The following is a 524733-nucleotide window of genomic DNA, read 5'->3' on the forward strand; positions in this document are numbered from 1 at the left end:
GGGGACACTTTAATGTCAGAAACCAGATTTCAATATTAAGTTCCAAACATATGTAGAAATTTCCCATTTTTATCCATCAGCCGTGGAACATGCTCCCAATCACCATCAGAACTGGTTATAAGGGTTTAGTTTACACTTAATGGTAACAACCATCTTCAAGTCAAGTCAAGTCAGCTTTATTTATATAGCGCTTTTTACAATTTTCATTGTTACAAAGCAGCTGTACAAGAAAAAATGACTATAAGTAAAACATAAAAGGTTATGGAATTCAAAACACAGGTCAAATATCAGACACACAATAAATTCCTATATGCAGTGTTAATTAAATAAGACTACCAAATTCTAGCAGCCCCCCCGGCCAGGCAAAACAGTGCAAAACAGTATGCAAACGGTGGCGAGGAACCCAAAACTCCATTGGAGGAGAAAAAAAACCTCGGAGGGAAACCAGGCCTAACCAGGGGATTCCAGTTCCCCTCTGGCAAAAACTGCAGCCTCTGCACAAGCTCAACAGTGCTTGCACAACAAGGCGAAAATAAAAAAAAATTAGATTTAAAATTATCATTAATAATCTAATAGTGGCTGAAGTTTTGTAGGGACGTCACTTCCTTCGTCCAGCATTTGTCAGGTCTAGGAATGGATTGCGCCCTGCCCGCTCCGCTCTTGTAACCTTGGAACAATGAGACAAGACTGGCTGAGAGTAGAGTACTGTTCTGCACTCTTTGATGCAACAAATGCATCAGTTGTTATTGGAAGTGTCCCTGGTTCCGGTTGATCTAACTAGTGCAGCCTAGATCTTTGAAATACATATATTATGATAATCTAGTGTATGCAAGATTAAAAAGATGCGTCTTTAGTCTAGATTTAAACTGACAGAGTGTGTCCGCCTCCCGGACATTGCAGGGAAGACTGTTCCAAAGTTTAGGCGCTAGATAGGAAAAGGATCTGCCGCCTGCACTTGATTTTGAAATTCTAGGTATTACCAACTGACCTGACGCCTGAGAGCGTAGTGCACGTGATGGACTATAATATGTAAGAAGTTCTCTCAAGTAGTGAGGAGCTAAACCATGCAAGGCTTTATAGGTAATAAGCAAGATTTTAAAATTTATGCGATGCTTTATAGGTAACCAGTGCAAGGTTGACAGAACCGGGCTAATATGCTCATACTTTTTTGTACGTGTAAGAACTCGAGCTGCCGCATTTTGGACCAGTTGGAGTTTTTGTAATAGGCCTGCAGGGCAACCACCTAATAGTGCATTACAGTAATCTAGTCTTGATGTCATAAAGGCATGTATAAGCTTCTCCGCATCTGATGATGACAGCATATGACGTAATTTAGATATATTTTTAAGATGGAAAAACGCAATCTTACAGGTTTTGGCGACCTGGTTCTCAAATGACAGAGTACTATCGAATATAAAGCCAAGATTCTTAGCTGAAGATGAGGGTTTTATGGAACATCCATCAATAGTTAAGCAGTATTCTTGGTTGTTACGTAGGGCGGTTTTCGGTCCGATAAGTAACACTTCAGTTTTGTCCGAGTTCAGTAATAAAAAATTGCTACTCATCCACTTTTTTATATCGACAATGCATTCCACTATTCGATGGAATTGCTGTGTTTCGTGAGGCTTCGAGGAAATATAAAGTTGCGTATCATCAGCATAGGGTGATGTTGATCTTGGGTGATGTAGTCACAAGGGCTCTTCTATACGATGGTGTTTACATTAGCCCGTTGTCATGTGAAAACTGCATTTAAAAACGATCTTATACTGCCATTTCCACATGCGTTTTAGAAAAAAATCTGCATTTACACTACTGAAAATGCATGTCACGTGACCATTGATACTCGCTGGGCATGCTCAAATAAATATAAACAGTTGTACAAAAGTTGGTCGTTGATTACAGTTGGTTACTAGTGATTGACCGACCAGTACATAATGAACATGATGGAGAGATATTCAGCTCAGTATTTGTGTTATTTTTGTGACAAATGTATGTGATGTTTTGCTCTGGACTTCACCAAGGGCTCCATGGTTGTACTACTCTGTCATTCTATCCACCAAGGAGCCATTGGCCTAAAAATGTCCATAGAAGAATTCTGTACTGTAGGTTCTCAATCAAAAAATGTGCTGTCAGGACCTCTGATCAAGGTATGTAGTTGGTGAGTGGTATACCAGGGGGTATACCATGGACCACAACATGATATAGATAGAGCGTATCTGAACAGTAAACAATGAATAATTAACAACATACCAATAAGTTCCTAAACATTAGTATATATGCCAAGGTGGAAATGCTACCATGTCACAAGTATATTATCAGAACATTTAATAACTTTTGTCAGCCAATCAAAATCAAACATTGAAAAGTGCAACTGGAAGCATTAAAGATTTCATTACAATTTTCATGATTTACGGTAAATGCTTAACATGAACAAATGTCATTTACTTACAAAGATGAATAGATCCATTTACTCATTTCTAAAACACAAGGTCACTGACAACCCTGACAAGGGGGGCACAAGACAAATTCAGATCTCAGTCTGACAGCTCGAGGGTGGTCACAGGTGGACAGGGTATACCTCATTCACACAAGGGAAAGGTCACCGCGATCCAGACATCATTAGTTAGGTGTCACATCATTAATTATACTCTTGGATTCATTTATTTTGCCTTTCACACTATAAAAAAATGTGTAGTTCATCTTCATGACTCTATAAGCAATGGATATCTCTTGAGATGTAATTCAAATTTGAGTGTACGAATGCACCTTTTTACTGTGCACAGACAACTGATATAAAGCAAATCATTTCTCTCTTTTTTGAATCAAACATGGCTGGTGTGCTCATTCTCCCCTATACTCTTAATTACTGCCACACAGTTAGATTCATTTCCCTCTCGCTATTCCTGGTCATTTCTTCGCATTACTGCTGACAAATCCTGTTTAGCCGATGCCCCGTGAATTTACGACAGTGGCAGATTCACACCAGAATGTCTTTGAAGATCAAGAAAGCTGTAAACTGGTCCACTTAATACCAGTGTCCAGGAAATGTAAAACGTGATCCCTTTGAAGTCTGGTGTGAAAGAAACACAAGCAGATTTTGTTAAGTTAATCATGCTGAAAAGTTCTCCCCCTCTTTCTTTCTGGGAATATAAAACAGTCTCATTAGGTAAGGACTGGACTACGCTCTGCATACTGCCACCAAATGCTTGACAACACAGCGGGTTGTTGAACATGAAGCCACATCAGAGAGGAGGATGCCCTGCTATACCCCGTCATTTTACGAGTCTGAGCTTCGTGTAAGCGCACTTATCACTCAGAGACTTAAATCAGAGATGCTATTGCATGCTTTATAAATAGCTGATGGATCAAAATGAATAGTACATATATCCCCATAATAAGTGACCAAATGAGACTACTTTGATTTGAGTGGATTTTGTTATTTTTGCCAACTAGCATTTGAATTGTTACTAAATATTTTCTTTGAAATATTGTTTTAATTGCTGACTTTAATGTCCTGTGATTCTCCTCATGCCGCGTATTAAGGGACAACAATCCACTTAAGACAACAGCCAGAGATCTTATTCCTCCAACCACCAGACGTAGGCCACTCCCGAATATTGTGCTCGCCTCCAATACTTCTACACTCACATCATTTTTGTTACGTTAAAACGTCTGTACTGTCTGAAGCTACTCGCTTGTTCATCCGTTCATTATCTGTATATTTGACATTTAAGTCCACAACATGAGGAAAAAGGAAGTGAAATTCAATAAGCGATTTTAGACACTGACGTATAGACAATGTAGCCCTTTTCTTATATTACCTATGTGGCTTTATGGATTTAGTATACAAATTAATTTTCTCCATATGTTTTTATATTCGTTTATAATAAGAAGGTAAAACAAAACTGACCGTGAGGTGGGCCACAGCATCGCAGATGAGAAGCCGGTGATAATGAGACACAAGAAAACAGAGTCAAAGGTCAGTTCTACATCAGAGTCAGTCTCACATAAGTGTCAAGTTTTCCCTCATACTAGAGTTGAATTACTGTTGTCTGACAAAGGACATGTGGTCAAATAATGATATATGTGTTTAGATAGATGTGAGGCGTGGACAGACTCACAAAAGCATAGTATTACAAATTAGCAAGTGTCTGGAACGCTGTCTGTATTACACCCCTACCACCCCCAGTCTGTCATCATTTTTAACCTGTATGACTTTCTTTCTTCCGCAGTATACACAAACAAATATTATGAGGAATGTTATCAACCGGCAAACATTCACTTTCATTGGCTTCGTCCATACAATTAAAGTGAATGGGTTCCTTACCAACTTTCTTTAAAATATCTTCTTTTGTGTTCTGCGGTAGTAAAAGAATCATACAGGTTTGAAATGAGAAAATGATGAGTAAATGATGACAGAATTTACATTTCTTAACTATCACTTTAAGGAAATTACACATAATGTAATGATAATTATACGTATATTTTATAAGTTCATCTCACATTCCCGAATTTTCTTAAAAACATCTGCTAGTAATGGAACTATTTGAGAAAAGTGCTTGGACAAAGCAACAGCATAAGAACCATTTACAGTCAGCTAAAAATTGCCATTCATTACTTGTCCGACGGTTTTGCCTCGTGAAAACGATTGAAAATCTTTTATCTGCACAATTTAGCATTCAATGGTGACTTTCTAAATGGTTAAAGGTTAGAAAAAATTACTCAAATGGCTTTTGAAATGGCTTTTTTCATACCAGAAAAAATTATATTCTCAGATTGTCAGATAATAGATTGAACATTTTAAGGAAAAAAAATGTAAAGGTTCTATTTTTGACACCCTACTCAACCTTTTCTATATTCATTTTTGCCATACGTTCTTTACTATCACATCGTCTCATTCTCCCTTTGACCTCACAGTCAGACAATCATGACAGGTCAGCTCCACAGCAGCTCAAACAGATGGTTGGCTGGTCCACCCCGCAGCCTTCCATGTACAAGGTCAACCCCCCTCACCCTCATCTTAGTCTTTTCCCCCTGAGCTTTTAGTGTGTGACATCCCAACACGTGCCACCCAGGTGAGGAGGGGCAGTGACCCTGTTTAATTCTAGTGCCCCCCCGGGAGAAGAGAGGCTGGTTTGTTGAGACGGATTTGCTGATAGAACGTGCTTTATTGTGTCAGTGATCATGTGATTCAACTTTTTTCACCACATGCAAATTTGCCCATTATGATATTTTTTATCATTCATTGCAGTCAAATCAATACCGCCATTAGAGATACAGTCTTTGCCAAATATAATAATTTACATATGACAAACAGTGACTAGTCGACTGCTTCTCTGGATATTTGAATTGATAATCTTCACAACCTTCCAATTCTTGGTAATTTTTCCAGTATGTACATAACATTCAAATACATTTGACCCTCTCGCTAATAATGACTTGAAAACCATATCATACAGTGAATTTGCTCTACAACACTGTCTCCCAAATACTAGTCTTATTGTAATTTAATTCCTGCTTGGTCTTTTGCCAGCTTTGTGCGACAGAAGAGTGATTTAAATGGTGATAAAGTAGAGCCAGCCAGACGATCACACAGAGAGAAGTTGGAAGCCTAATTACATGGACATCCCAATATGCCATTCTAAATCAATGGACGCCCAGTCAAAGATGAAAGGAGGCCATTCATCCTAATCCAGAGATGGACGAGAACATTGATATGCAAGAGGAACAGTGAATATTGATCACCGTGATCAATGATCTATGATCAGAGGGAGTGTGTACCTCCCAGAGGAAAGATACATCCTTTACCCTGAAGCAGCATTGCACACTCAAAGGAAAAGGAGACACAACCCTTCCCTCTTCAGTTCAGTCAACTGAAACTTCTTTACAGTCATTTTAAGGGATTTGTTTATGCTAGCTGTGATTAGGGAAATAGTCAATTAAACAGTGGGAGGCCTGGATCACAATGGCGAGGTAAAGTGGGTGGAGTCAAAATGGAGCACTTCAAAGCTGGCATTGATTCAGCATTGGGGAAGGAGGGTGATAATTGGAGGAGCTGGTTGACTGCTGTTGATCTGCACAAGCATTCATGAAAAGCCATGTTTACACCAGGTACAAAGATACGTTTTGGTTGATCGGATCACAAGTGGATTAAGCAGACATCCGTTTAGTCCATTTTCGACCATGCCGTATACTGTAAGTGCTTTTTATAAATCTGGAATGGTTAGAGAACATTGCGCCTAGGCAAAAAGTTAACTTTGGTCGGGCCAGCACGCATGCTTTCCATAATGTTTATGTCCATAGGTGGAGAGTAGGCTGTGTTTTGTGGCAGTTTGAACATATTCGTTCACAGGACATTTACATTTATGCATTTGGTAGAAGCTTAACCAAAGCTACTTACATTGCATTATACTATACTATAAATTTGTATCCGAGTATGTGCAATCCCTGGCATCAAACCCATGACCTTGGTGTTATGCGCTATGCTCTAACCACTGACAAACAGCGGCTACACTACAAAAGCAATCGAGTTTAATGAGTTTTGGACAACCTCTGGAAGTTGACGAAAGTAGACAAGCAAAAAACATTTCACACCCTGTAAATTATCGGCTGTATTAAGTGTCGTCCACGTGTGATTTAATGCTGTGCACAAATTGATCTGTTTTGTACATCAACACCTGTGCTTAATTTATTTAAATTAATTTCGACTACTTCCCACAATTCAACTAGCCATGTGCTCTCTATGGCCAACCCATCCCTACAGGCAGAAAAAAGACTAGTGGAGTAAACACCACATCAAGCCTACTCAGCAAAGACCACATTAAAGAACCCATTCAGCCACCAGTGAGGGGTCATTAAAGCTCAGCACGCACTGTAAACTTGCCCTGAATATTTATGGAGGTTTTAACAATCCACCACATCACTCTCCGAGGTGTCACAAAGCAGCTGTAATCAGGAGTCAGAAATGTGTCCCTGTCCGCTGCTCTTCTCACTTTCAGTCAATAGAGTTGGAGTTAAAGTCAGCTGTAAACACTCACTGCTTCAATTTGTGTGCTGTTGACTGGTGTGCAGAACATAACCGAATTCATACTCGCTTTGAAGAAAGTGAGTTCCAATGAAAATAGTCATTGCTGTATTGAGCGATCAGTATGCAGGAGCTGAATTACTGGTTTTATCATTTACAACTCAGGCATTATCAATAGAAATGCAGGGCACTATTTGTTTGTTGGTGGTCTAAATTTGTTATTTGTTTCTTAACTGATTTTTTTTTATATTCCTTTAGTTTTATTTGATGTGTGTTTTTAAGCCTTGCAAGGCAAGTTTATTCATCCATGCATTATTGATTGCACGTTACTCTGGCGCTGCCCTTTAATTAAGAGTGTACACTAAGGCCTGAGCTGATAAGAGTTAGCTGACCGTGCTTCAACACATACTGTATCCCTTACAAGAATTCATGCCAACTCAACCATTTACAACAAAAACAAAACCTGTGAACTGTTTTAGAACAGTCAGCTCACAACTTCAAAAAGCTGAAAGGTAATAATAAAGGCAACCAAACATGAATTCCTGCCATGCACGGATGAAGAAGCAATAAGGGAAAAAGTCAATTGTGTGTGTATTCTATAAATTGCAACAAAAACTTTATTTATGTGTTGATAGTGGAAATGAGACAGGGTTGAAGGCACCTTAAGCGGAAGAAATTAGTTTTACAGTCAGCTGTAATTAAACCTGTAGGTCTCCAATTCTGACTTTTGCTATTCACTCCTCTTCTGAACTTTACATTCCGTGCTCACTTTAGTTTTTGACTGAAGGCCAGGGACCCTTGCATGCGTCTCTTATCTCCCTTTTTCAGCTGTGTCCTTGTGGGAAGAGGCATTTTTGGAGAAGGATCCTGTTTAGGTTTAAACTGGAGAGCTTTTTGCTTGACTGGGATATCTGTACCTGTATGTATGTAACTTATTTACTCATCAAAAGTCATTCAACTGTGTAGTCCAGGGTTATTTAAGTTAATGTCAGAAAAACAATATTTAAGGAGCCAGTATTTTGTGTCATAAACAAAAATTGTGTCATAAAAACAAATTATAAAATCAAAATATACGAATAATCCTAAAAAGTTTACAAAATAAAAGTAATAAACATTGGAACATAGAAACGTAAATAAAAACTAGATATGTTACTAGCATGTTTTCTAGCACGATTAGCGTGGTTGCTAACAAGATTAACATGTTGCTAGCATGATGTTTACACGATTACCATTTTGCTAGCATGATGCTAACATGATAAGTTTATAATTACCATAATATTCTACAGTTGTATTACTTAAATTTACCATAGTAAATAAATACTAAAGTATACAACCATATTTGTATGTAATAGGCCTACACATGTGTTTTTGACTAATGTTTTAAATAAATAGTGAAGTTTAAAACAATGTAATACAATAGGCTACCATTATAATGATACTGTTTATTTGTTGTTCTCAAGATTCATATCTAATACTTAATGATGGGTGTTTCGAACTTTACCTGTCAGTACAATCGCTTTGGAACCTGATGTTCCAAATTTGTATACGTCACACGCTTGTTGTATTCGACCAATCACTACGCACTGGTTAACTGGCCAATCATAGAACACCTCGCTTTTCAGAGCGATGAGCTTTGTAAAAAATCTGCGTGTTTCAGAGAGGAGGGGCAAAGAGGAGATACAAACATGCACGGTATCTGGAAGCATCAGATGCTTCCCCTGTAACATTTTTTATTTTATTTCTCTGTCTTTCCTCCACTCGCACAATTAAACCTTCAATTTCCATTCCATTTGTGACAAAGGCTTTCATATTATGCATGTTCACCTTCCCATCCAGAAAAAAAGAGATGATAATTAAATTCACTGGTGATGCCGCTGGCATTGAAACAAAGGATGCCCCTTCCCCAACAAATTGTTTTTCAAAGACCCAAAAGAACAGAGTGTAAGTCCTCATACCTGCTCTCTGAGGGGATGCTTTGTTCCTGGCACAATGGCAAACATATCTGGCAACATCAGAAGAGCAGTGAATGTTTTCAACCCCCATGCACCTAATAGGAGAAGAACTCTCTGTGATTCTGATTATGAGAAAGGAGTGTGTGCAACAGACAGACCGTGAATGTGAGTGCAGCTAATGTATTGCACATACTGGTCACTGGCCTTTGCCTTTATTAATAGCCAAAGAACAGGAAAAGGCCAGTAGTGCGGGAAGCTATTTGTCATGATGTGAATATTAAAGACTCATTACAAAATTGTGCAGCACAGTATCTAAGATTATACTTTGTTAACAAATGGAAAAATAATAGTTTACAAAAAACAATTCTGTCCATGTTTTCTCACAATTATGTTGTTCCAAATCTGTTATTTTAATAAATATTTAGAATAATAATTTTCTTTTTTTATGCATCACATCAGAATACTTTTCATGGTACACAATGGAAGTAAATAGTTACAGAATTTCAGGTTGCTGTTCCTTTAATTCAATGTTACTCCAATATTAGAGTTAACAAGCCATGCACTTGTGTCTCAAAAAAACATATATAATAAAAGTTCAAGGTCAAGTTTTTTCAAGCTGAAATCAACTTGACCTGAGATGCATTGCTCTATCAAGAGGAGTTTATTTGGTCAGCAGAGACACCAATCGCAATATATCACGGGTCCAGCAAACCACCGTGGTGTTTACTATCTGAGCAGAGCTCACTAATATCATTATAGATTATACAGTAACTTCAACAGATTTACAGCACTTTATGGCTTTGGGATTGCTTGACTCCTCTGGTCCATAAAAGAGGGTGGATGTGATTTTTCTAAGCACTAAATGCGTTTCAAACCTATGTTTGGTGTGTTTTACTTTGTTAAACCTTATACAATTGAATGTGAAATAATATACAATTTTATAAATCTCAAAAATGAAAATGAAAAGGAGTGTTTGAGAGAAATTCCATAGATTCTGTATTTAAATTGAACACCTATTCAACGTTACCATTTCAATAAATGATTTTATAATTAGTGGAAGTTCATTAATAAACTATAAATACCTATTTGTTACACACAGCCTTTAAGTTCAACACTTTCTCGCCCCTTTACGCTCCTTTCTCATTTGCTCACAGAAATAATTAGGGGTCCAATTAAAAAGTGTTTTCAAGCCAATTCCACTGGAAAAACACAGTTGATGGCAAGGATAATGATCTTGATTATTCATGATATCTTTAGGGAACTACTAAGAAGGGCATGCAATTTGTTGCTTGGGGCATTATCCCTATCTACAAGTGTTCAGGTGATTGTAATAAAGCAGATGTTTAATTATTGTTATTTTGTATATATGGCATTTCATAATGAGGTGCAGATAAGATGTGTTTTAGCCGTGATTAAATTCATATGCTTTAACACCCCTTAAAGAAACATTTAGTTTAATTCCCTTATCCACTAAGTAAGTGCAGGTCCTGTATGTGTATTAAAACTGCTACCTCTAAAGATATATTCTGTGCACTAAACCATAGAGAAATAGCTAAAAGTGGAAAATCCTATTTTCAAAGTCATTATATTTTCACGCTCATGCTGACGTATAATTTAATTTCTTCTATGAAACACAAAAGATGTTTAAACATTTTTATAGTAAAAGCCAATTGGGACCAAAAAGATTTAAGTTCTGAAACAGATTAATAATGGTTTAATTGATTCTGATGTTAGTTTGTTAATCCACTAAAGCAATACAATCACAATGAACATACTGCCATTTAGATCTTTATTCATTTTGAAATTAAATCAAACACTTTAGCTCATACACAGTCATACAAATCAAACAGGTGTCACCGATAGCCCTGTGGTTACTACAGAGGTTTATGTGCTTAAGGAGATTCCCATCTTGAGAGTCCTTTGCCAATCCATGCTCCCCTATCTCCCCCCAACGCTTTCTTAAAGGCAGAATTCATGATTCTGTTCAGAAACATTTTTTGTCATGCTGGTTGGAAATCTCTTCACATCCTGATAGCACTCAAGAAACATAGTGGTCAAATATTTTTAGTTTTTATATGTTGTCTGTGAAAGGCGTAGGACCAAAAAACGTTCGACCAATAAATACATTCTGGCCGAACATTTTGACGATAGCCATTGGCTGAGACTGGTCCTGTTAACATATTCATCCAACGTAATTTGCATCCCACTGCGCACCCAGTTCACGCAGACATCATATGTCATCAGCGCGCTCACGTCTGTTTCAATATATAGAAAATGGTGGAGAAACAGCAAACATCTGACTTGCCGGAGGAACCCTCAACTTTTTCTTTGAATGTCTGGACCATGAAAGAGGTTAAACTCAAATTAACATCGGTGCAGCTTTTACTCTATGGAGAGAGCTCCGGGAAGTAAAGGGAATGAACGACGATACCATGGTAGCTCTCTTTCTTTTGGACAGGTATGTACATGCTTCGATAAGAATATATTGGTATTTTGGAGGAGGCGTGGCTTTGGAAGGCGATTCGCATGGAGGCAGGGAGTGCTAGCAGGCTAAAGTTAGCACTTCAAGACATCAAGCATTCTGCCTTTAATGTCCTTTCCAAGAAATGTCATAAAAGCAGGGTTGTACAAACTTCAGAATTGAATTGAGAATGACCCCTAAATTCCAATCCAATTCTTGAATTTGAATTAGAATTTGAATTAAGATTGCAAACAGGAAGCTGAATTGCAATTCAAATTGCAGGAAGTAGAATTGGAAGTCCATAAAATTACAAATAAATTCATGATACATAATTGAGAGGATATTTAGTGTTGCAGGCAAGATATTCAGACCAGAATGAATATGATTGCTTGAAAAAATAGCTAATAACTGTAAGGCAGCTCCTGACTATATAAATGCAGAATCAACTTAAATTTTAATTATTTATATAGGTTTACAATAAGGTCAAAAGATATTATGTATGCTTCATCAGTTTAAAAAGCTTTATATATACTGAGGCTTGTATTTATATGTATATAGTTATATTCATTTAAATGCCATGTTTAACATTAATTCATTAATATTTCTTCAAATCATATAATATGAATATGTTATGATTTACAAGGAATTATAATCAATAAATATACACTTAGCTGCAAAATAATTTCCCTCATATCACTTTAAATTTCTTTGATTTGGAGCGAGATACGAGTGGCTTTATTGCCTCCGATATATCACTTCATTTACAGCTGATTGGTCAAGTTTTGGTTTGCGATTTCTAACTCAAAATAAAACCCAGAGGTAAACACTGAAATTGGCTTTGTGATACAGGCCACAGGTCAGTATATGACCAGATTACTACGGGGCAATGAACTTTGAATATCGCTATATATATAATTTCACTGAACTCACTTTTAAGTAATATTCCTTTGTAAAGTTTAGAAATATTAGACCAAGAAAAAGAGGGAACTTATTTTTGAGTGGTCGTAATGCAAATATGTCTGTTTGGGTAGTGCATGAGTTTGGGAATCATTTACATTTTAGAGATACCGATTGTTATCAATTGCCAGTTTCGATTCCACAGTTGAAGTAAAACATTTAGATATCAACCTTTCTCAAAAGAATGTCCGCTGTTCCCTCTGCAGGACATCTTTGTCATTGGGTAGGAGTGCAAGATCACACTTCAGGAACTGCTGGTTAGCTTAGCATATTTGAACATAACTGTGTTGGACCTTTGCTATTTTGCTTCACCTTGTAGCTCTGTCCTTCCAGAGTTTATCTAATTCTGCCTCAGCAGAAATCACAGCTGCAGTGTGTATACTGAACGCATTTGAAGCATGTCAGTGCATTCAGAGAACAATGAACCTATTTTTACGCAGGACTGGTAGAGAACGATACGTATCAGTCATGCACCCCAGCATATTGGGTAAATATTAAACCCAACCCACAATTCACAGTGTCCTCTTCCATAGCTGCTGAGAGACATTTGCATCCTGTCTGACTTCATCATGTCTGACACCCAGCATGCCCTGGTTAGCCGACACTTGGTTGCAGGAATGGACAACTGTACCTGTACAAGTGGATGCTGGGAAAACGTGGGAGTGCCATCACTGGTACGTCGCACTGATTAAAAGAGCTCCTGCATGGGAGGTGGGAACCCCATATAGATGAGAAAGGGCTTAGGGTGAGAGACATCTGCCTTTTAATACAGGTAAACAGATGGACACCTGTGTGGGGTCCTTAACATTTTTGTTCTTCTTTAAATACATCACATAATTAAAAGCTTTGCAAGGTTACAGCGTGGCAGAAAATTGTAGCAAAACCCTGTGACAAACATTGTGTGAAAGCTGATGGAAATTTGTTGAAACTATCTCACAAGGGATAGTTCACCCCAAAATATTTATTTGTCACCATTTACCCACCTCTTGTCATTTCAAACCTGTATGACTTTCTTTTGCAAAACACATGAGAAGATGTTGAAGAAAGTTACATTTACATTTAGTCATTTAACAGACGCTTTTATCCAAAGCGACTTACAAAGAGTTCGGGGAGCAATAAGCGATATGTCATAAAAGAGCAATAGTACATTAGGTGCTAATACAAAGCTACTATTTTCAACAAAAGCTATACCACTACCTGTTGTGAGAAGAGATAGGGTTGTTGTACTTTTTTTTCATTTGTCTGTCAAGTATTCGCCGAAGAGGTGTGTTTTAAGTAGTTTTTTGAACGTTGTGAGAGATGTGGTTGACCGGACCGCATTAGGAAGAATGTTCCACCAGGAAGGAGTTGTGAAGGAGAATGAGCGGGAAAGCGATTTAATGTCCTTATGAGAAGGCAATACAAGGCGCAGCTGGTTTTCTGAACACAGGGTTCTTGATGGGATGTAGGAGTGTAGTAGGGTGTGAAAGTATGCCGGTGCAGATCCAGGGATAGTCCTGTAGGCAAGCATTAGTGACTTGAATCTGATATGGGCTTCAACCGGTAGCCAGTGGAGCTCACATGAGCCCTTTTGGGCTGTTGGAAGACGAGGTGTGCTGCCGCGTTTTGAAGCAGCTGGAGTGGTTTGATGGCCTTTGCAGAAAGACCAGCAAGGAGAGTATTGCAGTAGTCCAACCTTGATATTACCAGGGCCTGGACAAGGAGCTGTGCAGCATGCTCAGTGAGGTAGGGTCTAACCTTTCGAATGTTGAATAAGGCATATGTTTTACGTTTGCTTGAGGTGGTTTTGATACGTGCAAAGAAGAGTATATGCAAATTATAGGAGATGGAAACACATGTATCCGATAAAGTCAAAACAAACAAAAAATCCATGATAATCAAAACTAAAGGTTATCATTGTTCTGCCTTTCTTTGTCTTGAGTTTCTAGTCTAGTGGCAGAATCATGACAGAACCTCGTGTTTTGTGTGCAGGGAAACATGTTATTGTAGATCATGACATAATATGCGTTCTCTCCAGTCTCGTCTTTTGCCCCGCCCCTCTCGTTCCTAGTTTAACTTTCCATCTGTGTCTCATTACCCACACCTGCCCGTTGTTGTCGTCCCTTGTTAATTCCCCAAATAAGACCCTCATGTCCATTGTCCTTTGCGTGTTTGTTTTGCTCTATCTGTCCATGTATCTGATGTCGTTGCAGCTTGTTATATTTATCCGAGTCTAGTCGGTGTAAGTTTTGTCAAATGTTTTAGTTAGTTTACGTTCCTGTTCGCCTGTTATATCGTTCCCTCTGGTCCTGTTGTATTTTCCCCATCGTGGGTCTTTTGTGTTTTGTTTAAATAAATCTTAGTTTGGTAAAACCCCTTCAGTGCTGCTGTGACATTTCACCAAACTGGTTACCTAAAGATTTAGTCAAACAAAACACTGGGTTCTCTCCGTGTCCAATTCCTGACAAAATGTATTATGACCAACAGTTCCTGTCAAACAACAAAATCAACACCTTGTCAAATAGTTCTACCTGATTATTCTTATTCATTTGTATGTTGTGAATTGTACAAAAATCTACTAGGTTACTAGAAAAAAGCAATACTGAAGCACCAGCCCTAAACATAACATCACTGGCGTGGAAAAAATATTTTTCTGAAAAGTATGAATGAAGTTGTACAAATTAATATGAATTCGCCACATCGTTGTTACGATTTTGCTGTGAATTCCGTTTGGGTTAAACCCACCACTTTTGTTTGTTGGGTCTGAAGACTGGCTTTGTTAAACCAGCTGCGCAACTCAACTTAGCCAAGTTGAGACTCTGGAGTAAGCAAAACAAAAAAACACCTTAGCGTGATGTAAATTGTTTATTTCGGCAGCCATCTGAGAGAATTATTTGAGTAGCCTACGGGTTTGCTGGGGTGTTAAATTGTAAGAGTTATGGCAATCGTGTTGCAGAGAGATGCAGCTGTTTCATAGCCCTGCTCGTCAACCACCTCGCCTTACGATCCACTGTCAGGACGTTTGGCTCATGATGAATGAACACTGTCTACATGATGAAGTCTTCCTGGGAGGTTGTTTGCTCACAAATATCCTCTCAGCTTGCTTGTTATACTTCCAGTCATAACAAAACACAGCGGATCGACCAGCGGCGGGGCTTTATGCATAATTAATCACATGGGAGACAATTAATCGAGAACTAATTTCACTTTAATGATTCCTATCAAATTACTCTTTACATTGCGTACACACAGAAAACATCTTCATCTCTGCATCTTCATTTTCTTTCAGACCTGTGCAGTGGTTATGCAGTGATAGATTCATTTATTTATTACTGCCTAGTACTTATGATCTTCATTAGGGTCCACCGAGCTCAAGCTGAGGGTCATATCTCAAGAGTTAAGTGAAGTTAGTGAGAGGTTAAATTATGCTGTACATTTGCGGATGGATCTGCAATTTATCAAATGCGTTTTAGTATAACAGAGAGTAAGCCAGATGTGAATTTGTATAGCTTTGTAATAAAGATGGATTACATGAACTGAACAGCCTTATATAATGAACTGTTTTAATTACACAGGTTCATTAGTTATGAGCCTAACTGGATCATTCTGGGCTTAATCGCAGTGACATGCGGTTATCACAGATGATTATTTTGACACAAGCAAAAATCACATTTGCAGTCATGCACAAAAATAGAAGTCCGTAGTGCAAGTCATTCTAGTGAGTAAAGGAAAAATGTGTAGGTTGTTGAAAGCTCACTACATTCTACTGCAGTGGTTCTCAACCCGCGGCCCACGGGCCGCATGCGGCCCGTCACAAATGCCAATGCGGCCCATGATGCTGACCACGGAAGAAAAAAAAAAAGAAAAAAAAAATATTAATAACTTATAGTTTTACAATTCATATTTCATTATTGGTTTTTTTAATGTATTAAACCAATAAAAGTTTGAACAATATTATTTTTTTTGTCATATTATAATTTTGGTGATCGTATAGCCTACTGGTTCCAGATATGCGCAGTACTGACGCAACTATGAACTGACAAATACACAGTTAACGCACACAATTACAAGCGCTCGCTCTGGCAGATTTAAAACTCATCAATTAACGATCAAAATGGACAAATTTGTAATTAGAGGAGAAAAAAGATGTGTGGAAAATACTGATAAAGGAACACATGCAAACAAGAAGAGTCGTAGCATCAGCAGTGAAGGTAGGAAAGTGCTTGAAGAATGGAAGAATCAGTTTGCTGTCAACGGGCGAGATGGACAGCCTTTCTGCTTGCTCTGTAATAAAATACTGGGCGTATGCAAAACTTACAATCTCAAAAGGCATTTCGATACCACCCATGCAACTTTTGACACGAAATATCCACCTGGATCTCAGGAAAGAGCTTTCAAGATAACTAGTCTTGAAAAAAATGCCATTGTTGAACAGAATACAATGCGAGCTAGCTTAAAAATGTCTCAGGCCGTGACATTAGCAACGTTCAAAATTTCCTGGCTCCTTGCCAAACACGGCAAACCATTCAGTGATGGAGAGCTAGTTAAGAACTGTTTTCTGGAATCACAATGTCTGTTTGATGATCTGAGCAACAAGAGCGAGATAATTCGCAGGATAAAAAGTTTACAGCTCAGCAATGACACAGTTACTCGTCGAATTTCTGAAATGTCTGAGAATTTAACAGAACAACTAAAAACTAAGCTAGCCACTGCTTCAGCACTCAGTTTGGCTGCGGATGAATCGACAGACATCAGAGATGTTGCTCAGCTTTGCATTTGGGTGAGATGTGTGAATTCAGAGACTTTTGAGGTTACAGAAGATTTATTGGCATTGAAATCGCTACATGAACGAACAAGGGGCGAGGACATTCATAGAGCACTTCGTGAAGCATGCAAAGTCATGAACGTACCGGAATCCTCAGTTGTCTCCATCACTACTGAGGGTGCGCCCTCAATGACGGGAAAACACAAGGGTCTCGTGGCTGAAATGCGAAAAATCTCCACTGACTTGTTGGCATTTCACTGTATCGTGCATCAACAAGCACTATGCAGCAAGTTAGTTGATGGATACTTCGTGGAGGTTATGAACACTGTGGTCAAGGTGGTCAACTTCATTTGAGCGCGGCCTCTAATGCTCCGACGTTTTATTACGTTGTTGGGCGAACTGGACAGTGCTTACGGAGACCTCATTCTGCACAGTGAAGTGAGATGGCTAAGTCATGGAAAAGTCTTGCATCGCTTTCTGGCTGTACTCCCCGAGTAAACTTTCTTAATGACATCGGCGAGGGAGAAAGATTTCCAGTCTTGAGAGACAATGAGTGGAAAACAAACGTTGCTTTTCTTTCAGACGTCACAGCTCACCTAAACAAGCTGAATTTACAACTTCAAGGTGACGAAAAACATGTTGATGAACTATTGGGCTGTGTTGAGAGTTTCAAAATGAAGCTAGTACTGTACACTGCACAACTCAAAGATGATGATTTAACTCACTTTCCACTTCTGAATGACGTGTGTGAGGGTGTCCTGGACATGCAACAGAAAGAACGATTTGTTAAAACCGTCAGTCAAATGCAGGAAAAATTCACCTCTCGTTTTTCTGATTTTGAGAGAATAAAATCTGCAGGACATTTCATCAGAGAGCCATTGACTTTCCCTCTGGAAAAAATCAAGGACTTGGCTGCAACTTTCGGTTTGTCCCGCCGCACACTCGAAGATGAACTGATGGATGTTCAGGCAAGAGGACACAGTCTTACCGCGCAACAGTCATCCTCAGTTACAGAAATGTGGCGAAACATCTCTGGAGAAAACCTCAGATTATTACGTTCAAAAGTGCTTTCCATATTTGGGTCGACATACATTTGCGAACGCACATTTTCTGCAATGACGCGCATCAAGTCACGTTACCGTGCGCGTCTTACAGACTGCAATTTACAGTCGCAACTTCATTGTGCTGTTACTCCTTTTGAGCCAAATTTCACCAAATTGGTCTGCTCCCGACAACATCAGGTGTCCCATTAATGGTAAGTAGAATTATACTCTAATAATAATAATAAATCTAACTGTACTCTAATAATAATAATAATAAAAACTGTAATCATTTAGATACCTTAATATCTGGTTAGTTTACAATAGTTTACGTATTGGTGACGCCAAATGTAAATGATATGCAGCCCGTGAAACTTGAACTTAGACATAGTGCGGCCCCCTGAAAAAAAAGGTTGAGAACCACTGTTCTACTGTATGAAAACATTTAGTCATTTGCAGATGCCTTCATCCAAAGTGTATAACAGAGAGTTCAGCGAGCAATAAAGCGATATGTCTGACAGGAGTAATAATATAATAGGTGCTGATACAAAGTAACACGTTTCAACAAAAGCTAGAACAATACCTGTTGAGAGAAAGAGAGCAGGTTTGTTTATTAATATTATAATTTTTTAAAATCTGTAATGTAAATCGTCCCACTACTGGGTACTACTATGACGACTACTATAACTGAGTATTCTTTTATAAACCTCTGTAGTAACCTGAAAACTATTGAACAAGAAGATCCAATAATAGAATGAGTTGTTATACTGTTAGAACAAATACATCAAACAAACACTTAACATTATTTGCAACTGTATCAGTTTCTTTTAGTAATCTAATCTCTTAATACAATTTTGTTGTTTTGATGTACGGCATTGATATCCTGCGATTAATAATTCTTTAGATAAATAATGGATATCGCCCTTTGAGGCTACTCCCCTGGTGACATCTTCTTATGAAGCGAAAAGCCCAACAAAACGTTTTTTTCTTTGTTTAGCCCTAGTTCTATCCAAGGGTCACAGGAATGCAAGCAGAAATGTTTTTGAAATGGCTTTCAGTCACCTATCTGAAAGAGACATGAGACACTGCGATTGAGTACCAATGAAATTGTTTTACTTACACTATACTTTAGGCTTTATGCAGGGCTGTGCAAAATTCAGAAATTCAGAATTGAATTCAATGAATTTGAAGTGACTCCACTCTACATGATGTTGAATTGAATTTAAATTACAGGAAGTGGAATTTAATTAATTGCAATTCAGAGAAATTCCTTCTTATCACATATCAGTGAGAATGTGATACTTTTTACATACATTTTTCTTCCTAATGGAAGTATAGACACCAACATTAAGCATACATTCCCTTATTTTGAATAACTAGCAATATCTTCATTACAAAGTAATCAAATGAAACAATGTTTTGGTAAATGCAATTATCAGGGTAACGTTGTTCCATCTAATGGTCAGTTCTTGGGCATAATTGAGTCCATCAATGGACAGATGAGTCTCGTTGTTGTCCAAAATGAGTAAACAGGGCTTCTCCTTTGAGCACTTTGTATGTTCACTGAAATGTTTCAGGAAGTCAACAAAGTGCGTGTTTCATCCATCCAGAGGAATTTGCCCCTCCTTTGCTGCCAGGTGGCCCATTGATAAGGAAATGATAACAGAAGTTGACAGGGGGGAAATAAAGTATGGAGGTATACTATTCCCTGTGAATGAGACAGCACAGGCCAGTGTGACAAGGGTTCCAATTTCAGAAGAGGTCAGTGACCCTACTTGTTTGAATCCACGTCTGGCCAACACTTTATCTGGTTTATGTACAGTGGTGACCCCAGTTTCATCAACATTCCAAATGTCTCCTGGTCCAAACTCATATTTGCGTAACACTTTCTCTAAGTTGTCAAAGAAAGCATTAACATTTTCTCTGTTGAAGCTACTTGCCCTGGCAAGGCTAGTTGCCTCTGGCTTTCTCAGTGACATTGTTGTATGCTGCTTTAAGAAGCCTGTAAACCATTCTTTGCTGGCCTTTTCTTTTTCTGCCCACAAAGGTGCGAACTTCAGCTGGTGTGCCACAGTAAACTGGTGGACAAGCTTTCTGACCTCACTTGGGACAGACCAAAATAAATGTCAGCTGACCTAGTAATATACAACAAGATGCTTTTCCAAATCAGGTGAAACAATCTTTCGTGGCATTGTATAACCAACCTCTGTTGTTGGCATGGCTGTCTGACTTTCAGTTTCTTCTCTGGTAATCTTTTGACAATACCAAGTCAGAGTACGGTAATTTATGTAAAAATGCTTCGCTGTACTTCTGATTGATTTGTTCTGCAACTTTACATGCCTGAATGCCTTTAACATTATGTCAGGTGGTGTACTGCCATGCTCTGTCTTTCGTTGATAATTTTGAACCATCTTCCTTCCTTCCTTCCTTAATTCCTGCCTTCCCTTCCTTTCTTCAAAAACTATTGCAATTACAAATAAATGACAATATCACAATGTTTTTAGAGCATGTTCTATGTGTTTATTTGTACTGGGGCAAGTTATCACATGTGACGACTTGCCCCAAAGTCATTGAGACAATTTCCCCAAACTGACATGTGTGCTAATGTTGGCTAAATATCAAGGTTAGCTCAACATAGCACGGCAGCTACAGTATCAAAAGACACGTTATTGTCTCCTCTATTTTGTGCAAAATTATAATTTTTAACATTCATATCTAACAAAGTTCTATTGCATAAAATAATGGCCACTTTTCCACAAAAATCTGCTAATTTCCTGCCGCTTTGAAGTGGTTTCTGGACATAGCCTATTAGTCTTATTTTCAAATTGTCTCAATGCATTTTCCTAGTTTGATCTATTATCTACTATCTTGTCATAATTTTAATTATAGTTATAAGGAAATAAAAAATTATCCTTATCAACGTTAATTTAACGTTCGTACATCATTCTGCTTCAAAATGTTTTGACAATCACAGTACCAAACAGTCTTTTTTATGAATGTCTTCTACATAATGGTAGGTCAGTTGTGAGGTCCAGTTACGAGCGTGACTCTAAAAGAGGTAGTAGCATTGGCAACTTTTTACTTAAGTACATTTTAGAGCCCATACTTCTTTACTTTTACTTGAGTAAACACCTTCAGTCAATACTTGAAATTTGTTTGAGTACTTTAAACATTATCTGTACTTCTACTTAAGTAAAGGATGTGTGTACTTTTTCCATCTCTGCTTATATTATTGTTATATCCGTAGCTTGACAGAACCGTGAGGTGAACTTAAATACGTTACTGTATTTGAATTATATTCTCTGATAACATTCCGAGCTGGTGCTAATATGGCAGAAATGCTAGCACAGGCACAATCCTGATGTAAATGAAGTGTTTACAACATGTTTAGTGGTATCACCTTAAAGTGCGTGCTTAGACACGTCGACTGTCCGATGGAACAAACAACCACAGCTTACAATCTCGGCTCTTGAATAAACAAAGCGTCAAACATTTTTGATAGTCTTATAGGACTTTCTTAACAGGTTTCATGCTGATGTACATGCAGTTGGCTGAAGTGTCATTGTGCTTATGCAGTTATGTAAACCAACTTACAGTACGGTGTGCTTACTAAAAGTAGCAGTAGTTGTGCAAACCTGTTCACCCTGACTTCTGAAAGTTGAATAAAGCCAACCAATCACATTAGAGCGTGCCAGATTAGGAAGGTGTTTAGGTATTTGACCAGTGAATGGACTGTGGGCATTCTGTGATCATGCAATCTGAGACGCAAATGTTTGGTACGCGCCAAAAATAATTTGGCTTCACCAAAACACATTGCTTCATTATCGGTGTATGTTTGTTCTCACCATCAGAAATGCTGTTGCCATAAAAGTGTATGTAGGTTTTGGCATTCTTGCTGTCTCTGACAATGATTTCCCGTCTTTCCAAATAAACTGCATTTGTATCCAGTAAGACAATAAGCCATCTGGACCCATTTATTCTTCCAGCACTAAATTACAACATTGTGCTGCCTTGCTGGAACCGCGAACATATTTTAATATACAATCTGTAGTGGGAGAATCCTCAAAAAGCATGTGCTAAGCAAAACTGCTGTGGTTTCTCGCTCTGTAATCTGATGGGGATTTGATGTTGCTACCAAACACTACTCTGTTTCCAGTTTATTCAAGTATATCCCCATTTTGCCAAAACATCCAGTGATGCCAGTACTGTATGGCTGTGACTCGATCAGCTCCCTTGTTCAGCAGGGCACTGACCAGGCAGTCAGTCATTTTAAGGGCTGTCTCATTAGTAAATCCTTCTGGTGCACTGAAACGTTTGATCTCTAAGAATTCCCACAATGCACCGCAAAAACCAGAGAGTATCGATGCTTCCTATCTTCCCTTACCGGAAATTGTGTGACGAGATTTACTGATTCATGATCTCGGGAGCAAGGGAACTGATCGAGAAACAGCCTATATCTCTCTCATTCTCTGCCAACACATGGCACATTTTAAGGATAATTGCTCATGTTTGATGGTTATGCACTGTTATCATACTTACGCCATATCAAAGGCATAGGATTAGGAACCCTGAGCCATGTTAGATCAAGTGTCCACTCAAGGAACAGTTTTTTAATTTAAGATTTATTTTTATTTAAATGTTAGACGATCATTTAAACAGTTTGCACAATACCACACATATCACATATAACCTCACACATATATACAGTATATACAGACATAATTATTGTTCTTTAAATTAATATTTATATATTTGCATTGACACACATATATACAGTATATATATCAACTGTACATTCAGGTGTAATAACCATATATCCGGTTTACATATATCCAGCTGTAATGCTGTATCGTGCGGAGGGGGCGTGGCCAGCTTGAAATGCATTTTGCAACACTTCTCGTGCTGTGTGTAAATTAAAATGCAATCACAAATGTGTGTGAGTGTGAATGTTTATGCATTTAGGGAAAATAATATTTGAATTATAATTTTGCTACTGGTTTACTTGGCTATATTAAACATATATAATCAATCCGGGGAATGCATTTTCATTTGAATTTTGCAACTTGAAGAGCTTTAAAATGTGTACGTAAATTACATATTAAAGGTGGTGTAGGAACTGTTTAATGTAAATTATGTTATTGAATTTTAATTTTGCTCCTAATGTTGCACATATGTTATTTTAAATGTATATTTAAATGTATAAATGCATTGTCATTTTACAAACTGCATTGCCATTTTAAAATTACTACCAACATGCTTCCATACCACATCTGGATCTGGAATTAAACTATGTAACGTGACATAAAAACACGTATGCGTTTCATCACGCTGAATGATAAAAGCTTTTTACTAGAAAGGAGACAGCATTAAAAAACTTTAAATTAACCTTCACGCTATGGCTTAATGTTAATAATGACTGGTTCCAAATTTTAGTTGCCCCAACACAATCCAAATAATTTTCCATAAAGTACAAACGCTTCATCTCAATTGTGGTCAAACCATCACCACTTCCCTTTCAACTCAAGGTGTTAGCAGAAGACGGGACCCCTCAGGGAGTGTCAGCACATCCCCACAAACAACAGCTACTTATTCGCCCTTTAACCACGACAGAATGATGAATATTCAGAAGCATGCAGGAAGTCTCCAGCAGTGAACAGCCATTTTAAACTGTGTGAATTGTTAATTATGCTCTGCCCAAATTGTGGTATGCAGGGCCCGCTGGTGCCTGATGCCCTCCAGTTTTCAATTAACTAAATGACTGCACTCTTTCTGCCCATTGATGACGGTTTGGGAACTGAATATTTGAGCAGCAGACAGATGAGGAAAAAACATGTCTCCAGGAAAGCGTAGCAAAGCTAATGAGAAAGCAGGCCAAGACAACAATTACTTCTGTCTAACCATCCAGCACCCATGTTTAGTTGTTGTTGTTGGAAGAATTGATACATCTAGTCTGAAAGAAAGCTTAAGATGATAAGCAACTAAAGTGGAAAGGAGGACACTCATCTGTAGAGATTCTCACCACACAGAACAAGGGCAAGAAAAATGGCTTAGATGAAAAAATAAATATAAGGGATAGTTCTCTCATCAATTCCTCACTCCATTATCATTTCCAACCTTCATGGCTTTCTTTTTTTCTGCAGAGACAAAAAAATTTGGGTAACCAAACAACAGTGGTACGCATTGACTCATATCGTGTCTACACCGGATGCGACCAGCATGATGCGACAAAACGAAAGACCTTAAACACGTATTAGAACTTGTCATAATTTAACATTTTGTCCACACTGGATGCGGCACGACGCGACATTTCCATTAGAACAAGCGGTGTGTCGTCACGCGTCATGTCGCGTCCGGTGCAGACAAGGTGTTACATTGGTTAAGTGTCCATACAATAGGAGTCAATTGGTAATTCTAATTTTCAGTTACCAACATTGTTTGAAATATCTTATTTTGTGTTCTGCAGAAGAAAGAATGTCATACAGCTATATCATCACAAATTTAATTTTTGGGTGAACTATCGCATTAAATATTAAACAGATTGAATTGACACACAATACAGTTTAACTTTAGTAATTCTCAATTTTGCATTGGTGCTCCATCTGGAACCTACACTGTTAAAAAACCTGCAGAAAAAACCATTCTGGCAAAAATAAACTATAAAATAAGAAAATTTGCAGTATTTTTTCTCATAGTTTATGGTTTTTGCCCGTGTTTAAAAAAATAAACGTTTTTGAAGTATTCTCTGGTGCGACAGAAATAAACCAGCAGATTAAAATCTGTAGAATCACAAATAAATACTGTAATAAATTACATTGTTTTTTACAGTGCAAGACACATTTTTGGTGATCACAATGATGACTTTGATTAAGTGATAGCAAAATAGGTTATGAGACGACAGCATTCGCAATAGGGATAAATGATAGAGAATAGATGGACTCGTGATTGAGAATGACCTTGAAGTGAAAAGAACACACGGGAAAGACACAAGTGATGATGGCTGCTGATTCCCATGTGGAGTCAATGTCATTTGTGCCCCAGAACTTCACCGCTGGAAACACACACATACTAGAAATGGTCACATGCACAAACCCCAATACAGCACCTCCTTTTAACATTGAAGCCAACGGGAAGCCGTGTCATTTTCCCAACTTAATTGAGGTAACTAGGGTCTATTTCAAGTCCATGGTGAGAAAGTAAAGAGGAAGCTTTGACACCAGTCGACGTTATTCGTCGAATAGACAGTTGCTGGGTTAAATGGGCATGCTTGGAGTGAAAATGGAAGACGTGTTAGTTCTCTTAAGGGGCATTGAAAGGACCCTCTGGGCTTTACTAGCGTAATGTTGCCATTTAGGCTGGCTAGGAGATAAAAAAGGACAAAATGGATCATATCTCAGTATGATAGTCAATAAAACTGTTCTAAAGGTTTCTTCAATTTCTTGCATCTCTCAATGAGTGCACATTGGAGGTTTATTTCCCCTACAGTGTTGGCAAGGAACATTTCAACAGTTCAGAATGTTCAAAAGAAAAGTTAACATGAATAATACAATGCTTAATATTTATTGTGAATAATTCTTCAAGGTACATAATACATATACTTGTTATTTTTTATATAAATATTAATCTGCTTCTTTAAACAATGGATCCACATTACAGTGCAGAAAAATGTTTACTATCTTACTAGCTTCAAAATTCAATCTGTGCTGTTCATTTTCCAAAGATAGAACAATATGTTGAATCAATGGAAGAATCGCCGTCTACTAATTTCTATTTTTCATTGTTTACATAATGGGAAATTAGTACCGTAATGGTTTAGGCTCTGCTAATATTAATTTCCCAAGTTCAGTTCCACATAGGCGTGGCCTGATATTAAAACCCCTACTTAATCTTTAGTGATTTCTCAAGCACTGAATGCTTCACAAAAAACAAGGATTAAGCGTTTAAAGCAGATGCAATTTATATCTGTGCAAAGGTCGCGTTGCACGATATCGAGAATTCCAAGACAGTTATCCTGTTTCTAAAGCACTGCAGACATAACACGCATGTTCTCAGAACAATAGTGTCACTGCATGGTAAATCCAATACCACATGCTCATCTTCCACCAACACATATACACACATACAGCTTCAACCACAAGTGCCTTTGGCCAAAATGATTCAAATACGCAGAAGAACTGCTGGCCCTCATTTCAACAGATGGGCGTTTTACGGGAACTGTTTGTGTAAAGTACCTGCTTGAGGGGTAGCAGCTGTTCCTCCTAAACACTGGTATCACCTTTTGCCCTTTTCATGACACTATATCTACTTGACCATATTCTACATTTATTTATTTTCTTAAGTTTATGTATATTGTCATGGCTTTTACCAAAGTCAGTCATACTGTAGTGTTACCATTTTACCCTTTCTTTGACCCTTGGAATTATCAGGCTAACTTTATTGTTTCAATGTTTTGCCAACTTTAATACTTCTGTTAATTACTTATGATTGGCTAACAGACCATCAAAAAAGGAAAATTCTGTCTTAATTTTCAGGTTGTTCCAAATCTGTATAAATGTATTTGCTGCGATGATCACAGCGAATATATTTTGAAGAATGTCTGTAACCAAACAGTCATCAGCCACCATTGACTAGTAGGACAAAAAGCTTCATAAATGTCTTTGTTCCATTGAACACAAAAGAGGGTACTTTAGACTACCATTGTCATTTTTCCTATAGAGCTGAGGTCCAGTGAAAAAGTAAGAATCACCATACATGTTTCTCTCTACCCCATTCATGAAAACAGGGCTGGAAATGGCACGGTGCAAAGTAAAATATAAATTTCCATGGCAACCTGATTTGCAGGGGCCAAAAGTCTTGAAGGCTCTATCACTCACCCGGCACTCAATAACCTTGGGCTCATATTTCTCCACTGTTGATTTAACACCACACAGTATTACTACCCCGGATCAAGCTCCGCTCTGACACACTGTCTCCAGCTCTGTTCAATGCTATCGTTATTTATTTCCTCCCGCTACAAGCAGCGCAGTGACATATAGGCATGCTCCGATGCTCAATCCATCTCAAGTTTAAATATGTGTCTGCCAGATCAGGATGGAGGTTGAAGAATCAGATGAAGTATGTTACAGATCTGCTGTACAGGAATAATCTATCAGACCTCTGGAGATGTAGGAGTAAGGAGAAAGTTTTGCTTGGCATTTGTATGACGTCAAATATGTCAATGTGCTGAGGAATAGACTAGAATGTGGCCACTGTTTATGAGCATGAACAGGTAATCATGGGGATTCTGGGAAAAAAAACTGTAAGGCATCACAGAATGATTTGATTGGCCGTTTCTATTATTGTCTACGTGTAATGTTGGCAAGTCACTGAACTAATACTAACAACACAATAGTCTGCATAATAAATAACTATGCCCCTAAACTCTCTCACCTTTCTATTTATTTGCAGAAAATGAAGACTGGAGAAACAGGTCAAAAAAAGGTTTCCAACCTCAAATACTGCAAAGAAAACAAGTTCATTCTCAATTTAAAACAATTCATCAGCAATATTTGTACATGTATTCAGAATTTCCAGAACAGTTTTCATATGTCTTGTAATTTGGGATGGTCTCTTATATTGTTTCATGGCTGTAATTGAAATTTACATATCATTCACACTAATAATGAGTAAAACAGTTAATTGTAAATATTACTATTTTTATTTTATTGAACCATAAGGATCATTCATGTTTTTGTGTAAATTACTGAATCAGCAAAATGTACAGAAAGTTTAGCTAACAGCGATTATAACCATCGTCTAAAACAAGCAAAAAGTCTGATTATTCAAATGCATTGAAATTGTTTTCATTTCGGTCTTTCAGAAAATGTTGTTAAAAGGGGTCATATGGCGGGAATACGTGTTTTTCTATGTCTTTGCCCATGCATGTATTAGACACGTAAAATTGCAAAAATGTAAGTGTCAGAACAAAATAAAAGCATTTTTAACCTTTATTCATGTATACACATTGCATTACATCTAAAACAAAAGATAATATTAGTTTTAGCCGTGCCATATGACCCCTTTATACCGATCTGATATTTTTGGTGCTAAATATTGCTTATTGGAACAGCACTATTAATGAATGCATAGTTCAATATTTAGTTTAAAGTGAGTCACTGTCCCCTCTATGTAGACTGTCTAAAATCCAAATTAACTTTCCCACCTTACGCCATCCTCAAGAGTAGCAAAGGAAATCTTTAAATCTACATTTTAAGGCATCACTTCATTCAAAAAAAGTTTAATTTTAACAGAAAATACGTTTTAAGTCATTGATATTCAGGACGGGAGGAATAGCTGAGATGGAATTGGGGTCAACCCCCACAGTCTTTTGACAGAGAGAAAAAAAGACTATTAAAAATATATGAGACTCAGTAGAGTGAGTGTACGTATCTGATAGAATGGAAGATTTTTCAAAAAAGGAAGATGGAGTTCCAAATGCATACTTTTATGTTTTGTGATATACAGCATATACGCATGTACATATGTATAAAAGTTGCTTTAATGATGTATTTGATGTGTGACATTTATTATTTGCAGAACAGTGGCCGCTCTTCATTCTTCCGAAATAAACATTGATGTATTTGACAAACTGTAAAACATAGAAGCATTCCATGCATTCATCCCCACCCCCATTTCAAAATAATATCCTCAATGACCGTTATTTACTAAAACTGCTTATAATGCAGAACACATCCAAAGCCACTCCCTAGTCATTACTACATTCTGTGAGCACTCAGAATTAATAAATACATTACATAGAACTAGCAATACCCCAGTTGTAAAAAATAAATAAAAATAAATAAATTAACACTACGTAAATATGTGTGCAACCATAAACTGAACCACATATGAAATGAATATTTGTGTTGGTGATTAGCTGGTCCGTAGAGATGTCCTGTAGCAGCACTTTGTGATGTTGGGTGTAAAACCGCAACACTCTATAGGGGATGTACGTGCCTCTGCATGCATAAGATATGAAGTTGTACAAAATCCAACAAATTTGAGGCTACATAGTGTATTTTACAAATAAGGACATTGTGTATTTATTCAAATTCCTCTGTTTTCGCTAATGAAATAATGGTGAAGGTGAGCAGGTGTTGGGCTGTCAGTACACGTGTGTGCAAATATTTTGGTGGAAGCTTTTGGCTTAGGGTTGTTCCCTCTAAACACTAAATAATTCATTGGGCACGGCCATAGTAATTATCATAAAGCTGGTTGAGTTTTCCACACACTTCCACAGTCACTAGTCTCCTCTAAAAGGTCAACCAATCTGTGCTGTTTTTTGTCCGACCATAAAAAAACAGGAAATTCTGCCCTACAGTGTTGCTGAAACACAAAATTGCAAAACCCTTTAAATACGGAGCCATAAATGATGGAAAACAAAATAGATTTATATATTATAAAATACATTTATTCTGTATATTGTAGAATCTTCCAGACCATATCACAATAAACACGTCACAATGATTTTCTTTGGATTGACTGATATCAAACGTCATGCTTAATATTTAAGCGTGATATAAGTACGTTTAAATTTATGGGATTTTGATTAATAGTTTGGTCATAGTGTGACAAATGATGTCATCCATCAAGTGGAAAACCGAAAGCTGATAACGACGGGGCAGAGAAATATGAAGTCACTCCTTCCTTCTAAACAATGGTGCAATGTTTCAGCACAAAAGGATGTAAGTCTGATCCATAAGCACAGTTATTTACAATGGAAATCAGCAGTGATTTAATTTCCTCATTGTCTTGAATGCAAACACTATTGACTGACAGTGAGAGTCATTAAGTCAGAGAGACAAATATTGGATCAGGCGTTAGGAAGTGCTGACACATCCGTGTGTAAATAAGGCTTTGGATGGTCCCCTTTCACATCCAGAACATGCAAACAAAATGATGGTTTTATTTTTGTTGTATAACTCAGCCATGGACTTTACAAATAACCAAACGCATCTCTTATTTGACTTAAATGTCATTGAATTACGTTCGAGCTTCAAAAATGACGAATAGCTTAATGTCATCGGTTTACTGATGTAAAGCTTGTTCTAAAGTGAAGGTGGAGTGTTGGGAAAATCCTTTGAACACTAATTTGTTGCATGTATTTTATATCATTGTTTTTCTGTTAGTCAAGTAGGTCCTATGCCTTTTGGACAGGGATGTTGTCATTTGTACTGTTTGCCTTCGCTGTAAAAACAAACGTTTTTTCGCCAGGTGCAGCAAAGATATACAGTAAAATAACAGTTATTTTTCAGGTAGCATTACGTTTTCATGTTTTTCTTGAACATTTGAAATCTTTCTCCGTCATTTGATTAACTGTTTACCGTATTTAAAAACACGTGAAAAGAGTTAAACCTCTGTAAGATTAAGTTTTTCTGCAGTGTTGCTTTGGTTCTGTTGCATAATATGTGCACTGGGCACCGATTTGACAATAACACGACAGACGACAAGAAGATTGTTGTTTCATTTGCACTTTTGGTAGTCTGGCAGTTGTGGTGTTGAGGTGTTAACGTGACAACTCATTTGATTTTAAAACTGAGCTTCTACTTTTGCATAATACACCAGTACAAAACATTACCGGCATTGTTTTTACATGAGACTCACTGTGCAAGTTAACCATGTGTTAAACTCACAATATCATGGCCAATCTAGAGGACACATTGTCAATTGAAACTGATTGACTTACATGTGGAGAGCCAGCAAATGCCATTTATTAGATAATTTATGCCTGACCGGGATGGGCTTTGATTTTATTGATCTGCCAGAGTCTGATTGTGCTTTATTGATGCGCTGCCATCACAAAACACAAACGACCAGCTGAGTTTCCAAAGCTTGGGCACTTAGTGAACATCATGTATGCAGTAATGCTGTGTATATTTGTCTATTTGCAATTTATTCATTTCCTCATGACATACGCTTTAACAAACAGTGCCTTTGCTATAATTTTGAGTTCTGGGACTTTTTTTGATAGGGCTTTCTCTATTCTGCCCTGTGAGGGAATACTGTAGAGAACAGTGGCTCTGGTTGTCAACCCCTGATATTTTCTCTGAATGTATATATATATATATATATATATATAGAGAGAGAGAGAGAGCGAGAGAGAGAGAGAGAGAGAGAGATTGTGTCAGGATGAATCTTCTGAAAGAGAAAGAACAAATTAACTTGGGGCGAGTAATCTGGAACATTGGGCTTTTACGCTTCTACGCTGTTACTTCCTCACAATCTGTGTAAACGTTAGCATACTTTGGCTATTAATTGAGGCCTCATTTATTGGTCTGAAGTGCAGATCAGTATCACTTCAATATTGTTTTTAGAATAAAATCCAGGACAAAAGTAAACAATACTGTCATTACATGTGTGGAGCACAAAGCTGATGTTTGTGTGATCCCATCGCAGGTGAAGTCTGCCAGATTCTCAGCCCAGAGCCCTGCAGGATATGAGAAAGTGGACCAGACAGCGCTGGCCAGGACATCCAGACAGGTGGACAGGAGGACAAACACTGCTAGACTGATAGCTAAGCCCCCTGTAATGTGTAAGTAATCTGCATTTTTGGGTGAAGTATTATTTTAAATAATTTCTGTTTACATTTATATAGACATTTACCCTTTATCCTGACATGTGAAGCTGAGGATTGATTTGTCACAACAGTGTCTCTATTTTCAGATATTAAGCATTAAATCAATAACTCATAATGGAGTTATCTATGAATTCCTGTAACTCTTGAGTCTGAGTCTTCTGTGTGTTGCTGTTATGAATTAGTTCCTGTTTTGAGCTTTTCACATTGCAAACTCAAGATATGATATATGGCCCAGACTCCATGATACTGTACTCTCAAATTATGGTATTATCGGCATGATCATGCTGCATATTGAAACCAATCTGGCTGAGTGATGACTGTTAAATTCACAGTCCTGGGTTTAATTCATGACCTTGAGTTACAATTATAGCAAAATGGAACATTTCTGGGACCTGATCCTGCAAATCAAGGGTTCATTTCCAAAAAGAGATAACTTAAATTGTTCAGAAATCGTGTTTATGTATTGTGCATTCCAATGAATATCAATCAAACTGCACCATAATAAATAAAATACAACTGACTTTTTAATTCACAATTAAACACAATAAAATCACTATAATATAATAAAAACATGATTTTAGAAATTTTTTGAAAAATTTAGTTATCCCTTTTTTGAAATAAACTCTTATATCTCTCTTTATATATTTTTATAAGCTGTCAAAAGAAATCATTTATATGCCTTCATGTTATGCTGTTTATGTTTAACCTCTCTATGATATGACATATATCTAATCGTGAAGAAAAAAGAACCATTCTATACTTGAAGCACTCAACAGTCAATGACAAAAAATGGATGGAAAAGATGACACAAGAGTTCCATACATCCTGAAGAATTCTCAGTAAAAAAGGTCCCCATTTGTTTCTAACCAAACAATCAACACGAAGATCCATAAAACAAAAACATGATGGATACAGACAAAACAATAACATAATAACCATTATAGATAATGGACATATAATGAATATAACAATGTTACACTGTACATGAATATGGTAATAAATGACTGCATAAATAAGTGCATTCATTTCAGGAAAACTAAACCAATGCTGATCCAGCGCTGGTCCGGAAGAAGATCCAGTTTCATTTTATAACACTACATAAATGTTTGAACATAATACAACCAACATAACATTAAAACCAAATCCAAAATATGTAGATGAAATAAATAAAAGATCACATAAAATAAAAATGAAACCAGAGGTGCGTCTGGACCAGTGTTAACATTTTGCGAAGTGCTCCATATTTTACTTGTTGCATGTCCTGATGTTTTACTTTTCTAGACTTAATGCAGGTAATCATCAGTCTGCACAGCTCAAGGCCACATACCTAATTCCACACATTACCTGACCACAAACAATTAAACAGGACTACGCTATTGGTCAGGATCAGATGAACATCACTGTGAAAGTCAACTTGAAGACCAACGGATATATCCATGGCTTTCACTTTATCACAAATCCACTGCAGAGGGAGGGGTCAGTTTGGAATCAGATTAGGGGATATTCAGCATGCTTTATAACTGTATTAGCACTCAACCTGCAGAGGTAATTACATCACCAGGTTAATACCAGCATTCAGCCTTTTATAATCTCATTCTGCTTGAAGTGGGAGAGGCGAGCTGTTAAAGCCTGTTGATTGGGTTAGTCGCTATCATTTTCACCAATTCAACTGGATTTCAATGGCGTTCAATGAGTGATGTGCCAGCCTGCTGCATCCCAAAGGAAATCAAAACCAAATCAAACAGAGAGAATCAAAAGCATCACACAGCCATCAAAACAGTAAATCCATCATCCACTCATATACGGAAAACACATACAGTAATATAACGTATGTGTCTTTCATATATAGAGCATGTGTAGTCTTGTGGGCTTGTGGCCAAGCTATATACAAATCTCATTATTGTAAATGTTAACATTACGGAATACCATAGTTGGACTAACAATTAACATTACTTCTTGGGTCATGTTCATATAAAAAGTGCATCTGCATATTTCTTTACATTAAACATTATTTTTGTTAACACAGTTACTTTATTATAAACTCATTTTAACAGATAGGAGTATACAACCAAGATGAATGATGTAAATGTACAGAATGCAATGTGTAAGAATGAAACTATGAAGGCTTTCGTGATGAAAGGGTCATATTTCTCAACAACTACAGAAAGAAACGTTTAATTACGTTTGTTGGATCGCTGAACCAGTTGAAAGGAATCGGAATATATACCATTTTTATTTGCCAGTTATCATAACAATAAACCTTTGCATTTCAGAAGCAATCTATTCCCAATGGTCCAATATGTGTAAAAATAAAGTAAAATGTAATTCCAAACCAAGGCTTTATATATTTCTAATTCAAAAGTAATTTGTCAACGACACAGTTCACCTTTATAGTAGAATTGTGTTGCCAGTTGTGTTGAAATGGCCCATATGGAGGACAGTTTATATTGCGCTTTATTGCTGTAAAAAGCGAACTTGAATTAACATCTCATCTTTTACCAGAGGTCATCTCTAAACATTTGTTACACTGTAAACCCGGATAAGTAGAATTTACTTAAAAAAATCCAGGTAACTCGTTGCCTTAAAATTTTTAAGTAATGAAGCATTAGTTGAATAAGTGAACTGGACTACGTTCAATGTACTTGAGCCCATAATGGAATGGAATAGAATATTTAAGTTGAATGTACTAATAACCGAGTTACAGTGACTGAAGATACTTAGTTTAAACAATCATTCCCCACCCATTTATTTAACTCGGCTTGTTAAGTAAGCATTACTCCATTACCAATTCAACTAAATTGTATATTCTAACTGCCCCAACTTATTTCTAACTCAAAATATGTCTTTCAATCAATAAAACCATGTAAAATACATAGATACAACTGACACATTAAACTGATCCAATTTTTTTATTGAACATGTCTTTTTTATTAGCAACAAAAGAAACAAAGCCATGACCTAATTCTATTTCCTCACTGATGGCATGAAAAGAAAAAAATATCTTCCTCTTTACCTCCAATCATATTGAATTACACCTCTCTAAATTAGGTTGACAAACTGGCAGGATAAAACTCAGCCCTGCTGAAGACTGGCATCTTAAAAGTTATACTTCAAAACTCAACATTTACTCTTCAAATTTGGTTGACAGACTGGCAAGAAAAAACTCAGCCCTGCTGAACACTGGCATCTTACATTTAACATATACAAATAACAAATCTGTACATGGAAAAACAAAAAAGTGTGTGAGAATAACATTAACTAAATAAGCTAACATTAGCTAAATAACAAAAACTTAAAGAGGCATGACAGTAGTTAACTAACAACGAATAAATAAATAAAAAAATCAAGAAATTAAAGCTAACTATGTTAGCTAGTGTGCAACAACTCACAAGGATGTTTGCAGTTCTCTGGCTAGCTGCTGCACCGTCTCAACTTTAGCTGTCTGGAAGCAACAGAGTAAAATGGTTCAGAGCGGACATATTAGCTCGGTATCAATTTAAAAGCATGTAGAGATTGCCTGGCCAGCAGTCTATTGTGTGAACGAGTACGTTACCCGGACACCGGGCGGACTCGAAGTGTACCCAAATCAGACGGTCGCCGGACACGTCGGAGCAAAGCTAAATTTATTTCAGTCAGTCGTAGTCACACAATAGAATCCGCTAACAAGGCAGCGGGTATTAGCGCCAACTTACCGGGACGTTAGATGTTCCGTGCTGAGCTAACGATCACTGCTTCAGGTGTCTGGCTCAGCTCAACTTGCACTAGCTGTCTGGAAGCGAAATACAATTTCCGTTACGGGCGCTAGCTAACGTTACCAGTGAAGATATACGTTAGCTAGGAGAGTGTGGGGCAGAGTTAGCTGGATAGCTACCCTGCTAATAACTAGCGAAGTTCATTTTTCAGTTTTTTTTAAATAACTACAGTACTATTGAAATGAAACTTTGATATACATATATATATATATCTGATAGATACTTTGAGTTATATCAAAGTATAATTTCTATAGTGTTGTCCCCATGAAAATATATAATAAAATATTTGTACAAATGTGAGGGGTGAACTCACTTTCGTGATATACTGCTAGCTAAGTTACATCAGCAAGCAGTCGGGACTGCAACGGCATGCCAGTGCCAGGTTCCCACTTACCGTTTTGTGGCTGAACTCGGTTTATTCACCGAAGGCTTCTAGCTTCGGTGAATGAACGTGCTTGCTGTAACGGCAATTTAGATACAGGTGTATTCCGTCTCAAATTTTGGCGGTTGTGACGTCAATGCGTTGCTATTTGTAAAAGGCAAAACTTGATGATATTGAGTTGTTTGAGCTCAAACACATAATTACAATAAGATAGGCCATTAAAAAGTACAGTTTACTCAGAATTCTTAATTAATGTAAAGAAACAGTAGTACAAACTCAAAAACTTAACTTAACTTAACTTAAAAACACACTTACAATAAGAAAGGACATGAAAAAGTTAAGCTTAATCAGAATTAACTAGTAATGTCAACAAATTAGACACATTTAAGTAATATGAACTCAAGCTGTTTGAGTTGAATCAAAATCTGGGTTTACAGTGTATGCACATGGTTGTTCACCAATATTGAATTACACCGTGGAGGAAAATGATTGATTTGAATGTGAAGGGATTAGCGAACATGGCCAAAGCATCCATCACAGAAGAGAATCATTACAAACACAATTCTCTGCCAGATACAACACAATGACAAGGCATTTCAGCTAAACACGAAGTCAAAGCTGCAGTCAGAACCCTCATCATTTTCATCATCACCTCTCTTCCCTTTTTTTGCCCTCTAGGCTTCCTTGAATGTGGTGAGTTTATAACCTTTGCACAGATTTTCTCTCTTACTTTGAATGTCTGAAGCCTATCTCTAGAGCTCTGGTATTGGTAGAGCTTTGAGTACCCTGTCTGGACCCTCTAGGCTGTTTCATTTCTTCTTAAACTTAGGAAGCAGCGCAGTACTTTATCTCAAGATGCATCCATTTTAAATAAAAAATACTAGCTCAAAATAAAAAAATGTGCTTCTTTGAACAAATATTTAATGATGTAACTTAGCCAGGTCACTAATGTCCTTAAGCATGCATCTATTTATTGGAAGTGGTCAGTCAGTTACAAGCAGTCAGTTGCATGCCCGGTAAAAAGGTTGGTACAGAAATGGTTCAAACATAAATACCATCCACATCCAACAAGATTTGTAAACTATATATCTTTTCTAATTTAAATCACAACACTTTTAATAAAAAAATGATAGAATTGTTTTATCTTTGTATTTTTCATACTTTGATTCTTCTGAGTTGTTTGTAAAAAAGAAGTAAATTTTAAAGGCAGCTGCACATAGATATTGAAACAGCTTGAAATATCGGATCTGCCAAAACTAAGCCCAGTGTGTAAAGATGAGATGTTTTCCATAACCCAAAGGTGCACTGTAGAATTTAACAACATCAATGTGACTTGTTCCTATTCACGTTTGCATCACAGTCTCACTTGGTACCTCTACTATTATCAACCACCTTCACAAGCAAAGCATTTTGAGTTTTATATTAGTGTGATTTATGTGGACTTGCAGCACATTAATGATGCTAGCAAGACTCGCCCTTCATTCATATTCATGAACAACTGTGAGGAGAGGCAGAACAGAGGAAGGGGGGGACATAGACTCTGCCAAAACTATTGCAGGCACATCCTGGTGAGCAACAATGCCAGTTTACCAGCCTACAGCCAGGTGCCCACTTGTAGGATTGTCCAAGTGTCGAAGTCTCTAGACATGTGGAGAGATAAGAGAATGTAACATCAATGCTAATAATGAACGCTAACTTGCAATATTTCCCTAATAACCTATTGGTACAGTATTTCTTATTTTTTTGTCATTTTTGTAGGTTACTGCTGAGAGAATATGGTTGAAGGGATAGTTTGTCCAAAAATTATAATAATTTCACATTTTCTCAAAATATCATCTTTTGTGTTCCACAGAAAAAAAAATCATATCCAGGTTTTGAACAACGGGAGTGTGTAAATGATGACAAATTTATTTTCGGTTGAACTGTCCCTTAAATGCTGATGCATATGCATAATATAATATTCGGAGTACATATTTGATCAAATGTGTCTGGTTAATGTATTTGAATGCAATGTACTAGAATGTTATTTTTACATAAAACCTTAAAGGAGCAATGTGGAGATTTTAGCGTTCTCCCCCCTCCCTTTTGAAGCACTGTCCGGCTCTCACAGGACAAGGATGTCGACACATTTTCGCTTCTTTTCAGAAGGAAATAACGTATTTACGAAACGTGCTCCGCAGAGTAAAATTCCATGTGAGGGGATTCACGGTGTATGTAGATAGAAATAGCTCATTCAAAGTTAATAAAAACAAAACGCTTCATAACTGCGTTATATCTTCATACACCTCTGAAGACATTAAGTATATTATATTGCGTTTCTGTCAGTAGATCCTCCTAAAAATTACACAAAGCATATTGAAGACATTGTCAAATATTTAATGAACTTAACTCCATTATTCAATCCATAATTACCTTTAATTCTAAAATAAAATAATACAATTTTGCCTTTTTACTCTTTCTTATGCAGCACACGTAAAACATTTTTATCAAAAAGAAAAAAAAGAAAGAAGTACAAAATTGTCCCATCGGTTCATTTTCAATTTGACTAAAGTATCATGCACACACATGAAGTCAACATTACAAATCAAACTTTTAAGAACTTCACAGGAGGGCTCGATAGAAGCAAAAATCGGATTGCTTCTGATAGCAAATCAAACATAAAAGTGTTAAACCAAGCGAATTCCAGTGGAACCAAAAACAGACACTGTTCAGTCCAGTTCAGCATCATCTATTTCAATAAAGGAAGCATCACGATTTCACTTCTTAGTAACCATCATGTCCTGATCAATGAACTGTAATGCTAAAACAGCTGACACCTAATTTAAGGGGCAGTGTGTGAGAGAGTGTGTTTCAGCCGTAAGAGCAGTCAGGTAACTAGCGGTAATTAAACCTTGGATAATATGTCTGCCTAGAACCCTGCATGGTGGGAGGTAAACTAGACAGCACAAAATTAATGGTTAGGTTGTCTCTCCAGAGCCGAGGTCTAATTTGCTGCACCAGACAAATCAATAGAACAATTTCATCTCAGACACTTTAGGAACAATGAACACACAAAAATAATGAAAAACAACAAGCACCTCTTTGGGGAGAAGAGTGGGATATGTGTTTTTTAAGCCATGGGATTTCTCAGTTTTAAGGTTTTTAGCTAGTTTTCTTCAACAAGTCTTACAGTTGTGTAAGTGTATGTCCGATGGGTGAAGAATGGAAGCCATGGAAATATTTGACACTGGGCATGGATGGGGAAAAGGCATGTTTACAAGTTCTCAAACTTCTTTAAGATAATGAATAGACCTAATTGAATTTCTGTGGTTTATACACAACATATGCTGGTGACTAGCCGACATTTTCCTGTTTGCTCAAAGCTCAGGCTGGTTGAAGGGCTTGGGGCTGTGTGAACTCTTGTGGTCTCATCACCCCCTCAGCATCATGATGATGTTATTTACCTAAAACTCCAGAGAGATTAGTCACATGACATTTATGCCTCAGATGATTGGTTCAATCAAAAAACGATGTGGTTCTGTGAGCCAAAATCCTACAAGATTTTAAATTGCACACATCTGGGGGGTCCTGCGCCAGACAGGCAATGTTAACGGATGCTGTGGCTTTCCCCACATTTTATAGATCTTCTTGATGCAAGACTGCACAGTCCGACTTACATTCTGAACATCATGCAAATATAAAATTGAGGATGGGCGATGAATCATAACTTATGTCAGAAATATGTTGGCTACCCTATATCTCCAGCTGTCAATGTGATTTCAGCAGTTCTATAGGTGATCTGTGCCACTGATGTTCATGACCCCCTTCTGAGCTTACAGTAAAACAGAATTTTACACCACGCAGTAATGCTGTATCAGCATCATGAAAGAGCATCCATTAAATCTGTAGCTGTGATTTTCATGAGCCTCAGGGATTTTCAGACTTTTCTTTCCATCAAGCAATGGTGCTGTAAAGTACAATAATTAGCTCTCCAGTAAGTTATGAGTTTCCCCAGACCTTTTGATATCCCAGGCTGAGTGGGCTGCCGAAGACCCCTGTAAAACTCTTGCTTTATCATAAAAGGTCAACACAAATGTCTCACATACTACTTCATTTAGGAGAATGAGATGTTCTGAAGATCAAACATGGAACTACTGTGTGTAATTGGCCTATATATATGTTACCTATATTTCGGCAGGTACCATATTTTTGCATGCTTATTGAGTCAATTGAACTGTATAGAGAAGAAACTAAATGCAGATGAAGGCGTGTGGATCATCAGGTCATGTTAAAAGTCATTGATGCTCAAATTAAAGACTCCATGTTCAAGAAGTGAAAGCTAAAGAAGAAAATCCCAACAATAGTGTCACAAAAGTAAATTGAAAATCATGTTATTGAAATGACCCAGGTGAGCTGTAACTGTAATCGGTGCTGGGCAGACAAAGCGGACAGTAATAGAGATCCCATCTCCATCAAAACTCTATTACTTTTCTCTACCTGGTAAGCCATGAATAAATATGAGGCAAGAGAAAAATGACCCAACCTGTCTGCCAGCCAACTATAATAACCAAAAAGTAGGACAGACAGACTGGCAGACAAATAGATTATCTTTACTTTATAAGACGCTAGTTCGATTTGGGCCAGAAAATGAGCCGACAAAATCCAATATTTGAGTACATTTGGTGAGAGGAAATGTTCCTCATGTTTATTTCACACTAGAATAACTGAAAAATACATGAAAAACACTTTCGCACATAGAAGTCCATCTGAGGGGGAAGGGGGCCAGTTGAACCATTTTCCATTTGTGGTGGCTTACTTAACGTTCAAAACGTTCTCAGAAAAAAAGCTAACCTCACATGATGTGCCTGCATGACGAGATGATCAAAGTGTGTGCTTTACTTTACTCTTTTCTTTTTATGTGCACACAGTCAATTTGTCTGGGAAAGAAGGTTACAAAATGACCTTCTGTGCATCTCTGTAGAGCAAGCAATAAAGCCTCTGCAAAATCAAATGTCTACCTGTGAGAGACGCACAACCAACAGAAGCCTTCCAGAGAGAAAACAGGAGCAAAGACGATACTAAAAAGACTCAATTTGTGCATTCTATCAAAGAAAACGTAAACCTTGTGAATTCAATTCATCTTATCATGCTTTTATAATGGAGAGCAGATCCTGAGGAAGAAAATTGAGTTAACCTGAGGACCGAACTGAGACAACTGTTCCCTTCCTACAAAGAGGTAATTTCACAATAAAGTCAAACATGATTTGAATGTAAAGTAAATTCTTAGCGATGGTTCTTTAGTTGGTTTGTTGCTGTTAGTTGTACCTCTTCATCTCGGAGTAAATACTGGAACTTGTTCCAGGTTTTCATTCATTCCTTTTACTATATGAACTAAGTAAACACAAAAGACGTGCTTTTAACAATGATCCCAGGATGCAAAGCTCTTCCAGCAAGGAAATGCCACGTCATCTGCAACAAAACCATTCATCAGTGCTGCTTAATTGTGCGCCCATATGACCCTAATTTCCTGTCATCGTTCCTGTTGTCAGTGTTACGTTAATGCAGTTTAACATGCATGAAAAATCCCCACCCACCCTTCTACCCCTGCATCAAAGCCTGCTGACAAGATCACCTTAAAGATGGTAAAAGCAATCCTCAGAAACACTACAGGGCCACGGGTCCAGTTTCTTGCAAGATTTCCTCAGCCCCTTTCCGGCTCACTGAAGTGGGAAGAAAGGTGCCACTTTTCCATCATGGAGCCCCCAGCCCACCAGATGGCAGATGCTAGGAGCCCACTGCAAGGCAAGCCCCCTCAATGAAACTTTATTGGAGAGATGGCCATATGAGGTGAATAAACGTCAACGGACAGGCTAATTAAAAGGGTCTTTTTCATTAGAGAAGTCCATCTGTTAGTAACACAGGACCTGATGAGCCACTGGTAAGGATATTCACACTAGCTGGCATTAAAAACCCTTTTTTGGCAATAATTTAGTCTAATCTCTCACGTTCGCTATTAAATGCGCAAAGAAGACCACTTTATCGTAATCCCTGCAGTATTGATTTTTCCCCTTAATAGCAAGAACTATGAAAATATTTGTACACCTAAAAATGAGGTGCAGAATGTCATTCCAGAGGTTCTCGTCCAGTTTAACCCTAGAAATATTATATTTATAAATACAAAAAATATAGGAAGTTGTAAGAAAGTACCCTAAATTGCTAGCTGGAGCTCATTTACATGCAAGACATATACACACTGCATTCCGCTGTAGCAGCTGGCTGTTCCAGCCAACTTCTTTCCATGTACGCAAACAATTTAATGATTTATTTTCATACCTTTCACCACAAGTCGCTCTCAAGCTTTGAAATCAGCATTTTTCAAATGAGCAGAGCAACAAACATCGCCGTTCCGCATAACAAGCGGAGCGCAGTTGTCTTATGCTAATCCCGAGCACCTTGATCGACTGAATTCCAAACACTGATTACAGTGCAGTCATGTGTGAGGTCTAAAGGAATAAAACAATGCATCTGCAAGCTTTGGTTGTTGCACGACAACTGTTTCATTCTGAGAATTGTGAAGGTCAGGAAGACCACATATTTCCAAACATGAACGAGTAGGTGTTGATAACAGAGACATATCGCCCAGACGGATCAAAGTCCAACAACTCAGTTTAATTATAATGTATACTATGCCACTAGTTACACCGCTAGCTGCTAATACATCTCGTAATGTAAGCCTTCCTATGAAAAGTCTCTGCTAATGTACAGTATATGCATGTGTAAATGCTGATGTTTCCAAAAAGAGGATGTTAGCAGCTTATGCTAAATCCTTTTGTTCATCATTAAGCTAATACCACATAAACAATGAATATACTATTTTAAAGAAAAAGGTTTAGCAAAAAGTGTTTCCAGTGCATTACTATGTGGCTGCTTATGTATTTTGTGTCGTGTTTGCCATGTGCAAACTAGCAACTTTGTATTAGCACCTTTTGTACTATTGCTCTTTGTATGACATATCGCTTATTGCTCCCCGAACTCTTTGTAAATCGCTTTGGATAAAAGCGTCTGCTAAATGACTAAATGTAAATGTATAATGTCGTTGCTGGAATATTCAGACTGGTTGCCAGGACATTGCTAGGTGGTTGCTGGATGGTTGCATAGCCTACTGGCATAAGTCAAACAAACCCAACCTTACGTCTCAACAGGGATAGATTGCACTGCAAAGTTTAACTTTGTTAAAATCCAAGGTGAAAGTGAAAAGCAGGAACAGAAAAAATGGTGCATTTCCTCTCAGTGATAGAGCTGCAGTCTTTGTGAGGGGCATCTCTCTCATCCAATAATGCTGTCTGATTGTATGCAGTTGCTCCATTGGGGGGCTGAGAGAAGAGAAAGGATAATGAGAAGGACACACCAGCCTGGCTGGTTGCTGCCAGGTTGCTGTCAGCTCAGATCAGGCCTGTGTCTGCTATGTATCTCTATTACACAGAGATTCTGGATGGAATTTGTGTTCATGCTAGCTTGCCAACGGACCTGAGAGGTCTCCATCCAGCCACATAAAAATCCATGTTGTGCTTGACAAGACTCTGCTGATTGATTTGTCAGGTACTCACCATTATTTCTTCCTTTTCTACACCTTATCAAGTTCATCCTATCCCAGCACATTTCGGATTGAGCCCAGGCAATCCCCGGACAGGTAGCTCGTCTTTTACAGTAGTCTCTATTACGCCACACATACTGTATCGTCTATGTTTGGTTTTCTGTGGAATTTCTTAGCCTTTATATAGCAACATGTTTCAATGTTTTAGTATCATTTACTTGATATGCCAGTGCTGTTAGGTTTAGGGGTGGGGTTAGGGGAGAGGCTTCAGTTTGGCGTTTTTAAAATAATCCTACTTTTTTGGTAAAATTCACATAAATATGTACAATCAACTTTGTGAAATAGATACAAATTCATGCGAGATCAGGCTGTTGAAAGAACGTTTTTGATTTCCCTTTACATAATACTTAAACAGTCCATATGTATCATTGTGCTGTAATTTAGACTGTAAATATTAAGGCTTTAAACAAAACCTTAAAATTCCAACAGTTTTATCAAGAAGGTGTTTAGCATAAGGGTTATTCTTTCTTCTTTAGAGCCCATTTTAAAATTCACATTCCCTCGGGAAGTCTTAGCTTAAAGCAGTGGATAGTACTGACCCTGTGGATAGTGATGTGTGTTAGTTAAGGCCTGTCGATAGTTACAGCACCCCTGAAGCAACCCCAGGCAGGGTGGCATGTGTGTGCACTAAATCTCACCCGCACATTCGGGTTGTTTAAGGTCCCTTTCTGAACCAGATTGTTTTAATTACTTAAGAGTAAGTGGCAGCATTTGGCTGAGTTTATGGCCGTTCTTAAAAGAGCAGGCCCCTGCTTTAGAAAGCGAACTCTGCCTGATTGCAAAGCTGTAAATCCCTAGTCTTGCTGCTTCTCTAACAATACCCGGGCCGGCTGCGGTACCCCTTGACTAGGGGGCACTCGTAAATTCTCTTTTAATTTTCCGACTCACAGAGACAATGGGTCTCACCGTATCAAAGGCCAAAAGGTGTCTAGACCTGAATTCGCGGAAGAGGCCTTGGATGTTTATTTTGAATTTAAGTTAGAATGTTGTATATTGTATTATATATATATATATCTTAAGCTGTTTAAAATGGTCCCTATTTCTACTGGTTTGTTTTCGGTTCATTATTAATCAAGTGAATTGTAATTTGCTGTGACAATTGCTATGATTTTGTGCATCTTCTAAGCAAATCGATTAACTCAAAATCTAAACTATATAAAAGTAAACTTTTAGAAGGCAGTATATATTTGGGGTGAATTAAACCATGAACCTATCATGTCAGATGTAAACCAAAAGAAGTGATTGAGGGCGTAATGTTTTCCTTGATCTACCTAGGCAATATAGGGATTGGTTCAGTTCCCTCACAAATCAACTGTGCATTTTTATGGGAGTGGCCGAATGAGAGACCCCGTGTCATTAAGTTGCCGAGGTCTCTACTCATTAGAAGTGACAAGTAGAAGTAAATCTAAAAATCACCTCATCTTGGTCTGTGCACACAGTATTGCTGAAAACACCTATAATGTTTTCTCTCTCCTGACAATTCTTAAAGATATATTTTTGTACAACTTTGTAGTATTGTACAATTCCCTCTTTCCCAACGTTTTTGGGGAGTTTACTCACAATCTTAATCTCAATTAAAGATCTTTAATTCGGTAAAAATTACCATTAAAAACATTGTTGAGAACTGTCCGATGGTGTTGGAGATGTTGTCATTTATCATGAGAAGTACACACTGTCATGAAGCTAGATTGTTGTCAGTTTTTAAAGACAATTGCTTGTTGGTTGCTTATTGACCGAAATCAATGTGAGCTCACCCCAAAGTCATTATATTCCTTATGATCAAGACTGTACAAGACCGTGCATCCAGGCTCAAACTCACGTGAATATGTTTTAGACTTCATTCCTGACATTTCCCTGAACTCCACTTCATCACATTGCAGTCACGTTCTAGCCCCTGCAGGAACATCCAAAGGTTCTCAGTTTAACGTCAGGGTCAAAATGACCCTTAAAAACCAAAGGCTCAGCAGTGTCCCACATCTCCCTACAGCGGTTCTGCAGTGTCTCCGTGGTAACGGGTCCTTTTCTGATGAGTGCTGAAGCTACGGCCCTCACCGAATGTTGAGTTTCCTTTGTGAGAGCTGGAAGGGTTTGAAGTTGTAAGACGTATACACACTAGGTACTGGCTGGATACCAGAGGACTTGGTTACATATGTTAATAATGCATAAGCTAAATCAACAGGAAATGTGACATAAATATGACAAATACGATTTTTGCTATCTTGAGGCTGCTGCTATCATCATCCTTTGCCCCTCCAAATATACTGTAAAATTAAGGAAATTGTGTGTTCACATGAATAGTGAGTGTGTGTGTTTGTGTGTGTGTGTGTGTGTGTGTGTGTGTGTGCACAAGCGTGTGAGTGTGAGGATAAAATGTCACCAGAATAATATATGAAATCTGCTAAATCATGGGGAAAAATAACAATGTTTAAATGCATTCTTATTCGCTTTATCATTGTAATGTTTTAGGTTAAGAAAGACACACTAGATCACCAGATTACCAATAACAGATTTTTTAGTGGACTTTCAACAGAAATTCCAGATTTATAGACCAAGTAATAATTAAGCCAGTAATAACATGCACAGAACAAATATTGAACAACATCCTAGATTACATTGTGCATGTATTTTATTGTTGTTTGAGTGATTTGGCGCTTTTTCCTGCTGTCAAACTGCACTCAGGATCCGCTAGTATACAGGCAAAAATCTGACCATCTGCTGCAAAACAAAAGCAAAATCATTACTGCTGCTTTTAATGGAATGAAGACAGAAAGGGTGAGAAATTATTGGATCTATATGAATTGTGTGATAAGTGATTATGCATTAGCATGCGGTTTGGTCAAAGACCTGCTTTTTATTTTGAAACTGTGTACCTGAAAGATAAGTTTGTAGTTATACTCAAAATACCAACCACATTCTTTCTATTGCTGCAGTATATGAATTCCCTGCACTATAAACATAAAGTGTGTGGTTGACATACTGTGCTTGCCAAAACTATACAACATAGCTTATTGCAGAGCATACTAGCATGCTATAACTTGACCCATGACGTACCTACAGTATGGATAAACCAGAAGTAAAATCGGGAATGTTTTCTAACACTTTCTAGACATTAATGGGTTGGACTATAAGTATCAATACAACTGTGCACGAAATTGAACTAAAAGGCAAAATAACAGGTGATAACAGGACAGCACTAACTAAATTAAACAAATTCACTGGAGGTTTCAAAACAATGCATATTGCACGTTTTCATAAAAACACCAGAGAGCTTTCAAAATTCTGTACTCTGTGCAGATTTCAGTTTGTAGTAAACAAGTATTTATTCTAAACATAGTTTGTGTGTGTGTGGGGGGGGTACAGCCAATCGCGCAGACTATTCGGGTGTGAAATTCGGAGCAGGTGGCTGCGCTACAGGAAGACAAGGTGGCAGTATCATGGTGTGTGTGTGCGCATGTGTGCAAGTTGTTATAAGAATGTGTTCTGTGATGGTTTCTGAATAGTTAACCACTGCCAATTCCCTCTAACACCTGTGGATTACTGACGAATTCCTCTTTATATGGTTCTCTGTATTATGTGTATAAAGATGGATAACTTCAACTAAGACACTATAGCTTAAATGATTGTTTTCCAGCTCAACTTTCAACTTCGTTTTACTAGCAGCTAAGCATTGGATGAAATTCCACCTGCGTGTGTATTAATACTCAACAGACAAAATATTTACCTTTCAGGCAATGGCATGATGTTTATTAATGGAACCAAGCAAGTTCTGGCAGCTTCACTTTATCCTGCACTGGTTTATTATGACAAAGATTATAGACATTAACAGGATGCACCACTGTCATCACTATAAATGGGGAGGGAATGCTGTGCTCAATATGGCCGGTCTAGCGAAGGAAGTCCCGCCTTCCAATGAAAAGAGGTAATGGTCAGTTGACTGACGATTCCCTGGGTTGGGGCTTTACACAGACTCTTGCCAACCGGTGCGTATGCACAGCTGAAGCGACCTCAAAAAAGGTATTTTGTGTATTTAGGTTTAGGAAACAACAGAAAGTATGGTACATTTGACACAGGTTGTTTCATTTTAAATCGTAAACATGCTTTTTAAAAGTTTTTATGCCAGAAATTTAAGAAATGTCTGGCTTGCCCCCTGTTGATAAAAAACAGCGGGTTAGATAGGTTTTGAAGCATGTTAGCTGGTTTAAGCTGGTCATGTGCTGGTCCTTAGCTGGTCATGTGCTGATTTAAGATGGATTAAGCTGTTTCTAAACCAGCTCTGGACCATATTAAACCAGCTCATGACCAGTTTAGGACTAGCATGGCCAGCTTAAACCAGCACATGACCATTTTAAACAAATTATCACCTAAACTAGCACAAACCAGCTATCATGCTTCAAAACGTACCTAACCAGCACATGCTGTTTTTTTCATCAGGGCATTCAAATAGATGGGACTGTGGTATTGCTATGACTGAAATAACTGCTGTTGCAAACATGGCCATCGAGTGGCACAACTTGTAAACTGACTTTGTTTATGATCTACCCTTTTAGCCCTCTGTTTGGCCTTGACATTTACTATACTTAAAAGCATTGAAAGGCATTTTATAATTTAAATAGATTTAAATATAGAACATAACACAAGTGTTCATTATTTACAAACAAAAACACTCATATGAATAATTATAATATATATATATATATATATATATATATTTAGAAACCATCTGCACGAGTCATTTTAGTCTAAGATGCAAGTCATTCTTGAAGAAAAAATGAAGAAAAAAGACAAAAATATTTAGAAGGACATATTTATTCACAAGAAAAACATTGTCATCTCAAGCTGCCATAGTAATGTACATTTATACAGAGTCAGAAGTTCTTTAGAAAACAAAACAAAAAAAGTTAGAAAATATTCCATCATGTAACATGACTCAAGATACACTGTCAGCTTTCATTACAAAAAGGTTTGGCATCAGTAAAATCCATGTTAATAAAGTATAGTGAATGCCAGCATAATCATTAAACATTTCAAATAAAAATGAAGGCTAGAAAAAAATACAAAATCTCATGCAGCATTTTGGAAAAGGGCCTGAGAAGAATGGTTTTTGATTTTTCACTACAAAAACAATGTTGAATCAAAACGGTAAATCACAGTCTTTGATAGACAAGAACATGAAAGTTGTTTTGGCAGCTACATGTGAAAACAATGACATTTCTGAAACATTTGAAAAGTTCTGTTATGGCGTTTTTGACATCAGAGAAATGCAACGTGTGTACAGCAGTTAAACCGAACATTGAGTTACCAATAATACAATCGTAAAACTGTAAAGAAGGCTTACCGATGAGACAATCATTTGTGCTAAAAATTTCCTGGTGCATTCTTGAGGTGTTTATACCATAGTTGCATGGATGCATAGGACTAAGGCTTAGATCTATGTCCACAGTGTACTCTTTAAAAATGAAGTGTGTCATTGATAACCACTCACGGTATTTGGGTACTGTCTGTTATGATTGTGTTTTAAAATTATATTCGAGCACCTTGCACTAGTCTATAAAGGGGTAGTTTACCCAAAAATTCATCATTTGTCACACTCATATTGTTCCAAACCATTATGATTGACTTCTGTAGAACACCAGAGGAGATGTTGAGCTGAATTTACACGCAGCGTTATATCCACTTTTGTTTTTTTTTGACAATAGAAACAGTATAAGGGTGCTAAATGACAAAGGGCATTTTCCTTTTTGAGGAAGCTATATCTTTTACTCAAATATGATATTAATGGCTCGCAATTTGTAAAGTCTTCAGGGTTATTCTTAAATCACTGTATCAATTTGACTGTATGAAGAGGCTGGCTGACTCTTTTTTTTTGTACCGCACAAATGTCACCTCACCCCCCATTAATCATGCACAAAGCTCTTTAATGCATGACATATTCTGTCCACAGAGAGAGGCTGAGCTAGGCACGTCAGGATACACTGATGAATGCCCTTTGCCAACGTGTCTATTTAAAAGTAAACAGGAACAACAGCTCAATCTGCATTTTAATGAATTTCACCATGACACGTCCAATGCAGGCATAATGATGACAGCACAATACACAACACGCATGTGTTTATATGATTCGGACCGATAACAAGGCGTGAGATTTTACATTCCTGATATTTTTCGTGTGTTTGTCAAAATGTTTCAATACGTTAACATACATTCATCGTGGATGAGCACCTTGTAGGCAACACTGTACCAATTTGAAAAATGTTGTATTAATTTCATGGCACTGAAAAATCACTGGTTAAATAGGCATTTTCAGTCCGGCTCAAAACATTCAAGGCAACCAATTAGATTGGGCAATATTTTCATGAAAGCTGGCTTGCATCACATATGATGTTGAGTTCAATTGTTGAGAGACTGTTTATAAAAAAAAGTACAAAAAACACCCATACAGCAATTAGAAATAGAACATAAGGCTAATAAGGTTTAATAACAATATGCAGACAGATGATAGAGCAGGAGGCAGAAAATCAGCTTATTGCGCTCCTTTCGCACCCAAAATCATATTTTACACACTGCATGATCATATAAATACACTATACAATACAATAAAATAAAAAAATATGGTTCGGTTTGGGTATGCTGGTCATAGCACTAGCACCTGTAGAAAAAATAATGGTTGACAAACAATCTAAAAACAGTCATATGAAAAAGGCACTTTGTGGTGTGGTTGAATAACTCTTCGGTAAATCAGAATGATTCTTTCCCAGGTCAGGAAATGCATCAAAGCTTGTTCGCTTTGCATTAGAGCAAATCCATACTACGCTGTTTTTATGAGGCACTGCATTTAACCAGAACTGTTTTCTCGTCTCCAGAACGTAACAAGTTCCTACTTCATGCAGAACTCTGTGATCCATCAATACGATCTTCCTTTCCTCCGTTTTTGTTTTGTAGGAATCGCTGATCCGGCTGCTACATTTCATTATCCTTCCTTTCAGACATCCAGGGTCCTGTGTTAATCCACTTCATCTCTTTCTCACCGTCCATCAATCGCCAGATCCTGTTCTTATACCTCCACCTCACGCGGACCTTCTTGCACATCAGATGCCACGCGGATATCGAAGCAGGTCACCATCATGACACGTGACTTGCATAGGTTGACACAGTATTCCAGGTCGGCCGTAACCTGCTCCAATGCATCAAAATACTCCTGCGACTCCTGATCCAAATCTTGATCCACCTCAACTGTGTAAAGCAAACCGGTAAAGAGTTAATATGGAAAAGGGACATCGGGTAAAAAGTATACAGTGTAACATTTGTGTATTTGAAGCAATAGAAACAAATAAAGAATTTGGACAATTGACTGAAATTATGTTTTATGTCTTATAGGCATATTTGAATGAAGGTTTCTTTTTGAATGCAGCTTTGTTAAAACAAATGTGTGCAAAACTATAATGGCAAACAGTAACTACTCTGAAGAAACGAAAATATAAGGACTTATCAACTTCAACTCTTTTGGTCACTATACGTATATCTCATACTTACATCAAGTATTTAACAAAAAACAATGATAAATGTGTCCAAATTGATATGAATGGTAAAAGTATGTACAACGTTCTTACACTCTCCAATCCACTTGCTGGGGTCCATCATTAGTCTTGACTTGGTGTCCTCCAGCTCCTCTTTCAGAATCGTATATTTGTTTTTTAGATCTCTGATCTGCTGCTGTCGTTTCTCAAGAACCTTCATTTTAGTGTTAAAATAAATCATGCCCTGTGAATAGAAGATGGGAATGCATTTAGTTAAAATGGCAATTCCATACCATAGATATTCGACAGTAAGACTGAGGATAATATTTTTTGACATATTCTTAGTGAAAATGCATTTGACACTGGTATTGAGGGGTATTCACAAAAAAATAATTGAATGCTGATTTCTCAAAATTACTTTAATTTGCTCTTGACTGTGGTGGTAATAACGAACCACAGGATATCAAACTGAAATGGTACTGTGATTTTCTTCAGGTATCCTCTCACGGTCGATTAGTTTGATTGACTGCAATAATGTAACATCCATGCAAAATAATTAACGTACCTTGTCAACATCCTGAACTGACTGCTGAAACAAAGAGAAAAAGAATGTCAGAATATTAAATAAGAACAAAAGATTCACAACATGCTTGCACTCTATCCAATCAAGGGGTTTGTCCAATGGTACATCAGCATAAGCTCTTGGAGGCCCCCCTGGGCAACAATACAGAAAGCACGTGATAGAATGTAAATCTTGAGACAGGGTCTTTTGTGGAACAGTGGAAGACAAATGACATATTATTTTCTGGGAAAAAATACCCTCCCAGATTAAATGCATATTCTCTTAACAAATCCCTACCGATGTGCTTATGTCCTGAGACATGAGGCAATTCATTCCTATAATTACAAGCCACACAGGCATGACAACAAATCTACAAATGTGGAGAAGATTTTATCATAATGCATTTTCCTAATGCTGAAGTAAGACTCTCTTTTCTGCATAGCTGTTGTTCGTTACTTAAGATATTCAAATTTTTCTATTTTTACCCTTTAAGATAACTGTGATTGGAGATATTCAGATGCAACCATTTTCGGACATACAGGCAGTCAAGACCCTAAGCTGAATATTATCTTTGTACTTTTAATAATGAGTAGGGCAAAGACCTTCATTCAATGTCAAAACTTTTAATGTGATACATGGAGCTAATGATATTGCTCTTCACATATGAAAAACTGGATCAAGCCAGATCAAATGAAAAACTGGATCAAGCCAGATCAAAGGAAATCTTTAGAGAGATAAATGCGGTCACTGACATCTTGGTTATCAACTCTGCAAACCTGCTGCCAGATTTGTATGATATACAGTAGTAATTCATGAATTCAAGACAAATTGCTGTGAATCCATCATCTGTTCATGTAAATTATCTTTATAAAACTTGAATTACAACTGCATATCTAACATATTTTGCATTGCCATGAGGAAGGTGGTCTCATTTAAAAACATATATAAGGTCAAAGATAAAAAACTCATTGTAACCTCATCTGTCTTTTCCAGTCTTCGACGCTGTAGTCGTTCCACATCATCAATCTCATACACCTTGATCTCAAATGGCTCTTTCAGTGGTCCGGACATAGGAGGATGATCCACCCACTGGCCCGTGGTCCCAACCTTACCCAGGGATGAGGTGTCTGGCAAGGGAGCTGGGATGAGACGTCGCCTCTGAAGGCCTTGTACATTGAGGAAACATTAAAACTGAATACTGTGTAGTATTACCACTGCTGATGTAAAAGCTCCAAGATACAAAGTAAAAAATATACAGTATATGACCACATCAGATGGTGGTACTCACAATTTGACCTCTTCTTCGGTGATTTGGAGCTCCTTGTGCGACAAGAGGAGGACATCCCACTCTCACTCATGGAGTCATGAGCTGAAGAGGCACTTCCAGTGGCCTCACTGTCACGGATCATGCTTTCATAACCACTGCTTCCACCACTGTGGTAGAACAGTGCAGTTCGTCCCATGGCAGGCGGCAACTCTCCACTTAAGACACTACTGTTATCACTACCATGCCCACTGCTGTATCGCTGGGGTCTTCTTGGGGCTGTAATTTTACTATATGGAGATGGAAGAATGGGGATAGGGGTATGCTTATCATCATTAAGGTTTACTCCACTGTCATTTCCACTGTCTGAATCACCTGATCCTCTTGGGTGTTTCCCAGAAGGATTGGTCGTTGCCAACTCACTAACACGACTGTTTGCTGCCCGCATTGCTTGCTTTGTACCCATGATAGTTCCTCTTGTTGATTTACCATTGCTTCCTACCACTGCTCGAGGTAATGCAGTCTTTCCTGAAGGTGGAAGATTGCAATTCCTTGTTGCAGGTGCAGCAAGACACTTAGTGGATGAGCTAAGGGCTTTGGAGTTACTAGCGGATAATGTACGAGCTTTGTTCGCATTAAAAGGTATTGGTCTTGCATTAAGGCTGCCTCTGACAAGACCACTTTTTACAGTGGTTGCTGGATTTATACAAGGAGGTGGAGAGGTAGCAATTGGAGAAGATGTGGCAACAGGTGATCCAAACCTACTGGCAGATTTGTTAGACTTGCTGTTAAGACTAGCTCCGCTGTTCTCTCGACTAAGAGCAGGTTTAGACCCAAAAGATGAAAAACTGTCACATCTGTCTAGAGATATCTGGCTTCCATAAAGTTGTCCTGTATCACCTCTAGCTCCTCTAGCCTTGAGACTAGAGGATGCTTTTATCAAATTATGGTCTGACTTTAAGTTAGATGTTCTTAAACTATTTGAATCACCCTTACATAAAACATCAATTTCATCTTCTGAACCTGTAGCCCTTGGTGCTAAAGACATTCCTGCATCATACACAGACTTCAAGGCACTTGAGGGAAACAGGATTCGATTCTTTTGATCCAAACTGGATTTGCGAACTGGAGGGGGAGGTGGTGATGCACTGCCAGGGTTTGACGTAGTTTCCTCCTGCTTGCTAGCTCTTCCATTTTTCCCTAAAGAAGAGAACTTCAAACTGCCTCCTGGTGGACCAATATCTTGAGTAACTTTGACATCAATGGATGTATGAATGACTGGAACAGTCCCAAGTGTTGTTGCACCTCGTCTGAGCTGTGGCATCTTGCTAGGGTACTCGATCTTCCTGCTGTAACTGGATTTTTCACATCCATCCACCACCCTTAGGGATGGATTTGACCCCAGTGCCTTGGGCATTCGAGGTACACTGTTGCTGTTTGTGCCTGCTTTTCTTGCAGGAATTCCACTCATTCCATTTCTAACCAGTTTAGACAAAGAACCTGAATTAGAGGTTAAAGAAGTCTCCAATGAGCTATCATTACGGTGCCATGGATTATCTTGTGGGCAGTCTTGCCTTGGTGGCTCACGTCTCCAATTGCTACTGGAGCTGCTTCCACTAATGCTGCTACTCTGGGTTATGGATGAGGTAGGTTTTAATTTCCTGGAAAGACTACACTGGACAACTTGAGATTCTTGCAAGGAATGGGGACTAGATAAATGGATGGTATTTGCCTTTGCCAATTTTGGCAGACATCTGGCAGGTACTTTTGTGGCCTCTGAAGAGGACGGGCACTTGCTAAGGGAGAGTTTGCTTGATGTAGCACTGTCACTGTCCAACTCTGAGAAGCTACAGCCACTATCATTCAAAGAGTTTTTGGGCTCCTTGTGAGGGCTACTTTGGAACATACTTTGAGATTCAAGGTAGAGATTATTGTCTGGGCCACTATGAGCACCTTGAGGGAAGAAGACATCTGCTGTCTGGGCACCTTCACTTTCCTGGGTGTATACACTTACTTCACTGAGCCATGAGGTGATAGAAGAACCACAGCTTCCCAAAGAAGCAAATTCTTTCTCTTGTGATAGGGCCACCATTTTAATGTTTGCATCTGAGGTACTAACATTGCATGTATAAGCATCAAATTCATCATTGATACTGCTAATGATACTTACAGGCCGTGAGCCTGAAGCAAGCGCTTGTAAAGAACAGTCACTGTTGAAACTAACAATACTGGAGGGCCTTCCATTGTCCACAATATTGCCAATAGACAACTCTTCCACAAGAGTGAACACAAGTTCATCCTCGCCATTTAATTCCACTGGCTGCTGGAGGGTCACAGTTGTTCTTAATATGTCTTTGTCCAAACATTTCTCCCTAAGGTTTGACACTGGAGTCCTTGGGTTAAGATAATGGACCCTGAAAGACGAGTTCCCATCTGAATCGCTTCTTTTATGATGGCTCATTCCAATTGGTGGTATCCTTGTGGCAGACTTTTCTTCTGTTTCACTACTGACCCTCGCAAATTCTCTTTGTTGTGGTGGTGGGGGAGCAGGCTTGGGTAAAAGTTTTTTATTATAAAACACTTTTTCCCTAACCACAGGCTCTGAATTCTGGGATGCAATAGATTTACTTTGTTTTCCAGATGTGCTTAGAGCTATATTGTCTGACATTTGCAGTTTTTCACCATCTGCACTAGTCCTGCATAAAATCTCAGACATGTCTCTACATTCTTTGTCTGATGTGGTGGTACTTTGCCACTTGGAATGTTCTACATTAGACTTGTATTTTGGGCTGCTAGGCAGTTTACTAACTAGAGAAATTGCAGTATTGGATATGCTATCCATTGTTGTTGGACATGCTTTGGTAGGAGCCATTGGAGAAACTGGAACAGAACTAGAGTCTTCTTTTAATTTGCCTGCACCACGTTCCATTTTAGGGCTTGCAGAATTTCCTCCAGACTCTCCAACAAAAGTTGTAGGTTCCTCACTCCCATCGATACATTCCAATCGCTCCTGAAGCTCAGCAAAGGTGTTGCATTTGAAGTGATCATGGTCAACATGCCCTTCTGTACCTCTTTGCTTACGGTTAAGAGAAGGTATGATGGGAACAAAGGCCGGAGGACCTTCATTGTCACTAAGTTCTCGATCAGAGATGGCCGCTCCACCGGGGCCAACATAAATGACAGTGTCGCATGATTGCTCGCTGCTTGAAGAATAGTCTGGATCACTGAGAAATGATGGTAGATCTGGGTCAAGGGCGACAGTTCGGGGATGAAAAGGACGCAAGTGTGGTGGTCGACGGATCCTTCCCTCGTCACAGGAACTTTCCCCTCCAGAAGAACTAGATGCATACTTCATAAAGACAAAGACTCGGTCAAACAACTTCACAAAAGATATTATTCGATGTCTTAATTTGCATTTAAAAATGAAGTAGTCTCTTTGAATTATGTAAGCAAGCACTTTAAGTTTATTATGCATAAATGTTATTTTGAATGATGCTGTATTCTAAGTAATTAAATAGTAAACCTTCGATTTCTTTTTCCTCATGCGATGGATTCGAGAGGCCAACTGAATGGTGGTGAGAGATTCTGCATAATTGACAGGGGAGTCAGAGATGTGGGCAATCATGGTTGTCCTACAGTTGATGTTCCCCAGGGAGTCCCGCAGTAACATTGTAAGCTTGCTATCCCTGGAAAAAAATGCATTACAAATACATTTTCATTGTCAGCATAATCACAAGGTGATAGATTGTCAGCAGAAAATAAACTGTTTACACATACACCCAAGCCAAGCCATTAAATGTTCCCTAAAAGCACACAAAAATGTCTATATTGCAATACTGCCAATTGTGCACATTGCCAGGTTCTAAATTGGTGGAAATATAGATATATGTGATCATATCTACATGTTTGTCTGTTTTACAGCTTTTTTAAATCAACATGCATGATTCATCTATGAGCTCAGCAAAATGCAGATAAACACTAGTGCATCAGCCAAAATATTTGCCTGTCAACACAAGCTCAAGTATGAACTTGCAGCTGGCATGTTTGAATATGTGCACCAATCCTTCTGCATTACATATTTTATGGAAACACAATAAACCATTTGCAGATGTCTTCAGGACTTCATGCACATGGCACGTATGCTTACAGACAAATATTTTAACAAGATACTAGTGCTTCATCAATCTATCTACACCTACAAGCAGTAGGTGACTAGTCTTATACATATTTGCATTTGAAAACCAAATAATTATATAAGATGTATGCTTCCTTACCTATATGGTACATGTTTGGCTCCATTGGCCAATGCCAGTATGACGTTGCCCAACGCTGTGAGAGACAGACACAGACCGCCTCCTCCGTCCCTGCTTTTACTCAGCACCTTCTCACAGCTTCCCAGGTCAATGAGATGCAACCTGCTCCTACCACCAGACACTAAAAAAGCAACAAAAAAGCAATAAATACTAAATATAATGTGATCTGGGACCCCAACATCAAGGTGTACATGAATATTACATTTATCACCAACAAAAATACACGAGTCTCATTTAAATAAATTGACATCGTAAATAAAAAACGGATAAAATGCGTATTAATATTATAAGTGCTAAGCTAATAAGATCTTGCAGCTTTGAAAACATTAAAATTTGCATTTAAAGAAGTTAAACCTCCTCCCAAGAAAAAATGACTCACCTATGAGGTGTAATTCCAAAGTTTCATGCTTTTGAGCAAAACAAATGAAGCACAGTTGACCAGCCAAATCACCCGAGTGAGATTAATGTCCCATTCAAAATACTCTCATGTTTAACCATCCATGCAACAGAAGGTACACACACACTGACAACCCCACTCATTACTGATCTCACTGACAGTCTGAGATGCTGCCAGCGCAGTTATAGCATGTTGCAGACACTCCCACACTAAGGTGGTGTCGAGTAGAGTGAGGAGAGGCAAAACGCACAGACATATTAATAAACCCCCCAGAGATGACCTGCAGCTGACAAGACTGTGTGTGATTTATTTACGAGTAAGACAGCCAGTATGATTCAAACTTAGAACAGCCCGGCATAGTTAAATTACTCCATTCATACTATGCTCAATAAAAGACATAAATATACACGTGGAGCTGGACTAAGTCCTTGTGATGTGATGTTCACTCACTATGTGCCTATGTACAAAACAGTCTGTTGTCATGAACTCAAAACAGAGCTGCTTCAGAAAGTAGACAAAAGTTGAATTGTGTGTCTATCTTGGAGACATGCACAAAGATGACATTTTTCCAATGATTCTATCCTGTACTGTACACTGAGAGTACATGTTTAAAACCTATTTTATAAATTGTTGAGTAGAAGCAAGAGCAGATAAGCACATAATAAAATTTTTTTTTAAGTTTTAGTGGCTTCAATATTACAGAGTAACTATTACAATGCCCTTAAAATTACATTTAATGCAGTGTGTAGTGTTGCTGTGTGTCAATGTAAGCAATCTGCCAGGTTGTGAAGCCGAACGTGAACCAAAAAAGGAGTCGACTTTGAATCCCGCGAGCCGTCTGTCGTTAAAATTTCAGTTCCGTGTCAGTTTTGCGTCACTCGGTGTAATACCCGTCTACTTTCCATTTGCGACACTGTGACGCTGTACGCGGTAGCCCAATCACAGCAGAATAGCCAACATCTGACCAATCAGATCAGAATAGGCTGACAGAAAGGAGGGGATTAGACAGATGAATCGCCGAACGAATAATTTGAGAGTCTGTCAAAAGAAGTAAGGTAATAATAACTGCCTATTATTAGAAAATAAACGTGTTTTTACACCATGTACATGTACCTAAACTTGGACACTCCATAAACCCATGTAGGACCTTAGAAATCACACAAAATTTGACTCTTTAATAAAATAAATAAAATGAGGAGTAATATAGGGTATATCCAAGTGTTACAACTTTCATAGTATTATAATATGGTTATAATAATAAGGCGTCCGCCAAATTGCTACTAGATTACATAGCAGAAAGGAATGGACAATCTGAACACACAATGTCATAAAATAACGCTACAAATGTCAATTCATGTCGTACAAAAGAACAAAGGGTGAATCTGAGATCTGCCATCAAAACACACAGTTATATCATGTGGCCTACACAAATGGGCTTAATGATAAATACCATAAATTAAAACCACATTATACATATTATACATTATATCGTTTTGTCTGTGAAAAGCATGTTTGATATAGCAGGCATTATGAAGCCATTGCAAGACGCTTGAAGGCTAATTCAAGTGTTTTGAGATGGTGACCAGCACAGCATTTACCTATGCAAATTAGCACTGTGTTGGAAAAGTGTCAGGTACCTCTACACTATGATTAGAGCGGTTAGCTGCTCATGAATTATTACAGTCTGTTAAAACTTCCATTAAGATTTAATGAACTGGTCAAGGCAGACATGATTGATTTCCCTCCTTCCATGATGGAAGAAATTCCAACTCTCTGGCCTGTAATATTCCAGCTATTACATTAATGAGCTGAAGATGTATTTTCCTTGCTCTAGCAAATGAGGAGGAGGAATGTGAATTAAAGCAGACTGAGTATAATCGATTTACTCCACACAGAGGCTTCCACAACATTGCGTATCATAAGACTTACTTCCACCCTTGCCGCTCTTCTCCATGCGGTACTGGTAGACGTGTAAGGTAAAGAGCATGTGGGAATTGCGGCGGTCGTCCTCGTCTGCATCTGGTCGGTTGGTGCTACGTGCCGCGATGGCCGCGTCAAGAAACAGGGCAGCTTTCTCCGCAGTGGGAGCCCGTAGCTCGCTCTGGTTCTGAAGCTAGAACATTAAAATGGAGAAAACAGAATATAAAAGCGTGTCACTTTGTGTACACAGCAGTGGTACAGTAAATATTATGATATGCTTAGTATGAAAATTCATATTTTTATATGAATTTGATACTTTATATCATTCTACCGAGCTCTAGCTGCAGAAAATATCAAGTAACTGAGCCTCTTTTCACGGTTTAAGTCGATGAAATTCACTCTTTGATGTAATTAGAGAAACAAATGAAGGGAGTTGGATTAAGGAAGAGATTGAATCAGATGAGCATCTCTGTTTCTGTGGAAAGCTGGATAGAAGATGGGGGCTAAAGTAGACGTTGGGAATATTTATGATCTTTAAATAATGTACAGTCAGTAGTACTGAGATTGTAGAAAGGGTCTTCTCTCCCTCATGTTCATATTTGATATGCTGTAACGTATTCAGTGTGATCAACACTGTGGCACATTTAAAAAAGCTCCCACATATCTAGAATGTTATAAAGCTCCTTTATAACAACAGCAAGATCTTTACTGCGGTCCCCACAAACTGCCTGTGGCCAATAAGCCATTCTGGAACTGGTGAGGATGTAGAGATGGGTGTAGTCCCACTCCCGAGATCTAAACATCACAGGCCTCAAGGCAGCCTTTGATGTCTGCTTCATATGGATCCACAAAAAAACAACATCTGATGCCAACACCTGGCAGCGCTTTTAACTACCCTCTACCTACCCTCAAACTCCAACTACCCCCTCCTGATATTTACCCTCTTCCAATAGAAGATAAGAAGGGGAGGGAGGGTGAAACAGAGCAGCAGCTCATACAGATGGATCCTGATGGGGCACCAAGTACAAAAGCCACCACAACATCTGCTCTTTAATGTGAGATTTAGTGATTAAACTTAGGTAAATCTATTCTATAATAACTACCACTAAAGGGAAAAGATACAGTTAAAATCTACTAAAAATAAATAAATAGATTGACATTACAATGAATCGTGAACATGAATATGTAAATATATAGCCAGCATGTAAAGTTGTGACATTACTCACCTGTGTTCCACAGATGGGGTCCTCACGTAGGTAAACACCAGGTGACTGTCCGTCCTGCATACTTCCTGTTGGGACGTCAGACAGCAGGTCCTGCAAGCTCTCGTCCTTGCCATAGATTTCCACGGCTGACACCCGTACCGAAAAGCGCGTGCCAGTCTTCTCCTTGCGCTCGTTGATGAGCTTGAAAAGCCAGGAAATGGCACAGGGCGCAATGCCAATGCTCTGCGTGGAGCTGTCTGTGCCAATCATGGTGTATGTCTTGCCTGGCGAGAAAGCAAGAGAAAGCTGTTGATTATGGCAAGATGACAACGATGATGCACCCTCAAAGAGTAAGTGTTTCAAGTGCAGGCATTTGCAAGAGATAATGGTGGAAGATATTAAGCCGTTGATCATTGTTAGTACTATAAAAGGATCTGATAACAAATTGCTGATCGAGTTTGCATGCTAGTGTCATTAAAAATCCAGTCTGACATATGCCCCGTTACAGGTATTAGGGCACATATACCAAGTTAAAGGTGTGCAAATGCACTTTGAAAAAATATGCGCTCAATAAGTCACGTTAACTAATTTATTGAATTAAATAATCATAAAAATGATCTCATCAACATAATTTAACAAATTTCAACTTAATTTTATAAAATGCAAAAGTCAGTTTAATATAATAAAAATTTTATTGAGGCAATTTGATATAAATAAATAATTGTATAAATACATTATAAAATGATCTAGCTACAATTTCTTTACTGTTTACAGTGTGCTATCCAAAGTTGTTGTAAACGGGAAGTCCGTATTTTGAAATGGAATTTCGAATGAGAAAAATAGTGGGCGTGGCTTTTGATTTTGCTGCGATTTAATTGGATGTATAAAAACAGCCATTGCATTTTGAAATGGAACTGGCAGAAGACTGACATTTGAAGTGGAGGAGTTAATGGGCATCCAACATAGGTCATTTAAGATGGATAGTCACTACAAGGCGGAAGTGCATTTTCAGTTTTAACTGAAGATTATGAGGGCACATTCATTTTAAAAAGAGAATGACCCACATTAATACACTACTTACAAAAAACGCTGCAATATTTTATAGAAAATTATTTTTTTATTTCACTGGGACTTTAACGACAAGGAGCACTGTATAATTGAACACCACATTAGGAAAACATTTAAATTCTAGAGACAAACAATGTTCCATGAAGACAGATCCGCTTCAAAAGAGTCATAAATAATGCTGGAGCACTGAGACCACAAGCAATAAATGATGGAGGAAAACATTTAACAAGCACAATTGGCAGAAGAACAAACCTCTGATGCAGTAAGTGCAGTGAGTAAATGTACTGTAAGGATCTAATAGCTATGCTTTTAATTACACAAGCCTCTGGCCTTGACTGTTAAAACAGCAATTCAGTTCTTAGTTGTTGTTTATAGCTTACCAACTTTGACATGACCAAAGCAGAAAATGCACCCATCAGCTCCGTTGACCACTGACTGAATAACTTCAGCCACTGTCCCTGAGCAAACTTCAGCCTGTGGAAACATAATTTACCATTTTGGTCATTTGAAAACCACTCCGCAATTTAGCTGAAACATGGAATTTTGTTGAAAAAAGGGGTTTGCATGGCACTTCACTTTTAATTATTGTTCTTGCAAAGAATTTCCTAAAAGAAAGGAAGTAAGTAAGATTTATTTACTAACCCAAATCCATTCTTTCATTTATCACAAATGTCATTTTTGTTTTTTAAGTTTAAATTGTAGTATTAATGGTATCCTGTGACGTCCTGTAAAAACATTGCTTGGAATATAGCATATCTTTATCGCAAACCATAGATCATCGATTTATCCACTAGCAAAAGTGTACAACAGATAGCAAGCAACAAAGCCGCTCCTCATCATAGATTCATTAGACATGGGCAGCTTTACACCGGCTACACTGTACAGCCATATCGCTACAATCTGTTCCACTAGGCCCGGTCCCATGAGACAATTTGGGACTGCAGCAATTTCCTCCCATACATCATAACACACACACATCCTTACAAAAGACAGAACAACAGCCCGGTGCTTTGCTAAGAAATATGTCCCTGTGGTCTCACTAAACCACACACATGGTAGATCTGGAGGATTTACTGTTACGTGCCTTCACTGGGCTGCTACTGAGATCAGAAAACCTTGTCCTGGCTCTGATTTATAGACAAAACTGTCGCATACTGGTACAACCCACAGTAAAGGACTTTTAACCGACAATCTGCTTTAAAAACATTGGTATCTTTATCTTTAGACAGATATATCATTCAGTGGCGATCGATGCCTAATCTTCAGGGCCAGGGGTAATTCAAAACACGTGTTCAGCGCGTCATGTCAAAATACGTGTTCGGCGTGTCACATGAACCTACGTGCATCGTGCATCATGCACACAAGCGTCTCTTTAATCTTTAGACGCGTCTGCAGCGGGCACGTATTTTGACATTTTGCACGATGCACATAGGTTCATGTGACGCGACGAACAAGTATTTTGACATGACACGGCACACACATGACGGGCTACATACAGGTTTTCCGATTATGGCATTACTGCTTCCCCTGAAGAGGAGGCACCGATCGCCACTGATATCATTGGACATCTAACAAATGCTTATCTACAGCTCTGCTACAGAACCAACATGGCAACATGCCAATAAACAGAAAAAATATACGTCCTTATTGTGTTTATTTATTCCCTTTTCTTGTCACAGTGTATTCTGGATAACCATTTTAAAGGATATGGGATGTTGCTGCTTAACTTCACGTCAGGTTTTGGAACACAGCTTGCAAGATCCAACTTTATTTTCGGTTATTTACACAAGATGAGAACCATTTTGTAACTATGTTGTGACAACTAAATTGTTTGCACTTAATCACCCACAAGGACGGCAATGTCTAAAGTTTCTCTTTAGTGTGAGTGCATTTGTTAGACACTAATCTTGATACGGATACCAGTGCAGCTTTTTGAGGACAGATAATGAACTGTGAATGAGGTGCTAGATATGTGAGTCTGGAATTCCAACTATTTTCTATACTTAAAGAAACAGCTGTTGGGCTACTTTGAAGAATGGTTCTGTACCAAAACAGGAATTTTTGCATTAAGCCCCTTGCCCTGCTAAGAATGTGTTTGTGACTATCAGACACAAATACAAAAATTGTCTAAGAAGTACCAGACACACCTTATAAGACCAAGAAGACTACAAGATCGTCTTACTTGAGAGGCATCTTGGGAAAAAACAGCATCGAAGGCAAACATCTTTGGGGCGGGTAGTGCTGCACGTCTGTGCGTTGAGATGGGCTGTGTGTGAAGTGAGGGATCGTGGAGCGTCAACTGTTTCTTTCGGGTGTCCACCTTCAGGAAAGACATGGACTCAGACGAATCCAGAACTCCCACAGTTGGACAGATTCGCATCATTACTTTGACCTGGCGCAGGAATGAAACAAAACGAAAATATATTATAGTGTGCAATGTAAAAAGTTTAGTAGTTTCTCCAAAGCATTGATGCTACATAACATTGCAGGCCGGATAACGTGACGGATATCAGCTTGAACAAAGAAATATCAACTTAACAATGGTTTAACTGTTACTCATTCAACAATAAACTGAACCGGGAGAGAACTTCTCTACAAAACAGCATGTACCGTATCATTACCACTTACCACACACCAAGCACACAAACAAATCCAGCCATTAATTCAGTAATTCTTCACATTGTCACAATTGTCACGGTGAACCGCTAACATTGGCAGCAAATACAGTAAAGTTAAACATACTTTAAGAGAACCTCACGCACGCAGTATATCATTCAGAGCCACACAAAGCCACAGTATTCCACGGTTGATTTGTAGCGAAGATATAATGACAGCACTTGGGCTTCATTGCTATGAAACAATGTCTGCACTGCTGATCCTATTCCACGCCACCTGGGGACAAACGGCATGCCTGCGCCACAGTGCCGGCCCGCCGTGAACTCCCCCATACCGCTCTGCAGGGGCAGATTACGCTGATGGACATGTGCACGTGGGGAATGAATTATGCTGGCTGTGACATTAGAAATAGGCTGCCGTATATGACTGGACACAGAATGGGACCAGCCGTGTAGACAGCGCAGATACGTTGGGTTTTACATTTGTTGGTCATTTGACACGAGGTTTGGGAGAATGAATCCCTCGGCTGTTGGTTTTTCACGCCTTCTGTACTGTGGGCATGAAATGCTGCCTCTCAAGTTTCAAAATCAATACAGACAGAAATTTACTTCAAATCTACCCATGTACGATAATGACCTTGTGCTTTGCAATAAGTATCAAAGAACTCCCAAATGAAAAGCTAATGTCATACAAAAGCTTAAAGTAAGTTATTCAGCTCTAGAAATTATGTTTTTTATATATTTACGACTCATGTGTCACAGTTGGCCATGAAACATCTAAAACCCGATGCTCTGTAACGCTATGATGTCACTATTGAATCTAAAACTTGGGTCTGTTCCTCACACCAAGCTATTTGTGTTTGGCTTAAGAAGACTTTTGTAATCTAGCGTAGACATTTTATCAACTTCTTTAATGGTGGCGTTTGATGTTTTTGTCACTATAGATAGTTGTCACTATCTACTGCCGTAAAATTTGTGGAGGGGCTTTCTTCTGGACGAGTTGGTAATTGTGAAAAACAAAATAACAGTCACACACAGGCGGCTGGGCTATTATTCTAATGCCTGTAGCTTTTTATAGTCACGATAAAAGCTGCCAACAACTGGAGCCTATTCAGACAGCATCACATGGGTGTTTGCCGTGGAAGGAAGAGGAAGCTCATTAGCAAAGCTGCGATGTAATGAGTCTTTTCTCAATGGGCACTTATCAATCATTTCAGCAGGCTCAAGCTTTTGGCATAATGTTCGACAATCATCTTTCGAAGCAGGTGGCATCGAATCCATGCCATTACTATATATATATACTCTAATATGTGTTAAAGACAAAACCCCATGGACAATGAGAAAGGCTGTGTGGATGCTGAACAACTTGCTACTCCTGGCTTGGATCCCAAGCCTAGATCCCCAAAATATGTTTGCCAAGAGCAACATAGCCAGTTGCTTTAATTCTAGACCATGCCGGGTAATGGACAGCGGGTTTTCTCTATTTCGCTAAGTTTTTTAAGCAAATAATATCAGGCATTTAAAGCATCTTTTCACCAATGGTGAAAACTGTTGTGCTACATTTTGTTAAAAAAAGAAAATGCTGCATTGATGTGCTGTAGGTATGTGTCTGACCTTGCCCATGCCAGGGTTCTCCTTGGCCTTTGACCCCGCCCTGAGCAGACATGGTGGAGCAGGTGGAGGAGAGAACTGGAGAACAGCACTAAAGTTAGTTGGGTAGATGGAGGGCTCCTGGGAGTATACTAGAGGCGGCTGCTGCTTCTTCCTTTTGGATGACAGATTCAGCTTCTGAGCAGCCCTGAGACAACAGACAAAAACAGGACGAGGATTATTATTATTATAAAGCAAATAATATTCTTTCAATACTTGCTCTTTTTTTTGAGCAGGTAGTACAGAGTTTAATAAAGTATGGAGTTACACTAATGTTCATAACACACTAAATGTAATACACATAGATTTATATTAGATTTATCATTTTAAAAAAGTATTCAAGAAATTTGCATCAGTAAGAACAATAGGGTACAAGGAAGTTCATGTTCCCAACAGGATACCTCTTAAAGGTACAGCAGCAAGTTTTTAAACAGACTTTTTAATGTTTATTTTGGTTCACAAAACATTGACTAGGATTGTGAGTTGACTTTAGGACAAACAGACTTTTTCTACAAACAAAAGCATTCACTGTCACAATTCTTGCATTTTATCAAATGGGTTTTCATCAGGCAAAAACCCTGTCCCCGCAGTGAAAAGTGTTTTCCAAGGAGCGCTACATATTTTTGATATTCTGTTTCATCCATGCAGAGGGGTTTGCATCTGAAAATCAATTTCGTCTCATTGATTTAATGTTATAGCTTGACATTTAAAACTGAATGCTATAAAATCACACCTGAAAGGTCAAAAGCCCCCTATCGCATAGCCAAAGTAAACACAGTTTTCTCTGCAGGCAGTCCCTCCCTCTCCATTTCACAACTAAGTAGGCAAACTGCACCACAGACCCTACAAAAAGTCTAAGGCTAATAGGGTCAGCCCTGCAGTTAACATTAGCGATTAGCTAAGTCAGCCCGGATACAGCCTGGTCATTAATCAAAATCCATGGAAGATATTACAACTTTAAGACAGATACAGTGGTAGTAATGACAAGTGTCAAGATTTTAACCAAAGCAACAGTTACCTTCTCAGACTGCGATATCAATAACCTCAGAATGAACTTTACAATTGTTCTGGTGATTGAATTAACATATGAGGAGAAGAACAGCGTGGGCCAAAGGATATCAAGTGACGTTTAGGGGCTTAGCTTCTGTTAAGAGCTGCATTAGGGTGAGAAAGCATGACAGATCACAGCTGTTTTCAACTGTAATTGATCACACTAAATGCACACTTTCAAGCACGCTCAAAATTACTGACAGACTGACAAATAGTCTAGGACAGTTAGTCGGGGGATAGCTGGTAGCTCTCAACTCAAATAAAAAGATGTGTTCATTTCAATATATTCTTAGTGTATTTTGAGTAAACATCCATCTCTTGTATGAAAAACCAAGTACTAGAATCTATTTAACCAAGTCAATCAACGTGGTATTAAACATATGAGCACATTTATAAATGATGCTCGAAAGAACCTTATAATATGACCACACAGTCTCAAAGGCGACATAGAACACAACCTCTAGGTGTAACAAGGTTGGGATTGAAAAATAAAGGGTGTCATTTAGAGCCACTGGTATCACAAAGTTATGCAAAAATATTTTGGTTTTAAAACAGGTTTCCCCCTGTCTTGTATTGGTCAGACGAAGTGCTCTAAACTCGGTCCATTGGTTGCGCCAATGTTGCTGTGATGGAGTGGTTGGGATACTGAAGCAATATTGATAGTACTGTACAACAAGGCCATTGCCTTCATAACAGATCATGTATAACTTTCTACATATAAGTATGAAAGAAAGTATTTAAACATTGAAAAAATATATACACATCTTTTTCAAAATTTTCAAACAATGTTTGTCTTTTTTTTCAAAGGGTGAGAGTAAAAAACTCTGTAACCAATGTATTTTCATTCTAAAGCCGAGCCATCCCTGCTCATTAGTCTAGACACCAGCCCTTTGGACATGCAGTATATGTGTGTGCGTCAGAGTATGTCTGGCAATACACCCTTTTCCCGTCTCATCCTTCTCTGCATCGCTCCATACTTCTTGAAGTGACAACCCCTCCTTCTCTTTTCTTTCTCTGCCCCACCCCTCCCTCGCTCGCTTTCGCTCTTTCCGTCCGGCTTTCAGCATCAGCCTGAGAGCACAATCACAGAACACACCGCGCGCTGATGAAATAATTATAACATCCAGGAGGAATACATGAGGAGCCCCTCCCCAGGGAACTGACGGCCCACAGGAGGCACGAGTGTGTGCGTGTGTGTGTACAAACAGAAGGATGGGATTGAGGAAATGTGTGAGCCCTGCATTGAGAACGCAGTATGTGTGAGAGACAGACAGAACAACAGAAAAAAGAAAGCGATAGACAGTGAATGAGCGAGAGCGGGAGTTGTGTGTGTGCGGGAACAGAAATTATACCCAAATAATAATAATGATTATTATTATTTATATTATTATTATAACAAGTATTGTTATTATTATTATTATCATTATATAGTTAATATAAACCGAAAGATTTATATAAACTGAAAATAGGACTTCAAATCTTACATTTAGTGAGATTTTACTTTTTACAAGTAATTAAAAACTGCCAGCAAACAATTTCAAACTACATTGGCCATTTTTGTTACATATATTCATACTTTTCTGTATTATTAAGTAAATCAACAATCGGTCTATTACTGTTAAAATATTCACTTAAAAATACACTCAACACTGGCTACTTGATATCCTAATGTACAACAATATAAAATTGTTATTAACTGCATGAATGGACAGTGAATATTTACTTTCCCAATACTGAAATAACCAGTAAATTGGTTGGTGATTAAATGCTTGTACAGTAATAAACCAGTCCATGAACTCACAATAACAGCTTAAATACTCCCAGCACACTAACCTACACACTAATACTGAAATGAATTGCTTGTTGAGAGAAGCACACATGCTCTCTCTCTCTCCCATCTTTTGAAAAAACTGGCTCACTTCGTAAATGGAGAGCAGCCATAAAGACCAAGTTGGTGTGCTTACAACACACACACAAACACGCACGCACGCTCTCCATTAAACATACATGTTTTGACAGGTTCCACAGTCAAAAAGCAATCCGTATCCCAAGTATGTATAAACAATCAGACAGCAGGCTTTGCTGGACTGGCAGGTGAGCTCAGGGGACAAAGCGAGAATTTCTAGCAGTAAGGCGGGTGTGTTGCAATTGACATCTGTAATGACATTAGAAGAGTGAGCATGGGTCATCCGCCCCACCAAAACCCACCCACAGTACACACTGAGCAAAAAAAGGCTTTTAAAGTACTTACACTTCTTTCCAATCCATCATCTATTGTATTTGTAACTCATGCCCAGAAAGAGGCAGCCTGGATACAAGAGAACATTATCCATTTGTCCCTGTCCGCATTTTGCCATCAAAAGGGAAAAAATCAAACCCAAACTCTTTAAAACGTAACTACAGCAAGTTTTACCGCAGCGGTCACTGCCCATTCTTAATGCACAAACATCTGAAAGTCTGCAATCTATAGACCATGTCCTCTGGAAAGATCAGTCAATGGAAGTTTAAAGTCTTTGACTATCGGGAGCTTTTCTTTCTTCATTCAGTTTTTCTTTGCCGCACCATCCGGCGTGCACCAAACCATACAAGAAATTCTTTCTGCCTCCCTCTGTAACTCCCTCAAACACTTTTTTTGTTAGTTAATCCACCTCCTCTGTCAGGCATCCCGGCCCTTTATGTCATCTATCCCTCTTTCACTCCGCCGCAACGGAGGAGAGGCTGGAATCCGGCAGTCTGGATTCGGCTGTTGCTGCCGAAGGAGCGCTGGCAGCTGCCCTGCTTCTCAAACACGCTCATACATACACACACACTTTCTCTCTCCCGCTCTCTCTCTGTGTCTTTTTACTCAGCCCAGCCCCTTTTCACTCCCCACGGCCAGAAAAGGAATCAGCACTTTGTGAGCAAGAGCCCGCACTATCGCTCTCTCTCTCTTTCGCTTACCCTTACACACACACACATGCCCCTTACTGCATGAATTCTTCATGTGTGAAGGGGTCTCTTTTTTATTCTACCTCCGACATCAAACAGATTTGCTTAGTATGTGCTGCATTTCTGTCAGTTTTGTCTATGTGTGTGTGTCTGAATATATCTGCTTTGGGTGTTATACATATGCATGCGTGTGTGAGAGAGAGTGTGTTGTTTTACACGTCCTAAAAAAATAATGCTGCAAGGAGAGATAGAGAGATGCCACGTAGGAAAAATAAAGAATGTTTGCAAAACAATGTTAGTGGAGCACTACTATGGTGTTGTGGGTGGTTGCAAGGATGCTGTAATAAGGTGCTTGTGGTGTTTTTAGTTTGTTATATGTGGTCGCTAGGATGATCTGCGTGGTTGCTAGGGCATTGCTTGGCAAGTTGCTGGGGTGTCCTAGGTTGTTGCCAGACAATTTCTTCTTTGTAGCACAAAAAATGTGAAAGTACACACCTCTATTTAGGGGCGTAACCCTAATTAAGAGCAGAAGTGATGCTTCCCTTAGCAAGCACGATAAACAAGAGAGAACCAGAGGGGGAAAGGAAGTCTGTTTATTCACGTCCTGCACCTGAGTCTCGGTGTGTGCTGAAAATCTCATTAAGTGTTTGCATTGTCACAAACACAATCACTCTGACGGGTGGGATAAAGCTGTTAATTATCACAAATGTGAAATAAGCACACAACGTATGCTAGGGTGTGGTGTAGCGTGTGTGTGTGTGTGTGTGTGTGTGTGTGTGTGTGTGTGTGTGTGTGTGTGTGTGTGTGTGTGTGTATTCAGGTGTAGAAAATCAAACATCTTCAAAACTACACTGTGAGCGACCACCACCTCAAAATCATATTCCACACACATACGGCGTTTAGAGATGTCCTTGGCCTGTGGGTAAGGGCAAGGCGGGGGAAAACCAGCAGCTGTAACAAGTCTAAGCGCTTTATGTGAGAGATCTATTCCCTAAACTGCTAATTTGAGCTGAAGAGCAGGGAAGAGAGAAGGAGAGAGAGAGAACATTTGTGGGCGAGAGAGATCCTTTCTGTTGGTCTAAAGCACGATTTACAAACTGCCCCCTCAACACACTGCCCTACATATCAACACAGAGCGTAGACTTCCACTGCCGCCCACCGCTAAGCAAAGAGATTGGTACAGTCAAGACTGAAATGACGTATTCTGGCACCGCTTCTAAGAACAAATCTGGAGATATGTTCGGCGGATTGAGAGAGAAAAGTTGAATATGATTACAAGCCTTCGTAAACACATTTAAACTGTCACGAAAATTGAGATGATTTTCTTTGCACAAATGCAGTATTTCATTTGACTAGTTATCACAATGTGCTATTATTTTCAACCCGTGGTTGGGTCAAAAAGAGACACAACTAATCGTTGGGTTGTAAATTAACGTATGCTGGGTTATTACAGCCCCAAAATGCTGGGTTGTTTCAACCCCTAGTTGGGTCAAATAGGAACATTTCAACAGTTGGGTACGTCCGTTTTTGACCAAACAATGGGTTGAAAATAACTCATGAATGATATATTATTATCTTCGCCACCCTAATAGTGTTTGAGATTTTCAAATAACTTAACATAAAATAACACTTATATTGATCGGATTAGGTAGTAGAGACCAAATATCTACTGCTTTAAGACATTTGATATTCAAAATAAGGTTATCATATTCTGTTTAAGGGGGTGATTGAGTATTCAAATTCCTCATGTATCAAGCTGAATGCTAAATTTACCAATACATTTATGATAAAAATATGGCAACGCGTAGTATTGATGTATTTGACAGTGTTCACATATATTGAAAAACAGCATGAAACAAAACAAAAGAAAGAAAGCATTGAAACATAGGTGATTTATCCAAGGTAAATCTTATTTTTAAGTTTGTCCCAGTACTCCAGAATCCATGAAAGACACGAGGTGGATGCTCACCTCAATTCGTCTGTTTCTCCAATGTGCTTTAACAAACAGTATGGAGAACAGGCAGAACCAAGATATACCTTCCTCATGCCATATAAAAGCTTCTTAGAGCTTTTGTCGGAATCAAAATGGATGTGAGTCAGTGTGGACATGTGTTGGGGTAAGGAAGGGGATTTTAAGCGACTATGTGTGAACCAATGCATGTATCGTGCTCGGGTTCCTTATCTACAGTTGTGCGAGCCAAACCATTTGGCTTGCTGTCAATAATCTTTGCAGGCTGCCTTTCAGCTTTTGTCAAATTAGAAAGAGAAATTCTTCAAGCCGACTGTGTCATTAGCTGGTAGACCATTAGCTTGTTTGTAGGGATTTCTTTCTGTCTTTCTCACTGTCCGGATAGCTTTTGTTCCTAATTGCCATGTTGGCCCTATTAACCATCTCTGACATTTTCCTTTATAGTAACAAGGTCTTTCCTCTGCGAGGTTAACAAAGCTCTGGAAAGAAGATCACAGGAGGTGATATCAAACCACAGTTCCAACATTTCTCTTCATGTGCCTACAGGAGCAGCTTTGTACACCACTGATAAATTAGAATAAATAATATGTTTATGATCTGACACTTAACAATAAAATCCAGATCCTTATACCGATGATGACATGGGCAGAGAAGGTTTTTTGAAAATCCATACGGTCACAAAGTAATTTATTTTATTTATCCATCTTTTTCTGAAATACAGGCATTATGACATCACTTCATTGGTATCGAAGGATGATGTCACTCTTAACTCGCAGCCAAATGAAACAAGATTTAGTAGCCAGGTCAAGGGGGCAGTAGTGGAAACCCATGTGTCACAGACAAAGCTTTCAGCTCGTCTTCAGCTTAAACCGTTTGCTCTACAGTAAGCATGAGCGTGTATTATTTTTCAAGAAGTCGTACACTTAAAAGCGCTATAAATATGTAATATCTCTTTCATCACTCTAAGCAACAAAACATTAGTAGATGTGTGAACAGGATTTCTTTAAATAACCAAAGACATATGGAGATGGCTGTACAGTATCCCAGTGGTTTTAAGTTTCTTTCCTACAGAGGTAGGAAATAGTGTCTGTGACACGAGGACAGCTTAAAGTGAGAGGTGCTTGACGGATTCTCAGCGGTCCATTTACAAATATGCATTCATGTACATTTTAAATTATTTAAATGTTTTCTATGTTGGAGATTAATGAGCAGTGGTGGGAATCAACATAGGCCATTTGATACAATACTATGTAAGCGTTGCAAAATGATGTTTAAGTTCATTCTGAAATATTATTAACTAATGTTAAGTACAGTTTAATAAAACCTGGCTGTCCCAGGGCATAACAAACTGAATCTGATCCACTGTAATAATTAGATAGACTGGTAGAGATTTTCTTTTGTTGTGAGCAGCAGGAAGGCGATGGGAGATGTGGGGGGTGTCTCTCTCTCTCCACCTCCATTACTAAACACTTCCTTTAAGCACTTATGACCTGAGGCGTCAGTTACCCTGTAACATTATCCCTTATTAAAACATGTGTACACGAGAGCGCACTGTCTAATATCTGAAAAATTGGAGCATTATGTCGATACAGAATTCACCACAGGGCAGTTTTGGGTGTGTTCATTGAGCTAGTACTGTAAAATATTGCCTAATCATAATGTAGTGCAGCTCATAAGAGCCATATGACATTGATCCACTGTTATCCACATATATTCAGATGGTGTAAATGAGGCCTAATGCAGTGTAAAGTCCCCTAGTCCCTCTTGTGGAGACAGTACATGCTATGTAAAACCAAGCCTGGTCAGAGTTATTAAACAAAGAGAGCTTAATTTGAAAGGATCCTTTGGTATAGAGCGATGCATGGCTTAATATATGAACAATGGCGTCGACTTCATAATTGTGAAATAAAAAAACTGTGTAACTGTCACAGTATTCTTAACCTTTACCATTGTTTGTGTCAAAATCCGTGATGTCAAATGGTTGCAACATAAAACCTGTTCTCTTTCGCAACAGCGAAGCACACACGTTTTCCATATATAACAGTAAATTATGACAGTAGAACATAAGATCAGATATACTGTATAAATACACAGGGACAGCAGGTGGCGGTATGTCCTCTTGACACAAGCCAGCCTGCCTGCCATCAAAGAAGAACTCGTTCAGTATCAGTAAGCGTCTGTTTAAGGTAAGCGTGCATTAAATCATAGCTTTAAACTACCATCTTAAAGACATTTAAGACTATTTTAGACATCAGCAGCCACCATCGTAAACTTTATACATTATGAGAATATACTGATAAACACTATAATAAGTTGGCTTGCCTGATGATTCCCTGATGCTCACTTGTAAGGACAGTGAATATGGCTTCACCTGACATTGTCTATATTTGCAATTTATCATTTGACTTAGCATATCTGGCTATTTGCTGCGTGTGTCTACAGTCAAGCACATTCACATGTAGAGTGTTGATGTTCAAGGAGAACAGCAAGACACTCAATATTTAAAAAAGAAGGAAGGGACAAAGGATAAAGTGCAATAAAATTATACCTTTTAAAAAAACAGATTGGAAAAATGTGAGTAGAGAAAGAAAGGGCGCATTTGAGGGTATTGAGTATGAGACAGAAATTTAAAACCAGAGACCCAAAATCAGAAAATGAGATGGAAATTAAAAAAGAAAGAGGTGAGGACCTCGAGAAAGTGTGTGAGAGTGAGGAGAAAGAGAGAGAGAAATGTCTCAGTGGTAGATAGCTAGAGTGCTTGAGCGATCAGTCTGGTGTTTTGGCTGTGAGCCAGCCAGCGTCTGTCTAAGCGGAGCTAAATCATTTTGAGCCGAGAGTAGCACAGTGAAAAATGATCGCTCGTGTCGGACCGAGCTCAGCTAGGGATTGTTTCATTCCCTCAGCACGTCCACGGTGGAAATCCCCAGCCAGAGCCAAATAAATGAAGCAGCCGTAGTCTAAATGGAAAATGCTCTAATTAAAATGAAAAGAGACAAGAAAATCTCCAGGAATTGCTCTATTGGGAAATGCCCTGTTTTGTTAGTCTGTATATATATATATATATATTTAAATGTTAATCCCCTAATATTGATTTTATGCAAAATAATTATATGAACTTTCTACATGGTAGGAATTTAAATGTTTTTTGATGCCAACTGGCTAGCGGATTTCTTCATCCAAATATCATTAAAGCACTCATGTTAAGATTTGTCAAATGAGCAAACACGCCTACTTATTGTTTATTACTATTTTACTGATTTAAAATGAGATTCAAAAAAATCAGTGCGAAAGACTTGCATGCAGAGTATCCGGTCTTAACTCCATAAGAAAGATTTTCTATCAAACTTGTATGTGCTTAAAGGTAAAACGACACGCATATAGCTACAAAATGTTATATTTAGTAACTCTTTCCTTTGTGTTCTATTTGCATGCAGTCAGTAGACGATTTGTGTGCATTTGCCTATTGACTAGCATGCTTTGCTAACAGGTAGGTGCTAAAAGTGTTGCTTCCTGTGCTAGCATTGTGGCTCATAAAACAGTAAAACTAAATGTCAACTCCACAAAGTTAAGCCCACCTCCAACAATCCATACAGCGTTGAAAAGAGAGGATGAATTGTTTACAGTTCATGAAAAAGGCAGTGAAAGCATTTTGAAGAAGGAATGAGCGAGAACGGAAAAAGCATTGTTGCCTTTTTGCCGTTTCCTCAATTACCCCCTCAATGGCATCCCCGAGAAGACAGGATATGCGGCTAATCCAGACTCCGGCTTGTTGCGGCTTAGCCACAGTAGGGAGGACGGAGCAGAAGCCGTAAACGTGGCCAGGGTTTTTTGTTATTTAATGAGTTGCAGCGTTCAATCCCGAGCCCCTGGGGTAGCTCTCCAGAAAGCCATAGAAAGAAGATACTAATGGCCTCGTCTTCGTTTTCTTTTAGTTTTGAGAACATTTTCTCTTTTTTATTCATGAGAGGTTGTAGACGAGAGTTTGTGTAAAAGCACAGCAAGGTAACGTTTAAGGAAGATCAATTCAATTTTTACTGAAAACTGACAGATACCTTAGACTCGCATCACACACACACCCCTGTTCTGTTTACAAGGATTACCATCTACTTTCATCTCATCCGCGATACATCTCTTCCCTATGCACCGCTGGGATTTGCTCTACAGGTAGACAACCCGCAGCATCAGGTTTCACTAAAAGGCTGTTGAGGAAAAGGAATTTAATTACATGACAAACACGTGGAGGTTCAATAATCCTGTCTGCACAAAATACAAAAAGCGCCACCCAGATTATAAAGTTGCATCAGACAATTAAGATGTTTTTGACCGGCTCCTTGAACTGTACACACAATTTTGATGTTTCAGCCCTTTTAAGCCCAAAACCTATTGCATATAACTGACTGTAACAAATTATGGCCACAGCATGCAACGGGGTTGGTTGAGCCCCGCGGGTACGCAAAGAGGACAACAAGAGCATCCTACTGCTCAAAGTCGCCCCAGAACTCATTCATTAATCACTGTCAAACTGGGAGGACACCAAACGCTTATTTATTTGCACTCTTTCGCTCTAAGGCTATTACAACAAACAACCCCAGTGGCTTCTGGGAACATTTGCGCATGATTAATAAGAGAGGGCCTGCAAGAAAAGGGAGATGAAATGGGGTAAGAGAGAAAGAGGGTTAGCGAAGGTGGGCAAAGGACAGAGGAAATGAAAAAAAATGTGGGGGAAGAGAGAGTTAGATAGATAAAGGAGGAGTAGCCTACATTTATGGATAGAAATCTGAATCAATATCATAAAAGGGATAATTCTCCCAAAAATGAAAATGGCTCATGCCATTCCAAACCTCTTTGACTTTCTTTCTCCTGCAGGACACAAAATATATTTTGAAGAACATTGTTGGCCCCATTGACTTCTGTTGTATGGACCACTGAGATACATAAGTCATGTACATATTTTAAATGACACGATGGTGAATAAATCATGACAACATTTTAATTCTAAGGTGAACTACCCCTTGACATAGGGTAAGAAATGGCACAGTGTAAATACCAAGGGCAAATCACATCCATCATGTCATTTAATGAGACACGTCCCAAAATACAATAAATATGTCAATAGTCTTTATTGACCAAAGATCACACTGTCATAGACAAAGTAATGGATACGTCCCTACTCGCGCATAGCTCATACGTCTAATAATTAAAATGACTTATCTGCAGATCCAGCGCACGAAAGGTCCTTCATTATATTCAGTGGTGACCTTCACACTGCAACAGTCACACCCCATCTACACCAGATAGCGTGTCATGACATGCCGAAACTAAATCGTTCCCATTACAATCATTGAAGCGTCCACTGCAATGATGTGCTTTAAGAGACCCATAGGTTAGTGTGTGTAGGCTCATATGTATAAAAGACCTATCATGCAAGGTCTTTATGTGCCTAGCACAGAATGCTGTATCCCAGACTTGACATTTTTTTTCCAATGTGACAAATGAAAAAGAGGTAACAACATGCATGCCATTTAGTATTAAGCAAGTAGCAGGCTAGTAGTCCATTGTGTTCGTAGCCAGGGATTCACAAAAAGAATCGTGAGCCCTCACATGCTGAATCATGAACGGATTATAAAATGCAATCCATTTCATTTGAGACAATCTGTATACCAAGTAGCTTTCAACAAATCAACACCAGATAAACTCCATCTCCCATGCTTTACCAACACTTTTGAATATACCACGAAAACATTTAATGTCTTCATAATAAACATTAATATTCAATGATGCAAAGCGGTTCTCTATCTTCTGAGAAGTTAGTCCATACTATTGCCAATTGAACTGTTGTCTTTAAGCTATATCAGATGTGTATGAAAAGGGTTTAAAGTGGGTTTTATTTAAAAAAAAGTTTAAAGTCCAAATTGCTTCAGATATTACTTTTTTATTTTGAAAGAGCTGAAGTGCTTTCCAATTTAAGCCATCTGTATATACATAATATCAAGCAAGAGGGAACTCATTAAGAACTCTGCAATTATGTTTGAGTGGCATTACAACATACCGCATGAATATATATGAATTGTGCACTTGGGTGGCATTGGACTGGGTGATCAGGTTGAAAACTAATGAGACATAACGCTGTTTTCAGACTTGTGTTTTTTCGTTCAGGCTTACAGCTTAACTGGGTGGATCGTGATGGGATTCTGGGCTGGAGCTTTTGTTCTCTCCAGCCATAACAGAGGATATACAGGCGAGATGACCTCATGGGAATTTTCAACTTCAAGCACATCTGCGGTCTGAAAACACAATGGGTAATAAACCACTAAATGTTTATTCCACATGGTCTGGTAGCACGATTAATAACCTCTGTTTATCTGATCTGTATTCCATAAATCCGGCCAACAGGAGACTTCTTTAGAAGAGCTGTTGATTCTATCTTCTGCCTTGTTTATTGTTTTCCTTATGAAATGGGTTGCAATTGTTATTTAGGGTGTACTTTAATCAGCATTCTTGAAAGCTGTTAAATAGAAGATTGGAGAAGGCAAATATGATAGCAAGGGTGACTCGTCTGTCAAGCTAACCGTGTGAAGTGTGGCTCTGAGGCAATTGAGAATCAATCCTTATACTCTACCGCACCGTGGGAAGTCAGACAATATACAGAAGACTACCAATAAATCTCATCCCTGCATAAAAAAATACTTGAAAAACCTGAACGCCTGCAAACGTCGCCTTTCACTTAGTGACATAAAGTCCCACTTTTAACTTTCAACTTGACAGCATTTTCTTTTATTTCCTCTAAAATGTGTTGCAGCAAATATTAGGTATCCTACAGACCCTTGTCTTTTGAGTCAACAGACATGAATCAGCAGTTCTATGGTGTTTGGAGGATCGCTGATGCTTGCAGCTCCTCTTTTGGTGGCTCAATGGGAGCAGTCTGGCTAGTGTTCCTGACACAGCATTTTTTGTGGCTTTTCCCTGAGCTGTCACGGACCTCAGAACCCCCACTGTAAGCATGAAAAACAGAGAGTACTTGCTGTATCCCTTCCAATTGGACAGGTTTTTAAGGCGAACAGTCTTCATGTCGCATACGATCACAGCGTTGTGAATGATGCCGTTAAGAAAACAAAAATGCATTTTTGTTGTTATACTGTTGTATGTGTTTTTAATCTATATACTTCAGCATGGCTTTGTTTACATCTACACAGCTCTTATTCTCTACACATCGCATTTGTAGTGTGCTGGCGACTACCACCTCGTCATATTACACATATGTTATATGTTATACACAAGTGGTCCACATTTCATATGTCTGTTATATGCGAAATTACAGTGTTCATGATGTGGCTATCAAACATTGACACAATATATGTCAACAATAAAATTAGAAACTATCCCTGAAAAATCAACAAAATGTCATCACTACAGATGCATCTTATACCAGGTGTAAATATATTTTTTTCTCGGCTCACCACTTGAGATGAGGTCATCTGAGACGGAAGTCAATACCAGGTGTAAATGGCTGCAGATGTCATGCCACTGGTCGGTCCCCTGAGGTTTCACGAGATCACGAGAGCTGATGGGAAGGCACATTCTTCACTGGGTAACCATGAATCTCAGCAGGATTTGGTGTAATATTCTAAATTTGGTGTAAATATTCTAAAACTAAATTGCTGTCACTACACTTCATAACAGAGTGAGAACATGCATTTAAAAAAATACAAGTTTACTGTGCCGAACAAGTGGAGAAAGATTAGAGAATGTGACACATAAGAGAGAGTCCATTGTGATGCTAAAATGCTGACAGTACATTTGTTTCACAAGCGCTTCAAAGGTAAGTCTTTGTTTTAGTCTTTTAGTCCAAAACAAAGAAGGCTTTGTGTTCTTCGTGTTTCTATGAAGGTGATAATCGCCCCAGTGAAAACTGTTTGGGCTGAGGACTCACAAAATGGGGGTTCTTCTCAGAACCAGGGATGAGCGGATGGATTGAGGATAATGAAGAAATGGGGGGGGGAGACATTACAGTAAGTGGTATAACAGGTATAATGGGGGTCTAATGGTAAGTAGTGACATTTGGGGGGTTGTAAAGGTGTGGGGTGAAGGTAAGATGAACAGAAGGAAGGTTTTCATTAATGGTATTCTTTGGTATATATAAAATATTTAATAAAATATTTATTCAATTATTGAAAGTGTGCATTAAATTGTTTACTTTTACTTTTATAATTTTCAACACGCTATACAGTCTATATTTCTATTTTTATATTATGATGTGATGGACGGACACATGTTTGTGTAATTCATCGATATAACCTAATCACCATAAAACACATTTTATTAGTTTGAATTAAAATGCAGAGAATGGGCGATAAGAGTACAAAAGACTTGATGCAGAGAAATTAAATGCTTGGTTTGATTCTATACCGGCCCTTTTGGGCTACCCCTAAGGATAGGAAGTGGGATTGCCTTGCAATCCCTTGGGCTGCTGACCAGAGTGATAGATCATCAACACCTCCACCATCTCATCCACCCCCAAACCACTCACGAGAACAGCTCACAGCCCACTGCAGGCTCCTCACACCTGGACTTATCTGCTCTCAACGTAGCCCCCTCCTTCACAGCCTCTACTTCTCAAGTACCAGCCTCAGCTGCTCCATGACCATTATACAAACACACAGATCATCACGCACAAACACTTACAGACAAACTCAAGCTTGACAGTCTGATTACAACCAGAGACCACCAGCTGGTTCAACAGCACAGTAAATACAGGGTAAAACAACACGGTACACCTCAACACAGCAACTTAACAAATCATACTGAAGTCAAAAGTCAATAATCAGGGAGTTCGCGTAGATGGACCAAATGTTTGAGAATGAAAAAATTATTAGTGATTCAAAACGAGAGGATAGTGTCCAAGACTGTCTTAGCTTTTCAACATAAAAAGCCAGAGGAACTCTTGTGGAGTAGCTCAGAGTAGACTGCGTTTTTAGCAGGTTCTTGAACTAGTTAAAATAGTCTAATCAAGTCTTTACACTAGTTTCTAGTAAAATAAAATATTCAGATCATCGCTCTAAAGTTCCAGAAACGCAGTCAGATGTTGTGCAAGATATGTAAATAACATCTGTTCCCAATGCTTGGGTTTTTAAACCAACATCATGTGACCATCATGTTCAAACACGCTAGTAAATGTCAGTGAAGTGAACATTTTACTTCTCCAAAGAAGTTCCATGGTACAGTGACTTACTTTAGTTTCATGGTGGTGCTCTCCTTACTTTCCTCCACAGTATATGGTTTTCCCTCCCTGCAGCTGGGAGTCGTTGAGTGGGGCATTAATCCGAATCTGCCCACCATCAGTGGATTTATTTGTTGTTACACCTCAATGGCTGCTAGTACACAGCCATGCAAGTTTCTTCGGGTTAACTGAACATTGGTACATGTGTTTGCCTCGCTCAGCCTTGGCACTCATTCACACTGCAGAGTTCCTGGTTCCCGGATCCCTCACACAGCTGTGCAGCAGGGCCCCTCTCCACTCCAGGGCCCCAGCCGTTCAGTATTAATCTGTTTTCCCAATTTGTCCCTGACAGGGATTAGTGCTGTCACTCAAAAGCAGCCAGCCGCATTGATCATTTGTTGGTTTTTATCTCCACAACTCTTTTTTTCTGTGTACTTTCTCCATCTCTCCATCTCTCTGCGTCTGTCTCTCTTTCTCCATGTAATCCTCTGCTCTGATGGGTGGCCTACGGAGCTAACGTTATCAGTTTAGCCGAGTGCTGTTGTGGATGTGCGAGCAAGCTGAGTGCAAGAATTCTCAATGCCCCTTGCCTCTGTTTCACCCACCTCCATAGTCAACCATCCCCCAACTCACTCTCCTGTCGGTTCCATTAAAGACCCACCCCCTTACCCCAGCCATTAGCACACCGCTGTCCACATTAGCTTTGACACAGCATGTGGGTTGGAAGGTGAATGGCATTCCCTTGTTTACAACTCTGGGGATGTATTATCATTATTGGCCCACTACAGAGGGAGAAGGAAGCTAATCTTACTCACAATGAGATAAAACTGAGGCATTTATGTACCTAATTGACTTTAAATTGGAGCACACTTTGAGCATCCAAGAATCAGGCAGTGCTAGTCGTAAATGGGTAAGTAGCCTACCCAAATGTAGGAACTGACCTTTCATTTCAAGAGAAAGGCCTGTTAAATATCTACTTAATATCTAAGTTATAAGCATTCAGGCACTCATGAAAGGTCAGTTTAAAGCGTTGTGTTCTTTGGCGAGCATACACATGCAAAATATATCAAAACGCAGGCAAAAGGAAATTTGAAACTGACAACATAATTTTTTTAAGAAATATTGTAGTGTTTTTATAAATTTGCACTATTTTTTTTTAAATTGATGTTCCCTCATAATCTTTAATAAAAAACTGTTAACCTTCTCCAACCCTCAAAACGATCTTTCTTCACTTCCTGTCACGAGTAACGCCGCAAGACTAGATTATACCTGGAATGGACCATGGTGATTAGCAATTAGCGATTGTCAACGAACCATTTAGTTTTCAATGGACAAAGTCCTACATTTGTTTCTCATTTCAGAAGCCGTTTCACATGAATTATATTTCACGTTATGGAAAAGAAGACAATCGCTCCTGTTTCATGCTAACTTTAAAGAACATAATTGCAACAATGTTTATCTAAGCTAGCGCCCCACTTTTGTCTCCTCATGGTAATTACGTTCTTTTGAGGGACAGCATAGAGATGCCATGAATTTAGTTTCCAGAACACATTTGTTTCTATGGTTACTCCCTCAGGCCAGGGTTCCAAAGCACTTTGGCAGTTCCGCTGGCTACTCACCTCGTCTGCTGACAGTCTGGATTGTTGTACGTATAATTATGGTGGAATGTTTACTCCAATCATAGTCATTACCAGTTGAGCTCACCTGGACAGGCGGCTGAAAATGAGCGCGGGATCATAAAAAAAGATTTTGCTGTGCTCGACCCCACTGCACGTCCGCATACCGCCAAACAGCTGTGCTCCATATACGCTGACCTGCATACATGCATGCACAAGCATGCATGTTGCATTTACACGTACCTTAACATTTTAACCTGACATTTCCTGTAAAATAATATAACAAGTAATGTCCATTCTCAATAACTGATTTGATCCCAAAAAGGTTACGGATTGCAGCTTTTAAAACGCAGTGAATTCAACACTTTTCAATTTAAGATTGAATACAGCACACATACATCGATGCTTTTACCATTCATTAAATGTTTTATACCCACATGGATAGCTGTTCTGATCTCTAGACAAACCTCTAAACCATATTTTCTTTCTCTTTCCTTTGGAGTCGATAGAGCATGTGGCCATCTAAAACAGTCATATCCTTTTAATCAGTTCTACCTCAACTCACATCTAGCACAGGCTCAGATGTTTCACTCATATGACCTCGCACACAACGCTCAGTTGTGCTGTTTTCAACCTTTCATCTTGCGGAGCACTGAGGTGGAATAGCCAAATACACCAGACTGCTGAGTGTGACAGTGCATCCCGGAGCTGTGGGACTCTGCAGGGCCCCCTTTCTGTATTCATTACGGGAGCCGGCTAGAATGTCAATACACTGATCATATGCTTCGTCACACTGGACCATATGCTGAGGGGAGGGGGTTAAGACAAAGTCAACTTTCTCAGCCAAGCATCTACATGTCATCCGCTCCACAATTTTGCTTGTATTTACCCGCTCCAGTTTGCACACTACATGCTGCATAAAAAGGTTCAACCACCTCTTTGCAGCCAAAATCCCTTTTCAAAAGGAGTGTTGCGACACCATTGTTTAATGATGTATCAGGAGGTTCAGGACACCTATTGAAGGCATTTTTTGTGCTGAAATAGCACACTTGATGTTTTAAAATGTTAACGGCGAAGCAACAAAGCCAAACAGTATATATTTTCTCTGGCAAGAAAGTAGCCTCATGCTTTTGAAATGAATTTGAGGCGCATAAGGATACAGGAAGGGATAAAACTGTTTTTACTAAAGTTTAACATATACTGTATTAACCTTTGGTTAGGACTATTAAAGTGAAACATGAACATTCTGTCATCATTTCCTCACCCTCTCGTCATTTCAATCCTGTATGAATTTCTTTTTTTTTCAAAAGAAGAAATGTTGAAGAATGTGAGTATCCGAACAGCAACGACCATTCCCTTGCATTGGTTTTTTGTCCATACAACAGAAGTGAATGGGTGCCGCCCCTGTTTTGTTAACAACATTCTTTCAAATATCTTATATGTGTTCTGCGAAAGAAAGAATGTCACACAGGTTTAAAATGACTAGAGGCAAATGGTGGCAGCAATATTAAAAGAAATGATTCATGTCAAACATACAGTTTAATGATCATTTACTCACCCCATGTTGTCTTCCAAGATATTTATGCATCCAAGATATTTATGTATTTTTTTAAATCCATATTTTTGTAAACGGCGTTAGACTTAGTATTTGCACGTTCAACTTGTAAACACTATTACATGAAGTCCTGAGCGCGCTTTGCAGAACAGAACAAAGCGAGCATTTGTGTTTATAAAGCAAAAACTTTTATTTTGTTATATCGTTCACTAGATAAGACCGTTATTCATTGTCTGGTATGGTTTAAAGCCCTTCCAGAAACTGCACTGAAACTTTAATTTTGACCTTCAACCGTTTGGAGTCCATTGGAGTCCACTATATGGAGAATAATCGTGGATTGTTTTCATCAAAAATCTTAAAGACAAAAATACTTAAACATCTTGGATGACAACGGGGTGAGTTAATTATCATGAAAATGTATGTTGAAAGTGAACAATTACTTTAAATGATATTTTAAAGAAACAGTTGAGTCCCAGTTATTCAACGAATGCAACTCATTCCTAACAACAACATTAAAATAGCCAGTTCTTGGGATGAAACAAGAGGTGGTACCCAACATAATTTCCTGCTGCTTCTATTCTTCCACCCAGGAGTATAAATAAAGAGTGAAAACAAATCTATTTTCTCTCTCTTCCAGTCTTTCTCTTTCTGTGACACAGAAGCCTCCCTACATATCCGCTTTTATTAGATCAATTCCAAAGAAAACAGACGAATATAAATCAGAGCACAAAAATTAACCTCGTTCTACATGGGGTCACATCTGTCTGTTGTGTCAGAATGACCTGGAAGTGCTTAGGCAGGTGACAATATCCCAAGCGGATTTGAAGACTGGACTGCCGGCCTCCTCCACTCAGGGAGAGGTCCACTGATCACTCCTTAATGTTCAGTGCTGTCATTTGGCTTGGGGACAATGTCAAATGTACTTTCCAGGACCATTCGAGAGGTATTGCTGTAACCACCCCTTCTCTCATTCCAAACACATTAATAGACTAATACAAGCGCAGATAAAACCTCACAACATAGTGTGGAGTGTGTCAAATCATGCCAGTTTGTATTTATTTACTAAATCCTTGTGGCTCAAGTGTTCAGTGTAGATATAGAGCTAAAAAAAGCAATCCGCCCCGAGTTTTATTCAATTCTCATTAACTGTGCACTATAATATACAGTACATTTAAGACAAACCATGCATTGCCACAAAAGGTTGGTGAAACTTTTATCGCGTAAATCATTTTGAATGCTTTTTCTTACTTGATGAAGAAGGATGCTGCAGCTGAGCTGGGCTGGTGGGCCGAGGGGGGCACGTCCTGGCCAAACTGAACAGGACTTCTCTGTCTGGATGAAGTCAGAGACACTCTAGATGCTGAGTTGTCTGTGGACCACTCACTCTGCTCTGCCTGACCCATGAGGCTTTGTGTCTGAGGGGGTAAAAGACACATTCAATTAAATCTCAAAATTATGTGATTCAAGAGTTCTATGCCTAGGCCATGAAGAATAACACTTTAAAAAGTAAGTTTGCAGCTGGACAAAACGGAGCAGGTTCATACTGGGAACAAAAGCCTGTTCCTTGACATATTTTGTTTCAAAGATTGAGTAAAAAACTTAAAGATAAGTACACACATCCAATCATTACACACAGATTACACAAGCACAGGTAAAAACAGAATTAGCTATCAGAGTGCACCCTTCAAGCAGCTATTCAAGTTATGAATAGGGTTTTGGGCTGGTTCATATAAAATGCTCGGTCCTTTGCCCGAGAGATTGTGGATTTTATGAACAAATACAGCTCTTGAGAAAAGCAGTCATTTAAAAACCTATCCTGCCATCTGTGACTATTGATATCTACACAGTAGTAACAGGATAGCAGAGATTATAGTACGGGTAAAACCTTTAGGGTTGGGCGATGTCGACCAAACCGGCATCGGACGTTGGCTATAGTGAAACATCGCAATGGAAGATGACATCGCCATTGAAATGTTGTAACAAGGCATGCATGGACTCTCCATTGCAAAGCTTTGTCGCTAAGAAAGAACAAACATTTTTGTAAAAACGATGTCTAGTCCCAGCTGCTTGCCCATGTACCCTGGACAGAAACCATTAATTTAGTGACGTTTTCATTATTTTACTAGAGCCGCCTTTTGTCTCAGAGGCCTATGAGAAACTGAGCAGCTTAAGCCCACAATCAATATGAACTGTCAAGTGCTTGTTTTGTGTGTAAGCAGCACGCATAGAACCCTCAGGTAAGGTTGGGCCATTTCCCAGACTCTGCCGTGAGTTGAACACATTGAGCAATTGACATGTACGTTGTGGTGGTTGTGCATATTGGCTGGCTTTGTATTTGCTCTGGATTCATGTCTGGCAACTAAAACAACATCATTAACAATCGTTTCGTGAAGCATGTGCCATCCAGTGTGCCCGACGTGTCATCAAAACTGACAGGAAACCTATTTATATAGCTAGCATGACACATGAGCTCCATACATCACAGAACTGTAGACACGTGGTGGGATCATTCACACGAGATGAAGCTAGACAAGCAGCGTCCGGTCTGAGACGTTTCTAGTCTGCACTTCGTTGAACTTGGATGAATGAATACAATTACATAAAGCGGCAATTGATTTTCGAGGCGTTTTCATAAAAATGTGTTTGTTTAGTTTTTTGTTGATTTTTGTTTATGTCTGTTTATTCAGATGCCTCAGGCTCGTGTTTACGTCTATAATTGTCTACTGTTTGTGTGCAAGTCAATAATTACGCCTGTCAATTTTGTTATAGAACTGACAAATGTGCGGTTCAGAATCACACAAAATGCACGACTGTAATTTCATTTTGTTTCCTTGACAATGAACACGGACAATTACTGTCAAAGCCGTTTGTTGCACACACAATGTTTTCCAGCTGTCAGACTTTGAAACGGTGGGATAAAATCCAGGTTTTTATATTTGTGCCCTGTTGAAAAAACAGCATTTGCTGGGCTAGGTATGTTTTGATGATGGGTTGGTGGTATGTGCTGGTTTAAGCTGGTCATGTGCTGGTTTTAGCTGGACATGTGCTAGTTTAAGCTGGTCAGACGCTGGTTTAAGCTGGTCAGATGCTGGCTTAAGATGGTCACGTGATGGTTTAAGCTGGTCATACACGGATTTAAGCCTCTCATGTGCTGGCCCTTAGCTGGTCATGTGCTGGTTTAAGCTGTTGAGGAACCAGCACACGACCAGCTTAAACCAGCACATGTCCAGCTAAGACCAGCACATGACCAGCTAAAACCAGCACATGACCAGCTTAAACCAGCACATACAACCAACCCATCATCAAAACATACCTACCCCAGCATATGCTAGTTTTTTCAACAGGGTCAGAATTGCTCAGATGAACATACCACTCATGCAGTCATCAATGCAAAAAAGTCAAAGCTGGATTCATGGCAGGGAGTCATATCCCTGTTCATGGCATTCCGGTTTCAGATGAGCCGTGATAAATCAAAACAGCGTCACACTGAGAGCGAATGGTGACTGTCGGGACGCCGCATTAAACCCCCAAGCACAGATAAAGAAGGAATGGGTGTCAGATAACACATCAACAAGATGGTTAAATGGGCCACGCAGTCAGGGCGAGATCGAATTTGGAAACCGCAGATACAGACATTAGATGCACGTTCATGTGCACACACACACACTGCAGCAGCTGTCAAAGGCACACTGTGGGTTTTTGAGGACTTAAGCCCTCCAGTCAAGCCGTTTTCATGTGTGTCAGACACCGAGCTTGAGGTGAGCATGCTGTATCCCCAGGTCGGGTCATTAAAGTACAGCTGCAGAGCGCTCGATAAAATCAGACGTTCCCTACACCCTGTCTACACCCTCACGTCCTCACCAGAGTCCAGAAAATCCTACTCTCCTTCTGAATATCTCTCTGTCTTCTGTGAAAAGAAGCAGCATATCATCTCTTTCTCTTTTTTTCCTAAGCAGGGGTGAAGAGCAACGTCTGCTTAAGGATTCCTTGTCTTGCGCTCCCGGTAGGCCAGTAGGTCATATCAACCCAGGCAAAGCTCATGTGGAAAATCCCACTCTGCTCTGCTCTAATAATTTTATCTGCCAGTGACACTAAAGAGCAATAAAACTGACACTAATGTCAGCTCAAGTTTTCTCTTTCCCGTTTCAAGTTGAAACTCATCAGGTTTCACAGTGAAATGTTTTTTTGTCTTAAAGCATATGTCATAAAGACTATAAACTATAATCGGGGAAGCTATCAATCATAGCCTTGTCTTTATTTTAGATAACTGTGATAGATATACGGCAAACTCAAAGAAACATGAAACTGCGTTTGCAGTCATTTACGGTGTGATGTGAAAAATTTTATTTAATGAGAAAAAAAGGCAGGACTTTGTTTTATCTATCAGGCATTGATCAGTGAACAGTCGGCATACCAGGTTCAGCGGAGTAGACACGGTAAGGTCAGCCATAAAGCATTATGTGCTTTATGTCACTGATGTGTTTTTTTTCTGTCCCCACACTGTACTCACTACTGAGCATAGTCTGGGGGTTGCCTTTTTTCTCTCGTCCCCTCTCTTCATGTCATGCTGTATTTTTTTTTAAATTGACGGTCTTCCTGTCCTGTCCACCCCCCTGTGTGTCTGATGGACAGGTTGATGGCTAATTTCGTTGTACAATGACAATAAAGGAAAATAAAATTCATCATCATCATCATCAACATATAAACCTCTGCAATATATAGTTGCTTGTTAAATGAAAAAGTTTTATATATAATGCACTTTTTAAATATATTTTCATCCTGTGTGTGGTGGATAGTTGCAAATAAATCTGATCTCGTTCATAAAACTATCAAATAGTGTGCTAATCTAAAACAAAGCAAACAAATAGAACGCATCCGCTTCAAAGCTACTGGCCTATACCCTACATTTGAGTCTCAGTGTAGATTTAGTTGTGTTTCTTCATAAGAGCTGCCAGACAGAAAGCTTCCGATGGTTTTCAACATGCACAGAGACAGCAGTTGGTCTGGTTTTTTTTAAGGTTATTTTTGCTTTGTCTGTGCACAAGCACACGCTGGTTGCTAAAAGCTTCTCTGGTACGCTTGTTGACATTTGCGAACAGAGGAAATTCACCGGCGTTCACCTATTGTGAACCCCTTCTTCATCAATAGCTTTACCGTTGGCAAGAACAAAAGAGCCCTAGCAGTGGCAGCTGGGGGAAATTGTAAAAGCAACAATAATGTTACAAAAAAATGTGTTATAATTACATAGCTTTTATATAACAAAGCCTCAGGCATTAAAGTAAAATAGTTTAGTTGATTTGTTTGGTTAACCTATAAAAGCAGTACACTTTGTCTACTGTGGAATATAACAGTGCAGTAAATCAACCCATCAATAAAGTCATAAAATCAACTCCTGAGACTCTCCATAATGCAATTCATATTTCTGAATCACTCACGCAAGTCTGTGGAAGCATGGACAATGTTAAAATACAAATGTATAAGTAAATCAAATGAAAGACCGCATCTCACCTAGGCTGAAAATAGTAGTGGATGTGATCGGTATTAAAAAAATATTTACTTTCTAGTGTATAAACAATTCATCCTTTCATTCAAACGTTTATTGAGATTGAAAGATTGCGTACCGGGCTTGGCTGAGGGAGGAAGTTATTCACACGCGAGATGCTCCACATCCCCTCCAGGTACTGTTGAGCCTGAATGGTGACTGAGCTTATGGCCCCCGTCAAAGGTCTTCCACCCACGGTCATCTGCACACCCGGTTTGAGAGCTGCAACGTTGGTGGTCGGGTTATGAGTCCAGCCAAACTCACGGCGTCTATCCCCCACAGGCAGAATACTGTGCGCTGGATGAGGTATCCTGGATTTGGCAGTTCTAGAGGAAACGGTGACCACGCTGTGAGTGGTCAACCTGGCGGGATGCCCGGGGTAGGTGCTGGGAGGGAGTGATGCCATGTCGGAACCCGAGTACAGTTCTTCGAGGGTCTGGAGTGCCTGCTGTCTCAGCAATTGTGCAGGTGTGGTGCACACCTGGCACCTTGTGTCTTCATGCCCACTTTTCACTGGCCAATCGGGTACCTGCAGCTGGTCAATGATGAAGGAAGCAAATCCAGGGTCCTACAGGAAGTAAGAGAATGGAGAAAAACATCAGAATTATGTGCATGACTTGGGTATTTTTCTTCCATAATCCTATGGGAAAACATGTGAGTTTAATGGGGCCTTAGTGGTCTTATTGGGTCTTTTAAAATGTGAAAAGTAAGGAACTTAAGGAAAGTGTCCAGTTGGTTAAGAAATTGATATATTAAAGAGATTTTATTTGCGATTTATATATAACCATTACTACACACTAAAAAATTATCTGTTCTCCAAGAAGCCACGTCTTAAAGGGATAGTTCACCTCATGAAAAATATACAATTGTATACAGAGGTGCCTCAGAACTGTTTGCTTTCATACATTATTCAAAATAGATTATTTGTGTTCAACAGAACAAAGACATTTATAAAGTTGTAGTCAGTGTCGACACAGAACTGTTCAGGTGCAAACATTATTCCAAATACATTTCTTTATGTTTAAATTTATACAGGTTTGACACAACTCAAATGATGATAGAATTTTATTATTGAACAAACTAGCCCTTTAGCTATAATCTCAAACTAGGCAGAGCTGAAAAGTGAGAGTTTTGGGGAAGGAGAGGAGGGAGTGGAGGGAAGTAGGGTGTAAAGAAAACAACAGCTGAGCCCGGGCGAGAAGCACAGTGCCGTGTGTATTTACATTTGATAAGACTCCCAGCAGGGAGAGATATGACAAGAGGCCCGGCGTGAAAATAATCATCTCCTGTTCAATGCCAGGGGCTCGAAGCCAGTCTACCTCGTGGGGAGGGGCTTATATCTTGTGTGCTTGTATCTAAAACGATGCTACGCTTATCAATTATCGTCAATTACTAATACTACTAACATAAAATATTAAACAGCTTCCACTAGTAAAACACAGGTATGAAATTTCAATATTTTGGGACCTATTTATACTTCTGCACTGTTATTGCATGGAAACATGCAGCTTGGACATTTTGCAAACTTCACCTATTGTGTTCCAAAGACAAAATGATTTTTTTTGTATGGATAAAGATGACATCTTTTTTTGGTTCAATTGTTCCCTTAGCAGCACTAATTTCTAATACAGTCTTTTACATTTTACTCTCTTGCTCTCTTTTCTCACATTTCACAGTCACATACTGGTCTACTGAGACATATATTATACTCTAGTTCAGTAATAAGGAGGTTTCACAGGAGCCCAGGCCAAAATAAATGTTGATGATGCCTAGCTTTCTCAAAGACGCAAAAAGCCCAAAGGCACTTCCCACAAAACCACAGCCGATCATGAGCATGTAAATCATTCACGATGACACATATGAGAGTATTAAGTATAATTAAAACCATAACTATTACTACAAATGCTCTGCCACACCTCATGCATTGAGTGGCTCCATTATAGTAAACATACAGCTATATGTAAGTAAAATCTCAAGTGAAAATATGGCAGGGACACATTTTCTTTTGAATTCCACTCCTCCAAAGCTACGTTTTGCAAAGCTACGATTTGCAAGGCTACGATTCACTGATGCATCACAATGTGTTTTTGATAAGGGTTGGAGGTAAACCCGCAGGACATGGCCTTTCGGGAATGGAGTTAAAAAGCCATGAAATATGGGGTCTTAAATGACACAATGTTGTGATAAGATATTCAATTTCCAAACTGTATTCCAATTACATTCAGTACCACGTGATAATGTCCCCCCACTATTCAAAAGGGTGTTAATATTTTAATATGATACATTGGATACATAATTAAATCTAACGAAACAGCTCTATTCTAAAGCAGGCCAAATAATGAAAAATAACACTGAGAGGATTTATAATCAAATTTGTCAACATTCAACATGGCCAGAGAGAAAATTATGAAGAAATCGGAAAGTCTGTGCAAAAGAGAGAGAATGCAAGGCATGATGGGTTTAGACCCCTGGCCTTGGGGCTTGTAGTTGGTCATTGTGTGACTTTATTGGCAGTCATTTCTGGTTTTATGAAGCTCTGGGGATGAATGCAGGAGACTATCTGCTGATTATTGATGCACTAAAGAACAGAGAGCGAACAGAAGGATAAACGGCTACTTATGTGCCCTCAGCCCAGTAGTCAGACTGTCTCTAATGCTAATGATGATGAGATACGACTGTGAGAAGAGAGGATGGGAAATACGAGGATGGGAAAGCTATGGCGATACATACTGGACAAAGAAGGAGAAAGAAAATAGTGAGGCAGAAGATATAAAAAAGTGAATTGAGGGATACGAAATAGAAAATGATGGTGGAGTTTGAAAACCTATTTATAGAACTTTAGCCGAGATTTTTGACCATCCCTGGAAAAGACCAGTTCAGATAGTCAATAGCGGAGGAGAGTTTCTGTGGCCAGTAGGAAACTAAAGTATGACTGTAATAGATGTACATGTAAATATATCACATTTACACTGTAAAAGAAACATTTTGAATATATTTTTGAAATAGTTCAAAAACGTAAAATTTGCCACAAAAAAAGGAAAATGTAATTTTACATGTAAGTTTATTTAAAGTTTTTTTTAGCTGTTTTACTGTTTCTTTTTCAAATAAGGTCGCAAGTCTATAAAATTACAGAAAAGGACACCAAATTTACAAGAAAATCGGGGGGGAAACTATTTATTATATATCCTTATATCCTGTTATTTTACAGGGAAATCGTTTTTATCATATATTTCTGTCGCTCCAGCACAGCACACATATAACAGTTTTTCATAAGTTGAAAACTGTTTTTCATTTAAACTTGCGATCTTTTCTCTGTAATTTTACGTTTTATGCTTGTTTTTTAAAAATACATGATAAAATCTGTAAAAAAAACAGTAACATTCTGAACAATTACAGGGTTTGTTACAGCGTAGCCTATGTGATATTCTAGAATCTGCAGTCTGCAGTGAAGGAAGTGACATTTGATATTATAAAACGGGCTGTATTGTGCATTAAATCGTGAGGTGTTTTGCTTTCATTTCAGATTGAATTGAATTCCTTAATGCTTGTAAAGCTTGAATGTTCAAATTCATGAGTATGTTTCGGTTTTAGCGATTGGCAAAGTTGACCTGCCAGTTTTGCACAAGGTTCAATGTGAGAGAGGAGCTTTTATGAGACTGAAACAGGGCAGTGAGAAAGGGGCAAGAACAGCTGTTGCTACACACCCTGTAGTGAAAAGGTAAGAGCTGGGTCCTTTCACAGCAGGCCATTAATACACTAAAGACCACATCCATCGCTAATCCCCATGGACCCTTACACAAACAAACACACACACGGTCAATTCAAGTATTGCAGATCAGGAAATAGGCCTCTAAACAGTAGCAGAGGATCATTTGAGGTGTGTATGCGTACATAGCTGTCTCTATGCATGAACATATAGGGCTTGGCGGTCACACATTCAATAAATAATTTTGCTAATGCTAAAATGTATACTTAATAAATCCTGAGTTAGGCTTGAATTTTTAGCTTAGACGTTTAAACAGTTTGTAAAAGGTTTAGGTTATCTTGTTTGTAACATAAGAGACAACTTGTATACATAACATTACAATACGGCATTTCTTTGTGTGTTTTCTTCATTTTTATTTAATCCATGAATCAAGAAAAATGAATAGTACGCCATTTGATGTCAAATTTGGAAACTCTTTTGAACTCTTTTCAACAATATATAACGTCACAGCGAAAATGTTTATATGATTAGCATAGTCGAGTAAGCACCTGCTGGTAGACTACACAATAACGTCCCGAAAACCATTGCCATTTTGTATAAGTCATCCTCTGAGGTTTGGAAAACAGAAAGCTAATTGGCAATCAGTAAAAAGATATTAAAAAAATCAGTCAAAACTAGCGTCTTAACTTCTAGTAACACTCAAGAGAGAAACACACGCAGAATATGGTAGAGTGTGACAGAGCAAACACAGATATTATTCTGTCTGCTGACTGGCCGTCTTGAAACTCTGTCATTGATTATATTCTGCGTCAGGCAATATTACACATGCTCATAATACATATACAGAATGTTTTATTATTTTTGTCACACGTAAATGTATTTAATTTACATTTAAATATTCCACCGGAACATATATGGTCTTTTCTTCAATAAATCGAAAGTTCAACCAAAACTATAAATGGTGTCATGATTTTTTCACCATCGTGTCATTCAAAACCGGGACAGTATATGACTCTTTCTTCTGTGGAACACAAAAGAACGTATTTTCATAAAACGTCTCATAATGTCTCATATTTTCAAATCTTTTGCCCATACAATGGAAGAAGTCAATGGGGGTCAATGTTGTTAAGCTACCAATGTTCTTTAAACTTCTTTTGAGCTCTGCAGAACAGAGAAAGTCTTACAGGTTTGGAATGACATGAGACGAACAAAGGGTCATTTTGGGGTAAACTATCCCTTTAAACCATATATTCAATACTTTGTCAAACTGCATAAATCAAAGATGACAAACAATATTTTTTTGCAGCATATGGTTAAAGATATCAATCGTATAAACACTGGCCTTTTGAGTTTATACTAAATTTGTATATATTTATGGTAATCTTGATGAATAAGAACCATGTACCTCACATAATCCTACATCAGAATGAGAAAATGGAGCCATACAATATTCATTATGCTTGTAGTTATTAAAACAGCTTACCAGATATGGTGTCCATTTGCATGCTTCTTTGCGCAAAAATAACCAATAAATTGTCCATTTAAATACAATATGTGTGAGTCATCCATGATCACAGACCTCTCTCATCATTTAGTCACTTAAATGCCTTTTCCTGTTCACCGAGGTTTGTAAAAGAAACCAGTTTTCCTTTCCAACAGTTTGGACAGCCCCCATTTCTTACAATTCTGTCTCCCTTCCGTCTGTTACACTCCCATTCTCTCTCTCCAATTGATCCCTCCAGCTGTCAGTGGATTGTCAAACCCTGGATGGGTAGTCAGTCAGTAGTGTGAGACAGTAGTAGTAGCTCTTGTGTTTTTAAGATGGGGTGAAGGGGGAAAAATAGAAGCAGAACACAGTGTGTGAAATAGAATGAGACAACGCCGTTACGTTTCACTGCCTTTGTCAGACGTTTATATAGTGGATGGGATTGAGCTGTCAAGGACTAAAATGACATAAAAACGATTTTGGGGGGCACCACCCTTAGATTATTGCAATGTAACAATATAACTGACTGCTGATACAGAAAAACTGCATAGCTACTCCTATGTTAAAGAAAGCAAGATAATAAAATAATTAAAAAAAATAACAGTTAAGCAGCCATGTAATAAAATGATATTGTTTCTTTAGGGAGGTACAAAGCCCATCAGGCTTATTTTGTGACCAGTTAAGTGATATATAGCCTCATGAAGACAAAAAAGATGAACTCTTGTTGGCGTGTTTTAAAGTGTAACATGGAGTGGCTGACTGTTATTCAGCAGAAATGTAATGTGGCCCAGAGCGAATATTGGAGGTTTAAAGCACTCAGTTAAACTAACAAAGTTGTCTAACGTTACGCTTGAGACTCACTTGTGTGTGTATATATTTACACATGCTCACCAGTTTCCTTCTCCACAACTAATAAAAAAAGTTGCTTTGCTGAGGCGGTCTGGAAATTCTCCCGACTGCCTTAATATTTTATCTCTTTAGTCAGAGAATATGGAAATAAGCTCTTTACTCCATTTAGAAGTATAGCTGGCTGCAGAAACATGGACAGCAAGAAAAAAAGTTTTAGCCGTGCGAATCAGGGTAGGGTAAAGAGACCAAGTTTTGAAGCTTCTTTTTTTAACCGAAGAACGTCACAGATTGAGAGCCATATAATTTAGTGGCCGAGTCTCATAGCTAATATCGCTTTCAGTAGATTTATGCCTTGTTTTTGTACTTAATGCGTTGTAAGTGAAAGAAAATCCTCCCGATCCCTAAACATCCTCTAAAATTGAATACCTCCATCCGCAAACACTGTATTCTACACTGTTAAAAATTGCTGTTATTTTACGTCAAAATTTCAACAGTATAATCCTGTCATGTCTAAAAACAGTTCATTAATGTTTTTTCATGGAGATTAGAATGACGTAAACAAACTTTAACATTATTTCACCGTATTTATTGCACAAAGGACAAAAAACAGGTATATACAGTATTTTTTAAATAGAGAACAGCAGCGAGCACGTGGATGGTCATCGTCTACATTCTCCGAGTTATTAGGTGAGTGCCAGTTTGCTTTGCTCATTATAGACTAAATATACGTTTGCAATTGCAAGTGCAAATAGCTTTGTAAAAACATACTAATTGTGGATGCTGTGAATTTTAACTCTTTTATACGCATGTTTCAGTGATAACGTGCGCCGACGATATTGTGAAGCGGAGTTGAATTTACAGGGTGAGTTTTGGTCAAACTTTTTATCAAACAAGTGCATGATATACTATATGCTCTTTAGCATGGATAAGCCTTCGAGAACTGCTGCAACAAAAACACCTCGATGTATTTGTATCACGCTACTTATAGACAGCTTATTTGCTAATATTAGCTTGCTATCCTTTAATTAATTCCGCAACGTGTCGTTTTGCTTGCAAATGTGACTAACTTTCTAATTGCTACATAACTCTATTCCAAACGTTTTTTTTTCTTCTTTATTAGTGTTGTGGATGTTTTAAGTTGCTTGTGTTTTGGATTGCATCGATCTAAGTTGTTGAAAAGTTTGGTGATAGAATGCCAAAGAATATTCTTGCGATACTTATGAATAATTTGTATTTTAACTTTAAGTGTTGTTGGTTTGCATTGTATTGTTATTTTGACCAATCCATAAGGCTAAGGGAGATTTCATTTTCGTGCAAATTTTGCAGTTGTTTTTATGCCTTTTTAGTGCTGTACAGTTTGACTTTCCAGCATGTTTCCATGTCAGTTATGTGGACATCTGTGTAGTACTCCAGTAGCCTATGTGAATCACATGAGGATTCACAGCAATAGCCCAAACTTACTTCTACATTGCCGTATCCAGGGCTGTGTTGCTAATTTAAGAATTTACTTCTGTATTTACATAATCTGAGTGAGTATCCTTTATTATCCACTAAAGCTGAATGTTCACATTTTTTATAGGCAGTTCATTGGGATTAATTCCGGAAAAGGCACCAAGGGTGAACGAGTCATCTCGAAGCGGACAAGAAAAGTCCCCCAGAAAAAGAAAAGTCAACACCCGTGTTGACAGTTTACTGAAGAAACTGATGGACTTTGAGTGGGACTTTGTATAAGTGAACCCTATATTTACACAACACACATTCCATACACAACAAACACGATGTGTGTTAGTTTCACAATTTTTTCAGGTGTTCAGTTTTGAAGACCATAAATTGTAAACCTTTAATTTGTAGTCACTTTAAGTAATTTGTTTAGTTTTTGTACATATTCTACTAATTTGGAGAATATTTTGTGGTTCTTTGTGTTCACTGATGTTCAGGTGATGATGAAAGGTACCTTTATAAAATACTGAATTTGTGGCACATTTATTTGACCATTCAATTATTTTTCCACAGCCCCTGATTTTGAGAATATTTTGTTATTTGTGTTGCTGTTTACAATATCTGCACTTTAAACATTTAATTTTATTTAAATGGCTGCATTTTATTGTTACTTTTGTTTTAAATATGTTTCAAGCTTTTAAGAAATGTTTGAATAATAAAGATGCATTATTTGTGTCAAACTTTTAAGGTTTTAATGGACAAATGTATGTACTGTACAAAACAGCAAGACTGCTAAAGGGATTTTAGATAGTATAAAAAGTACAAATAAATAATTTCTAGCCTTTTAAAACCACTTGAGAATAAACATTAACCAACTGTTTATTTTGACTGTATTTTACTGTTAATGTAGAAAATAACAGCTTTATGCCGTTTTTGAAAAAGCGGTAATCACCTGTTAATTTCAGCAACAGCAAGAGACCGTTAATTAACAGTATCTTGCTGGCAACTGTGCTGCCAGTTACTTACTGTTTTTTTACGGTGAAATTTTAAAAATTGTAAACATCATCTCAACTTTCAGACAACTTTCATTAACTTTTCCACCAAGAGCTCTAAGCCTCTACTCTAGTTCCCGTAATCCCTTCTAGGCAGATGGAGGCGGCTGTTCTCAACCAAGACCCGCTCTCTTGGCTTTTATACGCATTAGCCCGTGCGGGTGAGTAGACAGTTAATTACCTAGTGAAAAATGCAAACAGGAAAGGTAAACATACTAACACATGCGTTGGTAATTTGCATGAGCTCCACTCTTTTGCAATCTGATGCACAGGACGTGAGATTGCTCGCTCTAAAGCACTCAATCTCTGAAGTCTCATCTAAAGCTGCACATCACCATAATGAGACAGGGTAATTCACAAAGAGGAATGATGTCTTGGATTCCTCCGAGTATGTAAACTTTTGAGTGGAATGTGATTAGTTGACTCCGACTGCTTTATAATTCACAGGGCAACATCTGTTAGGATGTAAAACTTCGAAAGATCTTCGATAACGCGTTTCTTTGCGGCATAAACACGGGGTGATGTATAAGGGTTAGTGAAACTACTTTGAAACGAGCTGAAAAAATCATTTTTGCATACAGATATACACAGATAATATGGTGATGATGAAACCTAAAATATGGCAACCTGCCGACTGAATAATTCACTGTTGATAAAAACAATCACTATTAAGTGTAATCATGTGTACTGATTGAACTGTCAAAACCAATCCGTCAAAACCGTAGGAGCAAAGCTTAAACAGGCCTGCAAATTGGGATCTCTTAAAAATCTGAATTGCTTCTTCCAGACAGAAGAGGTTTAATGGAGAGCAAATGTGCAAGTTGTCTCCTGCAAGGAGTTTCAAGACATCTCAACAATGTCACAAGACATCTCAACAATGTCACAAACACTCAAAAAGATATTCGTCAAACATTTATTATAAACAAACATGACAGAATTACCGCAAATCTCAAACGTTTGGGACACTTAACTACATAAAGGAACAGTTAATCCAAATATGAAAAGGTAACTATAATTCACTAACCTTCACTCGAAAAATGGATTTGTTGGATTTGAAAGTACCGTCACGTGCTTCCACGTAAACATGTGAAGTACTTTCTAGAAATTAAAAATTTAGTTGAATGAACAAAAGAAATTCTGGTAAAAGTTAACGAATGTTTTTTTGAGTAACTCCAAACCATTCGTATTGTATCAGTCATTTTATGTTAATTTCTTATGTTAATTTTTTATGCTTTTTCAATGGTACTTTTTGTTGTCAGACATAAATTAAATATAGACTCACAGCATAAGTCAAAACACAATGAGCAAATCAGATGAGAGACGTATCAGTACTGGCATTAGCACTGTTAATGCTCATTGAATGATGCCATGCACATCGTGTGCGATTGAACCTCTCACAGCCCATGTATCGCTATTCTAAACAATGGTAACCCTTTAACTCAAAAATTCAACTATTCTAAATCTCAAAGATAAATGAACATTAAACACAAACAAGTCTTTATCTTTACTGAAAAACACTTCACATAACATTACATTTCGAAGTGTATTGTCTAAATGCAGTCTTACGCAAAGCACGCTGCAAACTACAAATCCCACTCAGCCAGTCGTGTTGAATTAACTTGTTTATTTAAGTAAACTGAACAATAGGTACAATATTATAGGGTTTTGCGTTTTACTCAACAATGTTAATTTGACCAATCAAAATAACATAGTTAATGTAGTAACTTGTATGTACTGTGAACGAGGATGGGTTTAGTAAAACTAACAACACCGACAGTTCATGTTTTTGAGTGTTCATGCCTCCACATGGTTATCATGATCAGGTTATCTACATATACTGTAAAGTAAACCAAAAAATCCAGTGAGTTAATAAATTGTCTAAAGCAAAATAATATGTTTGTGAGACAAAACCCCAAGCTCATGGTGGGTTCTCTCACAGATGTATTGTTCAACTCCAGAAGATATGAAGAGTTATTTGCATGCGTTTTATTGTTATCCTGTTTTTATTGTGTTAGTTTGCTGTATTTATAGTTGGCAGTATTTGAGTTATTATTGCTTAATCAAAACAACCCAATGGCAGTTTGATTGATATTTCTAGGAATGCACAATAAAAATAAATTTTCAACAAATAAAAATGGATTGGTTGTTTGGCTCATCATATACTGTATTAACCCATTGGGGTAGCTAGGATTACTTTAATGATGGTTGTATCTTGGAGTTTACTATGTTGAGTACCATGAACATGAAAGCATTTCAATAAAACAAATATTTGTCTGTGTTCAACTGAAGACGTCATATATATGTGGAATTGAATGAGCGTGAGTAAAATAAACTATTTTTATATATGGGTGAACAACTCTCACGAGGTAATAAACACAACCTTTGAGCAATTTAGCTCTAAAGGATGATACATATTTTTTATTATAATTAGTTTAGCTTCTTTTGTTCTAAACAGATGCTTTTGTTAACTTTTTGTGAACAACAACAAAAAAAGTTAATTTAGCAATCCATTAGACTAATTACATTTATTTTTAATTGGTTTAATTTTGCCGTGTGCATATTTGGACACACATCACAGACATCCCGAGTCCTTAAAGATTGACAGGTTTAAATGTGTTCCGTGAGTGAATAGAGACGTCTAGACACAGTCAATAAAGATAGAAAGATAGACAGTGGATTATGTCTGGAACAGGCACAGGAAAGCATACATAAACCACACAAATGCATCCTTTTAAAGATTATACAAATATTATTTTTTCACTCTCCGCTTTTATTCTCTTCTTCTGAAAGATTTGCTTATCTAAAATAGTAACAATAGGCATTTAACTACTGTCTAACAGTCACAATAGGGAGGGCTACAAACGGCCTTGAACCGAACAGCGGAAAGCAAAATCTATCTGCTTCACATTCAAAAAGGCAGCATGGTAAAAAGAAGCAGACCCATAACTTATATTGGATAGAATTAAATTGACAGAATGATATAATGAAAGGGGCCAGAGTATTGAGAGAAATTACCTTGGTGATTTAGCTTGTTGCTATTCAGCCAACATTAAAACTGACATTTGTCATAGCTGCAATGTTTCTTTTAACAGGAAGCCATGCAAAACGAAGAGAGGAACTATTTTTCCCTATCATAACTATTTTAAAATGTCCAAATTGTCATAGACCAGAAACCCTGCAGAGACCACATCTCGGTGATGGATTCATACCGCGTATTGGCAAACTTGACATACTGTAGATCATGCGACAACAACAAGAGAACAATAATGCTGAATGAAAAATGTGTCATTTAAAACTCATCAACGTAACATGATTCTGCTTGATCTCTCTGCTGCATTTGACACTGTGAACCACCAGATCCTGCTCTCCACTCTCTCCAAACTGGGCATCTATGGGACTGAACTCAACTGGTTTGACTCTTATCTCACAGGCAGATCCTTTATGGTATCGTGGAGAGGCGAGACATCCAGATCTCACCAGCTGACAACTGGAGTGCCTCAGGGATCAGTTCTTGCTCCTCTCCTCTTTTATATATATATATATATATATATATATATATATATATATATTCAATAATTAAGTCAAATGGGTTCTCATACCATTTTTATGCAGATGATACGCAGCTCTTTTCAGCCAGATGATCACACCATCTCTGCCTGCCTTGTGGACATCTCTTCTTGGATGAAAGAGGACCACCCACAATTCAAGACAGAACACCTGGTTATACGGGCCCACCCATCAATTGAACACCACCTTACAATTCAGTTTGGATCCTCAACTATAAGACCAACAAAGTATGCATGGACCTGCATAACCTCGGGGTGATGTGCGACGACCAGCTGAAATTCGCCTCCCACATCGCAGCAACCTCTCGAAACTTGCAGGTATGTGCGCTACAACATCAGGAAAATCAGGCTGTTACTGTCAGAGCATGCCTCTCAGCTGCTAGTCCAAGCTCTGGTCATATCAAGACTGGACCAGACTTTCAACCAATGCAGTCAAGCCCTTGAAAATGAACCAGAATGCAGCCGCACTTCTAGTTTTCTATCAGCCTAAAAGATCCAATGTAACATCACCCATGATCTCCGCACGCATCAAGTTTAAATCGCTGACACTGGCCTTCAGGACGATAATGGCAAAGTCACCTTAATGCACTGCTCCAGGACTACATCCCCTCCCGTCATCTTCGGTTTGAAAATGAGCGACACCTGGTTGTCCCATCACAGCAAGGCACCAAATCGCTTGCAAAAACCTTTAACCAATCGGTTCCCCTGTGGTGGAATGAACTGCCAGCCTCCACCCAAGCTGCAGCATCCTTCACAACTTTCAAATAACTGCTCACAATATACTTGTTCCGCATTTATTTGACTAACCTCTAACTGTCTGTCTCATGTCTACAAAATATTGTTGAATAAATGTATTTTGATATAAAAACTATGATCTCATTCCTTATTAGATTTCTGAAGAAATTCTTGTTTCTGTGGTGGTAACAACACATTTGGGTGCAAATATCCATGTATATACGACAGTATGTTTATGTCCACTATATAGCAAGAGGCCTTTTTTACATTGACAAGTGTGAATTTTAGGCCTTATGACTCAAGTTGACTTAAAAACACGCAATAATAACAAAAAACATTTAACATTTATTTAGATGTATATATACTTTATATTTAAAATGTGCTGACAGCTTACTTTATTAGCATAATTATAAGCACCGGCACAAGTTGTTTGAGAGGCAAGGTAAGGTAAACGAAAACATGACGGAAAACAAACACATAAAGAACTGTAAATGTATCCACTCCATTGCTCCGGGCAGCCTTATTAAAATGTTTGCCCTGTTCTGAACAAACACACAAAATGTGAGATAAGAATGCTTAAGCATGTTCTTCATGCTTAAGGGTTCACTGGCTTAGATATAATGTCAAAGGTCAGCTTATTGTGCAGCTTCTGAAGGTCAGGTTATGAGTGCTCAATGGTTACAACCAAGTCAAGCTTTCAGGAGCACTGACCTTTGACTTCTCACCTTAACCAGTAAATTATAACTAAACGTATGGCACATCCTCATTAGGTTACTGCCACTTACAAACAGAGACATTCAAACACACAAAACTGTTCACACACTGCCATCATGTGCTTCTGTGCTTCATATTTATCGATATATTTAACAAATATCATGAACACTGTGTTGTGCTGCGGCTAGTGGCTACAGATCTGGGGTCTCATTTATAAAACTGTGCGTAGGATCCTTACTAAAAGTGTACGTGCGCCCGAAAGCCCAAAATGGCGTATGCAAACAGAAATTGAGACTTATAAAACCGTGCGCACGCACACCTGCACGCAATTTTCCATTTATAAATCACAATCTACCTGATAATTTGCGCACGTGAAAAAAATCGACATCCCGCCCTTAACCCGCCCCTTTACAACCATATATAGCCCATGCAAATCACCTCATGAATGGCCGTGCATCTTAATGAGCAAGAGGTTCTGTATGCGTGATAATAGCAGCAATGGAAACTAGAGGTTCTTGTGACTGATGTGGAGGAATGGAAATTTATTTTGTTTGGTAGCCATGGTATTGGCGTCACGAACAAAAAAAAAGTGTGGAATGGCAGCATGTGACTGCAGCTGTAAATGCAGTTGGTTCAGCTAACCGGACGGTTCCCGAAATAAAAAAGAAGTGGTCCGACTTAAAAGTGGGGGCAAAAAAAAGGCTCGCCAGTCACCAACAGAGTGTGTCTGGGACTGGTGGGGGTCCTGGGACGTCCGATCTGTCCCCCTTGGAGACCCGGCTGGCTTCTATAATTGGAGAAACCAGTGTGTGCGGTATTCTGCCTGACACGGAGGGCGACACAAACATGGTGGAAACAGGTAAATAATTTTATTGCATTAGCACAATTAAATAAAATATAGCACAATAAGTAATTGTGGTATTGTTTTTCCAGAGGATATGGGAGCACAGGGTGGCGAGGAGACTCCCAGCGCTGAGTCTGCAGCAACGATGGAGTGTCCGGACTCGGAGGTCCCCAGCAGGAGCGCGTCCAGACCCCATGGCACGGTTGGAAGTGGCCGGGTGTTAACGGAGGCTGTCCTTCAGACACAGAGGGACACTATTTACGCAATTACGGTTATAGCAGATGAGCTAAAAGAAATACGGGTTGTTTTGGGCGACATTGCGTCTACATTAAAAGATGATCTGATGATCTGGCAGACTTTTTTTGGTTGATATAAAAGTCTACCACCCGAAACATCAAGGCAACGCCATCTACACTTGAAGAGGCCAATGGCTCTCTCAACTACAGAGCGCGCACGAGCATGGGCATCATTGTAACGCATTTGCTCGGCACATGAGGGTTTGGAAATGGGGTGAGGAGCCAATGTCTCAGGGGGTAACCACTGTCACCTACCAGTATAACAGATTAATTTTACATTAGGCTTGAACTGTTAGAAAACAGACCATTATTTAATTTTCACTTACCAAGAAGCCACCCATTGCGCACAGCACCTGCCTCAAGTCTATTCCCTACATTGCTGTGCACTACAATAAACGAGTCATGTGTTGAACCAGGCCATCGTGCCACAACGTTTGTAAAAATCATGTTGGCCTCACAAACAACTTGCACATTTATGGAATGCACATGTTTTCGATTCACATAAATGTACTCGTTCTCATGTGGAGCCCTTATAGCAATATGAGTGCAGTCAATTGCGCCGATTACATTTGGGAATCCGGACATTGCTGCAAATTGCCTTATGATATTGGCCTGTTCCCCAATAGTGTAAGGAAACTTTTTGTATCGATTTGTCATTTTAATAATCCCTTTCAAAACAGCAGGCATTAAGGAGCTCAGTGACGGCTGTGAAATCCCAGACCTATGTCAAATTAACAGAATTATAAGTTTCCACATCAAGCTTTGCTCAGGAAAAAAAAAGTTTCATCATATTGTTAACTTGCCTATCGGCTAACTTCCGCTGGTAACTCCTGGTTGCCAAAACTCCTAAAACTGACAGGACTTGGGATGGTACCGGGATGGCGCGGTTTCGTCTAGTTTGCCTTTGTTGGCCCCAATTCAGCACACAGATCCAAAAGCATGGCTCTAGGGAATCTAAATCGGCTTATTAGCCAGTCATCATCTTGGGCTAGGAAATCTTCGCGGGCTCTAAACACCCTTTCCCTCCTAAGTCTGCCATTGGCATAGTCCTCCAGCAATGCCAGCGCATCCACCAGTATTTATGTTTGCAGCGATCACATTCAAGCCTTTACACCTGTCATACCAATCAGACAATGAGTGGTAAACCCATACGCCCACCCTTAGATCATTAGCAAATGAAAGTAAAATAAATCAAATTGATGCACTTTAATTTGATAAATTATTACCATTTATTTATATAAATTGGTATTGTGGACATGCATGTTTTATTCACGAGTTCACCTGCGCAGATAACAGCGATGTTGATAGGGATAATAAAGCAAGAGCTTGGTTATGAAGGTTATGCGTATTTGGCGTGCTGTCCGGGAAGCGGGCTCCGAGCTCGCCAGATCTATCCGAACCCGAAACACTACACCTTGGTCAGGGTGAGTGCGCCGAGCTCGGAACCGGTTTGAGCCCAGAGCACACCCCCCGGGGCTCTTGCAAAAGAAAAGTGAGTTTGGGAGAGGAGCCGGGGTGGAGGAGGGATGCTTAATCTTAGGAGATCGAGCAGGTAAGATGGATTCTCTATTTATGAGCGAGCTCGCTATGGCTAATTGTGTATGTGCAGTGATTGCTGATTGTGGACCAGCCGGCTGATTATATGCTACGGCTCCTCCCGAACTTTGTTAATTAAACATCATTTCACGAGTTCACCTGCGCAGATAACAGCGATGTTGATAGGGATAATAAAGCAAGAGCTTGGTTATGAAGGTTATGCGTATTTGGCGTGCTGTCCGGGAAGCGGGCTCCGAGCTCGCCAGATCTATCCGAACCCGAAACACTACACCTTGGTCAGGGTGAGTGCGCCGAGCTCGGAACCGGTTTGAGCCCAGAGCACACCCCCCATAAAGCAAGAAGTTGGACAGCCGCCGGAGTACGCATACCCCCCCAAAACGCGGTGCTGGACAGTATGGAGGCGTGGACTGCGTTCGGGTAAGGACAAGAGGATGGTGGCTCCTTAGAAGGTGTGGTTTGAGATGAGGCAAGACTGGGGCAGGGGTTCCTCCAAGGATGGTTGAGACTGATATGGAGAGAGGATGCCTGCTGGAGTGGTGAGAAGTTGAAACCCATGAGCGGCTGGAAGTAGATTTAGTGCCCGTAGAGGGTGTAAATCTAGGAATTCAGAGATTATCTAAAATTAACCCTTCTTCGTGGGTGCCCCTGGATGAGGACTGATACTGGGAGGGGGCTACTGAAGGAGGGATCCCGCTGAAGTAGAGCACCTGATGGAGGTTCCTGCTGGGGAGAGAGCTGCTGTTGTGCTTGATCCTTAGAAAGTTGTAGATGGCACAACACGAGATGGAAGCACTGGCCTCTGCGAAGGCGATCGCTGCGGCGACGCTGGCTTCGATGACTTGGATGGAAGCACTGGCCTCTGCGGAGGCAATCGCTGCGGCGACGCTGGCTTCGATGACTTGGATGGAAGCACTGGCCTCCGCGGAGGCGATCGCTGCGGCGACGCTGGCTTCGATGACTTGGATGGAAGCACTGGCCTCTGCGGAGGCGATCGCTGCGGCGACGCTGGCTTCGATGATTTGGATGGAAGCACTGGCCTCTTGCGGAGGCGATCGCTGCGGCGACGCTGGCTTCGATGACTTGGATGGAAGCACTGGCCTCTGCGGAGGCGATCGCTGCGGCGACGCAGGCTTCGACGTCTTAGATGGAAGCACTGGCCTCTGCGGAGGCGATCGCTGCGGCGACGCTGGCTTCGACATCTTAGACGGAAGCACTGGCCTCTGCGGAGGAGATCGCTGCGGCGACGCTGGCTTCGACGTCTTGGATGGAAGCACTGGCCTCTGCGGAGGCGATCGCTGCGGCGACGCTGGCTTCGATGACTTGGATGGAAGCACTGGCCTCTGCGGAGGCGATCGCTGCGGCGACGCTGGCTTCGATGACTTGGATGGAAGCACTGGCCTCTGCGGAGGCGATCGCTGCGGCGACGCAGGCTTCGACGTCTTAGATGGAAGCACTGGCCTCTGCGGAGGCGATCGCTGCGGCGACGCTGGCTTCGACATCTTTAGACGGAAGCACTGGCCTCTGCGGAGGAGATCGCTGCGGCGACGCTGGCTTCGACGTCTTGGATGGAAGCACTGGCCTCTGCGGAGGCGATCGCTGCGGCGACGCTGGCTTCGATGACTTGGATGGAAGCACTGGCCTCTGCGGAGGCGATCGCTGCGGCGACGCAGGCTTCGACGTCTTAGATGGAAGCACTGGCCTCTGCGGAGGCGATCGCTGCGGCGACGCTGGCTTCGACATCTTAGACGGAAGCACTGGCCTCTGCGGAGGAGATCGCTGCGGCGACGCTGGCTTCGACGTCTTGGATGGAAGCACTGGCCTCTGCGGAGGCGATCGCTGCGGCGACGCTGGCTTCGACGTCTTGGATGGAAGCACTGGCCTCTGCGGAGGCGATCGCTGCGGCGACGCTGGCTTCGACGTCTTGGATGGAGGCTTCTGCTGAAGAGTCTGCTGTGGCACAGCCTGTGACTTGGGCGATGGCCCCTGCAGGCTGGGTCTGAATCCCTGGTGATTGCTGAGGCGGTTGCAGTGACAGTGAGATCTCCCGCTAGGGAGATGAAGGCTGAATAGTGGAGGTTCGAGCCCATGTGGGTGAAGGATGGATTCTTAGATGATTCGGGAAATGAGGGTTCGATGGGCTTCCCTGATGATTGAAAGATCTGACCTGATGTAGCTCTTAAAAGCTTCCGACGTCCAGCGCCCTAGTGCTTGGATTTGAGACTGCGATAGGCCTTTTTGGGCGGCTGTAGTTGCTGCGCCTATGCGGAAGGAGTGGCCGGAAAAGTGGTCTGCGGGAATGCCAGACAAGAGCAATACGGCTTTGAGGTGTTTTTGGAACCAGAAGCGTGTGGCTGGGCGGTTAGATTCGTCCACGAAGAGAGGGTCTGATGTGGTTTTGGTCTGAGATTTCCTGAAGTGAAGGTAGGCTAGAAGGGTCTGATAAGGCTGAATCGGTGACTGGAGGTTGAAGATGTAGATGAAATGTCCCCTTCTGGTTTGGTCCGTCTTGCTTTGTTTAATTAAGAATGAGATCGTCTCTGAATCGAGTACTGATAGGTCGGATAACGTTGGATGTATTACGGGGTTGAAGATGGACGTGGTGGAAATTTCAGAACATCTTAGAAAGCCGAAAAAGGCTAGGATAAACATGGAGTCGAGCGTGCGATCGACGTGCTTGGAGTGATATCCTTTACGGAGGGTGGAAATGCATCTGGTCAGTATATCCAGGGTTATAGGTTGCCTGGCGTCTGGGCGAGCAGGCTGGGTTCTTTGAATGCCCTTGATGAGCATGGATGTTTGGGAGCTGGCTATTGCTGCGGATGGAAAGTTGAATATGAGCTTGTGGAAGAACTGGACCCCACTCATGTAACCTTTAATTGAGCTTGCTTGGAGGTTTTTTGACAAGTTTAGGAAGGAGATGAAGGAGGTGATGGAGATTACGGAAAATGAGGGAAAGGGAATGTTGAATGCGTGGTGAAACGCCTTGAAGCTTTTCCATGCAGTGAGATAAGATTGGAGGGTCCTAAGGGAGACGGCTTGGATGATGGAGGTTCGAGATGCATCGAGGAGGGTTTTTAGTGGGTGGTTTACAGGAATATCAGCTCCGAATAGGGAGGTATCGGTGTTGGCAAGGGGTCTGCCTCGGGCGCCAGCTGCCTGAATTTCTGGAAAGCGAAACGAGAAAGGGCATCAGCAATCTGATTTTTTGCTCCGGGAATGTGTTTGGCAGTTAGAATGAACTGGTCACAGGCTGAGATCCATATGAGGCGTCTGAGGAACGGCATTAAAGCGGGGGAGTGAGAGCGGCCTTTGTTAATGCAATGAACCGTGGCCTCGTTATCGCAATGTACGATAATACTGGAAGCCGACCACTCTTTCCCCCATAGGGATGCTGCGACGACCAGTGGATACAGCTCGAAAAGTGCAGAGGATGCTAAGGCCTGCGGAATCTCTAAGAGCTGGGGGGGCCAAGAGGATGCAAACCAACGACCCTGGTAAAAGCCTCCGAAACCTACAGAAGGGGCGGCGTCAGTGAAAAGGTGAATATCGACGGGGGAGGAGGACATGTCACTGTAGAAAAATGACAAGCCATTCCATTGCTTGAGAAATTGTATCCATAAGCTCAGCTCGTCAAGGCAGGGGCTGGATATGGATAACATGTCCTCTAAAGCGTGCGCGGTGGACGCGAGAGAGAGGAGGTGTGAAACGAACGGGCGACCTTGCGGGATTATTCTCATCGCGAAATTCAGATGGCCGAGAACGGACAGGAGCTCGCGTTTGGAGCAGCGGGGATTAGCTAACAGCGAGGAAGCGATGACGATTGTTCTGTCGATTTTCTCTTTTGGCAGTGAAGCCTGGAATTTAAGAGAGTCTAATTTTATTCCGAGAAATTCGATGGAAGTGCTCGGTCCTGAAGTTTTGTCTGGGGCAAGGGGGACGCCGAGTTTTTCAAAAACCTGTTGGACTTTTGCTAGATGCGCAGCTGGAAACGAGTCGGGAGACGAGATGATTAAAAAATCGTCTAGTAGGTGGATTAGGTAGGGAATTGCATAATTGTTAGAGAGAATCCAGCAGATTGCCTCTGACAACATGTCGAAGATTTTGGGGCTGCTTCTGCAGCCGAAAGTAAGGCGGACAGAAAAGTAAAATTTATTGCGCCATTGAATGCCGAAAAGGTGCCAGAAGTCTGGGTGGATGGGCATGACTTTAAATGCGGATGTGATGTCGACTTTGGCTAGCCAAGCTCCACGACCTGCGTGTTTTATTAAAGTAATGGCTTGATCGATGTTGTGATAGTGCAGCGAAAATTCCTCAATTGGAATGAGGCTGTTGATGCTTGGAAAGGCCGAGCCGTGCGGTGACGAGAGATCGAAAATGAGGCGCTTTTTTTCAGAGAATTTACGCGTTGCTACGCCGATGGGGCTGAAGCGAAATACGGAAAACGGGGGAGCTTCGAAAGGGCCGATAATTAATTTTGCGTCAATCTCCTTTTTAATAAGGAGATCGACTGACTCTGGTTCGGAAAGCGCGGACTGAAGGTTGGGGCAAATTAAGCTGCGTGATGGAAGACTGATGACGCCAGGGTCGAAGCCGTTCGAGAGACCGGTCAGAAGGTAGTCCGTGAACTGAATGTCGGGGTGCGAAGACAACTCGAAAGACAAACAAGAAACGTTCACGGGAGTCGAGAGGTAATTTTTTAGATTTTTATTTTGCATTTGGGACATCGGGCATACAATGCGAGCGTGTGCACCGCTGCAGAAAAGGCACACGTGCAGGAAGCGACAACGCTGCCTGGCACATCTGCCAGAATTGAAACTCCTGCATGCCTCCAGACTGCTGGGTTGCCCGTGAGCTTGGTTGGCTGGGCGGTTTGGCAGGCGCGGAACAGAGGAAGTGGATTTGGGAGGCGTAACTGGGCATGAGGGAAGAGAGGGGGTGACTAGGGGACAGTTGGTTGTAGGATGCGCTACTGAGCGACATACTGCGCAGGAAATATTGCGAACGCCTAAGAAAACCCGGTTATGCAGCTCAGTGTCCAGTGCGCCCCAGTAGGGGCACTGGTTCCACTGAGCCACACGAATGGCACATTTGGCGGAAAAAAGTTTGTGGTAAGTGTAAAAATGCGCGCCCCCGTAGGAGAGAGCGAGCTCTGCCACGATGGCGAGGTAATCGCCCAGCTCGCGTCTCCTATGAGGGAACGCAGTGCAGATCACGTCAGTATAACGGGAAAAAGCAACGGTAAATTCGGGGAAAGACAGTGTGCGGGTGTGGTTGGGTGACTGATTTTTAAATGTGAGCGATAGATCACCGTAAGTGATCTGCCGCTCGGTTGACGGGGGTGATAATGGTGAGAGGAGAGAATAAAGGTCTGTGTCCGCACCTGTCAAGATCTGCGTTCTTATGTTCCCCGAAACTGGAGGCGGTTCCAGGGCTGGTGCGTTGATTGGCACTGGCATAGCTGTCGCCGAGGCCAATGAAAAGCTCGATCGAGCCTGCGGAAGAGAGAGAAGGGGGGGAATGGCGGCCGCCTGAGCGGCTAGCGGAGTCATGCTCGCGCTAGCAGCGGCTACCAGGGTGGCTGGGAAATGGCTAGGAACCGGCGCCTGCATCGCTAGCTGAGGCAGCCTCGCGCTAGCGGCGGCTACCGAGGGGGTTGGGAAATGGCTAGGACCCGGCGCCTGCATCGCTAGCTGAGGCAGCCTCGCGCTAGAGGTCGACGCAGGCGCCGTGGGCCAAGAGCCAGGGGCAGGAAATGGGTGGTAAAGCACCGGAGCTCCAGGTGCTGGTGAGCCAATGCTTTGAGGGCGGCCCGCTACTGCTGGCGGGGTGTTTGCAGGTGGCCGAAGCTGGCCAACGGCGAGAGGGACCGGTGGGTCCGTGGCGATACCTGCGCTCGCGGAAGCCCTGCTGTTCCGGCTTCCCCGCGGGCGGCCGCGACTAGCTGCGGAGGTGGATTGCCCGGGTCGGGAATACGGAGAACCGCGAGCCGTGCCCGGCTTGGTGGCGGAACCCCCCGTAGCGCCCTTCGGTGAGGCGGTGTCCGCCAGGGAAGAGGCGTAGAGGCCGTAAAGCTCCGCCTTGGTCATCCGCCTGTGGAAGTGGACGTCCGCGTTGGACAGAGCTAGTCGTAAGCCCTGGACGGTCCATTTCTGTATGGCGGGGATCGCGTTGTGAGCGGAAGTGTAGGAAGAAGCCGGGGAAGCAGGTGGACGTCTCTTAGAGCCAGGAGACGATGTGCCACCTCTGGGCTTAGTCTTCCGAGGTGTAGAACGGCGGAGCGGGCGGCCTCGTGATGAAGCCGGAGAATCGCTCGATATATCCGATCCTGAGCTGGATTGATGAGCGCTCGGCAGCGCTAACAGGTTGTCGTCGATGACGGGGGTCTCAGACATCGCGTTGATGCTTAATCTTAGGAGATCGAGCAGGTAAGATGGATTCTCTATTTATGAGCGAGCTCGCTATGGCTAATTGTGTATGTGCAGTGATTGCTGATTGTGGACCAGCCGGCTGATTATATGCTACGGCTCCTCCCGAACTTTGTTAATTAAACATCATTTGTGGACGCATAATAAGGATTGAAAGTGATTTGTATGTTTATGGTTATATGGATAGTCTATATGCGCAACTTTTCGAGTTCAATGCGTTTAATTTCATTAATTTACCGTCAATCCCTCAGCTCACCATCGGTTGTCGCCAAAACTGCTCCGTCTCCAAAATGTTCGTACGCATGGGTCACAGTTTGCGTGCAGGTACGCAAATATTCCCGTCAAGTTTGTTTTTATAAATCACACTTTATGCGTGCGAAGTGGCGTACGCCTGTTTCAGTGCCTTTTTTGTGCGTATGCAACGGTTATAAATGAGGCCCCTGGGCTGGGTTTCCCTGAAACCTTTTTCACGCTATGTCATCCTTAAGTTATACCTTCAGAGTGGTAGCGATATATTCTTAAGAACAACGAAGTAATTGGAATGTTTAGGGAAACCAAGTCGAGATTCTTGGAAAATGACGCTCGGATACATACAATGCTTTTTTCTTCAAGCACTTATACTCTTCGCTTTTGGCTTGTCAAATTATGCAATGTTTCATTGGTTCTATAAGGAAATTTTGATAATGCCTGTACTGTCTGATGTAAATGAATACAATTAACTGGGTTTGTGATTTCCGTCTCTGGGGTTACCAGACCAGACAGAGAGCTTTTGTGTACCTGACACTGTGCTATTGCTTTTCAGCCTTAAAACTATCAGTCAATCTAAGAGTGCCATTTCAAGTAAACCAACTCCAGACAATAATGAAATAAATGAATAGACTGTTGTTTTTAGTCAAGGGTAATAACAATCCATCTGCCTCATTAACTGTCTCGGTATTGAAACCAAAGCAGAAAGGTTTCATGCAGTAAGCAGAGGGGATTCGGACTCCAGTCAATGTATTTGGCTTGCAAAGGGTTTGTGCAAAGGTCCCAAAGTAACTTTCTGCCACACCTTCCAAATGGGAGTAAAATTTAATAAAGCCATAAATAATTTCCTAAAGGCCATACATTTTTAAATTTTTATACTAAATACAAAGACACATTGTTCAAATTCCCCAATTACGCAATTTGGTTTGAATCATTTGTAATCATTTGGTTGTCATATTTGTCATGAAAATACATATTTATACTTCATTTTTGTGTAATATTAAACTGTTACCATGTGTTACAAGTTTTGAGCAGTTGTTATCTGAGAATATCAGACCTTGGAATATTCAGGAACGCCAATCAGAATCGAGTATGTAAGAGCACGGTGTAATAAGTTTATATAATTTATAGTTTATAATTGAGATTATAATTGCAGTTTTTGTCCATGGCATGTCTTTAAAGTCTTTAGAGGCCCACAGAACCTTAACCAATAACTTCTTTATGAATTAGCTTCTCAACTTTATCTCAACGGGGCAGCCAAGTGCATAAATATTCATTTGAACTTAAACGCCTATTGAGAAGTGGTCCTGAATGCCATTGTAACATCATAATCTCAGCCCTCATTAGGGGAAGCTAGGTGTGAACAGAGGCGTTGACTTCCCTGACCACAGCAAGATGGATTACAGTGACGGATGGAATGGGATGAGAAAAACAAAAGAATCGGGTGCTTTCAACAGCGCCGCATTGTGTGCGGGTCAAAAAGAGCATCCTAGGAAGGAGGGCATGGCTTCAAAAATGATTTACAGCATTCCCCACAAATGCTTCCTTTCCTAAACACATGCGGCAGGCCAGTCTCATTAACAGGGTGTAAGTGAGCACACGAACTACCTGAGGACAGTTGGCTGCACTACCCAGCGGTCAATAGCTCTCTCTGTTTGTGTGAGCAAGCTATCTTCCTCTGCTTCCTGTCAAAACAGGAAATGAGCAAATAGGAAATCGGTGTATTGATGTGTTTTGGCTGGAATCCTATTCTTGTTTCCACAGTCCAGAAAACAGGGATTTAAAGGGCGCAACCCATGGCAGGACAACTCTATATTATTCAACATGGGACTAATACTTCAATCAAAGATTGCAGGCCAAATACTCATGAACCTTATGAAAGAAATATTTAAAGACCATCATAAAAGTACTGATCATGTATGAACAACTCATGCAAGGGAATATAATGAAACAGCACCTAAATATAACTACTGTCTGGACCGCCAAGAATCAAGTACCAATATATATTTCAAATACAATAAAAAACTCCTATTTCTATATATTGCGCTTTTCATGGTTTTGCATTGTTGCAAAACCAGAGTAAATAAAACGTAACAATACCAGTCACCTAAATTCGGTACTTCAAGTGTCATTTGAATCCCAGAACATGGAGGTCAATGACTCATTTTATTTTGCATTAATATTTCTAATAATCTTTATCATTCTCAATAAAAGAGTTAAAGAGTGAGTTCAATATATCCAGTTTTGCTGTGTGTGGTGTAAAATGTTGGTATAATGACAACCCTACTATAGAGCGTGAAAACCAGACAGAAACAAAAACAGAACAATGCATACATACAAGGGTACGCTGGGTGTGTATGTGTATGTGTGTGTCTATTTATGCGTTGGTGTGTGCGTTTAAAGCATCCTAATGAATGTATTCGGCTGTCTGCATGTTCGGGTAGGGGGTAGAGCAGGGCGGGTGGCATTCACTTTGAAGGCCATAGTTCGGTGTTGACAGGAGTTCCTCCTCTCTCCACACGTGTGTTTTTTTGGGCAGTGTGTGTTCCTTTCATGTGTTCAGGAAGCTGCTCATGAGAAGACGCCACGAGCTCACACGCCTCTCTGATCTTAGCTGGTCCATTGTTCAAGAGTTAATTAAGAATTGTGCAGAGATTACATGCGTCCCTCACATGACCGTCAAAACAGATAAAAAATACCTTTTTTATTTCCACCCACATAGGGATTTGGATTTTGCACTGAATAAATAAATAAATATTATTTTGATAGATATGTGCAAAACTTATGAGCAAGACGTATTTAACTTTCATTTAAACCACTTACCTGATGTCTATGACCAATACTAATATTTTACATATAGAATAGAATAGAATAGAATAGAACACATAACAGTAAGGATTCATACCCAAGAACATCATTCAATGAAAACAATTACTTTGACAGCTCCAATAATGCCACACCCACTGCAACAGCAATGTCTTTACAAAAGCACACGATATGTGTAATCTTGTGCACTTCACGCATGCTTTATAATGCAGTATGAACATCCAGCGGACAGCGGGGAGTGACGTGTCCACCCTTGGAGAGTGACGTGTCCACCCTTGGATAGGTTTCCCACGGCCAGAACAGAGCAGCAAAAGGGGGAGGAGAGCTAGAATTTAGCCGAAAGTCAGACAATCTGGCTGGACAGTAGTCTCTGCAAACCTCCCGTCCCCTGAAGGCAGAGCCATAAACTTCAGCAGGAATCTGACCAAGGTCATAGGAACAGGTGCACCTCTTAAGTGTATCCCCTTCCACTGGGGGCTCTCAGTTGTCCACGGTAGTGGTGGTTCAAAGGCATTCCATTCCAAGTTTGTACATATGACAACATAAATCATGTTTGGGAATAAGAAATGATGCTGCTTTTACGTCAAGTGGTGACATCATGAGACGACAATTAAGAGATTTCTGGATTTTAGACGTCTTCAGAAAAATGGCAACGCACGTATGCCAGTATGGAACTTGCTAATATTATGGGTGACTATCCAACCTTTTTGTAACTATACCTGTTACTGTACCGTATTTTTTTATATGTATCAGTCGCTACACTTTTATCACTTTTATGACGATGTATGACATAATTAATAGTACAATTAAAGGTATTTTCAATTACAATTCATATAAAGTTTGTAAGGTGTCAGTAATACAAAAGAGCATTCTTTAATACGACTTTATCAACCTTCCTACATTACTAGACTACCAAAATCCTTTTAAAAGAGCACAGTCATGTCCGTGAGCTCTTTTCACTTTCACATTCAGCCAGGTTTCTGGTTTATTTTCAAAACGAATAAAATTACGAAATAAATATAGAAGCCTCCTATTATCTCACAAATGGATAAGTATTTGGATCTCAACCAGTCAATATTTTAGATTAAAGGCTATAGAGGACGTCTTACAAAGTCTGGCACTCATTCACTAAACAGCCACATACAGTATCTACCCTGTGGTTTAAATACCATTCGTTAAAAAATTAAGCTGAGTTCATTGGTGGCACTTCCAGGGAACATGAAAGAGTAAAACAGAAATAGCTTTGCCTACGGTTGCTGGCTCAGACAGTGTGGGAAAGTAAAACACGAGACTGCTCCACACCACCCATTGCCCCTTTACAACAACATAACAAGCGCGCATTAATAGCTGCGTCACTGATAATTAAACTGCTCCTTTCATGAAGAGACCACAGGGATCAAACATAACTTGCAACTGAAACTGCTCTAAAGACGTGACTTTGCAGTGTGGTGTGAAAGCCCTGGCTGCGCTGTTTAAGTGTCCAATTCTGTAAAGCTTTTACACACAGGAACAGAAAACGGTTGATGTCTGTGGGAAAGGCTGCAGTGGGGCTCATAAAGAGAGGCGTGAGGCAAAATAGCTGACACGCTCCGAGAGTAAAACACAAGCTCTCCGGGAGGATGCTGTCGTTTTGACATCATAAAAGCCTGCGAGTAACTTCAGGCCAGGAGGAGAACGATAGCATTGTGACATCATAAATGGTGCTATGGTAACAGATGGGATTATATGGAGTCCTTGTGTTGTGACGTCATTAGTATGGTAAAAGATGGGCTCTATAGAACAGTCGAATGAAAGCAATTTCAGACCAACCAGAGGATTGCTTTGGCTTTGACACCAAAAATAGCCCCAAGTTATCAGAGATGTGGTGTGCAGCATCTATTGGGACCTCTCATGGTGTGACAGAATAAACCAATGCGATGACAAATAGGTGTTGGGCAACTGCAGTAACTGTGGTTTTCAATAATAAGGTAGTATTCTCAGCCATTGGTGGTCACATTGTATTGCGCACACAGCTTTATACCCACGCATATTATCATGTCTAAATTTAAACAATTCATTTAATTCAATAAAAAAGATAGCAGAATGTTTAGGTAAATTGTGCCTTTTTGACTATACAATGTTAGAAATGAAGAAGAAGAACTATATAAGTCGAAGCTTAAAGGAGCAATGTGGAGATTTTAGCGGCATCTAGTGGTAAGCTCACAGTTCACTCAACCCCTCCCATTTAGAAGCACTACGATGGATGCACAGAACATTGATGTTATCGTGATTTCGCTTCTTTGCCGAAGCAGATAACGTATATTGGAAAACATGCTCTGTAGAGCAGTTTGTCCCTTTAGGGCTACTGTAGAAACAACATGGAGAATACAATGCAAGGGGGACCCGCGATATACGTAGATGCAAATAGCTCATTCTAATGTAATAAAAACATAACGCTTCATTGTGTATGGGGTTTATACACCTCTGAAGACATAGTTATGTGTATTATATTGCATTTCTAGTTCCCTCTAAAAACTACACACAGGACCTTTAAAAAATGCTCCAGATAGGCTGCTACATATCAACTTAATTCAAAAACATTTGAAACTGTAGATCTACATTAACATACTTTAAACACTGAGCAGTCAACAGAATGAAGCATCAGTGAAATTTTTTTACTGTAGGTGAACTGTCACCTAACCAAAAAAAGGACAGATCTGGCTCTCCGGCAGCACTCCAAAGGCATGCAAGTGATTCATTTTTTCAGCTGTCATCTTCCCTAATGAAGTTTAAAGAAGACATTATGTATAATAAGCAATTACCCTAAAGTGTGATCCTCTACAATGTTACAAATTATCAAGGCTTTGCACGTCCATCACAAAAAGAGTGGAAAAGACGGGAAAAAAGAAATAACAGAGAGATAGTAACCACAACAAAAAGCTTAAGTGACACTCATCTGCTTTTTGTCAGGAAAAGCCTGTTTAAGTGAGAAACGTGAGATGCAATCTAATTACAAGTCCATAAAGAAGAGATTAGAATACCCTGGCAGGAAGCCTGCTATATCAAAACAGCAAGGTAGCTTAACTGGTAAAATGCAGTGGTGATGACGCCAAGAGCGTGTGTTTGATTCCCAGACAAAATTTAGTGAAAGCGTTGAGTGGTTTTTGGTAGTAGAAGTAATTACCAAATAAACCAATGTAAACAAGAACCTCTAAATGAGGATGAAGAAAGCAATGTAACTTTTATCCAGACAGACAATGTCCTTTGAAAGCAGCGACTTTAGTTGAACTGTACAATAAATCCTTTAAATCAAGCCTCTAATGTGAGACAAATCATTAATATTAAAAAAAAAAAAAAAAAAAACTTTAATGGCTGAGTAAATATCTCTTCGAGAGGATAACACAATTCTCATAGAAATAAATTCTAACAAAAAAAGATCACCTTCCATGATAAAGCAGCATAATTTAATGCAAAATCTCACACACGCTACCACACCAACACACAAACGGGAGAGGAAGACGGTGAAGCATGAAATGAAGTTAGGTGTGAACTTTGACTGGCATTTTCACGCCGAGATTTATGGGGGCACATATCAGCATGAGTTCTCCAGAATGAAGAATAAATAAGGGCATACTAAGAAGGCATCACACACTCTCATATCAGGCTCACACACGCCAAGCCAAACACCACAGGAGATCCTCCCAAAACTTACATGTATTCATTCCATCAATACGAAGACATGCTGAGCTCATAGTGAGCGTCAGTGACACTGATGTCAAGGCCAAACAGATTTTTATAAAGCTTGTTTCTTACTAAAAAAAGTTTGCAGTTGTTCGGGTTTGTATTCATTCATGGCAGATATAAAGGCTGTTGCCATATTTCCTTTGGGAATGACTTAGGTTTATCACACCCACCTCTTATGTCCAATAAACAAAGACAATGGAAATGACATCTTTACAGAACTAAATAAATAGTTATATTAACACATTTGTTCTTGTGTTAATATATTTCTTTAGGAAACAGGTATGAATTCGTAAAATCATTGTCGAATTTGCATTAGTGAGTTTAGGTTTAGGGCTTCAGCATGGTGTTTTTCTAATAAACGCACGATTTTGTATAATTCACATCATCCGAATTAAGCCACTTTCTAAAATCGTTACAAATTAATGTACGAAAACAAAGCGTACGCCACATACGTATGTTTACTCATTTAACCTTTAAGTCAGACAGGCAGTCTGCCGATCAGCTGATGGCCAGATTGTTTTGAGATCTTGATATTGAGACTCAGTGTGGAACAACAAATGCTTTTTTCTTATCGGCTAGCCTGCAGACACCCTGACATTTAGTATAATAGCAGACAGGACTGGACAAAGAAAGGCACGTTAAGAGAATGGCAATTATTCTGCTTCGAACATTGCTGGAGGTTCTTTTTTCTACACAGATTCAGCACTGTGGGTTCCTAGAAAGCCAACACAAATGCCACTCACTTGTGCACATACACCACATTCAGCTCAGGCCACCTTCAGCCTGTTTCCTGTCTCACACCCTAAAACATTGAGAGGTTTCCTTCTGTTGTTTCCAGCCTGGGATAAAATAAAGAGGAGGGATGGATGTGAACTAGGAAGTGTGAACTCTGTTTTGAGTCTGTTTCTTCTCACTTTTAACCTTTTTTGCACTGCAGAGCCAACATTGTGGCTTTTGAATTCCCGTCATCTTCATATCTCCAACTTACCCATGATCACAATAAACACAGAGGTGATTTTATGGATATCAAAAGCTACAAGTGTCTCTAAATTCAGACACTTTAGTCATGCTTGGGCATGAAATGAATATATTTGCATTAAAACAACATATTAAAACATATAGCATTTTTTATGAATGAAAATCTATCATCCTTTATTCACCATCAAGTTGTTCCAAACATGTATACATTTCTTTGTTTTGATGAAAGAAAGATATTTAAAAAAAAGTTAGCAACTGACATTTCTGAGACATCATTGACTACCATAGTTACTGTAAAAACTACTGTATCTTTTAAGTTGTTCTGTAGATCAAAATTAGATATTTTAAAGAATTTAGAAAAGCAAACAGTTCTAGGGCACCTTTGACTTGCATTTCAATTATTCTTAATTCTCAAATTCTCAAATTTCTTTGTACAGTATATATACATTCTTTGAAATGTATACAGGTTTGGACCACCTTGGGGAGGGAGGATTTGGAGAAATTTGTGACAAAATTCATTTTTGAGTAGAGTATCCCTTTAAATTCCTCAATTATTTTTGATCACTTTTTGGCGGTAAGATTTAGAACGTGTCCATAGTTAATGTGGTTATGTTGATTTACTCTATTTAGCTTTTTCTATGTCAAATAAAAGCCAGAAAAGAATCCTTAAATTAAAGGACACAGTACTGATTTGGCGAAAGATAAAAACTGTCACACGAGCTCAAAACATGGTTCCCCCATAAAACAAATGAACAAAAGAGCTTTCAAAAGAGAAGCTTTTGTGCCTCTAGAGGACAAGGGAGGAACGTCATTGTGTTCAAATAAGTCCCAAAGACAAATGGACCTCTGTGAGAGAATCGTTTCGTTTTACAGTGAGGAATCAACATGTCTGAAACAATCACATGTAGCCTATATACTAGCCTATATCAGTAACCATCTATGTATTTCTTTTTAAAAGACTAGTTCACAACAGGTGCTTTGTCATTTTATCAAAAGAATAATACAGAGAATAGGACCATTTAGGTAGAGCTTATCAGTCATATCAGCGGATCTTAACAGCTTAACAGTGACACAACCCAGAAGCAAACAATGAGTTTAAACCTTCTCTGATTGGGAATCAGATAGCATATCTCACCAGAGTAAGCATCAATAATGCAATGTAGTACTTGGTTGTGTATATACCATCATTTCCTGTGGTTTGCATTCTAGTTTTCCTGCATGGTTGGGTGTCAGGGTTGAAAAGGTTGAGAGGAAAGTGATAGCAGTGTGCATTAAATCTCTAGATTTGGAGCCCTGAACCTCTGAGAGGCAAACCAGGACATGCACAGCTGACCTTTATTAAACCACTACTAGTCAATAGTTTAAGGCTATAGTAACTGAATATTTAATATCTTTACCGGTTTTGGAAAGAAAACAATTAGCATTAATCAATATGATTACTCTTTGAAGATTCCCTACCATAAAAATGTCAAAACAGGCAGGCAAATAAGGTGTGATTGACAGAAAAAAATGTTCTTCGGATTCCATACGCCCCGGTTTCGTCATGAACGTTCCGATAAACTCCTTTGAATTTCTTTTAAACTCGAGGTATATGAAAGAACTAAAACATGAACCAAAATGAATGTGAAACTATTATCGGTAATAAAACCTGAGTGATTTATAGTGACTGCAGTGGCATGCGAGGCAAACCTCCCCTGCAGGGTTGAGAGTGAAGAATGGGAGCAAGTCAAACCAGGACTTCCAGTAGGCCTCCAACCAGCCTCGCTTCTCGTGAGAACCTTTTCTCTGCTGGGGTGTGAGGAAATAATTGAAGTCGGCGCTATAACCATTCCAAAGAATGCCTTTGGGCATTGAGCCACGTTGAAAGTAACCAGGAAATTCTGATTTGCTCATGACAATGCTCAGCTTGTTGACACACAAGAGGCAAGAGTATCAATGCGATGTGCGTAGAGCTAGAGGTTTTGCTTTTTTAATCTGGATCTGCCTTAAAATGCTGCGTCCTTTCAAGCATCAGAGATTTTTCATAATTCTTCTGAATGCTGGCATGCAATAAAACCAAGTATGAGTGTCTTACATAGCAACCAACTGAATGTGACAATCAGGTCACAGTGTGTAAAAGATCGCCATCTTAATTCTCTACCTAACGGCCAGAAGAAACAGTCTTATCGTGCCTGCTCCACCCATTTTATACAATTCTGTCCCAAGGTGGCAACACTAACTGACCTTTCAAATAACAATTAAGAGCCCAGTGTCACTCGTACGCACAAATCCACATACAGCTGCGAGGGTTAAGTGCTCTTAATGAAAGCCAAAGTGCCAACCATCTAGCTTTCCCTTTACATAATTCTCCCAGGGTTTTAGGGGGCCGGTCACAAGGGACTTTGGAGAGTTGACTGATAGCACAGGAGAGGGAAGTATTCTCATTACAACCATGGTCTAAGGTTTCACCCACCATTCGAAGGGCAGAGGGATGCAGGTGTTCTTGACCTGCCCTGTGAATGGACTTTAAACTTCTTACATGTCACAACAGAGAGTTTATAGACCCTCATTATAAGGCCATTATAATTGATGACAGCCGTTTCGGTGCCTTTCTTTGGACAATGAAAATGAAATAATGACTGCCCCCGAGCGCATATTATTCTTATTAAATGTGATACCATATACCCAGTCCTCCATCAACGGAAAGTCTATACATTCCATACTGTTAGATTGCAGAAACCCAGGTGCAAATGACCTTAAATTTTGTTGACTGATCTTGTAACCCAAGTTGACTGCCACTAGAATGAAAGAGTTTAGGCTTCTCCAGTTAATGCTTACCAGATAATTGTTATTGTAAAAGAGATATAATTTACGGATAACGTTGACCACTTGAAAACCGAGAGTCACGTCAACTGTGCAAAAGCAGTTCCTTGTTGTGAGCTGAAGCTTTGTGACAAGTTAAGTGCCAATCATTGTAGGCAGTGAAGTCTTTGTCCATTGTCCTGGGTTAAGCTTCCAGGCATTCCATCCTCAGCATTGTTCAGGTGTTAAGTGCCCTGACATTGAAGTGAATGAACTACAGAGGGGAGAGCTTCTTTATTGTTTGAAGAGGAGAGACCATTCCTCACAGATATCAGGCGAAGGAATCATCAGTAATAAATAATGAAACAAAGGATGGCGCGGTCTCAAAGCAAACCTGCTGAAAAAGAGAGAAGCCATTAAAAGCTGTGGGGCGTGAAGAAAGACTAATTGCCGCCTGTGAGCGTGTGCTCGGCAGAAGACCGTAAAGAAACGGCCTGTCGCTTGTTGGACTGCGATGCTGACCATGCATTTTCTGGAAAAAGAAAATCACTCCGGACCAATTTTGAAGATTATTATCTCAGAATGCCTTCAGTGGGTTTTTGACATCTGAAAAGGTTGTTAAACTGCATTTAATAGTATGGAAGAGGTCATTTTTTCTAGTCGGCTGCAGAGTCTGCTCCTGACCTTACATAGGCATTCATTTTAATTCAGTTTGTAACTGGAAATGCTGAAGAACCCCGTTTTAGTTCATAAACTCCGGGGTTGCATCTCAGTGTAGACTAAAATGTGTGCTAAAAAGTGTAACTTTTAACAAAACAAAGGCATCACTGCCAGTATTCGCTCCCCGATTGGGTCATATATGCAAATTACTCAATATAAAATGCACAAAGTGTAAAGTTGGGTCCTTGTGCTGATAGTACAAAATCTGGCTACAGATGCGTCTGCAGTGTACGAAAAAGCATTCCTATAACTAAATAAAACCAACTTAGAAAACATAGAGACCAGCGCTAATGCCGGCTCTGGGAAAATAACTCCAGCATGAACCACCGAAATGCAGCTGGGTCAAAAGGGAAGGTTAATATCTGAAACTTAGTAAGTTCTCCATACTTTACACTGAGTAAGTGCAGTTTTGATAATGAACATAGAAGACTGAATTGCAAATCAAAACTGGGAAAAGTTACAAAACAAACATTTTACACAAGGGATTCTAGCATATATGCCACCCAGGCCTGCACAAATCATCTACAAGAGCTGATAGACAGTAAGCATCTGTAGCTTCTCATATACAGTAGAACAATCAGTCTAGATGTTCAGGTCAGGTAACCACCCCACATGTCTAACTGGACAAAGCATAATTTCTCCCATATTGTGGGGAATCCAGAACTCCCATTGCCAGTGTATGCACAGTCTTACGGCTTGACCCCATCGCTTTATCCCCCACACCTGGAGCAGACCACCCAGACCGGCGTGCTATGGTAAAACTGGGCATTCAAACTTGGGGTGATCCTACTTCTAGTGACCTAAGATGAGAATAAGTGGGTATATTAGTATGCGTTGGATGCACTATCCACTCTGCCCAAAAACACATTTTGGGGTGGGGCAAGGTCATACACATGCACACAGATACAAAGGCCTTTTTTATCCCCTGAGGTAACCCGGAGAGTGGAGAACTTGAGGGGGGGTTCTAAGCAAACCGGAGGGCTTGTAATCCTACCTAAGCATGAAATCTGTCCTAAAACACAACCACAAAAGAAAGCAAGGAGGAGGGGTAAACCTGTAGCTAACCCAAGCAGCAAGGCAGACAACAATATAAAGTCGACAGCCTATATTTAACTGTGGTGGGAATTTGGTAAGGGGTATACAGGAACACTTTGAATGCGTGATGAAGGTCAACTGGGTCTCCACTTCCTCCACAGACTCCACAGCAAGTCCCCTCGACTGTTTTCTTCCCCCAATGTTGACGGACGGGGGAGATAAGCATTGTTTCCTAAAACAATGGGCCACTTCCAATATACCCCCTCCTCTTCACAGACTCTCAAAGACTGGCACTCTCATACCATCCATGAATACAGTGTGTGAATGTAAGAAGCTGTCAAGAACTCCCGAAAGGGAAGGTTATGAGAAAGGTAGTTTTTTGTCTTTAGGAAGAATGGTGGATGGTGTTGCAGGTTGCAAACTCCAACACTCAGGACAACTAAATGCATGGGTGGAGATGTCGAAAGTTTCATACAGTGGTATCTATGAGAGAACAAGAATTGGTCTGGGGGCTTTTGTAACTATTTTTTAAATGAAAACCTTATCTTAGGTTTGCTTATCTGCAAAGCTCATTTGAATCAGCTTTTAGTCCACTTAGCGCTTCCTTAATAGTTTTCATTTTTGTTTCAAATTGCTCTCTTTTCATTATGCTTTCTGCATTGGCCAGCTCATTGCAGTTTCTTAGTTTCTCCTATCTCCTTCCTACCCTCTAACTCCAGCTTGGTGGGATTTGATCATCACTTTGACCATGAATCAAACAACCAGCAAGGATGTAAATCACAGAGCATTTTAAAGACACTTCTGGTCATGCTTAAATCCATGCATTTCAGACTGAATATGTAAAAAAAGTCTAACTTAATAATCATGCTAAAGCAAAACAAAGCCTGCAGCTTAACAGTCTTCAAAAAGAGGTTGTTGAAATATTTGCACTCTATGAAGGTATTGTAAAAAGATTAACCCTTTGATGACTCGGTCAACTTTGTGAATAGGCACCTGAATGGGATATCGGTTTTCTGTTAAGGGTGTCATAAACCTAGAAAGACGGGGCTTATTTGTGTCGACTTTTCATCAGCTTATGAGATCTTACACAAAACGGTCTTCAAGGGGCAATAACCGTGAATTCCATCTCATTGACCCAAAAGCTTTCTCAATGCGCTGAAAAGAACTGAGTGACAGAATGGAACAAAGTAAAACTTTCAGCACTTCAAAGGCCAAGGTGAAAGTCAAGTGCTACTTGAAACTCACAAAAGATCTTTATCGTAGCCTTGCATTGCTGCGTGTTTTAAAGCGGGTCTTCTGAAGAGAACATTGTTCAACGCGACAAACTCCCTGACTTGGATGTGTTTGCTTATTTTGCAATGGCATAAAAATAATGTTTCTTACGGACTGACCTTTAAGGAAGAGGGGCCGGCGAGAGCAAGGGCTTGTCTCCTCAGTTCAACTATAGTCATTTGACATTGCTTGCACAGATCTGCCTTCATCTCTTCCCTGTCCGATTCTGAGACGCTCACCGCTCCTGCACCTTCAGGCGGTGGTCTACTGGCGCACCTTTGCTCCTCCACTGATAGTCTTTTCCTTGGACTGAGATCAAGTGAAAACGAAGACTCTCCACTCGAACAGCCTTCAACCTTGTGTAGAGAAAACAAAGCCATATTATAAAACGCTCATCTGTCAAATACAGATTTGAATGTATTCAAAGCATGTTTAACTTGCCATTAAACTATAACTATTTTGAACAATTCTCTGAGTAGTTGCAAGCCACTTTTCTAACCATACAGGCTCGTGTATCTGCAGTTCAAATATTGTAAATGCACTTTAAACAATATGTAAAGTGTGACCAAACTTTTAATTACTTTCAAGGAAAATAACTTCTCAGCATGTTTTACAAAAGGACTTACAGTTGATCGGCTCATCCTGACGTCTTCATGTGAATCCCCATTCGTTAAATCCATTTCAGAATGAACGATTAAAACTTTCAGGAGTTCACTTACCGCACTTTTTCTAAAGTCGTGCTACGCACATGGATAAGGGACGCAGTTGCTGAAGTGTTATTTGTAGCGCAAAGCAATAAGCACGATTTAACTCCCGCGGCGAAGGTTGGCTTTTCTGTAATCCCATGACGACGCGCGTATGCCGAAGCGAAGTTCGACTGCTGTCAATGTGCGCTGTTCGGTCACTTAGCTGGAGGGGTGGAGCTGCGCGCTTTGAGTGTTCTGCAACTTTTTCAGATACTATTCATGCGGTGGTTATGAAGTTAGTTCACGCTGCCCATTTACACAATAACGTGTAAACAACGCTTGCGTCACTTTATAAATGACTGACAGGTAAATGAGAAACAAATCATTGGTTTTAAAACCCAACAAATCTGTTTAAAAAACCTAAACACGACGTACGTCATCAAAACTCAAAATTCTGATTTAGCTCAAGGGGTCATTTACGTGTCCGGGTCCGGACATAAATGACGTCACCTGTGATATTACAGTTCATTGCTTTAGTCTACTGATATGAAGATGATGTAGACTACCGCCGCCGCTTGCCTGAAGATGTCATTTGCTTATCTCTGGCGCCACCATCTGGTATTTGTTTTAATTGGCGCGTACAACCTTTCCGTTTGCAGGAAACCGTATAAACGTTTAAATATTGAACTGTTCATCGCTAAATATTTGATATGGATGATGTGTGTACGGGGGCTGGTGACGTTAAATCACAACCCATGGCCTGTCATCCAAACCCCCGCCTCAAATCGGACACATACAATCCTTTGTCTGTGAAAGCGCAACTGGTCCAATAATCCATCGATATCGGACCGTTTGACGCGAGCGCGCAGATGAGCAAATACTTCAAGTCTGCTGTTTAAGAACATTTAAGATAATGTTTTGTTCGCGCGTTTTGTTTGCACGTTTTTCGTGCGCTTCTGCTGTTTTTCCAGCGAAGTTTGGATCGTTTACTTCTGTCACGTTTTTCGTGAATTTTACATTTTTATACAAAAAGCAAACTACATATTTAACATGTTTTGTATAGTGCAAAAAGGAAAAAAACAACTCCTACATTTAAGCTTGCTTGTTTTTAAGATAACGGTTTTACGTGTGCGAACGAGCAATTTCACCAAGTGTAATGTGTTTAAAGTCGCGTGAGGTATTGTTGCTGTTCGTGTACTTGTTGCCTGGAACCATTCATGAGATAATAAGTTCAAATAAATGTGCGGGCTTCCGTTTTTGTTGCCGAGGACGAAGAGAGCTGTTCGTGGTGCTGAAATTAATAAAATGCCAAACTCTAAAACCAATGGTAACCTGGCATGCAAAATTGTGATAGCTCCCCATATATATTCCTATGACTGGCCTTAAACAGACTTTGTGTTTAAATAAGTGTTTAAAAAATACATTTCACCGTCAGTTCTACCCACTGTAAGTTAGTCAACATAGTCCTTAAGGCTGTGTGATTCTTACCTTTGCTTTTCTCTTTAAAAGATGGCTAGTAAATCCAAAAATGATGTCGGCGTCCACGTAAAACGTCCCCAGGTCAATACAACTGGGCTTCTGCTTATCCGCCCCAGACGACCCGTTTGAGTTTTGTAAATCCATCGCGCGAGTGTGGATTTATTCCCTCGCCCAGTTTATAACAAACGTAAAGTCATTGCGGCTTTCTGGAGTTCGAAGTCATTTACAGATTGTTCTCCCCGATTCCAAACCAGTGGCATAGTTTTATCCAGAGGTTTCTTTTTAGATACATCCAACTGATAACTCATCTAGTCCAATTTACTTACCACGAATAATCATATATCCAGATATTGATAATCGTCAACGCACGTATATAGGAACCCCGTACACTCCATCTACGATCCATGGGCTGCCAGTGTACATCCTTGTGCTGTAGTCTGTCTACGCCTCGTCTTGTCTACACTGTGTCTTGGAGTGAACTCATGCGAGCGCGTTGTGGGCTACCTTGAGCAACTCCACCTCTTTCTCTCTCTCTTCTCTGGTACCCGCGTGGTTAGTGTGGTCTGTCGTTGTCGCGTCTGATGCTCGGTCAGTGTGCGCACAGCGGACCGCGCTGTTAGAGCTCAACGCCTCATTTGTGATGTGAGTGAGGAGGCTAAAGAAACTGGAAGCAAGGACCGACTCCAGCGCAGACAAGGATGCTGAACCTGAAGACAAATTGACTTGCATTGTGATATAGTCACTTTGACTATTTCCAACAGATGCCACTCTGACATTCCCTATTTAGGATTAATGCGCTTGACCTTCCATATTACATGATACGTAATCCATGTTTTTGCTTTTCAGATGTGTGCATGGATTGATTTAATATTTATAATATGTGTGCGTTTAAGAACAGCCTACTCTTAAAAGAAGTGTATATCTGCGCGACAAGAAGGCCTATAATATAACAACAAAACTTTTCAATGCCGGACATGCCTCAAAATACCTATTTAGGCCTTAATTTAGATGTGCTGAGACCTCAATCTGATAACTGAAATATTGCGTAAAAGGGTTCATCAACACATTTCATAATTTACTAATCCTCGTGCCATTTCTGAGAAACAAACAATTAACCCAAATCATTTATTTTAACACGTGTCGATGGCTTTGAATACCAGATTCTTTAATACCACGCGGACCGTATAGGCCTACCAAAGACACTCCCTGGTGGGTGTTTTCAGTGCACACGAAACCGGCCTGTTATATTGAGCAGCTTAAGTGCGAAGCTTTATACGATAGATAAAGTCAGTTATTTGCTGGGCTTTGAAAGCCGAACACGCGGCATTATTGCTGTCCTCTTAATAAAACTCTTATCTCAAGCATACAGAGGAGCGCGTTATAGATAAGCAGTCAGACATTATTGCTATAATATACTCGTTTCTGTGGACTGTCCTTTGAAGAAGAGGGCATTGTTACTCCGATTAAGGAAATTAGGCAGTTGACAAGCCTGATTGTGAATGAGAAGTGATATTGGGTCATCAACTAAGCCCAATATTCTGCGTCGTAAACTGCATTGATATCCCGAGGCTTTTCAGATTAGTTTTTCAGCTCTGTATTGAGTGGAGGGGGGTCACTCATACATTAATCCTTTAGGGCCTGATGATTACAATCCATTGTAAAGGTGATTTACCACGTACACGAGCCTTTTTGCGCACTCCCCTCTCCTGGACGGCGCAGGGTCATCCCGAAACGATGATGAAATTCCGCAGATCGAGTCTCGTGGGAGCGCAGCTCGACATCTGCTGGCCTTGTGCATGTAGGCAAATCGCTCCGGGCTTCTCGTTAAGACCCCTGAAATATTTTCCACCCTACCGCACCACACCGAGCTTCACCGGTGGGGTGCAAGGCGGAGCGTTTAGCGAATATTGCCGCTATTTAGGACGAGCCTCGGAGATCTAGAAGAAAGCGACGTAGAGGACTCGAATGAACAGAATATTTGATTGAACTGAACGCTCATGAATAATTTATTAATAAGGCGCACAGCAAAATGTGGGTCCATTGAAGCAGTAGACTAGAGCGAGTTTCTATCAAACAACAGTGTTTAGTTTGGGGATTTTTGTATCGGAAAGGATTAAATAATGTTGGGTACGCGAGGGGTTGTTTTATACAAAGCAAGTGACTTTAAACGGGTCAAGACACTTGTGCGTGTTTGTTATAGCGTCTGATTTCAGCAACTTAAATGGCTGACACGCTTAGATATTACAAAATGTGTTTTGCTCTACGTGTGAATTAATCTTAAAGCATGCCACTTTTATTTGCAATTCAAATACCTAGTCCACGCTGCTTTCTCCCTCCTTATTCCGAGACCCATCGATTTGTTCACAAACAGTTTGATATGTACAGCGCGTGTTTTGATTCACAGCATGGTTTTGTCACGCTCTCTAATTAAAAGCCGGGTCACAGGTTGGCCCTTTGCTTACCTAATGAAGTGATGAAACTGTTGAGACGCGATAATTGTGCATATTGATTTGCATGACCGTTTGCGTTCGTCTGTGTTTTTTCGTCCCTTTCCGTTGTCAAACCTTAGGACTAAGTGTTCAATCTTAAGGCTGGGCCCATTTAATCATGTGGGAGAACGAAACGTCGAAGGGCAAGCAAGGACCGTTAGTGGCACCCAGGAGACTTGGGTAGCTTGCGTTCAGCACCACGGACAGCTCACCACCATGTAAGCGACGACTTGTGTGGTCAGTTGTGTGTGTGTGTCCTTGTTACATTTACTAGCGTGTGTTAACTCAAATGTGGATGTTTAAAAAGCATACACGATAGACAAGTCAAAACATTTAATAAGAGCTAAACATTCACAGAAGGAAACACAAGGGGGCATAAGAGAGAAAGACTGAAACTTTTAACGAGAAAAGGACTCGTAGTAAGCCCATTCATCTGACCCGCCCCCAAACAAACACACAAGCATGTTTTTCTTATAGATTTTTCTTATTATTAAAACCGAAATGATGTAACCTGAATTGTCAAAAAATATAACTGCCTTCTGTATTGTTCATAATAGACCTGCTCAGGAACACCCCAAACCATAAACCTGAATGCACATATATCTACATATTATATATCATATTAGTATTATATATAAAACTCTTCATTTATTATTTTAAGTAAATATTAGATTTTCTATTCTAAAAAGTACAGTAAACAGTCACTTTTGTCATCAGTTAAAGCAAAACTCTAGCATAGACATTTTTCATACTTTTGTCAAGTCTATTTTATGAATGTATGATGGTATCAAACAAAAACTTTAAGTCAACATCCGGGTTTCAAGTAAAACAGGCTCATGCGTAATTTAAAATGGATAAGTGAATCTGCTGCAGAGTCATCAAATACCCTTTTCAGCTGTTACAATCAGCTTGTCTCTCAAGAAATGTGTTTGGTAGGCAAAATGTGTGTTAAAATGTGTTACTGGGGGGGTTGTGTTGTCCGAGATGAGAGGATTTGCTGGTGTTAGAATAAGAGCAATTCATGAACACCAACATAGACATACTGTTACCTTGGAAATAAACCTTTTAAACCTCTCACTAAACTTCTTATAAACAAATTTTCATTGACCACCAGTGAATGTGCTTGAAAGACAGTCTGATGTCATTCTGTTAAGCAATTTTGAAGCTATTAAAAAAAAGAAATCATTAAAATGTATTTATATTCTATAGTTGTAATTTCATATTTATTTCTGAAAACAATAGTTCAATTCAACCAAAGTAGTGCATTTCAGTGTCTGTGTGGTGATTCTGAGAGAATGTGCAAGCTTCTGGATTCTGGATTCATGTAATATAAATATAACAACAGTAAACCTTACTTACATCAGATATAAATGTTGTATTACAACTGTATTTAAACGAACAAAATACTGTATTTATTTAAGTTAAATTAAAGTTTACAACATCTTGGTCGTTTTGTATAACTTTATTTAATTTTTAAAGAGACCATAACAAGATAATTCACATAACTCTTAAAAACAGTTTCCATAGATTTTCTTAAAGAAATATGACACCCAAATGGATATGGCTATTATGGCTATTAGGCTATTTTACCAAACATTACCCACTGAAAATAAAAGAATGAGAAATGTCAGAATCATTACACTGTATACTTTAAGCACACCATGACAGGTAACCAAATAAATAAATAAAACCTTTAAAAAATGATGAATTGACCAAATGAAGTCAAACAACGAACAATGTTGCTCCCCTCTGTTAAATATTCAATATGATTTACAATGTAAACATATATAGAGTCATCTTGAATGTTGTCGTCTCATCTTGTCCAAAAACCAATGGCAATGTCTCCCTGATCAAGTGGTCCTAAACATTTCACAATTTTGAGATAGAACTGTTGAACTGTTAAGAACCACTTCACCAGAGAGACCGAATGAAGACCAGACTCGATGATATCCTAAAATGTGCAGGTCCTTCTCTTTGGCTGAATCAAGATTATTCACAACTAGCTCTGCAACAGAACGGCACGAGGCGCGTTAAATAACAGAACGTAATGCGGCCGCTCGAAATGTAACGCGCATGACGCGACCCGCTTAAACTACTGAACGCGACGCAATGATTGCCAGAACGCGTCACATGTACACGATCGGAAAAGTATCTCCTCCTTAGAAAGAACCCTCTTCGTAACCAAACAGCGCGTGGAGCACCTGCTTTTCATGCCATCCATCCAAAATATGCGTCCCAGAACATGCAAATATCTTGCTAGATGGTTCTTTGGAAGTGTCCTCGTCTCATCTATACACTTTATGGGTGTGTGGCGCTACTTTTATACTGCTCGGTGCGTGTGCAATTCACTGGTCCTTTCATTCAGACTGGAATGGCGACTCTGCAGGTCCGACTGGATTTTCTGGGTTGCCGGGGCAGGAAAGAGCAATCAGCATCTTACACGTGTTTTAACTCATTCATTTATTGCCCTTAAAGTTCACTGCGTGTTATACATCTGTAGAACTATTTTGAATCCACTTGTTTCTATTGCTATAAATTGTTAGCCTACACCTTTGCCTAACACATTTGTGCTGGCAGAAGCACGTGTAACTTATATGTTTGACAACTATTTTTCTATTTATCCATGTTGTATTGACCTAACAAATTTCATTTTGTAATATGTTTAATAAAGTTTACTATTTCTTTTTTAAACCAAAATACATTTGAACATTTTAGGTGTAAGCATTCAAAGGCTCGGGGCCACTGTTTGGTATCATTTGAAACCATAACAATTTAAACTGTTCCCAGCATTCCATAGACATGTGTATACTGGTATTTATAAAGTCTTGTGATCAAAAGAGGGTTGACGAATGGAAGGTTACTTAATCGTCATTTAACATGTCATCTGTGTTGCCTTAGATGGGTATGTGAATGAAGTCCTATTTTTCATGAAATGTAACTTTTTCGTTGTGCTTAACACACCAAACTATTCATTTTCTTGATTGTAACAACATTTTAAAACAACTTTATACATTTGGCCACAACGGCACAATAAAATACAACTTCATAATACAAACAATGTAGAAACAGAATGTTTGGCAATAACGTTTTATTCTATTTATTATTTATTTGACAGTTGGTTATTTTGAACACACATTTATTTCCATTTTTCACACTACAAACAGAACACTGGCATGTGCTGACAACCTGCAGGAACATAAAGATAAGCCGGTGTGTTTCTATTGCTACAATTTAAAAAGCATCTATAAACCGTATAGGCAACTTCTCCTGAGGTCCTCTAAGATTCAAACATAAAGGAACAAAGATAAACAACTCACATTCATACCTTTATAATCCATTTTGGTGGACAAACACTGTTTTTAAGAGTCACTTCTTTGTTTGATTTTACAGCATCTATTTAATACAGCACTTAGGGATATTTCTACACTTTACTGCCACCAACACATACTGTATATGATTAAACATACATTCACATCAAGTTGAGAGCATAGGTAATTCTGACAAATGTGTATATCAAGACTAGTGGATTAACACATTGAAAAATTTATATAGTTTCAAACTGTATACATATACAGTTAACTGACTACAAATTAACCTGAGCCATACAGATTTGATAAAATAATAATAACGGTGGCCAGCAGGAACAACTAAGTGCAAACGGTAACAAATGATGTTACCATAGAATGGCTTAAGAGGTAAAAAACACTGAGCACTTTTTAGACATTTGTACCTTTTCTAAATGTACTCTATCTCTGGTTTTAGAAAATACATCAATACTTTCTAAGTAAAAGTGTCCAGTCCTGTAAAGTTGCCGGACAAAATGTGCTTGCAATGACATACATTTATGATTGCCTATTAACATCACAATACATTCAAATCGGAGGGCTGACAGCGAGGCTCTTCAAAAGTTGGATGGATTAAAACATAGCATGACTTGTGCTTTTTTTGTAGCTGTAGTTTAAGATTAAATGAGAAAACTATAATTTAAGAAACTCAAGAAATGATAACAACAGGAAGTGACAGCTAGTAGGACGGCCTCCTTAGGATCTTGTTGGACAGGCAGTGAACTCGATAAACTCGCCATTCTAGAGAAGAAATAGATAGACAAAAATGTGTGCGCACTTCTTTAAAACAGCCAAATATTTTATCTACATGAAAACATCTTTACAAAATATACTAGACATCTTAAAATATCCAAATGACACTCCATGGAAAATAAAAAACAATGCATGTTTCCCACATTTATCTGCAGTTATGCTTACAACAGCCATAGCAAAGTTTGAAACCTGCATTGTCCAGTTTCTTTGCTTGAAATCATAGTTTCATGTCAAACAAACAATAATGTTTAATATTAAGTAAACATTATTTTTCTCGACACTCATTTCATGCCAAAAAAATCATTTTCATGCAATCATTTGCAGAGGATTTGGATCATTTTGTATATTTTCAACATGTGAAACATACAGTTTTCAACTTTCTTGCTCAGAGTCAGACCAATGTCTCCTTTAGTAAAATGAAAATCATGCAATCTAAAAAGTTTAGTTTAGTTTTGTTAAATTAAACTTCCTTTGAAAGAAAAGCATCGGTTTGACCACAGCTTAATGTTTATAATACATCTTCTCAAAACATATTACAAGTATAATATTACAGTTGGATGCATCGACAAAAACTAAAACATGAAATTCACCAATCACAGCACATCGCATCGCAGGGTAAACAATGCTTTACTTAATATACACCAGAGTTTACCTCTTCCTCATTCTCCTCAAATACTGGCTGCAAGAAAAGGCATTTTTGTTTTGTTAAATAAAAAATGTTGGATTTCATTTCCGTTAACGGAAAGTATCATGCCAATGACACACCTGTTTATGAGTGAACATTACATGAGCACAATGTCCTTAAATGTCTTTGTTACACCACTACCACTGGATGTTAACTTTAAAACAACAGACATGGTACATTTTATATTGTCTATTTGAAAACAATGCAGGTGGGCTTTTACAATATTTTTTATGTCAGCACTTGTATTTTTCCAATTGATTTAAACATTTTCTCACCACTTTAAAGCACACATTGCATATTAGGGTGTCTTTAAATATTATGTACATACCCAAGACAAAGTATATGTAATTACTGTGTGTTGTTAAATTGTGCATTTAAAGTATGTGCAGGTAATAAAATAGTTGGCATCAGAACCTATTTCAGTCTGATTCATATGAATTCTTGTAAAGATTGCTTTTTTTTCATTGCATTGCAGTTCTGAAAACTTGCCTAAAAGATCTAAAGAGTATCAGGAATTTTCTGTTGCTGGCCCGAGGGTGTGGAATACCCCTCCACCTGCTATTAGATCTGCGCCATCAATTGCTGTTTTTAAATGCCGCTTTACTTGAAAACATATTTGTTTTCTTTGGCATTTTCTGCTGAAATTTAAAGTTGAATGTGTTATGATATTTTCTTCTTACTTTTTTACCTCCTGTTTTTGTGTGTTTTATCTATTGTTTGCCTAGACATATTGCACATTGCAATATCTTTATTGTACAGCCCTTTGTTCTACATTGTAGTGGAAAGGGCTTTATAAATAAACTTGAGACTTGACTTTTCCCCTATATCTATCCCTAAACCCACCCAGAACATGTTTGTGCATAAGTAAAACATATCAAATGTTTTTTTATAAAATGACACAGAATGTAAACACACCCAAAAAGTAATTAAATTCCAGGATTTACTTTCAACATGAATAAAGTTTCTGAATAAAGTCTCTGATGAATAAAATGACTTGAAAAGTATTTTTACCTCGTTGCCCTCATCTGCCTGATGTGAAAAAAAGTGAAGAGTAGCAGCAAATAAACATTAAAACAAAGAAATATGTTCAGCCTGAAATAAAAAGATATTTTGTGTTTGCAACATTTGGTAAATCTGAACATATCAGTATTTGAAAATGCAGGAGCGTGTAGTATACTGTTTGTGTGCCGTTAGAAATGTATACTATTTGTGTGTTCTTAGATGTACATAGGGTTTAAAATGATTCTCAAATGTATAGAAACATCATCCTTTATGGGTGTAAAGCTAACTTAGGGGTCCGGTGTAGACACGGGGGTGGGGTTTTGTGGGGTTATTTCATATTATAAAATATTAGTTTCTTCCTGTATGTGCGTGCATCTGTGCGTGTGTGTGTGTGCGTATGCGTCTTTCCTACCTGAGTTCGGTACTGAGCAGCCTGTTGTAGAAAATCAACCACCTCCTCAAGCCCAGAGGCTCTCGCCTAGAGAAAACATTCCAACAATTCATGAAACACTTAACTTTGATAAATCAGAAGCCACAATTCTTACCTAATACAGCACAATAATAAAAAAACAATGTTTGTCTTTTTCCAATCAAATGGCATGTAGGCATTGGCCATAAAGTTATGGTTAAGTATCCTGAACACTTCTCCTTTAACTCACCACATCAATGGGTGTCTGTCCATCATAACTGGACGTGGTTAAATCAACTCCAGCTAAGTGCCAAAGCTCCAATGCCTCCAAGTCTGCACTGGCCGCAAGACTGTAAAACACACACCAGAATCTCTACATGGGCAATCCCAACGCTGTAACTTCATGAAGTATTACAATCATTCCTGCTATTAAAGACTTCTTAGTGAATGTATATAGTTTATTATTACTTGCAAGGGGAAATGAAAGGTTGATCATTTTTATCTCATTTTATAAAATGGATACTTCCAGCTTTTTACATTGTTGTTGCCTTTGGTTGTTAAAAGTAATAAGATGGTCAGGGCTTTGTGATACACTAAATTTTAATGTTTCGTTTTTTTTCATAGAGTTGTGCTTAACACCTCTTAGCCACCATTTGAACATACAGCTTGCTATGGTTTAATGCTTCAAAAAACAATCCAACTCTTAGCGTTGTAAAGGTCTTAACTGACACTTGAAGAAAATTGATGAAGGCCTTGACGGTTTGATAGGCCATCTGACACTTGTTTGTTTCGACTCAAATTCCACAAACATCTCTTCTGTCTCAGTGTTATGTTGTCCGGGAGCATTCTAAAGTCCCTGAATTACTGGTCAGACCTGAGTAAATGCTACAGAGAAGGAGGGGGGGCGTGAAGAAGAGTATGTTTATGTGTTGTGTGAAAGACCTGCACATCTCTGTGCCAGCATCCTCCATTTCCTCACGGGAGAAGTGAGCTCCAGTCTTCCTGAGCAGCTTCACCACGTCCTTATGCCTGCGGATACATAGATGTGACATACAGAGAGGTGACTCGAGGAAAGCCAACACGATGTAGAAAGGTCAAGACAGAAAAAACATTCATGCATTTGGCAGCTGCACTCATCTGAGGCGCCCCATATGGTTAAAGTCCTCTCTACTACAATCGTAATCAAATAATCGATGTCTTCAGCCATCATAGTGAAACTTTAATACGAAGTCTTAGGGTTAGGGATATGAACAAACACCCATCACAAACAACTGTATGAGCACTATCACTGCTTGCCATAACAAACACGGTACATTAAACTCTTCTCAGGGAGTAAGAGGTCACTCATCGCACACAGAGGTCTAGACACGCAGAGACGAGCAAAGACACATGAGAAATCATTGTTAACTTAATACAAATGCATTTAAGTGTGATTTTATGCCAGACAAAAGATAAGGGTATGGAAGAGAGGTGCAGCCAACACTTAAAAGATTAAAGATTGTGACTTTTCCATGACTTTCTCGTTTCATATAGCCCACCACTTTATAAGCCATTGTCTAAAACTTTTCTGAAGAAGTCTACATGTCCAAACTTTAAGGCCCGGCATGCTCTCTTTTCTTAGGGATGGCTCCCTTCAATTGAAGTCAATAGTCAATATTTTTTGATAAATTGATAAAAAAAATTTTTTTAAATGTATTACATGAAATACAATTCAAATAAAAATGACAATTCATCATCAAGAAGATTGTTTTTATAATTTTTTATTGAAAAATAAACAAACCAAAAATTATTAAAATAAAATGTAAAATAAATTTACATGATAATTTAATGAATTAAAAAAACTATGTAATTCAAATTTTAATTAAAATGAAAATACATATATAATGATATGATATGAAATAAAAAATATTTCACATTGGTAAGCTCAAAATAGTGATTTATTGAGCCTTTGGGTGCGATTTAGAATAAAGTTATATAATTTGACCTTTACCCAGGTACAAACAGTGATGGCGATATTTAGGCAAAACGTGACATGTTTTATGTACAGAGTAGGGATGGGCGATACCAATTATTTTCTTTCCGATCCGATACCAAGTACTTTCAAGACAAGTATCGTCGATGTCGATATCGATACCGATACTAGAATGAAATGTTTTTATGTGAGTGATTTTATATAGTTATTTTTATAGCCATCATCATTCATATTAAATAAACTGAAATGGACATTTTTTACATTTATTAAAAAATACTGAACATTATTAATTAAATAAACAAAGATAACACTGTAGGCTATATAACAAATTCATGTCACACAAACTTTTTTCTACCCTTTATAGGTTTTTGAGATGAAACAAGTAAATGTTGACATTCCTCTTCATCCTGTTTAGGGTTAGGGTTAGATTATGATTATGATCTCCAGATTATGCTTCTTTTTCTTTCAGTCATGATGACCGTAGCCACGCACTCTTTAACTTCGCGTCACACGTGCTTGCTTGCCTTAAACAGAGTGAGCGAACAGAACACTAGCGGAGATACAACGGAAGAAGTAGTTCCCATTGCAGTTCCTATTTAAGTAAATATTTCAATAATATACGGCGTACTACTGTTATTAAAGTATCACAAAATCACCAAAAAAAAACAGATAGGATCGATACTTCTAATTGAGAATCAATCTTTTTGATACAACGCTAGTATCGAAAGTATCGATACTTTAGGATCGATCCGCCCATCCCTAGTACAGAGAAGAAATGGTGAGTTAGATGGCCAACCTCAACCCTTCGATGGGGGTTCTTCTATTTGTAAGTTAAACCATTTGTAACAGTTATGCTATTAAGCATCGCTTTTTAAATGAAAATCTTGACAGCATGAAAAGGTGTTACAGCCATGCCTCTTGGAGCGGAACTTAGTAATATATAATAAGGCAGTCGTCTTGCGTAGAATGCAGGCGTGGCCGTTCCCTAATCTATTTTCCTTTAGACCTCACTTTTGGCCCTACCCATCCGTCGCCCATCCAGTTTGTTCTGTTTCTCCTCACTAGTCAGAGTATCTGCTAGACATGAAACTTGAATCAGGTAGGGCTGGTTTAGAAAACGCCCCTTTCTTTTTGCCATCTCCTGTTTTTTTCACTTTTCCCTCAAAACTTTATTGATGAAAAATATCCAGAGATCCAAAGATTTCAATCAGACTGTGGTGATGTCACAAATTTCAATCAGATTTGCTCATTTCCCTTTGATTTTTAATGAATCGGAGCGAGACTGTGAGTTGCTCCCAGGTCAGTTGAACCTTTCATTGTTTTGTTACGGGGGGGGGGGGACATGTTTGGACTTGCCCGGTGTAAAATGATGCTGCAGTAACTCTGGTGTATCCACTGACAAATACACATATTGTACATGAAAAATGTGTTTAAAGCAGCAGTTATTTGATATACTTCACATGTTACTCCGAACCTATAACACTTCAAGGCAACTGTTACAGCGAAATGATGATGACTTTAGATTTAGAACATTTGGGGTATGACACATCCATATATTTACTTTATGATAAAAGCTACCAAACTGCTTCCAATAGGTTCTGACATGACCCATAAAAAGGTTTTAAATGATGTTCATTATGACAGATTCGTGAATGGATTAACCCTTGATAGTTTTGAACATATTGTTGCTGTCCTTTTAAAATCTCCAAATTCAAAAACGCTGGACTTTTAAAATGATTGAATACAGTGTTGTCGAAGTTCACCAGTTATTTAATACCTTTTCTTGGTTAAATATATGCAGTGTTAAATCATTATTATTAGTCACCCTTTATGTTAAGTCCAAAAAAACATGAAATATGGAGATGCAAGGTTTCAGAAGGACATCAGTGGTATAGAGAAGAATCTCTTATGCCACTTTCTATCGGGACACGATGCTAACACCCCGTACCCTTAAACTCTAATAATGAGGTTGATGTGTGCACTGTGTATTATTTCTCTTCAGAGAGAGAGACAGAATACGACATTAAGAGGCTGTTGTTGGTCTCTAGAGGATTACAGTGAAAAAAAGTGCAAGATTTCGTCCTAGTTTCCTGACTGTTCCATTAGATTTTTTTCGACATGCATGTGGTCATTGGGGTAGAAATATATTAGTTCATTTATATGCACAGGCACAGTGGAATTAGGACAGACGTACATTTAAAGTGACAGTTCACCCAAAAATGAAGATTCTGTCATTATTTCCTCACTCTCTTGTCATTTGAAACCTTTTTAACTTCCTTTCTTCTGCAATACACTAAAGAAGAAAATGTATAAAACGTTGGTAACTGAACAGCACTGGAGCCGTTCACTTCTATTGATTTGTACTATAGTTGCGGTACATACCAGAGCTCTGTGTGGTGTCAGTTGGCTAGAAGTCAAGAGTTAAAAATCTGACAAACAGCAGTGAAATGAACATTACAGGGGAAACCGGTTTAGCTGTAGATTTACTGCACAGGTCACTTTTGCATGCAGTATTTCAGCACAAAAAACTGTCTCCGATAGCGTTTAACCATGAACTACATGCTAAAACAATGCTTTTCAGATGCATATTTGGTTATTCATAATAGTTTGTTCTTTTAGCTTTTAAAAAAAATCGGTAGTACATAGGTTTGATTCCCAGGAACATACTGATATATACATAGAATGCAATGCACTATAGTGTAGGATTAGTGGCTGTCATATGCTCAAATGTAATAGCAAACATCTTAAACATGCTACAACAACACAGAAGCAAGGGATGCTCCTATCGATCCGTTCGAATTTTACACCATTCAATTCAACCGACTAACATTTCTAAAAAGATTGTTGCATCTCTTTCAATTTGCATTGAATAAAACATATACAATCAAATGTGTTCATTTATTTCTACAAAATTTGTACAGATGTGGTGCTTTGATGAAGTCACAACGACTGAAAATCCAGATCAGGCTTAAAGAAATTCTCCACCCAACAATTAAAATTCTGTCAGCATTTGCTCACCCTCAAGTTGTTCCAAACCAGTAAATGTCTTTGTTCTGATGAACACAAAGAAAGATATTTGAAAAATTGAAAGCAGCAGAAAGTTCTGGGACATCATTGACTACCATAGTAAGATGTTGACCTTTTTTTGTTGAACACAAAATTTGATATTTTGAGGAGTTTAGAGGAGACCTTTGACTGCCATTTAAATGTTAAATGGTAGTCAATGACGTCCCAGAAATAGCATTCGCTAACATTTCCAAAATATCTTTGGAGAGAGTAAATCATGACAGAATTGAAAATAAATGTATTTTCATATAGCCCAAATGGTCATAAACAACTTTGTTTCAGCATGTCTCAAGGTGACAGACAGATTGACTGGAAGATAGCAAGTTTCCAAGAACAAAGGACAAGGAACAGAAATATTTTATTTGGTAATGGTTTGTCATACACCTTCAGTGAAAATGACATGCCTACTCGTTCGTTTTTCACATTTTGGACTACAATGACATAATCAAAAGCAGGAAATAACACTGTTATGACAATTGTGTGGTGACCAAAAAATAGGAATATCCATCAACACTGTCTTATATTTTAGCTTTTCAAAGTAGCCCCATTTGCTCCAAAAATACCCTTTAGTTCTAAAAGTTCGCCGATGTTGAACACAAGCTCCGTGAAACAAGATCGGCATGGGCTAGAAAACCAATAGATGTGTTCTGTGAATGAGGTGGACAAAACTACAACAGTAATTACATTAAAACCGAAACCTCCAGATGACTTTTTGAGCAAATCAATGTGTTATGCATGATAAAAGACCTGTTGTACGACATGCCCACACACATCTCCACACCCACGCGCTAGCAGGGGCGAAAACAATGACAAACCTTCAGTCACAGTGGAACATTCAGTTACTGTGTGTCCACATTCACAAATGTCGTAATGTGCAAGATAAGTATAGAGTTAAACCACCTAGGCGTACCTGAAGCGAACGGCATTGCGGAGGGGTGTATCGCCGTAGCGATCTTTGGCGTAGACGGTGGCCCCCAGACCCAAAAGATACTGCACCACTTTCAGATGCCCTTCGCATGCGGCGATGTGGAGAGGGGTACGGCCATCATAATCGGCCATGCTCAAGTCAGTGCCCTGAATAGAAAGATAATCATTTGTATCGTGCTTTTTGCCTTTTTAATAAAATAAACAGAACAATTTTCGTCAGTGGATGAGTAAAAATGATTGGAAAGGGATGAAGACGTCAAGATGCAGGCCTGACTGGAACCTGTGAAGCGTATAAGCACTAAAAATGTGCTTCCAGTGTCATTTCCAAATTTGTGTTGGAGGGATGGAGCTAAAATGTCATTAAGAATAAAAAGCGAACAGATTGGCAAGGAAACTAAAACTAAAAGTGTTTGAGGGGTAGTTCCCATTAAAGGGTTACTTCACCCAAAAATGAAAATTCTGTCATCATTTACTTACCCTCAAGTTTCAAACCTGTATACATTTCTTTGTTAAGTATAACACAAAAGAAAATATTTTAAAGAATGTGGGAATAAGTTCTGCGGCACCATTGACTACCATAGGTGATTTATTTCTACCGTAGTATTTCAAAGGTGCCCCAGAACTTTTTGGGTGAACTACCCCTTTAAAAATAGAAATTCTGACCTTATTAATTCACCATCATGTCTTTGAAATCCTGTATATGATTCTTGCAAGACAAAACATGTCTCAGTGGTTTTGTGTACATACAATGCAAGTCAATGGAGGCCAATGTGTTTGGTGACCATCATTTTCTTTTCAAAAAGTGTTCTGCATACGAATTTAAGGCACCGTCCACCGTGTGAACGGGATGATTTTCAAACGAAGAAGAAAAAAACCCTGTTTATGTAAAATGGGCGTGTCTACTGTAATCCACATAATCATTCAATATCTATTTAAACCTTAATAGCACATGTTTGACCATGAGAAAACATTTTTGTAGAATTATATAGCAGAAGCTATAAAAATATAAAAAAGATACTTAATTGTTTGTCTTGTCCTCATAAAACCCTATTTTGTGAGGCAGTTTGCTATTATAGATTGCACCAATGACCTTGAGAAACCTTGTGAAGTCAAGCCAAATCCATTACATAATGTTTACATGAATCAGGATTAGGCTTATCAGTTGAATGGCGATACAAATAAAACAGGACAACAGTGAACTAGAGGCCTTATCTAAAAGCACCCTCATTATCAAACTGCATATGAAATAAACATGTTTTGGTGTCCTCTTCTGTTTAGCTAGGAGTACCATGACTTGCAAGTTTTATGTTTGCGATTAGCTTAGTAGGGTCAAAGTTTATCTTATATCAACTGTGTCCAAATTGATAAGTACTGTATATACATACAGTATGAAAACTACAACGCAATAGGCAGACTAATATGTTTTGTTGTGTCAAACGTGTTGCAAACCCGTCGATGAATAACAAGGTTGTAATCATCTAGCGCACAACATAAAACATATCGGTCCAATGGAAAGACGTTAAGCTATTTTAAAATAACGTGTGCACGTGTCCTTCAAAAAAAATTGTCAGAACAGGTCTGAAAACAGGTCTGAAAACAGGTATTCGGATTTCTGGTTGAAGGGCCATTTGTTCGCAGGAAGTGGTGGTATTTCCGTCTACCTGATTGAATGTTTGTGTATAACGAATGAAGAACTACCCCGTGTGCAAACATCTTAACAAAGAGTGTCACATATTACAGTCACTGCGTAGGCATGTGCTGGTTTATCGGTATGTAACGGCAAACACCCAACTGCTTACCATTTCTTTTATGGCCTCCAACGCCTCGATGTCTCCAATCTTAGCAGCGGCGCAGGCCAGGGTGGGTGTTAGGGCATCCCGGATGGCTTCAAGCTCCTAGAAACATCGATTATATATTAGTTACGAACTGATCAGAGTAACATAGCTGACAATTCTCTTAATGTTTATGCGTGTTCATAAAATGTCTTTAAAGGGAGAGCTCACCCAAAAATACAAATTCTGTCACCATTTACTCACTCTGATTAAATGTCTTTGTTCAGTTAAACACAAAAGAAGATACTACACAGTCCTGCTATAGTAGTCAATAGTTCCCCAGAGCAATTTGATTGCAAACATTCTTCCAAATTTTTTTTGTGTTCAGAAGAACAACAAAGTTTATACAGGTTTGAGACAACCTGAGGGGGAGTGAATGATGACAGAAACAATAATATTTGAAGTGCTGTCAAATCATTGAATCGTGATTCCAAAATAAATGTTCTGTTTATATAATTCATATGTGTGTGCGTGTGGTGTGAAAATGTATATAAATGCACACACCTGCATGTATATACTGCATATAACAAATATTTACGAAAATATGCATACATTCATATTTAAATATTATTTATATTATACACAAATATAAATACTGTATATCATGCATACATTTCTTAAATATATATGTTTGTGTAGCTACAAATAAACATGCACAAATCGCACACATATATTGATAAAACACAAACATTTATTTTGGTGTCAATGAATCACGATGAAACGATTTGACAGCACAAATATTTTTCCTTTCTCCTAAAACAATTTGAAGATTTTCGTGAACTTTGAGAAAGATACTCTTCCATATACTATGTATATTCCTCCACATTCTGTATATTCCCATATATCCTGTTTATTCATAAACATTTTGTATAGTCATACAATATTCATTCAATACGTGTCTGTATATTCTGCATTGTATCCTTCAAATCACTGTAGATACTGTCGGTACTCTGTATATATTTACTTTACAAGATGCATACAAATATAGTCGATATATATTCGCAACACCGTATGTATATACATTTATATGTGAACATTCTTTATGCTCATATATTCCGTATAATATATGTATTTGTTTTGTATGTCTGTACATATATTTTTTTCATGTGCAATGACAATAAAGTTAAATCTATTCTTATTTCACAACCTCTTTTAGCTCTAAATATAGCTTTAATATTTAAAACAGTATAAACTCTGACTGTTTGAACTGATCAACAGTGTAATATATAGACTGCATGCACAGCCCTCACCTCTTTACAGCTAATGCTGAGGGACTTGGCAATAACTTGAATAAAGCGACTGTCGCTGAGAGACAGCTTTGCCCCATCCAGGTCGGCTATCATCTCACCACGCAGATTGCGGCTCAGCATCTTGTGAACAAATAACATGTTTTGACAGTTTAAAATAACACGTCTCGCACGGTATGGAGCGAGCTGCTCCAAGAGAGTCAAAACTGACCTTCTGTTAAAGCCATTTTAGGTGTTGTGTTTCTTCAAAGGCTCTGTGGACCTTTAGAAATGAAACCGTTTGTGATGTCAAGATGTGCATTTAATGTCTAGGTCTGACACTAGAATTAGATGACTAATATGGTAGTAAGCCTTCCAAGAGGTAGTTGAAGAAACACCCATATATGTGATTAAATACATATTTTCGGAATACTCTGCATACCTTCTTTTTTTCTAACGTGCTGAGATCTTTTCTTGCCAGCACATAGGAGAGTTTTGAAAGAGCAGATTCTGGGGTCATATCACACCCAGCGACCAAACCCGCATCACTCAAAGCCTGAGAGAGAACAATGAGGGATTACACGCTTTTAGAAAAGAGCTATTCACAAGCAAACAGCCATACCTTGCCAGTGGCGTACGAGGTTGTGACGGAGCCCCTGAGACACTGGGTGCAGTTCACCATAATCACTTCTCTCTCTGTGGCTTTACGGATCTCCTCCAGCAGGTCTGCACGATTGTCAGGAGCATTACCGCTGCCGTACGTTTCCAGGACTATTCCCTCCATAGGAGGCTGCAAGAAGGCCCTGACCTGAAGAAAGAATTTGCAACCCGTCTAACTTCTCTTATGTTAGAAGATATTGATAAAATCATTTACAACTGGGCTTATTCTCAGGATGTTGAACGATGACGTTAAAAGGGTCATATGACACGGCTAAAACTAATATTATCGCTTGTTTTAGATGTAATGCAATGTGTATAAGGATTTAAGGTTCAAAAACGCTGTATTTTCCACATACCGTGCATGTTTGTATCTCCTCTTTGCACCGCCTCTATGAAACATGCAGATATTCTTCGCTCTGAAAAGTGATGTGTGCTAAGATTGGCCAGTTACTACAGTCGAATACTACAAGCGTGTGACAGAAATGTGACGCTCTTACCATATTTCGGACATCAGGTTCCAAAGCAATTGTATATACAGGTACGCTCGCCTTACTTGTGTAAACACGCAAGTCAAATCGTACCACAAACTGATGTAGATTTGTGGGAGTGTGGTTACAGAAGGTGTTTCAGGCAGGTCTGGGTGAGCATTCGCTTTTAGATAGAATGCATCTTTTGTTCCGACACTTTAATTTGTGCAATTTTACGTGTCTTATACATGCATGGGCAACTTATTACACACCAAAGAAGAAAAACACATATTCGCGCCATATGACCCCTTTAAGAGAGTTTTTTTCTTTTTCAAAGCTATTATTTTTGTAACCTTTACTACATTAGTATTAACCAGCATGAAGTTACTGTGGTATAGGTGAAGCAAGCAAAGAAATTTCCAGGCACAAAAAGAAACCCTGTAAAAGTAAATTATTACTTTCAATTGAGGTTCCGAGTAGTTATGTCATCCATTGCTAAGCCAAACACGTCCCACCCCATAGGTTTCCATTTCCTCTAACTTAACCCATTGGTATGATTACAGTCAAGCTACATTAGAAAGACATTTTGACTTTAGTATAATGCGGAATTATGCACAACTAGTGAAATATAAATTTTGGTCCATTTAGATTTGATGTCAACCGTAAGGTTACGTGTAGAAACAGAGCTTATCTATGCAGGATCCGTTTATTAACATCGAAGGTTTTAGGTTTTAATTTTCTCAAGAAGTGTCCCAGCGGGACGACTATTCCATCACGTCTCCACATTGTTTTACTTTTGGGTGTGTGGGGCCAATAGTCCCACAGAGAAAAGAATTAACGGCGCTGTAGATTTAAAGCCCTGGTGGACCATGCGCCCACTATGGCACATCTGGAGTTGCTCCTAAACACCTGCACACTCAAGGACATATGAGAAAAACCACAGACATGATCTTTGAGTTTTAACTCGGGTCAAATGAAAGATAAGTCTGTTTCAACGTGATGGCTAGCATGCATTTCTAGTTACTAAGCCAGTGATAGTTCTGTTAACTCTTAGCATCATTGCAATATGTAGATGAAACTAGCACAGCGCCTACAGACATTGTGTTATAAGCGAGCAGCATAGTCATGTACGATATTAACACTTCACAAATTTCTTTACAGTTGCATGTTATTTTAATCCGATTTTCTACGGAAGTGGTTATTAGCATTACGGCTATAAATGAACGTGATGAGGAGTTGTAAAAAATACAGAAGCGTACGTGAAGGATCTGCCATAAAACCTGAGGTCGTAAAGGAAGATAAAAAATCTGCTTAGGCAGTGCATGGCACAACAGCCAGATTGAGGTAGTAAATATTTGCTCCTTCCCCCACTGCTCTTAAAAGAAGTGGCGCAAACGGTAGTGCCAACTCCTGGCTTTTTCCTAAAGAATTAGACATGCTCCATAACTCTGTCTCATTACATACAGAACAAATAACAGCGGATAACCTTGCGCTAGAAGTGAATTCAGTCATTGTTGACTTACCTCTATATTATATATTTTTCAAAACGAAAAAGACTGAATACTATTAAGGCCAAAAAACAACAACAGAACACCCACAAAAGCTACATAAATGTAGCTCATATATATATATCATTATATAAACAGAAATCTTAACCTTCGCTGTAGCTATTTAATCTCATTCCCAAAAAACGAATTAAACCAGGTTTGTATTCAGATATTTCTGAAAACACAATGTTTGTGAATGAACTAAAAACAACGTGAATGAGATTTAAGAGTAAGTAACATCAAATTGAATTCAATTAGTAATATCTTTGGAGCATTGCAGTGTCAGTCAGTTAATTTTCATAATTTGGAAAAGGCCACCCAACACATTCTGCTCAATTTCTCCTCCTGCGTCCCATAGGAGTCAAACAGGTTAGAAATAATATATGGGCGAGTAAATCATGACAAAGGAAAATCACTGAATTTCGTTTAAAAGAGACATTATAAAACGGTCAGTTCTGGTCCTTGATTCTGATTGGCTGAGCCGAGATCTAAGCCTTTATAAAATACCCTGCTTTTTAACTGCTAACTGCTTACATAGCCTAAATATCTCTTTATTTTATGGAATAACAGTTTTATAAAAGCAATAAGCCCCACAAAGCAGTGGGTTACAGTGCATTTTATAACAGCTAAGGTGGTATTCAAGCTGTTATGAAATGCACTTTTACCCACTAATGCTTGGGGCTTATTGCATTATTACCACGCAACCTTACTGTTTCAGCAGTGATTCCCGGGAAAATACGCAGGAGACCCACGTTACGATTCATCTGTGTGCTGACGGTGAATTTAGAGGTTGTGTTGGATCGCCATACAGTATCCCAGTTAACTGAAAAGCAAGAAATGCTTATTAGCAAAATGCTGAATATTACATTTTACAATTACATTACATTTCTCAATTTTTAAAAAGCACAGATTTGAGTGGACATTTCTGCGGGTGATTTACAACAAGCCCGACTCCTACAAATGCATTATGCGATAAGGTCAGATGCATGCGTCCACGCCTTTTCAGCGATAATTTTCATTGCGAATGTTTAAATACCATCAGTAGTTTTTATTATGTCAAAACTTACACTGAAATTGTAATTCTGCAGAGGTTTTGCCAGTAACTTACTGTAGATTTGATACTACTAAATATTTCCCAATTGGTACTGTTAAAATATTTAAAACTTCATAAATTACAATACATTTACATAACAAGAAAAGTAACCCAAGATATTAAGTCGTGTTCAATGAAAGAAAATATAAGAACTAAGTTGGTTTTTGTTTAAAACAAAATTGTAAATTAAATCTACAGTAAGTTACTGGCAAACCTGCTGCAAAACTACAGTAATGTTTTACAGTGAGGCGTTTGTGCTGCCGCAAGCTGTTGGTACATCTGGCCTTTAACGGAAAATTCTTTACTATTTTAAACATATTGTTCTACTTCAGACAATAGTTATACATTCAGTTTTTTATAGACTCCATGGTATAGACGGTTTCAAAGCAAAAACATACACAAACGTTACTGCGTATGCATGCGTTCATTGACTGCCCTAAACTTCCGGTGCACATTCGTAATAATAGAGTGCCTGTAGATTATTTCTGATAACAAGCAACAGAAACCGAGATGAACCGTTACTTGGCTAAACTGGCCTCTCCAATATTTTGATTTTAGAATGCGATAGATACCAAGCTCAACCGCTAGATGTCAATGTACCATACGGCTTCTTTAAATGCGTCAAAACTGCAGGACACATCCAAAAAATAAATATTTATTAAACTTAACAAACAACAAAATTCTACAAATAATTTATTTAATAGAATTATTATACAATAGAATAATAAATTAATATCAGCACAGATTAAATAAAATTATTAGACTTTAGCCAGGCCAATAACAGCACAGATCGGAAGTTAACTGCAGTCAAGGCGGGTGCGTCCAATGAAACGGTCTATATTTTATTTTTAGAAAATGTTATTCACCACCCCGATAACATTTTATGAAAAACTTAAAAGTAACAGGCTACAGCAGCTACAATATAAAACATGGACATTTTCTTTACGCATTTATCAAACGTTAACCTGAATGTGACAAAAAATGCTATCTGAAAACCATATTTTATCTCACTGTTAAAATGATATCGTCTATCCAACATTTGTTACTCGCTATCTTTAGAAACATAGAATAGCGATTAAATGTGAGCACTTTTAGCGTGTTTCATTGGTTGAATGTACTGAAGGAGGACGTCCTTCACTGAGTCAATTGAGTCGAAATGAGTTTGAATAAACTGGGACATGTCATTCATAGTCTAATATCATCTGTGTTGCAACACTGCATATCCAATAACTGAACTTTTCTGAAAAATAACAGTAATGACCTGGTTAAATTTGATGCAAGGGTCAAGTAAATGATGTCAAAAAAGTCTAGTTCTATTTGTAAGGAACCTTTAATTACACCAAGTAAATTAGTTCCACCAGTTAGAGTCATTTTTTTCAATTTTCGTCAACCAAAACTAGACTAAAACTAAAATGATGGGGATGACTAAAATATGACTAAACCTAGATTGCTTTTTCGTCAGAAGAAAACAGAATCAGAATTTGCTGTGAAAATGAACACTGTATGATAGTCAAAGGTGCCCCAGATCTGTTTGATTGCAAACATTCTTCCAAATATCTTGCTTTGTGTTCAGCAAAGCAAAGCCATTTATAGAGATTTGGGGTGAGTCAATGATAATAGAATATTTATTTTCGGGTGAACTATCCTTTAATAAAGCCTCATCGCCAAATGAACAGGCTAATTTCTGAGCAGAACAATGCATTGAAGTTGATGAAGTTACTTTTGATGTCGACTTCAGCATTGGCCAATGGCGGCAGGTTTGGTGAGCAAAACGCGTTAAAGCTTCCTGCATCCACTTTGGTGACACGGTTTCCCCTGTAGAGTTTATGATGAAAGTAGAGGCAAACCTGTAAAGACAAAGGCAGAAAGTGAACATTTCATGTCTTTCACTTAATTCAGACATTATTTTAAATGTCTCTTTATTATTCTTAAGTATTTTCCACCAGTGATTCTAGTTCTCTGTCAGTCCTTATTAGAACAGCCTATCACGGGCCCTTCTAAACTTGTACGGACTTGTTTGGCGGGTGGTGTACAGGTGGATTGTACTTCATGTTTACGTAATTCTGGTTAAACAATATATTCAAGAATTTGAATTGCCTTATACGAATGCCAGAAATGAAATATCTTCAGGGTTTATACATATATTTGAACAGTGTTAAATATTTTCAATTTGCATTTCAGAAACCTGATTTCAGACTTTTTTTATTTGTAGCTCAGTGTTAAGAGCATATAGCTCTAGCAACGCCAAGGTTGTGGGTTCGATCCCAGGGGATTGCACATACTCGGAAACAAATGTATAGTATGATGCAATGTAAGTCGCTTTGGATAAAAGCATCTGCCGAATGCATAAATGTAATGTAAATGTATTTTGCTCACACCCTTGTCATTTCAAACCTCTAAGAAGCTATTTTGAAGAATGTTGTTCACCGAACAGCAGTGGCACTTATTCACTTTTATTGTATGGAAACAAAACCAATGCAAGTGAATGGGTGCCAGTTAACAACATTCTTTAAATTCATTTTGTTGTGTTCTGCAGAAGAGAGTCATGACAGGGGGGTGAGTAAATGATGACAGATTTTTCATTTTTGAGTGAACTATCACTTTAACACAAGCAATAAAATATGTCTTAAAAAACAAATATTGATTGTTTTCTGTATGTGTAATGTTCCAGTGCATCTCAGAGTAAGAACAAAAGGCTGTCTCACCTCCGGAATGACAAACTGTCCTGCTATCAACAGCGCCCCCAAGAGGTTGTCCCTACCGTCGTTTCTCATTTCATAAATAGGCACCTGCCAAACACAAGATGGTTGTCAAGTTCTAAACAAAACATTAACACACTGTTTTGATGTCAGCTAGTTTAAAATGAATACTTAAATTAAAATGCCATAGTTGTAATTCAGGTGTTGCTTTCAACTTTGACACCATGCTGTCTTTTGTGCATGGTTTCACCCTTGTCACAGGAACTCGAAAATCCATTATAAATCATTTATGATGTTTCAATATATTAAGTGAAAATTATTTCCATCGATATTTGCACAAACGCCATGTCATGTTATTTGCACAACAACGAACAATCTGTTCACTACTCAAACTTCTTTAAAAGTGGTGTTCTTGGTCATCAGGCAAACAACAGTGTCATTTGAAGAGCATCAAATGGAGCGTAATAAGAAAAAGCAAACGAAACATAACAGACACGTGTAATGGTGGTTAAAGTGCATTACCTGTGAGCCAGTGAGGATGACCGGCTTTCCAAGGTTCTCGCACATGAAGGACAAAGCAGAAGCCGTGTATGCCATGGTGTCTGTACCATGCAGGACAACAAAGCCATCGTATTTCTCATAGTGTTTCTGTGAACATGATTGAAGTCCTATTTTGTAATGGCTTTACGGTATTTAAAGATTTCCCAGATTGTACACAAACATTTGATATTAAAGGAGCGGATACTTCCTTAATCTTTAAGCAACACATTTCTTAAATCCACAAAGTCAAAAGGAAATCACAAACTGAATAAACATCTCCAACACGTGTGCTATGAAGATTCTGTTATTACAATTGATGTCAAAGGTCATTTGTACACAATCAAATGGTTTGTGTGTTCCACCTCAATGTCTTTTCCAATAGTAGCCCAGTCATCTGTGGTCATATTGCAGGAGTCCAGCAGAGGAGAGTACTCTAAAATAGTATACACTATCCTCTTATTCTGTTTGGACCATCTGTTGTAAAAGAGTGTAAAAAAGATGAAATGAGAATAATGATGAAAAAAATGAAACGCTAACAAGCTCCAGATGCAACACGTTTTATTTAAATAAGCCAACGCTGTTTGTGACCGAACAAGAATTTGTTAAGTCAAACCAGTCAAAAACAAACAAACAAGGCCAGATTTAACATGGAAATGGAAAGATTATTCACAAACAGTAAAAGCTGGACCGAGTTCAGGTTCTCTCTCCGAAAAAGCAGAAAGGGGGAGGGGATATAAGAGCAAAGTCGCTTTTAGGGGCTCGTCTGGTCAAGCAGCGGGGCGTCCCGTATAGTGAAAAGCAAAAGTGCAGACAGAAAGATTATAGCCCTTTGAGAGCAGGTCCTTGTGTATTTGTGTGATTTTGTGCATCACGGGAGGTGGGATGACCAAATGTTGTCAAGAAGCAGACCTTAGACTTTGCTCATCGCTCAGGGGGCGGCTCCCGGAGTAGGTGGGGGTTATTGTTATGAGGAGGGGGAGCGCTCTGTTGTGATTTGAGCGCATAGAGCGGGCAGATTAGCATGACCTCCATGTCCTAATTAAAAACGGGTGGCTTATCCTAAAACCGCATAAATATTCATGTGGTCCCACAAGTGCTGTTACATCGGGCCACCCTTGTTAGATGCACAGATGAGCTAACAGTCATGTGGCTGCTTATGGCTTGCGGAAAAGATTGCATTAATCTCTGCGTTTTTGAAAAGAAATCCCTCCCAACAAATAAAGACACGGAGGAGGGTGCAGCCCGAGCCCTGTTAGATAGATCAATGGAACAGCAGGAGTGACGAAGAACACCGACACACACACACTACGAGGAAGAGGACCAACTGTTCAAATTATAGCCTTCAGTCAGATATGCAGGCACAAACATATGTTTATGATCATATAAATGAAATATCATATTTCCAAGTATCATTTACTTAACAGTGTTGCTATGGGAGCCACCGTCATCAATCCTTATACAAGGTTTAAAACAGGTACAGGCAGAGTTCACAATAGTACAGAGAGAGACAGAAACTGATGTTGTTTTGACTTGTTTGACATGTCCTTTACAAGACTCTTTATTAGTCATTTAATCGGTAGTCTAAAGCACTTGTCAGTCATCTGGTGCAACCTTTTATAAAAGGAGAGAGATTGAATAAAAGCAACAATCTGTAGTTTTAAGGCTTTTAAATTATCACTTGGGCAACCATATTTAATGTGAATGAAAGAACAGACATTATGACAAATGGGATGATGGGGTTACCGGTTTAAATCCAGATCAGGATTTTTTTAAATGTGGAAATACAGGAATTATCATCGTAAAGATATGACACCAGCCAAAATAGCTACATTTTTACATGATCAAAGCATTAAAATATGATATGATCATATAATATATTTACAGTTATACATACAGTATATATACAGGTGCTGGTCATATAATAAGAATTTCATTAAAAAGTTTATTTATTTGACAAATTCCATTCAAAAAGTGAAACTTCTTAGTTGGCCAAGATTTCTAAAAATCCTTTCTTTGTTTCGGTCTTAAATAATATTCAAATTTTCTGAGCTACTGAATTTGGGATTTTCCTTAGTTTTCAGTTATAATCATCAAAATGAAAAGAAATAAACATTTGAAATATATCAGTCTGTGTGTAATGAATGAAAATAATATACAAGTTTCACTTTTTGAATGGAATTAGTCAAATAAATCAACTTTTTGATGATATTCTTATTATATGACTAGCACTTGTATTATGATATATATATATATATATATATATATATATACGCACATAGTTATTTAGGATTTTTTTGTTTGTACATGTATTGCTTGTTTATAATTCCAAAATATTAAAATGTACTAATAGCAAAGCAAACAGATATCGTGGCAATTAAATGCATCTACACAATAATAATAAATTACAAAATATTTACTAAAAAGAAAATGATACATTGTCCAGTAGGTTTGTTAACATCAAAACCCCAAAATGTCAACCACAAAGCAATGATTTAACCAAAAAAGAAAATTATTTTATTTAGAATGGAATAGATATCCTGAAGAATGTTGGTAACCAAATATGACTTTCACTGTATCGAAACAACTACTGTAACATTTCTCAAAAGTATTATCTTTTGGGCTCCACAGTAGCGCCGTATAAACGTTTTAAAGTCCTTTTTTGAAAAGTGAGACAGTATAAACAAAGAAAGAATTTTTATTTTTGGGTAGACTATCTTTTCCACAAATATTTGTAAATAACAAAATAAGGAATATATCTAGGCAATATGGGTTTTAACTACAAGCATTAGATAACAAGCAAATCAAACCAGTTTGAAGCCCATAAAAGAATTCAGCAATAAACATTAAAGAGGATTTTTACTTCTAAACAGACATGACATATGTCAACTTCTGTAGGCTAGTAGTATGGAACTAGGACTTCCGCAGACATTTAGTCAAAGTAAGTTGAAAATGAAGAATACAAATAATCAAGTTATCTCAATGAGTAACATGAAAAAGGTTGAAACTCCAGTCTCCAAACAGAGTAAGTGGATTAACAATGTTTATGTGAAAGATGGATCTTTAGATGCACAAACCTTGGGTATACACATTGGTGGCATAAAACCTATTCTTCAAAACTGCCTTCTCACAAATTCACTCACCTGAAAATGAATTAACCTGTCGATATCAAGTTAACCAGTTTGTTGAGATATTATTTTAAGGATCAAACATATGCGGGCGGCCTTAGCAAATAAGCCATAGTTCTCAGCTAAGGCTATGATAAAAACAGCATCGTGCAAACACATTTTTAGCGGTTTAATGTAAAGCTATCTAGCCAAGTGTGACTTGAAATGCCTCTTAACACCAGGTCTGAATTCATGGCACATCCCTGACAAAACTGAAACATTTAACAATAAATCATTTTGAATCTTTATGAACTCATTCACATTGAGACCATAATATGCTCTGCTTATCGGTTTATTTTTAGGTCCTAGGCCTCTTTTAAATAGTTAGGATGCAAGTAATTTTTTCGAAGATGGCAGAAATTCTGCATCAAACTGCATTAAATAGATAAAACCTGTGGATAGCTCAGAATTGACATACCATATTTAACTTTGATTTTAAAATATATCATCCATCATAATTAATCTGCTAAACTCGAAGCGCCACACAGTAGAGGTTTAGCTATAGCAGCAGCAAGAACGGGCAAAATACTGCACAAAGCATGCAAACAAATACACATATACATGTGCTTATACATATATAAAATATTTCATCCCACACGGGCAAACATTATGCTACCAGACCCATGAAATAGTTGATCAGCTGGATAAGTGGGTTTCCTGTCAAAATAACACACACTATCTGTAAACTTTAACACGTCTAATATATAAGGAAACAGCACCCTCCATTGGCTACATGACAGAAACACCTTAACTCAATAATTACCCATTAAATATGTCTATAGAGATATTCTGTAGATAGAGATATTTACGAATAAAGTTGATGACAGGAAATGTGTGAAGTTGCAGCAAGTTAAAAAACACAAGTGAGCTTTCATTTACAAAAAATTCATTACAGTCCCTAGACAATAATATCTATAAGACAACAGCTCCACAAATGACTTACTTATATGTTTTTACTTCTAACACAGTTAACAGCACAATGTGAAAACTTACGGCAGCACCAGTGTGTTCTCCGGAGGCTCGTAGTAGTCGTACAGTCTGGTTTGTTGTGCATACTGCTCATCGTGCAAAATGGGAAGCTTGCGTAGAGTTTTGACTAGAGCGTTTGGTTCTGGAGACAGCACTGAAGAGATAGAAGAAACGCTGATAAGAATAGAAGAAACGCTGATGAGAATATAATAAACAAAGACACAGCTGACAGCAGATGCTGTAGATCACACATTAAAGTCATAAACATTACATTATCAAGGTAATTCAACACAAGTAGTAAACATTATAACTACAGATATGGAATTGCAGTGTTTGCATCTGTCACACACATTCCTTATCTCACTCGAGTCACTTCTCAGTATTGCTTGATAGCATTCTGTTGAAAGCTTTTTTTTGTTTGAATTAAAATACCTTTGTTATGCTAAAAATAATTCCATTCCTGCATTTTATCCTAAATACAAATCTATAAATAATTGTTTCACTCTTTATGCATAGCTTTATACAATTGTGAATATTACAAAAATGATCACGGTTAATACAATTTCTATGAAGACATAGAATTTCTTTGATTTTAACAATAAAACGCATTTAAAAATGACCAAAACAAACTTCAATTTGGTTATAATGAAAGGCATCCACTTTAAATATAGCCTATATAAAAGTGATAGCTTTAAGATTTAACGTTTTTTTAAGTACGTGTATACACCGGACCTGGGCACGACACAACAAAAAAAATTACGCATTAGAACCCATTATAATTTTTTTTGTCCACACTGGATGTGGCGCGGTGCATTGTAGTGTTGATCATGTAAACCCTATAGGCCTATTTGTTTGCAGCAGACTGGAAGATACAATTCAGTTTAGTTTCATGGAAAAATTCAGTTCTCTGTTTCTGTTAGGCTACAAGCGAACTTGTCCTTGAACTGTAACCAAACTGGTAGAACATGGCTTACAACAGCAATACTGCTCAAGGGGAACAAATAAAAAATTTCCCTTGAAGTGGCTTTGCATAAAAGCTGTTGCCAAAACGTTTGTCCTGGGTCAATTCTTTGAAAGACTGAATTTTTTAAACCATCTTCCAAATATTTATCTTTTCCCAATTACATTTGACGTCAATTAAAAAAACAAAGATTTGAGTTTCTGTGCTTCCATAAGAAGCATAGGAGAGACAAATCACTTCAAATACAAATATTTAAGCGTAATGTCCGTGAAATATAATAATAATGATATACGCCACATCACTTTGGTTCAGTTATGTTTGAAATATAAAAACTAAACCACTCTTAATGTTTACTTTACATAATAAAATCACCATGTGTGTATCTCAGCTGCATCCAGGCCCACAGCTGGGCACTATATTAGCAGATGAATATATGTGAATCTATGTGTGTTATATTGGCTGTTGACATTTAATAAAGATCACTTTCTCCAGATCCTCAAATGTTAGTGCTACCTCTTCTTCAGTTAATCCCACTCATTTTCTATAGGGTTCAGGTCAGGGAACTGGGATGGCTATGCCAGGATCTGTATTTTTGTGTTCAGTGACCCATTTTTTGTTGATTTGGATGTTTGTTTTAAACCAATGTGCTTTGATGCAAGATCTAACCACGATCCATTATAAAAACCTCTTACCTTTTGAGATTTTAAAGACAACAGTGAGGGTATTCTAATTTAGCCCATAGATTATATTTACATATTTTCAGTTTATATTGTCAGTTCTGATTTATAACGAAACATCTAACAAATCATTATAAAAATCTGCGATTTTGGCTATTCTTTCAAACAACCTCTGTAACCACGTGCATATTTACAGATGAAATTTGATCATGTTTATATACTCAAACAGTCGATAACAGTGACAGGTTGTTGGAAACCCTTTTTTGTACTCATTTCACTAAGGAGTCACCTGTCGCATGTGCTGCTTCTTCCTGCCGCTCACTGAGACGATCCCTGCACGGAGAAGGAGAGACCTTGCGGTTTATCGAAAGCTAAGGTTTATCGGAAAGTCACTAGATTTGTGGCTTTGTGCTTCTCCAGAACAAAAACTGCTGAAGGGCTCGTAAAAAGTTAGTAAATCAAGAGACAGACTTGTGTACGTTAGAAACACTGTTTTGTGTGCCCACTTGCAAGTGTGCGAGCCCGAGAGGCACACGGCAGAATGAATATTGCAAAAACATTGTTACGTGAAATTTTGCCCCCTTGCTTGGGCCCCCAAGCGTGCTTGGGCCCCTAGGGCTGTGCTCATAATGCCCATTGGATAATCCGTCCCTGCGAACAACTTGTGGTGATGGAGGTCCTTTATTTTTATTTGATTTATCTGACACTAAAACTAATTTCTGCAAATCTCCATCTGTGATCTTTGAAAAGGCTCAAAATATTATCTTTGTTGTGCATTAAGACAATATGCATACACACATTCTCTTTCAGGCAGATTTGCAACATCTCCAGTCCATTAAAACTTGTAAATGATTACCCTGGTGTTGGAAATGGGATTTTTTGTTTCAACCATTTCCTTTAAAACCACTTTCTATTTTGTGAAGCTCAACAATATTTTGCTGCACATCAGAACTACATTCTTTGGTTTTGCCCATTGTGATGCATGATCAAGGGGGTTTGTGTTACCTAATATTATTCTGTTGTGAAACAAGAAGTCATGACTAGACAACATCATGTTTCTAGTCACCTTGGTGTGCTCAGAAATGTTTTATTTCAATGTGAATATACTGTACTTGGGAATTTTACTCATAAGAATGGGTGCCAATATATGCGGCCATTGTATATTAAAGGGAATTCATAATGTGATATTCACTCCATTTCAATTTGTTTTACTTGAATGACATTTTACCAGCCTTGTTTGCTCATATTTGCCAATGACAGTGGAGGTCACTGCCTGTATTTGGACACATACACATAAAAGCATAAAGAGGCAAAATATAAAGCCAAGTAGCTTTTTTTAAATAAAGACATCACAAGGCGAACGTTTTAAGAGAACGTATATAGTGAAACATACAAACATACTGTGTGGCATGTCTATAATTCACATAGTGAACTACACCATGTGGATGCTCTGCCTTATAGGAACTCCATCCATATTTACATAATGTCGGTGGATTGTTTTGTAATTGTGCAGTGAATGGAGTGAAAATACATTTTAAAGCGTGTTTTAAACTCCCGAAATATTTTTGAGGGACAAATACTTGTACTGTAGGTAAAAACACAGATGCTTTGAGAGCATGTTGTTCACGTTCCCTTACTCTTCGCTTAGTTCGGTCCCTATGTGTGTGCAGTTACACGTAAAGATGAAATCGTGTAATGCCATTTCAGTTTCAAGCCAAATGAATCGTCTGTTACATGATGCTGCAAGCAGTCAGGTGTTTACCGTTATTGTGGTACGTCATCCCGATGGTTCCGCCGGTGTTTATGACCAGGACCCTTGCTTCTGCACTTGGACTAATGTCCCCAGACTCCAGACTGGTGGTGCTCGATCTCCTCCTCCTGCGACCCTGGCCCATGTTGGCCCGGCTAAGACTCGTCTGTGACTGAAACATGTCGGACTGATCAAGTTGATTTAACCTGCTGTGGGACAGGGCTCGACCCAGCGAGCTTGTGCTTGCTGAAGACGGTGCAGAGGTGGTACGCTTCCATTCCGCCATATCTGACTCGTCTCTTACTAGCTACCCCCCCATACGGACTGTTCCTTAAAGAGACAGTACCTACAGTTTCAACACTGAAACGTGGCTGTAAATGAGGATGCTTATATTATATTATATTATAGTATAGTATGCCCGAATAATGAATTTGTTTCAATTTTTAATTTAATAGAACTTACATGTAAAAAAAATATTTACACGCATCAGGCAATATATGTTGTTTCTTACCAGAAAATGAAAGGCCATGTGTTATTTAGTCTACATATGCAATGTATCCATTCAGGAGGTCTTAGATTCTATTTATAAAAATCGTTTGCACGGAACTTGTTTAGATTTATATCATGTGTCAAGGTCATGACGTAAAAGTATTTGACCAATGAGAAAGCGACTCATAATAAATGTGTCATATTAAACTCTAGTTCAATATATATTGGACCTGGAGATGATATCTTCCTGAAACATTTATTTGTAAATTTAAATGAACGTTTTTGACAAACGTTTTTCATTTTAAAATATTTTTGTATTTGATAAATTAATACTCTGTATACCTCAGTATATATTTAGTATATATTTGCATTAGGCCTATATAATACTTATCTTACAATCTATACTACCTATGTACATTCTGTTATACTATCTGTCTACATTCCGTTGCTTTTATTACTCTCCCATGGTGTAATACCTCATGCAGTAGTTTACTGCATATTGTGCAACAACACGTGTGCACCATGTGCAATATTTGACTCTGAAATTGTACTACTTGCGCTATTAATATTCAAAACAATACCACACTGACAGCTTGTCTGTTACATGGTAAGTATGCAATACTCAATACTCCACTGTTCTTGCACTTTATTTTCACTACCACCTTGACTTGTTTTGTCTATTTTTTGGGGGGGGTTTGTTTTTAGACTGTGTATTTATTTAATTGGATACTTAGCTTGTGATACGTTTTATGTGACAGCACTGCAAGGACTGCTCTAATGCCGTCGTGGTGACAATAAATAATATTTTATTATAAGAATATTATGAATATTTTGAAAAGAGCTAACAGGCCTGTTCAATGTTGTGATCTCTACTTACCAGTAGATGTCACCATTGACCTAAATCTAGGTTTTAGTTACTGCGTTTGAACTTTTCACAGCTTTGTATTATTACTTCTTCTTATATTTGGCTAATTTTGCGCGATATTATATTTTCTTATTTTAAAGCTGCATTACATAAAAGCATCTGCAAATGACTTAAGTTATAAATGTTGGTGGGGTGTATATCATATAAATAGAACACGAATTAAACACGGGAAATAGAATAATTCACGTTAAATGTATTACTTAAAGTTCTGTATGTTGTTGAATGAAATAATTGTATATTTACGATAAATGGTTCTTATGAAGCATTTAAAAGCCACAGCAACACAAAAATCACACGACTTTAAGATGAAGGTGGAGGATAATCTTCACACACACCGTTTCCGGTTTTATTATTCGGCGGTATATGCGTCATAAGATGAGCAACGAATGACTAATGATCTTTTGTCAGTTCAAAAGTCCTCAGAAAATGATGCAAAATCGCAGCTTTTTATATGTATGCATGTTTGTCGATGCAGCATTATTTTATGCTCACAATTAAATTGTATTATGCATGAAGAGTTAATCTAGAGGGGGCTGAAGGTTTAGTTTCTTATTTATTATTGATAGGCTATTTATTATCTTTATTTCAAAAACATAATGGAATATAGTATAAAAAAGTGTTGTAGTCAAGCATTCAAGCACGACACTTTCTACAAAATAAGGAAAATGATATCTATAATAAATTAAATGCTCACTTATTCGGACACTAATAGATAACGTTATATTTCCATAATTAATAGTCAATAATCGACCTTTTTAGGATCATTTAACACGTGTTCCTCCTGTGACAATTCTTAACCAAATACCTCTCAATTTACTTGAAACGTTACTTTTAACACTACTTTCAGAAGTGTTAAAATTCAACTTCGCTTTAATAGTAGTACTGTAGTTTTAATGTAAAGTAACTACCGGCAGGTCAATTCCAAACTCATGTTTGACTTTTACTGTGAAATTAGGGCTGCGACAGCTATTTCCGCTGGTTAGTGTTGAGGTAGACAGTTTCACACAGTGAACTCGGCGGTTGTAAGACGGCTGATTGTAGAAGTGAACACCGGGGTTGACACTGGTAGAGAATGGTGAGCCTTTGCAGGTAACCGAAAGCTATTTTGTCTCTAAAATAAATGAGAAAAAACATTATATTTCATGTAACCTGTCGAAATATGTGCAAAGAATGTCTTTTCGCCAGCTTTTATGGGTTGTTCGGCCGGCTAAGCTAGCAGGCTAAGTTGCTCTTTTCTGGCACTCCCTCTGAGCCTCTCTTGTCTCTCAGGGGCACGTGAGACACCATTCGAATTGCGGACGGTTGAAATCGTTGCGGCTCTGCTTCGGACAGTCCAGATGACAGACCCACCGGTCAGCCAATTTAATGCTTAACGGTCGAGGCTCTGAAGGTCTTCAGCTGCTATTCAGTTACATTTTGGGGGAAGGACGTGGAAAAGCCCCCGAGACAGACATTCACACGCCAAGAGGAAGTCTCGATGCACAGCTGGCTCTTAAAGCGGTCTCGCAGCACTTCTTGATCACGCAGGAAAAGCTCTGAAAATACATTTAAACGTCGCTTTTGTCGTTTTTCGTTGGATTACTGTTGAGTGCTGTTTGTTTTCTTCAAACTAGTAAAGTTACCACACCGCAACTGAAGCAAATGCTTCACAAACCGAGCTTTGACCTTCTTCATCGAATGTGTAGTACTGAAAGCTATCAGTACTGTCGCTTAATCTATGGTTCAGTAGCCTGCTGGGGCTTGTTTTATTACTGATAAAGGTGACTTTATTCCCAGCTATTAACGCGATACAGCCCCCCGTCGTCCTGTTTACTTCCAAACTTGACATTCCCAGAAAGAGATCGCGAAGAAAAAAAATACCACATCCATTTATCAGTTTGTACTGTCGTAAACGAACCGCATCGTTCTTTTTTTTGGAGGTTGGTAACCATTTATGAACTATTTACAAGATGGGGAAAATGCTGTCAAAGATATTTGGTAACAAAGAGATGAGAATATTGATGCTCGGATTGGACGCCGCTGGGAAGACCACCATCCTTTATAAATTGAAGCTAGGCCAGTCCGTGACCACCATACCCACCGTCGGTTTCAACGTGGAGACGGTCACCTATAAAAACGTCAAGTTCAACGTGTGGGACGTCGGCGGACAGGATAAGATCCGTCCTCTCTGGCGGCATTACTACACGGGCACTCAAGGGTTAATTTTCGTGGTGGATTGTGCGGATAGAGATCGCATTGACGAGGCCAGGCAAGAACTCCACCGCATTATTAACGACCGCGAGATGCGGGATGCCATCATTTTGATTTTCGCTAACAAGCAAGATCTACCGGACGCCATGAAGCCGCACGAAATCCAGGAAAAGCTGGGACTGACACGCATCAGAGATAGGAATTGGTACGTGCAGCCCTCATGTGCGACCACCGGCGACGGGCTGTATGAAGGCTTAACTTGGTTAACATCTAACTACAAGTCTTAATGACACCGTTTGTCACTGACTGTTTAGGACAAATAAACTCAAAATGGGGAAAATCTGACGCCTCTAATAAATATTCGTAATATTTTGATTCATAGTTAACATTTATTTTTGTTTTGAAATGACCCTTACAAAGTTATCGTTTTGAAACATAATGCGTTTGGCTTGCTTTTAGTTTTCTGTATACTGTGACATACACTTGTCACACACCTCAGACTGTGGCTTATAAAATGAAAAATCATTCCCGAATGAAGAGTCTCTATTTTTTCTTTTTGACATTATAGGTTTTATAACTTTGTTGTCTTCAGCTACTTTCTTTGAAAACTGAAAGTCAAAGGTTTATGTCCATCAGTGTGTTAAAGACATTTTGTTCTGCAATGTATCAGATTTGTCCAGGCATCTACTGTAGCACAGCTCGATTTTGCTGAGGAGGTTGTACTAACTGTAAGTAGCTGCGTGAAGTTAGAACGGGTTTTAAACCGTGCCATAAGTATGATATCACTGACATCCAATAATAATCCACTTGTAAATGAGTCCATGGAACATTTTATGCAAAGGTTTTGGGCTATAATACTGGAAGGAACACTTGCCATCGACATGCTTCTCTTTACACTGCGTCATTAGAAAAGAGTGATGTTTTGTGCTCTCAAAAAAGGCTTTATCTTTTCAAGATTGTTGGTAGAGAGATACCTTTTGTATCCCATTTACCATTTAGGCTAATCGGATTGTCTTTCATTTACAGTTCTCTTTCGAAATGTGGAATTATTAAATTCTTTCATTTCAAGTGTAGTGCCTGCGCGGTAGAGAGGACAAAATTAAGAGAAATGTTTCATCCTGTTCATTTCATCTCTTTCCTTTACTCATTTTGAGAAACATGTAAAGAAACAGCTATGTAATTGTAACTTCAAATTAAACTTGGTCATTTTAACAGGAAATCTTCTGCCTTTGACTTTATGCTATTGGTACATGGGACTTTCCACTGTTATTTAAGAAGTCAAATGGAAAATGTGCTAAATCTTTCTATGCTAGGAAATTCCTCCCACTGGCCCTGTTCTTTGCTTTTTCGTTCTGGTAGTACGCATCAAAGTAGTTTATTCTCACTTTGACTGTCTGTGGGTTTGTAGTACACGTGTATTAGTTTGTACCATATATTGTCCTGACTGGGACACAGAACTTTGGAATCCTTAGTAGATAAGATTGTAAAGAATGAGTGTTTGGTTTAATGTTTGACCTCGTCCTTATGTGTTCACTCACATAACTAGAAACACCTTTCTTAAGAGAACATGGCAGAGTTTTGTCGAGTGATTCCATTTGTAAACTGTCGAATTAACTTGTAGAGGAAGATCGCCTTCTGGTAACGCTGATCTTTGTATATTAACTTTAAAAACACCATTTGATGTATTATTCCAGAAAAAGCTCGATCAGCACTGTGCTTTGTAGAATTGGTGTGTTGGAAACGGGTCCTGTCTACACACCCCCAGCTTTAAAAACAGGATGTATCCCGCTTGCTCTCTAAAGGCCGCACAGCTGCTAAACTGTTGTGCAGTGTAATGGGCGGCCATCGCCGGACGGCACAAATGCTGCTCTTGCTGACACAGCTGTTAATAACAAGTGCTGCTCACACTTGTTGCTGAGGTGCACGCCATCTTGAATGATTGTTAAACCAGTACGCTGTTTCTTCTCCTGCACTCGACATGACAGTATTCAAATCATTCAAAGCCACATCTTGTATTGCCGGAAATGAGCTGATTGCTTGGGTTGACGGTTGGTAGGTGAAGTCGTTTCTGTACTTGTGAAACAGAAATACGTTTGTCTTGCTCCTTTTCAGTGTTTAGACTGTTTTCTGTGTTAGCCATTCCTGAGAGATGAAAGCTATTGCTACTTTTGTTGTCCAACTAGTTGAGACCTGCCGGTTAGCTATTATACAGACTTGTGTTAGTCACATCAAGTTTAGATCTGTGTGAATGACAAAGCAGATGATAGTCACCAACTGTTTTTATAGAGGCGTTTTATGACCTTTAACTCTTAGGTATTTCAAAATGCTGTGTAAGGATAATGAATAACTGGAGGTCAGAAGTGTGAAGGATTTCATTAATTTCCGCTTTCTCGCATGTTGCATTCTTTCTCATAAATTCTCTTTAAATGCTTGTACAAATTGAGGAAAGAAGGTGCTTTTGCTGATCGGCTTGGGAAATGGACAAAGGGTGAACTCCCCAATGCATAGTGAGTGAAAACATAAATGTTCGCGTGTTAACATCAATGCTGCAGTTTTTTCTATGGTTTCTTCGTGCATAATCTCATGAGGAAGTGTGAATACGTCTCTCCAAAACGACTATGCTTCCAGGCCAGTTTCACTTCCACCAGGGTCCAAATTAGGGGCGTTTAACTTTTAACCACATGGAGTCATACCAAAACGTTGCATTTTAAACCTGATTGGTCCGTAGTGTTATAAATATTCTCAGTCGGAAGTTTTCAGAATCATTACAGCAACAAATGTTTCTCTGCATTTTTCCATCAACAGTTTTTCCGACACATTCTCAGATCAGCAATGTGTGTGCCTAGGAGGTTTTTGATCTCATGGTGATCTGTAAAGGGAAGTGGTCAGTGTGTTGTGAGGCCTGGCTTTGGGAGGTTGGGTGGTACTTGTGTAGCTCTGCTCTGGTGTTAAGCTAATGACACAAATGCTATTAATAGTATTCTCTAGCATGTATAATAGGGAACTTGGACTTGGACTGCTCATTCATTATGCCAAAACAATCATTTACATCAGATCTTTTCGATGTGTTGCTTAAACAAAATATATTCAAATATGAAATGGACATCTGGTTTATAATACTTATCTATCTAGCGTGCAAAGGTACTCTGGTAGCAATATTATGTTGATTGTCCCTGAACCACTGAATGAAGATAAAATGCTCAATGAATCCTTAATTTATACCCACATTTTATTTCTTGTGCTAATTTGGCTTTGATCCAACTTAATAAAACTGATATTTTTTTCCTGGACACATCAAAAAGTTCAGAAACTGGGGTCCTGTCGGTTTCCATGCAGTGTAAAGGTGTAGTTCACCCTAAAATAAAAATTCTGTCATTTATTGAACGTCACAATGTTCAAAAAATATCGTAATTTTTTTAAGTAATTCACTCTGTTGGTTCTGGGGGGCTTTTAAGAATAAACACAACCACCTCACCCTTCCTGACTATTGTCTTGGACTACTGTATGTTATTTAGGCAGGCCTGTGCGAAAGAAGTTAAATGATCATGTCAGAAAAACCGTGAGCGGGCTTGTTTTAGAACGGATGGATGAAATAGGGGTGTACTTGATGCCTAATCATAAGTAATTTGGTATTTAATCTGTTTGATGCCATAGGGGAAAGTATACTGGTGGTGGTTGTATTGAACCAGATCAGGAGCATGATTATGAACCATATGTAGTACATGGACACCCTTATCACACAATCTAACACAAAAACTACCCAGTAATTTGAAGTAAACATGGTTGTTTGTACAGCTTGACTAAGGGCTGCTACATGCTAGTTTCTGTTGAACAGGTTTGATAACTGCAGTACTTAATATTTAATTGTCATAAATGCTTAATGTCATTTCTGTTCATCATTATGAAATGGTTTAATATTGAAACATATTGAAACAACTCATGTTTGGTCGGATTGTTCTGTCTGGGGGAGCATCTATGAGCTGCATCTTTAAGGTCTCTTGTCATTTACCTTTTTTATCCAAATGCAGGCACATTTCCCCGAGAGAAATTCTGGACAATAAATATTCCCAGATGCTGTATTTAAGTAACAATAAATATAGCCTCCAAACTGTCCTTAAAAAGGTTTAAATAAAACTTGTTTTAAAAAACCTGCCTTTATGAATAAGTGAGCTATTGTGGAAAGACTTGAAATAAGACAGTTATGGTACTACTATTATTTATATTGTCTATACATTATGTATATATACTTTATATTTATATTGTACTAAATGCAGTCCTGATTCATGAGCATGAAACGTTTTAGATTCTTAATTTATACTAAAATATATGCAATGATAAACAAATATACGAAGATATCAATGTAAATGTATGACTGTGTACTATAGATTTGTCAGTGGCTTTAGTGTTTACACTGTGTACTCTGACCCAGGTGGTGAACCTAAACTAGAGATGTTCTCAGATTACACTGGACATGGAAAAGAGAGTGGTGGGAGAACACAGGGGAAAGAGGGATAAGTCAAAGGCCAGCATCTAGAATCAATATTAGCAATGACGGCATAAGAAAACTACCAATCGCACTGGCGCTTACTGATGTATTCATGTAATGAGTGTCTCTTGATACCGCCTCCCAAGGATGATCCTAATTCCAAACCCACCACACACACATCTATTTATCTTACTTTTTTTAACATCAGAACACTATTTAATTGGTCCCTGCATTAAAAAAATTGTAACCACTTTAATATTTACTCAAGTCACCAAAACTCATGTGCGTTTCAGTATAAAACTAAATGGTAAACTGCTTTTTTTATATTTCGTATTACATGACATCACCAGACTGATGTTCAGCAACCAATCACAGTTTGGCTTTTTTCCAGGTGGATCATTGAGGAGGCAAAAAACGTATCCCTCGAGAATTCTGTCGAAATGTGTGATTTAAAACTTCTGAATGTTTGTGTACCTTACGCTCAATGATCTGCGGGCATGGCGTCTGAGACTAAGAACATTTCAAAGAATACTTTTTTCAGTTCACTTTCATAAACCGTTGCTTTTTAAATCATACTACTGGCTTATGTCACAATGTTTTTTTATTTAAAAATGGCAGATGCATTTTAACCAAAACGTTTTTTATTCCATTGCTGCTTCATTTCACAATATTGAATCATTTAAAAATGGCAGATAGATTTTTTACCATATCCGTTCGAAAACTTTTCAAATTGCATACATTTTATGTTTACCAGTCACAAGTTCTTAGATGAATTAGTCTCTTAGCTAATTCTGATATCTTTTGCAAAGCTTCTTTGGAGGAACAGTAACCAAGGGGGTGGAGTTTAAACAAGGGTCAGTTAAAAGGCAATAGTTGTTTCGTCAAGTTATAAATCCAGTCATTTTCAGTGCACGTAATTAGGCTTACCAGTCCTCTTAGCTTAAAATGTTTCTTCATATTCCTCATATAATTTGTCTGTGATGTATTTTCTGCAGTTAGGGAATTGCTGGCTAGAGAAAGTATTCCTTTGGGAATTTTGGGAATTCTTTTGCTGGATTTCCTGTGAGGAAACGAGATGAATGGGAAAGTGAAATAGGGAGGTTGTTGTTTCACTATTAAGACATGATGACATAACCAATGAGGAGCCTGCCTGGGGATTCATTAATGGATCTGTTAACCAGTCGTTTGTTAAACACTTTTTATTTGACTTCTCCCACCCACAGACCATCATTTAACCTGATTCATAATAACTCCCATGCAATTTTATGCTGGGCTTTCAGTACCACAGAACGCAGGGTGCATGTTTATTATTCCAGCCTCCAGTGCACTTTAACCATTTATATTTACTTAGTATTTATTTCACAAGCAATAATTATTATACAGTATTTACATTAATCAATCGAGGCAAAGTGTTATTAGGTCAAAGCATTAGGTCTGAGCAAGGTTTCAGTGGCAACTCGCTATGCTAAAGGGTGTAACCACAGGCATGACCCACCCGTTTTTCGAGCGTGCGAGGTTGAAAAAGCTAAAAAGCTTGTTTCATTCATCGCTATGGTGACGGTCTTACAAAACTTACTACAACCTATGAGTCAGATCTTTCAGAGGGCGGCTCAGGTCAAACCAGTCCTTCAGACTTAGTCTGACAAGGTGACATGAAGTGGACTGAACTTTAGTTTATATATGATTTCTCTTCTCGGCATGCAAATATGAACCTTGCTTTTTCCAAAACCCTCTAGTCTTCGCATTTAACTGTGATGCATTTCTCAACCCACACTGTTTATGTGAACATGAATGGTACCTTAAATGATTCCCCTTTTTTAGGACAAAGTGACTACACAGAGATTTACGATTAAATGAGTAAACAATAGATGTACATTGAAGGAGGCACACCAGCATAGTAGTGGACCGGATTGACATGAGGGCAGGAAGGGACCACCCAGAACACCTTAGCGACTCTAGAGCTATTCACTAAACAATTAAACACCTTAGCAACCGCATAGCAGTACCCCGGTAACCAACACCCAACATTATGGCATTTGCTTTACTCACTCAAGCACCACTTTTCTTCAGAATCTTCAAATTTATTGATATGAATTGCACGATAAAGTTGTTGCATGAAATTAGTAAAACGTAGCAGTATGAAAAACATCAATCCAACGGGTCTAATGCAGTATTATGTATCCAATGAAAAAACAACATTATTTTTGTTTCAGAATCTTGCTATACATAAGAGTAATTGCACTTTGTTACGAATAGGATTTAAAGTGTTGGATTTAAAATAAATGTTTATTTGTTTCATCTGGGTTAAACAGCATCACTTTATTTCAATCTGTTACTCTATGGCATGTATATTCATCCTTTTGCAGTAACTGTCTTGAGCGGCTCACAAATACAACATACCATTCCTCATTTGGCACAGGAAGTGGTTTATAGTTTGCGCTCTTCCTGTTGTGGTTCAGAAGACTGAATGGAGCCATCTGTAGTCACTGAAACCCTGTAGCAGGCCATAGTTATACTGAGCTTGTGCGTTTGAAATAGGCGTTAGGGCTAGATCCTTCACGCCTAACAAGTCATAATTACAGGCTTTAGAAAACCAAATCTAAGCAACATGCAAAGACAAGCACTGAGATAATTCAAACAACCTGTGTTGCTTTTCGTGGCAGAATATTTCATGCTAATTGTAAACACATGACATTGAGATGAGTGTTGCATTTATGCTGAGGTAGCATCATTTATTATCTACAAATAAGATATTTTATTAAGATCTCGGTTGTCTTGCAATTGTGACACGCCGAATAAATATATACGCTGAAATGCGAATTTATTCTTCTTTGATTGACATTCTTATAAGACAATATCATCCAAAAAGAGTCTAGCTCAAAAAGAAGCCACAGACAGGAAGTAAGAAGGGAGTTTACTTTTTGCACCGACATTATAGACGCAAAAAGAAAAGATCTGATTGGTTGGCATAGAGTACAATATTACATTAAAGTGCCAGGCAGTTTTGGCAAGTGCCTTGAGAAAAAGGGACTCTCTTTTACAGCATTGAATTTTGAAACTACTCTCTGTTGGTGATTTGTTGTTCACTTCATAAGTCCCCCATTAAATTTGCATTTATTTTGCAAATGTATTTCTTTTATGTTTACATATTGTACTATTACAGTTAAGTATCAAGCCAAGTGCCATTTGCACTCTTCACTTTGATTTTTACTTTTCGTTGTGGTTCTAAATGACCAAATACATTTTGTAGGCTCAATTTTCATCAATCACAAAGCATAATTGTCTCACTTGACAATGAAACGGGAAGAGAAACTGAGCGGTATTTCCCCTGCAGTCATGTTAGTGAGGAGAACTACAGGTGGAAAATTGCTACACAGAATAACTAAAGGAACTGTCAATCTCGAAGAACATTGGCCATTTTTTCATGTTACCTCATGCGATTAGGCCATAATAGGATCAAGGCAATGCTGTAACTATACTCAAACTATTGTTATGCGCTTTGATGGGATAGTTCACCCCAAAAATAAATGTATTCACCATCAGGTTGTTTCAAACCTATATACATTTCTTTGTTCTGTTTAACACATAGAAAGATATTTTTAAGAATGTTAGCAACTTTCAGTTCTGTGACATCATCCACTACCATAGTAGGAAATCAAATATTGTATATTTTGTTGTTCTGTTGAAGACAAAAGTGAGATATTTTGAAGAATTTAGGAACACAAATGGTTTTGTGACACCTTTGACTGCCATTACATTTTTCCTACTATGGCAGTTAATGGTGTCACAGAATTGCTACAGTCTTCCCAATATCTTTCTCTGTGTTCATCAGAATACATTTATGCAGTTATGAATTGACATGAGGGTGAGCAAATGATGACAGAATTTTCATTTTTGGGTGAGTGCATTATGCAGGCATACACATATACTTGCAATGCACTTCCACTCAGACCAAAGTGCACATATGCACACATGTTGGACATAGATTAGAAAAAAGGTGGTCAGTCCGCTTTGTACCCTCATCCATGAGATAAACTACAACAAATAGGTCTGTTGCATCCAAGTATTGTATTATTCACCGTGGTACAAGTTAAAAACTTAATAAAACTTAAAAATAATTGCATGCAAACAAGGGTGAGGAAGTTTGCTTGGGTCATTTCAACATCTTAATTCGATTGAGTATCCTGATTGTTAGCAACAATTGCATTACAGATGCACAGACAGTGATAAATCAATGGTTAACATGCCTGCAGCATGCATCTGTGGTGACTTCAATCAGTTGGATATCAGTCAGGTTGATGGTTTATAGTATTGTATACGGAACGGCCACAAGCAAACACAGAACTGACAGTTTGAGAATTGCTGTTTGAGGATGCTATCGACCACTTCCTTTAGACAGTGGCTTCAATTTTATGGTTTGATTATAACTGTCTTGCCCACACGATCATACACACCCAGAGCACCATCAGGCTTTGACAGCACAATTCCTAATGTTAGCTTCCAGACATCAGCAGCAGTGTTTGTACAGGAGTTTAAGATATGGCCGTCAAACACCACTGACCGGCATATGTAATGCACACTTTGCATTCTACCTGAAAAAAAAAGACAACTTTTGTTATATCTGCCATGTAACTGCCTCATTCGACTGCAATTTATTCCAGTCATTTGTGCTCATCATGTGTACTGTATGTATCAGGGTTTGCCTTTCAAAAATAAAAGTAACTTTTTCTATTCTTAGGTTGAAAACGAAATAGCAAGAACTATCATTCAAATTAGAATTTAAGTAGAATTAAAAAGAATCGAATTCAGAACTTCATGCAATTGCTATTTATTAGTTATTCATGATTATATTATAATAAATGTATCAATATTTACATTCATTTTTCAATATTAATGACAATGAACCCATTTCAGAAGGATGTACTAATTTACAAACCTTGAGCTGGCCTATATATGATAAATAGATTTATATCGATAACATCCATGGGCATTTTTATGTTATTAAATATTTCATAAACTTGTTAAAAAATGGTGGCCTTTGACTGCATTAAAATTATTTTAAAAGTTTCTGTTCACTTTGAAAGAGAGCCAGTTCCTAAATTCTGAATCGCACAACCCATTGGCAGGACTGGTATCAAATCCCCTTTATTACACACCCATATTATGATAAAAGATGTACTTGAGGTTGAAAAATTCTCCTGAAATCATTTCTTTTTACATTTTTTCAGTAACCTAAACCTTAATATACTGAGAATTTGAAGAACATTTAAGATACTAAGGGCATTTTATCCACAATAAACACATGGTTTCGCAGTTCAACTGTTTTAATGTCATTTTTTGTCAACCCTATAAATGATATTCATTTAGGCCGACTTGTAGACAATCAGCCTTATTGGGTTTCAATGCCCTTAGCATCTGATCTAAGCCCTATGTCATTATTTTATTGGCTGATATCATTTCTGCTCCGTGCATTTACGTGCATGCACTCTGCAGTAGTCAGAGTGTTGCCTGTTGTAAAGCTGATTAAACTTCACATGATGTCATTCTCCACCAATCAGAGGCAGAGATGATCTGTGATGTAAAACATTATGTCACAGTTCTCTTTCTGCTGGGACAAGTAATCCCATTAGAAGTCATAGTGTCAATACCAGCCATGCTATCCAAGCGTATTATTAAATATTCAGTTCCTATAATTCTGCATAATGTTAAAGGCTATCGCAGATTTACAATTTGTGAAACAAAATATACGTCCGTTTGTGTGCAGTGTTTAACAGTGCCCTTCAAGTGTGCTCAAATTAAAAATGCACTGAACATTAACCTAATGAATCAATTATAAAGCAACCTTCTTGCACAGTTAAGAGAGGATGCGTGGGTTTTCTATAGTAACTGTTGCAAGGGAAGTGAGGCAATTTTACAAATGCATCATATGAGAGTTGATGTTAAGCTTCCAGTCACACACTGTAACGTAACCTTCACGTTTGAATAAAAGGCTTTACACCTTCATGATGTCCAATATTGTATTTTTGTTGCTGTCCATCTATGCCACCTGTTGGTTACACTGAGACATTTTTTATCATCATCTTGTGTAATTGTAAATACAGAAGTTAACATAATTTGTCAAATTAAACATTATGTTTATATATCTGTTTATACAGATAGAGTAAGAGGTAGCATATCATAGTTAATATGGAAAATGTCCTTCGAAGAACTGTTTCCGTGCAAGATTATTAGGCCTATGTTTTACTATGTTGGTTTTAGATGTACGTTACATGATAGTTATGTAATCCGTGTAAATAAGAGAAAGCACTTCACAAGTAGGATTGTAAAAATGGGTCTACTGATGACAATGTCAACATGAGCCTTAAATGCTGAGAGAATAGGATTGAAACGGGCTACAGTGATACTACACAGATGGCTGCTCCTGGTCTTTTAATGGGGTTTAACCTCAGCAGACTCCATGACCTGCCAGACTTCTGCAACGTGTAGAAAAACAGCTGATGTCTTAATAAGTCCCTGATGTTTCAATGGTTCCTAGTGCTTAACATACTGACTAGACCACTAAAACAAACTGTGACACCCTGTCCTCCCAGAACTTTATTGTTTTCAGCTAATATGCACCACGTATTGCTCCTATGCATCCTATATGGTGGACACCCTATTCTATTCATTGCAGCATAGCCTAATGGACTTTAAAGACTATATACAATAAAAATAGGTAATTTCACACTTTATACTCTAATTCATTGACAAACCTTTTTGTTTTTTGGTAAGCTACCGCCCTCTCCTGTAAGGTAACGGTACACAGTGTTGTAATTCCCAAACATGCTCCCTCAAGGTCAATGAAACCTTTAAAACATGAGATGTATGTTACAGAATGGCTAAATCATTGACTAAACAGCACTAAATAGCATACCGTAGACTACAGGTTTAGCAGTTGTTAATATTTGTATATCCTGTCGTGCAGTTATATTTTACATCAGTTCTCCTGAGCTATGTCTTTATAAGAGCCTTCGTTGAAAGTTGAGCTTCAGTTTATATCCCTAACAGTAACTATACTGTATATGCAACACATACAAAGTGTTTAATTCATCTTTAATAATGTATTTGCCGGGACTGTATATCACCTCAAAGTCATCACAACTACATGCACTTACAGGGGACAATGCAGCTGGCTGGGACCAGGGGCGATTTTAGGGTCAGAGCTTTAGCTTCATGAGCCCCACTGCAACCCCCCCCCCCCCCCCCCCCCTCTTTTCACACAAAAACCAAAAATGTGTCTATTGAAAAATAACTTAATTATTTTAACATTGATTCAAATAACTCCAAAATCCAGATTTTTTTTAACACCTTTTTTTGCATAACAGAACTCCTTGCATGGCAATCCCTTTAAAGTAAGAACAATAGAACGGAGCTGTTTTAACTAACTAAACCTAAAATACTGAATGAGTGGTCGCTAACACATACAAACAAGGTTTGAGACCTTTTCAGGACACCAGCTTAATTTTGAGAGTTCACACAGACAGCCCCCTGTAACAAACACAAAACCTTCTTCACACAGATTTTCCTGACCCTTAACTCCATATTCCTCCTTCTGTATCAACAGTCATCAGATTGGTTAGATTAGATCTTTATTGTCATTGAACAATGTAACAGGTACTTGGACAACAAAATGTAATTCACCTTCTGTAAATTATTTACAAATGGCCATCTATATCTGGTCGCACGCCAGTCTGAACTTTCATAAAACAATATAAGTCATCAATAAATAAATAAAAATAAGAAAAGAAGGTAATGTCCAAAATATCCAGATAATTTACAGAGGTCTTGAAAATACTAAGAAAGTAAAGATATAAAAAAAGAAATAGAGGGAAATCTTTAAAGTACTTCCCCTGAATCCCCATTTTGGCTCTACTTTGGGAGCGTTAATCTATGTCGCCGCACTTTGAGGCTGGCAAACCTGTCAATGACCCTTTGGTGTTCAATTATTTCAAGCAACTCCTCCTCAATAGACATCACAGCTAGGTGCTGGAGTCTGCTTTGGCCTGTGGTCCTCCTGAGCCGTGTATGGAGCCGACGCGAGGCACTAAAAGACTTTCAGTGAAGGAAACACGAATCTGAACTGTACCAGACTCACTCTTGCGCTTCAGAAAGAATCACTTCCTCTGACACTCTGGTCCAAACGCCAGGGCTTCATGTTTCCATGACGACTGACCGGAAACGACGCACGTGACGTCATGTTTACATGACTCCAGACTGTTAAAATGAGTATCAAAAGAACGATAAACTTTAACAACAGAGACACAGGTCCGCAGTTTAGTTGTTTTTGTTTCACGCTCTAGCAGTTAATAAACAGAACTGAATGCGTCTTGCGGAAGAACATATTAACCGGCGCTACTCCACAGCGGCGGCGACCCGCTGGACTAAAATAGTCCGAAAATAAACACTTGCTATAGGTGTACCATGGTGATTCAGGTTACTGACTCCAGTACTCACCGATATGGTTTCGCAATCGGAACAACTCTATGTAAAAGGAAATAAGTTTGAGACAGCTTTGGAGCAACTTAGTTGATTCACAACACTACATAACGGGTTCTCACTCCGCGTGTGTCTCGCGCTGGATGACGGTCGCGCTGAGCGGTGCAGGTACAGAGGAGAAGTAGAAGAAGAGAAGAGGATGACACCATTTGCTAAGCGGGGATGTTTCATTTTCATCCTTAACAAATACATTTTAATCCAAAAACTACGGAGTATGTTTTGGAAACTATTTAACCTTCTAAAAGACGATTTTTTTTAGAATAACAACATTTCTTACTCCAAGTTTTAGGGGTGCTGAGCTCCTTTTTAGGGGTGCTGAAGCACCCCTAAAAAGGGGCGCCCATGGCTGGGACAAAGAGTCTACCGGCAGAACTAAAACACAGATCACATGTGCTGTCCCAAAACACCACAAAAGGAAGAAGAAAAGATACAACTATTTTCGCACACTGCCAGTTTGCACTTTTCATTCATACTTTTCATATTTCTTACAGTACATATATAATACATTAATATAAATGTATGATACATTTACTTAGAAATTGGTATTTGTAAATTTGGACAGCTTCATTACAGATTATTGATTTATTTGACCTATACTATTACAGTTACACTATTCTCTGAACAATACATTGTATTTTTGTACATTCATATTTCTAAGAGTAATGCAATTTTAACCTAAAGAACTTCGACTGGTCTCATATAGTTCAATTGTTAATAAGCGGTGCTAATAACCCCAAGTTCATGGGTTCGAATGGCTGGGATTGACCACTGTATAAAATGCCTGCATTATACATTTAGGTTAAAGCTCCTGCCAAATGCAAACATCTATTTTTCACCAATGATAATTATTATAGAAACAAATTGTGAGGTAATCTATATTTTGCTATTCATGACCACTTTGTTGTTACTTTGGCAAGTTCTTTTTTATTATGTTGTTCAGTAACATTTGTTAGAACATGCCGATAGGAATCTATTGTGAAATGGCATTTAAAAAAGTGAGGTCTTATACAAAGTTACAACACGACTTAATAACCTTTCACAGTTCACAAAAAAAAACAATGTACTAACAGATTACATTATTTGGTTTTCCCCACATGCATTTTGAGTGGTTAAAGAGTTTTAGTTTTAGCGCAGGTAACGCTGGGTGGTTCTCACAACACCTACAAAATCATTAACAAATTAAGTTTTGTATTTCAGTAATGTGAAAATGTTTAATATGTATATGAACATATTTCAGTCATGTGAAAATGTTTAATATGTATATGAACATATTTCAGTCATGTGAAAATTTTTAATATGTATATGAACATATTTCAGTCAAAGATTTGCCTGTTGCCAAAACTTTTTGTGAAACATAGCCAGGATCAAGCAAAACAAAAAGGATATTTGAAGCCTTTCAGAATATACAGTTTATACTGTAGCACATGACACGTACATGACTTTATATTAGCCTCGCCGATTGGCCATTAATAATGGTCTCATACATAAGTCATTACAGGTTTCTTATCTCTCTTGTGAGATTCAGTTTTTGTGAAGACAGACAGCATAAATGTTGCACTTTCCTTGGGGTTGAAAGTGGATGGTATGATGATATACTCCCCTGGTTCAAGCGTGAAGAAACTCATCACTTCTCTTGCATCGATAAAGCTCTCAGAATCTGCCACAGGTCGTCTGCGACTGAAGAACTTGGCGGGGAATTTCCCTACTTCATCTTTAACCTAAATGAGAATAAAATAGAAACCTCTATTCAAGCAACTGTTGTATTAATATAATGTAACTAGTTTATTCACACAGCAAAATATAGTATTTTGAGAGTGTTCTTGATTTATTTTTACTTGCCTCTGGTGGTATCTGTAAAAATAAAATAAAAATAATCATAAGCATATCATCATGTAATATGTTGTATCACATATTCTGTGACCTTCATAGATCCATTAGACTTTATTTTAATACTGACCGGAAAAACGCTGAAGCCGATGGAGTGGTTAGAAACAAGACTTCTGTGTTTATTTTCATGGATCTGCATGAGACACACCAGTATGTTTTCAGGGCACTGCCCACCAGCACAGTCCTCATCAAGCTCTTCAATACTAACGCGAAACTGTGGGTTTGTCCAGAAGGTGTCTATAACACATCCAACGAATAAAAACACAAATAAGATCACTCTGTAGTTGAAGAGGACATAGTTAGTTAACTTTCTCAACTTTTAAGGGAAACTGTGGCGTATAGATACTGTATAAAAAGCTTTCAAAATCAGACATTTCATAAAAGCTTTTTTAAATTTCACATTTTTAAGTAAATGCAATGGTTCACTTATTATCCATAAATTTGCTAAACAATGTATTCTTCTCACCATAACCAGACCTAAACATATTTGATACTGGATACCTCGATGATTTATGCATCCACCAGCTGTTGTTCCAGCCTCCCAGCTGCCATCATAGCAAGTGGACGTCCAGTGACATTTCGAGGTGCCACCCAAAAAATCAGGTTGGAGGCAACAAATATCCATGTCTTCAAAGTTTTGGGTAAAATCCTCCATCGACATCCTACAGAAGAATATGTGTCAGTTATGCTTCACGTGGTCATATCTGAAACTAAATCTCTGTCAATCCTCACCAGAACTCCCCGTCATTGGCCAATGAACGGCACTTGGTTCTCTCCTTTTCACTCACTTGGTTCCACAACGAGGATCTGGACGTTGCAAGTTATGTAAATAGAATAAAATGGTAACACTTCAGAATGGGGACCAATTCTCGAAATTGCTTATTTGCATGCGTATTATTTTGTCTGTTTATTAGTACATATTCTGCATGACCACATTCTACAACCCTAATAAACCTAAACCTAATAACTACCTTACAAACTATTAATAAGCAACAAATTGGGAGTTTATTGAGGCAAACATCGTAGTTAATGTTTTTTAGACCGAGAATTGGACCTTAGAATAAAGTGCGACCAAAAATATTAAAAATGAAAGAACCCGTTTGAATATCCAATCTTGTAGTCATACACTGGAGTGTTAAGTTCTGCTCCTGGAAGGAGAGCTTCCTGTAGAATTTAGCGCGTATCTTAAAAAACGTGAATCCTTAGCTTGTAAGAGATTATAAAATGAAATGCATTTTTTCTGTTTTGGCTTTTTCTTCATGTCATAATTTAGTAGTACACTCACATTTATGACCTTGAAAAACAATTAAAAAGAAAAATGGAGTATAAGTATATTATTTAAAGATTAGAGAGTTTAAAAGATTCGTATGGTTGTTGTTTAAAGCTAATACAGTTAACTTTAAAGGACATTTTACCTTGTCATGTTATATGACAGGTCAAGTCTACATGACAAGGACTCTTACCTGTCACTCCAAGCACCGGTCCACTCACCGTTTCCCCATGGGTTTAACACTCTCACCAGCCTTACTGGTTGTCCTTTGCATGTTACCTATAATATATATTATGGCTTAACACTTTAAGTTTAAAATAATTACAGTAGCCTTTCTAGTCTAGTGTAAGTCTTTGAGGGGCCACACCATAAATTAGATTTTTCAGTAAAATGTCACCTCAAGAGTAAAGAAATTCAGTGTTGGTCTTGTAATCATTAATGTGTTTTTTCAAGGAATGTGCCTGGATCAGTCCAGGAAAAAGGTTAAATCCTTACAAATTGCATTTTTCGAAATCATCTAAATCATGAAGGCAAAACGATAATTCCCAAATTATGAGCCTTGTTTTATTTAATCATTGCCGTCCAACAAAGTCTTAATGCTAAAAATTATTCCAGAAATGATATTTTCAAATACATGTTATATATTCGAAATGCGAAATGGCCTTGAGAAATGGCAACGTTTCTAGACGATCTTAAGGCAGCTTCCTAAACCGGCACAGAATAACGTGTTTTGTTATGACATATATCCTGATGCTAACATGAGCTGAAAATTGTTGAATTTTGTGCAGACTTACTTTGAAAACCCCCGTCACTGTATATGCATGACCCTGAACTATGCCATTGGGTAATACTGTGTTTGCAGACGTTTTCTGGTTTTGTACAAAAACAGATTATTAGTGATGCAACCAGACATAAACATGGATTTATGTTAGACTGTGCATTCTAGATTGTATGCAGCAAAATAATATTATGTAATGCAAAATCAAACATGCATAACAATGTTTTATTTAACACAATGACAATCTGTAACGAAAGGTTCAGGTTGAGATTACTGCATGCTTACCCCCTGAGGAGTGCCACACCCCATCAGTGCTTTTGCTTTGGTTGCCCGATCCATCAGTTCCCACAAGTTAGAACCAGCTGTTTTCAGGTTAAAATGCAAATGCACCCCACCAGTAAAGTCCACGAGGGCCTCTGACACGAAACCAGCTTGTGTGTCAGCATAGGAGCCACACACCCTATAAAATTCATAATTCCTATCAAGTACATACTAGAGGAAAAGATGTGCAGTCTCAAATTCCTGAAAGATTCTGCAACAATTGTAAAAAGTTTAGCAATTCTTTATAGAACTTAGTGCTTACATGATACTAAAATATGTGAATTTTACAAGAACATGGGCTACTTGTACTTACTTGGCATAAGCTTTCTCCAGCAAAGCAGGCCAAAACTCATTTGATGTTTTTGAAGTAACAAAAATTAGCTTGCCGTCAATTGTTGGCAGTTTATCATCAATAACCACATCAATCCATTTCCCAAACCGCCAGAACTGCATTTAAGCATAACAGTAATGAATTCTTACATAAAATTACAATGGGGTTTAATGTTTTTGAATTATTATTGAAGTCTCATACTGTTAAACACCAGTAAATTTTACAGGACCATATCAAAGAACGAAAAATGTTCCATTCAATCAAAAACAACGCGAAACATATGTGTTTTGAGTTTGCGATAGTGAATTCCCTATGGAGAAAATCACTTGCTGCTCTCCTTCCGCACTTCGATGCAGATAATCCATTATTTCATGGATTTTGTATCGCCATAGTGCCAAAACATATATAAATGCAGGAAATGGGTTTAAAATAAAAAAACATTTCCCCCATTTTGTGTCCCCCCCACTTCTCAAAGCAAATGTACACCCCTGCCTGCCACTTACTCAGTAATGCTTTCTTGTGTTCACTTTTAAAGGTATTACAAAAGTAAAATATTTTACAAATAATTTGTTTAGTGCCCTGGGCTTTTTGTGACAGCTGCTCTCAGTTTCCCCTACACTTAGGAGACAATAATGACCGTAGAACTCACTCTGAAGTGAAATATCCCTGCATAGTTCTTAGTGAATGACTGGCCCACTGGCATGACCTGTTTCAAGACATCCTTCTGGAATGTTAAAGCTCCAACTGAAGCAAGAAACCAGCAGTTCCCTAAGCAGAACAAAAGTTAACGCATGGATATTTAAATAAGATTAGATAAATGAGTTGAACACTGTCATGACACAATTTTCTTATTGTAGAAACTAATTGTTAAACTTTGTTTGTTTTTATCTTAAAATGTAGTGACGTTATCATATTTTTCATATTGCTATGGGGCTATAGATAAATACACATATAAACTTACCTAAATAGGATCCTTGGGCATAGTCAAACCTTGTCACCCCCTTTACAGTTAGGTGAGGGTTTGTCACAATTTGCTACAAAAAAGAATAAATAAAGTATTTTGATCATTTGAAGCATTTCGAACCGCAATGTAAGTTAAAGACATTGTTCAGTGGACATTGATCATCTTGCAGTTTTTTCACAGGTGTCTTGGTTTTCTCACAGGGTCCAAATGATAAACCCAGTTCATTAAATTGTCCATTGCTCAGCAGAGAATCTCAAAGCATTTTTACACAAACATATTAAAGGTTTTGTTTGCCTGCTCAGAATTGTGTAAGGATACACAGTTCTGAATTATGCATGCGTGTATACAACATGCAACATCAAAACATCCTTGAAATGTTTCGTCCTGATAGCGTGCATTTCAGTTTCATTTATAAAATAATACGTTCACGATTTTATATAGTCATACTTTATTCTCATAACATTATTTATGCATCTGTACAGCTAAAACTACGCATTTAAAACAGAGTGTTTTTCTGTAAAGCTGCTTTTTAAACAAGCTGTACCGTGAAAAGCACTAAACAATTAAACATGACTTGACTTGTGTTATGTCTACTGATAAGACACCACAACCCCTTTCAAAACGATTGGGAAATGTGACAACCAAACCTGTTCTGACAAGCTTCCTGAAAACAAATCTCGCTTCTGTTCCTCATTCTTGCAAACTAACATTTATTTTCTTTAAAATGCACTCGCGACAGAATATAACTTAACATTTTTACCAAGATGAGAATTCAGGACAAGTAACTTACAGATGGTCTCAACCACTTGATTTTGCCCTGATTCAATTCAAGCTTCCCCCATGGATCAATGGAGCTGCTTTCGGGAGGGAACTTATCATCAACATATTTCTTCTCATTGACCTGGCAATCCTGGTGCAACTCCTGATAGTCCTGATCAAGGAATTTCACAGGAAACGTAAGAGAACCTACTTCGGTGGTGCGGTCATTGCGGGGTTTTTTGGTCACTCGAGTTGGAGCCATTTTCTTTTCACTAAACAAACTCTCTTTCCTAAAGACAAAACATCACTGCTTGTTATGACACAAAATTCGAAACTAAATATATTATTAAAGTTTTAAGCTTTTTATTTTACAACACACTGGACAGCATACTTGTTTATCTTTGTTTTGAAATTTTGAGAGCTGCTCTGAGAGTTACACATTAAAATATAAAAATATATTACAATCCTTTACCTTTAAAGATACAACGCAAACACTTGGAGTCCACCTACATGAGCAGTCTTGGTATACTAAACTGCATTCTTCTTCTGCCTTAGGCTTTAGAATTCCATGTTCAGGCAGATTTGTTGATTTCAGGGAGGGTACAGTGTGTGTGTGAAGTGCTTTGTTTGTCACGAACATCGCTGTAACGACATGCCATTGCATAAAGCGACTTTCAAATACCTCCCACCTCTAACATTGCACAACACTTGTCAGAACCATGCCACATATTGTTTTGACTATGAACATACATTTTATTATGGAAATGCTCCTGTGTTGAAATCAAAGTCAGAGAACCAGGAAATCAAAGTCAGAGATCAACCGAGGCTGAGGTATCCGTTGGAAAAAGGCCAAGCGCTGTGCTTTATTATCTTCATCATAAACTTATTACAGCAAAGCACTTAAGTCTCAAAATTCTGAGATTAAGAGCATCAACGTTTCATTTCAACCAGTAACATCACTATTTCAGTCTTTGAGATGACCTTACTACGAGATTACGTCAATATTAAAGATGTCAAGGTTGCATTTACACATTGTTCTTGACATTAAAGAATATTTTATTGGCACTACGTTTTATTATTTTGCACAAGACAATACCAGTTGAACACTCTGACATTGCATTATTTACTCAATTTTAAAGTTTAGGTCTATATTTTTACAGAATGTCCTTTTAAGGATGATGTTAGGTAGAAAACACAAGTGTCACATTTAAGCCAAAGTGTCTCTTTACAAATGCCAAGAGGCAATAGTCTATTTGTGCAACTCGAAAGATGAAACAGTTCGAACAGAAGACAGTGAAAATGAAGCTGGTCATTTTGTCAGTTTTGTAAGGCATTTTATTAAATAGCATGGACCGAACAGTTTAAAGTCAACTTTACACAACATACCCCAATTTTGGAATTCTGTGAATTTACTTCTGAAACTGTGTGTGGATATATAGACACAAACGCTTCAAATCACTTACAGTACATTTGTTTTTCAGACAAGGCCTGGGAGTAACCTCCCTCAACCACATAACAATCACTTTAAAACAGAGATTAGGCATCTTGCATTTATGTAAGGTGAAAAATGTTGTGAAAAAATATAGTGATAAGGAAAAAAACATCAACCTGACCCTAAATAAAACCTGACCCGCAGAACAATCCACCCTTTGATACATTTTCTCTATCAAATATAAAACAACACTCGAGGCATTTAGATGGCTCTGCGTCGCAGACGAAGGAGATGAATGTCAGGACTGCTAAACTCTGGGTCTTGTTTTTCTAGTGGGACCTCTTCTGACTGGAAGTCTTGCAGAAGCAGCTGTTACACACGATCGTCGAACAGGAACAAAACAGCATATTTAACCTTAACAGACAGTTATATTGGCTCTTTTAAAAATGTATTGATCAAGTTTACTGAAAGATCAGTTTTGAATCTCTTACCTCAAAGAATCTCTTTTCTATCTCAGGATTGACACCGACACTGCGTTGCTCATAGCAACAGATGATGCATGTCTCAGGCCCGGCGAGGAGTTTCAGAGTCTCCACAAGTGGCTCTACAGACTGAAACAAAGTTAATTCTAGTATCTAATGTAAAGCTAACTATAAGGGTAAGGTAACATTACAAGGCATTTTAAATGTACATAAGCATTCCAGGCAAAATGTCTTGTTCTGCTATATACCTGCTCATAGTAGATACAGTCAGCCATCAGAATGTAATGAGGACGAGGTAGAAAGTCTTCCACATTTTCTCCCCTTGAAAGAGAAGGCATTACAAAAATATATGTATATTAGGTATTATAGGATATTATTATATTTAAAAATATATAAAGCAGCTGCAAGTATGCATGTTTTAGTTGTATGCGGATGAATGAATGAATGAATGAATAAAAAAATCAGCAATCCAGTTTTGGCAAACATACCATCATGCAATTCAAATTTAACAATATTCATGACTCAAATAATGAATGTAAATCATATTTCTGACTCAAGCCGCTCCTGACTTTTATTCTGTTTAGAAACTACAATGATTTATGGTCTCCAAAGGTTCTCTTTGTTTCTGCACTACTGAGCAGCCATCACACGTATCAGGAAAAGCCCAAAGGATGCATAAACTAACACATAAATGAAAAATATCATTCATGACAATCTAAATTCCTATAAAAATATCCTGTAGGATGAAAGTTAGTACAAACCATTTCAGTACCTTGGCAGTAATTGAGCCTGTACGGATGAGTCCTTGATTCTTCCTTATGTTCAGTCGTAGAAGATGCTGCAGGTCTTCCAGGTCTGTCACTGTGACATTAGCCCTACAGGTGCACATTAATAAGAATTTCTGAGCATAAAATGAACACAAAACACGCATATATTTACACATCCTGACACCATAGAATTCGCTTTTCCCTGCATTTAAACGCTCACCCTAGAGTGGCAGCCACGAGACCCACGAGTCCTGTTCCTGCGCCCAGTTCAATTATGTTTTTCTCAGACCATGTACTAGCCTCAGACTCAACATTGTAAAACTGTTGCGTTTCCAAATATTTTGATAAAACGATAGCCGCGTCCCATACTACACAGCCCACGTCCCCTTTACTGCACTGATACATTCTTAAAACAGACCCGTTGTTTTTCTCTATCTCTCTAACAAAATAATCCTCCGACTTGTCTTCCGCCGCCATGTTTAATTCTTCTTCTTCTTCTCTTGTATTTACGGCGCGTGGCAAACCAGCTTGCAGCGCACTATCGCCATCTACTGAGTTGGGGTGTGAAGTACACAAGGGTAGAAAAAAATTAATCTTGTTAACAAACTCGTGTCTATCAAAAATGTGTGTGCTACAAGATGCACTGTTGTCTGTTTCTGTGTTTTTCCATTTCAGCAAGCTGAACTCTTAAAATGCTTTATTGCATTGTAAGCCCATTTTAAGGGCGAGTTATTCTTGTAACTTTTCTTACTGAATACTGGTTGAAAGTCTCTGTACATCTTCACAGTAATCAATACATAAAGTGATCTAAATATATTTATTATTGTTTCGTGTATGGATTTTCTCTTCGCAAAAATTGTTACCTTGACATTGCTGCGCGTGAGCAAAGAATCGAGCACTAAGCTGTAGCCAATAAACGATATGACTTGATCATTTTGGTTAAATATTGTCTAATTTCTTAGTTCAACTTGCTTTCTTTGGCTTTGCTTAGTTTTTAATACGTACATCTATAAAAAAAACCTCTCGGCCAAGTCTTCTCTATACCACTTGTCTACCCCGTCATTGAACCTTGTAGAACAATAACATTACAATACATTTTTTTTAATTACTATTTTTTCTATTATACAATATCTCTTTCTCTAAATCATCATGCTTTACTGTACACGCTCATTTAAACACTGAAATCAGGTGCAGTGGTGCGGTTTCACAACAAAATCTACGCACAGCCAACTGTCATAATTCCCACTACATTGTGACGCTAGACACACCTTAAGGAACGTTTCTGTTGTACGTAATTCAAACGGGTAGGGAATATAAGAACAATTGAGAGAATGATCTCTGATTTGTTGGCTTGGCTTTGTTGTCTTACTTGAATGACATAAGAAAATTCTTAGGAGTGTCAATAACAGTAAATGTGTACAATATATCTTTTGTACAAGAGTTTGAATGAACTGACAGCTGACTAAATCCATTGCTTGTATGGCTACTGATAGATACTTTCAGGGAGAGAATTTCAGTGTCTTACCTTGCCTATACATTTTATTGTGAAGGTCTTTGGTGATCTTGGTCTCAGAATAATCATGTGCTGCTTGTTTTAAAGAATAAACAAGTTTGACCACACTTTTTGGGGGGAAGCTGCCTTCTTTATTGACCTTTTGCTTTGCTAGGAAAGCTTCTAGTTTTAGATGAAGTCATGACATTTGATTTTAGCTGGGATGATGAGTCAAATAATAAAATATGATTGATGAATCATCATAATATTGACTTTGGATGGTGACTTAATGTTAATTGTAGTAACGAATCATGAGTTCTGAGAATGGTATTGAGAATCATGAGTTATTTCATATACCGTCTTTAAGTAAACATATTTCGCAGTCTTATACAGTAGTTATTTATACAAAAAGTAGATAATTCAATGGGACCAGAAAAATGATTGACCATGCCACATGAAAATGTATTTAGGTGAAAGTGAAAAGAGAACTGCTCTGCACTGCTTTGTACATTTACATTTAGTAATTTAGCAGATGCCTTTATCCAAAGAATTCAGGGAGCAATAAGCGCTATGTCATACAAGAGCAATAGCATGATAGATGCTAATACAAAGTTACTAGTTTCTCCGAAACTTTACGAATGCGTGTTTCTCGGTATAGCCTGAGGAAGCCACACCAATTGTCTTTTTAATTAGGTGTTTTTGCTATACCATGTAAATGGGTGTGTGCAGAAGCAAAGGAAAATGGGGGTGGGGTTTTTGGAACACTGCAGATGCCTTTAAAGAAGTGTAGAGCAGTAGATAAAAAGTATAAAGACTCGCAGTCATAATTCATTCTCCTACAGGGAAACTTTCTGTGGTTTTTATTTGTTGGATCTGTGAAGGTAACGTATGCTAAAATATCTTTTTACTGGAAATGTTTTTGTTTTCAATGTTCAAATGCTTTATAAGGAGGACATAATGTATAAATGTGTGCCTACCCTCTACATACATGCATAACATCAAATAAATATATAATTACTAAATAAAATAGACATATGTGAAATATTATGGCAAAATTATCTTGTGGCTTCACTAAAACAATGTGTATTGGGAGGCATTTTGTTTTTTTATATATTTAAAAAAAATACTCATGAAGCCTCTGATAAAGTCTTATTATCGCCGTTACTAAACCCATAATATCACCAATCAAATGCCACTTTCAAGTTTACTGAAGATGAAAATTGTTGCTTGCAAAACATTTCCTAATTTCTGTACCACTCAAGTTGTTGCATGTTATCACACGTTTGTTCAGTGTGTGTGTGTGTGAGTGTGTGTTTTAAAACATTTTCTCAATGTTTTACACATAAAAATCTGTATCTTTTAAAATGTTTTTAATGTTTGCTGACTACATTTATTGGGTCAAGGGCACCTTATTTTAGATCTGTGTGTTTGTGTGTGCATGCGTGTGGGTTTGTATAATAACTTACAGTATTAATAAAATGTTTTCATCATGCAGACTGACAAACGATAAGACCACCACTAATAAGATAACTTGATGATTAACCAACCACCAATAAGAACAAGGCCTAAACTGTTATAAATGTTTTAATTGTAATTGTATTAATGTAACAAACAAAATAGCAGAGGTACGGATTGTCTTTGGGTGACATAGAAATGTAAAACTGTGTGCATTTATGTCTTTTTAAAAAGGGTCTTCCGTAAAAAATGCCTCCCCCTGGTGTAAACAAAACACCTGAAAATGCCGTGGGTTCTTTAAACAACCCAGTGAAGTTCCTGGATCAAGACTACCAGACCATGCACCGAAGCCTCTGCTCCAAGAAAATGCTCTTCACCGATGAGTCTTTCCCTGCAAATAGCAGCTCCATTGGCACGGGGTTGCTGTCCGATAAGGATATGGCCCAAGTCAAATGGAAAAGAGCATCAGTATGTAAAAACTGTCTAGAAGTATTTCTGCATTGCTTTGAACCCTAGGGATTAAGTATTCTGCCATTAGGTGTTTCTTTAAGATTGAAATAATTGGAATGAAAGACACATATACAACACATGAAGTTTGCTGTTTAACATAATTCAAAAATACTGACGGCTTTGAACAAAAGCATGGAAATATGGAAAAAACTGACTGGAGTGTTTCACTTATACTGTAGCATGCACTACATTCTCTCTCTGTGCTTTTTGTATACCCGTCATTTCAATTTATTCCATATTTCTCCATTTTAAGGAAATTATGTTGTACCGAGCACGTCTTGTTGTAGATGGAGTGTCCAGATTTGACTATGCCCAGGGATCTAAATTAGGTAGGTCTACATTCATGTCTGGCTACTACAGTATGACACTACACGTGGTTGCCTTTTTTACAAAACAAAAGGGCGTGAATCCTCCAGTTCAGCAATAATAATAGTACAAGTACAAGTTTTGTGCAGAAGCATAATCAAGTTATTTTATGTGTTAAGGAGACTGCTGGTTTTTAGCCTCAATGGGGGCTATTAGTTCTCAGAAGGATATGATGGACCGAGTCATTCCACCTGAACAGTCATTCAGCAAGGATTATGCCGGAATATTTCATTTTAGGGTGAATACCTCTTTCACGATTTTCTTTATTTTCCTTCATCATATTTTCACTCATTGACATACACTTTGAATTTGGTCATTTGTTGATCAGTTCTGGCGGTTCGGGAAGTGGATCGATGTGGTCATCGACGACCAACTTCCAACAATTAATAACAAACTTATTTTTGTCAGTTCCAAATTCGCTAATGAGTTTTGGCCTGCCTTACTGGAGAAAGCTTATGCAAAGTAGGTGCCATAACATCCTATATATAAATTGTATACATAAAAAATATAATTTCACAGAATTTACTGGTTTATTTTAAAGATTTTCCACATATACTTTTTATTTGACTGAACTTACAAAAAGGGTGTAAAATAACACGAAAAACATGTAATTTTTCAAGACAAATATTTTACAGTATTTTACCGGTAACCCAGCTGCGGTAAAATTAGGCAGTTTCTTTACATTGTAGAGTTTGTAGGTTGTATTGAAAGCTAATGAAAGTGTTAAATTGAATCAGAAAGTGGCTGGAAGGACAAGTGTAGGACAGAATGTCTGACATTCTGGCATTAATGTACTGTAAAATGAATTGCCTTTACAGGGTGTGCGGATCTTTTGCTGACTTACGTGGTGGATTTGTATCCGAGGCTCTCATTGACTTCAGCGGAGGGGTGCACATAAACTACGAAATAAATGAAGCGCCTGCAAATTTGTGGAATATGATGGAATCTGCATTCAAATCAAAAACTCTCATGGGGTGTAGCACACCTCGAGGGGTAAGCTTCCTGGTTGTCACATTTGCTTGAACGTAGATAGCAAATGAAAGTACTCACATTCAGATCGTTTTCCTTATGTTTAAAGTTAATGCATCCCCTCCCCACAAAAATATAAAAATGTTATGTAATCTGATTTTACATGTTTTTTTGTAATATTAGAAAACATTTCAAAACACAGTGTTACCTAATGGCATAGTTGAAGGTCATGCCTACACAGTGACAGGTGTATGTCAGGTAAGCCTCAATTTTTTAACAGTATTCCATCTCTGTGTATCCCTACGAAATTCGTATTTCGAGTGTGATTCATTGGCCATACCATTATTATTATTATTTTTAAATCAACATTTATTGATTTATTGTGATGAAAATCATGTAGAAATCTTGATATCATGAAAAGGTATAATTTTGTTTATTTTTCTTTCATGCTAGCTGAATACATTTTGGCATACTGATTTTCTTCTTATTTGAGTCTGTGTGAATAAGCTTCACTTTTCCAATTTTGTACAACCAAGCCCTAATGACTGCACTCTATATGATACTAAAAGTATGGTTGTGTTCAACAGGTAACATCTAAAGATCAGCCGGTTAGGCTGGTGAGGATGTTCAACCCATGGGGAAAGGGTGAATGGACAGGGAGCTGGAGTGACCAGTAAGATCTTTTCATGCATTTGGCAGCATATTCACAGGAAAAAGTCTTCATTAACCATCCATTCATTATCCTAATTTTGAGACCTCCACATCTTCACTCTTAATGCATTTCCAAGCCAGCCGGGACATTTTTTTAATCTACCCTGACATGCCTAGAATGCCTTTACATAGAAATTGAAAGCAAACGTTAAGATCCAAGTAGTTTGGTAACAAATAATTTAAAATAAATTAAAGATTTTTTAAAGTATGGCTCCATCATATGCATAGTTCAATTGACATATCTGGCTTTTAGATTTGCTGTTGTAAAAGAAATTGGGGGTGCTGTCTTCTGACCTGGAGTTTATCCCAATTGACATGCCTGAAACACCTTCACAGAATGTAAATACTTATTATTTTACATTATTGGATAATCATTTTCAGATCACCCCTGTGGAAGACAGTGAGTGCAAATGACAGCAGAAACTGCCTTTCTGTGGCTGATAATGGGGAATTCTGGTAAGCATGAACAGTTTTCTAATAACCTTAACTTAAAAAGAAGTTTATTCAGAAAGGCAAATATGTTTTTGCAGGATGTCAATGGAAGATTACACCAATAGCTTTAAATCCATGGATATCTGCTGTCTCTCTCCTGATTTTCTGAATGGCTCTTCTAAATGTTCTTGGAGCTCCCAATACCATATCGGCCAATGGACAGCTGAGACCGCTGGTGGCATAGGTAATCATGCTCCTGGTCATAATAGCAAACTGTGTTTTTTGTGAAGGTCGACATTTGTATAGAATTGCCCAGATATAAATGACTGAAATCGCATGTGCTTAAAGGGGGAATTTGGAAAAATCCTCAGTTCCGTGTAAGGATTGAGAAGCCCGGTGAGAACTGTGCTGGTGGGGAGTGCCCTGAAAACATACTAGTGTCTCTCATGCAGAACCATGACAACAGACACAGAAAACAGATTCCCCACCTGTTTATAGGATTCCTTGTTTATGAGGTCAGTATGACTGGATGAGATTTCTATATATAGAAATTAAAGGCATATTTGTGTGTAGTAAGTATGCAGTGTGAAGTTGATGATGTGCTTTCTGTACATACATATTTTAAATATTATTGTATTTACTTTCACAGATACCACCAGAGGCAAGTACAAATGAATTCACAACTAAATGACTCCAAATAAGATTTTGTTAGTTCATTGATAAGGTACTCTAGTAATAAAGTTTATTTTTCTCATTTAGATGAAAGACGACAGTGGGAAATATTCAATTTCATTCTTCAGTCGTAGAAAGATTGTGGCGAAGACCAACTCGTTTATAAATTTGAGAGAGGTGATGATGTTCTTCACGCTGGAACCCGGGGAGTACCTGATTGTACCGAGCACAATTAGTTCGGGTGAAACGGCGTCCTTTGTCCTATCTGTTTTCACAAAGCATAAATGTAAAAAGAAATTATAATTTTCATTGAAGAGAGAGCAAGATGATGTTTTTGGGTTATCATCTGTAAAAAAGATATTTTATGAGATGAAAACTAAAAATACAGTCCCAGAAATCTCTGTGTGTTTTCGTTTTGCGTTGCACTATGAAAAATAAAGGTGCCACAAAAGGCTCTTCACTGCGCTCCCATAAAATAACCATTTCAGCTTCCCCAAAGACAAAGGTTCGTAAGATTCTTAAAAACATTCACCCAGCTGGTTCCTTTCTAGAGGAACTAGCTTCCATTGAGATTTTATGCTAGAAGGGATGTTTCTTGTTACTGTATAAAAGTTTTTCATACTGTAGTCTTGGAAATAATTTACTGTAAAATTCACTGTAACAGAAATCTCGTAAAAAAATCTAATTTTCCGGCAGCTATAGGCCACCAGAAATGTAAATGTGAAATTCTGTGTCAAATTACATTTAAAATGAAGTTTTTCCTGTTTTTCTTTTCCTTTTGCTGTCTTTTCCTGTAATTTTACGATATTTGACCGGATTTTCAAAAATAAACTAAAAAATTCTGTAAAAAAACAAGTATTGACTTATTAATTTTAAAGCTTGAACATTTTAGTTTAGAAGCTCAAAGAAACCTATTGAAACATCTACACAATTATGAATTCAGAGCAAAGCTAGTATCAGCCGTAAGTTGATTTTGCATTGTGTTATGACGTCACTCACCTGGGACGCATAAAGCCGTAGTAGGCAGGGCTGGAGAAGGAAGACATGGTAGAGTGTGCCACACGTATCTCCAGCGTCTAACTCCCCAATAGTTCCTCCTTGCCAACAATCTTCAGATGGTACTACTCCGGGATGTGCAACTGGAGGCGAGTGGCCTCTCTTTGGGTGTTTAATTTACACACATTCATCCGCACATTTTAGCGAGGACCGACTCCCACGTTATTTTAAAATAATTGTGAAGGTGGAATTGTGTTACTACGGATAGTTAGACAGATAACCCCCAGCCGATTATGGTATGGATTTATATGGTTAGATATAGTGTATTGTAACAATGAACAGTGGACTCATATACAGTATCTCACCACGATAGACATTTTAACATTACCATGATCGAAAAGAAACACTTGGGTACAGATCCACTAAATAATTCTCACAGATAGGAAGAGGAACACAGTATAAACAGAGGTAAATCTATCCCAAGCAACCCATCAACAGAGGTCACTGTTGGAAATCTCAGCAGAAATCATCAATATTTACAACAGATTATGAACAGTTCACTCAAATTCTGTCTTGTTTGCTCAACCTCCTGCTAAGTGATCGGTTATTTGTTTTTCAGTAAATAACTCATATTCTGGTCTGTGTATCTTTTTGTCAGTTCTGGAGCATGAAGATTTAAACAGCCATAAATTGTTATATTGTAAAAAAAACAGCAGGCATGTCAAAATACTACATTAATAGGATTACATTATTTTTTTAACACTTGCTTACTAACTGCAATACAGCAATGAAAGAAAGTTGTTCTTTTACGAGTTGTTTTCTTCTGACTTTTTAATTCTGAAGTCGCTTCTAGCATTTGTTGGTAAATCTCTTGGCAGGCCGACCTCATGAATACATGGTTAGTCTTATCCACTAAAACGCAAAAACAAGAGGACGTAAAAATCAAGCACGCTTGTTAGAAACTCTTGAATATGGCGGTCAATACTAGAAATAATGAGATGTTGAATATAGTATTACCTCACTCTCGTCAAGAGTCACCTTTCCTCCATCACAGAGTCTCTGGAATATGCCTAATACAAACAGTTAATAAAACATTTAATTTGAGTACAGTATAGGGCCTCAATGGACAATTTTAGATAAGAACATGATCCTGTAAACAATGTAGATACAGTTGCTAACAAACAAATACAATTATTTGACATGATTGCGCTGTGTTAACAATCTTTATTGTCTTTGTTCTCATGAACACAGAGAAAGAAATGTGAAAGAATGTCAGTAACCAAACAGATCTCTTCGCCCACTGACTCCACTAGGAATTATGTTCCCACCTATGGCAGTAAAGGGGGGATGAGATCTGTTTGACTGCATTATTCCAAACATCTTCCTTTTTGTTCAGCAGAACAACCTGAGGGGGAGTAATCGATGACAGAATTTTCATTTTCGTGTGATCTATCCCTTTAAATTGGTTCACTTTTTGAGAAATCCTAAATAAGTGTTGGCTAAAAGGGTTTATAACATAATCCTTCCAACTTTTCAAATCCAACAGCACTGGAAATGTGGAGAAGGCACAAGAACTATTTACAGTATAGTACAAATATCTAAACAATATTCCAAAGTTTCCCTTATTTCTCTATTAACCGCTAATATAACAGTCTAATCCAACAACTTAATAGAGAATATTGCCTTGCAACAGTAGTCGTACTTACTAGCCATACAGTTCAAACGCATGACAAGGCATATGAAGCCCTCCAGAGAAATCTGTTCTGATGCACCGCCGTATCTCACAGTCATGAGAGTCAGGATGTCTTCATTTAAATTCATGCCTGAGGTAAATAAAGTACTTTTCCTTTAACACCCATGTAAACGTACAAAAGTACACAATGGAGCGCTTCTTTGTTGGTGCCACAAAAAATATACAAGCATTTACCTGTTTTCTCTAATGCATTTCTCAGCTCATTCACAGATAGAACATTATCTTTTGTGGAATCCATGCTGTAGAAGATTTCCTTTAAAATAATAGAAAAATAGAGATCATTTTGCACATGTAAAAGATAAAAAGGCTACAATTCACCATTCTTCACCTTGAATTTGAGAATTTGATTCCACAGACGCATGAATTCTGATCCATCAAGTTTTCCAGCGATAGAAGACTAATAGTTACGGTCAAAGAAAGTTTATAAGTGTACCTGTACTAAATAGTTTGTTGGGGTTAGGGTTTTGAGCAGATCTATTTAGCACTGCAAAATAATAATAATAATGATGATAGAGAAATAAAGGATACATCTGACATGGCAATCAAACTTCTACAAGTATCCACACCAAATCCTTCAGAAACTTTTGAGTCTCCTAAAAGATATGAATCACAAAAGAGAAATGCATGATGAAATTTTAACAGTTACTGTCAGGAGCCAGGCACGAACTCGGGTCTCCGATAAGAGAAACTGTCACGGACCCAGAAGGTAAGTCAGACACAGCAAGTCTTGTAATAAAGTTGATTAAACCAAAAAGGATAATCCACAACGCAAAAATAGATAACGCAAAAATAGAAAACTCAAAAAGGACTTTAAGCAGTAGCCACAAAAGCCAAAAAATGACCAAAGCCAGGTCTCCGAAAGTTCTTTCCCGAGTAAGTGAAAAGTCTACAATCCCAAAGCTAAGCAATACAAACATTCAAACTCAGAGCGAAGAAAACTTAGGGTTTAAATACACTCAGGGGAAACGAGACACAGGTGCAAAAATAACTTAAATAAAAATAAACCAAGGATCAAACTAAGGTGCAATGGGAGCCACTAGTGGCCAAAACAGGGAACAACAGGCAGGATGCTGACAGTCACATTTTGGAGATGTGATATTATGTGATGTGATAAATTAAGCGACAGATTTTGTTCCTGTAATAAACGAAGCATAAAATGTGACTGGTTAATATAGCAAAATAACAACAATACTTCCCTACAAAAAATACAAGAAAGAAGTTTAACTCAGCAATGGATTCAAACTAAAAGGTCTTTGCTTAAAAATTTATGCATTTCATATAATTTGTAACTTTCTCAGAATCTTGTAGTTGAGTCTGGCTGTCACAGGACTTTTTTTGACATTTTTTAGTTGAATAAAAAAACATGAATTAATGCTTTTTGAAGTGTTTTTGAAACTCTCACCTCCAAACAGGTTTTGGTGTAGAAGTTGCTGAAGTCGCCAAGCATCGACATCTTTGTACTATATAGAATCAAGACATTTCAGGTTTTAATCCTCAGATAACATTTCACATTCCTGATGCAAATAGCACGGCATCATATTTTGTCGTTTAAAATGTGCCGATTGCATTTACCTGATCAGAATATTGTCGAAACAATGTAACATTTTGTTTTACATGTATGGATTCTTCATCCACATGATCAGTGTAAGGAACCTAAACACAAAAGTGAAATCAAGAGTGAAACGTTTTGATCGGCAGATGCGTGGAAATTAAATGCAGTTCCCTGCAGTGACTTGTGGGAGATGCAAACCACAAGTCAAAACTGCACTAAAAAGATGGGCTAGAAAATGAAAAGCATTACATATATTATTGAGTTTGTTGTGTTTGTTTATTTTATTATGGTTTTTTTTAGATTTAACCGTAACTGCAAATTGCAAATATTTCAAGGTGTGAGTATTGGTCAACAACGCCCTGCAATTGAATTGTTAGAATGTCACACTTCCACAAATGTCTATGGCAACATAACAAAATGGACCAGATCCATCCTATTACCTCTGTAAAATCCACAAGAAAGTCTTTCTCAGTTCTTTCTGTGTCTTTTCTGAAACAAAGTAAAAAACCTTTTAAAGCAACAAAACAGGTAACATTAACTGTATTGTACTGTTTACAACAAAGATTATGTTTTGGTCTATTCACATTTTTTACAAGCACAAAAAACATAGTTTGAATAAAATTGGGGTGGTTTAATAAACACTGCCATTACCTCCTCCACCCTTTGTGTACTGATCTTTATTTGTTTCAGGACTAAGAAAACAGACATGTAGTGTATAAAAACTTTGTTTCCCTGCAGTAATTATGTTCTTATCATGGTGGATATTTTTTCTGCTCTTGTTTTTCTCTCAAGGACGATAAAGCTAAGTGAAAAATAAAGTAACTTACTCCATGTGGATCTCATTTTTGCAGAGAATGGAGAGGAAGAATTCAGCGTTTTGATTGGGGGTATGAGTGGATGGTACAATGAGATACTGTCCTGGCTCCAGTCTAAAGAATTTCATCACCTGTCTTGTGTACTCAAACTGCCCGCTGGTTTCCACAGGCTTTCCCTTAGAGAAGAAGCTTGCTCCAAATTTTCCTTCAGATTGCATCTTCAGGATAATAATAAAAAATTCGGTCAAAGAAATGTCAAGAAGTATTAACTAAACATGTAAAGTGGGTTCATTTTTTAAACGAGTGTGTTCATTTTACTTGCCTCTGGTGGAATCTGTAAAAGTAGAAAAAAAGATTAATACGTTTTGATCATTGTTTAAATGTAAGAAAAACATATTTGACCATCTGTGGTATTAGGACACCTCGTCCCCTTAGAATTAAATAGGTTCTATCTGGGATCTGAGTAGTTTTGAGATACTGAGATTCAAAGTTTTTGCATTTTATAAAGCAAAACCTATATGGGGAAAAATGTCTTTCATGTGTGAAGGTGACCCTAAATGTACAATATCATGATTTTCAGAAATTTGAAAGTGGGATTTATTGGAACAGGTCAAACGCAGATGCAACATTCTGATTCAGAAAAATCACTTTCTGCTTAGAATCATAAGGTTCTATCTGCAAAACATTAATTAAAGCAATACATTTCCAAGCGACACGATGCTATTTGTTTTATCTAGTGTAGAATATGGTTAGATATATGATTGGTAATTCTTAACATTATTGCAGGAACCATTAAGTTTCCGTTGGCTTAAGCCTTAGACAGACAGCAGGTGCTGTAATCTAATTTAGACTTTATTCCACAGAAGGTGGGACAGACTATTGTAACTCTTTATATGTTGGTGTGGATCAGTCATCTCTTAAACGTTTACAGTTAGTCCAAAATGCAGCAGCTCGACTTTTGACTGGGACTAAAAAGTACATTACCCCAGTGTTAGCCTCACTAGACTGGCTTCTTGTTCGTTTCAGGATTGATTTAAAAATGTTGTTATTTGTTTTTAAGATCTTAAATGGGCTAGCGCCTATTTATTTATCCGAGCTTTTGAATGTACACGTACCTGTAAGAGCACTTAGGTCGTGCAATCAGATGCTTCTTGATGTTCAGAGAACCAGGTTGAGAAATAACGGTGACCGTGCCTTTTCAGTGGTGGCATCAAATTTGTGGAATGTGGTTTACCTGTACACTTTACCTGAACTGCTCAGACTGTTGGCATTTTTAAGTCATTACTTAAGACACACCTGTATTCTTTGGCTTTTATAAAAGGCTGAGCAGAGACATTGTGATGTTTTTATATTAAATATATATATTTATATTACTATTATTATAATTTTTCCTATTGTATTCGTGGTGCTTGTGTGTGATTGCCTCTGGACATTTTGAAGCACTTTGGTCAACCATGGTTGTTTTTAAATGTGAATTGAACTTAAACTTGAACATAATAATGTTTATTGTTGTAATCAAGACTGTTGACATTGTTGACTATTTGTGACCCTGGACAACAAACCAGTCTTATGGGTCAATTTGTTAAATTTAGATTTTTGAGATATAAAAGTTGAACAAATAAAAGTTCAATTGGTTTGGTTGTTGGGGTAAATTACAAAAAAAATGGGAAAATCGCCTTTAAAGTTGTTCCCAAAGTGCCGGCAACATCGAGTGAAGTTTGTAGCTTCTGGATTTTTGTGCAATTTTGCTGCATCCAATCACAAAAATAAGAAGCTATGGAGCTGATTGAGACACCGCCGTAGGAATTAGGAAGCTAGTGTTAGTCCATAGCTAAATATAACAATAAACTCCTTAACAAAACCTAAAACCCAAATAAAGAATGTAGTTTGAGCTCCTTAACAAGAAAATTAAGAAATAATCAACCTTGAGGTTTCTTTAAAAAAATATTTCCTCAGATATTTCCCACGGTCACTGAATCCTGTCCTCTTCTGGGCATTCTGCGTTCTGATTGGCTCGCAGTTAGAACCTTAACATAATTTGATTTTGTAGATAGAACCTTTTTGTTTTCTTAAAAAAAAGTGTCAAAATGTACACATAAGAATATGTGAATAACTCAATTTTGATGCTGACCAAAATGTCAGATAGAACCTTAATTCTTAGGTGACGATCTGTGTGAACCAACACCTATTTAGGGAATTCTGAACAATTTTACAAGGTGGCTAATGCGTATTAATTCTTAGTATGATTTGTTATCTTCCCAGGGACGTCAGGTTTAGGGGCCGATAAAGATGAGGGGCTTCAGTATTGATTATTTTCTAATAATCGTACATTTCACATCGTACTAATTCATAAGAATAGCCACCTCGCAAAAAGTCACTGCACATTTTATAAAATGCAGAACTCTTCATGCACTGCATTACGCTTGTTCTGTATTACTAACCGCAAACACACTGAAGCCGATCGCTTGGATTGAAACACTCCGTCTGTTTCTTTTGTCGGGTATCTGCATCAGGGACACCAGTACATTGTTGTGGCCATCCTCACATCCCTTACTCATTTCACTTACCCTCAGCCAAAACTGGGGATTTCTACAAAAAGTCTCTGTATAGAATTACAGTAAAGTACAGTAAAAGAGTTAGAAGCAAAGTTTGAAATGTAGGAGTATATTTCTAGAAGCAGGACTGAACAACATGTATCACCATGTTGAGTATATAATCTTTCAATTGATACCTTTAATGATGTACTTGCTTAATGTTGGACGACTGAATTACTTGACAGTCTCAGTTTTGTTCCATATATTCTTGGTACTTATTTTTAGGGCAATGAAATATGTGAAGCTCGGAAAATGACATTTTTAAGGAATTTGAAAAACTATGTTTGGGTTTACATTAAACTCTGACTTTGCAGACTGTGGTATTTTGACAAATCTGAGCATGTATTCTGAAATGTTTTCTGAAATTCTAGACGATACACACAGGATTACTGGGGCGTTTTCTCAAGAGATAAATCTAACTCTGATGACTTAAGAAAGTCTTCAACTAAAATCTTTTTGTGCTTACTAGTGTCTTTTGTTTACTATAAACGTTAAACTATCTTTAACACTTAGCTTTACTAACATAAAGCATAAGTGCTACGCTTTCCAATAAAAAAATGTGTTCCTTAATCTGTTCATTTATACCTTTATAACTCATGTCGCCACCAGCTGTACTCCCGGTTACCCAACGGCCATAGTGGTACTTAGATGTCCAGTGACATTGAGGGGTATCTTCCAGAAAATCAGGACAGCGAGAGCAAATATCCATGTTGTCATAACATTTGATGAAATCATTCATTGACATCCTAAACACAAACTGAGTCAATTATAGTCATAATGTAATTCCTGATTTAAACGTACAAGAACATCTTATATGAAAACATGGTTTATGCCCACCAGAACTCTCCATTTTCAGCCGCAAGATGCTTTCTGCGGTCTCGATCACTCACTGTGTTCCACAAAGGTGAGCTAAATAAATGACGTACACAGCATTAGAATAATGTTCCACAAAATACAAATGATATAATTTTCTTCAAAAGCATGTTTAACTTTCCAAGTGAAACGACTTCTGAAATAATAGGTAGGGCCAAGGGACTTGATTTCATCCACCGACATTCTACCTTTGTGTAATGCATTCAATAATTAATAAATTTTAGTCAATGTATGTAGTATTTGTATGCATTATTTTATATATAGGAATAAAACATGTGAACTTAATGTTGACTAATTCACAAGGAAAGCAATGTTTGTTGATGTCCTAAGAAGGCATTTTTAAGATCTGGTTACAGTCAGAATTTTTATGCAAAACAGCTCTTACTTGTCACTCCAATCTCCAGTCCATTCTGTGTTTCCCCATGGGTTGAACAGTCTCACCAGCTGGACTGGATGTCTTCCACTCATTGCCTGTTAAGTACAGTAGATGTTTAAATATTTTCTGCAATGAGAGAGAGTTTGCTAACCCTTTATTTTGAACTGAAGTCATACCTCACTATTGTCAAAGCCTTGTAATCTGGTCTGAATTGTGAATCACAACCCTCCACCTGTTTGATTGACAGGTGACCTACATGTATACTTCGGATGCATATCATTTCACGATAATTATTCCTTGGTGCATTGCGAGCGCTTTGGCCGATGTCAGACATAGCAAAACGAGGCAGGAAGGTCAGTTGAGCTACCAATTGAGGTCACCTTTTTTTAGTGGTTATGACAGGTAATGTTTGTGAGAATGTCTTTAATTGACTGCTTATGCTATTTGTGAAGAATTGGCACTTGTTGCAAGTGTTTTTTAAAACATACCACAAAGTTTATTTCCTCCAATGTCTTGCTGTAATGCACAGGCTTGTTTGTGCGTGTGTGATGTTGAAATATTGCATTGCTACAGATCATTCAAAGTAATTCAACAACTGTAAAAAATACATATTTCACTAGATTTTGTCCCTGAGCTATTTCCTTGAGACCTGATAAACTGGATGGTAATGTAAATAGAGTCTGCAGGCTTACCTGATAAACTCCTGTGATGGTGTAAGCATGCCCCATTACGATGCCATTTGCTAATACACTTTCACGTCCACCCTGGGTATAAGAAAAACACAAAAAAGTAGTTCGTAGACAGATGACTTATTGTAAATGTATTGCTTGGTTGGGATGGATATAATGTTTTTGTCCCACATAGTATAAAATCTCCCACTGTCCTAACAAGTAGTCGCTGCTTACCCCTGCGGTTTCGCATCCCATGAGGGCGTCTGCCTGGCTTGCACGGTACATCATATTCCATAAGTCAGCAGGAGCTGATTTAAGGTCAAAGTGCATGTGCACCCCACCTGAAAAGTCCGACAGGGCCTCAGACACCCGACCAGCATGCATGTCAGCATAAGACCCGCACACCCTGTAACATTTATTTATATGTTTTATTTTATACAGTATATATATATATATATATATATATATATATATATATATATATATATATATATATATACGTATATGGGTGTGTGTGTGTGAGTTTGTAACAGACAAGCGTGCACAAGTGTTTTTTTTTCAATTATAACCACATTACATTTGTCAAAGCACTTGACATAACATTTAAAAGATACCAAATAATCCAAAGTAAGGTAACTTCAGGCACTTACTTGGCATAAGCTTTTTCCAACAAGGCAGGCCAAAATTCATTATTTGTTTTTGATTGTACAAAAAGGAGTTTGCCATCAATTGTAGGCAGTTTGTCATCAATCACAACATCATACCATCTTCCAAACCTCCAAAACTGTGAAGTTAAGCAGGAAAAAGTGTGAGAAATAGCATTGTTTTGGTTTTTGATGCTTAATAAAGATAATATGCCAAAGACTACAAATCTATACAAAATTATATATACATATATATAAAGAGAGATTGTTTAGTCTTATGAATTATATTTAAATATTCAGAATATAATAATTATAATATTTTACCCTGAAGTGAAATATTCCAGCATAATTGTTGCTAAGTGACTGTCCGGGTGGAATGATATGCGTAAACAATTGCTTCTGAAAAGTTAAAGCCCCTACAGAAGCGAGAAACCAGCAGTTTCCCACTGGGAAAATAAAAGAACCCATTAGTCAATGCTGAGTGTGAAATGTAAATTAAAACCTAAATTTCTGTAGTTTTGTGGGATTCACAGGAGTGCATTTTAAGTTTTCCTTTGTGATTAAGTCAAACTTGTTTAACCGCATCTGTTGTTAACATCTCATTGGAGACATACATACTGTATAAGTCACATGACTATGCAAACCTAGAAGAAGGTATTCATACTACAGACACATTGATCATATATACTGTATTACCATCCTGTCTGCCACAGTATGTGTTTGTGAATAGCATAGAAATTAATGTGTATTGCCATATACACTGAAATTATTGGAAGTTTTCAATGTAAATTCCAAATACATCATATTACCCTTACCCACATTCCCTTGAGCATAGTCAAATCTGCACACTCCATCGACAACAAACCGTGCATCTTTCCAGATTTTCTGAAGAATAAAACGAAGACAGGTATTTGCCATTTGGTAGGCTGTGTCAAAGTAAAATTGTGGGTTTGTAATATTTTTTTAGACATTGTTACTCTTAATGTTATATTAGATAATGTTTGTTAGTGGAGTTGTATGGTCCATTTGCTATTGTAATTGGAGGTTATATTTTATCAAGGATTTCTAAAGTATTGCCTTTAATGAATTGAATGAATGAACAATTCTGCATACATACCATTGGCCTTTTCCATTCTATTTTGGCCATTTGATCCCGACTCAGCCGGTCTTTGCCAATGGAACGAGAGTCTGGTGGGAAGAACTCATCAACGAATCTCAGGTTATTCTTGAGACAGTAATCTTGTAAAGTCTGATAGTCCTGGTCCAAGAAATTCAAAGGTGTTGCTGTCAAGCCAAGACCACCCTTGGTGTTACGCTCATTCATGATTTTTAGGCACATGCCATGTGGAGCCAGTGGTGGAGGCATTTTGTAATCCAACCTCTTTTAAAAAAGGCAAAATGCAAATGTTACAACACATAAAAGTTATAAATATTTGTGAAAATATTGATAAAACTCAATGATGCAAAGACGTTTTGGGAAGTGACGTTATTTACATTTACAGACGTTAACATCAAATTTTTGATATGAATAAGAAATGTACCTACCTTCAAGGCTGCAATAAAGTGATGGTGCAGAAAAGTTTACCCAAACGATTTCACGATCTTCAATGTTTGGGTCAGGTTTTATACAGTTTTGCCCCGCCTCTAGCCTTAAAAAACGCCTCCAGAATACACACCCATCTTTGAGCTTTTTTGTTTAAGAAATGATCCAGAGTCGCTTGTCATCCTCTTAAGAAACTGCAAATTCTTCACACATGTGACATTTTAAATTTAAGCTAAAGGATTAAGGCAAAAAGTGGAGGGATTTCCAATCTTGGAAAACAAAGTAGGTCAGATGTAAAATGTGTAAACAACCTAAATCATTTGAATATAACATAAGTAAAAAAAACACTCTGTGTTAGTCTGTCATACTTCGTGTACATACAATTATCAAATTTAAGCGTGTTGTTTTGGATTGTTATAACATTTATATTTTAACAAGTTTTACTCATATGTTTAAGGAAAGACACCAAAGACTGCAGCTATGTAACAAAAGCCAGTACAGAAGTTCTGCCTGAACATGCCTGCAGGTTTTACTTCTCCATTATTAACATTTTGACCTGTGAATTCACGTGGCATTTATCAACACTAAGTACTTGTGACAGATTTTCTTGCTTAGTAATGTGTTTTACATCCTTGAGCTACTGTGCACAATACAATAGCTTTTTCCTGTCATCGTCACCTTTCGCCTGTTCATTGGGGGTGTAAGACTTATTAGTTATTTTCTGAAATCTGTTTGCACATTTATCTACTGTTAAAGGCATTATGCATAAAAAAATAACATAACATAACATGACATGACATGACATGACTTGACTTATGCAAAGGAAATACCAGTCGTGTTTGATCAGGTATGCAGCTGACTGCAAGTTTGCAAGAGGCAAAGTAGAGGGGATGGGAAAATGTACAGTGAAAACCAAATGTAAAAGTTTGCATTCTGTTGGCTGTTATTATAGTGTGAATATTCAGTAATGTGACAGTTGAAAATGAACCCATTATGTCACATTGTCTTAAAAGGGATAGTTTACCCAAAAATGAAAATGCTGTCATAATTTACTCGCAATCAGTTTGTTCCAAACCTGTAAAAATGTATTTCTTTTGCTAAACACAGAGGAAGATATTTGAAAGAATGTCAATAACCGAGCCGATCCTGCCCCCCATTGACTCCCATAGTATGTTACCTATATGGCAGTAAATGGCAGATCTGCTCGGTTACTGCCATTTTTCCAAATATCTTCATTTGATTCTTCTAAGAGTGAGTTGTTTCCTTGTTTTATGACTTTAATATTTTATTCTTATCAAAGTGTCACTGGCCCCAATCTCCCAAGAAAAGTCATATTGACCAGTCACTCAAATTAGGCTGTGTTTTTTACGGCCTGTCAGTCATGTTGGCAGTTTGGTTTTATGACCTGTTGATGTGTCCCCGTCTATGTCTATCTATCCTCCACTCCACCCTGCAAAAAAGGGGTTTTCATCCTGATGACTTGACATCCTGCTGGCCTCACATCGGTTGTGTTTTTAAATGAGAGAGAGATAAAGTAAATGTTATGTGATGTTTCTTCTATCTTCTTATCATTGTGCCATAAACTACATTTTGATTAAAGGACATGCACTGACATGTTGTTCCTGGTCATGGAGGAATGGGGGATTGTTTTTTCTTAGCACCTCAAGGAGTGTGTTCTATACACTGTAAAAAGTGTACCCCCTTTTTTTCTTGTAAATTTGCGGTCTTTGTGTGTAATTTTACGTAGAAAATCTGTAAAAGTACAGTTTTTGGACAGTGTAGGGTAAAGACAATGAACCAAAACAGGTTTGGGTTTCCATCCTGACTGATTTTATGGAGATGTCTGTGTGTCTACGATCTGGTGTGAAGGAAATCCTTAATATTTGTGTTAATGACTACATATGATGTTCCAAATCTGGTTCAGGGATAAACTTTATAAACCAGGAATAAGAAAAAAACGAGTAAATAGTGTAGTTCTACGCTATTTTATTTCATAATTGTTTAGTTTCAGATGATATCTCAAGATCTACAAGAAGGATAGTGCTATCCCCTAGTTTAGTTCTAACATTAGGGAAAAATACAATTGTTTAGCATTCTATTCAAAATTCAAGATTGATTAACGTATTCTTTAGAAAATGTAGAATAGTCAAATAAGTTCTTCGCATCCTGTTGAGTACAGACTGTGTCGCAACAGTATTCTTTTAAATGTAGCTTCTGTTATTAGAGTTGCAGCTAAGGATGTGTTTATGGTAATAGGTTGAAGAGTTTTCGGGGGGACTCAAACACCCCCACATCCACTTTTCACAGCTTAAGTCATGAACCTGCAACAGACTGAGACTATAGTAACTGTTTCTTTTTAGTTTCAAACCTCTTCATCTCCATTATTTAGTCATGAACATCTGATAGCAAAGAAACCAAAGAAATCTAAACAGTAAGTGTTTCTGTTTAACATTATTTCAGGGGCATTCATTTGAAAGTTTTTGTCACGAAATGGCTTAGGACAGAACCCAGATGCAGGAAGACGAAGGGTTAACGTAAACAAACTTTTATTAAATGAAACATCCACAATGGGAAAAACATGAACCAAAAAACAAGGCAAACAAACACCTCCCACGAGGAGGAGAAAACAAGGGTATTAGGAAAAATGAACTAATAAGTATACAAACTGGAACAACATGTAATCCAATGACGGCCATCAGCATTGGGCATAGAGACAATAGACAATAGATAAAGACAATGCACCAACACTGAACAGAGAAAAAACTGAGACCATATAAAGGGAGACACTAACGAGGAGTGATTACATGGGGAGAGTGGTGACAGCTGATGGGAATGAAACCCTAACGAGGTGAATTACAAAACAGACGATGGGAATGAAACCCTAATAAAATCACAGGAGATAGGAGGGTGGGGCTGAGAGACATAACAGGAAGACACGTGGCATTAAGTAACAACATAAAGCCACATGTCTCCACACATAACACAACAGAAACCCGAAAGACGTGGCAATGTCATGACTCTGCCCAGGGAGCTAGAAAGCTCGAGACAGGAAGGACAGAGTCCTAACATTACCCCCGCCCCCAGAAACGCCCCATGGCGTCTCAAGGGAGAAACTTCAGCGGGCCAAAACACCAAAGCACAAAGACAAACACCACAAGCACAACACAGAACAAACTAAGGGGAACATAAGGGAGGCTATGAAGGGGTTCGGGTGGGTCAACAAAAACAACAAACATGGGAGGGGGGGTGGGGGAATGGGAGGCCAAACCTTGGGGACACCAGGAAAGGGTGGGACAGGTTGAGGAGACTTGAAACAACCGGACGAGACCGGCGGGGACTTGAAACAACCGGACGAGACCGGCGGGGACTCGAAACAATCGGAAGAGACCGGCGGGGACTTGAAACAACCGGACGAGACCGGCGGGGACTTGAAACAACCGGACGAGACCGGCGGGGACTTGAAACAACCGGACGAGACCGGCGGGGACTTGAAACAACCGGACGAGACCGGTGGGGACTTGAAACAACCGGACGAGACCGGCGGGGACTTGAAAAGGCTAGGGAGAGGTGTGTGTCCAAGGGGGAAAAAAGTTTGAGGTGATGCTGGCCGGAGAACTGGCTGAGGCACCGGCTGGAAGTCCGCCTGCGGAAGGACAGGTCTGGATGCCTGCGGATGGGCAGGTCTGGACGCCTGCTGATGGGCAGGTCCTGAAGCCTGCTGATGGGCAGGTCCTGAAGCCTGCTGATGGGCAGGTCCTGAAGCCTGCGGATGGGCAGGTCCTGAAGCCTGCGGAAGGGCAGGTCCTGATGCCTGCGGAAGGGCAGGTCCTGATGCCTGCGGAAGGGCAGGTCCTGATGCCTGCGGAAGGGCAGGTCCTGATGCCTGCGGAAGGGCAGGTCCTGATGCCTGCGGAAGGGCAGGTCCTGATGCCTGCGGAAGGGCAGGTCCTGATGCCTGCGGAAGGGCAGGTCCTGATGCCTGCGGAAGGGCAGGTCCTGATGCCTGCGGAAGGGCAGGTCCTGACGCCTGCTGAGAGGCAGGTCCTGACGCCTGCTGAGAGGCAGGTCCTGACGCCTGCTGAGAGGCAGGTCCTGACGCCTGCTGAGAGGCAGGTCCTGACGCCTGCTGAGAGGCAGGTCCTGACGCCTGCTGAGAGGCAGGTCCTGACGCCTGCTGAGAGGCAGGTCCTGACGCCTGCTGAGAGGCAGGTCCTGACGCCTGCGGAGAGGCAGGTCTGGACGCCTGCTGGATCGCTGGCTGTGAACCCGGCTGGAGAACCGGCAGGAGCGCCGGCTGGGCTGGGTTACGTGCCCCCCTCCGTTGCCTCTTCCTCTTCTGCCGAGCCAATCTCCTGGTAGTCGGCTGGAGGAAGGAGGTGAAGGACGGGGCTGGCTCCGCGTTGGAGGCCTCCGAAGAGGACCCCCAGGACTCTCTCCTTCCACGCTTGCCCTGAAGACTGGTAGGTGGTGAAGAGGTTGCAGGGTCCGAGGCTGATGGTGCGGTGGTGGTCACCACCCCAAGCTCCCGGGTATGATCCTCGGGGATGGGGCCCAACGGAGAAGACAACCTCGGACAGACGGAGACACTGGGCTCCGGTCGGCTCATGGCGAACTGGAGCACACCCTCGAAGCCAAGCGGTCTCAGCCTCCTCATCTCCGCAGGCGATAGGGGGACCCTCAGTCCGCTGTTGAATGCCGCCGTCACCTCTTCCTCCCCGAAGAGCTCCTCCACTGCGGCTTCCAGGAACCTGTCCAGGTACTCGTCCCGGTCCAAGTTCCCCTGGCGAATGCTGGAGAGGGGACCAGGCTGGCGAGGCCTTGCAGGGAAAATCGCCGCCTGCTGGGTTCTTATGGGTTGGTGCATTCTGTCACGAAATGGCTTAGGACAGAACCCAGATGCAGGAAGACGAAGGGTTAACGTAAACAAACTTTTATTAAATGAAACATCCACAATGGGAAAAACATGAACCAAAAAACAAGGCAAACAAACACCTCCCACGAGGAGGAGAAAACAAGGGTATTAGGAAAAATGAACTAATAACTATACAAACTGGAACAACATGTAATCCAATGACGGCCATCAGCATTGGGCATAGAGACAATAGACAATAGATAAAGACAATGCACCAACACTGAACAGAGAAAAAACTGAGACCATATAAAGGGAGACACTAACGAGGAGTGATTACATGGGGAGAGTGGTGACAGCTGATGGGAATGAAACCCTAACGAGGTGAATTACAAAACAGACGATGGGAATGAAACCCTAATAAAATCACAGGAGATAGGAGGGTGGGGCTGAGAGACATAACAGGAAGACACGTGGCATTAAGTAACAACATAAAGCCACATGTCTCCACACATAACACAACAGAAACCCGAAAGACGTGGCAATGTCATGACTCTGCCCAGGGAGCTAGAAAGCTCGAGACAGGAAGGACAGAGTCCTAACAGTTTTAAACAAATGGTTTAAAGTTTTTTTAAAACATACAGGATGTGTCTTATGAAGCGCTGTAAATGGTATTTTAAAATGTTTAAAAACATATAGAGCTCCCAAGATAGATGAGCTGTTTCAGCTTCTAGAATGTTCTTCATTTACAAGATTGGATGTTACTTCTAGTTTTTAGTCTAGTGTTATCTTATTTAGACAAATCTTTTGGTCTTTTCATCTTCTTTTCTTGTTTGCTCTATAAGTATTGGCTAACATGCATATCAGTAGCATTTTAATTGACCGTCAACTTATGTCTTTCGGTGGTGTAGACCTGTATCAACAAATTGTAATCCCATGTGCATTACCCAATCCAAATCTTACGTGTCATTTAAGGTAAGGATGGGTTTAGTCATATAGATACACTATTAACATTGCAACAACATGTCTTTAAACCAGTGCTTCAGTAAATGATTCAGTTGATAAATAGCTAATTACTTGAAAGATGAAAATAGTATACATTTTGTGTTACCATGTTTTCCCCATAGAAATGCTTTAAGAAGAGAGTATGTGATTTAATCCTAATACTATACCCTTAAATACACAACATGCAAGCTACGTGGATCTCTCACTATAAATCAACTGTTTTTCTCAAAACCTTTGACATACAATCATACCGGTTTAACAGAGTTTGTATCCTCACAATGTGAATGTCAAGAACATATTTTACATTTCTTAGGTTGTTCTACTTTTGTAAACATTTTGTACAGTTTCAACATTTGCAATTAGTCAGTGCAAAGTTGTCAGGCTTTACTCTTTCGTTTTTTAGAAGTTGTTTTGTTTGTCACTGTTTCGTAACGTTTCTCATTTGAACTTTTTCATAATGTTTTCATAATTCTTTTCAGCTTTATTTTCTTACTTTACCACTTCTTAGTTATATTAAGCTGCATGGCTAATTCTTTACTATTTTTAGTTAATATTGAATTCTTCTTTGATACTCAAACACCCCCACATCCACTTTTCACAGCTTAAGTCATGAACCTGCATCAGACTGAGACTATAGTAACTGTTTCTTTTTAGTTTCAAACCTCTTCATCTCCATTATTTAGTCATGTACATCTGATAGCAAAGAAACCAAAGAAATCTAAACAGTAAGTGTTTCTGTTTAACATTATTTCAGGGGCATTCATTTGAAAGTTTTAAACAAATGGTTAAATGTTTTTTTAAAACATACAGGATGTGTCTTATGAAGCGCTGTAAATGGTATTTTAAAATGTTCAAAAACATATAGAGCTCCCAAGATAGATGAGCTGTTTCAGCTTCTAGAATGTTCTTCATTTACAACATTGGATGTTAAGCTGCATGGCTAATTCTTTGCTATTTTTAGTTAATATTGAATTCTTCTTTGATACTGTTTGAAATCCAATTCTTAAGTTTGTCCTTTTCATTCTTTTGAGTTCTGGTTTAATTGTCTTATTTCCCTCACTGATTTATCCAATATGCCTCGCTTCAATGCTGGTAAGTATTCGCATTGTTTGAGCCGTGTTTTAGGGTTGATGTATGTTTGCCTTGATTTAGTAAAAACAAGTATTTACGTACAAAACCTTCTTCATCTTAATGTCAATTTTTCTTTACCACACATCTAGTATTTTTGCTATTGCGTATATATTTATTCTTATACATGGTCACCAATATTTGGCTCAAAATTTGCATGCAGTTAAATTTAAAAGGTTGGTATTATGTAGCTAAGTTGTATTTTACTAAACAAAGCATCTATTCACAACTTGATTTAGCTTTTCTTAGAAAGGAGGAAATGAAAGTAATTTAAAGTGTCAATCAAGAAAACCTGTTTGCTTGGAATATACCTACATACAAACTGCTAAGTGTATTTGGTTACAAGATTTACATTGGCACAACCTGTGTTTGTGTATGTCAACACATTACTTTTTAAATTTTCCATGAATGTCTGATTATTTATTGTTCCATATTATTAGTCTGTATAAGCAGTTTTTTATGGCAATTATAACAGCAAATAAAGGAAATATATTTGTTTTGTCCTGATGCCAGGAGCTATTCAAAGGTAACTCTCTTCCAATGCAGTGTGCATTTTTCATGTCGCCGTTCAGATTTAAAATTGGTAAACTGTAAATGAATTTGTGAAACAGATGTAATTATTCCATAACATTGCTGTTTCATTAACCACGCAAAAACTCTTTTTTATTTTTAAAGACCACATTGATCCCATTTATCCAAAATCATACATATTTTAAAGCTATATTGTTTTGCTCTTTAGTGACATTAGTTCTGGTTTTGTGTCTGTTTTTTATCTGTTTTTGAACCAATCCTAGAAAATACACAAAAAGTTGAAGCGATATTTAGATATGTTAATTACATACCCTATGTGCTGCACTTACTTTAAACTAGTACATCTTAGTAGTTAGTAATTTGAAAACATTAGTCGTTTTTTTAATCTGGCACGTATTCCACAAACATTACATTCGAACCTGCATCAGTCCGGATGGAAGACTGGTGCTCTAACAAGGAGGCTAAAGACTGCAGTCTCTAGCGTCTGTCGCTAGAGTGTCTCTGTTGGTCGGGGAGTGAGGTTTACCTTGCACAGCACTCCGGGTCACGGCACCAATGTAAGCAGTTCAAACGCAAATGTTGAAACTATACAAAAGGTTTACAAAAGTAAAGTTGCAAGATGGCCGCATTCAGAAGGCGATGACAAGAAAAAGCTATTGTATTGTGAGGTACACTTTTTACAGTATATAGAACACACCCCTTAGAGGTGCTAAGTAAAAATCCCCCATTCCTCCATGACCAGGAACAACATGTCAGGGCATATGTCCTTTAATCATGTAGTTTATGGCACAATGATAAAAATGCTGACCAAAACACTTTAATCATTTAACAGATCAAATTCTTAAACCTGGAACCAACTCACTCTTCATCACATAACATTTACTTTATCTCTCTCTCATTTAAAAACACAACCGATGTGAGGCCAGCAGGATGTCAGGTCATCAGGATGAATGGGCCAAAAATTGGCTCCTATAATACATACCCAAAACCTCCCTATGGTGGCAGTATAAATTCGCTTTGAAATATTATTTTAGAATTTACAGGAAACACATAAAAATACTCTGTCAGTTATAAACTGGACAGGGCTGTATATCCCGAACAACAACTCGCTGGTTAACCACAATAGTACGATGCATTGTTTGAGAAACTAACTAGCTAATCACGACTGTTTCCCAAAAACATAGTAACTCTCTGTTTGTGAAACATGTTGGATCTGTTTCGACCTCACTCCTACCGTCACTAATGGTCTAAATACAGTAGAATGATAACCTTTATTCCGTCTTCTCTCGAGCCTGCATGTAAATAAAAAGTCATGCCCAAGGCCCCCGGAGGAGGAACTCCGGGTAACAACGATCTAATATTTCACCATTCATTTCTTCACCGTATGGTGCATGTGCCTTATGTCAATTTGAATTGCGGTGTTTTTCTGCGGAATAATTGCAGTTTGGTAGAGTATACTATCACTGCATTAATGTTCATTCAGACTAGTTCTAATATACTAGCGGCTCAATTTGGATTATTCTGATTTATTTTTCAGAGTATTCATCAGTGGGTATTGATTTTACTTCATTAAGAATGGTGAGTATTGTATATTTTCTCATATCATTGTTTGCAGTTGTTGGGATTTCATAAAGACAAATCAAGCCATGAGACTGTGTCTGAGGCATCTAAACGTCCAACCTCAGCTCAGCAACAGAAGGTGGTAATATAGACACTCATCTGCAGATCCTGACAGCTATTCAGTGTTTATCACAGAGAAAGGGTCAGTTTGAAGCTAATCCGTCCACCTCCTCATCTCTACCCTTTGGTACAGAAGTTGGTGGGCAACAGTCCCGCCCTGGGGAAGGTGTTAAGGATGCTGATTTTTATCACTTTTGGCCAAGAGGAGGATGATGGAACTCGTTCAGAGTCTGCAGAAGTTGGGGACAAATCAACAATGAAAGAGGAGTTTTCTTCAAATACCCTTATGACTAGGGTTTTTACTTCAGCCAAGATTGTTGGCCTGCAGTCTCCATGGCCTGATCCAGCTCCAATTGGAAGTGTATGGGAAGGCATATCTCAGAATTCTTCTGCACCTTGCATTACAGTGGCAGACGACTACCCTTCTATGTTGAGAAAAGCTTAGAAGAAACCATCTCAAAAGCCTCAATTTAATGCAGGCTGTAGACGGTTGGCCAAGGCCTGTTACCCTACACAAACTGTATTAGGGGACATGCCACCATTAGAATAGCTGCATGGACTACCTTAGGTCCCCTCCGTGCTTCTGCTAACCATTGCTGACCCAGGAAGGAGTGTGCCAAAGCTGACCGTCTGGTTTCAAGATTCTTTAATGCTGCTGCACATGCAGCTCGTACGGCAATACTTTAGATATCCTACTGCCAGCTTAGTGGAAAACAATATGCAAGGATGACTAGGCCAAGCCTTTAAGTTCAGGGGTCTACCATTCGGCCTATCATTAACACCAAGAACCTTCATTCGGGTGTTTGCAGCCGCCCTAGCTCCCCTTCAGTTACATGGGATCAGAATCCTGCCATATCTGGACGATTGCCTTATCTTTGCTTCTTCCTGAGAGCAGGTGATTCTGAACACAGAAGAAGTTCTAGCCCATATTCAGTTTCTGGGGTTCACTGTGAATTGGAAGAAGAGCAGTCTCCAGCCATTTCATTTCCATGACTATGCAGGTATATCTTACTCCCCTAAGAATAGACAACCTTGAGAAAGCAATAAATCACTTCCAGACAGGGAAGATTGTGGGTTCAAAAGCTATTAGGTATGATAGGGACCAAAAGTAATTAATCCCCAGTTTAAGAATCAAATACAGGTGATGGTTCAGTTTCAACCTCCATCACAGACAGAACAAGAAGGCTTGCTCACCCTATGTCCAGTAAGGGCATTACGAACTTATGTAAATGTTACTCTGCCTTTGAGAAAATCTCATTCTCACCTTTTTGTTTGATAAGAGTCAATCCTATTTAGACTCTTATTGAGAGTCAGAGTGAGGGCGAAACACATTCAACATCATCACATCTATTTAAAGTAATATTATTGCTGTATTTAATATACAGTGAATCTGAAAACTATTTTTATCATCGTATTTTTGCTCTCAATTTTTTTATTTCACAATATTTTACTCATTCATGAGTTTTCACCTACGTAACTACACCCAGGGACCTAGTCGCACACATGTCATGAACACTTTTCAAACAGCGTTTAATTTTCTTGTAAAATAGAATTTGTATATGCTTAGAATGATGGATATAGAATGCACTGCATGTTGCTTCCTTGCTTTGATCAAAAGCTTGATGCAAGTCTTCCAACCACAGTTCTAGACCTGTAGTTCCAACCACGCAACTTTGGGATGCTGCTTGCGATTGATCGTTGGAACAATGGTTTTGGGAAACACTAGTCGTGTCCCCAGTTTTCCACCAGAGGTCACTGTAACATTGCATCTCTTCTACATCTAGACATGTTTTAGTACATGTTTACTCTTCTCATGTTGGTCACATTCAGTGTCTTAGATTAAGAATCTATGTTTCAGTAATCATCCTATTAAATGTTATTGTATTTTGCTTTTTCCACAATTCTCATTAAAACAGGGTTTTTATTATCGTCTTTGTTGCCTTTAAAGGGATAGATATCCCCCAAAAAGAAAATTCTGTCATGATTTACTCACCTTTGAGTTGTTCCAAATCTGTATAAATTTATTTGTTCTGATCAACACAGAGAAAGATATTTTGAAGAATGCTTGTAACCAAACAGTTCTTGAACTCCATTGACAACCATAGTAGGCAATATTACTTTATAATTTTTTTGTTCTGTTGAACAGAAAAGAAGATATTTTGAAGAATGTAGGAAAGCAAACAGTTCTGGGGCGTCATTGTAATTTCCTTGCTGTTGTAGTCAATGGGGCCTGTGACCTGTTTGGCTATGGATCCAATAATAGATACATATCTTTCTCTGCGTTCAACCAAATAAATAACTGTTTACAGGTTTGGAACAACTATAGAGTAATTTCATTGTTGGGTGAACTATAACTTTAAGATAGTTAGTCACATAAAATGGAATTCAATCTTTTCCGCTGTAATCTTTTGAAAATAAATGGTTAAAGCTTTACGTTTGGTTACAGGGACGTCTAGGTCATTAAAGTATTTCCACCCATTTTACCTCTTGGCTTCTTTGTATTTTTTGTGTTCCCTCTTACTTTGGTATGAATTCTTGTCATTACTGTAAAAGTATCATCTAAGTAAAGCGCAGAAAGCACATTGGTCTGGAATTTATTTTACAAATATAAGAGTTGTATAGCCTATGAAGGTCTAGCCTTATTGCAAATATTATCTTGTTTTGATGGTTTTTTGGTAAAAGATGTGTATTAGACTGTGGTGGTGCTTTTACATCGATGCAAGAGCACAATTACCTGTTTATGGTGAAAACAAACATGTAACCTCAATCAACAAATAACTTTAATCAAATCACTGTTTTGAACCAACAGAAGAAGGAAATGTCTATTTCCAAAGCTTTGTAGATAGAGCTCACAAGACAATATCCAATGCTTCTTGGTCCAAGTATTCTTCTTTAAAAGTAAGACAGATAGCATTTCAGATATAGTTTAGTACCTTTTCTACCATAAATACAATTTCTAAATAATTATCAGAAAAGATATCAGAAATTTCCTTGGAGAAGCTCCTGCTGTTATTGCTGCGACGTTGTGGGAAAGGCGGAGGAAGGGTCTTGGAACAGCTGTTTGTTTTCAAAGGAACAATGGTTTGATTTGTGCACGGAAACAGATTAAAAAGGACTCTTCTTCAGAAAATGTGCCAGATATAAATGAATATGATTATGAATCAGAGCATCATTGGAGTGACCACAAATGTTTATTTATTAGTCAATAAAGATACATTTATTTTGTTTTAACTTTTTATAGTTTTTACATAGTTTCCATAAAATATAATACTGATATACAAGAAGATATCTATTGATAGAAGATCAAGGATCAACCAAGTTCAATCTATTTTGTCACAATTTCTCAATGACTTTGTGTTACTCTATACAACCCCCTGTATAATGCAAAATTGTAGGAAAGTGCACAATTCATGAAGACAAAGAAAAAATAAGCAACCTTTACTGCATTGACATAAGGTCCAAGAGAACTCACCGGAAGTGTGTCTTAGGTCATTTCCAGCTATTGAAATAGAGGCACTGGCTCATTCAACACAAACACAGGATGTGATCCATAGATGCAATTATCGTACATGCAGGCAACAGACACAATGGAAAGGCAAAGCCATGTTTTGTGGCTGTTTCCATGCAAAATAAAAAAAAGATACAACCGCCTATAAGGAAAATGTAACATGGATTTATCATCATTGTTTATATATCTATATAAACAATACAGCCTGACTATTCATAAAAGCATTGATAAACCTAAAGTTATTTGAAGAGGACATACAAGGATCATTAATCAGACCTAATTCTAAAAGTAAAATCTAGAACTAATCTAAAACTGGTGTTTTATCACTAGGCGCCTATACCGCATACATCTGGGACACTAGTCAAAACAATAAGCAGCAAAGGCAATTGTTTCTTTTTTCACGGACAGGAAATCGGCCTGGGAAGAGACAAAACGAGAACTGTTTCTTAAATAATTTCCGTTGTAGGTTATGCACTAAACAGGATGCGTAAGTTTGAGTAAGTCACCAAGTACGCAGTCTTTATTTGGCACTTGAGAGGCCTATACGAAGGAAATTTTCTATTCTCCGATATTAATCGAATATTGGCGAATAGTTTGTATTGATGAAAGCGACGTGATGATGCGTGTACTGATTCTGGTGCTGTCCATTCTCGAAGCCGGCGCGACCAACCGAGTTTCCACAACGTGCACAGCCAACGCTTGCTTTACATTGCATTTGGAGGAGAGCAATTTTAAAAGGGGACATGAGAACTGTATCAACAATGGAGGCAATCTGGTCACGATGAGACATCACGATGAATTAGAGAACGTCAGATCAGCTCTTTTAGCAGCAGGAGATCAGTCCGTCCGAACATCAAAACTTTGGATAGGACTCGTGCTGCCTAAAGGACGCTGTACAGATTTCAACGAGGAGTTGCATGGCTTTAAATGGACGTCTGAGCCAACGGACTCCAGATATTCCAATTGGAAAAAGAAGCCTTCACGTACGTGCACAGAGAAAAGGTGCGTATCGGTTTCGTTATCGGATGATATGAAATGGTCAGACGGCTCGTGCAGAGACGGAGCATTTTTTATTTGCAAATTTCTTTTCCGAGGCATGTGTCAACCCATTTCGCTGGAAGAACCTTTTGATGTCAGTTATGATCTTCCATTTTTATCCAAACCACTAACTCAACAAGGTGGGTTGGCAATGTTGCCACATGGGACATTGGCTGAAATAAGGTGCAATGGATCGGAGGACACTGAACCAATTATGTCATTGTGTGATAACAAACTGGGTCCTTTTGGCTGGACGAATTCTGACCTTTTTTGCGCAAGGGATGCAAAGGGTTGCGAGCGCAAAAACGGAGGTTGCGATCACATTTGTTCGGAAACAGCTGGAGAGATTCGTTGTGCATGTCGCGAGGGTTATTTCTTGAAAGATGACACATTTAGTTGTGCTCACAGAAACATCTGCGCAAATTCGCCGTGTGAATCAAAATGCGAATCGACACCGGTTGGTTTCTCATGTGCATGTCCGGATGGATTTCAGCTTGCGGGGGACCACATCAGCTGCGTCGATATCGATGAATGCAGTCAAAGCATCTGTGGGGAACACAGGTGTCACAACAAACCGGGAGGCTACTTTTGCGAGTGTAAACCCGGTTTCAGTCTTGTCGCCGGAATATGTGAAGATGTGGACGAATGCACCGAATTCAGATGTGACCAGGGCTGTCTCAATTCACAGGGTTCATTCTCTTGTTACTGCTACACGGGATACAGCTCATCGCCTAAAGTCAATGGGACGTGTATAGATATTGATGAATGTTTAAATAGACCTTGTGAACACACTTGCCTGAATACTCTAGGTAGCTACAAGTGCTCCTGCACGCAAACTTTTACTTTAGCTGAAAATGGCATCAGCTGCCTTCCGAATCCCACAGAGAAACCACAAGACACCCCAACATCCCAAGAAAATAAAGAAACAATAATCACACACTTGAGTCAGTCACCTGACGGGTATGGATCGACAGTCGGTACCCTATCACCTAACCAAGCTACGAAAACAGACTCCAGCAGAGGCGCAGAAAGTTTCCTCGGCAGCTCTTGGATTTTGCTGTGTGTGGTAGGTTCAGTTATTCCATTGCTTATACTTATTGTGATCACGTCGGTCATTGTCATCTACCGATGGAAACGTTCAAGAAAGACTACCAAGAAAAATGTCACTGCTGATAACTATTGTTGGGTTTCATCTGGACTGGACAATCTAGAAAAAAACCAACGCTAGGTATGGGGAAATTAAATGTGGACACCACGAAGAAGGACAATCTCATTTTAATCCAAACACTTGGAAAGCTTTTAAAATTGTTTTTTTGTGAACAAAAATTCTGATATCATGTTTTATTTTTGAAAAGTATAAAAATAACTGGAAAGGATATAGAGACAAATCAAACGGTGTGAATACAAATTAGAATATGAAAAGGACGTGGGCCTATTATGTTTGTAAAATGTTGTAAAATTATGCAATATTTTATTAACAAATTTGACATATTTTGTAATGTTGTGTTTCATACTTTAGACCTAAAACATTTTAAAAAATGTAGGTGATGTGCAAGTGCGTTGTGTTTTTTTTTTTAAATGTACAGAACTTTGGCAAATGCTTTCAGTTGTTGAAAATGCAATTTGACTCTATGGAATTATTAATTCATCCATCCTCGTAAATGTCATATCCTTTGGATTTAACCGGGTGAAGGTAACTGATCAAAATGTTAACATATTTTTATTTAAAATATAATGCAGATCCATGTTGCAATGTTTTTTTTAATTTGATAGATGTCATTAATAAATAATTGACATTTTAGTATTGAATGGGAAATAGCAAAGAATATAAGATGTTGATTTGCCTATTTTTACTGTTGTATTGCGTTTTAAATGTCCACTTTCGAGCACCACAAAATTGCTGATTAATTAAATATGTTTAACTTCTCAGAGGCAAACATAAAATGCTCTAAATGTTCTGGTCAATTTTTGTCTGCCTGACAATCGTTCTTGTTTTTTCAGTGCCTCTTGAGACAAGAATAACCTTGGTAGGCTGCAAAGAATGGGAAAATAATACAATTGTATTCCATTGCTACTGGATATTTCGGAGAGTGGGAAGTGGGGTAAATGCACTTGAGACATTTATCAGAATTCACAATCACTACGGACTACTTTTCACTCAGGCGTGGTTTCCTTCCTATGTTAACCTTCATCTCAAGCATGCGCAATATGTATAGGGACATGCAAAGCATTGAACTCCTATCCACCCGGGTAGATCTCATGTTTTTTCCATTAGGATAAAATAGAATGGATTATTTCAGTCCAACAATCTTGTTGTTCATGTTCATTTCAACTTGTGTGGGAACTGTACACCGCTGCGCATGCCGTAAAAACGCTAAAGGTTGTTCAAATGTCAGCCAAATGCCGGTGGACTTTCAAACGGCACGTAGGAACTGCAAAGAACAGGGCGGACAATTAATGTCTGTCCGATCGAAGGAATCAGATGAAGTTGTCGGGTTCCTTCTTGATAACATGATAGGAAACTTTTGGATAGGGTTGTATCTGCCAGAGGGTAAGTGTTCAAGTAATACAAGTTTATTACGCGGATACGAGTGGACCAGCGGTGCGCAAAGCACGGGATTCTCCAACTGGGCGAGCGAAAGCACGCAATGTTCTCCGCTCTGCGTGTCCGTCTCCAGTGAAAGACGATGGGTGGAGAGATCGTGCAGTGAAAAACTGGACGGATTTTTGTGTGAGAGTTATCAAAGAAATATTTGCAATGTAAGTGGCTCATCGAGTGTGGTCATCCTGGACAGTACGCAGTGTATGAACGCGCCATGTGATCATAAATGTACTCCTGTCCCTTTTGGATATACGTGCTCGTGTAAGAAGCGATTCGTTCCTAATGAAAAGGATCCACGCCGCTGCGACTTCTTCTGCGCATCTTCAATTTGTGAGGCTTTTTGCTTGAGAGACGGATCTTGCTGGTGTCCGGATGGTTTTGTTATAAGCGGATCCAAATGCGAGGATGTAGACGAATGCGAGTCGAACCATGACTGTGCACAGATATGCACAAACACCATAGGAAGTTATAAATGTGCTTGCCATGATCCCTTTATCCTCGTAAAAGGAACTGAATGCACCCTCACCCCTAGTGCATTTGAGGGTTTCCACCCAACATTTCCACCAGATCGAGAACTGACAACACCGTCCTCGAATTACGTAGCCAGGGGGTCTCTTTCGACCCCAGGAGAGTATGCTGGGCTGATCATATTCATACTAGTGGCTGTTTTTGCTATTTTGGTAGTGGTGCGATATTTGTGGAGTCGTAAAAACGCTGCACAAGAATGCAATCCACCAGATTATGCTGAGTTTGCTCAAGAATGTGTCTCCAAAACATAAATGTTATACTTTTATACGAAAATTAAGATGAACGTAATGCCTCAATGTATTAAACAGTTTTGTACTTAAAAATGTGGGGAAAGATTATGTCGTGTTACAGAGGACAATATAACCATGTGAACCAACCCGTATGGGTGGGTTAAAATATATAGGCCTACTATAAATTGATGTTTTTGTCTTATTTGAGTCTCCTTGCGTTTTAGCTCCACCCCATTAGGGTCGAGGAAAGGACACACCAATCGTTCTTATGACTCCTCCGGACTGAGGGGCTCTACAGGATTATGGTCAACAAATATTGACAGGTGTATGCAAGCCACCTCATCGTGTTGTGCTGTGCCTCTTTATACACTACGCAAGAGTTTGCGTTATGCCGCACATGTATGGAACTCGTAGTGTGTTATGGACACTTTTACACAGCACAGAATTGATTATTGATTGAAATAAAACCATAAAGGCCCTACAGCCCACCATAACATGTTAAATGTATCATTTTGTTAATGTCACATCATCACTAGCCCTAATAGTAGAGGCTTTTTAATTTAGATGTAATGTTGCAATTGTCCAACAGGTGGCAGCAAGAGTCGTCTTTATGTTGAAAAGAAATAACTGAGTTTTGGAACATTGTTGTTCCTACTTTGTTTTATTACTTAAATAAACAACTTTTCAGATTATTCTACCTGTATAAAAATGAGAAAAATCATAATTTCAGAAATAAAAACTACAAATTAAATTATTATGCAGCTGTATAAACAGCCATAACAAGTGTTTTGAAACATTCTTCAAATCTATTTTCTATTAGAACATTTGATTATCTTACTATTTGTTTTATATAGACCCCCAATGGAGAGGGAATTCCCCAAATCGTTGGTTTGTATTTTATAATAGGCTGTTTGCCTTAAATTGAGTGTATTCTTGCTGCAAACGTTTTGCATTTCAATGGCACATTTATAACACCCCAGTACTTTGACCTGTACTATAATTGATTTACACATCACGAGATCACCTATAACTCACAGGCGCAGTCATTTTGCTCTCGATACACTTTTGTTTTCAGTTGCGGTCGGTGGTCCAGATTCTAACCGACGTGATTATTCGAAAATTATCAGTAGAGCTCTATGCTGAAACTGCGAAGAAATCTACTTTCAATGTCCAGCTTCATCGGGTAGGTGACCGAACCCTGCGTTATTATTAGCTCCGTTTAATTCTGATAGTCTATGGCCTAAAGCCATTTAAAAAAGGGGGCAAGGTGGACCACTGACGCATATGACGTAGTTTTCATCATCATCGAACATAAGACAGCATCATTATGTTGCGCGAGCCTTATTCTGATCTGCCGGAGTCATTTCAATAATGCACAATAATGTGTGTCGGATATGCGATACACGCTTCACCGAAAAGACTTTTTGGGTATTTGCGAACTGATATGGGGATTTATTGGCCATCACGTTCAGCGCGTCGACGAGGAGATTCGAGAGGGCTGAAAATCCATGATGCAATTCTCTTAGATTTCATATTTTCACGGTTTACCTAGTCTTTTAGCATTGTCATCGTCATTTCAGACCATTGTGACCTGATGAATTTTATCCAGTGAAAGATGTTTCACCATGGTGATAAGGAAGGCAAGAAATCTCCGTTTGGACATCCTGTCTGCAGTCATATTATTCTCTGTATCCTCCTCCTTCCTTGTCTGGTCACCGCCTTCCCGGTTAACGCAGAAGGTAAGGGAACACAAACATACCTTAATCATATCACTGTATACAAAAAAAGGACGTGATACATTTAGATTAAAAATCCTTTTGCGTTTGTGTCATGGAACAGACTGTATTCGAAGTCATTGGCGCAGTAGTTAAAGGTCCTGTCATGCAATTACACTAAAAACCCTGACATTGCTACTTCACAGTTGTATATTGAATAACCTTTGTACATTACAAAGATTGATCTTCAAAATAAGCATTAAAACACTCCACATCACACATACAGCCCTGTTGTTTACAACATCATTCTCTGAAGTTAACATTGCTGGCACATTCAATGAAACAAACAATCAGCAGAAAGTTGTTTAGACGGGAGTGTTAAAACACAGTGTACATTCTAACACCAGCAGTGTTCAAAAACAATCGTTTTTGCTTTGAATGCATGATTTGGTTTTTTCGTTTTGGCTTCTTTCAGTGGAGCAGTTTTGCAAGGATCCTGCTGTTCCTGAACATGGGGTCCGAACTCCACAATCTGGGTTGTTCTTTGAAAACTCAGTAGCCAGGTTCTCTTGTGTGGAAGGTTACAGGTTAAAGGGGCCATCCAAGATCGTCTGCGCGCGCTTCCATAATGGTTCATTTGACTGGAAACCAAGCCTTAAACCAGTGTGCCTTTCAGAGGGTGAGACTATTCATTATTTCATCTCAAGTCCAAAGCAGAGTTCCTATATGACAATGTTGTTATGCAGTGAACATTTTGAAACATAACGGTTAGAAAATATTTAAGTGCTAGTTTACAAGTTGACTGAAGTTTCTTAATAAAATGTAATTTTAATTTCTTTCTCTGTTTGCATTCTTTTTTTCTGTTTAAAGATTGTCTTCCTCCGTTCATTGAGGATGCTGATGTCACAAATAAGACCTACAGACCCGGGGACAGCCTTCTCATTAGCTGTCATGATGGATTTCAGATTAGGTACCCTGACACGGAAACTATGGAATCAGTCTGTCAAGCTGATGGGACATGGGATAATCAGCCAACCTGTCAAGGTATATTGCAATAAGTCCTTTTTGGAAACAAATGTCAGTAAAAATGTATACAGTTTGACTCGCTATATTCTTCAAGACTCTTCAATTTTAATGTGACGGATGCTTTTTTCCAAAACCATATGAGCTGCCGTGCCACCTTCTGTCTACGTGTCAGCTGCCCTCACCAACACAGAGTATAGCTGTCTTTGTGAAACTGGATTACATACTCACCGATAATGTTTTTGTACAGTTACTATCACTAATGTACATCTAACAGGAAGCTATAACAACAATAATAATGTCAATTAAATGAAAAAAGAAAAGTTATACAGATAAAGTAGCATTGCTAAAGTACATTTCATCAAAATTTGCAATAATAACATGTATTTTGTAGTGTTTCTGCGTTTTGTGATTCCTTTATTTTTATTTCTGAACAATATTTTCTTTTGTCTACTGTTTGTTCTTGTGTTTACTTGTGTTACTGTTAAGCTGCTTTGTGTCAATGGAAAATGTGCTATAGAAATAATCAACTAAAAAGACTACTTTTATTCATATTTCCTAATATTTAATAAAATGTGAAAGTCTCACAGTTTATTTATAAAATAACAAGCATCAAAGTCGCATTATGTTTTCGTTCTTTGAAATGGCTTTACTCAGTCATGAAATGCATCATATAAAGTTACATAAAAATGTTAAGGTTACATCGTCACAGAATGTTTTTTTACATGATTTATGATGACATAATATGTATAAAACATTCAATCACAAAAAAATGACTCTAGCTGGGATTTTACAGGCAGGTTCATAAATGCAAGTGCATTCATTTCAATTACAATATATGCCTCCCTTGTAGTACAGGTTTTAAGCCTGGAGAGTAAAATTGCTACGCTAAAATGTTCAGCTCACAAGGTATTAAAACAGATGGTCAAGAAACATAACTTTGATGCTCAACACGTAAAAATCAACCTCCACTTAAGATTCAAGAGTCTTTCAAGCACGGTTGTTCAAAGTATAAAAAATGTCTTTCTTTCTGTCTTCACAGGTTGCCTGCGCCCACTGATACCTCCACACAGTTACATGAACATCTCAGAAACTGAGTTCTCTGTGCCTGTGGGAACAGTAGTCCACTACCAGTGTTTCCCTGGTTACAAGCTGGAGGGACTGGAGCTTCTGGAATGCACGTATAACCTCATCTGGTCAGACACGCCACCCCGGTGCCTTGATGTTGAGGGTGAATTCCTCATGGCGTTTTGATTTAGACCATCTATACACATTTTCAGGACTTGTCTTTTAGAATTGACATAGCATGCTAACAGTGTTTTTTGTGTAGTGGAATGTCCAACACTAAGATGAGGCCTGGCTAAGATTAAAGTTTTCTGAATCTGTTTGTCTGATCCAGCCTGTTCCTTACCCCCAATGATGGAACACGGAGATTACATGTGCCATCCACAACCGTGTGATCGCTACATTCATGGGACAGTCGTAGAATACTACTGTTATCCTGGCTACTCTCTAGTGAATGACTACAAGTACATCACCTGCCAGTATGGGCAATGGTTTCCAGAAATGCATTTCTACTGCATCAAAGATGGTAGGCTAATTTTGCAAAATAGGGCAGGGCATTTCAACACAAGAATTAAGGCATGTGCCTGTTTCTTTGGTTTGTGATTGATCTGATTCCTAAAAAAAAACAAGTTACAATTTCTCCCATCTAATCCACAATAGTACCTGGATGCTTAATACTGAGCACTGTTATATTCCCACAGAGACAACCTGGCCTGGTTTTCAGGATTCTCTGCTGACTACATGGAAAGTGGTGGCATTTACAGCCACCAGTGTGCTGCTAGCCCTGCTCCTGGTGATCACAGCCAAAATGTTCCACTTTAAATGCAAGTCCCAAGGTCCAAGGTATATATATACATAACAATTGTACCAAAATGTAGATTGAATGGAATAAAATGTAATCGATTGCAATATTTTTTTCTTCTCAGGGAAGAGCAGGATGAGAGCCAAGATCCAAATATCTTGGTTGTAGATGGCGTTGCCGTACCCCTTCCCTCTTATGAAGAGGCTGTAAGTGCTACATACTGTCACCCCCCAAGCGATCTGCCCCCCGCTGGTCTGGGGAGCACACAGCATTCAGAAGAACAAAACCCACCTTCATATCCAGGGTACTCAGGAAGTGAAAATGGTGTGCCGTTGGACATTGGCGAGGTTGAGACCTGTGATAGCATCTCAGACACATCAGAATGTCTCCAAGGCGTACAGCCGTCGTCTTCCCACGCAGGTGGACTAAATAACATATCTGAGAAAACCAATGCCATCACTTCTATGGAGGAGACAGCCTCCACAAGCCCAAGCATTGACATTGCTGATGGTAATACAATAGACTGCTGCCATCTAGTGGCGTAAATATGCACTTTAAGTTTTTTAGAATTTGATACGCTTACTAATGTTCATTTTACTGGTGTTTTTCAGAAATTCCTCTTGTGGAGGATGGTGAAGAGGACTGCTGATTGTTACCCTTCAATGAAAACGAGACACAAAATGATTTTCAATATTGTTGGTTATTTCAGCGTACATCTCTAATTTAGTTGAAAAATTAATCATATTAATCATACATTTATATTTAATAAAGAGCACAGCAGGGAAATGAAGGCAATAAAATATTGAAAATCTAAATAATCCCCGACATTTGCTTATGGAGAAGCTATGCATTCCATTGTATTCATAAGAATAAGCATATTATAATAAATTACTTTTATTTTTCATCTACGCAATGCATAGTGCTTAGAAATTATTTTTCCTGTGACGTTTACTGGGTAACTGCGCTGCATTCTGGACAGCTTTAAAAAAGTATGGATTACATTGATTAAAAAAACTTCTTAAAATAATCTGTTTGTTGATTCATTTCAAGTTCATCAGCTGAATTGGGCACTATAGGGAGTGAAAAGAGCAGGTAAACTGCAAAAATCTCGATACGCTTGACTAGAATTCCATGCTTTGAAAATAGTGTTCAACTGAATCAAAAATCTTGGTTTGAATTTGATTGAATGGTGACCCACGCCTGTGAAAACACAGCTCAAGTCATTTTTGTTAAATAGTATTTTGTAAATAAGATTATCCTACGTACATAATGTAAAGTTCAATAATCCTAAAACCTTTATTGGCTGAGCAAGGTTATATGCTAAAGATTGACTAAATTGAAATTAAACTTAGATCTCAAAATGATATCATGAGACTTCTGCATAATTTTTTTATGAGGTTTATGATGCAATTGATATCTTCTCATTTTAACTCATATACAAGACGTGTGTCTTTAACTTATTACTACAAGATAACGTCATCATTGGTAATGAAAATACTGATATATCAGAAGATATATCATCTAAGGTGATGATGCAACGAGTGTACAAATGATTTACAGTTATATTGTGCTGTGCTTTCGTGCACACTAGATGGCAAAAGTTGTTAGTTTACCAACGAGGGGTTGCAGATGCCGCACGATCTGGCAACTGAATTTAATGTGCATTATTGAATTCATGTTTGGTGTGAATATATAAACTTGAGAAATAAAATGAAGTAATGAAGAAAAGATAGAAAAGAAAATAGTTATTTTAAGTTTTAAAAAAATCTCTCTGCATTTAATGTATTTGTTTAACTGAAGTAAAAGGACTCTACAGTAATTCTTTAAATCATATTATTATTGTCATTAGACAATTCTATAAAGTTATTTTATTTATTTAAGTTTTGTAACAAATAAAAACGAATTGCATTAAAGAAATTCATGTTCAGAAACATTCGTTTGTGTACTTCTCTCAAATGGTAATACCATGTCGTATGTTGTAAAAACGACAACATACCTTCAGATTGCAAGCTTGCACAATAAAGGAAGATCGGAGCAAACGGACCAGCTCGCACATAAAAGCGTGCTGCACGCACACAGACACACGCGCTCAAAAGCAAATACATTTCCCTCCTGAGCACATGGCAAAATGCTTAAAGAGCAGGAAACAACGAGTCATTATCGTGCAAAGTGCCCTGACAGTAGCTTCTTGACCCCCAGGACCAAATGGACGGGGGGACTCTACATAAGCGTCTGTATTATTTTATTTTCTTGTTTAAGACTTACAGTGGCACATCCTCAGTGTTTGGACTACCAGCCACCTTTCAAACCATTACACCACCTTGAATTTTGCAACCAGTATGGAAATTTTGGTTGTTGTGATCAACAAATGGACAATCGTATTGGGATGAGATACTGGGATATAATGGACCTGATTGGTGACGAAGCTTATGAATCATGCGGTGATTTGGTTCAAGATATCATGTGCCAGGTAGGCTATGTCTGATCTTCTAACCATTTTAACACTTATATCTTGTGGGTGTTGGAGATTTTTGAAGTAGGCAAATGTGGCACCTTTTGTAATATTTTTGTAATAAAATTAATAAACCCTAATATTTCTTAAAATTGCCTCATTACTGACCTAATACTTAATTGCAGGCATGTTAAATATAACGGAATTAAAAGAAATCGAATAACGTTTTTAAATCACTATATTTTTATAAAATGAATAGAAAAACACCAAAACTATGAAAAACTAGTTTTTTACTTACATTACTAGTCTTGTGGTAGGCTAAACTAAACATCTGTTCAACCCAATCCAGAAAAGTCTTCATAATATTTAATCAAAATCTGAGAATGTAATTCCGCTACCGAAGTGGCGATTTATTTATGATGACGTCATTTTGACAGCTTTGGCAGAACGGTCTGTTGCAAGTTACATTTCTGTGAAGCACCTGGGCCCAGTTTTTCAAAAGTAATCCACTAGGATTTTGGATAACGGATTGGATCAAATCTTGAAAATGTGTTTTTCAAAAGAAAAAACGGATCACATAATCGGATTAGATCACGTAATCCAATCTTGGTTTTGATCCGGATCAAACCTTTAGTTTGGGTTTTTCTGAACTTTTTTGTAGGATTTGGATCACTTTGATCCAAAATATCTGGATTAAACTGATCCCATCAGAAGGGTGGATTCAGCGTGGATTTCATGCCCAAAATGTAATGAAAACTTAAAAAATGTATCAAATAATACTATATTTGGATCATGCAGTATCTTACAAGATATCCTATTTATTCATAAGGTTTTAGTTTTATTTGTTCATCCGTCAGGCTACAGTGATTAAACGTATTCAGCCTTTCAGTATAGGCCTAAAGCAAAGTAGAAAGAGTTTGGCCTCATAAAATAATTATCCAAACCAAAAACAATACATTTTATTCCGTCACTAATTTATAAATATATTCATCACAATCGAAAATATTTTTGTTTTTAGAATATTTATTAGTGATGCATGCAGGGATTACAGAATAACCAAAAAAATGCAAAGAATGGCAATCACTGATTTTTGAAATCCAATACAAAACCAAATCAGAAATAGTGTCTAACTATTGCGTCCCTTGTTGAACATCCTGTTTGCTCGTTCTGGACGAGGAACAACTGACTCTGACCAAACTGCAGCAAACCAAGGCCAGACTTGAGATCCGCCTCCTAAAGGAGTATTTGACATTAAGTCTTTTTTTTAATTCAATATATCTATAGGCCTACTTGATGCTTGTTATAAATATCCTCAATGTACAGTGTTTGTGTTGTAGGTCTCAGATGAGCGGACTGCAGGAAGAGGATGGGGTGGGGTTTTTCTTGTTTTTAGTTTTTTTAAATGTGTGTGTTTTCATTTCAAATAAAAATAAACTTATATTGACCCCACATTGGCTATTCCACTTGTTGCTCTTTACATATCTATAGTTCTACATTGTGATTTCCTATCCTGTTTGAGCACTGGTTATCCAGCACTGGTTATCCTGATTTGGTGATCCTGAAAAGTTCCTATCCGGATCAGATTGATCCAATCCGATGTTGCTTTAAAAAACTGGCTCCAAAAGTAAAATGGATTACGTGATCACGGATCGCAAAAAAAGGATTACTAAATCCGGATCAATTTTATCCGGATTAAACCTTTTGAAAAACCGGGCCCTGGTCTCTACATCCAATGAATCTGCAGTCCAATACACAGGCCACGCCCCCTAGTCGTGATTGAAACGCGAGATCAAAAAATAATAAAGACGAAAAGGTTCACGGGGACTTTAAGCCATGCTTCAGTGTTCCAGTGATGGGTTTTGCATTTGCATGATATGTTCTTAAACCACCATATGTTCATTCCTAATTGTATTTACAGGAGTGTTCACCATATGCTGCACACTTGTTTGATGCTGAAGATCCATACACTCCAGTGCGCCACATACCAGGACTGTGCTCCACCTACTGTTCAGAATTCCACAAGAAGTGTCACAATGTGGTCAAGTACCTAACCAACAGTCGGACCCTGCTGGAGGCATGTGAGAAAGATGGCTTGCATTTCTGTAACATCATTGATCTCCCCGACCAGGACTACTGCTTCCCCAATGTCCTGAGGAACAATGACCTGTACAGGAACCTAGGGAAGGTGGAGGACCCTAAAGGATGTCTACAGCTGTGTTTAATAGAGGTGGCCAATGGGCTGAGGAACCCCGTGCTGATGGTCCACAGTGGTGACGACACCCACCGCATGTTTGTGGCAGAGCAGGTGGGCTTTGTGTGGGTTTATCTGAGAGATGGAAGCCGCATAGAAAAGCCCTTCCTGGACATGAGTGGAGAGGTGCTGACCACGCAGTGGCTGGGAGACGAACGAGGTTTCCTGGGATTAGCTTTCCACCCAAAGTACAAAAACAATGGACGCTTTTTCATCTACTACTCCATTCTGGTCAACGGCATGCTTGAGAAAGTTCGCATTAGCGAGATGAAGGTCTCAGCTCATGATATGAACGCGGCAGACCCCCACTCAGAGAGGTTAACTGTTTTTCCCCATGCTGTTAAAGTCCCATTGCACTCAATATTATCACTTAAAACTCATCTTTAAACATTAAAATGTAAATGTTTTTCCTGTTATAATAATTTCTTCATGCTTTAAAAACCTTGCTTTATTTAGTATATGTGGATTCATGAATATGTAAATGATCCCCCCTCCATTGAATCATATGAGCTCAGACCATTGACAGATGCTTCATTCTACATGTGAGCAGTGTATAAAAACAGACACATGAATATTAAAAAATGTTTTTAGTAATACACAGAAGTAAAGTTTATTTTGAGCTTTTATGTCTATTTTTTAAAGTTTTGTACTAATCTGTATCTTCAGAGTTCTTCTCGAGATTGATGAGCCTGCAGCAAACCATAATGGTGGACAGCTTTTGTTTGGTCTAGATGGAAACCTGTACATCTTCACAGGGGATGGTGGAAAAGCAGGAGACCCTTTTGGAATGTTTGGAAATTCCCAAAACAGGTATGTGTTTTGATCCACGAACACCTTCTCAGACACTTTATTAAAGCTTTACCGGTCATGTAAACTATGTTTTAGATCAGCCTTGTTGGGAAAAGTGCTTCGCATTGATGTGGATGGTAGCAGTAAAGATGGCAAGCCCTATCAGATTCCTCCAGACAATCCTTTCATTAGAGAACCTGATGCTAAGCCTGAGGTCTATGCCTACGGTGTGAGAAACATGTGGAGGTGCTCAGTGGACCGAGGGGATCCAGTGACTCAGTATGGCAGAGGGAGAATATTCTGTGGCGATGTGGGCCAAAATCGATATGAGGAGATTGACATCATTGTGAAGGGAGGAAACTATGGATGGAGGGCCAAAGAAGGCTTTGAATGTTTCGATGTGAAATTGTGCCAGAACTCCTCTCTAGGTAAGCTGGACAATTGCAATTCACATAAAGGTCAGAGAAAAATTGAAGAGGGAATTTGCAAGAACAGATAAAATGTTTAAAATCAGGGTTTTGTTTGCATTCCAAGTATTATTATTATTAAAAATAATGATATGATAATATAATGTATTATTATATTATAATTAAAATTCTATAAAACAGGTCATTGATGCCGATTGGTCACAATCACATTCTGCTTAACATTTAGTATTTTACTGTTATTTTAAGTTTAAAAGTTAAACTAAAATATATCTTAAAAAGGAGTTTTATTAGAAACTAATTTCCATTTTGTTGCATCCATTTGTTTAGCCAACAACCATGTTTTGTTTTAATAGATGACATTCTTCCAATATTTGCTTATGGACACCATGTTGGGAAATCAGTAACTGGAGGTTATGTGTATAGAGGATGCGAGTCACCCAACCTCAATGGTCTTTACATTTTTGGGGATTTCATGAATGGGTGAGGACCAAAAAAACTCTTTCAGTATTGTAAAAACTTGCAAAACAAAACCACATTTGAATGAGCTTTAATGCAACAACAGCTGTGCAAAAAATGAAGAAGACCATTAAGAGACCATTTCCATTTACTATTTATAGGTAAATATTTCTACCAAATTGTAAATACAAATATTATTTATTTTTGCATTTATGTGCAGAAAATAAAATTTGGTGAAACAGGTAAACATAACAGAAAAATGCTCTGTAATGCTCAGAGATTAGATACTGCAAAGAAAATAAGTTCATATTCACTTGTAAGCAAAACAACAGTAATATTTGTATTAAGGAAAAGTAAAACTTGTATTTAACCTGGATTTTTATCACAGTTTTCATGTGGCTTTGTCACTCCTGAGGTTTGATTTTGTTGAAATTCAGACACTGGACTGACCACAATACATCTAGAAATGCTGATGGAAAGTTGGAATGGTCTCTTGGTTTATTCTGTGGCTGCCTAACTATAACGTTAAAGCACTGAAAATATTATTTTACTGAAAAGTAAGTCTAGGATATATGATATGATACGTTTTTATTTTTATTCAGACGATTAATGGCTCTTGAAGAGGATAAGGAAGCTGGGAGTTGGAAGGAAAAGAATGTGTGTATGGGTGACACAAAAACCTGCTCTTTTCCTGGCCTTATAAATCAGCACCATAAGTTCATCATCTCATTTGCTGAAGATGAAGCAGGTAGGTTTGCTGCACAGTCCTGTAAACCCCCAAAATACATATTGCAGAAATAATAAAGCTTCCAGCATTCATACCATGTTTTTTTTTCCACATCTCAATTCATCTTTGATAAAGGAGAGCTTTATTTTCTGGCAACCTCCTACCCGAGTACAATGTCTCCTTTTGGCACTGTGTATAAATTTGTGGACCCATCAAGGTAAAGTTTATATCCGTTCCTAAGTGATGAATATTTTATTATAAGAAAATTCTTAACAATTCAGTAACCTTTGGATCACACCGCAAACATTTGTCATTTTGGCAGGTCTGCATTTGAATAAAGCACCTATAAACAGATTAAGCAAGCTCCTTAGTTCCTCTTCTTGCCAATAAAAGCACCATACATAAAATGTAGATACAGTTTCACAAAGAAATACACTTTTACACGTTAAAATTTAATTTTTTATACAGTTCTGCAAGATATGAGGTCCAGTGTAGAAATGTATATATATGCCTGGCAATGAGTTTTTCAACAACAATGCTTCTAAAATAAAGTTAAGAAGTTAACAATAGTTATTCATTGTCAAAAGCAAAGTTAACACATTAAAACAAGTTATTTGCAGTTAATAAATTAACTGATAAAGATATAAAGTCATTCTTGCTCATTATAAATCAATCCTAATTGCTCACATATCATGCATTAGTTTCCCTTTTTTCTATCAAACTTTACTTAGTAAGTGAGAAAATCAAAGATGAAAATTCAACTATTTACCTTTTTTAAGTATCTCTAAATCATTTTTTATCTACAGGAGGGCACCTCCAGGAAAATGCAAATACAAGCCACTACCTGTAAAGGTCAGAGGAAAGAAAGTGCCATTTGTACCCAGAGAATGTAAGATTTTTTTATATAACTACATGAGGCCAGACCAGCTTAGGTCAATAAAAATTTTATTTATTATTGTATTAGGTGGCTTTCACACGTGAAGTTTAGTTCGGAACGGGCAACGGATCACGTGAAAAATCACTAACGTGAATTGAAAGCTGTAAAGCGAACCCGGGCGCGCACCTGGCAACCGAACCCGAGACTACCTGAAGGAGCCGGGAGGTGGTCTGAGTTCGGTTGCTTTCGAACTGTGGCGCGGTTTGCATGAATATGAAAGCAACACGGACCCGAGTGCGCACTTGATAAGGAAGTAAAGTTACCTGCGCATACGTTTAAGCAGATTACGATGTATTTCCTTCAATAAAACACATTTAGGAGATGATAGTGTCAACGATTTACATTGGATTCGAGCAAGAGTAAACCTGAATCGTATTTCAGTGTTAAAAATAAGACAGCAGGTCAATGGTAATCCAGTGTTTCCTCAAATAGTCTGTTTGCAAGCAGCAGAAAGCCGTCCGCATGCAACGTGCATAAAGTAAACCCAAATGTCATACAGTAATAGCACCGAATTAATATAAACACAATATATTGATCCGTGATCCGAAAACGGCCTTATTCTTAACTCCATTCCAGTATCTTAGGACCTTCTATACACAAGTTGATATAATAAAAATAAATATGTTATTTAACAGTATTGTCTGAAGCTAACATAAATATGCTGACTTTTTCAGTGACTCTACTTGGCATAGATGAAACTCCTACAAGACCACCACTGGAAAAGATTATAATCCCAACCAAACCTTCGGGCACACGACAATCCTCAAAAAACAAACCCGCAACATCTGCACCAGAGAAAAAACATAGAGGCATAGATGTAACTCCTACAAGACCACTAATAGAAAAGATTATAAACCCAACTAAACCTTCAAGCACACAGCAGTCCTCAAGTTCCAAACCCGCAACATCTGCACCAGAGAAGAAACATAGAGGCATACAAGTAGATGTTACTGCCACAAGACCCCCACTAGAAAAGATTCTAACCCCTACTGAACCACCAGGCACACCCCAGTCAACAAGAACAGAACCCATCAATTCTGTACCACAGAAAAAATATCTGGGCCAAACCTCATCAGCAAAATTGCACCAGAAAACGTCTAAGAAGACATCTCAGCCAAAAGAGGAGCAAAGCAATGCAAGGACAAAAGTAAAGAAAGTTGCCTCTCACAGTAGGAAGTCAAAGTTGCTGAACAAGAAAGAAAAAAAAGACACTGGAAAGCTGTCTCACAAACTGTCTGTCAAAGGACCTCGGGCAGGACAGAAAACCACAGCACCCAAACCAACGAAACCAAAAGAGGACACAAAACCAACTGTTTCGCTACAAAAAACTAAAATGGGTGAAAAAAAAGTGAAGAAATCAAACAGCAAACCTAAGTTGAACAGCAAACCTAAGTTGAACAACAAACCTAAGGTGAACAACAAATCTAAGGTGAACAATAAACCAAACGTCAACAATAATCCTAAAGTGTACAACAAACCTAAAATGACCGTATCTACAAAGATTCAACGGCAAAACGGCAAAGATAAAAACAATATCTCTTAGCCAAAAAAAGGTTTTGAATAAACGATATGTATTAATGAGATGGTTGTAATATGGGCAGTAATAAGGTTTTTTTTGTGTTTTGAAGAAATCATGTATTAAAGAAAGAAAACAGCAGGTCTTGGGTCAGTCAAATGTTTGATGTGTTAGACCAAAGAGAAAGCAGAAACATTTTTGGCCCGTATGTTTCAATTTTCCTTTACACGCAGCAAGAGCATTCTTTAAATGTCCATGTTGTTTGTGGATGTGGTTAAGTAATTAGTACAGGGCCATATCTTTATTTTAGCCCAAACAACAAACTAAAAGGGAAATTTCTAAATAAAACATCAAGAATAAACATGATTCGTTGAAACTAAAATGTTTTGCGTTGTTAAATATGTTAATTATATGACATTCAACTTTATAACTGTAAATTGCTTTTCTTTTAATAGACCCAGACAAAGAGAAAACTTAAATGAATATAAATAAATACAGTATTATATACAGCATGATAAGTTTGGTCTAAATTAAAAACGTTTCCTTCAATAAAACGTTTTCATCTGTTTAGAGTTCAATAATTTCATTGCAGACCTAAACCATGTCCACATGACTGGGTACAAGTTGCGTATAACTTAACCGTGGTTAAACCTTGGTCTTTGCCTCACAAGCACGAAAATAACAGCATTATGGAAGCAAATAAGAGACATAACATTTTGAAATTTAACAGCCAATGAATACTTGATTTTGAATTATTTTACTTTGGAAACCATGTATCTGAATTTATTTGTTTCGAATTTACCTCTATGAAATTTAAATATGAAAATTCTTGATTTCCATTTTAAAAACCTGAATTTAATGCTCACAAATTTAGATACAAAAAAAAAATCAACTTACAGAATTTCAGATAAAATACATTCAGGTTGATCAAATTTGATTGCTCTTATTCAGACCTCAAATTTCAAGTTAATATTTTTCAAAGAAAACATATGTCTAATTCGACTGCTCAAATTCAGATCGAAAAATTCAAGTTAAATATTCACATGGTAACATCCGGGCTACCCAGGATAGGAAAAACAGTTGAGCCCAGAGCCCGTCTGCAATTGAACCGAACCATTGAACCGAACTGGTTTTCCCTAGGAGTCATCTTCTTTACAGGTTTAATATAGTGACTTGGCCTCTTCTTGGGTCATGACAGACTATGGGCTCAACTGTTTTTCCTATCCTGGGTAGCCCGGATGTTACCATGTGAATATTTAACTTGAATTTTTCGATCTGAATTTGAGCAGTCGAATTAAACATATGTTTTCTTTGAAAAATATTAACTTGAAATTCGAGGTCTGAATAAGAGCAATCAAATTTGATCAACCTGAATGTATTTTATCTGAAATTCTGTAAGTTGATTTTGTGAGCATTAAATTCAGGTTTTTAAAATGGAAATCAAGAATTTTCACATTTAAATTTCATAGAGGTAAATTCGAAACAAATAAATTCAGATACATGGTTTCCAAAGTAAAATAATTCAAAATCAAGTATTCATTGGCTGTTTAATTTCAAAACATTATGTCTCTTATTTGCTTCCATACAGCATACTTAAGGGGAAGGCACTGCAGGTGAATAAGCAGATTTTCTTTATTTCTTTACCAAAACTAAAACTAATTAAAAAACTATTTTTTTTTTTAAATATATATTCTACTAGTTTACATGTGTTCCCATGTTAATTTATATGCAAAATATAAAAACAATATAAATGATATATAAACATGAACATGCCCTTTAACGGTACACTGTAAAAAAATATTGTACAAGAGTCTTGTCACGTGAAATTATGTTTTTCATGTTTTTCTTGTAAATTTCCAGTCTTTCGGACGGGACTAGTTTTACAGGAGGAGGTTTGAGAATGTTTCTCAGGTGTGCTCTGTGATTTTAATCCTGTGCAAATCTGCCATGTCTGTTTTTTTCTCACATGATCTCTGTAAAAATTCCAGAGCAATTTACCTAGTGGTCCTCTGAGACTTCTAATCCCGTCCGAATGCGAATGTCTGCGATTGCTGACAAGATCTAGTCCTCCCCGAATCGGTATAAAAGTCACATACGTTGTGTGAGACGAACTTAGACATCGTTTAGAAAATGATCAAGTCCCGTCCGGGCTTTTTTCTGTAATGTGAAAAACCTGTTAAGATTTTACAGTAAAATGATCTACAATTTTAAAATGTTCGGTGCAAAATGCACCATAATAAAAATATTTAAAAAACATAATATTCTGGCAGCTGAGCCACCAGAAAAACGTAAAGTAATATTTACGTTTCATAAAATTGACATGATTTTTATCTACTTTAACACGCAAAATGTAAATCAGTCTAGCTGTAATTTGACATTTCTTTTAACGGGACATTTAAAAAATAAGTGAAAATTCTGAAAAAAAACATTTTACATTGTGGTCCTTTCCAAGGAAAAAATATGATAATACACAGATTTTATATAATAATGGTAAATAATTAAATAATATTTTTAACATTTCACCACTGCCACACAGAATCTCCAACACTAATAGCATGTCTGTATGTCAATATCTCCAAGCAGAACATCACTTTCTGCTTCAGGTTGTGTTATCAGTAAAAGGTCATCTCGCATCAATTGACAAATCACTAACTAGACTGACACGGCACATCCCAATCCATCAGCGAGATCTCCCGCGGCCACAAACTGTTCAGCATGCCCTTGACATCATTACATCAAAGCAAAGGCCAAGCTATCGCTTCCACACACCTGGAGTACATGAACTCTGCACCTTAAGTACGCGAAAATGTTAAACAGAATATCATGACAAATACTGTAAGAATCCCCTTGTGTGCATGTGGCAACAAACATCTCTGTTAAACAGACTGACATACAGACTTGACAGTCTAGTATCCTCACCTACAGAGCTTAACAGTATCCTGTTATTAACACATAGGTTATGGACATACCATAACAACTGATTGTAGGCATGCTAGAACTAGATTTTATGAATACACCGCACACACAGACACTAATAGCTAGGCTTTAAAAATCTACTGCACGACATCTACAGAAGATACTGCCTAAAGGTAACGATTAAACTGTAGAACTTCACTGAGGTATTCGCTTGCATTGCTAATCCTTCGGATCTTTGTATAGCTAATATGTAAACTTTGTAGGTCGGAAAGGGCCCAAGGAGGTCTTGGAGAAAATGTTGCGTGTTTTGTGCAACTGTGTGCCTCAAGCGTGTAAAACAATATTTCAATGAATGGCTCTCACTGTTTAGGGTCTTTGTGTTCATTGCATTTAGTCAATATTTATATCACACAAGTTAACAAGGATTTGATTTAGGTCCGACTTCGACTAGTCTCCGTTCATGTTCATTTGTATTCTGTCATTCACATTGCAGTAAATCAAATGGGTGGTACAAATTCCCTACGTGAGAATAACTAAAACTGTTTAAGTTGCACATCTGCCAATACTCAAACTGGCAGTGAAATCACCACAGGGCGCTTCTTATTTCTGCAGCCTCCGTTTCTCGTTTCCTTTTGCTCCACTCCCGAAGGATGCAAGAATGCAAGGACATCAAAGCATTAAGTGAAATGGCATACTGTGTATATTTCGTCTTTAGTTCATTATCGATTAACAGGAGTATTAAACATAAAGATACTTGAGTTATAGTCCCTAGCCCTATTATAATATAAAACATGCTGTATTGCGGTTTCACAGACAAATTGACGATTTATCCCTAAAATGGATGTTGGAGCTGTCTTAGCAAACCAACATATCTTAAAATATATTTTAAGTATTTTAAGATTCAGACAAGAACTGTTTATCTTGGTATTTTTATAAAAGCTATTTAAATATCAGATTTTGACTAAGTCCTAGTCCTGACTTAGACCTGCTGTGAAACCGGGTCTACCGTACATGATATGTGTCAAATGAATGATACTCTTCTACAGTATATTAAATATAGTATCTGTAATCGGTCTCTTAAAAATACCTTGATGATGAATGTTGACATTTAAAGTGAAGGGAGAAGAATTTATTTAAGCGTCATGTTTTATTGATAAAACACTTCTTCATGTGTATCCTCCTCTGGAAGACTCCTAACTCTTTGTTTCTCGCCTCCATTTATACAATTAGGTTGGAGGACATGGAAGCGAGGAAACAAGGCTGCATCAATTTGATTATTGAGAAGAACACGCATGGACTTCCAATTTATGACCCCTAATGCAATACCCCACTATAGGGTCAATGTTTGTCAATAAGTAGTATCCTTATTCAAGAGTAACCAGTAACTTTGACTGGTTTAGTTTATCCAACATATATTTTGAAATACACTAAACTCAAACACAATTCTAAACTCTGAACAAGTGTAATATGTAGTAAAAAAAGTTTCACTCAGAATTGCAAGTTGCAGTGTAAATGTTATTAGTTTACTACAATTTAATTTTTGCACTAACAGTTTTAAATAGGGAAGTATAGTTGGCAAAACTATACACAGGCGACTCAAAATCATTATTTTACCTTCTGAAAAAGTTGGTCATACACAATTTAATTGAGTAACGTGTCCCCAAAAAACTTCATTGCTAAAGAAAACAGAACACTGATTGAATTTTTTTATTCATTGTTTGACATGCATTGATGATATTTACGTTATTACTGTAGAGAGAAGTAAGATGTGTTCTGCATTGTTTATAAAGCAAACACTGAACACCTGGGCAGTGACCTCACATCAATAATACTAAAAGGAAAATATACTCTTATTCAGAAACTATTTCAACGTAAATCTGATAATTTCATTTTTGTAGGCGATATAGGGTTTATGGGTCTTGCACACAGCATTTTGTACACATCATTTTGAGTACACTATTCTTTTCAAGAATTTTAAGTCAGGTGTGAATGTTTAAGTAAAGACAACCCTCGGGGTTACAGTGTATAATTACAGTGTACATTCTGTCTGTAATTATTTGCCATTTAGTAGACGCTTTTCATTTTGTCTTTTACAAAACGGAAGTGTCTTAAGTGCTAATTTCGGACAGTCCGTCCAAACCTCCCTTTAAAGATGTGAATTTTTTTATTGCACCTCAGCATCACCAAATAGATGTTCAAAAAAATACAGCCATGAAAAAAATGTAACCACTCCACAATTATGTTTGTCTTTTTCTGGATTTACTATTTATGGGTTCATATGTAAAATTGTCGTTTTTTGTTTCATTCTAGTAACAACTTTTTACCCGAATTCTAATTTATTTGCTAAATTTAAAAATTAAAAATTGATGTAATGACAGTACCTGTAATGATACAACCCACCCATATCTTAACACAGGAATATTGTAGAGACATGGGAGTACACTCTTGCCTCGGGGGAATTTTCAGCCAGAAAACATGTTACATTCTGAGAAATACTGTATATTTCTGAGAAAAAATGTACTTAAGCATGTTTTACATTTGACCTTTTACATTGAGCAGATTTTACTGTAAGTGTACATGTATTGATGAACATCAATGGCTTATAATTTACTCTTTCATAAATTACATGAAAAACATACAAATAAGACTGACACAATCATAATGCTGTCACCATGGTATCATATATATAGATTAGAGATAGATGGATGGAGAGAGAGAGAGAGAGAGAGAGAGAGAGAGAGAGAGAGAGAGAGAGATTGAGAGAGAGAGAGATTGGTAAACTATACAGTTGTCAACTTAGTGAGATATTTCATGTGGAAGTGCTAATGTAGCATCAGAAAGAAATGATGAACTTCCCTTTCCAGCGAAAAACCCATTAAGAGCCCGTGTGGCGTTTACTGAATGAGTGACAAACATGCTGGCAAGAGCCATTTGCCAAGGTAATGAAATACACAGTGTTTGTGCTTCACTTATAACACTTTACGGGAAAATGCATGGATTTAGCAGGAAAAATGTTTACATTTTCAACTATGATCCAAATAAACCCCTCACAGTTCATCTCAAGTCAGTTTTCCTATTCTTACTACTTGATTTTACTAACACCATAGTTTGATGATTGTGCAACATGTTAAGTGTCATTTGGTAAGGTAACATTTGTAAAAATCAATACAAAGTGTCTTGTGTTGTGCAAAAAAATCTGTTGTCAATATTAAAAGATTTAAGATTATTTGTTAAATTGACAATGATTACTATGTCTTTAGTCTGTGTCTAGGGCATAGACCAAAACTTCAAAAATAGAAATAATTTCTTGAATAACAATTACTTTCAAATTAAACGTCAAGTTTAAGTAAATAATACTTTAAAATGACTACTTATTTTGCTGTATTTAAACATAAATACAATTAAACATATATTTCCTTTTATACAAATTATTAATGATGAACAGTAAATGTGATACAACAAAAATTGTATTTATGTGTGTTCATATAAAGTCATTTCAGTTGTTTGCTAAAAAGTAAAAGCATTGAAACGATTGAAATGCCACCATCTACTGGAGGTTTTCCCAAATCTCAAGAAGATTGCAGCTCTTTCCTACCTACACGCAGAATATATTCCATTGGTTAAAAGACCTTTAGATAAACACCATCAAGAAGACGAGGAAAAAAGCTACAAAATGGATATATGACTACGTGTGTGCTTGTGACTGCATGTGTACTGTAACTATACAAGTAACCCTCTGCTTCCTGGGGCTTATTGCTTTAATATAACTTACTAAAAATATTCAGATTTGATTTAGTTTGCAATAATTAAACAAGCTTTTAAAAACTAAAAAAAATATTTTCTTCTACTAGTTATTGTTTTAGCAGTTATGTACTGTATATTGCCATTCTGGCTTTACTGTAGTTCTAATATGCAAGCTATTGTCTTTCGAACATGTTGTGTGATGTGGCAACATGTTTCTGTTCTGAGGTGTTTCACACGTCTAAAGTGGTATGCTTAAATCATCATCTCACTCCTAATCCTGCATGGGACTCTAGGGGGATTGCCCTCATGCCACATACCTCGTTTCAATAATCACAAACAATACTATAAACCAAGTCTATATTGAAATAATAATGTGGATCTGAGTTCTAACAAGGATTACAAATAGGACAAATGTGAAATGCTTTGTATAATCGTAGATAATAGTGTTAGAATTTGTATTAGAAGCATTTTCTTACCAATACACAAATACACAATGTTGTGAGGTTCACAAAATGCTTAATACTAAAAAATGTTAGGCACGTTGGCTCTTGCTTTTCATAGATAATCAGTTCATTAATGTGGAATATAAAACACGGACATTTGTAAAATGCGATGATCTACTGCAATGTATAACATTTTAAATGTAATCTTGATTCTATAGTACTACATCTATATTTATTCTTCAATAAATAAAGACAAGACCAATGATTAAGTCTGTGAGTATACTGTTATTTTGGCATGTCCTGTTCAATCCATTTCAATAGGTGATCTTATAAACAGGTTGCCCCACATGAAGGACGCCTGTTTCCTTGACGGTGTAATACTGTCCCAGTATTGGTGAGGTTTTCTGCTTAGGATCAGTCAGTCGATAGCTAAAAAGGAAAAATCAAGCATGTGATAGAATCATCCTTGAACCAAGGATACATATTACGAGATTGCCCAGTCCATGTTTAGAATTGAAATAATGCTAGAGACTTGTCTGTAGACATTGTAACTGATTAACAAAAAAATGAAACAAGTAAAGCAAAATGACAGATTAAATAGCCATGAACCTAAATGAATTAGGTTATGAACTACGTCATAAAAATACAAGGTGACTTGCGTGTAATTTAGGTCATTCTGAATATGATTCATTTTAGCAGATGTTATTTTGGTCTGTGCACACTTACGTTTTGAGCGTGTTGAGGGGTTCTTTACGACTGATGACTCCAGTCTCAGGGTCAACAGTTGTTAAAATGCATCTGATGTTAAAGAAACAGACAGGGCACATACAGTATGACTAGAGTGTTTGCAAGTAATGATATTGCAGAACGGTGTATGGTATACAAATGTACTTTAAGCCAGTGGTTCTCAAACTGGGCTGTGGCCCCCACAAGATTTTTGTAGCAGTTTTTGTAGCATCTTGTGAAATATAGAATTGAAAAATAATACCACCAATTAAAGGGATTTATGTTCAAGGATTGTCAAATTGTATATGTTTTTGGTTTTATTAAAATTTTAAGTTTAAGATTATAAGTCTTTAGTTGGGGGCTGCAGAGCAATACACCCTATACAAAGGGGGGCTTTCAACAAAAAGTTAGAGGACCACTGCTTTAAGATACCTTACCTTCCACATCCAATCACTCTCTTCATCTCTACTTGGCCAATCTGAATATGATCCCACATGTCCTGGTCAACAAATTACACAACTAAGGTAAGCAACGACAAAACAAACAAAAATAAAAATGTAACAAAGTAAAATTTCCCCGGGGAGTGTCTATATTTGTTCAAAAGTTTCAAGTGCTTTTGCAAACCTCCTATGAGGAAAACACCTTTAATTTTGGTTTTAAGGTAAAACAGACCGTTCAAATGCCACGAACATGCAATTTCGATTGCAACACCAAAACAAACAAAAATAATAACATCCTCACAGAAGGATCAAATATTGGCTATTTTAATAAAATATTTCAAATCAATATTTTGTCAAATGAAATGTCAAAAACAAACAATTTGGTTTAATGATTTATATTAATTATAGTCATGTATGTTATTAAAATACATTTATACATACATTTATTGTGTAATATTAAACTGTGCCTGTCAAAAGGATTTGCAGCGTCCTGGTTACCATTTGAAAAATGCATTTACAGAACTTAAGAAAAAAATATAACATTAATCCAAATTTGTTAAAGCAGATATCTAAGACATGTGCCAGCAACTGTATGTAAAATTATTAATTAATGGTATATTTCAGAAGTAAATGACCAGATTGGATCAGTGATACGGTCAGAATTCTGTGTATACAACAAAATCACATGGATCCATCCTGCCTAGTTTTAAACTTCAGGCTGTTGGTGGTGTAACAGTGTCGCGATATCATGGCCAAATTTGGTCGCTTTAGTACAAACTGGGCATCATTAATGTCACAGAATACCAGAGTAGTTGCTGATTGTGTGCCTTCTTCTATCTTCTATTGGTTCCTTTCAGAATACATGCACAAAACCGAATGTAATTGAGCAATGCTATCATGTCAATATATGTGCGAAATGTTTCCAGCATCTTGAATACTTCAATAGTATTATGCCACAAATAATTAAGGCAGTTTTGAATGAGTCCAACCAGGAACTAGCAAGGTGTACCTGAAAAAGTGGCCTGTGTGTGTGTGTGTGTGTGTGTGTGTGTGTGTGTGTGTGTGTGTGTGTATGCTTTGAATGTTGTAATACCTCAGTAAAGGCCTTACAGTCATTGACCACAATACTGGGACGAAATTGGGAGACTGTGACTTCATGATCCAACCTGCTATTTAGGTCTCTAACCGACGCCTCTGACATCAGCATGATGGGAGCTGCATCAGGATAAGCGACCTGAAATTCATGAATTTCAGTTTCAATAAACATGGGTCAAGATACAAAATGTGTACTCCATTAAAAATACTGACAAATCTAGCATTGTATTAAGATCAATATTATTTGTTAAATGTGCTATATACATATTTTCTTTTTCGTGAGAAATCAAACCTTTTCATCCTCAGGAAAAAGTGGTTCTGTCAACGAAGGCCTTTGGGGCTTTAGATGGGGTTCATAATGAACTAGACGAACAGACTTATCCGATGCCAGGTATCGAGTAAGCCATCCAGACACATCATCCCCACAGTCTCTCCCCTGGACATCTACACTAAACACTCTAAAAATACAAGCAGAATTTATTTACATGCACCTTCTGGTTGCACAAAAAAATGATCTGGTTAACACAAAAAGTTCTGCATAATCTTAATGAAAGTCATTTTTGGGGGGACACCACTCCAGTATCCCCGAAAATATTGAAACCATTGTAAACATGTATAAATGGCACTGCACAAAATGTCAAACTCAAAGGTGAAGGAAGCATACGATTCAAGCAAGGTAAGACAGCTGTGTTGCTTGTATGACAAAATGTACCTTAAACAAGCAGCAGATGCCACTTAGGTAGGCCACTGCAAGTATTATTAAAGTACCTGCAGTCCACAACATTATTTTGAGGCTGCTGCAGAGGAACTCTTATCTCTTCCATCTGGGGTCCACTGAGGCACAGTTGCCCACCCAGACAGGTCAAAGATACCAACACCAGACGTGGCTGTTGTCTGGCTGTCACCATATGTCCATCTTCCGTTATGACCAGCCAGTGACTGCGAAAAAAAAATCCGTAAGTAAATGGCTAATGAACCTTGATCTTACAATGGCGATTGTAAATCCTCGCGTCACACCAAACAGTTAAGTAACGTGTTGTGTTAATTCTATGAACGCATTATTACCAACAACGTCACGAAAACTCACCGATCCTGCAGTTCGCCACATTTCAGTCCCATTCGCAAACATTCAGCCGTCTCCACGGACACAGCTTTCCCAGACTTCAGCGGATGAACCAACAATTGCGAAACAACTCCAACTTTAGTTAACTTCTTCTCTCGACGGATATATTTATAGCCAAGCGTGAGTCCAAGCACCGCAACAGCTGTGCCTGCAGCAAAAAGTCGGTTCTCGTTAAGGAATGCGGTTGCGTCTTTAAAGTTCATTTTTTGGTCTAGAAAATACAGACGATCGTGGATAAGATATGACAGACCATCTGAAGCAGGCTTCTTGTAGCGACCAATGAAAAGACGCGTTGCTACAATGTGACTTTAAAGGGGACACGGCAATATAAATCTTTACTATTTCACACGTTTGTTCTTTTTTTTAAATGACTGGTTGCTACATAAACGCATGTTTGTTAGACATTTGACGTCAACTTTAAATTAAAAGGCTTAATAATAAAAACGCATGTATTACTGCATCGCTGATCCGTTTCTACAACGTTTTCATTTTCAAAATAGTAGTCAACCATCCTACCACCTGCAATTCAGAGAACTCTTTAATCACTATCATACTGGTTTTACTCAAACATGGTCACGTTATTTCAGTTGACTTTTTAAAGACTATTTAAGGATATATTTAAATACATATGTTTTATTTGAAGACTTGGTATATAGTTAAGCAAATCAACATAATTGGTTTTCAATGTTCTATGCTGGGATCTTATTTGCATGATTATTCACATTAGTGTATATCATATTAACAATTTTATCTAAATATTGAGTATATTTTAATCATGAATGATTAATGAAATGTATTTATAAAAAACCCACAAAAAAAACTTATTATTGCATTTATTAGATATTATTTACTTGAATAATTTATCTTGTTATATAAGCACCATAAAACACCTTTTTTGTGTTTTTCGTTTTTTCTTATTTCCCCCTGTAAAGCTGCTTTGGAACAATGCACATTGTGACAGCGCTATATAAATAAAATTGAATTTCATTTCATTGAATTTATAAAAACACCCCACAAAAAACATGAAAATATTTATCTGAAAAACAGATGTTAAGGTTTAATAAACAATTCAATTTTAAATAATAAAGTTGTGCTATATAAAAGATTTTGGCTTGCATATTATTTACGTGATTATTCATAATAATATATTTACATTTTCATTTAAATTGTAGTCAATTTTAACATCTGCATTTTTTAAGATGTTGTTTCATCGTTTTATGATTAACGAATGACCGCAATAACCTTATTTATAGATAGATACATACAAGAAACCCATGTAAAAATAATAATACTTACATTTTTAATGTCAGGCTCTACAAGACTTTTTACAGTACAGCCATTGTTTGGTAAAATGCATATTGTTAATATTTCTCTGATGCTATTTCATTTTATCAAACCTAATAGGAAAGATCTTCCTGAAAGCTGGACAAAATCAGAATGTATCTCAATGAGTTACTAGCAATAAGTTATTTATATCCCCATTCCTTTAGCAATGAAGTACATGTAAATAGAAACATAAATGTACAGTACACTATGTACTACCCCCATTGACCTTCTGGCCAAATATATTTTTTACCTTTCTCATAGATGTAGATGCCAAACCAAATCCAAAAATAAAAAGGAAAAGCAACAGATGCCACCACCATGGGGGGGAAATGCAGGCGTTTGTTTTAATGCACTTCCTTCTGTCACCGTGTCATGCAGGTCTAACAGCCAAAGGCAAAGTATTGGGCACAAAGCGCTTTCTCCTTGGCAGGATGAGAAGATGGCCCACTCCTCTGTGTGGGCCAAACATAGCCTGAGCAGCAAGACCTCTCTGAGTCATAGGGGATACACAGGACATGATGTCCAGATCAGTGCAGAGAGCACTTGGGGGGCCCGTATGGGATAACTGCTGTAGACCAAAGAAATACTGTTACTGTTACTGTACCTTCAAAGCTAATATGGAGGTGCTAAATATCAATAGTAATTAAGTACAAGAGTGACAAAGTTCAAGAGTTTAATATGTTTCTCATAGACGTTGCCTCTGTTTTGATGGTCTGTTTTTGGTCATCATTTAATCAACTTCAAGTTGTTTCAAATCTGTATACATTTGTTTGTTCTGATGGACAGTTGGAATATTGCCTGTCACCAAACATCTCTTTTACACCATTGACTACCATTGTATGAAAAATTACAATAGTAGTCGAAAGCGCCCCAGACCTGTTTGCTTTTCTACATTCTTCAAAATAGTTAATTTTGTGTTCCGAACAAAAAATTCAAGTAATTTTTCCGACTTTGTATGTTATTAAGTTATACCTTAAGAGTGGTAGCGATATATACTTAAGAACAATGTAGCGATAAGAAGGTTTGGGGAAATGCAATTAAAGGAAATCTACAGCTATGCATGTTTTAACAAGATAGGGGGCGCTGTTATCCATCTTCTAAGCGAATGGAGCAGAGGATCCAAAAACAGTAAATGCTCTTTCTACTGCTTTGATGGTCATTTACAAAAACAAAATTTTCTCAGTTTTTCCAAATGTTGTATTTTTCAAGAAACCTAACCACATTTGAGAGATGATAAATAAGAATGAATAAAAATGATAAAGATCGTCGTTTAATATGATATACTTTATGTGTTGTTACGTATATTTATAGAAGAAAATATTCAGGGGGCCTTCAATATATTTTGGGAAAAAATGCTGCCGCTGGCTGGAGGGGAAAGAGTTAGCAGTGGCTCTCCATTGTCAAAAAGTTATTAAAAGTTCAAAGTAACGTATACTGACAATGCATGACCAACCGTCCATGTCGCCTGAACAAGGTAAAACAAATATGGCTGCTCATTGTTTTTAGTCAGACTTTTTTCTTTCACTAAAGATTGTTCAAATACTGTGCATTTCTTCATATCAGGATGTCAGTGAGTTATATCTGAAATAGATTCCCATTGTAATTCTTATTTATAATCATTAAACAGAAAGTTGCAATGGTTGCCTGTCAATAAATGCAAAAACCCAACCTTGGGTGTGCTGCTCAATCATTTGTAGGTGAAATAAAATCATTAAACATTAACAGTAATACAGTACTGATAAGAAACTGAGGTGATTCAGACCGAGCTGCGTCTCTTTGAGAAGAGCTTAAACGGAGAGATGTTTCTCAGGTCAGCAGACACAGTGCTAATGGCTGGGCAGCGATGAGGGTTACAGACACAGCTTGAGGGGTCGGAATCAAAGAAGTGGTGGGGTGACATGTCTCCTTGCTCCATTAGCGCATCAGTGAAGGACAGATCCTGCGGGAGGATCACCATTTTCTCTCGGCTTCGGTACCACAGGCATGAGCACACTGTCTGAAAGTGAAGCACCTCGGCGTAGACGCTCTTCAAGCCTCGCCTTTTGTCTTGACCCCCGCCAACGGGGGTCGGAGGGTCCATGCAGCGTGGAGGTGGGGCTTTCTGTTTATCTTTGAAAAGCAGAGCCCTCTGCTCTGCATCTCTTCGCTCATCCTCCGTGTTCATCGTCATGAACCGTAGCACCACTAGGTTGAGGAAAGCACCAATAACTGTGAGGCCCATCAGGATATAGACGAAACTAAAGGCCACGTAATGAGGGTCGTTTTGGAGTGCGTTGTCCTTTTGTAGGGCCACGTAGTCCCCAAAACCGATGGTGGTTAGGGTGATGAAGCAGTAGTAGAAGGCATGGAAAAAACTCCAACCTTCGTAGTGGGAGAAGGCAGCTGCTCCCAAACACAAGGTGCTGATGCAGGAGAAGAATCCGATGAACACCATGTTGGCCATGGAAACTTCCGGCCGCCGCAAACCTATGCATTTCTTGGCCTTGTGCAACAGGAAGCGGACGAAGGTGTTGATACGCTCGCCCAGGCTCTGGAACATCACCAGGGTGAGGGGGATGCCCAGGAGGGCATACCCCATGCAAAATGCTTTCCCAGCATCCGTACTGGGAGCAGCATGGCCATAACCTTGAGGGCAAGATGGGACAAAGCAGAGGGGATTTTACCAAGTAGAGCATAAAAACGAACTTATTTATTAAAATGTCAAGACTATAAAGTTAAAATACCATTTTGGATGTTTAGAGTGAGGTTCATTGGGGAAGTTGTACAGAGAATAACATAACTGCTATTCGTGAGTTTATCAGTAACTGTAAACAAACCTTACAGCAAAATATTTTGGAATGGAAAATGAATAAAGTAAACAGGACGGTCAGTGTCTTAACTGTTTGTTGTAGCCTAGTGTCATTAGATTATTTATCAAATGTACACCCCCCACATTTATTTGTACAGGATGTACTTTACGATCTGATAAATATTATTACAAACATCCATTGCACTTTAAGGGTTTAACACGGTTCCCGTGCCCAGATGTTGTCTCCGTGAGATTTGCGTACATAGCCATTCCAGTTTTGTTATGATGATGCTGTAAAATCTCCAATGAGGGCAGACTAATACAGCATTAGCCTGGAGATTTGTTATAAATCAGTACATAGTCCTCAGTACTGGGACACCAAAGACACTGATGGAATAAGTGTAAAAAGAAAAAAATGATTTAAAATAACATCATCTAAGTTCTTGCCTTTTTGGGGCAGATGAAAAACAATAATCCGTCTAAAGAATATAATTATATAGTAATTATATACATATATATATATATATATATATATATATTAAAAAATACATTGTATTTTGTAAATACATACAAAATTTAATTAAATACATTGAAAGAACAGGTTAATACAAAAACGGACATGCAGTTATGGGCATTACATTTTGAAAAGTGCTCTTCTAAAAATAACTCATTTTCATTCTTTAATGAATAAATCCACTAGAAGCAATGACCGGAATCATCATGCACTGTATCACGGATTAAACACTGAAGCGATGACTGTATTATAGATGTCCTCCATGTTTATTAACCTCATCCTCAAATTTAGTAAATATGCCAATTAGATGTTTTTTTACAAAAGGTACACACATAAAAGTCACAAATATGCACAGCATCACGATATCACCTCAGTTAAAAAGCAGTCTATATGACGACTATTGTAAAGACATTCAAAGTCTAAGCACTTAGATATGAAAATTACCTATGGTCGTTATTACAGTGATGGCGAAGTAAAACGACCCGGAGAACTTCCACTGGACTCCGGCTTTGTGAGGTTTCAGAAGCAAAACAACCCTTTCGATTTGATCAAAGTCAAATCTGGTTAGATTATATTTATACATGAGTTGAAATTTTCGATAGTCGAGTTTGCCCTTCTGGCTTTTCTCCTGCTTTGACTCCAGAGCGTCGAAGACTCCCGCTCCGATTAATAAATAGGACAAAGTGCAGATTATTAAGGCAAGGGTCCGCACGTTTTGCCTCTTCATCTTCTCATAACCGCCACGAAATATCCCTCAGTTTTCAAATCTCGCGTATGGGAACTTTCGTGATTCATGACTTGTCATGACACCCCTCGATAGGATCCAACTGAAGAGGGACTCGTGGAGAAGCTGCCACAGGGGAACGCATTAAAACGAGTCGTGTCAGTGGGAGCTGTTCTTTCAGCACCACCCCCGGGAATAATACACGAACACCTTATATGGTCATACAAGTGTGTTCCTTCTGAGTCAGCACACTGTTCAATAAGACTGTTCAAGACATAATACATCGAAAGTTTTTAACTGAATGGTGCATTTCGCTGCTGTCCGTCTGAAACCTCGTATCTCCATATTTCGTGATTTCCATATTTTCGGGCCAGAAATCATTATTATGACTTTGTCACCAGGTTTTGCTAATATCTAGCCAATAAAAAGTGCTTGTCAACTCTGACAATTTTAGAAAACTCTTTTTTTCCTTTTCCTGATAGACTGTGAATTTGGACATCCGAGGTTTTTTGAAAGACGGCAAGCGATTTGTTAGATCATTACGTTAGTTAGCCATGCGGATTTGAAACCCAGAGGGAAAGTAGACTATACCTCGAATCCAACTTGCTTTGGATTAATATAATGTTATTCGGAGAATATTTGTGGTAGCTACACGACAAAAAGGCAAGATCTTTCTGCAGTTTCAACAAGCTTAACCCAGATCAACAAATAAGATTTTCCGTTTTTAATCCCGCTTGTGCACAGTGCACGTGTAGATTTCCGATATTTAATAATCATTAACAAAACTCTTCAATCACGTATGAAAAAAATATGAATCAACTCAAATGTATGCCGTAAACCCAGTCAGAAGTGGATTTCAATGAAATGATGTGTAGTCTGTGGTACATTTTCCAGTAAGTAACACACTAATCATCGTTTAAACGTTTTCCAATAGTACACGGACAAGGTAATCCTGACCCTGTGAATTGTTAACTGACCCTTTGCATATTTCAACAAATGGTTTCCAGGCATCATAAGTTGTTGTCTAGCAACATAATCAACGCTTGTCCTTGAGTAAATATCAGTGGCCCTTAGTGATCTCGCGCAGGCTTGCCCTTTGCATAACAATTTTCCTCTAAACAGCCTCTCCGTGAATCGCCGCAAATGACACTGTAGTTCTTTTAATGGTCATACGTGTAGGACATCTGGGTAAATAGACATGACAAACCTTTCTGTTATTTTGAATGATTTTGCTGTCAAGAGAGCTGTTGTTATTGTAAAACAATACCCAGATCGTGGACATATTTTTTAATCGGAAAGCTCTTTCTGCATTAACAGACGACTCAGCATAGATCTCTGTCAATACAATTGACAAACAGGCAAATTTTAAAACATAACCACGTTTGAACACCCATTTATCATTTAAAGGGATAGGTCACCCCAAAATAAAGTTCTGTCATCCTTTACTCACCTTTGAGTTGTTCCAAACTGTATACATTTCTTTGCTTGGTCGAACACAGAGAAAGATATTTGGATGGACACAATTGGACCCCATTGACTACCATAGCAGGAAAAATGACAATGGTAGTCAAAAGTGCCACAGAACTGTCCTACATTTCAAATATCTTCTTTTGTGTTATACAGAACCAAAAAAATATAAAGTACTTTTTTTTACTAGGTCAACTGTTTGGTTATGAGCATTCTTCCAAATATCTTTCTCTGTGTTTATCAGAACAAAGAAATGTATACAGATTTGTATACCAAAGGTGAGTAAACGATTACATAATTTCTATTTTTGGGTGAGCTATCCCTTTAACAGTATTTGGGAAAAATATGTTATTAAAACCATGTAGGCTACTGTATTTCTACAGTAAATCTTATATTTGTTTCAAGATATTACATTGAGCAATGTATGCAATTCTTATTTATTATGCAGAATTTCTTTAATCAAAAAACATTTACTTGTTTGTTGTGGCCACTGTTTGATGACATTCAAGTGATTCTATCATCTTGTATCATTAAATATATGATATATAAACAAGTGATGCTTATCATGAAACCCCAATAAGCAGCATACAGCATTCAGATAAATGCGGAAGTTAGCCCCAGCTGCAAAGATGACAAAAGATCCAAAGACTTTGGCAAAATCAGCATAAATAGGATTGAAACAAGAGTGCTGAAGTCAAATCTGAACAATGTACCAATAATTTTACATCTTCCAGAAAAACCATGTTGTACATGTTTGTCAAAAGAATAAAATATACTTTTATAGCATGTAGTCCAGTCATTTTAACATCAAATACAAAGTAAAACCATGTGTGATTATACAAAAAATATTGACCCCTGAACACCAATTAGGGGTATGAGCAGTGCTGGCTTTGGTAGAGGTTATTCAGTGACGTCAGAAGCCCTTACAATGCTTCAAACTCATCTATTCTCTGCTTGGTGTTGCCCATACGGATCTGACGAAGCGTCTTGTATTTGTCCCTTCCGGCTCGTACATTTTCATTGTGCAGAATGTCATTCTGAGTCTTCATAGAATCATCTCGGGCTTCAGCCAGCTCAGAGCTCAGGGCCTAATAACAATTTAATATGTAATTTATGTACTTTCATAAATTGGGATAACAGGTGAAATTAAATCAGAGTCTATACATATTTAGCCTGTACAGTAAGCCTCATTAGACAATAACTTAATTTAAATTGTTACCCCAAAATGAAAATTCTGTCAACATTTTCATACCCTCAGATTGTTCCAAACCAGTTTAAATGTATTTGTTCTGCTGAACACAACGGAAGATATTTGGAAGAATGTCAATAACCAAACAGATCTCATCCCCATTGACTCTCATAGTATTTATGTTCCATGCAATGAGATCTGTTTGGTAAAACTTTTCCAAATATCTTCTATTGTGCTCAGTAGAACACATAAATGTATCCAAGTTTGGAACAATCTGAGATAATTGATGACAGAATTTTATTTTTGGGTGAACCCCTTCAATGCCAGCAAATGAGATGCAAAAATCACAAAACATAAAATTAAAATCACACTAAAAGAATTCAACAATTCAGAAATGATTAAATTTATAGTATAAATTAGGAATGATAGAAATTAGAAGTTTGTTTGTGTTTATGCATGCATGCGTATGTTACCAGAAGCTGTCTCTGCACACGCTCATTCTTTTCTGCTTCTGTGATGCGCTCCTCCTCATTGCGGTGGTCCTCAATGCCATCCACAAGGAGCTCAGCGCTGTGGGTGCTACTGTTCTCCTCATGATCCTCATGATCGTACTCATACCTTTCCGAAGGTACCTCCATCGCAGCCAGAACAGGAGCAGCCATCGGTGCGGCCACAGGAGACGCCATCACATTCTGCAACTCCTCACGGGTCTTCATCAGGTCATCCTGTACCTCTTTAGCCTTTAAAGCAGCGGAGAAGCACAGTATGAGATGATTAAAATGCATCGATTAATTTATGGATTTAAAGGATAAGGGTATCTGTTAAAAGATAACACAATATCAATCGGAATTTACTATCCATAATAAATGTGGTAATCTTTTATTCCATTAAACTATTTAAACATTCATTGTAGAAATGATTTCTTCATGCTTTTTGGGTAGGAATAATTCAATGAAATTTCAGAAACAAAAGCAAAAAAGGGATGTTGGTTTTGAGATTTGATTTAATAATATTCCAACAATTTAAAGTGTGCTTTAAGTTTTTGGGGCTCCTGACTGTATACTCACCCTGTTTTGCCATTCACTGGCTTCCTCTTCTTTGACTCTCTTGGCCTCCTCCAGTAAGACAATCCTTGCTGTGTACTCAGCCAGGTCTAGTGACTGTAAAAATACAAACATCCAGGTCATCTTCACTCTAGACACAACCTAGTTCTGCCTACAAAAATAAAATGAATTAAAGTCTAAAGCTAAAGTTAAAAATTAAAACGTTTTATCTGCTCATCAAAGGTTTAGTTCGATCGGATCTATCTGTGAAAGAAAATGTAGAATCCTGGGCAGAGGCCTTCAGTTTCTTTTCATGATGATATAGCATATAAATGTATCATTAATGTTAATTTATGTTCATTCCCTCATATGTTTATATATTCTTTATATGTTTATACACAGCACCGGGACACTGGCTCGGCCAATACTATTTATTTCTCTAACCAATGCCATGTAGAGGAAATATTCTTTGGAAATCTTTTTCAAAATAGTCATGTATATGTTTGCTGTAAAATGTAATTTAATTTCTATGGATTCTAAATTTTCAAATCATTTTCATGTTTTAAAATGTTTTCCCCCTTCTATAATGTTCTTCCGTAGGTCTCAATTGTTTGTTTTTAAAATGTTCTATGAAGCTGCTTTGCAACAAAGCAAAATCGTGATAAGTAATTTGAGCTTTCAATTGTGTGTGAAACTAACACTAGCTCACCAACTGCTCCTGTGTTTTCATCTGGTCTTCAGCTTTCCTGGCAAATTCTTCTTTAGCGATGAGTGCTGCCTGTCGTTCAGCCTCCAGACGTACCGCCTCCTCCTCTACCCTCCTTCTCTCCTCCTCCAGTTTTCGGGCCCTCTCAAGCTGCTCTTGCAGATCTGAGCAATACATATAACCAACCAGAAGAGAGCAGTAGTCATTCAATTATAAATTACTGCATGGTATTTTCAATCAAGTTAATAATTCATTATGAATTATTGGATAATTAAACAGTCCATTGAACTCAAACTAATATTTCATGTCCCCTCTAATTGTTTTGGGGGGGATAGCAGCATGATAGCCAGGAAAGTAGTTATTCTGCAGTTAATACAAACTAAATCAGGGTAATATAGGACCCCTTCATGTTAGGGTCAGCAGGTTTATTTTTGGTTTATACTACATTATCCCCTACTTATATATTTGGACTTAACGGTGATGTTGTCCAGACCAGAGGCAACATATTTGGATGTAAAGATGCAATTGATGAGTCTTCTTACCTTTCTCAACCTTTTTGGTTGTTTCTTCATACTTATACAGTTTCAGCATCATCTCCTCCTTCTCTCGTTCTACCCTCTCTTTTTCTTTCTCTATGGCCTCCCTTTTCTTCTTCTCATTTTCTAGCTGGGCTCTGAGGAAATAAGAGATGATCAAAACAATATTTTACAGAAGGTGTGTTTCAAATGGACACCCGAATGCACATGGAAATCCTCGTGGCATATGATGATAGGAAAAAAGACATTAGGACATTTTCTAAACTTAAAATGATAATTTTCTAAAGATCCATGGGTTGTAAAATAAAGGATTTGTTTGAAAAGAAATGTCTTTAAATGAGTTGTGTGACATCTGTGATAATGAGCTCTTCCATTTATTAAAGCACTCCGTGGAATCAGCACGATGTATGCACCTTTCCATCTGTCTCTGATGTTTTTCCTCTCTAGCTTGTGCCTTCATCTGTTGCACCTCAATGGTATCAGGTTTCCTTCGCTGCATGTAATGTTCATGGTTTCCCATGCACAGCTGCAGAATGCGCTTGTTAATGCGCAAGCGGGATGCATAAAACACAAAGTCCTGGAACAACAAGATAATGCACTGAATGAATCATTTATTCATGTTGTAAAAATAATTAAAAATAAATATTAATTTATAAGACATTTTTCTCATAAAACTGAACCAGCAGGTGTGGAATGTTAGGCTCTATTTAAACTATAATAAAACTGAGCCGCATAAACCAGGCATCTTGAAACAATTATGTACTCAAAAAAATAAGCTCATAAATATGAAAAGGTCTGTCCTGTGGGGCGGATCATAAGACTTTTAAAAAATTTTCTTAGGCAGAGAAGTGTTACATAAAATAACTAGATAAACATATTTTTGGGGATACTAAGAATATATTTTATTAGTACAGCATATTAACACTATTAACACCCCCCTGAGCCATATAACTCTGCAGATAGATTTAATTTAGGTGGAAACTGAATTGATTCATAGTATTTTATCTACAATAAATTCAGAAAAAAACTGAATGTCATGAAACGACTTACAGGAGCTTTTTTGTCGATAGGTTTGATTATGAATTTTTTGTCATTGAATGAAATGTTCCGTATTTCACTCCATGGAAATCCAATCTTTGGAGTCAGCCTAACAAATAAAGCACATCAGAGAATTAATTCAGGCAACTGGAATTGTCAATTGTTATAAGGTTTATGTGTTCTGTTTGCCTTCATGTCTTTTATTTGGAATTTTCTTCTGTTATGTTGTCACTTCCTGTTGTAGTCATGTACTTTGTAGTTCTTTCACTGTTACCCCAACTTGACTGATTGTGACTGTCTATACACCGCTATGTTTCCCTTGTTTAGTTGGTAATTTGCATATGTGACATGTCTTTGTGTTGTTGTTCACTTTTCACATTTTGATTTACTAAACACCTTTTACCTGCGCTGGATCTAGCCTTATTTTGCGTTCACTGCTACGTGTGACAACTATAAAGTTAAGGGTTTTTTGTTGTCTATCAGCATAAGATCACAAACACTGTGGTAAATCCGTCCTTGGGTGCATTGACCTCTCAATATTAACAAACAATGTAATCATATCGACTGTGAGCTCTGGCCCCCAAAGCCTGACTTGTTGTGGGTTTTGCAAGTGGGTCATTGACCACACAGTCATGACAGCTGCCACACTGACCCCAGGATCTCAGACTACATCTGTTAGCATTTCTAAAATTCGGCCACTGCTTACCTGTCATCCTTCTCATAGATATTAAGTCCCAAAGCATCCACACCTAACCAGAGGTCTGTTCCCTTCTTGTTCTTTATGTCAAAGTAATTGACGCCGTACATCTCCAAATCCTGTGAGATCTTTAAATATTCAAGCATGGCATCTTCCCTAGTAACAAGGAATTTAAAAAGATGATGAATTTGTCCAACAAAATAAAGTTGTGGCAGAGGTGTGTGTATATGCCAAACTAACTTGATAATGCCTGTATGTTCTTCATGCCAAATCTGGATCCTCTCCTCCCATTGATCTTTAGAGAGTTTGTGCTGGTCAACAACTCTAAAGACAAAGTATAAAGTTGTTATCTGGCTGTGGCCAGAACTGCACATCAAATGCAAAATGGCAAGACCACAGGTTTACAATTGTTGCACCATTCGCTTTGTAAATTACATACAATAAAATGTGTTCGTCACACACGAAAAACTTCAACATAAAAATAATATCTAAAATTATTTTATTTTATTTCCAAATGTACTCTTTATTTCTATGTGTACTGTTTTTTGAGAACATACATGTACTGTTTATTTAATGTGTTTTTTTTTTTGTTCAGTTGTCAACAAACTGAGCTCACCTCTGCTGAAGCAATCGCTCAGATGCAAGGTATCCAACTTTGTTGGTTTCTTTTGAGAAATCTCCAAACTTGGCTTGGACAGCATAGGAGGCCAGCAGCACAGCTGTCTCTGGGGGGCAGTAGATCTCGTCGCTCAAAATGGCTTCCTTCACTTGCATGAAAAACAGCTTTTTAGTGATGTCCTGAATGAGTTCTTCAGATACATCTTCTGGGTAGTGCTTGGCCCGGAACTTAAACTGAAGAGGGTTCTCTTGCTTCACCTCTTGAGAGGACACCTGGAAATCAGAACGCAGAATGATGTGTGAAACATTCGGTGCTACAGCAAAACATCTGATTTATTTTACAATGTGCTTATCATTGTACACCACTTTAATCAGGAATAAATTCATGAAATTGATGAAAATTTGTCTTTTTTGTTTGGCAGGTGGTGGCAGGGGATAAGATAAAAGGCCTTGCAAATGAAAAGCAAAGTTGTTTCAGATGCGGAGCAATTATTAATGATTTAACAAATTTATATTCATGTCATTGTTTATTAAAAAAACTTTTGTTTTGTGTCATCTGAACTATAAAATATTTTTTTCACCATGTTCCTTATGCTTAATCTGTTATGTTTTGCACACAAGCTGCGGTTTTGTTAAACGCATAGGCCCATATTTACAAATAGCATCAGAAGAATTCGTTGTGCATGGCACAATTTTTTAGCAAATTCATTATAGGGTTGGATTAAAGTACAGAACAAGAACAAGTATTAAGAACGATTATATGTGCATTACACTTCGATAAAGGATAAGACTGTTCCGAATTTTGCTTACATATTAATTATCATTGTATAACCCAAATCAGCATTAAATGTGAAAACTATGTGCATAGTGACTATAAAAAGTATTTTACAATAACATTACAGAACAAAATGCAAATATGTTGTTCCAATACAACACATTTATATTTAGAAATCAACAAAGTAATACCTTTTTGTCCAGTTTTAGCCATGTAAGAAAGCCTTTGTTGTCTGTGTACTGTAGACCAAAGTACCACACCTCACGCAAGCCCACTGTCTTAACCACCTGAATACAGGAGAAAATGTTTTGTTTCAACCTGTTTTAATAATATGCATTTACATTTACATTTACATTACATTTATTCGTTTAGCAGACACATTTATCCAAAGCGACTTACAAGTAGGAGAGCCAATAACATTTTGTCAACACGATAGTTTACAAGGCCATGTTACTATGCGGATTAAAGCTGAAGTAAGGGAGAGAATGAACAACACGAAACACATTTTTTTCTTTTTAATTAAACTAAATTTAGTATGAAAACATTAGATGTGTAAGCACATCAAATAAACCAATTAAAATTAATAAAACTAGCAAAATAACAAAAATAACAAACATTTAACAGAAACGATTAGAAATAAATGTGAATATTTTTAGTTTCAAGTTGTTTTTTAAGCTAACTTTGTGAGCTTTCTGGAGTCAAGACTAAGTGTTTGAACAGCACCCTCCTCAAGACCCAGGACACATAACATCAGCACAATTTGCTTGAAATTGGAAAATTTTATCAGGAAGAAACTTTTATCCATAGGAAGCTTTTTATTTTGTTAGCATATGCATTTCCTGGGAATCAAACCCATGATCTTGACGGTATAGCGTCACCAGCTGTGCCACAAGAAAGCACTGCCCACAAGACTCAACACTCATCCATGACGTATTTTAAAAGCCTTACATCTTGAAAAATAAAGATCAAGAATGCAGTGTGACGTTATTTGTGCTTTAGGTCAAACGATGGGTGTGTTTTTTGCTTATGTGAAATACAAGATTAGAATAGGAACTCTACACTGTTTATGCAATCAGTAGTGAGGGAAACTACCACCCAACCCTAATTTCTTATCAGTTAGGTGTGTACAAATAGGCAGAGATGGTGTCTTCCAGTATTGACTTATATTATACTTATGACACGGCTCATTTGAATGCTTGATTCTGATTGGCCAGTCGCAACATTCCAAGAGTTTTCAAATAACGTAATGTGGGATAATGTACAAGCAGCCGGCTGTTATCGCGAAATAAGCCCCTTCACGTATCGGCCGTTCAGCATATCATAAAATGAACCATACACCGTTTACCATTATTCAACTCAATAGTATCTAAAAACTGATTTACAACCAGTGTCTACCCCTAAACCTGACTTTGGGTGTGACTGCTACGGTAAAAATGCGTTTACATTTTACATTTAGTCATTTAGCAGACACTTTTATCCAAAGCGACTTACAAAGAGTTCGGGGAGCAATAAGCGATATGTCATAAAAGAGTAATAGGTGCTAATACAAAGTTACTAGTTTCAACAAAAGCTAGACCACTACCTGTTGAGAGAAGAGGGTTATGTACTTTTTTTTCATTTGTCTGTCAAGTATTCACAGAGGAGGTGTGTTTTAAGTAGTTTTTTGAAAGTTGAGAGATACATGCTTTTGCAATGGATCTCTAACCTTAAGCAGAATTTACTGTAGAGCTTGGTTTTCACTGACAGCTTACAAAATGCTCCCTTTAACGCCTGTCAGAATTGTGTTTTTTTTTTCCGACGTTTGAATTTTTAGCAGCTGAATCTTACCTGATCAAAGAGCTGTTTGCCCGTCGTAGCTGCCTGGATTGCAAATTCCAGCTCAGCATCCATCGTAGTGACCCGGACATTGATCTGAAGAGAACAAACACAAATGAGAACAGAGACTCATCACATGTTGTTTTATTATCAGTTAATGATATGCAAGAGTACATTTAACCGAAACATTTTTTACTTGTACTGAATTGGACATCAGTCACCAAAACAATGGTTGGCCTAAAAAGTTGGAAATCTTTAAAGAGGCCTAGTTCAAAATTCCCCAAATATATATTATATTTAATGTTAAAAACTAAAGAATAAATCAAGTAATTAACCAAATGAATGACATCATTGTGAACATAAACTTGCAAGTAAAATAATGACATGCAACCCAAATTACACCTTGCTTTATTGAGCCAATGGCAATTAAGCCTTATTGACAGATCCACCTTACATTTTATTCCCAAAACGATTGACAACATTATAGGCAGTTTCAACAGACATTCCCAGGTGTAACTATTCCTATGTGAAAATATATTTTTCAGTCTTCAATTTTGCTTTAGCAAAAGGCTTTAAGGACTTCACGTGCCAGCAAATAGCCTACACTTTAAAAAACAAATAACTAAACTATATAAATCTGTGAGGTTTTCTGTAAACACACAAAACAGAAAATGTATTTACAGAAGTGATTTTCTGACCCAATTCAGCCCAGCACACTTTCCACAACTTTCATAACAACTCTGTGAACCTTGACGGAGCCAGTGGATTGTCAAAGTTACACAACCTTTGGCTGGGCCTACTCTAGCTGTAAAGATAAACCATTCACACTTGAAAATGTAAGAACGCTCTTTTCAGCTTTCTGTTTAATGTTTCCTTTCTCTAACTAGTGCCTGTTGGTGAAGTATTAATGGAAGACGTGTTATTATACTAAATAATACTGAAGTAAATAAACTTTAGTTCTTCGAATCAAGAGAAAAGTTGCAACTGCAACAGTACTCACACTCCTGACTGTTAAACCCTAGCTTGCGTGCCGTAGTATTCAGCCTCATCAGCAAGTAAATGATCTGCATGCTTGAACCCAACATTCACCACTTTTACAGCAGTTTACAGAAGCTGCTGACAAAACCAAATAGTATGCACTACTTCATTAAGGTGTGCTTTATGATAATTGTTAGTTTATATACTACTGTATATTTTAGTTGTCCTTAAGAATAAACCAAACAATCTAATCAGAAAATCAGATATCAGAAGTAAATAGTAGGCTACATTAAAACAAAATAGCCAAGTATCTGGGTTCTGGGTATGCAAACTATCAACATAATCCAGTTCACATTTTATCAGCAGGCCATTAGATAAGGCACAATTGGCTGACAACTGTATCACAGAAGTTTAAATCTCATACACGTATATGGTTTCAACAAAACATTTCCAGTAAGTGGAGAACAATCTGACATCTATTAGCACATTATCATTGTGCGGCAGAAAATGAATTGAAAACACTTTTTTATAGACATAATCTATAATCTCAATCCCAGCATGGCAGATATAATCTGTAATCTTCAAAGATTTCCTTCCTGGTTGGATTGATCCTAACAATGGAACAGTCAGCGGGAGTGCTATTGTTTAATCCAGAAGTCATCCTCTCCACGAGCAACCGTAAGGTATTTACCAAAGCTGTAAAATGTATCTAGACTGCGTCATAACTCAGTGTGACCGCTACATGTCTCATTTGCTTGGAGGGCACAGAGTACCTCCTAAAATGAGAGTTTACAATTGATCAAGCTTGATTCAGATTTTGTACTGGATGTAAAACTATATTTCATTTCTTGAACAAACCATAGTTGCATTATGATTTTAACATTTCCACAACTTGTAATTTGTGAGGTGGGTCTAAGAAGTGTGCTGTATTAACAGTATATGACTCTTATAAGTCTTTACTTTTAAAAATATCTCAAATACTTACAATTAAATAACGAAACTACCAGAACCTCTTGAGGAACTTTGAAAGGGCAGTACTTCTAATGACATCACACTGTATGCACTGTGTAGCACAATCTGCATTTGGCTAATCTTTTACTTTCCTGCATTTAGTGCCCATGGAGAGATTATGAACTCATTGTCTAGTTAATGTGTAAAAACGCATTTTACTATGTTAACCATAACTTGAATAGTGTCCTCTTAAACTTCGAGGACTATCTTTAAATAGAATCTCCAAAAACCCCTCAAAATGAGCATGAATAAGGTTGTATTGTCACCATCGAGAAGAAATAGTTTTGAGGCAATACAGTATACCAAGAAAAAGATGAAACCCGAAGGTTAAAGTCCCTGTGAACTGGAAGTTGCGATCGTTTTCACTTCCGTATTCTGACACATTTTCGAGTGAAAAGGAATTTCAGAGGAGCAAATGAATGGGAGTGGCTTGCGTTTTTCACTGCGAATTGATTGACAGCTGTTGTAAAAACAGCTGTTGCATTGATTTTGAAATGAAACTGGCAGCTGGCTGACAGTTGAAGGGGAGGAGTAAACGGATGCTCCGCCCAGGCCGTTACCTCATTTGAGATGGATAGTCATTTCAGGGCGGAAGTGCATTTTCAGATTTTAACTGAAGATAAAGAGAGTACACGAATTTTAAAAAGAAAATGACCCACGTCGATAAGCTATTTAATATAAACTCTGCAATATTTCATGAGAAAATAAGAATAGTCATTTTTTATATCACTTGGACTTTAAGTTGAAGTGAGCTATGTAAGTTTTAATTCTCAGTTGATGAGTCATCCTTTGAGCACTAGTCTGTATCAAATGTTACCATTTTTACATATGCAAAACCCATGCAAAACAACCAAATAGCATACAAGATATTTGTGAAAGACAAGCCATAGATTGGATATAAATCAAACATTTCATTCATTTCTGTTAACACTGTATTTATGTAAAATAGATTGTTGTACAACAAAATCACTGTATCGTAATATGTGTACGCATTCTGGTTTATACAAGACAAATACCATTATAAAGTACAACACAAAATAAATACTTACAGGCTTCGGCATTGTTATTCTGCTGTTGGACGAATTCAGTTGACCGGAGAAACGCACGGTGTGTTAGACGCGCTCTTTGCGGTGAACGTTCACTGTGACATTCGCGTCTGACTCATGTTCAATAGACGGTATCAGAGCCTCGCCCCACTATAGCTTGCGAGATAAGTTGGACCACTCGCGTTAAAGAGTGCCAGGAGCTCTCTGCTTACAGTGCACCTGTGGAAACTCGACCTTTGAACGGGCTCACACCCACACTAGCGACGCGACGCGACGCGACACAGCATGAACACGCAAACTGCTCCGTTGATTTACAGGAGAGTGTTGTGTTCTGACCGCGTCGCTTCTCTAGATGGAAGCTTACTTCACCATCCCACTTCCAGTTTACAACATTACTACTGGGTGGAGAACACGTTTGAGGTCAATCGTCCACTGGTGGTTATGTGGTCAGTTGCCTTATGTAGGCCTACTATAGTATAGAAGATCAAAATGAACACCAAGTGGTGGCTTAAAGTTTAATAAATAGCAAAAATATGACACAAACATTGTAAAATTAAGAGGTTTCGGACCTTTTTGGCTGTCAAACTTGTTTCACATGTGATAAACAACACTTGGTACTCGGCCAGGACACTTGTCACTGGTTTTGGTGTCACTGTGTTATGGATGTCAATTTAAGTCAAAATATGAAATATACATTTTCTTTCTTTTTTCCACTATATTGAACCATCTGATTAAATTATGGTTATGGATGTGACAAAGGTTTTTCGAGAGATTTTTTTCCTAGGATTTCTGTGAATCAAAATGTTAAACCGGAAGTATTAATACCCAACAAAATACCCTAACCTGTTTATAGAACATAAAATAGTTATATTTACATTTTCACGGGCCCATTAATGAGGAATATGGACGGTTATGGATGTGACAGTTCCGTTACGGGTGTGACAATTCCCTCACCTGACTATGGAATTTATGCTTTACAAATGCATAAAAAACTTTAAGAGACTTTAAGTGGTTATTTAAATCACCGAATATTGATATGACCTATCAATAAGGTGAAATCCTGTGGTAAAAAACTTTTTTATCATAAGGTTTGCATTTGCACTAATTTGCCCAACTGTTTTAATGATAAAAACAAAATAGAAACGGAGGGTATCGCCAGCTTTGAAAAAGCCACCTACTTCGATTTAAGAACTTTGAAGTGACTGAAAAAAAATTAGTTGCGTTTTTTATAACATATCAAATAAAGTTTAAATTGGTTATGTTAGTTTGAACCGTTAATGTAATTGGAAAATATCTTACTCAAAGTACAAAAGGTTTATTTCGTAAGTCATATTGCATGAAAACATTGTTTTTAAGCAATTACATTGGCTCGCACAAATTGCACAAAAAGTGTAGTGACATTTCCTCAAAGTGCCTTTCCATTACATTGTTGCTGAGGAAGTAAAATGGTATAAAACATTTACCACAAAAGAATTCAGCATTCTAACAATGTGCTTAAATTTGTAATAAGCAAATTCCTCATATGCAAAGAAAGCTCTATTACAAAATTGCAAACACTTTACAGCACCATACAACATTTTGTCAAAATGACACAAAATGGAATACCAAGACAAGAATAAACCATCATTCATACATATGTCTCTCTGACATGTTCCTGCTCACACCACACTGGTGCAGATGCTACACACATCGTTTCAGAAGCGGACCTCTGTCTCAACTCTGAAGAGCCTCCACTCATACTTTCACAACATGTGTCTTTATCGTCTCTGTTGTCAATACCGTAATCTTCATTACTAGAAGATGACTCCAACATCTCTTTCCTCGGAGATGTGGAGCGGCTGCGTGTTTGCAGACATCTGGCATCCTGAACAGTCAGTGAGCTCCGGTTTGATAGAACAGCATGTGAATACTCCTGAACCGCCTGCTCATAACTTGGAGGATCACTTGGTATTCTGCTGTCCACCTGCTGGAAAACCTCCTCGCTAGACAAGTGCCTTGGTTCGCAAAATGTGGCGGATGGCTCTGTTTGAGGATTCGGTACTTCAGGTAGAGTCTGGCTTTGACGTAAGGTTCTCTCAATGGCCCGCTTGGTCGAACCACTTCGCCCAAAAACAGTCCTGCTTCGCAGGTTTGCGGTCTTCATTGACTGCGAGCGTCTTTTGGAGGTGTCAGATCGATTCTGTGTGGACATGGACTGGCGGGTGGGAAAGGAGTGTTTGCGTTGAAGGAGCCGTCTTTGATGGGACAAGGATGCGATTGGTGGGCTGTTGTGGATCGAGCTTTCTGAGGCGCTGGAAAAGCAACTTTCTAGAGAACTTGAGGAACAGTACGAGCAGTCTTTGGAGGTTGGTCTGGCTCCGCGTTTAGGCGCCAAACCAGAGCCGTTTCCCAAACTGTTACTTGCTCTAAAAAGAATGCAGTCATCAGATATCTGCTTTGTTAATAGTTTGTCATGAAAGTGTATTTGTGTCTGACTCCTTGTGAGGGCAAGCTGTTGCTGGACACCATGGCTCAATGCAAATGTTGGCTCGGAACGTCTGCGGGTTAAAATTTTTGTAGTCCACGGCTCTACTGGAGGAGACTGAGGTTTCGCTTCAACAACTGATTTGATAGACTCCATGTCAGGATAACTCCCTCTGTAGCCATCTGCATCAGGGTCATAACTGTCATAGGCAGAGTCATGATGGTTTGAAGAAAAAGAATCTAAAGGTGATATGAAGGGTAAAAATAGTTTATTAGCAAGTTAAATTGCGATTAGATCAGTTCAAATATTTTGCCTAGAATTACAATGTTGGTAACTCCTATAGACCACTTTGCCATATATAAACACTTCCAGTTAAATTAGTATTGATTTTATTTAGATATTCGTTTAACATTTTGACAGTTATAAGTATTTTGTTCAAATGTTTGTGTAGTTTGAGAAAACTTACACAGGACATATTCCAAAGTGTGCTATAATGAAGTGTTTCAACATAGTTAAAGAGTGACTTTATTAACTATAATTTATAGGGCACCAAAGAGCAAAAACCTGAAAAGCTACCTTGGTTGTCACTGAGTTCATCTTCATCAGAGTCCCCAAAAAGGTTCAGAGCATCCTCTCCAAAAATGTTACAACAGTTGTCAATTAGGAACTGCGTCAAGATTGTCACCTGCAAATAGAAACCCATAGTGTCATAAACATGAGTTATTTAATCAATAAAGGATATTTTGAAACATGTTTTATATTGAAATTCCATGAAAATGGGTCATGCGAAAAAAAGTAAAACACCTTTGATCTATTTTTTCTCTCTCGGTTTTCAGTTTTACTCAGCCATCTGGCTCTCAGCCACAAAATGTGAGAGTTTTTAAAGGTCATGACTTTCAAAAGTCACTGTACAAAGCGTGATCTACTAACCTCCTGTATCTTTTCCACTTCTGTTTGGAGCAGGTTGGGTGAAATGCACACAGCTAGATTGTTAGAATCCATTTTGTTTGTATCAGCGTTCTCACTTATGTGGTACAGTAGAACCATGAGGTGCTTCAACAACTGAATATTTGGTTCAGGAAGCTTGTTGACCACCCTGAAGACAAAACCAAAAACTTGGTTACACTCACATTATTACACAAAATACAATTTCCAAGCCATTGTCCAACATAGAGAACAGACACTAAATTACATTCATTCAATAACTTACATTTGAACCTCTGCACATTTTTTATCTATGTCTTCTGTTTCCATTGCAGTCATCCAGGATTTGGAGTGCTCCACCATTAGCAAACGACCAGGAATATGTCTCAGAAAATCCTGCAAATCAGAATACACATAAACTGGATATTAATGACCAAAAATGCATATAATGCTGACAGCTGTTTCACACAATCACACAAATCAATTCCCTGAGTCAAGATCAAGTCCATACCTTGAGAAGATCAGCAAGCAGAAAGACTGTGTGCTCTTCCAGATCAACTTCCATCCCGTCGTTGAGCTGTGCCTTGATTTCTCTCAGAGTTCTGGCATTGCCTGCTTTCCTAAACACTCCTTCAGTGTACAGACCCTTCTTCAGCAGCAATGTAAGGACATCCTGCAAAAAAAAAGAAAAACAGAATAAACCCAAAGAACGACCTGAGCATGTGCAATAATAAAATACATTATTTATGGTTTGGCAGTCGGATATAAACTACTTTGCTGATTCTTACCATAATTGGTTTGGGAGGACATCCATCTTTTCCACAGACATCAGACAGGGCCTGTTCAAAGAGTGGGTGTTTTGGAAGTACGCTGACATGATCGGAATTCATTTGTTTTTTCTGTACGCGTCGAAAAATGCTTTTCCAGCGCCTTTGATTGATGTTCATATTTTCTATTAAAAATCAAAAAGATACGTTTAAGATTTTAACATTTGAACCAGTACAAACAATCACATTAAATAGTTGGATAGTGTAATCTCGATGTAGAGTGATTTGTGATCTGAGCAAATTTTCTCCTCCACATCAAAAGTGAAAGAATACATTTAAGAGCAAATGGCATTTAAAACAAGAAGTAATATATTCAGCTCACCAGTGTGGGAGGTGTTGGGCAGACTGGTGTTAGTCTGATGACTTAGGGAAAGTCCTGCATGAACCTAACAAGAATAAAAACAATCATGATCAATCTCTATTTCAAATCACTTACCTAAATTTACTACTAAAGTAATACATGTGAAACGATACTGAATAAAAACACTCAACAGTCAGAAATAAACTGAAGGTTTAACAGAGCAAGCAAGTATGGTCAGTTAACGTCATGTGTTGGTACACTGAGGTGCATTGCCTTTTATACTGTAAGTGTCAGGGCTGTTTGGGCTGGGCCCTCAAACATCAAAGAAATCTATAATTTCACTAATCTATCAATCAGAAGTTGTTAAGAAGTGCTGTATGCGTAAGATCTTGGGATGAATATACTTACAACTGGGGCTTGCACGCTGATTAAGTCCATGCTGTTGGGGGTCAACGATTTACACTGAAACAGAAAGAACAATACATGTGTTTGTCTTTTCAATGAGATTTAGGGAAGTAAGCCAATTCAAACACTTAGTAATCAGTTTCCATGATGACATTAAGGACAATAGGTGTGTGAAACCTTTGAAAAAAGGTGATAACTTACCACGCCGTGACCACTCAGCACCTTCATAGGTTTGTTGTTGTGATGACCAAATATGCACTCCACTTATTCAGATTATCTGCCCAGAGAAAATAATTCATTTGTAAATATTAGCTTGAGGTTTAATTTATTTGTTGGTTCAGTTTCAGTATCAGTATCTTGATATAACATTTTTTACACGATGAAACTTTGCCGAATTAACTCTTGGATAGCACAATATATAAAAGCAATCTTCTAATACACAAATATAATAGAATAATAAAATAATACAAAAAAAACATTATTGATGACAACTGTTTTTAAAGAGAACGAGAAGACTGCTCAAATCACTCAACAACTCAACAGCATAAATACAATAGCATAGTATTATTAAATAACATATTTTTATCAATATATACATTTGACTGTTACTCACCAGTTAAAAATATTCAGTTTTGCACCGTGGGAGTTCCAAGACAGCAATAAACTACATTGACTCGGGAACAGAAGAGACACCAACAAGAGATTCAGACAGACTGAAGTGAAACAGCCCACTACACCACACTAAATCAAAGTGGGCGGGCAGAGGGGAAATTCTGATGTGCAATGGAGACAGGAAGAAGCATCACGGGCACCCACTATTAACACCTCTACGGAAGGCAACTGCGTGTTGTGAGAGTGAGTGGAAAGTGTTTCATACGTCACTCATGTGAGCATGAACAGGTGAGAGAGAACCACGGGAGAACGTTCATATTAGAAGATACCGTACAAAACATGAATATTACCAAACATGCAGTTTAGTATATATTTGAAAACAGGCATTGAGGTACAGCTAGAAATTATTTACTAGTTAAACATCTACTTGAATAAAATGTGTTATGGTTAATATAAATATCAGTTCTGTTGTAGGTTTATGGTTTATTCTGGTAAAAATGTAAATGAGATTGCATTGGATATACAAGAATTAAGCTAGGCAAGTATTTACAGTAAAGGCTCCTTTACTATGATTCATTATTTTGCTGTAAATGCTATTGATACCCTGGGGATTTTTGTAAAGAATCAATAAACATCATTTTGAGACTCCAACTTTGACAGTGTTTGGCGCTAACTGACTCACTGCATCTAATGAAAACAACCAGCCCCCATGTTCGTGTTTTATGTGAGCTGTAACTGCCAAATTTACCATTTATTTGAATAATTTTCAGTATGCCCACCTACTGCTTATAGTCACAATGGAAATGAGGTCAGTACCTACATCAGCAGCTCTTTCGATTTCAACAACGTGAACTTATAAAGAAGCAATGTTTAAAAAAAAATTACTTCACACGTTTCAAGCTTGAACTTACATTTATTTCTCAATACATATCTTTCGATCAGCACCAAAATTCATCTAGTCCAGGTCTTTACAGTGTTTACATGTTTCTAAACAGTCATAATTACATTCCACTAAAAAAAATAACCCGCTATGGATGACACTAACATTTTAAAACAATAAATGTAGCTGCTTTGACAAACATATTTATCTCAACTGGTACGAAACATTTCTGGTCATTAGAGACATATCTTAAAAATGAGACACAAACACTATAATTATGACTGATATGGTATTCGAGTCAAAATGTTGTTTTTGGATTGACAAACAACTTTTTTATTTCTAATATGAAACCTCTCACCACAAAGCGATTTCAATGTCTAACTGTAGTGTGAATCACCAAACTTTCCCCGGAGTGCTACAGTAGTAAAATGAACTATATGTAATTTATGGATACAATTACAGATATTTTCACCATATTTCACAATAATATGCAAGACATAACAAAAAACAGCCATATGTGTATATATAGAGATACACAACTCTTTTGATATATAGACCTTTTTTTTGTTATTTTATAAATCACACCTGTAGGTGGCCTCATTTAAATGACCTTCAGGACAGCCCACCAGGGGAAAAACCAACGTGGGGCATTATGCATCATAAGGTTTTCTTGGTTGTGGGCTTCAAGACCACCAAAGGACACCAAATCAACACCTGCCTACTCTTAGTACAAAGGGGAGTCACAGACAGCTATGATGAGATCTGGATAAGATTGTACTAAAATTCATCTTTAATGCTGAAATTAGGTTGGTCTTCAGGTTTGAAGTCTTTGTTGGGGCTTCCATCTTCGTTGAGAACGCGCCTGCTGGTGTATCCCACGATAGGGTACTTCGCCTTGTATGTGCCCGTAAATATCTGCTCGAGGGACTGTAGTTGTTTTTCTGTAAGGCCCATCTAACAAACAGGACAAGGAGAGAGGGAAATATTCACAATGGCATTAGACCACGGGGTCGATTGGATCACCAAGAAAAGGCCCCGGTGGAATCTGAAGAATAATTCAGAATGAGGAAGCAGAAAGTAAATGTTTCTGTAAACATGCTTTTTCGAGCAATAGGGAACTCCTGAAGGTTATCTATTTCTACACTACCGCAGAATTTCTTTGTGGCTATGTTGTGATCTTTAAAATCTCCAACTTACAGTGTCATGTGTGAGATCTGCTGGGTCAAGTGACATTTTTGCTACTGCTCTGGTCGAGTCCTTTCCGACAAGGGCATTATATGGCGCACCCTCGCCATAAAACTCTGGAAACATGTAAAAAATGTAACCAATAAATAGCAGTTAAGAGTATTTCCAATCTATTACAAAAATGCAAATACTTTTTTATTGAGAGTTTAAACTGCCTTATGTTCATGTGAGACATGTACCTTTTCCAGTTGTGACGTCAAACACTACACCTTTAATGGCCATATAAATTGGTTGTCCATCCTGTTAAGTGACCGGGGACGAATTTAAAATAGTTAAGTAAATGCAATGAATTTGGTGAAAACCTCAGAAATTTCGAGAAACTTGTAGTGTTTTGTATAACAGCTCGTTAAGTTACCTCGCTCCCATCGTATCTTTTCAACTCTTCCTCGGTGAACAACCGCACCGGTTTAGAGGCGTTTCTAATTTCAGTATCTTTTGCCGAACAAATACTTATAAAGAGGCATACGGCAACGCTACGGGCGAAAAACATTGCGGACTGTCCTGTTGAGGTATAGAAGATGTAGGAACTAAGCATGTGACTTCGGTTTCCTTGTTGTCATGAGGTTTCCATTCAGGGCAGGCGCTGATCTCAGATCAGCTTCCACGCACACACACAGTCGTGGAATAGTGGGGGGGAAATGCTCAACTTGTATCGGAACAGGATTCAGAAGTGTTTAAGGACGCACAATGCTTTAACATTTAAATTGAGCGTTGTTTGGGTTCGGTTAATATATATTAATATATTTAAAAATGTCGCGCCTACTTCTGCTTCGGGAACTTTCTAAACTTCCACTTGCCCTGGGTTTCTGTTTTCAAAATCACGTGAGACGGACAGGAAGTTACGTCGCCCAATGAAACCGGTAGTGGTGACTTCTCAAAAAACTGAACTTAAGTCAACAACAAGAATATTAAACGGTTTCCCCCTTTTTTTCCACCCAATTTCAACATAAAGTCCCCTGAGTCTGAAGTGCAGGCGAATTAGTTATTTGCGATTTTTTTGTATTTAAAGTTGTAATGTATTAGCCGTATAAGAAAGCAAATTGTGATATTCTATCGCAACACATATTTATATTTACCTAAATATTATTATAGAACATTTTTCGTGAACTTTCATTAAAAAGATGAAAGTCTCCAGACCCCGTCCCAATAACAGCGGTGATGTCACGTTTGACGCATGTTTCTGTCCAGTTGCTGTTGCGTGCCTCACGCGAGCTTCTGGACGCTATCAGTAGAAATAGAGCTTGAGACTCAGTATCCTGTTCTGAATCCGGTGTCTGGCGAGTTAATGGCAAAGTTTAAATCTCCAAATTTTTCGGAGGTGACGCAAAATGCTGAGGAAAGAAACGGGTCTATCGTATCAGGAGGTAAAGATACAACGTATGTGTGAAATGTGGGACGGGTACATGCTGCTCACACTCGTTAGTATTTTCATTTATGTTCACTGCATTGTAAGGACATGACAGATGTGAAGCTGAAGTCATGTGACAGCCGACCGCTCTTCGGTTTATTGTAGCAAACATACAGCATTATAACGTTATTGTGCATAAATGATAAACGACATTTTCCAAGAAGGTGGTACAAGCTTGTAACGTTATTTATTATTAACGTTCCCTTTTTTAACAAACCTTCGACGTCCAGGGAGGAAAATAAATGCTGTGTAAGCTATTTCGATTTCGAAAATACAATTTAAATCACTCTATTTTTTGTTATATTAAACAATAAACAGGAAAAAAGCCCACCATTTTCAATATGTTTATTAAAAAAAAGTTATGTTTGCATTGTAGTTCAATGGTGATGACTGTTCCTATGGGATTAATGACGTTTCTGAAGTGGAGCATGATGAAGCAAGCTGTGATCCTTTACCAGGTCCCCACTTTGCTAAAATCTGTCTTTAATTAATGATTTTTATGTATGTATACATGATATACATAATTTAAAAACTATTGTTCACTATATTTTAGATGAGGACATTGTGGACAGCAACCTTATGCCCATAGCCTTCAACAAAGCCTGTCTGAAGAATGTTTTCACAGTCATCCTTGTGCTCATTTACCTGCTGCTTAGCACAGTTGCTGCGTTCTTGGCATATCAAACCATTTTAGACTTTATGGAGAAGCTCAACCATCCAGTAATGTCTGTTTCATACAAAGAGGTTGAAGAGTTTACACCACCAGGTGAGCTCCCTGCACCCTGATGTTCAATTGTCCCTCTCAACATCTGTTTTTGTAGCGCGTCATTGTTTGTTTACCAACAGGAATCGCGTTGTATCCTGGTAAGGCTCAGTTATTGAGTTGCATGCATCATTATCATGACAACATTCCACCTCCTGTATCATCGGGCAGCCGGGCGGAAGGAGACTGTACAATAGAAGAGATCATTTACTATGGGCCATATTCAAACCAGACACAAGTAAAGTGTTAGATTATTATTTCAAGCTATTTTGCCAAGTCGATACTACTATTAGTAATGTAATGCGTTTGCCAGAAGCGAGCCATGGTGGTCAGAGGTCCGACTGATGTGAGGAACCGAGAACTTCTATTCCTTCAGTTTAGTCGTAATGAAACAGAAGAAGATTTCAGCGCAATCAGTTACATGATTTTTGCCGAATTCAGTGACCTGCTTGAAAGGTAAATTCATAAACGGTATGTGGCATGTTTTGTTGACTTGTGGAAAAATGATAAACACCATATGTCATTTTCTTATTAGCTCTGATAAGGCTGCTTTTATGATGGATTGTGAAAGAAACTATTCAATGTGGACCTTCTCTGGAGGCTTTCGCACATGGGTCAAAATGTCTTTGGTCAAAACCCCAGGAAGAGGAAGTGAATCAGTGGAATTTAGGCAAGAGGTAATATATCAATGCAATACTATTCACTCCTAACATTACTATGTTTTTGTCATCTTTAACATACAATTATACAATCAACAAGGTTGTGATCACCTTAAGCATTGAGGTTGAAGATTCTTAACATTTCCCTCAATATTAATATTCCATATCATTTCAGTCCAGTGTAGTGAAATACATTGACAAGAGGCCACCAGAGGAGCAAGCGAATGAACTTTTCTTTGCTGTGTTCCAATGGCGGGATCCATTCATACAGCAAGTCAAAGATGTAAGTGAAAACATCATTAAACTGCAGTTTTTCTTTATTTAATGAATGTTTTGCAAAAAAAAGTAACTGCATTGGTTACACATATCTAATTCATCATGCCTTATTTTTAACAGATAGTCACAGCAAACCCATGGAACACCATAGCCATTTTGTGTGGCGTCTTTATGGCTCTATTCAAAGCAGCAGACTTTGCTAAACTTAGCGTTAAGTGGATGATCAAAATTCGTAAAAGACATTTAAGGGCAAAAACGAGAGAGATGAACCAAATCAGCTAGTTCATACTGAAATTCATATTCCTATAAAACAGCACTACACGGAACACCTTGGAAGTTAAGATTTTGAACTTTGAAAAACAATGTTTTATTGTGTTAGGTTTTAACTGGACAATAGATTTGACCATGACATTGTAAAAGTAACTACTGAGGGTATTTTGAACAGCTGGATGTTAAGGCACATGTCTTTCAGGGCAAAGTGTATATGTTTTGGGACACTGAAATATTAACTAAGCTGGTTGAATAGCACATACTCTCTGTGAGATTCAGCTTTTTATAAATGATGACTAAGAAGTGTGGATCAACTAATGATGTGATCTTAAGTGAGGCTTTTTTTTATAAGATTAGGCCGCCTGGATATTTTGCCTAAAACACTTCAAAAGGAACCAAAAATTATCTAGTGTGTCACAGTCTGACTATTCTATTGCAAAGCATACAATGATGTAGCAATTATTTTAGAGCCAGAAGTGATCTGTTCTTGCTGCTATTTAAACTGTTGCAGGCAATGTATTTTAATAATATGAGACGTCTTGTAATAACGCATACAAATTGTATGAAGGGATTTCATAGATTTTTAACATAATATGGATGGCATGAGTTATAAATTACTACTCTAAATATATATGGCAAATTTTGTGTTGTTGTGGAAATCACTTGACATATGTGTCCATGTAACATTTCAGACTCCATGTGCAGGCATTTTATATTTGTATTTACGTTATTTAGAATTGTTTTATTTTATTAATGATGTTTTCTCAAGGACAAAAGTATGTTGTTTCATCTACTGTTCTGATTGTTTTTGCATAAGTGGGAGAAAACATCACAAAAAAGTACAAGTTTTGGCCGTAGTGCAAACATAGATTTGATCCCAGTTAGTTTAATGCGCTTGTGCTAGCAGATTAAAAGGTTGTATAAGATGTTGAAAATTATAACATAGACCTGCCTTATCCTTAAAGAGTTGTCTCTTATATATGGCATCGCCTTTCACTGTAGTCTTTCTCCTACTGTTTAACTCGCAAACATAATTGTTTTATTTTTAGAACTTTTTTATTAAAATATTCTTCAGGTTTAGAATCCTAAAAAGTTTTAATTGTTTCATGTGTATTTATTTATTTTAGAAACCGTCAACTGGGGACTTTTACGTCGAAATAATGGCGGCCATATTTTATACTAAACGATTGTTTCTTCACATTCACGACACACAACGTTGCTAAAAAAGGTGGAATATAAACAGACATTGTGTTTTTATGGAAATCTGAAGAAATGGCTTCTCCGCTTGAATTAAGAGGTATATTTGAAAGTCAGAATTTGTGATTTAAAAGTTTTGCGTCTTATATACGCACATGTCAGTCCATGAAGTGAATGGATGCAGAGCCAGTGGGTTAGCCTGGATGCTAAACATCTGCACATGCAGACACCGAAATGCTTACATTATTGTGCAGATTCAACTTATATTTTAGTCATGCATGTGTATACATATCTCTGACTGAGCCGTTTAACACGTTTTAAGGTTAGTTAAGTTAAATTATCGTCACTCTTTTAAAAGTTGCATTTCCCGTTAGCCAGTGGGATACCGAACCATTTTCAAAGCACGCTGTAAACAACAAACAGTTGCACACGAATCATTAGACCAGATTAACGTGTTACTCTAATAAAAGATCTGTGTAACGCAAACCTGATTATTAACCACTAGTCTGTTTTATTCCAAACAATCTAATCTACGATCTGGAAGAGCATAATATCTATTACAGTATAAATATGTGACAAAGAACAGAACGATAGGTGTAACACAGATGATGAACACGATGTTGGATGATTAATTAATAAAATGTTTTGTTTTCTATATGCAGTACCCCGTTTATTTGTGGTGGCCTGAGACAGACTAACACCATACAACATGGGCAAAGAACAGAAATGCATTCTTTGTGAAACTGTCTATAACTCCAAACAGGTAAACCTGGGTCTTTAAACTAACACCCTCAGCCAATCCCTCCAGAATATGATCATTTAACTTTTTCTATACTTTATTTGTGCCAAGTTAGATGCAAGATTACTTTAAAATCCTGTTGAGTCTTCATAATGTGTGTTTGTGTAGGAGATGGAGGAGCACATGAGAAGTATGTTGCACCATCGAGAACTGGAGAATCTGAAAGGCCGGTAAGAGCCCACATTCCACATCACTGTTCTCACTATTAAGAACTTATTTTGTTTTACCCTTTTAGAGATCTGACTTGTATTTGTAAACAAGTCTTTACTTGTTTCTCTAGTTTACACATTCCAATGTCCAAAGCACACAAATTATGACTGTTTACTTGAAAGAGGTTCTCCACCCTTTATATGTCTAGTTAAACAAAGACAAGTTTTAAATGCTTGCGGTTGAATATTATTGTAAGATACAATAATAAAGCACGGCAGGTATACAAGTATGTTTTATTACATTGACCTGATCGGAATACTTACATGGAAAAAACTAGCAAGTCTAGCGGTTTTGTGTGTTATCATAAAAGAGAGGTTCTTAAAGTGTCATGCATGTTGAGTTTTGTACAATATGGAGGGTTCCCATAGTAATAGAAAACCATAGAAAAGATTTCAAAAGTGTGATTCTGTACTAATCTGTAACTGCAGTCAGGAATTTTTAATATAAAGACATTTTTCCTGTCATGTGTATAATTGTTTAAAATCTATCCCAGAACTAAATTGTTGAAAAAAATCTTTAAGCTTTGATCACAAATTTTTATTATTATTGTAAGCACGTTGAATTTATTTGTAAAAAAATAAAAACACTTTGTGAAGCCTGAATAGAGTTATGGCCAATGCATGTGTATTGTCAGGCACGTGTCTCCTCTGGTCAGTGGATGGATAAAGGCAGCTGACATAACTTGGGAGTTTATATATAGGGAGAGCCGACAAATGGCATCTGCTTCTCTTATGACAATTACGTAGATCGTAGATCTGTGAGTCTGGAATGTGAGAAGGGAGAATAAGATTGGACAGGATATTGAAATCTGAAGTGTAAAATATGCAAACACTATGTTTTGCACAAACATTTGCAGCATTTTTACCAACTGCCTAGTGATTTTAAGGAGTGAATGATAAACTAATATAATTGCAATATCTACCGCAGTATTTAAAGAAAATGCTATTAATCAATTTCATATACATATTTTTTACTTTTATTTGGTCAATGAATCATTCAAAATACAAAAAAAAATCTAAGTTAAAGAAGGTGCACAATTTTGACTCTCATGGTAAAATTGAAATGGTTGCTGAATAGCATTAAAGGGACAGTTCACCCAAAAATAAAAATTCTGTCATCATATACCCCATTAAATACCATAGTAGGAAAATCACAATGGTAGTCAAAAGTGCCCCAGAACTGTTTGCTGTCCTACATTCTTCAAAATGTCTTATTTTGTGTTCAACAGAACAATAATATATAAAATAAATTTTCCTACTATGATAGTCAACCGGTTCCAAGAACTGTTTGGTTATAAGCATTCTTCCAAATATCTTTCTCAGTGTTCATCAGAAAAAAGGAATGTTAACAGATTTGTAACAACTCAAAGGTGAATAAATTATGACAGAATTTGTATTTTTGGGTGAACTATCCCTTTAACCACGATATCGATGCTCATGGATTTAAATATCACGGTTGTGGTCGGTATATTGTGGCACTCCTAATTCAAATACCAGAATCCCATTTCACGTATGGAAGCCACATAAACAGGGCTTGCATTTTACTTCAGAAACAATAAGTTCAAAGTCTGCTGAGTGGAAAATGGCAAGATGCCATGACACCATTTTTTGTGGGACAGACCAGCTGCCAAGTGCAACTATCTATGTATCACGAGTTTGGCACTAAAGAGAGCCACTTGAGCCGGCAACTGTAAGCAGCTTGCGTTACAGCCTGAAAAGTCCCACCCCTGCTGCAGTCCTAAAGCAAAGAGTAGGGAGAAAGGGTGAGGGAATCCAATAGCTCTCCCAACCCTTGTCTCAGAGCACAGCGGACTCCATCATGACAGCGTGCTAGGGCTCGGCTGCTGCTGAGAGGGTGCTCACCCCTCTGAGCTTTTACCTTAAAACCTTATGCTCTCCCAGTGCCGCCTCCTCTCGCCCGGTCTTACTGGACCTCTCAAGACAGACGACAAGATCAGGAAGATTTAGCTTTTTCCCTATTTCCTAACTTTTAACATTTATTTTTGAAACGTCAGTTTACCTCCTGATCTCCTAGGGCAGTGAAAAAGCCACTCTCAAAAGCAGCAGCCATGCCTGTTGGCAGTATTAAGCAGCCTTCGTCTCCCTCCGTTCCCAGGGACTGCGGACATGAGTGCCGGGTCTGCGGCGTGATGGTGGTGAGCCTGACCGACTACGCCAGTCACATCTCCAGCCCTGTACATAAACAGCGCATTGAAGATCAGAAGCGCCAGCCCTTGAACGAAGGAAAAGAATACTTCGATAAGGAGTTTGTGCAGCTCATTGAGAAACGCAGGGAAATAATCAGGTTAGTGCTTGTTCTGTATGTATCAGATTTTTTTGCTAAAGCCACAGTTTGTCAAAAGCTTGTAATTTTGATCTCTTTTATTTCGTCCTCTGTTTGTAACCACAACACTCGCAGTACTATATTAAACGTCCTGCAAACAGGTTTGACCCTTGAGAGTCAAGTGTCATAAGCCTTAAAACAGACATGACTGCACATTTGCACTCATTGACACATATTATAACACCATTGCCTTCATGCTAATCCCCCTTTAAACAATATGAGCAGATTGTCTTTAAATAGTCATACAATTACAACTCTTTTGATGCACCATGCTGCTTAAGTGAACGTTAAACATTCATTAATGGCACAAACTCTTTCTGTTGGCTCATTGTTTTAAATAAGTCTAATATTATGGTGTTCTTTGGAACTAGTGCACTAGTTTCTTTGGATGACATTAAGATATTTTGTAAGTAAATGCTTTTTGATATATGGTGGGGAATGGCACATGATCTGAAGCTGTCATCGCCAACAGCTGTCATCCTGTCACATGCTAGACTTTATCCCACCAAATGTGACCCCTTTCCACTTTACACCGTGTTGGTCCAACCTGGACTGTGTAAACCTTATTTTGTTTGGTAAATTTTCATGAATTATTGTGTTTAGAAGAGAAGACGCTGCTGCAAAGCTGGCTAAAGAGCAACAAGAAAACATGAGGAGGTGGTGCGAACTACAGTCTCATTGGCAGGGTCCAAGGCCTTTAATGTACCAGCAATATGGCCCTTGGGACCGACCCTACACTAACTACCACCAACTCCCTAAAAGGGGCAAAGCCTCAAATTGGCAGAATTTAAGTTTTCCGTCCCCCGACCGCAGCAAGTGGCCTAACCCTAACCCTAACCGACAGATCAGATGCGCCACATGGCATGCCGAAGGACCTCCAGACTTGCAGCGATGGGGATCAATGGATCAACAAGAAGGACATTTGCATAACCAAGGAAACTGTTGGGGTGGTAGACAAGGTGGCTATGGTATGTGCCCTCCACAACAGAGAAATAAGCCTCACTGGAATAATGGTCAGCATAAGTATACTTGGCAGGGACAACATGGGTCACATAAGTTTTTTAATTCTTCTTCAAGAGAGCAGCAAAGTACATCCAAAAGCTTTGATGGTCAGACAAAGAGTCAACAGAATCCAGAAGAGACTAGCAGAGAACATGAAAAGTGTCAGAAGACAGAGAAGGTTCAGCGATGGACACCATATCCACCAGCTAAAGTTGCAGATCCTTTATCTCAACCTAACCCTTCATCAAGCTCAGAGAAGTCAGATGTGGGATCTCTTGAAAACAATATGCCCAACAAGCACGCTGGAAGTGGGGCATCTTCGACCCATAGTTCAAAGACTAATCTTGTGCAAGAGAGAAGTCAAGACTCTAAATATTCCCATTCAAGCTCAGAGTTCTCCCAACATACTGCTTCTAATGCAGAGAAAGAGCATCTCATGTCAGACATGTTGCGAAAAGCCAAGGAGACCTTGCTGAATCGAAAGAGCTCTGTTGGTTCATCCGACCTAGAAAACTGCCTCAAAGGAACAAAAACAGCACCTCAGATTAAAGAACCCCAGGAGGTAGAGGGTTTAGATCAGGACAAGAATAAAAAGATATATGAAAGTAAGAAGAAACTAAACAAGCAGAAGACACAGGAACGTGCAGCTTTTGTTAAGCATGGTAGCAATAACAAAGATGCTAAACTCACCAGTTCTGAGACTTTGGGCGAAATTGGCAAAAAATCATCTCCATCTCTGCAGTCCTTGCAAGTTAGTACCTCAACTATGGACCATGAAGATGAGGTGGAGTGTGGTGAAAGAGAAGTAAATCCTCACCTACCAGTCCAAGATCAAGTCATGGACATGGCAGGTGAAGGTTTGTGCTCATTTGCTGAAGGGGTTGGGAGCAACACATCCCAACCAACTGAAGATGGTTTGGTGCCCTCTTTAAGTAAGCTTGCCTTGCCTGCATGTCTGAAACGAGATCTGAGCCGCCATATGGGCACTAAAGGCAAAGTAACAGGTCATGAACCCAACTTGAATAATGCCAGACGGATTAGGAATGTGAGTGGCACGCGGAAGAACGAATCGGAGAAGGACTCCGGACTCAAGCCCACCTTGCAGCAGCTCATTCGGTCCTCTTCCTTCAGTAGAAATGTCAATTGGGACCAGGTCTACCAAGAAGTCAATCGTAAGAAGCAAGAGCAAAGCAAGGGCTTACCAAGGTACAGCTTGAGTTCTTTTCTTTTTTCCTTTCATGAAAATATTCTAGAGTACAATGTCAGTTATTTCATTCATAGCCTAACGTCATGTTTGTCCTCAATACTTTTAGATTTGGTATAGAAATGGTGCCCTGTGAACCTGAAGGTCTGAACCAAATGGATGAAAATGATGTCCCTCTTTGTGAGGGCTTTCAATGGGACTCTGTGTTTGATATTAGTCAAGTATCCATGCCTTCCCGCAAACGTAGCTTGTCTGAAAGCAGTGTGTTCAAAAATGGATCTTCTGACACCAGCTCCCTCGTCAAAGCTGTAGAGCCATTAAGAGACACTCCGGTTAGTGGTCCTTCACAGCAGTTGGAAAGAGGAGAGAAAGATAATTTGAAGAATGAGAGTTTGAAAAGGCCCCCTCAGGGTCCTGAGGATGTTGAAGGAGACATTGTTTGTACCTCAGAGACTGAGCTAAATGACACACAAGGAGTTGGAAAGAAACGAAGAGCACCAGGGGTAAGCTTTATAATGTAACACTGGTTTTGTTAGCTGTCCAAGCCAAGTAAACAGCCTGTCTGTCCTACTATACAGTAGGACAGTTTAACCTAGGGGTTCTCAAACTTTTTCGTTGAAAGGCCCACTTATGTGGGTTGCATTGCTTTTTGTCCCCCCAAATAATGACTTGTGATCTTAAACTTAGAATTTCAATTAAACAAAATGTATTCAATTCTGCGATGCTGGAACATCTATTCTTTTGGTTGGTGGTATTATTTTCTGATGTTTGATTGCACAAAAATTTCATAAAATGCCACAAAAACTTTGGCCCCCTTGGACCCATCTTTGGGCCCCCAGTTTGAGAACCACTGGTTTAACCTATTTTCAAAAATAATTTACTCAACCTCATTCCAATCTGTATGACGTTCTTTCTTCTGCAAAACAGAAGAAATATTTTAAGGAATGTTGGTTGATTTCCATTTCTCAAAATATCTTCCTTCGTGTTCCTCAAAAGGAATTAAAAAAGGATTTTAATGACATGAGGGTCAATAAATGTTGACCGAACATATCTCATCTGCCGTTGTCTCTTTATTAGGATGTTTTGTCTACAGAGATTCCAAGTGAAGACAGAAAAAACAAGAGACAAAAAATCAAGGGTAAGAAAGGTAAGAAACATGCTATTTTTCAACAAAACTTGGGCTGGAATGGCGCATCGATGTAATCTATTACGTTGACAACTGAAACAACACATTTTGTCTACGCTAGCCACAGCAGCGATACATACAAGTGACATATATTTAAACAGGAAAAAAGATTATACATGTTGCGGCATTGGGTCTGGTTTGGACTGTGTCAGCCGTGTACCTTGCAGCTCATAAACCCAGAATGCTTTGTGAACCCCCCCATATTAAGCACAAAATATGGCCAATATTTTAGTGTTGTGTGATAAGTTTTAATGTAGAATCCATTGTAGCTTACCGCGTTTTGTCAGTGTGGCTGGTGTGGACAAAAAACGAAATAAAATGGAAGACGATGTCATGTTCCAGCCCTAAACATGACGACACAGTTTCCTAATGTTGCATATTTTAATGTGTCTGTGTTCTGATGGACAGAACGCTCTCCAGTGGATCAGTTATTGGCTATATCTCTACGTGAGGAGGAGCTTAATGCCTCTCTTCAGACAGTTGATGATAGCCTCATTCAGGCACGTGCTGCCCTACAAGCTGCCTATTTGGAAGTACAGCGCCTCCTTATGGTGAAACAACAAGTAAGATCTTATTACTAAGTACCCCAGTTAGTGCTGTCAATGTGCTGCCATTTTCTTGTCTGATTTTACTCTCGATTGTTTATTTCACAGGTAAATGCAGAGATGAACACTTTGAGAACCAAACGAATTGAAATTCTACAAGGAATGCAAGGTACTATAATCAGAAAGAAGGGTTATTCTAAGTTGTTTGATATTTTCTCTTTAAGAGAATGAATTCTCATAGACTATAATGGCCAATTTTATATTTTTTGTAGAATATTATTTAGTATTAACTAAAAAATATTCTTTCAGGGGATTTTGATGTGCCAGAAAGAAAAAAGGATGAGACCGTGACCCCTTCATCAGCCCCAATTTCACAGATAAACGTCTCTCACCCTACTGCACGTGCCCACTCAATCTCTCCCTCCACAACTACCCCACCTCCTGTTGCCATCAAACAGGAGCCCAACTCTCCCTCTAACTGCCCCTCTGAGCGCAACCTTCCAGGTCCTCATAGAACCACACCTGTGCAAACAGAGTATGCAGCATGTCAGACAGGTAAGTTCCCATCATTTAATACAGCTCAGAAGTAGTCATCACCAGCAGTATTTAAAAATATCTTGTCATTTAACACAGATACTAGCTTCAAGTTGAGCAAGAGCAATGATTCATCTCAAGGCAGAACAAGCATATCTTTGACCGGAGCGCCCTCAGATCACAGACCGGAGCCGTCTCCCCAAACAGAAAGTCATCAGAGCGCTCAAGAGGGCCTAGCCAACCCTTCGTCCCCTCTCATGTCTGTAAATCTCTCCCCCAAACCGCAGTCTCCCTTCATCCACCCAGAGACCAGTCCCATTAAACGTGTCCGGAAGCTGAAGAAGAGAAAATGTCTCAGGAAGGCAATGGGAGATGAGCAGCCTCAGATCAGTGACTCCGAGTTAGAGCAGCCCATCTCACGACCCATTCGAAAGCACCGACCTCATCGGCGATCCAACGGCACCACCGCCTCAACTTCCACAGCGCAGGAGATAGGCTTAAACGACGAGATGCTGGCTTCAAAAGTGGACACAGAGGAAACTGAGTTAGTGTCACAACCAATGAATGTCGGTCATGACTCAGATTCATCTGAACTAGAGATGGTGGAGCTTCCCCCACAAGTGCCCAATGACATAGTCAATCTGGATTCTTCAGACCCAGATGAGATGCCTGAAAAAAAAACCAAAGAGTCAGTCACAGCAGGCACAGTTGAGCACGCAACAACAGAACCCCAAAATCTTGCCTGCGATGAGGTCACTTCCACCAGTGAAATAGGCAGTAGCAGAACCCTCAAGGCTTGTGAAAGGTAAAACTCATTCAGTTCAACTCATAAAGGAGTAGGTCACCCACATATTAAAGAACTTTTATAATTTACTCGTAATGTACTAGATGACCAGATGTAGATGACTTCCTTCCTGTCTTTACACAAACTATTCATTTTTAGATTGAAATGCAGTCATGCTATCGTCTTATACAGGATTCAAAATCTTGAAGCTTTGCAAAGCACATCCATCCATCAAATAATTCAATTGACCCCATTATTTTAGAGTTTAAACCCATATATGCTGCTGGGATTCTTTAGTTTATTTGTCAATTGATATGTTGTCTATCAATGTAAACAAACAGAAACCTAAAATCAAATATGGCAGTATGATGTTTTGATGTGACACAAAAGAATTATTATGATACAAAGTTATCGTTGTGTTGCCATATTTGAATTTAGCATCCTAATGCGTTTGGGGGGATATTTGAAGTAGCATGCTAATGTGTTTGGGGTCATATTTGAATTTCGCATTTAATTTAGCATGCTAATGTGTTTTTGCAGTCATATTTGAATTTATTGCGCAGAACCAATTGAATCCAGTGGGTTACTGCATGTCTTCTGAAGTTTAATGATGGGGGGGTGAGAAAGAAAAAAGTTTACAAGTTCAAATGTAATTGGTTCTCACCTATCATGTGACTAACTGTGTTTTCATTTTTAATCACTTGTTGTGCTCACAATAATTTTCATTTTTGGGTGAACGTTAAGACCACATTCTTTGGCCTACAGTGTGATCCTCTCTGTAAGGTGCATAGAAGGAAGGTTTCAATGTTTCTTGTTTTTTTTTTCCAGGGAAATAAAATCATCTTCCACAGTGATGGAATCCAAGGTGCCTTCAGGTATGTCACATCCTCAAAGTCATTTTGTTTGAAACAGTTAATGTCATCTTTTTTACATATCAACATTTCTTTAAATGTGTATGTGACAGCAATGTACATTTGAAACATCCAGTTTTGTCATTACTCAGTACGTTCATAGCAGAATGACCAAAGTAGAGTGCTAATATGATCCACATACAAAAATAGTTCACAAAGTCCCCAACTTACTTTTTATGGGCAAGGTATTCTTAGTGCCTGTTCATGTCTGGCCAGACACCCTTAACCTAAGGAATGAGCCAACTCAAAAACGAAGTCATGCCAATGCTTTTTTCATTGGGAACTCTATTAGTTAATAAAAAAAAATGATTGGCCCTTGCACATGTTGACTCGCATAAATATGATGTCAGCATGTATAAGGCTTTATTTGTGTTCACAATGATGTGCATTGTGTATATTTTTATGTTGCGTGGTGTTACGTAACATCACATTCGTCACACTGAAATAACTGGTATGTATATGTGTGGTTTCACAGAAGTGTCAGACCCAGGGGAGGAGGATATGCCCACAGAAGGCAAGTTTGAAGGCCACCAGGAGGCAGTGAATGCTATGCAGATCCATAACGGACTGCTGTACACTTGCTCAGGGGACCGCACCATACGCGCCTTCAACTTGGTGGTCAGTCCCTCTTTTTGTCATCAATCATGTAACTCAAAAATAGATTCCTGAAGCCTCATTTATAATTGAATCATCATTATTATTCACGTTACAGAATCGTGAGTGCGTGTCTGTATTTGAGGGTCACAGCAGTAAAGTGAACTGCCTGGTGGTGTCATCTGGATGTGGCTTGCAGCAGCGCCTGTACTCTGGATCGAGTGATCAGACCATCCGCTGTTACAGCCTCAAGGTACTGATGCGTCGGCTCTTTTTCAGCTTTATGGGTTAAACCCAATTGTTTAATTTTGTGTTTTCCATTTTTCTTTACTGTAAAAAATTACACCCTCTGTTTTTTTTCACCTATAGACAACAGTGTGTGTGGAACAGATGTCGCTCCAAGATCGAGTGCTCTGTCTTCATAACCGATGGAAGATTCTCTACGCAGGTCTGGCGAACGGCACTGTTGTCTCCATCAGTCTCAGAGTAGGAATTATTTAATTATTATGAAATTTTTGTCATCATATAGTCACCGTTATGCTGTTCAAAACCTGTATATGACTCTTGTGGAATACAAAAAAACATATTTTGAGAAATGTCTCGGTGGCTTTGTTTTAGTACAATGGAAGTCAATGGGCTCTGTGTTGTTTGGTAACCAGCCTTCTTCAAAATATCTGCTTCTGTGTTCTGCAAAAGAATGTTAGACAGGTTTGAAACGGGTCATAATTTACATATCCCACGTCACCTGTAGAACAATAAGCAGTTGGACGTTTTTGAATGTCATGGCCCGCGTGCTGTGAGTTGCCTGGCGACGGCTCAGGAGGGGGCTCGCCGTGTGCTGCTAGTCGGCTCCTACGATACCTCCATCAGCGTTCGGGATGCTAAGAATGGCCTTCTGCTGCGTACTCTAGAGGGTCACACCAAAACCGTGCTCTGCATGAAGGTATGTGCCTGCTGATTATGATCATAAACAAAATTCTGAGTCAGAAAACACTCTTTGTTTTCACCCGCTGTACTTTGTGTCCTTTTATAGGTGGTCAATGATTTGGTGTTCAGTGGCTCAAGTGACCAGTCTGTACATGCACATAATATACATGTAAGTGGCTCATTCATCTCCTGTCTGTGACTCAGAAGTCGAAATGACATGTCTGATTTCTGTGTGCATCTGTCTACCCAGACTGGTGAACTGGTGAGGATCTATAAGGGTCACAGTCATGCCGTCACTGTGGTGGCCATTTTGGGAAAAGTCATGGTCACTGCGTGCTTGGACAAGCTGGTCCGTGTGTACGAACTCCAGGTACAAATTCCATTTGTTTGAAAGATTACCTAATTCTAAATTTATTATCAAATTTGATATTGACAAATCATCTTTGGTTTTAGTCTCATGACAGACTTCAGGTATATGGTGGACATTCAGATATGGTGATGTGTATGGTCATCCACAAAAGCATGGTGAGTACACCAAAGGAACCTTCTGTATCCCTAGTCATAATACTTTTGTTTCTTTGTAAGCATTTGTCATTTCTCATGTATTATAATAGTCATCAGATTTATTGATGGTGTATTTTCTGTTGTAGATCTACACAGGTTGCTATGATGGAAGCGTCCGAGCTGTCAAATTGAACCTTATCCAAAACTACCGCTGCTGGGTAAGACACTGAGGCTGTGATATACACCAAAGACTCTGTTATAATTAGAACTGCACTGATATATTGGCCACTAAAATACGCTTTTTGACATTTCATATTATATGGTATTTTTTATACACCGGTTTTAATTTGATATAGAAGTACTTTTATTTTGACTGTACTCCGTATTTACTGTAAAGCTGCTTTGATACAATGCAATATTTGTTTAGAAAAATTTGTATTTATTTGCATTTATTCAATATTTTTCATCAATTTAAAACCATCACATCAGAGGCTGATATAACAAACCAATAGTTTAGTTAACTGTGCTCTGTAACAATAAGTCATGAGTTGCATTCATTGCAGTGGCACGGCTGTACGCTGATCTTTGGTGTGATGGAGCACCTGCAGCAGCACTTGCTGAATGAACACACAAACCCAGCCCAGCAGACTTTTAAATGCCGCTGGAGAAACTGCGACTCCTTCTTCGCCATCCGCAATGGCTCCAGACAGGTACAGCAGCAACATGTAAAACAAGTTGTTTTTATAGTTATTATTATAATGTATACAATTATAATGTATAAAACTAAAACTATGATGAGCATTTACATTAGCTAATCCAAAACCCAAAATCCGTAAAATGAACGAGGTTGCGAGTTTTGTGATCCGTTGAACCACTGATTATTAATTTTGATGTCCTTATTATAACACCTGCAATCCGTAACGTTTGCCTCTGAATGGAAATAAACGTTATGGATTGCAGCTTTAACCTGCAGTTATATTGTTAACATGAATCTTGTCTTTGTAGGCTGTGCATTCCCACATCGAAAAGCATGCAGAGGAAAACAGTAAAATGGATCCATGAAGGGCCGAGGGATTACGCATCATACACCTAATCTCCTTTTTTCCCATATTGGGAATATCTCATTCAGCCCTACCCAGAGGAGCCCTTTTCATGGGCATATTTTCATATGAGCCATCAGATACCAACAACTCCCACTTAGACGGAGGACATTAAAAAAATACGACCATGTTAATGCCAATTTAAATAATTCGGACTTGATTTTAATATCTGTGAAATTATGTAATAAAAAAGAAACATTATACCGTCTGTTGTTTTGATTTGTTGGTATTCTGATGAGAGGAAATATTTTACCTTTGTATCTACTCAACTTCTGTCTGTTAGAAGTGCAGAGTATGTGGAGTTATTTTATACTGACGTGGCATTGCTCTGATACTGCACAGGGTTTATTTCTGCAGTATCAGACAGAAGTTGTTATTGTCTCTCATCTGATCATACATTGTATCATCAGCTCTGAGATTTACCGACCAAATAAAGACAAAAACTCACATTGAGAGAAACGTTTAAATACCAGTATTGTACATCAGAAGAGTTACTGCGGCTCCCTCAGCAGCACCTGTAGCTCACTTTCATGTGTCCGTGTTGTTTGGAGTGTTTTAAGAATTCGTAATACTACCAGATTTTAGTGGTGTAACATCAAGCTTTTATAAAGGCCACCTGTTTTTAAGTTGCATCCAGGGATTTGTCTCCAAAACGATTTCGTGGAATCATATCACTAATAAAAATCGATCTGTATATCTGGGACAGTTTTACATTTCAATATGGTTGCCAAATACAAAAGCCAATTTAGTCAAAGTACGGTGGGTGTTTTTGTTTTATTTTAAAGTTCATTTAAATGCGATGTTTTTGAGTTATTTTCCTTTTTAAAGGTTAGTTTTTTCTTTTTTGTTGTGTGGTTGCTCACTAAAGGTGAAGCAATGTTAGAAGATACAGGCGTGCAGTGAAGATCTTAAGATTGCATCTGAGATGTGTTTGCTGTGAGGGACTGAAATGACAAAGTTTGTGTGTAAGCGTTTAGGAACATAAACGTGTTTTATGGGTCAGTGTTAAGAAAACATTTTAGTTTTTCCCTGTAGTAAAGAAGTGGGTTTATTAATATTTTATTCTTTACAGCTGAGAGTATTTGTAAGAGGTTTTTTTGTTTCATGCAAGTACACGAGGGCAGAATTCACTTCATTCTGCTGGAGGGGATTTTTATTTTGCCGTGTATCAAAGTTGCAGGGTAGATAAACATGGGAGGTATTTTTATGCAGGAGTGATTCTCACATGATGTTTTCGGCCCCTATTACAGCACACATGGTCAAAAATGTCAGTAATGTCAGTGTGTCGTTTTTTGACGGTATACAGCAACAATACCTGCTGTCAAGGCAAATCATGAGAGCTGTGTTATTTTAGTGTTATTTTTAACAAAGATTTTTTGTCACATGATCGTTTTTCCCCCATCATAACCTTTGAACTCTGCTTTTTTGCTATGACTGTTGCTGAGGAGAGAATGCAGCCAACATCTTTACCTGGTATTCCTAGTTTCTCACACTTGTTCTTTTCAAATTGTTATAGACACTTTGTAATACGTAAATGCTATTGAAGAAAACGTAATAAAAAAAGACTGCCTATGTGTCAACATTTCTTGCATCCAGTTTGTTCAAATGGTTTTCTGTCTCTTATACTTACCTGATTCATGCTGTATATAGGGTACAAAATGTGTCTGTCTGTATTCTTTTTTTAAAGCAAAAAAGTTCCTTTAATGTATGGGGTTTGTGAAAATACAGCTTTCCTGTAGCTCAGTGGTAAGAGCATTGCGTTAACAAGGCAAGGTTGTGGGTTGGATCCCACAGATTGCAGATACCTATGTAAAATGTATAGGATAATGCAATGTAAGTCGCTTTGGATAAAAACGTCAGTCAAATGCGTAAATGTAAATTTAAAATACTACAAACCAACATCTGGGTTCAAAGCTAGCTTTTACTAATTGACAGCTAAAAAAAGCATCTGGCCCAAAGTTAACTTCCAGCCAGTGTTTAGTGCTAACAATTTATATGAGATTTAATCATATTAATATGAATTAATATATTTTAGGGCTGTCAAACCATTAATCACATCCAGATTAAATTTTGTGTTATACACACGTTTTTATGTGCATATACATTTTGCATTTTTAAATGCATACACTTACATAAATATATTACAAATATAATAATACATTTTAAAAAATTATATATTTCAATTATAATACATTATATTAAATAAATATTTCCTAAGTATATTTGCATGTTTGATTGTGTGTTTATAAATAAAAAATTCATATGCACAGTTTACAGATTGTATGTAAAAACGAATAAACTAAATTAATCGTTTGACAGCCCTATTATATTTTATTTTATATTCATATTAAATTACATTAAAACTATTCAGCAGTTATTTGTGCTTTTCGCGGAGGTTACCGGAAGTTAAGTTTGGGCCACATAATGTGTATGTTGTTGCCGCTGAAACCATCTCTATTTGCAACCAACCCTTTAACCAGACATATTTTTTTATGTTAGAAGATAAGTTCTAGCTAAAATTATATTATAAAAAATCTAAACAGTTCATATGCAGTATTAATATTAACTAAGAGACAAACACATTCGTTTTGAAACTGTAAGTTGCCCATTTTGCTAATAAGTAATAAAGAATCCAGCATCCAAACTTTTTTGTGTGAAAGCACTTCAACCAAGAACTTCACAATTGTTTATTTGGTTTAGCAAGTGAAGCGTGTACACTCATTTAAACAAATGTGTTGGTCTAGTCCATGCCCACAGTATAAAATAAAGACCCTGAACACTGCTGCCATCAGGCAGTCATAGGATTTGTGTGGCTTTGTGATGATTCTCATTTGGTTTTACTGTTTCTTATTTTCTATTATTACAGATTTTAAACAAGTCTCTGGAGAAATCATTTGAAAAGGGGATGGGAATGAGTTTATAGCCCTGATCTAAGTGTCCCACTCGTTCTTGGGTTTATATATTTTGTTTTTAAATGGGATCCAAGTAAACTGTATTGAAAAAATCAGTAGCATTTTGCATTTGCAAAGAAGTTTTATGACTGAGAAACCAGTTCCACTGATAAAAGGAAATGCAAAGTGGACCATAAGGATTACTAAGAAATTATAAGGTGAGATATGGAAACTGCTATTTAGTACAAACTCATGACATAAAGGCCCACATGATGCTTGTGAGGTAAATTCTGCCTGCAACACATAACGGACACCGAATCATCACTTATGTGAAAAGCATGTTGTGATGTATGAGGAATTGAGACAGAATACTGGTAACCATGTTGAAAATTACTCAAGTGACCCTGAAATGTTTCTTTCACACCCTGACTAAAAAGTGATAGCAATGCCTGGATTGCATGTTGGTTTCATCCATCATGTCGCCCCAGTACATAAAAGAATTAGTGATAATGTTTAAAGAATGAGACATTAGCTGATGGTCAGTGTGGGCTGAGGTACAGAGAAAGAGGTAACAGTAGTCTGGCACATCGAGTGATGAGGTAAGAGCTTGTAGTTCTGGTCCTTGCTGATGTCAGGCTCACCTGGATCCACATGATTTATGCATACATGGTTAGCTGGAGCCACTGTTCAATTGGAGAAAACCAAAATAACTGTTTAATATTTTGTAATCCAACTAAGCAACATCTTAAAATTATCATAAAATGTATTTTCGAAGAAATCCCTTTGGACAATTTTGGCACGTCTTAGATGTCCAAATGCTGTCCACTCACCTCAAGTACATTAAGTCTAATGGTGCCGTCTCCAACTTGATCAAAGGCCTGGAACGCTCCTGAAAACAAGAAAGGTTGACTTTATACATCACATTATTTACATTTATGAATTTGTCAGACGGCTCACAGTGCATTGAAGTAACTCCTTATCTAGTCTCGCGTAGCCAGACTGGAAGCCTTCACCGCTTTCTTTGGCCAAGGCCCGCCCAAGTGGCCATATGACTTACAGGTAAAGCAACTAAACACGTTTCGATCTAGTTTGCTTATTTAGTTATTCATTTATATTTATTATGCACTGATCTTTAACCCTACAACATTCAACTCGGTTATCTATTCAAACATTAAGTAGGAATTCCAAACTGGGTACATTTTACAATAAGGTCTGATGGATTGTGTTTGTGAACATTAGTAAATGCATCAGCTAACATAAACTAACGGCGTTATTATGCATTTCTTAATCTTTGTTCATTTTGGTTAACGTCAATACAACTTTAAACGTTAGTTCATTTTGCATTAACTCATATTAACAGATACAAATTTCGATTAAAGAAATGAATACAGTAAATGCTGTAAAATGAAATCCCATAAAAACGCTGGTGGCTGCTGAGGCGCCAGTTAAGTTCTGTACAATAATAGTTTGTTACGTAAAATTACGTGTTTTTTTCTTGTAAATTGGCAGTATTTTCTGTAATTTGATGTTTTACTGTATTTTAAATGTAAAAAAAATCTTGTTAAAAAAGGTAATTTCCAGGAAGGTGGGGGAACCGGTAAAACACTGCAAAGTTATTTTTTTTGTTTTTTGCAGTCCTTTTCTGTCCTTTTCTGCTTTTTTGCTGTTTTTAAAAAAGCATGAACATTTTTAAAATTTTGTACAGGGTTTTCTTACAAATCTATAAAATAAATTGTTTCTGTAAAATTAGTTTTTTTTTTACAGTATGTAGAAAATAATTTAGACCAAATGGCATATGTTTCAAAGAATGACAACAATATGTTTTACTGTACAAATGTCTGATACACCTATCAATTAGATCAACGACTTACTGAACATTCCCTCCAGTCGAACAAGACAGCTGATGAAACTGTCAAAGTCGACGTTCATGTTCTCATTGGCGTAGCGTATGGTGATGACGTCATACAGCTGGTTATTCAGACGGAACCCTGAATGGCACATAAGACAGGTGACTGTACAGTGACAGGTTTATCAGACTTCAGCATGACCACAGATAAACAGCATCAGCAAAACTTCTAAAATTACCTGCATCATTGATAGCATTTCTCATCTCATAGCTGCTGATGGTACCAGCATGATCAAAGTCATAGCGCTTGAAGATTCCCTACAGAGATAAGTGATGTCAATATGTGTCACAAACTGTTGCTTTATTAACCGTATATGGAACAGAATGGGGACCGTTCAAACCTGCCACTGTTTGATTTTATTCCATAAATGTTTAAACTCTTGTAGATTAAGTCTTCCTGTTCCGTCCATCTGTGGGATTAGGATTAAGAAAACATTGCCTATATTATCAGACAGCGTTACTGCTGTTTATAACCCAAATGTGAGAGGGGATGAGAGAGAATATCATTTTCAAAAGCTTAATACAAAGGATACGTCCATTAGGGCAATCATGCTTCTACAATTCTCCTGACTAAAGCCCTCGGTGTGCATGTCCTTATCTGTGAATAAGAGAGTTCCTTTAAAACAGAATGCAAATAAAACTTCAAATACAGATAAAATGATCATGGAAATATACTTACAATGAGTAAGTAACTTTTTCAAAACATCTTTGAGATCATTGGCTGAGATTTCCATTTGCTGTAATATATACATAGAAAAGAGAAGACGAATGTTGTATTCACCTCACAGTAATTGTTGCAGAGATTAAACTGTTGTGATGTTGTTACCACTGTTACCGCTGGCATGGCCATTTATTGTCCTACCCCACCACCATACTCACACTCCCCCCAGCGCTCACTGGCTCCCCAGTACTCACGTCCCTCGCAATCTGATGGAAGATGGACAGGAACTGCTGGTCCTCCTCACTCTCCTCCCCAGTGGAAGCTGGAGCCGGCTAAACGAATGTGACGGTGATAAATAAAGTATTTTATTTTAGCCTTTACAGATAAATGATGTGAATACTGACTACATTGTACACCATCATTAATTGAGGCAACCTGTCTCTTTAAGAGATGTTTTAATTTGTTAGTAAATGCATAAGCTAATATGAACTATATATAGAATGTATAGTTTTTCAGCATATATTAATATGTGTCCGTTATAATGGCAATGCAATCATGTTATGTTTACTAATATTAACTCACGTCAACAGATGCAACTTTTGATTAATTGTTTTTTATTTGCAAATGCCAAAATTATCAAACTAAGATTATAAAATGGTGTCTAAGTTAGTCATTCTGACATCACAGAAAATGATTGTAATTTAAACTGACTTGACAACCTTTTTTGAAAAGAAAATATAAGAAATATATGTGGACAGCTTCTTTACCGGGTTCTTCACAAATGAAGAGTTCAATGATTTGTGCTTTCCAGGGCGTTGCTATGCAATGCTACATTAGATGGCTGATAGTGTTTTGTGGGTATATGCCAGATAACTAGTATATAAAAAAGCCCACCATTATGTTGGTAAGACAGTTATTTTAAATCTGTGATATTGAAAAGAAAGGTTCCCATAGCCTAATAGGTAGCACAACGCATTAACAGAGCAACAGTCATGGGTTTGAGGGAACGTACATACTGATAAAATGTACTGTAAGTTGCTTTGGGGAAAAGTCTCTGCAAGATGTCAACGTAAGTTATATAATTATAAATGACACCTCTGACAAACACAAACAGTGCAGGACGAATTATGCACCAATGTTACAACTACTATAGAATTACTATACTAACAGTAAAACTTGCCTTTATGAGTGCAAGTACATGTCAGCTTTCACAACATTTAATTTCACGATTCATAGATGTTCAAGCACTTACCACTGGATGATCAGCCTCAATCCTGTTCTCTATCTCCCTGAGAGAGAAAAAAACAATAAACACTGGTCACCATAGTACAGAGCACGAAAACACTGAATTCTCAGCTTTTTTGCAGATATTCATCTTTCATTTTCCTCATATTTGATTTTATCTTCATGGCTTCATGATATAGACAGTGTATACATTCTTATGTTCGGCATTTTTGATAAATGGCCAAACAACAAATCCTCATTCTGCTAACATGTGTGTTTTCTTCTATGCCATTTGAGTGTATAAAACATTATACAAACAATTGAACTATTATTATTTTTAACATTTTACATTTTGTGCTCTTATACAATGTAATTAAACATGTTTACATGCTCTGACCGAACTCGTATTGGCTTAATCATAATAATATTAATAATAATAAATCATATTAAAATCATAATAGTAAAAATCTGTACTCTTTATGCTTGTACACTGAACAAAATTATAAACGCAACACTTTTGTTTTTGCCCCCCGTTTTCATGAGATGAACTCAAAGGTCTAGGACTTTTTCACAGGTGTGGCATATCAACATTCACAGTTGTGCCTTAGGCTGGTCACAATCAAAGCCCAGTTTTATCACACAGCACAATGCCACAGATGTCGCAAGTTTTGAGGGAGCGTGCAATTGGCATGCTGACTGCAGGAATGTCCACCAGAGCTGTTGCCAGTGAGTGGTTTGCTGATGTCAACGTTGTGGATCGAGTCGCCCTTGAAGGTGGTGAGGTTATGGTATGGGTAGGCGTATGTTATGGTCAACAAACACAGGTGCGTTTTATTGATGGCATTTTGAATGCACAGAGATACCGTGACGAGATCCAGAGGCCCATTCTTGTGCCATTCATCCACGACCATGTTGCATCATGATAATGCACGGACCGATGTTGCAAGGATCTGTACACAATTCTTGAAAGCTGAAAACATCCCAGTTCTTGCATGGCCAGCATGCTCAACAGACATGTCACCCATTGACCAAGTGTGGGATGCTCTGTATCGGCATATACGACAGCATGTTCCAGTTCCTGCCAATATCCAGCAACTTTGCACAGCCGTTGAAGAGGAGTGGACCAACATTCCACAGTCACGCTCAACAACCTCATCAACTCTATGGGAAGGAGATGTGTTGCACTGCGTGAGGCAAATGGTGGTCATACCAGATAGTGACTGGTTTTCAGACCCCCCCAGTACAGTAAAACTGGACATTTTAGAGTTGCATTTTATTGTGGCCAGCCTAAGGCAAACCTGTGCATAACTTTGAGTTCAGCTCAAAATTTCGGACCCCCCAATACAGTAAAACTGCACATTTGAGAGTGGCCTTTTATTGCGGCCAGTCTTATGGCAAATCTGTGCAATAATCATGCTGTCTAATCAGCATCTTGATATGCCACACCTGTGAGGTGGATGGATTATCTCTGCAAAGAAGAAGTGCTCACTAACACAGATTTAGACAGATTTGTGAACAATATCTGAGAGAAATAGACCTTATCTGTACAGAAAAAGTCTCATGAAAAATGGGGGCAAAAACAAAAGTGTTGAGTTTATCATTTTGTTCAGTGTATGTGAAAATGTAACAATTTGATTATGACAGGAACAGTAGTACATTTACAAAGCTGTGCTGTGACATCATTCTTATTATTCCTATTTTTCATCAGGACTTTAGACTCCAGCTTGAAACTGCAGAATCAGTAGCTTTCCACAGAGACCATCGTCAGTCCTTTGCATGCTTCTTTGTGCATCACATTGGATCAGAACTGAAAGGAAATGTTTACCAGAGGGTCCCAATATGTGGTGTTGCTTGTCCTAAAATAGATTCCATTACAGCCTCGAACTGGGGCCGATTTCTTCCAGCTCTACAAATCAAATTGTCGGAAAAAATGTTTTCCCTTGTGTTTTTTCACCCCTCCTCACTAAAGTGTGACTATTAAAACCTTATGTCAATATAACTATAGTGCTTGTATATTAAATGTAAATGCATTTTAGTCAAGCACCTCAACAAAAATTCAACAAAATGATGTTGAAAAAGTTGTCATGAGTATCAATGGCTGCTTTCAAGCCATATCAGAAGTTGTTCACCTATGGTGTTTAAAGGGACGGACAACTTCAAACCTACAGACATCCGGCAAACAAAGAAAAATCTGTAAAACGCTATCTGACATCTCTGTAAAGTAAAAATCTCCTTATTCTTTCACTCACTCAGAGGTGTTCCTCTTTTCAGAGAAGACACGGAGGATAAATTCGCCTTCCTGGTGGGGCTCGTAGGTGGAGGGAACAATAACGTACTCTCCAGGACTCAGGCAGAAACGCTGCGTCACCTCTCGTAGGTTGATGTAGGCCTTGGAACGGGCCTTGGAGTTGTTGGCCGTGAAGAAGTCCTTCTGCATGTGCTGCTTGTTTCCATGCATCTGAGAAAGAAAGGTTAATCTGATAGGTCATGATGGAGCTTATAAACTCTGTTGATAAAAAGTTCTAAACAAATCATATAAACTTTGGAAGGTGTGAATGCACAGAGGAATATACACAAGCCCTGAACCGAACACTGAAAGGGCTCCAAAATAATTGTCTTTACATTTTCATACCTCCTTCGGCACCTGTGGAGACATGGAAACAGTTAAAATGGCATTGAATGTGGTTTGTTAACCAACTATTTGTAAATGTGTTTGTTATCAATGTCAATGTACCTCATAGATGGAAAATCCAATGGTGAAGAGATTCGCACCCAACTTGCGTTCTCGACGTCTGTTTTTCTGCATCAAAGCAACAACGAAAGTGCAGGCTATTTCATCGTCCTCTGGATCATCATCTTCCTCGTGAAGACGCAGGCGGTATTGAGGGTTAGTCCAGAATGTGTCTGTAGTAGACCACACAAATAAAGAACAGGACATTTTTAACTAAAAGAAATGCAAGACTGCAGACAAATATGCAGTAATATATTACCGTAATACTTACCGGGATAATTTCTACATCCTCCAGCGGAGCAGCCCTTTACCCAGCGTCCCTCATTCACAGACACTGTCCATTTGTGTAATTTATCGTCCTCAAGAGCATCAGGGGTCAAGTTGCAGATCTCAATCTTGGTGTAATTTTTCTTAAAATCCTCAAATGACATCCTACACATAATACATATGACTTTTTAAGCAATAAGGCATGAGAGGATGCGCACTACTTACAATTCCCACCAGTACCTGTGTAGGATTACACATTTATAAAATGTTATATCTAGGTTCCAATGTAATTATATATAAACTAGGAAAGTTATGTGTGTTTTATATTTTGAGGTAAAGATGATGACATTCTAAGATCAAGTGAGGCAACCCAGGTGTCTGAGACATTACCCTTTTGTCTTTATGCATTTCCTGACCATTATGCAGGGTCCCAAGTTAATGGTGAATGCTAAACTGAAGGCACGGCTGTATCTTTTCTCTATGATAATGTGAAGGTATGGGCAATACTGTCAGGTTGATTGAATTAGCACCTATGCATTTGAATGACACTGAGATCAGAGCTGGGGAAAATTCCGGTAACATGCTTATTCTAGTACTGCATTTGCATGCATGTTTAGATTGTCTCCACTTCTAGGTATCCCTCCCACTTGAAAGGTATAAACTCTACGGTGCTGCGCTTAAATCAGATAAACTGATGCACAGTGAGCCCTCAATAAAGAGTAACTTCTGTGTGAAAGATATCCCAATGTCTCCTGGTCTCTGCTGCGATGAGGAAAAGGTTTCCTACAGATTTGTGCCATGACCCGGATAGAGCTAATCACCTGAATGCAGATTGAAACTTCAAGCTCAACAAAGATCGGACTTCATTCCATACTGAATCTTTCTGTACAACGAAGGATTGGTGAGTGCCACTCTATTCAAAAGAACCTTTAAGACCAGTACTAATTTGTTATCCTCTTTGCCATCAGAGAAGAGTTAACAGACAGCTGTAGGGTTTGCTTAACTAAGATATCCTTTGAAAATTATTTTAGAGATGAAGGTTATCCTCTGTTTAGGCAGGGAACAATAGATTTACATGCTATATTGGTTATCCTCTGTTCAGGCAGGGAAGATCAACATTACTTGTTAATATTTGTTACCCACTGTTTCGGCAGGGAAGACTTGGTTATCCTCTGCTCAGGCAGGGAAGATTAACATAACAACAAGAACTAACTAATGCGATCCATCCAGACAAGACTTGGTCTGTAGATGAGTGTAAAAAGGTACTAGGAGCATGTATTTGCAAGAAGAATGTGAAAGGCATTATATGTTGCCACAGAGAATTTGGTTTGGCGCTGGCTACACAACAGTCTCAGCGTAACTCAGAGCTAGAAGAACAGAACTAAGAGCTCCGTTCTAGAGTATCCTCTTTGACTAGGAAATTGAACCGCAACAAAGCTGCAGATAAAAGCTGATGTTTGAGAAGTTGGTCAGCCTGATAAAAATTATCATGACTTAAAAGCTTTCTTTGAAACAGATGTAGCAATCCAATCAGTCACTGATGTGCCTGATGATTCAGTGAAGGTATGTGGCGCTAGAAGAAGATCTCAGGGAACTGAGGAAATTGAAAGTGTTCTTCCCAACTCTTCTGTTTTCCATGTACAAACTGTTGCCAAAGCGCTAGGACCTAATAATATAGAGAGACTATACCAGAGCTTACCCTCAGCACGCGCACATTTGAATTTAGAAGAGCATTGATCAGCAAAATGCATCTCTATGACATGTCGTTAGATTTACATTTATGCATTTGGCAGACTCTTTTATCCAAAGGGACTTACATTCCATTCCATTCAATTATCCTATACATTTATACAGTACAAGGGTATCTGCAATCCCCTGGGATCGAAGCCACAACCTTGTGTTGTTAACACAATGCTCTTACCACTGAGCTGATGTCACAAATTCTAACTATATCTAAATCCAACAGTTTTGAGTCTGCTGTTACTTCTAAACTACAACATGCCAGTAGAGGTGATTTGAGATAAGGTGTTTTGAAAATTCTAAAGAAAATAATGGGACCCAAAATAGACTGGTCCAGAAGCACTAACTGTGTGCAAAGAAAAGAAGAAACTGTGAGTTAATACACTGAAAGGTTTTAACAGTAAGCTATAATTTACAGTGGAATAGGTGATGATCCTGAAAGTGTGCTAGATGACAAGGGACCCCTAGTCCGCATCTGGTCAGATGGCCTTGTAAACCGAGTAAGCCATGCCATTCCTTGATCTAACTTGGTCTAACAAACAGTCTTGTTAAAGACAAACAGTCCCTGTAACTCACCCATATTGCCCATCAAGAAATCCAATGGGACATGGAGACTCACTAAAGAGTAGCCAATAAGCATATTGATAAAATCACTCCTCTAGTAGCAGATCCATCTTCAATTTGTAATGACATACCATTAGATTGTAAAGTTTTTTCAGTAATCGATATGTCTAATGGATTATTTTCTGTACCCTTGCACTCTGACAACCCTACATGGTTAGCTTTCACAGTTGACTATGAGCAATACCAGTGGACACGTTTGCCGCAGGGATTTAAAAATTCCCCAACCATATACTATAAGGCTGTCAGACTTGATTTGTGTGACCCATAATGTCCAGTCAAACAGTCCACTTTGATTCAATATATGGATGCTATTTTGATTGCCTCAACAGATCACGAGGTACATCAAACTGAATTGGCAGCATTCTTGGACTGCAGAAAAAAACACACAAATGCAACTTTTTCAAAGCTCAAATTGCTCAAAGTCATGTTTCTGGGTCAAATAATTGGTGCAGGAAATCGATCCATTACACAGGATTGAGCTGCTTCAGTCGAAGTCATGCCTATGCCTACAAACATTAAAACACTCAGAAACACTTAGGAACAGCTGGTTACTGTAGACCTTGGATTAAGGACTATGCCTCGATTGCTCAACCACTCAATGACCAAAAGCCCAGGTTAAAGATTCCGATACTGATTGAATGGAAGAAATTCATCTCAAAGCTTTCAATGATTTGAAGACAGCACCAGCAATAGGAATTGCACAGTTTGATAGGCCTTTCGTGCTTTATGTCCATGAGCACTTAGGCTTTATGACTGCATGTCTAATGCAAAGTCATGGGGGCAGTTTATGCCCAATTCATTACTATTCTGGCAAAAATTTGACATAGAAAACTTGACATAGTCGCTTAAGATAAGGGACCATGTATTAGAGCATTTCAGGCAGTTCATCTAGCTCTTCAGGCTTCATCAGGAATCATATTAGGACAGACTGTAAACATGAGATGCCCTCATGCAGTGTCCACACTAATGGATCAAGCAAAATTCACTTCTGTCACAATGTAGGTCATGTAGTTTTCAATAGTGTGCCAGCAGTAACTACAGCAGCAACTCATACCCCAGCTCCACCAGGATCATATCGTCACCTGCAAGTTGATTACATATTATTGCCTCATTGTAAGGGGAAAAACTGATGCTTTGGTAGTAATAAACAATTTCTCGGCATGGATAGAAGCTTATTCAACAGGGCGTGCTACAGCTGCACATACTGCTAAATGTCCTTACCAGATTGCATTGACTCAGATCAAGGTACACACTTCACAGGACAAGTAGTCAAGGAAGTGGCTAAAATGATGAAGATTAAGTGGAATCTTCACTGCCCATACTGGCCACAAGCATCGGGACAGGTTGAACGAGAAAACAGAACAATCACAAGGAAGGAGTACCATGGGTTGAAGTGCTGTTAGCGGTACTGTATAGTACGAGAGCATCACCTAACAGATCAGTAGGACTGAGCCCTCATGAGATTATTGCTGGATGCCCAAAGCAGATGCCAGGTGTGATTATTCTTAGAAATGCGGATGTACACATTGCCTCAGATGCCCTGATCACTTACTGTGAAAACCTCACAAAGGCAGTACAGAGAGTTGAGTCATGTTGGCAGACTCCACCAGAAGGTGGACACATAATCATCCCACGTCAATGGGTCATGATAAAGTCATTCAAAAACCAGCCATTAGAACCTAAGTGGTCTGGACCACATCAAGTGGTGTTAATTACAGTAGTTTCAGTGTGTGTAAGGGAAGGAAAACCTGGAGGCATGTATCAAACTGTAAAGCTGTTCCCCACCTACAGGGATAGGATAGGACACGCAGGCCAGCGAGGAGCCCAGGGAAGAACCGAATGCAACAGGCTTCGGGCACAACCTTGCAGTGAAGATTTCCTCATAGGCCTTCCCCATCCACTAGTCCATCGTTACCTCACTGTTCTTTAGGTGTCGCAGGAATTAAGAAATAGGGAAAGAAGGAACAACAATAGCAGACTCAGACTGAACAAAGGATACAACCCTAGTATTTGCAGTCTTTCACCACAAATAATGTCCAGTCGTCTTTTGTTTTCTTTCTTACTCACAGATATCACGTGATGTCTGTTCCAAGACCCATACACACTGACATCCTCACCTGCCTATGAAGCCACGCTTAGACCGAGAATCACATACGGGAACTTAAGTCATCCATCAACATGATCAAGATTGCCGTACTAGTAATCATCATGGACATCACACTATGAAAGTAGACTCCAAAAACAACATATTCTTAGAGCATATTAAATAAAGAGTAACTTCTGTGTGAAAGACATCCCAATGTCTCCTGGTCTCTGCTGCGACGAGGAAAAAGTTGCCTACACCTGTTAGAACACACTCAAAATACTTAAATAACTCAAATAGTATACTGCTATGCAAAATATAACCATCAGTTAAAAATGATTCATCAAGTAATAAAGGTGGGCCATTCAGCATTAAGGACAGGACATATCCATTTAAAAAATGTTTCACTCTTTCATTAAGTGATGATGAACATTCACTTTAACTAACCAGAATTCTCCATCTTCTGCATTCTGCTGCTGGAGTTTCTCCCTTTCTGATTTAGGGATGGATTCCCACTCTTTTGAACTAAGGGAAAGAAATTACTGGAATGAGTTTTGATAAAATATGATAATTTTTTCAAAAGGGTTTTAAGGCTAAATGAATGAAAGTCACAAACGACTTCAATATTTCTCAGTCAAATATAATTTTAAATGAGAAAAAGCTTGTTTTTCACACCGAGTTGATATAATGTATTAAAGGCCATTCAGAAATGTAACTAGCATAGTCTGCTAAATGACTAAATCTCAATGTAAACAATGACAGTTGAAGGGAGGAGTTAAAGGGATATTTTAATACCAAATCAAAATTTCCCAATGTTTTACTCACCCTCAAGGCATCCTAACTGAATATGGGTTTCTTTTTGAAGAAGAATGCAGTCAGAGTTATAATATCACGTATTTTACTTCCAAGCGGTAAAATGGGAGTTTGGAGCTTCAAAAAGTGCATCCGTCGATCAAAGAACTGCTTAACACAGCACCGTGGTCTAAATAAAGGTCTTCCGTTTAAATGAAATACCCATATTTACAGCGCTATTAACGTTGATGTCCAGCTTTTATTCTTCAAGAAGAGAACCAAATTCGGTTAGGATGCCTTGAGGGTGAGTAAAACATGGGAACATTTTCATTTGGTAGTAAAGTATCCCTTTAATAGATGTTCTGCCCAAGCTGTTAAACTGATATCATCAGAGAAGGATTGCCACTCCAAAGCAAAAGTACATTTTCAGATTTTGATTAAAGACTGTTTTTGTGGATTGAAGAATATATTGGTTACAACAATACTAGTTATGTGCGCTACCAACGTAATTTGGGTCAAATTAGTTTTATGGGGACTATAAATGCAGTCACTCACTTATCACTCCATGGTCCGTTCCATTCGACTTGACCCCAGGGATTGCGTATACGAACCAGACGTACTTTTGATTCCTTATGCTGTTTACACTATAGACACATATCATCACATCATTAAAGAACATCAGGATGGTGACTTAGGAATTGCTTATACTACACTTCAACAAACTTACATTTAAATTATTAAAAGTAGAACTCACAGAAAATGAAAAATAATTGTTAATCCTTGTGTTTTGGAATTTAAATGACTTCTCTTCTGCACTACAAACTATTTTAAAGAAAATCCTTACTATTGTTTCCATATATTTACATATAGTTCAAGATTATGAAGTCCTCTGGGAGTATGTATAACAATACACAATACTGGGTTCACAATATGATTATATCACAGTATTTCTAATACAATTTTAAAATAAAAGATTACTAATTTTCAATATCAATTAAGGTTTAATTGAACCTGAGTGTAAATTAATTAAAATAATACTAAAATACATTGAAGTTTTAACATAAAATGTAAAATCAGAAAATAATTAATAAAGATAAACTCCAATATAATTAATACTATTTAATACATGGCTCGTTGGAATGCTTGATTCTGATTGGCCAGTCGGCACATTTGCAGGTTCGTTATTCCCAGATAACAACCTCTCAAAACTAATAACACACAGGAAACTGGATGCAGCAAATCATTTAGTTTTTTGACAAATAAGATATAAATATGTCTTTTAATAATATATATGACATTACATTTACAAATGATTAAACCAAATTGCCTCTTTGTGACATTTGAATATCATTTCTTAACTTAAAACCAAAAGTAAGCGGCATTTCCTTGCGGAAGGTCTGCATTCGAGCTAATAAAATTTCAAATTCACATTTCATGTCCAGTTTTTACTCATGTGCCATGTAGCCGTGTAATAAGCAGGATAATGTACAAGCAGCCGGCTGTTATCCCGAAAAAAAAACCTTTAGTCTGATCACACTTATTTCTGCGATAAAAAACGGCTGCTTTTACATTATCCATTACATATCAGTGCGCGGCTTAAGAAAATATGGAATCAATGACCCTTTGGAGTGTTTTTTGGAACTTAATAGCCACAGTGATCTATTTCTTTTAGTTAAAAACACAAGTAATACCTCCTCAACAGCAGTCACAGAGTAGGCATGGCCCTTCACAAGCCCTGTTGTAGTGCGGGTTTCAAAGCGGACTGGAACCAGGGACTGTGGATAAAACATGACCTGGTTTCATAATCATACAATATATTGGGATCAGCAAGTAAAAATATGTTTTACTTACATCAATGGAGCAACCCATGAGGGAGCCTCTCTCCAGAGCTTTCTGCATGATCTTATACAGCACTTTGGGTGCCTCCTTCATTTCATAAAATTCAGTAACACCTCCAGTGAAGTCTTCCATACCTTCAGCAGTGTTCCCACCCTTAAGGGCCTCATAGGAGCCATGAAGCCTGAACAACAATTCACAAACTAAAACTGTCAGAGGTTTTGTTGCCAAGTTCTTGTTTTATTTTCATTGTTATATAGGCTGATGTAGTTAACCTGCATAAACCTTGACTCCAAAAGGCATTAAAAAGAAATTGTTTACAATTGCTTTGTTTTACAGTGTACTTAAAGTGCCCTACACTCAACAAAATATTGCAATATATTTGAAGGGTCCGATACTATTCTGTAAGGTCTCAAGATTAACATGAGATATACAGAAACTGTCTGAGTAGGGCAGCTATAATAAAATAAGCATGTTTTTGACTGATTCAACTGTTACTTGGTTAGTTCTTGTTATTGTTTACTTTGACCAAGTTGATGCCTTTGATCAACCAAAAACTGTCTTTGATTTGCACAGACACTTACTTGGCATAAGCTTTTTCCAAGAGAGCGCTCCAGAATTCATTCCTCTCAGCAGATTTGGTGAACACCAGTTGGTTGTTAATAGTGGGAATGCGGTCATCAACGACAACATCTACCCAGTCTCCATAACGCCAAAACTGAATTGGAACATTTGTGATTGTTAAGAGTCACCATTTAAATTAAGGATTTATAAAGATTGTATATGTTTGTTAAACAACACTTACTTGGAAATGAAAAATTCCAGCATAGCCCTCTGAGAAACTTTGCTCTTGAGGTACAACACGATACAGCAGCTTCTCATTTAGAGTTAGACATGCGATAGCTGCAAGCAACCAGCAGTCTCCTACAGACACAGAAACATCATCAAAGATTGCTTATACATATTTATAACATTTACTATTAGTAAAAACAGGAGCCCACACTGCTGACCTCAGCGGTTTTAGATTGTCTGGGAGAACGTGCCAGTTTGGTAATCTATGCATTAGCAACCTTTGTGTCTTTGCTCTCTTTTATCACCCATGTGTGGAACACAACAATGGGAAGCGCTGTAGTTGGATTCCCTTCTAACAGAGTAAACAATATAGAGGTGTCCCCACTGGACTATAAGCCTTTATGCAGGGGCCAGAGAGAGGTACCCGCTGCCATAAAGCTGCACTGTGACCTTTAATATACTCCAGAGACAAAAGTAAAAGTGAGTTATGTACTGTACAGTGATAATCTTACCCAGATCGCCCTGGCAGATATCTGTCCTGCTAGCACCTCCAACAATGAACTGTGGATTTTCAGATATCTCCTACAAGGACACATCATCAAAAACGTTCATGTATCTTAACCTCCAGTAATAATTTATAAATATATATGTATATATATATATGTATGTGTGTGTGTATGTTTCCGTAAATAAAGAAATATACCGTAAAATATTTTTTTTCTGTAAAATTATAAGATACAAGGATATATATTAAATAGTTTTCCCCATTTTCCTTGTAAATGTGTTGTCTTGTTCTGCAATTTTATAATTTTTGATCGTATTTCAAAATGTACCTGTAAAATAACGGGTGGTTACACTTCAGTGTAGGGGGCAATTCTCACTATTAACTAGTGGTTATTAGCATGCACATTGGCTGTTTATTAGTATTTATAAAGCATTTATTCTGCATGACCATACTATACAACCCTAATCCTACCCAATACCTACACCTAACAACTACCTTACTAACTATTAATGAGCAACAAATTAAGAGTTTATTTGGGGAAAAGTCGTAGTTAATGGTTTGTAAATAGCGAGAATTGTCCCCTATACTGAAGTGTGACCTAACAGGTATTCCCAGTAAAATGACACTTTGCCCCTATTTTCTTGCCCTGTTGCGGTCTTTTTCTGTAATTGTATGTGTTATGACTGTATTTTAAAAAATACATTTACGTGGAAAATTTCCGGTTTGCATTTTATTCACTTTTAGCTTTAAATGAGTTATTTAGCTTGCATTAGTAGCTACATGAATACTTCTATACGATTTATTAATCTTAGTTCATGTTAATATTAGCATTTACTAATACTTTTTTCAAATCAAAAGATAGTTGTTAACATTTTAATGCATGTGAACACCTAATGAATGCACATATGTACAATTCCATTGACATTAGATATCAAAGATGAATAAATGCTCAAACATATGATGTTTATCGTTGTGTTTTGTTTTCCTTTTTTTATTGTTTACCTTATTAAAGTGTTACCGTTTTTTAACAAATGTGATTTAAGATAGGAAAATGACAAATATTAACCAGGCTATATGTTGTCCATGTTGCTTGAATTCAGATACAGTAAACATATTGTTGCTGTCCTTTGGAAACCTTGGATGTTCAAATTCAAAGTTTTTCATGAAACTGTTCTTATTAAATGATTTAATACTGTAAGTTGACAATATTTTTCTCTGGATAGATATTTGCAAAACCCAGTGACAAACATAAAGGATGACTAAAAATAATGATCTATGGCAAAAAAATCACTAAATATGGACATACTATGGGTTTCAAAAGGACAGCAGCAATCTCAATTATATTATTTATCCATAGGTTTTTATGACATATTGATTTAAAAATGGAATAATTAACAGTCCTCTCCCCCCTACCTTGGGCCGCTTCCAGATGATGTTCTTGACTTTGCTGGATTTGTGGCCCAACTCTTTGTAGCCAAGAGACTCCACAGTAGCAGGAAAGGTCTCATCCTCGAAAGGCGTTTTCTTCTGTAGATACTCCTGTCTAAGGACGTTGTAGTCCTGACCGCTGAAACGGATGGGTTTGCTCAACGATCCTTCTCCATCTCTTCTCTCTCGCTTCCGGATTAACCGGTCGCAAAAGAAACCAGACGGTGTGTAAGGCATCTCACGTCTCGCTGTGATAGTGTTTTTTTAAAGATCGAAAAACTGCCTTTTGCCACCACCACTTAAGTCTCGTAAACCAAAAGTCCCTGGCATAAATTCAAACAGCTGACCTCTGATTGGATGTGCTGTTATATGACACACCTGTCATGTGCTCTTGGAGTTAGAGGAAGTGTGAACACACATTGCATACCTACGGACATACACAAACTGCAACAGTTTTCTCTTTGGGTCGCTTCCATTGGCTGAAAAACAATGAGCATTTGGTGATAGTTGTGCTCACGTACCGTCATTGTAGGGCCACACAAAGGAGAGCTTCCAGCCAAAGAGAGGCCAGTGAGATGGCCTGCCTCAGCAGAAGGCATTCACAGGCTCTAAATCTGTTCTCAATTGAGTTCAGCATTAAGCACTCTCAGCATAACCACAGTGGGCTCATCCTTACTTCACAAAAGTATCGTTTAAAATGGATGTTTCAAAGTATTGCGTATACCAAAGTATTACCTCAAAGACATCGCATTGTCATTGCGACACATTGCGTCACATTTTGATATGAATTCTTTTGGGAGACAAAGCAGACAAAGCAACCTTAGGATCATAGGTGAGATATCAATATTAGGTGGTTTAAATACCCATGTCAAGTCTCTTTAAAGTCTCTTTTTTTGTATTTTAAAGCATAGTTTTTCATGGTCAGGCAAGTGGATTGTCAAATCCATAACCATCCAAATTCATACATTCATACATGAAAATTCAGCAACTATTTTACAATCTATAAAGAGGCATTCCTTCTTCCTTTGTTGGGTTTTATTGCTCCTGGTTTAATTCACAGAAATCCATCAAATTATGTCTCAAAAACTTGCGTCCTCTTTGTCAAATCCATAACGCATGAATTTTTCTCTTTTTTTAAATGAGATAAACTCGTCCATCAACTGATATTTCTTTAATGTCTGGACTCTATCATCAGGGCTGATTCAATATATTAGTAATAAATAGATTGTTGAAGAATTTATAATTCAAGTTACATTTATTCATTTGGCAGACGCTTTTATCCAAAGCGACTTACAAGTTTTGGATAATGTGAGTAAATCCCAATTTTACTAGACAATGCTTTAGCAGCAACAACATCAACAGACGTTGACCGCAACAAAGAATCAATAACAGTTGAGTAGTTTTAATTAAATGAAATATAATTCATATATATTATAAAATGTTAATATAAATGAACAATAAAATAAACTATTATATTACTAGCCAATAGCCAGACTGATATCCAAACAGACCAGATGTTAAAAAAGATTTTATATATAAGAATCCATAATTCATATAGTAAACTTGCTTCATAAATTCTTAACACTCTCAAAACATTCACCTCCATCGTGATTTAATACCTTACACTTATTTGAGATTGGTAAAAGAAAATGACTTAAACATTATTATTTATGAAAGAAATGTACCAAATTATTGTATTATTGTTAGCCAGTGAAGGGATCTCATTATAGGGGTGGCATGATCGAACTTCCTCTTTCCCGTCAGAAATCTTGCTGCGGCATTTTGCACAACCTGTAAGCGTGCAACTTAATTTGGGACTTAACCAAAATAAATAGAATTGCAATAATCCAGGCGTGATGTAATGAAAGCATGGGTAGCTGTTTCCAAGGAGCGCTTCGGGAGATAGGATTTGATTTCGATAAAGAGTGAAGCTTCAACCAACGACCGCGCTAATTTGCTTATCAAATTTGAGAGAGTTGTCTCATAGCATACCTAGGTTCGTACTTGGGGAGAGTTTAATTGAATGAGAAATCACGTTTTTGGATGATGTAGGCCTAAAATAATAAAGTTTTATGAATGTTGCATTTGATGACATGATTGTATTTCATTATAATGAATGAAGATGCATTAGACGTAATTCATAAAATTCATTTATTACTATTCAGTCAGATGATCAAAAAACCTTTCTATCTAGTGTCTTTGGTATCGCGATAGGATGCCATTGACAGGCGACTGCCAGACATGGCAATTTTATAAAAAGTTGGAAACATTTGAGATATTTTAAGTACTCAACTGAACAAAACATGTAACACTGGCCTAGTGGTTATTGGATATTTTACTGCAAAAAAGTTATAAGCTGCACCTTTAAAGTCGGCATAAAATTATAAATGTGAATTCAAATTGATTAACACAGCTTATTAAGTAAAAATCATATATCCGTGCACATCAAAATATTTTGTACTTTAACTAAAATGTTACCCCCCCCCTTGAAACGTCCTCTCTTCACTTCTGGTCACGAGGAAGGGCGCAAAGGCGGAGCTGCAATGACTGACAGATTGCGAACTGGATTAAAAATCGGATTCCGTTTTGTTGGCAACACCCAACTTTTAACGATCAAATCAGTACTCGAACGAAATCATGTCCCGGCCTACATTCTCTCTCATTTCAGAAGTTGTTTGACTCGGACTTTAAGATGTTTTATTTTAGGAAGAAGGGAGGTATATTTACTGCTGTCTGTTCTAAACCCCATAATGAAATTCACCATTGCATAACATTCTGTAGAGTTGAATAAATGTTTTCATTATATTCCGTCCTGATGATACAGTCGCTGATTTGACTTTTTTTTCAACTAAAATGTACTATATGATCACTTCCCAATCTTCGTGTATTCCCAGGCCCAAGCCAGTTATAGTCAGACACTTTGCTTCAAACGTAAACATGACCGCAGTCTTTCCTGCACCTTCAACAAAAAGGATAAGAGTTAGTGACTATTTACTTTTCCGTTGTCATTCATGTGATGCCAGAGTCAAGCATTCCACTTAACAACAACAGAAGTCTTTTCTCACCTGATTTAAGCGTAGGTTTTCTTTTTAGAGTATTCAGGCCAAGAATGACCACCGATTCCACTTTGTCAACCGCATCAAACAGCCCTTTATCATCAGCACAGCTGAAAACACAAGGAGAACGCTGTACTAAACCCACCGTATACATGAGCTTAAACCTGCTGTATAATACAATATATAACCTACTCTGTTTTATAACCTTTAAAGACAAATTTCTTATTTGTGATCAAAAGGCAGATAATATGAAATGATCAATATCTTTAGAGACGGAATTTATACACACACCTAAGAATTAATAGAAAAACTAAACCCTTTAAAAGGTGAACTGTTACCTGCTGACAAGCTTGCCGGCCCGCATGCTAAAACGTCGCAGACAGAATTGCATCTTGTCTCTATAACTAAAAGAATGGCCATCGTCCAGATAAAGAAATCCATCGGCATAACCCTATGAGAAACATGCATCATCTCTTTCTCCATATCTCAGGAGTGTGTTTATATCCAAAAACCTGTGTGTTCTCATGCACAGCCGTCCGAAAACTAACAGAACACAAGATATTTGTTGTTCTGGTATCATTAGGGTGTACGTGTGGTCACCTTACAGTCCAGAGCTACTGTGAGAGTGAATGGATGCTGCTGTAGATCCGCTGTACTGGAACCGCAACCTGCTCTCCTGGGTACCACTGTCCCACCACGCTGGAACACAGGCACCTGTCGTAGAGTTTCATTATATCATATATAAAATGACCAGCTGTATGGAAAAGAAATAGGATCTAAGAGAAGTCACTCACGGTGTTCAGAGTTGCTGGGAAATTTTGAGTTTTGCCACCTCTGTGAACCTCAGTGGAGTTTGTGTCATACCAAAGCTTTCACACAAACACACAAAACAGCTTTAATCTTTTAATATGATATAAAATGCATATAATGCAGTTCACGTGGATGAGGCTTACCTCACCAGACCCTGGCAGTGAAACCTTGACCTCAGAGACTCCAGGATCAGTCACGGGGCACACGAGGAGAGCATTGCCTGACAATTAGTTGAAAATTAAATTACATATTTATATATTTTTATTTGATATGACTATTATATTGTGTAATAATTGTAGTAAATAAACAATTTGATTATTTAAGTTTAGTTTAAGTTGAAACGTTTAAGTTTAGACGGGTAACGGTTCTTCTACTGGTAACCCGAAATGATAACCTGCTAACTAGTGTAAGTTCTTTTGCTTGCTTTCAAAAATAACCTACAGGGACTCTAGTCTTTGCAAATGTGTATCGGAAATTAAGTTTGGGCAACAAAAGTAATGTTTGTGAATGTTGTTGCTTTGAAACCATCTATAATAGTTGTTGAAATCTTAAACTTGGTTATCACAGAAAATATGAGAGGGCGGAAAATTATGAAATGTTTACCAATCATGTACTGATTCTCCACAGCAAACATGTTTGTGTCTTTAGGAAATTCTACCCAAAGAGGTCTGTGGGAAACAGAAGAAAAAAGGACAACCCCATAGGACATGTTACCACTTTTAGCAAATTACGTAGCTATCAATAGTACTCCTAAAAGAAATAAAGAAGATTTACATGAGATTTACATCAGATTATATTTTACAAGAGGTCATGTTGAGATCGTAAAACCAGTTGAATACTTTTAGATTTTAAAATACTCAACACACCTGCAAGTATTTCCGCAACAGCACTGGCAACTGTAAACTATTACTTTTGTGTCATGCTGCATCCACACCAACTGGTGTAAAAAAATGCCAAAGGGCCGTTCACACTAATAATTATAAAGTTTGGAAAAACTTTCTAAATGTAAAAGAATAGCAGGACATTCAATTCACTACCTGATAGGAGGCACAGCTGAAGTGTGTGCTTGGTGAAACAGAGTGTACCAGTACGGCAAGAGACGGTATCTCTGCTGTATAGCCAATCGAATTGCAGATGTGACATCATCCCCAAACAGCCAGGGCTCTCTGCGTTTGGTGATATTAGCTGAGTGACCACGGAAAAATGGCTGGAGAGCCCCTGCCTGGTACCAGCGGACCAACAGCTCGGGGTCTGGGTCCTGCACAAAGCCCCCAACGTCAGCTGCACACAACAGCGAGACGTGTTAAAATGACCCTAACCAACTGTAATTTGAGACTAAACTGAACTTTATTGTAAATTGATCAGAAAAAGGTCACTTAAACCGCCACAAAAATGTATTCCTGTCAAACTCAGGGACAGCAGCATGGGTATTGAAATCTTTAGGTGTTCCCAAGTAGCAACATTGTCCCCAGTCCAAATTGCTCCTGTGACATAACCGATACATTGTTTGTAGGGGTCATCTTTTCAAACACAATAGGCATTGTTGTACTGTGCATACTGAGCTCACCCCATCTTTGAGACCCAGCAAAGAAAGAGCGTGAAAGGACAAATGGCCTCTCCGTGCCACCCGAACGAGTTAATAAGCCCTCAAATGTGGCCATGTGCTGCGAGAAAGAAAAGTATATATTGCATTGGTACATCTCTGCAGTGTTCGAATTGAACCATGTGTTACGGGGGTCCCCACAATGGGATGTTTTTGTTGTTGGCAGAGGCTGTCACACTTAGAAAATGAGTATGAAACTGTATATTACAGAGTCCAGGTGGGGATTGTTTTAAAGAGACGCTACAAACATAAACAAACAAAACAAACATAAAAATAAACGTAAAATACTTTACAATTGCAAATCATCTATTGACACTATTTACCATATCTTTTCTATTCAACAACATATATCTGAGGGATATATGAGTCTATTTTTATGCTTTATGGGGGATTCCGGACCCCCTCAATTCGAACCCTGCATCTCAGGCCTTAACCGTTTTATTTTCGTTAGCTAAACTCACCTGATAAAAGCCATACAAGTTGTGTAGCTCCCTATGCTCCCACCCTCCTTGGTGCACTGCATCTTTAGGCATTGTCTGCTCGGGTCCATTAAACACAGATGGTTCATTCATGTCGTTCCAGATAAATAAAGATTCTGTTGACCCCTAACGCAGGCATGGGTGAACAGACTGGTTACCAAGACAGAACGAAAAGCACTAGTTGTGGATCTAAATATCATCTTACAAACAACAGCAAGGGTGTTAAATAATGAATCTGCACATGGTTTGTCTTAAATAAAAATACTATGACAAATACACATTAAACATGTCATTTTTACAACAGGGGGGTTTTATTTTGTATCTCTCTGAAATACTTGATTCTGATTGCCGTAACAATTCAAGGCATGTTATTCCCAGATTTTAATAAATATAAATCAAGATTCATAAAAATTTAATATAAATGTTCCTAATCCACGACATATGAGATTACATTGACATTATTTAAGTCATGGCAAATGTATGTTTGTCTTGTTTAAACATTATGTTTTGGCTTAAGCCGAAAGAAAACTGTTCTTCCTCGTGTAGGAATTAGTTTCAAGTGAGTAAGTCGGTTATAATAAAACAAACCCCGTCAACAACTGTCGGACTGTACATTATCCCTTATTGAACGGAAAATAAAAAGGAAAGACTCACTTCATATTTGTTTAGAGAGAACTGTCTGGCATACCATGATCTTGTCCTTGAGCTGCTGAAGTCCAAGTAGCAGGATTTACCTGTTATGAAACAAATCAATCATATGTGGGAGACTTATTTACCAGAGTCATTTCAAGTTCTTTGAACATACATATAAAGGACTGTATAGAGTATAACTTGAATTTCATTACATTAGATAACTGTTAGTCTCATATGGATTAATGCAAAGTATATCTGTTGGGTCTGGTCATAACATCAGAAACACGTAAGAGATAAATATCACATCACATACATAAAGTTGAAGACTTTGATCAAATCTTACCTGGCCAACAGGTTCCTTCATAAACACCACCTTCTCTATTCTTCACTGCGTTGCCTTTTGCTTCACAGTAAAACGACCAATCAGGATCAATCTTGATGTGGGGGTCACTAATAACAACCAACTAACCGGGGAAATAATAAGAATGTCCCTAGTTAACTCAAAATGTAATATTATTTTCTAATGTATTCATCCTCATGTTGTTTAAAACCTGTTTATGACTCTTTCTTCTGTGGAACACAAAAGAAGATACTTGGAGAAATGTCTCCATTCAATGGAAGTCAATGGGGACAAGTGTTGTTTGGTTACCAACATTCTGCAAAAAATCTTCTTTTGTGTTCTGCAGAAGAAAGGAAGTCATACAGTTTTGAAATGGCTTAAGGGTAAGTAAATGATGAAAGAATTTTCATTTTTGGAACTATCCGACATACAGATCTGTACCATTCACACATGGAACTACATCTACATCATCATACCTTCCTGTTTTTCTTCTGCAGGTAGTGCTGTAATTCTACTGGCTTTGGGAAAAGCTTTGAGTCCCAGGTGAAATAGCGCTTCCCATTGGTGTGCTCGATGTCCAACCATATAACATCATAAGGAATTTTGTGAAGGTCAAATCCACCATCCACAGCTTTAACGTCTGCTTCGTCCTCATAGTTCCAACGGCATTGGTGGTATCCCAAAGAAAAAAGAGGAGGGAGAGCCTGGCAGCCTATCAGCAGACAGAAACTGAATACAGTTGTATAGGAATCTACCATGTCAACAGGAGGACTGACTGAATGATGTCATGACATCCACCCAAAAATATTGACCCGGTGGTATCCACATTGATCATTACCTGTGAGCTGAGCGTACTGAGAGAACACCTGGGCAGCCGAGGGCCCCAGTAAAATGAAACAGTCAATGGTGCCACTTTCTGATATCCATCTCAAATCAGTCTGAGGTGTGATCCTACTTTTCTTCCCTGGTGGTTCATTCTCGTCCTGTTAGAAGAGCAAAATTCACTCAAAAATGCATCTGGTGTGAATATCATACAAAAGACAAAAGGACTCTTATTGAACTTGCACCTCAGTTGTCTTCGCACTATATTTGATATCAATCAGTGTCTCTGACGCGTTTAGCCAGAATACTCCGAGTGTTCTCTCAGGCTTGTGAGCTAGCAGGAGCGGTACGGAACCGTAAAGGCCCAACCTGCTATTGATTTCATAAGCAAACACATCCAAGTTGTACAGTCGGTACGCCTCAGTGGCACTGTAAAGAAGATACAGGGTAAGAGATAATATTAGGCAAGAATGTGGTTTCTATTTTTGTACTGCATTAGTCTCAGTGTTTCAATGTTCCAGAGATCATTTAGGTTACAATTATATAAAGTTGCCCACCTTGTGTCTTTTAACAGCAGGGTATCAGCATGTTCAGGAAGACCAAATGTATGGCTGAATCCGTGGAGACATAAGTCCATACCCACAGAACTGGGACCTAAATAAAAGACAACATCACATTATAAGTTGATTTCATCATTTGCTGACTGCCTGTGTGTGTTTCTGTATTCTGCATGTACTATATATATTTACATATAGTTTGTATTCTATATAATGTATGCTTGTGTATGTATGCTATAGATTTAATGATTCGTCCGATTTCTCTGTTTTTATGTTGTTTTATGTCACTTTGAAACAGTTATAGCACTGTTTAAAGGAACATTTGAATTGAAGTGATTATTTTTATTTTGTGCTTGTACTGTTAGAAGTTCTCTCTTAGCTATCGTTTGTTTTGTTAATAAACATCCTTTGAAAAATGAAATTTAATGTTAAATAAAAATATACCTCTTATTTGAAAACAGATTTTACGTTTTACATTTTTCAAAATATTGTGATACTGGACCCGGTGTTATGTATTGTAGCGAATTGTGAGTTAACTGTCATTAAATCCTTTCGCTAGGTGGTTGTTAGAGTATTTGTGTAGATTTGCATGGATGCTTACCGATTGCCTTGATGTCCTGAAACTGTCTGAATGTTTCTTTCCACAGTCCGCATGGATCGTCTTCCACCTATAAGATTCAAATTCAATGATTTGTTTCCCCCATTAAAGTACATATACTTTAGAAATAGAATGTTCATAAGTCTCAATAAAAGTTTTAGCATACGTTCTCACCTGATGCGAAACTGAAGATGACCTGGAAGCGGTATAAATAATGAAATGGACAAAACAAACAACAAGTTAGTCAGTATACGGTATACAATATTTGGCGTCTCATATATTGTTTTCTATACCTTGCTGGTTCCTGAAGAGTCTCAAAGCAAAGCCTGTTTCCTGGATTGAGTGTGACAATCTCCTCCCCATCACAGGTGACCTCCAGTCTGAAAGGTGAAGCTGAAACTAGGAGCTGGTAGTGACCCAGACCCCACGTTAGAGATAAACAGTCTTCTCTCTGCCATTGAACTCTCAGCCTGTCAATTAAACAACGCTAACAATGAATGAACAGTAACATATTTAAGAGGTGTAAAATCAGGTATCTCAAAAAGGAGCATTGCAACGTTGATGGCTTACGGGTCATATGACAGCTCTCCAATCAGAACGTCTGGAACACGGTAACGTGGTTTTACTGGCAGTAGTTCATCAATAAAAACTCTGACCGTTTCATTTTTGGTCACCCATATTTGAAGACACAGTCTGTCCTATAAGATTACATAGAATTTTGTTCCAAAACATGCTTTTATTCCAAATATAAAACGATTACGTAAAGTTGTGGATCACAGGCAGTTTACCTCTGACCCCTGCTCACAGAGATCCAGAATGGCATATCTATCTGTAAGTACTAAAGTTTCCAGGTAGGCAAAGTACTGAGACAATGCTTTATCTCTCTGCCGCCTGCAAAAGAGTTCAATGGTTATCACTGTTCACAATAAAATCACCTGTTACATATTATTACTATGTTTGACTTTTTATATTTTGAACACTTGTTAATGAATATTATGATGATATGTTTGTAGTGGATATGTATGTTTACATGATGAAATGAAAATATTTTTTTTATTATAATGCCACTACAACAGGTTACTCATCATGACTGGTCAATTTATATCATGTTTATTTATGAGTAAACATTCTCAACGTAAACAAATGGATATTCCAATCAATCAATATAATAATAACCTCAGACAGTTACCTGTAGAATAAAATGTCATCGTTTTTCTTAAACTTCTCTTTACCCTCATCAGATGGCACGACACTGTAATGTAATGTAACATATTGATTTGCAAGCAATAACACAACGCTAAAAGCGCAAATCGCTCGCAAATCCAGCAACGTGCTTTTGGTCACGTTACGTGCAGTCACGCATACAGTTGTTACTGTATATACTCCTAGACTAAACACAGCATATGCATGTACCTCTCAATGGATCCAGTAGAAACGTTCACCTCCATTGCTCCACAAACTAAGGGAAGTTATTTGACAGGTCGGAAGTATGGGCACGGCATACGAGTCCTCCAGGGGGCGCATTACGGCTCAGATAGCCAACTCTTTCATTGAATAGGAGTAAAATGTTAAGACCTTGTGTATAGTTGACATTTGCAAAACATAAACAGTTTTTTTAATATGTTAATTGTTACAATTAGTGACAATGTATAAACAAAAACAACCCCCGAAATATGTATTACTAAAAACATTACTGGGTAATCACAAACGAAGGTGATTGGCTGTAAAACAATGATCGCTGATTAAAGTAGCAGGTACCGCGAGACCGAACAGTCGCTTTAAACTAACAGTGTGAAACATAAATGATTAATTTAATTGATGTGTTTAGACATAAATTATGATTATAAAAAATATTTCACGAACATTCCACTAAAAAATACACCGTATTAAATCTAAACCAATCAACGCTTTTCATTAAACCTACTGAAAACCCGCCCATTTTTAAAAGCGCGTTTCAAACTAAAGGCCATTTCTGCGCGTTCATTTTTATAACGCTTTTTAACACTATTACGTTGACGTAGATTTCTACGGAGTTTAGACATTCTTCGATCCGCTTTTTTGAGATAAACTGTAGATAAACTAAAGTATGGAGATTGTTCCTTGTGTTCCGTGTGTTTCTTGACGAATAAAGTTTTGATGGCAGACCGTTTAATTGTCACAAAAAGCTGTGCGTTTTACTATATTCAGCTAGAAATGTTATGCCGTGACATCAGGATGCGATTTCATCCCGTTCAACAGCAGAGAGCGCACTTGAATCTCGACCAGGGCAGGCGCGCTCTCGTAGAGCGGTCCGCGGGCACCAGCAGAGCGGAATGCTAGTTCACGCGCCTGCTGTTGCGAAGGGCGATAGCGTCGCGAACGAGCGCGCAGCAGACAGAGAGCGATCCGAGAAGGACGTCACGAATCTGCAGAGATGCTGACGGAACAGCGAGAATAAAGGGACGTTTACGTTGCCGTCTTTGCATATGTCAGAGCGCAGAACACCTCCGCCCGTCTTCATGGATGAGCATTTCTCGTATTTATACCATTTGACGTCTTTAACATGATTGTGAAGTATTTTGGGGAGATTTATTAACCACACCCGGCGCTGTGAGGATCGGGACTGAGGTAAGAAACATGGATGCAGATACACGGCAGAATGACATGCCGTCAGTAGGAGCTGCGCTCTTGGTAACGTTAGCGCGGAGACTTGGGACGGGTCTGTTTTTCAAGGTCGTTTTTAAGTGAACGTTAATATGAAAGGTGAAGTGTGTAAGCGTGCGGGGATGTGTTGTGTGTTGACTGTAGCAACGCGACGCATCGAGCTGCGCGGATCACATTTCAGCACGTCGGGCCGCCGCTGCCATGAAACCAGATGACATTTTAAAAAGACCAGACATTTACGTTTACCGCGATAATAAAAGGTCGGATGTGTTTGACATTACACGTCATTTGCGTTTCCCGACGGCAGAATTTGCAAAGCAGCAAACGTCACGTTATGCTTCATAATCTGATAATGATTAAACCACTATAGCGATCCCCCCAAAAGACCGTGTAATACATTACGAAGTGTTACACAATGTCTTTCAGTCCCTTTAACATTTAAACATCATTCGTTTTATACGTCACTGTGTGTTAGAGCTCCGCGCATCCATGACAGCTGTCAATCACTGTAAGCTCTTTAAAAGCGTGAGAGTTAAATCTGACGTTAGAGATGAAATTGATGGGCTGTGGCCTTGCATTCGGCCGCAGAAACGACACTGTACATGTGTACTGTAAACAGTGCAGGTAACTTATACAGAAAGTGCGTTAGAATAAATGTCAACCGAATGTCACCCTCAATATGCCTTATGAATGAAGTTAAACAAATGTGTATTCTTTTTACTATGCATGGATGTGGTTTCAAGTTGTTTGTCAAATGAATCCCACGATTATCTCCTTTCACAGGTCAGTTTCAATGGTTTTTTACACATTATTATTATATACGAGTTAAAAGAAGGACGTAAGCAATAGGCCTACATTGTCCAGAAAGCAATGCTGGAATTTGTGTGTGGTTTATTGTCAGTCTGGGGTATTATTCTAAAGCTTTGTTCATGGTTGGTCTATTTACTAGTGTTAAATCTTAGACGTTTTCATATATCCTATATTTATTATTAACTTTATACCTTTCATAAGCCTATACTGTGAGCATTACCTGAGAGATTTCCCAAAAAAACACAATAACCTTGATGAACTACGGTACTCGGTAATGTCAAACGTCTCATAAAACAGAACAATCTTTCTTGACAGTGTGTGTTCTCGAGCATCAGCATTTCCTTCCTGTTTGTCTGGATGTTTGCATTAAGGCCTAAGGATGGCTGAGATTAGTTCAGTTCAGTGTTGTGCTGTTTTCAATGCTTACATCCATAAGTGACTGGATGTTATAAGGGACATCTGCTCGCGTCAGGCCTCAGTCACCTAACAAATCCATCCCCAGTCTTTTTATATTATCCTTCCAATGTTCCTGTGTACAGTAACTACCATTACTTCACCGTATAGCTCAACAGTGATTCAATTCCCATAAAATGGTTTCAAATTGTTGAAAATAGCGAACAGTGTTTGTCAAACTCCAAAAAGGAAAAAAGCGTCATCAAGATAGTCCAAACATATTTCATATATGCTAGTGTTTCATATAGGCCTATTATATATTATTATATCTAGGAAAACAAAGTGCATTATATCTAGGGAAATAAACCAATCGCTTATTTGTGTTGTCTGCCACAGATACATGTATCTTGTTTATATAGCAATAATAAAATGATGTTATGTGTCTGTTTTGGCAGGCACCTGAAGGCTCCAATGCCTGGCTCAGGCCCCTGTCGCCGGCGTTAGGGGTGGAGCTCAGAGCAAACCACAGAAGACAGAATGAGTGCAGTGCCGGAGCAGACAGACCTCCTGTCTTCGGGCATCGTGGTGAAGGAACGATGGAAAGTAGTAAGTCTTCAGTTCTTGTTTTATTCCAACAGATCTGCTGAAAAGACCAGCTTTGACTATAGATTTCCCTGCCGGTTCAGGCTGGTTTATGCTGAGTTGTGCCTGGCTGACCATCATGGTCTTTGGCATATTGACCAAGTAAGTCCTGCTGGTTATGCTATCAAGCTGGAGACCCACATCCACAACAGAATACATGTAAGCACCCAGCTTGCTTGTTGTTGCCAGACCGAAGCAAAGAGATTTCAGTTTGCTTTCTTGAAAGCCAGCAGGTTTTGCCTGCCAAACATAGGACTTCTTTTAGCGGTGTGTCTGTGTGACTTTCACTGTGTAGTGAATAGTGGCAGGTCTCGTGATGCAGTGTGTAGTACGTTCAGTAGTGTGTTGTTTCCAGTGACGACACAAATTGTATAATCCTGCATCTCTAGAGAAAGACAAATCTGTCTCTGTACTTGGATGTCTAAGGAGAAAAGGAGGTGACACAAGAGGGCAGAGGAATTCATGTAATGAAGGGAGACATGATGCCATGAAAATTATGTTACAAAATGTAAAACATATTTTGGAAGTTGATCGGACAAATATTATGCTATGACGGTACAGAGGACCAATGCATGGCTTTAATTTTTCTTATTTGTTTATTTAATGACAAATTGTAAAAATACAATTTGGTTTTAAAATAAAAATGGTGCTGTGTGTACTTTTTTGGAGGATCTATCAACAGAAATGCAATATAATGAACTATGTCTTCAAAGGTGTATAAGGTTAATGAAGAGTTATGTTTTTAATGAGCTGTTTCTTACTACAGTCCCCTTGCATGGAATTCACCATGTTGTTTCTATAGTTGCCCTAAACGGACAAACTGCTAAGAGCGTGTTCTGTAAATAAATGATCTCCGTCGGAAAAGAAGTGAAATTGTGGCGTTAACTTGGTTCTGTGCTTCTAAAGGGAGGGAGGAGGGGTGGAGTTAGCCATTTGTTGCACCGCAAGATGCCACTAAATTTCATACACTGGACCTTTAAATGGAGCAATACATGACTGTTACCTTTCCTTAGTTTGCCCCTGAGCACTCAGAAAAGTTAAGTAAAAATTACATACAAAATGCTTATTTTACATTTAAAATTATGTATTAGACGTAAATTAAATATCAAATATCAAACAAAAGAATAAAAAATGCACGATGTGAGTGCAGAATAAAATGTCAACCAGAAGAGATTTTTCGATCCCGCGGAATGTAAATAAGTAGGCGTGGTTAACTCGGCACTCTGCAAGTTGCGAATTATTATGTAAAAAACATTTGAATGAATTCACCCATAACAAATGAACAAAACAATTGACCTTTCAGTCTGTAGTTTTAGTTTTAGGCGAGCAGAGGAGAAACTTGGGTTGAAACTTAATTTGATATATTTAGTTCATTTTCATAACTTGCCTTCATTTTAACTATGGTGAGCATTTAAACTGTATTAAGTAAATCAATTAAATCAATCTAAGAAAAATTAGGTATAAGATATAAAATAAAAATAGGAGATCGTTACCGTGAAATATATCGATATATCGTGCTAGCAAGTTGCTGGATTTTTCTGGCTTGGTTTCTAGACAGAGGCTAAACATTTGATTCCTTACAAAACTATAGTAACCAAAGCTTTTATTTGTAGTTAAAGTACAACGTTGCAGGGGTATTCAATTAAGAGGTTCGGTCTTTATATTTTCTTCAATATGTTTTTTGAAAATAAATAAATATTTAATAAATGTAGCCCTCTAGGATATCAGGGCATTTCTTTTATATTTTGAAATCCTCAGTATTTATGTATTGTAGGCTCTATGGCTTGGAGAATTAATAGACCCCAATTGTGCAGACGGTGAAGGGTTAACAGAAAATACTTTAATATACAACAAACATGATTGAGCCCACAAGAGTGCAAAACCACAATACAATAAAACTAAACTTCACACAAAAACCACTGACTCGTCTTGATGAACTCGCAAACCATGAACAGGGTATCAGGAAAAATCACATGGCCTCATAACAGAGGTAGTAGGCGAAACAATCTGAAAACACCAGGGCATTAAATAGGGGAGAAAATCAAGAAAGGAACAGGTGAGGGGCATGAAACCATAACAATATAATTAATGAGGAAATGAGAGGGATGGCGCGTGGCATGCCAAAGCAAGCGATGCACATGTGCTTCCACACAAAACATGTGGTACTGTCATTATCCTGTAACAGGACTCGAAAAAGCTTGACAAGATGAGTCAGAATTATGACAATAGAAGTCTGATAATTAATATTTGTTTAAGAAAAAAGGGTTAAAATGATGCGCGTTTGATGGCTTGGCGCTAGATAGGGATATTAGGATATAGTGGATATAGTGGCAAAAGATCAATTACATAAATGTTCCTGTGAGCACGTGTGATGTGATTCTTTTAAACAATCTGATTCCTCCTATTTACGTTTTGCGTTAGGTGAAAAAAATTGGTGGTGGTGGCTTTGGAGAGATCTACGAGGCTCTGGACCTAATGAACCGGACCAGCATGGCTCTGAAATCAGAGTCAGCACAACAGCCCAAGCAAGTTCTGAAGATGGAGGTGGCAGTGCTAAAAAAACTTCAAGGCAAGTTGAGCACATAGTTTTGATTTCCCTATGAAGAAAAAGTTGATGGTTTAAGATAATTGTTTCATGCCAGGATATGATGAATTTGACCGATTACTAAGTTATATAAGCATTAAAATATGTTGACTTCTTAAATGGTTTCTGTGTAAAATTATAGTTTAAGTAGCTACTTTATGAAATTCTACATATTTGAAGAGGTTAATCATATTGTCTTATTGTACTATAAGAATTCATAAGCATGTGATCAAATCTAAACTTTTCTTGTTGGGCAAAGTATCAACAAATCAATTAGTCCAGCAATGACACCATCATTATCCTCAATCATACTTATACGTATCATGTTGGCTGTAATATGGCTGTATGATAGAAACGAGTGGCTTTTATCGCTTCCTGAGGGAAAAGGCTTGTAACGGGAGATCTCTCTCTGCTCCACACCCTCTTATCTTACTAGTGATGTAAACAAACACACCCTCACTACAGTGATGAACACATGGTGTGACATTACATCATTCTTCTTTTCAAACTTGACACTATCATAATAGGTACAATGGTACCATGTACTATAAATACTATTGTATATATATATATATATATATTTAAGGGGGCTTATTCTGTTGTGAGTAACACCAAATATTTAGCTAGTTATGACAATATGAGACGATTTTAACAGTTGATAGAGGAGCTTGACATTATGTTAGTATTCAGTCAAACAAAGTGTTTTTTTACCTTTTTCAGGAAAAGATCACGTTTGTCGGTTTTTTGGATGTGGCCGCAATGATCGCTTCAATTATGTTGTCATGGAGCTTCAGGTAAAAACTGACTGAAAGGATACTCTGTCATGCATTTGATCTGTCTTTTACTCTGTGTCCCTCATTTGTATAAGAGAAAAATACTTTGTATTGAAAACATACATGAAGTAAATTTTCAAGAACAATATGTTTTTCGTTTAGGAATAGGAGCCTAAATATAGATATGAAAGACGTGGTGACTTCAGACTTTGTAGCAGTGATGCATTTATTCAAAGCTTTCGTTTAAACCTGTCTGTGAGTCAAATATTGACGTCGTAATGGTTTACCGGTGTATTCCTGCCTGTTTCAGGGTCGTAATTTAGCAGACCTGAGGAGGAGTATGAACCGCGGTACTTTCACAGTCAGCACTACTCTCAGACTGGGTTTGCAGATACTGGAGGCTATTGAGAGCATCCACTCAGTGGGCTTTTTACACCGTGACATAAAACCGGTGAGAAGGTTGACTTCAGTCAGACAATTGAAATGTACCAAAAATCTTCGTTGTAAATAAAAACTCACAGAACGTCTTGTGCTTGTTCACATTGTCTTTAGTCCAACTTTGCCATGGGCCGTTTCCCTAACACATGTCGCACTTGCTACATGTTAGACTTTGGTTTGGCTCGCCAATTTACTAATTCCTCTCAAGAAGTCAGACCGGTAAGTATCAGCACTGCTCTGAATCCATCTGAAGTTCTGGTGTGCGTTTATGAACACATCTCATCATCTTTTTATTTGTCTCTTAGCCCCGCCCTGTTGCTGGATTTAGGGGAACGGTACGCTATGCCTCGGTCAACGCTCACAAGAACAAGGTCAGAATCTCTTTTAAAACATTTCTGACAAGAACAATCAACATAAATTTGATTTTCTGAATCCTTTTGGTCTTATGTTCACAGGAGATGGGAAGACATGATGACTTGTGGTCTCTGTTCTACATGCTGGTGGAGTTTTTGGTCGGGCAGCTACCTTGGAGGAAGATAAAGGACAAGGTGCTGATCAGGCTGGAGACAGAAATTAAATTTTTCTGAATATTGTGAAGTGGTGGTAATATTTATATAATTTTTTTTAGGAGCAAGTGGGGAAGTTAAAAGATACATATGATCATCGGCTCATGCTCAAACATCTGCCCCCGGAGTTTAGTGTCTTTCTGGACCACATTAGCAATCTGGACTATTTCACCAAACCAGACTATCAGGTAAAATGTCTGCACATGTATTTCATTGTTATTTTAAAGGTCTTTGGAATATCTCACAGTGATTGGTCACACTTGACCTCTTTACACTAGTTACTGAGGACCGTTTTTGAGAAGAGCATGAGAACTTACAACGTAGTGGAGAATGACCCCTATGACTGGGAAAGGATGAACTCGGATAGCTCAATGACAATCCTCACAGCGGCAAACACCCCACAGCACCACACACGCCTCACGCCAGCTCAGATGGGGTAGGTTGATGTGACTGCTTAACTTCGAGTGCATTGAGCACTCTTTGTGATGTCACATTTGTGTTTTAGGGGTAGTAGCAACACATCAGAGCTTTCATGTTCTTCTGTTCTTTTGCAGCGTTGTGAATGCCTCCTTGGTGCCTGGAGATCTTCTGAAGGAGAACACAGATGAAGTTCTCCAGGACGAGCAGCTCAGTGATGGCGACAATGCCGAGCCTGAGAACCTACCTGGATCTCCAAACCATCCTCTCAGGAACCAGGAAACCGATGTATGGGAGGACCTGGACCGTAATCGCAACCGAATCTGTTCTCCAGTCTGGAAGGTACGGGAATGTGAACCATCCACGGCATTATTTATAGACACTGAATTTGTGTCAGGTTTTATATCATGTTGTCCTCCCTTACCAGATGGGAACAGAAGAGGAGCATACTAACCAAGGAAATCAGAGCCCCCATGCAGGTCCCAGCATCGGTTCTCCGGTGCGTGTCCGCTCAGAGCTGGTGCCTTCAGACAGAGACACTCCTCTTCTGAGGAAACTGCGCAATATCCATAGTTTTGAGCTGGAGAAGAGACTAACTTTGGAGACCAAACCAAACACAGAGCGCTTTGTGGAGGCCTGGTAAGTCACTTTCGCAATAAAGTAAAATACAGAATTTTTTTTTTATCTTCTGCAGCCTTGAAATCTGTTTTCAAACTCTTTCCATGAGCAGTAAGCAGCCACCTGCTCCAGTGAAGGAAACCGATGGCTATGGTGTCCCTGGCTTGGCTAACGGAAATCAAGGAGAGCGCGTTTGGCACTACGACGAGGAATTCCGCTTGAATGATGGCTCACCCAAGCCTGCCTCCCTGGCGTCTCTTGACCTCGCCGACGGCGCTGCTAACAGCGGTTTTGTAGCTCTAAACCTGAGCTCCGGGTTGCAGGATGTCGAGTTGCATGACTGGGTGATTTTGGAGAAGGGCTCTGTTCTGCAGGACTTCAGAGAGGCGGTTGGAAGCAGCCCTGGTCGGGAGGACAAAGTCACTAGGAACCCGTCAGGAGAATGTGAAGAGGAGCCAGAGGTTTTGCAGCCAATGGATGAATCACCGGATAAAGAGTCAAGTCCTAGTCTAGTACAAGGAGACATCCTAACACCTCATACCAGCCAGGACCCAATTAGAATGGACCGGTTGGAACTGAGTGTAGTTCCTACCCCCTCCAGCCCTGGTGAGGCATTGGCTGAAGGAGCGCTCACACAGGTAACTAAATGTCAAATACATTTCAAAGATTTTTAAAGATTTTCTGCTACTTGGACTTCTGTCTATGCTTCACCAAAGTGGTGTCACTGGCAGCGTAATATTTGTCCCAAATTATTGTTCATGTTAGTTCAGCCTAGGCTGCAACATACATTGATCTGTTTGGGAAGAATGGAAAAAAATACAGAAAATAAAAAAGCCTCCATATGTTATTTGTTTCTACTAAAAAAATACTGTAAACTGTCTTAGACGTGACACAGCACTGTGCTTCTCATTTGGTATGCGACCCTTGTAAGTATCAAAAACAAATTGGGGCATATGTTTGATAATGTGCCTTGATTTCATCATAGGTGTACTTATGGTACTTTTGTTATTTGGATAACGTGATGTGAAAAGCACGGCTGCTTGCCTTTGTATTGGCTGCTTGAAGCTACATTCAGCCTATCATGATTTTGCTGATACCAGGGATGCTCATTTTGGTTAATTTCCCTAACCGAGAACCGACACTCATTATCCGAACATTAACCAATACGATTTTATTAATAAATCGAAATTTAATAAAAATACATGCTGCGTCGCATTTCGAAGGCTTCCTCGGGCGGTCACGTTTGTCCGCCGCATATGCCTTCTCATGCAACATCCGTAGGACGCAGACTTTGAAATGAGACACAGCTAAAGTTGACAAGGCAGATTTATTTTAACATGCAAACAGCAACATAACAAATAGATCAACAGAACCTGCATTCACATATCACATTTTCACAAACCTGCAGCGTTTTGGACAATAGAGAAAAACTAAAATAATATAAATCCAATTCAAATAAGCAGGCAAAAAAATTACTTAAGAAACAAACTAATTATGACAAACCGAAAACAAAGAAGGACCGACAAAGTTCATTTCCGTCAGAAAGTTTTTTCATCAAAATAAAAATAGCAGGCCTACCTCAATCCAAAGCTTGTAGTTTTTATTTAATAAAGTAACATGTTGACATGTTGTGGTGACAGTCTGGAGCCTGTTGACAATTAGACCCGCGCCAGAAAACAAGCCTTTCATATGGCACGGATGTCCCGGGAATGTAAAGATATGCCTCGGGAAGCACGTTTAATATGCTTTCCACCAGCCAGGATTAAGATCAAAGAGGGCATAAACGTGTCTTAGCTAAACAGATATAAATACCATCTGCTATACCCACCCAAAATACAAACTTTCTTTTTTTACTTATTCATATTTCACATTTGTATTTTTACGTCACGTCTAAAATAAGGCAAGGGAAACCATCGGTCGTGCCATTTTCTTCTCATTTCCAAAGTGCACGGGCTGCCCATGCTGAATGAATGGCTAGCACTGAAATTCCCTTTCCCGCTATTAGCTTTGCTGAGCCGTAGACACACCGGGAAGACAGAGAATGTCACAGCGCATTGCGAGCGCGATTGTCCCGTGTCTACATCTAAAACAAAGAACTTGCGCTTGAGCAAGGCTGCCAGTGGCTCTCCGTTTGGAGGAGTAAAGCCCTGACAAATGTGGCTCGAACAATCAGATCAATTAAACATGTCCAGTTTTGTCCAGTGACTTGTGTGATCCGATTTGAATCTGTCTCGAGAACGTTTCGGAACGCATTTACACGTAGTCGCACGCATCTGCCGTCCGTGAGTTCTCTCATCGCACAGAAGACAAAAAACATAGTTATTTGAAAACTTATTATTACATTATTTTTATTATTAAAAAAATTATATTTAACTTCAAATAAACATACCGTTTAAATCATTTAACTGATAGTATTAACCGGTCAAGATTTGTACTCTCGGTTAACGGTTAATGGATCAATATGAGCATGTCTAGCTGATACACGTGTCTAGACTGCAGTGTTAACAAATTAGACACATCATACAACAGTCTTTGGTTAATAAATATTTTTTAATAAACGTAATTGTCACTACGAGTGTTACAGATATTGTCTATTTAACCATCCCCATATTTACTTTGTTGTGGATGTCTTGAAGTGATAGTTCACCTAATAATGAATATTCTGTCATCATTTACTCGCCCTGTTGTGATTTCAAACCCGTATGACTTTCTTTCTTCTGCAGAACATTTAAAGAAGATATTTGAAAGAATGTTGGTAACCAAACAACGTCTACGCCCATTGACTTGCATTGGTTTTGCTCGGTAACCAACAGTGTTCATATCATCTTTTGCGTTCTGTGGAAGGAAGAAAGTCATACAAGTTTGAAATGACAAGAGGGTAAATGATGACAGAATTTACATTTTTGGGTGAACTATCACTGTAAGGCATGGTTGGCAGCAGGATAAAGGTGTCGAAGGCTGTTCATTGGCAGGCAGAGTAATGAGATAGAGAAAGATCATCCTCAGTCTCTTTTATGTCAGTTTACGTTAGTCCGAGTTAAACTGATCCTGCTGCCTGAGCTCCAGTATCCTTATTGACCTGGTCAAGACACTTGTGTGACGCTGCTTATTCAAGCTCATTACTGACCCGCTTCAAAGTTTGATTTTAGATCTCTGGAGGATGCCACACGATTCTCTATAATCTCCCTTCCTAGATTTATGATGCTGCGCACAAAAACACATATACACACAAATATTACACACCTTTGCTGCTTGCTCCCACTCTCTGATATTCCTTTTATGTACTTCTCCCCATTTTAATTAATCTTTTCACTCTTTCGATTTATTATTCCTTCCTTTGTCATCTTTGCTACCCATTCACTCGCCCCAACTTCATCACCTGCCGTCCACCGTTCTTCACCTCCCTTTTTTAGCTGCCCACTTCTCCTGCATCCCAACCTGAGGAGCTTGTGGCTAGGACGTGCAGCCCCCTGCACCTGCGCTCCCCCAGCCCGCACACTTTCCTGACCACCCTGTCGGACCCCCTGCACCAGCGTGCCCCACCCGGGATCCACCGCAGCCAGTCTGCAGACCACCACCCTTCCTTTTCCACCTCTTCGTGCCACGCCTCGCTGCCATTTCCCTCCCAGGCCCGCGCCGTCTGTTCACCTGGACGCAGGAAACTTCCTGCCATTCCAGCAGCAGCCGCAAATACCAAGTTTCCCTCAGTCATAAGAATCACCCGCGCCCAGCTTCAACAGGTGAATAGTCACTTCCCACTGTGCTTCCCATTAATCCACATGTCCTGTCAATCCTTGCACACACCAAATATGTCTCTTCAGTCACCACATTTTCTACATTCTCTATGTTTTTGCATTTTCCGTCTTGTGTTTGAAGGTGGAACTGGAATCACTATCTCCTCAGAAAGCCCAAGGAATACTGTCCTCAGTTGTGTTTGTGCATGCTCAAAATGATTTATTTCTTTTGTCAGTTGTGTCTGTTTCAAAGTTTGGAACAAAGCTAATGTGTTTCAGTTTTCTGAATTTGTAACTAACAACCTTGATGCTTTTTTAATTCTTTGTCAGTCAATTTTTATCACTCCTATAAAGTGTCTAAAAGTTCTATATAAATTCTCTCTTTTCTAACATTGAGGTGTTGCATGCGATCTGTAAAGAATCTGTTTGTATCGGCATGCGTGTTTCGTGTGATGTGTGTGGTCAAATACAGTGAAAACATAGTAAGTTGATATACGCACCGTTCAGATTACAAGCGACTTTGTCACTGCAAATTGGCGGTTAGGTTGCTAGTGGGCGTTTCCACTACTGGTGACGCTCCCTGCAGAAGCTGAAAGGAGAAGAATCACGTTAGCTCCCATCTTCACTCCTATTAGCTGCCCAAAAGTCGCTCCTCATTTGCATAAAGTTAAACATTTCTCAACTTTGTCGCATCGCTAGACGTGCCCCATCCGGTTGCTAACAGTCGCCGGAAGACGCCAGCTCTCCATTGAAATGAATGGGATCATGTCACTTTGTCGCTTATAATCTGAATGGGGCATTAAAGGCGGAGTAAGCTGTTGAGAAACGCTGTTGAAAACTGAAATCAACACTAGAAAAAAAACTAGTTTCACGTGTGTGTGTGTGTGTGCTGAAAAACACACACTGGTCTTTCTCAGGAAACCACAGAAACATCATGGCAAAAAAATACTGTTGTACCTTTAAACACAGGATTGAATTATTTATTTCATTACCGTAACACGTGCAATATTTGCTGTCATTTAAAAAAGAGTAAAATTAAAACATTCTGAAATAACAATCGGATGTTCTATTAGATGTTCTCAAATGACAAGAAAAACGATTGGCAGAATATTCATGTATCAAAAAAATATTGAAATAGTGGGACAAAAGGTCCAGGACTGATATTCTCATCCTGTAGCAATTCTATACAGGTCTGTTTACACAAACACTTTTTACAAAAATATTTTTACATTTAGTTTGATTTTATGTGAAGACACACATCGACAGTACATTTCAAATGGGTTACTTTATTGTTAAAAGCGTCATATTCTCTTGTCACGCTGTTTATTCAACATTTTTCATTCTCATTACCGATATAGGTAGTTTTCCGTATTTAAAACTTTTTTAGATGAATAATTTGATATTTAAATATACTTTATTAATGTCTGATGATGTATTATTAAACTTGCTTAGGCATCGTGAGCAAACGTTCATTATTTTGAATAAGGGGGGGGTGTATTCTTTCTGTTATCAGTTTCAAACACAGTTTCTCGCTTACTGCCCTTTTAAATTGTTGGCTTTTCTTAAACTGTTACAGAATTATTTTACAACTTACATTCGTTCAACTGGGATCATTGTCATGTCCGTGTAATGCATAGTTTACTCTCTCTCTCTCTCTCTCTCTCTCTCTCTCTTTCTCTCTCTGTCTCTCTCTCTCTCTCTCTCTCTCTCACTCTTTCAGTTAACTGCTCAGCGGCCCTCTGTGCTGTCCTCCCAGTCTGCATCTGAGAGTGCTCCACTGGAAAGACAGGATGTTGATAATGGGAACACTGAGATCCATCCACAAGAGAACACAGCAGACATCGACTCTCCGCAGGAGCTGACCCCTCTTCAACCCACCAGGCGCTCGAATGGTGAAGGGAATATTTTACTAAATGGTAATGGCATTCAGAAACCTTCCAGCCAAGTACCGAGTCTGGTGCCGTCTCCATGCACACCTCCATCTCCACGTAGTCCAGTTTTGATGAACGGCTGTCATACACCTCCTTCAAGTGCTCAGAGAGACGCCAATGATCCTAAAGAGCCCAATAGTTATTTTCTTCACGACCAGCGTTCGCTGGAAGAGAGCAAAGATGGTGTTTCCAACAGAAATGGCAGCCCTACCCCCTCGACACCCAAACGTCGACAAAGCCATATTCCAGTGCTGAAATCTTTTAGCCTTCTAGACCCACCACCAGGATCCGCTAAAGAGCAATTGCTGCAGAAGAGAGTTCACCACATCCCCATTTCACCTTGCGCCTCACCCTCATTATCCTCAGAGAGGCGGGTTATCATGGCTGCCATGCAGCGGGATCAGCTCTCCTCGGCCTCTTCTGAACGCTCTCAGGATGATGAGTCCGACCACCAGGGGGATGATGCTCCCTCGCTGTCCTCCTCCTCCAGCCCTCTTTTACGTAAAAGCAAGATCCCCCGCCCTGTCACTCCCACAAGTGCTACGGAAACTGTTACGCCACATTTTCTGCCCCGGCCACCTCCAGGAAAACCACCCAACCGCTCCACTTTGGATGGGAGGTAATCATGTCAAACCTAACGTTCTCAATTGCACAAACACAAACAATGTTTCATTCTCACGTTTTTTTTCCTGTTAAGACATTGAATACCTTTCAGTCATATCACAGGTTAATTTTTTACTTCAATTGTTTTCCAGGCTTCGGCGTTACAGGATTCGTGCCAGCAGCACCAGTGACCCAGAACTGCTGACTTGTCTGGCCCAGCTAATGAATGCCAGTTCCCCCCAAGGCTCTCCACGCCACATCCGTTCCTCGCCACAGCACACGGGTGCGAAACACATGTTTGTCAGTCCCACCAACGCTGTTCACATCCTCCACCAACGCAGCTCAAGCGCCTCCCCCCGCAGCTCCTCCTCACTACAGCGCTCCGTAAGCTCCTCCCCATCCCGGCACGAGCACCGCGGGGGCTATCTGGGTCGAAGCCGCTCCCCTCCCAGTTTTTCGGGTTCACCTCCAATACGCCGCTTGCATCCCCACATACAGGAAGGATGCTGTAGCCGTCAGGCCCGCTCCGCAACTGTATACACCCAGAGGGGAAAGGCCGCCAGCCGTGAGGTCAGGTGCTCCAGCAAGCTGAGCAGATGAGTAAATGAATTTAAAAGAGAACAAATAGCTCCTGTTTTCCTGCATCTTTATCCATTCAAGACGTTCCTTTGCCTTCTTTTTGTCATCGGCCTCATTCTTTTAATTTTAGCCTGTAGAACACTAAAGTTTGATAAGAGAAAATAAAAGTTTATTCAGGAGGCAGATTGACAAAGTGCTTTTAGTTATTTCTTTACTTTTCTTTATAACATTTTGAATTGTATGTATTGATATGGAGTTGTCTATTTGCATCAAGCTCGGCTGTTTTATAGTATTTATTGGGTTATTTATTTAAGGTTGGATGCACATTGCAGCTCTCATAAGTGCAGTGGCAGGTACACTGACTGATCATGCCACCTTCTCTTAGTTTTACTCTTTACTCTTAGCTTTAGCTTCTGTCAGCATCTTGAGGGGTTGTTTTCCAAGGCCTATTTATGTAAGTTTCTGAACATGTTGATGCATCCAAGGGGGTTGTACAGTGGGAGCGTATGCTTGCAATGCATTGATCAAAAAGTTATATTTGTGTTAATGTGGTAAAGTAGTGTAGACCATGTTTTGGTCAAAGTGAGTGCAAGACGAATGCCAACAAGCAGTTGTTCTTCCTCAAATAAAAAAGCTGATCATGGAAACAATCAACAAAGTGTTCTTGCACTTCGATGTGCCTAAAGAACTTTTGCTTTGGTATATACTGTATGGGACATGGCAAGCTCAAGCTTCCAAAATGTAGAGTTACAAGACAGTTTGGTTTTTTGTCCCTTTTGTTTTGACTAGATTTTCTGATATCCCACAGAGTTATGCAGTTTTCAGTGAATCTCGTCCAGATTTAGTGCACAATAATGCACACTATATAAATGTATACAGTTATATATTTATTGGGTATTTGAATGGCCATTTAGAATAATTAATACACATCATCACTACTGTCGTAAGAGTTCAAGTCTAATAACAAATAAGATAAACAAATGATAACTGATGCTATAGCCAATCTTTGACATTCATTCTTTGACATCTTTGAACATAATTCTATTATATGTGCCATCTAATGTCCAATCAGTATTGGGGAAAACTGTTTTACATTCCAAAAGCTTAGTATTGGTTTAAGCACTTTCTTTCACTTAGAAATATATTTCTCAAAAGCTTGCAACTTATTTTCTTTAAAGACTGAAGCATCAACTCGCTATCTTACCTGTTTTGCTTGTAATACACTGTATTATAGCAACATTTCCCATACATGACCGAATCTTTGCATGCGCTACGGCAAAATAACAAAAGGCTTACAATAAAACACAGCTAACATTTTTCTGTATACTACCTGACATTTGTACCCTGAGAAGTACTGTCAGCTTTGTAAATAGTTTTTCCTCTGGCTTGTCTTAAATATATTCACATTGCCCACATTTGACTTGACTTGAAATAAGCACTAAGGAGAGATTGTCTGTGTAAAACTGACTTTCTTACTGCTTGACTGTATGCATTCAGATACATGTATGTGGTTTGCTGGAGCATGTGGGATATTGACAGATAAAATCGTGTTCATATTTTCTCCCAGGGCCTGAGGAAAATATATTTTTTTGATTTTTAGTTATCGTTATTTATAGTTACCATTACACCATAGTGTTGCATTTATTGTTGTTAATAGGGCAGATGTTTCACCAGCCCCAAGACAATAGTTAGTTAGTAGATGTAGATAGGCTTCCAATCTCTGCAATAAACACAGTCTTATGGCTAGGAAATTACAAGGTTTTTATCATATAACATGATGATAAAAGAAGATTTTCGCAGATTTTTCCAGAATACTGCAATAAAGCAGATGTATGTATTCACCACATACTGTAAGCTGAGTAAAGTGATTTCACTCTATCAATGTTTTATCGCAAAAACAACAAAAAACTGTACAATAGTACAATAAGAGAACAAATGAATTTTAAAGTCTTTTTAACCTCTCATCTTAACGTGCATTAAGGGAGGTTCACTTGGTCTTATTTATTTTTTCAAAAAAGTAAAACAATTTGTCTTTTGTAATATAAATTCACAAATGTCTTAAAATCTGTTTAATACAAAATGTTCCTTTATCCAAGAAAGACTATTCAAACACAAAATTCTGCACTATTACGCTCAGTTTTAGTCTGTTTTTTTTTTTACATCCATCTTATTTAAGTATTAAATATTTTTACCGCACAGTATTTCTTTCCCTGCATTTAATTTTGTCATCTGTAAGGATCTTCAGAAAGAATAAAAAAAAAATTCCAAAGGGTAAAATATTCTATTATTAACTACATTTTGTTTTTGTATCACTATTATTTAAAAGTTACCTCATAATGTTGGTCTCTGTGAGGTTAAATGTATTGTACAGTGTACAAAAGATTGCTATGGGTAGGGTCTACATTGTACATTAATGTAATTATTTTCATTGTCAATGTTAATTTGTATCATAAATGCCTTGTATAGTGTTTTTATTTTTGTTTTGTTCAGTTGTTGTTGTTTTTTTCTTTTTTCATTTGGAATTATTTTGTATTTTATTTTTATAAACTTGCTATGAATAAAATTTTCATTCAGCATGCCAACAGACTGCCATTGTTGTTACTAGAAGATGCTTTATTTAAATGATGACACGTGGATAAATAAGTTCTACTGGATGTTTTCTTATATCAAATGTATGAAGAAAGCTTAATCAAGTAAGTATTAATGAAGGCAATAAACAGCGAGGAAGTGGAAAGGAAGATACAGAGAAAACGGCCATAAGATTCCAACGTTCATTGTCATTTAATCATTTTTGAGACCCACATCACCCACCAGGCACTTCAACCCAGAGCCGTTCAATATGAGAGTTACGACACTCGATATCGCCGCCGTCTAGTCACGTGGTTCACGGAGCGCTCACTAGTTCCAAACAAATCCGTGTGGTCAACCTATTTGAATGGATTTAAGCTTGACGAACAGCAACTGTATTTGCATACATTTAGCTAAATGTTAGCACATCGTATACACTGCGTATACATTCATATCAGGATTTTATCTTGGGAGAAATATGAGATCAGTCTTTGTGTTTAATTTACATTTTACAGCATTTGGCAGACGCTTTTATCCAAAGCGACTTACATTGCATTATCCTATACATTTATACATAGGTATCTGCAATCCCCTGGGATCGGACCCACAACCTTGCCATGTTAACGCAATGCTCTTACCACTGAGCTACAGGAAAGCCAAATTTAAACTACAGACCTATTAAAATGTAAAAACACGTAGTTATTTCCCCAGCTGTAAAGCAAACGCGTTTGTAAGACACTGAAATGAATGGATTTTAGAGCAGGTCTATGTGAGTGTCGTAACTCTCATATTCACCGGCTCCGCTTCAACCCATGGCTATAAAGTGTGGGACTTTTGTTTTGAAAAAGAATGGTTGCCATAGCAATCAGGAACGTTTACGTACACTATATTAACTTGTGTCACACAAACGATACAATGTTGGAAAATTTAAACTCTCTCGGATTTGAGGCTGGACTGACAGAAGAGGAGAAACAACGCGTGTATCTGCGCAGTCGCTCAGCCGGGCTGACTGTAAGTGGATGTGCGCATGCTGTGTTTGTGTGTCAGCTTGTCCACTTATTAAGGTAAGAGAAGTTGAATATTGTGAATATTTATACCTTTGCATTTATTACAGTCATGTGAGTTTTTACGCAGAATGAAACTAGCGTTAGTTTCTGAGAATGGCTCATCCTCTAAAACACCCCTTTGTGTTGGCATACTGGGTGGAGGAAACATGGGTAAACAGATGGCGATGGTTTTACTGCGTGTGTCCAGCCTCGAACCACGTGACATCAACGTCTCAACTAAAAGACCCGAGACTTTAGGTTAGAATATTATTTTTTCTTGTATTTATGATGTAAAGTCATGATTAAGCAGTTATAGTGTACACTTAAGAATATGATTCAGTTTTTTATAGGCCTGATAATAATTCAGTGTTTTCAGCATTACTTCCACTACTAAATATGCTATAAAATAAATTGAAGCAGTGTGAGTTTCATCAGTCTGATCTGAGAGCCATCTGACCAGTGTGTGGTTGAACTGTTCCTGTGGTATACAAATCAGCAGCATCATACTTACAGTCGTTACCAAGGAAACGTGTTTGCTTGTTCACTAGCCTCTTAACCACTGCCATGACAATCAAGAGCAGTTTACCCCACTCATTTACATAAAAACCAAATATCACAAAAAATACGTCTCTTTTTTTATTTTATTTTGCAGAGGAAATTTCAAAGATGGGTGTTGAATGTTACTATGACAACATTCGACTGGCTAAATGGGCAGGTGTGCTCTTCCTCTGTGTGTTGCCCTCTCAGATATCACAAGTGTGCGCAGACCTTCGCTCCCATCTGCCTTCACGTTGTCTTGTTTACAGTTTCCCTTCTGCTGTGCCATTAAAGAGGTAGTAAACCAGACAAGCTGAAAATACTTAAGATTTATTACCCATATTTCCTAATGGCTTTCTTAATTCTTCGTGGAGTAATGAGAAGTTTCAGCATTATAAATATAAAGAATAATAAGCTAAACTACTTTTACATTACATTACATTATATAAATGTTTTTATTCAATTTACACCATAAAATATTAAAACAGTAAAACATTCTTGTTTGCATAACATCCAACCAAAATAATGTATGCACAATATATGTTTTATATATCACCATAGATGCTGAGTTGAATAATGACAGCAAATCCATAACTTCAATACTTCCACAAAATCAATCTTGCTTGGAATTCAATTAGGTCTTTACAAACACTTTTTATTTTCGTTTCAGGCTCGAAGTGCTCCTTGAGCACAGCTTTATTATTAAACCCCGGTATAAATTTGTGTCTTGTGGTGATGTCACTAAGATTTGGAAACTTCACAGGGATGTGACAGCAGCTTTACAAGATAAAGAAGTGCTTTCAGCTTTAGTTCCTCTTTCAATGAGTGGTAAGCAGAAACCAAAATAATGTAACCTTGAAATTATTTTGATATGTATGTACCTGTATTAGACTCTTTTGAGTAGACTTGCACTGTTTACTAAAGGTGGCCTCTCCCTGGATCAGAGTTGGGTGTCTGCTGTGCTGTACAGTCTCCTTAACATGTGTACCGCTGAGAAATTGGGCTCACAAATGGCTCTTCGGCTACTTAATGAGATGTTTAAGACCAGCATCACAACATCAAATACATTGACTGTACAACACTTTGTTAACCCCCCCTGTGCTTCCGCTCTTATGAACTCTGATGAGTGAGTCCCAAACCTTATTTATACTCCATAATTGCAGAGAATTATGATTTAATAGTTTTGCCATACAGATTCTCTTTTCTTTTGTCTTACAGCCCTTTTCCCTGGATCAACCTGGTGGGTGCACAGACTAAAACGACTCCATTGTCTGATTTGGTGTCGGGAAATAAAAGCTTGCAAGACTGCATTTCATTTACATTTCACAATACGTTTTCAAATCTGCTAGGACCAAAAGATGCTTGACCTGGGGACACGGCTTCATATTTTCATGTGTTTGTTTTTTTAATCTGTTTGTCACACAGCCGTTCTGTATAAATTGATGTGTTATGTACATTATAATGTACAATCTAAAACAAGTGTTAATTACACTCAGGGGAAAGGTGTGTATGCCACCTGTATAAAATCTGTTGAGATGCTTTGGGGCTATATTTGTGTTTAACCTCTGTGGATTGTTGCTATCAAATGGTTTTAAATATCCCTCATCTCAAAAAGCCAAGATAAACTAGAAAACGCCATTTACGGGTCAAGGTGACCAGATAAGCAGATCCAGAACAGATCAACTACACATTTAAATAAACAAATATAAGATACAAATACAAATATTGCTGTGGTTGTCCTATTCTGTATTATGTTTGCTTTATTAACAGTGTAGAAAACCATATATAGCACTATTGGAGGATCTTATACCGCTATATCTCTACCACCTAAACTCAAATACAACATGATATTAAAAGTATTTTTTTAAATGCGTATTTGTGGAATCATTAAATTGTCTTTCTCTGGACATTTCTCAATCCAGGAAAGAAAACTGCTTTGTCAGTGGATTTCAGGACGACATTTCTAAATCATTCTTATGAAACATTATTTTCTACAAGCCCCTATGGAGAACTATTCATTATACGTTTTCATCTATTTAATGCAAATTAAAGTGACAGCAACTGCTTCCCATTTTTAGCACTGACATGATGACAACTTGTTGTTAAAACCGACTAAGATGGCGTATTTCTACGCCCTCCCTCGAATTAAGTTAAAATGTAAATGCTTTACAATATACACATAAACTCTTTTAAATCAAATCTTACTACTTGAATAACTTTTTGCGGGGAGACTTTTATTATGTAGCCGTATGTGATGCAGGCAGCCATTCAGAAAGTACTTCTCTCTCTCTTTCTCTCTCTCTCGCTCTGGCGTCACTGTACGAATTTACAAATAAGCGGACTTCCTGGGGTGTCAAACGTTATCTTTCAAACAAAGGTGTTGCATCTTACAGCATAACGCGAAGGTACGTCTTTGCATACGATATCACGAATTCATACTGTACGTAGGCTATCAGTGTAACATGTATTTTTGTGTCGGTGGGTTTGGTATTGAATATGCGGTTTTGACTCGACCCTTTTTATCCTCTTCTGAGATTGATGGTCTGGGTTATTTAGTTGACCCGTCGGAAATGTTGCTGTGATTCATATACAGTATGAGCTTTAAATGCAATGTGTCGATTGCACACGACACGTAGTTCAACAGTCTTGTTTATCTTTAATAATGGCAATATTTATCTTGCGTTACGGAACAATATGGACTGATGCTTTTCTACTTGCAGATTTAGTTTTGAATTAAGCGGTATGTGTGAGTCAGGTAAGAGTTCTTCCTGTGCTTTGAGCGTGTTTATAATGTGAAGGACAGGATGACAAATATATGACATGTGTTTGGTATCCTAGATATGGAGAAACTAGAGACATCAGAGCTCCAGTCTAGGTTGTCCTCGCTGTCCGTATCTTCTTTTCCCGGTATAACTTCAAAAAACTGTGAAGCAAACCCTTTAAACAGGTAACGTAGCTGCCCGTGCATGCTGTGATGTAGCATACATCATTTCCCAGGGTTCATTTCTTTCTGTTTTGCTTTTAAAGACTTCAAAGCACAGACCTTTCACAGACAGCGATCCAACCGGATAACCAACCCAAAATGGATGATAATAGCAATAACAGAGAATCCCCACAATCTACAGAGGTATATAAACACTTCAGTGGTTTGTGTTTTGTTTTATATGATTATAGTCATATAGTCTGTGTACTTTATTGTTGTGTGGTTGTTATGTTAATAGGAGCCCATAGCATCTCTGGGGAAAGCAGGTGGAGGTGGTTCACTTGAGAACGCTGCCAGTGGAGGGACCTCGCACTCGGAGGAGGAGAAAAAAGGTTAGCACACCCCCTATTAAGAGAGCCAGAAGAAAAGCTCCAGAAAACCTTGTCATCATCTTTCATCATCGTCCCCAGAGAACGTGGCTGTCTGTGCGCTAATGTGTCTATATGCTGTTTGTCGTATCCTAAAAGATGCCACCTGTTTCGCTTTCCTTGTTGGATACTGTGTGCAGTTTCAAAACATCATGCAAGCGTATACTGTAGACTTACTTTTGTGGCATGTGTCTCAAAAGTTGATTTATGTAATGTGCATTTCCAACCCGAATTTGAATTAATGGGTCATGCTCAAAGCTGCTGTAAAAACAGTACGCAAAAGACTGTATACACAACCTGTCACTCCACATCAGTGTAATAGGCCAAGGCTGATACTGTTTACAATTTACAATCATGTTATGCTACTGACGTATATTATTATATACTATTTAATGCTTGGTTTGTAAACAAAAGCTGCTTGGTGCCATGTGCTCCTTTATGAAACAATAATATAATGGGAATATGCTGGAAAATATTATGCAATATATTATATTATACGTTTCCATTCAACACATTTCATGTTTTCTTACGTTTTCAAATGTATATAAAATGATTTAATATATAGAAAAAAATATTCTCTCCGCATATGCATTACGATTTATCTAAACTTAGCTTCTTCAAAATGTGGAATTGAGGCTGTTGCCAGTGGGGAAATTATGCAGCTCTATTTCTCTCCAAAAGTGACCTAAGTTTGTTCCTGAAGTGCAGTTGCAACGGCAGCACATATTCTGCTATATAAACACAGTTTTTTAACGTTTAATTTTAAGTCAATCTACGCATGAAATTAACGATGAATTGAGTTAACAAAATATTAATGATCAATCTTTTGGTAGCTCTTCCACCTTTGAAACCAGCATCGACGTGGACATCTCTGTCCCTGAAGGAGCTTAAAGCTAAGATGCGTCAAGAGAAAGACAGCGTGGTGAATGTCTATCGTGGTGACATTATGACCGTCCACGTGCCTACGGTTCCTGAGGCCAAGCGTGTGTGCTGGGAGTTTGCCACAGATGGCTATGACATCGGTTTTGGGGTCTACTTTGACTGGTCACCGATCACCAGCCAAGCTATTACTGTCCACATTAGTGAATCCAGCGACGATGAGGATGAAGATGATGAACCGGGAGAAGGTGAGGGAGAACTTTTTGTGTTGTTTTATGTTTATAAAGCCTAATACCCCTCATATTAGCAAATTGCAGTCTCATAATATTCATAATACTGTACATATTACAGGTCTTGTTTACAAGTAGATGCATAAAATCAATACTTTCCATGGCATAAATATTGTTTTCTCAAACAGGCCCCGTTGTTCCTGGAGATGTAGAGAAGGGCTCTAAGGCAGTTGCCAACTCGAACTTGGGAGAGATCCTGCCTGTTTACCGCCAGGACAGTCATCTGGCGGTGCAGGGTGGCAGCCATGAATTTCCAGGAGATGGCACATACTTGCTAAAGTTCGACAACTCCTACTCTCTCTGGAGGAACAAGACTCTGTATTACAGAGTTTACTACCAGGCCTGAGTTATCAAGTGCATATAGAAATGAAAGGTTTCAGTCACGCATATCTTTAATCTTACGTATTGAATTCATGTACGTGTTTGATTCCTGTTTTTGTTGATTTGTGGTTTCAGTAAATCAAAGCCATTTCATAGATCAAATGTTTGCTTGTATGTTCAAGATGCTTATTTAAGTGAATGGGATCTTGAGTCTCATGACATGTGCAATGTGTTTTTTCGCGCGCAAATATTTCAAGGGTCCATATATATTTGATTATTGTATCGTCTGAAACCACACCTGTGGCATATCAGGGACGACAGCAGTAATCCAGGAAAGTTATTTGGGTGGGGATCCAAGTCAAATAGTTCTATATCGGTTCACACAAATTTAAAAAAAGAAGGAATTGGGTCAAGTGTGAGTAGCTGGTGTGGTTGCCACTGTTAAATCAGGTAATTAAATGTTTATATTTCTTGAATGTGAGTCATGTGAGAATTAAGTTAAATGTTATGTTGATTCATCGATGTGCATTGCCAGAAGATTTACACACTGTACCTTATGCCCCCTTATTACTGTGATTTATCTTATCAAAATCACAGTGTAGCCACAAAGCCTCCACTATAGAGTTATATTATTAACCTCATAATGTTTTTACTGCAGTTGGAGACCCTGGATGGCTATCGAATCAGTCACCTGGCAGTCATCGTATGGTCACCGCCTGCTTGTTTATACCTTGAATGGAAATCATTTCCTGCCGCAGCTAATTTATTACATGACTGATTCAATATTTACATGTCCCACGCTCCCTTTTAGTATAAAACAAGTTGTTTAATATCTGTTTGGTCAGTGTAGACACTGATGAATCATGGAGATTTTGTCAAATGATTTATTTAAAATGTATTCTTTACCAAGGTGACTTTCACGGATCAAGATTCAGATGTTCATTAGAATATTTTTTGGTTCATATCATGTCACACAGAGTACAGACAGCAAAGGTTTTAGTATAGTATTTTATTTTAGTACTCCTCGTTCTATTACAAATACCAAATCACACTGCGTAAAATGCAACCTGTACTCTTGGCACCCGTCTCAAACTTCGTTCCTTAAATGATGTGCACGTCGTAAGACACCGCTGCGTTGTGTGCCAAGTGTGCTATTCTGCCTGTCCTTCTGCGTATATTTTTGTAGAATATAAATACGATGTGCTTTTCTTGTTTTCCTTTGTTGTCTCCATTTGTTTTTGTGTTTGTTGTTCATAATAAACATTGCTGATGAATTCAGTCTGAAATTGCTTTCTTGTTGCAGCTTTTATAGGATGTCATTTTCATTTCAAATACGAAAGCACACTGTAAAAAAATCACTTAAGCTTAAAAGCTGTCTCAAATTTTGAAGTCAAATCATTTGAGTCATTTGAACATCAATTATATTGATCTTAAAAGTAAGTTTTATATAAATTAAGTTCAATTGACTCTAATGTGATTTGACTTAAAAGGCAGCTGAAAATCGTTTTTACAGTCCTCCTCCTTGCAAACATTAAGCATAAAACACTTCCTGAGCATTCAAATCTGTCTTTCAGTGGAAGACCACATGCATCCTTTGCCTTCAGGCTGGGGTCAAACCTTAGAGCAGAAGCGGAAGTGCCATTGTCTTCTGTTGCTGTATTTATATCCTACAGGAGGCGCTGTTACACAACATTAATTGAAATCTCGATTTAGAACCGTAACATTATTTATATATATATTGAATTAATTATGAATTATTTATTTGGTATGGGGGGCGGGGTGTTCGCGCCTACGACGAACCCAGTGAGGCCTTTAACCCCCATTTCCTCTATTGATATTCTTAGTCCTATTAAGCGAATGTAACAAACAACCTTACGACCATCATGAACAAGCATTTATTTTATCATTGTACGTTTTAATTAAATCTGTATTAAATAAATAAATAATTTAATTAACAAAATGTAGCTTATAGGTGTAGCGTTTCTTTACATTTGTAAATGTTAATTGGTTCTGGCAGAGCGTTTGACACAGGAAGGTGATAAATGTAACGCCCGATTGAACGCAACCCGCAGGGCCGAACACACACTCGTTCACTGGAGAAGCTTGAACCAACAACATGGGGAAAGTGAACTTTTATACAGTTTGGTCCTTGCGGGAAGCACCTCGGCAATTTATACGGTATGTAGTAGATCATTTTCAAATCTATACGCGTGCATATCTGTTTACGTTATCTGGTTGTTTCCCTCATCTAGAAATGTTAACCGCATGATGTACCAGGTTCAGATGCCGTTGCCTTTACCCAAACAGCTGATAGTGTTTGGATTAGGGGACTGGTCATGCTTCTCCGGTGACACGGATATCTCCGTGGAGGTTCAGCTGGGTCCCGAGGTCAAATCGCAGATCATCGGAACGCTTTCACCGCACACCAGGTAAGTAAAACTGTAGCTGCGAGTTTACTTTTGTACTGGTTCACTCGTGTTCTTAAAGTGATAGGCGATCTAAAAAAAAACATCATTGCCATCCTGTATGCCTTGCACAACAATATTTTGAATTGCATAAACCAAGCAACAGGTCCCGTTGACCTCCATTATGCAGTATGAGCAAAAAAACCCCACACATTTCTAAAAATATCATCTCCTGTGTTCCACTGAAGAAAGAGTCATACCGGTTCTGAACTATCCCTTTAAGCTTGCCTTGTTGCCAGATCACCATATCTGTGCTTGCTTTTAAAAAATGTGTTTATTGTCAAATAATTTGAAATGTATACGATGCATTTATTCAAGCAGCCTGTTTTTATCCAAATGAATGTGATTTTATTTAATGCAGTTTTGTTAAGTCTTTGTCGAGCCTTTAACTATTTTAGAATCAATCTATTAAATTGGCATCATTTAATGGTACCAGGCATCTCAAGCGCCGTATTAAAAGCATATTCAAGGAGTTCAATTTGATTAAAAACTCTATTTAGGTGTCTAATTTGGCAAGGAGTTTGGACTCCTGAACTTCTCGCTGAGGCCACACAGAGAGGGAGGAGAGGAGTTTACGCCAAAGTGGTGCTTCGCATCAGTAGACTGGTAATAATCAGGTGTACTCAACATTATCTCCTTGTCTCTTGAGTCGTTTGTTTTCCCATAACAACGGCTTGTGTTTAAAGTTTGTTTCATATTTTGATTTGACAGTTTACTCTACAATATTTGTAGGTGCCAGAATGTTTATGTCTCTTATTTTGTAAATGTCACTTCCTGTCTGTCAATAACGTCACTGGTGTATGTGTATTTAACCAGCATTTTGGGTGTTGGACAGAATGGAGTAGGGGGTGAGTAGATGGGACGCTCGCTTTATGTTGACCGTGACAGTCACAGTAGCACATCAATACAGTAACAATGTACCGTGAAATAACATTTAAATTCTAGGACAGTTTATAGTTTGTGTAGTTATTCCATTTTTCTTTACTGTTTTATTTGTTTTCATCTTGTACCAGACCTCAATGTGCAATAAACCTAATTTTTCCTCTATGGAAATGACTATGGAACGCGTCAGCTCTCAAATCCCTCTACTTGGCCTCTAAGCGACTAAATTACGGTCGCTATAATATAATCTGTGTACTTTGAAGGTGAATGCCAGTTTTATAAGCAGCACTCCACGTGTGACAAGAAACCGGCTGGTGCTGAACCACTCGTCCAATCCATCCAGCACTCTTCTCAGCAGCGGAGAAAGTCATGATGTAAGTTGTGTTGAATGACTTCTTTATAGATTGTAGAAATGTTTAAAATGTAGAAATGCATATTGGTCCAAGCTGATTTCTTAACATTTCTAGGCGTGTGGAAGTACAGGAATGTTTAGATGACACGTATTCTGAGACATGTTCTGTTATTGAGTGATTATGTAAGAACGATTTAAAATCGCTATGAAGATTACTCGGAGATCACCTCCTGAGGGGAGCGTCGGCAGCGTGGAGCTGGGAAAAAACAGAGTGGAGACGCAGAATTACACACTGGCCAATGTTCAGGGAGTGTGGCTGTTGGTAAGAAGTCCTCAACAAACTAGTTCCCAACAAGCGCTGTTCACTAAACTTTGTTACAGTCTCGATCTGTATAACTTAGGTTTCTCTGCTTTAAAGGATAAAACTCCGAGACGCACAGTCATAGGGATAAAGGGGTACATGTGGAGCTCTGAAGAAACGGAAAGCCCTCCGGATTCAAGGCGAATTTCAAGCCCTAAAAAGCGCAAACTGTGTAAAATGCCTGCAGTCGATTTCGAAGAGACGGCCGTCAAACATGTCAAGGGTTGCAGGGCTGGTAAATGTTCATTCTTTTGTGCAATGAAACATAACTGATGTTTATTTCTGCTTAAAATCTTAATGTACCTCCTTAGGCTTTCTTAAATTAATAATTTAGTGGCTGAAATTATATCTTCGTATGGATTTATATCAGGGGGAACACAAGAGACATGGAAACCATGGAAGATTTGTTAGCCAACATTCTGGTTTCAAGTTTGCACTGGCAAACGAAAAAACCTAATCCGCATTCTTGTTGTTTTAACAAATTGCACCGATCCTTGAATACGTAGCTGTTAGTAAGATTTCTGCTCGTTTTTTTATTTCTCATCTCAGATCGTCCGTCGAAACGATGGAGCCACGCAATGTGTTCGAGCGATCCTGACACAGCCATTCTGATTGGTGGAGAGGCTGATGACCAGGCCTGTTGTAAAGATTCTCTATGGAAATTAGAGATTGGTTCGTGAAGTCAATATACTGTATATGTTTATATAAAATTAAATAAAATGTCACGCATCTAACGGTGCCAAAATATAAGCGGTGACAATTTGAATAATGTATTTATGCCATTTAACTGTTCAGATAGTGATTTTTGGTTCCCCATGAATGCCTCGACATCTGAGGTCAACCCACCTAGCTCTCGAGGTCACTCGGCGACCTTCGATCCAGAGTCTAAAGTTGTCTATGTGTATGGAGGTTTGAGGAATGGCCAGCGCTACAGTGATATATATGTGCTGGACACCATAACGTGGAAATGGAAGCTTGTTACTGTGAGTAAAACATTGGAATAGTAATTTTATCCTTTTTTGGTACACATGTCACCTATATGCTGTCGTGATTTGAAGTTTTGAGCATTAACAATGATTGTGTAATTTGTCATATGTAGCAGATTATGTCTTTTCTTTGACTTTATCCTGTATAACTGTTGAATTACGGACAGGCAAAGGGAAATATCCCGTCACTGGCATACCACAGTGCCAATGTTTATAAGGGAGAACTGTATATATTTGGAGGGGTCCTGCCCAGCCAATGCTCTGAAGGCAAGGTTTGCAGTAATGCGTTATACATCTTTAACCCTGAACACGGTCTGTGGTATCAACCAATTGTGGAGGGTGACCGTCCTTTGCCCAGGTTTGGGTAAGTGCTTCCTTTCATACACTTCAGTTTCTCCGTCTTGGTTTTCCATCTACTGTCTCAAAATGCATGAGCTGCGAGTATAGTGAATGATGTTTGTGACGTTTCTAATAGGCACACCACCACGCTGCTGTCTGATAAGCTTATTATTTTTGGTGGGAGAAAAACAGCAGCTTACCTTAATGATCTTCACATCCTGGATCTTGGTAATGAACTCAAGTCACGTGGATAATCTCATATCCTGATATTTTAATGTTTGTTGAATTGACAGATTAGCCATTTTTTCATTCTGGAAAGGTTTCATGGAATATAATGCTGTGAAGTATGAGAACATGCCACCATTGTCCCGTGGGTAAGTGGCTAAGTAGGCCAAAATAACCTTTTTTTTGTACCCCAACATCAATACAAATGTCTGTTTGTTATTAAAGGGATAGTTAATACAAAAATTATTATTCACCCTTTTGTCATTCAACACAGTAATTTCATGAATATAATTTTAATTATAAAAAATAGGCAGACTTGTTCCACTCGGTTTAATTCTACTGAACAGACAAATCTGCAATATACAGTATGTGCAAAGGTTAAGACCAAGTAGTTTTTTTATTTCTGTATGGTGAGCAGGTTTCACGCTGCTCTGCCCGTGTCTGACAACAGGGTGCTGATCAGCGGAGGCTGCAGTACTATAGGGGTCTTACAGGACCTCCATCTCTTTAATACAGGTCAGGAATGTAACTGAACCTTGTGTCACTGCTTTTATAATCTCTAATGTTAAAGATGCTTTAAAGGCATGTGAAATAGTTTGTGTAATATTCTTTACTGTGATGTACTTCCGGTGTAAGTTTGTAATTTAAAGTTTTTTTTCATATTGATGGCATCAAAGCTAACAAACATTGCCATAAATCCACACACATGATTTCATGGAGTCTTGTTTTGGTGCATTATTCCAGACACCAACTCGTGGACATCGGTGGTGTCCCCGTGGCTGTGCTCTAAGCCTCGTGCAGGTCATAGTCTCATTAGCCTGGGTTGTTCAAAGCCATTACCTTCAGACCAGACGAACGCAAGGAACCGTCGTCATATCAGCCCTTCTCAGCAGTGCACCATTCTAGTGTTTGGAGGATCAGATTGTTCTGGAACATTTTACAATGACACTTTCAAATGCACAGTTGAACTCCCTATTTAAGATCCGAGACTAACAGGACTTTTTTACTTGGAGCTTAAAATGGAATGATATTAAACTCTGCAAGATAATAGGAAAACTGGAATGCTAGAAGCTCTTATCTTTTTTAAGGTTGCATCGTTGCAGTTTTAGCATGAACAGCTGTTTTACAGCTACTGTTTTTATAATAATTACCTTAAAGCCAAGAAAACGGGAGTCACTTTTCAATTCAGATTCAAATGTGTATTTATTAGTACATTTTGGGATTCAGAGACTAAATGTATTTTTGTGCAATAAATGTTTTTTTTTCCAGATTTTGCACGTACTTTACACGTTTTCACATTTGTATTTTTGTCCACTTTGTATGTTTTGTCAAACGTGCACAACTTCCTTAAAGTCACCGTGGGGTGTACAGCTTATCTCTTGGTCTCAGGTTCATAGGTCTCTGAAATCTTGCGAAAAGCAATTACAATCGTTTCACCAAAACAATAAATGCAGTCATTTGAACTGAACTGTCTTTGTAACTTAAGTCTCACAATTATTTTTTGGAGCCTTTGCAAAGTTATTGTTGCATGTCATCAGGAGTGTCTGGCTGACATGATGGATGACTCGCTTTAAAGGCTTCAATCTCCATTAAGGTCTGGTTTAACCTCCTGATAGTAGGGAAGGGGCTCATATCCACCTTGAACCTTGAAGGACATAAAATAAATTATGGTTTTGCAGAATGATTTTGTATGTTGGATAAAGAACTCCTTTTACCTTTCAGCATTGTAGACTTGGGGCACGAGGCAAATATCTGCCATGGATATCTAGAAGTGTAAATAGTAGATATGATTATTTGAACCGCATTAATGATAAATGTGTGATTCTCATGTCATTTGCTGCGATGAGGATAGACGGCACATTACCTCATTTCCTACACAGTTTGTTCCAGCTGTCTGCTTCAGGATTGGCTCTAGTGCTTCAAATCACACGCAACAATGAATTGAAAACTTTTTGGTGAACTATCACTTTATCAGCAAACTCCCGTTTGAACAGTGTCTTCCTAAATAGCCTAATGGGGTATTTCTTTACTATCTTAAATATATTAAGTATACTTGAATACTATATTTTATACCTTCAATCATTGTTTATAATGAAGTAAATCTGAGCAATGCAAAGAACAGGGTGTAATAAAATGTACCTTCAAATCCTCTATTGATAAAATGTTGGGCCCACTGCATCTTTTCTCCACCAATTTTCTGAAGCACACACAGATTCTAAATAAAATGACACAATTGGAAAAACTGTTATTAATGTATTTCATGTATTCTACCCCTAAAACAAATAGTACGTAAACAGCAAGGGTTATGCAATAAAAAAACATTTGTTTGCTGTATTATCACTTGAACTCATCACATTGTATGCCATGTATAATGTCGCTTATAAAAATGGTTTATTTAAACTGACTTACTTGGAGGGGCTGAATCCCAGAGGCGATGATGTCACAGATAATTCGGACCTGAGCACGTTGTTTTGGGTCTGCAGGTAGGAGGCGGGGCCCTGGCCGAGTTTCCTCAATATACTGGATAATGGCCAACTGGACAAAGTAATGTAAAATCAGGTAAATGTGAGTAAAATACTTTCTGTGTACTAAATATCTGAAGAATGTTTATATTCTTACCGACTGAGATAAAGTAATGCCATCAATGGTGACTGCAGGCACTTGCTGCATTGGATTTAATGCTTTAAATTGATCTGTGAGCTTTTGAGTAAGAGAAGACACTGTAAGTCAGTGTCAAAATATTTACAGTAAAATTATATCTTTATGACATGAAAACATTCTGCAGCATTACCTGTTGCCCACCATCCTTGATAAGATTTACCGGTGCTTGCTCATACTCAATGCCTTTCAATGCAAATGCTAAAAGTATTACAACTTGTATTAAAAAAAGCTTAAACACTTGACATGTAATACATGACATGCATATAAATAAATACCCAATTGCTGATTTGAATTGAGGAGACTCACCTATCCGGACTCTCCAAGAGCAAGAACTTCTGAAGTATCCATGAAGAACAGGCTAGAACACAAAAAAGGACAATCAAAAAGAGTTTTACAAACAAAACATTAACTTAAGATGAACAACAAGATGGTGTAACCTTGGGTTGGGTCGCCATGGTATTCTACTTCTCAAACTACTGAATCTATTCATGAAAAAAATAGCTACTTCTACAACCAATCAGATTTGACCCCCAAGATCCTCCTCCTGGTTGTTAAAGTTTCCCATGACTAAGCAGCTTTGGTGGACTTTGTAAGATGTCGAGATAGCCTATTCATATCATCTTAACGGTTCTAGGCATTTATATGTATGTCATCCGCAAACGTTGGACGGGATTTATGCATTTACCTTAATAAAACGCGCAGACGATGCACTCATTGCAGAACTACTGGAGCAGATTGTGTGTCCTCGTCTTGAAAAACATAATTATTTACAGATGCGCTTTACCAACTACTGCACAGATGTGATGATTGTTTTACGAAGGAATCGTTCTTACGAACCGATGCTTTGAGATGATTCAACCGAACTGATTAAACTACAAAGGATATCTTTGTAAAACATCTGTATTACATTAAATATGCATATTTACTACATCTTATTAAAGTACTTAAGATTATTAGAGAATTATGTGTAATGTCGAAAAGATAATAAACACATGAGACGCGTCGGTTTCGAAAAATGACCGTCCAAATGAACCGATTCGTTTAAATGATTCAGATTGCTCATTTTTGCTAATCATTTAGTTACGTGGTTAGATCAAAACATTGCATTTACTTGGTATCGTTCTCGGAAGACAGAAAGACTCAACCGTGCAAATGCAATTGAAGAAACTGGCGCTTGTTTACGATAACAATTGTCGCGTTACATGACTTCCATCCGACACAAGAACGCCCTCATTCTCATTCCGTTAGGTTATCTAATTGACTGACAGGCGCGATAGCCTATCACTTGATTGAAAACTGCCTTTACCCAATGAGCGTGTGTTACCCGACGAACGTTTTGCCCCAACTCGCTCTCTCATCGGTGCGTTATTTGATTCGCTCAACCAACCGCGTTAATCAACGTGGGGGAGTATTTGATCGCGTCACGCGATTGGTTCCCGGACTGTTAATCCCGCCCGTTCTTAAAGTGACAGCAGTAAAATAAATTCGACTCCAAGGTGCAGGTCTCGGCGCACGTCCTCTGGCGGGTGTTGGATGCACGTTGGGGGCGAATACAACGATAATCCACGAATTCCATCATGGCAGCGACGATAATGCGCTCTGTTTTAAAGAAGAGGGTAAGCAATAAAAAGCATTGCATTTTGTACTGCGACGCTCGTATGATTTTGACGCTGTTGTCAAAGTATAAACTTTCACGGACACGAGCCACGATCGGACACACATTGTTGCATTAGCCGAACCATGAAACAACCCATTAGCGTAGAATGTACTGTAAAATCAACAGGAGAGCTTTTATGGGACTTTACAGTGGAGTCTTCGGTCACCGCAAAGCTTTGACCCCTCTGAGTCTTATTATATCACTTGGCAACTGTTATCTTGATCAAGTTCATGCACGCTAATGCCCGGTGCTAGTATCGCACTCCTAGAAAGCATATGAAGTGCGGCCCGTGTTTATATATCGACTCTCACTGTCTCTTTGACATCTGTCGATGCGTTTTGAACGCATGCTTGATTTCATAACCATCTCTTTTCTATTATGACGAATACCTTTTATTATAACCATTAGAGGAGATACGCACGGGGCAGCCTTTAGTGAGCTGTAATACCAACTGCAGTATTTATAATACACAACACTGTCAAAACATTGATGTGCCCAGAGATCAGTAACCGTAACTTGTGTACAGGTTCCTCTTCGGATGGGACGCATGTGTTACTCTTCTGTGGTAAGTTCATCACATGCTTCAGCACACATTGAGGATGTATAAAGTGTAATTGGGTTACTAAATAGCATTTGTATCATTAGTACACCCTAAATGTTCTATACTGTACACTACAGTAGTCACGAGATGAAGAGGCCCACAAGAACAGTTGTTTGTTTAGAGATCTGTTTTTTGTTTAAAGTTAAAGGTGGGCTCTGGTGTTTTATCATGATATGCCTCTACATTATTTCAGATTCTTATTCTGGTTTCACACCATTAAAAACTGAGTGTAATTTTAAAGTGTGGAGGAGTAAGAATTGTAAAGCCTGTTGTGTTAAACCTCATACCGGGACGTGTATCATAGTTGTAAGTCGAATAGTCACAAGATAAATCACTCATCTGTCTTGCACTGTGTTACGATTCTCTCGTAAGATCTGAACAACACTAAGATTGTCATGTTATTACTGTTTTTGTTCACGTTTTTTTTGCTCCTGCTTTCCCAGCCCACCACCAAGTTGTTCATTGATGGAAAGTTTGTGGAATCCAAGAGTTCAGAATGGTTGGATATTCACAATCCTGTAAGTTTATTTTTAACAATGGTGTTTTTTGTGTGTGCAGGATTAGCACTTATAGTAGTAAATCTAGTTCATGAAGATTTTAAGTCAAATTTTTTCAACCATCTTTTGCAGACTATGCAATAGACCTGTTTGAGTCATCTGGGGCGGGTTGTTCAAAAAGTTCAGAATGATCTGGATTTGTAAATCCCATGACACAATCCACCAATAACTATGGGGTCAGCTGTGGCCTAGTGGTTATAGCGTTGGGCTTGATAAAAAATAATTATTTTTGAATGCAGCCAAAATCAGTTTTTCTTTACTGCTGGTTTAATAGGAGGAAGCCTAATGTATATATTTTTAATGTTTACTTTAACAGTCAAACTTATCAAGAGAAAAATACAAAATATAATGTCTGTGTCTATAATAACATTATATAAATGTTGTATTTTTGTACAGTTTTTAAGTTATAAAATTTTTTGTACCGAGATCAGTATAATCCGTTTTTTTGGATCAAAGGTATCCTGATCTTACTGATAGTATTGAACAACACAAACTGACAATTTGATCCAGGATTTTATGATCTAAATCAAATTCCCAATCCATTTTTTGCTTTTGAACCACCCACTTTTAAGATTTGACCCAAGCCGAAATCCAATCGGGTTACTTTTGAACAAAAGGCCCCTGAGTTTTCAGTACTGAAAATGTTTTTAAAGTGGTTTTAAAACATTGAAGAAAACATTTGAAATATATCTGACAGAGTATGATGCCCTTTGCAACAAACAGGTGACTCTTAACAGGTTTCTCAATGTCTCAGGACTTCATGGGGAAACAATCTTAAGTAATAGTTGACCCAAAAATTCTGTCATCATTTACTCGCCCTCATGTCATTTCAAACCTGTATAATTTTTATTTATGATAAAATGTTTTGAAAAATGTTGTTAACTGGCACCCGTTCCCTTGCAATAGTTTTGTCTCCATACTGTAGAAGGTAATGGGTGCTGGCACAGTTTGGTTACCAACATTGTTCAAAATATCTTCTTTTGTGTTCCTGCGAAAGAAAGTCATACAGGTTTAAATGACAAGAGGGTGAGGAAATGATGACAGAATGTTTTATTTTGGGTCAACTATCTCTTCAAACCATTGGGTTTAGAATAGATAAAATCTCATTGCCATGTCATTGTGTTTTCATTACTGTGTGAGTAAATTATGATGAATGCTTCTCCTCAGGCCACCAATGAGGTCATTGGCAGAGTACCAAAGGCCACACATGAGGAGATGTTGGCCGCCGCAGACTCCTGCTCTCGGGCATACCACACCTGGTCTGAAACCTCCATCCTGGCTCGCCAGCAAATCTTCCTTCGCTACCAGCTGCTCATTAAAGACAATATTGTAAGTTAAATTTTTCGGGTTCCATGCAACAAGATACCCAACATACCCATAGAATAACGTTTACATGCATGTTTCTATTTATGCTCTCTCACATTTTAGAGTTGTGTTTTGTAAGTTCAGTGTCTCTTTATATAGTTGTCACAAATGATTGTTAAGGCCCTTTGCATGCATTAATCGCGTGTGTTTAATAACTAGATCTCATTTGAATGGTAATGCAAACTATTACTTTGAGTTTAGAGGAGTGGTTCTGTATTGATTTGATCTGGTTTTGAGTTTTAGAAAGAACTGGCAAAGTTGATAACCCTGGAACAGGGTAAGACCCTGGCTGATGCTGAGGGCGACGTATTCAGAGGACTGCGTAAGTCTTTCATACTTCTATTATTTCGATCAACACCATGATTCATTTCTGCCAGTCAGACTGTTATGTTATAGGTCACAGTCGACCCATATGATAGGGGATAGTATTGGGAGTAGATGGAACGGATGATCCTCCACCTACAAAACTGATTCCACTTCAAAAGAATGATTTATAGCTAAAAGTCCATGACTTCTTTCTCTCGCTGTTTGTAAATCCTGTCCTTTCACATTATATACTTTTGTTGTTTGTCTTTCCGGCAGAGGTGGTAGAGCACACCTGTAGTATCACCTCCCTCATGCTGGGTGAGACTCTCCCCTCTATCACTAAAGACATGGATACATACACATACCGGTTGCCCATTGGTGTGTGCGCCGGCATCGCCCCTTTCAATTTCCCTGCCATGATTCCTCTGTGGATGTTCCCAATGGGCATGGTGTGTGGAAACACTTACCTAATGAAGCCTTCAGAGAGAGTGCCTGGCTGCACCATGATGCTGGCCAAGCTACTGCAGGACGCTGGTGCTCCAGATGGAACGCTGAACATCATCCACGGACAGCATGCGGGTATAGAAAAATTGAAATTTGGAAGAATTATAATTCTGGTTTTGTGTGATGATTACTACAATTGTTTTCGCCTTTTTCATGTTGTAGCTGTGAACTTCATCTGCGAACATCCTGCTATTAAAGCCATCAGTTTCGTGGGCTCCAACCAGGCTGGAGAGTACATCTATGAGAGAGGCTCTAAATACGGCAAAAGAGTACAAAGCAACATGGTTGGTTCTTAACGGAGCACTTCACCAAAAATCTGTTGCGAGCAGTACAATAATGTGCCAATGTCCTCTAATTTCTAAGAATATTTTGCATTTATTGCGCATTTGTGCTGGGAGCCAGATGGTGGCAGCATTTCATCACAAGTAAATCCACACTATTCTGGTTAACAACCACTGTACAGCACTTAATCTCAATATATGTGGCTGCTGCTTTGAATATTTAGTAAGATAACTGTAGTCTAGTCCTTCTTCATTCTGTTCCATGTCATGTCAATTATTAAAGCCTTGAAGTATTACAATTCTGTCTGCAAAAAGCATTATGAGGTCTACGAGCAGGTGAACAGCTAAATGTTTAAATGTGCAGTATTTGAGACGAACGTCTAAAGCTGTATATTATACTGGTTAATTATTATAATAAAGTTGATGATGTGGTAAACTGACACTAAGCGAGCAATTCTGAATTTTCTCCACCAGGGGGCAAAGAATCACGGTGTGGTGATGCCTGATGCCAACAAAGAGAACACACTGAACCAGTTGGTTGGTGCCGCTTTTGGAGCAGCGGGTCAGAGATGTATGGCACTTTCCACTGCTATCCTTGTTGGAGAGGCTCGAAACTGGTTGCCAGAGTTGGTTGAACGTGCAAAGAGTCTCCGTGTCAATGCAGGTACTTTATTCTACAGTTACACATACAGTACATACACAGCCTGATTGTTGCTCATGGAAACTCTGTTCTGGATGTCATATTATGAGCCAATCCCCTGTGCATTAAATGTGATGGGATCATCACTTGGGTATTTTTTTATTAAAAGAGGTGCATGCACGTGTAGTTTCCCAAGTTTAGGCACGTTTCATATAAACTACATAAGCACTACTGATCTATTGCAGCGGCTGATAATATCCACTGATATTTGGAATATATCTTTAAACATATTGGGTTATTTTGGCCTCATGTCGGCCACATTGCTTTTTCTTTCGTTATAAAAAAACGTATTAAAGTCGGAGGCGATGGTCTAGTGGAAAGTACTCTGACATATGGTGCCACATATTGCGACCCGAGTTTGAATCTCGGTTCAAGGTCATTTGACGATCCAATTCCCCTCTGTCCTCCCTATCCATTCCAGTCTTCCCCTATCAAACTATCCTGTCCAATAACTGCAAAATGTCCCTTAAATACATATCTTAAAAAAATGTATTACGAATAGTTGATGTTAATAGTGGCTATGGCTGGTTAGATGTTGCCAGAGTACAAGTTTACATTGATGAGATGTGTGCAACATCCCTACATGTAAAGAAAGTCAGACCAGATGTGTATTTTGGTTAGACGATAGCAAACTGTGTTTAACGTTCTTGTATGTCAATTGTGCATTGATCTTATGCTTTCAAACCCACGTAGCTAGAGCTTTCCATACATTTGTTATTTTCTTAAAATTGGTCAAGAAAGACATTTTAATACCTTTTACTGTCATCACTTGGAAGAACTCTAAATGTGACGCCAAAGGTAGCTGATGGGGGAACGTTTATTTCACACTTTTAGGAGCTCCTGGGAAAATATCCACTATTGTATAACATTTAAATGGGAAATTTTTAGTTTGTTAGAAAACATGCCTATTTTTGACTAGCTTTCTATGGAGAAACCCCACAAGGGTGCAATTACATCAGTACCAGCAGTATCTAACTGGCCTGTGCTAACCAGCCCAACCTTAAACTCTTGCTTTCACAGTGTCCTAACAGGCATGATGCAATAAAGCCTCCCTTACAAAATACCGAGTTTTTGTTCTAACCTGCCATAAGTGATTTTGTGTAACTGCGAGCCTGGTATCTCCACCCACCCAGCGAAATCTCATTGTTTCAACATCCAACTCCACATAGCTTTGTTCAACATAATCTTATCACATTTGCACACGAGCCAACACTCCTTCACCCGGATTACTTTTCCTAACTTCTAAAAGCTTGAGACAACATTTTCCATAATCGCTATTTCTGATTAAAGTTTCATATCCGCTGTCCCTCTTCATGCCATGTTCCTCTAAATGGTACCTTCTTCATGCAGTTTGCCTTATGCATCTTTTCTTGTAGACCACCCATGCCTTCATGACCACACCTCTCCCTGTACTGCCCATTGGCATGTTCGGCTCACCCAGCGGATAGCGTTATTTGTCTTGCTCATGCATCGCAGAGCTAAGGCACGTTTTGCGGTACAGATCGGACCAGAAATTAGTATGGGCTGTTCAAATGTAAGAAAAAAGATTGAAGAAGAAAATTGTAATCGTAAGCAGGGAAGCTAAACCGCAGCAGCTATTCTGAAACCCCATAACAACCCTCTGAGATTGCCACAGGGCATCTTAAATTGTGTGGGTGTGTATACTCATACGCTTGCATCTGTCAGGAGAGCCAAAAAATGGGCCAGATTACAGGGATGTCACCCTATGTATTCGGCGAAAGCGGTGAAATGATACAGAAACCAGCTACAGTTTGCAGAATTTAGCCACATTACAAAAGTTAGTGTGTCTTGGTCTGTTTGTTTATATAATTACACCCTTGTTCTCTGTACAGGCGAAATTGGTGGAAATGTAGACTTTGATCAGGTTTTCTGTCCATCCAAAATAGTCACATATTAAAAAGATTCAGCAGTAGTTACTGTAGGAAAGAGAAATACATTCGAAAAAGACGGAATACATGGTATTATAAAACATGGTTTTATTACAAAACAATGTACATTGATCAAATTAAAGCGAAAAGTTCACCCAAAAAAGAAAATTGTCATCATTCAGTCACACTCTTGTTTGACTTACTTTCTTCTTTAAAACGCAAAAGATGTCTTGAAAAAAAATAGTAACTAAACAATGGCGGTACCCATTGACTTGCATTGGTTTCGTATCCGTACAATAGAAGTGAATGGGTACCGCCATTGTTTGGTTACCAACCTTCTACAAGATATCTTCGGTGTTCAGCAGAAGACAGGAAGTCAACGGCCTTATTTATGATACAAATAGTGTGCTATAGTTACATTCCAACTGTAATCAGTTTTTTCTACTCTCAACTCTGCCAGGTGACCAGCCTGGAGCTGACGTTGGACCTCTCATCTCTCCCCTGGCTAAAGATCGCGTGAACAGCCTCATTCAGAGCGGCGTGGATGAAGGTGCAAAGGTGCTTCTTGACGGCAGGAACATCAAGGTCAAGGGTTACGAAAATGGTAACTTTGTAGGACCGACAGTCATTAGCAACGTCACGGTAAGAGTCCCCATACATGCAGACCTTAGACGATGCTTTCAAAGCCACAGATCATGTTATGTCCATGGCATACAAACGTCTTGCATGTTGGACATCTCTTATTCTTTGATCTTGATTTCAGCCTGATATGAAGTGCTACAAGGAAGAGATCTTTGGACCTGTGTTGGTGGTCCTGGAGGCCGACAGTTTGGATGAGGCCATTAGCTTAGTCAATAAAAACCAATATGGCAACGGAACAGCCATCTTCACTACCAACGGTGCCACAGCGCGTAAATACACCCATGAAGTTGATGTTGGCCAGGTGAGATTGTTGAAGGTTTATCATATGAATACATATAAATATTCATTGGTATTTTGCACTGTAGCTCAAACCAAACCGGTATGGGTGTGATTTGAGAGGGGTGCATGCAGAAGTCAGACCTTCATAGACCTCAAACTGTGGAAAACTCTCTTTTTATAGACAGGGTAGACATGTTCATCCTCTGTTATGTCATATTAGGCACCTTTCTATTATACACACATGCCATGTAGACTTTTGACATAGCCAATGTAGATGAGTTCCAGGCACTCTTGAGTAAATATTAGATGTGATGTACATGAAATGTGTAAAATCCATTGGCGCCACTCCCTGACCTGAAACCAAGCGCCATGGTATAACTGTTGCCTTTAGCTGCCATATTTAACACGGAGTAACACAACCCCTCCCTCGAAAGAACGTATGCGAACATGACATTTGCATTTACCTTGTTTTCCACAGCTTTGAAAACGACAAAAAATACAGCCGTGACCACAAAACACGCAGACTCCAAATAGCTCGTAGCAAATATGTGCTTTTTAATCAAAATAACACTACGCCAACATATTTTGCTTGTAAAGCTCGGAGTTCGAAATTAAACTCAAAAGGGATTCCTTGCAGAAGAAACGGCCCCCTTTTACCCGGTTTGTTTGCCCGTGGCAAGAAGCTATGCCGTGTGTTTGCGAATCACATGCTGGAGTGCACGGCACGGGACATGTGCTGAGCTGGCCTCCAAAACCCATGCGAGCACAAGAACCTCCTTTCTGCTCTCTGTCTCCATCCACTCCCTTTCGAGTCACCTTCGGCCAAAAGGCTCGACTCCTGCGACCGCGTTTTCAAACATTTCAAGCAGCTCTGCCAGTTTCCAGCCTCACTCCACCCCAAAACAAAATGTTTTGTTTAGTTATTCTTTTCTCGGCTGGTACACAAACAAATGATTGGGGCTTTCAGTTTAGTGTTGACTGCATCGTTTTTGAATGGGTTGGTTGTCCAGCGTTTTCCGTACACTGTTGTCGAAGCCCAACGGCAGTTTGTTCTCAAAGCAAAGATGCATCTTTGGAGGGGAAAAAAGAGGTTTAAGGAATACTTCAACTAGGGATAGCGGAAGAGGGACGAAAGTTACAGATTGCAACTTTGTTTTTGAGACAACCATAAGTGTTCCGTACAATGAATGTGTTTTTTGAGACAACCATAAGTGTTCCGTACAATGAATGTGTTTTAAGTCCTACGCTACTGTTAACACAAAATAAACCTTTAAGTCGTTTTTTTGCTAATATCCAACTGAGATAACAATATCTGGTCGCAATGAAATGACATTTTTAAGTTTTACAGTTTTAGAACCACAGAGGGTAAGTCATGTTTTTGGTTCAGATTTTTTTCTATTGCTTTAAAACCCAACCGGGTTAATTATCCTGCATTCCTTTTCTATCTGGTTAAGGTCAGAAGTCATTTTGAACTGTACTGTAGTTTGTCAAACTGTCCTATTTTTGGACTTGAAATTGCCACATTGAAATTGAAGAGCAGTTGGCATGTTTTCTTCAGAACACAATTGGAAAGGTTTGAACTGCAGGGATACGGTGAGATTTGTAAGCATACATTGAGACAGGCGACTAACTCGACTGGGTAATGTATGGAATTTACAATCCGTCTCTCCCACACGGTGTCTAGATACGTGAAGGGAAACATACAGGTTTCTGCGGCAGACAAAAATGCGTTTGCGTCTGGCGGTTGCGCTGTTACTTTAACTGTCGTCAGGGTGCGAGTGCGTCAGATAAGTGAGATGAGGAGAATGTGACCCGAGGGCAAAAGCAACTGACCTCTGATGCTTATGTTTTTATTTTACAGATTGGAGTTAATGTGCCGATCCCCGTCCCTCTGCCCATGTTTTCATTCACCGGTTCCAGAGCCTCCTTTCGGGGCGACACCAATTTCTATGGAAAGCAAGTGAGTGTTTTCTGCATTTTATATCGTGTTTGAATTCATTACAAACATGATCGTAAGGTTATTTTAGTCATTGGGAAGTGTAGTATCACTATAAGGCCTACAGTATGCTCTTTTAAGAGCAGTCATCTCGCCATATCATATCTTTCCCAGATGTCAAATGGAGCCACAATTTTAAAATGAGGTTGCATCTGTTTGGTTTACCGTTTTGCCCGAGAGTTTAGCTCTTGAATTTGTTTTGGTTTCAAATTTTGTCAGCTCTAGTTTGCGTCAGGCTAAATGATGACTGATTTATTGTGAACAGAGGTGGTATGTTGGTTTTGCCAGCATTTGTTTGGCAACCACCTGCCATTTTTCATGTGATGTCATTGTCATATGGGAGGGTATTAACAAGAAAATGATGACTAATAATCTTGAGTCATTGTTTTGCCTTATTCTGTATTTTGCTTTTATTTGTAACAGGGCGTTCAGTTCTACACACAGATCAAAACTGTGACTTCACAATGGAAGGCAGAAGATGCTACATTGAAATCTCCGGCCGTTACCATGCCAACAATGGGACGTTAAGTGTTAATCAACTGTATCGACTGTGAAACAATCCTCCCCCTGCTGTTCAAAATATGTACAGATTGATATATGAAACTAATTGAAACTGGCCTTTCATTTCTGTACTATGCAGCGAATTATTCTCAAAATGTGAATTATTTTTACTCCACTTGGAATAGTTAAGCAGTCTAACAAATGTTGCACGGTTTGTTCAAAACCACCGTGTGAAACATCTGTTTGAGGCTGACATTTCTGCCAGTTGTCACCATATTACAGCAAAAGTTATTTTTAAGGAATTCAACTCTGTTCAGCTGTAAATTTACTTGGAGTGTGAATGTGTTGTCTTAAGTGCTTTAACTTCCATTATCTGTAGCTAGCTGGTTTGAGCATTAACTCTAGCGTTATCTCAGATTTCTGATCTAAATCTCTGAATGCATATGCACAATATTGTAAACCTGCCAGCTGTGGTTAAATAAGAGACAGATTTAGGATGCTGGTTTTAATAAATAAGATTTGGTCTTGTTAAAGTTGTTGTTGTTGTTTGTGTTTTGAGAAGGTGAGAACACACTTCTGATAAAGATTTGGATGGCAGGCACGGTTTACATTTATTTAATCATTTTTACACACACAGTCCTCAAGTGACTTGTTTTCATGCAGAGTTACACAACATCTCTTTTTTGGGAATAAGCCTCACGAAAAAAATATTTCCGTTTATTATTTAGCAGTCTGGAGTATAAAGATAAAAAATAACTGAAAAAACAGCATGATCAGAAGATTTGAAATATGACATTTCTTAACCTTTTTCTTGACTTACGATTGTTATGCTATTGTATTAATCTCGCTTGGGAAGGGATAGGAGACAAGTGGGAGCAATAGCAAGCAACTTCAACACACAATGTACAACCAAACATCCTATCACAACATCTCCCCCTTTTAGCAAAAAAAAAAGAAATCCCCAAAGACATAAAATACCATAATCTATAACAGATATCACAGATTTCTTTACTGTAAAGGGATTGCTCTTAGATGAGAGATAAACTACTGTGATTTCCTTTAAAAACGCATAATTTTGGGGAGCGAAAATGCCAGAAGTAACTGTACCAAAGGTTGAGAAATTTGGAATTGCTAAAATTGGGTCTGCAACCCCAAATCAAACAAGCCTAATTGCCTTAAGTCTCTCCACGACAGCTCCATTTGTAGTTGTAGAAGTGAGCAAGGCTACATCTATTTAGCATGAATAGTAGTCTGTCACAAGCACTTAATTACCCTCGTTCCATTGAAAAAGATCTGCCGCCACCCTCTGCCATGGTCGTGAAGGTAAAGGAGTGGCCAGCAACGGCCTTTGAGGACTGGCTGTGTTTGACACATTTCTCAACTACTCACTTTGTCTCTGAATTCATTGTTACAGTATGCCTGGCCACCACATATCCTGTTGTGTCCTAGCCAAGCACTTAGTGATGCCTTGATGTAACTTTTCCAAGATTTCTTTATGCATGATTTGGTTAGAGAAACGCAGAAGCATCTGTGTTGAGTTCTTCTGGAAGTGCTTTGGTGCAGATGAAATGCCAAATTGTAAGCGATGAGAGCAATATCTATCCAAAGGTGTAATAAAGGCTGTGAGTCTATAATCCAGCAGTAATATTCCAGTTTGGAGAATACTGTTGCACCTGCCAGTGTAGCCAGTGTTTCATCCACGGCAGTAGGATGTGTCTCTCTCTGCAAACTATTTGGTTCTACCACGTAAGATCCACACAGATATGGACTTTGTCATTTGGTTTAGGTACTATGACCATACCCGAGAATCATTCAGTTCCTTCCCCAATGGGTGTAATTACATAAAAGTATTTCATTCTTTTCAGCTCCTCTTTCACCTTGGGTATCATGGGTCCATCATGGGTAAAGGCACGCAATGGGACACCAACAGAAACAGTGGCTGTTTCTTTGAGTTTGATTTTGTAACCTCCCTCCAGTTTCCCTAATCCTCTAAATACTTTTGGCTATTTGGCTGTGATGTGTTAATTGTGTCGACTGTGTGAAGTAAACCCAACTCTTATGGCTGGTAATCCCAGAAGTGAAGAAACCAGTCTATCACGAACACTGTGTGTTTTATTGATTTATCCACGTACTGTAATGAACCATCAAACTGTCCGCTCACATTTATTGGAGTGTTGCTTGGTCCGCACAACTTCTTTGTTGCAAGGCTGTGGATCCCATGACTCATTTCGAACTACAAGCTTTTTTCCTGTGTCTAATTCGAAGATAATCTGTTTCCCATTCACAGCAACAGTCTTTTGCCACACATCATTTGAATTTACAGACTTTAGAACTCCCAAAAACACAGTTTCAATGCTCTCTGCCTCCTCATCGTGATACATTTCATCCAGTCTTTTTTATTTTATTTTGCAAAATGCAGCAAAGTGGCATTTTTTCTTACACTTCCTGCACTCAGCATCTCATGCAGGGCAGCTGTTCAGTGGGTGTGTTTGTGACCTGCCACATCTGCTACATGCTTTGTCTCCATCTCTGTATCTCATTCTGTCATTTTTTCTGTGGACTCCTTTTTGTCCCTGTTTTGGTTTGATTTTGTATTTCAACATGTCCTTGTTTGCCTCTTTTGTGTCCCCATGAGCTTGTCTGAATATTGCCTGCTGCTTTTTATTTCTTCATTCTGTCTTATTTTTTTTTTGGTACAGCTTTAGCTCTTGGCCTAACTGAATCTCTCTAAAAGTCCAAGATCACACATTCCAACGACTAATCGGTCTCTTATCATTTCCATCTGAATAATTCCGTACTGACAATTCTCTGCAAGTTTGTAAACTATAGTAATGAACGCTTTGGTTGTTTCTCTGGGAGCTTGGGAACTTTTGTTGAATTAAGCCCTCTCATAAATCACGTTGTGCTTGCATACAAATTGTTTCTCACATGCATCCTTGACGTTACTGTAGTCTTTCTTTGTGTGTCTGAGGCAGCGTACTCAGTATATCATCCGCTTTATGGCCCATTGTGTAAATAAGCGAGTTAACTTGATAGTCCCCTCATTGATACCCGCAGCTATGCGGAATCGCTCGAATCTGACAATCCAATCTGGCCAACTGCCAAAACCTCTAAAGTCAAAGTTCTTGGGCGGATTTATGAAGAACAAAGTATCCATTTTAAATGTTTACCTTTCTGTCATTCGGCGTCGGGACTGTTTTCCGCTGCTTTGTTTATTTTTCAGGAGCTCTTGTCTCTCTCTCGGCTCGCGTTGCTAACTGGATTATTACTCCAATATGTTCATTATTATGTGTGTAGTATGAGTCTTGGAAAATGGGACCAAATTGGTAAACCAGAACAGAGATGCAAACCAGGATCTTCATATTAATACTAGAATCTTCTGAATACTAAACGCCCAGTCTCAGATGGAGTAAATCTTCATAAGGCTTTGTAATTCGCATGGCTTCCCATGACTAGTGTCTAGACCTGGGTGACTGCCGACCTGGTTCTATTGGTATATGTGGCAAAGACAAGAGATTAGCTGGTTTCTTATGTTGCTGAAGAAAAATGCAGTGACAACGAAACATTTTTAACTGGGTGGAGGATCCACAGTACCTGTTTCAGCACCATGTACTTTAACTCCATGTTGTTAAATGGACAAATGTATTCCTCAATATTCCCAGTTTTCACATTTAAAAGGATTATCCTAAATGTACAGTATTTGGCAGGTTATTTGCAACTAAATGACTAGGTACACCCTTTCTGGTAGGCTTTGGATCACCAAAGACAATAATTGTGTCCCTCAGTTTGTAAAAACAAACAGAACACCATGTAGGTCAGGCAAACTGGCAGCACAGCATATAAAAAAGTCACAGTTTTAAAAGTTCATTTGAATTTGGTTTGATAGAATATCTTAACAGTCATGTGCAAAGTTGGATACAGTCTTTAAACACTAAACGTCATGTTTAAAACACAACCTTGGTGCCTACTGTGGGAAACATTACAATCTATAGTTCGGCAAACTCACATGCACCACAAAGTACCAAGAAAAGTAGACCTACCTCAACAGGACAATTTTCATCTGATCAAAAATGAATAAGCTTTTATTTTTACCCAAAAAAATTCTTCAGATTTCTGCTTTTAAACATTCTGCATGCTTGCTTGGTTTTCATTATAAATGTATTAATGTACATTTTAATTTTTACCACCTGCAGGCCCGGTGCTAGGCTGGCTTGACTGTGGGGGCAATTACATATTCTGGTTGGGCAAATATATAATCAGAGATCATTGCATGCATCATTTTTAAATTTTTCTGTAATTAAATGAACAGATCATTATTTAACAATACAAATAAGTACTTGGTAAGAAATGTAGTAATTATTTAATCATATATTTTTTATTTGAATTGTCAGCTGTATATCTTTGGAGGTGCCCAAGAAAATCTTGAGGGGCAATGCCCCCCTAGACCGGCTCTGGGATCTTTATTCTCAGTTCTTGATGTTATAAGCTACAGTTTTTGCCCATAGAGTGAAACGTTGCAGTGTTCAGTGGTCAACCAAAATGACATTGCAGGGGGTATGGCACTAAAGCCAGTTAGGCCCTATTTTTACCTTCCTTGTTTCCATTCACTTCACCAACTCTACGCAGCCAACTGGGTTTTTAAAGCTAACAGATGCTTCACACTGCCCCATATTTACACTGGAAAAAGTGGGTAGGTTTAGGAACTACAAGAACATCCCAGTAGAAAGCATTTGCTGAGGGGCAACTTTTCACACAAAACATCCTTACAAAATGCGTATTGTTGATTTCAAGGCTGAGCTGGTAAACATGAAAGAGGAATGTTCCAACTGGTGACAAATAATGATGATGATGGTGGCCATAAAATACAGGAAATCTGGACATGTATGCAAATGACTGTATAGTAATTTCACCATATAATGAGATTTTTTACCGCACAGCTCAGACATTTGAAATATGGTGTAATGACCGCTAGTAAATGTTTGGATATTTGCTTAATCAATTTAATTGTCATCAAAAATATGCAGTATATTCTGGGCTGTGATGTTAGGTGTGGTGGCGGTGTGCTGCTAGTGTGCAGTTGCTAGGGTGTTAAAAATAGTTTGGAGCATGTCTCTATGAAAAAGTTAGGATTTTCTGTGCCAACATTCAATTCCCTATTCCAATATTTTGGGGGGGACTCTCCATTTTGCTTATAAAAGCATTTTGCTAAAGATCAAGGAGTCTGATAAGGTTGAATATTACTACATAATGCATCAGGCATGCTGTAAAAAGATGAAAATCAGCAGCAGGATTTCTGGGCTTTGAAAGATCTGGAAATGAGATGAGGATAACTGTTTGGTTTGTGCGCGGTTGGGGGGGGGTCTGAGATCATATCTTAGATCCAAGAGTGTGTCCAGTACCAGTGTGTCTAGTTACGGTTTCCCACATTTTCATTTCCCAGCAGTGGTCCAAGGGCAACAAATGGATTAGAAGATCTGCCTGCCAGGAGGGCGAGAGCATCGGAAAGTTTGCTGAGTGCCAGGCCGCAGTTAGACGGAAGACTGCCTCCTACTGTGGAGGTAAAGGGAACGGGCCACCACAAGCAAAACAAATACACAGAACAGTGTAAATAAATACCATGGGAGGGAAACACCATACCTGCTGCCTCCAAAGATCAGCAACTGAGTGAGTCTTCGTTTCAAGCCCCTGCTAACATGTTTTCTGTGTTCCCAGCACAGTTACATTTGGCATCAATGGGACATCCTACTGTTTGGTAGACCTTGCAAAAGAAACACTATTTTGGAAATAGTTTTAATTGCGTTCCAATATATATTTCTGGGGATACCAGGAAAGTGGCGGTTAAATAAACACCAATTTATAAATGAGAAGAATGTGGTTTGGAATTTGAACTTCCACACTATGATCATTGAGATATTATCATTCAAACAGCACAGCCTGTACTTCCAGGCAGTGATAGTTCCTATTTTGGTGAATAGAAAATGGAAAAAATAATATTTACTGGTTTGTTCATAACCGTGTGACTCTTTGGTCCCAACCTCATATATAATACGTGATAAACAAATCATAAAATAGCTTGTGCAAAGTTGTGCCAGCATTCACTTTTCAGAAGGCTTTTTGACCAGAATGTTAAAGGGTCACCCCAAAATAAAAATTCTGCCATCAATTACTCACCCTCAATTTGTTACAAACCTATACATTTTGTTGTTTGGTTGAACACAAAGAAATATATTTACACTGTAAAAAATGTAAACCTGTACAACAACAAAAAGTTAGTACTAATTTCCCCTAGCTTTTTCCTAGCACTTGATGTGAACAAAATTTACAGAGTAACTACAAAAAGACAGAAATAGTTTTCCAATTTACTTAATTCTTTTTATTCTCTCAACTACGACTTTAAATCCACACAATTCAGAAGATTAAGTGTTAATTTAACTTTCTTTAATTATTTTATTACATTATATAAACACTTTAATCAAAACAGACCAGAACACTGGTCAAGTAACTGCTCAAACAGTTGTGTTGAAGCCACTTTTAGAAATAGCAGGATTGTGTCAAGGCAAAGCCCAGCAGGCTGCCGCACAAATTTCCGCTATGGACACACTGCTAGACCACGCCCAGGAAGCGACACCTCTAGTAGAGTGGGGGGTCTAACTCCCATGGTGCACTGAGGGCCCAAGGAAGAATACGCTAGCGCAATAGCCTCCACTATCCATTTAGAAAGTCTCTGCTTCATGACCTCAGGGTCCTGCTCGGAGGAGGGGAGCGCAGAAAGCCATACTACCTGTGCTCTAAACAGAGTAAAGAGCACCTTAGGTACGTAGCCATGCCTTGGTTTGAGGACCACCCAAATTCAAGACAGGAGGGGCTCAAAGAGAGTGCCTGTAAATCGCCCATACATTTAACCAATTCCAGAGCTACAAGCAGAGCCTTTTTAAGCGTTAAGAGACGGCGGTCCACAGACTGCAGAAGCTCAAAGGGATAGCTCTTCAGAGCTCTTAACACTGTGGGGAGATCCCATGTGGGAAGAGTGAGGGGGCGAGGAGGGCAGAGCCGCCAGGATTCCTTCAAGAAACGAACAACCAAGTTGTTCTTACCCGCCGTTTGGCCTGCTATAGGGGCGTGGGAAGCCAAAATGGCTGACACATAGACCTTGAGCATGGGAGGGCAGGACCATTATCCAACAGCTCTTGCAGGAAGGACAGTATGAATGATATGTTGCAGGATCCCGGGTCTGCACACCAGGCGGAGAAGACAGACCACTTGAGGGTATAAAGCTGTCTTCATTCACAACAGGGTACAAAAACACACTTACGCCGGCACCCGGAATTGAACGGGTGAGTAGCGAGACCTGGTCCTTTCCTATTCCTCACCCTAGTCTCAGGGCGGCACCTGAGGTGCCGGATCCAGCAGTCCCTGGCACTGAGGGTGAAGGAATTTTACCATTCCCAAGGCCAGTGGCAGCGATTTAAACTTGATGCGGGCGGCAATGGCAGCCAGTGAAGTGAAATCAGGAGGGGTGTTACATGGGTTCTTTTAGGCTGATTTAAACTAGCATGCATACCTAACAGTCTCATTAAAAACCTGCAGAGATTTACATGGTGTTGCTAACATACAGCTTTTTTACAGTAATATCATATGTTCCACATTTAATAATGGCACATAATTTATACTATAACACATTTAGTTATTTTTTCCTTCTTTTCCAATTTATATTTTGAGTTCATGTTTACTTTCAAAACTGAGGGGTTCCAAAGCAAGACAACAGGTCAATCACTCTTAATCATCGTAGACATTTGAAAAGTGTCAAAGGGGAGAGCAGATGATGCACAGTCAGTATAAAGCTCACGCACATTGTCTTTGCATTCCACCAGCTTATGATCCTGAGGCATTGGGCTGGCCTTGGCTCCATTTAACTCTGAGTCATCTAATTGAATTAGGCTAACCTCAAGTGTTAGGTTTGGGAAAGCAGGTGAAGGATTGCCCCGTGGAAACACTCTGAATATTCCAATGTCACCGGCAAGAGGCTTTCCCGCTCATTGCCACATAAATAAGCTAAATGCTAGGTTTTTTGCTTACATGCATTTGGTAAACGAATCATTCTTAACTAACATGGTTTACTTCTTAACCCGGCTTTGAGAAGATAGACACAATAGCGCAGACTCTTACATTCATCCTCATTTACGCACACATCCAATGACAGTACAACCCACGCTGTGTTTGGAGAACAATCTCCTCTGGTGAAGATGTAATCATTGGCTTAGGGCGATGTATACAGTCTCCAAGAGGAAAAATATAGAATGGTCAAGATAATAACCTTGTGTTGTTTTTGAAACAGGTTATTTTAATTTACTGAGTGACAGTGCAGTTTGAAATGTAAAATTAGCCTGTAATTGATATGAGGGTAGAACAGTGGGATGGGTGGAAAGTGCTGGCTGGGCAAACCTCTATTTCTCTACCTCTTTCTGTAAGAATCTTTTTTGCAGTTCTTTCAAAAAGCTGTTTTTCGAGCTGACTGAAAGAAAGGTTATGCTTTATATCTATGTAACAGCAGCTCAACTGCTTTATATTGTTACCGTCACAAATGTCTAACAAATCACTGAGATACTGTGGTGCTGATGTATGATGTATGAACGAAATTTCAGACATTTCTTTTGACCGCTCTCTCCGTTTGCCCTTCACTCATTGTCATCCATTTCGGAACAAGTGGTTGAAAGATTTTTTTCCGATAGTCCAACAGAATATCATGGCAAAAACGTAACTATTTTATGTGGTAGATAAGTATAAAATATAGCATTTATGATCTCATTTTAGTATGATTTACTTTCGTGCCAGTGATTTTGGATTTAGGGGCGGGGTTAGGGGTGGGGCTTCAATATTGCTTTTTCTAGCAATTGTTCTTTTTTTGTACGACTCGCAACAAACGAATCCTTACAAATTAGCCACCTCATAAAATGGCTACGAATTCCTGTGAGATCAGGTTGGCATGTCATAGATGTTGATGTAAGAATATATCTATATTGTGCCGCAGGGTTGACATTTTTTGTGATTTATTGCATATTTATTAGCACTCCTGGTTCCATCGCCCCAAAGACAATGTTTTTTTAATGGGTTTGTGGTTAAATGCATGAAATAAGGTTTGTGGGAAGCAATAACTCTTAATCTTCTTACGTTTTATTCTATTACGTAAAACACACCAGTTAAGATTTTTTAAGTTTTTACGTGTCTTAAAAGGGAAGTTGCTAACAAGTTGCTAAATGCGACTAGTTGGTGACGATAAAGGTGGATGAAAATTAATTTACAGAGTAGTTATTAGTATTATCATGCAACATGTATTTAATAAATGTGTCGGAGGCGTTGTGGTGGTGATGTTGTCGAGGGACTGTGGTGTAGTCTGTTTTTAGCCTCATATTACTTCTGATGGTTGTATTTAGGCTTCCTTTGGATAACTTGTAAAGATTATCTTGATAGAAAAGAAATATATGAAAGTGAAACAAACATTTGTTAATCACAGAGCTTATTTATTGCAATATTTCAAAAGTCTATTGAAAAAATCCATAGGTCTTTGGTCAAGGGAACCAGTGTGGTGCTTCTGAGTTCTGAGTTGGCATACAAAAATACTTCATCCCTCCGGCACTCTATTAATGCTTGTTTGGCAATTCTTGCGACACTTTGTCTTTAGTTATCATTGTGCATTAGTGCAGTGTTGAATAACAAAGGTTCAATGTTATGCATAATGTTATATTTTAAAGAAATATGAAGTGCTATTTTTCTCGACGACAAAACAATTGGGTGTTTCAGAAACTGGAATAGAGGAAGATAGGAAGGTTCGGGAACACTGTGTTATTCTGCAAAGCCGGGACCACAACCACCCTTTACTGGGATGACAAGTACAAAGTTTGACTTATGGCCTTTTCTTGTGAACCAGGGCACAGAATGCATGGTTGTCTGATAGATAAATATCACCGCTTTCCAATTGTTGTAAAAAATCAGCTTGACCTTTTTTCTCTTGTGTTGACTACTGGATAAATAGAACTTAAATGTTTAGTTTTTCTTGAATAAATGTTTGTGTTACAAAATCACAATGGAACATCAATTTGTTTAAATGAGCATCTGAACAGAGAATGAAAGCATATGCATAGTTTTATGCCAAATGGATAAAAAATGAAAACACAAATAACGCTATAACACAGTCAGTGGCCTAAAGAGTGAAAAATTATTTTTGTGGTTCAGAATGTTGATACACATTTAATTATAGCTTCCAATGTCCTATGGTTTTGACCAAACTGTCAAACTGAATTAGAAGACGAATCTCTACTTCAAAGGTCAATTGCATGTTTTTTCTCTTTTTTCCTCATGCCTTTTTTAATTGATGTCAGAAAAACCTTGATGAAACAACAATTTGGATGACTGAATTTCACCCTGTTTTAAGCCATATGTCAGAGCAGAACTCCAGTAAAAAAAGAACAAAAGCAGACACTCACGTTCAACTTGTTTCCATTAGCTAAGCCCTTTCTCAAGACAAAGTGTTTTATCATATAACGCGAAGGCCAAGGAGGGTGGACCTTGAAATGACATCTGAATCCACCACAACAATACATTTTCCAGGATTTTGCTACACTTGCAAACGTGACATTTCTACGAGTGTCTAAAAAAGGATGTTTCAAGGTTCTCCAGACCAAACCTCTTTTTTTGTCTGCTTAACACTTATTGGGACGTTTTTTACCAGTATGAAGTCAGGGCTGTTAAATGGAAAACAGCTGTTGACTGAAGAGCACATTTTTAAACCCTTAAAACAAAAAGGCGAATGGTGTGATGATGTTATGCTACTATTTAGGACTTCATGTATGTAAAACTCCTTGCTATACTTTGTTTAAATGACTGAATTTATAAAAAGATTACATTGACGTAACACCAAAGCCTCATGGGTGTCATAGTATAAATGTACTGTACGTTGAATGTTATGCACAGATTTTTGTAATTCAAGATATATTAAGAAAAAGTTTTTAAAAACTCCTGCGGATAAGGAGATTACTAAAAGGAAGACACTATTGTACACCATTTAAATCAAGACGAAATACAAACCTAGTAAAGAAAACATATAAACCTTGTGCATCCTCGTGCAACAACTTTTTCTTTATAGTAAACTTCCTAAAATGTTCCTAAAACTACTTAATCGACTATATTCTGGAACAAAATCGTAATGCGTTTGCATTTTTGTGAAAGCTGTAATTTTACTGAGTCAAATATTGAGTCTTTATACATATCTTGCAAGTTTCACAATGCACTAATATGCAGTTACATAACAGCGCAATAATCCCAGTATCATTTTATAAAAATGTAAAATACAGTTCATGGCCGGGAAGATATGTTTACGGTAAGCTAATTTTCCTTATCTGCCCGCCAATGACAGGTGTGGTAAAAAGTTCATTTTGGTCTCTGCATTCATGCATAAAAAGTCTTTGTTGTTTGTAAACCAGAGCGCAACCTTCAGACACAAAAGAAATGTGGGGTGAACGGTAACCGAGGGTGCGCGGGGTTATGTAAGCAGATGGGGTTCATTTCCAGTCTTTCTGAACAGAACTTCAGGAATGATTGACAGGTCATTCAGCCACCAAACAAATTTAAGCTATAAGCAAGCATTACATAAGATGTGGACTAGCCGCAAAATTTTAAGTTGAAATTGCAGTTGACTTAGCAGATTCTCAGGGGCCAAGCCTCTAAAAACAATGTAAACTTAGCTCAGAACAATTTTGAATCCATTCAGAAGCACCACCCTCTCATCCCGTGCCTTGTACTCAAGTCATCTGCCGGCTTCCCAGACGGTCAGTTCTGTTGAGCTTTTTGATGGAACTGGAGTGTATCCATAAAACATTCCACAGATAGGAAAAGCCAAAGGAACGTATGTCAAAATGTCAGGGTGTAGCTACTGTAACCCTGTAGCGGCTCTTGGCTTTAGGTTCATGTATGCCGGCAACTAAATTTAAAGCTAATTGCTATGACAGAGATGAAAGCAGACATCAACCCCCCTCCCCCACCAGATACATATAACTGTGAACATTTTCAAGCTGTCATTATCATCAAAACTGTAATTGCATGGTTTTGGTCTCTTCGATTGGAGTTCTTGGGCAGGACACCCACAAAAATGGCATTTCTGAGGCCGTAATGTAAGACTAGTTTACAAAACATGGGGGTCATAAATGTATGCTGACATAATGGAATAATGGTCTTTACTTTGCTGATTTCGTATTTCAAAAATCTGTATTATTATTTTGTGAACTGTTACAGTCTCTTGAGAAGTTGTGTTATTCAAGCAGATTCTGTATTATTTGCCATTTTCGAATGTATACGTTTTCAGACTTTATATTAGGCCTGTATTTCCCCGCAAATGTAAACAGATGGTGAATTTCATTCCTTTGATTTCAAATTAGAAGTGAAAATTGTCATGTCATAGTTTGAGAAGCGATGCACATCGTATTTGTTTTTGAAGAAATGAATAACACATTTAATTTGAGTTCATAGTAGCACGGTCGAACCTCACAATTTTCTTGTCATCATTTTGTTTCATGCTCTGGCGGAGCAGTCTATTGTTTTCTAAGGTTCTTTCTGCTGTATTGTGTGCATTTTACATTTTAACAAGCTGGCAACAAATTATTACTGTGGCAAAACTTGGTATAGTTCACATTGCGCAAACGTTTTTGAATGTGACAGGTTTTGACTCGCAGGTCATTTTTTATTGCATCAGTCTACTGTGATGGCCTTGCTTTTGACCAAACACATGTTTATGGTGTTTTGTAATAATCCCATGGATGTACAGACTGCCTTGTCAGTAATTGTCAGTGTGTGAACGTAAGAATGACTACTGGATGGATAAAAAGGATGGGATGAAAACTACAGTAACAACTGAGAATGCGCTGAACTGTAGATGTAAAACGAACCATATTGTGCAGTAGAAAGATTACTGTGAAACAGGAATCCGCATGAAGCTTTGCAACCTGGAAGAAATGATCCTGAGTGTGAGTGATATATTTTATTTTATACCTAAGCACCTATTAAATTAGATCATGGTGCACTATGCTGTTGCTTTGGTACAGCAGAAAGTGTTCTTTTAAATTGTCAGAAGTCCATGTGAGGGACTGCACATGCATGCTTGGCACTGGAGAAAAGCCCATAATGGGGTACCGCAGTTTGAAAAAACACGAAAAAGAGGAAAGAACGTGTAATATTTTTAGTTCTAAATTATAACGTTGGAACTGTTGCTTTGCTCAGCCGACTGTCCGGGGACTGGAATGGCATGATGGGAGCACACGCACCGCCAAACTCCACCCTGGCCCCCTCCCTCTGTCCACTCTGTGCCTCTCCTCTTCCCATTCTGCTCCAAAATCACATACTGTGCTCCGCCGCCCCTTATTTCTGCTCTTCCCCGTCCCTCAGCTGGATCTCACCGGCGAGAGTCATTCTTAACCCGATGTGCGGTGAACCACTTTCATTAGTTGCAAGTAAAAGAAAAAAAGACATGTCAAGACTGGATTCTTGAGAGTTACACAAAACAATTTCAGCAGCGCTGGTGGCGTGGGTCACATAGCGGAGAAACCCCTCTCTACCCTCTACAGTTCAGTTCACATGAGGTCCTCAATAGTGTGTACGCCTGCAAACACCTCTGGGTTTTTTCATCTGTCAGAATCAATAAAGAAATCGTATGCGAGCCGAAGACCGGCACTGCTTAGCAAAACTCCAAACTGAAGAAAAATATAACCATTTGCTTTTTTTTATTACAATAGTTCTATGCTTTGTCAAACTGGGGGACAATCCCGTACAAGCCTTTGACAAATGCAGACACTTTTTACTTTTTTACTAGCTAATTTAGTCGTAAATTTACTTTCAAGCACCGGACAGTGGTTTGAGTCTGAAAGTTTGACCCTGTGTCCTGGGTACAGGATCTTCCACTACTCTGCGGGCACCAAAAGTACACGGACACCAAGGTTTTACAATCCGCCTTGCCAAAATATCTGGCGACTGATGCAAAAACAACTTGTCTTCATCTGCAGCTCTTAAGTTTAAGTTTTTTTGCTCTTAAGCATTCTAGATCGTTGCCACAAAGTCCCACAATAAATAAGATAATGTCTACATCTCTTCAAACCTCTTTTAAACTGAACAAAGGAGGAAAAGCCCTATTGTAGTATTTTAGTTACAGGACAAATAACTGCGCTGTTGTTGTGTGTAATGCAGAATCTCGAGAAGCCACTTAATCTGTCATTTGACATTTTTTGCAAGCTGGTTCATGATTTCACTACTATTGTTGGAAAGGAAGGTGGCTTGCAGCAATTATAAGCCTGCATGAGTAGGTTTAAATGCTTGTTAGAAGAAAGAAAAGAGCGGTGAAGTAACAAAACAGGCTGTAAGTAGAAAGTAAAGCTGTAAGTTTTAATTAAGTACACTCATAAAGTGTATTTTTAACCCAATGCATGTACTCTTAGCAATCCAGCTGGTTTTGAAGTCTTAATATATACTCGCTTTAGTTTTTTTGACGACTTTCAGTTGCTGTTCAGATGATGGGGAGGGTACGAGGGGGTGAGTGCCAGTTAAAGTGTCTTTAATTGACGAGAAAGAAAGTGCACTCCTTAGCAGGTATTCCGTGTCCATTTCATAAGTAAGGGGAGGGGATGCCGGAGGATGGATTTCAGAGGGCTTGCGATGGCGAGGCTCGGGATTGGTTGACGCTGCTGTTTGGCATGGCCCCCTGCCAAGCGCTTATGTCTTTATATACTGTAAACAGATGACCAACCAGTCCTGAGTGTCTCTGTGTTCACCCTCCGGCTCTCTGCACCTTCTCTCTTCCCTTCTTCATCATCTTGTCCCTGCACCTTCACTTGCCTCTGGAAAGCCTCAAGACATTCAACAAGAGCAGGCAAAACCAACGAAAACATCCTCCTTCATAAAAAGTCTTGACTCAATTTTTAGGGAAACCACCAGTCAAGCCTTTAGCTGTTCGCAGTGCCGGCGTGGGAGAAAGAAACCATGTCTCAACAGATGTTGCTCTTGACGGTGGTGTCCATGTGGCTTTCCACCGGGTACTTCCTGGCAGAGGCGACATATTACAACCACCATATGTACAACCGCTTCCGTGCGCTCAATCACAATGTCAACATGGACAATCAGCTTCCTCCAGAAGTACCTGTGGTGGCAGAGCGAGTGGCGCCCCGGCCGGTCAACTTCAGTCGCACCTTTTATGGGATCATGTTCGATGCTGGCAGCTCTGGCACTCGCATCCATGTGTACAGGTTCATTCAAAAAGACCCAGGTAAGTCTCTTTAAGTTTTTTCCTCGTGCCCCTTTTTTGTATGAATTCATAAAAATGCACAGAAGCCCGGATATTTGCTTTTCTCATAGCTAGGATTTGCATATTTCCATTCCAGACCAGTAGCTCTTTTAATCCTGACTCACATTCATGCTTCAGCTTAGCCTACACCATGAACTCAGAATGATCTTGAAGAGTCCCGCCTTGTAGACTCTGTGAACGGCTGCCCTCTCTAACTCTCTCTCTCTCTCTCTCTCCCTCTCTCGCTCTCTCGCTCTCTCGCTCTCACTCATTCCCTACTAAGACTGTTGCTCAAAGTACCATTGCTTACAGTGCCTGTGTTTGACTTGGGCTCATTCGCTGCATGGTGTGAAGGCAAACAGAAACACAGGGGTGGCAGAAAGGAAAGAGGGAAGGAGAAAGACAGAGAATAAATTGCATTTAACAAATTGCAACCTTAAGCAGTCTGTTAAAGATTATGGGTTTGGGCTGATAATACTGTAATTGGTTATCCTACATACCCATCAAACGGAGACGTGGCATTACTCCTGATGAGGTAACTTTAAGTCTGCAGAAACGCTTCATTTGGCTGTCTGGAAAATCTTGGTGGTCGCTATTTGTGGTAAACATACAATAACCAAATGTCTCTGCTCATGCACAATAAACTCTGGAGTTGAGCTGCCTACAGTCCATCGTTGCTAATGTGCACCTTCTGAAGGCAGATGTCTTCAATTGTCCCCTGACATTTCTGTTTTTTTCTGTGTCCAACAGCTGAGCTCCCAGTGCTAGACCATGAGATGTATAATGCTGTAAAGCCTGGACTGTCACAATATGCGGATAAGCCTGATGCGGTAAGCCACTAGCTTTTTCATAAAATCATGCTTGTTCTATTAAACTCTAATGGCTTAGACTTTTTCCTCCACAGTATCGTCTTAACATGCAGACAGAGGAAGCATATAATCTTTTCAATATTTCCCCCCACAATATGATTAAAAACACCAGAAATACTATACCAGGCAATATGGAATTTGAATCCAGACTTTGCAATCATTCATTACAGTAGTTTAGCTTGTGACCATATTTATGTATTTTGATGTATCTGCCCCCATAATCGGCCCCCTGTTTAAGAACCACTGGCTTAGACAGTTTTCCTATCCTGGTTGAGGAATTGTAATTGAAGAATTGTGCTATAAAATGCTTTTGTAATTTCTCTGCTAGGGTGGTGAAACTATTAGGCAGCTGCTGAAGGTGGCAAAGAAGACAATTCCTAAAGAGTTATGGATACAAACACCTGTGGTTCTGAGAGCCACTGCCGGCTTGCGCATGTTGCCTCCAGAAAAAGCCAATGTCCTGTTGGATGAGGTAAGGATTCCCCCTTTCTCACTTCCTTGCTTTCTTTCTCATACAATTTGGTAGATGCACCAACCATCCCAAAGCGAAACAAACCACATTGTGTGCAAGACAGAGAGAAAGAAAGACAGGAAGCTAGCGAGAAGACAAACCAATACAGTGCAAAAGCAGCTGTTCTGAGGCTGTCTGGAGCCTCAGGGAACCAAATGGCTTTTGAATGATCATATTCCACGCCACCACACCGGCCACACTTGTGGTTGAAAGCTTGCTTGGTTTTGGACAAATTCGCACAAGATTGATTCAGTGCACTTTCCGTTGACTCCAGATGAAAAAAAGCAGTCGGCTTGAATTTTCAACGTCGTAACAACCAAATGGTTTATTTCGTCTTTCTTCTTTTATTGTCTATATTACAGAGGAACACATGAGCCATGAACTTTAAAATACATGACATTATTCTACCTGTAGAGATGGCATCTTAATGCAATGTCTGATTTACTTCCATAGGTGAAAGAAGTTTTCGATGACTCTCCTTTCTTTGTGCCAAACAACAGTGTCTCCATCATGAATGGCGCCAATGAAGGTACTATTCTCCTCTTTATTTACTATATATCACTTTATTTAACACAATGGCTAATGAAGTCCAAATGTGAAGTAAAATCGCAATGCACTGCACACCAGCTTTCCTTTCCTTTGTGTCTGTTATTGTGATAGTGACCTGAGGCTTTAAAATAGCTGTCTAGATTAATCCTTGTCTGGAAGCCTCCCACACTCAATATAAAATAATCCACACTTTTAATTTAAATTCACATGCACTTTCATGCAAAGTCAAACTCAACACAGGACAAGGATCCTATCGTTTATGAGGTGTGACTAATTTTACATCTCAGACATGTGCAATTACCTGGGCTGGTCCTAGAGGACCCCAATATACGACAGTTTTTATGACGAGACATTACTTTTTAATGAAGAAACCTGCAGAGCATATTGAAATAGTATATTCTTAGTCAGATTGATGCTTGTTGCTGAAATATTGTGGTGAGTTGATACATAAAAGTTCAATAGATTCTCTCTTCCCCAGGGGTCTTGGCATGGGTTACAGTAAACTTCCTGACAGGTAAAGTATTGCTTATTTTAGCAAGGCTTTGAACACAATAATGATGAAAGTGATCTCAATACCCAGTCTTTTGTTTTTTAGGTCATTTGTATGCTAAAACAAGAAGAACTGTTGGGATCCTGGATTTGGGGGGAGGTTCAACACAGATGACCTTCCTTCCTAAATTAAAGGTACAACATTACAAACAAAACCAATGTTGACATACTACTGGATATATTTCCTACCGTGACACTGTTCTCCTTTCTTTCACAGAAAACAGTGTTGAATTCTCCTCCAGACTACATCGCCAAATTTGACCTGTTCAACGCAACTTACGAGCTGTACACCCACAGGTCAGATAACCTGACAAAACATCAGTTGTGTTTTTCGTCTGTTTTATACGTTTATGAGCGAGTAAAAATATGCTTTTGCACTCATTTGTCATTCAGTTATCTTGGAAATGGACTCTTTGCAGCCCGACTGGCAACTCTTGGTGCTCTTGGTTCAGATGGTAATCAACATAAAAATTATTTTTATTTTTAACTGCATGTTTAATAATGCATACTGATTATTAATATGATGTCGCTTTCTTTCACCTTAACCATCAGATATTGAATGGAAAGTTTTTAGAAGTTCTTGTTTACCTAAAAAATTCAGTGAAGAATGGACCTTCGGTGATCACACCTACAAAGTCAGTGGAATACCAGACGGTAAGTTCATTACAGTCATTCTATCCTGAATAAATCCTGTTGTGGTCGGTGTACTTTTTTTCATATTTTAATAATGTTAAATAATATATGATATTAAAACTGAAAAATATTATATAAAATAGGTGTCAGTTCCAGTGGTGTGTCATGGTTCAGTCTAGGGGTCAGGGGGGACAACCTATTGCAGGTTTAAATGTAACTGTTACTGTACGGATAGACAGTCTCCTGCGATTTTGTGGAAAGTTTGGATGTGTTTTTGCTAAGATACAGAACAAAGAGCGTTTTGGTGTCGTGAAAGTAACTTTTCTTCATCATATGATTTGAGTGTCAAATCCAGCCTTATATTACTTTAATCACCATTATACGATATTATAAAAATATAATAAACCCACCCTTGGGGATAATTATAACATTTGCACTTCAGTGCACAAGTGTTCATTTGTAGCAAAATTGTGTACAGTATGTTACTTAAAAATATGATCGTACTAATATCTAACTAAATGTTTTTAAATGATTGAGCCAAAACCAAAATGCACTAAGTTGCGCCGCTATCCCCTATTAAGCATAATTCTCAGCTCCAAGGCAATACTAACATAACAAACACAATATTTAAGGTGAGAGAAAATAGTAAGTTCCTCATTAAATGATTCAATGTTTTCTTACCATACATGTTGCCAAAAAAAGCTAGTTCAGTCAGATGCTTGGCATTTAGCCTGCTCCTTTCTGCAAGTCGCTTGCGGCTTCATCTTGGCTGCACACCACACTGTGGTCCAGAATAGCTATGAGGGGCTTTGTTAAGTAATCCACATGACTTCTGACTGGTAGACCTGACAACTCAGTTAGCTCACCCCAGACCGTATGAAAGCTGGTTATTTTGGAGTTTTCCTCTTCCTGAAAAGTTTGTGGCAATGCCTTAAATTGGCCTCATTATGTAGTAAGAAGGCAGTCTCCTGAAATGCACATTTTACATTCAAGATTCCTCAGATGTTTCGTTTTGTGAATGGCTAACCGTTTCCTAAATCTATAGTTACATGAATACCATGCACGGGGTTAGGGTTGTCTCAGCCTCAGATGTCACACACATTGCCATTGCCCATAGTCCATTTACTCATAATTTGATGTATACTGCACAATAAAAAATGGCCTGCCCGTCATGAAAAAATACCCTGTTAGTCATTTCTGCAAGTAGCTTATTACAGAGTATAGTTTTGAAGATACGTGCCCTCTAACTGTCATAAAAATGACAGCATCGTGTTGCGGCTGACGTCATAAAATAACATTTAACCGTCGCTATTTATCAAAATGCAGGTTCGTTTATGCGTAATGTGTGAACTTTTACCACGGTCCCTTACCCACCATTTTCCAATATTAATTTAGCTAAACATGCTTTTACATCGGTTGTATTTGGAAGACACTTTAGAAAAGCAAGTTAAAATGCATTTATACATAACGTTCACTGGGATCAAAGAAATAATTTTTGCACTGATAGCGCAATGTTGACTTGAGTTACAAACATTTCTGAAAAGCAGATGCAACTCTATTGTCAACCTTCCTCTCAGGTTATGCAGGGTACAAGCTGTGCTATCAAGAGGTCTCGCGGGTAGTGAAAGGGATTGTGCACCAGCCCATGGAGGTGAAGGGAAGCAGCGTCTTCTATGCCTTCTCCTATTACTACGACAGAGCTGTGGATTCTGGTCTTATTGGTGAGTGGGGTTACATTTGGGATAAGGGTCAAAGCAATTATACGTCATTGTTTTTCGAAAGAATATTGAACCAAAACACACCGTCTCAATTTTTAGATAAAGACCGTGGCGGCACTGTGGAAGTCAGGGATTTCAAAAAGAGAGCCAAAGAAGGTAAGACTGGATGTTCTCTCATCCTGCGAAGCACATTCAGGTCAAAGTCCTGCCGCACACATTGCACAAACATAAACCCTCGGTGCTTATTTGCATTTGAGGCTCTCGACAATCACACTGGCTTCACAAAATGATAGCCTTGCCACCACATAAACACAGGTTGCACCTCTCCCACACACATACTTTTGCCTGTGTGTGTGTTGATCTTCTTTTGCAAGCCTCCAAACCGCTATCTCAGCTTTTCCATGCCCTTGGAATGGAGGAATACGTTATGCATTGCCATACTGTGCGTTGCACATGCTGCTCAGCACAATGACAACACATTCATCAGTTTAACACCTGAAACTGATTCACAAAATCTGGCTCATTTGGAACAACATGTCAAACAATAAATATCCGCAGAGAAGATTTATCACTAGGGGGAATGGGTTGGCAATTTATGTAAGGCTTTCATTCGTACGCTGAGACTGTCACATGGCCTTCATAAACCACATTTGGCACAATAGTAATCCATGGCAGCAGCCCCGTGGGCACCCCTTCTTCACAGATCCTGAGACAACACCTGATGCCCGATATCTAACCGAAGGCAGACAGACTTAATGTCACACCCTGCGCGGGAACACTTGGCACTGTTCGTCCCCTCTCGTGGCTTGGCGCACGATCAACACATGTGAACGACCAAGGATGTGAAATAGTTCTTTCACACCTTCCACCTTTTCCCAAACTTTCCCAAATCAGCTTGTCAGCTGGAGGAAAAACAAAACATTGTGAAGACGTGTTTCACAAAGATGTGCCAGACGGTTGTAGCAAACACAGTTCTGGTGCCTCAACGTCTTACGTCATTTTTCCCAGACCCTGACAAACCGCCGCCTGACAATCGACAGTCAGGGTCTCATGGGACACTACCCTTGACTTCTCAGTTAAAAGTGTAGCTTGAGCATCACAGTTTAATGCGACAAAATAACAAAATAACAAATTATACTTTTTACTTTTTTTAAGTGTGCAACAAGATGACCAAATACCGTCCAATCAGCCCTTACTTGTGCATGGACATGACTTACATCACCTGCCTATTGAAAGAGGGATTCGGCTTCAAGGATAGCACTGTTCTGCAGGTGAGTGCAAAATAATAAATATAAATTGAAAAAACGATTAACTGAAATACACTGAGGCGAATGAGCAAAAATAGGCCTCAAACCTGTTGACGATATTTTGTGTAAATACGTTAATTGTGACCCTAATTCAACATCCCCTGTCAGATCAAGATCACTATTTCTGTCGACTGACATTACGTTACCACAAATGAGGCAACGTTGTGACTTTTCTATGAATCATTTCTTTGCAGCTAACTAAAAAAGTCAATAACGTGGAGACAAGCTGGGCGCTCGGTGCTACCTTTGACTACTTCCGCAACTTTAACATTCATTAAGGCTGCAGTCTTGTCCTTACCAGCAGTAAGGGGACCAAGGGACCAAATCCCACCTGATCGAGCAACCCCCTCCTCTTTTCCTAAACTCTTCAGTGAGTTTCAGACATGCACTGCACTATCATCCGCAACCAAACCCCCAGAAAACTGTTCACAAAGAGATCTCTATATTTTTGTAAAGACGTCCAGGCCAGCCTGCCCTTTCTGGTGTACATTCACACATTTTCATCGAGACACTGTCTGTGTCTATACTGTCTATACTTTGGAGGTTTCAAGGTTTAACGCAAAGACTCACAGGATGCTTCATTTATGTTGTTTGGGATATTTTGTTGGATATATGGTCTTTTACAGTAATCTGTTAGTAGTAGTGCTTGTACTCCAGTGTAGGGTTATGATCAATAATAATGAAAACTGAAGTCTTTGGTGCCCTTATTCTAGCACGTAACACTTTAAACATAGCTTTAAGACCATCTGTGTAGAGTCTGAGAAAATCTTCAGATGGGCATTGTCTAGGCGAAATGGTACAGGTGCTTTTATAACTTTTTTGGTGCTTTTTATATACTGAATGGCATACAGTGTGATATGGGTGCGGTGTAGCCATCATCAATCAAACAGGCACACTGTAAGATCCTGTCAGTATTTATATTAAATCTAACTCAAATGACTACTTGCTGAAGTTAAACATTTATTGTACTGTATCCTAAATTTAGATATACAAACATGCATACAGTTTACATAGAGTACCTTCAGTAAAAGGTGTCTGGGTTTGCTTATTGTGGAGGTTTAGATTGTTATTATGGGGAACAGAACTGTGTGTGCATTGAGAAGAACGAGGTCTTCTGGAAACACGATGTTTAAGCGGTACATGCACATAACCTGAATGATTTAGGAAAACGGTGTGAGAAGGGAACAGCCTTTGCACATTTAGCGTCTTGCCATGCTTAGTGTGTTTTGTGAATTATTGTACAAATATTTATTACATATGGATACTTTACTCCATATAGAGAATAGTGCAGTGTGGCATTGTTGTTGCTTGTTAATCTGAGAACTTCCTTAAACCAGCAGCAGTATACCATGATACAATATGTGTATTTACTACCAATGTATATATCAGCTATAGCGTAATCAATGAAGTCTGCATTATTACTTGTTGGATATGAAAAATGATACTTGTGTGCCTTTTGGGGTATTATCATCTGCGGCAAATGCTATAAATATGGCTATGCTTTTTAAACAAATGTCACCAAATGTTGTGTATGCAGTTATACTGTACATGTATGAATAATAAAAAAGAAATACATCAACTTTGCCGATTCTTATCATTCTCGTTTTATAAAAAACGCATAAATCCATATAGAGGTGTCTGTTAATCTTTTGACAACTGTACTGACTTCCACTACCTGTCTACTAAGCATAATAACATTGGGTTACATTTTATTTTACAGTGCTTGTGTTACAGTGTAATTATACATGTAAGTACTGAGTAATAGAAATGAACTCACGTATTTACGACTGTATAGGTTTAGGGTTTGGTTAGTGTAGTAATGTATCATTTATTGTATTGTATTGATATTTATTATATCATTGTTCCGGGTTACCTGTTTGCAACACTGTAGGATGCACTTATCTGCTAAATATTTGTTCAACAATATTTGTAATTAATGGAAGAAATGTACCATTTACGTGAGGGACTTCCAGGATACCGTAGACTAAACCATAATATGGTGTTTATCATGCAAATGTTTGTCATTATTCGTCAAAATCGCCAAAACGTGCTGTTAGTCAATAGTTATCTAAAGGTTATCTAAAAAACTAATCCATAGTTTTGTCAAATATATGAATTCATGATGACTTTGATGATCTATTTATAATGAAAAGAATAGTAAAATAGGGATACTTACTGGGTGTTCTACTCAAAACGTGTTCCAAAATATTTACTTCCACCAGGCGTTGAAATAACTAACTTTAAGGTTATGGGAACTAAATGCGGCTTTTGTTTAATAAATCAATACATTTTTATAACAAAAAAGTAATTAAACAATAATTATTGCCACAGGAATAAAATATCTGCAGACCTGAATTTATTTGATCTATTAGGTTTGATTCCGTTGTATGCTCATTCACAGAATCTTAACCTATGTAATATGGCAGAACATACAAAGCTGTTGGTAACGCAGATCAATAGGACTTGTTATACAAGACATTTGTGTGAATGATGGCATGTTTTCAATTGTGTAAAAGGCATACAAAATTAAGGGTTGACAGAGGAATAAAATATAATTTATTAATTTACATTCAATGGACAAAGTCTTCACAACATCTTGACTTTAGAGATCCAGCAAACATCCAGCTTGAAGCCAGTCTTTACTTGCTTGCATAGGCCATGATCTGCTCCTGTGGGTACAAAATATAATAAAACTTCAGACCATTGTGAGTAGAAAGACTAAATTTGCACCACAAGTGATATTTTGTACAGTTTAATTAAAGAAATGAGATCTTTCCAAAAAAGGACAACAAAAGGGGAACATTTCTGTTCTCATTGTTCTTGAGCAGCAAACACTAGGATGTAATATCTTTTACAGAAATACAGAATGTGAGCGATATCCCTCTAGGCCATGAGGACAGTGAAATCCCTTTATGAAAAGTTACAGACCTAGTTGGAATCGCTCAGTAAAAGGAATGAAGCCATTTCATAAGAGTATAATAAAAGGAGTGTGAAAACACAAGCCAACACCACCATGCATGGCCCTGCAACCCCACCCACACACTTTCGGTAAGGGTCAATTTAGGGCTAAACATAGCCGTAGTAGTAGCTCCTGACCATGTAAATTACAGGCATGGATGAGAGTAGAAAGGCATGTAATCAGAGGACAAGATGAGGATGGGGGTGATGGGGTTGGAGAGAGAGGAAGAAGGCAAAGAAACTGTGAAAGAGGGAGCAAAAGTTGGAGAGGTGAAAAAGGCTAAATGGGAAGCTGGAAGCAGAACAGAGAAAAGAGAGGCACGGATGACAGAGAGGAAGGAAAACATAAGAGGACTGCCGCAGAGCTAAAAAAGAACAAGATTCAAAGTAAAGGAATATGGTAGAGGAAGGAAACAATGAAGTACAAAATAAATGTGACCATACTTTAAGAGGTGGCAGCAAATTGGTTGCCTGAAGGCCAAAGGTTCGTAGCAGAACCATGGGTGCCGCATTGGTGGAGTAGAGCCTCTTCATGAGGTCAATGGCTGCCATCATGGGAAGATTGTGTCGCTGACGCTCAGTTTCATACTCCAGCAGGTGTTGCATGGCTCCTGTAGTTCAAATAAGTTGATAGTAGATGCATTTAAAAAACATTTGTCTCAAGAGCTTGCCTTACTATTATAATTAAATGCATTTTGGTGATGCTCACATGCCAAAACAGAATCTGAACTTATAGTTCTACACAATTCTTACCAATTTCTATTATAAATTATTATAATATTATTGAGTTGTTATATTTAGTTATTATTTACAAATGTGCACAGTATCCAAAGGAAAACCTCTATGTGTAATAACATGCATGCATGTGGAAAGTAGGGTTTTCTAAGAAGTTTGTTGCTGTAAACATATTTACAGGCAGTTTTTGGCGAAGAGTAACAATCATAAGAGGAAAACTCATTTTTCAAGGAAATCTTCTTCTAAACATCTCAATTTTGAATATGACCATCTTATCATATGTTCGAGCATCAATGATCTAAGTATTATACAAACATTTTCATCCACTATTCAATCCTCTAACAAAATTCCTTTTCCTTTTGCAAAGGATGCTCTCTATATTTGAAAACAAGGGAAACAACTCAATTCTCTATAGAAATACATTCGGCTTGACTGTCCTTGATGTTGGAATTCTTACCAAGGTCTTTTCCATTAAATGCTGCTTGGCTAAGAACTTGTGTGAGAAAGGCTACATCTCCAAAGCCTAGATTGGCACCTTGGCCTGCTAAAGGATGGACTCTGTGTGCAGCATCTCTAAAATTGGAAACACAGAGAAAATACTTGAGGCTGAAACCATGTTTAACATACACCCTATATTACATTACATGCACTGCAACATCTCCAAGAAAATCTATCTTAAATACATCATCACTGCTATAACAGGATTAGACAATCCTTAACATTATTTCTACACAATAAAACTAAAAGATTTCTCCTTTGAACTCATACGTAATTCAGAAAATGATATATACTTAAGGAAAAAACACTGATAAAGGTGCATGAACTGAAGTTTTAGCTCAGAGACGCCTCGTAAACATACCCAATGAGGACCACTCTATGGCGGATGTACTCTGTGGCATGACCCATACCCAGCGGGAACATGACCCGGCTTTTTGGGCCAATTCCTGACACACTAGGTGGGAGTTGGCGTGCAGAGCCGCTGTCAGGCATCAGAACAGATAGAGCAGTTCGGAACACAGAGCCGGCAGTTTCCACCAGCTCAGAATGGTTTTCATTACTCCACTTAAAAGGGAGCAACAAAAAGAAGGTGTTAATGGCAAAAAGGGACAGAGCAGATGGTGTTTATGGCACGAAACTGTCCACATAATAGATTTAAGTTTAAAGTAGATGGAAAAATGTGTGGCCAGTGTGTAATAAAATGGGACGGAGTGGAGAGGCAGGTACAGGGAAAATGTAAAAACAAAAACGTTTATGGTTTCATTTCTCCAGCTGAACATATTTTTCTGTGAATTGTTTTGCAGATGAAGAGGTCCCAAAAAGTCCACCGAAATCAAATAAAATAGCATATTTCTTTACGAGGTCGCATCATCTACTGCGCCTTGCGCACAGGCTGGCAAGCGCATCACGAGAGCCCATGAGAATCATCGTTGATTGACGATTAGCTTGTTTTAACTTTCTTCACTAGAGCAACCAAATTGAGTGTTGCATTCCTCGCCCTTCATTGTACCGGCAGTGCCGCATCTTGTCAATATTAATATCTTTGTTGTGGGTTTTTTTGTTTCATGTTTGGACACAAAACGTACGAAAATTGTGTTTCTTACACAAACAAATTTCATGGTTTTGGAAGATTTAAAATACCAGCACATGAGTATTAAGGACAACTTTTATGGTTCTTTATTTTTGGTCACTTCTGCTATCATTGGCTTTGTGTAACCTTTTCAACGGAAGAAAGTCGGTCATACAGGGTTAGAACGAATTATAGGCAATCCTCATCTTTACATTAAACTAAAGATGACCCTTTTCCTCTTCTCCCAAAGCTCTCTAGAAAGTAAAGGTATTTCACAGAGAAAAAGCATAGCTAATTAAAGTAAAACACTGACCAGGCCACACATTTGAGTCTGGTCTGTAGAAAAAACATTCCGTGGAGTAATGACCAACACTGGCAAACCTTGGGCTTAATTAGCAAACCAGTTTTGATGGCAAGCGTGACTCAGATGCAAAGGCCTGTGACCAGTAGGGCCCGTAAAAATAGCATGCTTGGGAAAAGTGGAGTTTCTTTGACAGAAACGCAAACAAAAGACAAAAAAAGGGTCAGTTTGAGGGCACTCAGCCAAAGAGAATTTAGGGCAATGCTTTAAAATGTCAGTAATATAACACTGCTTTGTTACATTTAAAATGAAGTGAATATGATATGAAGACGACATGACAGGACACTCCAAAGGTGTTCAACGGAAATAAGCAAGGCCACAAACTTTTACTCACAAATGCAGAGTTAATAGCATCCAAAAAGCTCTCCTCATCCAGCTGTAGAAGTTCTTCAGCATGCTGATGGCTGGTGGACCAGACCAGTGAGCTCGCAGTGTCTGACAACTGCAAAGCAGACACATACACCATGTCTGGGTTTCAAGTACCATTACACACAGATGCATTTTCCATTTGACCTCCGAGTGATATCATGATGGGCCAATGAAACAAATCAATTAAATCTGACATCATTTACAAGTAAAATAAACACTGAAAGTTAGCTCACGGGAAGCATTGCAATGGGTCCGGTGGGGAGGAACCTCTGCCAGGCCACGTTATTTTCTGTGGGCTGACAAATAGAAAAAAAATCTGGTTTACACAAATGAAACAAATGTTAAAAGATATCATCACTGTCTGGCGGAAACCTCGAATCGCTACAGTATATTTCGGCATAATTTTTTCATAAATCATTACTATTGGTTAATGTGTCAGGGAGGTCTGCAAATATTTAACCAATAAAACATACTAAAAAGAGCTTGTGACAAAACCTGACATTCTGAAAATCTTTAAAATGGAAAACATTGACTGTAACTTGGCTTAACATACTATGATGATAACATGAAACTTATCTTGGTTTTTGAATTTTGTCTTTTAATAAAAAGCCGTGATTATTAGTTTATAATGTTTCGGCGCACTTACGCACTTCATTAGATACTATCGATCTGACTACCGGCAAAACACTTGTACCTCAGTCAAGTGACAAAACCTTGTATCTCCATCTGAGCTTGATTTTGTTGATGACACATGCAAATGTCTGACCATAAAAACCATGACATCGCCATTGGTTAACTTGTATTGAACCTGTAATATTCCTTCAAAAAAACTATGTGGGGACTAGAACACAAAAATTCGGTCATGAATTACTCACCTTCAAGTTGTTCCAAACCTGTATACATTTCTTTGTTTGGTTGACCACAGAGAAAGATATTTGTACAAATGTTATCAACTGATATTTCTGGGGCACCATTTTCTACCATAGTAGAGTCAATTATTGTATATCTTTCTTTGTTCTATTAAACACCATAAAATTAATTTTGAAGAAACAGATCTGGGTTACCTTTGAATAAAACATTTTGATTTTGAAATCTCGGTTGCTAGCATTCTTCAAATATCTTTATTTGTGTTCAACAGAACAAATCAATGTATACAGGTTTGGAACAACTTTATCAAGGTTGATCAATTCATTTCAAATCAATTTTCATTTTTGGGTGGAGTTTCCCCTTAAATCCCCTTAAAAGTAAATCTGACCAAATTTCATTCATTTCTGGCCCTAATTTACAAAACCTTAGTAATAGTAGGAAGTATGATGTGCATTGTGTCAGCATCATCGTACCTCAGACAAATGCAGAACGGCAACAACAGCTGACTGGTCGTAGTTCCATTTGACAGTAGGGATACCAGCTTCTCTCCGCACCATTGAGTTTGGACCATCGGCGCCAATCTGAAAGAGGCACCTTTTAGTACGTTTGAAGTTTAGCATATGAAGCCGTGTCCAGTGTTGTACGTACCAGCAGCTTGGTATGGAGAGTCTTTCCATTGGCCAATTTCACCTGAACCCAAGGGATGGACTCAGCCATGTGGTAAGGACTGGGCCAGGTGTATTTCACCACTTTTGTTCGGTACTGCACTTCCACATGGTCTGGATGAGATACGACGGATCATTAAAAATCATGTATAAACATCATAATGCATGTCAAAGCAGTCTCTTTCAAGTTAACTTCAGAAATACAAAAATACAAAGAGTTATTAAATCTAAAGTCCTCCAAGCAATGACTTCAAAGGTAAAGTTCACTCAAAAATGAAAATGCAGCAATTATTTAGTCACAAAAGATGATGAATCACAATAAAATTTTAATAACCAAACAACGGCGGTACCCATTCACTTGAATTGGTCTTGTGCCTATATAGTAGTGAATGGGTGCCGCCATTGTTCGGTTACCAACATTATCTTCTTTAGTCATACAGGTTTAAAATGACAGAAGGTGAGAAAATGATGGCAGAACTTTCATTTTTGGGTGAACTATCCCTTTATTTGCTGTGCGAGTCACTCCGAACTGACTAATAGTGTTTATCTACAAGCAGACCGTGCAATGCATACGACCAGCTGCCAATATCCTGCACACAACAGAGAACGAAAGAGTAGGAAGCAGAAAATCCACTTTTCTTAGAATCACTGGCAGTCATCTAGCACATGAAAAGATCCAGAATTACGCCTACGTTTCAGACTTGGATAGCATTTGGTCCAAAAAACTGAAAACCAGTTCTTCTGAGAAATATTGGCTTGCGTTGAGTTACAAAAACAAAACAGCTGGCCGATGTATGCGAGTATGTGTACGTACTTTGCGTTCAGTCCTTCGGCAAAAATAAAGGAGCTTGAGGCACATGAATACGCACGTGCTAACTCACATCTGTTAAATGTAAGATGTGTTCGAAAAAAGGCATGTTTTAAAAAATATGCTGTTTTACAGAGCATGGCATGGAAAAGGCAAGATTTCAAATGCAGAGCTTGGAACGGTTTAGTTAATTACAAAAACAAAACGCTACAGTAAAACGCCATCCGTGCTTGGGCACCCTGAGTGAGCGAGATGCTACGACTGGAGAGAATGTGGTTTTTTAAATGGGTCAATAGACCACTGCACGTGTACGAACAGGATAGCAGTTCTCGTGGGGCTTCGAACTCCCACCAAAAGTAATGTGCTGGATGATCGAAATAGCTGGAAAAACATGCACCCGTCCAACGAAGTGGAATCTTTAAAAAGGTGGAAGGAAGTAAGATGTTCGAAAAGAACGAGAACAAATAATCATAATGCCAGAGAGGAAGGAATGGCTTGTGGTGACATAATTTGCCAAGCCATCCCTAAAACCAATTAGCAGAGTGTCCGCGCTCGGGCTCCTTCTGGAGGAAACGTTGAGAAATGCAAAATAGCACAGCAAAAACAGCACTGATTCAAGAAAGATCACACAGTGAGTGGAGAGGATTCAAAGCAATGATTACAAAAACAAACACCGAAATGATTCCATGTTGCATGTGTGCATTACCAGAGAGACTCTGCAGCTGTTTAGTGAGGGAGGCCACAATGACGTCGTTCTCAACGATGTATGCCATCTCGTCCTGGAGGTTCTCCTTATCGAATATGATCAGGGCATCTGAACAAGCATCCCAAACCTAAAGCAAAAGAGCAAATTATTGCTGCGGTTTACAACTCTATCTTTAAGCGGCCACTCAGACCCTATTTACGGAATTTCCAGAAGAGCACGTGCCTTAACTGAACACATCAAAGCCGATCAACCAAGCAAAGAGCTTTGCCAGATACTCCGACCAAACATCAAACTAGGTTCGGCAAAAACCACCAACAGCCTTTGAGGTTGCACGGTTGACTTTGTGTGCTCACTGGGGCGAGGAGAAATACTAAATTCCATTCTTCGTGGCGACTTGCGCCTGTATTTATAGTTGAGCCGATAATAAATACCAAATATGCGAACATTACAGTCGAGTTAAATTTTCTGTCTGCTGTTTGTTAATGTATCGGCAAGCCAAGTTTTCGGACGCCCTGCAATTTAATCAAATAGCGGAGTGGTTGTAAAGCCAAAAACTTGATTGACATACAGTACATATTTTTTGAAAAACTTATTATTAAAACTAAAGTGACTGACAAACAATAGAATCCACGAGAAACATGATGAAAAGACTTTGCTACTTGTTCTATGCCCATGCTTTAACCACTAATAGTGGTGGTTTTGCAATTTTTGATACATGGTTACGTGGAAGATTTAAAACGTGACCAACCCACAATTATGAGGATTTTACACATAGGAAAATACAGCTGTTGATAAGTTTCGGAGTTGCTATGTACTTTCAGACGCTGCCAAATTGCCCGTCCCTTGCCAAAATTACCCTTTAACATAATTATTTTTGCAACAAAGATACCCGAAAAAGTTCAGACCGCTCTAGAAAAAAATCTATCTGATAACACTTTAAGGAACCTCTACACTTTTTAGTGGTACATGGCATTTCCCAAACCCATTTTACTCGCTTTCCTCTAACCGCTTAATTGAATTGAAGTACGAGAGGAAGCTTGTTAGGCGGTCCTCAGCTCCTTTTCAATTTGATAACATGTTTAGACATACAGTGCAAAGAACCCGATGGTCACTCTGACAGAGCTCCAGCATGTCTCTGTGGAGAGAGGAGAACCTTCCAGAAGAACAACCATCTCTGCAGCACTCCACCATTCGGGCCTTTATGACAGAGTGGCCAGACGGAAGGCACACGACAGCCTGCTTGGAGTTTGCCAAAAGGCACCTGAAGGACTCTCAGACCATGAGAAACAAAATTCTCTGGTCTGATGAAACAAAGATTGAACTCTTTGGCCTGAATGGCGAGCGTCATGTCTGGAGGAAACCAGGCTCCGCTCATCACCTGGCCAATACCATCCATACAGTGAAGCATGGTGGTGGCAGCATCATGCTGTGGGAATGTTTTTTAGTGGCATGAACTGGGAGACTAGTCAGGATCGAGGGAAAGATGAATGCATCAATGTACAGAGACATCCTCGATGAAAACCTGATCCAGAGCGCTCTAGACCTCAGACTGTGGCGAAGGTTTATCCTCCAACAGGACACTGACACTAAGCACACAGCCAAGATAATAAAGGAGTGGCTACAGGACAACTCTGTGAATGTCCATGAGTGGCCCAGCTAGAGCCCAGACTTGAACCTGATTGCACATCTCTGGAGAGATCTGAAAATGACTGTGCCAGACGCTCCCCATCAAACCTGATGGAGCTTGTGAGATCTTGCAAAGACAAATAGGAGAAACTGCCCAAAAATAGGTGTGACAAGCTTGTAGCATCATACTCAAAGAAACCTGAGGCTGTAATTGGTGTCAAAGGTGCTTCAGCAAAGTATTGAGACAAAGGCTGTGAATACTGATGTACATGTGCTTCTTTCGTTTTTTTTACAAATTTGGAAAGATTTCAAACAAACTTCTTTCACGTTGTCATTATGGGGTATTGTTTGTAGAATTTTGAGGAAAATAATTAATTGAATGCATGTTGGAATAAGGCTGTAACATGATAAAAAGGGGAAAAAGTGAAGCGTTGTGAATATTTCCGGATGCACTTTAAATGCGCACACAGTAAAAAATCTGAAGGTATAAAAAGGTAAGGAATATCCCTATAAAGTGCACTCTGATGACATGCCTTTCATTTGCTCGGAATAAACAGGATTTAGTTTTGGGAGTGAAAAGGCCACATCTAACAAGAAAAAAAACAGTATTCCCACCGCAGTGTAGAAAACTAAGGGTCCGTTAACTGCAGATCGACATGGATTTTAATTCCCCCCTGCGTTTCACATAAATCTTCAATTTGTAGACACAGGAGACAGATTCCAATTTCAAACGTACACAGAGATTTAAAGCCAGCCCGCAAAATCAGACTCTAATAGAAAATTCTCGAGGGTCAACATCAAGACCAAGCTTAACTTTCACTTTGCATTAAGGCGTTTAAGGGTTCTGCATCTCTAATGTATCATTTGAATTCTGAGGTTGTGCTTCTGGAGAATTCATTTATGAGTGCGGACAGTATGATGACAGACCCACGGCGATGAGCAAAATACAAGACAGCTTAAATGATGTGACCTCCTGAACTCCAAACCATTTAGTACCAACCTATCATTATCTGATATTATCACTAAACCATGGTACTACCAGTATTTTGGAGTTGGAGATGTTTTACTAACCTGCATTTTATTATATGGTTTGCATCTCATATTGACAATGTGGTCCCAAGCACCAAGACCTGTAACATCAAAGGATACCATTAATAAGACACAACATAGCATATGTACCTAATTCACCCCCCCCAACCACATAAAAATGCAAATCAAATGCCGCCTAACCTGCCTCAATGGAACTGCACTTTATTAACGTTTACGTACTCATTTGGTATTTTGAATATACAAAATGACTTCTAGTACAAATGGACAAGCCGCACAGCATGACTGACAAAGATAACTGGACACAGAAACAGGAAAAAGCAGCGCGCATGACAGCACAGTTCCTGTCAAACAGCACGTAAAAGACAGAGAGAGCTACCTGACCTACATCCTGGACAATGTTTCATAAACAAGCACAGCTGAAAATAGACTTAATGACAGAGGTGTTATATTTCAGAGCTTTGATTAAAACACATGGCCTTTCTTAAGCACACGTCTTTAGATGGGATCCGATTGTTCCACGCAGTTACCAAGATTGTGGTTTGTTAATCATGCGCACTGTTATAGAAGGGATTCATAAGCATATATTTCAACTCGGCATACATAGAGCAGCCAAAGGAATTGACAGCGGAGGGCACATTCAAATCAATCGTTTTTCTATATACCTATATTCTATCCATGTATACATACACATACACACATACTGTACATATGTGCATGTACAGTATATATAAATATATATCAATAAGTAAACTGTATACAGTGCCTTGCAAAAAATAGTTTTGAAATGATCGTGCATGGAATGAAGATTATGAATACTTTTGCAAGGCACTGTGTTAACATATTTAAAAAACAGCATTACGTATAGTTATCGCCATATAGATTCTTTACAATTTACACATACATTACACGCTATCGTAATGAGAACAGGTGGTGGTAATTTCCATGAAAATATTACCATGTAAAAGGTTACAATATAACATCTAAAAATGACCAAAAATCTAAAAAAAGTCTATGTTTTTTTTTATGAAATGCGAGGAGGACATGTTTTGGAACAATTAAAAATAAGAATGATCAAAACAAAATATTCAAAAACTTTTATTTAGAATAAAAGACACTTAAAAGTACCACTAAGAAGTGTTGCTGAGCCTGGGCTGATGGAGCTGACCCTCGTACTGTAGGTCTCTGGCACCCTGTCCATCACTTTTTTGTGACCAGCTTCCAGCAGAAGAATCTTCTTCCCTGACAGATTTGGATCTAGACCTGTAAAGGAATATAGAATGAAGATACTGGAGGATGTCTAGGGGGATTTATATGAGTTAGGAAATGTTTGGTATTACCATGATATTACTGATGCATTTAAAACTCAGATCTGTGCGCATAAATTATGTTTATTGCACATTGTTTACTTTTGCATCCTACGGCACGAGAGCGTTAAACCGCAATTTCACCCTTACCTCCGGCTAAATACTTTCATCAAAATGATAACCTGTGCTGTTTAGGGAAGAGTAACATCTTATTGCACCCTCAAAGTTAGACAACATTCTAACGGCGTGGGAGAATGGATGCGAGATGAGAGCAGGGTTGCACGACACTGCCTATAATAACACTTACCCAGTGAACATGCCATTGCGGCGCCCACCATTCCCCCACCAGAAATAATGATGTCATACAGTTCATTCTCAGCTGTGGTGGATTCGTCCCCGAGCTCCGAGGACGCGAAACCTCTGCTCACTGCTCGTGCTGAATTGAGCGTCCTTCTTGCAACACACCGCCGTCCTATACCGACAACGGCTAGTTTCACTTTGGTAAAAGTGTACATCCTAGCATACAACAACTTGTTACAAGTAAACAAGGTGAAAGAGGCGTTCAAAAGTTCTCTTTGAATGTGTCCTCTTGTTGACAGCAATGCTATACACTATAACCCAGCCATGTTTGCTGATGGTGGAGAATACGTAACAGTTTTGTTCGCTACAGTCCTTCCGGTTTAAAAGTCGCTCAAAAAAGTGAAAAATTCATATTTCTGAAACACTTTATTTAGCGTCACGATGCGAAACAAAAATGTCAAACACTGCAGTGCAAATGTACTTTGCGCTTGTTTGTTTTTAAAGTACTGTCGCTACGTGTTCCTTCTTTGAATGTTTCAGATGATATATGAACGCGTGTTTATCACTAGCGCCATCTACCGTCTAGGAGGACAGACGAAGAGCGTTCATTTTGGGTCCATGTTAATCCTAACGACATTGTTTTACTGATTATCATATTTATTATGCATTCAAACGAATCTGCTGTTTTTGCTAAATAAAATAAAGGATATGCACTGTTAGACTTCAAAGGATTCAGCAGCCACGGACCCAGGCGCCGATGGGTGGAGATTGTGACAAGTGCGGATAGAGAGATCATAATATTTGCCGATTCCGAGGAAATGGACGATCTGCTGATCTCTTACAGTTAATGGATCTCTGTGTGATTTCAAGCCCAATCGCACCATGGATCAAATGACACTGGTGAGAAATAAACAATCTTTGCGAAGAAGGTTATTCTGAATGATACGTTGTCAAGGAAACGAAGGTCTTTGCAATACAGGATGTAAATGCTGCTATTTAAAAACATACACGCGTTAATTTTATCCCGCTTGTTTTAATGTTCTTAGCATTCATAATTAATCGTATATAACTGGACTGCGGTGGTGAAAATAACAACGAGTTACTATGAGCGTTTAGGGTTGTCATGGTAATAGCATTCGCTCTGCTGCATGGCGTTCAGTCCTCTTCCTTATCAATTTAGAAGAAACAAACACACATGCAGTCGATATTTTGTAATGAAATGTCATACAAAATACACATACATGAAAACCTTTTCTGTGTTTGTTCACATCTGTGCGCCACCATGCAGAACAGGCGTTACCACATTAAGGAATAGTTCACTCAAAAAACAATATTCTGTCATCATTTACTCACTCAATTGTTCCAAACGTTTGTTCTACAAACCCACAGGAAGATATTTGGAAGAAGGCCAGTAACCAAACAGATCTCATCCCCCATTTCAATGCAATAGTAGTCTATTTATTTACGGGAGTTAAGACATTTATTCAGGTTTGGAACAATCTGAGGGTGAGTGTGTGAACTATTCCTTTAACACTTTCAAAAGTTTAGTTGTTGGAACAGTAGGAATTCATTTGTGACTAAATAAAATTCTACTAAAATTAAGATCAGTTCATTTTTCATGTATCACTAAATTCAAAGTATTATATTTCAAAAACATTTTACTTTAGTAATAATGAAAGACACTCCGTGTATATGTTACACAATTAGCTATACTATTGTCCATAGAAATAATGTCAGAGCATCTATAGTTTATATATAATACGTTTCATTCATTCCTAGATAGTAAAGGTACTGTTATTGATTTAATGTTGAATCGGTGAGCGCTTTTCCACCATCGTGCCGAACCGTTACAGTTATGTTTCCACGTGAGCCTGGTTCGACACGGCACGGTTACGAACTGTTCTCGGCTTGGAATTTTGTGACAATATAGCTCAGTCTCTTGTGTTTACCAAGGCAGAGCTTGACGCGTTCATGTTTACATTTAAGAAAGTTCCGTTATCAGCCCTGCAGTGGAAAATGAAACCATTTACTTACCGGCTGGCATGGATCGGCATGGAGTGAAACGATAAGCAACGATGGTGGAAAAGCACCCAGTGTTATCTTTTCTGTCTGACATGGCATACTAAACTACATTTTCATGGAATAAAATGTTTTTAAAGATGTATTTAATAAAATATGATTTTAAATACACAACACTTTACTCAAGTGGATAAGCCAGGCGTTCATGACCATTCCATTCACGCCCTTGATCAATCAGCCACTCCATCTATGTCAAATACTAAATCACATTCTCTGGTCAGATCTCTCCCGCTTTAGTTTACCCACAATCTGAAGAAGGAGGTAATGTTCAAGTGTCCAAAAGCCAATTGTCCAGTTCAGGGGACCGAAAAAAGTCTGACTTTGAGTTGCATTCGGAGGCTCTGAAGGCCACACAGAAGCAGCAGCTGGATAAATTAGAGCTTCAGCACCAGGATGGCCTGGCCAAGAGGGTTTTGCAAAACTCCCTGCTCGCCGCAAGCACTGAGTGGATACTGAAAACCAGTTTACTCCAGGACATCATCAATGATGGGCCAAACTGTGAAAATCGCAAACACCGCAGGTAATTTCAGTAGTACTCTAAAATGTCTGAGGTTAAGGCATTAGCACATGTATAAAAAACAAAGCAATACTTTTCCTTTTCTTTATCTCAAGAGTGATTCGTCAGAACTTGACCTCAAATGGAATCAGGACTACAAGTACTTTAGCCAATTCTATGAAAATAGGGAGCGACAATCAGAGGAGGCCTCTTCCCGAAGAGACACAGAAAGCCAAGAAGGAGGCAGACCTGTTAGAGTGTGAAAAACAGTTCCGTGTTGCCCCAGTCCCAGAGCATGTCTCAAAGTCTCTTTATAAAGATCTCCTCCAGGATCAAGAGCGTTTGAGACAAGAAGGTCGTGATCAGAGGAGAGATTTCCTCTTGGCCATGCAGAAGCCCTTCAGATTCCACAAGAGGGAGGACAAGAAAGAGAAAGAGAAAGAGAAAGAGAGGAGAAAGAAGGAGGAGATGGCTTCTGCAAATTCAAGTGAAAAAACAGAACTTGTTTGTGGGAGGAAGCCAATACCAAAAGCTGTCTCAAACACCAGGTTCTCTGAACAATTGAAAGGTGACATTTATTTGAATATCTGATTAATATATGAGTAAAATAGTGCAATTATGCATATTTTGGCTTATTCACTTTGTCATGTTTCATCATGTGACATTGATTCAGAACAAGAGCAGCAGAGGAAGATTCGCATTCAACTGAGGGCTCAGGAGAAATTGAAATCGTCCTCAGCACCCATTCAAACGCTGGAATCTAGTGCAGAGAGCCAGAGCCGCAGTGCCCAGAAGACCAAAAGCAAGATGCTGGGTTATTTGGACCAGATGCCATCCTTTAGACCAAAGACTAACACAGCAGTGCCTGACTTTGACAAACTATACCAAGCCTTTCAACAAAAGGCTATGGAGAAAGCAGAGAGGAAAGACGTCACTCACTGTAAACCATTCCGGCTACACACATCAGCACTACAGTCACGCTCTAGGAGTCCAGAAAACCTATTGGTTAGATTTAATTTTGTTCTATTGTGTAGCATTTATCTAACAGTTTGTATAATGAAATTCCTTTCCGTATTGTGTGTCTTTTTATCACACATTTTCCATTTTCATAGGACACTACAAAGAAGATGAATTTAAAAAGAAGCTCTTCGTTTGGTGGCTTGACATCACTGTCTATGGATACTCTTCCAACCTACATAACAGATGCTGCCAGAAGACGATCAGTGGCCATAAGGTAAACTGGAAGGCAAGAGATAAGTTTTATACACAGTATGATTAAATCTCAACAGGTTCGAAGTAGTGATGTTTTCTTTATCATGCTTATTGCTATTCAGGAGATCTCTGGAACTGAAGGACCTTAAAGAGCAGGAGAATGCAGAGTGGATGAGACAACACCGAATTAAGTCGCAGGCTATAAGCAAGGCCGTGGCAATGCGAGCCAAAGCTATGGACCCCCATAAAAGCTTAAAAGAGGTCTACCAGGAGAAACTCAAACAGCACCGGTGAGAACTTTTCAGATAACTTAAAGGAGTAGTTCACTTTAAAAATAAAATGTTATGATAATTCACTCCCACACATGTCATACAAGTTGTCCATGCGTTCTTTTCTTTTGTCGAAAACATACTGAGGCTTATGAGGAAAGCTTTTCAGGGTTTTTATCCCTGTTGAAAGGGTCATTTTCCTCAAAATCTACAAATGATATACTTTTTAAACATTAATACACGGCTTTGCACTGCCTTTCCGCGACTTCGATTATGCAATCACTTAGAAAAGGTTATGTGTGACACCCTTATTCGTCATGTAGAGTAAGGTGACCTGACATCCCCATTTTCCAGGGACAGTCCTGGTTTTTGGTGTTCTGTCCTCGATTGTAGCTGTCCCCGGAAATGTTCTTGTTTTACAGCACGTCCATACCAACCAGAAAATACACTGTAAAAGATAAACATATCCGCTGCTTAACGATGACGAATGTACGACGAGACATGAGAAAGCGTCATCCGTAACAACCTCTGCCCTGCCGCTGGCCACGCCCCTGCATCAGTGCTCCCTTACCATCTTCCCTGTTCACTTTCACCAGACCTTTGATCACAGACTACATTTCCCGTCATGTTTTACACATTGTCGGCTATAGATGTTACTGGGACTAATTTGGAGTTGTGAGTTTAGCCGTGTTTTGTATTATCTACCTGCTTCAGAATTTACCAGTTTTTGGAACTTTGGTGACCTGTGAGATTTATATACATGTTTGAAGACTTCTAGCTGTGTTTTCCTGGACTTACCTGTTTTTGGAACTACCTTATTTTTGGCACGTTATTGAATTCCCTGTTGTGTTCATTCCTGCTGTTTACCCATTAAACCCCTCTTCCCGGTATTCTATTGTGTGCTATCTCTCTGAGCCCAGCAGTTGTGACATCCTCAAGTTATTATCAAATATCAAAAGACTAGAGTAAAAGTTGTTGGGTTAAAGGTACTATCTACTCATTTTAAATTAAAGTATGTGTATGTGTCACATAACAGGGCCAGGCAAGGGAACTGGATTGTTGTATCATTCCATTCCATTGTCACAACATAGAATTCCCACCACTGATTTATTGCGCATTGACGTATGAAGGTAAATCAGTAGCGAAACTTCAGCGCATGTAGATTTTAATTTGTGAACTGGTAAAGTTAGTATTTGTACCAGTACACTAAAATGTACACTCACTTTGTAAATGCCACATTTGTGTAAATTTTTCTGCAACTTCAAATTCAGAAGTGCAAATCTCAACATTCAACTTCCGTATTTAATTTTACAAGTGTTCACATTGGGTTGTTCTGAGTGTACATTTTAGTGTACGGGTACAAATACTTACTTCACAAGTTCACAAATTAAAATCTACATGCTTTCAAGTTTTGCTACTGATTTACCTCGATCAAGCGCAGATAGTTGAAATGAGACGGGACAAATACCAACACCAACCAATCGACGCATTGTACTTATACAGCTGGATGTCTTATATAAAGCATTGTATCATAGTTCCTCGGCTTAAACGTTGACAAATGCCCCTGCCGTTTTCAGCTGCGTAAAAATGATTCCCAATCCCGCCCACTCCTGCTGAATTTGTTTCCTGTCCCGTCCCAATCCCGTGATTAATAGTGATTTTGTTTCCGAAAAAAATATCAGCCTCTACCTCGGTGTAGAAACCTTTGAATGAAACTAAAATGTGGACCTTAACCAATAGCCCCCCGTTTAGGTAAAAGAACCCTGGAAAGCTTTTCTCAAAAGCCTCAATTTGTTTTCGACAGGAGAAATAAACACGATTTGAAAGAAACTATTTCTTTAATGCATAGTCATTTTATTAATGAACATTTTTTTAAAGTACTGCTGTTCAAATGTACTGGACTGTATCAGGCACCCCTGGGTTGACTTGCAGTCTGGGGTCCGAAAGTTGTTGAAAACTCCCGCTGTAAAGGAATGTTCTGGGTTCAGTGCAAAAAAGCTGGATCAACAACATCTGTGACAGTTTTTGTCCATAGTACCTAATGTGTTTTGAACCTAAAACATTCCTTAAACGAATGAACATTGCATCATGCATTTGCGAACTTATTGTCAGTCCAATTGTTTAACGTACTGTATGCAGGCAAGCTGATCTAGAGAGGATGAAAGATTATCAAAAAGAGCTAAAGGACATAAGAACTCGAGTGACAGCTCGCCCGTACCTGTTTGAACGGGTTTCCCAGGTATGTTGAAAGATTCAATTAAATGAAACACCCTATACATCCAGTAATACCTAAAGTAAACTATTCACAGTTGATGGATTTCTGACCCTAATGTTTATTTATTTTTAGAAAAATGCCAAGGTTAATGCCGAACGAAGATACAGAGACACTTTGGAACAAGCAGGTTTGGATGAAAACTTTGTGCAGTCAAAAGGAGAAACCGTTAAAAGCACCCATGGGTCAAACAGTGTGGATGGTGACTCTGAGAATGAGGATCATTGCATCACAAACAATGAAAACCAGCAAAGGTATGAAGTAGAGATGGGCATGCGGGTCATGTGTCATCTAACAACCAACTCGGTTCACTACACCCTTACAAATGAATGTGCTTGAAAGGTCCTTCATCACAACGATGCCATAGAAGAACCATTTTTGATTCCGCAAAGAACCATTCAGTCAAATGTTCTTTAAAGATTCATACATTTCCTACCTTTTTATAACCAGAAGAAATTTTTTTACCACAAAGAACCTTTTGTGAAACATGAAGGTTCTTCTGATGTTTTGCAACAATTTAGACAAAAAGGTTCTTCTATGCCACCGTGAAGCACCTTTACTTTTAAAAGCATCTTTAATAAAAAATCTTAATAAAAGAAATATGTTTATATATCCATTTTAAGTACAGCCAACGCAACCATCAGAGCAGCGCTTGTTTTACAAATTCAATGAATCTGAATTGTTTTTCCAAAAAATAAATGAAAATTAAATGGCAATACACTTCAAGATAGTAACTGTCTGACTTTACATCACCTGTTGTGCATCGCCGCATTCTTGCTATTGTGCAAAAGCCGTATTTTTGACTGTTTTGCACCATAAAAAACATATTTATTCCATTCCCTGCATCACTTTTCGCACAGTTTCTCCAGCACCATTCGCTCGGTAACATTGTTTTTTAAATTTGCTATAACTATAAAAATTGTACTATTCTCGACTACAATCAAACTGGCCATTTAAAATATGGAGTTTTGTACATCTCTATGGAGGTATAAAGACAAACAAAGAAATGAATGTTTGTCTCTGGCATAAAAGCGTGGTGGCATGACTACTTTAAATATAGAATAACACATTGCTTTCCATTATGCCTTCCCCGATCAAGCACAATTATTGTATTGTGTGTATTATATTTTATGAGCGTGACAGAGTGATTTAACATTGTGTTTCAAAGCATCTATCCCAGTTTAGCTGAGCGCTGTGATTCTACTTCCTCTTTAATGACCCTAAACATATAAACAAAAAATCATAGACATGATCTTACTCAATGGAAACACAACATTTTGTGGTTGTGACATATGGACTGTCATCTATGAATTTACTAAGCTTTATTGACATTGGCATAAGACAAAGGTAACCATGCAAATATTATGATGTAGTGGTCTGATGTATATGTGGGGTTCTATTAAGTCTTATTTTCAGTTCAGGAAGTGGGGAACACAGTGTCGAAAACGAGGAGGACAAAGAGAAGACCAAAAAGGAGGACGTATGCTGACAGAACATGTGTTTTGGTGGTCCAAATTTCATCTGTACTCAGAGATCTTTATGGTCGGACCTTTTGGTTCATTCATTTCAGTGTTTGATACATTATTTGTGTTTTTTAAACTTGATGAATGGTGCTTGGTAAGTCACTTTTTGTCTTTTAAAGAGGATTGCAACAAAAAATATATAGTTTTAATGTAACTTTAACAAATTGTACTGGTGAAGCGACTTGGGTCATTATAACTGCTAAGCTGTATAGGATAACTTAACATTATGAAGAGGATTATAAATGTTCAAGAAATTCCATCTGGGTGTCATAACATTTTTGTTAAAAATAAATTTAAAAGCAACTTTCATTTTAAGATTGAAAATATGTAACGGGGGCTACGGATCCATCTGAAAAATAGAAAACCTAAACACTTGGCAACCAGAGGAACTGCATATTAAAATATATTCGCTTGAGGTCTACTTACTGCGCATTAAATAATCTTGTAAACCACATAAAAAGCACTTGGGTCTGCTGTTGGGCTCCCTCAAAGTTTGCAGACGGTAAATCGGGGAAGCCTTGCCCTGGCTCTTACAAGCAAACCTTCTACCTATAAAGAAGGTTCTGAATGACTGCTACAATTATAAACTATAACTGTCACAGAGGCGAGCTCTATTCACAAATGTGCATTCGAATATATACACAAATTACATTCGGTGACAACTCCCCTCAGCCCAAGACCCATCTGAAACTCTCATTCTGAAGTCTGGTCTATTTTGAAGGCCATATGACATTTCTCTGCTGTTGGAAAAAGAGCGTGCATTATAACAAGTCCTTGGCCACATCAAGAGACTTACTCCAACTGGCCAGTGAACATTTCATCAGCCCTAGAGTTGCATTTTCTGCGATCTCCTGTTTGTAAGGAACTGGGGGAATTCATCTTTCTGTGAACTGATGGAAAGCTCCAGTGTTTCTTCCAGTTATTTTAGAGCGTTTCGAAGGCATAATTTGTACTTTTGCTTTAACATGACAATCTTCTGCTGGAACATAATTACTTTATATGAGCCGTGCAGCATCCAGTGCCTTTTAAGGCTTTAATCCCACTTTTGAGTGAAATATGATTTGTACATTTGAGGATTAGTTTGTTTATTCTGTGGTGGAAAAAGCCTTGCGCTCACGCTGAAATATAACCTAGACAATGATTCATCCTGAGGCTATGAAAATCACTGGTCAGTTTTTATATAATTTTATTTTGGATGTACTTCATTGAGTACTTTGAGTACACAAAAGTTTGAGTGCAATTTAAGAATAAGGCTTTGTACTTTGCTGGCGATTGGAAAGTCTGGGGGTCAAGGTTTGACTGGATAGCTGGCAAGAGTTCGCAAATGTTGGCAGAGTAACTACGATTATGTGTGCGAATGTCATTATAGTACAGGAGATCTTCCTCTCATTTTAAATCATTTTAAAACCAAAAAAGGCAAATGCAGACCCCACAATCTCTTCTCTTACACATTGGGGTTCTGAGAATATAACTGTAAAAGGTATGCCATCTTTGGTCAGCATACTATTATTTGCCACACATTGGGATGTCTGAAACAATTTTGTTATGTATCTGTGGATATTTCTTTCTCAATAAAGTTGACTGACAAATTATGTGTCCATCTGATTCTGGCACATATCGAAACTGCCACATCAAGTCATTTATGAAGTTTTTGAGTGACAGGCCCTATGTTGAGCTTTGAGTGCCAGATAACGGAAAGTTCAAGTGCTCTTGTGAAGTCACCATGGCAACTGTGCTCTCCTCTCCTGTCACACTAATGTCAAGTGCTCTTGGTCTACAGCTTCACAACCGAGTGTCCTTGATAACACGACAGATACATCTGAATCATATAGGATCCCTCTCTATAGGAAAACACTTCATTTTCCATTTATTTGCGTTAGATAATGGTAAATCATAAACATAAAAAGAAGAAAAGAAGAAATGTTTACATCTCTATTAGAACGTGTACAGGATGTGAAATAGATCACATTATTGTTATGTGACATAATCACATAAATCTGTTTTTCTCAATATCAGATTACATTGATCTTATGCCTGCTAACTGCAAAACAGATTCTAACAGCTTCGCAAATCAATCTAATGCATAACTGGGGTTGTAAAATTATCGAGAACACAAAGTTACAATGTTAAAGCATTTTTAGCTATGATTATGATAGTAAGCACTTCAATATTGCAATATTGCAATCTCTTCAAATCATTTATTCACCTCATTTAGTTTACAACTAGTTTATGATGTTGTAATCCAATATCATAGATTTGTCCGTACTGGTATTTGGATTCTTGAAATCTAAAACACTACAACTTTTTCTAAAATCAACATGTTAAGATACAAAATACAAAGTTTGTTTTGATATATAAAATGTTTTTTTATATATACATATAATGGACTCAGATTGTAAAAACATTTAGTTTTCTATGAAAGTCTTCTAATGTCAGTGAGCTCAGTAAAACGTCCCTTTCATACACGGTGTCAAGCATTTCATTTACAGTGAATTAATGCCAAAAATGTTATATAATGTTTCTATTAACAATGCCCTCCCAAGGTCTTTAGCTATTATTCTGTTGAAGGCCAGACTGTCACCTGTAGGAGGAGCTATGGATCATAACATGTGCCACTACTAGGAGAACGGAAAAACGTTCCCTTTCGTCTTTGTTTACCTTCCAAATAAGCGCAGGAATTTCAACGGGATAAGAGCATTCAAGACTATTAGAGTGTGATTAAATAAGAAAAAAGACAAGATTCTGACAATCATCTGTCATTTCAAAATGTTTCATACACATTTCAATTTGTAAACACATCAAGCAGCATTTATGAGGTTACATCCAGCAGAGAGGGGAGAGGATAGAGGGAGAGATACAGAGAAAGTGAGTGAGTGACTGAGTGAGTGCTTTTATGCGTGAGAGAGAAAGCGGGGGGAGCAAAGAAGAAAACAGAGAGAAAGAGAGAGAGAGAGCAAATACAAGGATAGCAGGCTTGAAATATACATATTCGCAGTGAACAAACATACATCCTAATGCCAGAGAGAGACGAAGCCACTGAGAGAAGAAGGTCACCTCTAGAACACTGAAGGAACGGTATGTCAGCTCAACACTTTAGACTGTTTATTGTGAGCATGAAGTCTGGATTAAGTCAGGATTTCTTCTATTCTTGGTGCTTGTGGTGGATATGGGAAAACCTGTATGTGCACAGCAAATGGATCACAACTGAGAGTTTTGTAAATGTGTACTGATTTGTCAAATGTATTTGATAGAACCTTAAGTTCAGTGTCTTATTTGACATTGCCGACTGATCTTTGTATATACTGTCAGTTCACAGGTGGGTCAAACGTGAAGACCAAAACTCACTGGAAGTCTGGAAATGGGAATTCAGGAGGTCCTGCTTTGAATTGACGTACACACAATTTTATGCCACATCACTGAAAGTCGACAGGAGAACGTTGCATTCCTGAGGGTCACAATGGAAAAACTCTCTGAGAAAGAGAAGGGGCTGATCCGGGACAGTTGGGAGAGCCTGGGAAAGAACAAGGTGCCACATGGAATTGTTATGTTTACGAGGTAACGTATCCATCATGCCGCATCCTGGCATAGACAAAACTCTGTTGCAGACGGGGATGATTCTGTGCAAATTAGTTGACATGTTTATTAAGAAAGTTGCTGCGTGTTCCATCTAGGGCCACTGTATATGTATCTCGGTTAATAAAATTTGAAAATATTTCTTATTTCACATACATGAAACAGATTATAAAAACAGAAAAAACACATACATCAAACTGAAGCATGGTTGTTAATGTTTACCAGATTATAGTATAATATAATAATTATTGAAAATAAGAAGGTAAAGCAAATTATCTGTGCATTTAGAAGATGCTATTTCTGTGCATTCAATGACCTTGAGGATCAATTCACGTCTTCCCTTGGAATCTAGCCTGTGACCTTGGCATTGCCGGCACTGGTGCACTACAGGTAAACAATGAACACGCGAACCAGGGTTTATTTCAAATTTCACAACAGTCCTCCTTCAGTCTCCCACTGTCTGTTGCTCAAGCCGCAGCTCAGTAAGAGGCTTGACTTGTTGCTTGGCGACAAGGAGCTGCAAGATCATTTTCATCTGAATCCAGCCTTCTCATTGGAAAGATGCTACTAAGTATCACTTTTCTGAATGTTTCTCTTCAAACTCGCCATAAAGGATATCAACTTCTGTCTTTTAAATAAGTAAAAGTGATTTAATATATGTAGCATTGACAGAGCGCTCAAGGATATGCAGGAAAAGCAACTGTTGGTAAATATGTCTAAGTCAATGAAATGCTATGTAGCGTTGATTGATCTGCGAAATTTCTTTGATAGGCTTTTTGAGCTGGACCCAGAACTACTTGCGCTCTTCAGCTACAACACAAACTGTGGTGTTGCACCTGAATGCCTGTCCAGCCCAGAGTTCCTTGATCATGTCACCAAGGTAAGCCTCAAAAGTATTACTTTTAAGGACTGGGTCTGGGGGGGATGGGGGGTACATTGCCACCTCAGATTATTCTTGGGCCCCTACAAAAATATCCAGCTGACAATTAAATGTAAAAAAAAGTATAAAAATAGCATGCAATGAACTATGCATAGATATCTGCCAAACCAAAATATGTGATTTCCCAAGTTGAGCCAGCCAAGTACCGGGCCTGATTCCTTTGCAATTTAATAAACATAATGATTTCATGTGATCAGAAGAATATGTTTTCATGCTAGACCAGGGACTGAAATCTACTCCAAATACAAACCTCTATGGGCTATTACAAGTCTTCATGTTGACTTGGAAATATAGACACACGAGTGTTATATGGTGTTGTAAGTAAATTCTGCCGGTGGGTGGACCTTCAGGAGCACATTTGAATCTAGCCCTGATCCAAACATTGCCAGAAGTAGGACATGAGCCAGCTTGCTCCCCGGGGATTGTCCCAGTTATATGTTCATTGCGCAGTTATATCATGTGAAAGTTTCCACTGTTCCACTCCTAATAAAGATGGTTTGATTTTAAAATGCTTTGAGCCACTTGGATCTTTTAGCCGAAGGAACATGGCTTTGGTTTAACCAAGATAATTTGTGTGTCTATGCAGGTCATGTTGGTTATTGATGCAGCTGTGAGCCATCTTGATGACCTACATACTTTGGAGGACTTCCTGTTAAACCTAGGCAGACAGCATCAGGCAGTTGGGGTAAAGACCCAATCCTTTGCTGTAAGTACACAGCAATCTCAGTGTCTCTGGTGACAAATGATATAGATGACAGATTACAGCCTTGACGCTCAAATGTCAAAGTGACAGAGAGACTGGCGATGGATTCACGAGGCAGCGAGTTTGATTGATTTGATTCTTTAATCAGGTGGTTGGAGAGTCTCTGCTGTATATGCTTCAGTGCAGTCTGGGTCCGGCATACACGGCACCTCTGCGCCAGGCCTGGCTCAATATGTACAGCTTCGTTGTGTCCGCTATGACCATAGGCTGGGCCAAAAATGGAGAACACAAGACCAACTGAAAAGGCGGTAGATGTGAGATTCACACTGAAGAGATACCATACAGTATGTAACAAACGATTGCAGATGTACAGTTACAAAAAATCTTTTGAAAGAGTGAAGGGGCTTGATTTATTACAGGGAAAATCTCTTCAGCCGAGTTGCGTTGGCTGCCGAGTTTGGTAGCTTGCTCTAACTGTAGTCTGAGAATGTAGGAGATGTCAGAGATAACAACGCCTATACGACGTTGATAAATCCAGGACGTAGTTTATGGTTGAAACTGGTTGGAGCAAAATTTGCCTTGTACATATAGTCATGACTAAATGTAGTTCCTTAAAATATCTTAAATGACTGTGTAGATGTATTGATGTTTCCTGTTCAGAGGTTTGACTATGCACATACAGGCTTGGTCATCTTAAATAGTTTCGGACGCCTCTTGGAATCTAGAAACGGTCTTTAAAAGAAATTGAATTTTATTTCAAACCGATATTAAACAAGATTCATTTTCTAGTACACTCAGAGTAGGGGTCAGTAAAGCACATCTGCATGGTTCTTATGATAAATTCAAGGGTCGCTTAAGATCCCTTTGACTGAAAGATAAAATATCACTAGCCATAATAAGTTATTGCTCCATTGGATAATTTGATCATGAAATTTATTTTGACACCATGATCGGGATTTCTGGCGATGAAAGTAGATTTTGACGAGATGAAATGACGAGAACTGTTACATCCAAAATAGCTAAAGACTGTTAATTTATCAGCGTGTGCCATCTCATAAGTTTACATTTCCATTGTATGAGATCATACTCGAAGCACTCACATACTCAAAAACGTACTAACAACAGACTTGTGTAGACTGTTAATATTAACTGCTCTTGTGTGGACCTAAAGTGACTGTTACAGTATATTATTTTAGCTAGATGATCTATTCACTTTGGAATTGTAGATAGTACATTTTTATGTCAACTGATCCGCTTAGGTGGACAAGAGCTAAGGATAATGACTTTTTTATTTAATCACCTTTTTGATGTTTTGTTAGCAATCATTCTGAATAATATTTTTTAAAAAAGTGGCGTAATGTTATTTAAGAACGGTATATCCAGAGATATATTTGTCACGATTATGAGCTATAGAAAAGTGTTTAAAGCGATGAGAACTGTTTTGCTGCTATCATTAAAAAAATTCAATGTCTTTGTAGAAACGTGGTCCTCTTTGTATCAGAAATATTTCTATATTGGAAAGGTTCTGGCCAAGTATCTCAAAATGCATAGAGGTAACTGTGTGTCACACCTTGATATGTAATCTTTTGGTATGTTACACATGATGTGTTACTGTATATGAAAGTACCTACTTAAGGTATAAAACATTTTCTGTATATTTAGGTGTATGTGGATTGATCATTTTATGTATTGCTTGACGGTGAACTATGATACTGTATTTTATTTGTGTGAAATATACATTTTTATCTCTCAAAGACTGCCCTTGCTGAAAATGTACCTCCTGATGGCTTTCCAATAATCTCTAAAATGTCAGTCTTTATAGAAGGATGGAAGGGGTTGTTTGTGATAATCTCTGTTTATTGACCACTGAAGAATTGTTTATTGTGCAGTGTTTGCCCCTGTGATTTTCCTCTTGATATTCTATACTAAAGTGTCTCAATGTCTACCTCACTGAAGCAGCTGCTACTGAACAGCGATGTTATTACCTGATTCCTCAGTAACCAAAAAAGTGATATGTCACAAGGTATATTTTGTTTCTTCAGCCAGTCTCCAATCCAGAAAGCATCAGGATAACTGAAGGCTTTATTTGTCAACATATGTGCGTGAAAGTTATTTATTAAACATGACATAAATAAAGAATATCTTACAAACCTGCCTCTGACAGAATTCAATGATCACTGTTTTTGCTTATGAAAAGTTCTTCAAAATAAATGAAAATGCGTTAATATAATACGGTTTTGGGTTCCAAGTGGTGAGAAAAGTGCCTAAATTCAATGTCAAACCATTACAAAAAATTGTCACAACACTGAAGTTGACCCAGTAAAGTGTCTTGACACATGCAGAGTTATTTGTGATGTTATTGTAATTTTTTATTGAGTAGCTCCTCCTCTTTTTAAAATAACCAATAGTCAGCCAGCACTGCAGACCAGCAAAGCTGCATTTGACAGCTTGTCACAGACAGTAAAATAATACTAACAGATTTTAATTATGAAACTGTTACTAAAGTAAAAATAGCGATAACAGTAATGTATATTGAGCTTGTAGTTTATGTTGGCTAACAGTGATTTTGGATCTCCTTCAAAGTGATTTAAAATGCTAAATTCTTTTTAGATCATACAGCAAATGTGACGCTGTCTGTGAAATCCTGTAAAGATTCAGATTAGGAGCATCAAAGTTTATCATAAAAACACTATGAGTGTCTGCTGCAGCAGCTCACATGACACTGAAGCAAAATCAGACTTATTTTCTCACAATGGAAAGGAAATTTACACTCCCTGAATCATTCCCTATCCCCTATATAGCCATCATATATTGTAGAGAATATAAATAAGCTAAGTCTAAAGAAGCTTTACCACCTTTATTATATTTCTAAAAATAAGGATCTCAAGTCTGTTGTTTTTATTTTTGTGCTCTTTTATCGAGTCCCCCCTCTCTCTCTCTTGTATTGTCTCTCCATTACATACTTTATTTAGATTTAAGGGACGGATATAACAGCACACATGTTACAGATTTTAGAGAGCATCTGGTTTCGTTTTATGAGAAACTGAAGTTCAGAATGATGTCTTAAAAAATTGTTATTGGCAGAAGCTACACCGTACGTTTGTAATGCTAATATCTTCTAAATTCAAATTATGGAATTTTTTGAAGCACAGGTTAACACACTTATACAATATTGGGACTTAAGGATTTAAAAAGAAATACATAATGACAGTACATTTTAATTTGAATGTATAGCAAACGTATAGGTAGAATTCTAAAATGTATTTTGCAGTACACCCTACACAGAGTTCAATCTATCAAATATTGTTTCCTGAGAATTCATCTTATATAACACTAGCACACTGGCTTAAAGGACAAAATAATAGCATTTGTTCAATGTCTTTTTTTATTTCTTGATTCCAACAATAAGAAGGTTACAAAAGAAATATTGTTTACAACCTTGTACTCTGTCTCTGTTTTTCTGATGTGACACTGTATGAGATATTGGGACAAAACTCCAGAAGCGAGAGCCGAGTTTCTGGATCAGATGAGCCATTACTGAATGCAATTACATTGCATTATTGTAAATGTCTTGAAGGCTGACTTTCAAGTCTAGAGACAATCTGCCTTGCTGTATTTAAGACACAAAGCAAAGCCTTCACATATTTCGTGGTGTCTATCCATCACTGGTCTTTAATGGCATTTGAATGATTTCTATTTTGAATTCATATGACACCAAATTTATACAAATCTCAACAATGCCACAGGGCAGAACGCCCAAAAAGCGTGCGCTGTTATATCCGTCCCTTAAATCTAAATAAAGTATGTAATGGAGAGACAATACAAGAGAGAGAGAGGGGGGACTCGATAAAAGAGCACAAAAATAAAAACAACAGACTTGAGATCCTTATTTTTAGAAATGTCTGCTATGTGTTTTGGAAGCAGTGCATTGGAAATTGCCATGACAACCACGAGAAGCAGTGTGAGAAAGAGTGTGTGGAGTGTTGTGTTTGTATTTTCCGACTGAGAAAGTATAGAAAGAACGTTAAAGTGACTTTGCATTGACTACTTTCAGTTCAAATGTATCCATCACAATTTAGTAGCTTTTCTGACTTCAGAATAACAAATCTATATTCGTTCCAATTCCAGGCTGATTTCAACGTATTTCATTGGCAGGTCAAAAATATAAAACAATTTAATTCCGTCAATATTTGCTCACTTTATTTCTTGCGTGGAACGAGATATTTAGGAGAACGATGAAAGAGTTGTTTGTCCTGAAATTTTTCGAAAAAGTTGAAGGTGTCTATTTTTGAAGACTTTTAATAATTGTTCAGGTATTTCATCAGGGTTGGGGCTAAGCTCGGTAGAAAAATGGATCTCGTGGGACGGAGCTGAGAACCCCTGCAGTATTCGTAACTATACTGGTTGGTTTTTAATTATGGCTTTGTTTTATACACACTTTATGTAATGCACTGTGGTTTGTGTCTCAGTAAAGATCCACCGAGGCCTTTTTAGGGGCCGTTCATATTTCACGTATAAGGTAACTTGTATAAATCTGGAGCTTGCGCTCTCCTGGTGTTTGCCGTTGCTACACAACCATGAATTTAGATGTGTGTGATTGTTCTCGACGCCCCTCGCGGCGTTGGTTTGGTGTCTCAGCTTGATTCTATGAAAACCTGGTGCGTTTGGATTCATCTTACGTCATCACGAACGTGTATGACACATGATAGTAAACAGAACACTGAATATATTGTGTTTTTATTCACATTATGCTATTATGCGCAGAGTGAACAGCACTTGGACTTACTGTATGTTGGCTTACAGAGCTTTCTGCTGCTTGCAAATAGACTAAATATCAGGACTAAATTAAAAAGTCTGGAAACATTGTATTTGCATTCATTTGCCGCTCTGATTCCACTCGCAATATGCAAAACAATGCAGGCTCACTCTTGCTCAAATCCAAGGTACCAACGCTATCATCTCTTACTGTACGTGTGTTTTATTGAGATTGTGATATGCCAAAGCGCATGCGCAGGGTTCGGTAGCCTGAGTTTGTATAACAGCCTATACATCAGCGACTTTTCATCCAAACCGTACCTGTCCCGAACTAAACTATAAGCGTGAAAGGCACCTGAAAGCCATCTAACGGGGGGCCTGACCACCTTGATCCGCCCCTGGTCCACAGTAATATTTTATTCCATTTCTGTTCTCCAAAAAACTACACGCTGGTCCTTTAAAACTCATCTTGAAGATTAAAAAAAGTGATGTAACGAATGTAACTCTTACCTTATTTAGTATATTGGAGGTTCATAAATATGCAAATTAGCCACACCTCCACTCATTAATAGCATCTTGGACATACTTAGATACAGCACTGGGCAGATCCAGACGCTGCTACTACTGAAACCGAAAGTAAAACTGAGAGCTAGGAGTCTGTTTTAACTGCTAATGCATGCAGAGTTGACGTGATTGGTTAAAGGGTTATGACGTTATGCAAAACGCATTTTTTAAACTTTCTTTGTTGAACTTCACTTATAGAGAAAATATTCTCTAAAATATATACACATGGTTTGCTGTGAAGCATATTAAAACACCACATAGACTGATATAAGCAACATTTATTAATTCATTGATTTTACCCACATGGCCACTTTAAAATGTCTTAAAATAGGTACATATGATATAAGTGTTTAATCTTATACAGTCGCTTCACCAAACAAAACTTTCATTTTGGAAAGTAAGCTTGAGATCAACATTCTGTGAAAGTTTCGAAAGACGCAAGTTGATATATTAAAAGCCATTAGTACTTACTGTACAGAAGCAGCAGCAGCCATGTTGTTCTTTTCACCATCCACAAGGAACCACTGTTTGTGGTACTTTACTGTGCATGTCAGCCTCTGGTGTTAATGTTCCCTCTTCTAATAAGACATTATGTATTACAATTCACATAACTATTTTCATATCGTGAGACCAATTTGAGGCCATGGTCGGAAATATAAGACTAAAGAAATGGCTTTGACTTTCCTTGAGGTCCAAGTCGATACACTTTAGCATTAATTGGGATAGATTCTAACCCATACCAACTTTAAGAATGGGTTTGTTGTACAAACATACAAGACAAGCACAGGTTGAAGTTAAGAGGATACGCAGCAGCAGTTCTATTCCAAGCATATGGCAGCTTGTTCTGTTCCCAGGGGTTTTCACCTTCTGAAGACTGCCTGCTCAGGAGGGTTGCTTAGGAGACAGGAGGAAAATGTCAAGCAGGTTTTCTTTTTTCTCTCTCTTGTGTTGACACTAACATTTGAGGCTGGTGTGTGCTCATATGAAAGATTGCTTTCTCCAACGCTCAAATGAGTGAGGCAGTTTCAACACTCACAAAACAAACTACTCATCTTGTAAAAATAATTTCTTAATATTAATTAATAAAAAAATAAACTAACGAAAATGAAAATATGTTGAGAATATGTAGGGGTTGTTTTTGGTTTCATTTCTTAAAGGAGTAATGTGGAGATTTAAGCGGCATATAGCGGTGAGGTTGCGAATTGCAACCATAGGCTCACTCCACCCCTCCCTTCCGAAGCACTATGGTGGCTGACATTGGACAAACATGTCATCACATTTTCGATTCTTTGGCGAAGGAGCCAATTTATTAAAAAAATGCTTTCATAGAGCAGTTTGTCCATTTAAGATCAAGATAGAAATAGCTCATTCTAAGGTTACAAAACAGCAAATACATTTCTTTGGAGAAATGTGACAAATCAATTAATTTTACGACTCTAGGTATACCTTATCTGTTGTTTGTGTTTTGTTCAAGCGCATGTTCAGTGGTAAAAACTGAAACAGAAAGTTCTTCTGCATTGTTTATGTGTTCTGATGTGGTCTATAGTGTAAAACCAGCTTTATAGCTTTACAGCTTTTTATATGAATTATTATTTTATTTCTTATATTCATATGAGCCATCTCATGATTTCAATCTAACAGTGACACCAACAGACAATATTTCTCTCTCACAAATAATAAGGTTGACTGAATGCAGGGCCAGCCTCAACAGCAGTGTTAAGTATGCATGCTCACTGCTCTTCACAGCCTGTCATTAGAGAGGTGAGCTCTGGCATATACTCAGCCACATTTGACTGCTCCAACGTATTAATCACTACAACCATCAGGGAATTCCCACCCTGATTTAACATTTACACAAGCAAACTTAATCCCATGAAATCTTGGCAAAGGTCAGTTGTGTTTCTATATGTCTATAGTGGACACATTTTAATCTGTGGGTTTGAACTCTTGTACCTGTCTCAGAAAAGCTACACAAGGCTACAAAACAACACCTTACATTTTTTATTACACATTTGTAAAGGTCCAGTGTGTAGTTTTTTTTGGGGGATCTATAGACAAAAATGCAATGTAATATACATAAGTACATCTTCAGAGGTGCCTAAAGACATTACACAAAAAAAAAATATTACTTAAGAATGAGCTATTTCTTTCTAAATACACTGCGGGTCCCCAAACGTGGAATTCACCATGTTGTTTCTACAGTATCCCTAAAGGGACGAACAGAATCTGTTTCTTAAATACGTTATCTCTATCCGGAAAAGAAGCGATCACGTGACGACATTGTTCCGCCATAGTGCTTCATAAAGGAGGGGTGGAGTGAGCCGTTGCTTGCAATTCGTAGCCTCACCGCTAGATTTCGCTAAATATATTTCTATATTTCTCCTTCAAGAAATGTTCAGTAAAATAAGTTGCTTATATTGTAATAGTGCAGAGCATACATTTTGCAATAAACATCAAAATTAAATATACAAATATATGAACTATTAGTATTCATAATACAGACCCTTGTACCTTTTTTTACAGTCAAACCAAGAAATATTAAAATCATTTTTCATAATTTTTTTTAGTTTTTGCAGGACAGTGTAGTTCATTGTGTAAGTGGGGATAGCAAAATAGAATAAACTGTGACATACTATATACATTATTTCTTAAAAGTGTAATAAAAAACATTTTTGGGAATTACAGGTGTTGTTTTGTGTAGCTTTTGTCATTTACTTTTAGTCATTTAGCAGACGCTTTTATCCAAAGCAGCTTACATAGAGTTCAGGGAGCAGTAAGCAATAATGCAGTGGAAATGTATAGAAATTTGGGACCAAATTATTCAGACTAAAACTGAGAAAAAGAGGTTGATGATCTGCTTTAAAGCAGCCGGGTGCTGCAGATTCAGCCATTGATTTTAACTTCCCTGTTGAAAAAAAACAGCATATGCTGGTTTGTGCTGATTTAACCTGGTCATGTGCTGGTTCCTCACCAGGTTAAACCAACTCAGGACCAGCTAAGCACGTGTTTAAACCAGCACATGACCAGTTTAAACCAGCACATGCTAAGGACGTATTTAAAGCAGCACATGACCAGCTGGGGTATTGGGCTGCGTTCAAATACCCTCACTTGTGGCAATGTGATGCATGATGGGAAATACTTAGCCCTGAATGCGGCTCGGAAGTGAAATTCAAGATAGTGTGGGTTTAGTGTGCGTATAGAGGTTATTGGTGACGTAGAGGGAGAACAAGGATACAAGACCACTGAAAAATGCATATTGAGAAACAGTCATTCGCTTACTGGACACAGGAAATGTGATAAAGGTCCATTGGACTTTAAAACAACAATTATAGACGGTTTCGAAGCAAGAACATACACAATGGATATTGCGCATACGCGCCTTCGTGGACTGCCCTTAACTTCCGGTGCACATTTGCAAATAATAGAATGCCTGTAGATTATGTCTGATAACAAGCAAAAGACACTGAATAGAAATGTCACTTGGCTAAACTTGCCTCTCCAATATTTTGAATTTAAACTGTGATGCCAAGCTCAACTGCTAGATGTCCATACGGTTTCTTTAACTGCGACAAAACTACAGGACACATTTCTTATTTAATTAAATTAACATACAACTAAATTCAATAAATTGAATATTTTATACAATTATTATACAAATACATATGATAAACTGATATGAACATGAGTTTTATTTAATATAAATAGTTATATAATTAGACAGATAGTATTTTATTTCAACATTGAAAAATACATGACATTTAAAATTAGTTCTGCTTTTCTTTAAATGTAGACATGAAAATATGGTTGGTTTAGTGTCCTCACATGAGCACATCCTATGCATATAGACCGACAGGATACAAAGAACTAGCCTGTTTCCTGGTTGATTCTTCTGGTAAAATGTTTAGACACATAGAGCTCCAGCCAGGCCTGCAAAAGAAAGGAGATAGCTGAGGCAAAAACCACTAGGCTACCCAAAGGCATCTTGTAGATGTACATTTACAAAGAGTCAAATCAATTAAATCATATTTGTTTTACCTTTTATTATATTTCACAGGAATCTGTTGGTATAGGACAAGGCATATGTTTTCTCATTATCACGTAATTCATTGAACTCCCCACATTGAACTGGAAACTTTCATAGTGTTCCAACTCGGTTGTCATTCTTTAGTGTTGTGATCTTAAATAAATCATGAGGAACATATATTTATAGAGGAAGAAATCTGGAATGTTACAGACTGTGTTGAAGCTCGGTGAAGCAGACCTTCAGAGTGAATATCTTTCGGATTATTTTATTTCAGTGCCGCTGTTGTGCTGCATTCTTTTAAAACACTAAAACTCAAATAGTAATAACATCTTGTGTGCCGGAAAACATAATTGGTAGTTGCCAAGTGAGGACCACAGCTTGTCCTCTGGCACTGCAGGAGATTTAATTCAGGGGTTATGTTTCGGTTTCTGAGAGTGAATTTGAAAAACAGAAATGGAATTTTTTATCAGACCCTCCATCACAGAAAGATTTTTTCCACAACCACGATGTTTGTTTGAAGTCGATGGTTGTCAGGGCATTGCTACAAGGTTATTTAAGTGGTCTGAGTGGTTTATAGGGCATTGTTATGTGGTTGCTATGGTGTTCGTGGTTGTTTCTTAGTGGTCAAAAAGAGACCCCCCCCAGTTTTTTGTGATATTCCACCACAATCTCACAGCAATTTTCGTGGTGACTAATTCGTATGAAGTTGTTCAATCTCATTTGTACAATTTGCTTTCGCGCCAGTGATGTAAGGTTTTGGGGTGGGGTCAGAGGAGGGGTTTCAGTATGGCGTTTTTCTTGTATTTTTTTATAACAAAATTCACATTGTATCAATTCATAATTATTAACCATCGCCTAAAATTGTTACGAATTCCCGTGAGATCTGGCTGGATATTCAATTTTCCCATGACCTTCTCAAATATGAGTTGATTTTCTTTGCCTGTTATACTATGATGTGAGAATGAAAATTCTGATCACTTTGAAAATGTAGTAACATGTATCATGCATGATTCCAGGTATCATTCATATCTGTAACACAAAGTTCAACAAATCACATGGAATTTCATACATATTTTACAGGATGGTTAATTTGTGTGATGTGAAACGTACAATTATTTGAAAAAAGCAATACCGAAGCCCCTTCCCTAAACCTACAGTATCGTCACTGGCGCAGGTGCTAAAGCTAATCGCATTCAAATGTACAAGTAGGATCATACAATTTAGTCACCCTGTAAACTACTGTAAAACTAGTTTTGCAGCAGGTTTGCCAGTAACTTACTGTAGATTTAATTTACATATTAGTTTTAAACATAAACTTACCCATGTTTTCTTTCATTTAACAAGACTAAATATCTTAGGTTTCTTTTTTGTTATGTAAATGTATCGTCATTTATTAAGTTTAAAATATTTTTGCTAGAAAGCTACAGTCTCTTCTTGCTCAAGTGTTTTAATTCTGATTAAAGTAAAGTTGAACTCAAATAAAAAATCGTACTAATTGGAAAATATTAAGTTGTTATTAAATCTACAGTAACTTACTGGCAAAACTGCTGCAAAATTACAGCAACGTTTTACAGTGTACGTACAAATTCCTGTGAGACTGTGTTGAACAAACCCCAATAAGTGTTAGTAATAGCCATGCATGGAATAAGACACGTCTGGACAATTTAAAGTTTTAATTCCATTTCATACTCGTAATAAAGAGCTGTTTCGCTGAAGTGTACAGAGGCACAGCCGTTCCACAGAAGAACCAAAACGTTCGTGCACATCAACAGTCTGCATTTAAGAACAAACCAAATTAAATATCTGAAGTATCTCACAAGACCACTGCCTTTGAGAGACAATGACATGAGTGAACATTTACATTTAGTCATTTGGCAGACGCTTTTATCCAAAGCGACTTACAGTGTAGGCTATTTGCATATGTTAGTGTGTATTTGCTAGATCGATATCCATATGTCAATTTAATTGTGAAGTTTTTATGGAAGTAGGTAAATTGCAGATGCAAATACTTAGCCAACACACTGCAAATGTATAGTGACGATTACTAAATGGGCGTAAACATGTCAATTTACATTGAAAGATTGTTCGTCTATGTCCCCTGTACCACTCCTTGAGATATACTTGGCATATAGCTTGCGTAGGCAGATGCATTTGTACTCAAGTACTTGCGTAGAGTATGTTTCTGGCTCCGTGTCTTGTCATGAGGACAGAATATACCACACATACAGCATATCTCACCTCATCGATTCATTGTGGAATTCACTTTTCGTTTTGTCTCGCGCTTTAAGTTCATGCAGTATATCGCAGGTCATGCTGGATTGTCAGACGGAACTTTGTTTCTTCTTTTCATAAGATCTGCTTTTTCAAGGCACAGCAAGAGAGCACGATACAAACCACAACTCATTTACATTCATATTGGCAAGAAAACCCTCCACCCACACCTTCCCCTCCGGTCCTACAACCACTAGCAGCAAGAGACGAACAGTACAAAATTTACTAAGAAAATTTGAGTGTTACAGAAGCAATGGCAACACTTGACAAATCTAAAGAGAGCTGCAGGCAGGTTCGAACGTGTGACAGAGGAAGGCTTGTAGACAACATGCAGTAGGAGAGTCAGGGATGGAATAAAACTTTTACAGCAGGATTAACTGCCTTCATGTGCCACTTTCAGTTTGTTACCTAAAGCACTTTTGAATAAAGGTGATAATAATTAAAGGAATGTTTTGGATTCAATAAATGTTGATAAATTACGAGTTCATTTGCAAAAATGATTTTCAATAATCAGGCTTTTTATTGTGCATTCCAAGTATATAAATAATCAAACTGCAGTTTGGTTGTTTCGATTAAGTAATAATAAAAAACATCTAACTAACACAGTTAAACAAAATAAATGATACATGAAAAAACATGATTTTCATTTGATCTGTTTTTGCAAATAAACTCTTCAAATATGTATAAATATATTATAATTTCATCTTATCCCATAGTTTGTTAAGACTTGAAGTTGTTTTAGAAATACAGCAACAAAACATGAACGTAATGTGTTAGCAAAATTCAACGTTCAGGACGTTCTGACGCTTACAGGCGATTTCATTGGCAACAACATAACAACATAAACAAACGGTACTCCTTCGCAAAGAATCAATAACTGTTGTGTAGTTTTTATTTAATTTAATTCAATTAATATACAATAAAATATAAATTAAATATGTAGTAAATTGTAATCTTATGACCAAACACAGACCAGAAGTTAACTTCGGGCTATACTGTATGTGTCTAAGCATCTACATGTGCCAAGCTGTATTCAAACTTTGTGTATGTAAATTGATTTAAAAGCACTATTTACGTGGAGAAAATTCAATGGAGAAATTCACATCAGTAGTCCCCTTATCAATTTTATAGATAGAAATGTCCAATTTAATGTAAAAATCTATATTAAGTCATACATTGCTCATTTAAAACAATTTGGAACTTCTGTTCGTTTAACAAATAAGGGCTCAGTTGAAATTACACAGATATCCTTAGACTTTACTTTTTAACCCAAAACATTCCTTTAATACATTGGATATTTAAGCACAAGATAAGCACTTTGTTTTTTCTGCACTTATTCAGCATCTCATGTCTGTCAAATTAAACTTACGTTTTCCAAGAATATTCAATGTGGAATTTTAAAGGAAAAGATAAATGTCCTCAACCAAATGATGCAAAGATTTCCACATTAACTTTGAAACTGTAGTGCCAAATGACAGCAGCATGTACAGCGAAATGAAGAATAACCAGGAGAGTGATTGATCTATACGGAACCGGTTGAGGATGTAAATAACCATAACAATTATCTATTAATAGTAAACAAAACAAAAAACACCGCCCTCCAACCATAATGTCGCACAATTACATAGCACTGCTAAAATACAAATATTGAATAAGTAGACAATAATAAGCACAAACTTCAACAGCGAAAAGGAGCAATAAGCAAATCAGATTTGAATATCTGGACCAGTGCTTCACTTAGGAGCTCATAAAAAAGTACATCTTTCAAAATATGGTATTCTAAGCTTCAGTCGACCGTGCTGCCAAACACCCATTAATCTGATTACCGAGAAAAGGAAAGCACAAGAGAAAATTGAACAAGTAGAAAGCATAGTCCAAACAAAGAAAGTGGACTGGTCTCTTTTTTAAACAGACCTTTGCTTTTATCCACTTCAGACGGAGGCTGCGGTACTGTTTGAATTCTTTGAACGTCCCACATTAAATCTAAAAGCTCATCAAAGTCCTACTTAAACCAGCATGTTGGTAAATTCGCCATCCGCCTTTGAAGCAGTTTGCTTGGCTGACCATAATAAGTCTCGTACGTGGTGGTTGTCGAGGAACAAAAATTGCAGCATAGTCCCTCTTTATCAGCCACCAGCTAAGATCAGGCATGGGGCTCGAGCTTTGGGGCTTGGCGAGGTCGGTCACTGGAAAGCCACAAGGCTGTCCATGAGAGGGCTGGGGGAGCTGGGATTTGGGTCATACTTGAGTTCAGTCTCCAAAGTTTCCTCCAGATCTTTTTCCTCCCTCCCTTCGGCATCGCGCACCGAACTCTGACTGTTCACCATGGTGCCGTAGCTCTGGTGGGCAGGGGATGGCATGGGAGTCAGACCCAGCTCTGGCTCCAGCAGGACGGAGGCTATAAAAAGCTGTGGGAAAGATGAAGAGGTGAGTAGGTGGACAGCAAGAGTGTCATTATCTCATGAGCAGCTTGTTTTGTTTATGTAACATGCTACACGTGAAGTGCCTTTAACAAGGTGCGTGGAAGAGGAGAGAGATGAATTCATTTTATAAGAAGGACCCGAAATATTTGTGCAATGAATGAAATGAGAGAGACACAGTACATTAGCTGTGGTTGTGCTGGAAACGGTGCTTCTCTCCGCACTGCCGAAGCATCCTTCTGTTGTCTGATCAGACATCTGAAACCAAACAGGAGCGCAAACAAGTTTGACTGCTTGAAAATGGTTACAAACCATCGCTCAATCAGAATATTCTCAGATCCGACAAACAGTCATATATAGAAGGATCTCAATTTGATTTCTTTATCATATTAGCAGGGTATGTATAATTTGTCAAAACATTTTAAGGACAATTTAAATTTTAATGATAAATGTTTCACATGGGTTTCCTGAATAGTGAATGTTTTGGAACAGAAACATTTGAAATCGTCAAATCTAGTAAATGTATAACACTTGTTTATTTGCCCTTACAGTGGCCTATATATTTCAACAAAATCATGACTTTATATGCAAAATGTCACAATGCAAAATAATCTTAAAGATCTTAAAAATAGACTTACATTTTGAATTGCATTTTATTGCAATTTATATTTTTGGTTATAATGGTATGGAGTACAGACTTTTAATGAGATGTATTAATTACTACTACAATTTGACCTGCAACTTTAGCTGTGACTTAAAACCAACACACACACACAAAAATGTCAACATGAAGATTTCCACAGCTGACCTGATAGCTTGTTGATCTGCCAGGTCGTAGTTTTTTCAGACACATGCCAAAACAGGAGAAGGCAATACAGGATATAAGAGTTATGAAAGTAAAAAGAGTGATGGGCTGCAGCGGACCTGCACAAGAGATAAAGAACAAGATTATATAAATGCTAATAGTATGACATATTTGGAGTTTCGATATGATCTCGGCCTTCAGACATAAACATGGTTTTGGTATGGGTCTGATAGCTCTTCGATTTAGTCTGAAAACTAAGCACACTGCGTTAGACAAGACTTAAGGTCTTGAATCCATGCATTGTAATGTCTTACTCTTGCCATATGCTTGTTACCAACAAGGTGCTCTAGGATAGTTTACCCATGCGCCTGCAAAATATTTCTCACCAGTTTGTGTTTATATTTAGCTTTGGATTTGATGATTTTTCACATATTGCATGTTTTAGGAATATTCAAGACATTAGAAACATCAGACCTACTTTTCTTTTGGTAAAAACGGTTATAAACATTTTGGTGTTGCATGTATGATTTACTTTTGCAACATTTTTTTATAAACTTCATTTATATAGCATATCGTTGAATGTTCAAATTCTTTCAGGAAATGGAAAAAAACACAATAGTTTTAAATGACTTCTGTATACTTTATAGTAAAAATCTGAATCTGATATTTCCTACTTTCTTTAATAACAGGTTTACTCATTAATGAAGCAATACTATAATTAGTATCATTTGTGTTATTAGTATTATTTAAAGCTTTAAATATGCATACTATTCTTGTATTATTTTTGTCTAAAGTAACAGTATTGTGAAAAAAGCTTAAATTAAATTGATACTGGACATAAATTCAGACACAAAAAAATCTGATTTATCAGCAAATTCCCCAATCCTAGACACCAAAGACATCCCAGACAAGTTCAGAGTGAGTGGTTACCTACCCAGTCTGAGCACAGAGAAGAAGAGTAGCCAGACCATGCAAAGAATAGGCGCTATCACCACTTGACTGATAGCTGCCGAGTGGATCCTCTGGCTGAGCCTTGTGGGTATATATGCATAGTAGATATTATACCGATCTACCATATGCTTCAGAACAAGATACAGCAGGCCTGAAAATGAGCAGTAAAAAAACTCAATGAGCTTTGTAAATTAGTTATTTTTCCAAGTGCTTTCAGTTGGGTTCAGATCAGAGGCATAAGGTTTTCCAATCCAAACTGCTGCACAGGTATAATATTTATATTTAACTTTAGCCAACAGCGTTGCCAAATAAACTCAGAACTACTGTAAGTGAAAATCATGATAGGGATGACAGCGTATAGTAAATAAACAGTCATGGTGTGTATTGGTGACAGAACAGGCGTGGAGTGGGCGTCTGGATCTCGGCTAGACGGGCCGGAGCGTCTGGAAGACTACAGCGGGTTCGCACCTAGCGGCCATGTCACGCCGCGATACTGAGATGCTGTTGGAGATACGGTTCAGACGCCCACGCACTGACTGAGGACGAGAACGAGGTACAAGAACATGCAAGGAGAGCTGTGGGAAAATGGATCAGAGGAAATGGAGAACAAGACAAATTGTGCAGTGCAGATGACAGAAAAATGGATTTGAGTGCAAATTAGGAAAGAAGAGACATTGGGGTGAAACAAGAGTTACAGACTCACCAAAAGGTACAATGATGGGGCAGGTGATGCTGTAGGTCATACTGACTGAAAATATGCACATGGTCCAGGCATACTCAAGACCAAACTGAAACTCATAAGCTTGACTCTGAGGGTGAGAGATAAGAAACAGGTAACTGAATGGTTCATTTGGACGAAACTGTTAGGCTGTGTTTACATTTGACTTCTTTTTGGACAAGTAAAAAATTGACAATAAAAAAGGGAGGCAGCGTTTGTGCATGAAGGCTGCTCCGAGAAACAGATTCAGACAAGCTTCATAGGCAGCATAAAGGAAGTCTATTTGAATTTTCAACAGAGAGCGTCCTTGAAATAACCAATCACATATTTCAAAGGAAACAATACTAATTTCTTGCTAGAAATGCAATCAAAAGTTATTTAAAGTGAAAATTTAACTCCAACTGCCGTTTATTTAGTTTTCCCGAGCTTGATCCTGGTCGACCAATAACCTCCTCGCATGTAGTTATGGGTCTCACTACTCGCTTGTTATTGGTAAGCTGTGAAAAAGTTGCTCGAAGGAGGGCGTTTCTTTAGAAAAGTTTTCGACGTTATGAGCTGCAGAAAAAGATGCCGACGCTGGCGTTAAAAAAAAGCACTCAGGACTTTATTGAAACACGGTTTACTCCATAGGATTATAATATAAAACAGCTTAAAAAAAGAAGTCAAACGGGAACATAGCCTAAGCCAATATTAGTTAAGAGCTCGCTGGATGAATACTATTGTTAAGATTGCACAACATACACAAATACTGTATAAGGTTTACATATAGTGCCTAACAAGTTTATTAGACCACGTCCCAATGTAAAAATAAGACCAATAAAAATACTTTATAATAATATTTAATCTAAAAAGGATTAATTAGAAATAATCTATTTCATTAGAACAATACAAAAGAGACACATCTGGTCCCTCACTTTTGTCATGATTCTGCCGCATCATGTCATGTTTCTCTTGGTTTAGTGGCAGGATCATGACAGAACCTTATGTTTAGTGTGGAGAGATGCAATTATTGTGTTTTTGGATTGCCATACGCTCTCTCCAGTCTCGTCTCTGTTCCCGCCCTCTCGTCTCCTCGTTTTGGATTCATGCCCTACACCTGTTCCCCTCTTGATTTGGTCCCTTACTTAATGCCCTTGTGTCTTCTGTCTTGTTTCATTTTGTTTCATGTGGTGAGTTCCTGTTTGAGTGCAGTCCAGTCCAGTCCAGTGTGGTTTAGTCCAGTTATTTGTACCCAATGTCAATGTCAATGTTTAGTCTTGTCAAGTGTAGTTTAGTCTGTGGTTCTGTCACTCTGCTATGTTATAGGCCTACCATTGTTTTGTTATGTTACCCCCTCGTGGGTCTTTTGTTTGTCATTTATATATTTGAGTCTGTTAAAACCCCTTACCCGCTGTCTGCACCTGGGTCCTCTGTCCGTGTCTCAATGACAACTTTTAGACCTTCGTAAATTATTATATAAATTTAAAAAGGAAGGGTACTGTACAGAATCACTTACTCTTTTAACATGAATGCGTTCAGCTTTAGATTTGGCAAAACAGAGGCGAAGAGAATACACCAGCAGTGCAGGAATACGCAGCAGCTCCATAGCCGTTCCTATCAGACTGGATGTGATCACGTAGTTCACAAAGAACGCCCCATTGTCAGGTAGAAACACACACCTCAGGGGTGAAAATAAAGCAGCTGGTCACTCAACAACTTACCTGTGGCAATATCTTTCGCTGTAAATAAATCGAATCAAACTAGCTGAGATTTAAGGAGGAGCATACACTTACTGAAACTTCACATCTGTTTGATCGAGGAAGTGGATGTCAAAAAGCCACCTGAAGAACAAATTCAAGCTGGAGAGAGATATGCGCGTTATAGATATACATATATCTATAATATACAGATATATATATATATACAGTAGCTCTAAAAAGTATTTGGACATTCTGATTAAAATGTCTCAGATATAAACTTAAAATGGCATTGTATTCAATGCAATATATCAAACTAAGTGATGCTAAACTAACAAACTTCATTGCAATCAGATTGTAAAGATATTTACCTGGACAGACCCAGTGATGGTAGAATGATGACCATGAAGACGAGTAGGAAAAAGCATTTGTGCATGGTGACCTGATTCTCACTGGACCTGAAAGAGACACGAGTAGATTTACCCGGTTGTTTTCCCCCGCATGTCAATGTAAGGTTTGCAGACTATTACATTTTTATAATGTCTTTATTACTGATGTGACTGGGACTTGATAAACGACAAAAGTATGCTGTAACTACAGGATTATGGACACCAGAAGCATCTTTCGGAAAATTATATTCCAACAAAGTATTCTTGGCAGTTATTAGCACCATACTGTGTCACCCCTTATTTTGTTTGTAATATAATACTTTTTTGTTATTATCCGTTTTGCAATTGACCAAGTAATCGTCCTTCAGTCCAAAGTGTTACACCTTTAGCTTCTTTAAATCGAAATGACATATTTTATATGAAATTGACCTATATTTTATAATTAACAGATCAGGATGGCTGCTACTGAAGGCAATGTATTCTATTTTGCTAATTCAATACCATGTATAAGTGAATTATTCACTGAAACGAGGAATATGTATGAATCAAGTTAATAAGGGCACTTTGAAATTGATCGCGTAATGTTAAATACAGAAGATTCCAGATCTATATAATATGACTCCGCCAGTGTGCATACGATTATTCCCTTGTTATGATCACTATGACAACAAGACCGGAGAGGAAGGCAGAGAGCGCAAAGAATGAGGGACGCCGTGTTAACGTGCATGGGTGGGTGGGAGACTGAGTTGGGGGTTGTTCTGCTGTTATGCAATATGTTTTGTTGATATGAGCATGTCTATGCAATACATATAAACTGCAGTAGAGACTACCCAAACCACAAACTTAATCCCCTTGGTGTTTGGGACAATGATACATGTTTGCTAGGAGTAATTACAACCGAGTAAATAAACATAGTTTTTCTGATGACTATTTCTGATGGGTTTCGAAGACGTAAACCCAATATAACAAGAAATTGAAAATGTCACCTGTTTACATTTGTCATAATTCAGGCGGATTCAAAGTTAAATGTATTATATTTCAGTAAATAGAATCTATATTGACATGAATAGAATTGACATGAATTAGCATTTGGATGGATTGAAACAACGCTTATCAAATGGATCTGTTTAGCAATACATGTGCTATCAATCGACATGTTTCCACAATAACAGCTCTAATAGATGCATTTGATTGAATTGAAATGCGAAACTGATATCTTTTTCATTCAGTTTTTATTTTATTTATTTCATGTGTACCAAACTGAGGGTCCGTCTTAAAGTGATAGTTCACCCAAAACCATCTGTAGTAAAAACATCAAAAGTCTGTCCTCATTTACGGTGATGTCATTTCAAACCCACATGACTTTCTTCCTTCCGTAGAACACAAAAGAAGATATTATGAAGAATTAAGTTAACTGGCACCAATTCACTTGCATTCATTTTGTGTCCATGCAATAGAAGCGAACGGGTGGCAATGCTGTCCGGTTACCAACTTTCTTTAAAATATCGTATATTGTGTTTTGCGGGGAAAAAAGTCATACAGGTTTGAATTGACAGGAGGATGAGCAAATGATGACAGAATTTTCATTTCCAGGTGAACTATCACTTAAAGACTATCTAGTTCACCTCACATTAATCAACTTGAAAAGTATCATACCTGGTCCAGTGGTGTTCAAAGAATGATGAATAGTACACTAGGAAGGGCAGAAGAATGGAAAAGGCCCACAGGAGCAGGGTGGGGAAGAACTGGGTAATGACCGGGTTCTAGACAGTAGAAGACAGTAAAAGATCAAATTCTAAACATCCAACATCCGAAAAACAACACTAAAAAAGCACTTTGGGTTTTATTTAATGTTCTAATGTGGCGTAATGCAACCGTACGGCTGTAAAAGTGCTTTGATGGTCACTGACCCTAAGGCTTTCAACTGGCCGAGTGACGTTGAACTTGTCCATGGTGTTTACAATGATAGCCGGGGTTGTGAGAAAGAAGAGCAAGAGGAAGAGCGCAATGTTGAGCAGGACGCAGCGGAGCCACCAGCGCGAACCGCACACTGACAGATTTTCCCTGGACAGACACATCCAACAATCAACATGACAAGGTCTTGACTACAGTTCAAGCACATCACATGACCGTTCTCTCCAAGAATAAGCAGGATGCTTACTCTAGCTACTGTTAGACAAATAGGTCTGTGCTGGAAAAAAGGGTTTGAAAAGCACAATAAAGGCGTGCAAAATGCAAACAAATGTCTTTTCGAAAGCAACGGTTTCCACTGTATAATTTTCCTAAAGCGTTTACTCTATAAATGTAGGAACGCCGAGTTCTACAAAACATCAAGCTCACAGGCTACGCTAAACTGGAAAACATTCACACTTCAATAAATGTTTTTAATAAGAAGCAAACATGGTACAACATTAGAGCTTATGCCCATAAAAAGAATTCAGACAACACACACACACAGTCCAGTCAAGCAGAAAGACAGGCTGACACTGTCCCCCCCACACAAACACCCACACACACTAACACTCACTCAATATATGATTCTCAACACATATTATGTAAGAGATATAATGGCTTGCACTGTGGCTGTCTAGGCAGACACTCGGATTGAGACTTAATTAATCCAATTTCATCTCTCCAATCCAAGTGTAATAGACTGGAACAAAGCGTGTCATGAAAAATGTGTGCGACTTTTGCAGATAAATGTCAGCATAACTATACCGGAACGAACAAAGACATTTTGGAAGAGTAACAAAACAATGCACAGACTGCAAATCTATCGGGAAATGGTTCACAGCGGGGTGCCACAGTTATGTCGATACATTAAAATGAGCTCTAAAGAATATTCTGGCCAGCCTTCTCTGGGGCAGGTGGGTGTCCGATGGAGAAATGAAACATTCAGAAATATTCAGAAAATTGGGGTGTTTAGGTTTATGATTTAACAGGAAGTTTACGTGTTTTAAATATTTATAAAATCTGAACGTTTGTCTGTTTGCAAACTGCTTAGTGTCAGTAATGTACCATTCAAAGTTACCGTTTATTTTGAATTGGTATCAAAATAAAAAGTTAAAATGAATAATAAACGAAAGGTCTGGGCTGCATTTCCCAAAAGCATCGTAACCTTAAGTTGATCTTAGAACCATTGTCTTCAATGGAGCCGCGATCAACGTAGGCCACACATTTAAAGAAAATGTTTTAAAATTGCAGCTGCAATGTACAATACTATAGCATGTGTATTAATAAAAGCATATTTTTAGCGGTGCACTATTTGTTACAAATTTATAGCTTACCAAATGATGTCACTTGGGGCAGGAGCGTAAGAAACGCCCCACTGATGGGAACGCACTACTGTCGTGATGCTGGACTGCTGGGGTCTGTGCCGGCAATGACCTCTGCAATAATCTTTTACAATCCTACAGAAGTTGAAAAGAGGTTTTCAAGTCATGTCAATACAACTTGTCATGAGCTACATTATACAGTGGATGGTTCTGGCACTGATGCTGAATAATCAATGCAGTATTTTACGTCTTCTAAAATACACAATATAGGCCCGGTTTATCTTAAGCCAGGAGTAAAATTAGTATATTCAAGTTGCGTTTATTAAAATGCCTTAAATAAAAACATTACCGGAGTGCATCTTGAGAAACACTTGCCATAATACTATGTATGTTAATACCGTATATTCTCTTGAATTTTTCCCCATTGTTTTATTTTTGTTAAGGCCCGGTTTCACAGTCAAGGCCTAAGGCAAGTCCCAGACTAAAATGCGAAGTGTGACCTGTTTTAACTCAATATAACTTGCCCAGAAATATCTTTAAATATATCAGTGCCCTTGTTCTGTCTCAAGACGCACAACAGTAATGTATTCTTCTAAGGCATTTTTATAAAAGCGTCATACATATCTAAATTAAAATAAGGCATAGTCCTGGCTTAAGCTAAGCCGTCTGGTGAAACCAGGCATACATTTTTATAATGATGAATGTAAAGCTGCTTTGCAACTATGTGAAAAGCGCTATATAAATACAATTTAATTGAAAGACAAAACAATGGCAACTACAGGGCATTTTATTTTCAGGTAAAACACCTCAAACTTTCATTTTAGTCTAGGACTAGTCCTAAATCCTAAAACAGGCAAACACCTGATTACCCTGTAGCTATATACTGTATATTAATTCGCATCACAAAGGCCAAATATTAAAGTTGAAATTTCAATCAAATATCAGATTTACATATCAGACATTTTGATGGAAGGGCTTCACTTCACATGTCTTTTGTGCTACATTGTGAACATAATTACACATTAGTAAAAGTTTGTTTTTGTAAGCAAAATTTTCATCAAATAGCTGAAATATAAATCAATTTGTATCAATTCGCCTTTCAAAACAGCTAAACAAACAATCAGCTTTGGCTTCAAATAAGTGACATACAGTTTTTTCTGTGGCTGTACTGAGAGACTAACAGCCATGAATGGAGATAATAAATGTTGATATATAGCATGATCAAATTCACCCAATAACTTTACTAATAATGTTATGTTCATTTTTCATTATAATTTGCATATGGCATATACAGCATGACATATAGTTTTGAACTTTCTCTTTTGTTAATGAATAGTTATGTGTTATATGTACAGTATATGGTGTTTTTAATATGCTTCGCCACACACTCATGAATCCGTGTGTACTAAATAAGGTTAGGGTGTAGAGTTCAATTGAAGTCATTTTAAGGCATGAAGACATTATTTCTATAGGGAAAAAACGTTCACACGGGTTTTTTAAGCTCAGAGATTCGTTTTAAGTCATAAAATGATCAAATAAAGACGGACTTTAAATTGTTTTGTTTGTTTAGTGATTGTAGTATTTTGTAAGCAATGTAAATGGTTGTCTTAATGTACATAATGTGTCTTTAATACAAAACGTTTAAATGTCAGCTCGGTGGTTAGAATGTTGTGCTTTATGTTGAGTTAAATAAAATCCTCTCATGGTATTTATTAGCAAAGTATATTTAAAAGCTGCATAATCGGGCATATCAGACATCATGTCCACCTAACACTCACACAGCGGTCATTCTCTCATCTCTGAAGGTAACAAAGGCAATGCCGAGCCTCTTCATAGAGATACGATTCTTCTCCGCATTAAACTCATCTGTCAGTTTCTCCTCCAGCTCGCTGTAGTACTGCTCCGCATCCACCTGAGGAAAAAACAAGAAGAGCTCAGATCTGTTCTCATTTGTAAGCGACACCCGTCAGCATGACTGGCAGTTGGTGTGTGGTGGTCTCCAGTGGCCAACACGAGGAGCTGCAGTACCAGCCGGACCATGATGGGTTGCCAAACAAAAAATACAGAATTGTGACTTTTGTAGTGAAAACTGCATTCTGAATTACCATACACTATTATGGTGTCTATAGTTTAGTGTCTTACACCCAAAAAAAAAGGAAATGTTTTAGTATGGATAAATTAATACAATTCACGTTGATCTATACATATGTTTATCTTATTCTATTTGCTTGTAATATAATTTGCCTACTGTATGTAGAGGATACATTGATGTGGGTGTAGGAATGTGTATATAACTTTAGTACGACATTAGAATACATTTATAGTTTAACATGCAATTGAGATACATGTCAGTCAGCCACAATCATGTTATCAATGTATTTTAGCGTATCAGCCTGTCAAGTGGTGACCTCATTGTTGTTTATAATGTGGTCAACCTTTACCCACCGCGAATGGTTTACTGAAATCTTAAATGGCATATGTGGTATAAAGAAAAGCAGTGTCCTTCATTTTCCTATAAAGAAAATGAGAGAGTCCCTTCTTTTCCTCTGTAGTTAGCTCCCCTAATTCTGTGTAAACAATCTGTATATATACAAATGCAGCTATTCATTCTGTCAAGTATAATGAATATGTGAGAGATGCGCACCTGCTCGAAGCCACAAACGTCGCAGCAGAAGATCTGTGCACATGGGTGCGTCTTTATCATGATTCTTCCCTCCTTCTGAGCTTTGGTTGTAAAATACAGCCGACCCTTCATTGCTTTTCGTCTGTAAAGGATGGAAAATATGAAAGCTGCCAATCTGGTGGCGTAGGCAGCAGCAGATCAAATGATAAATCTCGAATATACAAACTGCCGCCCATTGGCCTCAGGATTTAATGACACTGGAGATTATGATTTGTGAATGTGTGAATGACCTCTCTGAGTCCAGCTTCATCAGCTTTTGTACGTCGAAGCAGAAACGGATGTCTGTGACGGTGCAGCTTGGGTAGGCCTCACTATTAGAAGACGAAAGATACAGTATTATAGAGGGGGATGAGGCTATTAGTTGTATCAGATTTTGTATCAACATTTATGATATGTTTTTATAAAAGAAAATAATTAATTAAAAAACAATTTATTACAATAAAGATATTGTATATCTGACATTTATATGCCCTATGGCAGGGGTTCTCACCCTTTTGACTCCAAGGCCCCCCATTGTATTCAACAATATTCAAAGACTCAAAACCAAAACTCAACATTTTTACCCCATAAAATATTTCAGAGCTTGATATTAACTGGAAAAGTGTTTATTCAATATAAATATGGAAAATAAGAAGAAATGTGTCTTTTTAATTATTAGTCATCCTGATGCCCCCTAGGATGTCAGCTGGGGCCTTCTTGTGGTCCACAGACCCCCTGCCCTACAGTGCAATACAGCAGCCAATATCTTTTTGAAAATGTATAGCAAATTCACAAAAATAACTGAAAATGAAATAGGTTTTCAAAACCAACAAAACTTCTACCGAAAACAAGCAATTGTGTAATTGTATTGACAGTTTAAAAACGATATAGTTACTATAACTGTAACTTCATATTCAATGTGATGAAATATGGAGGTCAAGCTAAAGTTGATATGGTCAACTTTACTCACTGCAGGTGTTTGGTGATCAAGCCGGGATCAGAGATTTCTCTAGGAATGGATGTGATCATTAAAGTTCGAGCTACCTGCAATACAAAGCATTTGGGTTTAAGGCACCACACCACAACAAGCTACATGAACTGAGTTAATATTTATGTCCATAGCACAAATAGTGTGATACAAGTTATGTACAAGTCAAAAGCATCCTGTTTAAACCATTACTCTCTAAAAAATGCTGGGTTATTTTAAACGCAGTGTATTTTAAACCCAACGTTGGGTCAAAAAGGCACGAAACCAGGCGTTGTGTTGTAAATTAACCTATGGTGGGTTGTTTAACCCATCGCTCGGTCAAATATAAACCATTCGCTGGATTAATTTAACCCAATGGTTAGGCTCGCCCTTTTTGACCCAACGTTGGGCCAAAAACAAGAGTAGTTATGTTCTTTTTACCAATTACTTCAGTTAAAAAGACATTAACCTACATTACAATTAGCAGTGGAATTAAGCTCTATTGCGTCCACCAACCTTTTCATCCTCCCTGAACTCGAGTCGTGATGAGTGGTGTGCCATACACAATACAGTGATGACAAAATATAACAGCGCGAAGATACTGTGTAACCAAAGAAACGTGTTTCTAATGCAAGAGGATGAGAGACCGATTAACATCATGTCATCATCTTTACAAATACTGTAAGTACAGGGTAATGCTCTATACATGAAGTAGGAAAATGACCTACTGTGCCGGGACGTTAACAACTGTTGTTCGGCCAAAGTTTTGAGGGCTACCTTCTGAAAAGCATAGAAATAAACAACTTGCGTTAACATTTCATGCCTTTCTCACACACCAGTGTCTAAAATAAACCCCTAAAAGAGGCTTGTGTGGTAAAGCAGGAACTGTGAATGTGGAATTTCTCTGCACCCTAATCATTATGCTCTGGGTTTGGTTGCTATGATAAATTTGCGAGCGCGCTGGTTTATTTAACAAATACAGTGTCGAACGGTTGCATGGAGATTATGGTTAGTGTCAAAACCCCCACCTTTTTCTAACCAGCCGGCCCCGAAACGACACCACAGATCGGTCTACCACACATCCACATGCAACGATCACTCACCACTCTTTTAGTCGGCAGTAAAAATCCTGCCACCAAGATCTGCTAAGTCATATGAAATGCTTATTGCAGCTCTGAGAACAACACGAGGTAATACCGGTGGCTTTTCACGATGCTCTTCTTGTGGCGTGGACATTCAGGGCCTTTCCCATATTTAATTTGGCCTGTTCTAACCCTCTATCGTGCCGCCCAACCATCTTCAAACACTGTAGGGTGGTCTGAATTATGCTTTTACACATACAGTATCCGCTAATGGATGGTTTAGATCGAGCTCTTCAACATCTTCAGGAGTTTTCCCAGGCCCTTCCTAGAGTCATTCATAAGCAGGGCCACACGGAATCTGCACCCACAGAGCTCCAAAGGATCAAATTAACTTTTAGCATGCTCTGCTCCTTGCATGTTTGTTTATTGTATATCTTGGCTAATATATTTTGGCTCATCTGAGCTCTATTTAACAAAATTTTTGCACGTTTAAAATGTGGAATAATGATACCTGCATGCAGCTTACAACTCTTTAGCTATTCACAACTAACTATTTAGCGATTTTGTAGTCTTTAATCAAATCATAATCAGTTCTTATAAGATAACATTATAACCTTAACATTATCCGATAACATTAATAGTCTAAATATTGTTGCTGTCAGACTGAAACCAAATTTCTCCATTATTCATCAAATAAAAAATTTCTAGGGGTTGGAAAGTTAACACGTTATTATCACGTTAACGCATCTAATAATTAACAACGACAATAATTCTATTGTGCATCAACGCAGTTTTTTTTAAGGATTATTTTATTTTGAAAGTCCGTTGCTCACTGGCTCTGAAACGTACAGACAAACCGTGGGTCACAGAAGGGGAGGGATATTGATCGGAACAGGCTGGGGGATGGTGTCACCACACGTCTCAACCAATAAGAGCATTTGGGGTTGGCCTGAGGACCCGCTCCTTCTCTCGCCACTGAGCTTTGGAGTGCACAAGGTAGTTTTGCAACAGGTTTATTACGGAAGTAGTAGCAAAAGTCAAGGCGGGAAGATTTGAAACTGCAGTTGTAGATGCCTATTTGTGGTTGCAATTCAAATCTAAATCTAGGAAAACGTGTAAATATGTGCTATGCATTTGTATCTGCCAAAGTATTTTGTAAATGCCATTTGACACAAATGTGGCTATTTTTCCGCAACTTCAAATTCAGAAGAAAGGTTTTTGAGTTTTGTCCACGAGTGCAAATCTCAACATTCAACTTGACAAGTTTTCACATTGGGGCTGTGAGTGTACATTTAAGTGTACAGGTACAAATACTTACTTTACAAGTTCACAAATTAAAATCTACATGCTCTCAAGTTTTGCTACTGATTTACCTCCATACTTTTCTATCATTGCCCTCGCCTCACAAGACTATAATGCTATTGGTGATTAAGCGGAAGGAAATCAATAGTCTGCAGAACACAAACATTTCAATGGCTAAGGTACAAAACATCAACAATAACTAATTGTGTTACGTGTATTGTATGCAGTGTGAGGCTAATGAAGAAAACATGTTTAAACATGAGCGCCGAGAGAGTAAGACACAAACTACTAAACTAAGTTCTCTTTCACGTCTTCTTGCTCTGAAACGGACAAATAAACACAAAATATTGTCTAAATTCCCATGTTAGCACGGGTCTATGTAAAAGTAGTCTGTTTCATGAACGTTAACAGCTGGGAATCAAAACTAACGCGTCACAGTATATTAGATCCGTATATCTGTATAGAGCGCTCTTAAAAGAGGCAGCAGCATAATAAAGATCTCTGTTTATAATGTTAATCAAACAACAAAAGACGCGCCCAAAACACTCATATTAAAGGAATTGTGTTTGCAAACCAAATCTTATAGCACTTTTGTTATATAGCAGTACTTAAAATAAAAGTGCACAATATACTACTTTTGAATTCAATATTGAATTTTACGCTTAACAATGCGATTAATCGTGATTAATCACAGAAAAGTCATGCGATTAAAACGTTGCCCAGCACTAATGTTTTGATATATCATTAACGCTTGTCCATACTGGGACGATAATTGAGAGTGTTTATTGCTAGAATTTTTCGACGTACAAAATAATCGAGTTGTTACATGAACATAGATGATTTTGGTTTCATGTGGAATAAAGTATTTTTATCGACTGCAAATCTTCGGTTTCCTCCAAACTCCATTTTGCGTTTCATTGCTGTATGGCATGTCTATTTACCTTACCGTTTTTCGATCTGAGCTCAGTAGTATTGTCAAAGACGGTTTGTGTCGTTTTTTTAATTAAAATCTGATAATACTAGTTAACTTTAAATGTAGTAATTTATTAGTATGGGTCTATATAGGCAAATATATTTATCCATTTAATCTAAATTAGTAAAATAATCCCTTCAATGGCGTTTACAGAAGCCAATAAGGAACATAACATCTATGTCTAAATAGACTATATTAATTTACATGAAGAAAGAAGTACAAACAACAAAGTCAGGAAACATTACAGAATTACAAACTGACTTGACAGAACGCATAGTGAAATGATATGAGGTGGACAGCAGCGAAGTAAATTGACTATTGTATTTAATTTAACAGTAAAAAAATATAAACAAAGTAAAACAAAGCTGCGCAAGCGTGGAACAGATCGTGGAATTCTTCTTTTTTTCGTTTTTAAAGGTGGGTGGCAACATACGCATGAGGTGCATGAGTTAGTGAACTCAAGTTAGATTGTGTGGTAAAACCGATTATAAGCCTGTATGCCTCACACACATTTAATTTCACCTCATATCTGTTAAAGATCCACATGATCACGAAGCTTAAATCTGCAGTTATTTGCGCTTGTATTGAGTGATAATTGTTTCATGAACCCTTCTGATCTAAATATTAAATCAGCGCTATCTCACCATTGCACTATGGGCGCATGAGGAGGTGATGATCGTACCGAATAGGGACACATCAAAAACAATAACTGCAGAACACAGTGTAAATAAAAACAAAATATATTGTCCTTAAATACTGTGCATAATCATGGAATGTCAAAGACTGGAAATACAGCCATTAAGCTCTAGTACAATCTTTTCCCTTAATGTCCTCGCTATCAGTCCTAACTATGTTTATCAGAAAACTGGAATGAACAGTTTGACATAATTTGTATTTATTTTCCTATGGCATTGCTGGACCCGGAAACGGAATATGTCCATTATAGTGCGTGACGTTCGGATTGGACAACAACCGGATTGGATGCCAGTCTTATTTATATACAAATCAGTATTCATGAGGTGCTTTGCATTCACTATTTATGGGTAACAATGGGCGTATACAGGGAGGTGTATGAGGCTGATTCACGTACGCACACTTTCAGGGTTGAAAGTGATTTATAAGCGAATATTGCTTTGAATATTGTTTTCTGAGTCAGAAAATGTTTTGCCGTACGCTATTTTTTGACTTTCGGGTGCACGTACACTTTAAGTAAGGATCCTACGCACCGTTTTATTAATGAGAGACCTGGTTTCTTTTCCTGCGTTCCGCTGAAGCCTAAAGGTTGCAGGCTTGCCTTCTAGTGGCTTTGTCAATGCATCTTTCGTCTACTTACTTCCTTTTGGTCGTTGGTTTTGTGCATAAGCGCCACCAAGTCGTGTTTTTACTGTAACTTTAGCAGCCCCAGGCACGTGAACAAAAGCAGCAATCTCATTGGTCGGCCAGTTTTTAACACACAGAGTCAAACCCAAAAAAACTAGACCGTGTGCACACTCAGATTGGCATCCTTTGTTTAGTCATGAGGCGTTAAATATCGGCAATAAGCACGCGCTATTAAATAGTAAAGGGTTGTCTACACCGGGACGATAAGCAGGGACGTGCACAGGGGGGTTGCTCAGGTTGCCCTTCTCGACTCACGTTGCCCTCCCGAGGTGGAAAATAAATAAATAAATCATGTACAATGAATGCAGAATTTCACATAAGTCTAGATAAAAAAAACGCGTGAGTTGAGTGCTGGATTTCAGTGTTTTACTTCTTTATATATATATTTTAATAAAGACCCTGTTATTCTCAGTCCTTCATATAGCCTGTGAGTTTTTTTTGGGGGGTGGGGGGTTGCCCTTTTTTTAGGTCAGAGCAACTGCCCCTCAAAATTCCTGTGCACGTCCCTGACGATAAGCCTTTACTATTGGTTACATTCATGTTTTTCTGTGGGTTTTGCAAATATTTAACAAATAAAAAGTAATTAAAATAGCATCTCAACTTTGATGCAGTGTTTAGAAAGTTAAGACATATTTATTTCATCTTCAGAATGGTCATCATCGTATCGGAGGATAAATTTTGTGTCGGTGCATTTTGAAAGCACTCTTTGGTAAATCCATGGGCTTTTGCACATCAAATTTGGATAGAGGAACATATGTCACCATAAAAAACGATTACAGTCTTAACCTTTGCATTTAAACATTTTTGACTTTCATTTTTTGATCAAGCTTTTTAGAGTCGTTTAATGTGCTCTAGTGAAAGTCTACATTCTATCTGAAAAACCTTTAACACTGTCTGGGTCATAATTTAAAGCCTGTCAAAACAAAAAAATGTCATGACATCAGTCCATCTTTTTACTCCACGCACCCTGATGGATTAAGTAATGTTGTTTTAAAGAACACTGACTTTTCCTGGATACCAAACGTGTTGTGTCTGTTGTCATGAGTCCTTTGTGGCTAAGCTCTACTAGAGTAAACAGTAACCAGGCAGTTCAGAATGTGATGGAGTTACCGAGGAGGTTCCCGGAGAGGTTGATGGGCAGGATGATGGTAAGTGACAGCAGACACACCACCGTCATGAGCAGAATGATGTGACGCTGGAAAGACAGGTACGTGACCGCATCGATACCACATTTACTCCGAATCTCTTCATCTCTAAAGGGAAATAAACACATGCAAAATCATACAGAGATTTCAATATTCATGTTGATTTTTAAACCTTTCGCTTAAATTGTTATGCTGATATAATCTGTAATAAAACTGAAAACAGATGCATTTTATTGGTGGTCCCAAACTTTTGAATCCCACCATATGTGCTGTAGCCTTTTTGTGAGACCACACAACTACAAGAGGGCGTTAAGTGCAATTATTCTTGCGAGAAGCACTCATACACACCAAAAACTGTGAAAAACACAAACACACACACGCCCCTGTGGCCTCGCCTCACACCGAGTGAGGAAGCTCTCAGCAAGGTCTCCAGAGAGTTCAAGAGGCTTTTAAAGGAACCAGCTAAAAATGGCACCAACATGCTATCCCAGTCTTCCAAACAACATTTCAGAAACCCTGGAGACAGACAAGCGTCTGGTTTATGGTACGGTACGATACGATAGACGTTCTGGGAAAGTGCCCGGTAAACCTTTGCCCTTGCCTTGTTTTCCCTTCCGAATGAGATACAATGTGAGCAAACAGAATACCGCTTCATGACATCACCATTTCTTACACACTTACTTCATGTGGTACAGAGATGAGAGCCAGGAACAGAAGCCCTATAAAGAGAGACAACGAGGGTGTCATAAAAAGGTCTGGCACATATAAAACAGGCCAGCACAGAGCACGTCTGTCAGAGTCATTTGTACTTCAAGTGGACACGGATAGTCTGACAAGTGGAAAAAGCCACGTAAACACACGTTAAATCTTTAACATGACTGTACTGTCTTGAAGTGTCATGCACACGAGGAGACAAAGTTAGGTCAGAATATAAAGGGACAGATAGTGAGCATAAAAAATAGGGCGACACTAAAAATGATATACGGCTGTTTTTTTTGACGTCAGTTTTGGAGCAACATGGCGTAACAACAGCTGACTAATACATGTAGGCAGATTGAAGTTGTCTACTTTATACTTTGTAAAGCCTCTATACTGTATGTGTATACATTTCGACATGACATTTTTTTATATTATTTGCGCAGGTAAAATAGCCGCCACAAGCGTTGTACTCGTGTTTCTATTTGTTTCTTTGTGATCAAACGTTTATTATATGTGTGGGAAAGTTTTTCTAAAGCTTCTCACCGTGTCTTTGCTCTCCGAGTCCGATGGGCTGGATTCTGATGGCGTTTTCTCCTTTTCGCTTTGTTCTCCGTAGAACAGTGATGTCAAGCTACAGAACAAAGGCAAATGATTAAATACACAGATAACATTTCCACAAAAAACTTACCAAATGCATTACATTTTATTTATTTATTTGTTATTTTCTTTATTGTTCTTTGTTTTATTATGTATCTGTTGTTATTGTTATTGTTCTACACAAAAATATATATACAGGAGATATTTTTTAACAATTTTTAACTCCAGACATTTACATGTAGTCATTTAGCAGACGCTTTTATCCAAAGCGACTTATAAAGAGTTCGGGGAGCAATAAGCAATATGTCATACAAAGAGCACTAGTACTTTAGGTGCTAATAAAAAGTTACTAGTTTCAACAAAAGCCAGACAACTACCTGTTCAGAGAACAGGGTTAGTGTACATTTTTTATTATTATTTGTTAATTTTTTTCATTTGAAAAAATATCAGGTTGAGTTGTTGCAGGTAAGAACTGACACTGTTATGATTTTTAGATTATGTGTTTTTAGACGGCAACTAAATAACAGCCTTACTCTTCACATGTTTGTATTGAAAATGCATTATACTTAGATAAACAATAAAATACTTGTGAAATGCAAACACAAAACACAATTCATAATTCATCACAAAAATGTACTTGTATATAACAAACACAATTACTATATAAAAACTATGTATATTCCAATGAGTCTCATCTTCCCTATATGTACAGTATAATGTTCCACTATATGGATGATGCCCTTTCAACCACAGATGTGTCGTGCTCCTAAAGTTCCCAACAAGATCCAGGGGCAAGTTTGGATCCAGATCCAACTCCTCCCACTTAGTCGCAATTTGGAGAGTAACTCATGGTCGCCAACGTTTGCTCTTATCAATGTCATCATTTTGTGTACCCCTGTAAGTCGCTTTACCGCTTTTTCTCCTTCACAACTCCGCTATTGTGAAACATACTCAGTCCGGTCAACCACATCTCTCACAACATTCAACAAACTTCTTAAAACCCATATCTTCTGTGAATACTTGACAGACGCATGAGAAAAAAACACTTTCTCTCAAAAGGTAGTGGTCTGGCTTTTGTTGAAACTAGTAACTTTGTATTAGCACCTAATGTACTATTGCTCTTCGTATGACATATCGCTTATTGCTCCCCGAACTCTGTAAGTCGCTTTGGATAAAAGCATCTGCTCGTAAGTAAGTTAAATATTTGTTAACCCAAACCCTTTCCCTAAACCTAATAAACTACGTTATTAAACATATGTTAATAAATAACGTTTGTCAAGTTTGTTTTCCACCAAAATAATAACTTTAATTACGACTCAATGCAGAAATGGTAGAGCAACAACTCCAGTATGATGTGTGTTGCGGCAAAACTGCTGCAGAAATCTGTCAACCAAACAAAATGAAATGGGAGGAGACTGAATCTGGATCCAACCTTGCTCCCTGGATGTCGCATTTCTGATACAATCTCTATCTGCCCATGTGGACTGATGCAATACTGTGTAAATATACACAGTGACATACGCATTAAAAAAGACTTAAAGGCAAACACATGCCGAGGCAAAATAAAGCAAGACTGCTGCAGGGTCTCAAAACGTATGATCCAACTCCACTCAAGGGATCCCGTAGGGACCCTGTGTTTGTATAAAGTAAGAGTTGTTTTTAAATAAGAAAACTACAAATTAAATGGTATGAAAAAAAGAAATGGAAAAAAAATCTAAATGCACATTTATGCAGTTAAAATTGTGAGTAACAGAGCGAATGCTATATTTGTAAACTCCATGCAAATGAATACTTTGAAGTTACTGTAAACAATCATAAATCTCATAAATACTTTCATCATTACATGACATATACAGTATAAAACTGTATTTATACTAAATATTGCGTTAAAAGAATCTCTAAAACAATGCTTGTCTTGTTTTACCAGGAGGTGGAGCCAGTGTCTCACATTGACCTGTTAAGCATTCAGTTCACTTCGCCACCACACACAGTTCTTTATTTATTTAAGCGATATAATGTTTTCCAGATAGTTCAAAGTTAACACCTGTCATTTTCCATTAGTAGAGCCAGGCGACCGTAGTCCCATGCTGCTTTCCTCAAACAGGAAAAGATCAGGAGAAGGAACTAAAAGACAATAAACCAAACACAGAGTGATCAGTATCCATAAATACTAATATTTTCATATAAAATATAATAGTAACATGCACAGTGAAATATGATTTTAAAATATCTTATTTTCATTTGGCCAATAGTCACATCCGATAGTTTTCTACTGTACATCAATGCAAACACACTACACTAAATAAGGACTATTTGTGTAAGCAAATCCTCCTTCCTACTAGACCCCTAGGCAGCAGCAATAATGAATCTTTGGTTGGGCCAGAGAGAGAGAGAGAAGAGGTGAGCGGTTGTCTTGGTAACTAACAGGCAGTGAGGTCAGCATGCACACATTGTGTTCATAATGACTCCAAAAGTAAATGACAAGACAACTGAAAACTCTGACTGCTGGGAAACAACTTCAAACCCTAAAATGATTTAAGCAACATCTCAGATTTCAGAGTTTAGATTTTAGGCATCATTTTAAATTGTGTTAAATTCCTACCCAGGTTAAAATGAACAAACATCAAACAAACACATAAATACACTATTTTTTACTTTTAAGTGGTGCAAACTCAACACAGCGTTTTAGGGGTTTGTGGGATTATTACAGTGCATCTCTATACAAAAGACTTGACATTGATCACAGGTCGTATGGACTGTTATGATGCTCTTTTTTTAGAGCTTAACAGGCTTGTTACTAGCTGTCATTGTATTAAGCCTTAACGGGTTTAGCCCCTACCTACCTAACAAAGCTTCTGTCAGTTTACAACCCACCACGCTCTCTAAGATCTCAAAACTCAGGACTTTTGATAACACCTAGAATAACTAAATCCACCAAAGGAAGTCGAGCTTTCTCATACGCACCGAAACTCTGGAATAGCCTTCCTGATACTATTCGAGGGTCAGAGACACTCGCCCTATTTAAATCTAGATTAAAATCTTTTCAGCCAAGCATTCACTTAATGCATAATATGCTAAATAAACCACCGGGAGACTGCTGACATTAGTAATCATTTACTAGAATAATTTAACTTGTTATATAAACACCATATATTGTGTTTTACCTTTTTTTTCTAGGTTTTCTTACCGTTATTCTCGGCTTTGGAACAATGCACATTGTGAAACGTGCTATATAAATAATTTGGAATTGAATTGTATAGGAAATCTGCATAAAAATGTCATAACACAATATTTTAATATTCAACAATAAGTTGTTTGGTATAACATAAGGGGGAGTAGATGAAGACTGAACTTAATTTTTGTACTGTAAATGCTTAAAAAAATGCAGTGAACTAATTTACATTTTAATAGATACCTTATATACAGTATTTTCCTTTTATAGTTTATACATAGAAGACTACAGATTACTGTACACTATAGACTATCAAAGTATTATATTGCATCATCATGGATGAATAGATTCACAATGCTTTAATGAGTAAATAATTCCCCCATGTATTCCTATACTGAGGAATTTTATGAAGTGCATTTGGAGAAGAAATACAAAGGCATATCCAAACTCTCTCCCATTTATTTCAGCAGCTATTAGTTTTTTTTAATTTTTTAGTGTTTGCCGCTTTAAATTGCAATGTTGTTGTTTTCCCCAGTTCTGTCATGCGAAGAGCACTAGGTAGATTTCTTTACCGCATGTGTTTTGTGAGTGCTTGTGCGCTCATTGTGGTTTGTGTGGCCGGCAAAGTGTGATGTTTTACTACTTGTAAATAAATGCAACAGTACCAGCCACAGAACAACGTTGATGGTGAGGACAGTGGGCACTCCACCGAAAGGCAAGCCCTGCAGCACACTGCTACGAGAACGGGAGTGATAACATATCTCTGCTGTGCTGTTCTCCTCCATCAGCGAGCTCAGGAAACTCCTGACATCCAGCTCCTCCGGAGTGCTGCCGCCACCTGCAGGCCAAAACACAAGCGGCGGCTGAGCTGTTCCCAAAAGGTCAGAGCGTGACGCCATGGCAGTGGCGTGGATCTCTGAAGACTTTCAAACTGTCAAAGCATTACTGAAGAGACAGAAAAGAAAACAACGAGTGTATTAATGATATGGGAAGGAAATGGAACATAAAAGATGATGTGCATTGTGTAGTTGCTATACTAGGCAATGCCTAGTGCTTGTTTCGATTAACCATTTCATATGGATTAAACAAATAAATGTGCATATATGTTTTTTTTACCCAGTAAGTATCAGTTTGTGATAAAACTATTGATCATTCCCAATCATGTTTCCCTTTAATGTAGGTGATTCAATAGAAATATTCAAACGTTTTCTTTATTCTTATGGGAAGATTCATTTTCATCTGCTACTGCCATTGGCGGAGTGAAAGCTCAGCGGCCACCGGCAAGATTTGTGAAATAGGTTATACTAGAATATCAAAACATTTATCACTTAAAAATGGATAGTAAAACATACATGAGCATATGTGTACATTAGAATAAGAAAAAATTATGTATCGCAGGTTCAGTACAGTATAACCTGAAATGTCAAGATCTTCTGTTTTTAATTCATCTATTTAAGGTGTGACTTAAAGCTACTCCTAAATAAACACCACCTCACCTGTTTAATAAGCCTCAATAGAATTGAATTATAAAAGGTAAATACATGCTGTTAGTAAGTCCAAACAAACTTGTCTTGTTTACAGTGTTTGTTTGGCAGCTTAAGGACCATTCCATTCGATTTAACTGATGGGTTTTCATTCACTTCCCAATTTACCCTCAAGCGCATTAACAAGAACTTATTGTAGACATATTCAGCACTCCCAATGCGCTAAACCAGGATCAGAATTTAATGTTTTGTTTGCTCGAATGACAGATCAAACTGTCAGTCTCCATAGTAGTAAAAACAATCTCCTAACCCCCAACATGTGGACTAAAATTATGCAGAATGTCAGCTCTACAGAAACTATGGCATCTAAAATATAACCGCTGATAAAAAAACGTTATGCTTTCTTATTTTTCAAATCATTGAGATGCACTGACATCTCAGTCAACTGATACCCCACCAAATTACATTGAAGGGATACATTTCCCTACAATGTCAGGCTTTTTTAAAGTATGAAGCTGACCGAGCGTTGTTTGTGATGTTAATCGTGGGCATTAAACAAACAAATAAATACAATAATATTGAAATAAATTGTTTTTTGTTTACAAACTGAACAATAAACAGCCTATTCACATGTGTCACAGGCTGAGAAATTATAACCATGAGTCAATAGTTTCTTTATCCAAAAACGTACACACACACAGTCTCTCTCTCCCTTTTCCTGCGTAGCTGATACAACTGAACTGTGCTATATTATACAGTACAATAAAAATGACACCTTTACATTTTAGGTTTGAAGGACAATGTTCAGAAAGTTCAATGACAAAAACGTATTTGTAACACTTTTAAATGTTAATGGATAGGAATTTTAGACCATTGATTAATATTCTGTAGCTGCTTTCATTTTTAAAAATCTTTAAAACCAACACAAACGTTTCAATGGTTACTGTATGGCTGTGTTGTTCTGGTGCTATACAGTATGAGCTCTCTTGGAGAGTCTCTCATCCAATCAGAGCTAAGGAGGGGAATGAACTGCTGTATAGTGACAGATAAACTGGTATTCTCTTATAGTTTAACTCTATATTTGTGGGATAAATAATGTTAGTTCTTTTGAGTTTCAGAACAGGTATATAAGTGTGGAATTAAAATCCAATCATTCATTTATATCCTACACCAACATCCTTAACCAATCAAATTAAATGTATGAAGTCAAGTCCTTCTCTACACGCTAAACATCCCACAGTTGGGTCACAGGGATGAACAGGGATGAACCCAGCCCACTGGGTTAAATAAACCCAGAAACTGTCCATATTTGACACGAACATGGGTTAAAACTACCTACCTTGCTGTTGTGCTTGTCCCTTTTTGACCCAACCATGGAAATAACTCTTTAACGTAAGAAGTTTGTTGAGAGAATCCTCAACCACACAGCAAAACTGCCAGTGTTAAAAAAGTCAAATGAACTCTCACAGTGTATATATAATCCACACATTGAGAGTGTGGATTATATATACACTGTGAGTGTTAATTAGAAAATTTTTAACACTTTCGATTTTACTGTGCACCATCCCCCTCCGCACATACACGCACATGTTAATGAATCACTGCCACGATGAAACAGTATGTGATCAACCACCATAGATTGGATTTAAAAAAGGTTTGTTCTAATATACAGTATAAGGCCTATGAGCCTGGAATTCAATATGACACTTTCCTGACTTTTGAACTGCAACTCAACAACACGGCTTGTACTCATAGTAAGACCATTTGTCATCTGAAAGCCCATTACTTGCTTGGGCAAGCATATAATCTGGAGTATGTTTGAAAAACAGAGAACTGAGACAGCATAAATAGCAGTGATAAGTACAGTGATAAGCAAATAAGGGATTCTTACGTCCCAAGTCAAACAATCATCATTAATAAAATTATGTCTGGTTGGAAATCTCTGTTAGCTCCACCAGACATGAGTGTGTCTGGTACATGCTTTCATTCCCTCAGTACTTCTTGTTTGTGTAGTGCTTGCACACTTGACAGCGAAATGTCACAAAATCGATGTTACATTGCAGTTTTTCCGAAATCAGCCCTCAAAGGGCTCCTGAATACAAATGGGTCTTGACAGCGTTGCAATCTTGTTGCATTTATCTGATACTTTTTGGAAGCAATCTCGCTTATTAAATAAAGAGGCCCATGCTGATGTAGTAGAAGCTTTTCTGTTTAACCCTGTAGAAAGAAAATGTAACTAATTGTATCGAAGGCAGTTCATGCAGGGCTTCAATAGATGAAGGAGAGAACGTGTGTAATTTCGCTGCCACTAGTGACATCAAACATAATTGGAAAATTAATAGTTCAACTGGTTTCCAGAATACTCCCTCATGTAGCCATTGTCTGAACAAACAAAAAGACTTTCCAAGTTTCCAACACACTATTCACACAGAACAAATATTTGTAACTAAAAACGCGAAAGGGTTTTTGAAAAGCGCAGCGTAGAATGCGAGGGCCTCGAGTCGACCTACGTTTATAGAAACTGCAATGCCAACTTGGTTTTGTAAACAAAAGCTAGCAACGCTTGCCCCGCCTCCAAATTATTCTGATTGGTCCACTGCTGTGGAACTGACATTGATGAGCGGCGCTGCATGTGACACGTCGCCTTAAAAACGTGCCACTCATGTGCCAGGTGGTGCAAAAGACGCGAGTGTAATGGTCATGCATGTCCGTCAAACGTGTAGCGCATTGGAATGGAAAACCGCGTTCTGTGTGAATGTTTAAATTGCACAGCAGAAACACAAACTTCATACATTTGGTGAAAATGTACATCTGCATTTTAAGCTGGAGAAGTATAAAAAAATCTGACATAGTAAAAAACAGACCAAAAATATGACTTTCTCATTTTTCTCTCCCATACTTCAGATGGGAATACGATAGCTTGATTTGCTGTGACCGATGGGCTGGATTAGTCTGAGAACATCCAGGGAGCATCCTGCTAAAATGAAAGGCTCTCTCCTACAGAGACCCCGCAACTGAAATTGTCATATCACAGTTATTGAGCTAGACGTTTATTTATGAAATCGTAAGTTTGATAGGAAGATCTTGGGGTATGCAATAATGAACTGAATCTGAGGACCAAATAAAAAAATAGTTAAAGGAAATATCCTAATAAGCTAAAAATAAGCCCCTTACCACTTTATCCATTTGGGTGGTAGTTTTCCCAATTGAAAATTCTGTCATCGTTTACTTACCCGATATTTTAAATATATTTTAAAGAATGTTGTAAACCAGCACACACACAACCATGTGTCCATACAATAGAAGTAACAGGGGACCGCCGCTGTATGGTTACCAACACTTTTCAAAATATCACGTCATACAGGTTTGAAATGACAAGAGGGTTATTACATGATGACAGAAGTTTGTTTTGATCATTTATTAAGAGTTATTTTACCTATTACCATTGTTTAGTGAAGTGGGACTGTGATGCCCATTATACATTTCCTAAACAGTGTAGTGATTTTTTCTGTCTTTAATGTTCTATTCTTGAAAGGATGTGAGTCATAAATGCAGTAATGTGACATCTAAGCAGCAATCTGGCGTATCACTCTCTTCACAGACACACGCTGGAGCAGGCAAGCCATTATTAAGACAATTTGTTAAACAGCTTTCTAGAAAATGTGATTCTTCTGATCAATATCAGCATTTTGCAGTCAAATGTTAATGACCACTAATATGCATAATAAAATGACATTGTCATTTACACATTTGGCTTTTATCCAAAGCGATTTACAGTGAATTATTTATCAGCGTGCGTTCTCCATTGGCATTGAATACAAACTTTTGGGCTGCTAACACAATGGTCCAGCAGTTAAGCTTACTGGAACACTCTCAGACAAACTATTTGCTGTATATCTGTGCTGGTTTCACATTTCTCATATAAATGAAAACAATAAAAGGTCATAGTCCAATCATGCAAACAACTTCTGTCTCAAATTTTCCTTATGCGTTCAACTAAAAAATAATACAATGTTGTAGTAATTCATAATTCCTAAAGACAGATTTGTGTTTAATGCTTTATTCATAAGAATGTAAAGACTATATGAAAAACTCGAGACCACTAATACAAATGTCTTGAAGCAACCCGCATGAAAAATAATGTAGTATACATTTGTATTAACTATAGTAAGCTTTAATGTACACTACAATATTTTTGCATTATTAAATACATTATTTGGATACACTGTAGATAACATTCTTTCTAATTCTAATATTTTTACTATGGTACGACTCAAAAACACTACACTATAAGAAGTATTATGGTAAAATTACATCTTTTTCTTGTGCATTTGCAGTCTTTTCCTGTAATGTGACGGTTCCTGTAATGCCTTAAACTTTCTGGCAGCTCGGACACCAGTTAAATTCAAGTCTCGCTTAGAATGTCTGGGAACTTCGGTCGCTTTCTTTGGCCAAGGCCCGCCCAAGGGGCCATATGATTGACAGGTAGAGCCACAGATCACGTTTTTGCGTCGTGTCACATTTAGACAAAATTCTACCAATCAGATGATGATTTCGAACATGCTGAAGTGTTTCAAGAAAAGTGTGCCTTCTGCAACAGACATTCAGCGACGTCTGAGGCTAAGACTAGTGAAATACCATTAAATACAATTTTGTTAAGCATGTTTTTCAGGTTTTTCTTGACATTATGCAGTATTTTCTGCAATTTGATTGTAAAATAAATAACAGTAAAATTCTGTAACACACCGTATACCATTTGTGTCTAGGAATTTACCAGTTTTATTCAAAGTTGCTTTATGAGTTCCACTGAAAAATAATACTGTGGTTATTTTGGAACAATTTGTGACTATGACTTTAATCATTTTTATTTATTATATTTTGTAGCAAATGCATTCATCTGACTGATCTGACCTCCACTATCTTAACCTTCATCTAATAGCAAGGAGGCTGCTATTCTGGACTCACAAACAGTCACTGTTACAATGTGTGAAAGGCCTCAGGTGGCAGCCTTCATTTGTATGTCTCTGTGTGCGTGGGTGTGTGTGAATGAGACAATATTGCGCCATGGATAATTTTAGAAAACAAACTCTTCAGAGGGCCTTAAACAACAATTTTGCAAAAGCTGGGGACAAAACGTGCTTAAATAGTGGCTTGAAACAGTTTACATGACAGCTGTTGGATGTTTCCATGATCATGATGGCAGTGAATATGAAAGGCTTTGGAAGACACCTTCCTGAACTTTCTTCACCTCATCCTCCCTAGCTTCTGTGGCTCTGGGTGTACTGCAGGAATGTATCAACTTTCAATCTCAGCCAAGTGCGCCATCACATATTTATGGATCAGCTGCATGGTGATGCCAAATATACATTTAGCAGAGGATAATTTGCGTGTTGTCAGGAATGTATTACCATCTTTTATCATTGAACCACGTAATTAATTGTTTTATTAGCCTGAACAAATCACGCACAACTGCTAGTTTACATACTGTACGTAGGGGTAAGTATTTTTTCAAATCCCTAATTCTTAATTTTGATTTTGATTCAATGTATTGTCATTACACACATACAAGTACAGTGCAACGAAATGTATTTTTATGATATTTGGTTGAATTAATGAGCGTCAAATTAATAAAAATAAAAAAACGCTAATGCATTCAGCACAAAGGTAATCCCTGCCCCTTGACATTTAACTAGCAGATCAATTGGAAACCCAAAGCTTTTATGGCATCTTCGGGTGAATTCCTATTGCACACTTAGAAGGGTAGTTCCTTTAAAGTGCAAGTTCTGGAGGGAGATGGACAGCTTTTTTCGCAAATATAGCGGTTTAAATCATACATAATGAATGCAGTAATAAAAACAACATAGTTTTTCCCTTATCTGAGACAACAGTTCACGTGGTGTACGTAGTACCCTTACTCCAGCTACTTTCAAGGGCACAAAGCTACCTAACGTTTCAATTGTGAACTTTTCTCAGGATGTGCATTTCTTAAAGCACACCATTCTTAAAGTCTCTCTACTTATTTGAAATGTTAAGGCGGGCCAGGTAAAGATGATTGGCGGGCCAATTGGAGTCAGTTGACTAGCCCTGATTTACACCCTTTAAGCTATCCTGTTGACTTTCTTTCTGAAGTCACAATCAGATTTTGGTTTATAAACAAGAGAGTAAATCATTTTGCAAGCTATGTTCAGTTAGGTTGGGCGAGTAGCCTTCCTTGTGACTTTTAACATATGGGAACGAATGCTAATCCATATGAAAGCCAACCTTTGATTTGCCCCTGGCACAGCAAAAACCAATGCAAGCAAGGAGCTAATATTTCTCAGTTAATGAGAACAGGAAGAACTAAGAGCTGAAACAGACATCAGCCAAGAGCAGGTGTTTGTTCTGATGATTTATTCATAATCCGATAATGAGCTTCTACCAACATTCTGTCATAAACACAGTGACATTTTGACTAGTATTGATTGCATTATATAACCAAGACAATCATGCATTGCTGTGAACATCATTACAAGATGATCTATTCACATGTAAAGTCTTCATTAGACTAACCCCACAATGACTTAAAGCGGCCTTAACTCAGACAATTTCTGTATATCTCATGTTAATCTTGAGTACTTACAGAATAGTATCTCACCCTTTTGACAAGTTGACCATGTTAAGCATGAGAAGACAGCACGATTAACACTGTCAGAATGCATGACACACCGTTGCACCACCCCTTTAAATTAAACAATTTATCGCAACTTTGCTAACCAAGTTTTGAGAAAGTACCTTTGTGTGCACACTGAAAGTGAAAATGTTGCAATATGTTTTAATGATTCGTATGAAAGAGACTTATAACGGTGCCCTATCACATCTGGTTTGAACACAGTAGCAAAACAGTTTAATAGCAATAGTTAAATAGCAGAAAGAGCAACTTTATCAACCAGCTTTGTCAAACCGAGTTTTGTAGTTGAAACTAACTGGACTAGTATATTGTATTGTTGTACATTGGTCGGTGCCACTTGCTAGTATTTGTGCCGGATCCCCTTTTACCATCACAACTAAAGATTTAGCAAGGTGCTAGACACATTCATCGGGGACAATGATCAATATTGACTTTATAGTATCAAGCAGTTGATGCAGATTTGTAGACTGCAAATTAATTATTAACTTTTTCTCTATTACATTACTAAATTAGTGCAATACAATATATACATATTTTTCGTTTCAATCTGCATAAATCCAAATACAGTCAGGATCAATGTTTTATGATAACATTTCTTTTTATACAGCTGTACTGAAAAACGGGATCATCTTTGCATTAAAGTGAGTTCTTCCAAAAATCATTTCCTCATCCTTTTGTCATTTCAAACCTGTATGACGTCCTTTCTTTCGCAGAACACAAAAGAAGATATTTTGAAAAATGTTGTTGACTGGCCCCTATTCACTTGCACTGGTTTTGTGTCCATACAAGGGAAGTGAATGGGTTCCAGTGCTTTTCGGTTACCAGCTTTGTTCAAAATATTTATATTGTGTTCTGCGGAAGGAAGAAAGTCATAAATGTTTGATATGACAAGCGCGGGAGTCAATGGTGACAGAATTTTCATTTTTGGACTATGACTTTACGACAAGGATAATTATAATGCAAGAAATGTGTACATGCCGTGAACATGCATCTTCATTGTTTTTTAAAAGGCTTAACTGTATTTATCAAAATATTTTTGTTATTTTTATCTTTTAGGGTGAAATATATACAGTACAGCAACCAATGTACATGGCATGACCTTTTAAAGTGATGCAATCCTGAATTTAAACTTGAATACATGTCTAATTTTGAAAGTTGAGAATATCTGTTCTAGCATCATCGAACCTTGGCAAGAGAAATGTATCCGCCCCCATCCTCTGATTTGTAACTCACAGCTCGTATGCCCCATATTTTACCCAGGCATTAAGCTACCCTCTGTCAGCGCGATGGGACTGAGAATTAGAGTTATTGGAAGTAGCATCAAAACAACTATAACTTTAATAGAGCCATTTTTACCATAAATGAACAACGTGTACACTCCCATGGTACAAATAAAACAGCGGGGCTGCTGGAGGTGTTATGCATGAAATCGTAAACAAACAAGCGAAAGCAAATCCTTCAAACGCAATCCATTGACCAATCGTACTTTCATTCACCTCCGGGATGTTAAACGATCATCCCTCGCCTCAAGGTTTAGCGCCAACCAAAGCAGACATGTGCAACACTTGCGCTTTATATTCCCTGCAACTGTTAAATCAATACGCCCACTTAAAAACAGTTACGCATTTTGTGACGGTCGATTAAATCGTGTTTCTTGTTATGTAAATTAAAAGAGTTCATGGAAGACGGTGTGCGCAGAACAATAGTACAGCTTACCTTTGCAACACCTCCTGTGATTCGCGTTCGGTAAGATGCTTCTGTCTGTGCGTCTGCAACATCAGCACCACAACACACGGGGAGCGCCCATCTGCCTAGGGACCATGTGTAATGTGACACCCCATCAACAGAGCCGAAAACTAAAGTCGAAAACTTGCTTTAATTTGTTTTAATGCGTATCACAGATGTACACCCGTTGACAGGCAGGCCGTATATCTTAAGACCCCTTTGTGCTGAAGCATGATTTATTTATGCACACGTATACCAACGGAATAAGTATGGCATTGCACTGACATCTAGTGGTAGAAGGGTAGAAGTGCGCGCTTTTTTACTCAGAGCAATAAATCAACACGAGAGATGTAATCCAACAGCGTACAAATAAACCATACACGCAGTATAATCAAATAAAAACATAAAGTAAACAGTAAAACACTTGCCTTTTAAATATGTATTATGCACATACGTTTGTATCTCCTATGTGTTGTTATATGTGTGGGCTGTTACGGTCTCCAAACCAACAGGCGGCGCTAAACCCCTCACAGACGTTGCAAACAGTGCGCACTGTCAGATTGATCAAATAAATATATATTTATATGCCTTTTGTGAATGAATTACATGTGGCTGCTGTTGAAACTGTACGAGTAAGGAATGGTCATTGCGGTACTGATACAGCAACTCGTCTGATCTAGCCGCGTGTCAGGTAACAACATCCTTTTATCAGCGATAGTATAGGATGCATTGCACATTCTTTATATTGTCACTATTGATCACGAACCCTGTTCAAAACGGTTCTGTTATATGTCTAAAACATTTGAAAATATTGGATGTCATGATGCATTAATGCGTGGCTCATGCATCTCATCACGTGAGTTTGCATTATGTTGGCATACAGTATGCTACTATTATAAGATATGTGTTGTGTTTCAGTGGATAGATGTTTTTAAGTGTCAACTGTGTTCCTGTAATGTATTTATTTGTATTGTAGGCCGTTTCCATTTTTGCAACTACCAGTTTAATGACCATTAACCCAGTGATCAGTTTGGGGGCGGGACTAAGGTCAATCTTGAAACAAACTACAGAGCTTCGTTTTTTTGACTGATCAGACTTCCAGTTCTGCCATAACAGATCAAAACGTTTTAACTGCCTATTTTCTTGAGCTAATGTCATGTTGTTTTTCTTCATAAAGGTTGCACAGGCATGTTGTTCAGGATGGTTAAATTCCGACTACTCAACACGATCGCACCTGCTTACTTCTACACTGCCACTGTGGTGACGTTCGCCCTGCATTTCCTCCTTTTCCTACCCAGGATTTTCCGAGCCCCGGATGTGAAGTTAAGTCCCACCATGCTGATCCACATTGCGTTCCTTCTGTACCTCATGGGAAACGCTCTGGGAAATTACACAATGACTATATGTTTCCCATCTGAAAGTACCGATGAGACGGTCATCCCGGTGTGTTCGCCTGACTGCCCAGAGAGAATTGATGCCCACTACCTCTTGAATGGTCGCCACTTCTGTAAAGTGTGTAAAAAAGTGATTATGAAACGGGACCACCATTGCTTTTTCACGGGGAATTGCATAGGGAACCGAAACATGCGCTACTTTATTATGTTCAGCGTCTACACGTCCTGTTGTTGTTTGTACTCTTTGGTGGTTGGAGTGGCCTATCTTACATTAGAGTACTCCATTTCCTTTGAGAATCCTCTGATGTTCCTCACACTCCTACCCCTCTCCACAGGTTACTTCTTCCTTGGTACGTTTGAGTCTTACTTGAGGATTCTGATTTCTCTTGAAAGTTAGTTTGAGAATGATTATTTTTTACCCCTCTTTCTAGGTATGATATCAGGTCTCCAGTTCTTTCTGGTTCTAATGCTGTACATCTGGCTGGGTGTCGGGCTAGTGAGCGCCGGCTTCTGCGGTCAACAGCTTCTACTAGTGGCCCGAGGGCAGACCTGGTGTCAGCTCCAAAAAGGCCAATGGTCAGAGAATCGTGGTACCTGGCGTGCCAATTTGAGTGACGTTTTTGGTTCCAGCTGGGCTTTGGGTCTATTCCTGCCGGTGCAGACGGTTGAGACCGTACCTGGCAACTGGCAGGTCTACCATGACCACAAACATGACTGAAGATCCTCCTGGGTGTATGTCATATCTATATGTTGATCATAATTTGATGAGTATGGACTAAGGGCTTCAGTTCATTAGGCAGTGGGCTTGTAAAAGCCCATGCAACTGATCCACCTTTCGGATACATTTCTGTCATCATGGCACAAATTAGGAGGCGGTTACGTCTTAAAGATGTGATATCCCCATATCGATGTCCACTAGCACTGTGCTGAAACTTCATTTCAACCCTAGTAACATCAGAAAAGGCGGCCACTGCTTTGACCAAGATTAAGGGATGGATAAGTCGTAGACTATATTTACAAAACAAAGCAAAGCTCACCTCGTAATCGGGACACTGTTAGACAAGTGGCCTACTAAATGTGAGTGACTTTAAAGAATAGTTTAATTTGAAAAACAAGCAGGTTGTGTTAAATGTTTACCAATTCACAACAGTAGTATGTGCTAACAAAAAAAACATTTGTACATTTTTATAATCGCATATTGAAACTGAATAAATATACGAGTGTATTAATACTATAAATGAGTTAATTTTGTATAGAAATAGTATAGGTGATATGGCTAAAACATTCTAACTGAGAAGTAACAATGCAGGGTCACATTATTCCACTAAAAAACAGGGTTATAAAACAGCAATCCATGATTAAGTTTCATGTCAGTGTTTTAATTATTGTAAGTGCACGCTTACGTTTGTTCCATTCTAAACCCTGTCTGCTCTGTTTTGAAACCAGCTTATCGTCATATGACTGCTGTTGAATCGAAAACAATACTTTATCATTACACCCCAGAGCTTCACAACCACTCACTGACCAATTTGTTTGTTTGGCACCTTGCTTGTGCCGGGTTGGACCCAATGCTGCTTCCTGACCTTCAATCCTCATGCCATAAATTTAAGGTGCTTTTGTCCATACAGACATGATAGCATAATGTAGTTGCTTCCTCCACAGGTGCTTTATTGGATTGCAGTCTTTTTTGATAAAAACGAATCGAGATGTTTCGAGCTTTTTGAGATGATGTGTTTTCCTGCATCCATGGATCCATTCGTTTATGATGGTTATGCCGAATTTCTGGATATAATTGTAGTAGATGAGCAGTCTCTGAATTGTTTAAAGTCACTTATATCACCTTTTTCGCTATACTTATTCATACACTGAAACTCAGTGGATAAATCCATTAAGTTGCCGTCTAGTGTTTAATTAATTAGATACTTGCATTAACAAAGTATTAAAAATACCCACTGTAATAAAGTGGCTAGTGAATGTACTGACTTGACCAATTATAAGACCATCAGATATTCAGTACCAGGGTTCGTTGTTTCAGTATTTCAATCATTTATTACACGAACATAATTATTCCTGAACGATTCCCGATGTTAAAGACAAAGAATGCTGCTAAAGAAGGATGTTATTGGAATAAATAACAAAACAAAAAAAACTGTGTTCATTGAAGTCTTTTTGTATTAAAACCGCACCAGTTATCCCACTTGTGTCTAGTTTTTAGCATCTAGTGGTGGGAATTTTGACTTAAGGTTTCAAACCGATTCATCAAAATTATTTATTTAATTATTTATTTACTTACATTACATGTTTCCAGTATTTGGCTCAAAAAGTGCGTGAGTATGCTGTACTATCTATAGCAGAACGTGTGATTTAACTTGAAAATAACTTGAAAATCAACTTTTTCCTGCTGAGATATATGTTATAAAACAACTGTCTTAAAATATGTCTGTGTATTGTATGTACAGTTTAGACCTACTGTTTAAAGGGTTGTACTTTTTATTATGTAAACCTTATTTTAACTAAACACATATTGAAAAAATACAAGGTGATACCAACAAAGAGACGTACAATAAACAGTAAAACAAACTGTTTTAGAGATTAGAATTATTTATATGAAGTTCTATGTAATAAAACATATCTACAACCTTATATTCATTAAAATTACAGTCTGTTTGACTACTCAGTTTTGATTTTTACCTGCCTGATCAAAATAACTGCTCTAACTTGGCCAATGCAGCCTTGCATGGACAGAGCGGGAACGCAGCAATACATGTCCCCCCACCTGGGGAACCAGAGCAGTTCATGCGTCATGCGTAAAAGGATTAGTTGAAATGATCCGACAGATACAGGATGATATGGAGGAGACGGGGATGGAGGTGGGTTTTGAGTGCAGCACGATTAAGCAGCTGATAAGAGGCAAACAAGCTGGACTCAATTGACCTACCAGAACTGACGCTATACGCTTGATTTTCATCATAAATTCACTGCTAAGTTATTCCAAATCTGCAAATTATTTTTGCTAAAAACAAACTGTAGTTTGAAGAATGACGGTGGAGAAACAATTTGGGACCCCACTGACTTCTATGGACACAAAATCACTGAATCATTTCTCAAAATATCTTCTAATGTGTTCAACAGAAGAGTCGTATTCAGGTTTTCAACGGCACGAGGATGAATAATTGCATTTTCATTTTTGGAATCTCTTGATTTCCTTATTTACAAAATATTTTTTATTGAAAAGAATACAGACACACTTTACAACTAATGTGAAACAAAAACTAGCCAGGACTTGGGGTGAAATCTTTTGGAAAAAGATTTTGTGAAGGCACACACAAAATGAAATGACACCTTTACACAATTCAAAAAGCATGTCAGTAATGCTAATGATAACAAGCCGGTTGCATATTTCTGCTGTAGAAATCCCATTTACTATTATGGTGAATGGATAAAAACAAAACAATGTGTTCATAGTGGTCTCAAGCAAATACAAACACATTCTAGATTACAAAACATCTGTACTGGAACATACCCTGTATATCTTTCAGTAATGAACATGATCATACAGAGCAATGATTCTCTATATTTAAACCCTAGAAATGCAGGGCACTGCACATTTTGTATTTTTTGTATGACCAGTCCAGTTCATGGAAATCCCTCCAAATAAGCTGATTATTGGTTTATAACTGTTAAAATATCAGGTACTATAAATAAGCCTTTTAAAACGCGTTTAGAGTAAAAGCGATCATGAGGACTGGAAAAATAACCTGTGTTCCCAAACATAGTATGTAAGCATGCACTGTAATAGATTGATGTAGAAAAAAAGTACAAAAATAAACCTCACAGACAACCCAAACTGAAGGCGTGTCAAAATCTCTGTTAAAAAAAGGAAATAATACGTTAACTTGACAAGACAAATAAGAACCCACTACTTTAAATAAATACGACCTGGCTTACATAAAACATTACAAAAATACAAAAAGTTTTATAAAACTCTATCCTGGTAAGATCAACTCTTTACCAAAACCATTTACTGTTAGAGATGCATTTGAGAGAATAACATTTATAACTTGCCTTGTTATTACAATAATATAACGTTTACCACAGATTCTCACACGTTGCAAATATACACAAATATAAACATAAATTTCACATTTTCTATTCAATTAAAAAGCTTTTGCAAGACCCCTCCTCAAATAAAAAAAACACTTTTGTTATTTATTTCGAGAAAATACCATTGCAATTATAAGGAAGGCTTATTTAACTGGGCCCAGGAGAATACAACATTTAAAAACACAAAAAGTCTTAAACTGTCTATATCATACAAGCAACATCCGGCTCTACGCTTCTTTCCAACTCGACTGCATTGTCCTCACACTCGCCAGAATTCTGAAGGGTAAGCTGCAATCTGGTCCAGACCTTGGGATCTCCGCTACATATGGCCTCCAGGAAGAGGTCAGTCTGAGCCTGCAGACTCTGAAGCTGGGCTTGGGAACGTTGGTTTTGTCGCATAAGCTCCTTGGTACGCAACGTGATGCCCAGCAAACCCGACCTATTCAGAATATTGTACGTGTTGCAGAAGCGTTTACGTTTGCACAAGCTTGGAAATAGGGCCTCTGAGATATTCTCCACATCACTACTCTGTTCTGCTTTAAAACACTTTTGAGGGTATGCGGAGAGGACCGAGTCGGAGCAATGAGAGTTTGGTGAAGTTGTGGTGTGGGGCTCCTGGGGGTCAGAAAGCCTGGACAAGGAGTCTTCCATAGCCAGGTCTGAGTCAGGTCTGTGATTGAATTTGCCCCAGGAAACATCATTGGGGTGCATGTCATAACCTTTAAATGCACCATTCTGATTCAAACTGTGAAGTGGTTTATCGTCATCATGGTGACGATGCTGATGCCTTCCACTATGGTTTGATTTCTTTCTGATTTTACCCGGACCAAAGTCAACAGGAAACCCATGTGCAGGGTGTGGAGCGATTCTTGTATATGTAGAAACATACTTTTTGGAATGTTTTGGTTTGCCAGAGCTTTGGGAAGTGCAGTCACCAGTAGGCATGACTGGCTGGAGGAAAACCAGCTGGGACTGAGGAACCACGTCTACTGAAGGGTTTAAGCTCCATGGTCTTGATGTAGGGGTCTCAGAGTTAGGCTGGAAACACAATCGTCAATGATCAATTAAAACAAACAGACAGCTTTCCCCTACGATAGCTGAATAAAAGCTGTCCTAAAATCATTAACTTAAAAATGGCATCATATAAATGACTTTCAAACTAAACTGGAGCTTTAGTAACAAGCAAATTACGTAAATATTGCATACAAATTTAAGCTCTGCAGTAGATATAGGTGCCATAAAGTAAACTTTCAAGAAATGCTACCACAAATGGGAAGCATCTTTAAGATATGCAATACCTGCTTAAGTACAAGGTTGTTCATTATGATCAAGGGAGAGACGGCTGTATGTGAACCAGGAATGAAAGGCACCTGTGGGGCTTTCTGCATGCTATGTGTTGCCGTAGTGGTCGGTACCACATCTTCAAAATCTGTCTGGTCCAAGACGCTGAAGTATCCTGAACTGGCATCTATGGCATTGAAAGTATATAGTTCAGTTAATAAATATGTAAACAAATAACTATAGATATTTCATAAATGCTGTAACTTGACTGACACAAAGTTATTTTGTTCACAATACAGAGAAATAACAAGGACTTAGAAATCTAAGTTTTAATGGAATGCCTTTTGTAAGTGTGGCAAAAATGAATTCATGAGTTTTCATATTTCAACATAAAATATTAAAAGAAATATTAAAGTTTACCAGAGACATTTTATTGACATTAAAATCTAGGCTTTGTATTTATTGCACAATAAATGCGTTGAGAAAAGGAAGAATTGGATAGAATTGCCCCAAATGCACTGTAACAGATCAGGAAAAAAACAACCACATACACCAGACAAAGCAAGAAAATAAGGTAAGTGACAAACCTGAATATGTATCAATGTCCCCAGGTGCTTTCCGTTTGTTTCCCATGTTGGATCTTTTGTGACAATCCAGTTTGTTTGATTTCAGTGTGATGTGAAGTCCATGAACGCGCTGATGCAGCAGGCAGTGACTGAGCAGAACACAGCGGATGGATCAAATGAATAAGGGACGTCCCGTAAGGAGAAAGTCCTGTAATATGAGCACATTTAGGATTCAAATCAATGCAACTAAAAGAGGTGGTTTTGTACGACCAAAAACAGCTTCATGTAATAAACGAAGTATGCGATAGCGAAGACACGGCCAATGTGGACCCAACCACACGCATGTTGTCAGAGTGTCGAATGAAAACAAACCTGAGATTCATAACAGCACATACTGTAAATACTATAAATATATTTGAACACTTTAAAACACAACTTAATATTTCTAGTGTTATATTATTTTAAGCAGACCTATGGTGGATAGCTTTTAAATATTAACAGAAGCCACCGCAGCGCCTGTCACACGATGCCAAACACGAGACTCGCATACACACATTGTACATCACCAGAAGCTTGTTTTTATAACTTACCGAATCGTTGTTTTCCTCAAGCCTGTCCTCTCGGTAAGACCCGTGTGCGAAATGATGCTAAACGCGTAAAACGAACCTGATGATAGTGTTGTTGTTGATAAGATCGCCCGGAGCGCAACGTGAGTTTACGACCGTGGCTCCGCCTACGCTGCCGGTTTGAAAGGCCGTTACCACGGGAACCGCCTAATCACAGCGCGCAAGGTTCGCACCCTATTTGCATATCGCGTTCTGATTGGTGCGGAGCTGAACCCTTGCGACTGTAAACGTGACTGTGACGTGTTGTGTGAAATATGCGCTGGTGTCAAGAGCGCGTGTCATTTTGAAGGGTTATTCATGAACCCCAAAACTGTTATTTGGGGGATTTTTGAAGGTGACCAAAATGCTTGTTTTATAATCAACCTAATTCTTTCTCTATGTAAATTTTATATACATAATGTATATTTTATATACATAAATGTATATTTTATATACATAAATGTTAATTTTCTAATAACAAACCTCTTTTTATAGTATTTCTACAAGAGATAAAACTGTATATAAAAACAATTATGTTTTCTTCCAATATGAAAGCACAAAGGACTTTTCAACCTAATTAATTTGAAAAAAAAACATTTATTATTTATGTAACCCCTCTACTGTTTTTTGTTTTGTTTTATTATTATTCTTAATTTTTTTGTCTTGTCTTGTCCGTTTCGAGTTAAGTTTCTGTTGTAACATTGTTTTGTTATAACAAAATGTTCAATAAAGCATTTAAAAAAAGAAAAAAAATAAGAGCGCATGTACAGCGGCACGTGCTTTAGCGTCATCCTCTCCAGAACGTAGAAACGTATATACATCACCGTCATCTTCTGCATAGATTGATTATAACTTATAATGGTATTAAATAACTGCCACGATTATCTTTTTGTCCATAAAACTAAGTATATGTCTTCTCCGGGCTACTTTTATTGACTACGGATACAGAGATGCAGAGATGCAGAGATGAAGGACATCAAGATTACTGTAATGCACTCTGCACTGTCCCGGAGGCAAACACACTCTGTCAATTTAAATCAAGATTTATGACGCATCTTTTTAATCTTGCATACACTACACTATCATAATATAAATATTCTGAAGGTTTAGGTGGCACTAGTTAGATCAACCGGAACCAGGGACACTTCCAATTACAACTGATGCATTTGTTGCATCAAACAGTACAGAACAGTACTCTGCTCTCAGACAGTCTTGTCTCATTGTTCCAAGGTTACCAGAGAGGGCAGGACGCAGTCCAAGGTTACCAGATTGGGCATGACTTTACAAAAGCTGTGATGATAGATAGCTGGACAAAGGACGTGGCGACTCTACAAAATTTCAGCAGCTAATACATTGTTAATGATAATCTTAAATAAAAATTATATTTTGCCTTGTTGTGCAAGCACTGTCGAGCTTGTGCAGAGGCTGCAGTTTTTGCAAGAGGGGAACTGGAATCCCCTGGTTAGGCCTGGTTTCCCTCTGAGGTTTTTTTCTCCTCCAATGGAGTTTTAGGTTCCTCGCCACCGTTTGCATACTGTTTTGCACTGTTTACCTGGCTGGGGGGGCTGCTAGAATTTTATAGTTTTATTTAACTAAGACTGCATATAGGAATTTATAGTCTGTCTGATATTTGACCTGTGTTTTGACTTGCATAACCTTATATGTTTTGCTTATAGTCAAGGTTTTCTTGTACAGCTGCTTTATAAAATAAATAAAGCTGACTTGACTTGGATAAAAATTAGCCTTAAATGCTTATTTATTAGGCCTACCTACTGAAACGTTGTTATAAATGTTATAAATTACCAATTCAAACAAATTAATATAAATGCATAACAAAATAATAATGAAGTACACCACAGAATTGCAGAAAGTATCTCTTTATGAGAAGTACAAAAGTAAATGTTTTGAAAAACCTTTTCTGTATTACCCAAAAGCATAACCTGCAACAACTTTCACTAATAAACATGCTCACACACTCTCATACACACATATACTACTCTGTTTTACAAAATATTTGTTAATAACAAAAAACAATAAACACTTTATTAAGTAAGATACTTATTATATAATATTCATACATAGAATATTACAACGTTTTGACCAGCAGACCACTTTTTATACTTTTGGAAAACTGGTGCCATTGGTGCCCTGAACGTAGCCAGCAGCATAAATAAAATATATTTGTTTTGTTTATTTCTGGCGCTTTACAGACCCGAGTCCGCACGGTGGGAAATTCAGACAAACGTATAATACAAAACATCAACGTTTCCTTAGATGATGATGAATATCTGTCTCGCTCATGTCGACTGGAAGAGAATAACCTTTTGTCCTTTCGCAGTTACACCTCAAAGTTTATTTTTCAAGTTTACATGGCTTGCGTCAGTATTATTTGTACATCAGCTAGTCTGAAAGTTATTTAGTATTACCACTAGATGTCAGTATCTCCATTTCATAATAAAATACTGTGAGAAAAGCTCACCCAGTACTCGAATTATTATAAATGGCATGATAAATTACCAATCTTTAGTTTTTTTGGTTTGTGTTTATATTTGGACAGATTGTTTTAAAAAATAAGTGAAATGGAACTATATTTACATTACTCTAAATAAATAATAAGGAAAACTTGGAAACGCTGTAAACCAATACTATAACTACTATTACAGCTACTATTTCAACTACTACAAACATTAAAAATATATAACATTATTATATAATAATAATAATATAGGTCCCTTGTGTTTATGTCAGTCATTTTAGGTGTGGTCCTGTGAAAAGCTATTGTCAAGATGCCTCTGCACAACAGGAGCTTCCTGTATAGATCATTAAATGCTCCCCCATGTGCCGGAGGGAAGCCCCATCACCATAACAACTCTGCTTCTGGGATCTTGGGGGCAGAGCAGTGGCAGTATCCATTAGTGAAAGATAATGATGATGAGGGTCGTACAGTAGGGAACGGATGCGCGTGATTGGCTGAGATCACGGCGAGACAACGTTTACCTGCGAGGAGGCTGACACCTGGGAGAAGACATACATTGAGGTTATTGAGCTGTTGATACTCACAAAACAATGCACTCTATGTTCTTGTGTCCCAGTCACCATTTCATAACAAGATTCAAGATTTGTATTCGTCACATACACAGTTAGAGAATATACAACCAGCGGTGTACTGTAAAAGTCATGTCAGCTCCAAAGACTGTGCAATTATTATAAAATACAAACACAAAAGAAAAGATATAAATAATATAAAGATAGAGGTAATATATCGTCTATGATAGATAGTAAACTGTAATAATATTATCAATATGGCTCTTGTTAAAGTTGCTCAGAGTTTTATTCCTGTCCATTTCTCCTACATCCCACGTGTCAATTACGAGACTATTGCTTGCCATCTAATCTACTCGGGTTGTTTATTTTTGTAAGTTAACCACCCTATAATTTACTCATACGCTGTGCCAATTCGACTTTTTTACATTACACTTTTGATTGTAGTTTAAATACATAATATTGAACTTACCTGTCACAATCTTTCACTTTCTGTTTCTCCTTCCTTTTTCTCCCTCTATTTCTTGGTTTCCATCTACAAAATGAAAAACTATAATTCAGTTTGTCTGTATGCTCAATGTAATTGTGTTTTGTGCACTTTATTACCTGTCATGTTTTGTTGTAGGTTTTCTTAGTCTTGGCATCACAATGTAAGATAAATCATGGAAGGTGGAGGTGGAAAGGTGGAGAGAGAAGGCAGAGTTACACAAGCTTTTTATACTTTAAGTCTGTTATCTCAGAAATCAATCTTTTGATTCTAACGTGTCATGAGATGGTACAAAGCTCTATCACCATGCAAAACATGTAGTTACTTTAATTGAATAAAACTGAATTGACTTTTGTCCTTACCTACATTCACAGGCTTTGTGCTCCACAAAAGTCATGTCCACGTATTCTTGGCCCTGCTCTGCTGGCTTAATCTTTAACAACTGAAAAAATCATAACATTGACATGTGTCTTAATTCCACAGATGGCAAAGACAACATACTTATGTATGGAAGTATGGATAATAGCTGATAAGGATTTCTGACCTGCTTTTGAAACGGAAAGCATGTTTGACCAAAGTGAAAATTCTTACTTGCATGGTTGTGTTAGAGGTAAGCGTAGGGTGACACTCCAAGTTCTCATCTCCACAGCAACCAGCGCAGCGGACCAATGGCACGCATGCTGGACTGAAAATGTGCTCCACCTCCCCAGGGTACTCCTGAACTACTTCCACTAGCTTCTCTATAGTGCGGCAGAAGCTTTTCCCCCACACCTCCTGAAACAGCATGACTGTAACACAACAAGAGAAATATGAGTTTAGAGGTACTAACAATCACAGTAGTCGTAACATAAATTCATATAGTGTTTCAGCGGAATCTAGGACGCATGAAACATGCACGTGTCAAAGCACATGGTGAGATTAGTTTGGTGCTATTTGCCGCACTCTCCATGTTCTACACATAATTAACCACTATGTACGTGCCTCATTAGACTGAATCTAAGAGCTTGAGAGGATAAACCTTCTGTGGGTCAAACTTTAAGCTACCAAAAAGCAGATTTTAAAATGGAGTATGTGAATATTTAAAGAGTTTAGTTTCAAAATGAGATAACTTCATTTTTTAATTGTTTAAAATGTTTTATAATGTTATCATGTTTGTATTGTGTTTTATTGTGTTAGTTAGCTGTATTTCTTTAGTTTAATTGGCTTAAATAAAAACAAAACAACTGCGGTTTGATTGATATTAATTGTAATGCACAATAAAAAAACATTGTTGAGTTATCACATTTTGGAAGCAAACTCTTCATTTTAGGTTTACTGTAGCTACAATGGAATACATATAGTACTCTACACCAAAACGTGAATGAAGCGTTATAGTGTGTTCACACCAAGCGCGAATAAAACGTTAAACGCGAGCGATTTACATGTTAAAGTCAATGGAAAGACGCGATGACCTACTTGTGGTGCGATTCGCGCGAATGATGCGAATCGGGCGAATTGAGCGTTCGCGTGATTTGCGCGACTTGAAAAATCGGAACTTTGTCGAAAATTCACGCCGCGTTAACCAATCAGGAGCTTGCTCTAGTAGGGCCGTGAGCGAGCGGCAGAAGCCCCTCCCATGACGCTAAATTTCACGCGCGAATGATGCGAGTAAACTCAAAATGTTCAAGCGTCCAACTACACGCGAATAGCGCGATTTACCGCGTTTGGTGTGAACACTCTATAGACTTATCTCTGATATGGATTTTTGATCCAGTCAAACGTTTGAATATCTAAAATGTTTTATTTTCAAATCTAATCGAAAGTAAACAAAAAAATGCCTGCAATGCACTGGGTGCGTTTTCTTTTTCTTGTTCATCCGCATTTCTCAAAAGAGAATTTCGAGTGGGGGTGTGCTAGGTCTAAAAAGAAAATGGAATGGGGCAGCAGAAATAATAAAAAATATGTAAAAAAAGGGGGATTTAGTGCGAAATATCGAATGGTGCAATATTTCAGGCATACAATAAGAGCTAAGCAGAGGAATTATTACAATATACCAATAAATGTTAAACTGCCTGTTTTAATCGTCTATAAATATGTTTTAACTGCAATTTGAAAAAGGTCAATGCAAAATAATCGCAAATGGAATATAAAAGGACAGCTATTTGTGCAGTTATCGATTGCTGTAATGTGTGCCTATTTCTGTGGCTATTCCGACATTCCCCCAGTATAAATAAACAAAGCAAGTTTACTGTAATGGGTGGTTGGATATTGATGTTTATGATCAGCCTCAAGTGCTGATACTCTTACCTTTAGCAGTGCTGTTTACGCTTACTAAGGGAGAAGTCTGTAAGAAAACAGTATACAAAGACACAGATTAGAATGTGAAGTCATATGAGAGATTTTATTGTAGAAACCAAATCAAAATGCTTGGATTTGCACAGTTTAAACATTACTGTGTGGCAAAAAAAAGAAATCATCAACATTACAGCAATAGAAACTGAATAAACTAAATATTAGATGTACATTAGATGTAAAAAGCAGAGCTTCTTTTCCAAATTAACAGTTTAACTCAACAGCACTCACTACTGGCGAAATAAAAAACGCACGCTTCCTCTTTGTCATATTATTTTTACATGACTTTAACCCCTTTGACAAGACTTGTGCCAGGAGAGGGAGCGGAGAGATAAAATCCAGTAGAATAAGAATTAGCTTTATTTTAACATTGGTCCATCTCCATCTGTGGTCATGTTAAAATAACAGCATGGGCCACCATCAGAATCAGTGTGGTTTCAAATATTTGTCTTGAAAGAAATTGGATGTACTGTAGTACTCTGAGAAGAAAGATATAGCACATCCCCCAACCCCTTTATTTTGAGGTAAGAAACGCTACTTTAACAGTGTTTGAGAATGCAATAGGTAACGAGAATGCAAATGTTACTTAATTTATGTATTACTCAGTATATTTTAAGTGCATTAGTGAAATAATTATAATTTTTAGTCAAAAACTTGGGTAACATAGTTGAATGGTTAAACTTGGCAAATGCAGTTCACACAACATTTGTAAAAAATAACATTTAGCATATTTTCTATAGATGGAAGGCATTTTTGACAAAGTTTTTCAAATAACCCAAATATAAACACATTAAATTCCTGATATCTCCTCAAGCTTATGCACTTTTCAAAATGAAAAAAGAAACCTTTGCACTTTGTGTACATAGGGCAACAGTCAGTTCTCCTTGGCTGTATCCCAAAACACAATGAGCTGCCTCACAGACTACTGCCTTCATACAGGCACGCACCTGTGTTCAGGTGGTCTCTAAAGCCAGAAATGCAGATGCCAGTGCATTGCAAGCATGTGGTCACGAAATTCCGGCTACACAGAGGCAGACAACTGTCTGTCTGTGTATCTGTATGTCTCTATAATGGTCATTTGTGCATGTGAACAAACTGACATGCACTTTAGGGTCTCCCACAATAGGAGACATTAGGTTTAATATCCAATCACATGGTCCGGATGATGCGAGACAGGAAGTTTCAAGTGAAATAGGAAAGCAAACAAAATGGTAACCAAACAGTTCTGCAGACTTTTGGCTCCTCATAAAAATGTGGATTATGCTAGAAACTGTTCTGGTAAATGATCTGGCTCCAGGGATGGAAGGTTTTACTGAAATTGCTTTTCTGGTGTTCTCCTGTTACTGACAGTTGTAATCTTTAATTGCAAATAAATGACATAATTGTACAGCTACTCATAGTTTCTCCTTTTATTTTATACGATTTTTATGCGAGTGATGTCTGGGTCACAAAAAAAGGAACAGTTGCAAAGAAACATTTAAACTCAGATTGTTAGAACCATATAAAAAGACTATGTAAGTACTTGATGAAATATAATTCTAGATGGATAATAATACAAAAAATAGACTTTAATAATTAATAGTACTGTCAAAGTTACACACAGACAATTAAATACTGTAAGTAAATGCGTACGTTTTGATGGTTGTTATCTTGAAACCTTGATATATAGCAAATGATCAAGCAAAATAAAGCTGTGTAATAGATATGTCAAGTAAACTCACTTAATGCATGCATATCATTAAACATTATAACTTATTATTGATGTTCTGTGCGATGTCTAAATAGAGAAACACCATATTTAAGTTAAATTAGATATAAATCAAACCCACATGGAATGATTAGCAAAAGGAAAGACTTCATGTGATGAAATGTATTTACTGTATCATTGAAGCACAATACATTAAATATACACCACATATAAAATCGATTAATGTTATTTTCAAATAATAGAGCATTGGATCTAAATAAGATTATGTCCACAAGTAAAGTTTGTGATTTGCATTTCAATGTTGTTTTATTTAAGATTTGACGGACTGTATTCTATATATGTATTAAAAAGCGATTTTGTGACAACTGAAACGAAAAATAGCTTTGTGTTATTAGTGTACACAGATAGGCATGTTCTTAGCAACAGATAAGTGAGTAGTTAATCCGACGAGTTTTTCCAGCGATGACTTTTAACCTATAAACCTTCAAAGTAGCATAACTTTTTACTCTAAAATTAATGACTTATTTCATGTTTAATCTTTTAAGTTCATGACTCATGATACAGTTCCTACTGCCAAATGTACCTTCTTCTGATAGTGTAAGTATCGTAAAGACCTGTCTCCTAAATATAAAAACACAGTGACCTTAAGTCAAACAGAAAGAGTATCTGACCATTCTCTTTTCCAGTTGATGGAACAGTGTGGGAGAGGGCTGGTCTGCTTCAACAGGAAGAGTCTGGGTAAACTGAAAAAGAGACTTTAGGCAGACATACAGTCTATGGGAACTTTTACTTTCAACATTACAACTTAAGACAAAAGTCCTTTGAACTAGTGCACGCCTTTATGGCAAAACTCATTGAGACTGGGTGGATCACTGACATGTTTCTATGATGTGTAATGACCACAAGGTCATTCTGAATAATATTAATGTGAACAGTTTCCTGTGATTGTGGTTTAATGTTGTCTGCTGGTTTACGGTACGTTTTTCAAACTGAAACAGCACAAGGCAGATAAAATAGCATCAGGATCGCGAGACAACGCTTTAAACCATTTTAAAACGTTTGACTATTTTGGTTGTTTAAATTGAGCTGCGCGTCTATAAAACAGAGAATCACATCACACACGCTCTCAGGTGCCGCTTTATCCTCGAATATCTTTAGAAGCAGCTTCTCTCCCGCCAGTTTCGAAAACAATATTGTCCGGACCTCCGTTTGGAAGAAAATATAAAGACCGGATCTCTTGGAACTTTAACTGAATTCCCCTGAAATAGACCTTCCAAAATATCTTCAAAATCGATTAATTTATTTCCATATTCCATAGTATTTTTTTATCTGAAAGTACATGAAGTATTGATCTATTAAAGTCAGTGTGAACCAGAAGTCGTGATCGTCTTCAGTACAATGTTGAATTTCTGTGTAAAAGAGAATCTTAAATAAAAAAAATATTCCCCTGCAAAATAGATTGATTTTTCGATTTTTCACTGAAAACAATCATGCAAACCGATTGCCTATTAAAACAAAGTAAAGTCATATAGTAATAATTTTACAATAAATTTACTAAATAATAAATAAAAGTTGTGCTAACAAATGCAAATGTAGGTAAAGTACTTGATAATTTCAATTGAATTATACTGTGTGTGTATTTCAAACAACTCATATATTTAAGCTGAGCTAACTAAGGTGGCATTTTCTGCAACTTGGAAATTCTCAGTTATATTTACTTCAATCGCAATCTGATTTACTTGATGAAAGCATGCAAAACGATTGCCTTAAAAAAACGAAGTAAACGTCACTCCGGTAAATTAAGTGTTTCAACCTTCCGTATAAATCAAAGGTTCCGTTAATAACATTTACAATTACAGATAAATAAAGGTTGTGACACAGTTCAAGGTTCAATTTAACATCTTTTTTTATCGAGAAAAACAAAGATGGCAGTAGACACTTGCTCAAGACAGAAGGTTTGGAAAGAGAGGTTCATTGATCATTTTAGTGCGATTTTTTTATTTAGTTTACTGCACATGCGGCACATGCTCTGACCTTTGTGCTCCTTCTCTTTTCTGCTCACAGAAAACTTCTGCTCTCCTCTGCCTCTCACTGGTGTAGTAACGTCATTGCTTCCATTGTTGTTAACTTGATTGTTATAAGTTAATGTCACGCAAAGCAATAAGTAAATTGCCTGTTTCACTCCACAATCATGCGTAACTTGATAAAAACAAGTAAAAAGTATAAGAGTGCTATTAGATTTTACAGTCGCAGCCGATTGACTGTTGGAGTGGAGGATAAACATGTTCTGCTCTTATGTCATCATACAAAAATCAGAACGATAGTGCATTACAAAGACAAAGGTGAAAGACAGATTGAGAGTTCACTTCAAAACTAAATTTAATGTAATTTAATTTTGACTTTAAACATAAGCTAAGCACTATTAAAGCATCATTTTTGTTCCGATTCTGTCAGAACATCCTGGAGAGCAACAAACCATATTCTTTTGCTCAAAAACATCTCCACATAAACTCCCTTGAAACTTGCCGGCCAGGGATAATTATGCTACTTATTACAGTAAACCCTGTTGTGCCACAGTGCCCTGTTGTGGCTATGTAAATGAAAGCAAATTGCTTCCAGATGAGAGATTAAAGCCTACAGAGTGAATGACAGTCCCCTGAGTGCCACTGAAGGAAGGAGAGATCCATTTCTCCTGATTGTGATTGCTCCCCGTCCCCTGAGTCATAACCAGACCAATACAAAAGTTGAGGTCTTGTCACCACAACAACCCAATGCTAACCGAGTTGTCTATAGGCACATGTGTGTTTAAATAAACACATTGGCGGAGATGAAAGTGTAGCATATGAACCCCACAAGTTTATCTGTAGTGAAATAAGACAGCTAACAAAACATTTTTGATGTAGAAAAAAATTATGTGGATTTTCAACATTATAAATAATAACAAAACTTTCGATACTTTTACATATAAAATATTTCATAAGAATATTAAAGGTTTTTTTTATTTATCAAAAATATTAAAAGTGCACTGTAAAAGTGTAATTCAATTTTTTTACTGGAATTAAAAAATATATATATATTTTTCACATATTTTAGAAATACGGTAAAATGTCAAATTACAGAATAATACTGCAAATTTACAAGAAAAATTTAAACAAGTTTAACATGATGTAATTTTACGTAACAAGACTGTTATGTCAAGGTATTTTACTAGCACTCCAGATTTATTTACAGCGTGAATTACCTATTTGGTTTTATTATTATGATTCCTGCAATAATTTCTTAAACCCAGGTTGATTCCAGGGGTGAACTAAAGGGAGGTGCCACATGCATGTTGACTCGTGTGTTATTTTAAATCCACTGACACAAAAAGGTAAAGTCTGTGGAGATGAGCAGACATGTTTGGATGTAAAAAAGCAGACGTTAACCTTTTGAACCAGTCTGGAAGGACTTTGTTGAAGTCAAACACGTACATAACACAATAGCATGCATATAGCGCAGTTACAAGAGACAATGCAAGAAATGCAATACACACAGAATGTGCTGTCTCTAGATAAACATTATTCTATTGCTGGTGTATAATGAACAGGTGGGTTTTGAGCCACACTTTAAGAGGAGGTACATTTCGCAGCCATCACACAATTTCAAATGAACCGAGTGCATTGGAAGTACTGGATGTCTGAGCAGGATCAGTTAACAACTCCGTATAACCTCAAGGCTCAGGTGTTTACTTTGCCAGCAAGACCGTCAATGGAGCTTGTATAAATAGCTGCCACTCTATGTTATGGAGGCAAAGGAAACCAGCACAGACGCAGATGGCCCGTCTCAAGTATTATTTTGCTCTGAGTGTTGACGGAGAGGAAACACCTGCAGTTAATCATGTTCTGAGCTTGTGTTGCTGTCGCTCTTGACACTCTCTTGGCCCTAATCCCTTATTTGGGTTTTTTCCCAATACAGCATGTTTCTTCAGTAATTTTCTTTGGCATACGTCCCTGTATAGTGCTCTTTACTGCCTGTATCACATCCTCAAGCTTTCTTCTGTCTAAGACAGTTATGGAAGATCTTCAATAATCTTGTTTAATGAATAAACCACCAAATAAAGTCCATCTTTTCAATTGTCTATCATTCAGCTAACTAATTCTAAGTGCACACATTTTTTATTTTGAATAGCTCGTGACAACCCTGTCACTAGTCTTCGACAAGGAATAGTGGTTCACAAAGTACCCCTATTGTATAGTGTAGTGTGCACACAGCTGAAACAAAACACAAGTCGGACATGCAACAACAGATTTTAAACCAGTTTGACATCCAGATATCATGTCTACCAGTTCAACAGTCAATGAAATTGATACAGTGGAGAAGAGGACGTTCACTCATACAAATGAAGGTGCTATAAAAGAACCACCTTTGGCTGTATGGTTCCAAAGAACCTTTTACGGTACATTCACAGAAACTATCTGTTTCACAAAATTAGTAAGATTTCTTTAGACTCCACAGAGGTAGAAAAGACATGGGTTGAGAAATTTTGACTGAAAACAACATCTCTTCTGTGAAGGTATCCTTGTGAAGAACACTAGAAATAAATGAACTCACAACGTTGTTCAAAGTGATGCTATAAAATTCTTTTTGATTCTACAAAGAACCACATGTGCATGTGCACCCAAAACAAAAAATAAATCACGCAGTCCCAGCTACCCCAAATTTGTTGTTTTGGTCTGTTTGTATACTCAATTCTGATTGGCTAGAAGGTGTGGATTAAAACAATTTAATGCAAAGGTAGTTCCAGTTAGTTTGATCAACATTTGAAATTAACTGACGAAAATACCTGTAATTTTCACCTGTCTGACCAAAAATTGCACTGTAAACATCAATAACAGCTTTTACTTGGCAAATTACCAATGTTATTAGCAGGATAATCCACGGCTAGCCGTAGGATTCATGGCTTAGGTGGTTCTTGGCAGAGCCATTGAGAGAGAGAGTTCTGTCAACTCCTTTGACTCCAATGGAACAGTTTTTTCACAGAAATGGCGGATCATGGAGGCTCTCAATAGTTTCCGGAATGAAAATTTAAAGCCGTAAAATGAAAGAAATTAAGCATTTACAGAGAATAACTTCCTGAAACTATCTGAAGGCTCCATGAATCTTGTGACACGTGATCATTTTGAACTTCCGTTCTCACAGCTCTCTCAACGGCTCGGTTCTTGGCTACATGTCGTGCATTAAAGACTATTTTAAAAATGTGGTTTAATACTGCTATAGTAAAGGACATCATAAACCTGTAACCAATCACATTAACAAAATTTGAGCCCTGTACACTGCTGTGTCAGCTCGCAGTTTCACTTTCAGTTTTAGCAGTGTCTGAATTGCAGAGTGTGATTGAGTGGGGGTGGGACTAATTTGCATATTAAAGTTTCTGCGTATACTTAAGGAAGCTGAGGTGTAGAGTTACATTCAAGCTATTTTAAAACCATTTAAATATGTAATGGTCAAAGATTAGTTTTAAGGGATACAATTATCGACCACAGTTGGACTTTAAGTAAAAGCGGAGCTGCTGTCTAGGTTGTGTCACAACAGCACATTGTTACAATGGAGACATCGCTCTTCTCACTTTGAAACTGTGGTGTCAGATGCAGTTCTGCTGTATGTGCAGCTGAGTACTGTATTTTAAAACTATTTTGGTCTAAGGGACAGATTTACAGCTTTACAGATTCTACACGGCAAAACAAAGGACAAGCAGATAGACTTAATTTTCCAAATTTTTCAATCGGTATCATAGGAGCACAGCCACGCGTGCACATGGCTTAGAGGGAACACTGCCAGCAACATCTGACATAAGATCAGATGACCAGGAGATCCAACACGACTGGAATGATGTTCATTTTATAAAAGCAGACACAGGAAGCAGGAATTCACACAAAACTCTCCTATCAACATCCCAGCACCAGTGCCAGGCCCAGGAGGACATATATCAAAGACATGCAGGACATTGGAATATAAAGAGACAATGTAAATGATACAGTGAGGAAGGAAATGAATGATGGTATTTCATCAGACCCAAAAATTAGAATGTTGGACACTGGGAGGAAGAACTAAGGAAGGACACAAAGCAAATGACACATGACACAGGAAGGTCAATTAAAGCAGGAAAAGAAGAAAATAGAATGGGACAGCACAGTAAAATTAACAATGAATGAATGAACTTGCACATTCACAAAGCAAACGTGGGTAAGCAATTACAGAAGCTCTCATGGAATGGGGTGACTGTGGATGTATTAATAGCCTTACTGTTAAGTCGGTCACATACATGCTATAGGCTCTGACAATATCCTGAGAAAGAAGATCCACAAGCCAACACCTGCAACCTGTCACATCACTTTATAAACTTAACATGCTGGGACAATACGTGTGTAATATAGACTATCTAAGCGCCATTTATACAAGTGTGTTTTCCTATAAAAAAGCAGAATTCTTGCTACGGTTACGCCTGCCATTTACAGTACTCCAGAGTTTTTCGACTACTCCAGAGTCTTTCGGAAACGCTGCAGACCCTGTTTTAGTTTGAAACTCCGGCGTTGCGTTTCTATATACAGACGAAAACAGAGACTTTAGAATACGCAGGTGTGGTTGCCCACATTCCTCCCTCTGGTCGAGATGTCTTCTGGGTTCTGCAGCTCCTACTTCATCGTCCCCAAGAATGGTGGCGGGCTCTGCCCCATCCTGGACCTGCGCAATCTAAATAAGACCCTTCACAGGCTCCGGTTCAGAATGTTGATGCACAAGCGCATCCTGACATCCGTCCCACATCAAGATTGGTTCGTGGCTATCGTCCCGAAGGAAGGATGGGTACTTTCATGTCTCGATTCTCCCGCGGCACAGACCGTTTCTTAGGTTTACCTTCTAGAGTCGAGCATTACAGTACAAGGTCCTGCCCTTCGGTCTGGCTCTGTCTCCCAGTGCCTTTACCAAGGTGCCGGAGGCTCCTCTCGCTCCGCTCAGGGAACAGGGTATGCAAATTCTCAACTATCTCGACGAATGGCTCATGCGTGATCTATTGTGTACGCACAGGGACCTTGTGATTTGGCACCTCGACCGACTGGGCCTACGGGTCAACTGGGACAAGCTCTCCCCTGTGCAGAGCACCTCTTATCTCTATATGGAACTAGACTCTGATTCAAGACTGCGCGCCTTACCACCGAGCGTGCCCAGTCAATGTGCTGGTAAGGCAACAGTCAGCGGTCCTACTGTAACTTATTCAGAAGCTCCTGGGACATATGGCATCCTTGACGGCAGTCGTGCTGCTCAGGTTTATGCATATGATACCACTTCAACATTGGCTTCAAAGTCGAGTTCCCCCTAGAGCGTGGCACACGGCACAAGGCGTCACTGCCGTCGCACCCTAGCCCCTTGGATAGACGGGTTCTTTCTCCGGGTTGGCAAGTCTCGAGGTGTGTTCTGGTGATAACAGACACCTCCCTGCTCGGCTGGGGTACTGTGTGCAACGGGCATGCAGTGTCGGGTCGTTGGAGGGGCCCCTGCCTGCAGTGCGATGCATTCTCTCGGCAGGTCATGCTCTGCGGAGAGTGGCGACTCCACCCCTGCACTGTCCAACTCATTTGGGAGCAGTTCTGCAGGCACAGGGGGACCTATTCGCCTTCCTGGACACCTCCCATTGCCCGCTTTGGTACTCCCTGACAGAGGCCCCCCTCGGCACAAATGCCTTTGTGCACAGCTGGCCGTGGGACAAGTGGAAGTACGCCTTTCCCCCACTGAGCCTCCTTGCACGGTCACTGGTGAGACCGTGTAGGTATTGCAAGTATTATCTCCCTACAGCAGATGTTGTCTCATTAGTGTCCCCCCTCTGGCGAGGGAGTAGTGCTTCCCAGTGTTCCTTACGGTGGTGGGCGGCTATCTCCCCTCTATTCTAGCAAAGGCCACCGCCTGTGTGGCCGTAAGTAAGAGCCTCTCGTCGGGATTCACACAAACTGATGCCTTACTTCACCACTGAAAGGTTACGATTCACGGTTATGCTCACTTGTGACTCACCCAGGCCAGTTAGTGTGGCTCCGCTGGAAGTTGTATCGTGGCTCAGCACAGCAGCGTTTCATGTAAGCACCCCATTCTGTCGACACAATGTCAATAGACCAACAGAAAGGGAACGTCTTGGTCACATATGAAACCTCAGTTCCCTGATGGAGGGTACGAGTCGTTGTATCGTCATGCCACAACATTTCGCTGCAGCGACCGAGAATGCCTCTCAGGTTCCTCAGCCTAAAGGTGAATGAATGGGCACTGCATCTTCTTTTTATACCGTTATGTACGGGGCGGAGACTTGCATGCCATGCAATTCGCCAAGTTAATTGGCCTTTTAAAAGTACAATCAGAGATGATAGGTTCTCATGTTCAAACTCCATTCTGTTGACACGTCTCGTTCCCTCCATCAGGGAACTGAGGTTACATCCGTAACCAAGACGTTTTAACCAGGTGGTCAGCACTCCATTAAAAAAACTGAAGGAAAATGTGATGTAAAAAGACCAAATCCTGCTGAAATCGTGCTGGCTGCGATTATGCAAGGTATCAATTATTTTATTTATGCATAGCTTGTCCGTGAAGCACGACTGGGATCAGTAGGAAATGCTGCTCGATCTTTAAGCAGTGTGTGTATGAATCACTTATAACATGCATTTAAAAATGCAACAAGCGTCAAACATGATCTTTAGAAATCATTATTATCATGAAAATACCTGAGGAGGCTTGAGGAACAGTGATAAAAACATGTCCTTAGGCATTTCCTAGAACAATGTGTGTTATGGTCTTCTTCTGCAGTGCGTATTTGGAGTTTCTGCACGAGATCGCCCTATGGCTTTTGGAGGCAGCAGTATTTTACTGCACTTCACTCACGAGTTGTGCACAAATAACGTGATATATATTTTCGGATAATCGTGCACTTGTCTAGATGCAAGTTGTATTTTAGTTGTGAGTGCTAGTGTTACAAACAGTGAAAAACTCAATATGCAACAAAGACAACAGATAAATCTCTCCAATAAAAGCTCTCTGTGTGTATGTTTTTCCACACAGAAACATACTCTGTGACATGCCTACAAAAGGCATATCTGAACAAAAATGCATCCAAGTTCTTGCGGTGAACACAACAAAAAGCAGGCAAATAGTTCCAGAACTACAGTACAAAATTGTTCCTGTGTTGGGAAAGCCCTCTAAGCAAGTCACTAAATTAAAACACTACAAAAGTGTCACGGGTGTGTTAGAGAGAACCCAATTGCAGGCAGCGAAACGGGGATGAAGGGGTTTACAAGGACTTTAATAAAATAAAACAGGAACAAATCAAAAACCCACGAGGGGGTAGCAAAACAGTACACAATAACAAACACGATAAACTAAATACAAAGCACTCAACAAGAACTCCACTATGAACACTAAGACAAGCAAATACTTAAGGCTTCTAGTACAAGGCAACGCAAGGGAACATGTACACTAGATGCAACGAACGAGCACAGGGACCCGTTTCAGAAAGCAGGGTAAGTGCAAACTCAGAGTAAGTTAACCCCAGAAAACGGGATACTCTGGGTTTTCAGTTTCAGAACGCGAGGTATATCAAACCCGTGACCGCGGGGTAAGTCAAGCCTGTTTCAGAAATCAAGGTATCTTATACTTAGAGTGAGTAACCATAGTAACCTACTCTGTGAACCTAACCTGGTCAGGAGCAGGTTTTATTTCACTAACCCGAGGTTTGTTTCAATCTCCGCCCCTTTTAGAAGCGCGAGTGGTGTTGAAATTGCCTTCGCCGTTTGTTTTTTCATTCGTTTTCCTTAATCGCGCACAAGTTCGTAACACAGACATTAAATGTCCGTTTATTCAGGAACCCGTAGACGAGGAAGCTGCATTCATTCAGAGAGAGTTACATTTACGTCGGGAGAGAATATATGGTGAAGCCACGTTTGGATGTTTTATCATATCCGGAGGATTCTTTATTTGAGCGGCACAGTTTTTCTTTACAGTCCATTAAATATATTCATAATCTGCTTCATCCTTACATCACAAACCTCACTCTTCGTGGCTGCGCTCTTACATCTGAGCAGATTCTCTGTATGGCTTTACGTTTCTTTACTAATGGAAGCTTTCTTTATAACACCGGGGATGCAGAACACGTTAGCAAGGCAACTGTATGCAGAGCAGTAAGAAAAGTGTGAATCGCTCTCAAGCACTTTATATACATGTGTGTTAAGTTTCCTGTGAGAACCATCAAAGAGGAGTTTCATAAGATTGCAGGTGAATGGTGAACGTCTTTCTGAATAAGCTGATCAAATAAATGTGCTCTTGCTGCCAACTCTAATAATTCAAATACCCTTTAGGATTTCCCAATGTGATTGGGTGCACATTTAAAAGGTCCCACTCGCCCCGTTCTGTTCTGGCTTCGAACTGCCGTCGGTCAGAACGAGGGACGGGCGCTCTAACCACGAGCCTAACGACCGCAGTCCTTATTGCATCTGTCGCTAGAGCATCTCTAGCTGGCCTCCATTAGACATAGCTGGAGCAGGGTCAAGCATGGCCAGTTTTTTGTCTTCTACAGCCACAGTGCTCGGTTCTCATATACTCAAAGCTTTCAAGGCCAGTTTATTAAATATATAAAACATTTCCCAGTCAGGCATCCTACTACCAAGAGCATTTAAACTCATCGGACTGAATGATGTTTTTATATTTTATTCTCAGCTGCTGCCATGTTCTTTTTATTGCAGAAGGATTGCACCTACATGACAAAAAATCGTAGGTATATATGTTTATATATACATATATATATATAGTGCCTCCAATTCGACTGGCGAGAAATAAACGGAGCGCTTTTTGTCACGTGGCGTTGCCATGGTGAATCGTGTTATCTTCGCTCAATTGATGATGGCTTTTTAAAGCCGCGGTGAACACGAGTAACCTCGGGTGAACTTACTCAGAGTGGATTGAACTGATTGAAACCAGCTGTTCTGAAACAGAAAACTCAGAGTAGCGATTATCTGAGTAAATCAACTCAGAGTTCATATTTTAACTCAGTGTTGCTTGAACCTCCTTATTGAAACGGGTCCCTGGACAATGAACACGAGGATGTTTTAAAGGGAAACAAACACAGGATAATTGACAAGGGTCAGGTGCGGGTATTGAAACACTCAGGGAAGGTTAACGAGGAAACGAGATGGCGGGAAACACTGACGAGACACGAGAAAGCACATGGCAGTCAGAATCACAACAAAGCCATGTCTTTCTCACACAAAACCTAAGGCTATGCCATGACTCCGCTGCAAGACCAAGAATTAACATGACATGATAGCGGAATCATGACACAAAAGTACACTACGTTCATAAGAATCACCTACTCATATTTTATATGTTTTTTTTCATGCTGTAATAAAAATTGCTATATTTCAGCATCTTTACCGTAATGCAGTACCCCTTTGCCTGGAATTGGCAGTTTATCAAACAGCTTCTAGAAGTTTCACCCTGAGATGCTTAAAGGATTTATCATCCGTGCTCAGATATTAATAACTGATTTATGTTTATTATTTGTCTATAGGTCATCATTTAAAACAATATTTTTATTCAGTTTTGTAATCAAATAAACTACCATGTTGCCACTATCTTTTATAGAAGGCGAATCCTGCCAAATTGAATCCCCCCAAGATCATACTATCATACAAAAAAAATTAAAATCAAAAGAATCCTTTCAGTTCTCTATTCCAGTCCTAGGGATCTTTATATGACCTAATTTTACACACGTTATTCCAATTATAGAGATCTGCTAATGAATTCATTATGTGTATCAGGTGTGTTAAATAACAAGAGATATAATAAGCATGTTCTGTACTGATGGACACCGATACTCGAATTAGGAAGCACTTAGGAGTTAGGTAAGGCCGTGGTCACACTAGAATTTTCTCAATCACACGCATGCCAATGTGGCAGACCGGAAACGCAATCTTCTGTGGACTATCGCATTTCACTGCGCTCCAAAGTTCTTCAAGAAGAAATTCATATTCTGTTAGGATGCCTTGAGGATTAGTAAAACATGGAGAAATGTAGTTTTGCCTCTGAAATATCCCTTCAAGCAACGAGAAGGGTTCGGTGCAGTGATGGTGGAAAAGCACTCTAAAATACACTCACACTAAACCTGGTTGCTTGTGTTTCTGGGATTAATGTTATTTATGTTTGTTTTTATTACACAGCACATCATTAAGTCTTAACACGTTAAATGAAAACCATACATTAAAAAAACGATGTTCTGTTTTATCTGCTTGTTAAGTAGTGCTTGGTAATACCAGAAATTATGAGGTAGCATTTTAAACCATAAACTGTTACAGACACATCATCACTGGTGACACGTAGGCTTGTACAACGATGACACATGGCAGAATTTTGCCCAGTGCCTGACTCAACACTAAGAATATTTTGGGTAAACCAAGCACTCCACCCGACACGAGATGGCAGGAGAAAACATTTATAAATGCTTTTCACAACCACATGGCCAATATTTACTTTTCGTCTCTGTTTGATTTTCTCCAGAATTGGTGGCAGAAGCAGATGAGGCAGACAGAGGAGACATCTCTCTCCTGAGACAATACTGTAAAGTAAGAAGCTCACATTATTCAGCACACACTGGACTGGTTTTGGTCCACAGGGAAATGTATTTCATTCCACCCAGGAGCAAAAGGTGATTTGAATGCACTGCACTGCACCAGAAATGTACAACACAGTACTGTAGATGCCTTGTAAACCGGGTTCACCTGATGAAAAAAGTATTCTAACCCTTCAATTTATACAACGTCACACATCTTAAAATGTGAAAACTGAAGACTAATGACTAGAAAATCGCAACGGCTATTATGGAGGTTATACAACCTCTTAATAATTCGTTTTTTTCCAAAGCACGTTTTAAGAGTATTTCATGTTTGATAATTTGCAGAATAGCCTATTCAGTAAAACCAAGTGTTATTACATTTAACACTATAATATAGAGCACCTGTTCCAAAAATGTCACTTTGGCACTAGATCTTCCCTAAATAATAGCTTCGAATAGACTGTTTTTTTCCTGTGCTTGACTAACCACAAAAAATAGGTGCCCCGTGATTCTGCATCAGATAATGAACAATAAAGCTAGGCAAATCAGGAGCCAATTTTGGAAATTATTTCCAGCTTGTTGTGTTGTGTAGTATTTTAAACCGTGTCACACCTAAACCAAAAATTTCAGAGATTTGGAAATGATACAACAACTCCCCTGGCTATAATATACTCTTTACAAAGTTGCTCCACACAGAGCCTCCTGAAACGGGGAACAGCCCAATACAGGGCAGGGCATGGACTAAAATCACAATGTTAGAAAAGATATGAATATCCATTCATTTGCAAAGACAACACAGCCAAGAATTTAAAGTAAAGGTATTAGGAGAAGTGAATTCCTCCATGGATATACGAAGGCTGCGGTAAGATAGGAGGATGCCCATTCATTTTTACAAAAGAAAAGCCCAATTGAGCATTTTCTTTACTATAATTACCAGCAATAGTAACAGTGGCAAACTTTTGCCACAGGCGTAATGGAAAATCAGGGAAGACACAGACACATTCTGACACACACACACACACACACACACACACCTAGTGTGTTGCACAGTTATATCAGAGACGGCATTTGTGTATTTTGAAATTGCAATTGGAGGGTGTAAGGTAAGACGGTTGTGGGGTCAGGAAGGTGTTGATGGGGTGTTGTTACACCAACTACACCGTGTTCTGACCTGCCTCTGACCTGCCAGTAAGAGGATTTACACTGAATAATGAAAGGCCACAGATATGTGTAGGCTCCATCCACCCATGGTTGGGAAACAAACTCCAAATAACAGATTTACTTTTTCATTTCTATGGGGAAAACAAAGACAATGTGTTCCACCGAGATACAAAAATACACAGAAATATGTTACACTTACAGTCTGGCCTGGCAATGTTCTGCGCAGTTATGTCTAGAGTTGTGACAGCTAGTCATTTTGCATTAGCTGTTGGAACGGCTAACTCATTGCTAAATATTGATGTTGCTATTTTCAGTCTGCTCCAAACAGTAACAATGCATCATATTTTGATATGGAGAAACATGCAGACTAAATTTACAAATGAGGCATGAAAGGCAAAATTTGCTTCAGACATCACACATTTAGATGGGCATTTGTTGTCACATAATTGTATTTATATAGCAATATTTTCTTAGCTACCTCTTTATTTTTATATTCACATGTGAAGAGAGAACGATTTTTTTGAGAATTCTGTCTTCGTTTACTCAACCTCATGTCATTTCATACCTGCTTATCTGATGACACAAACAAATATATTAATGTAATGAAGAATGTTAGCAATTTTCAGTTCTGGAACATTATTGACAACCATGGTAGAAAAATTTAAGGTCCCCCAGAACTGTTCTGCAAAATAACTCATTTTGTGTTCAAAAGAGAAAAAATATACAATTTTTTTTCTACTATGGTAGTAACTGAACTAAAAATAGCTAACAATTTTCCATATATCTTTCTTTGTGTCTACAGAACAAAAAAAAATGTATACAGGTTTGAAACCACCCGAGAGCGAGTAAATGACGACAGGATTTTCACTTGTGGGTGAACTATCCCTTTAAAAGGGTGGAGGATACATGGTCATACAGGTTTGATTTGGTATGATGAGAGCGTATTTCGGATGAACTGAAATCTAGGACTGAAGTTGCATCATTCTCTTGTCTATTATTTCCTTGAGTGATAAACAGGAAAACATGGATAAAGAGGTTTCATACACATTCAAAGCTAAATGTAACCCCGTTTAATGTCTGCAACATACACACACAGGTGTGTCTCAGTCAAATGTATCCAACCATTGTGGACGGGAGCCCAAACAAAGCATCTTAACAGTTGTCAGAAGTAGTTGAGTGAATACAATGTAGAAAGGCATTGACACTACTTCAAAGAACATGTCAAAACATAAGTAGAAGTAGATACGATGCAGGCATTCCATTTTACAGACATGCTTCAGCTTTGCCATCTCACCTGAGGTTGCCTACTTCACTTGAGCCGATCCTATTACACTCTCTGAAACACTGAATTTGGTTGGAAACACACGTACACTGTCATTTTGTTGTTTATATTAATACAGTTTATATTGTTGCTTCGTGGTTAATACTGGATCAAATGCGCGTTAATCTGCTTTCTTTCTGCTCACTTTCACGACTGTGCCGTGGTATTCATTTCGAGTAAGGTCCGATGAACACAGCCCTGTGTCAAACGCTGGCGGGTTAGAGGAGGTGATGCAGTCCGTCACGTCTCGTTTCATGACTCAACGATTTCAGTGGCAGCGCTTCAAAAAGGGATCCAGTCACGGAGGGCGTTATAAAAACACAGAGCCGCGACAAAAGTAAACCGACTCCATTCATTCAGTGCTTTCATGTCTGTCAAACCACGCGAATCAATGTATTCAATAGAAACGACGCCTTTAAATGAAGTATCCTGTTCTAATTTGTATGTGCATGCAAATTTGGCTATGGGATATTTTAAACTAGATTTAATTCACAAACTTGAGCGCAATTCGGTTTCAGGGGCAATTCAAACGGGACGCGGTAAAACCTTAGACTAAACGCGACGCAACTGACAAGGACGTCCGTGCACATTTACTAACAGTTGTGTGAATGGCCCCTTCCTCACATTTGCACTCACATTGACGCGACAAATCTAACCTAAGCTGTCCCGGCAGACCGCTGCGTTTAGAATTGCGAGGTGTAGCTTTTTCGAGTCAAGTTTCGCTCACAGCGACATGCAGTTTATCACTGGACCGCGAATGCTCACCTGTGCAGGTAAAAGGCTCAGGACCGCAGCCACGATATGTAACAGTGATGTGAAGTAACTCATCTCGAACGCCAAGACTAGTCGAGCGCAAAGTCTAATAGCAGAGAAATCCAAGCCGTCCATCCAAACTGTATGATGAAAGGAAAGTTTAATATTCCACAAATGGCCCAGTTAGTTGCTCTCCTCGTCGACGGTGAAGTGCGCGTCACTTAGCTTTCTTTAGACTGCACAATGAAATCCGGAAAATAGTCTTAAAATTTGACTGGACATGAAAAAATCATATAAGAAAAAAGCTGTATGATACTAAACGAAGGCAAAGTTAAAGGTACATCCTTGTGGTCCGAATGGGTTTTTTAATGATGGTTTGCTGGGTTTAATCATCCCCACGCGCCGCCGGAGATCCCGCGTCTGCTTTAAAGTAACAAAAATCCTGCACGCGCATGTTTCAAACAGTGTGGCACACTTCCACATGAGCGCCGTGACTACCTTTCAACAAGTGGATCATTTAAATCTCCTCCTCCTCCCAAAAACCTGCTCATATTCATACTGTCCTCCGCCCGCCCTCCCACCGCCCTCCCCATACTACACGACTTCATCTTTCACATTGTTTGACCATTTTTAATGGATGAATACGTTATAATTTTACAATGTGCTGTCGGCAAGTGTACATAAAGAGAGGAACTGTAAAACACGTCATGATTCATATCTCTATTTGTGCATTATAATGTATTACTCTCAGTAGCCCATCATTTGTAACATCTGGCATTAGACAATTTTCATAATAATATTATGATTAGGGAAATTATATTTTGAAACAATTGAACAAATCTATACTTAAAAACACAGCAGGTAATTGTTCATACCTGCATTTGTTAAAACACTTTGTGATTGTAATGAGCATTATGTAAACTGAAATATATTGTATGATTGTACTGAAATGAATGATCAAAATAAACATAAAATAACAAAAAGAATAGTGTTTAATAACAGGGTTTAATTATTGTTGTCACAATAAATTATGAGTTTTTGTTATTGTTCTTAATATTTAGAACACAGCATCACGACAAATCACAATGTTTATGTTTACAATGTAAAATGTAAAGAAGTCATAAAAATAAAGCACAATGGCATTTGAAAAAAACAGCCACTTGAGTATATAGGTTATTCGAAAGTAATAACTCGTGGTTGAAATGGTACATCGCACCCTAAATGGTTAAAATGACCACTGTAGCAGACTTCTCGCATCACAGGATTAAAATGCATAACTGCATATTTGACATCGGTCCCAATTCATCATACTGTTACAAAACTCATGTTCATTGTACTTGGCAGTTGTTATTGCGTCATAACACAATAAACAAACCTGAAAGCGGGCATGTTGATGTTGGTCTGTTCGCCACAGCTTTGTGTGGTCAAAAGTCTCAGAATTCATCTCATATTCTGAGCAAAGCAGTATGGGGTCTACGATCCGACCAGAAAAAGCACAGGCTCAGAATAGACACCCTGAGAAACAAACAATATCCTTCTCTGGGCATGCTGTATTATAATAATACATTGTAACCTACCATTTTTTAAAGGAGCACATTTGAGACAGTTTCAGTAAATCAGATGATGCACAGAGATGTGCGGTTCCAAATCCTGTCACTAGCATGCCTTAGTGTGTGTGTGTGTGTGTGTGTGTGTGTGTGTGTAAAGGATTCCTGTCTCACGCAAACAACGTTTATATACAAGGATGTGGTGTTTGCAGTAGTGCTGGAATGCACAGGCTGGAGATTCTTCAGTTTCATTGCATTCTTCACGGTATGTTGACTGACAGGGCCTCTATGTGCTATTGTGAAGTGCACGCTTTAGTAGATGGTGTCAGCAAACAGTGTGAGTTCCGCTGCTTCAGATTACCCCCCCAAATCCCAGCACTTGTCTTGTGCACCTTCCAAACTGAAGAAGTCTGAAAGACTACATTTTTATGTTTGATCTGTAGAAAGGACATTTTTGTGTTAGTGACCATTTTAATGGCACCTTAGTTTCAAGGACCCTCCGAGCAAGATTCGTCTGTTTGAGAATGTCATATAGTTTTTGACTGAGATGTCATGTAGTCATTTTTTCATCTATGTTTGCAGTGTAAATTCAAGCAACTAAAACAGAGGTGCTATATCTATGTCATTGGAGATCTTATGTAGGTGTGCTTAAATGTTGTAATGTCCCATTTTTAGATCTGAATGAGCCTGTTTTACTGTGGAAGGACTGGAAAGCTGGAAAACCAACAAAATTAATAAAAAAAGGAAAAAGAGACAAAGTAATCTAAAAGAATGGGTCATTCTCACGAAATCTTGATTTTCATATCAACACATTTCCATTTTATGCATTAAAACAAGGTATGACATGTTTAGGAACATTCATTTAAAGACTTTCACCGACACTATTTTACAAAAAAAGGCCTTAAAAAATTCTCATTACCGTAACCATTTAAATCCGTCAATCTTACATCGAAAAATATTAAGTAATTTGTTAACTTGTTCGCCATATTTAGGGCTACTTCCATTAATATCATTACCATGCCATGAAAGGACACTTTTGAGTGTAAAGTGTAGGGTTACAATAAGTTTTTTTTCATGATCATCATTATACTGTATGTTAAATATCCATAAAAGCAGCTAAATAATAAATGGCATATTACAATACATTTTAAATACATGTGTATATGTTATTATGGTTGTGTTGATGATCCGTGCGTACAAACTCTATCTGCCTGGATCTTTTGAATCTTTAGTTTCCCAGATTGTCAGGGGAAAACATGATCAACAGTAAAGTTATCCATTCATCATTGTTTATAAGATCTGATTTCCTCCATGAAGGTTTATTTTACACATGGGAAGACATGATAAGCACTGGAATGATAATGGAGTTTAAAGGTATTCAACAATCTCCATTACTGCTGTTTTTGAGGTCAGCATCTGGCCAGCACCTCACCCGGAAATTACATGATTTAGCTTCCTGCAATTGACTGATCTCAGTCATCATGTTTACACCTGTTGTTTCCGGTGTAAGGACGAATGAGGCATTGGGCAGCCCTGGAAATGAGTCTCAGCTAAGATCCCCTTTGCATTGTTGTGAAAAACAGACTTTGATATTACTGCAACGTTTTTTTGTTTGTCCTTGTATCACTTCCTATTTACAAGACAAAGATGACAGTATTCCTTACGTCTTGAAGGCCTACAGGTGTTAAGCGGTTTCCTCAGGCATTCCGCTCTATTGTATAGAGCCGTGATTTTTTGTTTATGTAGGAAGTCCCCTTCGATGCGTGCATGCCTAACGTGCCGTTATTGTCTGGCAGTGATGTGTCACATGGCATGAGATGTAGTTCACTTGAACACAACGCAAAGTCAATGAAGGTTACTCGTTGCTGCAGCAAATTCTTTCAAATTTGATTTAAACGTAAAGTTCACCCAAAAATGGAAATTCTGTCATTGTTTACTCACTCTCGAGTTGTTCCAAATCTGTATACATTTCTTTGTTCCAATGAACAGAGAAAGATATTTGGAAGAATGCTTGTAAATTTCTTGGCTACCATTTACTACCATATTAGGAAAAATTGAAATAGTCAAAAGTGCTCCAACTGTTTGCTTTCCTTTTTCCTTTATTCGTACTATAAAGTTGTCCTTTCTTTGACAAGATTTTTAGGCTGTTACAGAACCAAAAAAAGAATGTTGACCAAAGACCGTGCCTTGCTTCTCAAAATGAGTATGTGCATGTTTTTTTCATGTAATGCAGAAACATGCAGCTGTATTTTGTGTTTCTTTTAATTCAGGGTCAGATTTTTGTTCAGACATATGATGCTGCATTCTACCGTTTCTCATTATTTATTACACATAGCTGTCTACATGCCATTATGGCAGTGGCGTTTTCCAACGCAAAGATGGGTGTTGATGTCGAAGCTCTACAGGATAAGCAGAATAAAAAATAACTTTCATTTAGAGCAAGGCTTTCAAATCATTCTCCAGTTGCAACAACGTACAGCGTTTAGCTCAAGCATTTATTAGCACACTTCAAACACTAAATCAAGGTCTTCAAGAATAAAAACTACAGGCAGATATGGGATGGAACTAAATTCTGCCGGACAGTGGGTCCAACAGTGGGTTTATTTTGGACGTATGCAATATGAAATGAGGTATTGCTACAGTAATGTACATTTTGACTGTACATTTTCATGTCAGCTCAAAAATGAATCTTGGAATTCAGGTTTTCAGATTGACTATTTACTTTGATATTGACCATAAAGGCAATCATTTCAGTGAGCACGGTTATATTTAATTTCAGATGGTAACTTATTTTCATGGAACGGATGGCAAGTACAGCTATGTATAAATGGCTTACCGGATTTAGTCATGTTCAAGGGATAGTTCACCCAGAAATGAAGTCATCATTTACACTCAAGTTGTGTGTAAATTTCATTTTCTGCTGAGCACAATGAAAGATATTTGGAAGAATGTTTGGAATCAAACAGACCCGGGGCACTATAGTTGTCCATAGTAGGAAAAACGACTATGGTATGCTGCCCCTGAACGGTTTATTTCCGATATTCTTCAAAATATATTTTTAGTACCATTTTGGAACAATTTGAGGGGGATTAAATGACCAAAATTGACCGAATTAAAAATTTTGGATGAACTATCCCTTAAGTAATGAAATGAACTGTTTGCATGACTTTGAAACATATATGGCTGTAAACAAACCGATAGCTAACATGAAGCAGATATCGTTATTCTGATAATATGTTCCTCCAATATTTTAGTACAGCTTAATAAATTAATACATTTTGCATATTTATGTAAAGATCTGCATGTGAATGCTGTAATCGATTTGTTAGGCTCTTTGCATGAAGTGAACAGATGTCGCTTACACACACAGCTGATGTGGACACTCACTTTGGGCGAAAGCAGCAAAAAATGCAAAGGAATCTTTGTATACAATAATTCTATTCATACATTTACAAATATTTATCTTTTTCGAGGCAGAAAACTATTGATCCAATTTCTTAGAACCTAAGAATTACTGTTTACTGTATAACTTCTGGATATAGACGAAAAGTTTTATTGGAGCCATAGCACTTTACACATTTAAGTCTAGCTTGTGTATCGTCCTAACACCTTTCCTGAAATTGACACCCAATGCATAAAAAAAACGCTCAAAATTCATTGACTGAAGCATTCCCACAAATTGATGCCACAGGAGTGTATCTGAAATGAGGTTCCACTGCTTAACTGTATTTGTTTTAAATGATATTTGCGAGTGCAGAAGTCCTATAAAAACAAGTCTTTCAGACTTCTACTCTGCTGGAGCGGTACTGTTTGTTGTTGCAGTATAATAACATTTCGTAAGCACTACTAATAAGTTTTTCTTCCCATGGGGTGAAATGCGAGTCTTAAAAGGTTTATACACTTCATACATTATCTTACAGCCACACACATAGAGGTTAAGTGCAGCTTGCTGTCTATAATATTATATTGTTTCCAAAGTTTGTAAGAATAATAAAAAGCATTTTTCTGTCTAAGCGGATACATTGTAATACAACTTAGATTGTGTAGATTGGAGAGGTTGAGAAAGAAGAAATGTATATTTTTGTCAGCTCAGCAACTGGAAATGAAATTAAGATGGGAATTTTATATACAGTATATATCTTCGGGTATTTTACACATGTTAAATGTTACACTTTTGAAACAAGTGTAAAAGTCGCATAATGTATTCATTTGCAATGATGTATTTTGCTTTAAAAACAGATACAATTATTATTATTATTATTACTTTAATTAATTTTTTTACCTGGTAAGATAGCTTTACTTCTTAACCTGAAATTTTCCTTAAAGGTTTGTAAAGCTTCTTACACAGGAACAGAACACTTCCTTACAGTCATTAACTACATTTCATGATGTAATTTTATGCACGCACATAGGGCCTGTTTTAGGCCTTTTAACGCCATTTTTCCCCTTCGTAAAACTAAGAAACCACAATGCAGTCCACCAAACCTCTTGTCAAAGGAAGTGGGTATAATTATTCTACAAACACTTCTGTTAATCTTTATGAACACGATGTAATGTTAAGGGAGGGTTGTCAAGCGTATCTCATTACAAGAGTTAAGTAGGACGAGTGGGACATGCCAGAGGCGAGTGCAAGGTGAAATCCATCCGCTGTAGATTTGTTTATATGAACCATTGCCAAGCAAAATGATTTCCTCAGGGTTTATTTTTTTTGCAGGGAAAGACAACTACCTAAATAGTTATTACCACTGCCTCCAGTTGTAGAACAAGAGCAGAGGGAGGGAACGGGGGATGTCAGGGTGTGTCGTGGATCTTAGGGAAAAATGGAAAGCTGAAGGGAAAAGAGGAGACTGGGGGAGGAGTTTAAAGGATGATGGGTTTAGTGCTGTGGAAAGTTAATATCTTAAAACAATACACAGTGCAACCGGACGATGAGAATTTGGCAGTGGAACAACTCCTTACCATGGCTGAGCTGACTATTAACGGGGAGCGGTGCTCCAGGGCCGCTGTGCACTTGCTAAAATAGTGGATTCGATTTCCTCAGATTTTTTCTGTTTGTTGTTGCAATTCGGTCTCATAATGGACTGGTCTGGTGCCATGTTTGCTGGAGGGCTGGTGAGGAGGACTGGTCCCAGATGGAACAACAGTGAGAGACCACCACTGTGGTTCAGAACATGAAGAAAGCATGGTTTTATAATTGTAAGAGCACAGTATGATACGGCAATACTAGATTTATATTAACATTTGGCAGACGCTATCCAAAGTGACTTACATTGTATTATACTATACATTTGTTTCTAATGATGTGCAATCCCTGGGATCAAATCCATGACCTTGGCAAATCCATGACCTTGGTTAGCACCATGCTCTAACCGCTGAGCTACAGGAAAGCTACTAGATGTTATTGATTATAATAAAATCAGCTCATTTTCATGTTTGTCAGTAAGACTTTCCAGTCACTTTGCACTGTGATGTTTGGTTTTCCATGACCATGTTCCTCACATAGTGTACACAAATAAACGGAGGAGCTCCAGGATGGCGAGGAAGATGATAAGAATTGAGAGGCTTGAACTTTTGGAAGATGCCCTAATTCTTGGAGATCTGTTTTGTGGAACTTATTAAAAAAACTTTCACTTTTAGGATTTGTATCATTTTATTTACAACTGTAGTTATAGTATTTGTGCTGTTCTAGGATCTTTCAAGGTCTTAGGCCCAGACAATTTTGTCACTCATAAAAGTACTCAGAGCGGCATTTTGCTATATAAATTAGACATGTTATTGCACAAAATGTAATGAATATTGTAGTTTATTTTGTGCAATGAAGTGAAAGTTCATTTAACATATTAAATATTTAACTTTGTATTCCATCAAGAAATTAGAAGAAGCCAATTGTTCACTATTTGGTTAGCATCAAGCTCCATCCGTTGGCCTGACCGCTGTACACTGTACAGATCTTGCAAATCTCTTTTATTAAGACAGATGCCATAAATTTAGCCAACTTTGGAAAATCCAGCTGCTATTTTCTCAGAACCATTATTTTAACAACCTGCCAACTTCAAAACCTCAAAACACTCAGCAACCAAGTGAGTCAAAAATTATGAAATGAAAATGCATCAGACTTCGGGAAGTCTAAGTGGACGGTTTTCCTGTTTTGATGTTAACGAAATTTCAGAGGCTGAGGTTAAGTTTTAGTTCCAAGAATATTTACTTCATGACAATGATGTTTCACAGATGTTATATTGCAGCCTTTATTAAAAAAATCTCGGAAACCATTAAATTAAAATAATTAACAATGAAACCAATTATGTGAAATTGCATAAGTCGACCACATACGTGCTTTCCATTCTGAGAAAGTGCTTTCCATTTTTGTATCAAATATACAAGGCTGAAACTATTTTAAGAATAATTGACTGAACGTGGACTTTGTTCAGCAGTTTATACATATCAGTATTGTTCCGCTTATATAAACATATTGCCAGCAAGCGAGTTACATAGGACTCATTCTGGTAGGACTCAGAATTTGGCTCTGTTCAACACTCATTGAAACGGACAGCAAGCCATCTTATCCGAGAAACAGGACATGCCCCGGGGCATAAATCATTACACCACTACACACACCCCCTTTCTCATCATGGGGAAAACTAATTGGAGACATAACTGATTAAAACTCAACTCTGGTACTTTAGAATAATCCCCTTTTATAAACAAAGACACTCACCAGAGATGCATATCTAATTCAAATATTTCTTTAACAAGCATTTTTACCTCTTTTCAATGACTAAACATGTTTAAAACAAGATAAAAGTACTTGGCAAAACAAAAGTACTTTTTGTTTATGTAATCTTGTGATATACCTGGTAGATTTATTCCTAAAACCAAAAATAATTGCAGACGAAAGGGTTATTTTTCGGAAAGGTTGTGATTGTGCTTCTGTAGTCTTTATGAGATAATCTACAGCACATTTATCAAGCAGATATGGTAGAGATTAAAGTGGAAGGCTGGCATTTATCTTGTTAAATTACTTCTGGGAAATACGTAGAGGGCTATTTGAGAGAAGTTGTTTTCTGCTGCCTCAACCCAAGCTTACAATGTTACTACCCTATACAAATTTTAACATTTCTTGTCAAGGTTGCTAGACCCATTTTAGACGTGTTGCTCGTTGAGGAGAGGTGGGCTATGTGCTTAAGCAATCCAATCAATATATTCTGCTAATGTTGTGACATGAATAATAACTGAAATGTACTGAAGATCACGTAGTATTACTGTACGACATTTCAAATTTTTCATTGCAAACAATATAATAGAAGAACATCATTAAGTTTTCGGGCTGTTTTATTAGTTGACATAAGTCTGTAAGAAACCATTCTTGATGCTACACAAACCTTAAACATTAACAAGCCTTTCTGTTTTCTGAAAAACTCATAATATAACTCTTGTTTTTAAAATGTACTAATTTAGTCTCACGCAAAGCATGCTGGGAACTAGAAATCCAATTATGTTGAATGCTAAATTTAGTTTACTACTAAATTTAAGCCCGATGCGTTGACTGTGTCCATCCTTTAACTGTGTTGTATATTGGGTCAAAGTTATTAAAACAACATTCCTTTTTCAAGTTACATAAAACTGACTGCATCAGGTTACAACAGAAAATAAATAGTTAAACTTTTATAGTTTAAATGTTCACGTTTTGCAGTGTAAGGCAACTTCGCAATAATGTGACAAAAATATATTAGCATCAGTTATGCCCTGCCAACAACTTCCAGTCAAGCACCACTCACACTTTCCTTGGCAAATGTGAAAAACCTAGTTTATATTTATGCATATACACCCTTGTGTGAAGACACTAGGAGGTGTATTAACAGTCTGAGAATCGTAAAGTGCCTTGGTAATCTCATTGGAGGGATCCCAGCCTAATCTTTGTGATTTTGGGGGATTTTCCCATACCAGATGAGAAGCAGATGTCTCCATCTCTCCCTTCCCCCTGTACTCTTTTATCTTGCTTTCTGTTAACTTCCCTTACTTTATCAATGGTCAACTCGCGTTGACGTCAAAGCATGTCCCTCTGTCTCGTTTGGTCTCTGGACGTTCTTTTACCCTTTTCTTTCACTCACCCCTACACACTTCCCTTCTAATCCCCCTTTCCCTGCATCTCTATGTCTATCTCACTATCTTGGCCTATCTCAGTCTCTCAGGGCACCCCCTTCCCAAACCAGTCCCTCAGCCTTGTCATTCCCTGGGGCAAACTGAAGGAACATAAGCACCATGGGAAGGACCAAGGTCCCCAGAAACCTGGTCACATGACCAACGCGCAAGCCTTTCTGTGGGAGGCAAGCAGCGATGATGGTGAGGTAGAGCTGTGAGCTTTATGGACTGTGTCCAACAGCTCCTGTACTTTCTCATGCAGCAAGAAATAAGGCAATTCTGTGAATTGTTCTGTTTTTGATCATTCACAGTTGAATACTCTTGCAGACTCTAAAGGTAAAGATCTCTAAAACTCTAGCCAATTGTTGATGTTAGAGGTGAACTATGCACTGTAAAAAAAGAGTTGAGTCAACTTAAAATAATAAGCCAACCTATCAGAAGCACGTTTTTAAGTTACTTAGGTTCAGCCAACTTAAATAATTACTTTTAAATTATTAGTTGTCACAGCATATTTTTTGTTGGCTGAAAATAAATAGAGAATATACATTGGTTATTTCCTGTGGCTCAGTTGTTAGAGCATGGAGCTAGCAACGCCAAGGTCATGGGTTCGATCCCAGGGGATTGCACATAGTCAGAAACATATGTATAGTGCAATGTAAACCGCTTTGGATAAAAGCGTCTGCCAAATGCGTCAATGTTTTTAAAATTAACTAATGTATTTGTCTTTTACTACAATTGTAGTTGTTTTCTGCCTCAAAAAGAACAAAGACTTTGATTAAATAACTGTTTGTGGTGAGTGCATTTACTGATTTTGGCATTGTGTCCTGCTCTTACTGTACACTGTACACGATTTTGAACACACAAACCTCAACCATGGTAACAATCAAAAAACCATCATTAATTCAAAAACTCTAAACACAATAGATAGCTTACAATAACAACAACATTAGAATTTAACATGCTGCAATGCATCTTGGGAACTTTAAAACTCTTGCAATCTTGTTTGCTCGGAATACACTGTTTTGTAAGTTGGGCAAACTTTCTGAGACTTTCTGGTTTCTGAGAATCTAAGTCCAGTCAACAAAATAATCTTCGTTCAAAACTAGTTTAGGATAATTTTGTTTAGTATATGCAAAAGAATCATTTGACAACTTTAACAAAACAAATATCTATTTTCAAGTTCCTTATTTATCTTTGTAAATGCATTGTGTAAACCTTTTAATGATCTTTGAAACCTTCTAGTACTTCATAAATCATCACCTCTGCAAGAACTATCTAACAATAACTCAATGTCTGATGCCTACGTGTGGACTCAGTTTCTTTTGTTGAGGTCTTTAGGCTAATATTTTGGCAATGGCACAAACTGTTTTTCTCTGGGTTTGCTGTCTGCGAATGGGTCACAGGGCTGCTGGACAAGATGTCTGTAAACAAGGAGCTGGCAGAGGCAACGGGAACTCCCTATGGAGAAGTATAACAAAGATTAAGGGACGTATATTTGTGCATGATTGGATTTGATATAAGTCGGAACAGAGCAGCATTATATGGGTGTTTTGTTTTTCAAATAGTGTTTTTCTCAAAAAGCAAAAATACAACAATATATAAAAAACCAACGTTTCAACCAATTGTAACCCATATTAATGTGATTTTTGGGTGGGGGTTTAAGGCACGAACCACACATGTTGTTAATCTGCTAGGACACATTTGAGAACATAAGGTAAACGTCTGCTAAAAATGTACTTTAAGACAAGTTGAATATGACTTTGAATACAGGTCTTTACAACTACAGGACAAGTAAGTTCTGAGAACAGCTCACAACCTAATTTTCTTGCAGATGCCACTGTTTGGTAATTTCTTGTCCATGCTATGTAGTTCCTACAGTACATTGCTACAAGTGGCTTCCTTTTGAGGCCGCTGTCAGTTTTTTCTTTGGGAACAAGATTGGATCTATAAAACTGTCAACTAATAATAGAGATGTACATTAGTTTGGCTTTAACTACTGTTTAACTGCCAAGCTTTGATTGTGTTTGTGGTTTCAGTCTTAAGATAGAGCAAACGTTCACATAGTCATGAAGATTTCATGCAGGGAAAACTAGAAGACATTTTAGATGGACCTTGAAACCACATCACTCCCTATCTTGGAGATGGGAGACTGGGGTCCTAAAACAGAAGTGCTTGGAAGCTTTGGGAAACATCTGGCTGACATCTGTGTCAGGAGCAAAAGAGCATAGAGAGTCATTCCAGAGACTGTGCAACCAGAACAGGTTCACCCACCTTTTACATAACACTACGTCAATGGGAATTCAACTTTTGGCAATTTTTGAAGTTTGTTATTTTCAGTAGACCTCTAATTACTAATAATGGTTTCGCTAAATTGCTTTTTAATGAACCAGGATGCATTAGCAGAGATAAAGCTTCAAGTTGGAGTGTTCTTACATCACCCCAAACTTAAACCCTTACCTGTCTTCTCATTGGCTCAAGTAAAGGCACTTAAAGTAATGGTAGTGACTTGCTCAAAAGACACTGTGCTACACTTTTGAACCGCTATTACTGGCACCTTCAAAATGGCAATGTTCCTCTCTAAATGGCAAGATTTTAAGATATGGGGAGGAGAGGCTGCTCATAGTGAATTGCCCATCAGAGGAGACCATCCAGGAGAAAAGAGATCAGGGCACTTTCAAAGATGAGGGAAGATCTTTAGAAATCCACACAAAGTGTACTTCAATTCTTCAGCATAAAGTCAAACAAGACTAGGAATGATGTTGCTGGTTGACTTCTGCACTGTTAAATCTCAGCTCTTCAAAGAAAACATCAATGTTTTCGGGGAAACTTTAAAATCTCCCATTACAATGAGTGTGTCACTGTGTATAGATATACTTCATTTTTTTGGTAGAAAAACAAGAAAGCTTTGTGCAGAAAACATCATATCTATCTAGACCATCAGAAGTTAAGTCAGCCATAATATAATGCGCACAGCTAGTTATTTCACAGGTTTAGATAAATTGGCTGTGTAGTGTCCATGTTAAACAGTGGCTTTAGTGTGTGATACTAATCCAAGAATGATAATGGTTTACGTCAAATGCAAACCATTCAGTGCCAATAAGTATTTGTATGCTGCTTAAAGTTTATCATTTACAATCTTATCATAGGGGAAATTCCCTGCAAAGGCCAACCTCACCATGAAAAACTAAGGTTTTCGAAAAGTTGAAAAGTTTTGGTGTTTAACAATACCCTTATGAGCTCCCTTAAAGTGTTAAAGCGTTGTCTGTTTTTCACACCGTGTCTACACCAGAAGCAACCGCCATGACATGCCGCACCCAGCGAGAACAAAATTTTTAGTTATAATGGGTTCTGATGCGTTTCTCACGTCTTTTGTCGTGTCGCATCGTACTGGTCGCATCCGGTGTAGACACGGTGTTAGACAAGGCACGGCCATTTATTTATTAAAACTTCCATTATAAACAATAGATAGTTGACCAATGTGGTGTACAATTTGTTAATATATGCAAAGCACAAACACACAAAAACACAAGCTGACATATCAGATAAGTAGGATTAGACAGAAATGCCAGAGATAAAGAACTTTCAAAATCGATTTCATGAGTTCGCCTACCCATTCAGTCTAACAGATAATGGTAAACAAACTTGGCTTTCTGCCAGATTGACCCGGTGCATGATAAAATGGGCAAAAATATTCTTAAGATTTCCTATAAAGTCGAAACCCACATTATCCTCTATATTTGAGAGTGGGCTCTTTTGACCTGGGCCTGTAAGCAAGCATCAGGAGCACCCAAGAACCAGAATGGTCTCATAAGAGTTTTTTACTATTTTACAATGTGGCTATAGTATACTGTATATGAATTTGTACAATGTGAATCATACAAAAGGTTTGACTTTAACCTTTTTTGTCTTATCACTACCTATTTTTCTTACACACCTGTAACCCAAATTGCGCAAGGTATTGATACTCACACGTAGTTTAAATGCTGGAGCAACACAGAATACCACCTTACACCTGGCAGCAAAGCCCTTTAGCTCCACTAGATCTTTACATCTCCGGAAGCATTAAACATTGTTGATGTGGGTAAGAGCATGATGTATGAACTTAGGAAATGAGCTGGTCATAACACTACAACCACAAAGATGAACGTTTCAAGAAAACCCATCATGATCTTGCAACATCGCTCCCTCCCAAAAAACATTTCTTCAGACTCTCTTATCGAGCGCATTTACGGCAGCCGTAACTCTTCCCACACCGTGCTGGGACTGCACTGTGTCGTGACTGCCTGCATTTCCAGCGCAGAGATAACCCGATAGATCCCAATGGGATACAATTCCCCCTATTGGCCCTCAAATCCAACTAAGATATCTGAAGACATTTGTGGTGACAAATGGGACTGCCGTTGGAGTGCTGGCTGCACGCTGGAGGAACTTTGCTCTTCCTTTTGCTGTTATCTTTTTGGGATAAACAGTCGGGAGCCGGAGAGTGTCCAGGCACTAAAGGAAATGCCTCCTTAACAAGAGCGCTGATGTTTGTACATTGTCACTCTCCTGTAACTCTCTCCCCCACCGATCCAGCTGCTCGATCCTCCACCTTTTCACCTTCATTACTCTTCTAGTGCGTTCATTTTACACGTGTGTTCAAAATAATTCAAATTGTCTGTCTTGTTCTTCTGCTCTTTCTCTTTGTAGGATCATAGTGATAAGGGAAATGACATTCTCACAACCATTAGCTTGATTTGGCAAAAGGAAATTGCGCCCGTGCGGCAGACGTCAGCCGATCTTGGTAATGGGATGCATGAGAAGAGCAAAGCAGTTCCAGAAGCACGGCTGGTGTTCGCTGACTGTCTAACACGCAGACTCATGAGAATCATGCTGTTGGTTTGGCCCGTCGGATGGACGAAACAGCAGATGTACAGTGAACAGCTGGGAAACATCTTCAGCTGTTACCATGGGAATCTTCAATTATAATACAGTGAGAAATGTCAAAAACGATACTCAAGGGAGGGTAGCGCTGCATATGTGACATTAATACGTACAAGGCAAATGAAGCAAGTTATTATTACATAAACCATTTGTTCTGATTAAAAGTGATGTAAAAAGCCCAGAAATAAACTTAAATAGAAGTTTGCCGGTATGTTCACTGCACTTAAAACACTGACAGAAAGTGAATATAATTTCACTTTTTTTATTAGAATACACGCTTCTCACAAATGTTCTCCAGTACTATTATGGAAACAATAATGAGGTTTTTGTGGGGTGGACTGTGGATGCATTTGGTCAGTTGGTTGCATTGTCATTGAATCTGTTTTGGATTTTGGAATGTTTCTAACCAGTAATTTATAAAAAATCAGTCCACAGAAAATATTAATCTGGTCATTTCATGAGTAAGGTCAATTAAATCAGGACTAGTTAAGTGTAAACACCAAGACTTCATTTTATTTGATTTATTTGTTTCAAAAAACAAATCTGTTTCATGCTTTCGGGATTTTTAACACACCAAACCAGAAAGCACAGTTCTTATTTTCCAATCAGATAAATGTTTGCCTTTTATTTATTTTGATTTTATATTTGATTGATTTTTTTATTACACATTTAGCTGCAGTGCAAAATATCCAGTCTCCCCCTGAACTCATGTTTATCCTAGAAGGTAATCTCCTCAGCAGCACGGTTTTACAGCTGTGCCTTTTCACTACAAGCAATGAAGGACACAATGGCAGCACTTGGAAATGTTCATGCAGATGTGGCTATTCACAAGACACATTTTTTAAAGCACTTACCCAAACCAAATGTTTGCTCATCATAAACAAGACAATGCTGAGAAGAATGAAAAATATCGGCTAATACTGGGTGAATTATTCCTGCTCTTAAACTTAAAGCATGAGGACTTCAGAGGTGCTGACAGCACTGTACTGTCTTTGTTTGATCTAAATGACCCTTCACTCCACTTAATAGTCAGATCTAGTTTGGGTGCGTCCCCACCAGTTCATTTATTTGAAGAGATAACAGCTTTTCTTATATGGAAGAGAAGTCATGTGACCATCTCGCATTTGCTAACAGTGATGGATTTGTGACCAGAAGTCTGTAATTGTGACCACTCAATGTTGGAGTCAATTGTGATATTTGATTTTCATTGAGTGCGCATGTTTGATCAATATTATAACACTGTAAACGTGATTCTGCGTCGTAGCAGATTTCATAAAATTCTTTAAGTTCATTTCACTAACTGAGCAGCCAATTTAAAGTTCCCAGCATGCTTTGCATGCGACAGCATTAGGAGTGTAAATTTTTCGAAAAAGTGCTACTTTATGTGCTTTTTAATCAAATGAAAGACTTGATAGTGTTTATTGTTCCGTTGTCTTAGAAGATTTAGAAGACATTCTGGTCACACTTTAGAATAGGGACCAATTCTTACGATTTACTAACTATTAACTAAGACTTTTGCCTCAATAAACCCCTAAGTACTGCTTATAAGGTACTTTTTTTAGGTTTATGTATTAAAAGGTTTAGGCTTAATGGTGAATTTGTGTATCATAATATAAAGTGTAATATTCTGTTTGTATTTTTGAGTTTCGTAGTTACCATCGTTCAGAAGAGCGGTGCTTGTGCTTTGGTTATGGGAGAGCTGTAGATGTGTGCTTTGTCACTCAGTGAGCTATAATGGTGCTGATGCCAGTACTCTCAGTTTACTTGTACATCATATGTGTGGTAAACAATAAAACATGTTAAAGATCAAGAAGTTAACTACAATTGCACAAATTTGTATTTCTTCTTGATTTTGTAAAGTTTATCGTGTAACTTGCTGAAATAATTGAGGTAAGTTCACTTGTTTTCTTCACGGAACATTGCGTTAAGAATAAGCTTTAAAGTACTCCGGACTTTAAAGTCTAGTCTAGTCTAGTCTAGAGTTAATTTAAGTCTTAGTCCTGTCTTGTCATGTTATTAATTCCCTGTGTATTGTAAGGTTACCCACTCGTGGGTTTTGTTCTGTATTTTTATTAAATTCTTGTTAACCCCTTACCCGCTGTCTGCACCTGGTTCCTCTGTCCTTGTCACTCCCACTGCGATCATGACATATTGTTACCATATTTTAAGTAAAGATCTGTGTCATTTTTCACAGTGTATATATTATATTATCAGCTAAAGAATATTATATTAATAAAGAATTTATGATTCATTTGACTAATTAGACTGGACGAATTCCCAAATGCACATGGGCAGATTTTTCTCATTGAAGTTGCATTCCTGCTTTCCCCACTATCAGATACAACTATAGTGGTAAACGTTCGAGAAGTGCTTCAAACAGAAAAATCCCATTAAATCAAATCACAACTGTTGAAGTTCATCTGTAGATTACGTCTGGACATGAGTGGAAAAATGTATAATATGCAAAATTCTGGCTTTAAAGATTTGACAAACTGCAAACTCTTGTAACCAAGAAACAAATCAACTCATTCCCCCAAAACATTGTTCTGGCAACCGGCAGCACATCCTTTGATTTAAACGTGTTTGGGGGTGCAGGCATCCGATCTGTTAAGATCAAAATTCCGCCGCTCCTCTCAGAGAAACTTGTGCTTAGCCTGGTTGTCATCTTACTAGTTCGGCGCAACAAACTGCATGAATTACTTTATTTACAAAAAATACGGTTAATAACATAATTCAGTTTCCGTTCAAGGTGTGTTTAGGCCAGTGCTGGGTCACAAAACAAAAACGGGTCACTCACTCCTTGTTTGTTGGCAATTTTTGCAGTCTTAGCCTCAGTCGTCACACACACAGACTGATGCGCAAAGCACACTTAACTGAAAACCCTTCAGCAGATCCAAAGTCGTCCTCTCATTGGTTGAAATTTACAGGACTTCCGAGAGACGTGCTTGTTGCGTTCTTTAATGACACAAAGCCATCTGATCAAAGAAAAATGGTGTGGCGTATAGCATTCCTATCAAAAATAACTAAATGCTGGATTCTGTTAACTGTGGGGACATTTCTTCACTCCTAAACATGATGCAGCACAAAATGTTACGTGATTGGTTGTTTTACCTGTCAGTCATGTGGCATCTCGGGGGTCAATAATAGACTGATTTCACTCTGCTGCCATGTTGAAATCGAATGCGAGGCAGCGGTCTATCTGTCCTTCCAGGTTGCTTCCCACCTCTGCCTCGGTTTCAATTTCAACATGAAGGCGTGAAATTAAAAGCACCCATGGTTCCCAGACGTTCTGCCGTCAGTCTGAAAGTCTTGGAGACAAATTCTTCTGTAACTTGGTAGAAGCTAGCCATTCACAATGCATACAAAAGTGGGTCACATTGCAACAACCATACACGTTTCCCAGTACCATGTTTTTCAGTTTCAATAAAGAAATTCTAATATTTTGCATATAATTATGCCCATTCAATTGATGGTAATATTCATAAATTGGAGAAAGAACAATTCTGAGATGGGTCACAAAGATAAATGTCTCATGGGTTCAGAGGCAAATCAGTTTAGGTAAGTGAGGGCTGTAGATACAGTACCTTTTCAAGTATCCATCTGTTTGTACAGTATACGATGGTGAAGTTCACTGATGTGAGCTCCCTGCTGCTCCCGTTTCCTCAGACATCTGAAGTAAAACTCTGCCGAAGGACTTTGTCAACCCAAAGGCCGGTTTAATGCAGCCCCGGGGTTTCAGGCCTTGACTGATGACTGTAGCATGCAGTCACCTGGTGGGGAAGAGCCGACAAACGTAATGAAATTACATAACTCAGCTGCGTTGTGGTCTCGGGGAGAAAGTGGAAAAGACATCTGTGTCTACATGGGATGAAAAAGGATATCATAATGGAGTGCAAATAGCCTGACATCGTATACGATTAAAGCGAAATGCCAGTCATAACAATGTACTTAAGTATAATACCTTAAATGGTTTGAAGGCTCAGATGATGGCCTGTTTTATATCTCGACTAAAGACAGCAGCAGCTATCCATTAATGTATATATTTCCAGCCACTGCAACGTTTAATGCCCTTTAATATGTGATACGTTAGTTCAATATAAATAAAATGTCTTGTATTCCGATGGCCCACTCAGCTGAATGCAGATTCTTTGCAATTCCAGAATAAGATAATTTCTTGCTCTACCCAACATGCTTTCGAAAAAGATTTATCAACAAAATCTGGGCTAAAATATCGAGGAACCCAATCTACACAACCAATCTCGGGCAAGTGACATGAGTGAAATATCTTGAAGCCTACTGTAAACTGTACACAGTAGAAGTTCCAAACAGACATTGCGTGCTAATGGGGTATCCTTAAATGAAACATTTGTCTTTATTTAGCATCGTCTGTCTTGCCATTTATTTCTTGTGTGGGTATGCACTAGTTTTTTGTCTGTCAAATCATAAATGAGGATATAGATGTTGTTTTGACCATCCCAAATTCACAACGCTGGTGACATCCACTGGAGGGCAGCAACGTAATGCTTTTGGCAAAATATGTTATTCAGTAATTCTGTAATTTTCTTTTATTTCTATACTAATAAAATAGTATTTATCAGAGTCAGACTTTTCTCGTTTTATTATGATAAATTTTATAATATTTATTTATTTTAAATCATTGTGTTTGTGTGTGAGGTATGGGACTATAGTGGTTGAGTCAACCAACATTTAATGATTTTACTTTTATCCAATGGGATACTTCTATTAATGATAATCTCTCATCTTTTAGCTATTTAAACTGAAAGAAAGTGAAACAACCTCTCTACTCTAAGAACTCAGATAAAAAGCAGGGGGACATAAAGGAATGTCAATACAAACACAACACGATGGGTTTCTGTGTTTTATGGTTACTTTCCATATACATAATGATTTTTATGCTGAACAAACTGTATATTGTATCCCTTCACCCTACCCCTAAACCTAGCACACAAACTTTTCTGCATTTTTACTTTTTCAAATAAGCATATTAAAATAATATCAAGACACAGACATCGACACCCGAGGGATCCACATTTTTACTTTTTCTAAAGCTAATGTGAGTGTTCTGCATGGTTGCCAGGTGTTGGCTTACTGTTTCTAGTCAAGAGCCCATGTTAAAATCTCCATAGTCATGTTCTTGAAAATGACTTGGATTGTCTCAGCTATTTTATTGTCAACCAGGTCTAACCATTGATTAAAAATAAGGCTAAGATTGAGCTGTAGAAATAGTGATGTTTGCCTTTTTAATGGATGCTGGAATACTTTCGCACAATATGAATATCGTTTATGTCCTTCCGAAACATCAAATGTCCACTCAGCGTGTTTTAGGAAATGGAAAGAACACTGTATTTTTAAAAGATTAAATTCTGTGTTGTCAAAGTTGACAAGCACTTTTTAATACTTTTTATTGGTTAGTTTTGCAACTAACCATTATTATCCTAATAATACGCCCAGAGGACTGGTTCTTCTCCCTGGACCTGGAAGATGCTTACTTCCACATTCAGATAGCCCCTCGTCACAGACGATTCTTGAGATTCGCCTACGAGGGAATTGCTTATCAATACACGGTCCTTCCATTCGGACTTTCTCTAGCTCCCCGCACTTTCACGAAGTGCATGGACGCGGCTCTTTCCCCTCTCAGACAGAAGGGAATCCGCATTCTGAATTACCTCGACGACTGGCTTGTTCTAGCCCAGTCGGAGGACGAGCTAAAGTCTCACAGATCCCTCCTCCTCAGCCACCTGGAGTGCCTGCTGGGACTCAGGATCAATCTTGCCAAGAGCGCACTGTCACCCAGCCAAAACATTTTGTTCCTGGGAACAGTCTTCGACTCAAAACGCATGACCGCCAGAATTTCTCCAGACCGAGCTCTGGTCATTCGACGGCTCGCGGCCTCATTCACACCCGGGGTTTCACGCCCCCTCAGGGTTTTTCAGAAAATGCTAGGTCTGATGGCCTCTGCATCTCAGGTACTGAGTCTGGGCATCCTCCGGATGCGCCCCCTCCAGTACTGGCTGAAGCCCAGAGTTCCTCCACACGCTTGGCGTCTTGGTCGACTGCGTGTTGTGGTGAATCAAGCCTGCGTAACCGCCCTAGCCTCGTGGAAAGATCCCCTTTGGCTAGAGCAGGGTGTGCCCATGGGCTCCACATCCAGTCGGAAAGTGGTCACGACAGACGCCTCCAACACGGGTTGGGGGGCTCTGTGCGATGGCGACCCGGCCTTCGGCCTCTGGTCGAACCAGGAAGGAAGCCTCCATATCAACTACCTGGAAATGCAGGCAGTATGGTTGGCCCTCCGCTACTTCCTACCGGTGCTAAAAGATCGTCACGTCTTAGTCCGATCAGACAGCATGACGGTAGTATCTTACATAAATCACCAGGGAGGCCTCTTCTCAAGACGCCTTTTTTCCCTAGTTTCTCACCTCTTGGAATGGGCCCAGTCCAATCTGCGCTCACTGAGGGCAACTCACCTTCCAGGCAAACTGAACCGGGGAGCAGATATGCTATCTCGGAGCAATGTTCCTTCAGACGAATGGACGCTCCACCCCATGTCGGTTCAACAAATCTGGAAACTCTTCGGCAAGGCAGAAGTCGACCTTTTCGCCTCAGAAGACAATACTCACTGCCCGACGTACTTCTCGAAGGGCAAGGACGCCTTGGCCCACGCTTGGCCCAACCGGCTCCTCTATGCTTTTCCCCCGATCGCGCTCTTGCAGCAGACGATCAGGAGAATCAGGGATCAAGCTCACCGAGTGCTTTTGGTAGCCCCTCTTTGGACGAACCAGCCTTGGGTCGCAGATCTCTCCCAGCTGCTAATAGCAGCCCCGTGGCCCATTCCCCTGAGGCGGGACCTCCTCTCTCAGGCAGGGAACACGATATGGCACCCCCAGCCAGAGCTGTGGGCTCTGCACCTTTGGCCTCTCGACGGGAGCCTACGGACCTCCCAGAGAGCGTACTGAACACCATATCACAAGCTAGAGCTCCGTCTACTAGACGCCTCTACGCCCTCAAATGGTCTGTCTTCGCCTCCTGGTGTACAACACGCGGCGCTGACCCAGTGTCCTGTGACGTATCACTGATACTGTCATTTTTACAAGAGTTGTTGGATAACGGCCGTGCCCCTTCCACACTCAAGGTCTATGTGGCGGCTATTTCAGCCTCACATACCCACATCGGAGGACAAGGAGTGGGCAAGAACGATCTTGTCGTTCGTTTCCTGAAGGGCTCCAGGCGGCTACACCCCCCTCGCCCTCTTACAGTTCCCTCTTGGGATCTGCCCACGGTCCTGAGGGCTCTAAAGGGTCCTCCCTTTGAGCCGCTGCTATCTGCGGACCTCCGTCCTTTGACGCTCAAGACCGCTCTGCTTCTCGCTTTAGCATCGGTGAAGCGTGTGAGTGACTTACAGGCTCTCTCTGTGAGCTCATCCTGTCTGGAATTTGGGCCTAGCGACGCCAGAGTCGTTCTCAAACCAAGACATGGCTATGTACCTAAGGTGCTCTCTACTCCGTTCAGAGCACAGGTTATTTCGCTCTCTGCTCTCCCCTCCTCAGAGCGGGATCCAGAGCTTAGTCTGCTCTGCCCAGTCAGAGCGTTAAGAATATACTTTGAGCGCTCCGCCCCATTCAGACGGTCGGAACAGCTCTTTGTGTGCTTCGGTGACCGCACCAAAGGGTCCTCGGTCTCGAAACATAGACTATCGAAGTGGATAGTTGAGGCTATATCGCTGGCTTACTCTTCCTTGGGCCTTCAATGCCCCACGGGAATTAGAGCCCATTCCACTAGAGGCGTTGCCTCTTCCTGGGCATGGTATAGCGGTGTCTCTATAAAAGATATCTGTGCGGCGGCCTGCTGGGCTTCGCCGTCCACTTTTACAAGGTTTTATAACCTGGACGTTCCGGCCCTTCAGGCCCGGGTCCTTTCTGCTTGAATTAGGTCGCTGAGCCATGGCTATGGCCACGCCAGCACTTAATTACTTTGGGACGATAACCGGTCTAGGCCACCTTCTAGCTTGGCCTCTACCGCTTTCAGGGTTTCCCTGCTTTACTCCGTCTCCGAGCCCAGGCTCCGAGACCATTTATGTTTTTCGTTCCATCTGTAGCACGGCGTGATTATACTTGTTCCCCATAGCGTCCTGCTACGCAGTACGAGTGAAGTATCGATAGGGAACGTACTCGGTTACTTACGTAACCTCGGTTCCCTGAGATACGGGAACGAGTACTGCGTTCCTTGCCGTGCTACGAGCTGCTGTGTCGTCGCTTCAGTCGAAGTAACCTGAAGACCCTACGGCGATGTGTCCGCTTATATAGCCATAAGCCCCGCCCATTTTGGCGGGTGCCATCGCCATTGGTCCGGCAGCTCCGCTACGATTGGTTCAAAGCTCTGCTTTTTTCCAACCAATCACCGTGCAGTTTTCACTGCGCTTTTGAATTGCTTCAGTCATCGGAGAAAAAGGAGTTTTCCCCATAGCGTCCTGCTACGCAGTACTCGTTCCCGTATCTCAGGGAACCGAGGTTACGTAAGTAACCGAGTACGTTTGTTTGTTGCAAGACCACCACGAGGTTACTGTAGTTTAAGCTGCTTGTCATGTGACCCTATAGACCTCTGACCTGTAGTGTATAAAAACATTCTGTAAGTTTTAAAACTGAAACCGTCCTCTCTAGCAGCTGACAATAAGATGTTAATGTCAAATAATGGAAGTTTAGCAAACATTAATGCATCCATACTGTTTGATCAATCTGCATGTAAATATGCTGCTGCTTTGTTTGTAGTTTTTTGTAATAAAGACAATAATTGAGCTGTTTTTAACCACCATAATTGCATATAGTAACACTACAAAGCTGCAGTACAGTATGTGAAATGGCCGAACAACATCATAAATATGAATCCCAACTCAAATGAGGTTATCAATTATCGACAGAGCGTCAATCATTATCATTTATAGCTTTATCTTCCTGTCAATAAGTGTCAATGCACATGATGCACCGTTCGTCTCAAGAGTTGAGATTCATTTAAAAATGTTAATTCCTTGCCATTCCCAGCATGCCTGTTTAGCCGCGCAGAGAGAGGAGGAAACCGGCCAATGACAAATTAGTTAAATTATCCCCGATGTGAATTGGGGAATTGGAGAAGCGCTAGGCATTGCGCTGAGACATGCATTGCCTGTGGGAAGCAGAGATCAATAAGGGAGGGAGCGAGATGGCCATGTGAATAGAGTGTAGGGAGTGTGTAGGGTACCAACAAGAGCATGGTCCTCATTCCATTCACACTGCGAAAAACAGTAATGTTTAAGTTTAGATACAAGCTCTAAAAAGGGGCAAAATTGTAATAGTGCTGTCAAAATGAGGAAAAGGAGAGTGTGATTCAAAAAAGAATTAATGGAAAACCAGGGGCATAAAAAGTCAAGAGAAACCAATAAGTGACAAATGTAGATGAATCGAGACGGATGTATCGATTGATTTAATGGTTAAGAATAAAGCCAGGAGAATACAGACAAAGGTTCAATATTAGATTAAAGAGTTCGTCTTTATGAGGCAAGTGCATGGCACATTGATCAGCAGGGGAATTTATACACCAAGATGACATTAACAGCACAGATAAATCAGTTGGTTTCTCACGAGTGGTGAAAATAAAACGCAGCAAAAGCAATGAATACAAAACCTCCGGTGCCTCCTATAGGCTCACTGTAAGCTTTTCATTATCCTTTAGTTATCAGTGGCTGTGTTGTCTAGATATATTGTACAACACGGCGGGTGAAAATTGGACAGATGTCACAGCACAAGATATATCATGCTGTACGTGTCTTGTTCATCTATGGCAAAGGCAAATAATGTCTTTGTTCCTAAATGGACTGCCGGCAAATAGACCATTGATTTGATGTGTTTGCTAAATGAACGTGCATAATATTATAAGCAGATGGAAGAATGTCAGATCACATCTGTGCAAATGTTATTACATACATGCAGAAGGGAAAAGGACCAGGAAGGAAATAAACAATCTTTTTGCTCCTGAATTCTGTGAATTCTGAGACCAGACAAACAAACAACAAAACTCAATTACAGCTTTGGGATCTGAAACTAAATTTGCGTATGGACGAACGGCCAAACAGCATAACATACTGTGTTCCCGCGGATAGGGGCTGCCATAACATATCTAGCATACCATAACATCCATTACTCCGCAAAGGAATAATATATTAACAGTTACAGTATCTATACATTATGGTTTTGAGATACAAACGGGTGAAAACATCTTGCATAGAAAGAAGACTTTGAATTTGATGGATAGCGATGCACTTATCCCATATTTGAGAAATGTCTAAGTGGTTTTGTGTCAATCTAATGGAAGTCAATAGGGCCCAATATTGTTTTATTAATAAGGTTTTTTTAAATATCTTATTTTTTTGTTATGCGGAGGACGGAAAGTCATACAGGTTTGGAATGACATGAGGATGACTAAATGATGACAGAATTTTTATTTTTGGTAAGTTATTTATTTAATGACTGTATGCAGATTCGCTTAATAGGACTTGGTGTTATAATCCCACGATATACGTGTGTATGTGTGTGTTTGTGTTTGTGTATGTATGTATGTATGTATGTATAGCCTATGTCTATGTGTATTAACTGTTGTAATTTCTTCAAACGATATCCAAATGGATATTGCAAAATTTATGAGCCTTTGAGGAAAAAGATGCACACACAATCTTCTCTGCAGTTGTTCTGTTTATCTTGAACATTTCTCTGTTAATGTTCCCAGTTCCATTACACATTATTGGAAGAAGAGCATTTAATGTATAAGTGACAACACTTAAGAGCAAGGTTTGTGTTCAACTCGGTATTTCTCATAATGTAATCCTCTAAAGTGCTGGGGGTGGACATTATTGAAAGGAGCACTCACGCTCTCATTATTTGCCTCCCCTTTCAGAGCCCACAGTAACAACAGACTGATAAGATGGCAAATCTCCCAGGAGAGCTGTCATAAAGTGTGATTGGAAAGAGAATAGAATGAATTGCCCTGCTCTCAGCACCTGGGGTCTGTCTGCCTCTTTGGCGATGAGATTATAGGAATAACGTCTGATGAATGAAAATGTACTATATAACAGAGGTGTAGTCTACATCAGCGATGACCTTCCTTCTCCAATTTTCCATAAAGTGAGGTTTACATTGAGCGTACATGTCCCAGAGCATATTATTTGCATATTTTAGGAGTATTTGCATTTAATCCACCAAGTTATGTATTTGTGATGTGAAATGATAGCTTGGGAGACGACAATTCGGGTGAAAAAAATCCTTTAGACATTAAATAAAAGATTAAAGCCATTTCTGTGGACCTTAAAAACAACCATCCACACAATTGTATAAAATGAGCTTAAAACATTCGGAAAAAATTAGCAAACTAAGCACAATGCACTGACAACCACATCACCTTAGTTCATTCAAGGATTTTGTGGTTATACAATATATGTCGCTTTTGTATTTGAATCAGTGTCAAATGAAATTGAATTCAACTGGTGCCTGGCTGTCTTTTGATAGGCTATTTTGTACATCAGAAATAATGGAGGAAGATTATTAAGGGTGGTCGAATTGAAAGATTGAGTCATTGACAATACGAGTGTTAAAAAAAGTAGAAGTCTAGGCTACTTTGGCAAAATCACAATAAAATGACTTAGAAATAATATTCATCATATTTAGAGATCATATTTCTACATAGAAATAATAATAAAGCAAGTTGTCTAAAACTAAATGTATGTTATTGGGTCATTTAAAAATTTCTGACAAATAGGTCACTTTTATTTCACTTTCACTTATAGTTTTAGGGGGGAAGGTGACTTCAAACATCTTTCTGTCCGTATGTTTTCTTTTTCATTCATTCATTCAAGTTGTTTTGCTCTCCTCAAAGGATCCTGACACCCAGCTCAAGCCCCGCTGGTCACCGCAAGTCCACACTACATTTGTTCTTGAGGAATGAGTTCCTCAAGAATGAGTCCTTTAAATGTATTGATATACCATTTCATCATTTCCTTATATTTGTTACCCTCAAACATGCCCATTTCCTGTTACTTATTTTGGACTGTCTATGTCCACCTCCAGCATCAGTTCTTCTAGTGCCCCCTCATCCATCATTCCAGAAGTGGGAGAATCAGGGGGTGTTCAGATTGACCCCAGAGGCTTCTAAATATGTTACCCTGTCTTGTTACTCCTCGTATCCCCGACAAAAGGTGAGTTTAACCGCTAACTGAGAAGACACGAGCCAACAGCTGCATCACATAACACACTATCACTATGTTGAAGTAGATTACAACTTCCTGTATACTCCAACATGCGATGTTCAAACAATGCCAACTCTGTCCTATGTCCAACAACACAGAGTGATGTGTGGTTTCTGGAGCAGATGCAATTACTTCACACAATATCCTTCCCGTGTTGATATAATTCCTATTAAAACATGAAAACTGAGCATCAGAAGGGAATGCTTTATTTTTAGCCAGTATAGGCTTATGCATATGAACCATGATTTTAGAACAGAAGAATGAATCTTCTCATTTACTCTTATATTTTGACTTCCGTGTTGAAGCTACAGTGTTTATAAAGTTTATAAAGACATGGGATGATGGCTACAGGATATTACTAAAAAAGATGGTCAACAGAACAGATATAGTATTGTAACTATTATATGCATTAGTTCCACTAATTTTTTTTGGTTTTTCTATGCATTTTGTTTTGTATATTTGAATAAAACCCCTGATATGGGTCAGTTTGCTTTTTTGCCCAACAATTTTGTAAATATCTTAAAAGTTTAGTTGTTTATCCATTTTGTACATACTTTGATTGTTTAATGGGGGTCATTAAAAGCAAATATAGTTCCCCCGGACATCACTTTTGGTCACTACTGTATTTTTTATTTTTATATGTATATAAAACAGTACAATAACTTTAGGGCACAATAAACAAACAGCTTACTTCATCCGTTTTATTTTTGAAGGCAGCATTTTCTTCATGTTTCCTATAAAATCCCACAATCCTTTGCATGCAGGTTAGTGTTTGGTGGAAAGAAAAATGACTACAATTGAATTGAATAAATAAAGCAGATAAAATATCTTTCATTTGTTTTAACCTAGGATTGCATTATGATTTTACTACGGTATGTTTCGTGCGCCTCACACCTTTATACTAAAACACAAACAGCTGGTTTTGGTTTGGGACACAGCCAATGTCTAAATAAAGGTGTCCATAAAAGCCATTTCTTACACTTGCAAAATGTATACTGCTCATGGATAAAGTGCTCAGACAATAGAAGCAACATGTGATAAAGTTGTAGTTTTAGGGAAAGGTGCTTTCACGCAAACCCCAAAGGGAATTCTAAAAAGGTTTCCACTGCACTAGATTGCTGACTACAGAGCATTAAAAGGCATCCATCCCCCTGAACTTCAAGACATTTGTCAAACAAAAGGCCATTCTGAAGCGGATCTGGGTTGCGATTCCCGATAACGTTGTATTTTAGCTCGCTACGAATGACATCATTATTATTGTGTAACAGTGATTTAAAAAGACCTTACATGTGGTGTATGTGTGTTGTGGCGAGCGGACCAATGGCCAATCAGCGTCGCCATGGAAACACCACAATCAAGCCGCCACACCTGCCGATCGTCTACACCTGCACCTCATTACGAGGACAGCATATAAGCTGAGAAGGAGAAGGAAAGGGTGAGCTCGTTCTCACGTAGAGAAACCCTGAATGCTGACTGTGTGTTTGTTCTCTCCTCAGTTACAAGCGCCTGAGACGATCGGCAGCCACATCCACCACTCTGCACTGCACCCCGGACTGTTTGCACCGTTTCACCGCCGCTGGGACCGGAGAGCTACTTCCCCACTGCTCACCTTACTCCGCACCCAGCGTATTGTTGTTAATAAATCACCCTCCGGGGTACAAATTGTACTTACCTGTGTCTGTGTTGTTTTATGCCCGCCACAGTGTGCATATGGTATGATTTAAGGGAAATTAATGGGAACATTTAAATTCCCTCCAAACATGAAACTTTCTTCTGCAGAAAACAAAAATAAACATTTTGAAGAATGCTGGTAACCAAAAAACATTCGTGCCCTTTGACTTCCAAAGAACTCTTCGGGAAAAAAATCATATACAGCTTATGACCAAGATGAGGGTGAATAACTAATGACAGAATTTTGTCATAAGCAGGGACTCCAGAAACATATAAACTATCCAGAGAAACATCCATAGAAACATATACAGAAGTCATAGATTGTTTTAGGCAGAGATAGAGAAAGACACTGCATGTTCACTGAGCTAGTGATAGCGTTTCCCTCGCACTGTTTGCTGATGCATGCACGTTGAAAGGTCAGATGCCTGCCGTAGCAACAGATAATCCATTTGCTATTAATGCACTGCTGTATGAACAATTGATGATTTATGCTTTCATTAACAAGTGTATTATTATGAATATTTGATGTTGAAATACCTAAACAATGTTTTCCTACACATTATTTGCATGCTCTAGACAATGCCAAAATCAAAGCAATTAAGATGTATAATAAAAACCTTTTGGTGACAAATGCGCATGCATGAATCATGGATAAAACCAGATCAATTTAGCTGATTCATTGTTTAAACTGTCCTTGTTAAGTCATGCATAACTCTTCAAAATACCGGCATCTGTCTCCTGACAAACCTGGAGGCATTATCCCAACGGCTTTTTAAGACACCATGCTGTGTTTAATTAAAGCAATACATAGTGCAAAGCTACATGTGTACATGTAGGTATTAAATATTCAAGAGCCTGTATTCTACCTGACGTTTGTTGGTCGACTGGCCATAAAATGAACAACATGGAGACTACAGAGAATATGGAAGACAGCTGTAAACTACATTATATATTTTTTAAACCCTGTGCAAAAGACACCACAACATTGGAAATGCAGTTCCACCCCAAAGTCTTTTTGACAAACATATTGCTCACAATCCTGCTTCAGTATCTACATGATTGATTTCACAGCCAAACAAAAATCATAAATCTCTGAAAAAGAAAAGTTTAGGCATGAAACCTAGTGCCTCGGTTATCTTTAGCACACAGCTGAGGCTGGCTGCTGAAGACACCGATCACAAAGGTGACCCATTAGCCCAAGTAGAAAGAATAGACTTCGGGTTACTGCTCTCCTTCAAGTGTCCCTGTACATGAAATGCTTGATAGCCATACTGTATGACAGCTGTATCTCAAAGCCTCACGGTCAATATGTGATATAAGAGAGTTTTTGAAGTGTGCTTTCGAATGCATACCATAATGCATGCAGTACATGCACTTGGGGCTATATTTTAAGACTATAAAGAGCTGAGTACTACATCTGTAAATTATTTGAATTCCAAGGCATACTCTATTGTTTATTAGACAGCTGTAAAGTGTAACATTATAGTCTAGCTTTCACTCAAGTGCAAATGAATGGCCTAGCCAGAGGTCAATTTTACCATCACTTGTTCACTTAGTCATTTTGTGTTTACTATTACAAACATATTTTAGATCAAACTGTCTGAGCTATCTCTGCTGAAAAGAAATATACACTATCACAGAAATTCTAACAGTTTCCATTAGAATACCCTAAAGGTTTTCCGTCTTTGGCGCTCGCTTGAACGATGTCTCTGATTTGTCAAACGCCTCTCAAAATGCTTGCTACGGATGCGAAAAACGCTGGTAAATCAAACCCAGTCCAATTTTTTTATGACGGACGAAAATATCGGAGGCAGTGTGTAAATGTGATTGACACAACGTGAGGTCATATCTATATTATGGCCTTTACATGGAATTTGAAATCATTATAAAATTCCTTTTTAGAGTGTTTTGTGCATCATTCCAGTAGGATGTAACATCCCACCAATAGAATCCACCACATAATGAAACATATTGATTTGAACTAATCCATGCCGTGCTAATATATGTCACATTGTAACATTATCTGAGCTAACAATACAAAAAATACTTCATTTTGGAGAATCTGTTGCTGTTTTTTTCAATTCTTTTTAATACAATAAAAAACATTAAGTTACAGAAAAAGAAACACGGAAACTATGTAATTTAAAGGAAGACCGTATCTCTGGAACCCCAGCTTCCGGAAGTATTGTTCTTCTACAGGAAAGTTTGAAAATACAGTAAAATAACTCAAATTAACAGAAGGAGACAGCAAATTTACAAGAAAAGAACAGGGGGAAACATGTCATTTTACAATTGTATGGTTTATTTCTGTCGCCCAAGCTTCCAGAAAGTTTCCAGAAGTTTTCAAATGATTGTTTTACAGTGTAATATAAAAGTAACCTTTCCTGTCTTATCTTTACAATAGTGTTTTGTTAGAATGGTGAGTTTTATACACTGTTTAGCAAACTGTTACTTTGGTTTTAGAAACTAAAGTGCAAATTCCCAGTGTATATGAAATTAATACATAATAATGGGTATATATTTTTTCCTTAAAATATATTAATATTTGATTATATTTCATTTTCAAAAGTTCTTTCTCCAGACATTTAAAACAAACTCCCCGTTCATTAACTATTTAGTTTGCTTTAAACATTTGCTCGATCTAATTCTGATCAAGCCATTTACCATTTTCAGTCTTATCAATTTCTTTTTGTTTCTACATTGTCGTTCTTTTGTGCTGAAAAAAGCAAATGTATTTTTTATTTGAAACGAAGTGCTCTTTAAAAGCCCCTTTGGGCTTTTTCCTTTTCCAGCACTTGTGATCTGTTATAATAGGTCTATTTGTCTCACTTTAATGTTTCTTTATTATCTGGAAGAACAAAACATCCCCCGACTCCACACCTCCATGAAATTATAAGCACATATTTTGTTACATTTAATTTAGGAGCAGCAGATATTTTGACTCTGTTCCAAAACCTAGTAAGCTGTAAGTCATCAAAAACTTTTTTTAATGAAAGGTTTTCCAAAAGGCATCCAGCTCCATTTTCTGGCTCATAGGATACCTTGTATCACATTCTTTGTGGAGAAACACTGCAAAAGAAATGATAAAGAATTGTGGAATTCAAATAAAATATAACAACTTTTTCATTCAACAATTGTGAATCGTAAAATCAACTTAACAGTAAAGATACCTTTGGTCTACATGTGAAACAAGTCTATTACATGTTGAACCTCAGGTGAGGAGAACTTCTTTTTGTGATGCACATGTAGAACCATTAAAAGGCCTGTTGCCTATGTAAATCAAATATGAGGTTCCATTATGATGTGGATGCTGCTCAAAGTATCGATTTAAATCATCTTTTAAATGTTTTGGAGTAGTACAGCTCTACAGTATACAGTATGTAACAAAGTGCATACAAAAGAACTGAACCAGATCAGGACAGTGCTATGTGGTTGCTATCTTGAGTGTTTTGTAGCATCTTGCTATCTGTGATGTGGTTCGTCGGATGTGTTTTCCAGGTGATTGTGAGTTGGCTGTTTACTGGGAATTGAGAAAGAACCAAATTCCAACTATTCTGCTAATCTCTGTAATTCTTGGTAATAGTAATAGTAATAGGAAAAAATGTCTGAGGCATCACTATTCAAGACTATTAAATTAAGAGCCAGTTGGGTTCCCAAACTTTTCAGCCCACGACCCCCAAAATAGCAGTGCCAGGGACTCGAGACCACCACTAACCTCGGAGGTGGGCAAAGTATACAAAAATTGCACGCATCTTATTCGGTCTATCCAAACACAACACAAAATAACTTAAAAGCAAGAACAATAATCTGCCTGCACATATGGGAAATGCTTCACCTAACCTAATGAGGTTGCTAATGTGACTTAACCCCCTCAGGGATCACGATAGACGGCAAGGAAATTCCAAAGGCTGATGGCTTTTATTCGCATGGTTTAATTTTTAACTCAACTAATATTTTTATATTTTGTTACACTTATTTATTAAATACACTATTCCTCATTAAAAAAGTAATTCTGGAAATCATATTGCGACCCCACTCTCGCCGCCTTGCGATCCCCCGGAGGTCCCGACCTCTATTTTGGGAACTTCTGGTCTAATGAAGATGACATAGAGAGGAAATAACAAGTATAATTGCTACATATTACAATTAACCAGTTTATATTATTCTCTCGCCAATCAAGCCTGTGTACTGTTACATTGAGGAGAATCTCATTATGATCATGTCTCTCCCACTGACAAACCCTCCCTCCTGTGGCAGCCAGACAGACACTTCAGGCTTATGGCAATTATTCTTTTAAAATCTGTCTACTCTGCTTCTGATTGTGAATTTCCGTTCGACCTCTCCGGCTCTCCCTAAGCGTGCAAACGACAAAGAAATAAAAAAAGTGATTCCAAGTAAAATAATGAGGGAGAGAAAGAGCAGATGAACTCCTATCACATTTAAAAAAAATACAATAGAGCCTACACCCCTTATGTTGACAGGGCATTAGGCGCCTAGTGAATTATTGACTAGGCTGTGTTCTGACGCAGAGTCAGATTCTAAGGACACTGTGGAGGGCAGTCGGTTGGGTAAAACCCTTATTATCACGCTGAAGACCTCCTCACTGGAGCAATCTGTGTGACAGAGAGAGTGACCGGAAAACCACCATCTCTGATTAGACACGCCAATGCTCTTTGAAGCAAAGGACAAAAGTGTACAGGAGTTACATTGCATGAATAACATTCATTGGTGAAACTGAGTAAAGATGTGACAAAAAATGTTCTGGAAGGTGTCATTTCTGTACCACCAGATTTACCAGATGGAATGGGCTAGCTTGCATGGAAAAACGCAAAAATAGTTCAATTTTGTAGAAGTACCACTGCTCTGTGCCGCAATGTACAGCATCTGCTAAATGTAAATATTTTAAATATACAGAAGTCGCGTATGCATATAGCCCCTTGCATTTTTCTAGGAATGTTCCTGCACAAGATTGTAAGTGATGTCAAAGTCAGCAGACATAACATTTGAACAATCCGTAAATGTATTAACAAAATGCCAACATTCTGACCTTTACTAGACCTCTACATAAACTTAAACAGTGCACAAAAGACAAGAAAGTTCATATTTATGTAGATCATGCATTCCACACTTGAAACTCTTTTATGGAATTTTGACGAAGTGATTTTGACGTGTGTTTAACAGTGTGTAGGTGCACTATTCCCCTCTTGTCTCTTTCGATCCGTTTCCTACTCTTCAGAAGATGTATTTGCAATTCTGTCCGTATTACAGCATTAATGCTGAACGGACGTCAATGGTGTTTTTTTTGTGGCTTGTATGGTATAGGCAGCATCTTCCAGCATTCCCGATACTAACCAGGCAAACCTTGTCCCCCAGCTTCAAACAGGTTTCCCAAACATCCCGTTCCCAAACATGGATCGTTTGGCCAAGCACAAAATACCCTAATTCATGGCATTTTTTGAACCAGTGTTGCTGTGTTGGGATGCTCATACTATTTTGACAACAGCGCAGCCAAAACCTTTTAATGTTTTATTTTCAGGAAAATCCTTACAGTTACTACATTAAGTCTCTAAAGTGCACATAGGGCTAAAATGTGGAATATTTAATTCATAAGAAAAATGTGTGGTAATAACATTGTACTAACAGGTTTCTACACTATAGTTGTATGTAATCTAGAAACAAAAACTATTAAAGGGATAGTTCACCCCCAAATGAAAATTCGCCAATCGTTTATTCAACCTCATGATGTACAGAACCTGTATATGACTCTTTCTTCTGTGGAACAGAACAGAATATATTTTAAGAAATGTGATTTTGTGTCCGTGACAGGATAAGGCAATGGAGACCAGTATTGTTTGGTTACTTGAGTTCTTCAAAATTCTTCTTCTTTGGCGAAGAAAAAAAGCCATACGGGTCTAGGAAGGATAATGATCTTTACCAATTTAATAATTTACCAAAAATAACGTATTTTTCTAGAATATTCAACAAGTTGCTTTTTCTGGCTGCTAAAAAACCATAACAAGTGTGAAGAATGGTATGAGTCAGAGATATTAATGCAGTCTGGACCGGGAACCAAAGGACACAAAACAATGTGGAGAGCAGATTGGTTTAGCAATACTGTGAGGGATGGGAAGCTTACAGAGTCTGGCACTGTAATTGGGCCACATATGAAACTCAGCAGGTGTCCCACTCTCCAAGAAAATCCGAGCGGACCGTGAGAAAATTCCCCTTCATGTGCCGGGGATCAATTTCACACAAAGTACTGAGGACTTGATGTAGAGCCATAGAGGAGTCACTGAAATAGACTTGGCTTGTAATGTTGGATTAGGTTTTGCATGAACAGCAGCACTTTCTCTGGACGTTCTTTGCAGGAAGCATTGGTTTCGAATAAGGTGCTTTAAGCCCGAGAACAGCAACTTTAAACTTTATTTCGCTTTGCTCTGGAGTTCCTTACTGCGGAAAAAAAACGTCCAATTGGTTTCTGAATGCAAATGATATTTTCATGATAAATTGATATTTGGGTCAATCTACGGAAATGTCCATTTTTCTGTCCCTCGCCTTTACAGAAATATTACACTTGAAAAACACTTTAGGGTTAAAAATTTTTTATATTTTAAAATGAAACAATATGTTAATAATAAAATAATAATATAATGTGTAATAATAATATAAAATAATAATGTGTCCATAACTATCAAATATATGATGTAAATTACATAAAAAATCTAAATGCTAAATAAATATTATAAAATATATAATGAAAATATATAATGAAAGGTCCCCTGGAGTTGTGTCACTGGTGTTACCTTCCTTATGGGTAACACCAGTGAAGATCAGTAACACCAGTGACTCACTTTTATAGATAAACTTTGTTCAAAGCTATTCATTTAGCATAAAATAGCACTAAATCACAGTGCGATTCTAACTTTTCTTTGTCATTGTTAATCCTCCTTTGGTCAGGTATTTCTAAATTGAGGTTATGGCTAAACTGAGTGCAGCTGAGAAACAGCGACTATACAGAAAGCGTAGGGATACTGATCCTGACTGCAGAGCAGAGTATTTGCAGAAAAGGAAACAGAGCTATCTCCATGACATTGACACACAAAAAAGAAAGAGAATAAGTGATTTGAGTGAAAGGCATGGAGGGTCCGTCAGCAAAAATGCAGGCAAAGAGTCAGAGTAGAAGCATTGACACCCCCATCATCACCAGATAGATCACCCGGCGTATCAAGGTACAAAACTTCTCTCTAGTCACATCAATATCATCTCACATAACCTTTTCACTAACTCCTTCCCTATCACCTTTTCTTCACATTCACACACACACAGAAAAAGAGAGACACATACTTAGACATACAGAGAGAGCAAGAGAGGGTTAAATGAGTGAGAACTTTTTTTTCAAGAAAATATTTTGCTTTAAAGCCAAATTCTTAAGTGTAGCAGAATTCAATGAAATTAAAGGATTGTAATTGCTTGTTTATAACTGGTGTTCAAATATTTTCATTGTTATAGCAAATGCATGGTTGCGCAATTGAACTAACATCATTCAGTCACACTTTTAACAAACCTGATTAAAATAAATGAAATATAATCTCCTTATTAGTTAGATTATCATTCATTTTCTGTACCTCTGACTGCATGTACTGAATTAAAAAAAAAATCATATTTCATAAACACCTTTCATATTGCTAAAAAGAGTAAGGTAACACCAGTGACAAAACTAATTGTATGCTGTCTTTAAGTACATGCGCACAAAAAAATCTAAAAAATTAAGCTGTCATTTATGTGTACTGATAAAGTCAAAGGGTAACCTAATAATGTGGTCTAAGTTTAAATGTAAGAAAAATAAATCAATTCTAAGACATCTTGCCATACCAAAAGTGGACGTTTCTGTAGAATGACCCATTTATGTCATTCCATTTTAAAGCACCTATTCTATTCGGATCATCTTTTACACTCAGGATTCAAAGTCACATGCAATTTAAGATACCTAGTGGGTTTTAATTATTATATCCACGAAAAGTCGTCTGTTTTGTCTCTTGAGAAGCATATCCAACGCTGAAATATTGGTAGCCTACCCAACAGTGTCATCAT

The 524733-nt window shown here is 38.3% G+C and overlaps 34 protein-coding genes and 1 long non-coding RNA gene across 59 annotated transcripts; 17 read left to right on the forward strand and 18 right to left on the reverse strand.

The window, feature by feature from the left end:
• Positions 1–48356: 48356 nt before the first annotated feature.
• On the reverse strand, positions 48357–128502 carry kif26ab (kinesin family member 26Ab; the record flags this gene model as incomplete). Its single annotated transcript, XM_079457801.1, has 15 exons — positions 48357–50787; positions 51165–51315; positions 52609–52799; positions 52922–56246; positions 56421–56583; positions 57172–57331; positions 59537–59720; positions 60754–61016; positions 62181–62274; positions 63983–64192; positions 66030–66213; positions 85649–85815; positions 90022–90510; positions 126313–126549; positions 128368–128502. The coding sequence occupies 15 exons, from the start codon at positions 128500–128502 to the stop codon at positions 50609–50611; spliced, it is 6132 nt and encodes a 2043-aa protein (XP_079313927.1). The 3' UTR covers positions 48357–50608.
• A 5407-nt stretch (positions 128503–133909) lies between these two features.
• On the reverse strand, positions 133910–161182 carry aspg (asparaginase homolog). 5 transcript variants are annotated; one of them, XR_013786794.1, is made up of 17 exons: positions 160603–160918; positions 157227–157356; positions 153432–153543; positions 153052–153177; positions 152536–152619; positions 151551–151677; positions 149448–149560; positions 146686–146871; positions 146506–146619; positions 146088–146207; positions 144805–144900; positions 142989–143152; positions 137983–138069; positions 137291–137390; positions 137044–137109; positions 136641–136721; positions 133910–134932 (listed from the first exon to the last, which is right to left on the reverse strand). XR_013786794.1 is itself a non-coding variant. In XM_079458895.1 (17 exons), exons 1-17 carry the CDS (start codon positions 160874–160876, stop codon positions 134812–134814), a joined length of 2058 nt encoding a protein of 685 aa, XP_079315021.1. In that variant the 5' UTR covers positions 160877–160918; the 3' UTR covers positions 133924–134811. The 5 variants fall into 5 exon arrangements, 4 of the variants coding, with proteins under 4 accessions (XP_079315023.1, XP_079315021.1, XP_079315022.1 ...); XM_079458895.1 differs by lacking the exon at positions 136641–136721 and adding an exon at positions 135597–135623 and having other exon boundaries at positions 133924–134932; positions 137033–137109; XM_079458897.1 differs by lacking the exon at positions 136641–136721 and having other exon boundaries at positions 133923–134932; positions 160603–161182.
• A 2638-nt stretch (positions 161183–163820) lies between these two features.
• arf6b (ADP-ribosylation factor 6b) lies at positions 163821–164613 on the forward strand. Its single transcript, XM_079458099.1, has one exon. The coding sequence runs from the start codon at positions 163954–163956 to the stop codon at positions 164479–164481; it is 528 nt and encodes a 175-aa protein (XP_079314225.1). The 5' UTR covers positions 163821–163953; the 3' UTR covers positions 164482–164613.
• Positions 164614–176293: 11680 nt separating this feature from the next.
• On the reverse strand, positions 176294–184174 carry LOC306895370 (calpain-1 catalytic subunit-like). Its single transcript, XM_079458584.1, has 12 exons — positions 183998–184174; positions 183557–183815; positions 182764–182836; positions 182452–182570; positions 181785–181918; positions 181436–181610; positions 181167–181241; positions 180566–180651; positions 179835–179909; positions 179604–179764; positions 179169–179339; positions 176294–178933 (listed from the first exon to the last, which is right to left on the reverse strand). Exons 2-12 carry the CDS (start codon positions 183785–183787, stop codon positions 178929–178931), a joined length of 1305 nt encoding a protein of 434 aa, XP_079314710.1. The 5' UTR covers positions 183788–183815; positions 183998–184174; the 3' UTR covers positions 176294–178928.
• Positions 184175–184571: 397 nt separating this feature from the next.
• vcpkmt (valosin containing protein lysine (K) methyltransferase) lies at positions 184572–186715 on the reverse strand. Of its 2 annotated transcripts, none has more exons than XM_079458585.1 (5): positions 186427–186715; positions 186201–186314; positions 185688–185760; positions 185449–185568; positions 184572–185326 (listed from the first exon to the last, which is right to left on the reverse strand). In XM_079458585.1, exons 1-5 carry the CDS (start codon positions 186681–186683, stop codon positions 185219–185221), a joined length of 672 nt encoding a protein of 223 aa, XP_079314711.1. In that variant the 5' UTR covers positions 186684–186715; the 3' UTR covers positions 184572–185218. The 2 variants fall into 2 exon arrangements, with proteins under 2 accessions (XP_079314711.1, XP_079314712.1); XM_079458586.1 differs by having other exon boundaries at positions 184842–185371; positions 186427–186702.
• Positions 186716–188491: 1776 nt separating this feature from the next.
• On the forward strand, positions 188492–193658 carry LOC306895903 (calpain-14-like). Its single transcript, XM_079459484.1, has 12 exons — positions 188492–188579; positions 189388–189621; positions 189917–189992; positions 190149–190267; positions 190358–190491; positions 190848–191022; positions 191182–191256; positions 191586–191671; positions 192091–192165; positions 192240–192385; positions 192490–192660; positions 192901–193658. The coding sequence occupies exons 2-12, from the start codon at positions 189403–189405 to the stop codon at positions 192945–192947; spliced, it is 1323 nt and encodes a 440-aa protein (XP_079315610.1). The 5' UTR covers positions 188492–188579; positions 189388–189402; the 3' UTR covers positions 192948–193658.
• Positions 193659–194095: 437 nt separating this feature from the next.
• On the reverse strand, positions 194096–199220 carry LOC306895906 (calpain-13-like). Its single transcript, XM_079459488.1, has 10 exons — positions 197942–199220; positions 197555–197603; positions 197135–197215; positions 196965–197022; positions 196091–196155; positions 195891–195959; positions 195737–195815; positions 195516–195632; positions 194827–194879; positions 194096–194721 (listed from the first exon to the last, which is right to left on the reverse strand). The coding sequence occupies exons 1-10, from the start codon at positions 198145–198147 to the stop codon at positions 194695–194697; spliced, it is 804 nt and encodes a 267-aa protein (XP_079315614.1). The 5' UTR covers positions 198148–199220; the 3' UTR covers positions 194096–194694.
• Positions 199221–199325: 105 nt separating this feature from the next.
• LOC306895904 (calpain-1 catalytic subunit-like) lies at positions 199326–204686 on the reverse strand. Its single transcript, XM_079459485.1, has 11 exons — positions 204633–204686; positions 204205–204468; positions 203903–203972; positions 203412–203533; positions 203094–203227; positions 202678–202849; positions 202465–202536; positions 201782–201867; positions 201361–201432; positions 201109–201269; positions 199326–200531 (listed from the first exon to the last, which is right to left on the reverse strand). The coding sequence occupies exons 2-11, from the start codon at positions 204451–204453 to the stop codon at positions 200347–200349; spliced, it is 1323 nt and encodes a 440-aa protein (XP_079315611.1). The 5' UTR covers positions 204454–204468; positions 204633–204686; the 3' UTR covers positions 199326–200346.
• A 13110-nt stretch (positions 204687–217796) lies between these two features.
• Positions 217797–220600, forward strand: cd93 (CD93 molecule). Its single transcript, XM_079457913.1, has one exon. The coding sequence runs from the start codon at positions 217948–217950 to the stop codon at positions 219595–219597; it is 1650 nt and encodes a 549-aa protein (XP_079314039.1). The 5' UTR covers positions 217797–217947; the 3' UTR covers positions 219598–220600.
• A 2162-nt stretch (positions 220601–222762) lies between these two features.
• susd4 (sushi domain containing 4) lies at positions 222763–227354 on the forward strand. 2 transcript variants are annotated; one of them, XM_079458193.1, is made up of 9 exons: positions 222763–222912; positions 223339–223468; positions 223920–224123; positions 224315–224488; positions 225510–225698; positions 225867–226058; positions 226234–226375; positions 226459–226844; positions 226946–227354. In XM_079458193.1, the coding sequence occupies exons 2-9, from the start codon at positions 223345–223347 to the stop codon at positions 226981–226983; spliced, it is 1449 nt and encodes a 482-aa protein (XP_079314319.1). In that variant the 5' UTR covers positions 222763–222912; positions 223339–223344; the 3' UTR covers positions 226984–227354. The 2 variants fall into 2 exon arrangements, with proteins under 2 accessions (XP_079314319.1, XP_079314320.1); XM_079458194.1 differs by having other exon boundaries at positions 222780–222912; positions 223310–223468.
• A 946-nt stretch (positions 227355–228300) lies between these two features.
• Positions 228301–235917, forward strand: hhipl2 (HHIP-like 2; the record flags this gene model as incomplete). The annotated part of the gene is made up of 10 exons (XM_079458625.1): positions 228301–228305; positions 228594–228804; positions 230705–231354; positions 231704–231847; positions 231923–232254; positions 232608–232734; positions 233313–233458; positions 233573–233654; positions 234244–234326; positions 235049–235917. The coding sequence occupies 10 exons, from the start codon at positions 228301–228303 to the stop codon at positions 235915–235917; spliced, it is 2649 nt and encodes an 882-aa protein (XP_079314751.1).
• A 5429-nt stretch (positions 235918–241346) lies between these two features.
• Positions 241347–246891, reverse strand: marc1 (mitochondrial amidoxime reducing component 1). 2 transcript variants are annotated; one of them, XM_079459326.1, is made up of 8 exons: positions 246628–246891; positions 246342–246525; positions 246023–246193; positions 245547–245712; positions 245253–245393; positions 244157–244218; positions 243720–243791; positions 242255–243422 (listed from the first exon to the last, which is right to left on the reverse strand). In XM_079459326.1, exons 2-8 carry the CDS (start codon positions 246371–246373, stop codon positions 243308–243310), a joined length of 759 nt encoding a protein of 252 aa, XP_079315452.1. In that variant the 5' UTR covers positions 246374–246525; positions 246628–246891; the 3' UTR covers positions 242255–243307. The 2 variants fall into 2 exon arrangements, with proteins under 2 accessions (XP_079315451.1, XP_079315452.1); XM_079459325.1 differs by having other exon boundaries at positions 241347–243422; positions 246342–246891.
• Positions 246892–247655: 764 nt separating this feature from the next.
• Positions 247656–251892, reverse strand: kcnk3b (potassium channel, subfamily K, member 3b). The gene is made up of 2 exons (XM_079457813.1): positions 251450–251892; positions 247656–250328 (listed from the first exon to the last, which is right to left on the reverse strand). Exons 1-2 carry the CDS (start codon positions 251730–251732, stop codon positions 249460–249462), a joined length of 1152 nt encoding a protein of 383 aa, XP_079313939.1. The 5' UTR covers positions 251733–251892; the 3' UTR covers positions 247656–249459.
• A 1725-nt stretch (positions 251893–253617) lies between these two features.
• Positions 253618–265015, reverse strand: ezra (ezrin a). The gene is made up of 13 exons (XM_079459451.1): positions 264652–265015; positions 261626–261709; positions 259990–260085; positions 259022–259296; positions 258646–258729; positions 258415–258561; positions 257721–257817; positions 257084–257247; positions 256677–256807; positions 256138–256298; positions 255453–255545; positions 254859–255125; positions 253618–254284 (listed from the first exon to the last, which is right to left on the reverse strand). The coding sequence occupies exons 1-13, from the start codon at positions 264661–264663 to the stop codon at positions 254120–254122; spliced, it is 1776 nt and encodes a 591-aa protein (XP_079315577.1). The 5' UTR covers positions 264664–265015; the 3' UTR covers positions 253618–254119.
• A 930-nt stretch (positions 265016–265945) lies between these two features.
• Positions 265946–270284, reverse strand: tagapa (T cell activation RhoGTPase activating protein a). The gene is made up of 10 exons (XM_079458210.1): positions 270183–270284; positions 269771–269846; positions 269573–269626; positions 269186–269249; positions 268825–268988; positions 268548–268709; positions 268323–268432; positions 268043–268208; positions 267689–267797; positions 265946–267351 (listed from the first exon to the last, which is right to left on the reverse strand). The coding sequence occupies exons 2-10, from the start codon at positions 269795–269797 to the stop codon at positions 266276–266278; spliced, it is 1932 nt and encodes a 643-aa protein (XP_079314336.1). The 5' UTR covers positions 269798–269846; positions 270183–270284; the 3' UTR covers positions 265946–266275.
• A 793-nt stretch (positions 270285–271077) lies between these two features.
• nenf (neudesin neurotrophic factor) lies at positions 271078–273168 on the reverse strand. 2 transcript variants are annotated; one of them, XM_079458776.1, is made up of 4 exons: positions 272662–273168; positions 272486–272546; positions 272259–272362; positions 271078–272015 (listed from the first exon to the last, which is right to left on the reverse strand). In XM_079458776.1, exons 1-4 carry the CDS (start codon positions 272839–272841, stop codon positions 271839–271841), a joined length of 522 nt encoding a protein of 173 aa, XP_079314902.1. In that variant the 5' UTR covers positions 272842–273168; the 3' UTR covers positions 271078–271838. The 2 variants fall into 2 exon arrangements, with proteins under 2 accessions (XP_079314902.1, XP_079314903.1); XM_079458777.1 differs by lacking the exon at positions 271078–272015 and adding an exon at positions 272040–272106 and having other exon boundaries at positions 272662–272869.
• A 6-nt stretch (positions 273169–273174) lies between these two features.
• pacc1 (proton activated chloride channel 1) lies at positions 273175–276777 on the forward strand. Of its 2 annotated transcripts, none has more exons than XM_079458779.1 (8): positions 273175–273670; positions 274091–274172; positions 274268–274480; positions 274561–274715; positions 274791–274933; positions 275013–275154; positions 275312–275419; positions 275533–276777. In XM_079458779.1, the coding sequence occupies exons 1-8, from the start codon at positions 273635–273637 to the stop codon at positions 275692–275694; spliced, it is 1041 nt and encodes a 346-aa protein (XP_079314905.1). In that variant the 5' UTR covers positions 273175–273634; the 3' UTR covers positions 275695–276777. The 2 variants fall into 2 exon arrangements, with proteins under 2 accessions (XP_079314905.1, XP_079314906.1); XM_079458780.1 differs by having other exon boundaries at positions 273530–273670; positions 274794–274933.
• A 34-nt stretch (positions 276778–276811) lies between these two features.
• znf106a (zinc finger protein 106a) lies at positions 276812–291102 on the forward strand. The gene is made up of 22 exons (XM_079458778.1): positions 276812–276979; positions 277542–277642; positions 277787–277848; positions 280004–280192; positions 280835–282439; positions 282547–282940; positions 283515–283584; positions 284032–284186; positions 284277–284337; positions 284478–284723; positions 284802–285507; positions 286315–286361; positions 286873–287015; positions 287110–287244; positions 287361–287477; positions 287743–287934; positions 288025–288087; positions 288169–288288; positions 288372–288443; positions 288569–288640; positions 288986–289132; positions 289428–291102. Exons 2-22 carry the CDS (start codon positions 277589–277591, stop codon positions 289482–289484), a joined length of 4707 nt encoding a protein of 1568 aa, XP_079314904.1. The 5' UTR covers positions 276812–276979; positions 277542–277588; the 3' UTR covers positions 289485–291102.
• A 1071-nt stretch (positions 291103–292173) lies between these two features.
• capn3a (calpain 3a, (p94)) lies at positions 292174–309275 on the reverse strand. Its single transcript, XM_079459397.1, has 21 exons — positions 308988–309275; positions 307582–307651; positions 307083–307201; positions 306862–306995; positions 306293–306461; positions 306133–306216; positions 304997–305085; positions 304097–304174; positions 299207–299367; positions 298939–299108; positions 298837–298848; positions 298454–298662; positions 296233–296269; positions 295235–295312; positions 294999–295056; positions 294853–294917; positions 294661–294729; positions 294499–294577; positions 294285–294401; positions 293244–293302; positions 292174–293096 (listed from the first exon to the last, which is right to left on the reverse strand). The coding sequence occupies exons 1-21, from the start codon at positions 309237–309239 to the stop codon at positions 293070–293072; spliced, it is 2136 nt and encodes a 711-aa protein (XP_079315523.1). The 5' UTR covers positions 309240–309275; the 3' UTR covers positions 292174–293069.
• Positions 309276–311137: 1862 nt separating this feature from the next.
• On the reverse strand, positions 311138–319405 carry ganc (glucosidase, alpha; neutral C). Of its 5 annotated transcripts, none has more exons than XM_079458952.1 (24): positions 319314–319405; positions 319090–319152; positions 318689–318791; positions 318471–318598; positions 318194–318280; positions 318075–318096; positions 317904–317970; positions 317303–317399; positions 316991–317174; positions 316762–316906; positions 316400–316635; positions 315927–316047; positions 315605–315684; positions 314933–315076; positions 314436–314532; positions 314251–314352; positions 313906–314149; positions 313472–313536; positions 313012–313088; positions 312853–312927; positions 312659–312772; positions 312397–312509; positions 312068–312168; positions 311138–311961 (listed from the first exon to the last, which is right to left on the reverse strand). In XM_079458952.1, the coding sequence occupies exons 1-24, from the start codon at positions 319346–319348 to the stop codon at positions 311861–311863; spliced, it is 2601 nt and encodes an 866-aa protein (XP_079315078.1). In that variant the 5' UTR covers positions 319349–319405; the 3' UTR covers positions 311138–311860. The 5 variants fall into 5 exon arrangements, 3 of the variants coding, with proteins under 3 accessions (XP_079315078.1, XP_079315076.1, XP_079315077.1); XM_079458950.1 differs by having other exon boundaries at positions 318194–318370; XR_013786798.1 differs by having other exon boundaries at positions 311142–311961; positions 312664–312772; positions 318194–318370.
• Positions 319406–320271: 866 nt separating this feature from the next.
• On the forward strand, positions 320272–337204 carry ttbk2a (tau tubulin kinase 2a). Its single transcript, XM_079457815.1, has 15 exons — positions 320272–320507; positions 322202–322352; positions 324810–324957; positions 325693–325766; positions 326056–326196; positions 326298–326402; positions 326489–326554; positions 326639–326731; positions 326812–326937; positions 327028–327185; positions 327304–327508; positions 327594–327805; positions 327897–328422; positions 333239–334068; positions 334205–337204. The coding sequence occupies exons 2-15, from the start codon at positions 322284–322286 to the stop codon at positions 334650–334652; spliced, it is 3201 nt and encodes a 1066-aa protein (XP_079313941.1). The 5' UTR covers positions 320272–320507; positions 322202–322283; the 3' UTR covers positions 334653–337204.
• Positions 337205–338035: 831 nt separating this feature from the next.
• On the forward strand, positions 338036–340648 carry noxred1 (NADP-dependent oxidoreductase domain containing 1). Of its 2 annotated transcripts, none has more exons than XM_079459027.1 (6): positions 338036–338263; positions 338334–338503; positions 338898–339078; positions 339453–339610; positions 339707–339908; positions 340001–340648. In XM_079459027.1, the coding sequence occupies exons 1-6, from the start codon at positions 338049–338051 to the stop codon at positions 340146–340148; spliced, it is 1074 nt and encodes a 357-aa protein (XP_079315153.1). In that variant the 5' UTR covers positions 338036–338048; the 3' UTR covers positions 340149–340648. The 2 variants fall into 2 exon arrangements, with proteins under 2 accessions (XP_079315153.1, XP_079315154.1); XM_079459028.1 differs by having other exon boundaries at positions 338055–338263; positions 339546–339610; positions 340001–340475.
• A 210-nt stretch (positions 340649–340858) lies between these two features.
• On the forward strand, positions 340859–344913 carry tmed8 (transmembrane p24 trafficking protein 8). The gene is made up of 7 exons (XM_079457961.1): positions 340859–341187; positions 341503–341537; positions 341621–341729; positions 341810–341909; positions 342004–342097; positions 342967–343260; positions 343431–344913. Exons 2-7 carry the CDS (start codon positions 341525–341527, stop codon positions 343646–343648), a joined length of 828 nt encoding a protein of 275 aa, XP_079314087.1. The 5' UTR covers positions 340859–341187; positions 341503–341524; the 3' UTR covers positions 343649–344913.
• A 584-nt stretch (positions 344914–345497) lies between these two features.
• Positions 345498–350800, forward strand: LOC306895493 (uncharacterized protein). Of its 3 annotated transcripts, none has more exons than XM_079458765.1 (13): positions 345498–345801; positions 345876–346052; positions 346589–346694; positions 347234–347344; positions 347534–347644; positions 347741–347918; positions 348233–348355; positions 348479–348666; positions 348837–349033; positions 349145–349236; positions 349328–349382; positions 349652–349749; positions 349978–350711. In XM_079458765.1, the coding sequence occupies exons 1-13, from the start codon at positions 345740–345742 to the stop codon at positions 350211–350213; spliced, it is 1734 nt and encodes a 577-aa protein (XP_079314891.1). In that variant the 5' UTR covers positions 345498–345739; the 3' UTR covers positions 350214–350711. The 3 variants fall into 3 exon arrangements, 2 of the variants coding, with proteins under 2 accessions (XP_079314891.1, XP_079314892.1); XR_013786793.1 differs by having other exon boundaries at positions 345648–345801; positions 349626–349749; positions 349978–350800; XM_079458766.1 differs by having other exon boundaries at positions 345648–345801; positions 349685–349749; positions 349978–350699.
• On the reverse strand, positions 350415–353157 carry gstz1 (glutathione S-transferase zeta 1). Of its 6 annotated transcripts, none has more exons than XM_079458769.1 (10): positions 353006–353136; positions 352580–352643; positions 352201–352252; positions 352025–352092; positions 351853–351933; positions 351643–351768; positions 351373–351448; positions 351098–351150; positions 350949–350998; positions 350415–350878 (listed from the first exon to the last, which is right to left on the reverse strand). In XM_079458769.1, the coding sequence occupies exons 2-10, from the start codon at positions 352607–352609 to the stop codon at positions 350752–350754; spliced, it is 663 nt and encodes a 220-aa protein (XP_079314895.1). In that variant the 5' UTR covers positions 352610–352643; positions 353006–353136; the 3' UTR covers positions 350415–350751. The 6 variants fall into 6 exon arrangements, with proteins under 6 accessions (XP_079314895.1, XP_079314894.1, XP_079314898.1 ...); XM_079458768.1 differs by having other exon boundaries at positions 352979–353136; XM_079458772.1 differs by lacking the exon at positions 352580–352643 and having other exon boundaries at positions 353006–353157.
• On the forward strand, positions 352905–363774 carry aldh6a1 (aldehyde dehydrogenase 6 family, member A1). The gene is made up of 12 exons (XM_079458767.1): positions 352905–353510; positions 354078–354116; positions 354596–354670; positions 355877–356038; positions 356318–356396; positions 356657–356959; positions 357047–357168; positions 357640–357829; positions 360215–360396; positions 360518–360697; positions 362537–362635; positions 363095–363774. Exons 1-12 carry the CDS (start codon positions 353472–353474, stop codon positions 363197–363199), a joined length of 1575 nt encoding a protein of 524 aa, XP_079314893.1. The 5' UTR covers positions 352905–353471; the 3' UTR covers positions 363200–363774.
• Positions 363775–377961: 14187 nt separating this feature from the next.
• Positions 377962–386179, forward strand: entpd5a (ectonucleoside triphosphate diphosphohydrolase 5a). The gene is made up of 13 exons (XM_079457960.1): positions 377962–378470; positions 379239–379318; positions 379686–379829; positions 380322–380397; positions 380896–380931; positions 381013–381101; positions 381184–381263; positions 381360–381421; positions 381519–381620; positions 383177–383320; positions 383417–383473; positions 384473–384588; positions 384819–386179. Exons 1-13 carry the CDS (start codon positions 378188–378190, stop codon positions 384900–384902), a joined length of 1353 nt encoding a protein of 450 aa, XP_079314086.1. The 5' UTR covers positions 377962–378187; the 3' UTR covers positions 384903–386179.
• Positions 386180–386813: 634 nt separating this feature from the next.
• coq6 (coenzyme Q6 monooxygenase) lies at positions 386814–398525 on the reverse strand. Its single transcript, XM_079459322.1, has 12 exons — positions 397948–398525; positions 397462–397596; positions 396358–396416; positions 393661–393787; positions 392130–392260; positions 391955–392062; positions 390848–390910; positions 390580–390687; positions 389177–389379; positions 388775–388890; positions 388027–388193; positions 386814–387293 (listed from the first exon to the last, which is right to left on the reverse strand). The coding sequence occupies exons 1-12, from the start codon at positions 398153–398155 to the stop codon at positions 387264–387266; spliced, it is 1455 nt and encodes a 484-aa protein (XP_079315448.1). The 5' UTR covers positions 398156–398525; the 3' UTR covers positions 386814–387263.
• On the forward strand, positions 398518–407381 carry fam161b (FAM161 centrosomal protein B). Of its 2 annotated transcripts, XM_079459321.1 has the most exons (9): positions 398518–398840; positions 400241–400539; positions 400632–401083; positions 401189–401520; positions 401628–401749; positions 401850–402017; positions 404136–404235; positions 404344–404522; positions 405685–407381. In XM_079459321.1, exons 1-9 carry the CDS (start codon positions 398823–398825, stop codon positions 405755–405757), a joined length of 1743 nt encoding a protein of 580 aa, XP_079315447.1. In that variant the 5' UTR covers positions 398518–398822; the 3' UTR covers positions 405758–407381. The 2 variants fall into 2 exon arrangements, with proteins under 2 accessions (XP_079315447.1, XP_079315446.1); XM_079459320.1 differs by lacking the exon at positions 405685–407381 and having other exon boundaries at positions 404344–404957.
• Positions 407382–408702: 1321 nt separating this feature from the next.
• On the forward strand, positions 408703–413161 carry ngb (neuroglobin). 2 transcript variants are annotated; one of them, XM_079458145.1, is made up of 5 exons: positions 408703–408866; positions 409101–409346; positions 410136–410244; positions 410891–411010; positions 411156–413161. In XM_079458145.1, exons 2-5 carry the CDS (start codon positions 409249–409251, stop codon positions 411306–411308), a joined length of 480 nt encoding a protein of 159 aa, XP_079314271.1. In that variant the 5' UTR covers positions 408703–408866; positions 409101–409248; the 3' UTR covers positions 411309–413161. The 2 variants fall into 2 exon arrangements, with proteins under 2 accessions (XP_079314271.1, XP_079314272.1); XM_079458146.1 differs by having other exon boundaries at positions 408727–408866; positions 409108–409346.
• An 11643-nt stretch (positions 413162–424804) lies between these two features.
• Positions 424805–456727, reverse strand: tmem63c (transmembrane protein 63C; the record flags this gene model as incomplete). The annotated part of the gene is made up of 23 exons (XM_079458626.1): positions 456702–456727; positions 447500–447779; positions 445707–445786; positions 443609–443696; positions 443048–443085; positions 442332–442474; positions 437213–437264; positions 436997–437109; positions 436488–436557; positions 435769–435849; positions 435500–435620; positions 434634–434767; positions 432868–432990; positions 431491–431644; positions 431237–431343; positions 429563–429649; positions 429288–429353; positions 429011–429173; positions 427501–427606; positions 426781–426948; positions 425850–425965; positions 425225–425299; positions 424805–425029 (listed from the first exon to the last, which is right to left on the reverse strand). The coding sequence occupies exons 2-23, from the start codon at positions 447731–447733 to the stop codon at positions 424805–424807; spliced, it is 2544 nt and encodes an 847-aa protein (XP_079314752.1). The 5' UTR covers positions 447734–447779; positions 456702–456727.
• Positions 456728–457239: 512 nt separating this feature from the next.
• Positions 457240–460776, forward strand: zdhhc22 (zDHHC palmitoyltransferase 22). The gene is made up of 3 exons (XM_079458211.1): positions 457240–457401; positions 457888–458454; positions 458536–460776. The coding sequence occupies exons 2-3, from the start codon at positions 457899–457901 to the stop codon at positions 458820–458822; spliced, it is 843 nt and encodes a 280-aa protein (XP_079314337.1). The 5' UTR covers positions 457240–457401; positions 457888–457898; the 3' UTR covers positions 458823–460776.
• Positions 460777–461308: 532 nt separating this feature from the next.
• cipca (CLOCK-interacting pacemaker a) lies at positions 461309–464805 on the reverse strand. 2 transcript variants are annotated; one of them, XM_079459511.1, is made up of 4 exons: positions 464646–464805; positions 464077–464263; positions 463579–463676; positions 461309–463246 (listed from the first exon to the last, which is right to left on the reverse strand). In XM_079459511.1, exons 2-4 carry the CDS (start codon positions 464120–464122, stop codon positions 462410–462412), a joined length of 981 nt encoding a protein of 326 aa, XP_079315637.1. In that variant the 5' UTR covers positions 464123–464263; positions 464646–464805; the 3' UTR covers positions 461309–462409. The 2 variants fall into 2 exon arrangements, with proteins under 2 accessions (XP_079315637.1, XP_079315636.1); XM_079459510.1 differs by having other exon boundaries at positions 463507–463676; positions 464646–464804.
• Positions 464806–466528: 1723 nt separating this feature from the next.
• On the reverse strand, positions 466529–488605 carry pgfb (placental growth factor b). The gene is made up of 7 exons (XM_079459409.1): positions 488089–488605; positions 470476–470512; positions 468781–468977; positions 468552–468631; positions 468309–468338; positions 468175–468237; positions 466529–467675 (listed from the first exon to the last, which is right to left on the reverse strand). The coding sequence occupies exons 1-7, from the start codon at positions 488209–488211 to the stop codon at positions 467654–467656; spliced, it is 552 nt and encodes a 183-aa protein (XP_079315535.1). The 5' UTR covers positions 488212–488605; the 3' UTR covers positions 466529–467653.
• Positions 470819–504778, forward strand: LOC306895866. The gene is made up of 3 exons (XR_013786846.1): positions 470819–471044; positions 484787–484851; positions 502452–504778. It is a non-coding gene; the product is annotated as an uncharacterized lncRNA (long non-coding RNA).
• The last annotated feature ends 19955 nt before the right edge of the window (positions 504779–524733 follow it).

This window comes from Barbatula barbatula (genome assembly GCF_947034865.1).
Source record: "Barbatula barbatula genome assembly, chromosome: 6".
NCBI classification, from domain to species: Eukaryota; Metazoa; Chordata; class Actinopteri; order Cypriniformes; family Nemacheilidae; genus Barbatula; species Barbatula barbatula.

Bases quoted from the DNA above. Each gene is read 5' to 3' on its own strand.
- aspg (XM_079458895.1), bottom strand. From the start codon at position 160,876: ATGGCGGAATGGAAGCGTACCACCTCTGCACCGTCTTCAGCAAGCACA. The intron at 157,357-160,602 runs GTAAACACCTGA...CTATCTCTTCAG, and splicing joins GATGACGTACCACAATAACG to TGCTGTCTCCAGAACCAAAC. The intron at 135,624-137,032 runs GCATACGCACAC...CTTTTCTTGCAG, and splicing joins CGAACTCAGGTAGGAAAGAC to CCAGTATTTGAGGAGAATGA.
- arf6b (XM_079458099.1), top strand. From the start codon at position 163,954: ATGGGGAAAATGCTGTCAAAGATATTTGGTAACAAAGAGATGAGAATA.
- LOC306895370 (XM_079458584.1), bottom strand. From the start codon at position 183,787: ATGGCTCCAACTCGAGTGACCAAAAAACCCCGCAATGACCGCACCACC. The intron at 181,611-181,784 runs GTAAGTACAAGT...TGAATTTTATAG, and splicing joins CTGGAGAAAGCTTATGCCAA to GGTGTGTGGCTCCTATGCTG. The intron at 181,242-181,435 runs GTAAGCATGCAG...GTACAAAACCAG, and splicing joins GGTGTGGCACTCCTCAGGGG to AAAACGTCTGCAAACACAGT.
- vcpkmt (XM_079458585.1), bottom strand. From the start codon at position 186,683: ATGGCGGCGGAAGACAAGTCGGAGGATTATTTTGTTAGAGAGATAGAG. The intron at 185,761-186,200 runs GTTTGTACTAAC...TTCTCTTTCAAG, and splicing joins ACTGCCAAGGTACTGAAATG to GGGAGAAAATGTGGAAGACT. The intron at 185,327-185,448 runs GTAAGAGATTCA...CGTGTGTAACAG, and splicing joins TAGAAAAGAGATTCTTTGAG to CTGCTTCTGCAAGACTTCCA.
- LOC306895903 (XM_079459484.1), top strand. From the start codon at position 189,403: ATGCCTCCCCCTGGTGTAAACAAAACACCTGAAAATGCCGTGGGTTCT. The intron at 189,622-189,916 runs GTATGTAAAAAC...CTCCATTTTAAG, and splicing joins TCAAATGGAAAAGAGCATCA to GAAATTATGTTGTACCGAGC. The intron at 192,386-192,489 runs GTAATCATGCTC...ATGTGCTTAAAG, and splicing joins TGAGACCGCTGGTGGCATAG to GGGGAATTTGGAAAAATCCT.
- LOC306895906 (XM_079459488.1), bottom strand. From the start codon at position 198,147: ATGCAATCTGAAGGAAAATTTGGAGCAAGCTTCTTCTCTAAGGGAAAG. The intron at 197,216-197,554 runs GTAATAGGATGG...TTTTGTGTTTAG, and splicing joins TTCTTGTGGATTTTACAGAG to GTTCCTTACACTGATCATGT. The intron at 195,960-196,090 runs GTATCCTTTATT...CGTAACTATTAG, and splicing joins GTTTGATTGCCATGTCAGAT to TCTTCTATCGCTGGAAAACT.
- LOC306895904 (XM_079459485.1), bottom strand. From the start codon at position 204,453: ATGCCTCCACCACTGGCTCCACATGGCATGTGCCTAAAAATCATGAAT. The intron at 203,228-203,411 runs GTAAAATATTAT...TTAACTTCACAG, and splicing joins CTGGAATATTTCACTTCAGG to TTTTGGAGGTTTGGAAGATG. The intron at 201,868-202,464 runs GTAAGCCTGCAG...TGTACTTAACAG, and splicing joins CCATCACAGGAGTTTATCAG to GCAATGAGTGGAAGACATCC.
- cd93 (XM_079457913.1), top strand. From the start codon at position 217,948: ATGATGCGTGTACTGATTCTGGTGCTGTCCATTCTCGAAGCCGGCGCG.
- susd4 (XM_079458193.1), top strand. From the start codon at position 223,345: ATGTTTCACCATGGTGATAAGGAAGGCAAGAAATCTCCGTTTGGACAT. The intron at 224,124-224,314 runs GTGAGACTATTC...TTCTGTTTAAAG, and splicing joins ACCAGTGTGCCTTTCAGAGG to ATTGTCTTCCTCCGTTCATT. The intron at 226,059-226,233 runs GTAGGCTAATTT...ATATTCCCACAG, and splicing joins TTTCTACTGCATCAAAGATG to AGACAACCTGGCCTGGTTTT.
- marc1 (XM_079459325.1), bottom strand. From the start codon at position 246,580: ATGAACTTTAAAGACGCAACCGCATTCCTTAACGAGAACCGACTTTTT. The intron at 246,194-246,341 runs GTGAGTTTTCGT...TTTTTTTCGCAG, and splicing joins TGTGGCGAACTGCAGGATCG to TCACTGGCTGGTCATAACGG. The intron at 243,792-244,156 runs GTAAGGTATCTT...CTTTAACATCAG, and splicing joins AGAGTGATTGGATGTGGAAG to ATGCATTTTAACAACTGTTG.
- kcnk3b (XM_079457813.1), bottom strand. From the start codon at position 251,732: ATGAAGAGGCAAAACGTGCGGACCCTTGCCTTAATAATCTGCACTTTG. The intron at 250,329-251,449 runs GTAATTTTCATA...CTTGCCCTCAAG, and splicing joins CACTGTAATAACGACCATAG to GTTATGGCCATGCTGCTCCC.
- ezra (XM_079459451.1), bottom strand. The intron at 258,730-259,021 runs GTGAGCTCAGTT...CTTTGTCTTTAG, and splicing joins GAGCGATTGCTTCAGCAGAG to AGTTGTTGACCAGCACAAAC. The intron at 255,546-256,137 runs GTGAGCTAGTGT...GTATTTTTACAG, and splicing joins TGAAAACACAGGAGCAGTTG to TCACTAGACCTGGCTGAGTA.
- tagapa (XM_079458210.1), bottom strand. From the start codon at position 269,797: ATGAAGGTGCTGAGTGGTCACGGCGTG. The intron at 268,433-268,547 runs GTATGGACTTGA...TCTGATTTGCAG, and splicing joins TGCTTGCTGATCTTCTCAAG to GATTTTCTGAGACATATTCC. The intron at 268,209-268,322 runs GTAAGTTATTGA...TTTTGTCTTCAG, and splicing joins AAATGTGCAGAGGTTCAAAT to GGTGGTCAACAAGCTTCCTG.
- nenf (XM_079458776.1), bottom strand. From the start codon at position 272,841: ATGCTTAGTTCCTACATCTTCTATACCTCAACAGGACAGTCCGCAATG. The intron at 272,547-272,661 runs GTAACTTAACGA...GTCACTTAACAG, and splicing joins AAAGATACGATGGGAGCGAG to GATGGACAACCAATTTATAT. The intron at 272,016-272,258 runs GTAAGTTGGAGA...CCTGTTTGTTAG, and splicing joins CAGATCTCACACATGACACT to ATGGGCCTTACAGAAAAACA.
- pacc1 (XM_079458779.1), top strand. From the start codon at position 273,635: ATGCTGAGGAAAGAAACGGGTCTATCGTATCAGGAG. The intron at 274,173-274,267 runs GTCCCCACTTTG...ACTATATTTTAG, and splicing joins AAGCTGTGATCCTTTACCAG to ATGAGGACATTGTGGACAGC. The intron at 274,716-274,790 runs GTAAAGTGTTAG...TGCGTTTGCCAG, and splicing joins CATATTCAAACCAGACACAA to AAGCGAGCCATGGTGGTCAG.
- znf106a (XM_079458778.1), top strand. From the start codon at position 277,589: ATGGGCAAAGAACAGAAATGCATTCTTTGTGAAACTGTCTATAACTCC. The intron at 277,849-280,003 runs GTAAGAGCCCAC...CTCCGTTCCCAG, and splicing joins CTGGAGAATCTGAAAGGCCG to GGACTGCGGACATGAGTGCC. The intron at 284,187-284,276 runs GTAAGATCTTAT...TTTATTTCACAG, and splicing joins TCCTTATGGTGAAACAACAA to GTAAATGCAGAGATGAACAC.
- capn3a (XM_079459397.1), bottom strand. From the start codon at position 309,239: ATGCCTTACACACCGTCTGGTTTCTTTTGCGACCGGTTAATCCGGAAG. The intron at 307,202-307,581 runs GTAAGATTATCA...CTGTGTCTGTAG, and splicing joins TATCTGCCAGGGCGATCTGG to GAGACTGCTGGTTGCTTGCA. The intron at 306,996-307,082 runs GTAAGTGTTGTT...GTTCCAATTCAG, and splicing joins CTGGAATTTTTCATTTCCAA to TTTTGGCGTTATGGAGACTG.
- ganc (XM_079458950.1), bottom strand. From the start codon at position 319,348: ATGGAGGTGAACGTTTCTACTGGATCCATTGAGAG. The intron at 317,400-317,903 runs GTAAGCATCCAT...TCTTTTATTTAG, and splicing joins TCAGGACATCAAGGCAATCG to GTCCCAGTTCTGTGGGTATG. The intron at 314,533-314,932 runs GTGAGTTTAGCT...TCTTTCTCGCAG, and splicing joins ACTTGTATGGCTTTTATCAG to CACATGGCCACATTTGAGGG.
- ttbk2a (XM_079457815.1), top strand. From the start codon at position 322,284: ATGAGTGCAGTGCCGGAGCAGACAGACCTCCTGTCTTCGGGCATCGTG. The intron at 322,353-324,809 runs GTAAGTCTTCAG...GTTTTGCGTTAG, and splicing joins TGAAGGAACGATGGAAAGTA to GTGAAAAAAATTGGTGGTGG. The intron at 326,197-326,297 runs GTGAGAAGGTTG...CATTGTCTTTAG, and splicing joins TACACCGTGACATAAAACCG to TCCAACTTTGCCATGGGCCG.
- noxred1 (XM_079459027.1), top strand. From the start codon at position 338,049: ATGGTTGCCATAGCAATCAGGAACGTTTACGTACACTATATTAACTTG. The intron at 338,264-338,333 runs GTAAGAGAAGTT...GTTTTTACGCAG, and splicing joins CAGCTTGTCCACTTATTAAG to AATGAAACTAGCGTTAGTTT. The intron at 339,909-340,000 runs GTGAGTCCCAAA...TTTGTCTTACAG, and splicing joins GCTCTTATGAACTCTGATGA to CCCTTTTCCCTGGATCAACC.
- tmed8 (XM_079457961.1), top strand. The intron at 341,730-341,809 runs GTAACGTAGCTG...TTGCTTTTAAAG, and splicing joins GAAGCAAACCCTTTAAACAG to ACTTCAAAGCACAGACCTTT. The intron at 342,098-342,966 runs GTTAGCACACCC...ATCTTTTGGTAG, and splicing joins CTCGGAGGAGGAGAAAAAAG to CTCTTCCACCTTTGAAACCA.
- LOC306895493 (XM_079458765.1), top strand. From the start codon at position 345,740: ATGGGGAAAGTGAACTTTTATACAGTTTGGTCCTTGCGGGAAGCACCT. The intron at 345,802-345,875 runs GTATGTAGTAGA...TCCCTCATCTAG, and splicing joins GCACCTCGGCAATTTATACG to AAATGTTAACCGCATGATGT. The intron at 346,695-347,233 runs GTAATAATCAGG...TGTACTTTGAAG, and splicing joins TGCTTCGCATCAGTAGACTG to GTGAATGCCAGTTTTATAAG.
- gstz1 (XM_079458768.1), bottom strand. From the start codon at position 353,001: ATGCAATGTTTTGATCTAACCAC. The intron at 352,644-352,978 runs GTAACTAAATGA...ATGTTTTTCAAG, and splicing joins CAATGTTTTGATCTAACCAC to ACGAGGACACACAATCTGCT. The intron at 352,093-352,200 runs GTGAGTCTCCTC...TAATACTTTTAG, and splicing joins CTCTTGGAGAGTCCGGATAG to CATTTGCATTGAAAGGCATT.
- aldh6a1 (XM_079458767.1), top strand. From the start codon at position 353,472: ATGGCAGCGACGATAATGCGCTCTGTTTTAAAGAAGAGG. The intron at 353,511-354,077 runs GTAAGCAATAAA...ACTTGTGTACAG, and splicing joins GCTCTGTTTTAAAGAAGAGG to GTTCCTCTTCGGATGGGACG. The intron at 354,117-354,595 runs GTAAGTTCATCA...CTGCTTTCCCAG, and splicing joins GCATGTGTTACTCTTCTGTG to CCCACCACCAAGTTGTTCAT.
- entpd5a (XM_079457960.1), top strand. From the start codon at position 378,188: ATGTCTCAACAGATGTTGCTCTTGACGGTGGTGTCCATGTGGCTTTCC. The intron at 380,398-380,895 runs GTACTATTCTCC...TCTCTTCCCCAG, and splicing joins CATGAATGGCGCCAATGAAG to GGGTCTTGGCATGGGTTACA. The intron at 381,422-381,518 runs GTAATCAACATA...CTTAACCATCAG, and splicing joins TGGTGCTCTTGGTTCAGATG to ATATTGAATGGAAAGTTTTT.
- coq6 (XM_079459322.1), bottom strand. From the start codon at position 398,155: ATGTACACTTTTACCAAAGTGAAACTAGCCGTTGTCGGTATAGGACGG. The intron at 392,063-392,129 runs GTACGTACAACA...TGCCTCTTTCAG, and splicing joins CTCTCCATACCAAGCTGCTG to ATTGGCGCCGATGGTCCAAA. The intron at 387,294-388,026 runs GTATGGTCACAT...TTGTACCCACAG, and splicing joins ATTTGCTGCCACCTCTTAAA to GAGCAGATCATGGCCTATGC.
- fam161b (XM_079459320.1), top strand. The intron at 401,521-401,627 runs GTTAGATTTAAT...CCATTTTCATAG, and splicing joins GGAGTCCAGAAAACCTATTG to GACACTACAAAGAAGATGAA. The intron at 402,018-404,135 runs GTGAGAACTTTT...TACTGTATGCAG, and splicing joins GAGAAACTCAAACAGCACCG to GCAAGCTGATCTAGAGAGGA.
- ngb (XM_079458145.1), top strand. From the start codon at position 409,249: ATGGAAAAACTCTCTGAGAAAGAGAAGGGGCTGATCCGGGACAGTTGG. The intron at 410,245-410,890 runs GTAAGCCTCAAA...GTGTCTATGCAG, and splicing joins TCCTTGATCATGTCACCAAG to GTCATGTTGGTTATTGATGC. The intron at 411,011-411,155 runs GTAAGTACACAG...TTCTTTAATCAG, and splicing joins TAAAGACCCAATCCTTTGCT to GTGGTTGGAGAGTCTCTGCT.
- zdhhc22 (XM_079458211.1), top strand. From the start codon at position 457,899: ATGTTGTTCAGGATGGTTAAATTCCGACTACTCAACACGATCGCACCT. The intron at 458,455-458,535 runs GTACGTTTGAGT...CCCTCTTTCTAG, and splicing joins CACAGGTTACTTCTTCCTTG to GTATGATATCAGGTCTCCAG.
- cipca (XM_079459510.1), bottom strand. From the start codon at position 464,122: ATGGGAAACAAACGGAAAGCACCTGGGGACATTGATACATATTCAG. The intron at 463,677-464,076 runs GTTTGTCACTTA...TCAATGCCATAG, and splicing joins GGACATTGATACATATTCAG to ATGCCAGTTCAGGATACTTC. The intron at 463,247-463,506 runs GTATTGCATATC...TTGTGTTTCCAG, and splicing joins ACAACCTTGTACTTAAGCAG to CCTAACTCTGAGACCCCTAC.
- pgfb (XM_079459409.1), bottom strand. From the start codon at position 488,211: ATGGACGGCTTGGATTTCTCTGCTATTAGACTTTGCGCTCGACTAGTC. The intron at 468,632-468,780 runs GTAAGAATTTTC...TGATTTTTTCAG, and splicing joins CCTCTAACACAACCATGCAA to TTGTTAAAGATTAAGCCAGC. The intron at 468,339-468,551 runs GTAAGGACAAAA...TGTGATGCCAAG, and splicing joins CACAAAGCCTGTGAATGTAG to ACTAAGAAAACCTACAACAA.